At 42.5% G+C, this 523,534-nt stretch overlaps 27 protein-coding genes across 53 annotated transcripts in view; 19 read left to right on the forward strand and 8 right to left on the reverse strand.

Annotated features, from left to right (window-relative positions):
* Window positions 1-17,381, forward strand: part of clasp2 (cytoplasmic linker associated protein 2) — a 62,297-nt gene extending 44,916 nt beyond the window's left edge. The window contains exons 24-43 of the mRNA XM_084378549.1: window positions 614-1,005; window positions 1,326-1,388; window positions 3,191-3,297; window positions 3,462-3,485; window positions 3,644-3,799; window positions 4,663-4,754; window positions 4,841-4,904; window positions 5,601-5,720; window positions 6,403-6,566; window positions 6,942-7,020; window positions 9,335-9,478; window positions 9,648-9,791; window positions 9,895-10,001; window positions 10,472-10,613; window positions 13,756-13,945; window positions 14,030-14,223; window positions 14,314-14,442; window positions 14,569-14,775; window positions 14,887-15,003; window positions 15,885-17,381. Coding sequence (XP_084234675.1) covers window positions 614-1,005; window positions 1,326-1,388; window positions 3,191-3,297; window positions 3,462-3,485; window positions 3,644-3,799; window positions 4,663-4,754; window positions 4,841-4,904; window positions 5,601-5,720; window positions 6,403-6,566; window positions 6,942-7,020; window positions 9,335-9,478; window positions 9,648-9,791; window positions 9,895-10,001; window positions 10,472-10,613; window positions 13,756-13,945; window positions 14,030-14,223; window positions 14,314-14,442; window positions 14,569-14,775; window positions 14,887-15,003; window positions 15,885-15,962 — 2,713 coding nt within the window. The 3' untranslated portion in view covers window positions 15,963-17,381. The remainder of the gene's footprint in view (window positions 1-613; window positions 1,006-1,325; window positions 1,389-3,190; window positions 3,298-3,461; window positions 3,486-3,643; window positions 3,800-4,662; window positions 4,755-4,840; window positions 4,905-5,600; window positions 5,721-6,402; window positions 6,567-6,941; window positions 7,021-9,334; window positions 9,479-9,647; window positions 9,792-9,894; window positions 10,002-10,471; window positions 10,614-13,755; window positions 13,946-14,029; window positions 14,224-14,313; window positions 14,443-14,568; window positions 14,776-14,886; window positions 15,004-15,884) is intronic.
* A 1,753-nt stretch (window positions 17,382-19,134) lies between these two features.
* Window positions 19,135-34,266, forward strand: ubp1 (upstream binding protein 1). 3 transcript variants are annotated; one of them, XM_084378882.1, is made up of 17 exons: window positions 19,841-20,261; window positions 20,422-20,800; window positions 23,525-23,676; window positions 26,122-26,198; window positions 26,308-26,413; window positions 26,507-26,613; window positions 26,767-26,919; window positions 26,997-27,107; window positions 29,226-29,333; window positions 29,562-29,668; window positions 29,758-29,806; window positions 30,461-30,554; window positions 30,651-30,741; window positions 30,855-30,973; window positions 31,089-31,231; window positions 32,296-32,347; window positions 32,476-34,266. In XM_084378882.1, the coding sequence occupies exons 2-17, from the start codon at window positions 20,685-20,687 to the stop codon at window positions 32,511-32,513; spliced, it is 1,623 nt and encodes a 540-aa protein (XP_084235008.1). In that variant the 5' UTR covers window positions 19,841-20,261; window positions 20,422-20,684; the 3' UTR covers window positions 32,514-34,266. The 3 variants fall into 3 exon arrangements, with proteins under 3 accessions (XP_084235009.1, XP_084235008.1, XP_084235007.1); XM_084378883.1 differs by lacking the exons at window positions 19,841-20,261; window positions 20,422-20,800 and adding an exon at window positions 19,135-19,513; XM_084378881.1 differs by having other exon boundaries at window positions 19,841-20,800.
* A 2,146-nt stretch (window positions 34,267-36,412) lies between these two features.
* pdcd6ip (programmed cell death 6 interacting protein) lies at window positions 36,413-52,641 on the forward strand. Of its 2 annotated transcripts, none has more exons than XM_084380010.1 (18): window positions 36,413-36,717; window positions 39,776-39,830; window positions 39,917-39,986; window positions 40,810-40,937; window positions 41,538-41,691; window positions 42,676-42,776; window positions 44,215-44,346; window positions 44,577-44,799; window positions 45,042-45,165; window positions 45,570-45,747; window positions 47,192-47,303; window positions 47,459-47,628; window positions 48,046-48,294; window positions 49,872-50,006; window positions 50,169-50,263; window positions 50,501-50,618; window positions 50,726-50,931; window positions 51,484-52,641. In XM_084380010.1, exons 1-18 carry the CDS (start codon window positions 36,512-36,514, stop codon window positions 51,692-51,694), a joined length of 2,667 nt encoding a protein of 888 aa, XP_084236136.1. In that variant the 5' UTR covers window positions 36,413-36,511; the 3' UTR covers window positions 51,695-52,641. The 2 variants fall into 2 exon arrangements, with proteins under 2 accessions (XP_084236136.1, XP_084236137.1); XM_084380011.1 differs by having other exon boundaries at window positions 36,414-36,717; window positions 44,230-44,346.
* Window positions 52,642-68,325: 15,684 nt separating this feature from the next.
* On the forward strand, window positions 68,326-78,760 carry arpp21 (cAMP-regulated phosphoprotein, 21). 10 transcript variants are annotated; one of them, XM_084379871.1, is made up of 24 exons: window positions 68,574-68,924; window positions 69,042-69,228; window positions 69,567-69,669; window positions 69,804-69,855; window positions 70,198-70,296; window positions 72,156-72,317; window positions 72,451-72,616; window positions 72,913-72,951; window positions 73,058-73,123; window positions 73,270-73,381; window positions 73,569-73,707; window positions 74,069-74,206; window positions 74,301-74,400; window positions 74,517-74,612; window positions 74,693-74,730; window positions 74,829-74,885; window positions 75,233-75,420; window positions 75,820-75,960; window positions 76,048-76,157; window positions 76,278-76,364; window positions 76,459-76,614; window positions 76,802-76,904; window positions 77,903-78,012; window positions 78,159-78,760. In XM_084379871.1, exons 7-24 carry the CDS (start codon window positions 72,455-72,457, stop codon window positions 78,315-78,317), a joined length of 2,001 nt encoding a protein of 666 aa, XP_084235997.1. In that variant the 5' UTR covers window positions 68,574-68,924; window positions 69,042-69,228; window positions 69,567-69,669; window positions 69,804-69,855; window positions 70,198-70,296; window positions 72,156-72,317; window positions 72,451-72,454; the 3' UTR covers window positions 78,318-78,760. The 10 variants fall into 10 exon arrangements, with proteins under 10 accessions (XP_084236003.1, XP_084235995.1, XP_084236004.1 ...); XM_084379873.1 differs by lacking the exon at window positions 70,198-70,296; XM_084379872.1 differs by lacking the exon at window positions 69,042-69,228.
* A 4,495-nt stretch (window positions 78,761-83,255) lies between these two features.
* On the reverse strand, window positions 83,256-90,039 carry zftraf1 (zinc finger TRAF-type containing 1). Its single transcript, XM_084379879.1, has 7 exons — window positions 89,542-90,039; window positions 88,944-89,284; window positions 87,622-87,716; window positions 86,347-86,490; window positions 85,071-85,282; window positions 84,749-84,927; window positions 83,256-83,580 (listed from the first exon to the last, which is right to left on the reverse strand). Exons 2-7 carry the CDS (start codon window positions 89,229-89,231, stop codon window positions 83,368-83,370), a joined length of 1,131 nt encoding a protein of 376 aa, XP_084236005.1. The 5' UTR covers window positions 89,232-89,284; window positions 89,542-90,039; the 3' UTR covers window positions 83,256-83,367.
* An 835-nt stretch (window positions 90,040-90,874) lies between these two features.
* dclk3 (doublecortin-like kinase 3) lies at window positions 90,875-97,506 on the reverse strand. The gene is made up of 7 exons (XM_084380384.1): window positions 97,270-97,506; window positions 95,848-96,059; window positions 95,192-95,323; window positions 93,273-94,478; window positions 92,619-92,751; window positions 92,346-92,513; window positions 90,875-92,256 (listed from the first exon to the last, which is right to left on the reverse strand). Exons 1-7 carry the CDS (start codon window positions 97,337-97,339, stop codon window positions 91,520-91,522), a joined length of 2,658 nt encoding a protein of 885 aa, XP_084236510.1. The 5' UTR covers window positions 97,340-97,506; the 3' UTR covers window positions 90,875-91,519.
* A 7,615-nt stretch (window positions 97,507-105,121) lies between these two features.
* Window positions 105,122-109,170, forward strand: fabp3 (fatty acid binding protein 3, muscle and heart). Its single transcript, XM_084380385.1, has 4 exons — window positions 105,122-105,313; window positions 107,311-107,483; window positions 108,505-108,606; window positions 108,701-109,170. The coding sequence occupies exons 1-4, from the start codon at window positions 105,241-105,243 to the stop codon at window positions 108,752-108,754; spliced, it is 402 nt and encodes a 133-aa protein (XP_084236511.1). The 5' UTR covers window positions 105,122-105,240; the 3' UTR covers window positions 108,755-109,170.
* A 2,033-nt stretch (window positions 109,171-111,203) lies between these two features.
* zcchc17 (zinc finger, CCHC domain containing 17) lies at window positions 111,204-119,955 on the reverse strand. The gene is made up of 7 exons (XM_084379152.1): window positions 119,858-119,955; window positions 114,679-114,868; window positions 113,229-113,329; window positions 113,051-113,142; window positions 112,720-112,820; window positions 112,440-112,603; window positions 111,204-112,085 (listed from the first exon to the last, which is right to left on the reverse strand). The coding sequence occupies exons 2-7, from the start codon at window positions 114,815-114,817 to the stop codon at window positions 111,912-111,914; spliced, it is 771 nt and encodes a 256-aa protein (XP_084235278.1). The 5' UTR covers window positions 114,818-114,868; window positions 119,858-119,955; the 3' UTR covers window positions 111,204-111,911.
* A 34-nt stretch (window positions 119,956-119,989) lies between these two features.
* snrnp40 (small nuclear ribonucleoprotein 40 (U5)) lies at window positions 119,990-126,745 on the forward strand. Its single transcript, XM_084379149.1, has 10 exons — window positions 119,990-120,217; window positions 121,575-121,704; window positions 121,833-121,926; window positions 122,177-122,342; window positions 122,765-122,887; window positions 124,286-124,406; window positions 124,513-124,595; window positions 125,280-125,341; window positions 126,197-126,300; window positions 126,412-126,745. The coding sequence occupies exons 1-10, from the start codon at window positions 120,107-120,109 to the stop codon at window positions 126,459-126,461; spliced, it is 1,044 nt and encodes a 347-aa protein (XP_084235275.1). The 5' UTR covers window positions 119,990-120,106; the 3' UTR covers window positions 126,462-126,745.
* Window positions 126,746-129,155: 2,410 nt separating this feature from the next.
* Window positions 129,156-136,546, forward strand: nkain1 (sodium/potassium transporting ATPase interacting 1; the record flags this gene model as incomplete). 3 transcript variants are annotated; one of them, XM_084379516.1, is made up of 8 exons in its annotated part: window positions 129,159-129,305; window positions 129,625-130,012; window positions 130,945-131,082; window positions 131,175-131,255; window positions 131,924-132,121; window positions 132,346-132,406; window positions 133,886-133,967; window positions 134,859-136,546. In XM_084379516.1, the coding sequence occupies exons 2-8, from the start codon at window positions 129,959-129,961 to the stop codon at window positions 134,866-134,868; spliced, it is 624 nt and encodes a 207-aa protein (XP_084235642.1). In that variant the 5' UTR covers window positions 129,159-129,305; window positions 129,625-129,958. The 3 variants fall into 3 exon arrangements, with proteins under 3 accessions (XP_084235644.1, XP_084235642.1, XP_084235643.1); XM_084379517.1 differs by having other exon boundaries at window positions 129,159-129,299; XM_084379518.1 differs by lacking the exon at window positions 134,859-136,546 and having other exon boundaries at window positions 129,156-129,305; window positions 133,886-133,971.
* Window positions 136,547-139,447: 2,901 nt separating this feature from the next.
* pum1 (pumilio RNA-binding family member 1) lies at window positions 139,448-164,820 on the forward strand. Its single transcript, XM_084380098.1, is given in 24 exon segments — window positions 139,448-139,618; window positions 144,577-144,595; window positions 144,597-144,749; window positions 146,312-146,434; window positions 147,505-147,573; window positions 148,787-148,892; window positions 149,412-149,605; window positions 149,878-150,050; window positions 150,136-150,400; window positions 150,502-150,595; window positions 151,662-151,760; window positions 151,870-152,012; window positions 152,355-152,493; window positions 152,626-152,760; window positions 153,118-153,417; window positions 153,807-154,049; window positions 156,158-156,428; window positions 158,366-158,495; window positions 159,464-159,598; window positions 160,316-160,453; window positions 161,150-161,275; window positions 161,476-161,597; window positions 161,732-161,924; window positions 163,113-164,820. Coding segments are annotated over 24 exon segments (3,648 nt in total). The 5' UTR covers window positions 139,448-139,472; the 3' UTR covers window positions 163,245-164,820.
* A 2,076-nt stretch (window positions 164,821-166,896) lies between these two features.
* Window positions 166,897-206,468, forward strand: sdc3 (syndecan 3). Its single transcript, XM_084379503.1, has 5 exons — window positions 166,897-167,573; window positions 195,398-195,491; window positions 198,294-199,201; window positions 201,138-201,327; window positions 203,471-206,468. Exons 1-5 carry the CDS (start codon window positions 167,520-167,522, stop codon window positions 203,635-203,637), a joined length of 1,413 nt encoding a protein of 470 aa, XP_084235629.1. The 5' UTR covers window positions 166,897-167,519; the 3' UTR covers window positions 203,638-206,468.
* A 5,950-nt stretch (window positions 206,469-212,418) lies between these two features.
* Window positions 212,419-226,342, forward strand: nobox (NOBOX oogenesis homeobox). The gene is made up of 9 exons (XM_084379253.1): window positions 212,419-212,547; window positions 214,864-215,627; window positions 218,128-218,290; window positions 218,400-218,506; window positions 218,749-218,897; window positions 219,011-219,147; window positions 220,775-221,036; window positions 223,012-223,328; window positions 225,691-226,342. Exons 1-9 carry the CDS (start codon window positions 212,520-212,522, stop codon window positions 226,152-226,154), a joined length of 2,391 nt encoding a protein of 796 aa, XP_084235379.1. The 5' UTR covers window positions 212,419-212,519; the 3' UTR covers window positions 226,155-226,342.
* Window positions 226,343-230,801: 4,459 nt separating this feature from the next.
* Window positions 230,802-236,382, forward strand: matn1 (matrilin 1). Its single transcript, XM_084379232.1, has 10 exons — window positions 230,802-231,731; window positions 233,172-233,356; window positions 233,435-233,599; window positions 233,688-233,910; window positions 234,750-234,872; window positions 234,961-235,133; window positions 235,218-235,449; window positions 235,557-235,709; window positions 235,815-235,895; window positions 236,019-236,382. The coding sequence occupies exons 1-10, from the start codon at window positions 231,638-231,640 to the stop codon at window positions 236,066-236,068; spliced, it is 1,479 nt and encodes a 492-aa protein (XP_084235358.1). The 5' UTR covers window positions 230,802-231,637; the 3' UTR covers window positions 236,069-236,382.
* A 1,504-nt stretch (window positions 236,383-237,886) lies between these two features.
* Window positions 237,887-247,535, forward strand: sesn2 (sestrin 2). Of its 2 annotated transcripts, none has more exons than XM_084380033.1 (11): window positions 237,887-238,713; window positions 240,065-240,130; window positions 240,750-240,938; window positions 243,004-243,186; window positions 244,754-244,972; window positions 245,191-245,329; window positions 245,424-245,539; window positions 245,671-245,754; window positions 246,189-246,295; window positions 246,386-246,530; window positions 246,780-247,535. In XM_084380033.1, the coding sequence occupies exons 1-11, from the start codon at window positions 238,372-238,374 to the stop codon at window positions 246,864-246,866; spliced, it is 1,677 nt and encodes a 558-aa protein (XP_084236159.1). In that variant the 5' UTR covers window positions 237,887-238,371; the 3' UTR covers window positions 246,867-247,535. The 2 variants fall into 2 exon arrangements, with proteins under 2 accessions (XP_084236159.1, XP_084236160.1); XM_084380034.1 differs by lacking the exon at window positions 237,887-238,713 and adding an exon at window positions 239,101-239,234.
* A 1,205-nt stretch (window positions 247,536-248,740) lies between these two features.
* Window positions 248,741-266,782, forward strand: yrk (Yes-related kinase). 2 transcript variants are annotated; one of them, XM_084379888.1, is made up of 14 exons: window positions 248,741-248,815; window positions 248,933-249,114; window positions 256,087-256,130; window positions 257,469-257,729; window positions 259,037-259,139; window positions 260,318-260,416; window positions 260,564-260,667; window positions 260,810-260,959; window positions 262,111-262,275; window positions 263,584-263,763; window positions 264,413-264,489; window positions 264,588-264,741; window positions 264,905-265,036; window positions 265,564-266,782. In XM_084379888.1, the coding sequence occupies exons 4-14, from the start codon at window positions 257,492-257,494 to the stop codon at window positions 265,770-265,772; spliced, it is 1,611 nt and encodes a 536-aa protein (XP_084236014.1). In that variant the 5' UTR covers window positions 248,741-248,815; window positions 248,933-249,114; window positions 256,087-256,130; window positions 257,469-257,491; the 3' UTR covers window positions 265,773-266,782. The 2 variants fall into 2 exon arrangements, with proteins under 2 accessions (XP_084236014.1, XP_084236015.1); XM_084379889.1 differs by lacking the exon at window positions 262,111-262,275 and adding an exon at window positions 262,853-263,008.
* A 432-nt stretch (window positions 266,783-267,214) lies between these two features.
* Window positions 267,215-286,599, forward strand: ahdc1 (AT hook, DNA binding motif, containing 1). Its single transcript, XM_084379399.1, has 6 exons — window positions 267,215-267,868; window positions 277,833-278,027; window positions 278,320-279,627; window positions 279,743-281,445; window positions 281,926-283,645; window positions 284,407-286,599. The coding sequence occupies exons 3-5, from the start codon at window positions 278,434-278,436 to the stop codon at window positions 283,637-283,639; spliced, it is 4,611 nt and encodes a 1,536-aa protein (XP_084235525.1). The 5' UTR covers window positions 267,215-267,868; window positions 277,833-278,027; window positions 278,320-278,433; the 3' UTR covers window positions 283,640-283,645; window positions 284,407-286,599.
* Window positions 286,600-288,139: 1,540 nt separating this feature from the next.
* Window positions 288,140-294,330, forward strand: LOC311272720 (putative methyltransferase-like protein 24). Its single transcript, XM_084379305.1, has 5 exons — window positions 288,140-288,504; window positions 289,500-289,598; window positions 291,767-291,903; window positions 292,100-292,367; window positions 293,261-294,330. Exons 1-5 carry the CDS (start codon window positions 288,208-288,210, stop codon window positions 293,564-293,566), a joined length of 1,107 nt encoding a protein of 368 aa, XP_084235431.1. The 5' UTR covers window positions 288,140-288,207; the 3' UTR covers window positions 293,567-294,330.
* Window positions 294,331-294,766: 436 nt separating this feature from the next.
* Window positions 294,767-303,583, forward strand: wasf2 (WASP family member 2). The gene is made up of 9 exons (XM_084380263.1): window positions 294,767-294,997; window positions 296,786-296,950; window positions 297,093-297,227; window positions 297,444-297,597; window positions 298,542-298,659; window positions 298,798-298,919; window positions 300,947-301,093; window positions 301,349-301,854; window positions 302,206-303,583. Exons 2-9 carry the CDS (start codon window positions 296,818-296,820, stop codon window positions 302,361-302,363), a joined length of 1,473 nt encoding a protein of 490 aa, XP_084236389.1. The 5' UTR covers window positions 294,767-294,997; window positions 296,786-296,817; the 3' UTR covers window positions 302,364-303,583.
* Window positions 303,584-304,032: 449 nt separating this feature from the next.
* Window positions 304,033-307,563, reverse strand: gpr3 (G protein-coupled receptor 3). The gene is made up of 2 exons (XM_084378672.1): window positions 307,318-307,563; window positions 304,033-305,686 (listed from the first exon to the last, which is right to left on the reverse strand). The coding sequence occupies exon 2, from the start codon at window positions 305,656-305,658 to the stop codon at window positions 304,666-304,668; it is 993 nt and encodes a 330-aa protein (XP_084234798.1). The 5' UTR covers window positions 305,659-305,686; window positions 307,318-307,563; the 3' UTR covers window positions 304,033-304,665.
* Window positions 307,564-313,044: 5,481 nt separating this feature from the next.
* Window positions 313,045-316,296, forward strand: cd164l2 (CD164 sialomucin-like 2). The gene is made up of 6 exons (XM_084378959.1): window positions 313,045-313,233; window positions 313,674-313,760; window positions 314,210-314,302; window positions 314,391-314,432; window positions 314,627-314,777; window positions 315,028-316,296. The coding sequence occupies exons 1-6, from the start codon at window positions 313,155-313,157 to the stop codon at window positions 315,041-315,043; spliced, it is 468 nt and encodes a 155-aa protein (XP_084235085.1). The 5' UTR covers window positions 313,045-313,154; the 3' UTR covers window positions 315,044-316,296.
* A 1,225-nt stretch (window positions 316,297-317,521) lies between these two features.
* On the forward strand, window positions 317,522-326,338 carry sytl1 (synaptotagmin-like 1). Of its 2 annotated transcripts, none has more exons than XM_084378660.1 (16): window positions 317,522-317,607; window positions 317,992-318,092; window positions 319,337-319,463; window positions 320,857-321,005; window positions 321,127-321,265; window positions 321,549-321,606; window positions 321,691-321,727; window positions 321,810-321,850; window positions 322,085-322,204; window positions 322,336-322,502; window positions 322,601-322,703; window positions 322,869-323,030; window positions 323,409-323,487; window positions 323,582-323,681; window positions 323,881-324,086; window positions 325,894-326,338. In XM_084378660.1, the coding sequence occupies exons 3-16, from the start codon at window positions 319,339-319,341 to the stop codon at window positions 326,034-326,036; spliced, it is 1,629 nt and encodes a 542-aa protein (XP_084234786.1). In that variant the 5' UTR covers window positions 317,522-317,607; window positions 317,992-318,092; window positions 319,337-319,338; the 3' UTR covers window positions 326,037-326,338. The 2 variants fall into 2 exon arrangements, with proteins under 2 accessions (XP_084234786.1, XP_084234785.1); XM_084378659.1 differs by lacking the exon at window positions 317,522-317,607 and adding an exon at window positions 317,690-317,752 and having other exon boundaries at window positions 317,992-318,093.
* A 1,498-nt stretch (window positions 326,339-327,836) lies between these two features.
* On the forward strand, window positions 327,837-343,539 carry pex1 (peroxisomal biogenesis factor 1). Of its 2 annotated transcripts, XM_084379800.1 has the most exons (28): window positions 327,837-328,017; window positions 328,162-328,320; window positions 328,420-328,524; window positions 328,609-328,760; window positions 328,836-328,940; window positions 332,071-332,217; window positions 332,324-332,407; window positions 332,734-332,848; window positions 333,066-333,730; window positions 333,822-333,941; window positions 334,088-334,211; window positions 335,185-335,291; window positions 335,405-335,490; window positions 335,573-335,705; window positions 335,818-335,914; window positions 336,020-336,190; window positions 336,317-336,471; window positions 336,561-336,747; window positions 336,838-337,004; window positions 337,987-338,121; window positions 338,227-338,291; window positions 338,452-338,594; window positions 339,297-339,400; window positions 339,582-339,758; window positions 340,820-341,059; window positions 342,098-342,292; window positions 342,527-342,657; window positions 343,209-343,539. In XM_084379800.1, the coding sequence occupies exons 1-28, from the start codon at window positions 327,942-327,944 to the stop codon at window positions 343,291-343,293; spliced, it is 4,230 nt and encodes a 1,409-aa protein (XP_084235926.1). In that variant the 5' UTR covers window positions 327,837-327,941; the 3' UTR covers window positions 343,294-343,539. The 2 variants fall into 2 exon arrangements, with proteins under 2 accessions (XP_084235926.1, XP_084235925.1); XM_084379799.1 differs by lacking the exons at window positions 327,837-328,017; window positions 328,162-328,320; window positions 328,420-328,524; window positions 328,609-328,760; window positions 328,836-328,940 and adding an exon at window positions 330,984-331,162.
* Window positions 329,096-330,823, reverse strand: rbm48 (RNA binding motif protein 48). 2 transcript variants are annotated; one of them, XM_084379801.1, is made up of 5 exons: window positions 330,689-330,823; window positions 330,323-330,513; window positions 330,080-330,225; window positions 329,369-329,925; window positions 329,096-329,276 (listed from the first exon to the last, which is right to left on the reverse strand). In XM_084379801.1, exons 1-5 carry the CDS (start codon window positions 330,815-330,817, stop codon window positions 329,214-329,216), a joined length of 1,086 nt encoding a protein of 361 aa, XP_084235927.1. In that variant the 5' UTR covers window positions 330,818-330,823; the 3' UTR covers window positions 329,096-329,213. The 2 variants fall into 2 exon arrangements, with proteins under 2 accessions (XP_084235927.1, XP_084235928.1); XM_084379802.1 differs by having other exon boundaries at window positions 330,613-330,701.
* Window positions 343,540-352,834: 9,295 nt separating the features above from the next.
* elmo1 (engulfment and cell motility 1 (ced-12 homolog, C. elegans)) lies at window positions 352,835-470,207 on the reverse strand. Of its 8 annotated transcripts, none has more exons than XM_084379019.1 (24): window positions 469,968-470,207; window positions 460,806-460,969; window positions 432,900-433,057; window positions 424,510-424,550; window positions 423,145-423,217; window positions 422,973-423,023; window positions 422,707-422,876; window positions 417,827-417,862; window positions 415,383-415,482; window positions 414,706-414,857; window positions 414,504-414,582; window positions 412,742-412,783; window positions 412,365-412,415; window positions 411,843-411,965; window positions 410,285-410,413; window positions 406,740-406,844; window positions 405,018-405,126; window positions 386,610-386,746; window positions 368,400-368,563; window positions 365,413-365,525; window positions 360,560-360,667; window positions 360,211-360,293; window positions 357,232-357,309; window positions 352,835-355,017 (listed from the first exon to the last, which is right to left on the reverse strand). In XM_084379019.1, the coding sequence occupies exons 3-24, from the start codon at window positions 432,975-432,977 to the stop codon at window positions 354,817-354,819; spliced, it is 2,223 nt and encodes a 740-aa protein (XP_084235145.1). In that variant the 5' UTR covers window positions 432,978-433,057; window positions 460,806-460,969; window positions 469,968-470,207; the 3' UTR covers window positions 352,835-354,816. The 8 variants fall into 8 exon arrangements, with proteins under 8 accessions (XP_084235145.1, XP_084235147.1, XP_084235144.1 ...); XM_084379021.1 differs by lacking the exon at window positions 460,806-460,969 and adding an exon at window positions 466,378-466,485; XM_084379018.1 differs by lacking the exon at window positions 460,806-460,969.
* A 3,940-nt stretch (window positions 470,208-474,147) lies between these two features.
* On the reverse strand, window positions 474,148-481,021 carry rp9 (RP9 pre-mRNA splicing factor). The gene is made up of 6 exons (XM_084378657.1): window positions 480,729-481,021; window positions 480,490-480,520; window positions 480,256-480,385; window positions 477,718-477,809; window positions 477,171-477,232; window positions 474,148-475,064 (listed from the first exon to the last, which is right to left on the reverse strand). Exons 1-6 carry the CDS (start codon window positions 480,872-480,874, stop codon window positions 474,857-474,859), a joined length of 669 nt encoding a protein of 222 aa, XP_084234783.1. The 5' UTR covers window positions 480,875-481,021; the 3' UTR covers window positions 474,148-474,856.
* A 667-nt stretch (window positions 481,022-481,688) lies between these two features.
* rmp24 (ribonuclease MRP subunit p24) lies at window positions 481,689-503,383 on the reverse strand. The gene is made up of 5 exons (XM_084379242.1): window positions 503,054-503,383; window positions 497,845-497,867; window positions 496,817-497,037; window positions 483,200-483,384; window positions 481,689-482,868 (listed from the first exon to the last, which is right to left on the reverse strand). Exons 1-5 carry the CDS (start codon window positions 503,146-503,148, stop codon window positions 482,703-482,705), a joined length of 690 nt encoding a protein of 229 aa, XP_084235368.1. The 5' UTR covers window positions 503,149-503,383; the 3' UTR covers window positions 481,689-482,702.
* Between the last annotated feature and the right edge of the window lie 20,151 nt (window positions 503,384-523,534).

Below are 523,534 nucleotides of genomic sequence, written 5' to 3' on the forward strand. Positions count from 1 at the left end.
CGATGCTACTGAATGAATACGCAGATCCTCCCCCTCGCCCCACCCCCTTCAAGCGCTTAATTCTTCTCAAATCACTTCCTTTTCTGCTTTCTGTTTGTGTTTGAAAGGCAGGGTTGATCAGACTTGTGTCATTTTAAATGTGAGTCCAGAAGTCCTGTGCTTCTTTTGGGTGCATCTCATCTAGTAACCATTTAATACATTTCACTTCTTGGATTGTTGGTGGGGCAAATTAAGTAATTTAAAGATGTCACCTTGGGTTTTGGCTAACTTTTGAGGGGTGTTTTTAGCCGACCAGATTAGTCGATCGACTGAAAATTAATCTGCAACTATTCTGATAATTGCTTATTCGTTTAAATAATTTCATAAGCAAAAAAAATTGATATCATCATATACTGAATAGCTTTGGGTCTTGGATCGAGCCCAACAGATATTTAGGGAGTGAAAAGACTGTGTTAGACTAAATAACACAATAAAAAAAAAAAGTGACAACCAATAGATTAATCAATGCAAAAAAACATTTTCTTGCTCCAATCAAGACAATAATTGCAGTAATATTTGATAATAAAAATAATGTTATGCGCTGCCCTAATCTTAATCTTACCATAAAGAAGTGACTAAACTCTGCTGAGATGCTCCCTCGGGGCCGGTACACCTGCGCTCTGTCTTGTGTGTCACTTTTGCCTGTTCTGTCTTATTTATGTCTTTATCCGTGTTACCTTCCCCTCCCTCTTCTTCGTCATGTTTGTTTTTTTTCTTTGTCTTCTTCTTCACGTCCTTCCTCTTTGTCCTTTGTGTTCTTACTACAACTTTTCTTCCCTCCGCTGCCCTTTCTTCCCCTGTTTCCCCATTCAATTTTCCCTCTGCTGCGGCGCGGTGTCGTAACCCGGGTGGCGTTAGCTCGGGGCAGTCGTATCCCTCGGCCCAGTATGAGTCAGGGCTGCAGCAGAGAGGCCAGCAGGGAGAGCAGCCGGGACACCAGCCCTGTCCGCTCCTTCACACCCCTCGGTGAGTAGCAGTAGTAGACGGATACCCAGGAGGGATGATGAGTAAGATAATAAAGGAGAAGTGAGACCCTTTTTTTTTGCACAGCTCAACCCAAGAGATGTAGACTTTTAATTAAATCCAGCATTCTGATGTAACTTCTTGAATCTTAGCAGTTTAAAAAAGTTGAGGGTGATTTAAAAAAAAAAAGCATGCTTTCAGCCTTTCTTTCTACTCTCAAACACTGTTCAATCAGTCTTAGGCTTGTGTTTGTCGTGTGTGTGTGTGTGTGCGTGCGTGCGCGAGTGTTAAACTCTGTATGTGTGTTTCAATCTTGGTTTCAGCGACACGGAGCTACTCTCGCTCCACCGGAGCTCTTCACACACCTGACACTTTTGGGGCTGCAGGTGAAGGCTGAGTACATCTACTTCTCCGTACCTCACCCACCCACTTTGCCTTAATTTTTTTGTCCGCTCAGTTTTTTCTTTTTGTTCGTCTTTAGAGCCACCACGCATCTCCTCCTGTATTATTTGTTTCTTTTCTTGTCCATCAGCCTCCCTGGTTTTTTTTTGTTTTTTTTCCTTTTTCATTCTGCTCCAGGACGTCGAACCTTCCAGTGGAATCGCATGTTTCCGCCCGTTCAGTTGCCAGCTGACAACTATTTTGCCAGTTTCACCAGTGCCCATTTGTTTTCTTTTTTTAGCTCTGCCCCTTCTCCACAGGGGCACCAACACCTTCTTCTTTGTTTTCTGTTAATCATTCTTTCTCCCCCAGTGGCGCCTGCAATGTCATTTAACGAGTCATCACATCAACTAATGTCTTGGTCATACAACACGACTTTCAAAGTCAGCAGATATCTGTACTGTTCACACTGCATAACTTTATGCCCTGTTATCGTCTTGTAGTCTGTTGGGGTTTGCACACTACATGACTGATCAGCAGGAGGTCACACACGCACAACGAATAATGGGGCCCAAGCAGTCCAAGTTGTTTGTGCGCTAATTGGCAGCGGATGCTCAGGCAGCAAGGATTATTTTTGCACTGAAAATGTGAAACTGCCTGCTCGTTATGTGGTTCAGCGGGGACGACACAGTTACAAATACTGAAAAGCTTGTGTGTATGTATTCTCATAGAAGTTACAGGCCATTATTTTGCCTGCCTCATTCAAATAGATGCATGATAAGACTGAGTTCAGTGAGCTAATGCAGTTGACGGCAGAGGAGTGTCTGCTTGCATTGACTGTAGCTCGTCTCTGGCTCACTGACCTGTCGCCGACTCAACAAGATATTTAGCCTGTTAGATATCTAGCAGTAGCTGCCAAGCTCGCACAATTCACATATGGCAATCGTCGTCCATGGGAGAGAGTACTTTAATGGGCTGTCAATACAACACAGGTCCATGTTAAAGTTTGACATGTCACCCAGTTTTACAGTGTTATAAACCCACAAGAACAGGATATAGAAGCCACCCCCCTAACATAAGAGCCATGCTCACACAGACAAAAAACAAAGTGTGAGTGTGATGTGTATATAGGGCTGTGCGACCAGACGACATTAAGTCCTGTACAGAGAGATGGTTTCGTTTACTCTGTAAAATGACAAACTAAATAGGAAGAAGAGATAGAATTAACAAAGAAGAGAATAGGATCCCAAGTTTTATTACAATTATCTGAGCAACCCCTGATACCGTATAGAAAAGACATTAGGTCTTTCAGCCAAGCGTTAGGCAATGGAGGCAAGTTACAAAAGAGGCAAAAGCAATAAAAACTGCTCTCCTCGGGAGTGAAACGGGTAAAGTCTTCAGGAACACCAAAAATAGAGATCGACAGGTTAGGAACCATTGGTCTATTTAAAGTGTATCATATGAGTCTGAGCCTTGGACAGAAGTAAAACACACTAAGAAAAAAAACATCGGTCACACACATCATCTATGTTTAACAGTTTGTTAAGTCAAACTTTGGACGTGTGTGTCCCGTGCAAGGACCTTAAACTCTGGAGCATTTTTTCAGCGACCTCCAAAAGAATCAGGGCAGAAATCCTGTAGTGTGAACTTAGATTTACAGGGGTTGTTGATGGGAAATGTATGTACGGGTTGAGTAAATGTCAGTGGACAAGTGAGAGACAACTGGATGACAGGTCTGAAGTCTAAAGTTTTCTACCTTTCTATCCCTCTGTCCATCTTTCCTGTCCATCCATCTGATTCTCTACAGGATCAGGTTTTGGCATCAGTCAGTCCAGTCGTCTCTCCTCTTCAGTCAGTGCCATGAGGGTCCTCAACACGGGCTCCGATGTAGAAGAGGCTCTCGCAGACGCCCTGGTATGAGCACACATATATATACTTAAAAAAAAACACACAACAACTCTGAGCACATTTCATTAAGCTGTCACCATATGCAGCTCACACCTCCTGGAGTGTGTGTATGTATGTGTGTGTGCATGTGTTAACTAACCCCTGGTTCTACCTCTGTTTAATGCTGTCAGCTGTTGGGAGACATGCGGTCCAAGGTCAGCTCCTTCTCCTGCCTCTTAGCTGTGTGTTGTGTGTGTTTTAGCTGTGTTCTGTCAAGCCTAGGTGTGTGAGTGCACGTTTTCTTCCTGTGCATGGTCTAGCTGTGCCTTTGCTTTCAGTTTAATTTCATCTCTTTCCTGTCCTCTACCCGCAGAAGAAGCCTGCACGGCGGCGGTATGAAAACTACAGCATGTACTCCGACGACGACGCCAACAGCGACGCATCCAGCGCCTGTTCGGAGAGGTCCTACAGCTCCAGGAATGGAGGAGCCATCCCCACCTACATGAGACAGACTGAAGACGTGGCAGAGGTTGGCCATAAGTCATTCAGGAATAATAGTGCATCTTTTCTTATATCCAAAATGTCTTTTACTCTGCTCGGCCGTTCCCTGCCTCTAGTGGCATGCAGAAAACGCTAGTTCAAACTGCTGTTCATATATTACTCTACATATTACATATTGTATGTTACTTTTGATGGTACGTCAGATTTGAAGCCCTGCAAATTCTCAGCCTTTGTCAGATTTTAAAATAATAGATAAATCGTGCATCTGCAAAGACCAGAATTTAAAGCTACCACAAGGAGTTTTTAACTGGTTATGGAACCGTCTGAATTTATTTCTGATGCCTCTGTATGACCTACCTAACCAAACGAGACTATCAGCGAGAAGATTAACAATTTCTATTTAGTTTTTCTTTATGCCTGCTACTTGCCTACATGCCTACAATGCTTACATTTTCACAGGCAAAAGTTGAGTGAGTAGTATGTTAGCCCGTTAGAAAAGAAGCAGGAGATTTTTCTTCAGATAATTTTATTTTTTACATTATATTTTGTAGTTTTTACCTTGGGGAAACAACCAATTTTGTCCACAGGGGCCTCCAAATCACCATAATATCAAAGTTCCTTGTACGTTTGGTTCCAAGATTTTGAGCACCACAACCTACCAGTGAGAAAATGAATGCACACATTGGATCACTGAAATTCATAGTCTTTTAGAGCTAAAGTCTTTAGGAACAAAAAAGTCAGTATCTCAAATAACGGATTATTAAATGTGAATATTTTCTGGTGTTTTTTACTCTTTGACAATAAAATGAATATCTTTGGGTTGTGGACAAAACAAGACATTTGAGGATGTCGTCCTCTTTAGGAGACACTAATTGTCATTTGTCTTGCCAGGTGCTGAACCGTTGTGCCAGTGCCAACTGGTCAGAGAGGAAGGAGGGGCTGTTGGGGCTGCAGGCGCTGCTCAAGAACCAACGCACCCTCAGGTCAGCCACAGAACGGGTAGAGGTGTTTACAAAGTATACATCCATTGTTACATTTTCATCTAACTGTGTTTGTTGTTCATCTGCAGTCGGGTAGAGTTGAAGAGGCTGTGTGAGATCTTCACCAGGATGTTTGCAGACCCTCACAGTAAGGTATGAGTGCATGTAGCGCAAGGACTCACACAAAGACATACATTTCATTTTAAATATTATATATATATATATAATATAATATATTTCATTTTCATTATTCATTCACTTTGATTTTATTTATCCCACCATCCTTCACTGTACCGGATTCTGCCAAAACAGAGACCCACACACACATTTTAATTCAAGTTTAGAGGTGAAGACAGGATAAACGGGCCACAATGTGTTCACAGATGTACACACACACTTGGATATACACACTCAAACATAAGCACAGGCATGCAAATCCTGCGATGGACTGTTTTCTAACGGCATGCCACACCTGAGTGTGCGTGTGACCTCACACTCTCCGCCGTCCTGTGGGATTGCTCTGTCACTGTTGATCAACCAATCCACTGGCTGTGCTCACTGCATTCACCGCCACTCGCTCTGTTTCCCCTCCCTCCCTCCCTGCAGTCTGAAGCGATGACACTCACCGCACACACACTCAGACGCACTTAAGTACACACACAAACATGTGGGCTGCCAGCTCCTCTCTCTGACTAACCAGCTGCGGTTCGCCCTCTCTAACACTGCCACTTTTCTTTGGCCGTTTTTTTTTTTTTTGACTGCCCGTTGCCTCACACATGTCGTAAGGTGTGTGAGAGCACTTCCCCCCTTTCCCACCCGTTTGACGTTTGACGATTTGATGAATTTCAGCGAGACTCCGGCAGGGTGTACGGCACAGCAGAATCCGGTATAAGCTCAGCCTCCTTCAAGGTACTGCATCTCACCATGGATCCTGACTTCATCTTTATCTGTCCCACATCATTCCCACTTTTTCACCCTCCATGATTTTCAACTCCTCTTTTCAGTTCTCAGGTCTTTCGTGGTGCACAAACCATCACTTCACATTTTTAAAGATGTTGTCGCTTCATATCTGTTTGACGCCATTTTGCAAATGTTGGATTCAAAGTCGAGATTGTGAGCGAACACTCACGCTGACTACATTCAGTTGTTTTTGCTCAGGATGCTAACAGATGTGTCTCTTTCTCCCCCATGCCACCTCAACCTGGAACTCTCTGTAGAGAGTAAGTTTGGCCAATCGGTGTTATTTATATGTTGATGGATGAATATCTGCTTGGATAATTGGATAACCAGTTGTCACGGCAACAACATAACAATCACTCACTAACCTGCCTCACATAACATTGCCTGTAACTACAGCCGGATGTAGAGACTCTGATTTGTGTTTTTTTTAATTCTTGTCAATTATTTAACTTTTTCTTAATTGCTGTCTTTTCTCTTTAAATATTGTCTTAATTTGGGTGATTTTAAGTTTAATTGGTGATTGAGAATGATGCCACCTCAATGATAAGTGACTAACCACTAACTTCACATGATACTTGTATCCTATAAATAAAGGACTACTCGTATGAATGCATGCATGTGTGCATGAAACATCTGAATCGTTAAATGACCGAGTCACCGCGTGACCCAAATTTTGTCTGTGTGTGTTTAGGTGTTTAGTATGTTCCTGGAGACGCTGGTAGATTTCATCCTGGTCCATAAGGAGGATCTGCAGGACTGGTTGTTCGTCCTGCTCACACAGCTGCTGAAGAAGATGGGAGCCGACCTGCTGGGCTCCGTACAGGCCAAAGTTCAGAGAGCCCTGGATGTCACACGGTGGGTGTCACACGTACCACTAACTTCACATGATACTTGTATCTGACATTAGGGCGAAGAAGTTGTTGGGTAATACAGTACAATTTATTGCTCCCTTTTGACTTTGCATTGCGTGAAGACACCTTGTCACTTCTGTCTGCTAGCCTAAAGGCTGCTGTGTGGTGTTTTAATAATCTGCCAAACCAAAAAACAAAACAAAACTTGATCCTTTATGAAGACAAAAGTGGCAAAAGGGGATTTTTTAGGACTCCACTGGTAGTTTCCATGTTTAATAAATGTTCAGTATCACCTCTGTGTTGACTTGAAATAATAAGAAATACTTTTGAGATGTTTCTGCACTAGAAGTTTAAAGAGGACTTCCTTTTTCTCTGACAGAGATTCTTTCCCAAATGACCTCCAGTTCACTATTCTCATGAGGTTCACTGTGGACCAGACACAGACGCCCAACCTCAAGGTAAACATCATGTTCATTCTGTGTGTGTGTGTGTGTGTGTGTGTGTGTGTGTGTGTGTGTGTGTGTGTGTGTGTGTGTGTGTGTGTGTGTGTGTGTGTGTGTGTGTGTGTGTGTGTGTGTGTGTGTGTGTGTGTGTGTGTGTGTGTGTGTGTGTGTGTGTGTGTGTGTGTGTGTGTGTTGTGTGTGTTGTGTGTGTGAAGGTTTGAGTAAGAGAGGGAAGGATGGACACGAGGCTGGAAACTCGGGGACTGTGTAACCATGGTTATATGACCTCATGCCTGCCCATGCCGGCACTGCCTCACACCCCACAAACCCCTGAATCCTGGGCTGTGATTGGATAGCGCTGTGATGTAGCCACTCCTCTGGCTTTGTTTTGCTCTGCCACAGTGTGGACACTCCCTTCAAGCTTCCTCCTCTGACTCCTTCCCCATCACTTTGCCTCCTGTATCTCACTAACCCGTCTGTTAGAGCACTATCACCTCCACCGTCCTTACCTAGCCGCAATTCCTGCTCCTTTATCCCTCACTCCTCCCTCCTCCTCCTCCACCCTTTCCTGCCCAATGTTTCACCTCATTCTCACAACTTCTTCATTCCTTATCAGTCCTAATCCAACTAGGCCTGGGCAATGAATTATTTTATTAGCACTGCAATTTCACCCTCCCGTCCCAAATATATGTTTCCTCAAAACTATTCTGGCTCGTCATTTGACTTGGCAAAATTTCACAGCTGTTCTCATATAGTGTTTGTGTCATTCTATACCAGATCAGCTAGGACCTCCCTCTTGAAAAATTATTGTATTTTTAAGGCTCACCAATTTGATTCAAATTTTCTTTGTTGGTTTTTCAGCCCTAAAGCTTCATTTAGCAAGACGTATGACACTACACAGAATAAAAATGTGATTGCAACAAAGTAAAAACTATTGGAAATGTTAGTTTTTGAAAATGAATGGCTCTTCGTTTGGGCAAAAAACAAAATATTTAAATTCTTTGATTACTGAAAAAAGATTCTACAACAGCTATTAAATAAATATATGTTGTAAATTATTTGTAGGGTTTCTCGAATGTTTAGGACAAAATTTCAACACAATCCAGTGAAAAATAAACCGTTGGTGAGGCGAATACACATATAAAGAACGACCTTACAGCTCACATTAAGGCTAGGGAAGGGCATTATGCTGTAAGATGGTAGGAATATTTGTCAGTGATGTTGCAAATCAGATTTTTTTTCTTACTCGCAACTCACTGAACTTAAAAATATATCGATATCAGACCAAAAAAATGCAGTTAGCAGTGCATAAACATCGCCTCATGCAGGTTGCAACAATGATAAATGTTAGTATAGACTTCATAAAGTGCGGCAGTCCTTATCGAGCTTCTAAAGTTCTGCATGAAGCCTCATAAACCTGATTTATGTTGGTTAATTAGCTCTTTACTGCCACCATGAGGCCTAAACAATGACATTGTGAATTGCCAGATTTTTAGAATAATATCATAAAATTTTCAGTATCGCCCAAGCCTACTTTCCAATATTTCTAACTCCTCTTAAACTCTCTGCACCCTCCCTCCCTCCTGCTTTCTCTTCCTCCTCCTCTCTTGTTCCCCCTTCCCTTCCCTCCCCTCCCCCGCCCCCTTTCCTTCTCCGTTGATTGACGCGGTGCTTCTCCTCTTTCTCTCTGAAGCCTGTGCGGAGCTCGTGTTGCGGGCGAGGGCGAGGCAGGGGAGGGTCCGGGGTTAAATTGTTCCCCCCCAGAGCGCGGCGCCACGCCTGCTCTCTAGACGAGCAGGCTGCAGCCTGGAGCCAGTCCTCCCAGGTCAGTGCGCTCCGGGGGGAGCAATTATGTGGCGCGCACGATGCTGCTAAGTGATTTGGAGGAAGTTCTGCTCCTTGAGGTGCATATGTAGAGAGACGGAGAAGGAGAAAGAGAGATGAAGGGAAATCAGGACAGGAGTCAGTAGTTGTGGCGTTTCGAAGCCTGCGGTGAATGTTTGCATTTATTGGTTCCTAGGTTTTGTCATCTGTCATCTTTTTTCTTTCTGATTGATTTCTTTTTATAAAGCATGATCAATCATGAATGCACTTTGATCTTCTCCCACTGATCATCATTTGATTTTCAGAACTTCAAGAGATGCACAATCTGCAGTGGTTGTACATGCTGACTGAACATTGTCTGTCACTTCTTCATGTGTGTGTGTGTGTTTTGTAGTTTGGTTATCACTGTATTTGTGTTTTTGCAGGTGATTATTGGCCACACAGTGTCTTCTGTTATCAATCAACTCACTAATGATTATTATAAATGTGTGTCTTTGTGTCGCAGGTGAAGGTGGCGATCCTGAAGTACATTGAGACGCTGACGTTACAGATGGAGGCTCCCGACTTTGTGAACTCCAGTGAGACGCGGTTGGCCGTCTCCCGCATCATCACCTGGACGACTGAACCCAAGAGCTCTGACGTCAGAAAGGTGCTGATACAGTTTATTGTAGAAACAGTTAATACCACAGATACTTCTCATGCGAGTGGAAAGAAATGCCGCCCTGGTTGATTCACTAATACACACAAACGCAGGAAAGACGGTGTAGATTTTTCCAGACGTCTTTGTAACTGAGAGGGATGTATTCTGTGTGTTACAGGCAGCCCAGTCGGTGCTTATCTCGCTGTTCCAGCTCAACACTCCAGAGTTCACAATGCTGCTGGCAGCTCTGCCCAAAACGTTTCAGGACGGAGCCACCAAGCTGCTTCAAAACCACCTGAAGAATACTGGCAACGTTGCACAGGTAAAACACACACACACACACACCAACTCTGTCAGTCCACACAATCATTATACTGTAAAGTATACTGTTGTCCTAACTTGTGATTTTTTTGTCACTTCCTCAGGCACCGATGGGCAGCCCTCTGACACGCCACACCCCTCGATCTCCAGCCAGCTGGTCCAGCCCCGTCACTTCCCCCACCAACACTTCCCAGAACACCCCCTCACCAAGGTGATACACACATGATAAACACACATGATAAACACAGACAGGCCTTCAACCTCCACTTGGTGCAATTTTTTAAAATGTAAAATCCATCGAACAATCATTGACATACGAACACAGGTCAACATGAACACAGGGGAAAAGAGCAAAGTCTACAGACGTTCACATTACTGAAATCACATCAGTCAGAGTCAGTGTGACCTGTAGTGTGTCTTCCTCTCCTTTAACATCATTAAAGTTAGTCCAGTTAATGTCATGTCTTTGTAGATTGTATATAAACTTCACATTTTGGTAGCCACTTTAAATAATTTTCTCCACTTGTCATCAGATTTATTCTATATTTGTTTTAGAAAAATTGTGTTCCTCATTTGTAAGTGGGGTACAGTTGGGGTGATACTCTGCAGTCTGATGACTCACTCCAGCTGTAATCCTGCAGCCCTGGCTCAGCGTCCATGCTTTGTCTCATTTGTGCGCAGTGCATTTGACTACGACACGGAGAACATGAATTCAGAGGACATCTACAGCTCGCTGAAAGGTGTCACTGAGGCTATCCAGAACTTCAGCGTCCGCAGCCAAGAGGACATGAATGATCCAGTCCAGCGGCGGGAGGGAGAGGAGGTCAGTAGAACAGACGGATGGATGTCGTATGTGGTGATGAGAGCGTACATCAGTCTGTGTCAACGCTGATATTAGAGCTCAGCTGTTGCTTCTGCTAAATATTCCAGTCAATTGTCAGCAACATCCTTTTTTTTTTACCTAGTTGGGCATTTTCTTACTCAGCCATGGAGACATGACTTTGATGAGAAAGAAAGTGAAACATTTACAGATGTGTTGGAAAAACAGGCTTAAAAATTACCAAGCTGCCAGCTTTTGGGAATTCCTTTATGAAACAGCACAAAACTAGTAAAACCCGCAATGCGGGGCTTTTACATATAAATGCCCTTGCCAAACGAGTTGACACAGTGCTCATTAGGCCTGTCACAACCAGATATATCTTTCTGTATTCTGCACGATACCAGAGTCTGTGGTGACTTTACAGCTTTTAAAACATTCTTTGCTGTATCAACCAGCAAATAATGGTTTGCCAGGGCTGAAGAGGGGAGTACCCATAACAAACTGGAGTATAGTGGAGTAATGGCATCATATACCACTTAGCGAAATTAGCGTGTATACATGGGTTTTTCATACATAGGTAAACGGCTAATAATCAGGTGTTACCTCTGTTCACATTGTCAGTGGAAGAGTTGGCCTTTCTGTTTTTTCCCCCGTCTGTCCTGTTCGTCATCACGAACACGTCAAAAGAAGCAGATCATATACCTCATCAGAATACATTCAGAAGATGTTAAACTCATTTTAAAAAGTCTTGTTCAATAATATTCTGAATTAGACACGTCTTTTTTCTGGAGCTGATAACCGTGTCAGCTGACGAGGCTCAAACCACACAGAAGCCACAAACAACGCTCACTTTTTTAATATCATTAACTTCAGTCTCTCTTTCAAACGCCACGCCAACTGAATGATCTTCAAGCGCTGCTGTCAGTGTCTGTGTAATTACCCTCCCTGCCAGAAGGGGGAGACAAACAGCCCACATTAAGGGTTTAGGTCAATTAGTTTAGTAAGACATTATTTGATGAAACTTGTCAGAACAATGCAGCGAATAAAAAGATTACATAAAAATAGCTAGTATTTTATGGTGTTATGCAGCAGGAGGCGTTGTGCATTGATGATGACACAGATTTAGGGGGGAAATTTAACAAACCAAACCAAAACTCTTTTTTTCAATACCTACAAAAAAACAGTGTTTAATCATGCAAGACCACAGTTGTGTAAAATTGTCAAAGTTAAGGCCTAAAAACACACATAAACACAGCTACACACATGTACTTTGTCTGACCCTGACATCTGATTTGTTCCACCACTCTGCAGCGTGGGAACCGAGAGTCATGCATCAAGTGTTTATGTGACAGACGACCATGAGCATAATCCTCTCCAGCCACTGATAAAGCCATGTTTATTATTTGATCTCATTCCAGCTCCTGAAAATCACAGAGAGGGTTTTTTCAACAGGGAGCTTCCCTTTTAATATTTCCAGTAGTGCTTATCTTGATACTCGTTCAGTCTAAATTCATGACCTTAGATGTCATTCCAGGTCTTGTTGCACTCCCTCCCGCCCGCCAGCCCCGCCCCCCTTTAAGGACACTGTGTACTCTGCTACAGAGGTGTGACCTCCTGACATTTTCTCATGAGGTGCATCTGAAATCTAACCAGCCCACATGTCATCAGCCTGCCAATCATAGCACACCTGACTCATCAAGCCACCACTGAGATGGTGATATTTAGTGGTTTGAGTGGTTTGACCAGTATCTGTACCTGCTTAAACAAAACACAGCCCAGCATTTAAGGATGCTTTCACATGTAAACTGTTTGTGCATTACAAATGCAATTACACTGTGTGTATTTAGTCTGGTGTGTCATTTAAACTCTCCGGCAGACTCAATAACTGGTCTGAAAAAGTGAATCTGGTTCCAGTTTGTTTTTATTGTGAAAGCAAAGTAGGTCAGCTTCATTTAACATGAATTCAAATCATTAACTTCTATTAAATCAATCTTCTTCTCGTCAACTGTTGAGAAAGTAATCTCCAAGGCAATCTACACCTTTATAGAAATGCAAGATAACTCTTTAAATATGCAAGATAACATTGTAACCACAGTATGTAAGCATGTCGACACACGTGCGCAGGGTTTTTTGTTGACTTATCTAAAAGTTTGTTTTTTTTAAGTAAAAAAGACATGATGTGATAGTAATGAAAGAACTAAAGCTATAAAAAAAAAAAAATTTAAACACAGGACTACACTGAACAATATTGCAAATGTGTTAATATGCGCTCAGTGACTTTTACAAGATACCCTCTTTTTTTTTCCTGTTCATTATTTGTGACGGATGAGGTGAATTTGCAGTCTCGAATAAATGTGTCATAATCATCAGTCATTCCTTTGTGAGCTTTATGGCTTTACTATCAGTCAGTTAGAAAAAACTTGTTTTTTCATCCATGCTGGCGAGGCAGGATCACCTGTCAGTCCGTGACTCGATGTTTACACCTCTTGGTTTGGTTGTGATCACAGTCTGCATCAAATTGTGATCACTCATAGATGCCAGCCACTTAAATATGCCTGTTTTTTGTCATCAGGATCCATGCGTTATTCCCTGAGAAATTAACAAAAATTGTTGAATAACGCCCTATTGTCGCAATGGTAAAGAAAAAATTCCTGGATCTATCCCTTTCTCCAGATCCAAACAAAAGTTAATGGGGTCTATATATCCTCCCTTGGAAGAACATAATCTGACATTTTCTGAGTCCAAGGTTGAAATTTATACAGCGGGGTTCACAGGGACAGGATGAATGCTGGAGGCAGCGAGATTAATCAATGGCAGATTATTTTCATATATTTTGGGCTGCCATCTTATCCTCTTATTGGAAACAGATCATGATGGTAATAAGTATGTTGGTTACTCTTTTATCACATTATACCTGGGCACAATCCCTGACAAACTCATGTACTAGGATGAATATCTTTAAAATAATTTTTGATTGTGTTCAAAACAGAAAACTCAAATAAAAACAAAGTTCCAAAGGAAAAAAAAAAACAAGAATTAAAAGGCAACAGTGTTATCTGTTTGTTTGTTCCAGGCAAAACAATACAAGTGTGAAAGTGACCTGAAGCTCTAAGCCTCCTTAACAGTTTTAATTGCATCTCTGCAGGGTGACAGCGGAACAGACGGCAGAGACTTGATGGACGGAGGCCGCATGGCTCTGGACAACAAGACATCCCTCCTCAACACCCCCCTGCTCTCCTCCAGCCCCAGAGGAGCCCGCGAGCACTTCTTAGACTCTCCCTTCAAACACAGCCGCAAAGACACCAGCATGGACGACTCTGAGCATCTCACTGACGGTGCGCAAACAGACCGCAAAACTCACCATACACACACAAAACAAATAATCTGATTCTAATTATTTTTCTGTTCTCTCTTAACAGATAGCAACCTGGACCAGTCGGAGCTGGTGGCCGAGCTGCTGAAAGAGTTGTCCAATCACAACGAGCGCATTGAGGAGAGGAAGGCCGCGCTGTGCGAGCTGCTGAAGCTGATTCGTGAAAACACCCTGCAGGTGTGGGATGAACATTTCAAGACCATCCTGCTGCTCCTGCTGGAGACAATGGGCGACAGAGAGGTAAAGGCACTCGTTCCTGTGGTAACACTGCAGATTGGCCTGAAGCTGAATTCTTTTCCTTCTAACCTTAAATCTTTGTAATTCTCCCAGCACGTGATCCGAACGCTGGCTCTGCGGGTGCTGAAGGAGATTCTCAGCAAGCAGCCGTGGAGGTTCAAAAACTACGCAGAGCTCACCATCATGAAGGCCCTGGAGGCTCACAAAGACCCCCACAAGGAGGTACATGCCAACTGAAAATGGTCATATTAACCATTTCAAATGAATCTAAATCCTTCAAGTTCACGCCGACGATGTGCTAAGCATGTTTTATAGTGACAATACTGATGATTACGTGTGTTCCTGCAGGTGGTACGAGCAGCAGAGGAGACTGCAGCCATGTTGGCGTTGTCCATCAGTCCAGACCAATGCATCAAGGTGTTGTGTCCCATCATCCAGTCAGCTGACTACCCCATCAACCTAGCTGCCATCAAGATGCAGACCAAAGTGGTTGAGAGGGTTCCCCGTGACGGCCTGATCAGCCTGCTGCCCGAGATAGTGCCAGGACTCATACAGGTAAAATCCCAGTCTAGATGGACACATTCATACATGAATAGTTTCTCTGACTCCTTTGTTTTGAACAAAGTGTCCTGCAATGTTTGTAATCTTTGGTATCTGGTTGAACAGGGTTATGACAACTCTGAGAGCAGCGTGAGGAAAGCCTGTGTGTTCTGCTTGGTGGCCATTTATGCAGTGATCGGAGAGGACCTCAAACCGCACCTCAGCCAGCTCTCCAGCAGCAAGGTAACCTGACCTACAAGCATTCGAAAATGTATCACAGGCCAGATCTCTGTCTTTACACAACAAGTTAAAGCGTTTTAACAGATTGAAATCTGGCATTTTAAGATTAAACATTTTACTACATTAAAAATGGGAGCAAACACTTAACGTGTGGCAATACTTTATTGTTTTTTGTAATGTTTTTATGTAGTATCATAGCACTGCTTTAGTTCCTTCTATTCTAAGAAATCTCTATTCAAACTAAGATTTTAATCAACCATGTCTTTCTTAAAGGAAATAAAGGCAGTTTTTTGTTTACATTCAAAGCTTCGATTGTCTGTTGTCATATGTTTGGACACCATCCTGGAACATAATCCTCAATTTGTGATGAAGTGATTCATTCCTTGTTGTTGTTGTTGTTGTTATTATTATTATTATTATTATTATTATTATTAAATCAACTCTCACGCTACCTCTCATTGTTTGCGGCAGACGGTAGAACAGTTTTATGACTGCAGTGGAAGTGGTGCCAACAGACATGGACTGAGGCAGAATACTTTGATAGATAAAAACCATATTGTGAATTTTGGAAATGATTACTTTCCATCTTTTTCCAATAAATTTTCACAACGCTCTGGATTTATTGGAAATGTTTGGATCACACGAGTTGAAAAACAATCCTGCACAGCCAACACTTGAATCTAACTCTAAGTTTCAACATATTAACACGCTTTAGACATTTCAACCAAATGCACTAACTTGGCATGTAAAGACAGAGGTCTTGCATGATAATAAGCTGGAGAAACTGTGTGCTTTTGACCTCAGTATTCACCTTTTATGATTTCCCTGCAGCCTCTAAGAGACTTATTTACATGTCTTTCCTCTGTTTGTTTTTCTGTCTGTAGCTGAAGCTGTTGAATCTGTACATCAAGCGTGCCCAGTCCGGTTCCAGCGGCAGCGAACCCCCATCTGAGGGTCTATAGGGAGACACAGCGCCCTCCTGCAGGGCAACCACAGAACTGCAACTCTGCCCACCAAACATAAACATCTGTTCATGAGCTCTCACCCACACAGACCTGAGAACAAACCACACATCCTAACACTCTCTCTCACAGGAGCAAACTGCTTACATTCACACCTACGCTTACACTCACACACACACACACACACAGGTACACACAGTCGTCATACATTTTCTGTCCCACTGCAAGATGGGAGTTGTGGTGCAGAAGAGAGGAGTGTTGTAGTCCTCCGAACCATCAGACCTTCAGACTGAACTGAACCTTTACATATGGATTAAACATGCTCCACCCAGTCACTAAACACTCAAGGATGAAGATATGAAATGTCCGTCCTCTCCTGCTCCTTCTTTATATCCCCAACACAACAGTATCCCCTCTGAGTAACATCTTGATGTCAACGGGAAGTGGTGCAGCTGCATGGTTCTCATTTTTTGGGGGCTGAGACGAACGAATGGTGCCGCCTTGTGTCTTTCTTGAAAAGCGAGTAACCGGGGCCAGGTAGACAGGAATGTAAATTTACATTGTGTCATAGTTGGGTTTATTTTACGCAACCAAGGTTTTACTGCAGCGGTTTTTAAATGTCTGGAGTTTTTCTCTCTCGGTCACACAAACACACACTTGCTCTCTTTCAGAAAGGTGCTGATTAGCCTAAAAGGTACGATCGAACCCTGCGCAGCACTAACACAATGAGTCACAGTGGGTCTCACCTGCTTATAGCAAATACAGTACAAAGGCAGATTCCAAAGTGTAGGAGGCGTTGTGTGCTTGGCTATGCATGAGACTAAATTTTAAAAAGAAGTTTTTATTGGGGTCCTGATGACAGTCAGAACAGTGTGACTGGGGATTTAAATTAATGTGAACGATGTCCAGCCCTTTCACAAAAAATCAATGGTGTCCTCCGTTTCCCCGCAGCTCATCTTGGATCAGTCCTGGGCAAGATGTGGAGGACAGATGAGTGTGTGCTGCTTACTACATGAAGTATGACAGGACATGGCTTATTATCACATAGTGGATATGTATCTATATATGATATTAAAATGGAATATCCAGTAACAGTGTCATTTAGGAGAGTCCCTGGCGGGGTGCACGAGCGCACCTGTGCCCATCCTTGTTTTTATTTTCTCTCTCTCTGTTGCGCGTGCCGTAGTCTCTTTCTCTCTCTTTCTCACACTTATGTTTTCTCAGCTGAGAAATTTGTAGAAATGTATTATTTACAGCTCTGAAGAAAAAAAAAACCTGTCACCCTTCTCCTTTCTCCTCTTCATCGTGTCTTTCTTTCCCTCCTCTTCTTGTAACATTCTAGTTTTCACTGTTGTGTTTCCTCCGTGCATTTACAAAGCTGTGCTTACAATAAAATCAAGAACTTGTACAGATCATAAACCCTGCCTCTTCTGATTTTTGCAGATGGAGACAAACAGACAGATTAATGACAGAAGGGATATTTTACACATGTTGGTTTTCACTCATTGCATTACAGCCAATGAAATTCAACACTGAAGACTTTTGGTTGTAAACAGTTTGTCTAACTGACCCAGGTTCAGTGGCAAATTATTTCCACCATATCTTCTAAAGATCTGCTATAAGGGCTACAATTTAAGATTATTTTCATTTTTAATTAATATGTCAATTACTTTCTACGTTGATTAATTAGTTGAAGACTTCCTCAATTGCTTGTTTCGTCCACAACCAAAAGATGTTCAGTCTGTTGTCATAGCGGAGTATAGAAATCGGAAACCGATTAATCAATTAACAAAATAGTTGGTGCTTGATTTAATAGTTGTTAACTAATGGACAACTTGCTTTAGCTCCTTTGCGCCACTGTCCACCTGTAACTTAAACCAGGGGGAATTTAAAACATGCAAGAATCAAGTGACTCCAGAAAAGCTTGTCCTTTTTTGCATTAATTCTACTTTACATAACAAGTTTACCTTGAAGCACGCAGGAGGTTGAAATAACAAAGGATACGATTGAAAGAAAGAAAAAAATCTACCAAACTACAGTTATTTTTTAGTTGATTTGTCTTTTTTGCCGTTAGTCCTTGTGAAACACTGGATACTTTTCACTCTTTGGGCATCTTAAAATCATTGAAATGAAACTGTTGAGGGTGGAAAATGTCTCTTTGGTTAAACTGCTCTTAAAGTCTATAACCTGTTAGGTTTTAATATTTTTTATTATTCTGCTGACTTTATAAATGTTTGATGATTTAAAAAAACAAGATTGTTTTTAAGCTCTGGATCCACTGTTAAAGTGGACTAATCCAGACATGCAGTGCAAAATATCAACATTTGTGTCTTATGCAACAGCCACTTGAGAAAGCGGTGTTGAATATCATGTATGCATACGTCTCTGGGCTGTAAATTTAGGTGCAGCTAAAGAGGCCAGATACAGACTGTAAATCATTGGCCTCCAAGCAGTCACCAACTGTCTGCCAAGTCCCTGCAGTTAAGACGCTGTCTGTCCTCACAAAAGTTCACTAACTTAGGAGTGTAATCGAGTACAATATACTTGTACTTTGAGTATATGCATTTTATTTTACTGTATAGTTCTTTTCCAGTATAATTCAAGGAGAAATAATATTAATACGTGAATACTTTTACATGCAAACATAAGTTTATAAAGCAATAATCGCCTCGACTGGTTGCAACAGAAAAATGTTATTTACACATTAAAGGATGAGTTCACCCAAAAATGAAAATTCAGTCATTATCTTCTCCCAGGTGAGTATTTGTAGTCCACAAAACATTTCTGGAGCTTCACAGCAAAACAGTGTTGCAGCACTCTCCTAAACAACTGAAGTAGATGGGGACTTGTTTTAAAACGTTAAAAAAAGGCTGCATGAGGCCATTTTATGTTGCATATTTTGGTTTTAAAACAAGTCCCTATCTTCTCTAGGTGTTTAGGAGAATGCTGCAATGCTGTTTTGCTGTGAAGCTCCAGAAATGTTTTGCAGTCTTCACCCAACTCTCCATCGGTGTGGGGGTGATTATATAATGACTGAATTTTCCTTTTTGGGTGAACTTTTCCTTTAATGTGAATAATGAAATGACAACATATTACACATATAATAAAGGGGCATTCTGTATTATCAGTTCATTTAGACTTTTGATTCTTATTTGGTCTTCTGAATATAGACTTTGGTTCATGAGGAGTCGGGTGTGGGGGGACAGTCTTGAAGCCATGAGGCGGGTCTTTCCCTCCTCGGGCCAAAATAGCGCGTTTGTCCTGCTCGGAAAAAACGTCGCCACCCCAGAGACCTGAGCACGCGCTTCGTCCAGGGTCCGACCGGGTGGATAATCATTAACCAGACCGACAAGTCTGCCACCACCTGAGGAGCAAACTCTTCTTCACCTCACAGACATGACACCAACATGAGCTGCTGTGTGGACCTCCTCGGTACCGGTCGTGTTTATTCGAAGTGAGACGCGCTTCAGCGACGCGATGTTGTTCTGGCAGCCCTACACTGAAAACTTCCGAGCCCCCGTGCAGAGACAAGGCGGCGGCGGGTTCACACGGTATGAGCTGATAAACACAAGGGTGAAATGTTTATTTAGTTTGTTTTATAGTTCTCCGTCACACATGTTAATGAGTAACTCTTTTGGTTATCGCTTCCTCTCACGTTTGAGCCAGTGAGCCGTGTCGCTCCGTGGGTTGTTGCAGTCTTTCTTCTCTCCCAGTGTTCATCTTTGTTGACAGTAATGACTTAGTAGGTGCATTATAGTTTCTGAGCGCAGAGCGCAACTACAGTTGGACACAATGACGGAAGCTCTGAGGTTTGTGATTGGCTAATCTCCCTGCGCTGGGCACAGAAGGCGCGCTCTGATTGGTCGACCGCCTCTCCTGGCATCCTTCCTGAGGCTGGCGGTGGCAGCCCTGCAGGCTTCACAGACCGACAGTCTGAATGCTGAGGGAGCCATGTTGACGCTTGGTTTTGTATCAACCGCTGCACTTTGGATGGTTAAAGGACTGCGTCTCAAGGACTGGGAGCCTTAGCGGTGATTCCAGCCCCGCGATGAGAAGAGGAGAGCGGGTTGGGATGGTACAGGGAGCGCCAGAGGAGAGCCGCCCCTAGGTCACCGGACATCACACAGTTGATTCAAAGCAAGTGAAGTTGATGCTAGCTAGCCTGATAGCTAGGTAGCAACAGCTGTGCGGACGCTGCGTGGGATGCGGCGGGTGGACTAAAACAAAAATCATCCTCTCTGCTTGTTGCCTTTTCTTGGGCTAACGTTAGCTAGACCGATTGAAGACGCTGTGCCTGAGGTAACGACTGCGCTGCTGGATTCATGCTAGCTTGCATAAGTTGCCTTTGTAGAGCTAGCTAACTGTTAGCTAACGTTAGCATGTTGACAATCAGCTCGCATCTTCAGTCACGACCAACATTTCGCTAGCTGAGTGGACTCTAACTTATCGTTACTTTCAGGCAGTCTGCCAGTTGTGGAGCAGTGTGTTTGGTGATTGAAGCCCCTAAAAATCTCGAGTGGAGATATGGCGATACATCCAGTCCCTGTGGAAAGCTACCAGTTCGCCTGCTCAGCTTGCCAAGGAGCGGCTAGCGGGCTAGCAGCATAACTTTCCTCTCACGGCGTCACTCAGAAGAACCCACTTCCTCGCTAGCCGACCTCTCGTACCTGAAGCAAGCTGGCGGCCCTCCGAGTAGAAGCCGAGGACAAGGAGCTGGGGCCGATGGCCTGGGTGCTGAAGATGGACGACGCCACCATAGAGTCGGGGCTGGTGCACGACTTCGATGCCAGCCTGTCCGGCATCGGGCAGGAGCTGGGGGCTGGAGCCTACAGCATGAGGTTAGAGACGGGGTCAACATGCCAACATGCCCAGCTTCAACAAACACACTCTGTCTGGAAGAGTTCATATTACACCCCCTGTCTGCGTGTGTTACCCCCTTTGTATTGAGTGTGATGGCTTCTCTTTGTTTTGGGATTTGGAGTAGGGCAGCCACTGTAGGGTGCTACGATCAGGGACAAAGATTAATTTCTCTAAAACCACACAAAGCAAAGGAACAACATGTGTTACACTGTGAGCTTCAAATGTGTTGCATTGGTTCACCCTGTTGCTTGGATTATTGGTGAGTTGCCAAATGGAGACCTAAAGTTTGTGTACACTTCAAGATAACTCAGAGGAAGCCTGCAGTTGAGGCCCTGTTTTGGCCCCTCGAAACAGCTCTATGGCTTTGCTAGAGACCCGTGTGTGTGGGAACAAAAGGCTGTACATTATGTCAAAGGTGACGGGTCTGATTATAGTATTTTTAATTAGAAAACTTCCTTAAAGGGTCATTTGACTTGGAGGTATGAGTGGCATAAGTTTCTGTCCTCTCCCATGCAGCTTAAGAAACACCTAACTATCCTTTTTATTTTAAATTAAATGATTTTTTTTCAACAATCTTTATTATAGTATTGATTTAAACGACAAGGGTGTTTCTGACTGATGATTATCAAAGTTCATTTTGAGGGAAATAATCTCATTTAACTCTGATGCATTAAGCAGTTTTGTTCGAAGTTTGGCAATCTGACTAAACTTTAACAATCATGGATGATCAGTCAGAAACATTCTCATTTTGTCAGAATAGTTCCTTGAATATATTGGCCGAAGTTAGAAAACATTTCTTATCAAAGTAAACAAACTTAAAAATCGGGCCAGGCATTCAATACCAACTCTTGACCCTTTAAGGTTATCAACTGTAATGTGTCTAGCAGCAAAAGTTGGTAATGTGTGCAAGCTCTGGTTTTTGAGCACTTGACAAAACAGATTCACAGCAGGCTTTCTGATTAAGTTGCTGTTTAGAGCTTTTGATCAAATCACACAATCTTCCTCAGCGACAGTCTGTCCAGTCCTTATCGAATTTTAAATGTTCAAATTTCCTTTTTTAAAACTTGTTTACATTCACCAAATTGTGGTGCTGAAACTGATAACATTATGTTCTAGTAGCCACAAACACACAATTGTACAATATGCACAAGTTACAGGAAATACATGCAGCTCTGAAACTAATTTTCCCATGTTAACTTTGCTGTGATCCCAACATTTGTTCCTAAATGTGTCATCTCATGAATCAGTGGCACAGTGGTTAGTCAGCGCTCCTTGTTGATAATTTGTCTGCGGTATTTTGGTATTGTTGTAAACCACCTGTTCAGTTAGTAACTCCTGGTATGTCTGCGCCGTGTTACGTAATAGGTTACGGGAGGTGATGATATTTGTGTGACGAAGGCAAGGATCCCAGGGCATGCATGTGTCTTATCAGCTGCGGCCTCCTCAGCCATCTGCTTTTAGCGTGAGTTTATCTGAGCGTGACGTGGACTTGTGCTAGACTCCTGTGAGAGTAAGCAAGTCGACTAATACTCGAGCGATGGTGTTGCATCTAAGTGAATTAGTAAAATTAGAGAGTTTGCGTGGTGTCAGTGGCTCCAGGAGTAGTGTGCTATCTGTGTTGCTGGGGTGGGTGGGTTTGCGGGGCATGTTTGGAGTCAGCAGCTGGTAGGAACAGAATGTCTCAGTGTGTCAGTGGAGCCAGCTCCTCAGATTTCAGGAAGCAGATGTAGTTTTCCTGGGCAGCAGGGGCTAACAGCGTTGTGGTACCCACTCGGCAGAGAAAACGCATCAGCAACTAATCGAGAAAGGTGATTTGAGGGTGAAAATCCAGCAGGCTGCCGTTTGTAAGACTTTGTTGTTTGGAGTAAAGTGCTGCAGGAATGTCTTGAAATTGTGGAGCTGTTTTTGTTGATGTTTTTTTAAAGTGTGGCTGAGGTTTAGAGCAGCAGCAGCATCACTTGCCAAAAAGTTTTTCCAGGTAATGAGATGCCATGATCTGCATTTCTTTGCTCTTTTCCTGCACAGGCACTGAGATCTGCACACACACACACACACTTGTGCCCCCCCGTTCACTGTGCACCCGTTGACACTCCTGCAACATTTGTCAGGGTGAGCTGAAGACGGGTTGGTTGTCTCGATTGGCTGCCAAGTGTGAGAGATAGTGTGTGTCAGCAGCAGCTCAGGCTATCTCTGGGTGTTTTTGTTCATTTATCCTGCTGCACCCTCATGCATACATAATAAGAGAGCCATTTGATCGATGGAAAGCCTTCGTCACTTCTTCTAAAATAAGCTGATCCATTTTATAATAAAAATTGAGCATGCAACAGTTTAAATTTGGTGTGTTTTTTAGAGATAAACTGCAAAGTTGTTTAACGAGAACGTCCAGTCTCTCCAAATAAAGGCAGGGTTTCTTTTTGCTTTAAGGGACTTCATGGTGATTATGTTGCCATAAGGATGGGCCCCACGTGTCATTGGAGATTCAATAAAAGCTTTCGAATTTTTAATAAATAACAAGCCAAAACATTGAGAGTCCCGAGGCAAGGAAAATGCGCCAATTAAGCTGTTCACGGAAAACTTCTAAGCTCCCACAACTGTTCTGTTATGATGGAGTCTTCTGTTTTCTCGCATGTCTTTTCTGCCTCGCACTCATGCTGACTGTGTTGTTGTGTTCCTCTCCTCTCTCTTCCGTCTCTTCCTCTCAGCGATGTGCTGGCTCTGCCAATCTTCAAGCAGGAGGACTCCAGCATTCCTCCTGAAAACGAGACCAAAAACCCCCCATTCCAGTATGTGCTGTGCACCGCCACGTCGCCCGCTGTCAAGCTGCATGACGAGACGCTCACATACCTAAACCAAGGTGAGATGCACGATATATGCGCGCAGGAGAAAGTTTTGGTTTTGCTTCTCCTTAATTTCTCTTTCAATATGTATTGCTTTGTTTGTCTGCTTAAACAGCTAAAACTGCACATTAAGACTTCTGTATTTGATGGTTCATACATACATGTCGCACTTCTTTGTGCTCTACCCATCTTTTAACATCAATAAATAATTAGCACATAAATTTATTGCACATTAGTGTAATTACTGTAAAATGAAACCATTGCTGACGTGAGCTCTTTTGGCCTGTGCTCAGCGCCGTCAGTGTGGCGATGATGGATGCATTGCTTCATGGCACAAATGAAGATTGACTTTATTTAATGTCATTTAAAGGGATTTACGAGAATGGAGGAAATCATAACATCTTCTTTTCTTATGAGAAGCAGCAACAGATGTGAACATGTATATGTGTCTCTATATGCTTTACTGCAAGACAGAAGTTGTAAGTCAATTATTACAGATTAACAGAATAAGACATTATTTCCCCAGTGTGGAATTATTGAGAATTGTTAGCGCAGCAAAAATGCAGCTTTAGGTCACTTATTTGCTCATGCAAGAACATTTTTCCAAACCACTGAGTGTGCTGTTTGAAGATGATCATCTGTGTCAGGATGGCATATTGTGTGCCAAGTTTACCGTGTAGTCAGATGTATAAGTTCGGTAGAGAAGAGAATAGTCCTGCGGTGCCAGTATAATTGCGTTAACAGGGAGCCTACTACTCCGATTATTATCGGTTTAAAAGCACAAACAGAATAAAAATGCTTCCTTTATCCGAATTAACAAGGCCCAAGCCGGTAGCAGGGGGGTACTTTAAACCTTTTTATAAACCCATTAAATTAAAAATTGTCCCATGTAAACAATAAAACCTGATTATTTTCAGGCTGCGTTCTTTCTGAGCATGCACATCGTCTAATGTATGTGCGTGGTGATGTACGTTTCTCCACTTACCGAAGGTAGCAGCTTCTAAGGTTAACTGGTCTACTGGTCTAGAGTTTATACAGATCTTGGAGAACTTAATAAAATTGCGTGCCTAGACAGCAGAAACATTTGAAGTAGTGACTTATTCAAACAAGTCCACAAGAAAATGAAGGAAGCCAGATAGACTGGCGTGTTGAACAAACTATAAACTGATAAATATCAGACAAGGGAGAGGAATGCATGACGTAACATCACTTTTGTGCGGATCACACAGCTGTTCCGATTAAATTCATTGTTGCATATAAACAACAGACCCTATTAACCCCAACCCATGTAAACTGTTGACCTGAAATCTTCAAGTCAACAGTTTACATGTCATTTATAGAAGTTATTTGAACTCAACTTCTTGAGGTATGTCTTTACACCGTGGACAACAATCTTTAGAAGTATGTTGCATGTCAAACCATGTGAGATGGATCTAGTCCTGGTCACAACCTGTGTCAAACTGTTTCATATCAGTCATGTCAGATGGTGTGAGGAATACCTCTATTGACAAAAGAAACTTGCGTCATCCGTCTGCACCACCCTCATAAAATTTAGTGAAACAATAAATAAGCTTTGGTCATAGTGCAGGTACCTTACTTACCTTACCTTACAGGAGCAGGAGATTGGGTAGAAGGACGGCAACATGAAATTCTGATCTTGCAGCCTCACTTTGGTCACTGAAGCTCTACATCAGCTCGAGATCTGTTGGGCTTTTGTCGCAGTACAATCCAAGACCAACGTTTTTGATCGACAGCCAAAAATTCCAAAGCCACATTTCTCTCCAGTTGTCAACTTTTGTATGGGACAACTGGAAAATCCCACAGCTTAAATGGCCTTCACATTAAACATTGCGTTGGAAACCGAGAGCTTTGTCTCAAGCTTTACAAATAAAATCTGCTATGAAGTTGTCTCAAATAGCCGAAACTTTCCTCTGCAGTACTCTGTCAGCGCTGGAGAATGGTCTGGCTGCACCAATTTGTATTCTAGTAATACAGTTAAAAAAATGCTTTAGCTTGTTTTGTATTTCTACCATCAAAAGAAACTGTAAAAGATGGTAGTGTGAAAGGGGGACTAAGAGTAACTTGCCAATTTCAACGTCTAGGTTTGATACCTCTGAGGTAGTTGTTGTTGTTGTTTCACATAGCGACAGGGATTTGAAAACAGTAACACGTATAGCGGGAGGAAGAGGGGAACCAACTGTCTACATCCGTTGAGTCAGACTAGCCACAAAGACAACTCTTAGATAAGTACCTCAACAAAGTTTTACAAAAAAGTACAGCCCTTAAACCATACAGAGATTTCAGTCTCAGCTAAATTATATGGCAACAAAAACTATTATCTTTAAGGAAACCATTAGAGCACAGGGAATAGCTGTGTTCACTCCACTGTCTTTTGTTTTTAAAATTGCTCATTTTTTGCCACCTCATGCATCATGTTTCTGTCTCTCTTCTGTCGCTCTCAGGCCAGTCTTACGAGGTGCGTATGTTGGACAACAGGAAGCCAGGGGAGCTACCAGAGATCAATAACAAGATGGTGAAGGTGAGAGTATCCTCACAGCTGGAGGACAGCTGGACAGGAACACTTTTATTTATCCCGTCAAGTACACACCTAACATGGCGTGTGTGTGTGTGTGTGTGTGTGTGTGTAGAGCATAGTGCGAGTGGTGTTTCATGACCGCCGGCTGCAGTACACGGAGCACCAGCAGCTGGAGGGCTGGAAGTGGAACCGTCCAGGCGACCGTCTTCTTGACATCGGTAATGATGCATAACAAGAAATGTTTACCTTAACTGTCACATGTGTGATGTGGAGCTCAAGTATCTGTGTGCGTTTGTGTGTGTGCGTGACAGACATCCCCATGTCGGTGGGCATTGTGGAGCCGAAGACTCACCCCTCCCAGCTTAATGCGGCAGAGTTCCTGTGGGATATGAACAAAAGAACTTCTGTTTTTGTGCAGGTAACACACACAAACACACAGCCTCACTCACACAAACCACAAACACACACACAGCAGCTCCCTTTAGTGCCATCTGTTGGGCGTGCCACCGGATTTCCACATCAAACGCATATTTTGATCACACTCGTCCTCTTGTCTCCCCGCCGTCTGCAGGTGCACTGCATCAGCACAGAGTTCACTCCCAGGAAGCATGGCGGCGAGAAGGGCGTCCCCTTCAGGATCCAGTTCGACACGTTCGCCCAGGGAGAAAGTGGAGAGTACGCAGAGCACCTCCACTCTGCCTCCTGCCAAATCAAAGTCTTTAAGGTATACACTCACTCTATCACAGGTGGGCTTTTTATACCTACCCAGTCCATTAAAGCTGTCTTCCTCTTCCTGTTTAGCCAAAGGGCGCGGACCGTAAGCAAAAGACAGACAGGGAGAAGATGGAGAAACGCACACCTCAAGAGAGGGAAAAGTACCAGCCTTCTTATGATACCACTATCCTGTCAGAGGTCAGTATGCTGCAGCCAAGGATTGTCAGGCCTTACAAACACGAAACTAGGCTAAATACTACCAGGTATGCTGCTTCAGTTTTGTTTGGGGGGGATAACCATGTTAGTGAATCGAATATATTTCTGCAAAGTGGCTGGTAAGGGGCCATGCTGGTGTTTTAGCTTGTGCACAGCAAATGACTACGATATTGCCAACCATTTTCTCAAGCATGCACTAATTGGAATGAATGTTTACCATCCAAACAGCCTTCACATTGTATTTAAAAACTTCAATATATTCAATTTACAGTGATGTACAACAGGAAAAAAGCAGAGAAATGCAGCAAATGCTCATTTCTAAAAAGCTGTGACGAAAAATTTATTGCGTTTTTGCTTAATAACTGACACTAACTAATGCTTATCCTTCATCAAAACTGTTGCCAACTAATTTTCTGCCAACCAAATGTTGGATTAATCCGCTTTGATTATCGAGCTTTGAAAAAAATCTACCGAACAGCAGTCACTTAAATTCGCGGAGCTACCAAATTCACATATTTTTTTATTCTTTACCCATTTTTATCTGGCTTTGAATTTTTTTATTTTTCTTTTTTTTCCCCAACGAGATATAAAATTAAAATGCTGTTGGCAGTTGACACACAAATTGTTCGACCCCAGGAAAAGGGAATTTTTTTGCAAATGGCTTGGAGTCTTAAAGGCAAAATTTGCTCTTTCTTTCTCTCTCTTTTTTTTTTTTTTTTCTTTCTGTTGGATGTTTTTAAGTTTCATCTGTTCTGGGCACCCCAGTAGCTCAGTTGGTAGAGCCTTTGCTGCATGTGCTCCCCCGTCTCTCTCATCCCCTTTGCTGTCGATCTTCAGTCTTTGACTGACTTTGAAAAAACAGAAAAATAATAATAAAAAAAAAAGAAGTTTCGTTTGTTTGGAATTAGCCACTTAAAGGAAAGTTTGAAACAAATGTGAGCACTTGTGTGTTGGAATTTTAGAGCATAGTGTCAGTGACTAATAAATAAAGAGAAGTCATGACACAGTCGTTAGATGGAAGAGCTTCTCACAGGTTCATCAATAAACAACCACAGAAAAGGTTTTAGAACAAAGTGCTCTTCAACTGCAGTGCATCATAATATGATGATTATTCAACTTGCCAAAAGAGTCAAAGTGATGGATTGTTCACTGCGATGGATTATATGTCATCTCCAGGAAGTTTTCATTCTGTTGCAACATCGACAGAAACCAGTGAGAATGGAGACTGCAGAGTTCATATAAAATCTGGAAACTTTGGAAAATGCTTAATATGAACCGTTATTTGTTCAAGGTTAGGAATATGCTTGAATTTTAATATAATCCTTTTAAAAATGATCAATTTTGAACATAATCTGGTGTTTCATCCACACAATCACTCAAAAATCATTCGTCATTTGTTTGTTGTCTTCTGGTGGCGCAATTAGCGAGCATACAAAGTTACTGTATGTATGATGTAATTCAGTAAACTTTATTTTTCCCCGTTGCGTTTATATTATCAACTTGGATAAGATGTCAAAGGCTTTGAGAGTCTGGAAGTTGTTGTTGTAGATTTTTGAAAAGTGCTTACATTTTACTCCTAAATAATCTGTAAGAAACCCTGCGTCTGGTATGCTTCAGGAAGTGGTTGGCAGTAATGTTAAGATGCATCTGATGTCATGATAAGTTAAATTTGAGGACAGCCTTAAACGGTATACACTCACAAGTATTTGTGAAATGCCGTCTCTGCTATTTTTTTTTCAATAATGTTTTAGTGTTTGGTGATGGATGTCTGTATGTCAGGTGCTCACATCCACAATAAAACAGGAAAACCCTGCACAGTTTGCACGATATGAGCTAAAATGTACATAAAAACACAGGTCCTTCGATTAAGTCCTCGACTTTTATTAAAATCAAAGTACAGATGAAAAGGTTTTGTCTCTCTGATGTTTTATCACAGCTGAAAAAAGAAAAGAAATCTGTGCCTGAGCAGTAATTTAATATGTTCTGAGACTGCCTCAGGTTCTTCACCCTGTGTGTGATTTAAGTGTGTTCTCTGAGTTTTTGGTCATGTTTGCATGTCTGTCACCGACTGGCTTACCTCTGCTGTGTGTCTGTTCATAGACGAGGCTTGAACCCATCATAGAGGATGCGGGTGACCACGAGCTGAAAAAGTCAAGCAAGCGGACACTTCCCGCTGACTGTGGCGACTCCCTGGCCAAGAGAGGCAGTGTAAGCACCCTCCTCGACTCTCCTCCCCATGAATCCATCCACAGTCTGCCCCCTGTAGACACCCAGCTGTTTAATGTTTTTAACTGCGGGTGGGGTTGAGATGGTGCAAAGCTAATTTCCCAATCCACCTTTGACTTTTCCTCCACCTTTATGCCTTTAGTCTTACAGTATTAATTAATCCAGTAAGTCTGATTCACTGGGTATTTATATATGTGTGTCTTCTCTCAGTGCTCCCCGTGGCCGGACAATGCCTACGTCAGCCCCAACCAGGCAGCTACTCCCTCCTTCTCCTCCGCCCCGCTGTCCACCTATACAACCTCCTCAGTACCGGACAGGTAACCATGTCACCATATCTGTGTGTGTGGCCTTTAACCGAGGTGTGTGTTGATCTCCCCTCTCTTAAATGTCGTCTCTTGTGTTGTAGTGACTCGTCCTCACCCAATCACCAGGCAGACCCTGGCAGCAACTCGGAGGTTAGTCTGCACTCTTCTTACATGTATGAACTGGTAGAAAAGCAGACATTTTAAGATGGCACAGTAGAAAAAGCCCAGATGTAAATAATAAAATAAACAAGGGTCAATTCCATTCAGCGTCCTGGTGTTGTGTAGGCTGCCTCACTGTTGTATTATAAATGTAACTGGTTACAACTGTGCCTCAGATTGGCATGTATGAATTGGTCTATCATGATAGTTATGATAGTTACAACTTATCATACATTACTTAATGACTTATCAATACACGTACATGATCTCAATCATTTTTGCTGACCTTGATGAAGCCCACTGTGTTCACATTTGTGTGTGTTTACATAAGAGTACCGAAGCATTATTTCACATTTTATTTATTGTTTTGGTTGTGTGGTTTCCTTTTATTTATGTATTATGCTAATATTATGGTGAATTGTGTCAGAATATTTGATTTTTCATTTCGTAACTGATAATGGTAAATAAGACAGATCAGTGGCAAAATAATTTAATCAGCAGTTGCGGCCACGTCAAACATTTAGAGCTGCGCAGTGTTGTATGTTCGCTCAATGGGACTAAATTGGTGGGGAAACTAAAGCTCAGACCCAGATGTGGAAGTGTGTGTTTTGTGTTGATGCCCTGTGTGTCTCTGTCCCCCTGCAGCAGCTGAGCCCCACTGCCTCCATCCAGGATGCACAGAAGTGGCTACTGAAAAATCGCTTCAACTCCTACACACGACTCTTCTCTCACTTCTCAGGTACACACACACACGCACTGTCAAACACGCTGTAACATGGATTGAATGTTGTAACAGCTGCAGTGCAAGTGACCATCCCTCTCACTTGTTATGTAGGTTCTGATTTGTTGAAGCTAACCCGGGACGACCTGGTTCAGATTTGTGGGCCGGCAGATGGCATCAGACTCTTCAATGCACTTAAATCCAGGTGTGTGTCTTTGTGTGTGTTTTTGAGGTTGTGTTCACCTGTATGAGCAATAAGAAGGTGACAGTATTTTTTTCATCTTTCATACCTGTGTGTGTGTGTTCGTGCATGTGCAGGTCTGTGCGTCCCAGGTTGACCGTGTACGTCTGTCAGGAGTCCCCTCGAGAGAGCCCCCTGCTGGAGAGACACGGCAGCAATGAAAACGGAGAACACAGCATCTCCTCTAGTTTACACGGTAAACAAGCTCTGTGTTTTAACAGCAGCCCGACACTGATATAAATCTATGGAGTAATGCAGAGTGTCAATTTTAACATGCGTTCAAACCTGTTCTCTGCTCTGTGTCTGTGCAGTGTATCATGCTCTGTACCTAGAGGAGCTCACAGCCGCAGAGCTGATCCGCAAGATGGCATCTGTGTGTTGTCTTCCACTGGGCACGATCAACCAGGTGTACAGACAGGGTCCTACAGGCATACACATCCTGCTCAGTGACCAGGTACCAACACAAACACATGCACAGACCCTTTTCTTCTCCATTAGCACTTTAAAACACACTCTCAGCAGTGGAGGGCTCTTTATCCAGAGGGACGGTATAATTAAATAGGTAAACTGTGGGATACACTGGAAAAAAAAAAAACATCACCATTGATTCTGTTCGACTCCTTGATCACTCAGCTTTCGAGATGTGCTTTGTGCTGCTTTTGTAACATCTGCAAAATGATGAGCACCTGTTCAAGATAGTCTGTGCTATGGTTGATTTTCTAAATTGATGTGATGAGTATATTATATTATAGGGTCCAAGAAAAATTTGATTAATTATGAATAAATGATTTCCTGTTTTTTATTACACTTCAATTCCTGTGAATTTTGTCTAAACCCTCAAACCTATGGAAGACGCTTAACCTATTGAAATCCATAAACCATAATATTTCGGCTCTCAGATATTGACATTGATATCTAGGCCTGTGCAAGTTTCATCTCGGTCTATCAATGATCTGTCCTTTTTCTTTTGTTTTTATTTATCATTTTGAAAGACCAAACTAAACCAGAACCCGAACACTCTTCATTTACTGTCATAAGTAACAAAGAAAAGCAGCAAATCCTTATATTTAATAAGCTGAAACCAGCAAATGTTTGACATTTCTGCTTGAAAAATGACTGAAACAGTTAATCAGTTATCAGAATAGTTGGCAATACATTTTTTTTCCATTAACTCATTGATAAATCGACTCTTTGTTGCAGCTCTGTTCCAAACAAATGCAAAAAATAGAGCTGAAATGAACGGGACAAAGAGTAAATGGCACGACTGATTCACTCTGTGCAGAGAAAGAAATGAGCTGTGCGTCACTATTTTGTCTGCTGTCTGAGCAGGAACAGCAGCTCCACTGTCTATAGTGTCACTTATTTGCATGTCATTTACATTCTCACAGACTGACTGTACTGAGTTGTACCTCCTCTCCTAACTCTGAATGCTCTGTCCGTCATGTTAGCCACCACTAAAACTTTAAGGAACCTTTAGTTTGATTAGTTCCCTTTCAACATGTCTGTTTTGTCTTCCAGATGGTTTACAACTTGCCTGACGAGAGCTGTTTTTTGATCAGCACAGTCAAAGGTGAGCTCATAATGCACCAGTAGCCTCTCTCATTGTCATTTGGCCTGTAACAAGGCTCTGTAGATGATTATTTCACAAGGATTTAACAAACTTCTTCCTTCATCACGTTCGTCTCTCTCTCTCTCCAGATGAACTGGGCGAAGGACTCCATCTAATCCTGAAGTAGTGAGGAGGACAGATGGCATCACTAATACTCCACCCTCTGTTTTGGAGCTGAAGCCTCCCTCTGTCCCTCTCCGCCTGCCTCCACTCTTTCCTTGTACTTCCTCCCGTTCTCTCCAAACGTTTGCTCGATGGAAAGCAAGAGAGACTGCGCTAAAGCCATGTAAATGTTAGAATCTGACATGGGTGTGTCCACTGTTTCATATTGAAAACACTATATAACGGAGGAGACTGGATAAAAGAGGAGAGACTGGGGGGATATGGTGTCAGGGGAAAGATAATGATGTATGTATTTTGATTTTATTATTTTATTGTTTGTCTTTTTATATGGTTTCTGTGGGAGAAGGGAGGGGAGGGAGGCTCCAGGAGAGGGGAGAGTAGCGTTCTGGCTGGCAGGAGAAGGAAAGAAAGCAGACTTTTCCTTATTGCTCGTTGCCCTTCTTACACAACGCGCACAACCAGCACTAGGCCAGTATTTGATAACCTGTACTGCTGAACAGCATGCGATCTCAACATACTAACTTGCTTAAAGGAGGATCCCAACGTACTCTGCTTGTTTAACATTCTTGACGGGGTTGTCTTAATAAGTAAACCATTTATTGATCAGCTGAGCTTGATAACCCCTGAAGTATCCAGGCTAAATTTGTGGAAGTGGCGTCATTTGTGGATGTTGACACCAACATTCAAATTTTTTTTTTGCTTGGACTTTGTCGGACTGATTTCATTAACTTTCGTCACATAGAGGTGGCCTATGTGATTTTTTTTTTTAGACTTCCAGCCATATCTCTGTCCCACCCAGCTCAACTCCCTTAACGTACGTCCTGTTTTGCCTGCGCTTTTTACCGTTTTTAGTTAACGCTTTATTTATGGATCAGCCGTTTCTCTCGCTCTCATTGAATTTACTTGTTTCTGGTGCCATATAGGCTTTTTAACTCAATCGTGTAGTCTCATTCACAATCACAGTGCACACGCACCTCGTCTTTGACTCCTCTGCTTTCTGTGCTGACTTTGAAACACTGGTTTAGAGGAGTGTGGTTTACGCCCTCTGGGATTTTGGCCATAAACGTGCAACATAAGACAGACGTGGAGTAGTAACGCCTATCCAAAAACCTACTATTATGTGGACCAAAACGGGTTTCAGATTAATAGGCACTTTCTGAGGAAAAGCCTCATTGGCTCTGTACATCTTGGTCACTTGAAGCATTCATAGAACTGATCAGATGGCTAATTAAACCCTCATCTAGTGGAGTTGCTTGTGCGCTGCATGTACATAATAATAATGAACCCCCCACCAGGATCTGCTCTGCTAGAAACAACCAGACACACAGCAGGCTGGTAGTATCACTGCAGTAGCCTTGTTTCAGTAGTCTTATCCTGTAGGCTAGAAAACCATGGCAGCTCCACATCCATCTTCAAAATCTTGTGTTTTTAGTGTAGCTGAACACAGGAAGTTACAGGTCACGTGTTTCCAGTGCGCGTACCTTTTGAAAGGTGACAGGAAGTCTCACCGTAGGTTTAGTTGAACCCCTTTTGATTTTGGTGCACAATGTCTGGCAAAGTGCATACAGTTTGCACGCCTCTAAGTGTCAGATGGTGTGAGCGTGTGTGTGTGCATGTGTATCATTTTCCGTTCTTGCAAAGAAAACTTAATTATGTCAGTAGTCGTCATGAACTTTTCCCTGTTGGTATGATGAAACTGTGTTTAGCTTGCTGTTTAGTAAAGAGCATGTGGAAGATGGGGGGGGGGAGGAGGGAGGGAGGGAGGGAGGGATGATTTCAGTGTAACCCCTCCTTTTTTCCAGATGTTAGAGACCAAGTCTGCACTGAAAAATCACAAAACTCAAGCTTGATGTGTAGTCAGTAGTCCTACAGCCACACCCTCTTCTTATCCGCCTATCAGAAGGAGAACAAAAGAAAAAAAAAGAAGCGTCTGTGTTTTAGTCTCACCATGCGCCAGAGCCAGGACTGTAGCTCTTGTGGTGTTTACAAGGACATGAGTACCACAGCACAGTATACTGTGTTCATCGACTCAAAGATTAGTGAGTAACAGAGCGGATGTGATGCCAAGTCAGGCAAACTCTGGTGAGAAGTTTTGGTCCCCTGAAGGCCTGACCAGTCGTCTGTCTGCGTGACTGAGTGTGTATGTGTGTGTGTGTGTGTGTGAGTGAGAGAGTGTGTGAGCAGGAGAGGTGACCACCGTTCATGTACAGCCTAATGTCAATGATGATGCTTCTCATGTGCACAGTATCGTATGCTGGAGATGTACACAACCACATGTGCTGGGAATAAATGATTTCATAACTTTCTCTGGTGTCTTGCTTCCTCGTAGTTGTGAAGAAGAGTATTCAGTTGACACATGAGCAGGAGTTGAAGCAATTTTAAGGATTTTAACAACTTTTTGTGGAAAGAAACAATATCAGAAACATTTAAAATCAAAGTACAGGGTTTTATTTACATTTTCAAACATCTTTATAATAAAGCATTTTATATTTCCTGACATTGAACTGAAGTATAGTTATCTTTTCTCAAGAGGACAGAGAAATGGGTAATGGCACGAGTGTTAATTTCTCAGAGATCCTCAAAAGCTCTTTGGGCAGGCAGAATCCTAAAAAAGCATTTGTTGCTTATACAGGGGCATCGTAATCAGACTCAGGCACCATGAACAACTGTCTCTTGTGGTATCGCTTGATATCAAAGGTGACAGTGCAAAACACTGGCCTTTAGTTGCAGGACAATGAGATGACGCTGCAATAGTTTGCTGAGCAGATGGAGAACACAAAACACCTGCTAAAGGTGTCTGAAAACAGATGTTTAGGACTCAGGATTATGCTAATGTTTCCTCTAGCCATTGAATCACAGGCTGACGCATCTGGGATCAGAGTGAATACAGCTGTTGCAGTCAATTACCTGACAGGACAGTAAACTCACAATTTATCTGCATCCTAGTGGACCGAAAACAGCTGGTAGTTCACACTTTAATGTCTCAAAGAGTGTGTCAGTGTGAGTGTTGTTTTACAGGTCACCTAGTCATTTTTGCATTACAGGCTTTTTAATTTCCCATATGGTTAACGAGTCCTAACTACATTTACTGTACATTTATCGTGCTTATACCGTGCACATTTATGGATCTCCAGGCCCCCAATTGAGCCATTAAAGCCCCATGTTCACTGTGCAGCAGCTGGTTTGTGGCAATTTGATTAATTGGTTAAAGAAACATTGTACTTCTTTTTTTTTTTTTTAGTTTAGGAATATGCATTTATAAAGAAAATTACACACAGGCCTGATTATGGAGACTATGGATCAATTATAATCCCCTGAGTTAACAAATACTGTACATGAACATTTCCAATGGAGGCTAACACTTACAATGCACTGTAGCAGGATATGGAAAACACACATGGGTTTGGACGTTTTTATATTAAATTAATTAAGTAAACTCAGTAGGATGAACATGTCACATTAATGAGCAGACTTGTAAACAATTATTCTAAACTATTTTACAATCCAATGGTTATAATGTTTATTTTGTTCTAGATTTATGAATTTGAGTAATCAAATGTATTCATCTGTATAACTGGAGTATTGTTCTTTGAAATTACATCAGTGTTAAATCAGATTACCTCACGGCATGCCAGGGTCCATGTGATATTCTGGCATAGGAATATATGTGACATTACACGAAGATTAAGAAGAACGAAGGGTTTATAGGGGCCCAAAGGCTATATATTGCCCTGGGTTCCCCTAGAGACATAATTCGGGCACGGTGTCCAGTGTTGGGAATGAAAGACTGTGGCCGTGAGAAGATAAAGCTAATTTCCTCGCAGTTCCGTCATTTCCCATTAAAGCGATACTGATTCTGCGCGGTGCGCCTGGCCGCTTCCCATGACGTAATTTGACGTTCCCTGTCAGAATCCAGGAAGTGGGTCGCTCGCTGTTGTTTGTGTCCGTCGCTCGATAACGTCTCTGTTTTTCTGACTGAATATATCGCTTTGACGGGACGAAATGGCAACGTTTATTTCAGTCCCGTTGAAAAAGTCCTCTGAAGTGGATCTGGTGAAACCGCTGTCGAAATTTGTCACAGCTACATATCCAACGGGCGAGGAGCAGGGGGAATACATCCGCGCCGTGGAGGAGTTGAACAAGCTCCGCAGAAACGCGCTGGGAAGGCCTCTGGACAAACATGAGAGCTCCCTGGAGATTCTGCTCAGGTAGAAAGTCCTTTGTTTACAACACACCTGAACTAGCTAACATATTACTAAAGCTCAGAGCTATCCTCTCACCTGTGACGGTGAGTTAGCCCAGTCATTGCCGCACCCAGATGTGTCAGCTTTCAGTTGCTAGCCGAGGAGCTAAAGTTGGTCAAGCTAATATGCTAGGAGGTTTCTCACCATAATAACTGACTCATATGTCATTCATGCCAAGTTTCCTTTAGAGGCTAACACGGACTTGACTTGTTAACTTGTTTTACCGAACTGTCAGCTATCTAAAAGATTAAATTACATTAAATTAGCCATTATAGCTGATGTAGGTAAGAGCTCAACATGCTTTAACGTTAAGTTAGCATCCGAGTTAGCTTCAGTGTTCATCTTAAAACTTTATTGTCCTCAAGGTGAAACACAGAGCTCAAACAGACTTGAATATAAAACATAATGAAATGCTAAAAACTTTGCTACCAGTATATAAAACATGTTACATAACACGCTAATAACGCTTTACATCTTAGACAGCTTAAAATAGATTTCGCAACCTAATCATCATCAACCATCATCTTCTAGAAAACTGATAATTAGCTGACTCATCCTATTCCCAAGTTTGGTTTAATGACACTAACCTGGATCACGGATACTAACAATAACTTATGACTAATACTATACACAGAAAAACAACAGATTCCTTCATACATATTTAAACTCATGAGCTCCTTTTAGATACAGTTACATCCGCTAGGCTATGTGTCTACACAGCATCAGTGAGAGAGTCCAAGCACAGTCAGCTCTCCTGTCAGATGTCATTCACATTCAGGCCCACTAACAACCAAGGCCTTTAGCTCATTGGTGGCCACATGATCAGACATCCAGGGTGGCTTGAAAAGAGAGCCACAGCTTTTCATATCAGCAAACAGATCACATGGATAAAGCAAAACATCTGTGAATGTATGAGAATCAGGAGTGTGAAAATGCGTGGAGATGTGCGCTACAGAAAAGACCTCTATATACCCTGCCAATACATTTTATGTTTTAAATAGCTGCTCTGAATGTGTAACACATAACATTACATCAATACACAACTGTTTCAAAGTTTGAAATCACCTGTTAGGTTGATGTTTTTCTTCTTTCTGATTAATATCAACAGATTAATCAGATTTTTCCTGCTCCAAACTTCTCAGCATCACTTTTCTAAGAATTTATAAAATGTAAAACCATCTGATAACGTATTCCTCTCAGCCATCTGACTGTACCGAAACAAGCTTTTGTGGACTGATATTCCTGTTGAGCGGTATGTGGATATACACATAATGTACGGTGCAAGCGCCTACCACTTTGCATAGAGGAACTGTGCGACAGAAATAGGATTAATTTTATTAAACAAAGTTCCTCTCTGTTCCATGATCCACTTACCCCACCTGGCTATTGTTGACTGTTGTGTTGCTGTTATGTAATGATACACTTAGAATGACTGAGCTCTAATGAAAAAGGCCACAGAGGTCTTGACTGAGTTATCCTGCTCCTTTATAAAAACCTCACCATTATACTCATTTGACTCCTAGGTGACATATAGATGCAGACTTTGCCCTCTGACATTTAAGTCTTTGTTCTCAATGACTCATGAGTTATATTATGCACAGAAGGGTTTGCCAAGATTACGTGAGCAGCCAGGTATGCACTTGCCGGGTGCAGGTCTTTTCCCACTTTGAGCTACTTTCTAGCCGCAGTGCAAAGTGGAATTGTCTCGCGAGTGCCAAGATTCGGCTCTTTAGATATTAAAGAGTGCACCGGCTTGAGTTGCTGAGTGTTGACAAAAGCCTACAGGTGGAGTGCAGCAAAACTGGGCTAATGCAGAACATTTACTTATCTTTAAGACAATTGTTTGTTTTACTCATTTGAGCTTGTAATGCTCTCCGAGAGAAACTACCAGCGACACAAGGAGGTAGTGGTTGATGGACATGCCTGTTGACAAGTTTCAGTTTCAGACAGTTCATGTTCAATTAACATATGACCTGATTTGAGGTATCAAAATTTGTAATGGACAAATTGTTGAATCAGTGCATCCCTGGTTCATGTCAGTGTTTTTTTCCACAGAACCTGAAAGATTTCCCCACTGTTTTAATCCAGGAATATCATTATCAAACTCATTATTTACATGTCGGCTTACATTAGTTTACAAATTCATCGATATTTTGAAATGCTTTGTATGTACGATGTAGGGCATGTGAGTTAGTCCTTGGCCTGGGATAAGTAGCATCGAGGTGGAAGCTAGCGTGTCTGTGCAGAATGGGTAGCCATTGCTTACTGCAAGCATTGTCGCTCCTTGGCTCTCTGCACATGTCGCCTGTTAGCTATATGCCAGGTATCCAGGGCGACGGGCCCTATCCCTTTCAAAGCTGCGCAGACACAGCTATTGTGTCACCATGGCAACCATTGTTTTGTCTAGGACGCTTTCTTTTTCTCTTTAGTTAACCAGGAGGCTCACCTCATCTCAGCTTTCCTCTGCACGCGTGTCTAACAGTCTATACGTAGGAAGCTCTCTATATAAAGCCAGTCTTTGTTTGTGTTTATATTTACACTTCAGTCTGTCCTGGCACTGGTAAAAGCCGACTGGATGAACTGGTAACAGGGGATTCCCAACCAGCCTCTGTGCATGTTGTCATTCCTAATAATAGACTGTTAACATCAGAGGCACAGATACTGCTCGTCAGCTCTTTGTCCTATCTGTGTGTGTGTGTGTGTGTGTGTGTGTGTGTGTGTGTGTGTGTGTGTGTGTGTGTGTGTGTCCTGTGGTGTGCTTGCCTGGCCTGATGTTTTTTCCTGACTCATTGTCAAGTGTCTCTGAAATGCCAGGACTTCCTCTGCAGTTACATCATAATAATCACTACCCCAGTTTTTCAATTATGATTTACTGTACGGCCCAGTTGCTTCCTCTTTTTTGTTTTACCTCACTTTGACCTAAGGTTACATTTGATAACAATCAAAATAAAACTTTTCTGTCTTTCCAGTGAAAACAAGAAACATATTTATTGGGTATAAACATATCATTTCTTTTTTTCAGATACTATGACCAACTGTGTGCTGTCGAGCCTAAGTTTCCCTTCTCTGAAAATCAGGTAACTGATTGAACACGAACACATGATTGTAGATTTACTTCCCAGACAGAAGAACTTGAACACAAAGCGTCTCTCTGTTTCCACAGCTCTGCTTAACCTTCACATGGAAGGACGCCTTTGATAAAGGATCACTGTTCGGTGGCTCAGTCAAGCTCGGTGAGTGCGAGTCCATTTCTTGAAGAGTATCTGTGTATGTAACTGTGTGTTTACACAAATGTCAGGTAGCTGCAGAAGGAGGAAGTAATATTAAGAGGAACTGAAGCCAATATTTGACTTTACCCTTGGGTCACATACCTGTCATGCTTTCTTTTGATCCATCTGTCACTCTTACCAGAGCCAATGAGAGACAAACTTCAAGGTTCTTGTTATTTTGCGTTTGAAAAAAAAAAAACAAGCCTGACAAGGTGCCTTGTATGGTATGAATAATAAAATTTGACACTGTAATATGCACGATTAGTGAATTTTCAGATTTTAGCAGCCTCTCAATAGATGACCCTTGTTTTTTGGCTGGTGAGTGAAGCAAATCTTGCATATTTTCACCAACATTTGTCTGGTGGCTGGTGCTAATTTTGTGCCCTGGAAGTTTGTGTGTAATGAAAAGAATAATGAAAGCGAAGAATTGTTGTTGAGTTCAGTCTTCACATTTATTCCGTTCACGCTGAATCTTTTGTCCTCTGTGGTGAATTGTGGGAGCTCATGACTGTGGGATTCGTTCCAGTGTACTATGGGTGAGAAAAATGTGGAATGAAGCGGTAGAAAGTGTTGCTTTGACAAAATGCAGACCACACAAAATAAAGAAAGCAGTCAGTATCAGATGCTATCCAAATGATGAAGGATAGATGTCACTTTGTCCTGTGTGTAATCTGAAGTGGAATTATTCTCTAGTTGAAGTTGTTCCTGAAGAGAAACAATGCTTTTAAGATTCACATCAAGAGGACAGCAAAACTTACTCTTGTGTGTTTGTTTTTGTGTGTTGCAGCTTTGGCCAGTTTGGGCTACGAGAAGACATGCGTGTTGTTCAACGCAGCGGCGCTGGCCAGTCAGATCGCCTCAGAGCAGAACCTGGACAACGACGAGGGTCTGAAGGCTGCGGCCAAATACTATCAGGTGGGCGTACAGTACTACCACACAGAAATATAGCAACGTGTGCAGTTCAATTTCTCTATGAAATGACAACTGTTAGTTAGATGTATGCAAAATTAGCAGCTCATTTATGTCTGGTGAGGTAACTGATAATACTGTACTTCAGGAGTTTTATTTACTGTAATCTTTAAGGTGTGTCTGTATTTCCGGACTATTTATCAGAACAACGAACATGCCATTCGTTTCACTGCTTCTCAATCTTTCAATCATGATAGCAATGAGACCTTGACAAACGAGAAAAACTAGTTTCACTGTCTGCATGTTAAGACGAGTCAGATGCATCAGCATTGAATTGATGTCAACCATCAGAAGTTATTTGCATTAATATACATTATCAAATGAGTTTCACGGTTCAGAGATGAACCAAATTTGCAAATTGCAACATGAGAGTTTTTGCTTTTTGCTGTGTTAATTTTGACTTTTCTCTAATTGAAATAAATGGCATGTGAGAGGCCTGCAGGAATTTAGAAAGTGAGGACTGTTTTAAAAGTACCAAATAAAGCAGGTTCCAGCCTTGGCAGGAGTGTCTCACCTGCTTCACTCTTTATCTGTCTCACTGTCCAGCTGGCCAGCGGAGCATTTGGCCACATCAAGGACACAGTGCTGTCAGCACTTAACAGAGAGCCCACCATGGACATCTCCCCCGAAACTGTGGGTACCCTGAGCCTCATCATGCTGGCCCAGGCCCAGGAGGTCATCTTCCTCAAAGCCACCTCAGGTACCGAAGGAATCCTCAATGGTCCACATACACATCGTCTTCAATTCAAGACCAGGGTGTCGGCAGATCCTTTAAATGTCCTTAAATAGTCTTAAATTGGAATTTGTGAGGTCTTAATTGCCATAAATATGTTATCTAATTTCTTTTATCCATCTTTTTGTCAAAAGGATCCCAGTTCTTCTGTGTCCAAGTCCACATTTTTGATGTTACAATTCTTTAAACTTACCATTGAACCTCATTCTGTCTTTTTACTTTGTACTCTAATAACAATATTCCTACATAAAACCTACCTCTCCAAGCTTTAAACTTACCTGCAGTGCTGAATAAGATTTGTCAAAAAAAAAAAATACCTGTAGACATCCTGGAGACTGTGCATGATCATTATGATTTATATCGACTTCTGTCGCGTCGACACTCAGAAGAACAGAAACACGAACCATTTTATTTGTCTGAATTGTTAGTTTTAAAAGTGCATCACAGACATGGATCGCTACTTAGTCTTTTGCTCAGTAACGTGTAAAAGTTTATAAACGCTGTTGTCACAAATCTGCTCGATATAAAGGAACCAGTAAAGCACTACACAGGTAGCATCTTTAATTGTACACGCATGCTCGTTTCTGCATTAAGGTTAATTTCTTGCAAAGGCAGCAGGCAGTTTTGATCCAGGTTGCACATGTCTGTCCCAGTTCTGTCTACAGAGTTGCTATGAGAGTTTTTCAGCACAACAGCGTTGAAGGTAACATCATTAAACAAGTTATGAAAACAATTAGACCTATATTTTCTGCCGACACGGTTAGTTTTTGTTATAAATAGGTTTTGTAGGGAGTGAGGGCAATTTCAGAAAATAACCTTTTATGTTTGAATGTATGACAAAATAATCAGTTAGCAAGCTGCAGGTGGTGTGATCAGCTTGTGATGTGAGGTTTCAAAGAACACAACTACTTTTCTTGAGATTTTGTGTATATGTACTTGTTCACCCAATAGATAAGATGAAGGATGCTGTCATCGCAAAGTTGGCCAATCAGGCAGCAGATTTCTATGGCGACGCATTCAAGCAGTGCCAGTACAAAGACAACCTTCCCAAGGTATGTGAAGGACACACGTACAGCTACACACTAACCTGAAAACAAACACACTCGCAGTCAGCCATGTGTTCAGTGTGGTGAAGATGCAAACACAGTTCTGTATGTTTGGAGTGTGTTTTGTCTGTCTGATTGTGTGTATTGTTTTGTATGTGTGTATTTCTGGAAAATAAGACTTGAAGAGTGGTACTCAGGTTGCGGGACTGTCCAAATTGCAACCTCTCTCTGTTCTCATTGGTCCATTTCCATCCTGTTTTCACTCTGATTGGTTACTACTAAGCTGCAGTTTGACTTGTTTTCATTCTGAGTGGTTTCTTAACATCTAATCGCAGGCATTTGAAGTACTTACTGTCTGTCTAACACTGACTGAAACACACACAACCACAGAAACACACACCGCCTCAGGTTTTTAGGTCAGTGATATCAAAGTAAAGGGAAAAGCAGGAAATGAGTAGCTAGCAACAGCTGTTCTTCTGTTCAAATGGAGCCTATTATGAGTGTGGAGTGCATCGCTAAATTAAAACAGGTTGAACAACTCAAGCATTTCTTACGTAGACATAAGTTGTTGTAAAATATTTACTTGCAGGTGAAGTTTTGGAGCTGGTACAGCTTTCATTTTATGCACTGGGAAATGATACTGAGCATTTTTTTCATAATTCTTTTGTTTTTTGGTAATAATAGGTAGAGAAAAGAGAAAATACAGTTATCGATCATTCAGTTTAAAAAATCAGCAGCTCTCATAGGTATAAACAAATAAAAGTCAGACATTTATGTTACAGCACAGTTCATTCCTTCTAATTGTACAGAGCTGTAACAGTGCAGCCTGATTTAGTTCACCACCAGTTTTACACTAGATAGTTATAACTGTGGAAGGACTTCGCACACAAAACTATAAATGGATTAATGGTGAAGCTCAGCTCTGGTCGTACATTCTTATCATATGTAAGTTTAGAGTGAAGACCTCACTTTATTTGGATACAGGAAACAAGGCCAGGGACATTGATTCATATGTGAAAAGCAGTTCCTGTGTTCTCCCTGAATGCATCAAATCAGACGCACACATATACACATACACGCACACAGACACACACACACACAAGGCTATGGGACATTTGATGAAGGTGTAGCAGCTTTTGCTGAAAGGTTAAACACTCATGGCCTGTTCTGTTTTCTCTCTCGTTGTCTTCCTTTCTTTCTGCATCCCTCGTGGTGGTGGCATTGGCATTGATTGTCCGTGTTTGTGCGTGCTTGTGTTGTGTTTGCACGCCTCTGAATGCTTGTGCCTCCTTGTGATTGGCTTCTGTGATGTCATTCGTGATTTGACCTCGCTGGTGTGCGCCTGCCATTTTGTGGTTTGCCTTGCCATCATGCGTGCGTATGTGCGTGCATTTATCTGTTTGTGTGCCTGCGTGTTGCTCCGTGGTTGCCTCTCCCTGGTCAGTATTTTTATTTTCAGGAAGTGCTGCCGGTGCTGGCGGCCAAGCACTGCATCATGCAAGCCAACGCTGAGCTGCACCAGAGTGTCCTGGCCAAACAGAAGAAGCGCTTTGGAGAGGAGATCGCTCGTCTGCAGGTACACAGCTTTCATATGACTTTCAGGTTTGGTCCCACCCAATTCATCTGGCACATCTTGAAATAATATGGCTCCTCAATATTATTTGAATAAATCTCAAATGTCTTATATAATCATCAGAAACTGGACAGATATTAGACATACACACCTTGAAGTTCCACATCAAAACCATAAAATTCATGAAGTAAAAATGTTCTTCTCCGTCTTCTGTCCTCTGATTGTCCCTCCAGCACGCAGCAGAGCTGGTCAGGACGGTGGCATCTCGTTACGACGAGTATGTGAGCGTTAAGGACTTAAGTGATAAAATCAACCGAGCCCTCACTGCAGCCAAAAAAGACAATGACTTTATCTACCACGACCGCGTGCCTGAGGTCAAAGACCTGGAACACATCGGCAAAGCAGCGCTGGTCAGAGCCACCACCATCACACCTCCACTAAGTCAGAAATTCACAGGTGAGATACACCATGGGCAACACAGTTTGACACGTGTAGAGACAAAAAACTAATTATCTACATCTGAGCATCAGTTTTTGAGCCAGGTCAAAAACAGAAGCTTTATAGGAATAGTTTGACATTTTGGGGAGTACAGCAATGCGAAAAACATGACCTCAAACTCATCGTGTAGGGAGCGATGGGCACTCTCTGGCCGGAGTCTCTTTTTTTTAAACCAGTTGTTTATATTCCTTTCTCCTCAGACTTGTTTGAGAAGATGGTCCCCATGGCGGTGCAGCAGTCCATGAGCATTTACAGCCAGAGGAAGGCTGAGACTGTTAACAGACTGGTGGGAACGATGAGGGAGGCCACCAATCTCTGCAACGGGTACGCTGTCCCCTGTCTGTATGAGCCTACTTTGCTCTGCTTGTGCACAACAAGTGAAATCATCTTCCCATGAACATTTCCGCGAGTGCTTGTATCTGGATTTATTAAAAATTCATAACATAATGGTGTAACAGGTACCATTAAAATGTCGATACAAGCACTTACAGTATGTTTGTAGTGTAGTGCCCTTAGTAGCAGTTATGCACTTGTATCACACTATTTGATGATTTTAATAAGTGCTTAACAATTTCAGTGAAGTACCCTTTGGGCAACATGCACTTTAATTCATTTAGGCATCTTTTGAAATTGAAATGGCTATTTAACTTTATTTTACGTCAATGCTGAATTAATATTTTCACTGTGAGGCCACAATAACTGACAGATGATCTGTAATTGTCCATCAGGGTGCTGGCGTCCCTAAACCTGCCAGCTGCTCTGGAAGATCTGTCTGGAGACTCTATCCCACAATCCATTGCTGAGAAGGCACGGTCCATCGTGCAGCAAGGAGGACTGCAGAGCGTCGAGCAGCTGATCAGAGACCTGCCAGAGCTTCTGACCCGCAACAGAGAGATCCTGGACGAGGTCAGATACAAAAACACACAATAATACACTTTGTAGACCTCATAACCAGTGAGCTAACCTCTCACTGTACTGCTAACGCTAACCATGAATTGATTTAGAAAGTAAAGAAGGTATTTTTATAACTGCAGCCTTCTTAACAGCTTGTTTGTCATATGGCTTTGCTTTCTTGACAAAGCAGCATATGAATGAAATGCTGTTAAGCAGCTGATTTGGACGAGTGTTGGACTTTCCTACCACCATTACCGGAAGAACACACAATCAGTAAAAAATAAATCATAATCGTCCCTAATGGCGTAAATCCCAGATCAGGATCATCACTGAAAACTAATCCACTGATCTTCGGGCCAAGGACTGTCTGTCCTCCAGCTTCTGCCAAACTGTTCTTTTAGACATCTTGCTGACAAACAAATAAACAGACGGATGTAAAAACATAAAACACAGCCCGCTTCCAAGTTTGTTGGCAAGGCCACGCCAAATTGTCCTAATTTCCCCCCCAAAAAAGTAGTCGGTTGTCTTGTTTAAAGAGCCATGAGTGAGAATGAAAATTAGAGGGAAAAAAATGGGAAAGGAAAACCAAAAAGCTGACTTGTCTTTACTTTACTTACTACTTACTACTTCTTACTTCTTTACATTACTTTTTCGTTATTTTTTGCTGGATATCCGAACTCTGGTCATTGCTTTTCCTTTTGAATGCATGAAAGCAGTTCTGAAACAATAACTCAATTAGTTGATTGAAAGAAAATTGAACAGACAGAAAATCAGCAACAATTCTGATAATCAAGTTATCATTGAAGTTGGAAGAAATATTTTGTATTTTATGACTTCCCAAAAGTATGGATTTGCTGCTCTACTGTCTAACACCACTGTAAATTGAATATTCTGAAAATGAGCGATTTCCTTGAGCTCTGTGAACTTCCTCTGTGCATTTTTGACTTCTTTGGATACTTTATAGACATAACAATGTATTGATTGATCAATGAAATTGATAATTAAATCAACTTCAGTAATTGAACTCTACTTAATTAATCCTCAAAAGCCAGATAATACATACACATGTCCTGTGGCCTTCATCACAAATTAACTGGGGATCACACCAGCCAAAGCTGCACTGGTTCATGTTCACTTGACTTGTTCCCATCAGCACTTAGTAGTCATTATTGAATTATTACATTGGTACTCAGTATTCATAGGTAGGACCACACCCATATTGGAACCTGGCCTTCATTATGAACTACACTGTAAATAAATCCGTCCACAGACAGACGTGCAAACATCTGGCGAATTCTCAAAACTGGTTCTGTGATAGTAGGAACACATTTTTCACATGATGACAAACACACATACTCACAAGGTGAAAACATTACCAGCCGACGCTGTTGCAGCTGGTGATAACAAAGGTGTAATCATCTGAGGATCTAATGTTTGTGTGCTGTGTTGTTTTCAGTCTCTGAAGATGCTGGATGATGAAGAGACGACAGACAACGAGCTGAGAACCAAATTCAACCAGCGCTGGAACAGAACTCCCTCTGGAGACCTGTACAAGCCCCTCCGTGCAGGTACGCACACACACTGAAAACATGTCCTTCTTGATAATGCATCAAGGTTTGTCTCCATGTCATCCACTGTTGACAATGCTCCTAGTCCTCTCCTCTTCCCTTTCTCCTTCTCTCTTGTCCTCTCTAACTTCACCTCCCTCCCTTCTTTCCCACAGAGGGAGCTAACTTCCGCAACATCTTGGACAAGGCCGTACAGGCGGACCAGGTCGTAAAGGATCGCTACAACACCCACTGTGACATGATCGCCCTGCTGTGTAAGCCAGAGAACGAGCTCAACGCTGCCATCCCCTCCGCCAACCCGACCAAGACACTGCAGGGCAGCGAGGTCTGTCCACCTCTAATAGAATCTTTATATTTTTAATTCATATGTCCTGTTTATGTAAAACTTTTCTTTTTACTGTCATGGTTAGCTTTTTGTCACCTCATCCCGAGGTATTGTGTGTCACATAAACACATATACACAGACTCCTGCTGCACAGAAACACCCGGTGGACACTGTGTGCTTTATAGCCCTGTCCCTCCTCCCCACAGTAGCTCCATTTTTCATTCTATTTGCTGACTTTGCATCGTGTGTCACTGGGGAACTTAAATAACTAAGCAAGCAGAACAGGGAAGGAGTGAGGACAAAGTGCATGTCTCTCCACAGCTACAATGAATTAATGCCAAAGTTAAAAACAGCAGTATGTGTAGTCATTATAAGTTCGAGAGGTAGTGACATTGACATCTTCTCCATCTTCACCAGGTAGTGAACGTGCTGCGCTCCCAACTCGCCCAGCTGGAGGAGGTGAAGAAGGAGAGGGAGACCATTGAGGGAGAGATCAAGGCCGTGACCTTTGACATGTCTGTTTGCTTCCTGACGGCGCTCGGCCAGGACGGGGCCATCAACGAGGAGCAGCTGTCACTCGCACAGCTCGACCAGTTGTACGGTTCCTACAACCAGAGGGTACAGGCCAGCCTCCGCACACAGGAAGAGCTGCTGGGACAAGTTCAGGTAGTTTGGTAAAATTGATTGTAGTATTCCAGAAACAAAATATTGATTCAGCAGCAAGGCAGCCATTAAAGAGTCCATTTTTTAATCAGTGGTCTCATTTATAAAACTCTGCAGAGACTCCACATTAAGTGTTTGCATATCTACTCAACTGAGAGGAAAATGAATAACAACATTTTGTCTGGCACAGAAAAACAGGTTTTTGTGGGTGCGGTGGAGGTTACAAAGCACTTATTAAGTCTTTTATTAACGTAGTCCTCTAGCAGTGCGAGGACACTGAAAGTCTGTGTGTATCCCAGACTGACTGCTTCACACCCGCCAAAGTGATCACGACATTCAGTAACCCCCACAGTGGGATGTCATTTGAAAATGAAAGTTTGATATGTGAACACTTTGTATTTATATAAATCTTTGTTGAGATGAACTCAGCCTGCATTATGATTAGGAGTCACAATGAGGACATGGAGCGTATAAATTGTGTGAGAGAGCTGTCACTGACATCGTTTCCAGGCTTCGATAATTTATACAGTCCATATGTGAAGATGGTGAAGATGTACCGGGCGAGCTGACTGGAGAAGGCTGAGTGTGTGTGCGTGTGTGGCAGCCACTGTGTTTCCAGTGCGATATGTGCAACAGTTATGTTTGCTGCAGCGAAAATACACACAAAAACTATATGGAAACTCAAATGGTACTTAGTGGTATATCCACAGTATTAGAAGATATTATTAAAGCAATGTCCCATCTGTTCTGCAATTCTTTAATGCTAGTTGATGTTATCTTGAATGTGTACAAGTAATGATGATAATTTCATCAGTCAGTTAACATGGTTGAGGTGAAAAGGACTCACTGTGTTCATGCTTGATATCGGGAAAAGGCAGGACAGACTTAGTCAGTCGACACTGTCAGCACTGTCCGTCCCTCTCCGCTGCGCTCTGTGGGGGTAGTGATGGTGAAACAGCACTGATGAAATATCTAGCGGACTTTGATTTGAGATCTGGCTTCACAATTGATAGGTGCTTATGGATTAGTTTATCATAACATGGATATGTGATAATTGTTTGATATTAAGTGGAATTGTATGTGGATGTGTGAGAGGCTTCATTTTACAATCTGGCTTCAATTCACCACCTCACCCACTGCGTTGCCAGTTCCCCCAGCTTCCAAAATGTTCTTACGCATGGGTCAGAGTTTGCTTACAGGTGCGCACATTCTCCCGTCATGTTTGTTTTTAAAGATCACGACTTTTGCGTTGGAAGTGGCGCACGCCTCTTCCAGACAGAAGTTGTACTGTTTCTAAATGAGACCCCTGGTCGTGTTTTTGTTCTGAAGCAGATCCTAACAAAAAGTGAATCTCTTACTGGATTCAGTGAAGCGTGACTTATATAAACAAAACCACATGCAAGCAGGTCACAAAGGTCACAGAGACACAGAGTCAATAAAACCCAGCTTGCCCACTTAAAGTGCCAGTGTGTGTGTGAAGAAAGAATTTTTGTTTTATTGGACATAAATATACTTGTGGTGCAAGAGGTTAACCTCCTCAAATTCACGCTCCATCTTATCCGCCTGTGATCTTCTTCCAGACGTCCCACCAGGAGTTCAGCAGTCTGAAGCAGTCCAACACGGAGGCCAACCAGAGGGAGGAGGTGCTGAAGAAGCTGGCTTCAGCCCATGACAGCTACGTTGAGATCAGCAGCAACCTGCGCGAAGGCACCAAGGTAATCGCTCAGCACAACACACCTGCACACGTGCCTCAGTGAGGACGAACTGCAGTAATTCATATCTTGTCGGACACTTTCTGCTTTTATTTGTTTTTTGTTGTGGGGTTTTTTGCAGACTGGGTGATTTATTTTCGTCCCCTTTTGTTTCTCCCTCCTCAGTTCTACAATGACCTGACAGAAATCCTGCTCAAGTTCCAGAACAAATGCAGCGACATCGTTTTCGCTCGTAAGACAGAGCGGGATGAACTACTTAAGTATGTATTTTCCTGGTTTTGTTTACTCGATTGATGTGCAGTTTTTTTTTTATTTTCTTGTTGTAGTGTCTCATTTTAATTTGTTAAGCTAATTCCAGTATTAGATCCTGGATGTGTTTTTAGTATGCGAATTATGATTTTAATGAACAACTGTACCGAACTGTAAGGGTTCATGAGAGCTGATAAATGCATGAATAAGAGGGAAACATTGCAGCACAGTCACTGTTTGAATTTCAGGGAGCTTCAGCAGAGCATCGCCCGAGAGCCCAGCGCTCCAAACTTCAACGTCCCCGCCTATCAGAGCACCCCAGCTGCCCCCGCCGGCGGCCCAACACCTGCACCCAGGACCGTATTTGTAAGCAGCCACTCACAAAGCCAAATGTTGAACACCTCTGCAGCACATGTGAGGCCGATGAATATATATTACATATTGATCTGTGTGATATCTTTTTCTACCTGCAGACTCCACCTGCCCAGCAGCAGCAGCCCCAGGCAAAGCCCCTGCCGCCAGCAAGGCCTCCTCCACCTAGCTTCACCCCTCAGGCGGCGGCGTCCACCACTCCCACCAGCGCACCACCCACTGGCCCTCCCACTGGCAACCCTCCACCTTTGGCTCCACCAAATCAGGCCCAGGGACCACCTTACCCCAGCTATCAGGGCTATCCAGGGTGAGTTTCCCCTCAAGACACTCTGGTTTCTTAGGACAAATTAATCCACATAATAACTCAATGTGATGAATTAGAGGACATGATATTATCCTTCTTCTTAGAAATCCTTCTACTAGCTGTTTCTAAGAATTTAGACAGTTAAAGCCTGTCATCCAGCATAAAGCAAAAATCCTCTTAGGTTATGAAAACTAACATGTCTCTGTACTTGATCTGCTCTGATACAGGTGGAAGTGTAGAAACGACATGTTGTCTTTACATTTCCTAAAATTCAGATTAAACAACAAGACACCATGACAATTAATCATGTTTAGAGGTGCTGGCTGGTGGTTTCCTTTTTACCTGCAAACAGAGCCAGGATAGCCGTTTCCTAACCTGCTGCAGGCTCCAGTTGTGTACTTTTCACACAGACATGAGAGCGATATCAATCTCCATATTATTCCAAGATAGCTAAGTAAAATCAAAGAAGCGTATTTCCCAAAATGTTGAACTATTTCATTAAAAAGTTGGTCAGTATCATTCTCACATTTTTTTTCTGTTATTTTGTCCACACAGGTACTTCCAGATGCCTATGGGCTACAATCCCTACGCTTACGGCCAGTACAACATGCCCAACATGCCCAACATGCCTAATATGCCCTACTCGCCCTACCAGGCGACTCCAGGACAGGGAGGCTACCCAGCAGCCCCTCCCACCGGACAGCCAGGCTACCCTGGCTACCCACAGCAACCCCCTCAGCAGCAGCCCTACTACCCTCAGCAATAACTCTTCTCTCCATCCCCTCATTCTCCTTCTCACCAGTTAACACCAAATAAAAGATACCCCCAGCAATAACACTTCATCTCCATTAGCTCCCTCCTCTCTCATCTTTGTTTTCCATCACTAACAGCAGCGATAGAAACCCAAGTCATGGGCGACCTCAGAGCTGCTTTGCACTTCTCTCAGAAAGGCTTTATTCCTTTGTCACTTCTTATTCCTTTCTCCTCTTCATCTCACACTCCTCTTTCCTTTCTTAGATCACGTTTTCTTGGTTCTAACAGCACTTTTCTTGAACTATTTCATATTCATCGATGCACTAACCCCTCCGTTTGCCTGTATGGTTATTTTTTATGTACTCATTTTCTAATGGTTTTTTGTTAATGGTTTAATTTAAACCCTAACTGGTTTCCAATGATAACTGACTCTTTGTCTGGGCTGGACTGCTGTACAACACTCATGGAGGCGCACAGAACCCTAGGATGTTTCCTGGGTCGGGTGGATTTGTTGAGTGGGCGGATGGGTGGTCATTACTAGTCATGCCACTGATGGGAGGGCACAGCCACATCCTCACTCCCCCACCCACTCAGTCAACCCCCAGTGCTTCTATATCAACTATATTCCTATTTTTGTAATGAATACTGATGCCTCGCTGATATATAAACCTATAAAAACGAATGGCCTGTAGGTTTTCTAATGTAGATGAAGACTGTTGAGAGTTCTGGTCTGTTTTTCTTTCTTTCTTTTCGCTCTTTTTCTCTTCTCTCACCCAGGGAATGTTGGTATATTTCTGTGTTACAATCAGAGGCTGTTGAAGTGGGAGAAATGATTCTATAATATAAATATATGTATAAATAAGACTCTGTTAACTGAGACACTCTGTGTGCTGCCCTCTCATGCTCTTTGTGTTTATTTTTATTCCTCAGCTCTAATGTGATTAAAAACAACAACTGCCAGCCAGAATTTGTCCGTCTTTAAATGTTGGATGTGTCGATTGTGTCTTGTTTTTTTTTGTTTTTTTAATCAAACTGTGGAGATTTGTAAAGCAGCCAGAAGAGGGCAGTCCTGCAGCTCACAGAGGAAGCAGCCGCTGAGCAGGAGTTCACTTGCATTGTTGCTCCTTTCAGCCAATCAGGGAGTGAGTTGTGCCATCCGACTAATCGGACGCCTTTTGACCTCCTGAGCATTGGGGGCAGAGCCCATTTAGATGACATGCAAATTACGTTCCAGCGAGGTCGTGATCTCATCCAATCATATTTCCCCGCAGGTGATTTCTCCACAGACAGATTTCATCCCCAGATATTTATTCAGTGTCAGGAGACGCTAATGATTTCACATATCTCCTCCCTCTATGTGTGTGTGTGTGTGTGTGTGTGTGTGGCAGGGAGGCAGATGGCAGCGCAGTGTGATGTCTGGAAGGATGCATGGAGATGTTGGCAGAGAGCTGCTGGTCCCCTGCCTGCATCCATCACTCCACCTCTCTCCATTTTCCCCTCTCTTCTCTCTGTCTAATCTGTCTTCTCGAGTTCCTCTCAGCTCAACTCTTTAAAAAAAAACAAAAAAAACCTCCCCATATTTCACTTCACTTTCCCCGAGCGCTCTACTCTCCTTTGTTTTCCTTCCTATCAGACTCTCTTCATCATATTTTCCTTTGCTCCTAAGCTCTTTTTTTGTAATACCACCTGTCTTTTTGTATCCTCAGCTGCTCTCCCCTACATTTTTTTCCCCTCTCCCCTGGCTCGTCTGTTTTTGCTTACCATTCGTCTGTCCTTGCTGTCCAAGCCGCAAATCGTTGGCAGCGAGTTGTCTTCACTGGTCAGTATCTCTTGGCTCATAAACGTCTCATAACATCACGTCAGTCTCAAGTGTGTATCTGTGTGTTAGAGAGCGAAACACACAAGGAAGGATACACACTTTTAATCAGATCTAACAGCTCACATCTCTTACTGGAACTGACACAACACATACACACAGCCATGTTTCTCTCTCCCCCTCTCTATCTATACAGCATGCCGTTGCTGCCAAAGCCAATTGTAGCTCTGGATGTGTTTATCAAAGGTGTCTGTGCGTCTCAGGCGTTTAATTTTAACAAGACGTTCTCCACCGGAGGAGTGTCATATTTTAATTGGTCTGAAACAGAATAAAGGCAGCGAACAGAGCACTGCGGTGACAGGTATTAATTACCTTCTGCCTAATGGCTCCCAAACTCAGCACTCAGCCATATTGGTGCTCACACTATTCTTACTCCCCCACTCTTTCCTCTCACCGCTTTTCTCTCCTCCTCACCATGTGTTTAACCGCAATAGGGCTGAATCGAGTGTTTTCTTTGGCTATGATGTTGATAATTACACAGAAATACTTGATTAAGGAAACATATTCTCTCATACAATGATTCCCAGCCAGGGGTACTTGTACCCCGAGAGCTACTCGTGCATTTGCCAAGGGCGACAAGCAAAGATCTGTAGCTCAACAAATTTTAGAAGAGAAATTACGGTTGAAACTTTCGTACAGCCACATATTGAGTCAGCTGTTGCCACCTGAACACAAGGTGTTGGGATTGAGTGTGCGTGAAAACTATCCAACAAGTAAGCTAAAAATAAGTATAAATGATTAAACACTAAATATTATAAATTTATTCAGAGAGCTATTTCAAACTAATGCCTAAATGGTGCTACCAGGCTAACATAGGTTGTTAAAATAGATTGCTTAAAGTATGATTGAAATAGCTAGCTACTGAACTGTTCAACATTTATTCAAAATAAATAGATAAATAGTTGAAATAGTAAGCTAAATGGAGGCTAATGCATAATTATTGGAATGGGAATATTAAACCTAGTGTTAGCTTAGTAATGGATAAAAAGTTAACATCTTTAAAGGCTCAAGAATTGGTCACCTTGAATTCATACTCCCAACTAATATCACCAGAGTAACTGCTAACTGTGTTATGTTTATACATCCATGATTGTAGCTACTGTTAGCTTGTTAGGGGAGTAATGCCGTTTCACTGCTAGCATAGGAGCTTTGGACCGCTAGGCGAAAGAGGCTTCAGGCCCGGGACTAGCCGGGTGGCATGTTAACTTCAATAGATGTCTGTGCAACACAACACATAGACGTCTTTGCCATAAAGTCATAACTGTTATCTTCTATCATTTTTGCATGTTTTAAAACTAGAATTCTTGCATATAACACCTTTAACTAAAACTAATGGATAAAATAGTAACTTAAAAGTAGCCTATTGGATAAATGGTTGAAATAGTTAGCTAAAAGTAATGAATACATGGTTGAGATAGTTTGCTAACATGTAATGGATATACAGTCAGAATTAAAGTAATTGATTAAAGATTGAATTACAGTAGTTGGCAAAAATTAGTGGATAAAAGGTTGAGATAGCTTAAAGTAATGGATAAAAGTGAAGATGGCTTAAGGTAATGGATAAATAGTTGGAATAGTTGGCTAAAGGTAATTGATAAATGGTTGAATGGTCAGCTTTTGCCACTCCAAGTGTGGAAGCTGTGATGATGAATACAGACCAAACTTTAAAAAAACATCACTGGTTGTATGAAAGCACATTGGAAACAATATGCACTTTTATTAATTGACACTGTTAAACAGGCAGTCATCGGGTTGAAAATCAACTGAAATGAGCAAATTAGAAACATGTAGGTGGTGTTGAGGATGGGATGCTTGACTTTTATCAGACAAAAGCTGATCAAGTTGCATGAGACAAAAAAAAAAAGCCTGTGAAGCACTTCTCAAATGTACCTGTTTGAAGTGATTTTATTGTGGTGTAATTGAAAGAAAAAAAAGATTGCGATAATCCTCTGGTGCAGCCAAGTGTGCAGACACGCTGGCTGTCATCCTGCTTTTCGCCTCCCTTTCATAAAGTGAGAGTGAAGTGGAAATGTGAGAATCTTTAAAAAGTAAGAATGACACCGTGCTGAAATGTAATTTATGGTGTTAATTTGATCAGTCTAACAGCTTACAAGTTGCCATTATCGGTGCATGTGCGTTGGCTGATAATTTTTGCCTCAGCGAAACAGCTCTCTGGCCCTGGTATGTACGTTTTTTGCTTTTTTTTTTCCATAGAAGCGAGATGCCTGAAATAGCTCTGATTGACAGGTATAGAGACTCAGTTACTATAACAACTACCTCCTGGCTCTCATGAGCACTTCTCTCTCTCTCTCTCTCTTTCCTCTCCACCCCCCCTCACCTCTTCTCTTTTCATTTTCTTTTACCAGCTCTCCTTTTTACCCCCGTCTCCCTCTCACCCCCTCACTATGTGCATGTGTGGGTGTACAGGGAAGAGATTATGAAAAAGAACTCGACTGCAATATTCCTTCACACGGAGATGTTTGTGTTGCGAGATAGAGAGGCCTGGCACTAGCTATTGGATCTAACCTGTGTGGGTGAGGGTAGGCGAGAGTGGGAAGATGAAACATGCTTATACAACACGGGCAAATAAGCCTTTTATATTCTTTTCGTGTTTCCTTTTTGGTGCTTGTTCCTCTGTCAGGTTGAGCTGCTCCGCTTGTATAATCAAGTCAGTCCACCGCGCTGTGTTCCTGCATACATACATACGTGCGTGCGTGTGTGGGTGTCTTTGCATGCGTGCACACACTTGTGTCAGCGAGCGGCACAGTGAGGCCACCCGATATGATGGGTGAATTTCAAGCACGATAGGATCTAGTGGGACTGACACTGGAGAGCACACAGCGGCGAAGTGTGTTTGTGTGTGTGTGTGTGCTGGCGGGAAGAAGACGGACGTCATTGCTGCCACCTGCTGTAGTGGGACAAAGGCCAGACACATACACACACGCTTGCATATGCAGACAGCCAAGCAGAGGTCAAAGCAATCTCTTAACATAGCATTAATGATATGATTTACTTAACCTTCTTACGCTCAAGCTATCTCAGGCCCTCCATCCCCTCCTGTCAGGGTCCACCACTCCCCTCCCCTCCCCTCCTCTCCTCTCCCCCCTTGTCCCTGCCTCTCCTTTCATCTCCCCGTCTCTGAGTCATCACACAGGGTGAGAGGTCTGAGGAAAACAAGCTGCCAGAGTTGGACATGCCATAACAATGCAGCACCTGTCAGAGTGTGTGTGTGTTTGTGTGTGTACCTGTGTGAGTACATGTGCATGCAGCTGTCTCAGAGCGTCTGTCATCAGGAGAAAGGAGGGAACATCTCCGAGCCTTACTGTAAATACAAAGACACATAGACCATCCGAATACAGTGTGTGTGTGTGTGTGTGTGTGTGTGTGTGTGTGTGTGTGTGTGTGTGTGTGTGTGTGTGTGTGTGTGTGTGTGTGTGTGTGTGTGCGTGCGTGCGTGCGTGCGTGCGTGCGTGCCCTCACCGCTGTGGCTTTTCTCCAGAAGCTGCTCTGCCACTTTTATTGATTGGTTGTCTCGCTTTGTGGCAGGAAATGAGATGGCATGTCTCAACACCTGTGTGACCCTGAGCCGCAGAGAGCTCCTCTAATGATCTGAGCTCGGCTGCCTGGGTCTTGTGCTGCAAACTGGATCCTCACTCGGCTCAGACCTGATCAATAGCACACCCATCAGCCTCGACAGATACTCCTGTGTGTGTGTGTGTGTGTGTGTGTGTGTGTGTGTGTGTTTGCACTTCAGATCTAATCATAAGAGCACCTGTAGTACTCCCTAAGTAAAAATAAAACAACTGAGCTGTGCATTAGGTTTGCGTGCCTGAGTGCTTTAATATTGATCTACTTGATGCTGCAAATTGACCGGTGGACGACAGTAATCTGTAGTTTTTGATGTAAACTTGTGCTGATGCTGTCATCTCGGCGGCAATTTGAGGGCGTTTCTTGCACCGTTCACACAACGAAGGGCGATAATTCAGAATTAATTAGGCTACGATACACGGGGGGAAGGCGCAGCCCATAATAAGAGATTTAAAACAGGATGGGATCTGGTATCCAAGTGCAGGGTATCCATAGAGACCGTTGCTATGGCGGAGAGAAATCTCACCTCATTAGGAACAAATATAAATAGCCTTGCGACTCAGCTTATGGTCATGATGCCCACGGCTGAGAGAACAGGCTCAGAGGCTTCCAGGTCAATGATACAGGATGGAGAGTCAGGATGCGGCGAAAGAGGTTGTGATAAATGGAGGAAATGATTAAGAGAATTAGAAGGAGGTTTGGAAGGAGGGAGGGAAAAGATTGAGTTCCTGAAGATGGGAGAAACAAGGGAGGAGGAGGAGGAGGATGTGTGTGTGGGAAAGAAAGGAGAGGAAGATAGATGAGAGAAAAATGGAGCCAGACACAAAGTTTATCACTGCTGACTGACGAAAATCTCTCAAATGTCAACGTGTTTGTTTTCATACTTGAACTAAAATTGTGCACAGGAGCTTCGTGACCACAGAGAGCCAAAACAAACCAAAAAAATCCAGTCAATAAATCAATGAAACAAAAACGAGACAGAATCAGGCAACATCCAGGAAAAGAAAAGAAAAGGTCAAATCACAACACAGGAGAGCATGACTGAAGCAGCGTAATAAGATGGTGTGAATGACTTCAAATAAGGCACCAAGAACTGTCTTTTGCAGAACCGGCATTTTCTTTTTCCCAGCGATGTACATAATGAGCGAGGAGAGGAGAGGAGAGGAGAGAGGAGGAGAGGGCTGGAGTTGTGGGAGGAAAGATGGGAGAGGGGGGCTGCGAGAGAGGTTGACAGCCAAGTGGAGAGGAGACAGATGGGCGCAAAGAGAAAACTCGAGACATCCACCGCTGATTGCATCAACAGGTCTGAGCCCCTCCAGGTATGCTGCAGTGCACCACAGTATTACTACAGTATTGACTCATCCCATTGTTGACCGTCCGGAGGTCCTGCATGGACTTTGTATCTCTGGTTGCCTCTTTGCTTCCTGTGTTTTACTTTCTCTTTCTCTTCCTTTGCAGCCTGCTCGTGTGTGTGCAGCACTCTTACTTTGACATTTAGTCATCAACTCTCGGTGACAGTCTGGCTGGTGACATAAGACCACAGAGGATGTGTGTCCTGGTTGCGCGCAATCGTATTACACCTTACATCAGAAATCTTTTCATTTACAGTTAGTAGGCGTCATCATTGCACGGCACTGGAACATAACGGCAACTTCCTCGTGTCACCGTCCCTCCTTAATTGCACTTCAGCTGATGAAATGTTGCCCTTTAAAATGTGAGATTCTATTAAATCTTATAACAAAATCAGTCAGAAATCCATTTGCATTGTGAATGCCCTCACATCAGTGGCCGCTGTGCAGCTTTTGCAAATTTCAGGCAGACTGGTGGGTCAATTAAAGGAGAGGAAGCAGAGAGACTCCCTCCTCTCGATGCAAATAAACCTTAAAAGCTTGTCGCGCCTTTCTGTTCTTCAAAGCTAAATGATTTTTCTCTGCCTTTGTTGTGAACAGTGTGTTTTCAACTCGGGAACAAAGGTGTCTGCGACTGAAAGATGAAAACTGCGACAACTGATGAAGATGGTATAGAGTTCAGACGCACGTTTGTGTGGGCTGTCTAATTGAGGAGATTGTTTGATTCCTCTCCCTCTGCGTTTCTCTCTCTGAAGACCTGTCAAGCTCGCAATCAGCGCAAAACAACACAGCATAGAAAAGGGATTGGAGGAGCAGGAGGGAAGAAGAGTGGAGATGGAAAGACGCGTTTAGGAAGAAAAGGAGGGAGTTTACGCCCACCGCCTAAAGAGATGAGAAGACAGGCAGAGGAGGGGAGAATGTGTGGAGGAAGCAGTGTGTGAGAGTGCCAGAGCTCATCAGCTTGTCAAACATCCGTTATAGACCACAAACCCACACAGCCATCGCACTGCTGAGGCCTATCACTTAACAGGTGCACCTCCTTCACCTTCACACACATCTTCTTATACACTCTGATGCAGTATATACGTGTATGTATGTGTATGTGTGTGTGTGTGTAGGTGGCCACATTTACGCACTTGAGCAGTGTCCACAAAGCACAAGCAAGTCTTGGATGATTTCCATGCAGTTGCAGGGTGATCCACAGTGAGTCACTCTCATTGATCAGAAAATAAAACCAGTCTTCATACTGATGGTTCCTTCACCCCTCTCCCGGGCTCCTAACTGTTTTAGCTCGGCGCTGGCACAATCCGAGCGCGCACTCTCAGCCCAGCCCACGTTTGAACCCTTATTATTCCTCACTGTGCTCATAGTTTTGTAATACTGACTGCTGACGCACTGCATCTAAATTCATCATCCACTCTCCCTCGGGGGTTACATCAGGGCTTTTGTTTTTTTGTTGTTGTTTTTTTACGTCAGGTACCCCCCCAGATATAGATACAGTTTAGTCCTCAGGACATTTTCGCAGGAGCGTCGTCGAATGAGGTTAATTTCCTTTGTTTCTATTGTGAGTGGGAAATGAAGCAGCAAGTGATACCTCTGTTGAGTATACTCAATCCTCATCAAGTCTTTGAACTGTACCAATAAAACCCTCTCAAGGGGTCCCTCCCATATCCTGGACACTACATTACCCTGTATTTTACTCCCTCTCTTCTCCCTGCACTGGCTTCATGAACAATTTTAAAACACATTTGCAAAATCCTTGTTTATGATGCAAAACAGCAGTGACATCTGCCTGCATCCTACCAATGAGAACTGTGATATCTGTGTTACTAATGTAAACCCTGTTGTGATGCAGAATTGTGACTCTGGGTAGATCGTACACTATTTTAAGATGTAACCTTTTCAGACGATCTGTTTAGAAAAGAAGTAACTACTCAGATATTTTTATGGTAACCGTTTTAGTACGATATCAGAGTGATTGCATTTTAAAATCCATTAAATGTAAAATAATTTGCACTAACTGAATCTACTTTTCTGGGGTGAGCTGAATGCTTTATCACAGGGGTTCAAATGTTCTTTCATACATTATATATAACCCAAGATACTTTATGTCAAAAGAATCTGATAAAAATAGAAACAACCTATAGTCAGTGCAGCACCAGTGCAAAGAAAAGGCTGTTTAGCATCGAAACAGAGAGTGCAAACAGTACTCAGCCTGCACATCAAATATATATACAGTATATAAAAAGATGAAGAAAAGTACAAAATGAACACTAAACACATGGAATATGATATAACCCATACGGAAATGTCATATGACATACTTGACCCTATTTCAAGGGTGAAATTGCCCTAATGTTACCTATGAGGCAATATATGATTATTACTCACATATATACATTAGATATATAGAGATAGAGGTTTATAACATATATGAAATACCCATAGTAAAAAAGTACAGTTTGTATATTTGTACATATATGAAAAATGTCTATAGATTGAATTTTTATATGGTATTATATGCTGCAGCCTTATATGTTAACTATATATATGTAATTTATATATGTAAAGATATAAGTTTATAGCATAGATGAAATACTCATAATAACATTTTAATATATACATATATTTGATTATTTTTGTGTACATCATATGCTATGCATATATGTATATATTTGCATATTACACATTTATACAAATATATACATGTTATAAGTTTGTGACACATATGCCAAAATATGTTATTTACATACATAAACAAACATATTTGTATGCACCTGTCAATATATGAAATTGTTCCAATTTCTAACAGGTTTCATATATGGGATTTACATATATGTACATATATTACATTTGTAGCTGTGATTAACACATTAAAAACAATACAAATACAAATGAATGCAGCTATGATATGTCAGTAATGTGACAATAATATGGACAGAAACCATAAACAGTGTACAGTGGAATGAGTCTGGTTGTGTTTTACAAAGTACAAACAAGCAGGTGTTTAGCATGTAAAAGAAGATGATTGGTACAGTTGAATGAATGCATTTAAAAGAATTAAATACAATTGCAAATGTTCTCATGTTCAAATGTTTGTTGAAATGTACAGCTTCTTAATCAGGACTACATTTTCCATCTGTATACCTATATAATGTTAATAATTTGAATTAGGAACCCCCCGCTCAGCAGGTTTACCTCATTTGAATAGAGAAGCTGGAGTTCTGTTGCAAAACATCACAAAGACTATTATTCTCACCCTGAGCCATAGTTCACATGAAAAACAAAATCATAAAAATTATGTATTCTTAATTAGAATTAATGAAGCCTAAAAGAGCGGCTGCGCTGCTGCGTCTCGCTGAGGTTAAGAAGCAAAGGAGGAGGTCTATTTGTCTGTTTCTTGTCTGTGGCTGTCTAGTCACCCAGCCACATGCTCCATCATAGTTTAAATATTCATAGCCTGCCCGCTGAATATTCATGAGACCCCACATTAATATTTATGAGCTTCACTTGTTGAGGTGTCACTCGATCTCTTGTACACACATGCACACACAGACATTTACACACACTGATGATCAAAGGGGATAGCTATGTCTACACGGGCACATTCACAAGCACTGGTGTAAGTTACTGGAGCTGTGATGTCATGGTAAATAAAAACTGTGGCCATCTGTTGGTTATCAAACAACATCTATACTTATTGAGTAGCTAAGTAGTAGGAATAGTTTGACATTTTGGGAAATATTTTCTTTCTTGCTGTGGTTGTTAGCTGAGCAGAGACTGGAAACTGTTGGAAACTGTCTCCGAAAATCCACCTGGAAGCACCTCTAAATCTCAGTAATTAACACGTTATATATAAACTCTTTAATCAGTACAAAAATCAAAGTGTAAAAGCAAATATTCACTGTTTTACACCAATTATGTGCCAGACAGTCAGCGAAGATTCAAGAAAGTTACCGCTCCCAGCTAAGAAAAAATCAAACACATATTTACAGATTGTTGTTTTTACACGTTATTTACGGATTGTGTTAATTAGCGTTAGAGGTGCGGGAGTGTTATCTTTTGACAGAGTCAGGCTAGCTGTTTTTCCCTGCAGTGCTTTCAGTCTCTATGCTAAGCTAACCTACTGCTGATTCCAGCTTCATATTTAAAGGGCAACTCCACCAATTTTACACATTAATGTGTGTTTTTACAGGTCTTGTGAGAAAAGTAGTATAAAGCTGCAATGCGACTTCATCACTGAATGACCTCACTGGAGGCAATTTATCAGATTACGTGCAGCGTACTCAGGAGCCACAACAAGCTCTGTACTGCTTTTTTTATATATGCAGTGGTACTCCGCAAGACCTGTAAACACACTTAAATGTGTCAAATTGGTGGCGCTACCCTTACACATACAAATATGGGGGTGGTATCAATCTTCTCATCTAATTTCAGCAAAACAGCAAATGAGCATATTTCCAAAATGTCAACATATTCCTTTAGATAACACACTAAAAAGTGCTTTTTCAGTTGATTATGAACTCAAAACTGATGAACGCACACACACACACACTCAAAGTTCATACAGCAACGCACCACAAATGGTAATGTGTCTGTAGATAAATATTTGATGTTATTTAATTTATAATTCTATGAGATTACTTTCTGTGTCTACCAGAAGTGATCATGAGTTTACCCTTCCTGTGAAGGAGAGCCATTCCATTCCCAGTTCCAGTAAGGTCTTTAGACCGACATTCATGTACCTCAGCGAGGCTCTGGAACTGATGTAACAGTATGACACACACACACACACACACACACACACACACACACACACACACACACACACACAGAGTCAGCTGTGCACTTTCTAATGAGGTGTGTTTATATAACAAGCCACAACGGTGGCGGTATTTCCGTGCACGCGCGACGGGGAAACGAGCGCCACTGAGTCTCTGTCCTGTGTGCACACATGCCGACCATACTGCCAGAACCGACAGACAGCAGGTGTGTGTGTGTGTGTGTGTGTGTGTATGTGTGTGTTTATGTCATTGGCCACTTTACAGGACACATCTAAGATTATGTGCACACCAGTTGTCTGTGGATGACTTGTTTAAAGGGATAAAAAAAAAAAATCCCCCAATTTGATTTCACTCCATTTGTGTTGAACACAGTGTAAAATCCTTCCTTGTAAGTCAATGATGTGTCATTAAAACATGACAAACCAGTGTGAACGTGAATTTGAATGTGTGGAGAGAGAGCGAGCAGTGATGCACACACATAGCAATGTCTGTTTGCTCTTGGATGACGCACATCCTGAAGCCTGTGCTCAGTCATCTCTGTAGTTTGTGGTTGTAACATTGAGACTCTTTGGTGTTTTTTGCCTTTGAAGGTCATATATGTATGTACAATATGTTGCCTCTTGTACTTACAGGACATGCAAGAAACTGCCAAAGTTAAATATCACATTACTTTATGCTCACTTTTGACATCAAGTAGTACAAGAAATGAGAATGACAGATTTCTCATAAAGAACACCAGATTAAACAGAATTCTTGATGTCCAGGATTAATGCTGGGTCTTGGCGGATGAGAGGCTGCCAAATCTTATCAACCTCTAAATGTCAGTCCTTCAACAAGAACTGCATGCTTTCAAGATGTACAGTATTGTTTAATTCATTAAGACATAATTATCCATGGTTACTTCCCTTTTTTGTACAGTACAAGAGAGGAATACTCTTTGTACTGATTAAGCGATGAGAGAGAGTTTGTTGTAGTCTTCTCTTAAGTGCCGAAATCAATTCTGAGAATCCCAAAACTATTAAAACAGGGTCTGGTTCAATATAGATATTAACTACTTCAGAGAGTGTTTTAAAGAAGTTCAGACCAGTAATTTTCTATCTTGGGACAAAGGGTGAGGCTGTGAAGTAGGTTTGCCTCCCCCGGGCTACATTTATCACATATTGGAGATCTCGGGTTATATCTGTGTAATTTTGTCTTTGAATAATGGGTTCTGTGAATGACTTTGAACTGAATGAGACCAGAATTAATGGAATAAGAATGAACCTGCTCGAGACTTTATACTCCTATCTCCTCCCAGGATCTGTGTTTGCTGTTCATTCATTTTGCACTTGATTACATTTTTAGGAATTGTTAAACATCACAGAAATGAGGCACGGCTGAAAGGACCTGTTTATAGCACAAGACGCGTCAGAAACAGAACATTGTGTGGGTGTGCATGTAAGTTTCAAATTTGCTGTAACCTTAAGGTGTATTCGTAGGAAGTCCATATTTCTGACGAAGCAAAAGAAGCTGGTTTCATGAAGATAAAGATTACTGACATTGACATACCACTATCCTTCAACTGCGAGTATCTCGTGAACAAGATGATGGAAATGACAGATTTCCACTTACTGAGGTAATTACCATACACTTAGCCGCCCAGAACAAAGCTTCATTTCTTAGCTAAAAGCATGTGTTCTTATAATGATGTACAATGTTGGAGCTCAACTGCTCTGACTGCAACAGTGTGAGTTGTTTAACTACTGTGAAACAATTTTCACATTAGTTGTAGCACAAGTAGTACACACCAAAACAAGCTGCCAATCCTGAAACTGTAAAAGACCCCAAATCAGGGCTGGAATAACAAACAGGCAAAACAACATCCCAGAAATCTCCAAGCTTATTGTGTATCAGCTGGTTTGTCCCAATTAAACTGGCAATTTTAAAATAAATACTGACAACATCCACATGTAAATTGGTTCCCTACAAACCTGACTTTAACTGTGCTATTTGATTTTTCCTGCAAAAATTAAGGACGAAATTACAGCATAAAGAAAGCGTGTCTGCCATTGTGCCATCGCCACAATCCCCAGTTAATGGTGGAACAACTAGAGTAACTTAACCTGTCTACTTATTAATACAACATGGTGTTTTACTTTGCCTTCTCATAGCACTGAGATCAGGGTTTCTTGGTTAAACTGGGATTCTTATGGTTGTTTTTTGCTTTGGACAGTAGCCAGGCTGTTAGCGGTGGTCATGTTGCTAAAGCGCCAAGTGTAATACCAAAGGGAATTGCTCGGAATTTGAAAAGTTTTCTGTTTCCACTTTAAGTTGAAAATTTGAGTGAGAATGTGAAAAACACACTGTCAACTTGCATAATAAGATCATTATGGTGGCTCCTGCTTTATTACTGTATTGAAGAGGGTCCCTGTGTCAAAATCTTACTTTTAGAACTTCCCATTTCAGTCATTTTTTCAGTTTATATGTTCTATATTACTAAATCAATGTGTTTAATAATAGCACCACTGAGTAAATCTAAGAAAGTACACGTTGCATGTGAAGGAATGGTAGGTTAAAAGGGCGGCAACAGCTCATTTTTGCCCAAGGACCTCCCGATGCACCCCGATTGATTATATTTGCAAAGAAGCGATGCAATCAGGGCTTTAGCCATCACTGAATTTGGATGCACTGTATGACCTCAGTATTTTTAAAATGGACCTGGCTTATCATTCAACAAGATGTCAGTGATGTAAAAAGATATCTTATTACTTGTGAGTGATGTGGTGAAACCAAAGATAGAAAACACTTGATGATTCAGACTCAGAGAGGCTCTGTGGTAAGTGCAAACAGACATGGGGGTAAATAATACCCATGTCTCCTGTCCAGGGCTGCAGCTAGCCTGCCACTGAGGTCTTCAAGTGCACATGTTGTTGTTTTTTTAGGTCAATCTGATATTATATAGACCAGAAATATCCACTCAAATTATATACCTGCCTGTGTACAGAAATATTTACAATTATAGAGTACTTGTAATTTACCTGTGCATTTCCTTTTTACACCTTACACTTCTGCTCCATTCAATTTTAGAGGGAACTATTGTACTTTCTGCCACACTACAGCCAAGTATCAGTCAATAAAATATTAAGCATTTTTATAGATTGAGTCACCCCACAGTGTTAAAAGCAGTTAAAATTAGATCCGCCATCGTCCACCAGTCATGGCCGGTGCAAACAGACATGGGGGTGAAGAGTATTCACATCTTCTGCCACTGAATTGACTTGAAGGAGACAGAAATGTATTTCCTATTCATTATGATAAAATAATCCTTTAGCAGGCTATACATGTATCTCCCACCTCCTGTCTCAACTGAGTATTTTCATTTTAAATCCAGTTTTGAATGGTTGAACATAGTGCTATTGCAGTTTTTACATAACTGCCCAATCCATAGGCCATATACGGTGTATCAATGTTACATAATCATAAGATTTTGCTATATTTTTGACTCAGTCTTGTATGTTTTAAATATAACTTAGTTCTTCAATGCCGTATTTCCTGGATTACAAGTAGCACCTGCAATTAAAGTGATGTTCAATTATATAAAACACATCTAAACAAAGTTATTGACCCCCAGGATTGGTGTTAGATCTAACAGATGGGAGGCCAAAAGAGACCAGAGCCAAACTCTGCCAAGTCTGTCCTTTATAAACAATCTAATGTTTTCAAGGTGTGCATTGTTTGTTCATTCAATATAGCTCAATTTGACCATGAACTTCCTTTTTCTCCCAGTACATAATAACAGTGGTTAAGGAAATGGCCAGGGCCTTTAAAGTAAAATTAGTAAAAGCTATAGAATACTCTATTGTGCGTAAAAGTCCAGCACTGAAAGTGATCCTACTTATGTAACCTTTCATTTTCGAAATGTACTTTTAAGTGTCAAGCAAACGGGCAAATACAAGAAGGCTGCTCAGAGATGGCCCCTGTGAGTGTATTATCAGGAGTGTGTTGTCAGCATTTTCGAGGGAGTGCTAAATTTAACTAGCCTATTTGGAATTGGCTACTGTTCAGTAGTCTAAAGGTGCAATATGTAAGAACTGGCCACCTGTCCAAGGTCACCACAAACAAATAAGCTAGGGGCAGCACATCAGCAGAGTAACCACTAATAGCTGCCAACTGTATCTGCTATTAGCTAAGATAGCCATGCAACGACTGTGAGGTCCGAGTGGTATAGCTAGCTGCTTAGCATGTTAATGTCATTAGACAACTTTGACAAAACATTAAACTTGTTGTTTCTTCCCATTCTGTTGATCATTTTAGTTCATTTTTTAATGTTTTACGCCAAATAGCTTATATGTGGCACCTTAACTCTATAACTGTGCAGGTTTTGTGTGTAAAATCTTGTTTTAGGCTAACCCTGAAGTTAGCGTCACCCTGGTTCCCTCGACAAAAAGCCTATGGGATTTTTGAATTGGATTTTCGGATATCACCGAAAATAAGCTCTGTTGGCAAATGGGAGTTTATGATATTTACACATTTTGTTCAGCAAGATAATCTTCACAGATGAACACCACTTTTGTGATTTTCGAATGTAAATTAAATCCTTTGGCCACTCGTTAGCAACTGCCATTTTTAAGACACGCAAGTGCTTTATAATTCATATTTAAATACAATCCAATGTGTTTAAAATATCTTAAGCCTGTGGTAACCACAAATCTTATTTCAGGCATTTTAAACAAAAAACAATTGAAAAACTGATGGCCTTTGAGAGGCGGGAACCAGATGTGCAAACATGCTAACTAATTTCTGGGTTTTACTACGAACTACACCACTCCATATTGAAATAGAAATACTTGTCTAAAGTAAGCTACATACAAAGTGTTGAGGGAGGTTGTTCCAGTAATAAAGTATATTTTAAGGGGTTAAAAATGAGATGGAGGACTAAGAGAGACAGACAGGAACAGAGCGAGAGACAGGGACGGAGACGGGGAGATGAGTGGGCCGTTGGTGGAGGGAGAGTTAGCTCTCGTGCATTCCTCGCGTGTGTGTGGGCGCGTGGCTCTGGGTTCAGAGCTGTCGGCCCTCCTCCTCCTCCTCCTACCCCTCCTCCCCACTCCTCCCTCCTCCTGCTCCGACAGAGACAGGCAAAAGGCGGAGGAGGAGCAACGGACCTCGCAGTCAACAGACGCGGGGTGTGCAGCAGTAGGTCGGTCGGTAGGCTACACCGGCAGAAGCCACGGAGGAGGAAGACATCACCTCACGGTAAGACCGCGGACGTTCTCACGCGGCGGCAGTTAAACATCGCGACGGTTAGGTTAGCTTGATTAACGGTTGACATCGACGCTCCTTTGCTGCCTTTTCTCGGTGTTTTGTCAAAGCTGTTCCCTCTTGCCGTTACTTTTGCGATTAAATCACACCAGATTATGAGTTAGGGCGATGACGGAACAAAATACATCAAGCCGACATTTATTATTTGGCTGAAACTCTGCTGTGAAACCGGTTAAATTAGTGGCTCTAACAAGCTAACAGCGCCCCAGAGCGCAGCTATCAGTCGCATTCCCCTCGGGTTTAGCGACATCGCGGAATGAATGATAAGGGCAATTTAGAAGCTAGTGAATGACATTTGTGTGTGCGGTTTTTTTTAGTCTTTAACGAAGATGAACAAGTCAGCAGGTAATTTAACACGATTTTTTAAAGCACCTTTTTTTTTATTTTTTAAATATATCTCTGATTATTTGAATGTAGAATGTGACTCACTTAAAGTCACCTATTCCCCCGTGTTTATGTCAGACAAAAGTCCCTTTCCGTCAGCAGCCATAATGCCGAGTTCATGTCAGAGCCCCTGCTGTGTATCCTTCGCCCACCGTCCTCCGCTCTCCACATGCAGCTGACAGCACGGTGAAGTCCCGGAGCAGGAGGTCCACTCCCTGCCCCGGGTGTAAAAATAGGCCGGTGTGTCAGCTTAGCCTGGATCACGGTAATGCGACACACGCAGACATACACTCTCAAACACGGTACCCATCGGTTTTCTTCATCCGGACATCCAAGGAGAGTCCCGAAAGTAGATCGCACATGCCCGATCATGCACCGTTACGTCTCCGTCCTGTTATATGGGTCAACAGGATGCCACAAAGTTGTGCATGAAGATGACACCTGTTTGTTTTAGCCCGCATACCGCATCCCCCGTCTGAACTTGAGATCGCACAGTCAAGATTACTTTCACTCTGACCTATAAGGAGTTGCGAGGCTTAATATTGTGCGAAGTAGCCCTTTAACGCCAACACTCTGCCTCTCTGCTGTGTTGTATGCATGCAGGTATTTTCCCCACGTCGGGTTTGAGCTCAGCTGCAGAGCGACACAGCTGTCGCACCCACAAGTCACTTTGGCTACAAGTGCTGCTGCTGCTGTGGCTGCCCAGGTGCTGATGACTCAAAGGACGATGTAACCTAAATTTCACTTGTGCAGCCTACTTTCTGTTCTTGGCTTGTCTTAAAAGTGGAGGGTGAAATTATTCATGCCCTGTTTTGTTTGACTTGAATGTGCGGTGGCAAGGAGATAAAATAAAAGCTGGCCAGGAAGGAAAGAATTCAGCTGCAAATGCAAGGTGAAGGCACACAGGATGCAATATATATATAGACCAAAAAAAGGGAAGTTAAAACTTAAAATATCCTATATTATAGTGAGGGAGAGAAAAGGAAAGCAGCCCAATTACAGACTCAGGGGCAAAGCCTGTGCAGATTATGGGTAAACAAAGCCTCTAAATTCTCAATTATTATTTTAAACCAGAGAGACCTGCTCTCACTGAATCATTTTCTAATGAGCTCCGAGCTGAGGGAAAAAACATGAAATCCCCTCTTAAATTCTTCAGCAGCCTTGGAGACAAAACATAAACGGTTTTCTGTGACCACAGGCATAGATGATTTCTTTCTTTCTTTGTGGTTTTCAGGAGATGGAAGTGTGCAAATATAAAAGAAGGCAGAGCAGAACGTCTGTAGAGATGGCAAAATGTGCAGAGAGGGCAGGATAATAAACCCAAGCCTACAAGGTACAATAGCTCTGGTATTCAAATATAGATTTTTCAATGGTCTTAATTACAAACAGGATTGTACTGGGCTTAAGCACTTAATATAACTTGGTTTAGCTGACAATGGCCATCTAAAGTCGCTTTTGGATATTTTCCCACTGGCCTGCCCGTGAGCCAGGCAGCTTTTGGCTGGAGAAGAAAGGTGTCCTGGTGAGTAGGTGGCTCTGAGGCTGGAGGCTTCGGTGAGAGCAGCAGATGGATGATGATGTAGCGGGTACTGGCACTCCCTGCTTCCCGCCGCCATCCGTCACGCGCTAATGATCGTGTCACACCTTCTCCCCGGGCGGCCGGCCGCTTCTGCAGCGCTCAGCTCAAAAACTGGTAGCTCCGCTCAAATCCCCTCTTCACGGCCGTCGGCTGAAAAGCCCCGAGACAGACTGTGCTGCAAGCCTCTCTATCACTAATTCTTCACTTCTCCGCTGCCTGCCTTCACCCCTCTTCACCTTTAAAGTCTCTGCAGACTGTTTCCTCATCTCTCTTCATCCCCCTGCTTCCTTCGCCTCTCATTCATCTTGTTTTCTCTGTAGTGCATCTGCTCCACATCATTCTTTTCCCTCTATGTCACGTTCCCATCTTCTAATACAGTTCCTCTTATTTTAAACACGTTTTTTCTTTGATTGTAGTGATTTATGGTTCTCCTCGCCCCTCCCCTCTGAAGTTTGAGGTCAGGGTCAGTTGCAGTGCAGCACACATGGAGCTGGTGTGTTTGGCTTAAGGACACCTCAGCAAAAAATTCCCCAACAGCACATTAGGGAGTCTCCCAGGGTACAATGTCCCATAGAGTATTTATGTGTCTCCTGAAAGACAGTATATAGAAGCCCACCAAGTGAAGACAGCTCTAATAAACTGCAGATTATGTTCTGGATTGATCAATTTATTGTCATATATCAATAAGAAACATCTCTGGTTATCACATACAATAGTTTTAAATCCTTTATAATTATTAGAATTAATTTTTTACAATGATAGTCCCATTATGCAATATTAGACCAACACATCCAGAGATTTCAGATGCCTCTTTACCATACAAGAATATTTTTTCTGGGTGGATCCGCTGCTGTCATGTATAGTGTTTCGTTGAGGCGGCATTGGAAGTAAACACCACTTTGGTTGCACATGGACTGACTGACAGGGGTCTTTTTTCTAAAAACTGCTGTTATCTCCAGTCGGGTGTTAAATAACCATGTTATGGGACTCTGCATCCTCCAAGCTCGTTATTCTGTCCCAGGTGTTACAGGAATAAGTGTCCCCTTGAGCTCTTTGTTGCAGCAGAATGTGTCCCCACTGAATGCAGTTGGCCCTTTGGAAAAGATGGTGGAATGCCACTTCCTCTTATGTGTGTGTGTCTTTGGTCTCGGCAATATTCCCACCACCGGGATCAGAGACTGAGCTTGGCATTCTGGGAATATCAGTGTTGGCGGATAGCATGATACCCTCCACAGCTGCTGTTTCTAAGAAAAGCTTGAGGACATACACACCAAACGTGTGTTCACATGAGCTGCACACATGTAAATAGGAAATAGCACATCCAAGCACAGGCGTGTATGTTACCGTCACACATGCACACTTACAGTAATACACTTTAAGCAGCAGTTAACTGTCAAGCCAGAGGAGAGCATTTGGGAAGCCTAGACAGAGGTTAACGCACACACACACACACACACAAGCTTAGCTACTTGATGTCATTTCCAGCAGCTATGCTTTTATGCTCTGGCAACTGTTTGATATGAGTACGTGTGTGTGTGTATGTAGCGACAGTGTTTCTGTTGAACAATGACCACTAACACTGTTTTTTCTCCTGTGTTTTTCGATCTCTTCAGGCTGTTTTCCATTGACCAGTAAAGAGCCGGCAGAGAGAGGAACAGTAGAGAAGGCGAGCACGGGCGGAGAGGATAATTGCGTTTCTGGCTGCCCTGTGGGAACATGGGATATATGACCTCATCATTCACCTGTGAGGCTCTCAAGTAAACAACTCCAGACAGGTAGGAACAGCAAACACACACACAGACACACACACACACACATGCAAATGCAGGCAAAGATATCTTTAAACAGCAATAAAACATTACTGGGGAAATACGCACAGCATCAGAGTCCATGTTTTGTGTTGTTTAGAAGGATGACGGAAGCAGCTGTAGAGAGTGCAGATGTCCTACTAAAAACCTGTGATGTGACATCATGTGATGTCATCACCTGCTCCTCCCCTTCGCCATGTCAGTCCCTGTGCATGCAGAAGGAGGACGAGGAGTGTCGCCATGATTGTAAGAAGCTGGAGCAGCAGGTGAGTGACACTAAATATAGCTACTGCTATGCATCACATTAATAATATAGCCAGGGTGGGAAATTAACATTTTAAAATGTGAACATCTACCAGCCACCGACGGATAAATGTTCAAATTCACCAGCCGCTCAATAGTAAATCATTATTTTCTGTGCCACTTTCATATTTTACTAGCATTTTGCTAGGTCCTAATTTCCCACTGAAAATACGAGAATAAAAATTATGCACCCGCCCCCACACACACACCGCCACCCCTCACGTGCTCACTTTATGACAAATTGTGTCCTCTCTCGCAGAAACACTGTAACCAGGTGCAACCAAAGAAAAAAGTTAAGGTAAGCTAAAATAATTCTGCCTCTCATTATTCATTCTTGCTGAAATATCGATTGTATTACGCTCTATGAATTTGTAATATTTGCTTGCTTGCGTGCGTATTTTCAGGCCAAAGGAAAGTTAGTTCGCAGCATGGCTGTCTGCGAGGAGTCCTCACCATTTGAAGAAACCCAGGTAACACAAACACCACGCACGCGCGTACACACACACACACACACACACACACACACACACACACACACACAGATCATCATCCATCTCCTCCTCCTCATCGTCATCATCACCGCTCTCAAATTACTCTTAATTTTCTTCCCTCTCAGGCATCTCCAGACACAAACATCTCATCTAGCTGCCATGACAACGAGGGAACTTCTTGTAAGGAGGAAGGGCAGGAGAAGAGCACAGAACCAAAGAAACATTCACTGTCCAAAGGTTTGTGTTTGTGTGTATGATTGGTATCTCATAAAAGAGAGACAAGAGAGGGCAAATAAAATGTAATAAAACTGGATTCAGCACTACTATTTAGATGTGGTTCTCCTGGGGTGTTTAATATTGCAGTGTGCTTTTATTTTTATTGTCTTGTAATACATCCTGCCTGCCTGTCTGTGTCGGCTCTCAGAGTCCAGCCTGGAGTACACCGACTCCACCGGCATAGACCTGCACCAGTTTATCATCGACACCCTCAACAGCAACCCCAGAGATCGCATGATGCTGCTTAAACTGGAGCAGGACATGATCGACTTCATCACCAGCAATAGGTGTGTGTGTGTTGAACATAACCTTGGGTCCTCATTGAGCCATCTCCCTGGATATTTTATTATGTGCATGTTAAGTCCTGTTAAAAGCCAAATATGATTTTATGCTAATTTAATATCTGTTTTAAGCTCGTTTATTATAATTCTGTCCATACAGCTTATTTAGTGTAGGTACTGATCAATACATCGAGCCATTTATTTTAGCGTGGGTGTGTTCGAGCCCCTGGTGATGAAATTGGACTCAAGCCAAGAAATACAACCAGTCTACTTCCTTCTTACTGCTTGTGTCTTATCTCTCTCCCTTCTCTCTCTTTCTCGCTTCCACCTCTTTTTCCTTCCATCCTTTCCTTCCTACCTCTCTCAGTCCCTTTAAGAAGTTCCCTCACATGTCCTCCTACCACCGTATGCTGGTCCATCGGGTGGCAGCCTACTTTGGCATGGAGCACAATGTAGACCAGACAGGCAAGTCTGTCATCATCAACAGGACCAGCAGCACGCGCATGTAAGCATAATGCGTCTGTGAGTTTGTGTATGTAAATTGTTGTATTTTTAGCGTTTACTGTGAAGTAACATAAGTTTTTGCTTGTTTCTTTTAGACCGGAGCAGCGTTTCCTGGACGAGGTGCACAAGGACAAGACAGAAGAGATCCATAGGTGGAAAATTATTTTGAAAAGAGACAACAGCTCAGATGACCAGGTCTGTCTGTCCTCCTCCTATTTCAATAGCTGCTCATCTCTGTGGAATTTCCTCTGTAATTGACATTGATCGCATCCAATCGGCGTCTTGAACTGTTCTCTCTTCTCTCCCTACAGACCCGACTTCACCCATTACAGGAGAAGCAAAGCAAGTCAATGGAGGAGAGAGAGGAGGAGTATCAACGGGTACGAGACCGAATCTTCAACCAAGAGGTGAGACCGGTAGAGACAGAGAGAGAGGAAGACAGACATGCAGATATAGGAGACTCACTAATTTCTCTGTACTTTCACAGCCACTCTGCACCCAGGAGAGCGCCCATGCAGAAACCAGGTAACCTTGCCTGCAGTGTATTCTCTCCATGTGCCTTTTCAGCTTATTATATTTAGATGAGAACATTAATATATGTCTGTGTGTGTATGTGTGTGCAGGGCTGTGGAGGAGTACAATCCATATGCCGAGACCCAGAGGAGAAGGCAGCTCTTCAGGTAGAGCTCTGTCGGCACAGACGCGTAGTCATTTATCATCTTAATCTGGTCAGCCTGGCTGCAACAGACCTGTTCAGAGTCTGCAGCGGAAACAGAGAGAAGACCTAGATTTGTTTCAGGGTTTGATTACCAGAGACTTCTCATTCTGAGGGAAAATAACAATTTACTTTGGGGAAAGTCTTCGTGGGTAAAGATTTAAGTCAGTGAATGTAGCATAAACCCATCAACCCTTCATTATTTGTGGCACATGAGCAGGTGTTGAAGCCACGTTTGTCCCCCATTCACATAAATCGAATGCCTTTCATGCATTAATAAGGTTGTAGGATAATTCTGGATGTGCCTCACAGGGGGAGCCGTGACAGCTCAGGCTCCAGCTGGACAGGCAGCAGCAGGCAGAGTAGCACCGACACTGACTGTCGCTACGGCAACGACCCCCCACCATGGAGCAGCATGGACTCCGATTCCTCATACCAGTGGACAAGTCCCACTTCGAAACCCCGCCAACCAGCAAACCACAGCTGGGACGCAACCTCGGGTGTGGCTTTTTAAAACCTCACGTCAGACTAACATTTAGTAACTTTTGAAGACTTCTGTGTCACACGTTAAAGGTGTAAATCAAGTCACTGTCAGGTGTGACACTTCGCCCCTGTCTACCTGTGTGCGAGCAAACTTATTTGCAGATTTTATCAGCACGCCGCACTTGGGAAAATCACTGTTTATAAATTATGTAGCATCTAATTAACAAAAAGCAGTGCAAGTTCTTCTGGTGTGAAAATGTAACTCACCGCACGAATGTTCACACCATAGCTGTAAATTTTCACACAACACCTCCAGTCATCTTCACATATTCAGGAATTTACATACGTCAATGTAGAGCAGTGGTGGACCATGTCGTTTTTTATCACATTAATTTGTTCTTTCCACTCTCTCTCAGGCTCCATAGCTCTCTACAGACTGCCATCCGCCTGTCCCCACCCCCCGACTCCTCCCATTGTAGATGAGCCGGCTCCGAACTCTGCCTACATCATGGAGAACGGGATCCCACCAGGAAGCATACTAGTGAACCCACATACTGGTACATAATACATACAAACACATACACGAGTAAAATTGCACACACAACACACACACATTTGTCTTACTCGACCCTTTGACCTCTCAGGGCAGCCTTTCCTGAACCCTGATGGAACCCCTGCTGTGTACAACCCTCCAGACAGTCAGCAGCCAATCAGGAGCCAGACTCAGCTTCAAGGCTCTCCCTCTCAGCAGCAGGTAGGACACACACAGCGGGAGGTGTTCGACACGCCTGATACATACATACATACATACATACATACATACGTGTCTCTGTTTGTGTCTTTATCTCTGTCTCCATGTGTGTGTCTCTCTCAGGTGGTTCAGTACTCATCTGTCTCTTACACAGCTCCACAGATGTTGCCTGTCGCTCCCTCACAGCCATACTCCACAGTATGTATCACTGTGCGTGTTGATAGCTACTGCACACACGTGTGTTTAACGGTTTGCGTGCGTGTTTTTGGGGTTATTGCTGACCTTCTTTTCTCTTCACTGACAGATTGAAGAGCTCTCCTCGCAGTTCGCTCATGTGAGCTGTCAGTCGGCAGTTGAAGCCCCTCCCCCCTACCCTCCCAGTCAGGGTTACATCTATGCAGCTCCTCCCCCTCCTCCTCCCCCTCCCAACCCCCCCAGCTACTGCCAGCCCTCACCTCAGGTACACACGCACATTCAACTTTTATTTTCATGTCTCCTTTTTGATTTTGTTAATGTTTTAAGGAAAAATGTGTTTAAATCCTGCATCGATTAGCTTAAATTTCGGTCGTACAGTCAATATTGATTCAGCAATATAAGTGAATAAAAGTAAGAAAAAATCAAGTCTTTTTTATATTATTTTCATATAGGTGCCTGTTTATTACTACGGCCAGTACCCTACCTCAGCTCAGCACCCATGCAGGCCTGTCTCTCCCAGCCAGCACATCCACAGCCAAGCAGTGCAACCAACAGGTACTTCCAACATGTAGGCGTGTGTGTTTGTGGTGTGTAAGTGTGAGACAGACGCAGACTGTGGCAGTAGAGGAGGGGGCCGTTACACTGTCAGAGATGTAGTCTGAGGGTCTCACAGTGAACCGGTCTCTTTTCCTGCTGCTTCTGTTCAACGCAGTGACATAGATCGAGTCTGAGACAGCTGCTAACAGTGTATACACACCTTCTAGGCATCTGTTAATGATACAAACTATAATTAATGTATGTAATTACACAACAGGAGTCCATGAATGATGGAAAAATGTGACTATATTTCCCAAGTAGTGTGTTCTGTTGCTGTTATTATTTCATGTTGGCAATAAAAATGTAAGTGTTAGTGCTGAATTGATAAATTAAAATGTATCCGATTAAATCCACCAAGAGCACAGCTGCTTTATAAATTATATATTTAAGCAAAATAAATATTAATAAAAACTAGGTCTGCAGTTCTTAAAAATATTATCGAAATCACAATATGACCAAGTGCAATTAAAAAATTGCTGAAGCTGCAGTTGATTATAATAGTTTTTAATTTGTTTGTTTTTTTCAGTGAAAATTAAAATTGTGATGCAAAAATAATCATTCTCACCAATCGTGAATCATACCATAATTGAAATATCTGTCAAAATTATTTCAATATCACTTTTTTTAATCATATCATGCAGGCCTAAAGAAAACTGAAAACTGTCTAATAGTGACACATTGACCACAATGACTGCAAAGCTGTTAGCGTATCCACCCGCCTGCATAACGTTTACAGTCAGGCCAGTGTTTGTGTAAATAAATTGTTTGGTGGACGCATTTATATTTTTTATTTATCACGAAAGAAAGAAAGAATCCAAAGAATAAAGATTTATTAATTTATCAACAAAAGAATTTGTGTCTTTACATTGTTCCTCATAATTCTTCTTATTGCCTCTAGTTCAACAAATTGCAGTGATGATATATATTGTTAATAATCTTGTGTGTGTGTGTTATAGCAGGTTATGCCCCTGCTGTGGGGGTGCAGCAGCAGTCTTCACACACCCAGGCTCAGGCTGTGCTGGGAACCTACTCACCAATAACCTCTCATCAGCGTAGCATGGTTCAGGTAAACACAGAGCACCCAAAGGTCTCGTTCTGCATCAGCCTCGAACGACTCCGAGCCCAAAAGAAGCGCTTAGCAGTTTAGAAAGTGCTTGTGGCGGCAAATTCTTCACTCCAACTTTACTTTGTTTTCTCTGTCTTTCTCTGCAGGGAGGCGTTTCAGTGTCCTATCCCCAAAGTAAAGTTGTGACCGCGGTCGGTGGGGAGGCAGGTTACTGCTGCGTGGTTCCCCCACCCCCCCACCACAGCAGCTGCCATCCTCCCAGCTGCGCCAACCTCAGCGCCCCGGCCTGGAGCGCACAGTACTGATGACGCCTCGACGGATGGATGGAGTGATGATACTTAAGTTCCTGCGTGAACTCACATATCGCACAAACACACACACACACACACACACACACACACACACACACTCAACACAAACACCGTTTTTCACACTCCCTCACCCACTTCACCTACACCCGCCTTCTTCCTGACGGTGCCCACAGGGTACTTGGTTCACACTCATAACAAGCATGTGCACTTACTCACACACACACGCACACAGCATACACCCACTCACATACACAAATGTACCACTGTACCAAAGCTTAATAGTATATATCAGAGCTGCTGTATTGAATGCATAATTTATATACACAAATGGAGTTTTATATATTGATATTAAATTATATATTGTGTTTTAAGGAAATGCACTGTGTGAATAGAATAAAGTGCTGTGACTGGATTGACAACGTCACATTTCTATATCATCCTGGCTCTTTGTTTCCTCTAATGTTCATGATGAGTGGATGCAGGCGTGGAGAGATATACACACACACACTTACACAGGGAAATAAAGTACATTACATAACTAGAATGGCACTCAGTAGAGTGTGTACCTCCACCATGCACATCAGTCTTGTTTTGTACCCACTCATAGATACCAGCCACAGAAATACGCTGATTTTTTTCATCAAGATCCATGCATTATTCCCTGAAAAAATAAAAAATGTCACAACACGCCCCGTCTCACAATGTCAACGTAAGTGAGAAAAAAAAATCCTGGATCTGAAACAATGGTTAATGGTGTCTATTCTGGGCCGTCCTCCATAATAATATAGTTTCTGTTCACAACAGTAAGACAGTCATGATGTGTGCACTGTGGGAAAGCAGAGATGTTGGTTGTTAACCTACCACTGAGTTCATAAATTGGAGATGAATTGCATTGGCTTAATATTTGAATAATTAACAAGGAAGTGAAAGATTTTACATTAATGTGGTTGATCACAATGAGTATTTTGGTATTATCAGGAGACAAATATCTCACATAGGGGGAGATTTCATACAGTGGTTTGAAATGATGAGCATTAATGTTCAGCAGAGACCATCGACCATTCTCTATCAAACCACTCATGATCCTCATCATGAAGCGTTAGCGCCCCCTCCTGCCTCAACACTCTCAGTACACTGTCCCTACATGCAAAGCAGTGCAAGTCATTTTAACACTTGTGTGAGTGCTAGGATGCTACTAATAATTGTTTCCATTGATTAATCTGGAATGTTTTCGCAATTATTTTATTTATCTTCAGGAAATAGCTAAAAAATGTCCTAATGTTCATCAAAATGGCTATTTTTGCCAAGACTCCACATATTCAGTTAGTAAACAATCATCTCGCAAAGAATTCAGGCAATGCTTTATAATAATAAAAACCATCATTAATAAGTGGTAAATATATAGCTAATTACATTTGAGTTAATAGTTATTTCACTGTTGGCAAATGATGAAATGCTTTATAAACCAAGTTTAAGTTTAATCGACTATAAATTTGCCACTTATGAATGATGGTTATTGTAAAGTGTGACCTTTTTCACATTTGTGTAGCTGGAATTAGTTAGGTTATGGCATTTTTTGCATAACAGATGACCTAAACAATAAATTGATTATAAAACTCTATTACTACCATCTCCACCTCTATAAATGGCTTAATGATGTACATCCAGAAGGTGTTTTTCAAAGCACTTTAACTTGTCACACGTGTACCAGTAAGCCATGACATTGAGCCAACATGCACAGCACTAGTACACTAAAACTCAGGCAGCTGAATGGCATTCAGCCATCATGATTTTATTATTTACACATGTGATTTTCCTGCAGTGACATCTCAAAGTGTCTGCTCCAATATACAGATCAGTATCCAACTAAATACTGCGCAAACGATACAAGTCTTTATGTTACATTATGTAAAACGCTCTCCCTTTTAGGTCTTCAGGCGGCTGACATTTTACACCACTGCAATATGCCTACTTTCGCTTTCCTCCGAGCAATAACTGATAAGTCAATGTGTGTTATTGTTGCGACGCTGGGTAATTCATTTTGTACTGAAAGTGATTCATATTCTGCACATCCAGTTCAATGAAACATATCTGTCGTCCACGCGAGGCTCTAAAATTAAATTTAGATTTCATAACTCTGGTATTGAATGAAAAATTTATGCAGACACAAAGCCAGCCGGCTCTATTTTTGTCCTCTACATTCACTCTCTCTCTCTCTCTCTCTCTCTCACACACATTCTCACACACACACACACACACACACACACACACACACACAGGCAGCAGCAGTGCAGGTTCCATGATCTTTAATAAAAGGCACATGTACAGCCATAGTGAGATGAGTGAGTCCACTGGCATAGAGACGAAGCATTAAAACACAGAAATACAGGAAGTAGAGGTCAGGAGGAGAGAGATCTATCTGCTTTACAGTAGAGTCTACTTAAGTAACATCTCTTCGTTCAAGTAAGTCTAACACTAACATGTCACCGTAGTAAGGTAAAACTCCCCCCCGTCCCCACCCCTGACACACACATACACACTCACACAGACACACACCATCCATCAAAACCCAAAGTCTGATGTTCCAGAAAAGTCTCAGTCTGAGAGACTTTTTCAGTCTCAGACTCTGGGCTCACAGTTGAGGTTAAGTCCCCCTTGTTGGTGGTGATTCATCCTCAGCTTTTGGGCCCCTGCTGCCTCCAAGTTCACCCATCAATTACAATGATACAGTGCACACAGCTCTCGCTAAAGGGCAGCTTCCCAAAATCCAACCGGCACTCTCAGCCCTGGCCCAGGTTTTCTGTAGGTCGGGTAGTTGGTCAGTGTCAGAAAAAAGTGTGTCTCTCATGATGAAAGAAAAAATATATATCTATATATTGTGTGTAGGAGATGCTACTAATGTAGTTCGACCAATACTGGTGACTGTATTTAACAGTTTTAAAAATCAGATGCTCATTGTTTTCTAACGGCCTATTTAATTTTTCTTAATGATAACACATAACAAACAGTCATGTTATGGATCTCTTAAAGTTGTTTATTCAAGGAACAGTGTGTAGGATTTAGATGCATCCAGCAGTATGGTTGCAGATTGCAACAAACTACACCAAAAGTGTCCAAACTTAGGGCCAAAATAATACTTAATGGTGGACCACAGGCCAAAAGCAAACACCTGTTGTACTGTTATGTTGCAAAAATGGGACTAGGATCCCAAGACTTCCTGTGCAGTCTCACCCTGCCCGTCATGCTCAGATTATGAAAAATAATTAATATTTGGGGATACAACATTTTAAGTTTAAAGGCCATTTGTACCTCACAAAAACAATTAAACTGCATTATTATATTGCTTGATCACAGCCAGACAGGGAAACAAATCAGCCAATCGTGTTGTTGCATTGATGCACGGTTGACATTCACGACTGATTTGGGACGGCCACAGATGGACTTCTACAACACACTGGACCTTTGTGGCCGGGATACATTCTGGACGACATTTTACAGTTGAAGAATCAAGTTTCCGAGTTTGTAAATGATCTTAAACCAGCATTCTTCTGCGATGTATCGGCCGACATGAACGCTGATACAGCTGCAATATGCCAACATCTGCCTTGCTGATTTGTCACTCAAGGTCTAACCACTACCTTCAAACTGAGAGCGTCTTTGCACAAAAAAAAACAAGAAGAAGAAACACATATGAGCATATTAAGGAGTTGTTGTTGTTATTGTACTTAATGGGTGCGACAAATCTGCATCAATCAAATTAGCAGAAGTCTCCTGACAGTGTGAACCTGGGGCTTCGGGGGCCCTTGAATCTCCTGATGGTAAATCCAGCCTTGCTCGTCACGTCCTCGAGGATTGTACTGCTTTCCACACAGGGACATGTTCACAAGAATCTCACAGTTATGATCTGTTTACACACACACACATACACACAGAAACTTGCGCGCGCACACACACACACACACACACACACACACACACAGAAGTAGCCAGTCACACGCTAAAACCCAACTAAAAAGAAAAAAGTTCACAGGTACTTAAATATTTAGGGTTAAGAGAAATAAAAATAGTATTAGAGTTGAAGGTTAAATATAACCACAGCTGGAGGAATAAGAACTAAAATATGCATGCAGCCAGGCCATCTCTCCTCGTGTTGAAAGGTAAAAGGGGGTCACTGGGAGGAGGGGAGGGGGGCGCCGTCTTTCCTCTGTTTTGGAAAGACGCAGAACGGACGCTTTAGCCGAAACAGAAAGAAACCGTTGATTAGACTCAGGCATAAAGTGTGTAGAGGGAAGGGTGAAGACAAACACACACACACACACACACACACACACACACACACACACACGTCCTCGACATCCACTCACATGTCCAAAGAACAGCTCTGTAGAGTCTATCACTCTAGTTTCACATTATCACGTCTTTGGGACATTTCAACATAAAAGCAGAGTTTGGGCCACACTCCAGGGTCCGTCGCTTAACTCTCTTTCACACACTCGCACTCACACATACACACACGCACACACACGCACACACACACACACACACACACGCACACGCACGCACACACACGCACACACAACAAATGCACCCAGCAGATCCTGCTTTGGTCGGTGTGTGTGCTACCTTTGGCTGTGGGCGTCAGGGGTGAAAGGTCGCACTCGACCTCAGAGAGCCTCCACAGGTACACACCAACCATCCCAGAACCCCCTACCCACCCCACCCCACCCCTCCATCCATAACTATGCCCACCCATCTCCATAGCAACTCACTGCTACCCGAGCAAGGGGTCTCACTATCTTGTAAAAGGAGGTAAGTGTAATTAGTGGTGTGTGTGTGCATGTATATATGTGAGTGTGTGTGTGTAGGCGTGTATACCCTGCGTGAATGTGTGTATCTGTGTGAGTGTGTGTAGGTGTTAAGAGGTATCAGTGGTTCAGTGGTGTCTCTCTTTAATCTTCATCACTCAGCTCTCTCTGCCCCTCGCCCTCCATCACCCCTCTTCTTCTTCCACCTCCTCCTCCTCCTCCTCTTCTTCCCTCACTCTTTATTTTTGGACTTGGAAGATGAACAGGCGCAGGTTGATGTTTTTGGCGGCCAGCAGTTTGTTGCACTCCACCGAGTCGGAGATGGGCAGAGGGACGTAGTCGGTCTCGTTGGTGTCGTTGCTGAAGGAGTGGTGGTGGATGACCGGCTTGATCCGCACGTCGTCGTACGGCCCCTTCAGCAGCAGGAAGGAGCACTCCAGGGCCGAGTTCACCTGAACAGAAACATGCACGTGTGACTGAATGTATCGCTGATAGTGGAAATACTGAATTTTAAAGTGACATTGATGAAGAAACTGTATTTAACGTAGATGGGTCACATCAGAGTTTCAGTGCTGATAAAGATTCAGTGCATCTCTGCTGTTGTTTTCAGGCTGATACAAACCATGTTTGATGAACAAGGTTTGTACATTTTACAAATGTACAAACTATGATGTTTCTAAATGATCTTGGACATACAGTATCAGTATCCAGCCCAGTTAACATTACTGCAGAACCACAAATACGTCTGAGAAACGTGAAGCTTTAACTTATCTAGGGTTTTGCAGAAATGTATATACAGTATATATTCTGGTGACTGAGTTGTATCTTTAGTTTCTGTGCTGGCATTTATTATCGGACAACATATACGCAGATATTGATGTGTGATGAGCTAAATATGGCCCGTAATATACTCCATGCAAATGTTTCTGTCAGGCTTCACTGCTAAATTACATTTTCTTCTAAGTAACCAAAATCCACACCCCAACAATGTAATAACATTGATTTCAGAAGATATCTGTGATGGTTTAAACCTTTTATTTATTTAATCTTACTATTGTTGTTTCTGTCTACTCTGAACTTACAGCATCTATTACATGTCTGTCCATCCTAGGAGAGGGAATGCCTCCACCACTTCTTCCCTTTTTTTATCACTAAAGTCTTTCTCCTTATCGGTATCCTTGGTCTGTATCCTGTACAGACTAAAAATACCTCTGAGGCAAATTTGTCATTTTGGGCTGTACAAACGAAGCTGACAAGATTTAAGAAGATATAAGAGAAAGAAAACAAAGACCACACACAAACACTGGAGCAGGAAGAGTGCACGTGTTTAGGTCATGGGTTCAAACAGAGTGTCTGTCTCTTAATGGACAAACATTCATAATGATGTTGCTGTTCATCTTGATTTATTTTAGCATTGCTTTGTTGTAACTCACAGATTGCCTTTTTCTTCAACTCTGTTAGCTATGCACCATGACCACTCTAACAGGTCGGCCTCTTAACATTGAGCCTTTTCTGTTAAAACCAGATCTGTTAGGAGAGGGACGCATCATCGGCCCTCTACACAAGCACACGCTCAAAACCTTTAAAAATAAACGTGGACGGACAGAGCGCCGCGCGTACCTTGCTTTTGAGGATGAGCTGGAAGGAGAGGGTGCGCTTGCAGGACAGGTTGGGGTTGCGCTCAGAGTCATTAACGCGGGCCTTCAGCACCCACGTCTGGTTGAGAACAGTGAAGCGCGGCGTTTCATAGTACAGACGAGTGATGAAGTCATCAGTGCGGTACGGCCTGAACTGCACCTCTGGATGGACACATAAGTGGAAGATTTGAAACAGGAAGAGAGGCCATGAGTGGGATGAAGAGTGTTAACCGATAGAGAAGCAAAGGGAACATAGCAGCAGTAGTTTTTCTAGTACAAGTAGGGAATACTTTTCTTGTATTTACCTGTAAAACCGATCTTTTCATAGCAGAGCAGGCTGAAGATGCTGTTATAGAGCTGCATGTCTCTGCGGTGGCTCTGGTCCATCTCTCCCAGTATTCCCATCAGCTCTGTACCAGTCTTGGTGGGATGGGAGCACTCGCTCTCATGTGCCGGCAGCTCGTGGAACGGACCTTGCCAAGGGCAGCCGATCCTCTTGTACTTGCACTGCGTCACCCTGGCAACATAACGGCGAGTGTGTGACTTAAAAGACAAACTTGAGAAGAAAAAAAAAAAAAAAAAAAAGCCCGCTTTATATAAATCAGACCTTCTGCAGAGGTGCTTTGTGATGAATACATGTTCATGGAAGGTGCTAATTAACCCAGGTTGAGAGCCGGGGCTAATTAGCACTGTAATAATGATACATGTGTGCTGAGAGCAGACCTCAAAGAAAGAAAAACATGGATTTGTATCAATTACATCCTGGACTGAGGTGCTTTTCAATGAATACCTGCTACCTTCTTACAGTTAAAGTGAGGTATTATGAATGTGAAAGGTGCTATTTATCCTCTGTAGTGAACTGACGATAATTAAATCCCCGCTGACGCAACTCGTCTTATATTAAGTGGAGGGTTTTTTCTTATATATATTCATGTAACTGGTGGGAATTCGTCATTTTGCATAAAAGTCATCATGCCATGATTTCACTTCTACTTACTGTAATCATTGCATATTAAAACAACAGCATCATCTTTATATAAGACGGAGTCGGATCCCGCCTGACCTGACTGAAAAACACCTGGTGATAACTGCCATGGCTGTTGTCATGGTAACACTGGCACAGGCACCTCTGTCCTAAGCAGGGTCACCTGTTACTATAGCAACAACCCCAAAGGATTTGATGCATGCAAATTCAATCGGCCTGAGCGTCACACACACACACACACACACACACGCACAAACAACAAACACACAGTCTGTAATCACGTCAGCTGGTTTTCTCCTCAGTAGTCACATGCTCCTCCAGCCTCCCCAAATTATCACCGTGTGATGTTTTGCTGAGTTACCACACGCACACGCATACACACACACATGTGGATATAATCATACTGGAGATTTAGTCGTTGTGTGTGTGTTTTCCTATTTCTGCATCACTCCCTTGATTAAAGTATTTGTCGCCGTTTAATTTGGTAGTTTGGGAACATTAGCGGGGAAACTGATTGGAACTAATTTGAAATCACTGTTGACTACAAGGGAAAAAAAAAAGTAATTTTTGTGAATGCGAGTGTGTGTGGTGCGTACCTGTCTTGGCACTCCTCTTTCTGGTGTCTCTCTAAGCTGGAGCGGGGGAACTGTTTGAGGCAGAAGGTACATTCTGTCGGCAGCTCACTGACAGCCTTCTCCACGGCGAGGTTCCTGCAGCACAGGTTCTTGCTGATCTCACACCTACACAAACGCAAAGCATTCCTCAGTGCAGTCGCATACATGAAGTTTGTGGTGTGTGCAGAGGTGTTCGCACAAGGTTGTGAACGATGCACAAGTGCTGAAAAAACTGTCTGGGTAATAGAAAAGTTACATTTATTACACGTGCAAGAGAAAGTATTTATTTCCTGTGACGGTGCATCAGTGGTGCTGGTAAAACTAAAGTAAAGAAGTGTTATACGTCAGACTGTGAGAACATTGTGTCATCTGGTGGATTTTAGGGCTGTTGTATCAACTACAGATTGTACTTCTGCATTTTTATAGGCGCGCATTCACAAACACACAGAGTATAGTCGGATCAAGAGAGAGAGCCACCCCTTTCTTGGATCCAGTGAGGTGCGTCTCACCGAACTCTGATCAAACTGTCTAAACTGGGCAGTGTTGATAAACTAGAAATCAAGATTATGTTACTACACTGCTTACTTCTCTGTCCATGTTTTTGGAAAAATATTTTAGTGCACTGTTTAGCTGCAGTAGAGAAAGTTTGTGAACCAGAAGTGGTGGCCATAGTGTTCATGTTTTGTGAAAACGGAGGCTAACGACACTAGATCAAGGTGTAAAACAACGCAGCGCTGAACCACAATCCTGTTCATCGTCTGTTTATCGCCACCTTTAAGCCACCTCACCAAGTTTAAAAACCAGAGTGGCTTTTAAGGGGAATCTAAGCAAAACAGAAATCACTTCACTAACATTTTTACTTCTACTAAACACTTACTTTACTTTGTCTGAGCTCAATTGGACTTACTTATTACTGTTATTTAACATCAAATACTCTGAGAGTCAGAACTGGCAGTAATAAAACAACATTTAGAGGGGAAAATGTCTTGGATCACTTTTTTAAGGTGACAAAATGTATACCGTCTAAATTATTTGGCTGCAAACGTCATTATTTGTAGCTAATCGTCTGTGCACAGTAGAAGAGCTCTGACAGTGTGGGAGCACTCGAAAATGTGTACGTAACCAAATATCTCATTTACATGCATCGCTCACATCTCCATAACTACACTCGTCAAAAAAACTAACTAGCTTCTTCTGACCTGTTCTGTTTGTATTTCTTTGTGTACTGTGTTCATGTCTGCAGAGATCTCGGTGTACCTGCAGTTGGGACACGTGGCCTGCTCCTCCTTGAGGCGAGAATCAGCCAGGAGGTGGATAAAGCAGCCTGCACACATCAGGTGTCCATTGGTACACTGTGGTGGGAAAGAAAAAGTTGAGGCGACAGTGAAAGAAAGTGTGTGAGGAAAGTGGGAAAAGTAATCACTGTGGATCCTAGGTTGAAACGGGAACAGGGAGAATAAAGGTATTTGAGTTGGTACAAGATGGGAGGGACTTAGTTGAGATTGGAATTAAATAGTTAAACTTTCTCTGGTCGAAACTTGAGACAAAAATGTGAGAATTATTTGGTATAGGTGTGGTTTATTTAAAGACAATAGGGAATGCTTAAGAATTGATATTTTAGGGGAAATGTTTAGGAAGATGCACTGACTTTAGTGGCATTGTATATCACAACACATGATTTCGGGGGATGTGTCATTTGACATGTTTAGCTAGGCATATTTTCTTGGAGTAGCCCAACAGCAATAGAGTAATGACAAAACGACTGTCTGCACAAACTGTAAAATATTAAAGGACGATTACAACTTTAAGTAGTGCTTCTATAGAGGAGACAGATCTGGAATTGTTTGCTTTTTTATGTGAAGATTGGCTTTGTACTGTGGGAAATATCCCACAGGCCTAATGCAATTTACTGTTGTTCTTCTCTTAATCAATGTTTTTTTATATGTATCTATGTTAAGGGCAGAATATTGTGTATGGAAAGAAATCCAACTTGTATTTACAGTGTGCTGTTAATAAATTTTAAGCAGCTGTTTAAAACATGTGTGGTGAATGTTGCAGGAGGGCATGTAAATGTTCAAGACTAACTGAGCAATGATTAATTACAAATGTGTTCACTTGACATTGACTAGAGCAGTTTGAGGTCAGAGGACAGTTTGAGGTCATTAAGGAGACGGGTGGGTTCAAGGGAAGGGCAAAAGATTATTAAAAAATGTAGGTTTTGCTTTAGTTCTGGGATTTTGAGGTCTTGTGTGGGGTTTGGGGATATGGCCTTTGCTGAGGGTCATTGGAGGTTAATTCACAGTAAACTTGAGCTGGCACAGCTGGCCACTCGGCCTGGGTGTGTCTGCTCTCTCAGCCTCATGGCTCAGCTTGCAGCATATAGACATTTGGGGCCTGTGTTGGATCTAGTATCACTAAAAATACATGGTGCTGGACAACATATTCAACAGGTTGATACAGGGGATTGGCAGGTGGGACACACTGGGGGGGTTTCTAGTATGATGTCCAGCTGTTTTGCAGTTGTTGGACGGTAAGTTTAGGGTTCTGAGGGGAAGGTTTGTGATTGACACCACGTTTACCTGGTATACAGACGCCTTGGGCAAGTCTAGGCACACGGTGCAGCACAGCACTGAGTACAGTCTCTCCTCCAGCTTTCCTGACTCTCCCTCGGGAATTTTCATCCTCTTCTTGGGTGGCTCGTCTGGGTCAGGTTCGGGCCCTTCTCGCCGTATCCCGACCTCCTCCTGCATGGCTGCGACCCCGGCGACAGCCTCCACCGCTGCCCCCACGGCCCCGACCCCCAAGCCGGCCGAGGAGGAGCCAGGGGCGGCCGCAACGCCCACGTCTCTCTCTTCCATTGAAGACATGGCGATGGCTTTCTAGAAATGTCTGAGGTGTACCTGCCGCGACCAGGCTGAGCCTGAAATATTAGCAGGTTAGCTCAGGGCTAGCTTACAACCTGTCAAGCTAACGGTCAGCTGACAGCTAGCTAACGTTAGCTAGGCTAACGCTACGGCAGCAGGCTGTCAGAAAGGAATGCAGGCTAACTTATTATTATTAATGCTAACCTCCACTTACGAACTTGGTATTCAACAAGCCAATGATTGTGTAATAACGAGATCATGTGCAAAATGTAATTATGACTTAATTAAACGTTGACTAGTTTTGTTGACTTACAGTGAGGCTAGCAGACTATGCGGCTAGCTACGTTGACAAAAACACAGCAGTCCTCTCCCTTTGCCCAGGCAGAACAAAAACAACTCAGGCGTCTCTCAGCTGTTGTTGTACTCTCGACGCCGTTATTCGCAATGACAGCAGATTACAACGATGTGCACCACCGGCCCAGCTCGGCTGCTCGTCTAACGTCCCTGCTCCGGTACCGGCTGACTGTCCACGGGACCCACGGGACCTGTCGGTGATTAAAGCCGCGGCTAGAGACAGTTCTGCTGGGACTCGTCTCTCTGGCTACACAGCCATCTTTGTTTTTTTCCTGTCCGTCTCCCCCGACTTCACCCTGCGCAGCCTTTACGACTCCGGGTCAGATTCGTTATTACACAGGCAGCTCCTCGGTCCTGGCTAATAATAGAAGTTACGTATTTAAAAGTAAATATTTTGCTTGCATCTGTAACGGCCTCTGTGTGCCAGTAAGTACTTGAGCACGGCCGTGAATTGGCTGACAGCGGAATGTTTATTGTGGCAGATGACTTGGGGTATTTAAAGAGTTTTTAAAGGCGCATGCGTAGTGAGCACCTGCGGGTCAGTGAATGGCAGGACTTGAAAGGTGACCAAAACATGATATGCGACAAATTTAGGCCACTCTAACAGAGGACGCGTCCTGTATACGTTTATAATGTTGATGCTGCACACCTTCACGACACTGTCAGCAGGGTGTGACATCAAAAACTTTCAACACAACTTTATTTTTTTTAAAAACACCATGTTTCCTCATGTCCTCTGGAGTGGTCCACCTGGTTTAATAGACCAGTAATAAAACTGTGTGCTTAAAGAGTGCTTAAATACTTCAACTAGAAAAGCAGGATGGTCGAAGAAAGCTTTATCTGCCCTTGGCCAGGAGCATTCATAGGCTTATTCATCCCTTCAGTGCCCCAGATATGTGGCTTCAAAGCCTCAAGGGCTGGGAGGGGTGCATGTCTATACAGGCTAGGGGGCTGTGTGTGAGTGCTTTAGGGTAGGTGGGGCAGGATGTCAGAGTGTCAGCTGTCCGCAGTCGGGAGGGACAGGACTAACCACTCCCATTGGACGGACAGATATGCCTTATTTGGTCTGTGTGGAATGGCAAGAGAGCCATACCACCCTCAGCTATGCACACGCGGTTTACCCAGGAGCTGTATGTGGTCACACTGTGTCCTGTGTGCCACTGGACACATCCATTTGTCCAAATGTTGATGCAGATTGCAAATGCACTGGCTGTTAGTCAAACAGTTACAGTGCCATGAATCAGGACTACAAATTAAAATCAACAGTAGAAAATTCAGACAAGAAACACGTATGGCGTTGAAGAGTTTAGTAAATATGGCAAACTTTAACCAGGACTTGAATAAAAAAAGTTCTTGGTACAGGTTATTTAAGTTTATGCTTGTAAAGTAAACAAACGCTGCCAGATAAATGATACTAGCACAGACTTCTAGGAATATAAAAAGAGGATGGGTCAGTGTGTCGTCACACGAGCGATCAAAAATAGCCACCACTAGTAGTGGCAGATACAATAACATCCTCAGAGCTCAACATGGTTTGCAGACCAAAATAGAAAAAAACAAAACAGAAGCACTTCACAAATGTACTAAAAAGTATTTCCTTGATTACGCCACAACATTCGAAACAATGACAAACTGCAAATGTGTTCAGATCCGAGTCCTACTCGATCAACTGGTGGTCACAGTCGTGCTCTTGTAATCCCACACTGACACGTTCCTCGGTCATTACACAACATGTCATGATACATTTCAGGATACATGGATTACACAATTTATGAGATTTATCTAGCCTCATTAATCACAACCTATTCAACCCCGGGAGAGTAAATCACATCATCTGCAGGTCATTCAAGGATTCAGCCGCAGAGCAATCAGCTGTATTGTCCGGAACAATGAAAGTGAAGAGTCTGATCTAATCACGCAGGAGATTGACAGTGAGGTCAAGATTGTGTTGGTGGTTGGGTGATGGTGGTGTGAATGTTCGGCTCGTAATGGGTTTCGGCTGGTTGGTTTTGGTTGGTGGCTGTGGTGGGGTTGTGTGATGAAGAAGCTGCTGCCGGTTTGGAGGATGGGTGATGTTGCGTTGCGTGACCTGCTGTGTTTTCTTGGGAATATGGAGTTGATGGTTGTTGGCTGTTTTGTTTTGATTGTGTCTTAATCTGAGGTGGAGGGTCAGTTTCGGCTGCAGGGTCACGGGGGGGATTGAGACCGACACCCAGACTGGCTGGACTGCCTGGTTTATAGTCTGTGTTTGACAACTTAGATCCTGTCTGTCTGTCTGTAGGTGTGGCCCCTGAAGGTGTGTGCACTTTTATCTGTGAAGTCTGAACTGTAATTGTGTCTTTAGACTGTTGCTGTGGTGGTCTCTCCTCATGTTGTCCTCGTCCTGTGTTCATCTCATGTCTGCTGAGCTCTTTATGACTGATTTCTCCCTGGTCACTCCTGTGTCCTGGTGTTTTCTCGGTCATCACTTCTGCTGCATTAGTCTGGGCATGTCCCTGGACTGTGTCTGGTTTTGCCCCAGTATCTGCTGTGCTCCTGTGAGTTTTGTCTGTGAGCTCCCTCTGGCTGCAGGTTGATGCCATAGCCTTCACCCAGGGATTGAGCAGGGTCTGCTCCGCGTTCAGCCTCAATGTGGGATCCGACTGAAGCAGAGCTCTGACAAGACCTCTGGCTTCTGCACGCAAACACACACAACAGAATAAGAAACCGGTTATTTATTCATCTTCTTAAATATGGGAATTTGTACAGAATTTATCTTGTCACCGTCTGAGATGGGGTCCCAGTAGGGGGACAGGAAGTGGACTTGTCCCTGTTTTATTAGCTGAAACAGCTCCTCCTGGTCCCGATCCCGACTGCGAAATGGAGGGAATCCACACAGCAGGATGTAGAGAATAACACCCAGAGCCCATACATCAACTGCAACACCATAACCTGTTGGATCAAACCCAAACAAGGAAATATTACAGGAAGAGTTTTCAAACAAGCAACACTCATATTTAGTGATGCAAATACAGATGCGAAGCAAACAGCACTAACCTGTCTCGCAGAGAATCTCTGGGGCTACATATGTGGGTGTGCCACATATGGTGAAGACTGGTTCAGTCACAACCATGGCAAGGCCAAAGTCTCCCAGCTTCAGTCTACAGATGCCAGCGGCTACACGCTCTATCTGAGAGAGAACAAGAAAAACAAGATACAGACAGAAACGGAGTTATGCACAGAGGCAGAGTTGAGATCATATTTTTTTTTATTCAAATGCCTTCAAGGGCGCCTGAATACTTGCACCTGAATGCTGTGTGGCACAGTTTGACAGAGTACTTTAAAAAAGGTCTAGAAGAAAAGAAAATCATAATATGAATCGCTGCTTCTGCTGTTTTATTTTTTTGTGAGTGCTCTTTAAATAGGCCTGTGTAGGATCTCTTATTATTACTTTCGTTTCATAATCTGCACATGTTGGGCAGAGCGACATATTATGCAGGTAGTCAGAACGTTGGATCCAACTACGGAAGTCCATTTATGTAGCAGGATATCATTAGACAAGAAAATTAACTGGCAAAGGATCATTTTGCTTTCTACACATTGAAGCCAATACTCATATAATTCAACTTCTAACTATAGCACCCCCTAGTGGCAATACAAAAAATGTCTAAACTTTTTATAAACAATCACAGACTCATTCTGAAACCTCACCAGCAGGTTTTCTGGTTTGAGATCTCGGTGGACGATACTTCTGCAGTGGATGTAGTTCAGTGCTTCGCTCACGTCCGACACCATCAGTCCTGCCTCCGCCTCTGAAAACTTCCCCCTCTCACTGATGGCCTCAAACAGATCCCCCCCGCTCACCAGCTCCATCACCAGGTAGGAGTGAGTGTGCGTGTGGTGGTGCGCAAACAGCCGCACTATACGGGGGTGACATAGGCTACCCAGGAGGCTCAGCTCGTTCTGCATCATGTGTTCTCGACCAATCAGCTTGGAGCGCTCAATGATCTTCACGGCGAGGGCTTGTTCATTGTCACGACGATGACACTCTCGCACTACTGCAAAGTTGCCGTCTCCGACCAACCGTCCGATTTCATAGCAGCGCTCGATGTCTGCCAGAGTGACATCGCTGCCACCTGAGGGAAGGTCAAAGGTCGTCCTCTGCTGTGTGTCCTTGTGTATTTGACCCACATCTGGAGGTGGATCTGAAAGTTGTATCTGGGCTACACTCTTCTCCTCCTCTCTGCTGATTGGTGGAGGAGGTGGAGGGCTGATGTGAACGTGCACTTTTCTTACTTCCTGTTCTGTGTAAGGACTTCCTTTCTGCTTCCTCGACACAGGAGGAAGCGGGGCCCTCCCCGACAGTGGATTGACCCCCTCTGGACCCTGATGTTTAACTCTCCTCACTAAACAGTTTTCACACAGTGTAGGAGAGGGTATGTCTGCTTCTCGGAGACCTTCCTCATGTTTAAACGGACCGATGACAGAAGGCTGTCGCTCTCTGACCCTGCCCCTCACACGCAGTCTCTGCAGGTGGTTGGGCAGGTGAGCAGGTTTTCTGCTCTTTTTATGACACTTTTGAGCATCTGAGTCACAATTCTCAGGCTGGAGTGTGTCTATATGGTGAGGCGAATGTGTATTATTATGATTTTTGATGTGTGTATTTGTGTCCTGGTGTGTCTCTTGGTTTGTCTCGCTGCTGTCCGTCCCCTCGCTGTATCCGCTGTCGGCCTTAGCTGCTTTATCCGGCACTGGACGAAGTCTTTTCTCCCAGGCCCGCAGAGCGTCAGCCCGGTAATGGGAATGTTCTGGAAACAGCTCCTCCAGAGCCTCCTGCACACCGCTCAGGTCTGGACGAGCCTTCCCCAGCGCCAGGAAGGCCACCTCACCTCGGAAGAAATCACAAACCCCTTTCACCTATGAAGGGGAAATAAAATGATAATTTAAGACGGATCAGGATGACTGAGGGCCCTTACAATTTTTTTGTGGAGCAGTATGACAGCAGAGAGAGAGGTGCCTCTAGGAGAGAGCGACTTTACTTGATATTAAGGATCATCATTTAGGAGCTTTTAGCATCATTGCATGCAATTTGGGAACATAACATTTCTAAAGAGGGGTGGTGATCACAGAGTTACTCACGATATCATTCACGATACGTTGCTCAAATTCATTTAATCGCCCCACTCAATAGACAGGTGTCAGCTGAAGATCAATGCATTAGGTGTGGTAAGCCCAACACGGGAATACCAACTGGGCAGAGTGGGACAAAGTGGGATTATTCCCTGGGGCCCCATAACTTCAGGAGCCTTGAAAGCCACCGTGTGTCAACTTGTTTGAGCCAGTTTAACTGACCAGTTACATGAAAACAGCCTTAAGGTGTCTCCCACTTTATTGCCTAATCTTGTGGCTCTGTCATAAAGAGGGACTCTATGGAAAAATATGTCAAGACCTTCATTATTTTTGTTTTATACATTAGCAAACCTGAGGCCTGGTCGCATTTCAGCATGGAAATCACTGAACAAATTGCAGAGGACGTGGGAGAAATGTGGGAGGAGTTAATCAAGGCCCATTAGAGCATTTTTCACCTCGGCGCTCCCGAGCAGGTTAATGTGGCGGCGGTTGAGCCTCACCTCTCGTGCGTGGGTCGTGTATAGGCGTGTGACCCTGGCTCTGTGCCAGCGAGGAAACCCCAACGCCTCGGAGATATCGAGTAGCAGTTGCTCGAAGGACACCACACCCCTACGGTTCAACAGGACAGTTACCTTGAAAACAAAGAAACACGACAGTTAAGAAATTGCAGCTGTTAACAACTGAGTTTCCCTTTTTCTAATAAGGAACCCTTTATATAGCTTTGTAAACTGTAACCAGTGGCTTTAATGATGGCTTAATAAATCATTTACTCATGTTTAATGGGTCTATTGTCAGCTGTAAATGAGAAGAACATTTGGGTTACCAGGTTGTGAAAGTCTCTTTGCCTGGTTTACGGGTCTTTTTGACTCTTTAGTTCATCAGTAAAACGGCTCTGATGGACTGTCAAATGGAAAAGCACCTTTACCAAAATCAATGTACTAACAAAATATTAACATTTATAGCTACAAACATTTATATGTAAGGATTTTTCACAACCTCTTAACCCAAGCGTTGTCCTTATTAAGACTTTATAACTAATCTATGAAGTATAAGTAAAGGATTTATAAGCCACTGATGAAGCTATTAGTCTATAAACCCTTTGTGAATGCTACTTTATCTTAAGTGCTACAGCGAAATGGTTAATACGGCGTTCAACCTTGCGTAGCGTGCTTTGACCACAGGGCCGGACGATGGTGACCAGACGGGGCCTCTCGGCGCTCTCCTCTGCATGCCGTGTGTGGAAGAGAGGGATGTGAGGAGGAGGAGGAAGAGGGAAGTGGGACCTGTGGACCTGTCCCTTTGGATGGGGGTGAATGGGCCATGGCTGTGATGCCCCACCTGCGTGCTTCAACAAGGGGACTGGAGGAGCTGAAGCAGAGACAAAGACAGAAAAGCGAGAGCTAGATTATTGAAAGTGTGCTTAATAACACTGACGTCAGGCGCCATTGTTTTCTTCTAGACTTGTGTACAAAGAGAAACTCATAAGTAACACAACACCAGTTCCTCATTCTGTGTGTGCGTGTCTGTGTGTCTGTGTGAAAACAAATCCGGCTGATGAGATTTGAGTGTTTTCCATCACATGGAGTGCAAAGGGCCATTCGAGATTCTTCAAGCACCTTGCCCCACCGGTTGAATTATTCAGGCTTCCTTAAGTCATGCAAACCCACACACAACTTAACAAAAGCTTGGTTGACCTGGTTTGGGCTCAGCTGAATCTACATGATTAATGAAGCATTAGAGACACACAGCATCTTTGACGTTTCACTTTCTGGCACCGAGGGAGACACAGAGATGCTATCCGTCCGGTCAGTGGGGGTTTGTTTTTTTGTTTTGTTTCCAAATGCAGAACAACAGACAGAAACACAAGACCCCTATACCTCTAACATGACCAGGCCCCCCTTTAACAAGACACCACTGGCCCCCCGAGAGTGACCAACAGCACACACACACTTAACAATAAAAGCTTTTCACAGTGGACACAGAAAAACTCCATGTCCTTCAGCTTAAACATCTCATAAAGAGCCAGCTGTGGCAGGTCACGGGAGTCTGAATCAGCCTTTTCTCCTGGGTCCTGGGACCTTTGAGGGTCTTTGTGTGTCAGTTAGTTGACTAAATTAAAAATTAAAAGGTGTGAAAAACATTTTAGTTAACCAGAAAAAAAAAGAAACTAGACTTTAGAAGAAAGAAGTATAATAACTGAAACAATATTGCACATTTACCAAACTAACTACACTCACATAAAAAAAGTACAAATTCAAAGTGTTGTGTTTGTATTGTTATAACTATTCTGAACTTTTTAATCTTGCCCCTGACAAATACCCTCATATGATAATAAAAACTAAAACTAAATAATAATTAAACTGATAAAAACTGAACCAAAACTTTACTTATAAATTATAAATAAAGGTAATAAAAATAACAATAAAATAATACATAATATTATGATTATATAATTTAATATAATAAATAATAAAATAACAATAAAAAAAGACAAAACTATAATAATGTTGTATAATATAATAAAATGCAAAATATTTTAACTCTAATTAAAATCTATTCATTTCCACCATTGACTCACCTGCAATCCTCCATTTAGCGTTGCGTGCCGCCGCCTCACATCCATAGCGGGCTCTCTGTGAGGGCGTCATGACTTTCCCAAACAACCACCTGAACTAAAACAACTCCGCGACATTTATTCCTCAGCAGCTAACTTTTAACTCCCGATAAGTTGCCGCCGTGATGTCCTCCTCTGTTCGCCTCCAGTGAAGGTAACGGGACGCGCTGTGAGATGAGCCGACCTGTAGCTACAACGGTTGCCATGGATACGCGTCAAGCTGGACGGCTGGCGGATGAGAGGAAACCCGGAAGCGGAGCGGGTTCGCCATCAAAATAAAGTATTTTGAATCTCTGAATATCGTCATGCGGGTGGCGTTTCTTGCTCTCTGAATAAATGTGTGGCTGCCATCTACTTCAACTGCATTAGAGCGGATATTTCCTCCTATCAGCGAACTTTAGGATGGTCGAAACCTGGCGAAGCTCATCAAAGAGGCTTTATTTTGAACTTTCTGACCGGAAGTGTTTGGTTTTAGCTAGCTTGTTAAGATAAAGGTGATGAGGCTGGTCCAGGTGAGTGAGAAGAAGTTTCTGGGACATTTTTTCATTTATTACACTATTTTAGAAAAGCGACAGCCTACCGCTGCATTAATGTGTTGCTGTGCTCTTACATGACAACAGCTCCTCTTTCTTCTGTAGTTTGTCGATGTCTGGTGTGTTGGCACAAACTGCACCGCTGGCGCTGCATCTGCATCCCCTGGGAGAAGACAAATACAAACCAAGTGCACCAGTTTCTCTCACTTTCTTAGTGGTGTCAAAGCCATCAGCACATTGCCAGGTAGGTCTATGTGTGAATGCCAGATCAATTGGCCTAATTCAATTCAATATTATTCCTTTGTTCATCTATTCAACCTAAAACAAACAAATGTAGAGGATGTAAGAAATGAAGGGGCTTTGACATCAACAGTAGTGGATTGGTGGATAAACACATTTCCAGTCATGGAAAGAAACATACTACATATACTCAAGTACTGTATTTAAGTACAGTTTTGAAATACTTTGAGGTACTGAGTATTTCCATTTTCTACAACTTTATACGTCCACTTCACTCATTATACACTGAATGATTGAATGAACTTATGTTTTGTCGTGTGTTGTTTTTTGTGACTCTGAGGAAAATGGAAATGTCAAGTTGTCTTTGCAACGGCGGTGCCAACAATCACAACACTTGCAAAACCTAGTGGGGGAAATGCTGTCTGTTGCCACTTCTACAATTTTGACATACTTAGTTGTGTTGAAAGGCCATTACTTGTGACTTTCAACCAATGACCCACTGGGTGAGTCCACAGAGTGGTGATTACAGTCAGTGATGGAATGTAACTGAGTACATTTACTCAAGTGCTGCACTTAAGTACAATTTTGAGGTACTCCACTACTACGATATCTTTACTTTTACTCAAGTATGACTTTATTTTGTACAATACTGCATATTTCTGCCACAGGCTTTCCTCCAATCTTTGCTCTATTCTTGTAAATTGGTGAATAATTGTACTTCATCAAGGCTTCATTCTAATAAAACTAGGAACAAAAATCACTCTTTTGTTGAACTGGATTTAACTGGTGCACATTGAAAATCACTGACAGGGGCTAGCAAGTAGACATGCTTCTTTTTTACAAGATTAAAAGGAACCACTGGCTTAGGTGTTGAAGCCCTGTTTTGACCATGTAATGCATCACTTTTTGTTGAAACGTGGTGAGAACATTAGCGTGCAGATGAATAAACTTTCTTCTACAGTCTTCAGACTGGTGATTTTAGGCAATGTGATGCAGGGATCGTACAAGGTCAGAGTACATAAAATGAATTATGTAATGACTCATCCAAATTCATTTAATCTCAATTGTTAGTGAACATTTCTTGGTGATATCTCACATTTTAAATTAATCATGCTTTTAAAAAGTGATGGGGATAAAATTGGTCATTTCAAAAAGAGGTGGGGACAAAGTTAAAGTCTCTTTTTCACTGAAGGACATATCTTCACTACTGTGTCCTCAATGATAGCTACTGCTGTTGTACAATCTGTCTCTGTGTCAACTGGAGAGTTAGTCAAGGATAAAAAAACAAAACCTTCACTTCTCACACAGAGCCTTTTGTATGTCAGTGACTGGAAGACAGTTATGTGTAAAATCACTCTGACTGAGGGGGGCGAGGGACCGCCACTCTGAGGGGCAGTTACTATAGTTTCACTGATGGAATCCAATACTGTGCCTCTCACACACACACACACACACACACACACACACACACACACAGTGTCCGGTTGATCTTTTAATACGCTGCCCCCCGCGGCTCTGTCTCCAGGGATACTGTTAATATTGGATCAGGAAGCAACAAACTCCTAGTCCGGCTTCTCATCCTGTGCTCAACACTGAGACTCAACGGTGTGTGTGTGTGTGTGTGTGTGTGTGTGTGTGTGTGTGTGTGTGTGTGAAAACAAAAGTACTGAATAGTGTTAGTTCATAATCGTTGATTTCTTTTTTCCATCATAGTTTAAGGAGTGTTTTCTTCTGCGCCATACACCTTTAATACAGAGTGTGAGACTCAGAGGAGGTGAGGGGAGACAGATTGCATCTTTTTAAGATTATGGTGAAACTAAGTTGGGCTCCTGGTGGATTCATGTTGATTATGTGCTGTTTGGGGGTCATTATGTGATTTTACAGCACTTTTAGAGAACTGTTTCTGTTTTGGCAACAAAAACTAATATCATAGTGGTAATATTTTTGTTGCAATATCAAACTGCCAAAACAATAAGGAGCCTGTTACAACCAGGGGGCAAATATACTAATTGTGCACTACCAGGGTCTGGGCACCAGGGGAGGCAAGTGTACATACTGTGTGTCCAAAGTGGTTCCCTGGAAGAACTACCCGCCTGCATAAACATGAGTCCATTTATCTTGTCACTACAGCATAGTGTAGTTTTTGAGATTAAGTTGTCAAATCCCTTTATGGTTTTCAGTGTAATGATACAGGTTTGACTCTGACAACGTTTTTCTTTTTTTTCCCCCTCCAACTTGCCGCTGGCCCAACAGAGGCTTTAGAGAGCTAATTATGCAATCTTAGGCTCATCTGCAGGGAGGTAACACAAAATACACACAAACACTATACTTTGCAGTTGTTCTGTGTGTGCCAACAAATGCTACCAAGCGTTTATTGTCATATGCAGAGTTAAAAACAGGTTTCCCTGTCCAATGAAATCTGTCCTTTGCCTTCCACTCTGACTGTTGTTGTACAATGAAACACGAGGTATAAGTTAAACATATAAACAGTACAGAAAGAAACAATAAAAGATTATTTTTTTTAAAAATGGAACGAAGCATTTGATTGTTGTGAAAAACAGCTGCAGAACAACTGGACAACTTATACAAAATATAAATCACAAGCGCACATTTAGAAGTCTTATTTAACTTTCTGTCTAGCTGCTTAAGTGCTAGTTGGATCAGGAAGGCTGCAGAGCGAATGACTGAAGGTTAAAGAAGGGAGTGGCGACATCCAGATGCTTATATCGTTATATTATTCACACAGTCACACACAGATGCGCAGGAAAGCCTCAAGAAAAGCTGGAAGATATATCAACATTCCTCGGTTTAGGCTGTTCCCACTTGTCCTTTAGCTGTTCTGGGACTGAACTCTGTTCAGCTTTCCAGGCTGACAGGTTTCTGCTTATGTCAGCTCAATGTATTTACTCTCTCTCTCACACACACACACACACACACACACACACGCACTCACATACTCTTAAATACACAGACACTTACAGATACCCGCCTGTTTACAGTCATGTGTTAAGGACAAATACAGGCTGTGCAGGGTTAACCAGGACAGTATAGGGGACATGACCACCTCTGAGGTCAACAAAATCAACAGCAGTCTAGCCTGAAAAATTGATTGTGTTATGTACACAATGATCAAAGTTCAACTCAATAGGAAGGAAAATTCTGCACAAACAAGACAAAAACGTCACTCATGTGACTGCTCATTCATCCGAGTTAGTTCACGTGATGTATGGTTATTATTTAGCTAAAGCTTTCACCATGAACGTGTCTTGAGGACGGTGTGTTCTTGTCTGAAGCTTCCAGAGAAAATCCAAATGTATGTGAGTTACGACCACAGTGGCATCCCAGAGCACTATATCATAAGATTGCATAAGAATAAACACACATGTTGAAAAACTTCACTTCACAGACAGCCTGTGAACATATTGGAGGCCAGAGCTCAATGAGTCCGACCTTTCACCTCCTCTCTCCCTCCTCTCCCCCCGTGTTTCCATATGTCTCTCTCACACCTGTTAGTGTCAAATGTGGAGACCCGTGCACGCCAACGATTCGTTCCATCACACACACATATGTGCCTGTTTAGACACACCAATAGACAAGACAGAAGGGAGGCGACTGGAGGACAAGGGCAGTGGGACAGGGTGTGTAACGTGGTGTGATGTGATGTAACAGCATTCGTTATTGACTTTTTGTTCCCCTGATCCCTTAATGTGTGTTTGTTATTACACAACTTCCAGAGCTCATCAGACCATCTGCACATGGGGAAATTTCGTCAGAGAGCAGTGAGACAGAGCAACGATAAGTGGACATTTGTGCTTGGGAATGAATGCAGCTGTGTGTGTGCTCCAGTACGTCTACGTGTGTGAGGGCAGATTTTAATATAAGGGAGGGAATTTATGGCAGATGAGATGAGACGTGTTGGCCTGTCCCCGTCATTAACTCTTCAAAGGACTCTTTGAGGAAGACATGGCCAGATGGTTAAGTTTAGAATATACTTAATCAATTCAATTCAACTGTTAAGTGTGACAATTTGGGAAATACATGAGAAGATAATGCCGCTCTCATGTCTGTAGGCTAAATATGAAGCCGGCAGCTGGTTAGCTTGGCTGAAGAAGTAGGCCAAGAAAGAGTCGCTCATAAAATCACAACTTGTCATTCCTACTCTTTAGCTCTCTTTAAATTAAACAAATGATATGCACTGTGTTAATGAGCTGTTTCCCCTGACTCCAGTCTTAACGCTGAGCTAAGCTAATCAGCTGCAGGCTGTAGCTTATTATCTACCGTCTAGACATGAGAGTGGTATCAGTCTTCTCATCTATTGGGAATGCAGTATCCTAATGAAGGTGTGAAAGTGTGTGTCTGAGCATAGTTTTCATAAATCTGTTAACAGTCACCTCTCAGATGGCCACAAAAAGCTGCTCCCCAGCTACTAGTGAATGTTAGGGCCCAGACACACTTAACGACATCAAAGAAGCTTACTGTACTCACTTTGCCTCCTTCTCGTCCAAAAAGCTGCACTTGAACACACCGCAAAGACTGCAGCTAACGTCCAACTAGCTCCTACATGCTATGCCTGTGTGGACTCTCCATACAACCAGGGAGCAGAAGTCTGTCTTCTCATTTAAAAAGGAAAACTAACTACAAATAGAAACTGTTGTTATGATAAACCAGCAGGTTTAGCCTCTTCTAATCGAGAATATGTCCGATAAAAAGTTGTGAGTGGGACTGGAGAAGAGGCAGAGGCGGAAAATATGGAGAAACCATGCTAAATAGGTGAAATTGTGGATACTACAGCAACAGGTGCTCACCGACAGCCCCAAGTAAGGACTATTAGCATTTAAGCCACTAAAATTTGGTTTTAAATCACTTTTTTTAATAACATTTTTGATTTAAATCTTTTTTTCTCTATAACATTCAATAAACAGAATCACATACGCAACAATCAAAGTTTATATTGTTTAAATTATTCTATACTGAGAAATTAAAAGTAAAAACACTCTCACGCCTCTGCTTCATTGGGACGTTGGTATAGGTGTGGTCTTAACAGACATGATTCACATTGATGAGCAAACAATCCCCACCTGGTGTGGGACCACGTCCCATTTTGATTCAAATGTTGTTTTTAAACGACTCTGAAAAAGGTTTTCAGGGCAAATAAAGGATTGTAGCTAGCCTATGTCCCTTTGATGCACTGTTATGTAATTCTTTCCCACCATGATTATCTTCTCTAACTCATATATATGTAAGTTTATACTGATCCACACCAAGAAAAATATAAATATCACAAGCTTTATCAAGTGCAATGTCCTCCTAAACAACAAGAACGTGTTTGTGTGTGTGTGTGTGTGTGTGTGTGTGTGTGTGTGTGTGTGTGTGTGTGTGTGTGAATGATTGCTAAATAGCACTGTGGTAATTTCCCCAGCCCCCAGGCTAACACCCTTATCTAGGCACTCACGACAGCAGCTCACTCTGCCATCACGTGCCTGTGTGTTTACATGTGTGCGCACAACAAACACACACACAGTGCTTGTCACCTCGGTGCGGGGGCAGGCCACGTTCAGGTCAGTAAAAGTCACTAATAAAGCAGGTGGAAAAGCAGGCGAAGAGGCTAAAAGTAGCAAAGCAAGGAGAAGGGCAGCGAGGACTATCAGGACATTCTTCTCCACCTTCAACCCCCCATGTTAGAAAAAATCAATCACTTCCCCCGACTCCCCCCTCCCCTCAGGCTCAATCTGTTTTTCTTCTCCTTGTCTCCCTGACAGCGGGGGGTTTGTTCATCAACCCTCCTCCTCCCCCCTCTCTTTTCTTTACTCTGCCTTTTATTCTCTAAAGCTTGGGTGGATTTCATCACAGTGGCCTGTTGCTCTCTCTGATCCTCTGTGTGTTTCTTAAATTCCTTGCTGATATGGCCGTAAACAAGTAAAGTAATCAGCAGTAATAATTCAGAATGTAAGAAAATAGCACATATGTGTACACGATACTACGGATAGACTGATTATGGATGACGATATATATAATTTTTGCAATAATTGAGACCTGTGTTATTGCCAGTAAACTTAATTAATTTTCTGACTCACTCAGTGAGTCATTGGTTGCAAGTTGTTATTGACAGCGCTGCTTTTGCAAAGACAACTTGACATTTCTGTTTTCCTCAGAGTCTCAAGGTTCATTCGATCATTCAGTCTCTAATAGGAATTAGTTGTCAGCTAACCTTCCTTTTCCTGGGTGACAAAATTGTGTCGTGATAGCGAGGCAAGAAAACTTCAACGTCAACCAGCGTAAGTACAGTACTTGAGTAAATTGTAATGACACCAATGTTTAAATTTTTACTGCAAATGTACGTTAGTTGCAAATATTGGCTATCGTCTCCTTGATTATTAAATCACATATGGGTCGATCTCTACTCGACTCCAGGGGTTTTCAAAGTCTGAGAACTGAGTCTGAGGCCTCCCATCAGACAAAGCTTGGGAAAAGGCGCCCCCTCACCCCCCTAGTTTACTCTCTACGCTTGCTGGCCTTCACTAAATTCCTGGATGGGATCATGATTGTGTCTGTGATCCCAAAGACTCTCAACTGTGGAGCCGAGATAGCCTAATTTTGCTGTTTGACACAACATCAAAACACAAAAAGGCCGGTTTGAGGGCATTTATTCGTTTTCTCTGAGGGGTGACATCTTTTAACTATCTTTTTACCCACATCACACACATTTAGGGTCTTCTATGCAAGCTCATTTTAATAACTAATAGTATAAATGCCCCCCCCCCCCCCATTTGAATACCTGTGCACTTACACCACATGACTACACTACTGAACTACAAAGCAAACAAAACACACCAAAAACATGTAAGTCCACATTTAAACATGCTTCGCTTGCATGCTAGTCGTGTCTGTAAAAACAAGTCTAACACACACACACTCACTCTGCCTCTCTCTCCATCCCTCACGTCACCCCCCCTCCCCCTCCTTCCTCCTCCCCTGCACTCATTGCACAGCCTGATGACATCACGAACAGCCGGTATAAATCAGCCAGTAGGATCACGCCGCAGCTTGTGCTGCTGACTACACTCTCCCTCCTCTCTCGTTCTGTCGCTCCCTCACTCTGCAGTCCCTCTCTCATTCACACACACCCTCACACAGTCCCTCATTCCTTCACACCGCCGCAGACATGGCTGAAGCTTTCGTTGGCACATGGAACCTCAAGACGAGCGAGAAGTTTGACGACTACATGAAGGAGCTGGGTGAGTGTGTGTCCTGTGTGTGTACAGCACAATTCACGTTTTTGTGAGGGCGTGTGCGCATGCGTGTGTAACAGGAGAGGATGCTGGCAGTGCTGCATGTGGGCACATGTGCAGAAAAGGGGCTGAGGTAAGATAAAAGGCTGCTTCAAGGTGTGTTTAAACTGTTCATGCAGCTGTGGGAAGAAAGAAAGAAAGAAAGAAAGATAAGGGGAGACAATGAATGGGTAAGTAAGGGAGGAACCAAGATGGAGAGTGTAAAGAGAGAAGGGAGGAAAGAGGGTCATCGAAAGAGAAAGAAAGAAGGAAAAAGGGAGAAGATGGGAACCAGAGGGGGAGGAAAAAGAGGAAGAGTGGTTGACCGCATGGCCTCTGTGCTGGAAACAAGGGAGGGGCTGTCGTTGAGTGGAGAAAAAAACCCAACCCCACTGTGAGAAACTCTGAATGGCAAACAACTGGCATTCACTCACACACACACACACACACACACACACACACACACACACACACACACTTGAGTGTAATGTGGGTGACCTTCGGTGAAAGCTGTTCATTGTCTGAGGCCGTGGGAGGAGTTGAATATTGAGGAGCTAAAGGGACGAGAGAGTGCAGATAAAGTGGGGTTCAAAATATCACTCACACACACACACACACACACTCACTCACTCACTCACTCACTCACAGTGGGGTGTGTGTGTGTGTGTGTGTGATGTGGGCAGGTGCTCAGGCTTTTACAACCGTGAAGAATGATACTAAACCCTTTGACTTTGTGAGGCTGTGTGTGTGTGTGTGTTTGTGTATGAAAGATTCATGACCCCAGAGCCATTTTAACATCGCTCTGTCTGCTCTGGTCACCATAGAAACCAGAGACCCTTCAACCTCTAACCCCAGCCCTCTTGATCAATGAGGCGTTACACAGACTCACACACACACACACACACACACACACACACACACACACACAAAGTGACTTTTTGTTGCTTTTGAATGTGGGAAAGTATCTGTAGTAGCTCCGGGAGTTTAACCGGATTGTCAGCCTGGAAAAAAAAAGAAATGATTCCTGCTTTGGTAGCAAATAAGGGTGTGAGTCACTTTTACCCAATGAAATGAACTCTCTTGAACCCTTACGAACACAAGCTAAAAGGAAGGGCATTAATCATTTGGACACATACGTGTCCAGACAGGCAGTCGGGTCAATGGGACCCTGCAGCGTTTACAGAACACGCTGCATGTTTGGGCAGTCGACAAATAGAGATTAGGGAGTGTGTCAGGTTGAAGGAGACCTAAAGGGCAAATGCACGAGTACTGTTGTCTAAAAATACACCACTTAATATTTGGAAATATTTACTTTACAAATGATAGCGTTTTTTGTTTTTTTTTCATTATGGTGAATTGTTTTGGACAGAACACCAACACTCTGAACTCACAGTCCACGCATACACAGGTCAGCCGATATAACTGTTAGCCACATGGCTAACTGAGCTAACTAGCTATTGGCTGAGCTAACTAGCTAATGGCAGATACAGCTAGCAGCAGTGTGCGGTTACTCTGGTGAAATGCTGCCCCCTACTTGTTACTTACTTGGGGTATATTCAACAGCTGGCCAATTCTCAAATACTGCACCATTAACATCTGATTTAGTGCCACCAGCAGGTCCAAGTCTTCTCCTGTCAAATATATCGACATCTGTTTGGTGGATTGCCGTGAAATCTGATGCAGCCATTCAAGTGTCATGAATTTGGTGACAACTTGTAATTAGTCCGATACGTTGTTTTATGCCTCAGGAGCACATTGTGTGTTTACTCCTAATTTGCGTGTTGCTTGCTGATATAAGTATTTAGCCTAACGCACATTTATGCCTAAACACAGCTGAGCGAAGGCGTGGTCAGTTTGTTCCATCAATCTATTGATTGAGCTTTAAAACCACACAGAGCCGCTGTTTATTTTCTCTGTGTATCAAGCGGTTAATTACATTACCTTTGTGTCTTTGTTTTCTCCAGGTGTGAACTTCGCTGTACGTAAGATGGGCTCCTTGACCAAGCCCACCACTCTCATCTCAGTGGAAGGCGACACGGTGACGGTGAAGACCCAGAGCTCCCTCAAGAACACAGAGATCTCCTTCAAGCTGGGAGAGGAGTTTGACGAAACCACCGCTGATGACAGGAAGGTTAAGGTGAGAGGTTAGATGTCAGATTGCTCATCGAGAAATGCCAAAACCTCATACTTCAACAAGGTTGACTCTTTGATGAAGAGGGTTAAAATGTCTCTCTGGTGGCTCGAAATGTACTATACACCTAAATAAAACCTAATAAAAAGTATCCATAGGTCATGAGGATGATTGATGGCCAAACAAACAACTGTGGTGCATCAAAGTCGACTTGAATGTGAACATGAGGACGCAGGTCAGAGAGGTCAGGGGTTAGAGGTGAGCGTCAGAGACCATAAAATAAGACCTAAGACATAAATTTTAGCTTCTTCTAATTTGAAGGGTCAAAGTAATTAGCTGTGGTTTAGGCGCACAGAGGAGTAGACAGATTTCAAAGACAAAGTGTCACAGGATGGACATTTAGCCAGCAGCAATAGACTGGAAACATCCTTTCACTGGCTCATTGGGAGTCAAATCATCTCTCAGTCCAGTCAAAGCTCTTCAAGACAAATTTTGTTCAGGGCAGATGCAAAGTAACTTTAAAAAGACATTTTGCGAGGACCTAAGTATCAAAAGTAGCCAAAAATGACTTTGCCCTGTTAGATTGTTACATTTCATTTAAGGCTTGTGGATCATTATTAGCCTACTGATGCTTTAAAGTGAAAAAATGTGGGTTTTTTCAAAGAACGAATAAAAAGGTACACTTGTGCGAAACAATAAACACCTCATTAATCAATTTAATATGGTCAGTTTTGCTGCCACAACCTGATTTGGTCCGGTTTGAGCAGAAGCTTGTGGTGGCTAATGTTAGCTACTGTTAGCAAACCATAAAGAGATACTGACGTGGACTAACTAAGATTACTGAGTCATTTTACTGACTTTACAGCTCTTATCTACTTGTGCTATTGTTACACTATGTTTTAGCCTTAATATTATAATTGTGACTTGCAACCAAAAAGGCTGTTGTCCAGCTAACGTTACATGTGTTATGATCATGTATGTACACTTGGATGTAATAAACTCCATGTTTGTCTCTCTGTCTCTGCAGTCCGTTGTAACAGTAGATGATGGAAAGCTGGTGCACATACAGAAGTGGGACGGCAAAGAGACCAGTCTGGTCCGGGAAGTCAACGGCAACGCGCTCACACTGGTCAGCACTCCCACAAAATGGATCCATTTATTATCTGTATGTGTGTGTGTGTGTGTTGGCGGTGTTTTAATATCTCTGTCTGTTTCCATCACAGACGCTCAAACTCGGAGAAGTCGTTTGCACACGTCACTACGAGAGGGCAGAGTAAAACCCAACACTGAACCCTCCCTGCAGCATCTACTTGCATCAGCCAAAGCCCTGCATCCTAAAACTCCTAACACCACCTCAACCCAGGCCGAGCAAACCTCTCGACGTCTCTTCATACTGTACACTCAGTATTAACATTACTGATGACTGTGACCTCCCCTTTCTGCCTGTCCCTCTCTTTATACTGATGTTCCTTCTACTGTAAGAAACACTGAATAAATTCCAATGATTTGTTGTTTTTGTCTCAAAAATTGCAGGTTTTGCGTATTTTTTTTTTGTATTTTAGAAGATTTGTTATGCATGGTGCCTATGATAAACTTGGACAAGTGTTTGAATTTAAAAGTTTGCCTTTTGAGACGTGGAAAAATGAAAATAAAAGTGTCTACACTGTTAGACAAAGTGGTAAAACAATGAAAATGCGTGTGTTTTTTCATATTGGTTGGTCCACTTACATGAATTGTACTCACTACAGGAAAAGGTTTCTCCTAAAGACATGCCTTCAGCGCAAATTTCACATTTCACAGTAAAAATATGAGTTGCTGTTGTGAATTCAGAATTCTGAGTGTCCTTAAAGTACTCCACTCTGAGCCATTGTTAATTGTGCCCCAATGAAAACAGCAGATCCAAAGAGTGTGACCACAGTTTCCATCACAGCTAGTTTTACAGAGATTCACAGGAAGGTTAATTATAGCTCCTGTTCCTGTGTGTGTGTGTAGATGAGTGTATATGTTGCCTTTGCCCTGGCTAGGTGAGGGGAAAGTTTTGTCAAAGCTTGTACTAGGTGTGCTGGTACCCTTATGTTCTGTACTTCGTACATTAGTTGTGCCTGCAGGCTTTCTAATTTTGGATCATTCCCTCCCGTAGAGCACTGATGTCATGTGTTAGCGACGGGCTGCCAACTGGAGGCAGGGTGACGGGGTGAAAGGGCGCAGAACGATCAGGCCACTTTATACAATCACCTCCACAAATAACTCTGAACTGAAATGGCCACGAGAAAAGATGAACCATACATACTGCAAACATAAACATTATACATATAGCCTTCTTCTTCTATTTATTTTTTCCCCTATAACAAATAATAATATCGGTTTAACAATTTCAGTGGCAAGTTGAATCTTTGAAAAATTTTGAAAAATTTGGTATGCCCCCCTTTTGCTTTAATGAGAAGTTACGGACTTAAATGTTTGAAGACCAAAGAAGACCATGGAGTCCTGACTGTCATGGACTTTCCTCCACAGACACCTGACCTCAACCCCAGTGATCATTTATGGGAGCACTGCACAAACTTGCGGAGTCCATGCTAGCTCTGTGACCTTGACGACTCTGTAAGGACACACCCACACAGGGTTTAAAAGCCTGCAACTTTCCAAGATTTGCAAGATTTACGAGATAAACTGGTTGTTCTCTTATGGAATGAGGGAGACATTTTATGTATTTCAAGGATATCCTGTATGGAAAAAACCCAGATCCCCAAGAGCCCAATCAAATACAAGTTGGACAAGTTTAACGATTCTCGATTGTTTTTGTTGTATTCAAATTATGTGTAAAGTACTGACACAAACTCACAATTGTGGCTGTGGAGGGGCTCGGGATCATGTTAAATATCAGATTCATGTTGTACATCTGTCTGCAAGCAAGACAAAGCAGAATGTAAGAAAAATGAAGAGGAGTCCTGAGACTGGACTGAACTGGAGTTCACTGCCAGTCGTGTCAAACCACCACAGCTGGAAACAATCTATTCCTCCACAATCCTGCAAGTGGCTTGGAAACTATTTTATCTTGCATTATCTTACCTTACACTGACCGGAGGGCGTGATTTGTCTCTAAAAAAAAAGAACTCCTCCGCCCACTTTGTGTGCAGCTTTGACCTCACAGGACGTGACCCAGGGGACCCGACCTGACCTTCATGTTGTGTAAATCCCTCAGTCCTGGTCCAGACATATGGAAGCCCATTCCGGCCATAAGAAGCAAACACTGAAAACTTAGCATAGATTAAATAAATGTATTCTCATGGTAAGTCATAATTATGAGATAGTCGGATTATCTCACAATCGTGACTTTTCTCATAATTTCTATTCATCTCACAATTTTGACTTTTATCTCACTGTTGATATTTTTATTTATGATTTATCTCATTGCTTCCACTTTTCTATCTGACTCCTTATCATTTCTACACTTTCAAAATCTTACAACTATTTTATATCTAATAATTTTGACTGTTTATCTCCTAATTATGACTAACCATGAGAATATTTCATCCTTTAACTCGCATGAATGGGCTTCCACAGAGACACCATGCCTTAACTTAATACGGACCTGACCCGGACCTGACCCAACCTGAGAACTTCTGATGTTTGTTTATGTGTGTGTGTGTGTTTTGGTCCCCAAGGACTTACTTTTAAACAACATTACGAGGTCAAGGTCCAAGAACAAAGACATCAAGAGGCAGATTACAAATAAAAATACCTTTAATGGAGCAAACAGTTGCCATGCAGGAAGAGGGTTGTGTGTATTGTGGGGAGTCCCCTGGAGGCAAGATACACAAATACACACGTGTACGTACACACAGAATCACAATAAGCGGCAGACCACCTCAGGATATCATCGTAGCTTGAGGTTCCTGTCATGCTCACTTGTGCTGCATGACACGTCCTGTTTGTGTTTTACTACTTCCTATGTGTATGTTAGTGTATCTTTGTCTGTGTGTGTTATCTGAAGGTTTTTTATGTCAACCCCCCACAAGGCTCAGCTTTTCTGTCTTTATGTTTGCTTAATGGATTTCCCAGAAGAAAAAGGATAGCTGGAAACAATATCTGGACAGGGATAGAAACTTGCTTCCCTATTGCTTACACATATCTGATTACACATGATGTGTAAACCTGTCCCTCTGTGGGGGGAACAGGGGTTACTTGAGGACAAAAAGGGCTTATCACCTGATTTTTGCTCCCTCTCGACTCATTTTGTTATTTTGTTTACTTAATGTGCTTCCAAAGACAAATAAAACTTTCCTTAACTTAAAGGGATGACAGTTTCTATAATAAGCGTTATTAAAAAGATACACAGCTGGAAAGTCTGTCACTCCATCTGTCGCTACCCTCTTCCCCTTTTGCGTCCGCCTGATAGCTGCAGTGTGTGTGACTGTAGGTCGCGCCGCTCTCTCAGCTGTGTTTGTGTGATTTGTGCTTCTTGTGCTTCTTCTTTTTTTTGTCCTCTCTGTCGGCGGAGCTGTCGCGGCGCCTCCTCTTGGATTTGCACTCGCTACTTCTGCTGCTGTCGCTGTCGCTGTCCGACTCTTTTCTCTCCCTCTTCCTTTTCTTCTTCATTTTCTTCTCCTGGAGGACAAACACGCAAGAGGAGATTTTGATGTTTTGTGTTGCAATAAAAAGAATTTGAATAATGACAATGCAGAAAGCAGACAGCCGTTTCAATACCACAAGAAGCCAATCACGAAACAATTGTTTGTCATTACATCAGAACGAAACCAACCCCCTTCAGACAACACTTTTGACAGTTCTCATAAAGCGTCCTTGTAGCTCTCAGTAAGCAACCACAGATGCATTGTCATACAGAGACGTGTGGGTTGTTGCATCAGATGAGTCACAACCGGGAGACACAGGAAGAAAGGTGGACGACGGCTGGAAACAAGAAGTGAACACCATGCAGGACATCAACTGTCACATATTCACCTTCTTTTTCTTCTTCTTTTTGTCTGAGTCTTGCTGTGGTGCAACTGTGGACGTCTGCTGCTGTTGCTGCTGCTGCTGCTGTGGTTGCGGCGCGTCATCGTCCTCTTCAGGCAAAAGAGCGTATTGCAAGCCCGGAGCAGAGAAACAGTCCTTTGTAAAGTGACCTGAAAGAGTGAATTTAAAGGTGAATTCAAGCAAATTTCTAGGAGAAAGTTGCAGGAAACGTTCAGTTTTGTTTGATCAAGACGTGACTGTTGTTTCTTTCATTTTGTTGTCGTACCTTTGCAGCCGCACTTTGAACATGTTGTGTTGAGTACAGCCTCCAGTGTGATCCTGTTGCCTGTGTGATCTCTAAACTGCTTACGTCGCCTCGCATCCTGCCTACAATCACACACAGATGATAATGAGACACAGATGGTGTGGTTTATTCCAGCTTCACGTGACCTTACACATAACTTCAGCAGAAAGTGTGCTCTTGGTATCAGTATCGGAAAATATTCAAATTCAGTTCTCAGAATCAGATAGGAACTGATAAAAAGTTGATTTTGCATCTCTATCATGCACCCATGCAGAGACATACACACATGAAAAAATAAAACTGAAGCACTTACTCTGCCATAACATTATTTGGGTCCATGTCCCGCCCAGTTCCCTGATTGACAGCTTTCATTGAGAAGGACAACTTCACCTTGTCCCCCCGCATCTGAGGGAAAGAGGACAGAGCTGCAGTCATCCTGCTCACTTCACTGGCACAGCACAGTGTCTTTGTGTGTGTGTGTGTGTCGTTACCTCTCTCCCAATGACTTTGATCCACACCTGTTCCCCCACATCGACAATCTCTGAGGCTTTCTCAACTCGTGTAGCAGACATCTCGCTCACATGCACCAGGCCTGTATGTATCAGGGAAAAGTGTAAATATCAGTCTACAAAATGAATAAAATGCTGAGCAAAGGAATTATGTTGCAGAAATATGTCTATGTTTTGCTGAAGATTCAATAAATACCTTCACTGTACCATGACTTGAGAGTAAAACTTTCTGATTAGAAATCTTTAAGACATACAAATGAACTAAATGTAGGCTTCTGTGTTAAAATATGAACTCTCTTGATCAACTTAAGCAAGGTCAAACTTTAATTAAATAAAAACATTTTAATCTAAAACACTTTTTTGTTGCAACAATTAAATAATAATGTCATTATTTTCTCAGGATTTGAAACACCACAGTTCAGCTGCTGACTTTATCCCATTAAACTTTGCTCAGTTCGCCCTCCAGTGGTGGAAATGAGCAGCTGACATTCAGTTTGACATGCAGGTCATGGATTAAATGTGCCTCGACAAATTACCATTAAAAAAAGTGGCCCTAGCGTAAATTTAGATATGAGACATCATGAATCTGTTCCACTTCTTAACAACCTTTACTACCCCCAACTCTACTCCCTTCCTCTACATGGTCATTATCTTGGATTTCTTCATCAGGAAGCCACAGTGACTAGAAAAAACTCAAACTGGGTTGAAACGGGCATTGTGCTAACATCTAAAAAATTAGTCAACATACTAAAACCATAGACTTGCACTTTATTATTTACTCCACCACATCATCTATTATTTGCTGTGCCAGGCCCTGAAATTGCAGGATGTGAGCTACCTTAAATCAAAACTGATAATCATCTTCCTGCAGTCAGAGAAGGAATTCTGTAAATAGGGTGAAATCCTGCTCAAGTAGCATTATGTATCTCAGGTGCCTTGCAGTCTCTCCTCCTGACTCTGGCTGAGACAGCACTGATATACACTGACACCGACACTCAGCACTATACTTTGGAAATTAAGGCTGCCTTTGGTTTCCTGCATCCTCTGCACTCACTCTGGATTACTTTTGGCTCTGGCCAAAATCCCATTTCTGACACAGTGGTTTTACCTGGCAGTAGATGCAGGTGTTGACTTAGCATCTTTCTGTCAGAGCATGTTTCTGTATTTATATGTTTTCTAATAATTGTCCATTACAGTAGATCTCACTGCTTGCACTTATTGCAAGCTCGAGATACTTTCCTAATAAGGTTGATCTGATTGTTTTGTGTCTTTTGTGTCTCTGCTACTTACTTACTCATTACTGCACTGCTCTTCACATTATTAGAATTAATTTCACTCACTTCTATCTGTGACTGTTTTCCTACAAAATACTTAGACCTTTTTAAATATTTTCAATAAAAGTCAATACCGATGTATGAGCTTTTTTACCAACCTTCCTTCTTATATCCAGGCAGTCTGACAAAGGCTCCATAGGTCTGCACAGAGGTCACCTCGCCCTTGGCAATGCTGAACATTGGTGGCAGACCATCCAGTCCAGCAGGCTCCTGTGCCGGGCCATCACTGTCCGACATTGTCACAGTAGAGGTCGACCACAGATATCAATCAGTGGATCTAGAAGATTGCTAATGAATCATATGTCATTATTTGTAGTATCATAAAAATAGACGAGTGTCCTTTTTTGAGTCTGACATTTAAAGTTGTGTTTGTCCATTAGAAATCCTGTGAGCCCAACAATAAGTATTTATTTATATAGTATAGTACTCTATATAGTTTGCATTTAACAAGATAACATTATATAAACATATTTATCAGAAATGTTGTTAATCTTGTTTGGAATACAATATTAATGAAGTATAGTGAAGACTCCTGTATTATTCCTGTACATCTGTCCAACTAGTCCATACATCCAAATTAATAAGAAGAAAGGAGAAGGTTTCATTGATCAGAAGCTGAGACTTACCAAAAGCAATAGCATTAAACATGTTGGTCTGCAAAGAAAGCAGTGTTATAGGGACACTCAATATAGTTGGTTGTGAATGCAGGAGGCATTCACAACATATGTTCTTCTACGCACGGAATTCTTTATTGGTTGTGAATGCAGGAGGCATTCACAACATATGTTCTTCTACGCACGGAATTCTTTATTTTTATTTTTATTATTATATCTTCCGGGTCAGAAAGTTTGGCCCTTAACTCCTTCAACATTTTTCAACGTATTCACTCCATTCAAAAACCAAAATATTCATCTCAATTGGGAATCGACCGCGTCTATTTTTCTCATTCATATCATTCATAATTTCCGAGATATTCAGCGTTTTCCGGCCATTTTTTCCCATTCAAGCAGATTACGGAATGTTCAAAAAATCCCACATTTCACAGTTTTTCAAGCATTTTCAAAACTCATCTAGTCATTCACACTTCAAGATAGAAACTCCATTCAAACTCTGAAATATTCCACTATTTGTCTACTTTCAATCTTGTATTCATCTTTCTCACAGCATTCATACTTTTTGCACAGTCGCAGTTCAAACATCGGTAACGTTTCAGATTTTTGCATTGGTGTGTATTGGGTGGATCACACTTTTTCAAGCATTTTCAAAGCTCAGCTAATCATTCACACTTCCAGATAGAAACTCCATTCAAACTTTGAAATATTCAACTATGTGTCTACATTCAAGCCTGTATTCATCTTTCTCACAGCATTCATACTTTTTGCACAGTCGCAGTTCAAACATCGGTAACTTTTCAGGCACTTTCAGATTTTTGCATTAGTGTGTATGGGGTGGAATGTTGAGAGCCAGAGTGGAGGAGCCAACTGACAGAGTGGGGAGCACCTCAAAAAAATTCAGAAAATCTCGTCTTCAACTCGCGCTTGCATCCACAATTTTCACTCCAGCAGAAAAATAACCACATCAGCTTGTAGGAAAATTTGTGCCGGTCGCTAGAGTGGTTCTCTGGAGCCAATCGGACAAAAACTCTTGGCTCAGTGGGCGTTTAACTGAAAGCAACACCGACCAACTGCCGCATCAAGTCCCATGTAATTGATAGGAAAAAAATCTGGAGGCAGGCAAACACATCCACTTTTCTGAACTGCTCCACAAGACACATTTTTGACCACACACACACAAAAATTTCACAAAATGTTGACAAGACTCTCATAGTTTCGACCATATCATTATTTGAGTGATAGCAGTTACTGTTTTGGAGGGAGAAGCATGTTAATGTGAGGTAAACCTCAGCAGAAATCACTATTAAATCAACTCTCACAGTCCGTTGCCGCGACCACCCTGGTTACCGTCACTGTGGCAACCGAGATAGAGAGACAGATTTATCAATGAGTCAGTTTACTACACACAGTGTATTACAGAGTATATTTCCCAACATTTCAACTATATTTAACTATTATCTTTTCATTCATTCAAGCCAGAATCTCCATCTAAATATTGAAATGTTCCCAATCACTGACACACTGACATTTATTTAACTTTTCAGTCCCATTCAGAGTATTTGATCCATTCTCACTGTAACATCTCTTCATACTCCTGTTTGGCTCACAGCTTATATTCTATTTTTAATCCTTCATTCTCACCCAACTATTAGGAAGCTTCATTGTCTTCAGACGAGACTTCAAATGAATTCAAGCCACCAATTCAGTTTGGCCTTAGCTTTTCAACAAACCCTAAATTATTTCACAGTTTTTAGATATTCTGGACATTATTCAAAGTTTTCAATGCCGGCAATCCACATTTGGTTTCAGCTCTTCAAAAACCTTAAAATATTCAACATATTTCATATATACTGGACATTATTCAAAGTTTTCAACGCCGGCAATCCGCATTTGGCATCAGCTCTTCAAAAACCTTGACATATTCAACATATTTCATATATTCTGGACATTATTCAAAGTTTTCAACGCCAGCAATCCGCATTTGGCGTCAGCTCTTCAAAAACCTTAAAATATTCCGCATATTTCATATATTCTGGACATTATTCAAAGTTTTCAACACCAGCAATCCGCATTTGGCGTTAGCTTCTCAACAGGGTGCATTCACAACCGCAAGTTCTTCAGGACTTGCCTTCTCTAGTTTTTATTTTTATTTTTTTTATTATTATATCTTCCGGGTCAGAAAGTTTGGCCCTTAACTCCTTCAACATTTTTCAACGTATTCACTCCATTCAAAAACCAAAATATTCATCTCAATTGGGAATCGACCGCGTCTATTTTTCTCATTCATATCATTCATAATTTCCGAGATATTCAGCGTTTTCCGGCCATTTTTTCCCATTCAAGCAGATTACGGAATGTTCAAAAAATCTCAAATTTCACACTTTTTCAAGCATTTTCAAAACTCATCTAGTCATTCACACTTCAAGATAGAAACTCCATTCAAACTCTGAAATATTCCACTATTTGTCTACTTTCAATCTTGTATTCATCTTTCTCACAGCATTCATACTTTTTGCACAGTCGCAGTTCAAACATCGGTAACGTTTCAGATTTTTGCATTGGTGTGTATTGGGTGGATCACACTTTTTCAAGCATTTTCAAAGCTCAGCTAATCATTCACACTTCCAGATAGAAACTCCATTCAAACTTTGAAATATTCAACTATGTGTCTACATTCAAGCCTGTATTCATCTTTCTCACAGCATTCATACTTTTTGCACAGTCGCAGTTCAAACATCGGTAACTTTTCAGGCACTTTCAGATTTTTGCATTGGTGTGTATGGGGTGGAATGTTGAGAGCCAGAGTGGAGGAGCCAACTGACAGAGTGGGGAGCACCTCAAAAAAATTCAGAAAATCTCGTCTTCAACTCGCGCTTGCATCCACAATTTTCACTCCAGCAGAAAAATAACCACATCAGCTTGTAGGAAAATTCGTGCCGGTCGCTAGAGTGGTTCTCTGGAGCCAATCGGACAAAAACTCTTGGCTCAGTGGGCGTTTAACTGAAAGCAACACCGACCAACTGCCGCATCAAGTCCCATGTAATTGATAGGAAAAATATCTGGAGGCAGGCAAACACATCCACTTTTCTGAACTGCTCCACAAGACACATTTTTGACCACACACACACAAAAATTTCACTAAATGTTGACAAGACTCTCATAGTTTCGACCATATCATTATTTGAGTGATAGCAGTTACTGTTTTGGAGGGAGAAGCATGTTAATGTGAGGTAAACCTCAGCAGAAATCACTATTAAATCAACTCCCACAGTCCGTTCCCGTGACCACCCTGGTTACCGTCACTGTGGCAACCGAGATAGAGAGACAGATTTATCAATGAGTCAGTTTACTACACCCAGTGTATTACAGACTATATTTCCCAACATTTCAACTATATTTAACTATTATCTTTTCATTCTTTCAAGCCAGAATCTCCATCTAAATATTGAAATGTTCCCAATCACTGACACATTGACATTTATTTAACGTTTCAGTCCCATTCAGAGTATTTGATCCATTCTCACTGTAACATCTCTTCATACTCCTGTTTGGCTCACAGCTTATATTCTATTTTTAATCCTTCATTCTCACCCAACTATTAGGAAGCTTCATTGTCTTCAGACGAGACTTCAAATAAATTCAAGCCACCAATTCAGTTTGGCCTTAGCTTTTCAACAAACCCTAAATTATTTCACAGTTTTTAGATATTCTGGACATTATTCAAAGTTTTCAATGCCGGCAATCCACATTTGGTTTCAGCTCTTCAAAAACCTTCAAATATTCAACATATTTCATATATACTGGACATTATTCAAAGTTTTCAACGCCAGCAATCCGCATTTGGCGTCAGCTCTTCAAAAACCTTAAAATATTCAACATATTTCATATATTCTGGACATTATTCAAAGTTTTCAACACCAGCAATCCGCATTTGGCGTCAGCTTCTCAGCAGGGTGCATTCACAACCGCAAGTTCTTCAGGACTTGCCTTCTCTAGTTTTAAATATGCTAACGTTAATTTTAGTAATACTTATGGTTTAAAGAAATCTTCATATTTTTGAAAAATAAAAAAAAATCTCCAGCAAGATGTCTATGACATGATTTAAGAGTTTGATTTATTAATCTTCTATATTTGTTATGTATGCATGTACATTTGGTAAATCTGAGATTAATAAGGGGGTGAATATAGAGACCTAGTGAGTATAGTTAAGGCTGAAAAATATTAAATGTTCAGGGGTTAGATCAATTAAATCCCTCTGAAATTCTGCATTGGAATATTTTTTGCCAAACTCGTTCAATCTCCTCTCTTCAACAATATTTCTCATCTATTTATTAATCTATTTAGTTCTCATAGAGATAATATAAAGCTGGTTCCAGTTACTTGTATTAGATTCCTAGAGTAGAGTAAATTAATAAAAAGACTGCAGTGTGCTATCTGCTTTAACGGACGGGCTTTCTTTGACTAGTAGCAGTAGGGCTAACGTAAGCTAGCTAGCTATATCAAACCATTGTCCTCTGCCGGCTAACGTTATTAGCTCAATAAAAAACAAATAAATAGGCCAATTGGCCCATGCGTGAAGTACAAAGGCCACTCAATAAAAGAATAGACAGTAGTTAGTGTTGCATTAAATAGCGAAAAGTATAAAATTAAACGTTGTTATTACCTTCCGCTGCAAAGCTACTTCAGTTTCACATCCGGTTCAGACGAGTTTAACAACAAGCCGTGTAGCCAATCATCGCAGTCGGTGCGAGCCTCGACCAATCACACGCGTCATAGCCAGCGGAAGTACTCATTCTCTTCTTCGTTGGTGCTCCGTTGGCTCGACGTCCCTCCATGAAAGACGTCCATTCATTTTTGTAGATTATAGCATTAAAATTTAACATTTTTACGGTTTTTTGCTAACTAAGCCGGGATGATTGAACCGAAGAAGAGAGTGGCGGACATGGCGGTGGTTCCAGCCGCCGTGAAGCGGCCCCGGACGGAGCTGGTGGCGGCGGCTCAGTCTCAGCAACTCGTGGCCATGGTGCGTAAAGTAACGTTACCGTATACCAAATACTGTTTACTTTGTACTGGTGGATAGAAAAGCGCTTGTTAGAGGCGAGCAAAACATATCCGCTGTCATTAACGACAGCACATTTACCATAAGAGCTCCTAAGTGCGGTAACTGGACTAGAAATTGTATTATGTGTTTAAACCGGACTAGGCTGCCAGTTTAACGGATATGCAGGGAAGGAAAACAACTTTACATTGAATCAAAACCAGGAAACACTGTGACGAGTTGAATTTACATCCAGCAATGCTCAGATAGGACTGGAAATGCACTGATATTCAAACTTTAATGTCAATCGGGGTCATTTTTTTGGTGGAATTTCTTGTAAATGACAGTATTTGAGTCATATTCCTGCCTCAATGATTGATTACAGCTTGTAATACAGTTTGCAGTCCACTGTGAGGAGCATCAACTGAATCATTGATTCACATAGATTATTTGACAATCTTATGATTTTGAAATACATCTGTGTATATGTAATATATCAACACACGTTTGCAATATGTTCTGCTGTTCATTATATGGATGCTCTGGTTTCATCTTCAAAAACAATTAGTTGTTTGTCTTCAATGATTTCTGCAATCTTGAAAATGCCTTTTTACAGAACAAAATAAAATGGAATAGAATAAACCCGATTGTCCAACCAAGGCAGGAAAATTGTCTTCGATCATACCCAGAGAGATATAAACATAAACATGTCCATAAGATAAAATCGCCTTATTAACAGAACAAAGATCTCTCAACTTTACAACAGTCAGTGATGATAGACATCAACTGGACATCTTACCTTAATCGAGCAGAATAGATCTCTGTAGTCAATATTGATATTTAACAGCTGGAAATCCATCACGTCAGTCTTTTCCCCAAGACAAACTTTGTAATGATGACACTGTTTCCAATTAACCTCAGACATATCATTAGTATTAATGTGCAAAAACTATTTCTTAGTCCTTGGTCTACACATATACAGACACCAATACACCATGGATACACATATGATAATATCGTGTGAATAATGTGCAGATGTTAGGCCTTGTGGATGTTTTGTTTATTAGTGCATCACTATTCAGTATAATTGTTATTATTGTATGCTTTTTTAGAGTTATAGTTACGGTCTGTCTCTCTACACTCGTATTTTGAGTGTCCTTTATTTGCTAAAAGAGACGAAACACTGAGAGCAATTTGCTATAGAAATCGCACTATACAATATTATCATTGTGAATTTGTTTACTTGCATTGATCGTGTAGTGAAACTCTAATATCGTGACAGCCCTATTCACCCAACCAGACAGACAGCCACCATATTTGACCGTTGCTGTGTCTCCCATAGGGTCCCCCACGAAGCTCCAGCCTGCAGGCTCCCATCATGCTGATGTCTGGCCACGAGGGTGAGGTCTACTGCTGCAAGTTTCACCCCAATGGAGCCACGCTGGCCTCCTCAGGATTTGACAGGCTCATATGTAAGTTATTAACAATTAAACTGGTGCCAACAGTGGAAAGCCCTGCAATTCACGCATCCATGTTGTAACGTATTCCTACTCCCAGATACGGTTAATAACTTGTTCTACACGGTGTTTCTTCGCTGCAGTGATGTGGAATGTGTTCGGAGATTGTGAAAATTTTGCCACTCTGAAGGGCCACAGTGGAGCGGTGATGGAGCTGCACTACAACACAGATGGCAGGTATGAACAAGGCTTTTTTATTGATCTAAACCAAACTACCAAGCAACGTGACTGTTTTATTCTAGTTTTTTCTAATCAGTGGAGGACAATACACATTTCCCCTTTGTTAAAGTTTAATGGCTTGCTGAGAGGACTGGAAAGAGACGTGTCAAACTCAGGCTTCTTAATTCATGTATTAATCCAGCAGGTTGATAAAAGTATCAAGAAAGCAAACGATTAAACAGCTGTGATTTGTTGCTCTCTGTTTCAGCATGCTGTTTTCGGCAAGCACAGACAAGACCGTAGGTGTGTGGGACAGTGAAACAGGCGAGAGGATCAAGCGTCTGAAGGGACACACCTCCTTCGTTAACACCTGCTACCCGGCCCGCCGAGGGCCTCAGCTCATCTGCACTGGTAGTGACGATGGGACAGTCAAGGTGAGATTTCCAGCTGCCGAGTAGTTTAATTTGAACATTAAATACAATGTACATTTGCTCATCTAAGGTAGTGCTATTAAAAAAATATTGAATTATATTGTATTGGGGTATAAAAAAAAAAGAAATATCGAGTTCTACCATATTAGTGTATATTAGCATTTGTTCGATCAAAAAAAATCTACACAAAAATGCTTCTGTTGTTCCTTAAGGGGTCACAGAAACTGATAATAAAATCAACTGTCTAATACCATAAACTGTGATACAGTGACACTGTGAAATTTTCTCAGACAGTTTTCGTCAATGTTTTGGAAAGTGATTCTTATGTTGTTACTATTTAGTCTCAAATATTTCAGTTCAGTTGTAGGTCTGATCTAATTCATGTTAACGTTCATGTTTTCTCTGTGTGTTTGTCACTGTGCTAGCTGTGGGACATTCGTAAGAAAGGGGCGATCCACACTTTCCAGAACACCTACCAGGTGCTTGCCGTGACATTCAATGACACCAGTGACCAGATCCTGTCTGGAGGCATCGACAACGACATCAAGGTACTGAAAGGACTCCAGCACTCACAGAAAAACTTGGAAATCACACGAAACCTTATGATGATCTCAAAAATCATTAGATCTGATAGATTTATCAGCTGTTCAGACATGTACATATTGTGGATGGTTATCTCGAACAATAAGGAATTTCTTTGCAACATTTTATGAAAGCGCCTTTGGAGAGCTTCTACCGAACAAATAAGCACAGATGAAATTAGGTTTTTCAGCCCAGCTTTACTGGGGAATAATGAACATGGAAAGCCTGTTGTCTTCATCATCAAGGAGGACAATTGCGGATAATAACTGCACCCATAGTTGTATTACACTCTTGGTGTGTAGCAATGTACTTTAGAACAATTAATGAAAATTGCCTGGAGACAATCTGATTGCACAGGATACAAGCAAGAATTGCACAGGAATGTTGCACAGTGGCAATATGTAATATGTATAAATATGAATATCAGGAGCATGTGTACCCAACTAGTGTGTTATTCCTCTAACTGGACAACAAGATCACATCAAATGTAACTGTTATTCTCCAAAGAACGTCATGTAATTGGTCGAAAAAATGGACAGAAGCAGTACTAAAATACATGAGGTAAACAAACCACAAAGGAAACAATACCAGGAGAAGTCCCAGGGTGTTGTATTACGTATGTCCTCATCTGTAACTGCTAGTTGTAACCTAATTACCCACCCTCACTGACGCAAACCGGACAAAGTACCACAGTTATTACCATAGAGGGTTATTTTAATGAAAAACCACGACAGCAAGATTAAATTAGGTAATTGCAAACAGTGCCTTTAGCTTTTGTTACAGATTGCAAGAATTGCTGCAGATATTAAATGTTGTGATAGCGGCAGGAACAAATCATGGCTCACACATCTGGTGAGGGCGATGAGACTCATTTAGGATGCTGTGTGTCGCATTGAAAATTATTTCATCATAAACCCACGTATTAATATCTGTTTTTTCTTTGACACATAACTTGGGTATGAAAACAAAACAAGGTGCTTAAACACAGTATTTAGCTCGTTGTCAGTGTGCTGGTAAACTGCCTCCCTCAGGTGCTGCTATTCCCATAAACTGGTGAATTTGCTCCTACATCCTCCTCACTCCTGCATCTTTCATCATGATGCTGAAGATTTACACTGCTGCTTTGTCCTCATTCTGCCTCTTCCACAAACCTGCTGCAGGATCCTTTGGGATTTGGTAGTCGTTGTCTGTTCATGTGCTGTAAGGACATGAGATTTTTACTTTTTCTTTTTTCCTCTGGACTCTAATCATGACAATTGGTTCAATTGGTTGGGTGTTGCTATTTGCTCTTCACATATAGACCTGTATGCTGTACGTCCTTTTTGTACAACCCCTGTTAAAAGCTGTGTGTTTGTGTTGTGCAGGTGTGGGACCTGAGGCAGAACAAGCTGATCTACAACATGCACGGCCACGGTGACTCTGTAACTGGACTCAGCCTGAGCTCTGAGGGATCATACCTTCTCTCAAACTCCATGGACAACACAGGTGGGGTGTTTATGTGAATGTTCACAGTATAAGAAATGACTTTTCTCGAGTCAGGATGCTGTTCTTTCTGTCTCTATGTTTTTTTAATCTCTGTGTGCCTCTGTAGTGCGTATTTGGGACGTTCGACCATTTGCACCCAAGGAGAGATGTGTGAAGATTTTCCAGGGCAACGTTCACAACTTTGAAAAGGTAACAAAAATAACTCTGTGGCCCTCTTTGTAGTCAAGGGTGTGTGTTGACTGCTTGACCTTACAGCACTGATACCACTTCCCACTGCAGAAACCATCCAGGATGAAGGATTGTATGCATTTGGGAAAGAAATACATTGAAAGACAGGGCTGGGTTCAAAACAGATTTTCTATTTCAAATGCAGTAGATTTCCACTTGGCCATTGAAGGTCCCTAATGCGATATCCCTTAATATCGATATCGGGTCAAAAGAGGACATCAGTGGCGATACCCAGCTCTAATGAAAGGAACTTATTATGTTTCCTACCTCGAAGAATCTTGGACCATGAGTTTGCAGCTGTCTCACAGATTCTCTTTCCCTAAAAAAGCAATCAAATCATGTCACTTTCTAGCATGCAAGCAACAAACAGCACTGGCTCCTGTCATCCTGTGAACTGATACAGTCTGTAACTTTGTGCACAAGTGACTAACAGCTGCAGTCCTGCTGGTGGTGTTTACGCTTGTTGTCGACCCGCGGTTGCACAACATCGCCTTTCATCGTCTCCTGCCTCTCCCATCACTCTCTGCTGTCCTTTCTGATAAAGAAGTTCATCTTTCCTCTTATTACTGTAACAGTAGCTCTCATGTAGAAAGGCTGCGTCATGTTGCTAATGCAGTTTTCCTAACATCTGTTCCCGTCTGTCAGAATCTTCTGAGGTGCTCCTGGTCCACTGACGGCAGTAAGATAGCTGCAGGCTCAGCCGACAGGTGAGAGGCAACGACACACACACACACACACACACACACACAAACTAGATTTACAAGCTCCTGCACACGCATCGGCTCGAGGTATATCATTATGGCACTGTCATTGTAAAATATTTAACTTTTAATGTGAGAAAAGATGTAATCATTCACATTCTGTTATCTTACGTGACTTTTTTTCTTTCTTTTCCTTTTTTCTAAAAATAGAAGAAAATGAAAATGAAAATGAAACGCATACCTCCGCCAAGGCCCAACCGCCCCCTTTAATTCAATAAAGCCTAATCCAATATCAGACTTGATAGCCCGGCATTTTAAACCACCCATCACTGCTTAACCTTAATTTAAGCTCACCAGATCTGTGGCAGCCAACCACGAGGACAACAAAACAATTCAGATGAAATCATAAGATTAATAGGTTGATAAAAAGAGAAATTGGTTCCTTCCGAATCTCCATTATCTCAGCTGAACGTTGATGGCAGTTGTAGGTGTTTTATCCCTAGCTGTTATTGTATAGCAGCTACTACCCTCTATGACAACAGATTTAAATCTGCTGGATCCAGATTTTTATTAGGATCTGCATCACCTTGTACTCACCCATAGATAGCAGCTACTTCTATGCCTCCGCATAAGAGCACTTGTCCTCTTGGCCCCAAATAGTTCAGTATTCAGTGTCCATCTTTTTAACCGGTATTCTCCTTCAATTGATTTTCTATCTTGATCCACCAACAACAGAATAACTTGAAATAAACACACCACAAAAAAAGTATCATAACAGCAATCCTTCAGTCTCAGATGTCTCAGCTTTGCATCGTCTCACATCGGGAGTCATTCAAATCGTTTGCTCATCTCTGTTTATAGATTTGTGTATATCTGGGACACCACATCACGCAGGATCCTGTACAAGCTGCCGGGCCACGCTGGCTCTGTCAACGAAGTGGCCTTCCACCCAGAGGAGCCTATAGGTGAGTCCAACACCTGCTCTAGTAGAGTGCATGGACAGAATGTGGTCATCACCCAACACTCATAAGAAGAGAGTTTAATCATCTTTTTTCTCTTTGTCTCTCTCTACACAGTGCTGTCTGGCTCCAGCGATAAACGGCTCTACATGGGAGAAATTCAGTAGAGTGTGTGTGTGTGTGTGTGTGTGTGCGTGTATGAACCTGGATGAGTGTGAGTGTATGTGTGTGTGTGTATGTGTCCTGCACGTGTGGGTCCTTCTTTAGAAGTGGATGGGTGGTGTTCGACAGTGGGTTAGGAGTCTCTGTAATTTCATGTGCTTCAGCTCGTCACACAACAACCTCAGGACGTTTGTTTGAAGTTTATTATTACGCTCAGTCACAACAACCTCCACAATGACGCGTTTTTTTAGTCTGATTTATTTTTAATAAACTTCTGGATTCTGTAAAAAAAAAAAGAGTCTGTCTTTGTTTTTTCTGTTTAGTTTTGTATGTGCCCTGCGGCTGGTTTTAACCACCAAACATGAGTAATGATCTGCAAACTTTCTTATGATCTGTTTATTCTTTGGATGCAAATTTTAAGCAGTTTCTTTAATTGATAGTTGGTTGCCTTAACAATCGATTAATTAGAACATGTATTTTTTATTTTTAAAGAAAAGTACATTTATTTAAAAGTGGTGTTCACTAGTTACTTTGAAAGAGAGGGTTAACAAGGAGTATAAATTAAAGAGTACTTACTAAGGAGAGTACTTCTGTGGAGGTTGGATGTTTTAAATGTGGACAGGAAGTCCAGATTTGCATTGACATCTTCACTTACTTTAAGGTATGAGAATTTAAATGAGCGAAACAGGAAAGACTGCACTTCACAGCCTGGCCCTTTATGTTATCTTGCATTTTATCATATCCGCTTCCTTGTTCTTAGTTTTGCATCTTATTTCTATACGTTAATTGCTTTTAAAAGCAGTAAAGGAGCTTTATTCCTGTGTCTTTTTGTCCTCTGTCAGTGCAGGACTTGTGCTTTTTCAGCCCCTGGATTAGTCCATCTGTGGTGATAAAATAATCAGGTCAGTTTAATTAGCAGCACATACAGTTACTGACATGTGACTACAGCAGTTTTTTTGTTTTTTTTTCTCCCTGCAGTCTAATCGCATAATGAACATGGGTTTACTTAGTTAAGTAGGGCTTTGCTTTCGGGTCACTTCATCTATTAGGATTAAATATTTTTAAGATCTGCTCTGTGGTGAGGCGAGGCAGTAACAGTTTATTATAACCATCATCATTAAATAGTTGATTTACAGTTTATTAAAGTTAAGTTGATAGTTAACAAACAATGAAATGCTTAATAAACCATTTATTCAAGTTTATTGTAAAGTTGCAACTGATGTTGATAATACTTTTTAAATGGCTAATAAATACTGTGTAGTTCATCTCTAAACAGTTTGTTTATTCAGTTTATTCAGTCATTAAAAAGGAAGAGAGTTTGTTTATTTCATTTGTTTAAAAATCAGTTAATGAAGATCTTTTGCTTCTACTGAAAATGTCTTCCCCAAAACTACATAGTGCACCATTAACAATATGTTTAAAAGCAAAATAAAAGGGCAAAAGATCAATTAAAATAGCTTAAAATGGGATAAAGACTATTAAAACGTAAAAAGAGAGACTAGAACTACCGTTAAGTAGCTCCAGTCTTTCAGGAGAGAAAGGTGAACCTGCTTATGTTTTCACTCATACGTAAATTGAATGTAATTGGTTGTATTAAACTGGATATAACTGAGAGATAATGCTTTTGTTTTCCACTGATTGTCATGTGCAGATAAAGGACACTGTGATTATCTGTTTATTCATCAGTGATATCTGACTGACCTTATGAAGCTCACTTTGCTGCTGCTCGCTGTAACGAGCTCAGATTTAACAAGCCTGGTAATTGTGCTACTTCCACTCTGAATTACTGCAGGCTGAAGGTCGCTGCTCTCTGCTGTCTGTCCACATCACAGTGTGTTTGACTGTCTAGACCTCCTCCTCCTCATCTTCCTCCTCCTCTTTCTCCTCATCCTCTTTCTCCTCATCTTCCTCCTCCTCCTCCTCTTTCTCCTTCTCATCCTCTTTCACCTCCTCCTCCTCCTCTTTCTCCTCCTCCCTCACCTCCTCCTCCGTTTTCTTTTGTGCTCCTTCCTCCTCCTCCTCTTTCTCCTTCTCATCCTCTTTCTCCTCTTTCTCCTCCTCCCTCACCTCCTCCTCCTCCTCCTCCGTTTTCTTTTGTGCTCCTTCCTCCTCCTCCTCCTCTTTTTCCTTCTCATCCTCTTTCTCCTCATCTTCCTCCTCCTCCCTCACCTACTCCTCCTCCGTTTTCTTTTGTGCTCCTTCCTCATCTTCCTCCTCCCTCTCCTTCTACCTCCTCCTCTTTCTCTTACTCCCTCTCCTTCCACCTCCTCCTGTTCCCTCACCACCTCCTCCTCCCTCACCCCTCCTCCGTTTTCTTTTGTGCCCCTTCCTCCTCCTCCTCTTTCTCCTCCTCCTCCCTCACCTCCTCCTCCTCCTCTGTTTTCTTTTGTGCTCCTTCCTCATCTTCCTCCTCCTCCTCCTCCTCCTTCCACCTCCTCCTCTTTCTCCTCCTCCCTCCCCTCCTCCTCCTCCTCCTCCTCCTCTTTCTCTTACTCCCTCTCCTTCCACCTCCTCCTCCTTCCTCACCTCCTCCTCTCCTTCCACCTCCTCCTGCTCCCTCACCACCACCTCCTCCTCCTCCTCCTCCTCCTCTTCCTCCGTTTTCTTTTGTGCTCCTTCCGACCGCCAAGCGGGGCTGCTGCTCGGCCGCGCGCACGCACGCACGCGGGGCTGCAGATCCATGCGGCTCCTCCTCGAGGGGGTCGCGGTGACTGAGAGCCCCCACCCCCTCGTCTCTCTCTCCCTCTCTCTGTCTCTCTCCCCCCGCGGCTCCTCCTGCGCCCGCCCCGGCACCGATTGTTGACAAAGACGCTGCGAGACGGAGCAAAGGAGCCCAGAGCCCGGTACTGGTGAGCACATCTGCCCGTTAACTTGACTTCTTTTCCCGAACAGTTGGCGGGGAAGGGGAGCGGGACGGCGGGGGTCGGAGCGGGGAAGAGCACCGGTCCGTTCCTAGAAAACCGTGAGTCACAACGGGCTGCTTTGTGTCCGTAGCGGCTTGCATGTAGCCAGACGTTAGCCCGTAGTAACAGTGCGGGTCGGTCCCCTCCTCCCCGCCGCCCCCGTGTGATCCGGTATCATATGATGCTCATTTCTGTCTCTAGCCTGGGGCCCATTATGACAGCCTTCCGTCTCTCTTTGTGCCTTTGTGTGTCCCCTCTCCGGAAGGTGTGGCCGAGGTGATTCGCTTGTCGGTGGTGGTCGGACCGCAGCAGGCCGGTGTGAAGTGGACGCCCCCCCTCCTCCTCCTCCTCCTCCTCTCTCCCCTCTCCTTCCTGAAAACGAGTGGTATTTACCGACAAAACCAGCGGCCAAGATGGGTCAGCCACTGTGAGCGACAGCGCCAGACCAGCGGTACAGGAGGAGGCGGCGGCGGCCTTGGGGAGGTCTATTCAGCCGGGAATGGTGTGAGCTGAGACGGCCAGGCAGTCTGGATCTTACCGGGGACCCGTCATTCCCCCGGAGCCTCCGCGGCTCCAAGCCGCGTCCTGAGCCCTCCAAGATGGGGAAGTGCGACGGAAGATGCACGCTGCTGGTGATATGTTCACTGCAGTTGGTGAGTGTGTGTGTGTGTATATAGGTGATAAATATATTCTTGTGTGTGTGTGTGTGTGTGTGTGTGTGTGTGTGTGTGTGTGTTTGTGTGCCTCCCTACTCACTCACCATGAAGATATAATTAGAGCAGCGTGCTACAGACACGCACATTGTAATCAGACATTTTTGTCCAGCCTCTCTGTACAGTCACACCAAAAAAGCTTTGAGCTGCAGCTGCTGGAGTGCCATGCCACATTACAGGCGAGGGTGTGTGTGTGTGTGTGTGTCTTTGAAGCAGAGGGAGCAGGGCAGGGGGGCTGCTTGGTGTCGGTGTGGTCTGTGTTTCTGTAGAGAGAGGGGTGATAGCCCCATTCTGGCAGAACCATGTGAATGTTAAGCACAAGAGGGACAAGGAGGCCCTGTTCACCATCTGGTCTCCATTCTGGAGTTAAAGTTAGCTGTTCCCCGTGCCTACAAATAGCTCAAGACTATTCCTCTAAAATGTAATAAGTGTGTAATATGAGCTGGTATCAGTGGGCATGATGCAGGCATGGACAGCGGCAGTGTGAGGCTTGTTGTCCTGGCTATTGTTTGCGGGGCTGATGAGTTGTTGTGTGGCAGGGGGATCCGGCCCATAGATCCTCATTAGTTTGGGGGAGCTTTTGGGGGGAGCTCCTCTTTTACAGTCACTGGACTGGCTGGTGCTCCAGGCAGTTACCATGGAAACAACTGCGGCAGACCTGTGTATGTGTGTCCCTGTCACTGTCTGTGTGTGTGTGTGTGTGTGTGTGTGTGTGTGTGTGTGAAACCTTGATTACTTGTGTGTGTTGTGTTTCTGTGTGTTGTATTTGCATATGTCCTCAGTTTTGTGTGTTTGTAAGAATTTGTGTGTGTGTGTGTATATATATATATATGTATATGTATATGACCCCCTCCCCCTCCCCTATCCCCTAGGTGGCAGCTCTTCAGAGGCAGGTGTTTGATTTCCTGGGCTACCAATGGGCTCCCATCCTGGCCAACTTCCTGCACATTATGGTCGTCATCTTGGGCATGTTCGGCACAGTGCAGTTTCGCTTCAGATACCTCATCTTTGTGAGTATACCCCTCACCTATTCCTGTTTACTTCATATTCATAAAACATGAGCCTGCAGATGCACAAACTGATCTCTGAATCTGTTTGGCAGTATGCAGTATGGCTGGTCCTCTGGGTGGGGTGGAACTCATTCATTATCTGCTTTTACCTGGAGGTTGGAAACCTGACTCAAGTAAGTGCTGTGTGTGTTTGTACTTGTGGTTGTGCGTGATTCCATTAACAACTTTGATCTAGCTCTGATTAGAAACTCTCTACTGTCTTGAGTTGCTTTAATTGCTTTGTCGAGTTACGTCTTGTTAATCAATTAATTGTTTAACCCACTGGTTCCCAGACTCCTGTTTGCAACTTCTGTCCACTGTCTGCATAAGTCTGCATATTGCTATCAGTTTGCCCTAAGAGTGATTATATCCTTGTCCAATTGTTTAGTTAAAGGTTTTTAAAGGCCTAAAGATGTAAAATTACCCAGTAATTGGAAAAAAAGCAAAGATTTGACAGAATGAGACATCATCATTTCTCTGTTCTGTAACATTGTTTCTCTTTTTTGTAACATTGTTTCTCTTTTTGTGTCGTTTTTTGTAAGATTTTTTATTTGTTCTATATCGTCCTTTCTGTTTCTCTGTTCTCTAACATTACTACTCTTTCATATCTTAGTTTCTTTGTTTGGGATCATTGTATATTGATGTCACCGTGAGCTCTGGGAAATTGTGATGGACATTTGTCACTATTATCTGACATTTTGTAGACTCATCAGTTTATAGCAATGAGAATAGTCAGCAATGACACATTAGTTATAGCCCCACTTACATGCATGTGTTTGTATGTATGTTTGTGTGTGTGTAGGACAGGGACTTTCTCATGACGTTCAACACGTCACTCCATCGCTCGTGGTGGATGGAGCATGGTCCTGGTTGCCTGGTAACGCCAGTGCTCGACTCTCGAATGGCCCCTGATGATCACCATGTCATCACTGTCTCCGGGTGTCTCCTGGACTACCAGTACATCGAGGTGTTGAGTTCAGCCATTCAGATCCTACTGGCTGTACGTATCTAACACACACACACACATAAACACACACAAACCCTCTTATTAATAATCATACACTGTGTTGTTTACACTGTTAAAAAGCATTTACATTTTTAAAATTTAATTTGCTGAAACTCAACCCTCTGATAAAGCTATGAAACACAAGAAAGATAGTCCTCCGTCAGTAGTGACTCATCCTACCCAACAACAGTCACCTAATTTCTTCTCTTCTCTAACAGCTCTTTGGCTTTGTGTACGCCTGCTACGTGAGCAAAGTCTTCCAGGATGACGAGGACAGCTGTGAGTGCTTTTGTCTTCCTCTAGAAGATTGCAAATCCTAAAGTGCCTTATTCAGCCGATTAGATTTACTTGTGTCATACTGTTGAGAGGCCCTTTGTGTTAGCGATCCAGGGCTTTGGACGAGAGGGCTCATTGTTTTCCCCTGCCTGAATCATGCTGAGCAGTATCACCACAGAGGATTCCCTCTGGGTGATCTGAACACTCCATCTGTAGGGAGTATTAAAGATTATTCCCAACGTCGGCGTGTGCGTCTGTAGGCTAGTTGGTGCTTGTCTGTTGGCTCGGGTGTGCCATCTGTTTTTCTGAATGGTTCTTTTCCTCACACGCCTCTTGTGAGTGTTTCACTCTCACTTAGCGGAGGATATTAATTCCAGTACTTAATATATGACATCATAAGGTTGTTCCCGTAAAAGGAAGTGCATGCCAAAACATAGTGCTGATGATGAAATAACAATAACATGCAATATAAATGTTTCTAATCCATTAATGATAAAAGGCGACCGATACTGGATTTCCATGGGTGATATTGATATGTAGTATCAGGAAGTAAAAACATTGGGCTGATAATTCATAAAAAAAACTCACACATTTTTTGCAATGATCCCTCAAATGGGTTATTAAGCACTTATGACACCGATATGCACGTGATCAATGCTGATATTTTACTGTTGGATAATAAACTTTATTGTCCTAAGTGCACTAAACAATAAACATCACTAGAAATTTAATAATTACAAATTACCCCTTTTTTTTGCATAACGTTCTGTAAAAAGGGTTTTCATATCTGCATATATCGTACAACATATACACTGATATTTATATATCTGTGATAGGCCAGTATCGACCTATCAGTCGGGCTCTGGTTATAATTATATTAAGGGTTCATATAAAGTTTTGAAGTTTGAAAAAAAGCTTACTTTTATTCATTATGTTTTCAAGGTCAGGGATATGCTTGAATTTGAATATAGTATTGGCCAGTGAATACACCTGATTTCCTGTCTAACGAATTTGTAATAATGTTGTTCATGTTTCTTTCTTGAAAAGACGATTAAGAAAGTGTACACACAAAAAAATACACCTGATAACTATTCACCAAATTCTGTTCCAATGTTAGCTCTTGCCTCAGGAGAAAACCGATCCTTATCTTGTGGTCTTTATCTCCACCGACGTAGACAATCAGAGACTGTTTTCTTACTCAGCTGGCACCACATAAGTTTGTTCCTCTGAATCGATCGAGAAAGATTAGAGCAACGTATCAGTGACATAGAGGCAGTGAGAAAGATGATGTATTGCTGCATCTCTGCAGATTCTGATGTCACAGTGGGTGTTATAAAGGTACACTGAACGCACTATGATACCATCTGATGCCTTAATAGAGTTTCAAAATAGAATCCAATCTTGAAATACAACACTTAAAACAAAATACAGATTTAAGGGAAAGTGGAATGATGTCATCCCTTCTCTCTCCCTCTCCTGAAGTTGATTTCATTGGTGGCTTTGACTCGTACGGCTACCAGCCTCCTCAGAAGTCCTCTCATCTGCAACTGCAGCCTCTTTACACGTGAGTTACAAATATAATGTTCTATTTCTCCCTCTTTTTTTTATATTGCTATTAATTATTTGTCTTTGAAGAGGTGCTCCAGTGATTTAGTGTTGCTCTTGTGTTGGGGACCTCACAGATAAAAATGCACAATGCTGCAGAGACTGAGAGATCATGACTTTTAGGGCCCAGACGCACCAAACCAACATCATGAGGGTAAACTGGCAAGCTGTAACCGTGGTTGTGACAACTGCTTGACAGGCTAACACAAACTCAGTGCTTGAGCCTACATTAACTGCGCCAGGCTCGAGTCTGGCTAATAAAAAACAGAACGCCTGTTGAGTTTGGCTCAGGCTTGGTTAGTACTCTATCCAACTTGGTCGGGTTTGGACAGAAAAATGTGGCCGGAGCTACACTCAAGTCTACATATGAGTTTAACACAGCACATTCAAGTCTCTCTCTCTTTTCAATTGTTGTGTCTTGTTGTTATAAGAATCCCAGTGCCGTCACAGTAAGTAACCTTGATATGCGTCAGAAACTATGCTGTGTTGGGTCCTTGAATTTGACTTAACCGAGCCTGAAAAGTCCTCGTAAAGTCCTCGAATTTGATGTTGAAGCAGGTGTGAGAACCCTGTTCTTGTTAAAGATGCTATGTCTCAGGCCCAAAATAACTCTGATGATGTCACTTGTCTGCCCTCATGACATCATCAAGGTTATTTTTTCACACAAAGTTGCCTCCAGAGCCACAGAAGACAATATACAAGGTTTCTCAGGTCCTCATGAACAGTGATCCAAACCTGTGTAAAATCAGTGAAAGAGTGCCGCTTTCATGATATCAAAGTACATTAAACTGTAACATTGATGTCTGACGGAGTGAATTCCTCTGATCTCATCTCCCCTCTCCATCTCCAGGGCTGGTTAACTGCTGGTAGCGCCCCCTTCAGGCCAAACCCTGACGGTGTCACTGTGGATGGAAAGCGGCAGTTGCCTTGATTACACTCACTCTATGTCTCACAGTTTACCTGAGGAACGGACTTACCCCACCCAGAGGGAGAGACGTCTGTGCGTGTGTGCATGTGTGCTTGTGTCTGAGAGAGAGAAATACAGCCCTGAATAGAATGTACAGAGCTCAGGGAAGAACCAGCATGCCAGGTGGTGCGATGAGATGAAGGAGGAAGAGGAGGAGGAGGAGTAGAGGTATGGAGAACACGAGCTGGGGACACCTCTGTCAAATCACCGAAGACACACTTCACTAAACTGCCAGCTCTCAACACTCCCACAAATGTGTGTGTGTATGTGTGTGTGTGTGTGCGTAATGTATGTGTGAGTGTGTGTGATTGTGTCCAACTCCACAGGACTAGCTGGTGCTTTGTGGTTGCACCCTGGACTCATACCACTCGGTGTGTCCCTGTGAATTTTTTGTTTTTGGGATGGGGGGGTGCTCATGTAGGGATGTGGGGGTGGGGTCACATAATAAAAAGAGGCACGGCTCATACCTGTTGTCGTTTTAGAATGTGGTGGTGTCGAACTAGAGCAGTCTTACGATTCCCATTCCCAAAGCCATCTTTCCCTTGCTCCCATGCCGTTAAAACCAATGTTGACATACAAGCTTTTTATATTACAGCCCAGGCATGCTGATGTTGTAAAACAGAGCAGGTGGAGCTCAAAGGATGAACTGTTTAAAGGATCAGGCTGGCAGTGTTTTGTATATTTTATTATTGGCCGAAACCAACAATGTCTACACCGGTAACTGAATACTTTCATTCCTGGAGACTAGGGTTTGGCGATAAAACAATAGCACAATATTTTCCTGAGAGGGCACTGTGGAGGTCACTGGGGCAATGATTTTGGGTGTTACTGTACTTCTGGTGCTTGGCGGAGCAAGCGTAAGTAACAAAGGGTCATAATAACTGACACACCAGCGGGACTTTCAAGGCTTTAGAAGCGTGAGTGAAGTGGGCTAAGCAATAATAGTAGTATTAGTTTTCACTTGTTAAATTCGCTAACCTAGATCTTCAGGAATGAACGATACGCTGTGTGAAAAGGCACGTCGGAAATCACACCCAAAATTTGCACAAAGCATCATAAATGTTGCAGACAAAATCAAATATCACGATATTTTGATAGTGACCTGACAGTGATAATTTGACAATATTGTAGGGATGACTATTGGTAAAAAAAAAATTAAAGTTGCATTATGTAAGAATTTTAGTTGAAAACATAAAAAAATTAACTTCAGTTATCAACAGAATGGGAAGGTTAGCACTTTATGACGTCTGTGTATTGTGCTGGAGAGATACTAACTGAAGTTAGCATGCTAACCAGCTAGCACTGGCCCGTTCTGGTCCAAAGCCTCTTCGTTGGCAGTGTAAACACCAATGCTCGTCCAGTGTTCGGAGCTCCCAGTCTGAATTGCAAGCTGCACGGCTAACTGAGCTAATTAGCTAATAGTACCATCAGCAGCAGTTAGTGGTTATTCTTGTGATATGCTGCCCCCTACTTGTTTTGAGTATGAATTGGACAGGATGCTAAATCTTACATACTGCACCTTTATCATAATGAGATTTTTGAGAAGAACAGGCCGATTAAAATCAGGAAAAGTCAACGATTATGTCATACCTGGATTATCAAGTCTCATGCCAGCCCTACTGGAGACACAAATCTCTAAAATAAGCATCACAGAAAAAAGGAAGGCTAAATAATTTCCCCAAAACAGCTGGACACTGTAGAGTTGAGCAAATGTCACCCAAACAGCACTTAATAGTGCTTTTGTTGGGGACTTTTTTCAGCTGAGTATTTACAGCAGGAAGACAGTGAATGTGGAGCAAACTCAAAATAAACTACGGTGCTCATGTTCATCGTAAGTACTGAACATGTCAGGCAGTGAAACAATGTGGCTCAGTGATGTGTTATTTAAAAAGTTAAAAAAGGACACTCTATCAGGCTTTTTAGCAGAATTCATTCATTGTTGGTTTTGGTCTTTTCATGTACTTTGTTGTTGATTAGAGAAATATAAAATATCACCAGACTCATCCTTTAAAGTCAAATGTCCATTGCCAGGGTGTTATGTTTTCAGGAAAATAAGTTCATCCTACGTGAAATGCAGTTGATTAGGGATGCAGATGGCTTTGGGATCAGGCATTAGTGTGTCTAATGGGGGGGAGCAGTGGGGATACTGTGCATGTAAATAACCAGCCAATGATTGTCTTGTTGGTTCCATTTAGAAAAGGGGGGTTGCATTAGGGGGTGGGTCGGGCCGGGGGAGAGGGGTACACACCAAAGTTTTCCTTCATACCTGTTTCTCTCGTTCTCCATCCTCACGCTGCCCTCTTCTAACCTATCGGCAGCTAAATCTCCCCGTCGGCTTCCTCTCTAACTTTCTCTGCAGCTCATTCGCTAATCTCCGCAGAGAACGGCGATGTCATGTCACGAACATACACAGTGACATGGCTCTGAGTAGCTTTTGTAGAAGCGAGTGGAGGCGGAAGAAAAAATGGAGGGGGGGGAGGCAGGTATGAGGTGAAGACCTTCTTGTGCATAAGGTGAAGTTTGAAATAATAAAAATACACTTTCTACATTAAACGTGACTTCTGTTGTCGTCTGTAGACACACATTTATATCACTGACTGTGACTTCAATAAAATGAGTGCTTTCCCTCCCAGCTTTGATTACATTATATCTGGATTATGGAGCACACTTTTTTGCCAGATTAGTTCAGAAGATTATACAAATAATGCACGCCACTCCAGGGAACTGATATTGTACAATGAGGATTTAATTTACTTAAATAATATGATGCATTTTTTAGAAAGGAAGTCCAACATTACAAAAAATACAACTGTGACATTCGTTAAAGGACTCATTTTATACCTGATGTACTAAAGAGTGCTAAATGTTATCCTTTCTTTTAAGTTTATTACCTCCATCAATAAGGTTATTTCTTCATCAGTAATGGTTGGTTGGTTGGTTTGTTAGCAGGATTACACAAAAACTACTGAACAGATCTCCACCAAACTTGGATGGAGGATGGGTCTCAGCCCAGAATAGACCCCATTAACTTTTGGGTTGGATCTGGATTAAGGGACAGATCCAGGAATTTCTTCTCACTTTCTTTAACATTGCAGATAAGACGTTTTTCTTTTACATTTTCGTGAATTTCTGAGGGAAAAAAAGCATGGATCTCGATGAAAAGAATCAGGCATACATAGGTGGCTGGTATCTATGAGTGAGTACAAATAAAAATCCGGATTAAGGCGGATTTAAATGTTTATTTGATATTTATTTGATTGAATTATAGGGGACTGTTGGACCTTGGTGGAGAGCCATTCTAGTTTTCATGGTATTAATCTGATATTCTATGATAATGTATTTTCAAAATCAACATCATAAAGTTGCTTCCTGTTCATCATGATGAAGGTTATCAGTCATCCAGGAGACGTCTGACCTCTCATCCAAGAAGCTTCTTCAGTTCTAACTAACTGGAGGGGAGTTGCAGGCGTTTAAACTCTGTGTGGGAGTGTCCTGTTCCTGTTCATTTTAAAAAACAGTAGGTATCATATGTAAAAATTGTTATGCGGTTGTTTATTAGTAATTTGTGACAAATTAATTTGTTATATCTATCACAATGAACACAATACAACCAATAAAATACTGAAAATAACAGCACATTGTGCATGAGAAACAGGATAAAGCAGATTTGTGACTATTATTTGAACAATGGTGTTAAAACAGACCTTGTCACAGCTTTTATATAAGCATAAAATATGACCTCGTAGGCACGCTACAGGCTATGTGCTCCAACATGACTAGACCACACAGACATGTTAAGCAGCCTCCCATATCCTATAAATATCCATATGATTATCATATGTCGTTTTTTTTTTCAAGGGCTGCCACAGTGTAGAGGCATTACGTCATCCACACCCCGGTTAAGGTTCAGTCTCTGCTCCAGTCTGCAGCCTCGGGGTCGCGACTGGCACATTTCCACTAAGCCGAAGGGGGATTTTTGTCATTTGGGCCACACGCTCCTCTTTTCACACCGTCCACTTACATTCCGGAGGTGTAGCGGAGCGTCCCGCAGACACACACTCGCTGACGGTGCTGCGCAGCACGGTGCCAGGGATGCCAAGCACCCCGTTACCGTAGAGACCCCGGAACATTGTGTACAGATCACGTAATATCCCCACATAACAGAAGATAATTACATCATATTTTACAGTGCTTTCTACTGTAAATACCACTAATGTCATGTGATTGAATATAAATACATTTTTGTTTTGATATTTCTATTGTCTCTTAATATTTTTTTATTTTTTTATTTTTTTGTACTTTTATTTTGTGGCGACAACAAACAGCCGTACAGTGAATATATTTCAGGAAAAGTTATTTTTATACACCATTAACAAATAATATGAATGAAGTCAAAACAAAATCCATTATAAATACAGCCTACAATACAAATAGACTACACACACATAACAAAGAGACCGGTCCGCCTCGGCCCTCCCTCCCCTCCCGGTTGGCGCAATGAACCGCACGCTCTCTCTCATCCCTTCCCGTCATGCAGCGCTCTCGCCTGCTCCTCCGTCGAGCCGCCATGTTGTCGGAGTGAAAGCCTGGGGTGTCAGAGAGAAACTGGGGCAGAAATCCGCGACCATCCACCCTCTCCGCCGGTGAGTATCACCTCCTCTCCGGTCGCGGTAGCACGGGGCATTGCTTAGTGACGCATCGGTGCGGGTATTGTCGCAATGGCGGCAGTTAGAGGGGCTAAAGAGGAGTATTTCGCGAGGCTGAAGCGGCTGCCTCCCTTTCTGCTGCTCGCCTCCTTCCTCCCGTTGTGTCGGTCTTCCGCTCCAGACAGCTCTCGGGCCTTTGTTAGCATCCGCGTCACGGGGACCTGTGGGGTTGCAAGGTCGGCAGACAGGTAGAGACCCCCCAGGTGTTAATTAATTAGAAAATGTCGATGTTAGGGGAAGGCTGCCGCTGTTAAAAACATTGTGTGGAGCCCGTCTTTGGCCACCGGTTCGCCCGGGCTGTGCTTGTGTCGGGAGGCCGTGTTATTGTTGGGAGACATGGGCAGTGAACCCTCCATAACAGATCCGAGACTGGCGTGAGTGGACGCGGATGCATGAAAATGAAACCCCCCGGTACTTCATGACGACCCTTTTCACGAAGCTTCCACACATTTCCCTTCGTTTTGATGTGTCATGTCTGGCAGGAGGGAAATGTTTGGTCTGTGTTGAGACACCTAACGTTATCTCATGCTAGCTGCAGGTTGCCTGCTAGTATTGTCACACCCCTGTCTGTACCCGGTATGCGGTGGATTGATCCCCGGTATTGAATAATGATTAACCCAGTTAGGTTATGGAAGCCAGTTCCTGTTTCCGTGTGCTACAAGTTAAACTTGTAGCATAACAAGCCGTGTGCGCCTCGCTTTGGGGAATGGCCACAGTGTTGTGGATTTCCGGGTGTTTCTCTACCTCATTTCGAGCTGTAGCACAGGAATAAAGAGCTAACAGTAGCTGAATGAAGAGTGCAGCAGGAAAACAAACACATGAGCACATATGTGAATGATCACTTGGCAGGCTGGTTTGTTTTTATCTTTTGGGACTGCTGAGCCGGTCAGCTCGTGGTTTTTGTCTTTATGGAGGAGGTGTGTTGCACGGTGGTTTCAGCAGGCTTGAGAGAAGGCTGCATGCATTTGAAGACTCGTGGTGTCACACTATGGCAAAGTTAATTACTGTATATGGCTCAGTGTAAAAAGAAGTGCTTGTAATTTCCTCATGGCCTGTAGGGACACTAATGTGAAACTGGTAATTTTAACACAGATTAGAGCCTGTTGGATAAGGAGAGGTTGTAAAATACAAATTACATCCCTCCGACTGCTGAAAAACCACAGAGCTTGTTGTGCCCGATGTTGACCACGACCACCACACAGATTGGTCCATGCACAAAGCATTTTCCTTGGGTTCACACAATAAGGATCTGCCCACCAACCTTAAACCTCGGGTAAATGACAGGGCCCATCTGACCATTGCAACATAAGGACCAATAGTTTGTCTTCATTTCTTGGCAAATAAAGTCAATAACATCCCTTGTGCAAGCTTGCTAATGTAATTTAAAATGTTCCCATTCACACAGTTCACATAGCTTAAAGTAACGCAGGCTATTACAGTCAGGAACAGTTAATCTTGTTTTAGAGAGATTCAACTTCATGGGCATTTTGGAAGAAGTAGCTTGTGATGCTCCATTGTGTTGCTAATGATTGGTCTACCCTCACTGTTATAATTGGGTCTGACAAAATATTAGAGACACCTCTCGGTATAATGCAGATCAACAGCCTCCAAAATGACCTCAAAGTTGAATTAACACAATTTCAACAAACCTAAACATTATAACCTTCGTGAAGATAGAATTTATTGCGGGACTGCATTCGTTTTGGCTGTGTGTCCCTAATAAACTGGGTTGAGTATGCACTCTTGTGTTGGTGTGACATACAAGCTGTAACAGTAGCAGTGATGTGCAACTTGGCTAAAGTCATACTTGTACAGGTTTTCATAACAACTACATTTCTGTGGATAGACCCCCCTTTGCCAGAGAAGGGGAACAACATTGTGACCAATATGCAGAGCACTTTGATAAGTGTCTCAGTCATGTAGGTGCTTAAAATGGAAGTTATTTTATGAGATCGTAGTCTGGGTAACTGTAATGTCTATGGCCTTGAACTGTTATGTTTGATTCCAGTCACACAGGAAGTCAAGTAGGACTGCACAATATGGTAAAAAAAAAAAATCATATTGCAATTATTTTGGTAGATATAATAGCGATATGTTTTACAGTTGGTGAGAACAATTCACTTTTGCATCACACTTTTTTATAACCCCATCAAAATCATGTTGAGGTGACTAGGGCTCCTGTGGTATACTGTTTAAGATATGCTGTGCTACATGGATTGAGGTGCACAGGGTCCCATCATAGAATAGACCCTGTTAACTTTTGGTTTGGATCTAGATAAAGTGACAGATCCAGGAATATTTTCATTGCGAAATAGGCGTTTGGACGTTGTCATTAATTTCTCAGGGTATAATGCATGGACCTTGACACCGAAACAGGTGTATCCAGGTGGCTGGTTTCTGTAAGAGTACAATTGATGCGAATAACGGAGACTGTTGGACCTTGACAGAGGTATACACTCTATGGGGTGCCATTCTAGCTGGAAGAATGAAAAACAACCTTAAGTTTTCAAGGTTGCATCAATTTTCGTGTCTGCCAGGACATAATATTTTGTGAAAGGATAATAGAGGGTTTGTTCAACCAAAAAATGGCCGATTCTGTAATTTGAATATTGCACTTGGCCATGTTGCGATTTTGATATTACCGTTAATTGTGCAGTAAAGTTTACAGTATATCATGTAACTGTTGATCCCAGCTCTCATGTTCTGATTATCAGCAGTTAAGTAGCTTTAATGACTCCAAAAATGTTAGACCTGCTGTATTAATGAAAGTGCAGTCCCTTTAATGCCTGCAATTTACAATCATATGCAACCTCAGTTCTTTAGAAAGAATAAACTGATTAGTTTGATATTTACAAAAAACATCTATTTTATTAGTCCTGTGTGGCTGAATGATGCAGTTCTACAATCAAATTAGACATTACATCAGTTAATTTGACAAAACAGACCATTTTCAGTAAGCACTGCTGTAGTGAACATATCTGTAGTCTTTCCTACTAAAAACTGTACAGCTTTCAGTTTTTCATAATGCCAGTTTTCTATTTATCTTTCTTGACTTGCAGTTCTTGCTTTTGATCTTATTAATATTTTTTGTACTCGCTATGTTTATTGTTATGCACCAAACTCCAAGGCAAATCCCTCGTTTGTGCAAACATACTTGGTAATAAACCTGATTTTGACACTTCTACAACTACTATGGTAGTTTTGGATATACCCAGCTGAGAGGCAACATCTTTTATTAGGTAAACCTCCCTAAAGCTTATGAGAGAGTCAACCTATTTTGGGGTGTTTGAGGTGTTGTTTCAACTTTTATGGTTAGGGTTTTATTATTCTGAGCTGTGTTTCTAATAATTAGTCTACCCTCACTGATGTAATGTGAGGTTGATGGACAAAATAATAGACACATATTAACCTTGATAAATGTGGGTTTTTAATGTAGTGCTTCATAGATATTTTACATGTAGCAGATGAACTGGGAACCGAGTGAAGTTCGACATTAAATCCAGTTCAAGCTACAACATTGTTGAGAGATTTTTTTTGCATCGCTGGTGTGGCCCGAAGTTGTCAAATGTGGGAGGCTATTTCTATTCTGAGATGACTTATTGGCTCCATTTGCATGAGAATACACAGTGCTAACATTTTCATTCATGTTGGACTGATTATATTGAAGAGCAACACTGACTGTGAACTATGATCATAAACCACTCAGAATAGGAAAACACTTAGATGATCCATTTGTTTCACCCCGTAATTTATCTGCTGTCACAACTTCATTTTATGAAGTAGAGTTGTAGAACACAATAATTGTTTGTCTTTGTCATGATTTTGTTGTAGAAATTAACTCGTGCAGTATAAGCCATCTGACTGCGACAGGGATTTAAAAAAAAAAGTTTTCAGTGCCTGTGTTATTGTGTATAAAGACATTTGTACATCTGCATCCTTTAAGCTAAGTTGATCTAAACTTATGCAAAACTCATGCAGTCAATAATACCACAGCCCTGCAATAAATCCTACAAAGGTGACAATGTTCATGATCTTGATCTAAGAGATCTTTTGTTTAATGTACTTTGTGGTGCTGACTAGTATTTTGTCTGTTCTCATTTAGAGGAGAGGTCCCAACCCCTCTGGTGTGCCACATTGGACCTTATTTTAAACAAATAAGTAAAGTAGTTGATGTGGAGAGACAAATAAGTTTTTGATCCTGTTTGAATTGTGCCACAAATTACACATATGATGTTTGTCTATTTAAAAGATAGTTCTGCAGTCTGTTGTGAAGTTAGGAAGGTACCATTTAGTTTCATGTAAAACAGCTCGGTGTACTACATTGTGTTGCTCAATACATGTCACCAACATGGCTGTCACCTTGGCACAGGAAAAAGTATGAAAAAAAGTGAAAGAAAATCTGGCCATATTATTAGCTGAAGTTATGTGAGAGGGGAGTTGGTGGTTTTATGAGCTAGCTAATATGCAGGACCGACTACAGGGTTTTGTTGCATGTAGTCTTTCTACTTGATATCACCACAGTCCTATATTTCATTCGTTTTATGACAAACTGTTACTTTCCCAAGTTGAATAATTCTTGTAAATTAACATACATCGTATGTGTAATTCTTGGCACAATTCAAATGGGATCAGAAAAATATTTGTCTTGTCATTAACTACTGTACATATGGCCTCTCTATACATGGAGCAGATTCATTGTAGATGATTTATATTAGACTGCATTAGTTTTAAGTAGGTGAGCCTAATTGACTGGCAACTGAGCATATGGTCTCCATCCTGAATGAGTAAATTCTGTGTTGGACTTGTCACAGCTTATCAAACATTTTGTTACTTTAATGTATTGAGCAGGTATATGCCACTGTTTGCATATGACTGATGTATTTCTCTCTGGACAGGCTGTGGTGGAATGAGCAGTGTGTGTGTGTTGAAGAGGAAAGCAGTGCTCTGGCAGGATTCATTCAGCCCCCACCATAGAACTACATCTCCCAGCATGCCCGTGGTGCTGAGCAGCGGAGGACATGCCCCTCCAACTGGGCAGACCCCTCAGGCCACACCCCCGAGCCAGCAGGTAAAACCCACCACCTTGACACCTTTTGCATAGGTTGTTCATTCATTCATGGACAAACATCTGTCAATAAGGAACATCTCTCTGCAAATATGTGGCTGCAGAGGGGGTTTGTACAAAGTCTTAAATCTTTATTATGCTCTTAAAAAGCTGTATGGGGCGCCCCAGTAGCTCAGTTGGTTGAGTGTGCAATCCATGTACAGAGGCCTTGTCCAAGCTGCAACGGCCCAGGTTCGAGTCTGACCTGCGGCCCATTGCTGCATATCACAACAATAGAAAATAACTGCCAACAACTTCAGCAGGTTGTTTGTTGTTGTCTAGCTAGCATAATCGATATGGGAAATGCTAATCATCAGATTGAGCTGGAAGAGCCTCCCATATCATTTAAATGCGCTTCTTGGCAGCATTATGGTTTACAAGTAAATTGTGACAGCACTAATAAAGAGGAGTAAATCAGATGGACTCTATTAATATTGAAATTGGTCAACTGCATTTGTGCAATATCATATCATTTTTCCATATCTGAAAAAAAGCTGGACCTGTTTGATTCTGGTCACTTGTGAATATCTCTTGTCATTGATGAACTGAAAAAAGGTCAATGAAAATTGCTGCTAGTTGGGCGGCAGTGTGTCCTAAAATGTTCCCTTTTGATAAAGAAGTTGGCATTTTAAATGACTAATCCTGAAAACAGTCCAGTACATTTGATAGGTAACAATTAAGTCTGATTAAAGGACTCCTTGGTTACTTGTCCTATTGCATGCTTTGCGTGTACAGCAAATGACCAAGCCTAGCTCTTTCCAGTACATGTTGACTGATTCTTTGATGACTGTGTCTTGTGGGGAATTTTGTGTTTACCCTCAAAAATGAGTAAGAGAGGAAGTCGACGTAGGCTTTGTCATTGAAATGAAATGCATCCTCCTATCTGGATGTTAGTAAAGACAGGATGTGGCCTTAAATACGTCAAACTCCAATACTGTGATGAATTTTTCATATCATATGATCATATGAAAAATTCTCCTTAACGTGTGGTCATAAGATTGAGGAATTTACAAGAAGGAGTTATTTTTAATATCCCTGCAGAAAACCTCTGATTATTTCCACCTGTGCTTAAATGTCCCAGCAGATTCATTATTTTAATTAATATCTCTGTTAAACTAGTATCCATCCCAGGTTCTCTGCTAAGAAAACTAAAGAATGGGCTTTCTTGTAGCAGCACACAAGCTGTGGAGTCATCTTGTTTAAAAAATTAAATAATTTTATTTTGGTGTGTTGTGGTATTTGCATGATGATTCCTTGATGATTCTACAGTACATAGTTCATGTATTTGGCCACTCAGTTATATTATATTGATGTTTTTTCGTATGTTCCACGTGTATTTGAATGCAATCATGCTCAAGTTTGTCATTTTCTCTTTTAAAATCAGCCCTCTCAAACATTAGTGAAAACTTCCAAATCCTTGCTTTACCTACAATTAAGTTGTTGCTCAGACACACTCTGCTTGTTACTGTTGACAGTAATTCCAGGATAATATGCATGTCTGCTTGTGTGTGCGTGTGTGTCTCTAGGGTGTGGCGGGTGCTGGACGTTCCCAGGATGATGCCATGGTAGACTATTTCTTCCAGCGACAGCACGGTGAACAGCCCGGCAAACATCGCTGGCCCACTGGAGACAACATCCATGACAGCCAGGTGTGTGTGTGTGTGTGACGTGTTAGTGTTGCACAAGTGATAACATGCTATTGCACCACTGATGCTGTTATTGTATTATATCACGTACTACTGTTTGCTTGTACTGAGTGACTAAGTGTAAAGAAACATTTGTACACAGAAAACTTCATTCTTTAAATTGATTCTTGTGTAACCATAACACCATGCTGTAGACGTATAGTTTCAGGTATAATTTTCAAAATAAGAGTTTTAGTGGCCATTTAATGATGGAAAGCAGACACAAAGTACCAGGGGTGCAACAGATCAGAAACCTGCAGTTTTCAGTCACAGATCAGGTCATTATGTGGATCAGCAAAAAGAGAAGACAAAAAAATGGGAGACAAACAGAACGTTGCTTTCTGTTTATTCTGCAAAACAACTAAAGCAAGAAACTTAAATGAAGACAGGATTCACTATGTCCTGTTGGACACCAGAGAAGATTAAGTAATGTGTATTTCTTTATAATACACAGTAAATTTGAGGTAAGAAGGATTCAGTGTCGCCACCACAAAATGTCGCCCATTATTCTGCTATTAATAAAGGTATTGATAAACCCTTCACCTTTGGAGCAACTTTTGCTTCTCTACGCCCACCGTAGTTGTAGTAAGACATGGTGTCCAACAGACAGGTGGAGTTAATTTTGAAGTTATAATCTGTATGTCTGACCGTCAACATTTTACAGCTGTTTAATTTGAAGAGAAATTAGCCATGATGTACTTTAGGATGCTAAGCTAACAAGAAAATAGCATTAAGCTGTGAATGGTTCACTCAGCCTCCCTGGTTTTTAAGCCAGGCTCCGTTCGAATATCTTTCTGTTTTATGTTGTTGTGCTTACCAGCTGAAATAACATCAGTTAAGATCTTAGATAATTAGTGATTATAGTCTTAAAAAACATTCTATTTAAGTGTGGCCTTCTGTAATGTTCGAGGAAAAACTATTCAGAAGGTAATTACTTATTAACATGAGTAATTAAAGTTTGGTTAATGTTTATACATTGAGTATAAGAGACATTACTTCATTCTTCCATGTCTCACTGGGTTCTCTGTCTGCAGGTGCGGTCCATGGACGAGCTGAACCATGACTTTCAGGCTCTGGCTCTGGAGGGACGCGCCATGGGAGAGGTGAGACATCAGGGTGGGGGACTCAGGGTCACTTATGGTCGATATGAAGGTGACTTCTGTGACCATGTAGCTTAATACCTTCTGACATTGGAGCATTTGAGCTGTGGTTACTTACAGCATGTGGAAACATTTTTTATACTTAAACTTTGGATTTAACTCACTGGATTTGGAGAGGTTGGATGCGACATGTCAACACTTGACATGAAAATGGCTGCCCTGTATTTTGCACCTGGCTGAATGGACACATGATGGATTGCTCAAACTTGAATAACAGGAAATCCAGGGAAAAATAAATGGATCAGTGGCTCAGTGAAAGGCCTTTGAGCCAAAAGTAGTGTGGACTTGTGTTGGCATTGTTCCTCCCAAATGAAAAGCTCTGAAAGATGAGAAGAGACTGAGCAGAGACGCTTTTTCATTTGAGTCGGTTTGACTGGCTGTTTATTAAAGAGTCTATACTCAGTAATTCTGTTAATGTTGGACCAGTGCCCGCAATTAGTTTTGGCTCGTTGAACATGGTGCTGATGTACATTTGTTTTGAATTAATTTTGTTTGGTTGCCATCGACTGTAATACATCTATAATGATGTATTAACATGTTACAGGCCGATCGGTTCAAACGGATTTTAAGTCCATGTGTAAGCAGGAGTTGTTTCCTGTTGCCAGAAGACACTGATCAGACAAGGTCTTTTTATAGCGAGAAAAGACTGTAATAGACTAATAGAAAGTGAAGAGATTTGAATAGAGGTCTGATATGAAACACAATGAGCTGCTCAGAGTAAGTCCAAACACTTAGAACTACTATTCAAAATGACTGACATTTTTAAGTACAATTAACAAGCCCTAATTGTTGTATGGTTGCTCTCAGACACTGGCTTCAATTGTGTGGTTGTGTTATTTTGTTTTTGCTCCGCTCATCTAGCTAGAGTGGCCTGTGCTTGTTTGTCTGGGTTGCAGTCAGGGGTCAAAGTACTTCCAAAACATGCATGCATTACTGGAAATAGCATAGCACGCGCACAAAAAGCCAAAATAAATGTTAAAGACATTCTGAAGGTTCGTAAGATTTAAGGATCTTTCTGCTCACATGCTCAGTTATACAAACTATTCACTTATGATGCTTGTTTTATTTTTCCCATTCTTCTATGTGCTTGAAATATCTGTATAACCATGTTTAACCTTGCCTTTCCCCCTGTCTCCTCTTCATTGTGTCTTTGTAGCAGCTGCTAACTGGTAAGAAATTCTGGGAGACAGACGACTCTGGGAAGGATGGACCAAAAGGGATCTTTCTGGACCAGTGGAGGGACAGTGCATGGGGTGCCTCAGGTATAAATCCATCTGTTTTTAGATGTGTGTAATAAGGTGGCAGACAGGAGCTTTTGTGAAACATTTTTTCTCAAGTACATCCACAAACTACCAGAACAAATGCTGTCTGGTGTTGTATATTTATATTCCTGTAGGAATCAAAAGCTGATGTCAACTTGAATTCACCCTTATGTTCTCTCAGATGATGAGATTTGAGATTTCTGGTGTATCTTATCAACACAATGCAGTTATTTCTGTAAAAGAAATATTCCTTCATTTCAGAATCAGTCTGGTACACCCCTCATCAGGTCAGATTTGTGGGGACAGTGATGCATACATTTGTTCTGACTGAAATGCATCTCGTAAAAAAAAAAAAAAGCATGTTGGGATGATAAGATTTGCAACACTGCAGCAGCTGATACATATTGCAACAATATTATCTGTTAATGGTGCTTATGTGTTGGATCACATTCATGCCCGAAGTGTTTAAGGAACAAATATATAATCGTTATTTAACAGTCCCTGTTCCTCTCATGTCAGATCACTCAGTGTCTCAGCCAATCATGGTGTCCCGCCGGCCAGGGCAGGGCTTCCATGGCGGCGGTGAAGTTGGGGTGGGCTCGGTGATGTCCCCACGGTCTGAGAGTGGAGGGCTGGGAGTTAGCATGGTGGAGTATGTCCTTTCCTCCTCGCCGGCCGACAAACTGGATTCCTGCCTCCGAAAAGGACCCTACGTAAGTCCTGAAGTCTGCTCTCTCTCTCTGTCCATCAGTGTTAGTTAGGCTCATATCCTCTTTGATAACTTTCATTCTCTTCTGCATCAATGCGTTTCTTTTTTTGACCTCTGTCAGACAGAGATTGTCAGATGACAACATTTCTTTCACCTTGTCCATGTCAGTCTGTCCTCCCTACTCTTTACCTCTGTCACTGGCAAGTTATCAGCACCTCTATATTTCAGGTTTTTTTCCACAGTATCAGTCATTTCTTGTCTCTCTCCATCATACAGGGGCAGAGGGATGGAGAGGTGGAGGAGGAGAAGAGGGAGAAACCGAAGGCAACATTTGAGGGAGAGAAATTGAAAGAGTTGACAGAAGGTGAAGCTGATGTGATCGGTGACGTCATCAACCCCAACGGGCTGCCTGTGCAGAACGGCCTCGACGTCGACGTCAAAGAGTTTGGGTAGGACTCAACATGACACAGGCTTACAACTTGAAATGCTTCTCGCTTTACTAACAGCGTTTCTCCTGCTGTCTCACCTCTGCAGTCGTCCCCAAGGCAACATGCCAGCCCCTGGCCCTGAGGGTGACCTGCTCGGTGGTCCCGGGGGTGTAGGGGCCGAGGGCCTGACACCCCTGGGAGGTGGTGGAGGCCCCAAACCTCCTGAGGACTTCTCTGGCGTGGAACAAGGTGGTGTCACCATGGACCCCATGGAGTCTGTGATGGAGCCGCTTCAGTTTGACTACAACTCCCAGATGCAGATGGACTCTGCGCCCACTGTGGGCTTATTTGATTACACCAACCAGCAGCAGGTAAGAGCAACATGCAGCGAGTCATGAGCATTTGTCATTAGCTCTCTGAGACGCAGCTCAAATGGCATTGAAATTTCATTCACCTGTCATGCTGTTTGCAGCTGTTTCAGAGAAACAACGCCCTAGCAGTGCAGCAGTTAACAGCAGCCCAGCAACAGCAGTACGCCTTGGCAGCAGCACAGCAGCCTCACATTGGTAAGAGAGACTGTGAGAGTGTGTGTGTGTGTGTGTGTGTGTGTGTGTGTGTGTGCGCGCTTTCTTTTTTCACTGTCAGACTATTTGCCTCTTTTAAAACATAGCATATTTCTAATGATCCTAATTAAAACAATCAGATTAATTTACTTTCATTATTCTTGCACATGCCCAGCTATCCCCAGCAACACTCAAGAAGTAGCCCAGCTTAAAACATAAACACAATGCACACGTTTTGCATCCTCTGTTTCATCACATTTGCTTTGGCTGTAAGGAATGTACAGCTTGGTGTTACAGAATTATAAAAGGTGATTATAATGTTAACATGGTCTTACCATGACTTTCTGCATCAAGAGAGGAGAGAATCGAAATGCATCTAAGAATCGACCCCCCATCCCAGCCCTACTTATGTTATTTGACTTTTTTTTTTTTTGTACATTTTATTTGGCACATTTTTTCGCTTGTGTGCTCTTAACTGACACAGATTAAAGGAAATTCTACCTCTTCTTCTTTTTTTTCTTTTTTTTTACACGATAGGTGTTATTTCTGTAGCCTTTGCTATAATTCCTTTTGATCCATAACATTTTACTCGCTAGTTTTGTATTGATTGGATCAAAACTGTACATCAATATACACAGCTTTACAACATAATGGAAAGTGTAATGACATGATTGCACACGGGACTCGTGTTTACTTCCATTTTTTGGAGGTAAAGAAAAGAAACAAAGAGTATGACCTAAACTGTCCCATAAGGCCCGTAATTTTATTTGCAGGAATGTCATATGTTTGTTGATCATTCCAGTGAGTTCCAAAAACCATGTTGTTGTAGTCCCACGTTTACTAATTAATTCAGGGTTGACGTTTTTCAGGTTTACTCAAAGGCAAGAACTGCTGAACAAGCATAAAGAGTCTTTCATTGTGATCAGTTCAGCAGATCTGGAGGGCTCTGTTTTATTGATTATTATCTGTGTGCTGAAGCTTTACTGTAGAGTGTTTCTATGAATTGGTTCCATGTGTTATGTAAAACCTTCAGGCCCTGTTTCACCTTTTCCCTCCATGTGTTCCCCAGGTCTGGCCCCAGCTTTTGTGCCCAATCCTTACATCATCAGTGCTGCTCCACCAGGGACAGACCCCTACGCAGCTGGACTAGCAGCAGCAGCTACACTCGGTGTGTTTTGATGTGGACCCTGAGCTTCTTCCTGTTAATTAATTTTCTACAGTAAGGAGACACATAAACTCACACATTTGTACCATCTCACCTGTTTATTTGTGTCCAGGACCGGCAGTGATGCCTCCCCAGTACTACGGTGTGACCCCCTGGGGGGTCTACCCTGCCAACCTCTTCCAGCAGCAGGCGGCTGCAGCCAACAACTCGGCCAATCAGCAGGCGGCAAACCAGGGCCAGCAGAACCAACAGCAGGTCAGTCGGCTGCTCGCCAAAAAACTAGCATGCTGATGGGCACTGGCTCAAGATGTTTCTGTCAGAGCGCTACTTAGGTGCCAGCTGAAACGTGCCTTCAGTCTTACTGCTGCTCTACTTGGATCTCTGAGCAGAAATCTGATCGTAGCCTGTGTAGAATATAAACCAGTCAGTGGGAAATGTTTCATTTACCTGCTGATTATTTACTCTTTACATTTGATCATATATGCTAATGCTAACTTAAGGAATGTGCTCTTATCCTGGCAATTTATAACATGCAACCATTTGTTTGTCAGACAGTGACGGATAACAAATGCGTCTTGTTTTTCTTTGTTTGTGAAGGTGATGCGTGCTGGGGGCAACCAGCGACCTTTGACCCCCAGCCAAGGTCAACAGGGTCAGCAGAATGACCAGCTGGTTGCAGCAGCAGCAGTCAACTCAGCCCTTGCCTTTGGACAGGGGTTAGCAGCAGGAGTCCCTGGTGCGTATGATGCTCATTCACCAGCAAAAATCCCAACAAACCCAGTCACATTTGCGATGACAGCACAGTTTCACAAAAAGGCGTTCCTCAAAACTTATGTTGAAATGCTGAATATTCGTCTGTGCTTCTCAGGCTACCCAGTCCTCGCCCCTGCAGCCTACTACGATCAGACAGGAGCCCTGGTGGTCAACACTGGAGCCAGGAGTGGCCCTGTCCGCCTAATGGCCCCTGCCTCTGTCATCATATCTCCTTCCGCAGCACAAGCAGGTAAGATGGCAAATGCACTGAAGACCGAACAGACGGAATAATGAACGATGTCGCACACAAAACAAAAGATTGCATGTTGTGGTCTTTAAAAACATCTTCTGAATGTCCCATTCATCCAGAACATTTAATTAAGCGATTATGAGGCTGTACCTTCAATGTTTTTGTTCCCAGGATTAAGTGTTGTTTATGTGAATTTTTACACTGCTGTCAATATGATGTAAAGAATGGTTAGTGGAAAGAAATGCTCTCCCAAGAGGCTTTGTGGCTCTGGTTTCAATTGTATTAATTTAGTATGACTTTATATGGCTGTTTACTCAGATTAAACCTGTGAAATCATTCTTGTTTGTCATCCTCCAGTTGCAGCAGCAGCAGCCTCCGCCGGTGGTGCCAACGGTGGTCTGGGCGGTGGGGCCAACGGTCCATTTCGTGCCATGACGTCCCAACAGCCTCAGCAGCAGGGTGGCCCTGGTGGCGCTCTGGGAGGGAGCTCCTTTTACGGATCCTCCTCCCTCAGCTCCTCCTCCCAGAGCTCCTCTCTTTTCTCACAAGGCTCCGGCCAGCCTGGACCAGGTTCTGCCTCCCTGGGCTTCAGCCAGCCCACCTCCTCCTCCCTAGGGGCCACGCTGGGGGCCACACTGGGAGGCTTTGGAACTGCAGGTAGGAATACACCATTCCCACATAGTTTTATTGGGTTCGTATAAAGTGTTGAAAGTTTGGAAAATGCTTCATTTGACGATGTCAAGGCAAAGAATATTGGAATTAAATTACAATCCATGAAAAATGCTGGACTTTCAACATAAAATCGTGTTTCAGTCTTGGCTTTGGGTGCTACCTGCCCTGCATGTTTTAGATGTTTCGCCGCTCCAGCACACCTGATTCGAATGATCACCTTGTCATAAATTTATCATTAAATAATCATGATAAAAACAAATGTTTCATTGAGGTGTCTTGAAGGTTTTTCGAAAAGTGTGAATCTTACTAAGCTGTATATAAACCCTAATTCAAAATTAACATTTTCATGATCTAATTTGTCTGTCTCCACCTAGTGGCCAACTCGAGTGGTGGCAGCGGCTCAAGGCGGGACTCCCTGACAGGCAACAACGAGCTGTACAAACGCACGCCCTCTAGCCTCACCCCGATCGGTCACGGAGGCTTCTATAACGGCACCTTGGGCTTCAGTCCTTCCCCGGGCCCCGTGGGCATGCCTCTCCCCAACCAGGGCCCCTCCCATTCCCTCACACCCCCACCTTCCCTTTCCAATCACAGCTCCTCGTCCAACCTTAATCTCGGTACGTGCGTTTGATTTAAACGACTGAGATTACCAATTTCATCGAGTGTGTTGTGTTTTACAGCAATGAAACTTGAATAGCTTCTTTGTGATTTTGTGGAAATTGGTGCTGATGCTCATTCGCCAAATCAGAGCTAGAGCTATTTTTATGTGCCACAATATGCCAGCGAAGACGACTATAGATTGGTATTATTTACTGCACCGATTAGTTGATTGTGATCAAAAACTCTTTATTGAAGCTTCACACACAGACCGATCTAGGTTTTTACATTAGCTGGTGTTTTTGAATACGAGGCCTAAACAGGACATTTATTGGTGACCAGAGCAGTGTAGTTTTATAGCGAAGAATGCTCACATATCTACTTTTATATTGTAATGTAACATGTATGTAAGTATACACTACCATTTATTGTTTTTAAAATAGTGCTGCTAAACGTGTCCTACTTGGCTCAAATCAGCTGCTGCTCCGGTTTAGATTTTCCTAAACTACACGACAAAAATGTGACAGCGAATTTGTAATACAGCTTGTTTTGAGGGATTGATTGCTGGCTGAGACTTTTCTTACTTCCTGTGTGTTTCCCATGATTGGCAGTTGGCAGGGTGAGGTGTACCAAAAACGCTCAAAAGTGTGATGAAACAACAATCAACAAGATGACGGAGCCAAGTCGAGGCTTTGTAATGACTGTGATGGATTACCAAGCGTTTGCAGTTTTCAACACTTTAGGGGTGTCATATTATACAGATAAGAAATGCATGAAATGGCAGCTTTTGAAGGGAGGAAACTGCACAGAGTTTAGTTGAGGATGTCATGGCTCAGACACTAATTGGAATATTTGCTACCATGCTGTTGTACAGTACAGTCCAAACCATTCTCAAAGGTTTAACTTATTTGTTCAGGTTTTGTTGTCTTCATTGCTAGCTGTATGCCTACTTCTGTGTTGGTGCAATGAGAGCAGTGTAAAGCTGGTGTCAGATTCCACGAATGGCCAACAATCATCTGAACCAGGCTGTGGCAAATACTTAAGTTTTCTGTACTTTAATAACATTTGATTGTAAATGCATTGTTAAGAGTCAATGTCATTAACATTTAAACATCAGTCAAATGAGGTTGAATAAACTGAAGAATACTTAAGTTTATGTTAGGACTGAATCGTAGAGTTGTTAATTTTTCTGTGGTCTACTTGATTGTCATATTTTCGGTGTACACAGTAACTTTTTCTTGGTGTAGGCTGCCTTAATCTTTTTGGGCAATGCTGCCATCCAGTGCCATGCTTCTGTGCTGCAAAGTTCTGATATGATTTTCATGATACTGTGTCCAAAATTGAGTGTTGCCATGTCATCAGTTAAAAAAAAGAAATTGGGGCTGGACCGATTATTGGGGACGATATTCAGCATTTTTTAATTTATCAGTATCAGAGTTATTTGTGTCTGATTACATAGGATATATACATAAAAAATGCAGCACTTTGGCTCCTATGCAGGATCCTTTTTCTGTTGGTGGTCACCACTTTGTTGGCTCAATGTCAACATCACTATCGGATGTTACTAGTAATAGCCGATCAGCACTGAAAAATCTGAATTTGCAAAGTTACTAGTAGCTAAAGTTATCAATTAACTCAAGTAGAGTTTAAGTATTAAGTAGCAGAAAATGGAAATACTGAAGCAAAGTACCTTGAATTTGTACAAGGATACAGCACTTTAGTAAATTGTCACATTCTATTGTTATTATCGACTTTTTACATTTATTTTCATTTTTATCTTTCCTGTAAATGTATATCCATCATTGGTCTCCTGGCTTATTAATAATCAGTGTCAGCCCTGAAAAAATAATCCATGATGACTCACCCAAGTATCGTTGACTGCTGACAACCCTGGCAAACTAAGAAAAAGCTAATTTAAACATTTGGCTTGTTTTGTTTTTTTTGCCGCGATAAGATCTACATATCTGCAACACTCTAGATATTTGTATGTGTATATGAGAAGAAAAAGATTGACATTCAATTTTTTAAATACAGATTAAGCTGAAATAAAGATTTCCTCGGATCCTGGAGCTTTTCTTGAACAGTATAATTTCTGACAATCCCGTCCCTCTTCTCTCTGACCCAACAGGAGGCCTGACCAATGGCAGCGGGCGTTTCATCTCTGCAGCCCCAGGAGCGGAGGCCAAGTACCGCAGTGCCGCCAGCTCAGGCTCTTCCCTCTTTTCACCCAGCAGCCAGCTGTTCCCTTCGTCACGGCTACGTTACGGCATGTCGGATGTGATGCCATCAGGCAGGAGCCGCCTGCTGGAGGACTTCAGGAACAACCGCTACCCCAACCTGCAGCTTAGAGACATCGCTGGCCACATCATGGAATTCAGCCAGGACCAGCACGGGAGCAGGTACGCAAATATCACTTCAACCTAGAATACACAGCACAAATAAACACTAACATGACATGATGAAACATGATATCCTGATTTGACAGCCAAGCCTGCTACCTGTGAGATAACTGTGGTCTTGCAGATTCATGTCTACCAGTGCAAAGTAGCTCTCATAAAATCTTGTTTGTAATCTCTGTCAGCCTGTATAAGATACGTTTTCTAAGAAAATCAGATGATACGATGAATGCTTGGTAGATTAGAGATCGGCCAAAAAAAAGCTCTGTGACAAACACAAGTTTATGATACTTACACATTTTGTTCAGCAAGAAAATCTTCACAGATTGACGCCACTTTTTTGTTTTTCGAAGCGTAAAATAAATCGCTAGAAATAAAAAGTAAAAATAATAAATAAAAATAATGTACGGCTATAAAAGACTACATTGCAATCGCATGACTTAAACGTCACCACCACTAAGCGTCTTACTACATAACTACTATACACGTTTTCTATAAATTTATGAATCTACAAGTTGTAAAGTAAAAGAATATTTGCAACTAAGTGAGTTGTGAGTAGATAAGTCTTTGTGTTCAATGTGATGACGTTTAATGTCCCTGACAACTTCTGTAGTCTCATTTAGCCACTTGTTAGCAACCGCTGTTGCTTCATAAGCAAGTGCTTCATAATTAAATTTTGGGACATTTAATGACGTATTACATCATTTTCGTAGGGAAAAGGGGGGTAAATATCTCAAGCCTTTGGTCACCGCAGAACTTTTGAGATGAGGGAAGTCGGATGTGCAAAAATGCTAGCTGATTTCTGGGTTTTAGGACAACAAACTACACCACTCTATTTTAAACTAGACATCCCCAGTTTGCAATGCAGGGATTCTGGTCAGATTTGTTCTGCTCCAAGCTTAAGCTGAAATGTCACTTGAGCTATTTTCTCACTCTTGTTGAAGCTCCTCCAAAAAGGGTAGAATGCCTTTTATTTCTGACATTTCAGAAATTTGGTGCAGACTGTCAGTTGTCACAACTCTTTGATGTCTGAGTGAGAGATAGGATCACCATTTTTCAGTTTGACAACTTGAGATTTCACCAGAGTTCACTCACAATGTGTTAACTTTTGTCTCAAACATCCCTGACTCTGTGTAAATAACCCCGGCTCAAGTTCACTGTGGACTGGTGGATCAAAGCTCATATTTCTTCTTATCTTCAACACTGAAGAGCAGGCTTGATTTTCTAATGTTTCAAAGTTACAGCCCTCAGGACATGTCCTCCACTGACTGGACCATACTGTCATATTTCAGGTTCATTCTCAATATAAACTAGAATCTAACCAGTGAATGTGACAGCTATATTTCCGACGCTGCACACAGTATTTGTATTGATAACGGAACAAACCCTGACTGGGCTCCTGGTTTCTTGGTCTGTCTGGGTTAAAACGGATGCAGACTGTACCACTGAAATGATCTATTAATACAACATGACGTCCAGTCTGCAGATTCCAGACATATTCTTTCCTCAGCCTCTTCAACATCACTCTCCGTTTTTATCTCTTGCTTTTTGCCTGGCATCCATCACTATACCTCACAGGCTACTTGGTTTGTTCTCCTTGTCTGTTCTACACTCTTGAGTTTCATCTCCTTTTGTCTGACTGTTCCCTCAGGTTAAAGATATAGGATCAGCTCTCTCTCCCTCTGTCTTTGTACATCTGTTTTACTTTATTGCTCTGTCTCTGTCTGATGTGTTTATTTGTCTTTGTCTTCAGGTTCATCCAAACTTTGTAAATCCCCTTTATATACTAAGTGGGTTTTAGGAGAGCAGGCGGTATACTTTCTCATGAGGCTTTTGTATATTGCAAACGAAAATGAAGAAAAACAAAACAAAGTACAGCGGTATGGAACTCAATATAAAATATATCTGTTAATATAATGCTTATCCTCTGTCTCTTAAAGGTTTATCCAGTTGAAATTGGAGCGAGCCAGTTCAGCGGAGCGCCAGCTTGTCTTCAGTGAGATACTACAGGCGGCCTACCAGCTCATGGTGGATGTCTTTGGAAATTATGTCATCCAGAAGTTCTTTGAGGTGTGTATCATCAAAGTGTGCAGAACTGGATCTGAGTCTCCAAGATTGAATTCATTGGAACATTTCAGTCTGTGTTTCTCTTCTACTGCATCTTGGGCCTCATTACAGAAGCCGCCTAAGTCTGATATCCATTCTTATTTCAGTTTAGAATGACATTTGACATGACATGACGTCTTTGTGTTACAGAAACATGATTTCTAAGTGTATTTAAGAACCGTCCTAACTAAAGAGTTTTCCAAAGTTACGAATTGTAGATTAAGATGGCATATAGTCTCCGTCCTAAATTCAAAATAACTGCCAAGAATAGCAGCAACACTGTCGTGGGTCTGTATTGCAATGACAACTAAAATGGAGAGCAACATGGATACTAAAATAGAGATTTGAAAGAATACTCGAACTGTAACTTTTGAAGAAGCTTACATGGATTTTAGCCTGTCGGAGAGGCTAACACCGATATCAGCATGTTTGCTTTGAATTTCCTGGACCATGTATTAGTATCTTCTCCTCCATTGAGATGATTAATGCCTTAGTCTCATCAGAGCCAAAATTTGAAAGCCTGTCTTTTTTTCCATTATAGCAAGCTAGCTAGCCAGTGATAAGTGGATTTTGACAGCTGTTGTCATGGATACAGACAGTCTTGCACACATCCAAAACACAGATAAAGGCATGACAGGACGAGTGCTGATTGCAGATCAAGTTTGGAGTTCTAGTTAGGATTCCTTAAGATAGCATACAAGTTCTGAGATAGGATATGACACGGCCGTGAGTTTAGGAATTGCTTCTGTAATCGGAAGATTTTTCCTACCTTTGAAACTTAAGATGGGACACGCAGTAAGGGCAATTTCCTGTAATGGCGCCCTAGTTTTTATGTGGTTTCTGGCCTGTGAGAGTGTGTAATGTGCATGGTATTGAGTCATTAAATGAGTTGGACTGTTTGCAGGCTTATCATGTATGTTTGTGTGTTTCAGTTTGGCAGCCTGGACCAGAAGCTGGCTCTGGCAGAGAGGATCCGAGGTCATGTGCTGTCACTGGCCCTGCAGATGTACGGCTGCAGGGTCATTCAGAAAGCTCTGGAGTTCATCCCCTCCGATCAGCAGGTCATTGTAAGTACACTGGTTCTCATTGCACTGTATGGAATTATAAACAGTGGAAACAGACTGCACCTTTGCACTTAAATGACCTTAATTAAAATGTTTAAAGGATTTTTTTTTTTTTAAGCCTTCCAATTTCAAAGCACTTCTACTATCCATGTGCTCATAATTCAATCTCAAATGAGAATACATTGCTCATGGATCGCTAATTTCTGTTTATGTAGCAGAATGCTACATTGATAGAGGTACACTCCTCACGCTGAAATGGCATTTTTCATTTACATTATGGGTTTTATGTTGGAGCTGCCTCGTGTAGCAGCAGGTTCCTTGCAGGCACTCTATCATCAACGATGAATGAGGCTAATGATACCACAGTTTATATGCAAATGTTGAACTGCAGGTGGTGAGATAAGTCTAGCTGAATATCAACAGGAAATCATTTTGCTTAAATTCAGTGGTTTTGGAGGAAAAGTAAAGCAAGTGTGTGTCTGTGAGAGAGAGGGGGAAAGGTATCCATCTCTCCTTAATGGACCTCAGTAGATTTCTCCAGGGCAACTGTTCAAAGCCCAGTGTTATTTGTTGGGCTGTGAGCCACTGTGAAAAATGAAGGAGAGGTTGGAAAATGCTTTCAGGCAATATTTGACTTCTCACAAACAATTACATGTCCCTCTCCACATTCTCCCTCTTCCTCCGACTCTGTCCTCCTCCTCCTCCTCCTCCTCCCTGCAGAGCGAGATGGTGCGCGAGCTGGACGGCCATGTGTTGAAGTGTGTGAAGGACCAGAATGGTAACCACGTGGTGCAGAAGTGTATCGAGTGTGTCCAGCCTCACGCACTGCACTTCATCATAGACGCCTTTAAGGGACAGGTGGGTTCCCGCTGTGTGAGAGGACACACACACACACACACACACACACACACACACTTTCCACAGTCAATCACTGAAGCCTGCCGGTGCTTGGCTGACATCCACACACACATACTTGTGTGCACTCATACACTGTCGCTGCCTTGAGGCACCGAGCATATTGTCACCGCCAAAGTACGTCGACTCACGTACTGAGTCCTTCCCAGGGACAGGGTACGTTTCCATGGCAACAGAAACCTCAGCCCAGTGGCAACAGCCATCTTCTATCCACCAGCTAAATGTTACATTAGCATAAGGTGTTAAAAGAAACATTTTGTGTGTTTATGCAAGCGCCTTTTGTTAGATACAGATTAAAGGTTTCAGTTTTGAAGAGTCACTCTGACATTAGATTCTTACTGGCGCCTGAATCTTTTGCCTCTCAAACATTTGCATGTTGTCTAACTACATGTTTTTGACTCGGTGGCTCAGATTTGCTTGTGTAGCTGTAAGCATGTCAGGAATCTGCTCTCACCTTCCCCGCGGGGGTGGGCTGCGAGTGTGAAAGCATGCCTATGATCATCTGTAATCCAAGGGACTTTCTGCACCTTTAGTGTCTGAGCAGAGGTAAATTGGTGTTTTGCTCTGCTCACTGAGCTCCAGCCGCACTTGGCGTATGTGATGAATAAGTAAAGATGTGCAATTATGTTTGTCTCTCAGGTCTTTGCCCTCTCCACTCACCCTTACGGCTGCAGAGTCATCCAGCGCATTCTCGAACACTGCCTTCCTGAACAGACGCTGCCTATACTAGAGGAGCTCCATCAACACACAGAGCAGCTTGTGCAGGTAACATACACACACACACTAGCTGTCATTTGCTTTCCTCCGGTTATGTTTTTCAGGATAATGACACCTCGTGTTGGCTTAAATAAAGCTTCTCTCAGTCCAGATTTTTGAAGTTGGCTGCGTGTTTGATGTGACGTCAGAAACGCCAGCTGGTGTTCTCACGTTTTAGTTAAAGTGTCTCTCCGGTTTGTTTTATTTAGGACCAATATGGCAACTATGTCATCCAGCACGTTTTGGAGCATGGCAGAGCTGAGGATAAGAGCAAGATAGTGGCGGAGATCAGAGGCAATGTGCTGGGACTCAGCCAGCACAAGTTTGCCAGGTAAATTCCAGAGCAAACACACACACAAGGTCTGTCTTATCTTCCCTTCTTCTATGGAAAAGGCTTTTCTTTCGAATTTCACTTTCCTTCTTTCCAATGTGTCTTCATGCTAACCCCTCCCATCCTTTCTTTAGTAATGTGGTGGAAAAGTGTGTGACCCACGCATCACGGGCGGAGCGGGCAGTGCTGATAGACGAGGTGTGCAGCCTGACTGAGGGCCCCCACAGTGCCTTATACACCATGATGAAGGACCAGTACGCCAACTACGTGGTGCAGAAGATGATCGATGTGGCCGAGCCCACCCAGCGCAAGATCGTAATGCACAAGGTAGGTGGAAAGAAGAGTGTCGGTGTATGCATCCCATCAAAATACTGGGTTAATGGAGGGTGGTTCGTACTTTTTACTAGAATTAATTATAAGCTGGCATGAATAGAAATCTCTCACCAGACAGAAGTGACACACTGGGTGATACTGGTTGAAGAAGAGAGGCGCTTTGAGGCATGCAGTGTTGCATATCAATCTTATTCTGAATGTTTTAACAGCAATTAAAAGACTATACTTGCAAGATAAAGATGTATTTATCCACAAGGGCATTCTTGTGCCAGAGAATGCTCAAAAATACAGTAACATAATAATGATAATAAAATACAAATGCCACAATAGACTTACACAAAAAACTGTAAAAGGAGTAAATGCTGATCAGTGCCAAATGGAATAACAATAAAAATAAGATTTATTTAGGATAAATAAATTACAATAAATACTCAAATGGAACAGGTAGTATATACAATCATATTGACATAATAAAAGGTTATATTTCATCCGATATTGTAAAAGTGGTATTGTAAATGCTTTTGAACAGTGTAAAGCGATATTGCGCATTATATTGAGAGTTGCAGTACGATAGCTTTAGCAGTTCACCTTGGTGTGTGGTCTAACTATGTGGTAACTATGAATATTATTTTCCATTTCTGCCCCTAAATCCCCCTTAATGCACTGGACACTAGACCTTTTAAAAAAAAAATGGCTTACTTTGACTCTCCAACAAACAGATGTACTGTTTATAAATTGTAATGATGACAAAATGGGCTGGAAAGCAATTTCACATTATAAAGAAAACACCACTAAATGGGAAACAACTTTAAACACAGATTATCACAAAGTATTTGATGAATTTTGTTTTGAATGACTAAATGATTCAGCATCATCTTGTCAACCTTAAATATCCCTGAAGGGTATAAAGACAACTCTCCATCGACCCATCAGCCCTAACCCTTCATTCACCTGCACATCAATAAATCTTTTTAGCAGGTTGCTGGTGTGAGTGGTTCCCTAGGCAACAACACAGAAGCTGACACAAGCACAAGTGAACATTGATTTTTAGATAAATGGGTGTTGGGGTTGACGTTAAAACAATCAAGATTTTTCTTGTGGTTGTTTGAAATTGCTCCACCAGTAAGGATGTGTCTCTCTTCATTGTGAACGTGTACAACATGTGTGTTTGTCTTCGTACAGATCCGGCCCCACATTTCCACCCTGAGGAAGTACACGTATGGAAAACACATCCTGGCCAAGCTGGAGAAGTACTATATGAAGAATGGCGTCGACCTGGGTCCTCTCTGCGGCCCTCCTAACGGCATCATGTGAAACGACTCCCCTTCCCCTCCAGCCTGAAATAATGTCTACCACCTTTATCCTCCCCTCCCCCACCCTCCACCTCACCCCCTTAAAGTTGTCATGTCTACCAGCCCCACCCTCCTGTCCCTGTCAGGCCTTTCAGAGGGCATCGTGCCCACTTCCCCCTCCAAATCCTACTCGCCGAGGACCGTTGACAGCCTCTCGGGAGGAGCCTGTTACTACAGGCAGCCTTAGTTTTTTTTTTCTGATTTCGTTGCCCCCTCCCCCACCCGAGTCCGGGCCTTCTGAACTGGGGAAGGGAGGGCAGGGAGTGGAGAGAGGTGAGCCCTGTTCCACTCATCGCTTCACTCCCTCCTCCTTCTTTTATTTGTTTTCCTTTGGTTTCCTCTTTTCTGATGAACTCAAAAATCATTTCACTTTTTGCTACTGCTGCACACACAATCCTAGTGTCCCCCTGCCCCCCTCCTCCCATCCTAGCTATTTACCACTATGAGATGGAACGAGTATTTAATTTGTCTGACTTCACAGAATCATAGACGAATACACACAAACACACACACACGCCATCAGCTAACCAGCAGACAGATCATTTAGCATGGGAGATTCGTTTTCTGGTCTTGCTTCTATAAATATAACGTGTATACTTGGTGTAGACCTTTGCATATATATATAAATATATATATAAAACTTTGTAGTTTTTCTGGTTTTTGATGTTGAATCTGTATCTATAATGTATCCTAGTAGTGACCACATACTTCTGACTGTATAATTGTACATTTGTAAACCCTTGTAATGTAAAAGTGCTTTACCACCCTTTTTGGTATGAGAAGAAAAAAGAAAAAAAGCTCACTCTGAAAAAAAAAAATCTTAGAAAAAAAAACCTGTGCATTTCAGTGTATATTCTCACCTCCTTGGTTGTGACATATGAGTTGTTGTATATTGTAAATTGTAATATCAAATTTTTGTTTTGAAAAGCCCTTTCTATACAGCGTAGTACTTGTACAAAGATTCGCCACGCTTGGTTTTATCTTTATCTTGTCACTGCTTAACTTAAGACGTCGATCTCCCACTGACTCCCAATTGGACATGTTATGTTAGACTTAGTGGTGTCTTCTGGTTTATGTTGAAGGTTTTGTTACTTTGACCTTTTTTTTTTAAGATCTTTTTATAGGAATGCTTTACCCCATGAAATGTGTCGTGTATGGGTATGCTGGCCGGGTGGGAGAAATAACTTTTACTCATTTAAACCCCCCCATGACTGTTTTCAGAGGGGTAAACCCATGGATTGTACAGAGGAGATTCTTGTGTTTTTTGGCATTTCTCTAGTGCTGTAAGTGCTGTATCATACTGTCTATGTCCTTTTGGGTGAGAGAGGCAGCCCGCCACAGCGCGGTGTACATTTGGAGCAGCCTTGTGTATATTTACTACGAGCACACCTGTAACCATATGTGTATAGTTAACAGAACCTGTGTATGCTTATTGCCTGGGCAACTATTTTTTGTAACTCCTGTTGTAGATTGTCTCTAAACAATTGTGTGATCTTTATTTTGAAACCAAACTGAACAAAAAAACTTTGAAAATTTAACCGTCTCAAGTGTGCTTCATTGTGTGTTGTATGCGCTCACACAGGGTGAAAAGACAAAGCAGACACAGGGGTCTTTCTTACTAATTTTAAGTGATTTATTTATATATATATATATATATATATATATTTAAAAAAAACATCAATCTGTGCCCTGGTTTTTTTTCAGCCATATAAATAAATCTATCCGATGGGGGCTGGGCATCTTTCTCCTTTCGCTTTAGTTTCTTCAGCTGGCAACTTAAATTGGCATAGTCAGACTAATGGCAGCCAACAGTGATGACTCCCAGTTTCAGTCATGGACACAAATAACAGTGGCTGTTGATGCAAAGACTATGTATCCAGATAATTATTTGCATGAGGACTACTGGATAAGCAAAAGTGAACATCTTTATCCCTTAAGGCAAAAGTAAAAGGCCTTTGTGTGAGGACAGAACAAGAGAAAACGAAACCCACACGAACGGTTATTACTCTGATTATACTTGTGTCATGAGTAATGACCCCGAGGGGACTATCGGACTACACTGAGCAGGTGTCTTAACAAAACATCCTGCTTGCGATCTTTCTGTTGTATCTTTATGGGAAACATGAGAATAAAATAAACCTGTCTAGCTTTTGTATGGAGCATGCTGTGCCTGAGCGGAAACAGCCAGGATGTTATTTAGACAAACAAGTCAGGTTGGGTGTGTTGCTGGTGGCAGTAATCCCATGGCTTTGTTGACTTTTTAAAGCGGATAAAAAATAAAGCCTAAAGAAGTGAGGGTGCAGCACCTGCAGTGATTTTGAACCACAGGAAAAGCTTAAGGTTGTAGGGAGCTACAGTAGTCAGACCTATAGGCTCTTTTATGGATTACCAACTGGGTAGAAGTGGACAGTTTATCCTGAGCCTGAGGGTCAAGGCTCGTGGGTAGTTGCCCACGTTCACCCAGCTGCTCCATGGTAATGTTATTAATTGCAAAGTTAAGGTGGGTCCTGCATCGTTTCATCTCTTATAGATGTGCTGCATATCAAAATGTAGGCTAAATAATGAAACCAGAGGTGTCAATGGAGGCACTTTGGTTTTATGAAACAGATATTAAATGCCTTTTTTACTTGTTGCTATAACATTACCAGAAAACATTTAGTTGTTTGACAAAAAAAGTGTTTTGCAGGGTCCAATTCTGCCTTTTTTTTCAGGGCTTTCATGAGAGTTTATTGAAAAAGGACAAGCTCCATCCACTTCTGTAGATGTTAAAGGTGGACGACCTTGTTTTAGTGAAGACATTTTTATTAGAAGAGAAAGATCTTTGGTGACTGATTTTTAAAATTTCTCTCCAAAAACTAGATATTTCCTCTTTAAAGGTCCCCAGAACACTGTTTGAAGCAAGAAAGGTGGCAGGGTCCGCCACGTATAAACAAAGTAAAACAGTATGAAATGGTGTTTCCTTTAAAGTCAGTGTGTTTGTTCAGTTATGAAAACAAATAGTTTGTTCAGGCATAACAAAATCAGTCAATTAATTAATCTTTCCCACACTACATAGTAGTTTAAGTAGAAGAGTAGGCTAACAGTTACTTTGTCCACCTGGTATTTGGTCAAGAATCACATTCAAGCTCAATTAAAAAGCAGTTTTAACATGTTAGCTGTTGAGATAGCTAACATCTATCAATCAATTTAAGTTGTTAGCATGTTTCAGTTTTGTTTTTTTCCATTTGTTTAACCCTTTTTTATAGCAGCTGATGGCTTTAAACAATCATTATTTCCTTCCCTAACTATTGTGTTTAAACAGTTAGCTTAAACTGTACGGTTGCTAGGCAACACAAGTAGGCTACGGCGCGAGTAGCGCATGAATATTAATTATTATGACGTAGGCACAGGTGTGAGCTCATCGGGGACTTTTTTTTTTGCTTTGTGTCTTATTCCCTCAAACACGCGTCCTGACCGTGACTCAGCCAATCACAGCGGAGCGCCGGAGCTGACCGTTGAAGGTGTGTGACGATGGGCGTGCAGCCAACCGGAACCACCTGAGCGGGAAACAAAAGGCACAACCCGGGAGCAGCCGGTGAATGCCCCGCGGTGCGCAGTGTGCCCCGCGTCATGCATGTGTGTAGTGTATGTGTGTGTGTTTAACGGGCTGCGGGTGCCTAAACGAGCTGCAGGGGGCATCCTCGCCCTTGCTCGCGGAGATCCCCCACCACCACCTCTCTCACACACACACACACACACACACACACACACCGCTCCTCCTGCCAGACTCCCAGGCCAAGCAGCGTCGCCATACGGAACATCCTGCCCTCAACGGAGAGGGGGAGGAGAGAGCGAGCGAGAGAGAGAGAGAGAGAGAGAGAGAGAGACAGACTGTGAGTGTATTGGGAGAGAGAGAGAGAGAGAGAGAGACGAGGTCTGGCGTCTCCCGGTAGTAAATCTATGAGGTTTGGAGCGCACAAACTGGGAGAAACAGAGAGAGAAGAGGCCTCGCGGTAATCTCGTCGTCTATGGTGACCTGGACCCGCAGCCGCAGCCGCAGCAGCGCGTGAAGCCTTGGATTAAACAGCCCGACTAGAAGGACGGATGGTCGCGCGGACGGGCGGCGCGCTGTGAAGTTGGGCAGACTACCGAGACAGCAGCAGCAGCAGCGGCAGCAGCAGCTTCTCTCCCCCCCACCTCCCCGAACCCCCGTGAAGGCAGCGGCGGCACCGGGAGGCTGTGCCCGCGCACCCCGACCATGAAGCTGCCCTGGCTCCTGGCGCTCACGGCGCTGCTTGCTCACGCCGCCACGGTAAGCAACGAGCCTCGGATCCTTTGTTAACCGGGGAGCTGTTGTGCACACAGGAGCCGGGGCATTGCGTGTGTGTGTGTGTGTGTGTGTGTGTGTGTGTGTATCATTAACGAGACGTTGATGCCGGTGATCGGTAGGAAATCCTGCACTCGACCTACTTATCAGCCCTTATTGGCCGTCCGTGACTCCCTCCAGGGGGGCTGGCGACTCCCGTGCACCACCACCAACCCCCCCGCTTTTACGCACACACCCACAGACGCACACACACACACACACACACACACACACACACACCACCCTTTGTGTCTCAGCGTCGGGGTTTATTGTGGCCTGTGTCCCCTCGAAGTCAGGCAGGAGGTGTGTGTGTGTGTGTATGCGCGCGCGTGTGTGTCGGTAATTAGCGGGTAATCTCTAATTGAGCTTGATTACGGGTCTTTGTGCGGGTGCCTCGGTATGTGGTGTCTGTGTCACCAGCTCACATCCTGCCGTTAATTTGAGGGGCTCCAGTCATACTGCGGCTTTAACGACTTTATTACCGGGTAGTGTGTGTGTGTGTGTGTGTGTGTGTGTTAGGGGGGATTGCATGTCCGATTTCCAACCTGTGAGGTGCACGCTCCCTTCATTATCAGATAACTGCGGCCTCATTGTATCCGACCAGGGGCATCCTCCTGTTATAACCGGAGGTGTGTGTGTGCGTGTGCGTGTTTGTGGCGAAAAGTGGGTGGGGTAACGGGGAAGTTAACGGCGATGCGGTGCGCGAACGAACGGAGGCTGGGATGGAATGATGTCATCGGGAATCGCGAAGAGGGAAGCTGATTGGGAATACGCGAGCCCCACCACCTCTCTCTCTCCTCTCTCCGTCCTCACACACACCTCTCTCTCTCCTCTCTCTCTCCTCACACACACCTCCTCTCCGGAACCATCCACGCCGATCTTCACGCGCGAGCCCCCCCACCCCCCCAATTCACGCCCACACCTTCCGTTACCGATTAATCCAGATTTATCCCATGAGGAGGAGGAGGTGGAGGTAGAGGATGCTGGAAGCTCATTGAATCATTGAGAAAGAAAGGAAGCAAGAACTAAAAATAGCCAAAATGCAGATGTAGTTTTGAATGTAAATTAAGAAGAATACATTTTGTACAATGTTCTCATGTAATTGGGGCTCAATAGTGAGTTAAACTAATCTTTGGACTACTGAGTGATATCTTATTTTACCTTTATTTTTACCCAGAGTAAGCTGGTAGGGAGCAAAATGTGCTAACGCCCTCTGTGCAGTATTCACCCTGTCCCCTTTAAAGCAGCGTAATGTAACTTTGAAAGTAATTCTGGAGAAAGACAGTTGATGTTGAGTTTCATTCCCGGATCATCAAATACCTCAAACACTTTGTGTTAATGGCTCAGGTCTAATGCCAAAGACCCGATTTGGTATTTGATTTTGATTTGTCAATCTGGGCACGGATCGACTCCTAGCGGCCCGCAACCCCGCAAAGGATGAGTGGTTACAGTAATGGATGGATGAACTGATGGATGGAAAGTGACTCAACAATCAACAATCTTTCTGCAGAACAATTCATAAGTGTTGCTCGAAGTTCCCATCAAGTCCAGTGCAACCAGTACTCCTTTGCTGGAATGATTAAAGAGCCTCTCCAGACATGTTTGTTGAGATGTCATACATCCATGTTTAAAGACATGATTTAAATTTAACACACAGAAACTTCCTCCTATCAGCAGACGGATGTGAAAGCAACCATAGTCAAATACTTAAGTGAGATAAGATAAAAAGCTTTGATTCATGTTAGTTCATTTTATTGTACATAACTTGAACTCAAGTAGATTTTGACACAAGGCTGTTAGACGAAAATGAAGAATCCACTTCATTTAATGATACACATTGCGTGTTCCCCTGACAAACTTTCAATTAATTATATTGCTAAAACCAATCCTCCTGCAGTCTTCCTGAGTGTTTCTGCCGCCCCTTGAGGTCTGCAGCCCCGGGGCAGTTGATTGCCCTGTCTTGCCTAATTCAGTCTTTCTTCCATTTCCTCGCTTGGGTGCAATATTTGTATTGTCAACATCTCGGAGTGTCATTGTGCGGTCTCTCCTGTGATGCTACACTGGTTTTGACAGCAGCTTTCAACAAGGCACACACACACACACACACACACACACACAGCCACAGTGATTATTACTAGGTCAGTCGGTTGCAGTCTTTGCCAAAGATCCTTGGCCTACGGCTGACCTAATCTGTCTTTAAGCGTACAGATGGAGACAGGTGTGACACATATACACGTGCACACACACACATGCACACACACGCACACACACACACACACACACCCTTAAATATACACTGTGTTAGGAGCGCACAGATGGATGCAGGCGGTGCTGGAATAGGTAACACTCGCACACATCAACAGTCCAATAATTGCAAGGCTCACCTCAAGCAACCCAGGCCTTGAACTCACATGCACGTGCACACACACACGCACACACACACGACCCACAATCACATGCTGACAAGATCTTTCTTTAAATGCCTCTTGGCTTGAAACCAGCTGACTCTTGTGCGTGTGTTCGTGTGATCCCTGGCGTCCTGTCTCTGTGTTGTGACATCATATCCTGGTGACTGTATTTTACATGGGAGACCGATTTTCCCACAGACATCTGTTGTGTCCCACGGATAGCAAGTTTGTGTGTGCTTCCGTCTGCCTCCGTGAGAGCGCTCACTGTCCATCTGTCTGTGTGTGGGCTCAAAAATAGTGAATCTCCACTGCCAAATACTTGTTCTCGCCAGCCCTCGCTCCTTGAAAAGTGTGTGAGAGAGAGCGAGAGAGCGCATGTGTGTGTGTGTGTGGCGGAAAAGCGTCGTGTTCTTGAGGATCATGTTTAACTCATGGAATGAATCAGTGTTTTGTGCCTCCGATAGCTGACAAAGCCCCCCATAGAGAGAAGAAGAAAGAGAGAAGGAGCAAGAAAGAGGAAAAAATAGCCCGAGCGAGGCGGATCGAGGGAGAGTGTGGAATGTGAGAGGCAATTTGACACAGGAAGTGGGTCCTTCTCGCTCTCCTGGAGGACAAAGTCCCCTCACACACTCACACACAAGCCGGCAGGTAGCAAACACTCCTGGTGTGGAGGAGGCATTTCAGGTGTGTGTGTGAAAGGATGGGTGAGGGTACGGGGGTCACCTTGCAGTGGATAGAGGAAATGAAAAGGATCACGGTTCATATCCGGAGTTGTATTCAGATGGCCGACGTCTGGAGGTGAGCAATGACGGAGAGACAGAATAATGACGGCCTTCAGTGAGAAAAACTTCTCTCTTCCCCTTTCCTCACCCCATCTCCTCCTCTCTCCCTCTCTCTGGCTATTTATGTCTGTGTGTTGGATGTGTACACATGCTGCTCACTCATATCTGAAAGCAATTTCTTATCACATGGGGAGGACCGGCTTGGCAGATGTGGCGCATTTGACTGAAATTAGTTTTTCTTGCTTGTGGAGAAAGTTTTAGTGTTTGATTCAAGTCTGAAGGAACGGAATTTCCCATTTGCTGGTAGACTGATAACGGCGTGTGGGGACGGACAAACCTGCGGCCACAATACCTGCTATTTCTAGCTGTGCTGAGAGAACAATGGAAACTCAGATTTAGCAGCTGAAAACTAAGTTAAAGCTCAGCCCTGAATAGAAAACTATCAGCTCACTAAACTTTAATAATGTGGATAAAACGTGGGCCGTCATTATCTTATCAGCCCCAAGAGAGCTTCTGCAGCAATCTGTGGGAAATTTGATGGAGCAATTTGTAGGATATGGCCAGAAAAGATTATCAACAGATTGTGAAAAAACAAGAGTTTCAACGTTATGTCAAAGACGTCTATGTATGGTGTTGCGGAGATGTCCACTGAAGTTAGCATGCTAACCAGCTAGCCCTGGCCTGTGCTGTCTCGTAACACCACTTTGGTGATAGTCCAATAGCCCCCTGTAGTTTCAGAGATATATGCCAGCTTTAAGCATAAAAAATGAACAAAATCAACTTAAAAAATGTCAAGAAAAGAAATACTCTTACATCTATTTTGCTTACTGAACAGTAAAATTAAACAATAAACCCTCTGAATTCAAGTTTCTCTCAAGACAAACTTACTTGCCTCATTAACTCAAAACACCCTTCATTCAAACTCAACATAAAGGAAATGAAACTTACCAACACAGTCAAACCTCCAGTTTGGTGGAATAAATCCTCAATAACAATATTCCAACTCTACATGCCATTTTCACCCGTTGCTGATGTCCAACAACCTGTTTCTTCTTGACTTCTTGAAGTCATAGTCTTGGTTAGTGTCGCTGTAAATCGCCTCCATACTCCGTTCGCTCTCAGACTGCCAAATCCGGTTTAGTGGAGCTCCGTCGCCCGCGGTGAGTCCCACTTTGATCCGATGTCCGTGTCGAGACAAACTCTTGAGCCACTGGCTCTAGCTATAGCCAAGGATAACCAGCAAAGAGCAGCAGATGTTGGTTACTCTGCTGATATGCCCCGTATGTCTTTGGAGCTTCTTTTAAAATCTGGCCATGTTTAGCAAATTACACCTTTGACATCTCATATTAAACCTCATATTAATAATTTAGTTGTCACATTCAAAGTCTTGTCTGCAATTTTCTACATTATTCATATTAATAAGCTCGTGCCACATGGGTAAAAGGTAATTTCCCGATATAATTAGGTCAATCTTGCAAATAAAACATAATGAAATGTGGTGAGTAGTTTTTCAGTAATGTGTCCTCGTCTCATCCTGTCAGGCTTTGAACAACCTCCAACAATCAGAGGGCGAGGCAGCCTGCAGGTAGCCTGAGAGGCAAACCTCAGGGCAAAAAAGAAAAAAATAATAATAATGAAGCACTGTAAATTATTTCTAATCCAAGGAGTTAATCCATGCTTTTATAGCCCACATTACTGTAAAAATGCTGAAGCCTGAGAGCTCATTACTCCAATGCTGGCTCCTCTCCATTGGCTACCAGCTGAGTTTAAAATTCAATAACATATTTGAGTTATTACCCATCAGGCACAACATGATGGTGCCCCCTGAGTACATACAGTAATGTAAAGTCTCTTGGGTTGGCAACCACCAACTGGAAAGGTTTACATTTCACTTTATTGTTTGGCGCCTAAGGAGGGATCCAATATTTCACAGAAAGGCAAAGATTAGAGAGTGCTCTCAAAGCTTAATACAAATATCTGTGTTCTCTCATTAAACATCTCACCTCAGATTTATCCAGGTCATTAAAAAGCCCAGTCACAGGGGCCATTTTCCTGCAGAATGAGTATTTTTACTTTTGATACTTTAAGCACATTTCGTTGATAAGGGCTCCTCGAAGGATTTTAAAATTGCAGGTGTTTTACTTGGAAAAATGTGTGTTTTACACTGCGGTATTGCTACTTTCAAGGATCTGACAGGGCTCCAGCATGCAACCATTTTGGTTGCACATGTGCCAAAAAATATTTCAAGTGGGACTAAACATTTTCATTGGTCACACTGGTGTGCCTAAAATCTAGTTATTAATTTAGCTTATTGCTAAATTACTGAGGTAATGGGATTTAAATGAAAAGAGAAACATGCATCTGCATCTTTATTCCTTTTTACAATCATTTACATAATGTGTTAAGAAATGAAATTCAAATTATTATTAGTATTATTAGGTGCACCCAAATTATGTCCTGGTGTCCCTAAATGAAAACCTTAGGCGCACCCATAAAACCAGTGTGAAAAGTTAGTCTGTGAGGATTTGCTTATTTTCTTTGTCATTTATTATAGTTAACGAAAAGTCTTTGGGTTTTCGACTGTTTATTAGTGCTGAACATTTCTCACATTTTTTGACATTAATAGACTGATTTATCAATGAATTGTGAAAATAACCTGCAGATTTTATCGAAAATGAGAAAACTCTTCAGCTGCAGCCCTTCAATACTTGCTCAGCTGTTGGAAAGGTGCATTTATTACACAACCTCTCTATTTACTGACACCCAGACTGAGGCACCATATTGTTGTACTTTCTAGTCTAGTGTGTGAATCTCTGTTCACACTGCCAGTCACAGTTTAGAAAGTACCTGTTTTTCTTCAATCACTTGGCTCCATAACATTGTGCAACACTAAAACTCCCCTGTGGAATGCGTTCAAGTCATCCCACGAATTAGAAAGAATGCCGAATTCATCCGGCTGGAAACTTTGGCTCTGCTCGTCACGACCAGCAGCGCACATACAAGTGTCAACACGCTCGCTCACATGTATGCACTGATGAACATTAACATTAAAGCCCTGATAACACACACACACACACAGTTGCAGTGCTTGTGAATAGTCGAGGTGGTGTGCAGCAGTTTTGTTGATTCAGTGAGTCAGAGGGAGACGAAGAACGCTGGAGGTGTTTTAGGTAGGTCAAAACAGGCTAGAAACACAGCTCGTGTAGATACAAAACACACACACACACACACACACACACAGTCTCCCTTGCAGTAATTGGGCAGCGCTGTGCAGACATACATACATATTCTCTGGAGAGGGGGGTTAGATGAATATAGAGAGAAGAGGAGGGAGGGAGAGGAGAGGAGTGGAAAAAAGGGAGGTGTACAGCAGACCACAGGATAATGAGAGAGAGGGAGAGAGTGGAGGGAATAAAATAGAGAGAGGTGAGGATGGAAAAAGAGTTAAGGTAATGGCGAGATAACAGAGGGGAGACGAAAGCAAGTAAAAAAAAAAAAAAAAAAAGGGAAACAGATCGGGCGCTCAGCGATCGAAAGAGGATAAAAAAAGAAGTGGGTAGAGCCCAGAAACCGAGGGGAGGATGCGAAAGAAAGAGTGGGAGGCGAGAGAGAGGGAGGAAGAGAGGGGAGAGCGCGGATGCTTGGATGATGGGGGACGGCAGAGAGGGGATGGAGCACGGCCAGACGGATGGAGGTGGAGGTGGAGATGGAGGGATGTTGAGAGGAAGAGAGAGAGGGTGGGGGAGGGAGGCGTGCACTGCTCTTTCCCAGGAGACCGCGCTCTACCTGCTCTCCGCGGCCGTCGCCATGACAACCAGCATGGCTGCTGCTGTCACAGCTTTATCGCCCTTCTCTCCATCCCCTCTTCCTGCTCTCTTTCACTCTGTTCCCTCTTTTTGTCACCTCTCATTCACAGTTTTTCATATCTCATTCTCTATTTTCTGATCCCATTTTTCTTATTATACTGCTCTGGCTGTGTCTCTTTATACGACTCCCACAGCCTCCTTTCTCTGCCGCCTCTCCTCCTCTCCTCTGCTCCTCCTCCTCCTCCTCCTCTCTTCTCCATCTGTCCCACTACTATAAATTAAAAAGCAGAAAAGGACAGCAGTCGCATTTCACCTTTACACTAGAGCGTGCGCTTGTGTGCGCGTGTGCTTGTGTGTGCTTTGTGTGTGTTTGTGCTATTACAGGACTCTAAATTAGAGAGCATATACGCAGTGGTGGCTCCCCAAACCACAAAGCATTCTGGGATGTTAGAGCCTTGCTATAAATGACAACCTCAGAGACAGGGCGCCTCCTTCCCACCAACAAACTTTTGTGTGTGTGTGTGTGTGTGTGTGTCACAGATCCCCTCCACCAGCAACATTAACACTGTTAAAATGAGATTATCATTTTCACTCATATTATTCATATATCTCTTTACTCTCTTTCCACATGCGTTTCCGTAACGACGGGGTAATTAGGTTAACGAAGGCCCGGATGGGCGGGGTCATGCAGACCTGAAACCCAATGCGGTCCAATGGGACCAGTGGAATGTGTATTTCCTGGCAGGCTAGCTGATAAGCGCAGTCTAAAGCCAGTGATAAGGCTGGCCTTCACCCTCCCGACCAGACCCTGGCCTCCATCTGACCTCCAACACTGACTCCCTGCATGTCCCACTCCATCTGTTGGCATTTTTGTTAGTCTGTTGGTAGTCAGCAACATTTACACTTACTTTCAGTTTTTACATTTCACTTTGTATTCCAGTTGAAACTGAGTCTATTGGCGAAACGGGATTGGAGCCGTCAACCGTATTAAATGGTCATCATCAGCAGACAGTTTTCTTAGTTATGTCAGTCTTATGATAGTTTGTCTGAGTCGTGGAGATGGATCTGTTAATACCTGGTCATGGAGGATGGGATTGTTTCAGAACTGCAGCTGTTCGACTGACAGAAAAAGTGATGGTTTTCAAGTTTTCTGAAGCCATTCCTACTTGAAATAACGTGAATGTTTACCGGTAAGGCTGCAGAATATATCGTTTCAGCATTGACATGCACACAACTGCAATCGTCGCAATGTCAAGCGAGGTAATTTAACTCACACACGTCCTGCTACAGCTTTTTTCGCTGCCTGATACAAAAGCAAGCTTCTCTTTTCATGACTAATATATGAGAGCAGTCGCTCTAATTTTGTCCAGCTTAAGGGTTCTTGGATACGTGGGAGTTTGTTGCTTGTGAACGACATGCAGGCTCCACCAATCACAGCCACTCTTGAACAAGGCCCTCTTTTGTTGTTTGATAAAGTCGTTCCCCTACAAATTCAAACCCAATCATTCTAAAGTGATTTCCAAACACAGCTATTCAAGGTATCTCATGAAAATTCCTTTGGTAATGTCAGTGTGGTCCAATGTCATGCAACCATGTTTGCTGGTTTTCTTAGTCTGCTGTGATTTTCTAACTGAATATCTTTGGCTGTGGACTGAAGAGACATTTAAAAATGTGATGGACCCTTCTTCACCATTTTATGCCATGTAATGGACGAAACAATTAAATGAGAGAGATCATCTTAATCATTAGTTGCAGCTCTAGATTGTCGTAGGCTTTTGACCTTTTTTGTACGTCATTCCCCATCTCTTTCATGTCATCACTCTCTTGACTAATGAAACATAAAATGGCTAAAAACAGTCTCAGCTTCCAGCCTCCTTTCATGTCGATGATTTACAGCTCTTCTCTGATTTATATCTTTGTTAAATGAATTTTGGGACTGTTGGTACTCTGGGCTCTGGGAACCCGTGATGGCTATTTTTCACGTTTTGTTTTTCACATTTTATAGACTAAACAATCATCCGTGGACACTTGACAGGTATTGATTTTGGCCATAAAATAATATTGTGTATGATCAACTGTGCTGTTCTATGATGTCGAGAAAAATAAATGGTAACACCTTGGAACAAGGTTGTAGATTTCGCTCCAGTCGGCCGATAATGACACCAAATCTTCTCTGCTTTGGTGCTTTTCGCTCGGAGCTTGTTTCCTTGGCTGCATGTCATTGGCTCAGACATTTTTGAATGCCTCTAGCTGGAAATGCTATCACTGTTCCTCTGGGAGCCCATCTTTGAAAATGGCCTCTTTGGCCACTCACAGCTCGGTAAGTTTGTTTGCACTTAATAGTGTTGGAGAGTGCTGGTAAATGAAGACACGGTGGAAAATAGCGAGTGTGTTGTCCCGGGGGATTGTCTCCGAGGCACTGCAGGAGGAGGTAAAGATCAAGTTAAATGGGAACAACGTCGAGCCGAATCGTAACAGAAGACATTTTATATGAGTGAGAATTTGTTGTGTGGTGATACAGTAATCTGTGGAAGTACTTTTCTATATAACGAATGGCTCTCATGTGTCAGTGCACATTGGGTGTAGGTGGTTTCAGTGTTAGAGACTCAGGTCAGTACTTGAAGGGGAAACATTCAATGAATCCCAGATTTTCCACGATGCATGCATACACATGATTTGATGTATAAATGGCTTGTCGCCCAATTTTTCTCGTCTTTGATCCGCCAGCATCGCAGTTTCTATTTTCAAACGACCTTCATGTCATCTCCTCCTCTGATAACAAAGAGATTTTGTCAGTTTTGATTTACAGATTTCCATCTCGGATGCATAATTTCCAGCAGGCCAGACAGAGAATTAGTTACAGTTTTAGTTTGCTAATGGTGACTTTGTCTTATCTGAGGAGTATTTCATCATAATTCAATTAAAATTCACTCTGAGATAGAGATCCACTTGTTTGCATGCTGATGTGTTTGTGTGCTTAATTGGTCAGAGGTTGTTCAAGTGGCTATTGGAAGGACACAGGAAGTGAGTATTTATAGATCCGGCCTTTAAGCTTCAAACCAGAAGGGAGTTTCCTGAGTGCTGCACAAAGGGGAAGTTTTATATACGTGTGTGTTTTTACGCGCGTGTGTGTTTACATGTGAAACAGAGGAGGCAGAGGAGGCGATGGAGGAGCACAGGGAGGCCGCCTGTGCGAACGAGAGCGAGAAGCACTGTGTGCGTGAGGCATGTGACTGTGTATGTGTGCGTTTGAATTATTTAGCCCAGCGTCCCGACAGAGGAGTGAACGAGGTCAGGAGCTCATTGCTGCAACGTTTTTCCTCTCTCCATCCATCCATCGCTACACCCTCCACCCACCAGCTCCCTTCCTCCTCCTCCTCCTCCTCCTCCTCCTCCTCCTCCTCTTCCTCCTCCGTTGCTGCAGAGCTCCTCGTTTATTCTGCCTGTCTTAATAAACAGGAACTTAGTAACAAAAGGCTTCCCACATGCTACTCATGTCCCCTCAATTATCGGCAAGCCGTGAGGGAAAAACATCGATCCAATTAAATACAGACATTGAAACCCGCTGTGTGTGTGTGTGTGTGTGGACTCTCTCAAGTAAACCTTTGAACCCCGGTGCTTTAAAGGGCTCTTTCAAAGGCGTTTGCAGTTCGAATGAGCCACTGAAGCTAATGAGATGTGCGTGTGTGTGTGTGTAACACTGAAAAAGTGTGTGTGGATGGGAGTGTAGGGATTTTGTAATATTGCTTGGTGGTTGCAGCAGGTTCTCCCCTTCCCATGAGGCCTTTCTCTAAACGCCTCCACGCGCATGCACACACACGCGATCAAACACACACACACACACACACACACCGGTGTTTGCGGCAGCAGGTGATTCATTCTTAATCTTTCATTCCAACAGTTGTGGATTAACCCTAATCTTAGCCAGCAGAGGCCCAGGTCTGAAAGGCTGACTGACACTGAGAGTGTGTGTGTGTGTGAGTGTGTGTTTGTGTGTGTGTGTGCGTGTGTGTGTGTGTGTGTGTTTGTCCTCAAGACTATTGTTTATTAAGCCGTATGTGTGACATGATAATTGACTCCTGTGTTGGACTGAGTGGGTCGTTTGTTTGACAAGACCCGATATGACTGAAGCAGATACACATGACAGATTGACAGACAGGTCACACAACACTGAAACATTAGACACAGCAGAATGAGGAGGAGGAGGAGGAGGAGGAGGAGGAGGAGGTGGCACTGATAGAGGACAGACATATCTTCTTTTGACATTGCTTCCTTTTTTGATATTTTAAAATTGAGTTGTATTTAGCGAGGTTATAGTTACCTTTTATGGAAGAAATGGGACAGTTATTTTCATATTTGATTAATCTATTATTTTCTTCTTCGTCTCGTGCACAAAACACCAGAACACCGAAATAATGCCCATCACAGTTTCCCAGAGCCAAAGGTGATTTAATCAAATGTTATGTTTCAGTTTATAATAATGTTGAGACTTGGAGAAGCAGCAGATTCTCACATTTGAGAAGCTGGGAGCATCAAGTGTGTGTCATACTTGCTTGAAAAGTTATTCATGCCACTTCATTGATTTTCAAGATAGTTGCTGATTCATTTTCTGTTCATCACTTAAATGTTGCAGACCTGTTTTGCTGTGATTCTCGTTGGTGGTGAGTAGGGCTTCATAAAATACCTACTTTTAGTGCAGATACCAAACTAGAAGTATCGGTTCCTTTTTTCTACAAAATCCTTTTTTGGGCTCCAACTGACTGACTTTCATTATCTATCAAAATCTATTGACTTTTGTCAAGTGTTGACTTTTGAAATGAGCATCATTATTTCTCAGATTCCAGTTCAATTTCTACAGATGTACAAAAGCTGTTCAAGTTACAGACAAAGGCTACATAGAGAAAACAGAACATAATACCCATTTTACACTGGATAGAAAGCCCAGTAACACCCACTAACATCAGGCTTTTGTCTTCAGTTGGACTCATGCTGTAGCGGTGGGTATTTATTGGCTTCAGCTCTCATTGGCAGTGATGGAAACATGATACCCAGGTGGACGCCTAAGTTTCGCCCCCCTTTTACCAGAGTGATGCCAAGATGAAGCTCTGGATGTTGGTGTGTAATTATTTTCCATCGTCTCCATTCAAGCAGCACTCGAATCATTCATCATCATCATTCAGTCGGCCTTGAGTTTGAAAGAGAAACTGAAGTAGAAGATGTAAGATGTGCCTCCACGCGCCTTTATTTGTGCCCCGTTTAAGCTGCATTCATGATGACGGTCATGGAAAAAAAATAGTCTATTGGCAATTGGAAATCAGTTTTTGTAGAAGAGGTAGAATCCAGTTTTTGCTGGTTTATCCAATCATTTTTCTGTTGTTTGTGTCTAAAATTCAGCCTAACTATAGTTGAAATAAGCAAATATCTGATGAAAGAGTAAGTGAAGAAGACTACGAGTCTAACCAGACATTTGATTCCAACTTTGAGTCCATACCAAAATAGTACTGAGGTTCAATAACCAGGCCTAGTACAAGGTATTTACCAAGACAGGAAAAAAAAATAGATTGGCACTCAGTAGAGCGCATACCTCCGCCAAGACCCAACAGTCGTTCATAGATCCTAGCAACCGTAATACGCCTGACTTTTTCCATCAAGATCCGTGCATTATTCACTGAGAAATTAACGAAAACGTTGAAAAACTTCCTATCTGGCAATGTTGAAAAAGTGAGAAAAAATTCCTGGATCCACACTGAAAGTTAATGGGGTCTATTCTTGGCCGAGACACGTCCTCCATCCAAATTTCATGAAAATCTGTTCAGTAGTTTTTGTGTAATCCTGCCGACAAACCAACGTACAACAAACAAACGAACATGGGTGAAAGAAAAAAAGCATTTCCATCTCCAATCTCATACTTTTTCTTGTGAAATCAGAGCAGTTTGTCCTCCCTCCTTCTATTGTCACTCTACAAATGAATTTCTCACAGCGGCAAAACAGTATTGAGGTTCGGGTGGCCTCGTGGTTACAAGGCATACCATATGATTGCAACATCCCCAGTTTGATTCTGTTTGTTGTTGTTGTTGTTCATTCTATTCCATCATTCTCCAAAATGCCCAACCCTGATGGTGACGATTTGGCTTAGTCATGACTGAACATAAATTGTATTTTAACACCTAACAGCTTCTGTCGACATGCCCCCCCAAAAAACTGAACAAAGCAGAAAGGTGTGGCGACAGATTTGAAAGTGATTAGATATTGTGCGGAGACGGAGGGAGAGGAGATTTGAAGGGAATGAAAGGGGAACGAGGTCAGAGGCAATCACAGACAAAAGTGTTATTAAAGCAGGGGAGGTGGCTAAGTGCAGCGGAGGGAGAAACGAAAGAGCAGATTGAAGAGAAGAAGAAAACGCGGCTGCGGCGATGGAAAGACCTAGACAGAGAAAAGAATTTGCTAATATGTAAAAGCGGTAAAAGGATATGAGTGGCTCATCAGAAAATAGTGCGAGATGAATGGGGAGGGACTGGCTTCTAGGTAGAGGGGAATGATAAAAGAGCTGACGAGGAAGAAAAAAGAGAAAATGAAAGGGAGATGGATGGGATTGGTGTCCCGGTAGCAGCAGAGAGAGAAGGAGAGGGAGAGGCCGGTGGTTAACGCAGGTCTGTAAAGAGCTTAGAGCAGCTGAGACGGATTGAATGGAGAGAACAACCTGGACAGGATTACAGCGAGACGGAAGAGAGAGGAGGCCTGTAAGAGCAAGATGGTATCGCAGCCCATATATTTCCCTGTCCTCCAGTTACACATTTCCACAGGTTTACACCGACACTGACCACGAGCGCCGCAATCACGCTTTAATTACGCCGAGCCCGTCGTATCAAGCATTGTTAGACCAACACTCCGCAGCTAATCTACGTGTTAGACAGTCATTCACCAGCCATTAGTTTCTTAAACCCTACTCTTAATTAATTAGTTAGTGAGTAATGTTGCCTAGGGAGGGATGAAGCTATCTTTAACTGTGTAATGCAATCCGAGGTGAACCAATAGGCTCGCACCTGGAGCTTGTTATATTTATTTGCGAGCTGAGGTAGATAACACCATCTGAGTGTCAACAGGGAGCTCCCAGCAGAATAATACAACGCTGTGATCCATTAATCCTCATCATCTTCATGCTAACACCTACCTGCTGCATGCATTGTGAACGTTAATCGATATCGCCTCACATGTAGCAGTGTAGCATTTCAAAGGGACAGTGCACCCCAAAATCAAAAATACGTATTTTTACCTCAAGTGCTATGTATCATTCTAAATTGTTTTGGAGATGATTTCTTTCACCATAATTACCTTATGGATGTTCATATCTTATTGACTTATCCATGTAGGCACTTAACCGCAATAATTTTTGCCTACCTCCATTTGTGTCACCGACATTTATGCCAACATGATGCCAGAATAAAAAAGCTTAATAGAAAATGATTTCCCCACCACTTTTAGACTTTGGCACAGCACCTTAGCGTTTTTCGCTTTTTATTTATCATAAACAAAAAAGTAGTTATCATAACAGGCCTATGATGGACCCACGACATGGTTAGCTTAGCTTAGCATAAAGACTAGAAGCAGTGGAAAACCGCTAGCCTTGCTCCGTCCAAGGTGAATCAATTTGCCAATCAACATCTATAAAACTGTTCCTTCTACATGGCGAATACTTCTACTTTTTGTTTTGTGCTATTGATTAACCACATTAATACTACAGTGAGGGTTGCCCGACATGAGTGTATGATTGTCTCCTCCCAGGTTCAACAGTACCATATCTGGCAACGACACGACTTTGGGATGTTCTGCAACACTCAGCTGTCATTCACCGAAAAAGCAAAGGAACACATTTGATTAAAAAAAATGTGGAACTATTCCTTTAAAATGTGACCACTTCAGTGATTTTTGCTGCTCAATTGTTTTAATTTGAAGAGTTTAAAAGGCCTGAAAAAGAAAAGATTAAAGAAAAGTCATTATAAATAAAAGTTTAGTGTCTTTTCAATCAGACAAGCACTTTAAAAAATGTCAGTGCACTGTGAGACGTATGAAAAGTGACATGAACAGAAACATGTAATACATCTGGTGAAACATCTTGTGACCGCTGCGTCGTCCATTAAATACATTCACATGAGATGATGCAAAATATTAGATAACATACGCAGAGACAACAAAAGAGCCTTTCATATAAAAATAGGACAAATGTCTTATTTCCTTCTAGATTCTCATTGGCTCGGTACTCGTTCGAGTCTTCTGACATTGATTTGTTAGAGTTAATCAGTATCTCATGATAAATATCTGATTAGGTCACAAGCAGTCGGCCTGCTCGGCCCATTAAGACACAGACCATATGCTGAGTTCACTGCGCTGCCAGATCTCACAACCTGCGTAATTAGTGTTCGATATCAAGGGCTGTTATGATACATGAAGAATCAATCGGCTATCTGGCCGCGCTGACAGTCGCTTGGCCTCCGGTATATTGGCTGGAAACCTCTCCGGGGCTCGGGATCGGCTGCCACTTCGCCAAAGCCAGTCAACCAATAGGAGGGGGCCGAGAGAGCGTAGCAAGGTCAGCTGCTCGGGATGGCCCCGGAGCAGCAATTTGTTTACCTCCTCTGTGTGTGTGAGAGAAAATGAGAGGTATGGTATGATAATAATATGCATCATGCCCTCTGCACACACACTCGCAAAGGTGCATCTTTCCATTCCAGATTGAATTACACTGGGCTGATTGGATTTTTCTCCTCAGCATCAAAGACAAAAACACTCCTCTCTTATTCTCCACCCTCCCTGCCTCCGGGTCCATCCATCCCATCATCACCCCTCACTTTTCTCTTTCTCTCAAGTGTGTTTCCCCTCTAAAACTCTGCCTTTTATGCATCGATTTCTCTCCTTCTCCTTGTCGTTCCTTCCTAAGGGTCTGTGGAAGTCGCATGACTGTCATTAGCCTGATTACGCAAGCTGTAATTACACACACACATGCAGAGATGATGCCTTGTGATTCACATCACTGTATATTGCCAGAATGTGATTCTCATCATCGTCTGTTTGTGTGTGGATTTTCCCATGTGTGTGTGTGTGTGTGTTTTAAGGTTTTCCGATCCGGTGCTGAAAAGGGACCATTGATTACCGTTTCTGAGTGTACTCTGAGTGCCCCTCTCTCTCGCTCTCCGCCGCACAAAGGCATCATGGTCCGCGGGGCGCTCTCTCTCACACGCAGCCACATTTCTGAGCCCTTTTGAAAAGTTCCTTAGAAACACGAGAAAAGTTCCAGCCACAGGCGCCACGCCCTCCCACTGGCCCTGCAGAAATAGGCCCATTGAGCCAGGCTATAATCACACACACACACACACACACACACACACACACAAATCCGCATTCAGCCCGGCTCCTTCTCCTCTCTCTCTCTCTCCCTGGCACTTCATAGAAGCAGCCACAAAAACACAGTCATTGACCCACCAGCCAACCAGCAGCATTCACCGCTCACTGCAACATTTCTCCAACCAAACATCAATACACACGCGCGCACACACACACGCACACACACACACACACACACACACACACACACACACTGGCACTCCCAGAACGCCACAGACAAATCTTCTAACACACACTTTCATAAGCACACAAATACATGGCAGCGTATTGTGTGCAAGTGTGGGAGCAGCAGTTGTGTCAAAATCTCAAGGCATTTCTGGCAGCAGGACCGTGACACACACATACACACACACACACACTCTCACTCAGAGATGCATGTTTCATAAGGTCATATATAATAGAGGAGGATTCCACACAGAGAGGCCTCATGTGTGGTTTTCTGCGTGTGTGTGTGTGTGTGAGGCGGCCTGTGATGTGGTCTTTAATCCTGTTGGATTGTCAGATTAGTGTAACAGCTGGGTCCTACATACAGATATACATCTCTCTGTATCTCCCCTCCTCCTGTCATACTGCCCCTCTATACTTGCCAAAGAGCTGACTGGATCTGTGCATTAGTGTGTATATCTGAGTGTGTGTGTGTGTGGCGGTCTCACAGCTCCAGTCCATTACACGGTCTGAGACCAGCTGATGTGTCACTACGCAGTCACGTGACCTCCACTGTGTCTGCAGTGAGTTTCAGTGTCAGCTGCTCGCTTTGTCACAGATACTGAGACATTAAAGGTTAAACAGTCAGTCTCCGAGGGCCCGAACCGCTGCTCCTTCAGCACCCCGATCAGCCGATCACACACAAACAGAATATTCAATTTCAAAATTACAAGTCTGTTTTTACATTGCAGTTATTCATTTATCCAATTAAAGCTGTGTTGTAGATGATTTTCTGGTAGATGATTCAAATCTGCCTTAAGCTTGGTAACAAATATATAGTGTTTCCTGTGAGTCCTTCACAATAAAGGCACCTCACGTTGAACATTTTTTAACGTGAAGCAGCAGCAGCAGTAGGACACAGTTTGCATTAGCGATAATTAAAAAGTCCAGTGTGTAGGATCTACAGGCAAAAATATGAATATATTACTCATTATAATGTTTTAATCACAATTTTTAAACCTGGTCAGTGACTAGCCTCATGGCTAATTCTAGCATATTTACAGTAATGCTCATTAATATGCACTGTACCTGAGAAATAAACTGTTACAATAAATGAAATTTAAAACAATTTGGCTTACAGTTTTCTAATGGAAAAACAGCCAACATATTTCTATATTTTATATATCAATGATTAATTGATAATCGCTATAATAATGGTGGACCCCGCCACTTAGAGATGATAATAACAGAGAAACAGGACACAATAATGCTGACAGGAGGTCAAAATGTCTACTTGTGAATGACTTTAGTTGTTGGAAAGGATGAATTCTTCACATAAGCAATGAAGGGAAACCAGATTCTATTATGTTTTTCAGGTGATTTATTTAAAGTGAACATCACTTTCTCAAATTTCAGACACACCGTGACCTCCAGAATCATCTGAATAAAAGAGGGTGGGCAGGCAGCGTTCCACCTAATGAGGATTAATGATCCGACTAACAATGAAGCAAAATGCTGTGTAGCCTTTGACTGATATGAAGCCGCTCTACGCTCTGTTGAAGGGACACTGAACACTGCCATAAATGGATCGGGGTCTATTGTTTTGTAACAGATATATGAGATAATGGTTGAAGGCCTTTCTGCATGAAAATAGATTTCAATTGCTTTCCAGTGATCCAGATGCATGAGTTGTTTCCTCCGCTGTGCACCTGTTCCGTCGCTGCAGCTCTCTGACCAAGCCGCTCACTGTACCATATGCCATATTTAGCAAATGCATGACTTTCCATAAGGGCATTCATCACTTAGATCATCTTTGTCCTTATAACTGAAGATAATATTAGAAAGATAATATTAGTGCTCGGTCGCTCTTCAGCTGTGGTTTGGTGCTGCACTGAGGCAGCTTTAGGGCCAGAGCGAGCAGGAATAACAAACTGGAGCCAGTGTAACGCCATCCTCCCACAGGTTTTGTACGGGGAATTAATACGGCCGACGTGGCCGCGATTTGGATCAGCCGCAGCAGCGCTATCAGGAATTTGATCGGCAGAAAGCGCTAAAATTAGATGAGGGAGAAAAAGTGTTTCACTCATTTCCTGGCTGTTGTACATGAGCATGTTTACAGTTCTTGCTCGGTGGTTCACATTCATTGGTCACGGGGAGCACTCATGTGTGGAAAACTGAGACAAACATGCAGGAAAAGATCAGAAATGTGTTTGGCAAGGGACTAATTCAAATTTCTACCTTCCCACTCAGTGCTACTAACAGCCTCATGAGCGCGGGGATCGTTTTAGTTTGGATTTTTATATATTTAAAAATAACACATGCGGCTATAACCCTCTTAATTCACCTAATGTTCGTTTTATAACCTAGTATTAGTCTCAACAGTGGCATCTAACGTTCATATTCTATTAATCCCCACGTAGTGTGATTTTATCCAAGACACCCAGAACTGCTTCCCATCATTTAAACAGCTAATCAGTGTAAAATTGCTCAGCAGGTTCCTTCTTGCAAACACTAAGTGATGCCTGCTTATGACCCCCCGCTGCAGCTGTTACCGCAAAGAATCTCTCGACACTAAATGATAATTTAACTTTTAAATTTGGAGCTATTTGACTCGGCTTACTGCTGAAAAAAGAGGCCCAGGGTGCTGAAATTACTTATTATTTCACAGGAGGAGACATTCATCAAAACCGCGACAGTAAATGTACGTATTAGGAATATAGTTTGAGAGAGATTCTGATGGATGCTGAATGTTTTTAACCCACAGGGCGAGGGATTTTTTTTCATTTGCTGTATTGTGTGAAAATCCCGCATATTTCTTATTTAAGGTACAGTCTCTGATTTTTTTTTATATTGTTTTATAGCGTCACAGCTCATAGTTAAGATTCATAGCATCAACAGTGAGCTGAGAGGAAATCTTGTAATCCTGGGCCACAGACACTAAGAAAAGGAGGTGCTTTACTTGGGGATGTATAGATCAAATGACCCTTTATAACAAATATTAGATATATATACAGTTTCATCATACTTTTGTTTGTTTTTGGCTAATGCAGCTGCACATAGGCAAAAATATAAGTGCACTTTGAGATAAGTAAAGCCCTTAAAATATATGTACAACATAATAGTCCTTATACAAAAACAAATTTAAAAACGGTGGAAATGTTGGCGTATCTTTTGAAGACAGACTTAGCAAATGAGTCATGACATACACAAATCATTAGACTTAAACATCTGCTGAAGGAGAGATAGAAACGTCTGTAATGTTCCTCAAATTAACACATGAAACAAACATAAATGCCATTTTTACATCATGTTTTCTTCATTCTTTTGCATCCTCTGAGGTTTGATTGGCGCTTTAATCACGTCGCCTGTTCCTCTGCAGTGCTTAATGGAGAATAGCGCCCGCAGCTGTTTATCTCGTTAAAATCCCAATATTGAAACTTCCCTGTTAGAGTCTACAAAATGTAAGCTAGACTTTCTGGGTTCCTCGCTACACAACAAAAAAGACAACAAGCAAAGTTACACAGTGTCAACATTAGATCACAATACCAGCCAGAAGTCAGAATGCAAGTGAAGCGACTTTACACAACTGCAAACAGAAGAAACCTACAGTGGAGACGAACACAACATTGTCACTCCAAAAATAAACAAAAACAAACAAAACGTTTCGAAAAGGGACAATAATAACATCGAGATGAAGGAATACGTTCACCGGAAAAATTATTCATTCATTATCTACTCACGCTCATTCTGATTCAGTCACGTGAAGTTTCATAGTGCTCAAAACATTTCTGGAGCTTCACAGCAAAACGTTGTTGCTCCTAAACAACCAGAGTAGATGGGGACAACGGAGATAATCCAAGTCTCCAGAAGCCCTGAGATCCCAAACTGAGTTGAAAAGACGTTATTTACATCCTTTGCTGAAAACAGCTCAGCTAAAAGTGTTAGCACGCACCCCGTCTGCTGGAGCCTGACCTCGCGTTGAGGGTTATTTCAAATCTATTTTGGATCCCGGGGCTCCAGAAGAGCCATGGGAATGTGGGTCAGTAGCTAATAACTGAATAACTTATTCTTTAAATTAATCCGTTCCTGGTTTCCTTCCTGTTTTTAATCTGCCTAATGTTCGCAGGTAGCGTATTCTTCTGCAGGTTTTCGACCCTACGTTCAGACAGAAACCTGGCTAATGTGGATCTGCTGTGGCAGGAGGGTTTGGAGAAGATTTTGACTTCATCTCAAGTGTAAACAAAATAGTTTGGACCAACGACAGAACTTTGGAGTTAAAATTTATCGGCAATATACCACAGATAACATGCAAAACATGGATGTCAGGAGTGTTCTGGGTTCTGATGAATACTGGATCTTTAGGACTGTAAAGGTAGACAGAGATGGGATTTGGTTGACCTCCTTGGCTGTAGTGTGCAGGTGTTTATGTTCACAGGAGTGCACCTGACGTCAATGCTACAAGACACTGTCTGGACACCCGACCGTGTCTGTGTGTCTGTGCATGTGTGTATGTGTGTGTTCGAAGGTGTCTTCAAGTCTGCGAGTGGTGTGACTGTGCCGAGGCTTTCTGTGCTAATCTCTGCTAAAGGTGGCAGGTGTCTTAACCAGGCCGTCACCTGGTAACCTACTCACACACACAGACACTCACACACACTGGCTGCCCTCTATCTCTCTCACGTCTCCTTGTCTGACTGTAAGTGTGTTAGCGTCCAGGTTGGCTGCCGTCCAACCTCCCCAGCTGGTAAGAGGGGCAGAGCAGGGCGGCGGAGAGTGAGACGAGGCGGAAAAAAGCAAAAGATGGAGGGAGATTAGAGGTCACTGCTGACAGGGTCGGGGATCCACTCCGGAAAGAAGGATGGGCGTTGAACAATACAAACAGTAAACAGGCTGCAGGTTTTCCTGTAAGTGCGCAATTAGTGGGAGGACGTGCGCCGAGCGGTCTGACCCTTTCCAGGTAGAGAGTTATTAACAGTGCTCTCCTGTCGGTTTGTTCAAACTGTCCAGCTCTTATCAGTGGAGGTCAGACTGCTCTGGAGAGGAGTGGTCAGCCGTGAAACAGCAGCATGAAGCGTGGGCCCTCCACCCACGGTGAATTAGACTGCAGGGTGGTTAGAAACGTTTCCCGTAAAGATGAGTTTACCTCATTTTGAGGATGATCTGGGTCTCAAATCCCTGCCAGATGATTATTACTATCATGCTGCGTTCAAGTGCCTGGTGACACGTTTGACAACCAGCACTTCAGGACACCCACACTGAAGTTCAAGCCATTCATTGCAACAATAATACACATTTAGTTTAGGGGTGTGGATCTGCTCATGTGAGGCCTTCACACAGACAAAAATGTTCATTTTTTTTCACCGCTTAGACCTTTTTTTGCTTAAATCTAGAAAATTCAGTTAGAGCTGCAACGATAAGTTGATTAGAAAACTATTTGCCAACTATCTATTTTCAGTCATTTTTCAAGCAAACGTTTGCTGGCTCCAGCTTCTTAGATTTACAGAATTGCTGCTTTTCTTTGTCATTTATGACAGAAAATGAAGAGTCTTTGAATTTTGGACTGTAAGTTTAATGTAAGTTAGTCAAAATATAAGTCATGAAATGTAAGTCAGAATATTTAAAGGTGCAATATGTAAGAATTGGCATTTAATGCACCTTTAAGTTGATTTTTCCCTTTCTGAGCAAAGTGTGTGGAAAAAAGGACATGAAATAAGAACACAATGGACACAACCTCTGTGTCTCTTTCATTGTTTTTCTCTTCCCTCTCCTCCTCCGACACTGTGGATACAGTACATGGAGGGACAGCTAGAGGAGTGGGACTCACAGATGGTGCCAGAAAGCAGAGGGAGTATTCAAATTATTCTTCACAGTTTGAAGGCTCAGAGATGCCGCAGCAGCCGAGAACGCTCGCTCCGATAAAATCTCACATATTAAAAAGCACAATTAACGATTATTTCTGCAAAGCGGAGCAGCATTGCATCGACTGTATCAGGAGCTAGAAATGCTTGAGTGTGTGTGTGTGTGTGCCAGGCATTGTGCAGCAGCAGCAGTAGCAGCAGCAGCAGCAGCAGCCTCTCGGGTTACTGAAGAATGCATTTGAAGTCAATCACAATGAAGCTTTCTATCTGCCCGGCTCGCCTAGAGGGGATCTCTGACTGGACCAGCCAGAAAATCAACCAAAAAAAAAATCATCTTGGACCAGTTAATCTTCCACTAGCACTGTGTGTGTGTGTGTGTGTGTGTGTGTGTGTGTGTGTGTGTGTGTGTGTGTGTGTGTGTGTGTGTGTGAATCACTGTGTCTATATAACTACCTTTGCCTGCTATTGTTATCTGACTTCCTGCTTCTCAGTGGTAGGTGAGCTGCACCCATTGTTCCTACAGACACACACCATGGTCTTTTCTCTGCCACACAGATGCTGGTAATTGTCATATAACCCTCTCTCTCTCTGTCACACACTAACACCCTCTCATTGTCAGGTTGCTGGTTTAATGTCACACTTTTATAATCTGGCATTTTTTTTTCATCCTAAATTAAAAAATCTGGAACAAATCAGCTCCTGTGTGAAAGCGCAGCACTGTCAGCTCAGGTATAAAATCAAAGCTCTGTGGCTGTAAAAAGAAGTAAAACCAGCTGACACACACACACTCACAATGCAGCTATAGGATAAAATGTATAGTGCAAAGTCTGATGTCAGCTTTAGATCAGGTTTCTACCTGAGTAACCGCAAATGTTTCAGTGGAGGACGCACCTGTGTTCGCTTTGTCAGAACATGACATTCCCCCAACAAACACAGATTCTTTCTCTACGTCAGTTCTTTCCCTGTCCCTCAATTTGATGTTTTCCCCTTCTCCTTTTACACAAGTATACATAATTATATATTCCACGCGCCCAGATTGTTTTAAAATGACTCCAACTGGCACCGCATGTCTCACAATGGCAATGCTTCATGCGTTGCCAAAAACCAGGATTGCATTCAATGTGCAGATCCAGCCGAATACGGCTGTCATCTTACAGTTTCCTTTTATAACGAATGGGAACAAAATGCAGTGGTGGAGGGAAATTGAGGGCAACATACAGATGATTTTGGCCCCGGGTGATGCGTGCGGTGGAGGGGAGCTCGTTGCGTCTCGTTGTGGTTAGTTAGCTATGTGGCGCAGGCAGAAAGTGCAGCTGTTTATAGCTCCTGAAACAGAGGCAAAATGCAGAGCTGGCCCTATTCGAGTCCCCCAAAATCACATAAAAACACACACACACACTGTGATACTGTAGGTCTGAGGGGCATCTGTGTGTGCCTGTACACAGGCACCACAAGCAAAACCTGTTATTATACCCATCCAGACACACGCTGTAATTACATACAATGACGCACTCCTCCTGCCTGCCATACCCTGAATTCACGCGTATAATATTGTAAATTGAACATGTCGAGACACAAGGGGGGTGATTACATATTAAAGGTTTGGATAAACACACATGATACACATTTAAACACACACCAGCTCCCAAAACTGAAACTAAGCAAACAGCAGAGTAGCCTCTGCAGCTCCAGTATGTCCTGGAGGTGGTTGTGTGTATGGGGGACTTGTAAAAGGGGCCCCTGGGGTGGGCGCCGGTGCCGCCTTGGGGGCGGGGTGTGTGTTTATTTAAAGATGTGAGTGTGTTTTTAGGAGTCACGCTGAATTTAGGGGGCTAGCCTGGAGATAAGGAATGGAGTTTAAGATGAAAGGAAAATGGGGCGAGGACGGGGATACACTGGCACAGAGATTGTGGATCCAGAGGAGGGGGAGGCAGAGCGGGAGGGACAGATAGAGGGTGGAGCTGGAGGAGCAGACTGTTTTGATGTTGGCTTTTTAAGGGTTGTTTATTTGACGTTACATAACACCTTTGCTTATGTAGTTAGAGCTCTTAAATGTGTGTGAGAGAGAGAGTGTGTGTGTGTGTGTCTGGAAGCTTCTCACTGGGAGACGGGAATTTCTGTGAAAGGCAAAGGTTGCCCATAGCAACGGCCTTCATTGTAAAACTGATCCTTGGAATACAGCACACACACACACACACACACTCTCACACACACACACACACTGGCACCATGCTTGCACTGAGATGTCTTTTCAGTACTTTTCGGCACTTTCAGGGTTTGAGATCACCAGGACTTCACACACACATTTACTCTCAAAGTGTGAGGCGCACACACACACACACACACACACACACACACACACACTCTCATCCCTCCACTTTGTGAAGCCCATAACCTCGGCGTGTCGAGAGCCAAAGCGACTTCAAGTCAATTTCATTTTCAGGAGGTACATATAGCGTTTCAGCTCCACCTCACGCTGAGATGTGATGGACTGAGATGCTCGGGTTTCTAGATTCCATTATGCTTTTATTGGCTTTTAAAGGCATCAGGTTTCTTCTGTCTGGAGCCGGGGAGGAGCCTCTGCTGCTTCTGTGTGTGTGTGTGTGTGTGTGTGTGTGTGTGTTTGTCCGCAATTAGTATCACACAGGCTAGTAAAGGCACAGCTCCATAGGGCCTCAGGATGGGCTTAAGATTGCTGAGGAGATAAGTTTGTTTTGGTCACATTTTCAGCAGTGGACTGACTGTTTTCCAATACCTGAAGCAAAACTGAGCCTTTTGTTGTTGGCATCACCGCATGGTACTACTTAGTGTGCATTGAGCTGGATCGAGGTTCAAAATGCAGTGATGGAAGAAGTATCAAACTCCTTTACTTCACTGGACGCAGTACCCTGCAAATGCATTTCGACGTATACATATCTGCATTTAAAACTTAAAGTTAAAGCAAGATTATGTAGAAATTTATATTTTGTGTGATTTGGCGCCCCCCACTGTTATTCGTAAACACAAATCCCAGGTCTATAACAATTTGTCCGTAGCTTTCAGATATCCATAAATAAGCGTTCTTTGTAAATGTGAATGTGCTTTGAAAGGCCAGGATAGGTTTATACAGTTACAGTACTCTCTGAAGCGCGTGTGATATGAACTGTAGATTGGAAATGAATATCTTTGCACTGCAGTATGGGCGGTGTCTCTTAAGTGCATGCATTTGATAGCAGTATTAGCTGACCCTGTATGACTTAGTGAGTGCTGTAGTAAGTGTTTAAACATGGCAGGGATGTGGGGTCAAGAGAAAGACAGAGGGATGAATGAAGAGAAAGGCAGGATGAGCCTCAAAGTGACCGGAGGCTGAGGTCAGTCACTTCAGAGGTTCAACCCCCGGACGATCCTCGACTAATCTCTGTTAGCTGACCTTAGCAGGGGTCGTGGGGCAAGCTTGCACTTTTTTTTTCCACAGACGAAATAGGCCTGGATTGAGGTGCAGTGATGAGCAGGGAGGACGCCTTGAAATGATCAACGAGAGACGGTTACAGATCGAGAGCCTTCAGAGTGCAGCTACCAAACTCAAATGTACAGCGACAGTGAGCCCAAAATAGTGCTGATATTATTAAACAACAGCAATATTGATCAAAGATTATCTAAAGTCGTTTATAAAGCAAAATATTTGCTTGTCACAGCTTATCAAATGTGAGGATTTGCTCAGTAAACTAAACATCTTTGGCTTTCGGACTATCAGCCAGACAAAACAAACAGTTTGAAGATGCTGCTTTGTGAGCAGGCATTTTTAGCAACGCTTGGTCCAACTACTGGATGGACTGCCGTGAAATTTGGTACAGATAATAATACGGTGTAACCTACATCACTCTGGTGATCCCCTGGTTTTTCATTACCTCATTACCTTACCATGAGGCTCGCATTTGTGGTTTGTGAAAGTGAAATTTCTCAACATCTATCAGTGGGATTGCCACAAAATGTATTTGGCACATTTCTGTTTCTCTCTGGATGAACTGTAGAAATGTTGGTGAACCCTAAACTTTTGATCGAGCACTGTTGTCAGGTTGACATTTTCATTTTTCCAGAACTTTGATTTATGACCTGCAAGCTGACACGCTAAACTAAGATGGTGAACACGGCAAACTTTACACATGCTCAACATCAGCGTGTAAGCATTGACACTGTGACCATGTTTAGCTTGCTACAGGGAGCATTTAGCGCAAAGCTCAACTGGTGCAGCCTCACACAGCTGCTAGCGTGAATCTAGTCTCTTGCTAGATTAATTAGCTGACTGATTAACCTTTTATCAAGGAAATGTGCCCGATATTCTCTTGTTCGTGCTTCTCAAATGTGAGGATTGGGTGTTTTTCTTTGTTGATTATCATTTGAAACTGAATATCTTTAGGTTTTATCATGTTGGTTGGACAATTAAGAAATTTGAGGACATCACCTTTGGCTTTCGGAATAGGAAATGAGAGTTTTTCGCTGTTTTCTCGCAGTTGGCGCCCTTTTCTAGCACTAACAACAACTGTAGCTTCAGGATAGACAACTGTTGGTTGATTTGCATTGTGTAGAAATGTGAAATAGTGAAACTTGTTTATTTCTGTCGTGATTTTCAAATGTAACTGTAACACTCAAAGATGTCTATCTGAAGTTTCTGCTGTGCTTATTTACTGGGCATCTAGGATACCTAGTAACAGCGCCATCTCCGACTAACTGCTAGTTTTGGGTAAACTCAAGCTGTGATTTTCTTTAGTCTGAGGTTATTTAGGTCTCCAAGCTAACGTTGGTGAAAGTTTTGTTATAAATGAGACATGAAAGCATCAAACGTGCATTTTAGCTTCCTGAGATGTATATTCCCTCTGAGATAACATCATGAAGAAAATTTGATCATATTCAGCTATCTACCTGGAAACAAACATTGTGTTTGGCTCAATAATCAACGATTGAATGATACTGATTGATTGAATTGATGATGGAAAGTGTTGTGAGTGGCAGCCGGAGAGTTCACAAGTTAACTGCCTCTTCGCACTCTGCATGCTACTTTACAGGCTGAGCATAGCTTGTAACTGACACGTTCGCAGAGCCTGAATAAAACCCCCTCTCTCCTTAAAGGCTTTGATGTTCCTCTGCCAAAACCCCAGCTTTAGATCAACTCATTAACTATGCTCCTCCACGGCCTCGCAGACGGACAGATGTTGCCCTGTCCACCATAATGCCGCCCGCACCCCCCTCTCAGACGGTTGTGTGTGTGTCCGCGTGTGCATGTAATCTGCCAAAGTGGTCTCTCTTTTAAATGAAATGACGAACAGCTCAGTCATTCATGATGGATAACTCTAATCTGTGTCATCTGTATCCCCCCCTCCTCCTCTGTGTCTCTCTCAGGGACAGACTTGGTCACCGTCTATCGATGATGAAGGCTCGACGAGAGACGAGTTCTACGACGACGAGGACCTCTACTCAGGCTCCGGCTCTGGCTGTAAGTGCGATTGCGTTTGAGTGTGTGTGTGTGTGTGTCTGTGTGTGTGAGGTGACACACTCACGCCCTGGTGCTTTCAAACTCGACAGCTGCTGGGTTTCAATCTGCTGACCCTGAAGACCCCTCCTCCTCCCTCCTCCTCCTCACTCTGGACTTATTGTCGCTCTGTTCAGCAGATTCACATGCACAAAGGCCGCGCACACACAATTACACGGTGCAGACATGCTGTTTGACCCGACAGACAGGTTTTATACACATTTATAGAAAGTACCTATAAACACAGACACGCCCTCGCAAACAAGCAACAACAAGGGCTCATTTCCCCGAGATCTTATTTACTCTAATCAGATTACAGTCCACACAGATTAGACGATCACACGCGCACCAGCAGTTGTGTGCACCTATCTGCATGTGTCTGTCTGCATTTGAGTGAGCTGGCTGCCCGCGTGTGTAGGAATTACCGACTTAACGTAAATCACATTGGTGTAATTCAGGCTGATTTTCTGATCTGGCTGCATGGCTCTCCTTATTAAGCATGACTCATTGAGGGCTGCCCTCGGTTCAGGCACTGCGCTAGCGGAGGGCAAAATAAATTACAATTCAGAGCAGGAGAGTGCAGATGGGGCACCCCCTGTGGTCGAAACAGCAGCCCCGGCAAATTGCTTTATCTCAAACCGTGATACAGAGCCCTCTGATTCCAAAGGGAAAGCTCATTTTCAACAGGCGGATGTGCGTTCTGCGTCGCTGTCTGCTGCAGAATGTGGCATTTTGAGGCGTGTGATAAGTTTAACAGAAGATGCATTGTTCGAGTCCACATTTCGCTCCTCTCTCCAGCTCCTCTGTCAGCCTTCATGTCTTTGAGCCTGTAAATTCAATTTGTTTCTCTTTCAACCCAGGGAGCTTCACTGCTATATGGCGAAATGAAAGGTGGTATAATGCTATTATGAGATTTAAGAAGAGAATGACTCAGTCGTCAGCACCGTCTCCTCTTCTCTTCTCTCTCTTCTCTCTCTTCTCTTCTCCCTCTCTCTCGTATCCACCTCTGCTTTTTCCGTTTATTTGCTTAAAAATCTCCTTCCATTCTAAAACGGCAAAACAACAACAGTTAAATCTTTTCTTCTCCGTCCTCCGTCAAAACCACACATCCCAGCCAACATCTGGTCTCCGCGGGTAAAACCAACCTCCGTTCTGTCGATGTTTGAGTACAGCTGAACTCACAATTCGCTGCTGTTATTCTAATTTACATATTTTTCCGTTTTTGTTGTCAGACGGTTAAATGAGCAGAAAATAGCGATTTGATTGCGGCTCTGATTGCCGCGCCGAGACGTCAATAAAATCACTGCTTTGTGACCCTGAAGCCATTTGACAAAACAAACATGGCGGTGCTATATGATTGACTTTATTGACATTTGAAATGATCGCAGAGAGGCGAGAGAAAACAGCAGAAACTCGGCTTCTGCTTTATAAATATTGATAAATCTTTTTTTAATCCGTGCGTTGTGTGTTTCCTCCGACCTTATGGAAGTGCAACACTAACTTTAACTTCACCACCAGGTTTACATCATCGTTTCCCTGCCCACACTAAAACAGGAGGCAGGTATGCTCAGATTTAGCCAATATGGAGTGCTATTTTAACAAGGTCCATTTTCAGGTGAGAAAAATGGCAGCTTAGCGTAGATAGAGGTTAAAACCAGAGGGAAGAGGAAGCATTTCCAAATTGAGTCGGCTTAGGACCATCATAGGATTCGCTCATATCTCTGCCCTCAAATTTCCTATACCCTCAAGTTTGATTCTCAGCTGTAACCTCTCAACAACGCCCCAAAAAATAACCTTTAAAATATATTCCCGTTGACTATAGTGTGAAATGTACGCAAGATATGGTGTACACTGCTCTCTATACACAGTCCCACAGTGTGATGTATCACATTTTATGGATCCAAAAAATGTAAATTATGCAACACTACACCTATAAGTGATGACGCACAATGACAGCGTGATTTTTAAGCGTCTGAAATCTTCTTGTCCTTCTCAATAGAGAGTCAATTTCTGAATGTTTATTATATAGAGAGCAGTGAATGAGCACCCAGAGGACTCATTTTTCAAATACAGCCACAGTCTCGGTTTCTGATTTAATGTTTGTGTGGGCTGTGTGACTGTTGAGTGACGAACGGGATGTGTGATTAAGTAAGATGTGTACATGTGTAATTTCTTTGACTCCTCTGCTTCTTAAATTAAAGCTGTGACAAGGAAATTTTCATTTTTTGCTGATTCTGGCGGCCCCTGTAGACAAAGGCGAAACAAAATTAACTTGAGCGCCGTACCACCAGACTACAAAACAGCTCCTTCCTCAGGCTGAGAGTCTCCTCAGTTCATCCTCGATACTTTCATGACTTAAACAAACAGGATAGGTTACAATCTGAGCTGGTGACAGGCATTAAAGGGTAACTCCAACAATTTTACAAATTAAAGTGTGTGTGAAAAAAGTAGTATAAAGCCTTTTGTGGCTCCAGAGAAGCTGCGTGTAATCTGATGAATTGCCTCCAGTGATGTCACTCACTGGGTACATTGCATTGTGGGTAATGTAGGTGACGTTTTTCAAAGAAAGAAGAAAATGTGGAATAAAAAAGGTGATATCTTTGCTTCTGCTGTATGGATTTTGCACCTACATTACCCACAATGCATTAGCCACTAAATGACATCACTGGAGGCAATCTATGACACTACAGGCAGCTTCCTCTGGAGCCACAAAAGACTATATATATATTTAGGTATATTTCTAATTAAATTTCCTCTCCTCTCCAGTTCCTGAGATCAGAGTGAGGCCGACATCGGCGGGCGTGTCCTTCACCACAGAAGAGCCCTTCCTCCTCTCCACCACCCAGGCCACCAGCCCCGCCCCCTCCGCCTCACCTGCAGCCGAGCCGAGCCCTGACCCAGAGGACCCCACCGCCACCCCGCTGCCCACCGAGGCCGATGGAGAGAGCGGTGTGTTCTGGGAAAGAGACAGAGAGCTGGAGAAGGAGAGAGAGAGGGAGGAAGAGAGGGAGAGGGATAGAGAGCAGGAGAGGCAGAGAGAGCTGGAGAAGGAGAGAGAGCTGGAGAAGGAGAGAGAGAAGGAGAAGCAGAGAGAGCTGGAGAAGGAGAGACAGTTGGAGAGGGAGAGGGAGAGGGAACGAGAGAGGGAGCGGGTCCGGGAGATGGAGCGAGAGAGGGAGAGGGAGAGAGAGCGTGAGCGAGAGAGGGAGCGTGAGAGAGAGAGGGAGAAAGAGAGAGAGAGGCAGAGAGAGCGTGAGCTTGAAAGAGAGAGGGAGCTGGAGCGAATCAGGGCCGCTGCCCAGACCACCGCCGCCCCACGATCCCCTGCTGCCATCCCGGTGGTGACCACCAACCCAGCAGACAGCACTGCAGAAAGTGCAGCGCCCTCTGCCGGTTCGGACGACCTGAGCACCACAGAAGAAGAAGAGGACGTCTACCTGTCGCCTGAACCTACATCGTTTTACCCAGGCTTCGATATGGAAACCACCACAGATGAAGACATGCCCAGCACAGCAGAGACCACCCCTGAGCCCACGACGGCTGCGCCTACCACCACCGCCGCCACCACTGTCAAGACCAGGGTCCCCTTCAGGCCCAGGGTTCCTATGACGACAGCCACTCAGGCAGTGCCAACAGAGAGGACGACCCGCCCACAGCAGCCCACAACTGCACAGGTGAGTTCAGTCAGCAAACCCACGTTATTGTACTGATATGTAAGCAATAAACAATAATAACTTCCTCCCGTAGGCGAGCATCAAATCAGAGTTATGTAAAAATGTGAGTTTCAGGGTTTTAGAGGAAATTAAGTGGTGGAACTATTTCTCGATAAACAACAGTTTATCCATCCACCCAGTCAACCAGCCTGGCATAGTCACGACGACAAGATTCTGGGAAGTCACGGCGCCAAGACTTTGTTTGCCAAGAGTTATTTATAGCATATAAATCCCTCTGAAACCGCAAATTGTTGGTTTTACATTACTGTTTGTGTAGTGATTAAACAAACAACATACAGCATGTTTAATATGTAACAGCTCCGCATTAAAATGTATAAAGCGACTCAGCCTGCTGTGTACATGCATCATCTCAAATGTTTCCAACAATATTCCTCAGCGAGTGAGGAAGGAGGATAGTGAACATGACTAAACCTGCCACGTCAGATGTGTTCATTGGCAATGGTGGTTGTTTCACACTAAAGACAACGACTCCCATGATCCCATGCTCCTTCACGACGTCATCAAACTAAGTCTTTTGTCTGTACTGTTTTGAGTGAGAGACCCCAAGCAGGAGAAATTACATATTCCACATTTATTTAGACTTTAGAGGTGCAGGTAAACATATTTTTTAACATAAGCCTGAGGCATGTTATTCATTTCCCTTAGTTTCCAGTATATATGCTAAGCTAGGCTAATCACCTCTGGTCTCCAGCTCTATACTTAATGTACAGACATGAGAGTGGTATCAATCTTCTTATCTCACTCTCAGAAAGAAAGCAACTTTCTGTAATGTCCAGGCTAGCAGTTTCCCTTTGTTTTCAAGTATTTATGCTAAGCTAGGCTAATCACCTCCGGTCTCCAGCTCTATACTTAATGTACAGACATGAGAGTGGTATCATTTTCTCATGTCACTCTCAGAAAGAAAGCAATTATGCACAGTGTCCAAAATATAAAACATTTCCTTTAGCAAAACAAGCTTAGCAGTTGTGTATGTTACTCATACAGGAGTTGATAGTGTGTTAGTTGAGGACTATTTTGAGTTGTAAATTAATTCACATTTGAGTATTTCCAGCAGCAGGATGGTGTATGTAGGATTGAACCAAAGTAAACCATGCCCATGCTCATGATGATGACAGAACATGTCACTTGTGGCTTATGTGTTTGTTTTTTTTACACAAAAAGCAGCTTTGTGCTGCAGAAGAATACGCTATGTCATGGTTTAGCTACAAAGGCAGTACTTCAGGAATCAATTCATTGTTGGTTCTGTTCAACTTAATGAGAACTGTTTAGACTGCAATAAGATCAATAAATATCGATATCACCAGCCTTTCCCTTTAAATGTGGCATAAACACGAGAAGTCATAAAAGAGCTTTGCCTCAGTGAAATGCAGTCTAAAGTTGGCAAAATGATGATTTAAGTCAAGAACTATCTGATCAAAGAATAAGTGAATGAGACCACAAATCTGTACTAATGGACTCATTTTGGTCAGAACCAATAAACTATTGAGGTTTGATAACCAGCCCTAAATCTGCCTGCCTCTTAAACACTGACAGCTTAGTCATTTACAGACCAGAGCCATTTTCTCTGATTAGTGTGCTTCTGTTTATTTGCGTCAGTGCTGCATTAAAGCATGATGCATAAAGATTTGTCTGGTTTTCCACGTTGTAATTGAGCTGCCAGATTTTATGAAGTGTGTATATGTGTTGGATAATATACAACTTTCCCCCGCTGAGAACATACAGAGGCCCATTGTTTTAAAGGCGAACATGTGCCATGGAAAGTTCTCCGTTTGTGTTGGTTTGGATGAGTTTCAGTGCAGCGGCTCCATGGAACAAATGTGATTACATCAAATGTAAATTTCCTGTCGTTAGTCTCACTTTTCTCTCTCCGTCTCAGGAGGCTAACAACGACATGGGTGCTGCGGGGACGAGTGGAGATTTCGAGATCCCCGTTGATCGCCGTAACGATCTCGGTCGAGGTATGATGCCAGAGGAGCCCGATCTGATCGGAAACACGGTGGACGGAGGAAGCTCTGCTGCCCAGCTGCCACAGAAGAACATCCTGGAGAGAAAAGAGGTGTTAATAGGTAGGCATCTCCCTGTAAAGTGATTTGTAAAGTCTTCTCTAAATGTTTGTCCTGGTCACCCAGCTCTGTGTCTGTCCGTCCGTCTCGCTGTGTGTCCGTCTGATCCTGTCTGTCATGTGAACCGCTTGGTAGTCACCTCTTAGAGCAACAGATTTCATCCCCCGTTGCCTCCTATTCTTTCCCTGCTTACTGGGAGCTGCTAAGATAAACTGGCAGTAACTCGCGTTCAAGTAGTTGCAGATTCATCACGATAAGTGAATGTGCTACTTAGCCCCGTTTGACCCATTGAGAACAAGCAATCCTCTTCTTGGGTTCTCCAACCCCTCCTTTCTCCCCTCTTTTTCTCATCATTTTCCCTCTGGGCAAATCCAATTTCTTTTCAAGTGCCGCCCTCTCCTCTCCTCATCCCAAAGAGCTGTTGTAGAAAGTGAGGGCGCAGCCAACTTGCCTGACCTGACCGGCTCTCTGTCTTTCCTTCAGCTGTTCTGATTGGTGGACTGGTGGCTGTGGTTTTCGCTGATTTCCTGGTCATTGGTAAAGAGCAGGAGGCAACAGATATTAGACTAGACTTTCTGTGTGATAGAAGCAAGTTACAACCCCACATATCAGGCTCACACATTCATATATAGTGCTGTACCTGTGTAGGCGTTGTCATCATCTATTTTTGACTTTTCACACTGATTCAGAAGATTTTTTGCCAACATTATAAGAAAGTTTGTCAGTTCAATAGGGTGAAATAAAATTCTGAAATTGTGTTTGAAGGTTCAGGTTATTTGTGCTCCGGTTTCAAATCGTTTGCTACATTATCTGTGGTTACATGGACAGTCGTGAACCATCTGCTGAAAATATAACAGAAGAAGAAGAATAAGATGTTTTTTTTAATGACTTTATTGAGGAAATTCAAGTCATTCATTCATTAGTTAATAATACTTAATACAATTTTCAAGATGGACCCACATCATATCCTGTGAACAATATTAGCGTTTCAGTTGAAAACTTGTATGTTGAAGTAAACATGTATGTAACGCTGTGATCCTCCCCTCTCACTGAAGTGTCATAGTGCAGAAACAAGTGATGGGGGGCGGAGTGGCTGAGACAGAGACACCCTTCACCCTGTTACAAGACACTGTACCATCAAAATGATGGCTATTGTTCTGATTATCTGGGGATATGAGGGTCTATGTTAATGCAGCAACTGATTGCTGTTGTGTTTCCTTCATATAGTTTTTCATCAAAGACTATTACAGGTGCAATATATCAAAATTTGATCTGATGATGGTGCCTGACTGAGATCAGCAAATCACAAATCAAAGTTCATGTTAATCAGCGGGACCGATGTGGTGGACGGACCCATCCACATTGTTAGCGTGGCTACAAATATTTCTTTCAGTCACTGTGTGATGGTAATAAAGATCTGATATCATGGATTCTAGAAAAAGGAGTCCATCATGTCTTTTTTATGAGAAACTGCAACTCCAATATCACAATTGTCTTTCACAGTAAAATCAGAGATAGTTGAACTTTAAGACATTTTTTAAAAATTAGATTTAATCACAAGAAATGGTGTGAAAAGTCAAGAGCGGCGAACACTTTTGCAGTGACGGTGCTTTGGTGAAAAGTTCTGCTGTTTTAAATACCCCAGCCGATGCACTCTGATATTGGCAGTAATGGAATGAACAAAGTAAACACCTCCCACACAATAAATGGAGACAAAGTGTTCCTCCAGCATTTTGGAGAATAAACAGTTTGTTCTCCGTTTTGGCGTCGATACCAATTAGTTTAACGAGGGAAAGTTATTTTTCCCTCTTGATAACCACACATTAATCTATCGCACACAGTTCATTAGTGACGTGTGGCAAGGAAGCTGCAGCTGCTGCAGCTTGGTTACACCAGCCCCATCGGGCTAAACTGCTATGTAGCACAAACACACACACACAGACACACACACACAATGTACGTTGGCACATTCAGGCTCATCAGTCTTCACTTAGCAGCTAGAACGTAGCAACGCTGTGGTAGCTGTGGGGATATAGTCTGCTGCAGGATGTGGCTCTAATGGTGTTTTAGTGTTTGTTTATGTGTGTATGTCAGAGAGTGTCTCTGTTTTCTAAGATACCCACCGTCTCTTTCTATCTTTCCTCAGCGGTGATAGTTGGAGGAGTAGTGGGCGCCTTGTTTGCAGCCTTCCTGGTGATGCTGCTGGTGTACAGGATGAAGAAGAAGGACGAGGGCAGCTACACGCTGGAGGAACCCAAACAGGCCACCGTCACCTACCAGAAACCAGACAAGCAGGAGGAGTTTTACGCATAACACTCGTATGGCGGAGAGACACACCGCACATCGAGGGAGAGAGAAAGAGCGAGAGAGAGAAGAGAGAAAGATACTCTAAGCCCCCGTCCTCCTCCTCCTCCTCCTCCTCCTCTTCGTCGCCTTCCCCCTCATCTGCTCGCCTCTCCTCATCCCTCTCTCCTCTCGTCTCCAAAACACTTGAGAGCGCCTTTCTCTCTGCAGACTTGGAACTTTCTTTTCAACGAAGAAGAGGACAAAAAAACAAAAAACAAACAAAAGGAACAAAAAAAAAATCCAAATATATTCTGAAAAAAAAATAACACATACACACGAGATGTTTTTAAAGTAAATGTTGTTATTAATATTCTACAGATTCTTTTGTTCTGTATGTAATGATATGATTATTTTGTAAAAAAATGACAAACGAACAACAAAACAAAACACGAGCTCTTAACCTGTGTTTTCGAGCACAAAAAAAAGTTCCTCCTCTGTTTTTATGGAGCGAATGAAAAGGCTAAAAAGAAAAGAGGAGAAGAGAGGGGTGGAGCGAGCGGGGCGAGCCACAAAAGAAAAAGAGAGGGGGTGGGCTCGACTCTGCCTCTCACTCCCCCCCCCAAAAAATCCACACAGAGCGTCTGGTTGGCCGCACAGAGCCCAGGGTCAAAAGGTGAGAGGAAAGGTCTCTTTTGTGCCTTCCATCCCTCTGGTGCTCAAAGACGCATACGCACATCCATGCAGCCACATGAACACGCACACACACACACACACAAATGCATACACACAGAGTTGTATCTGCTCGAAGGTGGCTCTGACCTCTCTCTCTGTGCTCGGCCAACCAGAATACGGCGACCGACCCTCCGCGTGTTTCTCAACGCCGAGGAGCCGCTGTGGAAAACGTCGGCTGGTCCATCTGCTCCTCTAAGCTGTACAAAGACTAGTTACGGATAGTAATAATAACCAATAATATATCAATGTTTTGGGCTGGATGGTGAATAATAATAATAATAAAACCATAATAATAATGATAATAATAATAATAATTCTTGAAACAGGAGGATGTGTATTTAGCAGTTTTAAAAAAAAAAAAAGTTTATATGTAAATATCAGCGTATCCTTTCTGGCATCACTAACCATCTGCATGATCATGAAGAGTTTTTATCCATCACATCCGTCATCACTTCTAGATGAGCTGTGCTCTCGTCAGCCACATGCACAAACACACACACACACACACTTACAAACACACACACACACAAGTGCAGACATCACACAGACTTTGAATCTACTGTAAATCATATCATTCAAACACATATCAAACCCATCCTCATCGTCATCCTCATCGTCGTCATCGTGATAGTCATCACTCGTTGAAACAAGCGAGATCAGGTGGTTTCAATATGTTATTGATTAGTTATGGATCAGTTACCGGTTGGTTTAGAGTTTGGTCTGTTTGTGTAAAAGCACAACTACGCGTCCAGTCATCACCTCATCTGATATCTTCCCTCCCTCCGTCACTCGCACACCTTTTTGCATGCCTCACTTTCCTTTTTTTCTTTCGCCATTGGCTCTCTGTTCGGGGATGGGAGGGGCCTCTGGGAAGCGAGAGGGGCTTTAATGAAAAAAGTGTGAATCCTCGCAGGGAAGTTGCTCCCGCATGCACTAATTCGGTCAAAATCACAACTTTTGTCATGGAAGCTTTGGTTACGAGGAGAAAACAGCTGTCGAATTAGCGTTTCTGGGGTCAACTTGAACCTGCCGTCGGGCTCTTTTTTTGTTCGGGGAAGGGGACAACGGGGGGAAAAGGGGTAAGGATTCGGTTTGGGAATGTGAGGAGACAGGAGGGCTGTGCTTCTATCTAAGAGATTGTAACAATAACCACACCAGTGCGACTGGGCTAGTAGCTTCTATTATACTCAGTACTGTAGAACAAAAATGCATGGGAGTCAAAACTATACTAGTCTGGGTGTGTGTGGATGCCTGTGTGTGTGTGTCTTTGTGTGTTTGAAAGAAAAAGAGGGGCGAGTTAAAGTCGGAATGTACTGTGGTCGAGTGTGTGTTTACCTACTCCAGCAGTTCTCACGCTCTTCCACAGACAGGTAACGCACCTCTTCCACTCCTGTGTGTGTACGTCGCCTGCCCACCTCGCCACTGTGTGCGAATATGTTTGTGTGCGTGTGTGTGTGTGTACACCTCATCTAAGCCACCACCTGTATGTGTGTGTGTGTGTGTGTGAGTGCTTCACCTTGGTATTTCACAGCAGACTCTTGTGTACACTGACTAGCCTGTCGACGTGTGTGTGTGTGTGTGTGCGTCTGCGTGTGTTTAGTCTGTTCACTGCTGAATTCGGGGCAGCTGGTCCCTCACAGTGGCTTTCACACACACTGACTGTCTTTTCACTGTCTGTCTGCCTGTCTGTCTCTCTGCCGCAGGACAGACCGACAGACGACGCGCCACTTTCTCACAGGCAGGAATGATCTTAACACGTACTGTCTTTTCTAAAGTGACTGTCGAAGTGTAAACATGTGTGTTTGTACCCATCTAAGCCTGCGTAGCCAAATAAGACGTGTGTGTGTCTGTGTGTGTGAGAGAGAGGGTGAATTTGTTTGTGAGTAAAGGTATGCATGTGTGTGTGTGTGAGTGTGTGTGTGTGTGTGTGTGTGTGTGAAGCCCGATGGAGGCTACACTACTCTATGTTTGCTGTTCCCATTCCTGTTTTTATACATTTGCATTTTTTTAAGGCTGAGTTTCTGTCATTGGCTGAGTGAGCGAGAGGAGGCGGATCCTCCACGCCACCGCCCTGTCACTAATCTGCCACTCTGTTCCAAATAAAAAACCTGATTGGGTAAATCTGTCCTCTCTTGTCTTGTTTTTTTTTTTGTTGTAAAAGGATAAACCAAGGACACATGTCATTTTCCATTCTGCTGTCAGTGTCCAGTCTGCTCTCCATTAGATACAACTGTTGTTTAAACCAAACCACAAAGAACAAGCACACGATGATCCCAATACGCTCTCTCTCAGCACTTGAAAAATAAAAACACTGAAAAATACAGTATTCCTGAATGTGAAGCTATACAGCAGCTGGTTAGCTTAGCTTAGCATAAAGAATGGGATCAGGAGGAAACGGCTAGCCCGGTTCCGTCCACTGGTAAAAAAAGAAGAATAAAAAAAGAATCTGCCCACCATCACCTCTGATAAAGGTCAAGTTCTGGTTTCAAACAGTTATGCAGTTCTGCGCTGGACTATTTCTGTGGTGTGAGCTTTAGTTTTAGTGTGGTGGGAGGCAAACTTTGTTACCTAATACCTTGGCAACTCTGCACAATAGCGACAGGAGGTCACACACAACAAGATCACACGTGTGAGACGTGACATGGGAATTTATCGGCCCGAGCAGTCCAAGGTCTCGGTGCGCTGTTTTTGCCGAGGAAGGATAAGGAGGATGCATGGAAAGCAAGGATTTATTTTGCACTGAAAAAGCAAAGATGACACAGTTACAAATACTGAACAGCTTGTTTGCATGTATTCTGATAATGATAGTAGCTGTTATTGCGCCTGCTTTGTACAGAGATTGGGTTCAGAGAGCTACTGTGGATGACAGCAGAGGAGAGAGGGAGAGAGGAGAGGAGTGTCTGCTCTCAGTGGCTGTAGCTCGTTCCTGGTACCAGATATTTAGCCTGCTACATATCCAGCAGCCGTCGGCAACACGTTTGCGAGCTATGGCTGGATCACGTCTTTGAATGGTTCACACACACTATTCATTGTTCACCGGAGCAAGCGCTGATCTGCCTCTGATCTGGGACTATTAGTCAGCGACGGCAAGGTCAGGGCTACAATCCTGTAGTGTGAACTTGGCATAATCTAAGCTAACTGGCAGCTGGTTGGAGCTTGTATCAATCTTCTTATCTCACCCTCGGCAAGGAAGCGAATAAGTGTCAAACTAGTCCTTTAAGGTCCAAGCTCCATTGTTTGCAGAGAGAAACCCACCAGTACTCCTGTCCTGGAAAAACACTACCTTGCTCAGGATTTTTGATGAAGTATTTTAATCAATGCCTTTAAAATGCACCTCACAGCAAGACAGTCCCTTGTTTGAACCTAGAGCCCTCTGTGTGACTCTGCCGAAGGATAAGGAGGTAAAGATAACGATGAATGGGCTGAAGGACTTTTAGGATTGCAGGAATTACATAATAAATGAACATTTTTTGCTCTTGTGGCCCAAATCACACATTCTTCTCACTCATAAAGCAAACAGTGGGGAAAAAAAGCTTTTCAGTAAAGCAAAGAGTGTCGCTGTGTTGGAGAGGGACATAATTTGAGGAATTAAATGCAATTAAAATATAGTCAGAACACCCTGTTAGCCTTCTCACTATCACCACATGCACCTGCTGGAAGAGCTGCTTGTCTAGGCTACTTAAACATGGAGTTAATTAATACTTAACCTGATTCTACTTGAGTAATATTTAAGTTGAGTGCTGTTACTGGGACTTCATAAATAGTAGTCCCCAGACCCCCATTAAAGCTGCAGTTTGGGACATTTCTAACTGACTTAAAGGGTCACTTCACCCAAATTACAAAAAAATAAAAATATTTTTTCACTTAACATCCAGTATGGCAGTGCATTCAAGATTGATCCAGACTTGTGATATCAGACCCTGACATTTCTACTTCTACCTTGACTGATTTGAAAGAACGTATATACACTCTTCTTTAAAGCTGAAACCTTTACTGTAGCTGCTAGGCTAAAAGCGTTAGCGCGCAGGAGGTCTGAAGTGGGTGCATGAGCTCGACCGCTCGTCAAGGGTGTAAATAACATCTTTGGATCTCAGGGCTCCTGGAGGTCTTGGATTACACTGGCTGTCTGGAAACACTTAATGGGTTTTTTGGGGTTATTATTTTTTTTTACGTTTTAAAACAAGTCCCCATCTACTTCAGTTGTTTCGGCGAATGCTGCAAATGTTTCATGACCTATGAAATTTCACCGGACTTTCCATCAGCATGAAGGTGAGGAGATAATGACTGAGCGTTCATTTTTGGATTAACTTTTCCTTTAATACAATTTGTGGCGCTCTCAGCAATCATACCATTTAAGAACAAAGTGTCCTGGTTACTCTTGCTAATCCAGAACAGGCTGTTGTCAGTGTGGTCTTTGGATTATCCAAAGTAACCAGGACATTGTTGCTGGAAGACACACACCACTGAATTATTTAAATGTGATTTTTCTAGCTGTGAGCATTACTAAATAAATTCTTCTTGTCTCCACTTCACTGGGCTGCAGGAAAAAAACAATCTCAGACAGTTTTCTCAAAACAAAACAGTTGCATTGCCCAATACCCCTGGATGTAAGTGAAAAAATATGGTGTTTTTTTTGCAATTTGGTTGATCTGAACCTTTTGATCCTCTGTCTTCTTGGCTATAGCTCAACTTCCCCCTGGTGCTGGATTAAGTTTGAGGCCCAGGATTTGTTTGTTTCTTCACAGTGAGTTATAAAAGGCTGCTCAGATTTTACAATCTGAAGAACTTACATACATTCAAAAGAACTTGCACACAGACACGAAGTCTCACTCGAGTGTTGTCACACTCCAGCATTAGCTTGGCCTTCATACCACTTCTAACCCAGTGACATGTACACCACCCTGTATGCAGAGCTACTGTATGATCACAGCCTCTTAACAGCCCATTTACACTTACTGAGCTCACCAGACACTCGAGGGAGGACCAGCCAGAGATGTTGTTATACTTAAGTCATCGTATAAAAATGTACTTATGAAGAGATTGGGTAAACTGTCCGTAGGGATTTGTGAGCAGACAGGAAAGGAAATTATTCTTAACGGAGCCTCAGTTTACATTCTTTGCATCAAACCAGATGAAACCAAGGTCACCTGATGTGGAGGAGTCTGCAGATGGCCTTTCTGTGAATCCAGCCTTGGGTAGTGGGCTGCTGATATGGAAATGTACCTCACACAAAGGATGAGGGGGGTTTTATCTCAGTCCTCTTCTGTGTGGGAGGGGTAAAGTCGGGGTAGGCAGGAGAAGGTTTAAGATCCTGGGGTCCTATCAGTACCCCATCTGGTGGGTAACAGAGGAACAACTGCAGCAAGACTGGAAGATGATGTTAACCTGCCATTTTCATCACTGACATGCAATAGTTTGGATTGGGAGCTGTGCACGCAACTGAATAATAGATAGTGAGCTGTTACATGTGCACTTTATTCAACAAAGGCTTTGTGTTGGCCTGTTTTAGGATTTTGTGGAATAAGAAGCTCAAAGGATCAGCGTTATTTATCCTCAACTTACAGCTGAGGACTCGCAGGATAAATCTGAGGGGTCGCAAGATTATTTATTGGAGTGGGAAGCAGTACAAACATGTTTATGATGTACACAAAGTCATGCTTTATCCTAGAATAATCTTTTGTCTTTTCTCTTGTAAATTACGGAATATTTTTTAACCTTATTTATTCAAAGAAAGGAGGAGAATCAGTCTTTGTTTGAGCTGATTACAACTTAAAACTGATGAAAAAAGGTAGCCATCTTATTCTTAACAGGATACCTTGTGTGAATTTCAGCCGCAACTTCTGTCGCATCATGTCACTTAACCGGATCCGGCCTTTTCCATGGCAACAGGACGCTAATCCTCTTTCTTACGTCTTTGGTTCAGCATATCATTCATTCATAAAGCTTTTTTTTTACCGCCGATCACCGGAAGTAACACCCATAATCGTTTGCCTGGTAACCTCCAGCTTCCCCATTGACCTCCCCAGGAAACTCGTGGATACATTACTTTGTTTTAGGGGCTCTTAAGCTACAAAGTATTGTTTCTCTGTTATCGCAAAGGCTTTCTTCAGTTTTCTGGTGTCTTCTGGCCTGTTTATAGGAAACATACAGTAAATCTGAAAGAAGATCAGCCTATCAGCGACTAACAGTCGAGTCAACCTGCACTGAAATCCCAAAACACATTACAAGTAATAGTCTTTTATTAAGCTACAGTCTAATTTTATGGTGATATGATTCACAGGGGTGTGATTATTTTTAATTACAAGCTACATGGAGTTTTACTTTTACACCCCCCAAAAACTGCAATAATCTAATAGTGAATTTTATTGCGAAATTCACCCCAGTTCTCACATAATTATCATCATTATTGCACATTATAGTGATACAGTGGAGGTTATGAGGTGATAATTGAAATTCACAGATGTACTATGAATATCAATTGTGGAAGACCGTTTATTTCGGGAAAAGCACAGACAATGTAAAAATATTCCATTTCGAGTTTATTTCCTGCATTTAAAATCCTGCTTAAATAAAGGGTTAACAATGTACAGAGTTAGTTTCAATCAGTGGCTGCTAACCTGTGAGTCAGGCCTCCTCTTAAGGGTCATAAGATAAATCTGGTGGGTTGTGAGAAGATTAATGGGAGAAGAGAGAAGAAAAACACTTCTTCAATCTTTGCTTTTTTAAAATTAATTATTCAATACTTGTATCTCTTTGGACCTTGAACTGTGATTTTATGAAAAGCATGTGAAAAGATTAGAGAGGAAATCTTTCTTGAACGGAGCTGCTAACAACTCATAGATGAACAGGGTTTGACATCACAAAGATTGAGATCAACCACTTTAAACTCAAATAATGTGTAGTCATTTCTAAGTGTATCAAATCTTATATATAATGTTAAAATGTAGCTGTACGGCTGAGCTAGCTAGCTAATGGCTAGGAGTCAGATGAGAAAATTGATACCAGCTAAAACAAGCAGTCAGTTAGCTTTGCATAGAAAACAAAGTTTGCCTACCTTGAGCTAACTAGCTAATGAGCCATAGTTAGCAGCAGTTAGTGGTTACTCTGGTGATATGCTGTACCCTGTTGTTTGGAGTATGAACTCAACAGGCTGCCAGTTCTTACATATTGCACCTTTAAGGTAGGCCTACTCAGTTAAATACTAGTAGATGTTACATGTTCGTCTTGCTCCACGATGTGGACCCCTATCTCTTTTTTAAAGGGGCAATATGTAGCTTTGGAGAACAACTTCAAACCCAGATTTTTAATATTTAAAATATCAATGAGGTAATAATACAAACTCAGAAATATGTATTTTTTCCATAACTGAATAAATAAGCTGCTCTCAGAGGAAAATAAGGTTCCCAGAACACTGTTTGAAGCTACATGTAGAAAGGTGGCAGGGTCCGCCACATATAAACAGGATGAAACTGTGTCGTCCTTTAAGGTCACTTGTATATTCAGTTTATTCAGTCAAGAAAACGCAGTGAGTTTGTTTATTTTTTAGTTTGTTTAGGCACAATACTACTAATAAAAAATCAGTAATTGAAGTTCTTTCTCTTCTTATTACAATTTCTGCCCCAGAACTACACTGCTTGCAGTGCTACTTTAAACACATTTTCAAATTCAATTTCAAAACAATTAGGCTACAAGTATTGACAGCTAAATAAACAAAAGCCTTGTAAAGCTTATTTATGCCTTCACGGCTTATTTGTTGGTACATTGAGAGACTGAATGTATTATTTGACCTAGAATCAGCTCATTTAACTTGTAAATGTTGAGTTATGAATAGAAGATTTAGTCAAAACAACAGATTATTTGATGAAGTAAAACAGAGAGATTTGAGATTTCCTGTCACATCCAGTGATTAAAAACATCTTTGTGTTACATAACGTCCACTCAGGTAGACGGTGTGGTGCCGCAGCCCTCAGCGTGCACCACAGGCGCTGATTGGGCCTGTTCTGGTCGCTGATTGGCTGTTTCAGATTCACCCTTCACGCGATAATTCTCGGGCACAACGCTGAGGGAGCTAATCAATCAATCAGCCTCGTTAGCCTCCAGCTCAGGAGCAATTCGCTTCGTGGCACTTAACGCGGCTTAATTGATTATTAGTACAAGTTTATTGGTTTCGAGTGGCGATGGAAGAAGACTGTGATGAAGACTTTGGTAAGGCTGACATTTAAAACGTTTGGTTATTTTCCACAAGAGAGACTTTACCTGCGTGTCATTTAGTCAACTTTAAACGACTTTACAAAACTTTCTGGGCGCATTTAAAGCCGATAATCTCTCACATGAGGTGCAGCTCCCCGTGTTGCTCGGCTCCGCAGAGACAAATTAAAGATTTAAACCTGGGTTATTAACATTCACGACCCGGTGTTTTGTGCAGGTGGGGACAGGTTAGCTAGTTTAGCCGCTGCTAGCCGTGCAGAGTTAATTAACGGTCAGGTGAGGTGGCACGAGGCGCTCCGCAGCTGGGACACTAATTAAGTCACTGCAGACAACAGCTCCTCCCGAGGATGACGTTTATCAGGTTGTGTTCAACCCCGCAGGTCACCGCATGACTCATGAAATATGAAAGACATAACTGCTACTACATTATCAAGTTATTTTCTTACAGGAGAGGCACTTCTTTTAGCTGAGGTGATCAATATTTACAGCCTCCAGGGCTTCGACTTTACAGCTGAGTAAGGTTGAATCCACTGAAATAAAGTCATATATATAATGTGTGATGCAATAATATATACAGTGTGAAAAACATAGCCAGGATCCAGTCAATGCCTCAACACAGTCTGAAAGATGGCTCAGTGTAAGTGGAATAATAAAAAGAAAAAGTTGAATAATTGATTAGTAGGATGAGAAATCTTTTTAAAGACAAAAATGCCACAAACAAATCTTATTGTATCTTCTTAAATGTGACTATTATTTTGAATTTCGTTGTACCCATGGTAGTGACCTGAATATATTGGTTTTGTACAGATGTTTGTTTTTGTCTTTCTCTTTTCTGACAGCTTACAGATCAGAACAATTATCAGTTAATTGACAAATTAACAGGTTTATTGATACTGAAAAATGGATTAGTTTTATTTTATTAGTTATTTTTTCCAAAACTGAATAAACAAGCTGTTCTCAGAGGAAAATAAGGTCCCCAGGACACAGTTTGAAGCTAGAAAGGTGGCAGGGTCCGCCAAATATAAGCAAAGTAAAACAGTATGACATTGGGTTGTCCTTTATAGAATGAATGTCTTTTTATTCAGTTCGTTTAGGCATAAAACAATCAGTCAATGAAGATCTTTCTCTTCTGATCAGAATTTCTTCTCCAAAACTACATAGTGCACCTTTAACAGCCAAAAATAATAAAATCACCGTCCACTGGGTTTGTTTAACTTGATACTTGTGATTCCTCCTCGGTAGCTCATCCCACCAAATTCACCTTTAAACCTCTCAAAATGTGCATGAACTCAGTAGCGACTACAGCCCTGGATGTGAATGCTTCTCTGTCAGAGGGGCCTCTCACAAAATGCTGCTTTACATTATATCATTTTAAATAAATCAGCAAATGCCAGTGGGGACTCATTATGAACTGGTCTGTGTCTGTAGAGGCATTATAAGAGGAGGTTTTGAGGTGGAAACATTTGAGACTGAGCAAATCACATTTGTAAATTCTACTTGTGATAAACCAAAAGTACTTGACATGGGCAAGCTCAGTGTCCTTCACATGAAGATTAGGATGGAGAGAAGGAAGACAGGAAGAAAAAAATACCTCTAATAATAATGAAACATTCTGATAATTGACATTCCCAACATGCACACAGAAAGACAGATACATAAATAATTCTATCAGGCAGAATGTAATGCACATCACTGTGAAGGCAACAGAAAAGTTTTAAGGCTGCTTTTAAAAGTAATGAGTGTCTGAGCACACCCCGAGTCTTCTGTCCTGAACTTAACCTCACTTCACAGCAAGAATACAACTCAGATGAACTGAGAGGTCTGCGTGGTTCATGTCCTTTAGGCATATCTGACTTATGATCAAAACCTTGCCGTCTGTAGTTGGGTTAATGTGGTCCACACCAAGCGAAAAAGTTCAAACACGAAGTTTTAACAGACTGACGGGTAACTCGTTGATTGGACAGCTTTGGCGATTGTCATCTTGCATCATTAGTTTAGTTTTATTAGACTGCAGATCTACTGCACGGTATGAATAATGACCAATAGGTAGTGACGGGATGAAAAGGCGTCGTCTTGTACTTTAATGATTCGGGGCTCACTGATAGACTTAATGAAGTGACAAAGTACACAGAGTAGGATACAAACAAATGGTTTAAAATGGTTGAACCATGGTTTGGATTGATAGTCAGAGTTTTAGAGACAAAGTGCTGATAATTATAACACACATTATGTCTGTAATTAAGTGGTCCAGGCTTTACAGATCGTAGACAAGAGTTAAAAAAAAAAATTCCTTCTCACTTCACTCTGTTACAGACTGTCCAAGCCTTCTGTGTGAGGAACTGGAAGACTCGGAAACAAAGAACGGCCGAGGGATTATGGGGAAGAGGAGGAGGGATGGAGAAGGGGAAGTGTTTAATCAGAGGGAGGATGAAGAGGCGGGAGGGGAGACAGGGAGTGAAAATAAGGATGGGGAGGAGGAGGAGGAGAAAGAAAAGAAAGTTGTCGTGTCAGAAAAGGAAGTGATGGAGACAGAGGGAGAAGAGGAGGAGGAGGAGCAGTTGAAGCTAGAGAGTAGGCAGGGAGCGGAGGAGGCACAGGAGGTGCAGATGGAAGAGAACAAGATTAAGAACAATGAAGAAACAATCGCTGATATACAAGAGGACAAAGACACAAAAGGTCTAGAAGAGAGAGATGAGAAGAAAAAGAGTAGGAAGAGACGAGGTAAGAAGCAAAGTGAGCGTGTGAGAAACAGGAGAAGTTTAAAAGATGTCAGCGAGCGGTTTGAGGAGGAAAAGGGCAGTCAGATACAGGAGGTGACAGTGGTGAGCTCAGAGGACAGCTCGGCTCTGTCGGAGCCTCCCATTGGACTGATGAACAGCTGTGACCTGTCTGATCCTGTCTATCTGGGCTGTGGGGGGACTGGGCTGTACTGCCCCCCGGTTCCTGTTCCCCTGCTGTACTCCTCACAACCTCCAGTCCCGATCCAGCCTGCACCTGCTCAGCCCCACGGGACGAAAAGGCCACACAGCCCCATGCTACCTCACAGTCTCCCTCAGCAGGGCCCACAGCCTCTCGAGGTGAGAATAGAGTGTCACTGTGTACCAGCCCCACACTGTAAACAAAGGTAGTGAACAGCATTGCACCTGAACTTATTTCCAGCACATTTTAACTCATTAACGCACATTATTCCCCTGTATTTGCCCTTTAAAAGGTACTCCACAAATTAATAACTGTATTCCTTTAATAATGTCAGACTCACAATGGACAGTTTTAAATATGCATCTAAACATCTCATCTTTTTTGAGTACTTTGTGGTTTTTATATGTCTGCCTGCCTGTTGACATATTTTGTAAGCATAAAGCACAACTGTAAAATATGCTTAAAAATGGGCATGCAGTCACTAAAGCATAAAGTGTAGTTGCAGTTGTGTAGTTGAGAACAAAATGAAGGCCAAGTTGAAAGACGGAGGATCTGAGCAAGGGGGCTGAAAGTCTGTCAGAATGTGGTGTCTTCACTACCCACAATACACAAGACAGTGAATAGTTCAGTCTGAGATTCAGGTGTGTTATACGAATAGCAGCTAATGTAGCCTCGTGCCACCGGCCTCAAGCAGAGAGAGGAGGAGGCTACAAAGAATTTGTAAGCTCACCCTTCTAACTCCAAACCCTTGGACAATTTTTTCCTTTTCATACCCAACTGACGCAATTTATCAGAGTTTGTGAAACTCCGTCTGGAGTCACGAAAAGGCTTTCTATACAACCTTTTCACTTATGCGGTAGTACTCCCAAAGACCTGTAAACAGACTTTGATGTGTAAATTTGGTGGAGTTTCCCTTTAAGTGGCTTTAAGGTTATAAAAAGATCCAACTTCAGTCTATTGCAGCTCCATGCAACAAACTCAGTTTTGGGTGACATTTTCAGACACTTATAAATGCAATTATACGTTTGTTATAGAGGGCAAACGTGAATGTTATTAATATCAATACAATATATTGAGAGGTGTCAAAAACAGTATTATAAACTCTTCATAATATAATACAGTCCAGTACAGAACCACCACTAACAACAACCTCAATGCTAAAACGTATAATTAAATTATAAAACCTCTACAACAGTGTTAAAATCATTAAAGTAGATTATATGGCAGTTGTATCAGATCACATCAGATTGTACGGATGTGAATTATTCATTCCAGTTGAAACATTTTGATGTCTGCTGCTTCATTTTGGTTCATTTCATCTTAGACCCAAATTCAGCCTGACAGATTAGACATGTTTGGAAACTTTGGGTAAATTGCGGGGAACTTGAAAATAAACGTTGTGAATAATGTTTGATTGCAGAGTAGCATGACAGACACTTGTGCATCTTCTAGTTAATATCTCCATGTTACTCATTTGTCACATATAATTACAGTGTGATGTGTATGAAATGATTAACACCTACAATCTGCTGCAATATTAATGATGTAGTTGTGAAAACAGCCTCCTGATTTAAATCTTTGGCTCAGTGTGTGATCTAGTGTTACATCAGTGGGCGAAAGACTTTCATTGAAGCGTTGGAATAAGGACATGCAGAATCTGATCATGTCAAACCGTGTCAAATCATTAAATCTAACTCTGAAAATATGTGAGGGAAATTTATAGCATTAATTTATTATTTGCCAGTATAACTTACTGTACCTACACCATGAAATTTGCCAGTAATCTTTATTTTGTAGGAAGGCTCCTTCACCACCCACAGTCGCAGATAATCATAAAGTCGTATTATGAACAGCAAGAAATGTCAATTTTCCTGATTTCAGGCTTCAGCTGCACTCGATGGAAAAATAAAGCAAGCAGAAAAGCAAACTTAAACCGTAAAAAAAAAACATGTTTAGCTATAGCTTGTCCTGGTTGTGGATAGATCCAACCAATACAGAGAGCACTGATGCTGAAACAATAAGTCAATTAATTGATTAATTAACAGGGAATTAATTGTCACTTATTTTGATAACTGTTTAATTGTTCAAGCCTTTTTTCAAGCCAAACAATGGCTAATTAAATATCTTTGGGTTAAAGACTGTCTGTCAGACAAATGAGACAATTAAAGATATGATCTTGTGCCCTGGGAAATGAGCATTTTTTACATAGTCCAAACAATTAATTGGTCAATCAGGAAAATGACTGCAGATCATTTGAAGATGAAAAAATCATTACCTGCACCCCTCGAGTGTAGATGGCATATGAGGTGCATAGACAGAACTGGAAATGAATTACTTGGTTTTTGAAGTCCTGAACCAACTTTTATTTCCAGAAAATCTTTGTTGCTTTGCCCTCTGTGGGCTGAAAAATTCAACTGTGCCCTTTTTGGTGCACTTCAGTAGTGTTTTGGCAGACAAAGATCCCTGCTGGATTTTGGTTTACACTTCAGTTTTTTTTTTACATCCTCCAAAATTGTGTTCAGCTTCAAAGAAATGTGATTATTCACACATAACAATGCAAATTAATTATTATTATTTAAAGGAAAATAACAGAGTTAATCAGACAATATTTGACTGAGTTGATGAGTCCTGAGGCAATGTTTGTCTGGTAAATGGCAGATGGAGATAACCCAGGTCTACTCCACCCGGCGCTCCATCCGCTACAGCACCAGGGGTCGAGGCCGGGCCCTGAGCTTCTCTCTGCTGCCGGGGTTAGAGACTGTGGACAGCTGCCTGCTGCCACCTGCACCAAAGAAGAAAACACGAACACTCTACAGTACTGGTAACTGAAGTCAGTGTATCCAGGTGTGTTCAGATTTCACTAAGCAAATAGTTGACCTGCATTGGGTGTGTGTGTGTTTGTTTGTGTGTACATTTGCATATGCGTGCAGATCAGTTAGAGCATTTAGAGGCCTTGTTCCTGGAGGACCACTATCCTGATGCAGAGAAGAGGAAAATCATCGCTGCTGCAGTTGGTGTCACACCTCAAAGAATTATGGTTCGACAGCCATTTTCCTCTTTTGATCCTCTGAGAAATGTCCCTTATGAATCCTTTTATATTGCTTATTTGATGATGCAATTCTAAGAACAGAGAGTACTGCTTATCAAACAGGGAGTTAAGTTTCACCTCTCTGTCTTGGTCTTGGTCTTGGACTCCCTTCTCCCTCCGTCACCTTCCACTTTCTCGCGACCATCCTCACATTTTTTCTGATATTTGTCCACACGTTTTTTGTGTTCCAGGTCTGGTTTCAGAACCGCAGGGCAAAATGGAGGAAAGTGGAGCGCTCCATCACAGCGAAGGTTGAACACAGACAGAGTAGAGCTGGATACAGCAGCAGCCCCACACATCAACAAATCAACCCCACCCTTCCCACACTGGCACCTAACAGGTATCACAGTGTCATCTCTATGTGTTTTTGTAGTTTCCTTGTCCGCACATGGTGAAAATTGTTTTTAAGCTGTGATTTGATAAATTATTTGTTATGTTTTCTCTCTTTTTCAGTAAGGGAGCTCCCTCTTTTTCTGGTCACTTTGCCACCAAGGTCCCTCAGCTCACCTCTGCAGCACCTTCTTTCCCCACCCTGTCCAACCAGACCGTGCCCTCCTACAGCAACCTGCTGGCCAGCCTCAACAGCCCAGGTGTCTAAATCTTCATTTATTGACACATTTTTTCAAAATGTACTGCTGTATGATGCATTTGGTCATTGTGCTCGATAGTTAGTATTCAAAAGCAGTATGGTTTCTGGGGAACTATTCTATTTCCCTGAATCAACCAGAGTCAGGATGTCTTTGTTATTTCTTTGTGTGAAACCAGAGGTTTTGATAAATGGTGAAATTAGCTACATTAGCTTAATTAATTAAGGTGTAAGTGATTGAGCAGCATTCAAATGACGCTTTCTCCACAGCGGAGAGTTTAATAGTCTTTGCTCAGAGGTCTAGCATTAATAATCTTTAATTAATTCACATGTTAGATTACATTTGTTGTTTGCACACAGCCGGAGGTTGTGTTCGGATGAAAAAAACGCAGCTCCCCTTCTTGTTCATTTCAGTGAGGCCACGGTGTATGGGGATACTGATGCAGATGGCATCAGCAAAACCAACCGCAGGGTTGTCTGGCAAAGATATGAAACTGGTTAAATGTTCTTTTTGTTTTTGTTTCAGCAGTTGTAAAATCCTGTCTCATAGACATGCTAAATACAGGGCTTGTTCTGGTCTGAATGTCCACTAAGGAGAACTGAGAGGTCCCACTGATAGCATCAATGCCCCCTTACTATTATCTGTTTTTTCACAATAAAACAAAAGTAGTGGTTGGTTGGATCTTAGTCTGAATTTTATTTTGAATATTGAAATAAGTGGCTTTATTCAAACTACCTTATTTACAGTTTGTAGTTGTTAGTGTATTTTCCTTCTATAAAGTTCCCATTGAGTGAGTGAGTGATATTTCCTTTGGCATAGTAAGTTATATCCTGTACAAACAAACAGTTAGGGAGGGACTTGTTATGGATATTGATTAGCATTTCAAGTAGCCAATAGCGCTGAAGATGTGTTGCACTCCTCACCGTGGAGCTAGCGATCTGCTGACTCTGTCCAGACTGACAGCTACCAGTAAACAAAGCCAGACCGGGACAGAACAGCACAGCCTCAGAGGAGACTGAGGCCAGTTTGATGACAGGGAATACCAAGGTGGTTTTGTTTCCAGGTTTGACTCCGAGCATACCAAGGCTCAGTCAAAAAATAGGATCGCTAACTTTTAGCAGCATTTAGCAGCAAAACTACTGGTACTGGTAGAGTTGTGTAATCAGGGAGTCTAAAACACTCTGCTCCTCTGGGCCATGGTTCCTTTTATACATCCATTTCACTGTCGTAAAAATTAAGAAAGCATCTATTGGATGCAAAATTAGTATACGTCCCCAAAGTGCAGGATGAGTCATCAGCACTTTTTATTGAATGTTTCTAAAATACCATTAAAAATACCTACAAAACTACTTTATTTTGCTATTCTTGGACCTGATACTGGCATATTGGTGAGATATAGAGCAATACCTTGGAGATAAAAACACTTAAACATTGATTTTCACTTCATGGGAACTTAAAGAGAAGCTTTATCTTGATTCTGTAGGAATCCATGCTTTGACTTCAGCCAAGTTTAATCTCAGTGCTCAGTGAACCCTTCACACTGCATGTTAAGAAGAGTAAAATTCCCCAGAAACCAAACTACAGTATCGCTTTAATCTCAATGTTTAATCTCTATTTATAATCTCCCAAGGCCAATCCAGAGTGAGAGATGGGGGCCAGCACCAGCTTTCATCTCAGGGGGGGTTGGCAGAGTACCATCCTCGCCCCATGCACAGCCCTCCCCCCCTGCGCCGAGCCAGTCTCCCCCTTTTCACAACAACCTACAACCCCTCCAACCCGACTCCACCTCTGCTTAACACCCTGGCTCACACCCCACCTCTGTTCCTGGATGCTGTGGAGGCTGGCTCCTCCTTGGCCCATCGTGACTCCCAGTCTCTGCAGACAGACACCAGGTCAGCTCAGCTCACAGCCGGCTGTGACATGAATACTAGAAGATGATTTGAACAGGGACAACGAGTACAAGAGATGACAGGAGGACAGTGGGTTGGCAGGCTGCAGACACGAGCAGGGATCCTGTGAAATACTGATATAATGATGCCTCAGACAGCGCCTGTAATAGTGGGGAGTCAGTTTCAGCTGGCGCTCTGAAATATCTCTGAAATCACGCTGGGAGACGTCTCAGTTGCTTTGTACAAAATTATGTTTGTTTGTTGGATGACATTTATGAATCACAGCACTAAAAGTCCCCCGGTGCAAGACAGCACAAAGACAAACAATGAATATCAAGACATTTTCAATCTGGTCCTGCTGTTAAAGTTAGAGGGCCAGTTCACTTAAATTACAACAGAACATATTTTCACTGGTACGACTTTGAACATAAATAATAGTTCCTTTCAGATCGGTTGACAGTGTGTTCTGTAGAGTAACTGGGACATTCAGTCTCAAACAGTGCGAATAGTAATAACCCAATGACTACCTGCGATGTTAGACATTATGAGGTAATTGAGAAAATGTTTGTTTTTGTCAAGCTAGCGGCATGTCAATGTCATGTTGGTTGGTCAATCTGCTTTGCTGGACTGCCATGAAAGAGGATGAACCCTGCTGATTTTGGCCGTTCCCTGACAGTCAAAGTCAAAGTTTTCGCTTAAAAAATTGACTGATTGGCACCAAGTTTATCATCCTCAGACTTTACCTCTCCCATCACAATGAGGGTTTTAAGTGAAATATTCTTACTACTGTAATAGATTGCCATTAAAATTGGTACACATAAAGCACTAATGACGTCTCCATCAGCCTCGTGTTAACATGCTACACTAAGTTGGTGAACATCACTATGTTAGCAAGATTGACACAGAGTGATAAAAAGACAGATGGATCAGCGATATATGGATTTATCAGAGGAGTTTAAGAGTTTATGACCATATGGATCTCTCTCTAGTAACACTCTATATTGACTAAATTCACAATATCTTATTAAAATAAATATTGATACAACAGGGAAAAATTGACACAATATTGAGTCATAAAACTTTATATTTTTATTAAAAGATAAACATAACAAGGGTTGGAGTGAAGACAGAGTGAGTAAGCGCAGTTGGTACATGTAGATCAGTACAGTATGCTGTAATTTAACTAGCACATCATTTCCATGCTCGATGGTTTTTGTCTAACATAGCCACCATATAATAGTACACACAAGTAAGATTTTCTTATCTTATAGAGTTTGTGTCCTTAATATAGTCTCATAAATTTATGTGCAGTATGCATTGTTGAAACTGTTTTAATACAACAGTGGCACCTGAGCTGACAGGATTGCAGTCCAGTCACTGGAAACAATCCTCACTCCACTACTGGAGCTGAGCAGTAAACAACTCACTGCGTGTGATTGGCTCTCATCTGGTTGTTGCTTGCGGTGGGTCCAAGGATATTTGCATTAACTAGAACTTTTCTCCCCCAAGCATCTTTCAAATCTCAGTAGCTCAGCTGGTGGTGGTGGGCTGCAACACAACAGGTCCCAGTCACAATTAACGGCAGCCTATCGCTGTCCCTGCTCTTGATTAGGTATGTGTGAACAGCCCCTAAATCTTTTTGGGTGAACTGACCCTGACAGGGAGCTGATATGAGTGATTTATAAAGTAATCATTGTAAAAATATCACAGATTTCCTTCTGGACCCCCTTTTCCAGATAAAAATGTTGTCAGTCATTTTTGACAGTCCTGTCACAGCACAGCCTTCACCTAACGTCTCCTTGTGTGACACCTTTTCTCCTTGTTTTGGAACAGAGTGATAAAAAGACAGATGGATCAGAGATATATGGATTTATCAGAGGAGTTTAAGAGTTTATGACCATATGGATCTCTCTCTAGTAACACTCTATATTCATGGTGTGTGCGCCTGTGACTAATTTCTTCTTTGTATCGTCCTCAGTTCTTTGTTTGACTTTGGGGAGAAGCTCGACTATCTGACTCCAAGCCAGCAGAACAACAACCTCCCCTATCAGCTGCAGACCTCCTACCCCACCAGCCAGCCCCAGCATCAGCCTCAATCATCTCTGCCCCGCATGGCATACCTCACCCCCTCCCCCTACCTCACCCCCAACCCCCCAGATTCAAACCCTACCTCCTACCTGACCTTTGGCCCCGGAGGAAACTCCACTGGCATGGTGACCTACTCGACTGGAGGCCACGCCTACTTCCAGTCCCAGAGCACAGGGCAGATCCTGCTGCAGTCGGCCGGTCATCATGGTGAGTCACGTGGATGACATTTGATTTATTTATATATGGAACCAAATTTTAGAGTTATTTAGATATCCATTAATAAGGTACAATAAATATTCCAGTATATTATAGTTGTTTTATTTTTATGCTCCGATGATGGCCGTGGCTGGGGGCATTATGTGTTCGGGTTGTTTTTCTGTCCGTCTGTCCGTCCCATTCTTGTGGACACGATATCTCAGAAATGCTTTGAGAATTTCAACAAGTTTGACACCAATGGCCACTTAAACTCAAGGATGAGCTGATAAGAATTTGGTGGTTAAAGGTCACTGTGTCCTCCAAAACAGGATAAAATGATGGAGTGATGACATTTTATATCCAAAAGGTCAACGGTCAACTTCAGTGTGACTTCAAAATGTTCTACAAAACATGTTCTGCTCATTATTCAATGCAATAGCTCAGGCACTGCAACTGGACCGACACAACCATGAGGCAGTAATTCCTGTTTCTTATTTGTTTGTGACATTGTAATATAATACCTGTATAAAAACAGAGAATCTGGTTACATGAACGCACACTGGCCCTGGTGTTACAGTCATGTTGAGTGTGGCGTCAACAAGCTGCAAAATGTTTCTTTAACACTGTAAATTGCCATTTCAAAGTTTTCTTTCAATTATTATCATTAAACACAGGATTTTCATGGTAATTGTAGTTGTAATTAATCAATCTAACTCAGTTTCTGTGCTCAAAATGGCAAAAAATTTACGTACAATGATACCCATGAGCCAGTCAAAGGCTTCCTTGTTGCAGTTGGGAATACAATTCCACCAAATTCATCCAAAATAAACCCAGAATCTCAAAATGAATTGATTTACATGCTGAATGTATTATTGGGTTTATAAAAATATAATTTTAAGGTTCAACTGGCCTAAACTGATGCATGCAACAGAGCTTTAAGCTCAATAATTAGGCGCCCTAAGAGATTCTGGTGACTGTTCTCCTCAAGCTTTGTTGCACTCAGGCTTGTACCATTGGCTTTTCTTTAATCAAAAAATCAGATATATTCTAGTTGTTAATCTTTTATACTGATGATTTAAATGTAACAGTTTCACAATCCATTGCTCTAACTGTGTAGTCACCGAAAATTGTCTATTCAGTTCTTCTCTACTCCTTAATGACCCCATAAAACTCTTCCTACTCTGCTACTCTGCAGTCAGCTCTCGAGCAAAGACCACAACCAACATGCACATATAAATGTTTATTTTGGCATTAGCATTTCGCCTTTTTATTGATTGGGTAAACCTGGACAGTACACTACAATCATTGCATCCCCTAGTTTAGTGAAGTAGTATGGGAACTTGTCCTCCTGTGCTCTTATTGTCTACTTAATACTATAATGTACACTTTACTTACATACATTCGGACCTCATACGAGTGATTGAATTTTATGTTTTCAAATGTGAATGAGAGAGAAGCTTCTACCATACCAGGGCTTTAGGTTGCAGGTGGTACTATGTTTGTGTCTCTGTTTGCCCTTCTTGTGCATTTGTTCATAGAATAAAGGGCTATTTCACTTAAACAAAACATCTTGGGGGAAGCAAGAGGGAAGACACGATACAAAGGTCCACAGCAGAAATCAAAGCTGGAAACAACGAATTGCGTAGGTTTCTGAACTACTCAGACACCAGGACACCCCATTACAAGTGTTAATTGAACTTTTAACGAAAGACTAAAGATGATAATGACGTATAATCTAATCACACTTACACCCTAATTTTATCTACTAAAGCCTAATGAAATTTGACACAACTACATCACCCGTGAAATATGTACTATTAAAATGATTCAAAAATTCATTTGAATCTTTGTAAAATGACATAAAAGCAGAAACAGATTTAAACCAGACGGGTCACAAAATTAAAAATGAGTTGAGCTGCTCCGCACAACAAAGTGATCCATTTTCCCCCGTTACCCTCCTTCATACCGGCCGTCAGTCAGAGCCTTTGATGTGTCAGACTCAAATAATTCCCACCACCAGACAATTGCATGAATGCCGAATGCATACAAAGTAAAAATATAATGAATTAAAAACTCATTCCTTACTTGTTGCATATTTGTGAATTGCAATAATAGATCTCATGGCACATTTGTACTAGCCTCATGGCACACCATCAACCACTGGCTTATGGTGACGAAGATGAGAGAAGAGAGAAAAAGGGGGAGTCATGGTGAGGGACAGAAAAATGGAAACAAACAGGAATGTAGGGCAGGTAGGCATTTATAGACATATTAGAGGATGAGGTTTGTTTTGAGATGCGGCCCTGCTCTTGAGCTAAAATACCCTCAGTAAAGTTCAACTGTCACATCTCTGTTTAAATCTGTTCCCTTGCAGGTGGGATCACAGCGTACCAGTCGTACCCGTGGGGTAACATGTACAGTCAACCAGCCATCCACCAGCACGCTCAGTGCCCTTCAGCTTATCCTGCCAGTCTAGGAGGGGCTCGAGATCATCAGCCACCCTCCTCCACCACACTGCCTCCCCCATCATTCTTCTCCGGGGGGGACCACGGGCCCTCACATGCAAGCTCCCAGCGCTCATCACACACCCATACACACAACACCACCACCACCACAGCCACCAGCAGCACCGCTGTCCTCCCTCCTGTGTCCACCCTGCGGCCTTCTCGCCACAGAGCAGAGATAACTCCAACCAAGGCTTCATCCCTACTGCCTTCTCAGGTCAGCCCTGCCTCTCCAGAAAGTCCTCCAGTGCCCCCTTGTGTCAAGATTGAGTATGACAGCCCTCGAGAGATTCATAGCCACTTCCACTGCGACTTCTCCCCCATACATTTTTGACTACATGTGTGTTTGTTCAAGAGTGAGTGTTTTTGAAGTATCTATGTCAATGTGTCGTGTGTTAATGTGTTTTCCTGCATGTTTGCATGCATTACTATTGGGATGTTTTCAGTAGAGATATTAATGTCAGCAGACTTGGTCTAGGTTGCATGTGGCTTAGCTGCAATAAATGCTCATTGCTCTGTTAATCCTTTATTTAGTGTCCAACATATTTATAGTTTTAATTGAGACAGTTTTGATGCAGGCCAACAGCTTGGACATGGAGGGGTGTGGGAGGTCGGGTAAAGCGTAGTTCTACGCATCCTTTTCTAAATATGCATGCATGTTCACAAAAATCATGAACGTGTTGATTCAGGCGGGATCACCTACCAACACACAAATAAGCCTTAATGACAAGTAACAAAATGACAGCAAATGGGGAAAAAAAAAAAATTTACTGAACAGAAAACTGCTCAGCATTTCCTATGTAAATAAACATTTATAAATGCTTCATAAGTAGAGGCTGATTTAAAAACACAGTTATAATAATATAAAACTATTTTAAATATATCTTAACAGAAGTTATAAAATTGTTGAATTTTTTTTTTCTTCTTCAGTTATTTTAGATTTAAAAACAAGTCCCCATCTACTTCAGATGTTTAGGAGAATGCTGCAACAATGTCTTGCTGTGAATCTCCAGAAAAGGTTTAGTGGAATATAATAATATCAGCATGAGGTTGAGTAAATAATACATGAGGTGAACTTATCAAGTGTTACCCAGAAACGTAACTTGGTTACTTGATAAATAAATAAAAACTACAGATAGATCTCAGGAACACTATAAAGTTAATTTATTGCTGAATACTGAAACATATGATGATCTCGTGCTTATGATCAGCCGTAGTTAAAAATCACAATATTGTTCACGATAATTACTGCAGAAATACTTTATTAATCACAAGGGAGATTCAAGTATAGACTGTTATAATCTCCAGTGTTATAATTCAGCTTTGTTTACTTCATTTTATGGTCTGTTCCTTGCGGCCCGTCAGCAAATGTACCAGCCCCTGGTAATGGACCACAGACTGAGTGTTGGGAACCTCTGATTCAAGAGAGATGTTCTGTTTATGTGGCTTCTATCAGACCTGCCTTTATGCCTTAAGAGGGTGCTGTTCCTTCATGTGAGATGACCGCATGCTGTGTTTGATTAAACAGCGTGTTTGTCAGCCCCCATTAGGGGGGATGTGTGACAGTCGCTAATACGATAGAGGAGAAGAAGGGCGGAGTGGTTACTAGGGTAGAGGTATCCCAGACAATCACTGATACAGCCCAAATCCTTAATCTGTGTTGCCATCTGCTGTGTTCACACACTTACTGCACATTCTGCTCTGTTTGTTCTTAGTATGCAAGTCAGTCATGAGGGCTTGAGGAAACCAAATCCCTGTATGAAACTCCGCCCCTGAAAGAGCTGAAGGAGTTTTCCTGAGACTAGAAAAGACGTCTGGGGACCAGCGTGTCATTTTTTTGCCCTCAGTGGTGAAAGTAAAACAAAAAGTTTCTTGTTTTAACTCTAGTTAATATTCCTGGTTCGTAGTCCTGCCGTATGTAGAAGTAAAGTTTGAAGTGAAGCTTGGATGATGATGATGTGGGAGTAAGAGAAGGAAGCGTTGGATGAGAGCGAGGAGGAGGTGGCAGGGACCAGGGGAGCACATAAAGGCGGGGAGGAGGGGAGACGGAGGAGCGAGGCAGTGTGTTGGTCTGGGAACGAGGGAGGAGAGCTGAGATGAGCTGTTGCTATGGGAGGAGGAGAGGATGATGGGTGGGCTCTGCCAGCAGGCGTGGGAGGGAGAAGACGATGGGGATGAGGGAGGAGTGTGTTCGTAGCACGGGGGGTTCTGGGATGAACAGAACTGTTGGTTATGTAACTGCTGTATTTGGGTTTTTAATGAACCTCTCTCTTCCTGCTCACTGGCTACTGAGCTGTTACTGTTGGCAGGAGGAGTGCAGCATAAACACACACACATACACAAATACACACACACATAAAAACTTCTTTTGCAGGGCAGAAATTTGTCAAACTCTCTTGCATGGAGAAAACACACACAACACATTCATTTCAGGAATGAAACCCAGAGTGTGAGAGCTCTATTCAAACTTAGAGTAGCAAAGTTTTCACTTTGACTTTTATGTATGTGTAGGTGAAGCCTCTCATTTTGTGTCTTTCAGTGTTGTTGTTTTTTCTTTACATTCATGTGTCAGTGAGGGGGCACGTGTGACTGAGGAGGGCTTCATGTCAGTTTAACTCGGCTATTAATTTTTCCAGGACTTCCCTGGTGTGAACAGAGAGGGCTCTGAGCGCAGCAGCAGCAGCGGAGCATGAGTGTGTGTGTGTGTTTGTGCATGTATGTGCATATGTGAGAGTGTGTAAAGTACAGGTATGGGATGCTTCAGTTCACCCCGATCCTGCCGTGTCAATATTTACTCAGTATTTTGAGATTTGAAGAAAGGGAACTTGTTTCAATATTTATGGATGTGGTCGAACACGAAATCCTCGCAGTCTTTCCAAACCCTTTGAGTGCATGCACGCACACACACGTACACGCACACGCACACACACACACACACTGCTTGTATACAGTCAAGCACTGTAGTTTATTGATATTAGTGGATAACGTTTATTGATTTAACTGATTGAGAGTGATAATGTTTGTTGTGGAACAAAGCTGAAACACGGTTTGGAGATCCTCCAGTCCTTTGCTTCTCTGGTTCAGCTGCCATTGGGTTGTTGATTTGTGGTTTGGTTTGAAAAGATACAACAAATAGACTTGTGTTGGGTTTGGAATAAACAGGGAACACTGTGGAAAGTGGCTGGGGATAAACAACAACTTACTTGATAAAATTAATAGATTTTGCCTATTCAAATGTTGTGTAAAACTGAAGACAAACAGTGGAAGGTCCAGATTTGACAGAGATAAAATATCTCACCTAACCATGTTGATAGTCAACATGTTTACTGAAGGTGCTGTTATTTGAATGTGGCCTTGTATAAAAATGCCTAATGACATGCAGTGTGACTGAGATGAGGTGTTTGTTTGTTTTAGACTTGTTTCCATTTACTCTTTGGGTCTGGCAGTACTATTGTGATAAATATCCTCTAAAATAAGCTCCGTGAGGTGGTTTGGGTGTTGGCAGTGAAGGAGGACTTACAGGAACATTTCCTTTTTCAGTAAAAAAGCAAATATGCCATGTCTTTATCTTAGATTTATATTTTGCTGCTGGAAAGGAAATGGTGGAGAGACGGTAAAACAGAAAATAACTGCGCTTCTGTGGTTATGGTAAATATCTGATGTGTGTCCGTCCAGCTGAGTATGAGGAAAACATTGGATTACTGTTAAAAAATGATTATATTAGGACTGGATGATTTGACATCAAAGAACATTTGAAAGCCTGGTTACCATGAATATGGGGAATTTTTGGTTGGAAATTGACTTAATTCACTATTTATCAAAAGTGATAACGACTACTGTTTTGGCTATAGCTTAAAAAATGCCAAAGAAAAGCTTTTTGAAATGTGATTATTTAGCTTTTACCTTATTATTATTATTATTATTATTATTATAAAGTAAATATCTTTTGGTTGTCAAAACAACACATTTGACGATGTCTTGCAAATTATTTAAAGTATTTTTGATTATTTTCTAACATTTTGGTGACTAAATGATGATGAAGAATCTTTTGTGAAAGAATGTATTAAAACATTTCTATTTCATTTGATAGCACATTAAAAACAGAGTAGTTCATCATTTTTATTAGTTTAGACAGTTGTCAGGCCCCAAAGTTTAACGCCCACGTCTCAACAGTCCCCCTCTATTACTGTGAGACTAATCATATGTAAACACACGGGATGAAAAATGACTGAATTTCATGGCGTTGTGAAATATAATCACAGATGCTGATGGATGCAGGTAGGGCTCATCCAGCTACCTGCTTATGTTTATGTTTGTCCTGCCTGCCAAGCAGACGCTGTTACATAACCCGTTTGTGTGTCCGTGTGTGTGAATCTACTGTATGTTTGTGTGTTTGCATGAATTTACGTATGTTGTCTTATAAGCCAAATAGCCCATTCCCAGAGATGACACGCTGTCCAGGAATAACATCTTTGATCTCCAAACCATCACCACCATAACACATGCGGGCACACACGCACGCACGCACACACATAAACACACACACACTTTGTTGATTTTACAGCTTGTTCAGTTCAGTAGGAAATATGTCTGGCTAGTTACTGTACAGCCTGAGCCCCAACTTCTCTTCCCCTCCCAGACTACCCCCTCAATTGCGGCTTGTTCAGGTCGAGTGTGTGGATGGAGGAAGGGGAGGTGTAGAGGAATGCAGGGTTGGGTCGGGTGGAGCGGGATGTCGGAGGGAAAAGAGGGGTCTCTATGTGGGCCTGTATGTGGACTCTATGGTGAGATTAAGGATGTGTATGTGAGCGCGTTGATGAAAGTGTGTTTTTCTACTGTGTTTACTCCACTGGGGCCCGCTGCCTACCTGACAGTGGAGAAAGAGGTGAGAAGAAGAGTCAAGGTGAAAGGAGGATATATTTTTGGGCTGGTTGCAATCTTTACCTTCTATTTTTATGTTTTTGTGATCTTCTCTGCGGTAGAATTGATCTTAGTATATTCAATTCAATTCTGAGGCTTGAGAAATCCACAGAAACACAAAGCAGGAAGGATGAAAGATGGAGGAGAGAAAAGTGACAGAAAAGCAGAAAATGTTAGGAACTGAACTGAGCTGAACTTGAATTGGCTCGTACACTCCAGGTTATACAGAAACGCATGCTTATGCAAAAATGCGCACACACATCCCAACGTGCAGGGCGGCGGGAACACTGTAGGCTGTGTACGGCGGCTCTCCTTCACTTCCGCACCATAAATGTGTGTTTGCTATACGAGGGAACACGGGGAGAAAAGAGGAATTCATGTTGGTGTTTATTTGAGCTTTGGCCAAATCCAACCTCGGGCGGCTGCGTTGGCGCGCACTCGCTCTGCACCAAACCCCAGCCGCTCCTGTACCCCCAGCCAGACACACACACATACTGTACACACTCAGGTACTGGAGCGCACACACAAATTTTACTATTCACACACACACACACACACACACATACCTGTCCATCCTAGCCATATCAAGGTGTGTTTGTCTTTCCCTGCCCACCATTTTAGGTCCTCCCAGAGCAGGTATTTCCCTCTCTTTCCCACAGACACACACACATTTTCACACACACACACTGCTACAGAGGGGGCCTGTCTGTGGGCTGACTCGTGTGAAGCACTTGCATTGATAACCTGCAGCTCAGAGTCATTCAGTCTCACTTTGTGGCCGTCCCCCTCGCCTGGAACTCCCTTCGCCCTGCTCTGTCTCCTTTCTGGCTTCTAACTCTAGGACCGTCTGCGGACACACTCGGACCCCCGCGTTTACTCGTCACCCCTTCTGTCGCCATGACGCCTACTCCACCGTTGTTCCTGCTGCTGCTCGGCCTCATCGGGGCTCAAGCCACCCCTGCCGTGGACCTCCGCACGGCCGCCGCCATGGGTAAGACTGACGACCTTTAACCCTTGAAGCTTATCCTAACTCCAGTATGTGATGGTGTGATTTCTGATGTCTAACACTGGCTTTTACTCAGTCTGATCATCCTTTGGACTGTAAACTTCAGAATAGAAACCACGATTAAGCTAAATAAGTTAATTTTAAAGGAATATTCCACTAAAGGTTTGATAACAACTTTAATTGTTGTAATGTGGGTCACTCTGTTCTTTCTATATATCCTTAGTGGTGTGATGTGTGTGAGACGCATTTGATATAAACTCCCAGAGGCAACAGAAGTGAAGGAGAGAAATTAAAAAGTCATGTTTTTACTCAACTCAATCACATTTTACTTTGAAATTGGTCTCGATAATTGTTTCAGCACTCTGATTATTTTATTAAATCTTTAGTGTTTAATAATTCCACATTAATTTGCATTGAAGTTTCAGTGTTCAGTGTGTTATTGATAAGAAGTAATTGGTTTGGAGTGATTAGCCAGTCAATATAAAAGACAGCAGTGGTTTTTGTGTTGCTGCTGGTGGTCGGATGGTGTACGTGCACAATTTGGATGACTTACAGGAGGTAGCGTGGCAGTTGGTACGCTGTGTGTGAGTGTGTTTGTTTGTGTGTGTGTGTGTGTGTGTGTGTGTGTGTGTGTGTGTGTATGTGTGCAAGAGAGAGAGAGAGTGATGGAGATGTTGGTTGGAAGAAAAACTGGAGGGAGGGAGAGAGGTGAAGGGTGAGAAGGGAGATCGGTGATGTTTAACAGACTCTGGAAGTTTTAGCCACAGTTAATTAACAAGACCACAAACGCCTGAAAAGCCAACACATCCTCCTTTTGTTAACAGTCTCTGTTTATTATTACCACACACTATAGGCTGTTTTCTGCTTTTCATACACATAGAGTAGCATGCATACATGCATACATACATACATACATACATAGCGTCATCAGTTATCAAGTTAGAATGTGTAGTTCTGACAAAAAGTCTTAACACAAACTCTACTTTTTAACACTTTTTAACGCAGTTTTCAACCACACTTCTGTCTTAAGTCGTAATTCTGACAATAATTTATTAATATTATGATCTAAGATGTACTCTTTTAAAATAATATCAAATATATTATTTAAAGTGGCTTTTTGTTAGATCCTTCTCTTTCCTTCATCCTTGTTTTTCTGGCCAAGCATTTCTCCATCCCTCCCTCCAGCCTAATCTCTCTCCTCCCTGCATCCTGTTTGTCTGTATCCTCCCACTTTCTCACCAGCCTCCATCGCCTCCACCCACCCTTTTCCTCTCAATACCTCCGCTCTCCCCATGCTCCTCCCACTTCCCCTTTTTCTCCCTTCTCCGTCAGCTTTATCCATGGATTTTGCTTTGTACATACAGTTGTTATGGAAACCATAAGGAAATAAATCATAATAATCTCTTTTCTGTTTCTTCATTGTAGCGGCAGGTTTGTGCAAAACTCGTCCCACAGACATCGTGTTCATCATTGACAGCAGCCGGAGCGTTCGCCCTTCTGAGTTTGAGCAGGTCAAGGTCTTCCTGGCAAAGGTCATTGAGGGGCTGGATGTTGGACCCAACGCCACCCGTGTCGGAGTTGTCAACTACGCCAGCCGTGTCAAGAATGAGGTATGGGTTCACCAGTGAAGGTTCAATTTATTTGTCAAACTATTTAATATCACTAACCATGCTTTTATGCACCTGTAGGTGTCATTGAAGACACACAAGTCCAAAGCCGGACTGATTAAGGCCGTGACCAAGATCGAGCCCCTGTCCACTGGAACCATGACTGGTCTATCTATCCAGTTTGCCCTGAACGTGGCCTTCAGTGAGGCCGAGGGCGCTCGCGTCAAATCTCCTGACATCAGCAAGGTCAGACATGCATTAACACATGAAATCCAACATATTCAACAATTCTGGTCATCGTTTATTTTCTAACTTCGCTCCTCTTCCCTCACAGGTTGCCATAATCGTGACAGACGGGCGTCCCCAGGACAATGTGAAGGATGTGGCTCAGCGTGCTCGGGATGCCGGCATTGAGATTTTTGCCATCGGTGTGGGACGTGTTGACATGAGCACCCTGAAGCAGATGGCCAGCGAACCTCTGGACGACCACGTGGACTACGTGGAGAGCTACAGTGTCATCGAGAAGCTCACCAAGAAGTTCCAGGAGGCCTTCTGTGGTAAGATGGGAGGAGGAAAGATGAGGGATTTATTGGTTAAATCTAGGGATGGGAACAGACAGTGATGGTTGAAAAGAAATACTGTCAGGGTGGGTTGTCATGTTTATCCACCGCCTTCATGCCTGTGGAGACAGCTGTCTGTTGAGGGTAAGGTGTCAGGACTGTCATCTTTTCATTCCAATATATTGTTCCAACCCTTTTGTCCTCTCCCCACCTCAACAACACTACAGTATACTCATTAAATATTCCCAGTGCACGAGGACAATAGGGCAGGAACAACCTTCTGGAAGGAAATTCGCTCCTGTTTTTCAGTCAACTCTCACATAACCGAGAGGCGAGACTGATCTCTCTGTAATTACAGATTCATTAGTGACAATCATTAAACTTCTAATTAGTAATGCCCCTTGGCTCTCCCCAGTCTGCAGCAGTTTTGACTGCTGTCTGCCACTCAGTCTGCAGCAGCCAATTTGGTGCAGATGCTCCTCGTCCAAGGGCAGAGCTGCATGATCGCAGTGTTGGATTGTTATTGGATGAGCCTGTGCCTCACGTTTAGAAACAGACAAACGGATCTTGTTCATTTGAGGCTTCTCCAATCTTTTCCACCTGTTTGTTTTAAGGATCCACTGGATTCATGCAACATTCTTATATCAAAAACTGTTCAGGTCGACTGCAGGTCACAGTGGATCATTAAAAAAAAATCAATGCTAGATTTTCCCAAACTGACATAGTTTCATTCTCTCCTCCTAACCCCAACCCACCCTCCCTCCTGTGTGTGTGTGTGCCTCAACATATACTCTACTGTGTGTACGTGTGTGTTCTGCATGCACACACGCACACAGTGTCGGACCTGTGCGCCACTGGGGATCATGACTGCGAGCAGGTATGCATCAGCAGCCCTGGATCATACAAGTGTGCCTGCAAAGATGGCTTTACCCTCATGGACGATGGTCGCAGCTGCAGCGGTGAGTGTCTGTGTATGAAGGTATTCGTCCAAGCGAGGTCACTGTGCTCCCGGAGTAACACGCATTGTTGTGTGTCTGACATCACCAGCTTGCAGCAACTCTGCGACAGATGTTGTGTTTCTGATCGATGGCTCTAAGAGCGTCCGTCCCGAGAACTTTGAGCTGGTCAAGAAGTGGATCAACCAGATCATCGACAAACTGGACGTTTCTGACAGCAAGGCTCACGTTGGACTGGTGCAGTACTCCAGCTCAGTCAGACAGGTCTGTGTTTCGCATCAAGGGTTACCCAAAAATGAGCTTCTTTCTCGTATGTATTAACATCATGTTTCTGTCTCCTTCCTGCAGGAGTTCCCCCTGGGCCGCTACAACAACAAGAAAGACCTGAAGGATGCTGTGAAGAAGATGGCCTACATGGAGAGGGGAACCATGACAGGCCAGGCTCTCCGCCATCTGGTAGACAACAGCTTCAGCGCCGGTCAGGGCGCCCGACCCGGAGTCGCCAAGGTGGGCATTGTCTTCACCGACGGACGCAGTCAGGACTACATCGGAGATGCCGCCAAGAAGGCCAAGGAGCACGGTGAGAGGGAGAGGAGAGATTACGTTTACTGTGGTAGAAGTAGATACAATACAAAGCCTACTTTTACAAGTCGGATAAGGGGGAACCTGTTTGTTTTTATCCCGCAGGTTTCAAGATGTACGCTGTTGGAGTTGGCAACGCAGTGGAGGACGAGCTGAAAGAGATTGCCTCTGAGCCGACTGGAGAGCACTACTTCTACACCGCCGACTTCAAGACTATGACCCAGATCGCCAAGAAGCTGCAGATTAACATCTGTCAAGGTCACACATGATGATTAAATACAAAATGCTGGTGTTATTACCTGTCATGTTATACTTCACAATACAATAACTCACAACTTGAACTTGTGCCTTCTGTTTCCACAGAGGAGGACCCTTGCGAATGCGACTCCCTTGTAAAGTTCCAAAAGAAAGTAGAAGATGCCCTTCAGGCACTAACGAAAAAATATATCCTTGACTTGAGGTGAGATGTTGTGAGAATATGACGTCTGTCGAGAGGTTTTAATGTCGTTATCATATTTTCTGTCTGGTTGTTTGTCTTCATTGTTGCTGTCCTTGACAAAATCTTACTAGAGAGTATGTCGAAGAGGATCGCCCTGCTGGAGAACAAAATTGTCTGAGGACTCGCATCCAACTCTTCCTCAATCATCTGCACACACACACACCCACGTACACACACAACCACACACACAAACAGTCTTTACTTCCTGTAAAATACTGAAGAGGAACCTGTGTGTGTGTGTGTGAACCCTGACCTCTGCTTGTCTTCTGAGCTCCCCCAAACCGCCTCTGCCCCCTCCTCTCTCGGTTTTACCTCTTCCACCCTTGGGTCTCCTGGGACACGAAGCGCCGGTTGCCATGGGGACCACGCCTTTGTGTGTGTGTGCGTGCGCTCCGAAGGTCATCCTCCATAGCCAGCCTGTGTGTTTGTTAATAAAAGTCTTCCCTCATAGGGAAACGGTATATTGAAGGGTTTTTCTTTGTTGCTGCCACAATGTTGAATTTCCCCAAACCCCCATCGAGTCTGCCTGTCATGTCAACGGAGCAGCACATCACCCTCACTTGTCTGTCTGATTATATCTGTTACTGTCATCTTTCCCTCTCTCTCCTCTCACATATGAAGGCTTCATCTTTCTTCTCTTACCTCCACACAAAGGTATCTGATATTATATATGGTATATATATATATAAACAGGTAATTTAATATAAGATATGTCTGATAATAAGGGTATACCAGTGATGTTTTTTTATTTTCCTAAATAAAGGTGATTCAGGAAGTACTTATTATAAACTGTGAAACAATTGTATGCCAAATTAACTTTACAGACACAAATGCACACATGGACACAAAGAATTTCTTACTTATACACCATTTTTGTTGATAATTAAATATAAATAAGTATAAAAATTACACAGAATGTTCCTCTGGTGTTTGGCTCCATGATGTGGGCTGCGAGGACCACAAGGACACGACAGGCATGCCCAGCAAAATGGAAAAGTTTTAATTTATTGTCCAAACTTTTTGCAACAGCACCCCTGTAAGTGCAACTTCATCATAACTTCATCTGCATTGATTCTTTGAAATACAAAAAATTGGATCTAAATTCTAGTAACGTTTTGTGGGGTTGGCTGTCTAGAAAGAGTTGCAGAAAACGACAGTAATTACTTATTCAACTGACACAAAATTATCCAGGTAATCCTTTATTTTTGTATTATTTTATTTTTTTCAACTAGCATTAACAAATCATTTGCTGTTTCATATTATAACATGGAGATGGAGCAAGTTAGGACATTGCCTCAGGCAGCGGTGAGAATGATGGGCATTTGCTACCAGTGTTGACACTGCACAGTTTATGTTATTAATTGGTTAGTAAATGGATTAAAGTAATAAAAGCAAGGGTACTGAAAATGTGTACTCAAGTATGAGTACAGTTACATTACTGAAATATTACTCAACTACAAGTAAAAGTACTTGTATTAAAAATAAAACTTAAGTAACATCAATTATCAAATGATGATTATAAAAGTAACTAAGTAGATTACATGGTGTAATGCATACTTAAGTACGAGTAAAATTACAGACTTGAAAAAATACTGCCATCCCTGAATAAAAGTAAATTCATAACTAGTTATCTAAACTACAACACTTAAATATGACAAACATATGGTATAACCGTTTGTATATTTCATTATTGACCTATTTTCTTTTAGTTGTGTCATAACGTGGTAACACAATTAAGCATTACATGCAAAAACCTATTTACAAGTTTATAAAAAAAAGTAAAATTCAACCAGTAACTCATCAATAAATGATAGCGGGCCACGGCCAGAAGTCACCACAGTCCCACTAATTAAAAATCCTGATAACTTCTTAAAGCTGAAGTCAGTTAAATGGTGCGTGAGTTCATTAGCTTCACACGCGTCGTGATGACGTCACACGCAAGGGGAAAATAGCTCTCCAGCTGAACGAAACCAGCGACTGAAGCCTGAAAATGTCCCTTGGTGCCTCATGAAAGACTGTTTTGAACCTAAAATATACTGTGCTCTGGTCTGGGAGTCCAGTCCAAACACAAACCGCAGGCTCTTCGTGTGTTTTATTACCGAGTCATCGTCAAATACGCTGTTTAAAAGAGTTTGCAGCATCTGCTAACAGCCGCTAGGCTAGCTTAGCGAGCTAACCGGTAGTAGGCTGGGAGAAAGCTTTGCAGGTGGCTCGCCGGCGTTAATGATTTGTGGGACAGATGATTGCGCAGTGAACGAAGACAGACACCGGACATCTCAAGTATTCAACAATTCAGAAGAACAGCGTGTGCGTCAAGCTAACATAACGGTCAGGTAAATACTTTAGCTAACAGCTAACGTTCGGTGGGTCAACCCAGCGGTTCACGGGGGAGCTCGAGGTGTTTCGGGACCAACACAAGAGATGGCCAGTAATCCCGTGGCAGGCGTTAACCGCCAGGCTAATGGAGAGAACACACCGGGACGAGTGTCCGGTTCTGGCCGCTCATATCACCACCGGTCCGAGTCAGAATCCGACGTTGGCCCGACTGTGAAATGCTTATCACGGCTGTGCAGCAGGGACGAGGACGAGCGAGCGGCGGCTCTGGATGAGCTGAGCCAAGGGGTTGTGGTGCGTTTAGGACTGGACCGGCGCGGTTCGGCACGGCTGAGTAAAGAAACACTCCTGCATCTGCTTCGGCTGTCCCGGTCGTGTCCACTGCAGGAAGTACGAGGGAGAGCGACCGAGCTGCTGCGAACCGCAAAGGTAATGCTGGGGGGAGTGTTACAGTCATTTCTGCTTCATGTCCAGCAGGAACACAGAATAATCAGACTAATTCAAACATCATGGGGCAGATTTTACAATAAGATCTTAATGACAGGCATAAATTCACATTATATTAAGGAGCATTGCTATTGCTTAATATTATATAATCCCAAGATGAGGTGAATGATTTATTAATAGCCATGGTAATCTTGCAGTTGGGTTAGCTATCAGCTGATTACCATTTTCTATCAGATTTCTGGATATTTCATCAGACGTTGAACTGCAGGAGGTGATGCAAGACCGAGCTGCGGTGTGCACAAACAGGCAGGCCGGACACGCCCCCTCCGGTGCCCTGAAAAACAAAGTAGACACACCCCCGAGCTGCCTGCTCACAGCACACTGGAGCTTCTAGAAATGAAAGTGCAGCTGCGTGTTGTGCGTGTGGCGTATATTCAGTTTAAATGTCGGATATAACAAGAAGTGGCTTTTGGTGTTGTGCTGCCGGTCCTCCGATGATGTCGGTGAGTTTAAGGCCATGGTCTGATTACAGCTTTTATGGGCTGAAAGTTATGACACTGGTCTCTCCGGATATAGTACAGCAGCTTCAGGCAAAGTGCTAGTCAAGTTCAAGGGGATTGAAGGTGCCTGCGGAAATCCAAAAAATGTAGTCTCTTTTCTACGTTTCCTGTTCCACTTGTTCTAATACTTGTCTTTATCAACTTAGTCATTATATTCACATAACTGATGATTATGTACCAAAAAATCTAATTCTTTTAATATTTTGTGAAGGCAACAATAATGTCACTATATCTATATCAAGGTATTTATCCACTAATATTGTGATATTTCCTATTTCTCGCTTTTGTCAAGTTCATTTGAGGATAATTCAAAGTATTGAGATATAGATTGTGTACTGTGATATAAACTAAAAATATTGTAATATTAAACACAGCCCTATATTACACACATGTTATAAAGTCACATATTTTGTGTAGAGATTTCTGACGATTCAATGTTAGGCTGAAACAAATAGCTGATTAATCGATTTCTCGATCAACGGAAAACGAATCGGCAACTGTTGATTCACTCACTTTTAAAATGTATTTATCAGTAATAATTGTCAAACACTCCCTTGTTCCAGCCTCTCAGCTGTGGGAATGTCTGTCTTGCCTTTATCTTGTGTGAAAGTAAACTTTGGGAAATTGTGATTTGCATTTTTCCACTGTTTTCTGACACTTAATTTATCTTTAATCAAACGAATGATCGAGAACATAAATTGCAGATTATTCAGAAATAAAATGAATCATTATTTTGCTGTATTATTGACCTAATTCTGTCTTCTTACAACTAGGAACAAGGAGTTGAAGTCCCTCGATCTCTGGTATCAGGTCCAAGTGCCTTTATCCCTGCAAAAGAGGTGTGTATGACATTTGCTGACACATGTTACGAGGAGTTCTGGCTATGGTCAGAAGTAAATTAACTTGGATGCTGTTGTGCTCACCACACGATACACAAGCCTCGTTATATTTATCTTTAAATACATATCTAAAAATGTATGCCCTCAATGTTGCACCAGATTTGCCTCATGGTATCAAACTTGTTATCTCACTTTAATAATGAATCAGTCATAAAAAGTTATAAAGTATCATGATACCACTGCCTGGCTTCTAGATAAATGGTCAAATCAGTGTACTTGTGAAGGGTGTTGGAAATTTCACAAGTCAATGCTAGTATTAGCAGGGTAGCTAACTCTTCTGCTGCAATACTGCAGTGCCTGTTGCTTCATGTCATCAAGAGGAGCAACACCAGACAAGTGTTGCCAAAGCTGATGACTGAAAATTTCATATGTGAGTCACTCCAGTTTTTTCCACTGGAGAAAGTGGGAGTGTTTGATCAGCTCTTCGGGCTTATGTCTGGCTATAACAGGAACATTTTCAATGTGTCCTCAAGCATGGTTAAAATATAATTCTAGTTAAGTTGTCAGGGAATCAGTTGTCAGTCTCAAACACACACTTTGTCCTGTTCTTCCTCTTCAGATGTTGAAAGACGGGCCTGACCAAGACATCCTTATCGAGTCTTTTCTCTCATTGGGTCGCGTGGACCACATCACCATGGTGATGGCGCTGCACCCTGCTTACCTCAGCTGCTTCCTCAAGACCCAGCATGCTTTGTTGGAGGTGGACGGCCCCTTGCCCCGTCACTGGAGACATTACATTGCAGTCATGGTAAGAAACCAATAATACATTACTTTAGATTAGTCATCAGAACTATCAGAACTTTAGATCAACTCCAGTCACTACACGAAGAGCCTCACGTAAAAGTGAATTGACACTTAAGCAGACACTATAAAACAATTTTAAATCTGAAAGACCAAAGATCCATCTACAATTGTGCAATCAAGTGGGGAAAAAGAAAGATCAGCAGTTTCTGAAAGATCTCCGTTAAGCTTCTGTAAGGACAATGAATCATGTGTCCGTTGTCATTGACATCAGCTCGAGTAGTTTACATTGTTTGATGATTACTAAAGTTTCTTTGGTTATCCTGTACAACCAAAAACAAATCAAAAGTAAACTAAAGCACAGTTTAATAGAGAGTAATGAAACAAATGTCTAGGAGCAATACACTTTAAAATGAAAAGAAATTATCCAACAAAGACGGCTTTTGTTGAGGACATAATTTGCGCTCTTGTGTGTGATCAGCTCCCAATGAGGTATTAGTCTATTGTTGATTAACTATGTTGGGTAGCTCGTTGTTTTCAAGTGTTTTGTTGACTGAGCTTTGTTTGTCAAAAAAAACACATTGATACAAAGTACATAATGTGCTGTGGGTATATTGTTACGAGGATTAGTGTACTGTTCTACAAAGTTGCTTCTAGTCTCTGTAATATTTTTGCTTCCTCATACAGTTTTCTCCCACGTCATGACCGATGTAAAAAAACAAGATGTAAAATGGTATTTATATTGTTCCCGAAAAGTTAACTATTTGGCTTTTTGTGTGTGCACAATCAACCATTATTAGACCAGGTGAATAAAAATAAGTCAAATCAATATTGGTACACATTAAATTGTCCTTTACCGTCAACAGAGGAAGTTGCTTTTGGTTATATTTCTGTCATGATGCAGAGAGCTCAGGGCTGCAAGCCATGTTACTGCAGGTTAAATCTTCTTGTAAAAAAACAAAACCACTTTCTGATCTAATTCATGAGCTTTAATTAAAATGTTTAAACTATAGTGACCATGTGTTTATTTGCATCTTAATCAACTGTTTTTGTCTCAAATGAGGCAGCCATAATAACAGTTTAAACACTCTAAAGCCTTTTGTTTGTGTAAGGCTACATGTAGAGTCTATCTTTTTAACATTAAGGCTTGATATTGCATGAGTAATGAACATCACATTCAAAATAATGGCAGAGCTGCAGCTATTATTTCCTCTTTTTGTCATCGAGTCAACAGTGGAAAAGTGTTTTTATGATTTCTTTCTTTTCATACACACATCTAACAGTTTTTGGCTTCATGTCGATGCCATTAAACCTGCCTTCTCTAGCAGTTGGACACAGCCAGTATTACAGTTCAACGGTTGTAATAATATTGCTGTTATGCTTTTCCACTGCTGCCCACAGTTTTTACAGTTCCAGTCAGCTCAGCCGTAGTGAACAATAAACTAATACATTCAGACTGGCTCGTTGGCGGAAGTGGCCCTCTGAGTGAAGTGATGTTATTACACTTCTGCATTTGCAGCAGAACCTTTCACAGTGCTACAGCTGGGTGGACACAGCTGAAATGGATAGATGCTGCAGTAATTCAAGTTAACTATCACACAAATATGCATATTTACATATGGCAAACATTGCACTAAAGCATCAGGAAATAAGAGATTTTGGGTTGAAGGAACCTAAAACTGAGTAAAAATTGAACTAGCTTTACTTCAGAGAAAGAGGACAGATGCAAAATGGACTTGGCAGGTCATTTTCTTCCTGAGAGTTATCCAGCTACTTTATCATAGCGAGCCACTAACAGGTCTGCCAAACACTGTGATCCTCATAAATATTTAATGAGTCTCATCTCTCATATATACATCACATTTGCTGCCCTTTCACTTCAGAAATGGCGTTTCATTAGACTGAAAATGATCTCCTGATGGAGAAGTTTAGTTGTGTTGCTTTAACCTCTGAGCCCTTTATGAACACGGACGTTTTTATGCATAATGTAGTTGTAATACACAAAGCATTGATTGAGCTTTCGTTTTTAATGAATGGGATGGCATGCTTGTTTCCCTCCTGATGTTTCACAGGCTGCAGCTCGACACCACTGCTCGTACCTGGTGCAGCAGCACAGTGCTGGCTTCTTGGAGGCTGGAGGGGAGGAAAGCTGGCTGAGCGGCCTCGAGCACGCTCCAACCAAACTCCGAAGTCTGCAAACACTCAACAGGCTGCTGGCACACAGACCCTGGCTCATCACACAGCAGCACATCCAGGTCAGACACAACACCCACTCACGCCCTGTCTCTCTGCTCTCTCTTTTGCTCCGAGTCTGTCATCATATAATACTAATATCATTTAATACTGTGGATTACTGACTTAGACTGTATCTGAAATTTCTGCCCCATTGACTTACTCACCTCTACTTGTTTAATAGACACTCAATAATTTAATCTTTAGCTTTAAGTCAAAATTAATATTTCGGTTATAATACTGTATATTTATACTCATTTGGTCAAATAAAATGGGTCCATAGAGCTGGTCCAGTGTAATCCAATTCTTTGGAAGCCTAGAGATCTGAAATTTATTTGAAAAAAGGTTATTAGCACCCTTTTTCAAGCCAAAATCTTCACTGTAGCTGCTGAGCTATAAGTGTAAGTGTGCACGGTGTCTGACGTGGGTGCACATCCTTGATGGTGTAAATAATGTCAAATCAATTTGGGACTTCCTGTGACTTGGATTATGCCAGACGAGTTGTAAGGAGCCATTTTATGATTATAAGTGCTACTTCAGTTGTTTAGGAGAATGCTGCAACGCTATTTTGCTCTGAAGCTCCAGAAATGTTTTGTGGACTACGACACTTCACCTGATTTTCCATCAGCATGTGGGTTAGGGTTAGAGATGGTAGATAATGACTGAATTTTCAGGATTAGGGTTAGACACAGCTGTTTACAGCTAAATGCTAATACCAGTGTGCTAAAACAGTTTGCAATTACAGGTGTTTAAGGGGTAAAATGTTTGCCATCTTATTGTGTTAGCATGCCAAATAATGCTCCGTAGTACTCAACATTTATTTAATAGTAGTGCAGCTGAGGCTGATGGGAACGTCATGAACTATATAGGTATTTGTTCATAAACTAAAGAAGTGTCGTCACGATACTGGAATTTCTAGCTTTGATACAATAGCTTCAAAAAGATCGATATTAGACACCATGGTCGAGACCCCAGGGAAGAAGCTCTACTTCTTAATCGAGGTTGGTGTGTGTGTGTGTCCTTCAGGTATTTTAGCACCTGTTGTTAGCACCGGTCTGTAGCATGGCTTGCATTTGGACATGCTTGAATCCTTTGCCTTAACTTTTTCATTTGCCTCAAATGCAAAGCATTTCCAAAGAGCACTCCTGTGGTTTTCTTTGTCAACCGAAACTGGATGCAGAGGCTTTGCACTTTCCATCTATAATGAGAACCATGAGTAAACACTGTGAGTTAAACGGAGTGAGACAGGTGATGAGGACAGAAGAAAGTAAGAAAGCACAGCTCGTACTGCTGTATTGAGACTGCAGAATATGAAACCATTTCAAATATTCATTATTGATTTTTGTATGGATAAATAGATATTTTTGACAACACAAAACCAAAGTAGGGGACTAATTTTTGACCTGATGATGGTGCTATATGAAACATGAAGGATGGCCAAAACCATTACAAGTCATCCTGAGGGGAACATGAATATCTGTGACAAAATTTCAAAAGGGGCAGCCCCCAACCGGCGAACTGACATTGCCCTCCAACAAATCTACTATATTAAAGTTAACTTGCCCAACACCTGCCCCCTCTGCCCTGCAGGAGCTGGTGTGTCCCGGCGCAGAGCCTCGCTGGTCATTGGCTGAACTCATACAGGCTGTGGTCCTGATGGCGCAGGCTCACTCGCTCTCCTCCTTTGTGTGGGGCTGCGGCTTAAACCCTGAACCCGACCACATCGGAGGTTATACCTTCCAACCTCCGTCACCCGGCCACCTGCCTCGCAGCCCGCATAGCCCCGCCCAGGAGGAGGGCAAGCAAGAGGTGAGTCGAACAGGTGTTTTTCACCACAGGTATGACAGTTGTAAATGTAACTATGTCAACAGGAGGAGAACAAAGAGGAAATGGGTTCCGTCCAGCTTAGTTTCACTAGTCACACCGGTTTAGTAACAATAGAAGACACGGCACATTTCACATTGTTGATATAGGGTTGAAAACAAAGTAAGTGCTTCAAGTCTTTTTCTTTTTTTCCTCTTCTCCAGGTGGTTAATGGAGCGATGGAGGTGGAGGTGTTGATGAAGAGGATGGTGGAGCTGCAGCAGCAGCAGGAGGAGGAGGAGTGCACACAGGAGGAGATGGTTACTCGGTTTGAGAGGGAGAGGAGCGAGAGCATACCAACAGGTACACACATACCTGTTTATCTTGTGCACCACCCTGTCATTCACTCGGCTGACATATGTCTACTCACTACTTCGTCATGGTTGTTTGTTTTTAGCGGTGGTGCGGGGAGCACCGCCGGAGCTGGTGCTGCGTCTGGTGGAGGATCCAGAGTTCAGATACGAGGACTTTGCCCCCAGAGGAGAGCAGTCACCGCCCACCATGAGAGCCCAGGTAGTTTATATTTCGCTTATATTTTTAGACTCTGACACTCGTGTTTTTTAATACTTTTTACAGTTCACAGTGCCTGTTAACTGTTCGCACTAAGTTTCACTGACCTGTGTTTGTTTGTCTGATGTGTGCAGGACTACTCATGGGAGGACCACGGCTTCTCTCTGGTCAACAGATTACTGCCAGACATGGGCCAGCTCCTGGATGAAAAATTCCAGGTACACTCACCTTTAACCTTGAAGAAGTACACCAATTAGAAGAACAAAAACAAAGCATCAATGAGCTGATTTCAAAACAGAACAAGACTGATGTGTGGAAACCACGACAGGTCTATCCACTTCATGGAGTTTAAAGGGATAGTCCGAGTCTCTTGATGTGGGGTTGTATGAGCTACTGGTCCCTAGGTATTTTAGGTACATGAAATAAGTCCTACCTAAAATACATATATCAGTTTTATATCGGTTAGTTGCGAGTCACAAGAAGGTTGTGAACGGGGAAATAAAAATGCCAAATTTTGAATGTGGGTACAAACACAACAATGTTAAACTGGGCATTCTGGCAGCCAGATGATTAAATTGTTCTCTTGTACATAATCAATTAGAGAAAAGTTTGATCGATCCTATTATAATGAGATGAAATTATGTCTCTGCAGGTTGTGAGTAACTTGACCTACCACAGGATGGCAATGCATGAAGGCGTAGACACCCACACCCTGAGAAAAGCTCTGTGGAACTACATCCACTGTCTGTACGGGATACGGTCAGTGTCACACTCACGTCATCAGTTAAGTTTGAAATGTTTTATCATCTCTGCCGTGTCACTAACCTTTTTATTGTATCACCTGTGCAGCTACGATGATTACGACTACGGCAGCGTGAACGTGCTGTTGGAGCGCTCCCTCAAGGTGTTTGTTAAAACCATGGCCTGTCACCCCGAGCAGACCATGGCACGCATTTACCACGCCTTCTGGAGACACTTCAGACACTCTGAAAAGGTACAAACGAGTTAGAATGCCACCTGACCCGGCCTCTTAAGCCTCAATGATTGAATCATTTGACATTTTAACATGTCGTCTCTCTTTGGCCCCCTCTTAACAAAGAATGAATCCTTTGACATTTAAACGCGTCGCCTCGTTTTCCTTCCTTTTTAAAAATATAGGAGAAAGAAGCATTGCAGAGAGGAACTGAAAGTGTCACCTAATAACCTGAAAGTAATGACATACTTTTCCTTTTGTTTTTTGCAGGTTCATGCAAACCTGATTGTGATGGAGGCCCGGCTACAAGCAGCGCTTCTCTATACCTTACGAGCCATCACACATTATATGAGATGACACACTTGATCACACACTTTAATGCAGATGCTGAGCCAGCTGTGACGTACCACAGCCCAATGCATAACACACCACAGATAGACACACACACGCACACACTACAGTGAATGTTTATATATGCATATCTTATGTTTCAGTGTTAATGTTTTGATGCTGCTTTGCGATATATGACATTTAAAATATGTTACTTATTTTGCACTGATGTTGATCAGGTTTAGTTTCCCCACTTGAGCTTCAAGTGTTGTTCTGAATATCTTGCACATGTTTCTGTCGCATAAACACATATCTACATGAAGGTAGTATCAGGTCCAATATGACTAAATCATCATCTTTCAAGTGTTTTTCTTTTGCAGAATTTTAGTTTTTTATTCGATACGTCTGCTCAGGCCGATAACTGACAGACTAAAGCTGTTCACCCCACCGTGACTACTCATGCCTCAGCCCTCCGTGTCTCCAGAGGCTGACATCAAAAATGACAAAATAACTTGTATTTTTATATACAATAAAAAGTTACTTTGTTATCAAAAATTAAAACTGAGTTTTGTGGTTTTGTTTGGCATTGCTGATTGACTGGACAACAAAACATTACTTTGTACATGAACTGTACTTCGGTATTTTTGTGTTTTGATATGATGGCTAAAATAAAAGGCTGTGTATATTTTTTGAGAAGTTTCTTATTTGTTTCTAATCATTGATGGCATGTATCTTTATCTCTGTACTAATGTATAATTCAGACGTACTTGAACTTTACTTGAGTATTTCAGTTTTCTGCTACTTTATACTTCCACTTAACTACATTTGAAGAAAGTACTGGACTTTTTACTCTACTGCAGAGCCAAAGGAGTGTATTTTTTAATTGTTTTAATCGGCAATCAAACAAAAGATTTACGCTGTTTCCGATAATCAGAAAAACGCTGAACATTGGATCCCATAATTGGTCGACCCCATAGTACACAGTATGTACATATGATGTAAATATGTATAATATACTTTTGATAATTAAGTGTATTCTATTATCAGTTACTTAAAAACACAACTATTCATATGAGTGACCTTAAAGGGGCACTATGTAGTTTTGGAGAAGAAATTCAAACTCAGAATTTTAATGTGTATAATGTTAATGAGGTAATAATACAAACTCAGAAGTATTTATGTTTTCACAACTGAATAAACAAGCTGTTCTCAGAGAAAAAAAGGTCCACAGGCCACTGTTGAAGCCAGAAAGGTGGCAGGGTCCGCCAATATAAACAAAGTAAAACAGTATGAAAATGTGTCGTGCTTTAAGGAGAGTTTATTCAGACATTTTAATGAAGAGAGTTTATTTAGTATGTTTAGGCATAAAACAAAATCAGTCAATGAATCTTTCTCTTCTGATTAAAAATCCCCAAAACTCCACCGTGCTCCTTTAAGTACATTTTATTATCAGACACTTTAAGAGTTCTGTTCATATGAGTAACTTTCACCTTTTCCAAAGTCATATTTCAACACGATATCTTTATCATTTTTACTCAAGTATGACATTTTGGTACTTTTTACAACCCTGTTTCTAATCCAAGACACTCAAGCCTGCTGCAGGAGTTACCTCGAGCCGCCGCTAGAGGGAGACAAAGACTTGAAGAAATGAAACACATGTCACACAACAGCTCTCCATTGAGTCAACTCGCTCTTCAACGTGAACTGTAACTACGTGACAATACGATTGTCCTCTTTGTTGAGTTACAGCTGATTGTGTACGTTAAACATGTGATGTAACCCATCTTCAAGGTAACGGTAACACAAAAACAGCGATTTTACAATCACTGGGCACCATCTCTTATTTTCAGGCTTGTGACATGTACGCGGATATCACACATCTCTTTCAGTCTTCCTGTAAGTTCACACCAGGCAGTGGATGTGTCGCATCTTGCACTTGCACTCCGGGCTGAAGTGAGGCAACATCTCCGCTGGATGTGTGTATATATTTTATTTATATTTATATAAAACATTCTTCATATATTGTCTGAAAACAGCTAATTATCTGTTTTTCTAAAAGATATTTAAAACGACTGCCATCTTCTTTCTGTTAGTAAACATTACAGGTCCTTTTCCAGCTGTCCACTGCACGCGCTCCTCTGGGGTGGACCTCTGCGCGCGTGAGGTCCGTTCGAGCCTTCCGGACGAGGCGCGCGCTCACTTCGTCTCCCTCGCGCAGCGCAGTGACACCGACTCGAGGATTCCCCGGACGGGATAACGACGGGTTTTGTGTCAGGTATGTCCTCTTATTTAATCACATCATGCCTGGAAATATAAAATACCGGCACAGTGTTGTTATTAAAGAAAGAGTGGTTTGTTGTTTTTAAGCTTTTATCTGTAAACTTTGTGAATCCCACGTCAGAGGTGATACATAGCGAGGCAGTTTTCTCCACAAAGCTCCTACTAACAAAGATTTCACTTGAACTTTTCACTGTTTTCTTTCTGTATCGACGGAGGAAGCCACCTTTGGTTCACATCCCTTTTAAAAGACTTCAGCTGTAAATGTAGCCAAACCAACCTAGATGAGTGTCTTCAGCAGCCCACCACCTCGCAGCCCTGTGTGTCTTTTATCTTTTAAAATGGAAAAAAGTCAGAACTCCGGTGATAAGCTTCAGTGTGTGAACATTAGGTAACTTTGGAGTGCTTACTGTTAGATAAAAGGAAGTTTGTGAGAGGTTAATGAAGTTCGGAGACCACTACTTCCACTCTTCAGAGGCTGGTGTTTAGAAATCAAACAGCCGACATTGCAATATTATTGAAAGAGTGGAATTTTCCAGAGAATTAAGTCACAAGACCTTTAAATCTTCAAAATTAGATCTCTTCCTGTCAAATACGTATTAGTTATCGGAAAGGATCGCAGAAGTGAAATGGGCCTGTTTATTTTTAAATCAAAGGGGTCAAAGGTCAAACGCAACTTATGGAATCTGGATTTGTGGCTTCACACTTGCCAAACTTTCAGAAGTCGTGTTGAATTTGCTCCGGAGGCTTCATATTCCTTCAGTAGGCCTCGGCTGTGACTGTGATTTATTTGGCAGCATGCCTACAGGAAACCACCTTGAGGAAAAGGCAGGGCTGGATGTTTCCTCAACATCTCCATCCATCTGAGGTGTTTCTGTGGCTTCGACGTAGGTGTTTATTTCTTCATCGTGACAGGCTGCGGAGACGTTGCATAATCACACCTCCACCTTCCTTTTAGATAATCAATCTTTGTGTCGCTGCTGATGTGTGTGTCTGTGTGAAGGAGGAGGTGTCGTGGAATTTTGAAGGTCGGATGGGGAAAAAAGCACGATTAGGCCGTCCAAGGCCGGACTTCATCACTTCCTGTTTCTTTACGAGGTCAGTTCCTGTCTTTAGCTTCAGGGCTAGGCAGGAAGGAAGGGGGCGTAGAGAGGTTTTTTAGTTGGTGGGGTTAGAAATGGACGCCCCCGTCATTACTCAGCTTTCCCAGCACTGTGACAGTGAAGTGATTGTTGAAGTGATTGTGAAGAGTGTTATCACCCTCGGATTCCCCTGGATGAAGGGTGTCAGCTGTCATTTCCATCAGGGGCTTTGCATTTTTTGTTAGAAGACTCATCTTCTAGTTGCCGCCTAATGCTTAAAAAACAGGACTGGACGTGTAAATGTTCATGTATGCCGTCCAATAAGCCACCTCAGTCCTCTGTATCTGGAGGATGTGATGACTTCATGTGGAAACAGGACGTCCCAATGACCGAGACACCTTACTTTTCCATTCCCCCCACCTCCTAGTTTCTCTCCTGCTCCTTTCTGAGTGTGTGAGGGTTCGGTGACAGCCTGCTTCCCATTGTCCTATCATTCCTGCCGCACTCACACTCCGCATCCTGTGGGGCTTCCTGCTAACGAGCGCGAGAGTCAGAGAAAAAAAGAGAGTTAAGATGGAGAGAAACGGCAAAATTGAGTTGGATTGAAGAAAGTCTGAGCTGAGCAGAGAATTGGTGTTAAAGTACAGAAAGTCAACAGATCTGAACAATCGTGTGTGTGTGTGTCTGTGTGTGTGTGTGTGTGTTGACCCGTGTTGCTGCAGTGAATTCCCTGCTGGGAGCAGCTTATCGGCAGGCCACTGTGCAGGAAAGGGTGTGTCATTTTGGATGTTTGCGAGTGTGACGATGGAGGGTGATGTTATTGTGATTTTATGAGTGCAGTGAATACGTGATAATGCTTCATGGGTCAGAATGTATGTGCTTCCTTATATTGTCATATTGGATACTAATACATGGTCATTTACTTTAATATTTAACTGTATTTAAGTATACAAACTGTACTTCAGTACAATTTGTGTGCTGTTTTATACTTGTGTTCCACTACATTTGAGAGGAAAATATTGTACTCTTTACTCCTTTACATTTATGCCATAACTAGTTCTTTTTCAGAGGTTTTACATACAAAACAAAGATAGTGTATGCAATATAATGCATTGTGATACATCAAAGCTCCACTTAATCATCAACCATAACATTAAAGGATGCTTGAGTTCACCCAAAAATGAATATTCAGTCATCATCTACTCACCGTCCGGGTGAAGTTTTGTAGTCCACAGAACATTTCCGGAGCTTCACAGCAGAACAGTGTAGCAGCGATCTCCTAAACAACTGAAGTAGATGGGGACTTGTTTTAAAACGTACAAACAAAAAGAATACAAACATAAAATGGGTCTGTCTGGCATAAGTGAATCTCCCGAGATGTTATTTACACCCTCGATGCCCGGTCGAGCTCTCACCTACTTCAGACAGGATACTCAGTTGAGCCATTTTATTTTATTATGAGGTTGTTTTTAACCATACAAGTCCCCACCTACTTCAGTTGTAAAGGAGAGTGCTGCGCCGCTGTTTTGCTGTGAAGCTCCAGAAATGTTTTGTAGACTACAAAACTTAACCTGACTTTCCACCAGATGACTGGATTTTCAGTTTTTGTTGAACATTTCTTTTAAATTAAAAAGGGACGTTTACAATGGGTTCTTTGCATACACTGATAATACTTTCACTTAAACACAAATTTGAACGCAGGATTTTAATAATGTATTGCAACTCCTATAAATTACTCGTTACCTGACGCTGTACATCAAAGAGTTGGTTCACTAAAATACAAAAACAAAAAAAGAGACCATTCAGCGATGCAGATATTTGTACTTTTTTTTCGCGCCTGTGATGAGATCACTTCCAACCCAATACAATTGAGGTGAAATCAGATTCATTTGTTGCGTGTACGTAAGTTAAAAATTCAGCTGTGTGAGCTCTTTCGAGACACATCCTCCCCATAACTCTGAAAAATCCACTGATCTTACAGACGAGAGTTTTCTCAGGGATGACTTCTTTGGTAAAAGTTACTTCCTGTGATATTTCAAAACCTGGGCAACCCCCCCCCCCAAAAAAAAAACAAACAAACAAAAAAAAAACAAAGCATGTCCTCATACAAACCAGAGGTTGCTAAGAAAATCTGTGTTTTTGCAATTTGGATGAAACAACCGTTAAAAACTGTCAAGTACATGAACAATGATGCTTAATATCTATTAGTCTGTGCTGTGAAGCCTGCTGTTACAGACAGACTGACCACATAACCATTACCGCACCTCTCCCCACCAGAGGAAGCTGCTTCTATCTCACAAAGTATTCTAATTATTTCTTCTTCTGCATGTTTGCCAGCTGCTATAATAAAATGTGCTGTGACCGCCAGCAACTAGTCAGTTGAGTGAAGTTTACTTCAGAAACAGCTTATTAACAGAGGATTACTGGTTTACCTGAGAAATAAATATGATCTAAATGATTGTTCCAAGAGGCTTTAATAACAGTTGCATCATTTTGCTGTTACGTCACATGCAGTTTGTGCAGCTGTGAACAGGAGGCTAAACATATTTTAGAGAAGGTGAAAGGCAGCGTGCATGACTGGTGAACATTTTTAATGCATCACTTCAGTCAATTTGTTTATGTTTGCAGTGATACCACTAACACTTTCATTGCCTTGAATATCATGCAAACTAAGACGCAGCTGAACTCCTCATAAACGGAGCTGAGTGTGTGTTTGCTGCACACTACATCTCCTTTTTGTTACTTGGTTTCAAGCAGCAAAGAGGAACTCAGGCTGTTCTTAAATTACTCTGGTGAGATCAGAAGTTAGAAGGACTTTTCTCACATGCATAAAAAAGGCAGCAACATTAGGGGCTGTGTGGCAATTCGAATGTGCAACCACCCATCAGCACCACACACCCACACACTTCTCTCTTGTACCTTTGTTGCTTGTGACTGATTGAAGAGAGATCATCATTCTAAAGCAGGCACAAAGGTGAAAAAATGCCATGGGTTGCTGCACAGTTTTACATTTCGGCTCTCGTGCGCGCTTGCTTTGTGAGGCCTTCGTCCAGTCGGCCATGAAACTGTGCTGCATGTGTGACTTTAGTGTTAAAAATGCATTTGATTTGTCGTTTATGCAGTAAAAAAAGTTCAACTGAATTATCAGGTGGTATTTATGAGTTATCGTGGTTTCTGCGTGCAGAGAGGAAGAGAGTGAGAGGATTTGGTCAACAGGAACCCAACGGAGAACAATGACTGTAGGGCCAACCTGCAAACAGTCCTGTGTGTGTGTGTGTGTGTGTGTGTGTGTGTGTGTGTGTGTGTGTGTGTGTGTCTGAATACATATCCATCTGTGGTGATGTGCCCATCTTACAAAAGCAGAAAAAAAGAGTCAGAGGAGAGATGAAGATGAAAGGGGGTAGGCCTCTTCTCTACCGTCTGTCACTTCTCCTTTCTCAGGTCAGAAAGAGAAACAAGGCTGGGAGTTATTGTTGGAGGGGTGTAGGCACGGAGTGGAGAAAAACAGCAACAGAGAGGAAGATGTGTGTGTTTGTGGCCCTGCAGCTGCTCGGTGTATGTGTGTGTGTGGATGGACCCTGTCCTCAGTTTCCAGGAAAAGGGGGGAGCCATCAGAGGGCTGGACAGGAAACTCTAACAGAGCTAACTTCCTGTAGCTCTCCTGATGGCCGGCCTGATAGCGCACAAGTGTGTGTGTGCGTGCAAGTTTGTGCGCCGGTAAATTTTTGCATATTTTGCCGTAGAGTTGTCTGGCTGAAGCCCATAATAGCTTTTGTTGCTTCAAACAGGAATTTCGGGGAATTTGTGGTGTGGATGGGACAAAGCTGACGCTGTTGGTTGGAAGCTCTGCTCTTCTCTCAGAATGAAAGTGAATCTTTTTTTTTTTGTCGTTCCCCTGCCATAACCTGTAGTGTTCTTCCTGTGTGTGACTTCCCTCACATTCCTCAGTAGGTGGGGAGGCTACAGCCAGGGGTTTTGAAAGGGTTGCCAGTTTGAATCCTTTGGTCGCTCTAGACCAGATTATTCGGAACTAAAACGAATGCAGTCAAATACAATAGATGTCAATAAAGCCTCCCTTCATGAACGTTATAATGTTCAGGGTTGTTGGAACTTTAAACAGGTGTTAATTCAACTTAATAGGCATTGTAGAGGCTGCATTGGCGGTGCTGCTGAACTGTAATATTCTGTCCACCTCAGTTATATCAATGTCAGTAATTACTGACTATAGAGACTACAGCCTTCAAAATGACTATACAGTTTAATCAAGGGCTGCATTTGAAGATTATTTTCATTGTCGGTTAATCTGCCATTTATTTTATCAATTAAAATTCATTCATTCACTCAAACCTTTGTTTAAGCCTCAAAATCGGTCATGTTTCCTCATTTGCCATGATGTGGAGATATAGAGAAATACGCAGAGTTGAATATGTTGAAATTGTGTTTTTTGGCCTTTTCATGGCTTTATTTGAGAGCAAAGTTTAGAGAGATGACAGGAAATTGGATGAGAAAAGAGGGGGAATGACATGCAGCAAAGGACCACAGGTCAGAGTCGAACAGCCTCTGTTCATGGGGTGCACACTCTACCAACTGAACTATTAGGGCGTCCAAAACTTTATTTTTTTATCACACCTTTCATACAAAGCATACAGCTCAATCTTACATTTAAAAAACACAAGGTACAAACAAAACATGAGAAGTTTAGAGCCATAAAATACATAAAAATGGGAGCACACGTTTAATTTAAAGGAGGCAGGAGAAGATAAAATATCAGGAGTTTAAAGGTATAAAAGATCAATTAAAAATAATGAAGGTCTCTGAAATGTGCCAATTTTGTCCAATCAGAAACCTTAAATATTCAGTTTACCATCACATGAGATGATTAAAGCATCAAATTCTGCCAATTTAGAGTCCGCACCAAAAGTGAATGGGGTCTATTCTGGGCCGAGACCCATCCTCCATACATGTTTAATGGAAAACCGTTCAGTAGTTTTTGTGTAATCCTGCTGACAAACCAACAAAACAACCAACCCACAAACGGACATGGGCACAAACATGGTGGAGGTAATAAAGACTGAACATTGAGCCTTAATGGACATTAGTTAGTGAGCCTTGGAGGTGGACTTTGTTCCTGTTGGCCAGAGCCAGGCTAGCAGTTTCCCCCTGTTTCCAGTGTTTGTGCTAAGCTAAGTTAACTGGCTGCTGACTGTAGATAATCTCATCTAACTCTCCACCGGAAAGCAAATAAGATTTTAAAAAGTCAGTTTCATGTTGATCAGGATCACACGCCGTCGTCTCTGCACACAATTAAAATGTTGAACAGTCTCCTCTGGGTGTTATTTCCTCTTGATGTTGGCACCGGTATTTGCTTTGTCAACTTCTTCTCAAACAATGCGGTTCACTCTCAACTGGAAGTCAGAATTGCACACATGTATGCTTTGTGAAACACATTTCACATCGCCAGTGACTGTCTCTCTGTGTCAGTTACTTCTGTCTAATGATGACATTTACAGGTATGTTTCACCACAACCCCCCCACATACACACACACACACACACACACAAACACACACGCACGTCCAAACACACGCTCAGCTGTTGACCAGCGATAATGACTGAGTACCCACTCTCAAAACTACAGAGCAAAAAGGGAAGTGGCTAACCTCAGGTCTCTCTCTGTCTTTCCTTATCGAGCTGTCTCAGTTTTTTTCTTTCGACTTCGCTCACTGTCTCCTGCCGTCTCCCTTCACGCATCTCTTTATACACGCTTTACCGCCCTTGAGCCTCTCCCTCACATGCCCTATCACCTTCCTCGTCTCCGGTTCTCTGCCACTCATCCCCTCCTCTCCTGCTCTCTCGTCACTCACCTCCTTCCCTCTCTTTTTCTTCCAGTGGCGATGGTGATTGACAGATGATCTGACAGAGGAAGACATCAGGTGAGAAAAAGTTAACTTCTCCTTCCCGCCTTACCTCAACCCCCCCCTTCCGCTCTTCCTCCTCCTCTTCCCGCTCGAGGGAAGTTAAGTTTTTTTATTTAAAGTTTGTTACTTCTCTCTTCACGGTTCAGCTCTTCACACCCGGTGGTTTGTTTCACAAGGGTGACCCTCTGTATGTTGTTGATACGTGTTGCTTTCACTTTCTGCCAGCGTCTGTTTGAAGTCTCAGGTTTCGTAGGCAGGAATTAGAGGAAATGACATTCTTATCGTAACGCTAAAACTGACTTACTTCTTATGTTGAATCTTGTGATAATCCACTAGATTCTTGTATTTTTAATTTCACTGATAAGCAGCGATTCTGCAGTTAATTAAACCGGCAATAGATGAGTCTTACGTTCAAATGTATCATTATGAGTAAATGTTGATGACACCAGCTGCGTTTAGATTGCTGCACGGCAAACCTTGCTTGTCTGTTTCCATTAAGTAATGGGTAATTACTGTAATTAAAGGGGCAGTTAACTGATTTTAAACATGAAGTTTCAGTTTACTTGTCAGAGGTACTGCTCAGCCAGTAAAAGCAGTTTTATTATCATGTGTCATAGTGATGTCATAAGGGTTATTTTGCCCAGGGTTGACGCCTTACGTCCTACAAAACCTACAGTTTCGTGTGCAACTTGTCAATCATAAGTTAGAAAAACCAAAAGCATACCCTACTTTATTTTACTCTAAATGGGACTAAAACTTACAAAACATAATTACATAAACTTCATCAACATGAACTCATGAGGAAACTGTATAATGAGGTAATAAATCAAGTGAGAAGTGGGTTCATTTCCTCATAAGCTTACATAAAAATCTGACTTATTTTTGCAACCAGTGATGTAAGGCACTTCTTTTATGTTGGCTTCACTTTTTCAGACCGTAGAAGGACTGTCTACAGTCGTTCAAACTGGAGGTGTGCAGTTTGAAAGATGTGTGGCTATTTATTATTAAGCAGTGGTGGTCTATGGATTGATGCTATCAAGGTGCATCATGGGAAATGTAGGAACTCATACTAAGGACTAAAAGTCAGGATATCTTGGCTTCTGCTGCTTAAGTTTTGACTCCTCTGGCGTTTCCCTTTAAATATCTTTGTTGTTGTTCTTATCTTTGTGGTGTCTCTGCAAACAAACACATTATGACTGATACTGTTATTACAGCAGGTAAAAATGATGATAATAAGCTGCATACAGCTTTAATAACTATTATATAGCATCAGACAGCAAGAGACAGAAGCAAAAGTGACAGTCTGTAGAGAAAAGTTGTGGCATGTTTCGTTAACTCTGCTTGCTTCCACAGACGCTGTCTCCGTGCTGGTTATTATGGGGTGTGTCTGTTGCAAGCAGAAAAAGTCCGGCAAAGCAGTAGCAGCAACATCAGCAGCAGCAGACATTACGAATCTGTCTCCTAGCAACGTAGATGGAGGGCTGTTCACGGCCTCGAATCAGGGCCGTTATTGTCCCGACCCCACTCAGACCATCCCAGACTTCAACACGGGCTTCTCATCCAGCGCCATCTTCTCCAACACCAACACACACCAGCGGCCTGGAGGTATAACAGGTTGGGCTCTATGTGTGTGTATGTGTGTGTATGTGTGTGAGACCGAAACTACATTTTACAGTGACGCTTTCAGAGTTTAAGTCTTTCTTTAAAACTTTGCTCCTACGTGTGATGTGTGTGTGAAGTGTGTGATGTGACGTATGATTTTGGTCGCTGTCATTGTCTCTCCTGTCCATAATGGCCCTGAAGTGATCAATTTCAGTGTAAGATATGAGGGACAAAATCCATAGGACTTGTTTGGTGCAGAAATTGCTGCAGTTTAACATTCATTTGTTTGTATGAGGCTTGAATGAAATTCCTTCTCTGTTTCCTTACTGAGAATGCATAATTAGCCTCCAATTGACTCTGGCTAAACACTTGAATGCAATTTTGCATTGAAAGAGCATTTTTTTAGTCTGCCTTCTCTAACACTGAAATCACACTGAGAAGGGATCTCTTCACAGCCAGTTTGAACTATTTTAATGTACAGTAAATTTGGCAAGGCAAGGACATTTATTTATATTTATATTTATGCCTTATAAGGCACCATTCAGACACAAGGCTATTCAAGGTGCTTCACACACGCGTAGAAATAGAAAAAGTAAGACATTTAAAAAACCTTAAAATTGCATTTGAAAGACATTAAAAAAGTTGCAGTTGTTGTTGTTTAATGGTGAGTTCCTCACTAGCGAAGCGAGTTTGACCGCAGGATCACTTGTGTTTGTTCGACGAGGTAACAACGGCACACACCGATTGTGTGTGTGTGTCTGTGTGTTTAAATTCAGGTCAGCTCTCAATTATTTCAGCACTCACCAGAGACACCAGTTCTCTCTTCTCTTTTTCCCCTCTCCTCTCTGTTATGTTACATTAATGAAGTAAAGTCTCTTCTCACCTCCTCAGATCGCTGCTTCAGTCAGATTGATAAACAGGAATGAAGATAAAATCACATTTTAATCCCACAAGTTTAGAAGTAATCTCTGAGCTCTCGGTAAAGAGATCTGTATCAGAGCAGAATCCGTTGTGACTGCAGATGTTTAGTCCTCCAGAGCAGCTGCTTCTCCGTGCTTTGTTTTGATCCTGGGAACACCGAGTTAACCCGTCCCAAATGACCGGAGAGGTCTTGATTCTCTGTAACGTACAACTTTAGATGTATTTTATGTGTTTGTGTATGCGAGTGTTGTTTTAAGACAGACTTTAATAAATGTGAACCACATCACATTATTTGAAACAGTAAAAATAGCCTGATGTGTTTGATAGAGTTCGCTGGTATGAACTATAACTAGAAACTGATAACACCTCTGTCTCTTTTTGTGCGAACACATACGCAGGTGGTGGAGTCACTCTGTTTATAGCTCTGTACGACTACGACGCTCGCACAGAAGATGACCTTACTTTTCAGAAAGGAGAGAAATTCCAGATCATCAACAACACGTGGGTACAAATGAATACTGAAACGGTTTACAGATGTGGTTAACGAACATGATAATATGCATCAGGAGCTGAATATTAGCTGTATGTGATCAGAGTTTAATGTGTTAAATGAGATGAGTTACGACTCGCGGAAGGTAATTAATTTTGTTTGCATACATTAAATGCCACCCATTAACACTGTGAACTGCTGCAGTGCATGATCTCAAACAATAGTTCTGTCATAGAAATCTAAAATCTGTTCATATAATGATGTTTATATCTGACTTTACGCAGGTGTTTGGAGTTACTGTCACTCAAACCAAGTTTACACATTCACCCTCTATTTTCTTTCTCATCTAGACTTTTTGATACTTCATTTTAATGTGGATTTGCAGAAGTGCATGTTGAGACTATTTTTAGAAGTAAAACAAGTGAAACTTGAAGGTTTAGTTTCTGCACATTTTACACCTATGAATAGCCATCTTTCGTCGTCATATGAAAATTGGTCATGGTTTCACAGAAATACTGTACTGACCTACGCTTAAAGGGGAATTCCACCAATTTTACACATTAAAGTGTGTTTATGGGTCAACTGCAGTACAACTGGGAGTACAACTGCATATATGAGAAACAATTAAGTTTTTTGTGCCTTCGGAGGAAGCTGCTTGAAATCTGATAACGACCTACCATGATGTCACAAGGAGACCACATTGCATTGTGGTTAATGTGGGTGGCAGGTTTTAACAAGGAGGAAGAAAGCGTGGAATAAAAGATGCGATATCTCTGATTCTGCTGTATCGAAACTGTCCACAATGAGTCCAACAATGTTGTAGGAGGGCAGTGCATACATTACCCACAATGCAAGTCAGACACTGAGGGACATTACCGGAGGTTCATTTTCAGAATACATGCAGCTATCTCTGGAGCCACAAAAGGCTTTATACTCCTTTTGTCACATATGTTTCACTAATGCTGAAGTTAGGAGGAAAAAATAAGTAGTTTTGTGTAGTCATTGTGTAGTTTAATTTCAACGTTGTCGAGTATTATTAGCTTGTTAAACTTCAGCATGGACCCTCTATTAAGCATCATACTTAACTGTGAGCTGACTGTATTCTTTCACCTGATCTCAGATTCTGTAAAACGCATCTGATGTTTTGCATCTTTACACGCAAACTGACGTGTTGTGTGTGTTTCTGCAGTGAGGGAGACTGGTGGGAGGCTCGCTCTTTGGACACAGGCAACTCAGGTTACATCCCCTCCAACTATGTGGCTCCTGTCGACTCCATACAGGCTGAAGAGTGAGTACACACATGCATGCGCGCACACACACACACACACACACACACAGGCTGCAAATTCAGTTCTGATAGTTTACATTTTCTCAATGATTGACATGCAGTCTGAGGGCAGAGGTCACATGATATGTGTTGTTGTCATGGTGACAGGTGGTATTTTGGGAAGATGGGGAGGAAGGATGCGGAGAGACAGCTGCTGGGCCATGGCAACCAGAGGGGAACTTTCCTTATACGAGAGAGCGAGACCACAAAGGGTGAATATAGGCCACACACGCACGCATGTGAACATGCGCACACACTCATTCACATATGTATATATGTGAATGTTTTTTAATACCTCTCTCTTTTCATCTCTCATGTCCTCCCCCTTCCTCATCCTCTCCAACCTCTTCACAGGCGCTTACTCTCTGTCTATCCGTGACTGGGACGACAACAAGGGAGAACATGTCAAGCATTATAAGATCCGCAAACTAGACAACGGTGGCTACTACATCACCACGAGATCTCAGTTCGACACTGTGCAGCAGCTTGTAGAGCACTATACAGGTAACGCACACAGTAATTCATCTTTCTGCTTCTCCTTCAAAATAAAAGTAATTGTTGTGTTGCTCTTTTCTGATTCACCTTTTTGCCCGATCATTCTTTGCCAAAATACAAGAAAGACAGAATAATACTTAAATTTTACTGTTCATTAATCAGTGGTGGAAAGTCAGGTACTTTTACAAGTACCGTTTTGGTTTACTTTACTTTAGTATTTTCATTTGATTCTATTTTCTGCTCCACTTGAGAGGGAGAATTGTACTTTTGATAGATATAGATAGATAACATTTATTAAAATGAAAGTGAAATAAATGAAATACATTTATTTCAATGAATATTTAGGTTATAATTCAAACTGAATTCACTGACATACTTTTTGAAGGATGTTGTACAAACTGGACAATAACGTCATTATAAGGCAGGAACTAAGACGTTGTCCTGCAGGTACGGCTGCAGTATTAAGGAAAAATGACTTGGGAGTTGCTTGAGACTAGGACCAAATCACTTGAATCACACGTCTGACAATAAGTAATCAAAACACGCTCCACCTTGATCAGCTAAAACATTAAAATGAGCCAGAAATAATAATCTACCAATGCAATACCTATAATGATACAAAGATCTCTGTGTAATGAATACTTTCACTTTTGCTTCTGAGTAATGTTTTGTAATTTGAGCCTGAAATTTGACTTGTCATGGAGTGTTTTTACTTCCACTGAAGTACAAGGTTTGAGTTCTCCTCCACTCCACCACTGACTTTTAGTGACTTTAAACTCAGTTCAGAGTTGTTGCAACAGGCAGGGTTCACACCCTCTGCTTCCTCTGCTCTCTGTCAGTATTAATCTGCCCCCTAGTGGCTTGTGTTGGTATAACAAACTTGCTGCACTTTGCGACTTAAGAGACTTGGCCACAGACATCGTCAACTTTTTTATTTGTTTTTCTTATAAGCTGTTCCTATATTTTTGTATCTGTGCTCAAGTCTGTTTTGCTGAATTTTCTTTGCACCTTTGTACTTCAGTGTTTGGTTAACTTGTCAGTTATGTAAGCACATAAGCAACCTGTCTTGTTCTTTCTTTATCTCTGCATTTGCTGTCTCTTTCCCTCTGTTTTCTTTCTCTCTCGTTTCCTTGCCTGTTTGTCTCTCCCCTCTCGCTCAGAGAGAGCGGCAGGACTGTGCTGCCGTTTGATTGGCAGCTGTAAGCGGGGCATGCCTAAGCTGGCCGACTTATCAGTGAAGACCAAGGATATGTGGGAGATTCCCCGTGAATCCCTCCAGCTGATTAAAAAACTGGGAAATGGCCAGTTTGGAGAAGTCTGGATGGGTAGGAATGGTGGTGCTGTGTTGCGGTGGGGGAAGGTAACAGCTGGAGCACACCTGGATAAAATAAAGTGTTAAAAGATGAGCAGGCGTTTGTAGTCTTCGTTGTCTTCAGTTGACAAGAACATCAGTAAACGCTTCAGCTGCACGCTCAGAGAAATGCACTGTAAAGCCCTGTTTATCTGTCTACCAGCAAAAGAAAAACCTCTGGACACAAACATACACACCACACACACACACACACACACAGCTTTAAGATGTAGTCTTGACTATTTTTTAAATGTTTTGTGTTGAGTAGAAACTGCAGCAGTGAAACAAATCCTTAATAAATCCCTGTAAGAACGACACAGACGCAGCAGCTAATGAATAAAAATGTGGCTTTGTTTCACATCCAGGTGTGCAGAGCTGAGCCCTTCCTCCACTGTGTTTGCATGTGCATGTTTCATCATCTCACCTCACCTCTTTGTCACCCCCCTCCCCCAACCCACCCATTTTCCACCCATCACTACACCCTTTTCTCCCATTCTTTATCACCCACTTCCACTCTTTCCTTTTTGGCTCCCACCTCCTCCCCCTAATAGGCAGCAATGACGGACTGTGTTATTACCTGACCATGCCCTGTCCCAACTCCACCCCGCTCACCATGGGCCTCGGGCGGGACGCCTGGGAGGTGTCCAGGGATACGCTGGCGCTGCAAACGAAGCTGGGACAGGGCTGCTTCGGGGACGTTTGGATGGGTGAGAATGACGCCCTCTGACCCCCTCTACAGGCTCAGAGGGAGAACTGTCTGTCCAGCGTCGTGTTCGTTTTACTGTCCTGTAGCAAAGATTGTTGGTGATGCTCAATGTCTGGCTGTGGCTGACCATTTGTGTCAGCTTTGATGTTTTTCCCAATTACATATGTGATCAACTCATGTTGAAATTGTTTCCTGAGCTGTGCAGAGTTTCTCCCTGAAGCCAGCCGAGCTTTGTGCCTGTCCGTGTAACTCAGGTGCTGCTGGTGTTGATGTAAGACCAGTAAACCTCCCTCCCTCCCTCCTAACATCACCCGTCTCATGTCATGCATGCTCTAAAAGATAACAATCATTTGCATGCACCAGAGGTTCGACCATGTGTGTTTGATGCAGCCTGCAGATTGTGTGCCCGATCTCTATGTTTTTGATATTTATATCCACGTGTGGGTGTTTGCATCCCTGTATAAGTAGTATGAACATGTACTGTATATACAGCAACCACGCTGTCAGCATGCCTGCGCAGCACGTCTCTGTGGGTGTCCGTGTGTGTGCGTTAACGTCCCCTTGTCTGTATGCCAGGCATGTGGAACGGTACCACCAAGGTAGCGGTGAAGACTCTGAAGCCAGGGACCATGTCCCCCGAGGCCTTCCTGGAGGAGGCTCAGATCATGAAGAGACTGCGCCACGACAAGCTGGTGCAGCTCTACGCCGTTGTGTCTGAGGAGCCCATCTACATTATCACAGAGTTTATGAGCCAAGGTATGACGCTGAGTAAACTGTCACACCTGTGACGAGCTGTTGAACTCTGTTGTTGGTTGGAACCCTGAATGACTCAATGACTCAGGTGTGCACCACCTCCACCTCAGTGAATGAATACATCTACAGCATAATAATTGATATACTCAATTGATATAATTAATGAAAGAGGATGGTCTAGACCAGCTCCAATTGAAAAGTGTCACTAGATAACTTTTTTGTGACTTAACACTATGTAAATAAGACTGAATTGACTTGATATTATTTAAAACGACAAACTTTTTGAGATATCCAGCTCAGCACCAAACAAACTAGTGATGATAGAGGAACAGAAAGATCAACCTCAACAGTCGAGACATTTACCCGACATAAAAAAATTGGCAGAAGGGTGTTAGAGTGATCAGGGAGACCAAAGTTCAAGCGCCCATGCCCACCCGTTAAGCTGAGCATGACCTTTGACCTCCCTGTGGAGGTGGCCCGGGGGCAGGTGAAACTATTCTTCAATATTCATTGAAAAGAAAAAGATAAAAGTTGGCATTAAGATGTATTCATGCAAAAGAAAAAACAATATTTACTCAAATGTGTCACTCTGTATTGGCTATATTTTTTGGTATGAGCAGCCAATCAGGATGCTTCAATCTTGGTTTTTCAGGGAGTTTGTTGGACTTCTTAAAAGATGGAGAGGGGCAGAATCTGAAGCTGCCTCAGCTTGTCGACATGGCTGCACAGGTGAGTTTTACACACACACACACATTGGCAGACTTAAAGGAAACACACACTTTTATCATTGATCCGAGCTCTTTCTTGTCTCTTTGTGTTTAATTCAGATTGCAGCTGGCATGGCATACATCGAGAGGATGAACTACATCCATCGTGACCTGCGAGCGGCTAACATCCTCGTTGGAGACAACCTGGTGTGCAAGATCGCTGACTTCGGCCTGGCCAGGCTCATTGAGGACAATGAGTACACAGCCAGACAAGGTAACAGCATGAGTGTGTGTGTGTGGGGGGGTATGAGGGAGGAAGAGAGCCATGCTTGCACAATGATTAAGAGCGTCTGCCTCTGCCTCCATGCCTATATTTTTATACATAACCTGTCCTAATTATATGATTATGCATCTTCACTGTGTTGCCATGGTTTCAGGGGCGAAGTTCCCCATCAAGTGGACGGCTCCAGAAGCTGCACTGTATGGACGCTTTACCATCAAGTCAGACGTGTGGAGCTTTGGCATCCTGCTGACTGAACTCATCACTAAGGGACGGGTGCCATACCCAGGTACCAGCTGCTTCAGTGTTTCTTGTTCTTACACAGTAACAGGTTGAACATCTTTGGGAGCCGAACTACTCCTGGTTTGAGATTTTGCTCACATTTTGAATCAGAACAAAGTGAATTACAGCACTGGCCGAGTTCAAGGCCTCAGTGTATTGTTTGCAAAGTGACTCAGAAGAAGATAAAAAGGAAAGGAACATCCTTTTCTTAATAACCACCTGCAGCCCAGTCGCCAGAATAAAATGGATGATGCCAGATTGATCAAATAACACCAATAAATATACCATAGCAAAGAACATAAAAACAGATAAAAATAAATACATAGAAGGTACATAAAAACCTCACACAGATAATCAAACATGTTTAAAGTTGCAGTATGTCAGCAATACGTCGTAGTGATTTTACTTATTTTTTTCCTTTCTCTTCTACATCTGTACATATCCAATACATGTTGTTTTTTAATGTATCTTTTAATCCCACCCTTTCCTCTTCTCCTGCATCCACATCCCCCCCTCCTTCCTCTATCCCTTTAGGCATGAACAACCGTGAAGTGCTGGAGCAGGTGGAGAGGGGCTACCGGATGCCCTGTGCCCCGGGCTGCCCCGCCTCGCTCCATGAACTGATGGTGCAGTGCTGGAGGCGGGAGGCTGATGAGAGGCACACTTTCGAGTACCTGCAGTCCTTCCTGGAGGATTACTTCACCGCCACAGAGCCGCAGTACCAGCCCGGAGAAAACCTGTGACCGACCGCACATGTGTAGGACAGATGTGGAGCAATAAACGGACAGACAGAGAATGACAGATAGATTTACATGCAAACATACTGAGTACATGTACACACATGCAGCACACACACATTAAGATACATATCATTGTTTAACTGTATTACAACCGTTTCCTCTTTATGGTCATTGATCACCGCAGCCCGTTCAGGACCGATCAGTCAACCATGTTGAAGAGCAGAGTCGGAGCTCTGCTGGTCAGGCCTTGCAGTAATGTTGCTTTACTCTGTAACCATGACAACAAGGAACTGAAAGAAGATGTAGATGGCTGTGTTGAGGTGGGGGGAAGTCGAGTTGGTACATGATCCGTTCAGCTGCCATATATGTTCAGGTCCTTTTGATGTCTGTGTCCGAGCGGAGCTGTTTAACCCGAGAAAAACAAAACAAAACAGAAGTGATCGAGGGTGCAACAGGTTTCATACAACAGTTACTGTCTTTGAAAACACGTCTAAGTGAACCCACTGAACCTGTGTGGTAACTGAGTAGATTATGTATGCAGACAGAGACGCTCCTCTGTAACATGCCTCTTCTTACAAACATACAAAGAAGCTGTTGAAATGATCCATTTCCATCACCTGAAAGGGGCAACTGATTCCAAATGTGCCTTAAAGTGGTCAAATTAAGGGCTGTTTTACATTTCAAGTACCTTTAATACTGCCTTAGTCAAGTCTGAGAGATGGTAAGGAATGCTCTTTGTTTGTTAAAATTTGTATGACAATTTTATGTATGAGCTGTCTCTTTTGTTGTTTTTAATTTAACTCAGATATATCTGATGCGTCACAAAGACTTCTATATCTACTATGCATGTATACAGTTTTCATCCATTGGGAGGGCAGGGTGAAATGTTACACATAAACAGGGAATTTCGCTTTGTGTATTTTTTAATTTTTTTTTGACAAGTGTAACCTTTATGTTGAGATTCCCCTGTCATGTTATTGTAATAAAGATCAAATATCTTTTCTGGATTAGGACATGTCTCTTGTCTCTGCGTGTTTGGATATGTGCGCTGTTTTATTTGGAGTTTCCTCACAGGTAATGTCACGACAGGTGCCATCACACAATACACAGGGATGAGTAATCATTAAATATGTATAATTCCTTTTATTATTTTACTGACGTTAAGTTCTTGGGATCATGCGAGGAAATTCTTCTGCTTCACATGCTTTCAGATTTTTTTTTCACATTTCCAGTCACACCAAGGATTGAGAATAAATTCACCAAAAAACAAATTGCTTTAGAGCAGGCTTGAGCTAGCTTTAGGCTTTATAATGAAATATGATATTAGCTGTATAGGCATCTCTGGCACTGCCAACTATTATCAGTCCTCCAAAATTCCTCCCACTCTTGTCTGTCTCTCCCTCTCCCTCCTCATTCACACTCGCTCTCTTTCAGCCCTCACCAAACTACTCTTCCCAGAGTTCCAGAGGTGTAAAGTGAGAGCCAGCTACGGGTGCCCGGATGGGTTTGACAGTCAGGCACGTTGGAGAGGCACAGTGGAGACTGGGGCGCACGAGAGACAGAGAGCTGGAATTGCAGAGGCAGAGACGCACGGGCGCACGGTCGATTTTCGCCTCCCGCATACTGGGGAGTCCCGTGCCTGTCACCAAAAACGGAGCACAGGGCTCGAGCGCAGCTATGTCAGCACCTTAATTTGGGACAAGACTGTGAAACAACCTCCCTGCGCCCCGTTTTTATATCATTTTCCCTCCTTTCGTGCTTTTGCTCTCCCATCTCTGTGGGTGCAGATATTGATGTGAGCCAGAGGAGCGGTTTTTCCGTTGAGCCGCACGAGACGGCGGCGCGCGACGGCAAGAGGAGACAGCGTTGATATTGATGTGGGAGGACTGTCTCCCTCCGACGAGGGGAGCCCAGATGAAGGGGAAACGCTGCGCTCGGACGGCTGCAGCCGCCGAGGCAACAGCTCCGTGACCCGGGCGAAGAGAGGAGCGAAGCCCCGCCGCCGACGCGATCCCACAGCACCGCCAGCCAGCGTTGACACCGCAGCAGCTCCAGCGACACAGCCAGCGCGAGCCCCCAGACTCCCGCTCTCTCCCCTGGTGAGTGCGCGTGCAGCGTCTTGTGTACACAACATCAAAAAAATAAATAATAAAAAAAAAAATGTGCTTACTGTCCGGTCAGCCAGCTGTGCTGCGCACCTCTGGCTACGTTTTGAGTTGTTCACATTAACCTCTTCGGCGCCGCTGACGTACGGAGCTCTGCATTTGTTCTGCTCGTGCTGCTTGCTGGGTCATCTGGGTTTTAGTGAGGGTATGCAGCGCCTGTGGTGAGATCTTAAATTATGATGTTCAGTCACACACACACACACACACACACACACACACACACGTAATGTGGTTGAATGTGCGCGCAGTGAACCCTGTGTACCCCCACCTGTTTTTGAGTATTTACAGTCTTCTCACCTATTAGCCTCATTATCACTGAATTTATATACAGTGTAGGCAGTGCAACAGTATACAGTACCTTCCCAGGTGCTGTCACACTGCTGTCACAAACACACACACACACACACACACACACACACACACACACTCATATCTTGTTTATTTGCTGTCTCCATGGACTGTGGTTAACTTTTCTAACGCAGATTTTACACACCAGAGGTTTGACTGTGAGCCCAGCTCCTCATGATGGACACATGTTTGCTTCACATATAAACAGGAGAGTCCCGGCGAGCATCTGTCCAGACTCCGGGGTTTCCATCCCAGCAGTCCCCTGAGCTGTCAGGGTAGTTAGGCAGCAGCAGCAGCAGCACATCCTGCAGTGGCTACAGACACGGCGTGCTCATGGTGGTGATTATCAGCTGTTGTCTGTGGCTTAGAGGGGAGGAAAAGAGGTGGAGGAGGAGGAGGAGAGGGTGGGAGGAGGGGGGTACAAAGGAAGAAAGAGTGCATGAGAGACTGGAGGAGAGGAGATGGAGAGAGGATGAGAGGGGGAGAGAAGTCAATGTCGACGTCTGGGCAGTGACAGTTCGTTATTTAAGGGCCCCTCAGAGACGTGCACAGGCTGCCCTAGTGCAGGTGCCGTTAGTATGCAGAGTGATGCTCTGTCTGTCCGTCTGTCTGTCTCACACAGTCTCACTCTCTCACTCGCTGCTTGAAGAGTGAGTTCTCTTATTGGCGGGTCCACTTGGACACAATGAATAATTTCAGCCCTGTGAAAGCCGGAATGAAAAGGAAGCAGCCTTAGCTCGGCACGCAGCCGCTGTCTGTCAGACTTGTCTTGAGTGCATGGCCCTGTGTGTGTGTGTGTGTGACACAAACAGAGAGAATGTGAACATATAACAGCTTAGGCCTATTGTGCTTCCTACCTGTGTGAGCGGGGCTAGTTGTCATAGCAACGGCCTTGTAGCTCCGTTGATGTTCCTCCTGTCCTCATTGGCAGGGTCAGCGCACCTAACACACCACATCTCGTCTCAAAGCTCTCCGTGTGTGTGTGTGTGTGTGTGTGTGTGTGTTCATGCACATGTGTTCTTCCAAGTGTGTGTGTGTGTGTGCTTGCAGTGGAAGTACCTTTTGTTTGCGCGGTGCTGCAGTTAGTAGGTGTGTGGGTTGATGGCACAGAGGAGCCAGTGTGTGTGTGTGTGTGTGTGTGTGTGTGTGTGTGCGTGTGTGTGTTACAGTGTCACAAAGATACACCCTGCTGATATGACAGCCGACAGCTCAACCAATCACCTGTTTCCTCTCCCTGCCTATCAGCATGTGAGGTTGCCGTAGTCAGACGTCCTCTGGATGTGGAGGTCGTCATGCAGATGGAGAAGACAGAATGGACACACACATTCATGTACCTGCACGCACACGCAGAGAAACATTAAACATTGATGGGCACAATATGTTTATCAACTTCCTCTTGATTCCCTGGTGTTTTGGGAAGTTTTGAGTCACGTTCGGTGTGCTGCAACCTGTTGAATGGTTGTGAAGAATGGTGGTTTATGGAGGCATCAGGTCTAAACACAAAGTAGGTTAGATTGGGAGACAAAATCAGTTATTGGAGCTCTTTCTACACAAACATCAGAGAGGATACCCTACCAGAGACCGAGTCTGATTTTCCGAAAGACAATCGCAGGCTACAAAGAGTCTCATTTCATGTGTTTGGCTTCTAGCTGTGCGCACGATTTGACAAATGCAACAAAGAGCCTTTTTTTGTGTGTGTGCTGTTACGGATGTTTTGTGAAAGTAAGCTGAAGATCATCCTGGCACTCCCCTTTGAACTCTTCACAACAGATATATTACTGCCATTCAGGAACAGATTATTTACACCAGCGTTGTGAATGAGTCAGGCCATTATTACTCAGCACTTGAAATGCCTCCCAAAATACATGAGAAATTAAATTTAGGGCACGGATTCACATTTATTAAACAATTCACATCTACGCACAGGGCTTAGAGATAAATCATCTGAGGGCTTTGAACTCAACATACAGATGCAAATCACATAAATGTTTCTTCATTTGTCAAGTTGTTCTACTGTACTGGTGTATAAAGAACTCTAACTCTAAATGAGACCGCTTATTTTAAAGGGGTGCTATGTAGTTTTGGAAGAAATTTAAACTCAGAATTGGAATATTTACAATATTAATGAGGTAATGATACAAACTCAAAAATATCTATTTTTCCATAACTGAATAAACAAGCTGTTCTCAGAGGAAAATAATGTCCTCAGAACACTGTTCAAAGCTAGAAAGCTGGCAGGGTCCGCCACATATAAACAAAGTCAAACAGTATGAAATTGTGTTGTTCTTTAAGGTCAGTTTGTTGATTCAGTTTATTCAGTCATGAAAGTGAAGAGGGTTTATTTATTTAGGCATACAAATCAGTCGATTAAGATCTTTCTCTTCTTATTAAAATGTCTTACCCAAAACTACATAGTGCACCTTTAATATTGAGTATTAAAACATTTTCCGAATATTTTACAATTTCTACACAATTTTTTCCACCACGCATCAAGCTACCGGCCAAAAATAATTACTCATTACTTTGTCCTTGGAGTGATGGGTCCCCGTCTTTTACGACTCCTATTAATCCAATCGTCACCTGAAGTGAAATAGCTTTCGCCACAGGCAGGTAAACGTGGTACAACTCCCACACACACACACTGGCAAACACACACACACACACACATGCACCCACACACACAGCAACCATTTAGCATTAGTGTAAGCAGTGTTTGTATGCTCCATTCTGTCACCTCCCACACGATACATTCATAAAACGGCTCCTCCGCGCCAAAGGCACTGACTCAATAGAAGACATCTCCCCTTCTCTTTTCTCTCGCCTCCTTCCCTCTTTTAACCCCTCTACCCCCCCTCATGTATCCGTCCTTCTTATTCTACCACTTATCTCCCCCTCCTCGCCTCCCTCCTTTCCTTTATGTCCTTCCTCACCTACCTCCTCATTCTCTCCCTCACGCCATCCCTCCCTCCCCCCCACAGGGCTGGTTGCAGCCGGTTTGAGTCTGACAGTACGAGAGGAAGCTTCGACCTCTCACCTCCGGAGGATAGAGGGAGGGAGGCAGGAGGAGAGGGATGATGGAGGGCAGCGGGTTGGAGGGGAGGGGAGGGGAGGTGGCTGAAACTGCAAGAGGCGAGGGAGAGGTCAAAGAACAGGAGGGATTTGAGAGGTAAGAGAGGGAGAGGGGGAAGGGACAGAGCGAGAGTAGGGAGAGAGAGGACGGAGGGGTCAGCAAGGAAGAGGAGTGATAAATGAAGGGGAGAGCGGCAAGACGGATGGATGAGGAGGGAGAGATGGAGCGCATGAGAGGATGAGAAGGAGACAGAGTGTGAAGCTGCTGTGTACCTCCCTAACAAGCTGGACAGAATCAGCTCAATTATTAAAGAGGAGCGAGAGATGGGGAAAACACGCAGACGTACACACACGCACAAAAGCATCTCTCGGTGTCTGGCACACACAACACATACTCGCCGTCTCACACACACACACAAACACCTATCTGCAGATCAACATACTTGTACATGTACGGTGTGTCTGATTTTTATGTTTCTTATCCTCGTGCGTCAGCGTGCTTGAGTTATCTTTGTTTTTAGAGATGTGCGAGTGTGCGTATACATGTGTCTGGGTATGTGTGTTAAAAACAGTGAGTCAGAGGATAAGCAGAGACTTGTTAGTGATTCTCCTCAACACACACCACCCCCCCCACCCCCCCCACCACTACCCAATTTGGCTTCAGCAACGTCTCAGCGTTCCACCGGCGTGGCTTCAATGTCGTCTCATCAATACGAGCAGATAATCAGAGCACTAAGGGGTCTGTCTATAAATCCACACCGTGAATGTAGTTCTCCCCCCTCTTCCCTTCCTTCCTCCTCTTCTTCCTCCTCTTCCTCTCTTGCCCGTTCCACCCTTGTTTCTAGCTCTCTTTCTTCTTCCCCTCTTCCCTCCTTCTCTGAGGAAGCGTATGCCCCCGAGGGACGAAGAGATTCGCTACCTTCCAGGAGAGAAAGAGAATGTGTGTGCCTCCCTCTCTCTCTCTCTCTGCGTGTGAATGTGTGTCCTCCACATGTGTGTGCGTGCCAGGATGATAGTGTGTGTGTGCGTGAGAGTGAGAACACACACTTCCTGAGACAAGAAGGGAGAGAGAGAGAGAGAGAGAGAGAGAGAGGCAGGGATGAGCAAGTGAAGAGAAAGTGAAATCAGGAGGATGTGGAGGGGGAGGAGAGAGAAAGAGATAAGAGAGAAAGACAGAGAGTAGTCGGGGAGAAGGGGGAAGATGGATGAATGCACTGCGCACTGAGAGAGAGAGTGTGTGTGTGTGTGTCTGTGTGAAAGAGAGAGAGAGAGATGGGAGAGAGAAGCAGGTAGACAGAGAGGGACGGAAGGGTTTCTTATCCTCTCAGCAGAAGTCATAATTTCTTAGAGCGTGCACAGATGTGTGTGTGAGTGTGTGTTTGTGTGTGTGCCTGACAGTGTTTGTGTCTGAGAGTGTTACCTCGCTCAGGCTTGAGGCCAAGACTCTGAGAGGTACAGTGGTGTAGCGTCGGTGTGTGTGTAGTGCGAGCGGCATGTGTGTGGCTGTGCATGTTTCTTGAGCGGCGTGTACGTCGAGGCAGTGCCTGACGAGCTGTCAGTACCTACAGTTGGAATGTTCACAAGGCGGCCATTGTTGTTCAAACAGCCAGCAGCCTTCTCCTTGGCAACGGGCGCTGCAGCAGCGTCTCCCACAGCAACTGTGGAACAGGAGTATGGAGGGAGGAGGAGGAGTCAGGAAGTCAGGGCCGCAGCACTGAGGCCCCTCTCCAAAACACTGGCCTCAAGGTCTTAGTGTGTGTCGGGGTCCAAGTATCTGGTTTGTGTGTGAAGTAGATACCTGACCGTGTTTATACGTGTTGGGGTATGTGTTTTTAAAGTGCGTTTCCAGCCTGACTACATGGAGCGTGCGTCAGCGTGCATTTTATCCCTATTCGTGTGTACGTGTCAGCTCAGTGTGTGTGTGTGTATGTGTGCACCTGCATGAACTCTAAGTGTGAGCGTTTCTGTGTTTGCACCTAGAAGTGGTTGGTTTCATCTTCCTGTATTTGCATGTGTGTCCGTGTTTGTGCGTAATCCTGTATGTGCGCACATGTGCAACACACTCCTAGCTGTTCCCAGCTGGCGCGGTTTGGTCACATGACCTGACTGAGGGGCGGCCATCAGCAGCGCCAGGAAACTGCCTGCAGGAGCGAGAGAGATAGAGGAAGAGGAGAGAGAGTGTCAGGCTGAGTTGAAGATGAGGGAGGGGTGTTGGGGAGTGGGAGCGTGTGTTGTGGGAGAGAAACTGGGGGCGGGATGTGTGGGGAGGGGGGGGGGGTGCTAGAGAGATGAGAGAGGGAACAGTGAGGAAGAGAAATGAGGAGGGGGGGATGGAGGAGGAAGAGGAAGGGGTAATACAGTCCTCCTCGTCTTAAAATAACTACAGCATGTAGGTTCCTGCAGGAACAACAGGAGAGAGACAGTCAGACAGTGAGACAGTCAGATGGGGGTGGGGGGTCCTGGTTTTGTGTTGTCTAATGTTTGGAGCTACTTCTCCTGTCCCCTGTGTGCATCCTTGGCTGAGCCGCCACTGTATCTGGTCTGTGTGAAGTCTGTTTACGTTAGATGTGTGTCTGTCTGTGTGAGCGTCTGTCTGCCTTTTTGTTTGTCTGCACATATGGTTTATGTGTTGCTCTCTGTTCATTTATGTGCTTTGTGTTTTGTTGTGTGTGTGCGTGCGTGCGTGTGCTGGCTCTTGGCAGGAGATACAGCACGCACACTGATGATGGAGATCATTAGGAATTTCCTGCAGCTGGGGAGGTGGTGGGCTTCTTTTTTTGGCGGGAGGGGTGGGATGTGAGTGGGTGAGAAGGAGAGGAGAGGTCAGAGTGGAGGAGAGTGTGAGTGGGTGGGGGGGGGTCTGTGTGTAAGTGTGTTTGTTGAGCTGTATCTGTTTGACTGACATGTGTGTGCATTGAGCTGCAGCCCACCACAGCCCAAAGTTCAGCTCAGTTTTTGAGGGTTGTTGTTGGTAAATTGTGTGCAAGCATGATGTGTGTGTGTGACAGCCCTCACCCCCCTTTGGCACACTTACACACCTCACCTCTCAAAACAACCACAGGTCGCTTGATTGTAAGTTTGGATGTGCTTAAATTTTTAGCTGTTCGGCGTTAGTGCCTGTTGGGCTACAATGCACCGCAGTTGAGGCGAGACCTTACACCTTGAAGCTTTGCACAGTTTGTCTGACTATCGAGTAAATATTGCAAACTTTTTTCCCACAGTGGGAGGAAAAAATAAAGCCTTTAAATCCAACATGTCCATCTATCAGTTTGAGATGATCTCCAGGTTCTGTTGTGCTCATGAAAAATTACTCGTGCTCTGTGATGCTGCTGTAGTTGAATAAAGTTTATTTTATCCTCGAGCGTATATGAAATCCCATCAATATGCACTAGAAATACATTAGGCTTATAAGTATTTGATTTGATTACTGCGCACAGTAAGTTAACAGTTCATCATAGGCCAGTTTAAAGTGTTTTGATGTCATGGAATGTGTTATGTTTCATTGACAAAGTCAGAGAGACGTTTATCTAGAATACAACACGACACGACACTTGGAAACAATTAGTCATCAAGTTGTCTAACAGTTTTGTTTACTGTCTTTTGCATTATTTATCATTTTTGTCTCTTGATTGATGATGTTTTGTCATGTGCTGTATGAGGGTTGGAGGCTGCTGTAGCTGCAGGTGGAGGTTGCATCAGGGTTGAGGTGGTGTGGAGGAACAAGCGGCTGATGGTAGCTGAGTTTATGCACGGTGTCACTCAGTCTCTGTGGACCCCCCTCCCCACTCCTCTTCCTCTCCTGGCCTCACATACACTTTCTCCCTCTCTCTCCCTCTGCCCCTCTCTCTGTTTTATCCCCCCCCCCCCTTCTTATCTGTCTAAACCTCTCTGTGGAGCTCCCCCCCTCCTCCCCTCACCACCTCTCTCTCACTACCTCTCTCTCTTTCTCCATGCCCCCCCCCCCTCCCTTACACCCCCCCATGCTGTTTCAGTGCTGCTGCCTGTCTCTTAGCAACAACTGCACACCCGTTAGAGCTCAGTGAGTGCTTTTACAAACACACCCAGGAAGACACACTCATACACGCGCACACTCGCAGACACACACACACACGCGCGGGCGAGCGCAAACACATCCACACTCTCACGCAGGGTCTAGTTCCTCATTGAGGGTTGCTGCTGGCAGGCCTGTGAGTCTGCAAGCCTTTGTGGCAGTGAGATAGATGGGAAGAGAATAGATATGCTGTACAGCTTCCATGTACAGAATGATTGTTCCTCTCAGACTATGCACAACAGGGCAACTGCCCAAACTGGAAAATGACAGGCTCTCGTCTCTAATTTCACACTGGCATTTGTGCGCACACGCAAACACACTCTGTGGCGTGTTGTTGCCTTTCCCGTAAGCACACAGTAGCACCAAAAACTTTTTATGTGCAGATGAAAAATATGCGAGATGAAAAATCTTCAAAGAATATCGCTCATGAGAGAGCTGCTCTTTGTGAAACAGATTCAACAGATCGTCATGTGAGAGCTGTGCACACCATCGGCTGTTTTCACAGAGACAATACAACGCCACCGTGTGTTCCAAAGCCCCAGAGCCATTCACGCTAAAATGCACCAAAACGCATTTGCTACGTATGACGGTGAATATATTGGAATGGCGGCTGATGGATGTGCAGGAGTGTTTGCTTAAACAATGAATCATAGTGGGAGTGTTTGATTGGCTGGCATCTAAGCCCTGTCAGAAATGCCCCCCGCCGAGCACAGTAGAGGGATATTTGCATGTGTGTCTTTGTTTTGTGTATGATCGTGCATGACTGTGTGTGTGTGTGTGTGTGCGCGACATGTATGTCTGTATGTGCAAATTGATGTGTGAGTGTGTGGGAGGATGAAGCTGTGGGGGCATATTTGAATGTGTCTTTGTATGTCGGTATGTGTGTGTGTGTGTGTGTGTGTGAGTGACAGTATGTGCATGTATGTGTAAGCACACGTGCAGCAATGTTTAATTAAAGCATGTGTTCCTTTCCGTCTCTCACACGCCGGTCAGATGGAGTCTTAATTAATGAATTCTGTTAATTAGAGGAGAGAGAAAGTGAGAACGAGAATGGGAGAGAAAAGAGGGAAGGAGAAGGGGGGAGAGAGAGAGAGAGAGAGAGAGAGGGAGAGGGAAGCAGGAAGACAGGCCAGGCATGAGAAGAAGTGGGTGAGGGGGTTAAAGAAAGTATGTGTTGTGTGTGTGTTCATCTCCATGTGTGTCTGTCCCAGTTGTGTCATTCCTCAGAGCAGCACTGAGGTTGGTCTGCTCCATGTGTGCAGCCCAAAACTCTGTTACAGCAAAACTCTCACACTCCTCCTCACGCCTCCTTCAACTTTTTCTCCCTCTCTCTTAAATCTGTCTGCCTCTGTCTCTCTCTCCACTTACCATCCTTTCCCCTCCCAAATCTTTCACCTCCCTGTACTTTTTCTGTCTCTCGCACTCTCTCATTCTTTCTCATCCGTTCGTGCACTCATTCTAGTGTCTTTCACTCCCTCCCCTCTCTGTCCTTCTCCCTCCCTCCTAATCGGAGCCATATGTTGGCGAGAGAGGCAAGGAGATCTTAGAGGATGGACAGTGTTGTATGTAGAGAGTGTGGTACAGTGTTGGAGCCAGCCGTACATATATACCCATGCTTGTGTCTCACTTGTGAATCTACCTTTGTAAGTTTTGTGTCTGTTATGTCTGTCTGTACTTCCATTTCTTCTCTGCTCAAGGTTTCTATAATCCCTCCATCGTTCCTGTCTTTCTGTCACCTTCATCTCTCCATCCTCTTAACACCTCTCTATTCATCACCTCTCTGCTTCCCCCTGGTGGCTGTGATTATTCACACATTCTCATTCTTGTTGCACCCTCCAAGTCTAGTGCTTTGTAATGCATTTGAATAGTTTTGTGGCATGCAGTGTGAATGTGTGTATGTGTGTGTGTGTGTGTGTGTGTGCTTTTCCCCACTATTAATTGTTTATTATAATTCATGGATTTTTTACAACATACACATCTAGTCACCTAAATACAGTGAGATTGAAAAATGTGAAAGTCTGGTCATTATCATGTCGTGATCTCTAGTGTCTGTTACTTAACATGTTAAAAAAGAAAACCAGTAGACTAGATAAACATGGCCCTGGCTTACATGCGTACCTACAATCTGCTGCTGCACAACGAAACGAAATACCAACTACAATTAGAGTTAAAAATTTCATATTGCAAGTCATCTCCCAAAATAATTGCGTCTGTTGTGAGACTGTGCAGCCCTCACCAAAATACTGATTCTAGTCTGGTCTGATTCGTGCTGTGACATCATGTACTAATCTCTTATTCTCTTTTTCTTTCTGCTCCACCCTCCTCCACACTCCTTTCTTTTTTCCCCCACCTTCTTCAACTCCCTGTCCCTTCCTCTGTCTGTCTGTCTATCCTTTCTGTCTATCTTTCTCACTCTTTCTCTCACTCTAGCAACCATGGGCAAAAGACAGGAGCAGAGGGGAGAGAGAGAACTATGTGAGCTCTCCACTGCAGTATTGATGACCCAATGATCCCCTGCAGAACAGAGCCAGTCAGGCAGACAGAGTGAGGCTCAACTCAGAATCAAAATCAGAATCAGCACCACAACCATTCGGTAAAAGCGACCAATTGAGCAGGAAATGAATGGTAAATGTAATCTAATGTTGTAATGCTGCTGTGTGGGTGGCACAGTTAATAGAGTGGAGTGCATTTCGGATTAGGTTTATGGCCCATTGCCAAAAACGTTGACGATTCTATCACACAATTTTATCTGTGCTGCAAATGTTTGATTTTTATGTACAGTGTTTGGTGCCTTACAATGACCAATATGTTCAGAAGCACTGTGTGGATTAAATGTCTTAAATGCAACAAGGAGATGTTAATCTATTTGTGGACTTCCTATCCAGTTGATAATATTATTTTCATTTCTGTCCTTTAGGTCCTTGAATCTTTTTACCAGCCTTTAGAGGAAGACAAAGAAGAAAAAGTCAATTTCATACAGCAGAAAACATCACCGTCTTTTTGCCTCAGTACCAGCAAGACCATCCACTGAATGAGTGGCTTTTCAGATCACCTGCATTCAAGCCAAACTGGGGCTCCAGTGGGCTGTGGTGGGACTCAGGCAGAGGGAAAAGCGCTTTTGGGAGGGCTGGAGGGGCTGGCAGGGCCTGAGCTCTGGACCAGGGAGCTCGGGCTCCAGGAGGGGTCCCAGGATCCCTCTAATGATGGACTGGTACCGGTGACCTCCGACCACTTTCCCTCCTCCTCTCCTTCCACCCTGGCCAACGGCATCCATCTACAGAGAAGGGCTGGGAACAGTACCTGCCGGCGGAGGCAGACGGAGACTCATACTACCACTGAGACGCATACATTTCCAGAGACACTTAGAAACATGCAAACGCACATAGACCCAGATGTGCATGCACAGGCTGTTTCACACTCACACATGGACAATTGTGGACGCATGGATATCAACACACATACAGGTTCTGTAGCACCAGAGGGCTCCAGAACTCTCACACCAGAGGCCATACACACAACCTCACCTCAACCCCTGTCTTTGGCACTTGGAAATCATCCTGCCTCCTCCAATCAGCTGGCAGCTCCAGTCATCACTGCAGAGACAGACATACCCTCAACCTTTTGTCCAGTCCCTATTGGTCCAAACCCAAACACAGGCTCCTCTTCTCTTCCTGTGGAAGCAGAGAAGAAGTATGCACTCCGCAGCTCTGGACGTCCCCGATTTCCCTGTCACCTGCGCAAATCCTCCCGTCTCCGCCGAAGTATGGAGGATGGAGAGAAGAAAGCAGTGAAGGAGAGGGCAGAAGATGATGAGGGTGAAGTCTTGGAGGAGAAAATCTGGAGGGTTAAAGAGGAGGAGGTGGCTGTTGGTGAGAAAGAAGAACATCCATCTGTGAAGGTTGTTCTCCCCACACCTCCCTGCCCTACAGACATGGCTGTTGCTCTAACTGTACCCAAACCTGTTCCTAAAGCTATACCTAAACCTGGACCCAGAATTGGGCACAGACCTGGACCTAAATCCAGGTCTAGGCCCCAACCGAAGCCTGTCCATAAAGCAGCTCCTAAAAGTGTCATGAAAAAGCGTCAAGCAGCTCAACGTGCTGCCTCTCAACTCTCTTTTACAAACACATCCACCATCCCTGCACCTCTGCTAACTTTGAAGGATGAACCTGTTGCAGAGTTGGTGACAGCTCCTAATGGTCGGAGACGCGGGCGTTTTGTAGGCGTAAGTTAAATTATAGTTACATATTGTCATAACTCCTTGACATAACACCAATTTTATATCATGTATGAAACTGATGTTTATTTGTATATGTTTTGTGTTGGTCTCTACTGTACAGGTGAGGAAGATTGTTGTCAAGGTGGCTCGAATTCCCGTCAGCCTTAGCCGCCGACAGAAGAGCTACAAGATTTCCAATTTGGAGACAACTACAACAGAGAAAGGCCAGGATGGTGCTCTGGATGGCTCAGATGCAGTTCGAGAGCCCACCGCACTTCTCCGCATGAAGAACAATGGGAAGAGTGTTATGGTGATGTTCCCTCCTGGAGAACTGCCTGTTATTCTCAAACGCAGGCGGGGACGACCACCTAAACAGGCTTTGCCAGGAATACCGGGAGAGCCTCAGAATGTCGGGAATGCTGGTGGTAATGGAGATCAGCCCAAGAAGCCCCAGAGGCGACGTCGGACTAAACTTCCTTCCCCTTATCCATCTTATGTTAATGACACTAACGATGTGAAAACAGAGTATGGGGATGTGCTGTCCAAACTGGCCTTTTTAAACCGCCAGCCCCCTGCTACTGGGCGCTGCTCTCCCCCTCGGTGCTGGACACCTAGTGAGCCAGAAAGCTTTCATACCCCCTTGGAAAACCCTGGAATATCCACCCTGCTCCACCGGCTCACTGGGTATAGACGCCCCCGGGGTGGCAGAGGAGGGGGCACTGGCAGAGGTGGAGGAGCAGCAGGGGGTATCGGGGGCAATTTGCGCAATAAGAGCACCTTTAGTGACTTCTTTGAATCTATTGGCAAGAAGCGGAAACCAAGCGTCCTTTCTGAGCATGGATTACCTAGGAAAAGGGGAAAGTGTGGAGGTGGGGTTGGCAGGGGAGGAGGTGTGGTAGGAACTGAAGCTGGGGGAGAGAAAACAGTCAAGAGGAGACGTGTAAGAAAAAATGGTGCATTAAAAGGGGAGGGGGTGTCCATGGGGCAGGACTGGCCCAATGGGGCAGGTGGCTGGGGTGATGAGGGGGGTATGGACAAGGAGAAAGGTTTGGGTGGATATCAACTCTGTGGATCTCCCAGGGGGGGCTTTTCCTCCTGTGAGGTTGGAAGGGGAGGTGCCTACAGCAGTCCAGGAGGAAGCAGAGGGGTGGGGGCGGCAGGGGATGACTCACAAGGCCTGTTTGCTGGATACTTCCGGTCACTCCTCGACTCAGATGATTCGTCAGACCTGTTAGACATCTCCTCGCAGTCAGACCCTCGCAAAGCTTCATCTACCCCTGGTTATGAGCCATCCAGTCCAGCTACTGGTCACAGCTGGTCCCCTGCATTTCCCAAGTGGAGCACCAAGGGTGCAAATTCTGGGGCAGAGGGTTCAGCCCAGACACACTCCTCAGGCAGGCCGCCATACAGCTATTGCAGCCTTGCCCAAACATCGCCCACCACTTCAACCTATCCCAAATCCACTCCTCCATCTCTCTCACACTCTCCCAGCTCCCCTCATCCGGCCTCTTATGGGCACTACTCCTCCGGCTATTCCTCCTCTTCTCCTGCAGGGCCACAGAGATCTTCAGACTGCAGCTTTGCATATGGACCTGGCAAGGCCATGGCTGGTGGTCAAATTAGTTATTCTAGCTACCAGGCAGCAGTCAAGCGAGGCTTTAGTGGATATCCTGCAGCTGGTCATTCCTCCATGGTGAGGGGGGAGTCGACAGGACCCACATCACCAGGAGGAGGGTACATGTCTGTGGCCAAAGGCAGCCCTTTCAGCTCCTCCTCCTCTCCAGAAGGTTACAAACAGTATAACTCCAATCAGTGGGGCTACAGGTAAATCACTTGTGGCAGCCTGTCACCACAAAAGAATACTCATTATAAAATTGAATTTATGAAATTTCTGAATTTTTTATACAAAAATCAGACTTTATATGATTTTTTTAATGAATAGGTGATCAAGTATTTTCTTCAACTAACAAGAGAAGTACAAATTAAATGTCTGACCGCAGCAGGATCAAACAGATGTGAATTACTTAAAATGTTTCATTCGTGCTCATCACTTTCACATTGATCATGTCTACCATGTGCTAATTAACAGTCATTACCTTACATTTTATGACTGGGGGCTAAAACGTGCACTGTTTTTATCCAGCTTAGAAATCCATGGTCAGAACCTGCATTTATAGTTTTCTCTCCAAATCCCATTTCAGTGGAACTGCAACCAAGAGAAGTGTTCATTAAAATATATGAAGTGCACACATGCTCTGTAGCTGTTTGTGTGTTTATATATTTATGTTTTGTTTTGTTTTTCAGACAAGGTTTTGGTGGCTGGTCAACCGACAGCTTTGGGCATCAGTATCACGGCTACAGTGAATATGGCTCCAATGAGTCCAAAGACATCTTGGATATCTCCAACTACACCCCCCAGAAGGCCAAGCGACAACCTTTTTCTGAGAGTCTATCAGAATCCTCCTCTGACTCTTCACATCTTGGCTCTGTAGCCACTGGCAGTGGACCTAGCTCCACAGGTGGCTCATACAAACATAATGAGGCTGCATCTGTCAGTGGAGAAGGGGGTCAATCAAGTCTGTCCAGCCTTGAGAAGTTGATGATGGATTGGCATGAGAGTGCTTCAGGGCCCTCATATAATTGGAGCCAAAATGTCCTCTTCCAGGGCGGCGGTACCAGCAAACCCGGCCGTGGTCGCAGGAAACGGACTGAACCACAATCAGAAAAAGAAGGGGGTTCTGCTTTACACTCTGATTCCCCATCCAGTCCCTCCCCAACACCTACTCCAGGACCTAAGCGAGGAGGGGTTGGAGGACGGGGCAGAGGGTCCAGAGGAGGCAGAGGGGGTTTGTCCCCATGTCAGAGAGAGCGCCCATCAGGGGCCAAAGGCAGGGGTAAGGCCGCCTCTGCATCTGGAGCAGGAGTAGCAGTGACTGCTGGAGGTCCAGATGGGTCTGGGCTGTTCCACGATGGGCTGGACTATTACAGTGGTGACAGTAGTAGTCTCTCTCCCTTGGCCACTCCCAATCCTGCACCACCTTCTAACTACCCCCAGGACCCCTGTGAGTACCCTTCCCCTTACTCTGCCCACCCATCCACACCTTCCTCTGAGGAGCGGTATCCAGCCTTGTTCCCTGGAGAGTCCTCCTCTTCCCTCTCACCAAGTGTCTCGTCTCCCCCTTACCCTCCCAAGCCCACCCCTCCTCCGCCTCAGTCCTACCACCCTGTCCCCTCCAGGACCTTCTCCCCCTCCTGCTCTCCCTCACCCCGGGTAACACCCCACTGTGGCACTGCACTGAGTCCCTCACACCGCCCCCCTCCTAAAGACCCACAATTCTCGCAGTATGACTCTCCCAGCTATTGCAGCTCCCCCTACTGGTATGGACAGACATCCCACAGCAGCAGCCCCAGCCCGCACTCGCACAGCGCACACACAAACACAGCCGTGCACACACACAGCAACCCGCACACAAGTCCTCATGGAAATACACAAAGTAATCCGCTCTCTAGCCAAAATGTGAACACAAATATGAACCCGACGCCCCACGACACGCACCATCACAATACACAGTCCCACGCAAACCTGAGCTCACACACCAACACCCATCCCAACTCACACCTTCAGAGCAACCCCCTCTCCCACTCAAACCCTCACACCAACAATCAGCCCCACCACAACACACACTCCAACCCCAGTCCCAGCCTCCACTCCCACTCAACACCTGTGCTTTATGAGGAGTGCAGCCCTCCCTCAACCATACCCCAGCACAAGCGAGATCTAACCCCTCATGCTTTGAGCACAGGCCTTCGCCAGGGTCCCCTGCCTCACTCCCCATACCCAAAACCTCCTCTGGACTCCTCGCCCCATCAAGAGGACACTAGCGGCTTCTCCTTGTCCCATCAATCCTACCAGGGCATGGGACACCGCTACCCCTCCCAGGCAGCACAGGCAGGTGGGGTGCTGTGCCAGCTCCTGGACCCAGCCAATGATGACAGCTTCAGCGTCACCAGCCTGTAACAGCAGGTGAGCTTAATTAAACTTCTTTCAAACAATAAGGCCAACTAAGGATGCCCACTGGAAATGTAATAGACATTTCCGGGTGGTTATGGAGGATGATTATGCTTTTGTTTATTAATTGATATTTAATTATACAGAAGGAAATACAGACATTAGAAATTAATTAATTAATCCATCTGTAGATTCACTAAATTACAAAGCTCTTAATTACTTTATATTTAATTGGATGATAAAGCACTATTAGTAGTAAATGAAAAGTGATCAAAACATTTACAGTGGAATTTTAGCATCAGTTTCACAAAAGAGCCATATATGATGGGTAAGAAAACACATAATTAAATGAGAATTTACAAATTGCTTCCCTAGGTACTGTCTAGGTTCATGTTTGCAAATTGTTGCTCATTTCGTGGAAATTATTAGTGGACTGGAATATGTTTATGGTAGCTTGTGTCTCAAAACATGTTCAAGCGGTCAAAGTCCATGTAGACTCTTTAGCTGAAGTACAAATGTACATTACTAAAAAATGGGTTACAACAGCAAAAATATCACAGTGCACACATACTGCCTTGCTTTTAGTACCAAATTAAATGATGGAAATATTGCACTACTTACAGTAAAGATGTTTACAAAGAACTGTTGAAAGTGTCAAGGTTTAGTTCATCCAATAAAAGGCAATAGAGTTGCCTTTTATTTTACCACTGTCAAAAATACCATAGTCTCTTATTACTCTCTTCATCTCTTTCTCTCTCCCTCTGTTTTTCTTTCAGGTGCATTCAATCCAAGCTTTTTCAGATTTGCAAACATTTTTTTCTTTATTTTTTTTGGTAAGGAGACTTTTTTTGTGAGAGACTGTGAAATGAAGGGTGAGAATTTAGCTGCCAGCTTTGGACAGTAGAGCTTTAATTCTCCAGCACTGACAATCAAGATCAACCGCAACTTAAACGCCCAAGCATGCACACGCACACACACACACACACACACACACACACACACACACACAGGCATGTGCAGATGAATTCACTACCTAAACATGAACACATAAAATCATACATGTGTACATGCACTCACACTCTATGCTGGAACGAGGGAATGGCTGAGAGGAGCTGACAGATGAATACCAGATGCTAACGGACAGACACAAACCTATTTCTCACCACTTTGAGTCCTGCTGTGACTTCTTATTCTGCTGCCCAGAATTCTGTATCTCATCAAATCTTTCTGGTCTTGTTCTGTACATCTGCAATATGGACATGCTAGGATCACACTGCTCTCTATCTTCTCTCTTTCTGTGTTGTTCCTCTGTTCTCTCTCAACCTCCCCTCCTCTCCCCCTCTGCTAAACCAGCAACTGTGGTCTGCATTTGACCTACACTAACACTGCATTTCTGTCTTGTGCCCTAACCTGAACCGCATCTGAGCCCAAATCTTTTATGAGCCTAGCAAATGTCCTGCTCTGTGCACTCCTTGTGTTGTGTACCATAAGACAAAAGTGGACTAAACCAGTTTCTGCTCTTGAAATACCAGCATCTGTACATACAACTCCAGCTCCAAGCCAAGGGCCCCCTCTTCACTCTGAAGGTCCGTCATCAACATGCCCTCCTCAGCGTTCTGCCATGGTTTCTCTGCTCTGGGGAGGGGGGAGAAGACTGCAGCATGGAGACCCAACATCCTGTGTTTTTGCTGTTTTAACTACAAGGGAAAGAGACATTGAAATCACACAACGGCCCCAAAGAGACTCTTGTTTTTTGTGTGCGAATGTGAGAAAGAGGAGGGTGTTTTCGCGTGACTGCAGTAATGCATGTATTTGTGTGTATGTGTGCATTTATGTGTGTTTGAGTGTGTGTGCGTGCCTGTGGGGTCAAACGGAGTGAAGGCCCCCTGACAGCAAAGTCTTGGCGGGGTCTCATTCTTTCTTTCACTCTCTCCCTTCTTTTTTCTGTGGTCTTGTGTTGTTTAGTGGTTTTTGTGATGAAAAAAAAATTGTATATCTGTCTGTTACATATCATGTATGTATCTGAGGTGCAAAATATTTAAATACACATTCTGTTCTTGCCATTGGTAATCTTGTCTATAGCATACTGCTTCTTTAAGGGATTAAGGGGAGGTGTGAGCGTGTGTGTGTGTGTGTGCGTGTGTGTGTTTTAGAGCCTCCGTGAGTATTGGGCTTTGCCCAGGCTGTCTGGGATTGTGTGCGAGAGAGTTCAGTCAAGGACACAATTCGACAGGGAGAGAAAGGGAGGGGAGGAGAGGAATGGATGTTGGGGAGGGGAGGATGTGTTGGAGGGGAAAGAAAGAAACCAGACTGAGGAAATCAGAAAAGGGTGTCGGAGAGGTTTTAAAGCCACTGAAACAAAATGCACAAAAATGCACGGTTTGAAAATTCCTCTTCCAAATAAGGAAATGCATTAAAGCACAGCATGGAGGCTGGTGGTACCAGACAGCTGACAGGAAGGGACCCCATGCTCATTTCATCTCCTCACAGGGAAACTTGCTATAATAGAGCAAATATTGTACATCTGCAGCTTGTGTATATGCGTATGCGTGCCAGACAGAGAGAGTGAGAGAGAAAGAAAGCAGATGGGGGGAGTTTACTAGCTGCATATTGTGTACAGTTTGTCAACAGGCTGACTAAATAGACTCAGACATGGCCGGAGGAAATGTGTTTGCTGTGACATTCCACTGTATGGTGGAAGGGGACACGCACTGTCAACAGCACTACATGACAGATGGAGAGGAAGAGGGTGCAGAGTGACAGCTCTCTTTCAGACTTCTTTTGTACTATATTTATGCAAAATAACATTTCAATTAAGGCTGCAGGCTATGTAAAAAAAAAAAAGAAAACATTGCGATTATTTTGACGGATATTGCAATATGATTTACGATTAGTAAGAATGATAACTTTTGCATCACAATTTTCCGTTTTCACTGAAAAACTATTAAAATCATGACAATGTGACAGTTGTTGGGATCCGTACCAAACTTATTTTTTACATCTGGAGAACAAGATTTGTAGGCCTGCGCATCTCTGCAAGCACTACAATACTTCATTATAATGCTGTTTTGTCTAGAGCCTGACCTATATATTGGTTGGCCAATATTGTCAGATGATATTGGCCTCTTACAGATATGTCTGTGTTGGTGTTTTCCAGCATGACAACTCAATTATAATGCAGAAAATGATGCTTAAAGTAAATTATTAACAATAAATTCCCAGTGGAGTTTACTGTTTCAGTGCACTGATGTCATTTCAGGCAGTAAAGTTTATTGTTTAACTGTAAAATATATTGCCTCCATTACATATCTTGAAGTGTTTGATAACCACATTTGAGGGATCACAGCAAAACGTGTGTATATTGGCCAATATATTGATATCAGAATTGTTTACTCCCTAATATCTGTATCGGCATCAGTCCCAAAAATCAAGTATTGGTTGGGCTCTAGTTTTGTCACACATATTGCATCTTTTGATATTTGGCGACATGGCCATATTGCCTTTTGATAATATTTTGATTAATAGTACAGCCCTAACTTCAGTTAAATACAAATGATCATTTTTTGTGCTGAATTGTAACAAAACAAGTCATTTGTTATAATCTGTGAAATTATTTCTAATTCTTACATACTGAAGTATAAGTAGAAACCAGGAAGACTCTATTACAAGTAAATGTCCTGCATAGGTGGTTAGTAAAAGTATTATAATCAAAATGTACTTACAACAAGCGTAAAAGTATTCTATTATAACGCAGCAGAATACCTTTGGTTATATACATACAGTATGTTACATTATTGATTACTGACCCATTGAGCATTGACAATATTATTGTATTTTATAAATGAAAAACTAATTACAGGTTTAGTATGTAAAATATGACTCTTCTAACTAGTATTTCTAGCTGTCATGTAGACAGTGGAGTACAATATTTCCACCTTATATAAAAAAACTAGCATAAATTATAAGTGTACTCAAATAAATATAGCCAGCTTACCTCAAAACAATAGCCTAGTTGAGTCCAGGCCGTCCAGGTAAAACCAATCACCTTTCAGCTAATTCAAATATTTGTAATAATAATAAAAAAATAGTGATAGTCACCATTCACACTGGTGAGAGCAACAACAATGTTCTCACATAACTTGTAGAAAAATTACCAATCAGTCATCTTTAGCATCAACTATAAAATCATTAGCTAGCTTAGCTGCATTCTCTTACGAGTTTACTACTTTGCTAAACAACATTTGAGAGTTTTTGGCCTGTTTCATGCGTAAATAACCGACTAAAGGGGAGTTTTAACCAACATTTGGGTTAATTTTAAACTGTATGAGTCACTTGTGGGGTACATAAAATGGCGGTCACTGTGCCAGTAACGCCACCGTTGACCGAGGAATGTGCTTCGTCATCACAACTTTCCCCTGGGGGTAGGAGGAAGAAGGAGGGGGAGGAGGAGGAGGAGGTCGGGGAGGGAAGAGGAGGAGGGCTGTTCTCAGCTGGGACTTTCCTCACTGCCCTCCAAAAAAAGTTTAATCACAGGGCGCCACACCGGAGATGTTCCCCGGCGTCTCCACGGTGGAGGTATGCGGACCTGTGCGCGCGGTCTCCCCCTCCGCTCGGGACTACTTCTACTTCTAGTCCCAACGCTCCTGCTCGCGCTCCAGCTCCTCGTCGTCGGGACACGGTTACCTCGAGCCGCACAGGTGGGGCTGGAGGAGCAGGAGGTCGCCTTCTCCGTTATTAGCATCGAACCGGAGAGGAACTCACGCCAACGGGGATCCCCGTCCCGGACACCGGGTCAGGAGGAGGAGGAGGAGGAGGGGGAGGAGGAGGCGGAGAGGAGGGCGTATGAGGATGAGAACGAGATGCACTCGCGCCAGGTAAGTTCAATAAAGTTTGATTTGAATGTGTCTGAATACTTTAATTAATGCTAAAGAACGTATTTATTCAATTACATAACTTTTTGGGAATAAATTACAATTTCTCACCTTCACTCACAACAATATCACCTATTTACTCATAACCTAGTTCATTTTATACCATATTGCTTTTCTTAACGCCTAGTAAACATCATTTAAAATGTATTTTTTTTAGTTATATATAGTTACTTATTCATGATGCTGGGTCAGTTTGCGCACAGCTCTGTGAATTATTACAGACATGAATGAACAGGTGAGGGCAGGGGGTGAGCGCAGCACTGACCCCAGATCAGAGAGAGGTGACAGCTGTTCTCTCGCTCTCTCTTTGCCCTTCAGCTGCAAAGAGCTTCAACCTTCACCTGCGTTTGCGTTTGTGTGTGTGTGTGTGTGTGTGCGCGAGTGTGTGTGTGGGTTCATCTGTCCTCTGATTACCCCAACCACCCTCCCCTCGCTGGATGCTCACCCCCATCTCTCTTTCATTCTCTTTTTCTCTCACTGTCTCTTTTTCTGCCCAAGGCTAAACTCTCTGACTCATTCTAGTGAATCATCACCCCCCCCCCCACACACACACACACACACACACGCAAACACACACACAAACACACACACACACACACACACACACACACACACACACACACACACACACACACAAGGTTGCCATGGTGACCACAGGGTTCAGTTTGAGTAGGGTGGGGGGCTTTGCTTGAATGTGTGTGTGTGTGTGTGTGTGTGTGTGTGTGTGTGTGTGTGTGTGTTTGTATGTTACAGTGCCTCAGGCAAAACAGGACTGAGGTCAGAGCCTGTGACCTGCCCCCCCTCGTCACTCATACCTGGGGCAGGGGGTGCACACTCCCACACATTGCTTTCATTCCTATGCATTATTCAGATGAATCCGTTGGTATTCCTTGCACTGTAGTATCAATATATTGATATGTATGTGTGCACATTCCCAGGTGGGACCCAGAACGTTGGAGGTGCAGCCGTGGGCAGAAGACAAGCCGTCATTCACAGCAGAACTCAATCGTATCATGTCTTATATCGCAACTTCACAGGTAGGCCACACAGAATATCACCTACTGCAGTCAAATCACAAGTGGTCATCTACTGAACAGAAAACAACAAATTAAAAAAAAAAAAAAACTCATCAATGTTTGAGAAGGTGCAAGAAGTGCATCAATGTGTGAAATGTTTGAATCAGCAAATATCATAAAGATTACGTTACACAATTTGGACATTTCTAGTTTGTATTTACTGTAAATGTCACATTTTAACTGTGTAAAACTGTTACATTCTGTTGTTTCCTCTGCTTAATAGACTGCAAACAGCGTTTCCTGTGTAGTTGTTTTCTAGCAGTGAAGAAGGGCATTATTTTTGTTTTTTGTTCCATGTCAATGGCTACAATAAAAAAAAAAAAAAATGCCCAGTTGAGTTTTGGTTCTGGTGCTATAAATCGTTGCAGCACTATCGTTCATATTTGGAAACCTGATCATGATTAAAGGGCTAGTTCTACACATTTGGCCTCGTGCTTGTTTGTGTTTAGATGAGATGAAATAAAATGTAAAGTAATAAAGGAATTAGTGACCCCATAATCACACATAAAGTTCATATATAGTCACATTCACTGTATAATCTAATGCATGACCCTTCATCACAGGTTGCAAATGACAGTGAGCTGTAAAAGTCGATTTTTTTCACTTGAATAATGTTTATATGCTGGGAAAGGTATCTGTTTGAGTAGCAGAGATGTTTTTCTTCTTCTTTTCCATCTTCATGATTAGGTTATGAATCCTCAGATTTATCTTGCCACCCCTGGGGGAGGTTTATTACCTCCACCAAGGAGGTTATGAACCATGATCCATCTGTTTGTTTGTTTGTTTGGTTGGTTGGTTTGTCAGCAGGATTACACAAAAACTCCTGAACAGATTTCCTCAAAACTTAGATAGAGGATAGGTCTAGGCCCAGGACAGACCCCATTAACTGGATTTTTTCTCACTTTCTTTGATATTGCGAGATATGGTGTTTCGACGTTTTCTCAGGGAATAATGCATGGATCTTTACGATAAAAAAAAAAGGCAGATTTAGTTGGCTGGATCTATGAGTGAGTACAATTTGATGCAGATCCTAGATCCAGTGAGTTCAAATTATGGTTAAGTAGTTCACTTAGAGTGATAAAGGGATATCAAGTTTGATTTTAGAATAGGCTTCATTAATTTGCAGGGGACTGTTGGGCATTGACGGAGGTATGAATAAATTTGAAAAAGATGCTCATTTCCCAGAGCCTAAATTAACATCTTCAAATTGCTTGTTTGTTCAAAACCCAAAGAGTCTTCATTATAGTATCATAAATGGCAGAGAAAAGCAGCAAATCTCACATTTAAGAAGCTTGAGCAAACAAATCTTGCCATTTTTGCTTGAAAAATTACTCAAACAATTAATCGATTATCAAAATAGTTGTCAAAAAATCTTCTTTTGCTAAACTTATCAATTAATTGACTGAAAGTTGCAGCTCTTGGCCCAACCCTCATGTTGGGAACCACTGGTAAAACATTCTGGGCCCTCCTCGAAGGACTCCAGCAACACTCACAGCACATAAGGGACCAGCAGGAACTGTAGCCAGGAGTTAGATTTTGCCAAGCCTGAAGAGTAATCAATAAAAACTTCACTTTTGCAACTTCTACACTTCTACAACTGCAGACTTCCAATGTGGGGGGTTAACATAGCAGTAATATGATCAGTCAGGCGCTGTCAGTATTCTGGCAGCAGAACTCTGCAAAATCTGGAGCTAGTGAGGACTTTCAGTTCCAGACTGGAAACTCCCATATGAGAGCTGAGACTTAAGTAACACCAAGTGCTGGGGGACTGAGAGGGAAAATGATTAAAGTATATTGTAAGCTTAAGAATATAGTGTTGATTTAGTTCTGTAACTATTCAATACCTGCCACAAATTAAAATGACTCTCAAAGTTGCTCAAGTTGAATGATAAGCATCAACTGAATCTCACATTAAAGAGTCAAAATGACCAGGAAACGATTTGCTTTACTTAAAGGCACTTGAAGACATCAGTCATTGTGTGAAATGCATTTCACAAGGCGAGCTTTCACACAACTTCTTCTTCTTTTACTTCCTCTCCTCTTAGTTGTATGCTAATCTTGTGTAGGACTGTTCTCATTCCTCCACCAAACCTATCTCATGTGATCTCTCCTCTCATGTCCATCCGCAGCTAAACTGCTCCAGGGTTTTGTCTCCAGGTCAGGCTCAGGCATCGCAGCCCCCTGCAGACTCACCCCGCTGGCTGCTGTGTGCTGAAGACTGGCTCCTTCCAGCTGCAGATCCACCGTGTGTTGCATACTCCTTTAGGTGTGCCCATATGACTCTATACTATGTGCATGTGTCTGTGCATGTGCCATGATGCTTATGCATTCATATCGCTGTGGCGGAGTTGGAATAAACAATGCAATGCATATTTAATCATGCATGCAATAATCTTCAAACCACCTCTGTGCTCCCCTGCCTCTGTGTCGATCTTTTTTCTCGTTTGTCTTTGTCTCTCTAGTATGGATCGGGGAGATGCAGAGTTTCTAAAGACTGTGTCAATGCTCGGATGTGAAGTCCACAGTTTTGATCCCAGCAACTCCTATGCATCCGGTGGTCACCTTGGCAACAGTTTGGCCAGTAACCATGGTGATGGAGGCGTGGTCAGCCAGCACAAGATGTGGCTGGAATGGCGAGCACCGAGGAAGCGCAAGCACAAGACAAGAGGCAACCTGGGTAGTGTTTCTCAAACACTGGCAGACATCATGGCAGCTCTGGGACATCACACAGTAAGACACATGCACATGCACACACAACACATGCACACACACACACATGCACACACACACACATACACACAGACACTTGGAGAAACAGTGCCAAACAAACATACCTTAGAGTCTTTTCGACCCAACATACCCAGAAAGCTCTCTTACTTGTACGTTTCCATAGCAACAGGGCTCTGCGCCATCCCTGGCTACCATGGCAACAATTTAAGTGAGTGAATCACACACTGGCCCAGTTACATCCTGCAGCCACAAGAGGGAACTACGTACCTACAGTTGAACATGTGCTGGCTGACATTATAAGAAGGAGTGTACTGTCATGAATTAATATTCATCATGATTACAATATTTACAATATTTGGCTCCTGGACATGTATCCTGGAAGGGACGAGTCCAATCCAACTTCTGAAAATGTGAAGTTTTCCCACAAATAAATTATTTCCCAATAAATTATGTAAAGGAAAATATATATTTAATAGAGGCCGACACCGAAATTATTCACACATAAACAAAACATGAAATTTTTGTTTCTGTGTGACTACTTATCTTGCTCAGTGGTTTGAACCATTGCTTGTACTAAACTAAGTAGAGATTTGGGAGATTAGAGTTCAGAGTTTAGGTCATCATGATACCTTTACTTGCTACTAAACTACGTTCCCCAGTTCCATCTCTGTAGCATCTCTGTTGCGAATGAGTTACGTCTTTAATGAGTGAATTTAGTGACTTGAGTGAAGTTCTTGAAATAGTACCTTTTTCTGATTCGAATGTGGGAAAAGTAATTTGCGAACACATTGTACTTTTAATTTGTATTGTGAATATACATTAATATGTAATTATCCTACAGTTGTACAGAGCAATAATGAACCTCTATTTTCTATATTTTCTTATCTCTTTAGGTTCACTTCCTGTATGCTGACCTGCTCAGTGCTGAGTGGCGAGTTTTCCAGAACTGGATTGAGACAGGAACGCTGCAGAGTGTCCATCATCTGGTTGCCACAGTGCACCTGCAATGGGCAGGGTTTGAGGTGGGCGGAACCAATGAGGAGGTTCTCCGCTATTGGTTCAGCGTTCTACAGGGTCTCCAAGCTTCTGGACTCAAGCTGGTCCACACCTCTGCAGGAGAGGGTCACAGTGTCCTCAAACAGACTGCAGCAAATGCTCACAGCTCATACACACTCAGCTGGGTCAACACAAGACACTGACACACACACACACACAAATGGACACAGGTGTACACACATGACCAGAGAGTGTGGATGGCCTAAAACAAGAAGGAGGAGGTCAACTTTCAAATAGTTGGTGGAGTTACATTTTTCTTCCAATGAACTTTTTCCCCCTCTTCTCAGGCATACACAGTTGTCTCCCTCTAGTGGAGATGGAAGGATTTGCCTTTTTATGACTCCGCCTTCAGAGAGAAATACTGCTGTCTCTCTACATGATACTGGCTAATTTGACCAAATATGGAGCAGAAGGAAGGATTGCTGATTCCACTGGGCAATGATATTATTATTAGATCTACTGATTGCATAAAAAAAGCAGATATCTGTATGTAAATTGTAGCCACAGCTTGATTGTGTCCTCTTTAGTCCTAAATAACAGCTGATAGGGGCCAGCACATCTTTTATTGGTTTTCTTTTGTTACTTGAACTATAGACCTGTGATTTTATCAATATTATATCATTTTATTAGTTCAGTGCAACCCCTTTCATCAATCATTATTTTGACCCAGCTGTAATCTGAATGTAGTTTGAACAGATTATGCAGCAAAACATTGTATGTATTTTTTGTACATCTCTGTAGGCCTTGCAGTGCTTTTATGTGCAATATTTCTTGACATTAAAGAGAAGCGTAAATTATATTGAGACTGATAGTGCCTACTGTGACATATATTGAAAATTCGTCCATACACTGATGCAGTTTTTGCACATTACTGTGTATTGTATGACAACGATGAAAAAAATTAAACCATGTTTGACATAATAAAATACAAAATAGAAATCCTTGACTGCTATTTTGTCTGTCCTTGGAAAATCCTGATCATCCCCATTAACAACAGGTAGTAATTATGCAAGAAAATTCTACCACAGGTTCCTACAGTATACTTAGATAAATGATTTGACCTTTATCATCTCCTCCCCTGAACCCTGTGTACTTCCACAGTGCAGGCTGGGTTGAGGTTAAGGATGCACTTAACACTCACTCGGTGACGCTCGCAGGACAGTTATCTATCTCCGTAAGTGCTTTTCCCCACCGTGAGCTCTTATTCATAAAAGGCCAATGCCAGTCATTCCTCGGACGCGTTCCAACTCGCTGGAGCGCACACTGGAATGCGCTTCTGCCTCCACCCTACGTTACGCACATTACGGACAGATGTTTGCCACTAGTCAGGGCGGAGTTGCGCTTTTTACGTTGAAATTTCCACATCCTGTTCTCGGCAAACACAGGCGACAGGCGCGATGGCCAATCAGCTTTGAGGAACCCGGCCGCTCGACCAATCAGAAGTTCACAATCCCGGGACTTCTGGGATCTGTGTCACCCGTCCGCATACTGTACCGCTCTACATTTCTTGTGGAAATCTTGAGACAGGACAACAACCAGACTATAGAGAGGGCTTACAGTTGGTAGTTTTGACGGTAAGTAGAAAATTATTAATAAGTATTGTTTTCATAAAGTGGAAGATGTAAAAATACATTTGTTTGGCTGTTTCTTCGAGTTAAGAGGCGCCTGTAAGTTACTTCCTGCTCTGACAAGGCCGAAATCCCAAGAAACAGTTTAGCCTGTTTTAGCTAATGTTGTGGGCGTAAAAGTGTTACATTTCCGATTTAATTGTTCTTAAGTCGTTACTGATGCAGGAAAAAGTTCAGTTCAAAGTTACCCCACCATATTAAACGTATCAGTTAAACCCTTGTGATTTCAGTTTGTCAGTTTGACAGAGAGCGGTTGATTGTACGTTACTGTCGAGCATACCACTAAACCACACAGTGCGGCGTTGTGCTTCAACTGGCATTCAACTACAGGCTCGGCTTCTCTTAAAGAAACGGACAAACCTTACACTGTTATAGTGTCCTCTATTTAAAAAGATGTACCAACACTGTGCCTGTCAACCAAGGAAAAGTGCAGACACTAGAATCCACCCAGAAACGCTTGAATCGTGACCTCACCATTCGGTGAAAGCCCCAACGTTAACATGAAAAACTTGTAATTAGGCAGCCGAGCAGGGGAATAGGAATCACTGCAGGGTATACTTACAGTAAACTAAAATCTGCCTGCCTGCCTGCCTGCACTGTGTTGGTAGACAGAGGAGAGGGACATGGAGAGTCTGAAGTCACTGCAAATCTCTGAACGCCTGTGGGAGTTGTCATTTTCTGAACAGATGCCATATGGCACTGTAGAGATAATGGTTTGTGTGGGGGGTTTACACTGACACACACTGGCTGTGATTTGTCCAATGTAGTGAAATATTTAAGCACAATGGAGCACAAATCATTGTTTTTCCATTCTGTGCTATTTTAATGCTGAATTTTCCAGTTTCACATCAGCTGGGTGGATGCTGGATGTTTGCTGAGCAGCGCAAAGCTTTAGTTTTGCTTCTGCTTTAGCCCCGTCTGTCCCAGTCTTTATTTATACGTGTATGTCTGGGTGTCACATGAGTATGTGACATATATAGGGATGGAAGTAACTAGAAAAAAATCATTAAGCAGTAAAAAAATACCCATTATAATTTCCCAGAACCCATGGGGACTTCTCAAAAATTCTTTATTTGTTCAAACAAATGGTCCAAAACAAAAAACCTATTCACTTTACAGTGACAAATATCATAAATAAGCAGCATCCCTCACGTTTGAAATGCTGGGACTTGTGTTGTTTGGTACATTTTGCAAGACAAATGGCTTAAAATGTAGAGCCCGACTGTTACTCTGATATTAAGAAGTGAAAAATTCTAATATTAATATATCCGGCCAATGCACGCACATTTTTTGATCCCTCAAATGTGGTCATCAGACACTTGTGACAAAGATGTAGCGAAAGCAGGGTTTTTACAGTTTAATATTAGACTTAATAGTCTAAAATGACATCAGTGCACTGAAACAACAAACTCCACTGGGAATTTAATCATTATAAATGAATACAAGAATGTTACATGTCTACATTATAATCTCTTAACATAAGGTTGGATATCAGCTCATATCGGACAGCATAAATGTCAGTATCAATGTATCTGTGATAGGCTAAAACTAGCTGATATTAACATTCAGGCTCTATTAAAATGATTGGCCAATTATCAAAATGGCTGTTGATTGAGCTTCTCAGTTTATTAGTTTCACAGCTGTGTGTAATACATGGTAATACATCTCTCGTCTTAGTCCTTTTATGTTTGTATGTCTTCGGCTGAACTGACCCACCTTCTCTTCCTCCTCCAGGGTTGGGCCCCCCTACCCACGACACCCCCACCATGCCTCTGGTTACGAGGAATATAGAGCCGCGGCATGTGTGTCGCCAGACCATCCCGACCAACATTCGCAGTGAGCTGGAATGTGTCACCAATATCAGCCTGGCCAACATCATCCGCCAGCTCGGCAGCCTCAGTGAGTGAATGCTGTGTGTGCTTGGGTGTCATTAAAATACAGTGTGTATTTGCATGTTAAAGCAGCGTTTATTAAAAATGTAGTTGTGAAGATTTTGAGACAAATACTTTAATTGATACTTATCATAAACTTGTCTGTGTAGGCAGATATGCAGAGGATGTGTTCGGGGAGCTGTTTGTCCAGGCTGGAGCATTTGCAATTAGAGTGAATTCACTGGGAGAACGAGTGGATCGTCTGCAGGTTAAAGTCACCCAGCTGGACCCCAAAGAAGAAGAGGGTAAGTACTCCCACATGGTACTACTTATGTTAGTATCAGAGCAGCTCATTAGTGTGAATACGACTGAGTATAACATAAAGTTGTATAGTATATCTTCAGTTTATTCAGTAAAACCGCTTTTACACTGGAGACTGCAATTCAAATTAAAAATTAAAATGACTTTCCCAATAAAGGCTCCATAAATATTCAGTAACATCCTCTCTGTTTCTCTCTCAGTCTCTCTGCAGGCCATCACTACCCGCAAGGCCTTCCGCAGCAGTGTGACCCAGGACCAGCAGCTGTTCACCAGACCTTCACTGCCCATGCCTATAAATGACACCTACAAGACCTGTAATCCACCGCCACCGCTCAATCACCTCAGCCAGTACCGGTATGGCTCAGCAGACGCAGAGATTCACACCCACGGCTCATATACATTCACTGGAGCATAACGTGCAAGGGATAATAAGGGAACACGTGCATGCACATGTGCACACACATGCATTCTATAATTCCCTCATGACTATGCATTATTTAAACTCATCTCTCTGTTGGATATGCTTTCAAACCTCATCAAGGAGTGGGTTTCACATAATGACTGTGTTTAATGAGGTTCAAGAAAAGAATCACATTTTTTATGTTACTAAATATCCAGAAAATGTCAAAATCTGTGTTAGAATGTTTTTGCTCTTGCTCAGGAGACATGTAGCCAACCTTTGTGAAACCCTGTAGGTTCATCATGTTGATGCACGTTTGCCATCCATCAATCAGGAAGTGGTGAAATGTTTAAATGACAGCATTACATTATCACCACCTTTGAACTTCTAACCCTGAGCGCGTCGTCACAGGAAAATGTCTGCCGTGTGAATATGGTCTCTGACCAAATAAACTGGACTGTTTATATTAAATGTAAACAGCTCTGCTTGTAAGGATATTCCTCAATTGAATCAAAGCAGCGCTGAATACATTCTGTGAGGAAAATGAAAAGCTTATGTGTCACGACCCAGCTGACACATATCAGTGAGATCTTGGATATTAATAATGCACGAGGCATGACATTCCATCGGAAGTATGATTAATCCAAAACAGAACACGGTCACATCGTGATAAGCAGAAAGTGACACGTTTTTACAGAATATGGTAAATTAATTTTTTGCATGCTAGGCAGAGCGTGACTAAAGAAAAAAGCCTGTTTCTAAAAACGGGAACTATTTATTAAAACATATGGCAGATAAGGATCTGTCCGCAGACACTTCATGCTATTTATGTCTGTGAACACAAGATAACACAAAGTGTCACTTGTACCTGGAATGTAATTCTAATGCTTCTCTATAGTGATGATGGAAAGGAGGCCCTGAAGTTTTACACTGATCCCTCCTACTTCTTTGACCTGTGGAAGGAGAAGATGCTGCAGGACACCAAGGACATCATGAAGGAGAAACGCAAGCATAGAGTGAGACACAAAAACATGCTTTTACACACTAAACAAATTAACGGTTAATAAATTAAAACAAGTAGATAACATTAGTTGTATCAGATTAAAGCATTTGTATCCCCCATGACACCTTTTCTCCGTTTCCTGTCTGAGTAGAAGGAGAAGAAAGACCACCTGAACCAACGGACGCTCAATCCCCGAAAGATCAAGACAAGGAAGGACGAATGGGAACGCCGTAAGATGGGAGAGGAGTTTGTGGTGCCAAAGAATGATTTGGGGTAAGTTGAGAGTGAAATGTGGTTAAGATCTCTGCAAGTTGATGTGTGTGTGTTGGTACAAAGCTGTGCTCATCAACAGGCCGAGGAGGCTTTTGAATGCATTTCATCATTAAGTAAAAACCTGTGTTCCTGTGTTCCGTACTAATTTCACAGTGAGTGCAGGCTATGTAGACCAGTAGTTCTGAAATGGTGGGCTTTGGGAGCTGGCCAGGTAAATTACATAGACACAATCGGTGATGAGAGAAGTATACAGATTTTTTCTAAAGTAAAAGTAGTGATGCTAAAGTGTAAAAATACTCTGTCAGGTAAAAGCAGTGGGGGAAAGAGTACTGAAAATGTATACCCAAATACGAGTACAGTTAGATTACTGGTATATTACTTAATTACAAGTAAAACTACTGGTAGGAAAATAATACTCAAGTAAAAGAACAAAGTATTCTTCTCAAATGCTAATCAGAGTATGTGTCCCCTTTTAACTGTCGATGTGTAATTCATTATCAATAGCAGGCATTCAATCAAAGGGGTTTCTGTTTCTTGTTACTTTCAGTCTACATTACTCCCAGCTCCTGCTTTGTTCTGCTCAGTTGTACAAGTACCCAAAAAATGACTTAATTAAACTAATTTGAGTAGATATAATCAGTTACTTCCACCTCTGGATACCACTATTACAATATATCCCTCTCAAATGTTATTAGGTAAAATTATAAAGACGCATAAAGGAGAAATACTCAAGTAAAGTACAGGCACCTCAAAATTGTAAGGTACTTGAGTAAATGTACTTAGCATACCACCACTGGCTGTAATCATATGTAAAGGTTTAGCTTGGAAATACTTGTTTTCATAAATGGCGTGCCTTGTAACAAAGATGTTTCAAAACCACTGAGCTCAACTAGCTAGCTATCTGTCTAAAGAGCCCTCTACTTCACCCTCCTGAGCTGATAGACGAGACAGTGGTGCTCTCACATCCTGACTCATCTGCTGCTACGGCAACAGGAGAGAGCTCTTTCTGCACGTCCTCGAGCTTCACCTGTTGCTTTTGAAGCTTCTTCTCTCCATAGCCTTCAAGTTTTGAATTGGATAGCTAGCCACCACAGATGGCTTTTTTCTCTCTGTCTAGTTGCCACAGTAAAAGCACAGAATTGGCCTTCTCATGTTAAATTCCAGTCTCCCTTGTCTTATCAGCCAATCTGTACACAGTGATATGGGTGGTACGTCCTGTTAGAAAATGTTCTCACGGGGCTGGGTGTAACGCTGGCTGTCATTAGAAAATTGTAGTCAACAAATGTGTGAATCACACCAGGAATGTGATGTATAATGATCACTGTAAACATGTAAAATAGGATTAACATAAAAAAAACTAGTATCTAAAAACGTCCAATGCATTAAAAGAGCAAATTAGAGTCTCATTGGTAGGATTGACTTGATTGCTTGCTGATGTTATTTTTTCTACACTTTATAGACAATTTAAAACAATCCAGTAAGGACAGAAAAACAACACAAAATACTTTCTCTACACAAACAGTTTATGTGATTCTATTTTTTACTATAAATACAGTTTTTCCTATATGCATACATGTAAAGTTAAAAGTAATGTTTTGATGAGCAGAGCCATACAATAATAGTATAATACTACGAACAAGCTGCTGTATGAGCTGTGTTGCTTAATCTATTTTAAAAGTGATTTACCGTTTCATTTGGCCGCTTGTTTGTAACTCAATCACAAGCCAGCACTTATAAGGAGAAAAATATTCAAGCTGTTAAACTGAAGGGCGAGCCAATCTCTTACTGCTGTCAAACTGACTGCACCGTGTTATTTTTATAGCAGTGTGAAGCAGTCAACACCAGTGTCAAAGTTACTATTTGCGTCATCTGCTTTAAATGATACTTCCTCATAAATCTTTACAGTGTCATTTCTCATAAGCAAACTGTACATGTCACTTATCAAGGTCTTTTACATTTCCAGGTTTCAAAGAATATTAATGGCACTGTATTTTGGGCTGATTAAGATGTCTTTAATGTGTTTTAAGGAATTCTTCAGAGGGTCTGAATGGCAGTATTGGATCTGGAGATGGATTCACTTCTGAAGGCCTCGAGCAGAGTACCGGCTCCTACGCCTATGACCCCGGCTCCCCACCCGGCGATGACTTCCTGCCTCCTCCACCTCCAGACACGGCGTAAGTAGCATCCCGCATGTCAGCACACATGCTGCCAGCACACTGCCGCCCCCTGCCAACACGTGCTGGACGTACATACTCTGTACAGCTGCACTGCAGATTATAGGGTTCGACAGAACCAAAATAGATTATGAACCTGCTGTTCACTTTCTGAGCCTGTGATTCTTTGATGAACATGAGCTGCAGCCACAAAAAAATGATGGAGACAAAAGGATTATTGAACTTCATGTCTAACTTCCTCTCTTTCACACACAGGTATAATGACGGAGGGTACGGAGTACCAGCCCAGAAGCGTACCAGTGTGCTGAGTCCAAGCCACCCACCTCCTGCTCCACCCATGGCCTCCCCGCCACCCAACTCTCGCCCAAACCTCGCCCCTCCCCCTGCACCTCCTCCCCCTCCTCCATCCTCTGGCTTCGGGATTCCACCGCCTCCCCCTGGCTTCGACAACCCACCTTCCCCTCCTCCGCTCTCCAGCTCTCCCACTGCCTATCCTTCCCCACCTGCTCCCCCTCCTCCACCTTCTATGACCGCCATTTCTCCTCCTCCTCCTCCACCGCCTATGCCTGCAGGTGGCGGTCCACCACCTCCTCCTCCTCCTCCACCTCCTCCTGGCCCTCCTCCACCATCTCACAGCTCTGCTCCTCCTCCTCCCTCTTTTGGTGGTGGGGCACCCAGCTCTACTCCCAAACCGAAGCCAGAGCCAGAGCCAGAGCCAGTTGTTGATGCTCACAGTGACCTGCTGCAGGCCATCCGACAAGGTAACAGGAAACGGATCAATATGAAATGGATATTTACAGTCCTCACTGCTGATTGGCTGAGTAAAAAACAAGTGAAATGCTCTAACAGCATCTATATACGCTGAAGAACATTGCTGAGTTTCTTGTACTGTATTTTGTGCTGCCACACATTTCTACTCCACAACATTTCAGATGCAAATTTGGTATTTTCACTGTCACATTCATTTGAGAGGTAAAGCTAAGACATACTTTTAAGGTTAAGATTTAAAACGCCTTTGTATTTTGTTATATCACTGTGTGTCTGTGACTACAATGACAGAACACTGCTTGCAAAGTATTACACGCACTCACCATAACTGTCCTCCCTTTCAGGTTTCAACCTACGAAAGGTGGAGGCACAGCGCGAGCAGGAGAAGAGGGATCACTTTGGCAACGATGTCGCTGCCATCCTGTCCCGTCGTATCGCCGTAGAATGCAGCGACAGTGAGGACGACTCGTCAGAGTTTGACGATGACGAGTGGTCCGAATGATCGGCGTCACTTTTCGCCTTCACTACTTCACTCTGTATCTTTCCTCAGCTGTAAACAACATCAGTTTATTTCCTTTCCACTTACGTTCTCAAGTACCAGTGAGGCAGGGGTCCATTTTTCTGTGAGTCTGTCAGGTTTTGAGTGTGTGAACGCATAGTATGTATAAGTGACCTATTAACAAATCACATTCCTCGACCCATTTATTTGTATTTATCCAAAATTGTTCAGATCAGCCTTGCAAAAGTCCAAAGAGTGAAGTATGAGTGTGCCTTATTGTGCCCAGATTTCTCATGGTGTCTGGATGACACAGCAATGCTATTGATGTGAGAGTGTTCTCTGATGTAAGTCTGTGCGTCACCTCTGCCTTTAACTTTGTGTCTATTAGAACAGCAGACACCCCTTGCTGCCGGCCAAATGTCTGATTTTATCTGCTTTTGTTTGTTATGGCAAAGGGTAATAGAAAGAGAGCGCACAACCTCTTCCATACACAGTATTTGTACGTACTCGGTGGACTGACACGGAAACATTCTTGCTCATTTATAGATTATATATTATAGATGTAAAGTTTAAATTACATATTGAATCATATCTACTAAAGATAATTAATGCTATCCTTTTAAAGCACAGTTTCTATCACTTTTACTTTCCTCACTTTTGTGGTTTTTCTGGGAACAGTTGACGCGTGGATGAGACGTGGTTGTCGCTCATAAACAGATTCATGAATGAATTATTCAGTGTGTTTGTATCGGCTCATGCCAGACACCTGGGGTGTTTGATGAGATCACTGTACTGAACATATGCAGACATTTAACACCATCAATCATGATTCATTTTGTACTGTGTTTTCGACTCTGTTCTGTATTTCTTATTTTGACCTTTTTCTAGGGATGGACTAGGCTCTGATGCTTTAATCACTGTAGAATCAGGCAGATTTTTGCCTCATCCTACTGTCTGATAAGTGCCTTTTTTTATACAGCATTTCTGTGTCAGTGCAGGTTTATTTTTGTTATCCACACAGCCCACTGATCATCTTCTTCCAAAAATATTAACAGCTGCCGCGGATGAGTCAAACGTAGAGCTGACTGATGTTTTAGCGTGGACCACATATTTTTCAAGTGCCTTTTTATTTTCATCACACAGCATGCTTAGCCAAAGCTGTTTCTCCTGCCTTAAATTTTCCAAATGATTAGTTATTTCAATAAATAATAGAGTGACTTACACTGATTGTTTGGATGTCTTTTCTGTGGGAATGAACAGTGTGTATGCTGTCACAAGTTGGATAACAAGTTCTTGGCATTAAGGCTCCTCGTGCTTTATCCATGACTCATCGTCTCTGTGTCAGTGCTGGAGACTTCTTCACACTGCCCCGTGCTGACTGTGTAGGGAGTGTGAAAAGGAATCAATTGGATAAAAGTTATAAAAATGAGTAGGAGGAGAGAAAAACGTCTTGCATAATCACTGTGTCCTTGTACCAAGGTTGCTTTGTAGGTTTTTCAAAGGATGCCGTGGGTGCAGAGTGATTGTGATAAAGATTTCTTTATCCACCAAATAATTTAGGATACAGAGAGCAGCAGTCTGTGCCTGATTGAATTAAAAGAGTGAGAGATGGAGAGACAAACGCACTAAAAGCCTCGGCTGCGGTGAAGAGAAGAGTGCTGACATCACCAAATAGAAAAAAAGCATATTTATTATTCATCGGTATAAAAAATTCATTTCAAAAAGGTTGTGCAACACGAACATATGGTCAGTACCCTTCAAAGTGCTTATAACAGCATGTGCAAAATAGAATCTCAAAGATCTTTAACACTGTGTTTTCTAGACATTCAAGTAAATTAAATTGGGCTTTGGATCACATATGTCATTACACTGTGATAGGCTTACATGTAAAGCCCCTCCTTTCCTCTCGTCTTAAAGTGCCAACACATAAAATCAACTTTTTATGAGTGGGGACACTCAGAGCATCCCTGTGATTTCGCCAGTCTTCTGATCCAGTGGATCTACAATTGATTGAAAATGAGGCACAAAGTACATACAGGACAGTATGTTTAGTCTTTAATCCCAACATGGCCATCAGCCAGGACAGTCCAGGACATTCTGATTCGCAGAAGGACTTCTTCTCTCTGAGATAGTGCTGATTGCACGTGTGGGAGTGTGTGTGTATGTGTGTGTGTGGGTTTGTTTGAGACTTAGTGTTCTGGATTTGGATGATAGTCAATGCAGCTATGTGTGTATCTTGGCACACAAACAGTGATATGTCTGGCATAGATTGTGTGGTGGTTGGAGTCTGGCGAAGTTTGGCAGTCTACACATCAACAGGGTAGTGTATGTGTGTGTTTTGTGTGTATCTGTGGGGGCAGCAGGCCTGGAGCAGCACTTTGCGAATGTCCTTGTTTCTCAAACTGTAGAGTATCGGGTTCAGCAGCGAGCTGCCCGCCGCCGGCACCAAGGTGGCATAGGTGTAGAGAGGAGGGCTGGACGCGTCTCCCAGCAGCCCCCAAAGCGAGAAAGGCATCCAGCAGCCCACAAACACGCTGAGCACCAGGATCAACCGAGAGAAGCCTTTCCCACGGCCGGTTTTGCTTGCATATGATTGGTTGGCAGGGAGAAAGTGCCTCTGGGTTGCGATGGCGTGGGCATGTCGCCTTGCCACGCGGCAGATCCCAGCGTACAATTGTAGGGTCACCATAACGACCACCAGGAAGCCACCACACAGCAGTGATAGGTATGTCCGGGTCAGAGGTCGTGCTACAGAACAGGAGTTTGGATCGTCAAGACAGTGCCATCCCATCGCAGGCCCCGCCCCGATGATACATGCACCCAACCAGACCAGCAGCAGGAGGATGGCGGCTCTGTGACGTGATTGGCTTGAGCCATAGGTGAGGGCGTGGCTCAAAGACAGGTATCGGTCCAAAGCGACACCCATCAGGCTACAGAGTGACGCAGTCAGTGATGTCACCAGCAGTCCTGAGGTCAGCAACTCCGACCAATCACTGGGCTCCACGCAGAACAGGAAGAGGAAGTGCAACACCAGAGCGACACCCGCCAGGAGATCAGCCAATCCGAGGCTAGCCAGCAGCAGGAAAACAGGGGCGCGGAGAGACGGCGTGGCCAAGATGGTGGTGACCACTATTGCGTTTTCAGTGGCGATGAGAGTTCCCGAAACACACAGGGCGACGCCCCACACTGTGAGGGGCGGGACTTCATATGGAGGTGGGCTGTCCATTTGGTCCAGAGGGAAGAAGGGGTCTGTGCCTGAGGACTCATCCCAGCCCAGGTCAGAGGCGTTCAGGATCATGGCTGATCAGGAGTCACACAAACAAAACCTGAGAGAGAGAAAAAAGGAGAGAAAATATTGCCATTAGCTCTAATGGGTCGTTAGCATCTTCATCTGCGCATTAAACAGCCTTGACTTGACGAGCTGTGGTTTGAGCCTGTGGAGGCCGGATGTGGCAGCAGAGGACTTGAGATGTTAAACTCATAAAAATAGATACAGCCATAAGTGAAAGGTGCAATTTTCTTGTGCTGGCACTCCTCTGCTCCTCTCATTTATAATAATATATTGTCCTGTATTGTTTTTTGGTTATAATTATAAAAAAGGCTTAATAAATAGATTTATTTAGTTAATACTGTGACAAAACATTCAGTGTTCATTGATTAGACTAATAACTGCTTCAGTTGTTTTCATTTTGTTCTGTGCAGTATCATGTGCAACACTTCACTCTTGTTTGTAGCATTTATTTATTTAACTACTGTCAATTATTACATATTGCAATATTACTTTTCTTTGCATCTCTATTTCTCATTCTATTTTATTCTTATTTACTCTTTTGTCGTATTATCTGTCTCTGTTTATATTTTCTTATTATCTCTCTATAGTCTGATATTTATATTCTAGAAGGAGCAGCTGTAATGTACCCAATTTCCCCCTTGGGGATCAATGAAATAATTCTGATTCTGATTCTGATTCTGATTAAGCCCCATATCAGTGTATTTACAGCCTAGATGATTTAGAGCCAAAGCCCATCTTGATGATATTTGACAACAACTCTATACAAAGATAAATGCCATGTTTCGGACCCATTGTCAAATAGCATCATTTTCCCAGCGTGTACAAACATCTTCACATTTTTTTAAAATCCCCACAAATGCATTTTATGTAATAATCCTGCTGGCTCCTGAGGTGTCTGTGACGTCACCATCTGTAGTCTTGCGGGAAGTCAGGCTAATCGTAATCAATAAACATTCAGGCTCGTTAATGCAACGCAATATGTAGAGTTACCAGAACATGAATGCATCATTGAGATATTGATCAACCTGTCAGTAATACACAGTAGCTTACATTAATAATATATGTATTAATATTGCACGTCACTTTAAATCCAGGCTTTCATTGGCTTTCGCCGTCCACCCTTGATTTTTAATCCTGCACACGTTTCAGGAGCATCTTTGACAAACATCTAAAATATTATTATAGTATTATTATAATGTATAGTGTGGCTGGTTAAATCTGTAAACACACTTGAAGTGAGTGAGTACCAGTCTGAGAAACAGCTCACTGTGAGAACACGGGACAGACTGTTCATGTACCATGCACTGTCGTGTATCTTTAATGAGGGGCTATTTCAGGAATTCTCCCTGTGCTCTTTGGTATATCCTCTTTTTACTTAACACACGCCATCATGCACTACATGCCTCCTATAATATGTATATATATGCTATTTTAAGCTTCGTTTGCTCCCACGGGAGGAGGATTGTGGAGCCTTTCATCCTCCTCCCTGTCACGTCTCAGAGCGAGGAGGTATATCCCACCTGCGGGCGCGGAGGTCCCTGTTGTATAACACTATTGCAGGTTCACTGCACCACAGGAGGATGTCCCCGACACATGCACGCACACATGATCACGCAGACACCGCACAGACACGTCTACATGCATACAATGGAGTCTTAATCTCACCTTGTTGGCACGACTTCTGGGTTCCTTTGCAAGAGACGCTCAGGTTTGCTCTCTCCTCCGATAAGATCCGAATGATGGAGATGTGGAGATGTGGTGACTGTGTCCGCAGCTCGCTACCAGTATAAATAAGGACAGTCCCAGTATGTGACACCGCTCCGTGCTCCTTCTTGTCCTCATCAAAGTTGCACCAAACTCTCTCTTGGCGTCGCCTGCATCTCTTCTTCTTCAGTCTCTTCGGAGCGCTTATTGGAGGCAGAATGGATGCTCTTGCGCGCGGACACATCCACAAGAGAGCCTTCCTGACGTCAGCGACTGGGAGGCTCGACCAATGAGGGGCGAGCATAGAGGATGCGGGGAGAGTAGAGAGGAGGGGGGTGTACATGGAGTAATTTCATTCAGAAAAATGCGGCATCTCTATCGCCCCTCCCACTGCGGTTCATTCTCGTTCTCATTTCTGGTAAATAATGACCACCACCAGCACCCCTCCACCCCTACACCCCTACACCCCTACACCTCCTGCTCAGAGACATTTTCTCAATCAGACCCAGGGGCCCGGCTGAATGAGACGAGGCTGTCTCGTGTTGGGCTGGGCTCAGAGGTGGCGGGATGTGGGGACGGAGCGCAATGGAGCTGTCCACGGTGCTGAAACGCATCAGGATGAGTCATGGGGAGATGACCGGCACTGTGAAACACACACACACACACACACACACACACTGAAAACTGTAAACTGTCCACTAACAACGACTTATCTGACACAACTGCTCCTCTTCATACACAAAACTTACATATTTTTTTATTTATTTTATTCATTTTTAAATGCAGTTTTTAACATTTTCATATTGCTTTTTATGTATTTTCTATGCTTATGTAAAGCACTTTAAATTGTGTCTGAATGTTTCTCTATAAATAAACTTCCCTTGCTTTGCCTAAACACATTATTTGTCTTGCTGTCGTTGTTATTATTATTATTATCATCTTTATTATATCGTATGATCTACTTATATTTTATTATATGTAGATATGATATGCTACAATATGATATTATATTACATCAATGGTATGTTAATCAGTAAGGACAGCCTTGAGGTGAGACTGCACAGCACTTTACATCTATTTTGTATCTCTATTTTTTTCTCTTTCAGTCCTAAACATCGAGTACCTGATGCTCCTTCACTGTGTTCCTCTGTAAATGTGTGTTAATGTGTCCTGTTGGACGTCATAGCTTGTGTTGTTAATGCACCCTTTCATTCTGTTCCTGCAAGCAAATACACATTCCCGCATCATTTAGACAAAATATTTCCTATTCCATTAAATTCTGAGATTCACCCATGTGATCTAATAAGCCCCACAATCAGTGAGAAATCGTATCTGCCTGTATGCGAACAATACGCACGGGATATATGTGTCACAATGTGTCTCCTGTAATCGAATAAAAGCTGGAACGTGATTAATAACGCTTGTTGTCTAATGTATTGATGCACTGGGGGCCTCTGACACCTGCAGTGTCCTAACAGCGGCGGGGATATCATGGCTTCCCCGGTTTGATAGTGAGTGGGTGCTGCAGGATGGGCTGTAACGATTGACTACGTGGTCGCGCATATCAATGCGCAGACCGGGGGGATCTCTGCAGCCCGAGCCATATTAGGACACGCTTCCTGCCGATAAACTCCTCCTACGTCACTACAAGTGCAAAAACATTCACACCTTCCAAATTACAGCTGTTCGTCTCTCTTACCTCCAGAAACACTTCGTCTGCGTCCCATTTCTCATGACACATTTATTAACACCATCACATATTTTAGAAGAATAGCTGCTATAAACCTCACAGACACTTGTGCGGTGAATCCAGGTGAACACACATTCAACGGATCCCTATTTTCTCTGTCTTAATAATGTATTAAGTTACATCACACGCAGCCTACATCTGTACTGATACTAACAAGCCGTCTCGCCGCTGTCGGCTGTTAAATGGCAGCATCATCCGCTGGTTTGTCGGTTTTTGGGAGGAAATCGTGTTCGACAAGACTGCGGAATATCCCTTTGTGTCTTTTTTAGCACGCCGACACTCAAAGCAGCCACCATGTAGAGCAGCCCAGACAATGTGTGAGTGAGCATATGAGATGTGGGAGTACATGAGCCACGTCGGTGTGATGGAGGAGGAGGAGGAGGAGGTGGTGGTGATGGTGATGGTGGTATTCACTGAACAGAGCTGAGAAGTGTGTCGTGATTCTGGGCTCACTGATTTTGAGGGCTTGGTCCGATGTTACTGTAGGCGGTGACTCAGAGCATCTGCATAACAAATAAGACTTTGAAGGTCGAAGCACTCTTTTTGTGCTGGTGCATGTTCGTGTGTAGCTGGGAGTTGTGGAGCATTGTCTAAGTAGGGCACTATGAGACCTAATTTTGTTCTTTAATTTCAACATTATCATTCCACAAAACTATCAATCAGACATTAAAGGATAACATTAACCAAAAATGAAAATTCAGTGACGATCTACTCACCCTAATGCTGATGGAAAGTCCATCACAGCACAACATTTCTGGAGCTTCACAGCTAAACAGCATCGCAGCATTCTTCTAACCAACGTAAGTAAATGGGGACTTGTTTTTAAACATTAAAAAACAACCAAAAAGAAACATAAAATGGTTCCATAGAGTGCGCACTGACACTTGTAGCTTAGCAGATACAGTGATGATTTCGGCCTTAAAAAGGGTGAAAATAATGTCTCTTTAAATCAGTTTGGGATCTCAAGGCATCCAAAGACTTAGATTACCCTGGAAGAGAAGTATGGAGCCATTTTATGTTTTTTTTCAGTTGTTTCAAAAAGTCCCCATCTACTTCTGCTGTTTAGGAGAATGCTGCAACGCTGTTTTGCTCTGAAACTCCAGAAATGTTTAATTATGAATGATAACCCCATCGACATGGGGTGAGAAGATAATGACTGAATTTTCATTTTTGGGTGAACTTGTCCTTTAAAACAACAATTTACTCAATCGATGTCAATAAAAGCCTTATTCAGACCTTTTGTCTTATGTCTAGATGTTGTACATCTTGCTCTAATCTAAGTTGTGAGTTCATCCATCCATCCATCCATCCATCCATCCACCCAGTAATTATTCAGTATCTTGCTTCATACATGGACTCTGCAACCTTGTCTGAGTTGTTTGTCATAGACAAATCAATTATGTCTGAGAGGACTGACAAGTGATGTGGCAGCGCTTCATCAGTCGGTGACACATTTGAAGTGACAATGAGAGGTGATAGACTGTTGACGTACAGACTGTGTACTGTACGTAGTTTATATGGGGTCTGAGGATGTTCCACTCAAACGTCAGTGTCTGTTCACACCCACAGTATATTAAGAGCTGCCTTTACTGGACTGGATCCATCAAGACACATTTTATTAACTACCGGATCAGATACATCGCTGATTAAAATGAGTACTCTGATAGTGCAGATGAACAGTCTTAATCTGACTGTATTTGTTCCAGTCTTTACATGAAAAACACTTAAGAGATTCCTGTTTATTCTAGTCTATGGTTCCAATGGTTACCACTTTTATTTGGCTTGTGAGCACTTAAAAAGAAGCATTTTGACACCTCTTGTCAGTGTTTGGCCTTGACGTGAACATTAGTTGTCTTCAGTTTGCTTTGTTAGAGGATTTCAAAAGGCCCAGTTTAAAGTATCCAGTATTTCACAAGACAAAGCATAGAATATAATGTAAGATATTTTTTCTAAGCCATTGAACGATCAGAATCCAGAGGGTTTTTAGAGGTCGTGCACAGGCTCATCTCTGGGGTACGAGGATTGGCAAGGTATGAAAGGCAGGCCGTGAGCATACTGTTAGTAAAAATGATGAGACAGGGACTGAAGGTACGTGCTTGTTGGTTTGGATCTTTGTTGCTTATTTCAGAGGAATCTATGAGTGTTATTTTTTACTATCTGTCCTGTTTTCTGATCATGTTGGAAACAAACGTTCTCACTTTAACATGTTATCCCTTGGATTTCTTGTCTTTTATATCCATGATATCTCAACAACTATTTTATAGATTGCCATGAAATTTGGTTCCAGAAAGTACCAAGGTCAGGAGAACTAATGCCATTTCCAATAGCCTCTGCTGTGCTTTCTGTTTAGTGCGAATTAGCAAATGTAAGTATGCTTAAACACTAAACTTATGTGACAGCCCATCTGTTCCCTCCGCCTCCTCTCTACAGGAGTTAATCTTTACACCTGGGCTTGGAATACCCTATGTATAACAGCTGGAGTGAAGCCAGTCCACGATGTTCCCCCGTCTCACACACCTCCACATCGTTTCCTTTGTTTTCACGCCACAGCACTCCTACAGCACACTTCCACTCACCCACTCCCTACACGACTGATCATACAGATTCCTCCCACCTACCAGAATGCTTTTTTCGATTATGATCTTCCTGTTAATACTTTGTTCTTTAGTTTTACTATGGTGCGTCTCCCTTCTGTTCGAGCAAGGTCATATTACTAAGATTATAAATGCATAAGCATTACACCTTCTTAACATTAGCATATTAGCATTGTCAATGTGCGCATGTTAGCATGCTGAGACTCTTTGTCAGTCTTGTTTTCTGTCTTATCCTTAAAATTATCGTGTGACCCCCTCAGATTTATCTTGGGATCACTTGAAGGGTCCCGGCCCCAGCTTGGGACCCACTATCCCTGAACATATAACCATTATGAACATCTGAGCAGTGTGACAGGAAAATACAAAATAATTATGGCTGGTAAAGAACTGGACAGGGCACCAGATCCCTGCAAAAAGAGGATTGGCATATGGCAAAGAAATGCATCTTGTTCATCTGGTATCAGCCAGTTTGATGTATTTGATCAAATTATGAAACATTAATACTGGAATGGTGCACTAACGCTTTAAAAAAAAAAGGGGGATATCCTCTTAAAACATGGGCAACTCTTATGGACCACTGACCATCTCTCCAGTTAGATGTGATTTAATTTAATGTAGGAAAGAGATATACTGTAAATGTACTGTGACCATACCTACATTTTTTGTTTGTTTGGTTGTTGGTTTGTCAGCAGGATTACACAAAAAATACTAAACAGATTTCCACGAAACTTGGATGGAGGATGAGTCTTGGCCCAGGATAGACCCAATAATAATGCATGGCTCCTGTTTTAAAAAGTCAGGCATATTTAGATGGCTAGAGTACAATTTGATGCAGATCCAAAAGAAATCCAGATCTCCAGATTTAAATGTGTTTGATATAGCATTAGGCTTGATTGAATTAAAGGGGACTTTTGGGCCTTGGCAGAGGTATGCACTCTACTGACTGCCATTCTAGTCTTATCTTTATCTTAAATCTTACCCATACTTTCTCTGTCATCTTAATTAATGAAAACTAATTAAGAAATAATGGGCAAAGTATGACTATAAAGGCTTTTTGATTGCAGATTATTTGAACCTAAATGATTATTTTTTTAACGTGGGTACCTTTGCAGTCAGTATTCTCATTTGTCCCACTGTTGTTTATGTTTGTGAGGATTTGTGTGTTAACGTGTGAGCATGCACTGCCTGTTGAGATAAACAGGTGTCACTCCGTCCAAACCGGTGTGTATTTCAGCAGGGTAGAGGTGGACCAGTTGGTTGCCAGGAAACCAAGTTTGTGTGTCGCTCATGTTACACAGATCTCTGTGTCTCCCGTCTTTTGCTCTGTCCCTCTGTGTCCCAGCCAGGAGCCATATCTCTTTTTGGAACAATCGGACGATATTTTTTATTGAAAACTAACCAATTCTTCTCCAAGCACCAAAGTTTGCAGCTGTTGGTGCTCTGTGGCTGTCAGGATGCAGCAGCTGGCACTGAAGGTCCTCTGCTCCACACTGCTGCTTGTTGCAGTGGTGCCCTCTGTGTACTCACAGTCAGGTATGGGTCCATCCTCATCTGCCTTATATTTGTTTTCTTACTGTGTGAACATCTCGGTATATTTTGGTCTTTTAGAAACTTGTTTGCGTATCTTCCTACACTTCAGATGTTTCCGGTATCATTCGATCTCATTCAAGAGCCTTTCCTCGATAACTTCTCTCCTCTCACTACCTCTGATGATGGCCTGTCCTGCAGTATTTCTTACAACCTGAAAATAAGCAAAACGATGAGACATGACTAAGAATCTGTCGTCTTTCTTTGGCATCACTCTTGAATTTTGCCTACTCACTTTTGTCTATTCTGTCTTTGTGCAGACTCGTGGGAAGTCTCGCAATCTTTCAGCTGTAAAAATATTTCTCTGGGAAGATTATTGTGCGTTGGCCAATCGGCTGGTTTTGAGTGACTCTTCCAATTGACTGCCATTTCTGTCCCTCCTGCAGATTGTTCTCAAGCCGACTCATGTGACCTGTGCGTTGGGGACTCCATGCTCAACCTGACTGGCTGTGTCTGGAGGCTTTGTCCAAATGGTGACACACACACACACACACACACACACACATACACACACACACACACACACACACACACACACACACACACACACACACACACACACACACACACACACACACACACACACACAGACAAGCAGAAGCACACACCCCTGACCTCTGATAGTAATTCAATCATCACAGCTGCTGTAACATAAGCTTCCCAGGTTTGTACAAGATGACTGAATTATTTAGTATGTCAGGAACACACATGATACACACACAATTACACAGTGGCGGACTCGGGTGTGCTTGAGGGGAAGGGGTGGGAAAAATAGGGGGCACCAGCTTTATGAGGTGGGGCACCAGTGAGCAGATAAACTGAACTGGAACTGGAAGGGCACCCTAGAGGGCTCTTTACCATGTTTTATATATCATAGGGGCATCCAAGAGACACACTAAAATGCTTGTTATTTCCCTCTCAGGTAATGACACAGGCATGTGTGTGACTGACGACGGCAACTCAGCAGACAACGCCATGAACTGTAGCTGGACCAGAGTGTCTGACCTGTGCACAGGTAGCAAACAATACACTCCAAAATGAATACAGGATGCTTCCCAACAGCCACAGTACCTCAACTATCTTTTGCATGTTTTATTTCCCAGTTGTTGAGACTGTAGCTGAAGGAGGAGGTGACGGTGACTCAGGTAAATTATATCGTCTCCCCTCCAGCATCCCTTTACACCCCCTCCCCTCTTACTTGCGTCAGACATTTATGATTCCCATAAGAGCTGAGTAAAATGTTCCCTATTGCTGGTTAGTCAGAGCTTTCGCAGAAAAAAAGCCCGCTGTCCCAGTTTCACTGTAGATTAATCAAACCCCTTCGTTTCTGTTCCCTCAGGTGATGGAAGCTCACCCCCACAGTTCTCCCAGGCCAAGTTTGACATGTCCAGTTTCATCGGAGGAATCATACTGGTGCTGTGTGTGCAGGCGGGTGGTTTCCTCGCCATGCGCTTCCTCAAATCCAAAGAGCAGAGCAGCTATGACCCCATGTGAGTTTCTGTGCACGTAGGTGTCAGAGAACAGAGAATTTCGCGTGACTGCATCAGTTTAAGTACCTGCATGTAAATGTGTCACTGTGTGAAGAGATTTTCCGTTGGTGCAACAGTGGCCTCTGGTGGCAGGAGTGAACAACAGCAGCCACGATACAGTGATTCACCTTTAACATCCCTCTAGATTGTATTTAGATTCTGTCCACAAAACCCATCAGTCCATATCAGAATTCTGTCTGTTTCCATACAGAGAGCAGCCGCAGTGAAGACAAGACGCGTGAAGGACAAGAAGATGAGGCTGGAGGACAGCAAACAGTGACTCATCCAGTTGTGACGACAAGAGTTTTTTTTTTTTTTTCTGTCCCTGTCATTTTTGGTTTGGTCCCCATATGTACCCCTGGAGGACTGGTGTGTTTATAAGAGGACATTTCATCATGTAATGAGAGTATCTGCATGTGTTCACTGTGTTTGTATTGTATTTACATTTCAGACACATTTTGACTGTTGGCACGCCTCCAAGGAGCAAAAAGGCTCAGATTTTCTCTCCTTTGTGTTGAAACCCACTGTGAGTTTTCACCAATACTACATGTTAAAGGTTTGTCCTCTTACAAACAACAAGCCACTAGCTGAATCAATGTTTCAACTGTGTAAATAGTACAGTGCGGCTGTGGGAAAGGCTGATATAATCCCATGTAGAGAGTAGGTCAGACAAGGTCGTAACAGGCGTTTCAAACGTTTTTCAAGATCCCTACAAAAATAGATCAAAATGAGATTTTGTTTAAGAATATCTAAGTATATAACTTACAAGTGTTTTACTGAAACCAAAAATGTGATTATTTATGTATGTTGTATATTCCTTCTATGCATTAAGCTGCAGTGAGTTAGATAATTTAGCTAGGAACCCTGAGGAGCCATCTTACAGTTTAACTCTAAAGTTTACAGCTCTACAGAAGAACTACTGCATATGTGAAAAGAGGAATATAAAGCCTTTTGTAGCTCCAGAAGAAAATGCATGTAATCTGATAAACCAGTGATGTCACACAATGCATCTGTTCCAGCGAGTGACATCGATTAAAGCAATTTATACGGCTTTTTTCAAATATGCAGTAGTTCTCCCCAAGATTTTTAAACACATTTTAATGTGTGAAATTGGTGGCGTTACCCTTTAACGACTCATAGGAACATAGAAAATTACAGTTCATAATCCAACATAAGGCCCAGGAGTAGTAGTAATAGTAGTAGACCTTTAGGCTTCATGAATAATCCTCTGATGTGCGTGTGATATTTGTTTTGACTTGTCAATAGCTGAGTCTTTTTTTAAAACCCGTTTTTGTTTCGACTGCTTATATTTATACTAGATAAATACATATCAGCTTTAACCCTTCTATAACAGGTAAAAGAGATGTGATGTGACCCTGTTTACTCATGCTGATGCTGGTTAAGTTGATCGATATGAGTACGTTTGATTTTCTTGTGATGCCACTAGAATGAGAAATGCTTAAAAAGGCTGGCAGTCTCAATAAACTGAAGACAAACACCTGTTTCTGTCTCTCTGTGTGTGTGTGTGCCATGTCTGCTTGTTTGCATGCAAATGAGGAGTTGGTAGCAGCTAATCACAGTAAGAGATTGTACAGTATTTGCAGAACAAGTGAACTGATTCTGGGTGCGTGCAGAGACACACCCCCAGTATCTGCTGATAAGAATCGCCTATTAATCTATAAGCCAGCGTGCAGCAGGGTCTGAGCGCTGGTAGAGGCCTTCAGGGGAGAAGCAAGATGGCTGGTTGGATGCAACAGTCGCTGTCCGAGCCAGGACCCTACAGGCTTGAATGAGCCCACACAAAAAAAGTTCCCAACAGGGCAGACTGTGGCTGTGATCCAAGTCTGATGACAAAGGACAGGACTGAATACAGGTCTTTTACACTCCGAATTCACCCTCCCCCAACACACACACACACACACAAACACATTTCCAATGAGAGAAAGGGACGTCAGGCGTACACACACATTACCACAGTGCACACTAAACAGTTGAAGGAGGCTTCATGTGCTGCTGGCTATTTTCTCTGTACACTTTTTTGGTAATTATCCCGAGTGCTTCTATTATCTGCTACTTTAAACTTCCACTCCACAACATTTTGGAGGCAAATATCAAACGTTTTACTCACTACATTTATTCAATAACTTTAGCTGCTAGTTATTTAGCAGATTACAGAGCCACGGTAGCGCAAATTTAGATTAATGTATTTCATCGGCAATCAGATAAAAACAAAATTGATTCCTATAATCAGAAAAAATGGATCTGAAAATCAGCCAGGTGAGCACTAGGTCAGCTTACAGTATACAGCACACACAGTACATTCATGTAATATTAAAATGCACTTTTATTTGTACTGTTCACACTCAACACGGTTTAAAACAAGCAAAAAGTTGTGTTGATGTATGTGTGCAGTAGGAGCTGGAGGCTACAGGTGTGGGTGCAGCAGCCTCAGTAAGGGGCCCAGGTGTGTGTTTAGCAGGTGTGGACAGCTACAAGAAGAAAGTTACAGCCCACCTCCACCCTGCTATTCTGTAAAACATCCGTGTGTATGTGATTCATATCTTACAGTCAAACAAACACACTGTCTGACGCTGCTCTCTCGCACACACACACACGCACACTCACACGTTTGTGTGTCGTGTTTGCTCTCGCGCGGCTCCCAGCTGACCGCAGCCCCTCTGGAGGGCGTGTTCACTGCGCTGCACACGGAGCTCGACACGCACACACCGCACACGGGACAACTTTTCTCCCAACTTTCCACGCATGGAGCGGGCGGAAGCTGACGAGTGAGGTGAGAGACGTTTTTTTTTGGTGGGCGGAGGGGGTTTACCGTCGTTTGTGTGTACTTTTAATAAATGTGAGAGGGGAGAGTTTAAATTTTGATCCAAAGGAGGAAAAAAGTGGCAACAGGTGTCCGCTCTCTCGCGGTGTTCATGGTGAGTTCAAGTGCTTGCTAAACGGGCGTATTTCACCTGAAGGGAAACTTCATATAAATGATCATGAGCAGACACTTCTGACAGCTTACGTTGTGTTAAAAAAAAAAAAAGAACAGCAGCTGTTAAATCAATTTCAGATAAGTACATCACTGCATACTGTCAAACAGGAGTATCATTACTATTATAATATTAATTATTATTACTACTTACTGCCATTGTAACATTTCTGTGTTGTTTAGGTGTCAGGTTGTGAAAGCTGTGGTACCTTCGTTGCACTGTTTACCAAACTCCCAACCGCTTGGAAAGGATAATCGATTTGCGCATGCGTTAATTACTCAAAGGTAAGTAGCTCCAAGGCAGGGAACACACACACTCACGCCCACACACTCACTCACTCACTCACTCAAAGAGATAAAAGTGATAATATTGTCGTGCAGCAGTGTTTAATTAAGGCTCGTCAGTGTCAATCCATGTAATGGCAGTTTAAAGGGACAGTTCAAAAATATACAAACATGTATATTTTTCAAAATAAATCCTTGATCCTTGACAAAATTGTATATTTTTCCCTCTAACATGAAGTGCTATTTATCCATCCAGATTGTTTTGGTGTGAGTGTTTGAAAAACTCAACAGCAATGTCTCAAGAGCCTTACTCAATATACCCTACTTAAAATAAAGGTACCATGAGTAGTAAGGTTTCTAATCAGTGTAATTTGGTAGAAAGAAAATAGTTCCAACATTAAATTAAATTACTCACAACAAGGTCTGTCGATTATCATGAGCAACCTGGTCACGGCGCTTTGAGTACAACAAACCAAGTGACGTCTAGTTCCTTTATATTCAAGAGAAGGCAGACATCTCTAAAGCTGGTATCTCCAAAAGTCTGCAACTCACACGAAACAATTTAGATGGATAACATCACTCCAGCTCAGGGGAAAGATATGTGTTTTTGATTTTGGGTAGAACTGTCCCTTTCAATACTATTATTAGCGTTTATATTCAAGGCATTGCAGTTGCTGTAGATGAGAGAGTCTATATTGGAGAGCATTTGGAGCAGGACTGGATGAAAGTAATCGAAGCAGACAGGAATAGCCTACCTGACACAGCATGTGTCCTCACCCACTGAGGTCCCGGAGCTACTGGAGGAAACATGATTTCAAAGTGTATTGAATGGTTCAAAAAAGTGTCTCCAAACCACAGGACGAGATAAACCTGAGGGATAATTTACAGGTTAAGATAGAAGACAATAAATGTGTCTGCTACACAGACTATTGTAGTTTTTTCCTGACATTTCTTTGCTTTTTTCTTATGAAAAACTGGACTGGACTTTTACCTCTTCAGGCCTCAAGAACCTGAGAAGGAAAAATCTTTTTTGAACTCTGACATATCCAACATGTGACCGCAAATAGACAGCAAACAGTGCTTCACTTGAAGGGGTCATAGGTCAAAAAGGTTGGAAGCACCGGTTAAGCAGGAACAACAAGAGCAGAATTACACTAGACGGTCTAGACTTTTTTACAGCTTGTTTGGTAGTAATAAAGGATGAATAGGTGCCGTCTGTTTAAGGATTGTGGTTTTGCTTCAGGGATGGAGGAGGAGCAGGTCGACTCTTCTCTTGACTTGAGCCATCTGACAGAAGAGGAGCAGTCCACCATCCTGCAGGTCTTACAGCGTGATTCGGAGTTGCGTCGTCTTGATGAAGGACGTGTAAGGTCAGAGGTGACTGTTAATCCTCTTTAGGGGTCCAGTTATTAACACCAACATACAGACATGTGACACAGGAAAGGAGCAGAATATCAAAAGGGGACAAGTCAAGTCAAGTCAGAGAGCGTGATAGTATAATAATGACTTAAGTGTATCAAGCAGCACAGCTGAAAGGATTCTTTGTTTGTTTTGTTGTTTATCGAGGCCCACTTTAAAGCCTTTATCATGTTACTCGACTGCTAAATGTATCTGCCATTAACTCAGTTAGCTCAGTTAGACGTGCAGCTAGTGATCCAGGCTGGGAGCTGTGAGCACTAGAGGACTGTTAGTGTTTACACCTTGCACAGGAGCTCTAGACTGGGATAGGCTGTGGCTAGCTGGTTAGCATGCTAACTCCAGTAGATATATCTGCAACACCTACCTATTTCCCCCTTAACAATAATGTTTCCATCAAACTTTCACTTTGTAAGATACCCACAAATCAATTGCCACATTGTGAATGTGGGGCTTCTAGGTTCCCTTTGTTTTCCTTTATTGAGCTCATGCAGAGAAATGACATGAAGAATATGTAGTTTTAACAAGGCACCTCCATTTAACCACCACTTGCTGCTAGTCTGCCAGCTGATGAATGCCAAATAATTGGGCTTGATTGGTCATTCAGCCTTGCCTCAGTGAGGGAAGTTCATGAAGTACGCAGTGAAATTATTTCTGCCTGCAGTGCAGAGCAGCTCCTGCATGTGAGGAATGTTTGTAATGCTATAAACGCCAGTGACCACAGACCACATGATCAGAGAGCCCCACAGAACCTCTGATTCAGTTCATGAGAACTTATAGTAAACCTGTTGTCTCCTGATTGTGATGCTCGTGTTGATTGGTCTTCAGCTAATGATAAATTATTATTATTTATTGTGTTTTTGATGAATTGATTCATTGTTTGGACTATAAAACATCGGAAAATAGTAAGAAAGTCCATCACAATGTCCAAGATACTAAGGTAGACAGCAAATCCTTAGTTTTGAGAAACTAAAGAATATTTAAAATTTTAACTTGATGACTGACTTAAACAATTAATCATCAAAATTGTTACCTTCTAATTCTCGTGTAGATTGGTTCGCTGAGCAGTCAATTAATCATTTCAGCTCTTCTGGCAGGGTGGTGCATGGATCAAAGAGAAACGTGCATGAAACATCCTGTCGTTTACTTACATGGAACCCTGGCGAGTCAGACAGTGTGTGTTTTTCCTCTTAGTATGATTGACCCACGTCTTAGTGCTTTATCTGCTGAGCAGGAAGTGACAAAAGTGACTGTTTAGTTTGTGACCTAAGTTAACATCAGCTGACTTTTGCTGACAGGAGGTTGTGATTGTTTGCTTTTTAACCCGGCCCTGTGTCAACACTGCAGGATCCTCGAGGAGAAAGAGACAGACCCGATACGTCTGCGCTCGCTGTCGGGAGCATGGTTTGCAGAGGAGCGCAGCAAACGTCATCGCAGCCGGTCGGGCAGCTCCCTCGTCCACGCCACCATACGTCACAGGAAGACAAAGAGCAGAGGTCTGTTTGCAGTTAACACACTGCCACTAGGCTATTACAGACCTGTGGGGGCCTGTTTTCCTACTGTTGTATGGGATGGGATATCCCAGTGATGGTTCTGTGGTTGTTGCTATGGTAACAGATGCGCCCCTGACTGAGCTGTTCAATGGCGAGAGAGAGGAAACCTCCCACAGCAGCAACACCTCTCCTCAGGCTGAGAGAAGACTGAAGGACAGCAGAGATGAGGAGAGCGAAGTCCTAGTGGAGAGCAGTGATGGAATGTAACTAAGTACATTTACTCAAATACTTTACTTTCATTTATTTAATTATTAGAGTATTTCCATTTTCTGGTACGTTATACCACTCGACAAATATTGTGCTTGTAATTTAAATAAATGAAAGTAATTTTTTTGACTGAAAATTTGTTTTGATACGCAGCTTTTAATGTCAGAGACTTTGGGTTCTTTTTACAACACTAGTGGAGGGCGTCTGTCACAGAAAATTCCCCCAAAAATGTCAATGTGTGTGTAGCTGCATTTCCCCCAATATCTTGTGTGTTTTCAGGAGTGAACAAAGTTTTAAGCCTACGCGTACGCCCAGGACAAAAAGTCCCGCAGCACAGGTCTGTGTACACGTGCTTGTTTCTTTTTTCTAATCTTGACAAGGAAAAAATCATCTAAATACAAACAATCATTTCTGATTCCAGGGTCTCCAGCAACGAAATAATTCCACATCATCCAAAGGTCTGAACGCTTCTCTCTCTTAGTGCCTCTGTAGCTCTCTGTCTCTTAATTTTACTGTATTAACTCATCATTCTGCTCATAGAGTCTGAAAGGAGAAGTAACGGCCATGCAGAGGAACCTGAGGTGATTACATCACACACCCACACTCACAGATTACCACTGCTGATGGTTGTATCGGGCTATTTATTTCACCTCCTATTCAAAGAGTCCATATTCTTCATTATCTAAATGCATAAATCAATCACATTTCGACTTTTCACGTGCAACAGTAGAGTATAAAATTGTTGTTAAAGGACAGGATATATAGGGAGAGTAGTGACGCCGCGCACATTAATGTGTGTGTGTTTGTGTGTTTAGGTCGACTTTGACGGTCACAACGGGGAAACTGACTCTCTGAGCAGCTGCCTGACAGAGCCAGAGCCAGATCCAAGCTCTCTGAGAAGCAGCTCCACTGGCAGCCTTCATTCAGGCTACACGGTAGGTGCAATACGTGCATGCACACACACTCACACGCACTTTTGATTAATTGGCCATCCAGTGACGCAAGATGACTCAGCTCTGGACTATGACGTAGAGGCTGATCTCTGCTCTGTGTGTGTGTGCTAAAGCTCAGTGGAAGCATGATGAGTCTGTTCAGCTCGGGGGATTTTGGAGTGGTGGAGGTGAGGGGCCGCATCCAATTCTCATTGGTTTACGACACCCAGAAGGAGGAGCTGCAAGTCAAAGTGTACCGCTGCGAGGACATCGCTTCGGCACGCAAGAACCGCTCAGACCCGTAAGTGACAGTGCATGTGAACGTTCATCATGCAATGACAAGAAGGTCACATAGCAAAATTGGTCAACAATGTGTGTGTGTGTGTGTGTTTTTCACAGATATGTAAAAGCCTATCTCTTACCCGACAAGTCGAGTCATAGTAAGAAGAAAACGTCAGTGAGGAAGAAGACACTAAACCCGGTCTATGACCAGACGCTCAGAGTGAGACACAGAAATCCCCCATCTGCCATTTGTCCCTGCAACACGCTCTTTACTCTTTTTCATAAATTACCACATTAAATGTTTTCTTCTTGTGGTGGAAGATAACATGGTATGCTTCCTGCACTCGCCCCTTCCATTCTTTCATTTCTGGCTCTTATCTTGCAGTATAAAGTGCGTATCGGAGAGCTGCGTAGCCGGACCTTAAACCTGTCTGTGTGGCACGCTGAGCCCCTGGGGAGGAATGTGTTCCTGGGGGAGGTGGAGGTGTCTCTGGGCCTCTGGGATTGGACCTGCAGTCAGCCGCTGTGGCAGGACCTGCAGCCGCGAGTAAGCAAGTGTAGACATGCAAATACACAATGATGTAGTCATGTAAATTAGCATGCGAGTTGGAATCCTCCCAGACAAATATTTACCAAAACGCTATGCTCCCTGCATGTACATTTGCTTAGCATCTGAGTGTCTATGTGACAGCAGTTTTGGCAGCTTTGTTTGAGACACAGAATACTGGGAGGAGTGTCTCTTGTGTCTGGGAGAGCTGAAGGGAGACGAAGACATGCTGTGAATTTCAACTAAGGTTTTTATGTAACCTAATCTTTTCCTGCTTCACACTCCCCCTCGCCTTTCCTCTCTCTTCCCTCCTGTGTCTTCTCCTCAACCTTTATCTTTTGCTCATTTCTGCTCCCTCCCTCCTGCCCTCCATCACAGGTTCATTTGAGTCCAGACTCCATCAACAGCCGTGGGATTATCGTGCTTTCTATTAAGTTTATCCCAGATGGATACGAGGGTGAGCAGAACACACACATTATGGATGCAAGCTGTGTCCCAACTCAATCACACACTGTCTGTGTGTCTCACACATTGCCTGTGTTTGTGTTAAGGTGGTGGTCTGCCTCTGACAGGAGAGCTTCACATCTGGCTTCGGGAGGCTCAAGGTCTCCTGTCCAACAAAGGGGGCCCAATAGACTCTTTTGTCAGAAGGTGTGTCAGCGCTGCAACATATTCCCTGATATTTTGTCATCATTTTGTTGAGAACAGGACATGTATATTCATCAGTAGGTTATCATAACACATGCATATTTATGATTATCATATTTAGGTACATCTCCATCACAATATCAATATGATTGAACAGAATTTTGGTTTGATCATAATATAATCATAATCTACCCCCCACAAGCTACATACTGCCAGACGCTAGTCGGCAGAGTGGTCAGAAGACACGGATGGTGAAGCGCTCCATCAGCCCTACCTACAACCACACCATGGTGTATGATGGCTTCCACTCCAGCGACCTGAGGGAGGCCTGTGCTGAGCTGACTGTCTGGCAGCGCGAAGGGTTAAAAACGCACATCCTGGGAGGGGTTCGTCTGAGCTGTGGAACCGGTGAGTGTCCCTCTCTTTTATTTATGTCCACAGTACACATTGATGCACAGTGTTTTATGCCAATATTGATACATGTAACAATAACCTGTGTGTCTGTGTGTGTTTTGCTGGTTTCATTATAAGCATACAAAAGTGAAAAATGTAATGACTGGTCATTTGTAGGGTCCTGTTTCCAGTTTCAGTGAAGGCATTTGTGACAGATGATATAAAAAGCAACTAGAGAGGGGAACAGCACTCATATCTTTACCTTGTTCTGAAAGCAGCAGTCAGTGTTAGGAAAGTATTTGTTCTCTTGTGCCTGGTCTGTGCAGGGGATCTTATCTCTTATCAGGCACCTCTCAGTTCCGGTCTGTTGTTTGCAGTGTGCTTTTTAAATTAACTCACTCACATATGTTTGTCTTAAGTCAGTAGGTGAGTGGAGATTTGACGCAGTATGGCAAAAGGTTTACAAGTTGGTGAATAAAAGCTCCACCATCTCATTTTAAGATTCAGCTTCGTGTCCTATTTTCTGTGTGCTGAGCTGTGATTACAGATTCATTGCCATCTCATGGCTCCCCTGACATCTCGTTGGCTTATAGGAGGGCAGCAGTTTCTGCGTCAGAGGATGTGACATTAAAGGTTTTGTTTGACTCTTTGGTTTATTTTATGGTTTTGTAGATGGTGCCATAAAAGCAGTTTTATGCTTCGCCTACAGTCGTGCTTAGGAGCTGTGTGGTGACAATATTTCAGACGAGTGCTTCACTTTGCAATTTGTCCTGTTGGCATTTCAGGCATTTCAGATGGTCATGTCATCAGAGCAAGGTCATTTTTAGGTTAGCATGTCACAGTGTTACTGTGAATTGTTAAATATCTCAAATTGTGTTGGTGGTGAAGGACGAATCACTACCAGAGTTCTTCATGTGAGCAATGTGCAAAATGGTTCTGACTCAAATAATTTAGTTTTTGTGTGGTGGTTGCCTCGATATTGATGGTGTTGCTCATAGTTGGTGTTTTGATGAGTGGTGTGTAGCGCTGACGGAGCAGCAGCCTCTATCTCATTGTGGTTTCCTGAAGGAAGATGATATCATAAAGTGGTGAGGAGTGACAACTTCAGCTCAACTTCAATGAGGTTTTGCTTCTTGTAAACAGACACACACACAAACACGCACACACGCGCACACACACACACACACACACACACACACACAAACTCTTCAATGCGATTGTTATGCTGCTAATTCCCTATACGCTGCTATTACCTATTATTTACATGTCACCACTCTGAATACTATCTTAATCTTACATGACCGCCTCATATTTATCATTTTACACTGTTTATCTCTTTATTTTTTAATATTGCTCTTTTTATATTGTTTCTTTTTAACACCAGGGTGTGCCACGGTATTTCTGTTGTGTTGTTGTTTTACGATACGATACGAAGCAAAATGATACGATTCAATATGATACGGTACGATACGATACGATACGATACGATACGATACGATACAATGTGATATGGTACGATATGGTATAATACGATACAATATGATTCAATATGATACAGTATGATACGATACGATATACTTTATTTAGATGTAATGCACAGCTTCTATCAAAAATTGTTTTTGTCAAACCCAAGCCAAGAGTTTTGCATAGTAGTACAATGCCAATGGAGTATCTTAAATCTTTTGTATGTATGAGTAGTGGTCAGATGTTGGGATTGTTTCTATGGCTTGATTCAGAAAAGCACAATTCATCAGCGTGTGGATTGTGTCGAGCTAATGTCCTCAACATAAATGCTGAATCACTGTGTGCTTTCTAATGGCAGGTCAGAGTTATGGGGAGGCTGTCAGCTGGATGGACTCCACAGAGGAGGAGGTCTCCGTGTGGAGCTCCATGATCGGAAACCCAAACCACTGGATCGACACATCACTGCCAATCAGAACTAACCTCGTGCACCGGTCTGACTGACAGGCTTTGTGCACAAACATTTGTTCATATAATGACTGGACTGAAAGAATACCCCCTCAGCACATTTAACCTCACACTGTTTATTTCCGTTTTTCATACATACGAACACACACACAGGCGGCAGTAGTGGTGCAATATTGTGAGTTAATGGCGTAGGTTAGAAATATTTAGTTTGGAAACCAAATCTGTCTGCATTTAAAATGTTTTACTTGTTACATGTTTTGGTTCAGTCTGTATCTTATCTGACAAAAGTACATTTGTAATCATTGTAGTTTATTAATTAAATTTCAAACCTGAACTGATGAATCATCCAGTGTTTGTCATTACTGACTAAATTAAATATTATGCCAAGGAGACAATAAAAGAGATATTTATTTCTAGTTGTTTCCCACACGTCTTAGACTCTTTGGAACATGCCAGAAAAACAGGCCTTATCAGTTTCTCTCTAAAGGAACAGGAACATGTATTTTGGTTATTCCTTTAGGCAAGAGTGATTATTAAATTCTTAGGTGTCACTTCTGTAACTGGATAGGAAAGAAAAGGCCTGCAGTTGCATGCGTTCATTTTTGCTTTTCATAGATGAGCTGACTGCCATCTTGTGGTAACATTTTATGCTTACACATTATACTTTTTAGGCAAATTACAGAGGGTGAAGTGAAAAATGAGGCCAAGAGAAGACGATGTCCTGTAATTTTTCCTTACATCAAAGCATACTGTGTCACATCAGGTGTCAACTCTCCCATTTTTCATCAAAAGACAGTAAAGTGTGCACATGAACAGAAACAAGGGCAGGAGAGAGGTTTTGAGAGCTGCCTGCAACAACCCTAGTGTGTGCCAGGAGGACTGAGTTGAGTTTAGAAGCACTGACAGGCTGCAGTGTCAGTAAAGACATCAAAGTCCACACAGATAGAAACCAGCTGACTGAAAGTTGTGAACCTCACAGCCCAACTCCACCAAATAAAGAGACAAAGAGAAGAGGTAAATCCTACTGCTGTCGTTTCTGCGGCATAGAATTCAGCCACAGCGCACATCTGGCCACACACGGCAAAATCCACACCGATGAGAAACTGTTTTTCTGTGAAGTGTGTGGTAAGGAGTTTCGACATGACAACAGTGTGAGTGTGCATGTGAGGATTCACACGGACGAGAAGTCGTACCGTTGCAGGATTTGTGGAAAAGATATCCGGCATGTGGGGAACTTGAACATTCATATAAGAATCCATACAGGAGAGAAACCCTACAGCTGCACAGTGTGCGGGAAGAAGTTCAGTGGAAATAATCTGATGACAAAGCACATGGCTGTACACACATGTGAAATGAGGATGAGGATGAAGTGTGTTTAGAAGAGGTTGAGTTGGCATGACTTCATGAGATTTGCAGTAATGGGATAGCTAGTTGTCCTGATAAAAGGCAAATCTGCCTCTGATATAATAGGAAATGTTGAATTACAATGAAAGGTGTGATTCATCTTAATACCTGTTTGTAAATTAATTAACTGGATCTCAGACTTACAGTTAAGTTTAATTATGTAACTCTATGCATGCATTTATGTTTGCATCAGACTCCAAGTTTGAGTAAGGCACATTGCTACATATTTCTACAGGTTCTTCAGCTTCTAGAGAGGATAAGGGGGTCTGAAATAAAGTTTTATGTAACTTCCTGCAATATCATAATTCATGCATTACTGAAGTTTCTTTATTGTAAGTGTTACCGGGAATGACATAACCTAAAGACATATCATCTCATGTATTTCATTATTTATTTGCATCTTGTTTTTTTTCTTGCTACTGTCCACCTCACACAGTGGTTGCCTGCGAAGCTACTTGGTTGCCATGGCGACTGAAAGTAAACATCGCGCCTGTTTGAGGTCTCTTGCTGTGGCTGTGCTGCGTCCCAGCTGTTAACATGTCGGAAATGACTGCTTTGACCAGAAAGTTGATCCAAACTCAGGCTGATACAATCTCGAAACAAGTGGAGCACTGTGAGTATCCCTTTAAATGATGCTAAGCTAGCCCGCTAATGTTACGTTTCGTTGCTTTTTAATTGACGGTACCGGCTAGCAATGCAACTATAAAGAACTCAGAATGTTACACAGCTAATATAACTCATATTTTTATGACCCCAGTCAATAAAACAGAGGTTAAGTGTCTCATCCGACACTACAAGCAGCTCCTGGGGCAGCCAGCTGTCCCTGGAAGAGCAGCTCACGGCCTGGACAGAGGGACGTTCAGGAGCATACTGCACAACATCTTTAGGATGACCGACGACATGATCATGGATGGAGGTATTATTCCTGTTGTGAATGGTCACAAATAACGAGCAGCAGATTGGATGCAGAGTATTGTTCGATAACCTGGATATGCTCTGATTGTCTGTCCTCCAGTCTTCAAGACATTTGACAAAGACAATGATGGCTACGTCAGTATGAAAGAATGGATTGAGGGACTGTCTGTTTTCCTTCGAGGGACCTTGGATGAAAAAATCAAATGTGAGCCCTCATCCCAAACACAAAAATCAGACTTAGAATCTGTGTGATCCAGGTAATAACTCTTGCCCTCTGTGCCCGGCTCAGACTGCTTTCACGTGTATGACTTCAACGGTGACAGCTACATCTCCAGAGAGGAGATGTTTCGGATGCTGAAGAGCAGCCTGATCACACAGCCCACAGAGGAGGAGCCTGACGAAGGAATCAAAGACCTGGTGGAGATCACGCTCAAGATGATGGTGAGGCATCTATAAACGTTTATTAACTTCTGTGTTCATGTATTCCCCACACATTGTTGTTCATTTCTTTCATAGGACCACGACCATGATGGCAGACTTTCTTTTGCTGACTTTGAAAAGGCAGTGAGAGAGGAGAATCTGTTACTTGAGGCGTTTGGAAACTGCCTCCCCGATGCCACGGTAACCACCAATGAATGGCTGTATAAACACTGTTATAACTCCTTTTCCAAAAGAGAGATTCTTACTTTTATATTCTATTCTTTGTTTTTTACAGCGCATTGAGACATTTGAGAAGCATGTATTTCAGGAAAAACTGGAACAATGAAGAAAGCATGTGTGTTTTCAGCTGTCGTTTTTTAATAAAAAAAATGTTAAAACAAGCTGCTGAGAGAAACTGTTTGAATGGTCATTTTGAAAGTTGTTGCAGTAATATCTGAATGTCAGCTTGCTTGATCAAATCCGCCGACGCGGTTTCACCTTTTTCGCCACCGGTTTGAGGTCCGGTACAGATTCCACCTGAAAAACATGAAACAAATGATTTTACTGACATGAATAAAGAGATTTGGAGTGCAGTGAAGAATTTGTTTAATTCTGAATGTACAGACTACCTGTTTCATTGTGTTCCTGATCAGGCTCACAGTTGTGTTCAGTGACACATCCTCCATGTCTAGTTTAGCCGGCTCTGGTAGCTTTGGCCCAATAAGTGGCTCGTTGCTTCTAGTAACATCAGTCAGCGAGTGCTCCGCAGCCTCCTCCATCTTGCGTTTCCTGATGTCCAAGTGTGTGGTCCGTGGGACAAATCTGACTGCAGGAGGCTGATTTGAGGTGAGTCTGTGTTCTGTGCCTCTGTCTTTTTGTGAAGCGGTTTGGCTGGAGCTTGAACTCTGCAGTGGCTGCTGATTTGTGTCAATGATGGCATTATGTAATGTCCCCATTTTATCCTCTGTTGGTGTAGTCCCATGCTGATTTCTATGTCTGTAGTAATGATTTTCCCGGGGAGGTAATGGTAAAAGAAAGCTTGAAAAATGGCTGATGTTTGAAGTCTCCCCTGTATTATCATTGTAAGATGTTTCATCATGTCTGGTGGCAGTCGTCTGTGATGTGGTGGCTGTGTCTGATGAGGCCGGCTCCTTGTCTCTTGCCTCCTCCTGTTCCTTTTCTCTTGCTTTGTAACAATAATATCAGAGAAGAAAGCCAGCGTCAATAAATAGTTTAAGTTTGGATTCATTTTTCATTCAAACTGTTAAAAAATACAGATATTTAACAAAAGATCAGACAAAATACAAAAACGTTTTATTTCCTTTAAGAGTAAAGTGTACCTTTATTATGAACAGCCCTGATTACATATCTCCTCCTGTCCTGCAGCTTCAGCCTGGTGTCTTCCACAGTCTCATATTCTGGGACGTAGCACACATGCAGCACACCTCCATAGAAACTCTTCTCATCCATGCGTCGTTTGGCTGCTCTGAAACACAAACAGTTTAAACAAAATTATCCAGCAAGTCTTTCCAATGTTGCAACAAGTGCATTGTAATGGACAATAGGGTAGGTCACTCCTGAACCTGGCACTGGTGAGCTTCTGGAACTTGACCAGGTAGACCTCGGTGAACTCCTCAGCAGGGTACTCGTCCAGCGGCCTGTACTCCTCCACGGCTCCGTACAGGGCACACAGCTGGATCAGCTCTGTCATCACTCCAATAGCTGGGACCCCTTGGACCATCACGTAACGAGACTCTAAGTTGATGGTGTAAACCTGAGGATGCACAGGACAAACGTAATAACATTTGCTTTACGATGTATTAGCAACACGACGCTATATGTATTGTTAAATTGAATTATACGCGATATTTACCTTCTAGCTAAGAGTGACACTGTCTCATAGCTAAACATACGCTGCGTTTTTTTCACTGATACTTTCAAATTCTTACCTTAACAGCTTTAGCATTCCTTCCCTCTCTATATTTTGGTCGAGAAATGCACACTCTCCGCTGTTCGTGGTGTTTATAGATCTCTGGGGCATCCCAACAGCCTGAACTGTTCCTGACAGGGGCCGCCATGTTTCTGGAAATAATGATCCGGTTGACACACTTCACAATAAGAGCACATTCTATCTCGAATACGCAGTGATATGTTGCGTGTCCGTGTGCAATATCTTATTTTGAAAACCGATTCAGCTCCTTATCAGCTGCTTTGGTCTAGCTGGGCACACACGGAGCACATCGATCAACTATGAGTTTGTTGCAACATTTGACGCTAGCAGCGCCACCTGACTTGTATTTATTCATGTGAAAATTATGTTCAGCAATCAGGGCATTCAACCCGTAACTGTTGTTTTTAACAACACAAAAAACTGCTTTCTTCACCTCCCCTCGAAGTTGGCGTTGCATCTTTCCCTGAACGAGGTAAGTTAGCCTAGCTAGCTATACAGCTGTCATGGTGTCAGCTAATATAAGTTCAGTTTTGGGTGACACCCCTCAGTGCTTGTTGGGTTTGTTAACGAGTGCTTTTCGATTCCTGTATTTATCTATCTAATAAATGTTGCTGTCAATAAGAGACTTTCTAGTGTAAGTTGTACCCATTGTTTACATTACAGACTTACTAATGGCTGGGCTCAACATGTCAACGTGCTCACTAGCATAAAGTTTATTATGACACATGACTCCATTACATGCCCTATTTACAGTTAAATGAACAGTATGTCAGCCAGAAAAGAAAACATCCATCAACATAAGGGGGCAGACAAGCTTTCTTAGCAGTGTGAAATGAGGATTTAATACACATGGTGTCTCCTTGGGTATAATAACAATGCAGGTAATTATACTTAGTAATAAATATCGACAAGCAGATATAAGACATTGTCATATCAAAGATCCCAGTGCTATGGTATTAAGTATATCTCACTATTCTTGTAGTAGTTCCCTTGCAGCCTCACTTGGTGGTGACAAAACTTTATATTTCAAATGAAACAGGAGGGTAAATGCTATTGTAGTCTCACAAATTACTGCATGGTCTTGAATCCTGTTTTGCTGTGATCAATTATCATTCAAAAGAACACCGGGTTTCAAATGGCAACTGTTTGATAATGTTTGAAGGAGCATACATGAGGAAGTTTCCATGATACTCGAACAAGCCTTTCTGCTTCTCTGTTTGGCTGGTGGGTATGGAGGATTATTGGCTCAACCCTCCAGTTTGACATCTTTACACAGGAATCAAACTTGTTTTAGCTCTGTCATTGATAGTTACCTTAATCTCTGTTAAAGGACTTACATGAAAATTACAACAATGCAATGCTTTGTGTGTCTTTGCTCAGAATCAGGCTTTGGAGTTGTCCTGGGGCGATGGATCTACAGTTTTCCTCAGCTGGACTCACAACAGGACCTCCTCCAGCCTGGACAGCCATAAAGTGGAGCTATGTCGACAACTGGGAGAAAAGCTGGGCCTGAAAGATGGAGAGCAGGTATGGCTCCAGAGTGAGCAGCAGTTTGGTCTGTGCCCTGTTTCCTGCCTGAACCGTCCATAATGACACAACCTGGCTAACTGACTGGTTTTGTGGTTCCTCTTAGGGTTTCCTGAGACCATGTCACCAGGTTTCATCAGTGCATCAAGTGTTTGTGGAGCCTCTGTCAGCTGATGATTGGGAAATCTTGGTGGGTGAGCATAAGTGTCTTAGAGTCAATTGTAACCTGAGAGTACTAGAATATTTCACTCAAGTAAAAGTACTGCTACTTTAAAGAAATATAACTCAAGTGAAGGTGAAATTAGTTGTGTCAAAATGTACTCTGATAAAAGTAAAAACTAAGTCAGACTGACAAAACTATGGACATTACAGCGGTTACAACGAGCATCATTAAGCTACATAAATGAAATGACATGCACTTCCACCATTTCAAACGCACACCAGGGGCAGATTTGTGACCCAGAACCTCATCAAACAATATGTTACCATCTGTTTTCTGTGAATCACCACCACCAGGAGCTCCACAGTGCCGCACTGGAGCAGCAGCTGCTGGATCAGATCAGAGTTGTTTTCCAAGATGCTGTGTTTCCTGTGTGGGTGGACAGCCACACAGCCATCTACATCCAAATAGGTTAGAGTTAATACAATAATTATTATCTTTTGTCTCTAGCAAAGAGGTCTTTTAAATTTGCCTCGTCTCTCTTCCAAATTGAGAAGTTAAATAAGACATGTGTGTTCAACTGGTTAAGCCTACGTGCTCGAGCATTTGTTCATCTCCTTTTGTGTGTTATTAATATCCAGTGACAGTATTCCTGAACACAATATGATCTGTTTTTAACTTTGTGCAGCATCACTTTCACCGTCTGTGCCCTACGGTCGCCTGGAGCAGTTCACAGAACTAGTTGTCTCTCCTAAGATCCGCCCTGGAATTGGCAACCTCAGTGCTTCTCCAGTGAGAACCAGCGAGAAGCAGCATTTTCACAGAAAGCAAAATATGGATAATTCCTCCCCTGCAGGACCATCGACCATTCCTCAAAACCACCAGTGGGGTGGTATAGCGGACCTTAAGAGCCTACTACGCTATATGATAAAGGGTACCTATGATCCGGTTAACGAGCTACAGCCTGTACCCAACATCCCAGCCCTCTTCACTGACTCCATCTACAGAGTGTGTGCTGCACCTCCAGCCTCTCTTTGCACTATAAGCCATGTCGCAACTGGCGTCATTCACTTATTTCCTCTGAGCCATCACTCAAATGCTGGGCTTACTGGAGGTCAGTCCCCAGTGACGTATGGCCTGCTCTCGAAAGTGCCCTCGCCTAAAGAAACAAGGGACAGAGCCAAGCAGGCCATGGACAAAAAGAAGAACGCAGGAGTCACTAAAGCTGCTGCTACAGCAGATGGAGGAAAGGGGATAAAAGAAGAGGAAGCTGCGGTGGTCAGGGTGGTGTGCCATGGAACTGGAGAGGAAAGACATCTCAGTAAGGGAGAGATCCATAGTGGAAGAGTATGGGTGAGTTTGCTGTCTAACAAAAGAATAGTTGATTAATTTATCCACTCAAATTTATCTAAGTCATATCTTTTGTATAAATTGTGAATTTCAGATCCCACAGCCCCTGGCCACGAGGTTGAATATCATCCCACATTCAACAGTTAGAATTAAACCAGTCAAATCAGCTATCAAAGTAGCCTCCTCTATTCGCCTACAGCCCCTAAAGCCACTGGTGAGTGCTGGAGTAGCCATATGTGGTTACTGTGTGGTGTAAAGAGATTTCTTTTTTTGGTCAGATTCCTAAATTGTCAAAGCTGATTAAGATTTAATCCAACTTTTTCCCTTATGTCCATGTGATCTTTGATATTTTCTCCTCAGCCTGAGGAGGAGGAGGGTGAGGAGATTCAGACAGCTTTCCTTGGTTGGCTTCACACTCAGAGTCATGAACCTTTAGCCTGTCTCACTCCACGGACTGGCAACATCCTCCTACATGGAACTGATGGTGATTCACTCTTCTCTTACAAGTTATTTTACAAATCTGCTGATGGCAGTATAATAAAATTACCATTATACTGAATACCAAAGAGGCTAAAAATCACAAAATGGATGCATTAAATTATAGTATATTCAGCTACGATAAAACATCCCTCAGGGTTTGTATTGATGCTAGAAATCCTTGAACGTGGTGTTTTCAAGGTTTGAAAAGTGCTTGAATTTTGGATGAAGTGCTTGAAACTGAAATTGTATCTGCATTACTTTCATAATATATTGTTTTATATTGGTCAGGTTAAATAGGATGCCAAGTGTACAGACACCTGACATATTTTGATACATGAAACTTCTTTGTGTTTACCTTTTAAGGTCCGGTATTGTAGAAAGCTACATTTCCATGTCTTTTTTGATTATAAAACATTAGCAGTTATAGTAGTAGTAGCATGAAACTGCCTTCAAATGAGCCGTCAGGACTTCTGTCAGGTTGTGATGTCACAACTGTACAGTCACCGCCCTCAACACAGCTGTGGTAGCAAAAACACCTGCAGAGCTCATGTGGAAACTCATTGGGCAGTGCCTGTTCAGGCCTGTGACAGCAGACCAATCAGAGCTGACTTGTCAGGAGGGGGCTTCAAAGAGACAGGCACTGAAACAGAGTGTTCAGACAAAGGGTGAATAGAGGTGCAGCAGGAAAGGACAGTATGAGAAAAAGAATGTGTTTTCTCAACATGAACGTAGACACCGGGAATAAAAGTATAAACCTGAAAATGAGCATAATACGGGAACTTTAATGTGTCATCCTTCTGTAGAATGCCATCAACAGAACTTTATTTTGTTTATAGCTCAATAACATGTGATTTAATGTGACAAACTAATGTTTGTATATAAACATGTAATTGAAAATGATGGAAAGGTGCTTGAATTTCACTATGGAAAAGGTGAAGTTACCCTGACTGTTCTCCTACTTTATTTCTTATTAATAGCAAAGTTAGAGTTGGCTTTGACTGTGCTGAAACCGGAAGCAGAGAGTGACCCTCCAGACCAGCTGTTCTTATTATCACCCGCGGTTATGCGGAAGGAACACATACAGGTACAAGCATGCAGTTTTTCTGTGCATAATGGATAAAACAAAACCTCTCAAAGCCGCTGGTGCTGCCATGGTTTAAACAAAATCTCACACTTGCCACTGTGTGTCATCTACAGGTAGACAGAGAGCCAGTGGCCACACCTGCTGTGACGTATGTAGCTGAAACACCCAAACCAGAGCTTCCCTCCCTCTGTATTCTTGGGTAAGCGTGCAGCTATTTGTGAGCCTGTGCATGAGCAGCTTTCATTTCTTTCTATAAATCTCACTCCTTCGTTTGTCCCCAGTGGGATGGATGAGCTCAGTAGGACTGGGTTCCAGTTCATCTCCCACAGCCTTCTGGGTAGTCCCCTCTCACGAGAGCTTGGCACCACTGGACGGGGTCTCCAAGGAGGGACTCTACTCATCACTGGCGCTAAGGTATCTATTTGAGTGCTGATGTGGATTTTTTTCAGCCTGAACTCGTCAGAGAGACATCCTTAATTATATAGTTTTGTATACATTTAATTCACATTGTTATGTATCCTTACAGGGAAGTGGAAAGAGTACCTTGTCCCGAGCCCTGTGTGGAAAAGCTAGAGAACATCTGGATGCACATGTGGTGGTGGTGGACTGCAAAAAACTACAAGGTTAACAAATGTGACTGAATTTGTCATGTTTCTCCTCTCATTCATTATTGTTTTCCCTGTCAACCGTCTGTATTTATGAAATTGTGTGGGTTTTTTTTTTTTTAGGCAAACGGGCAGAAACAGTGAGACAGATGCTGCAGGATATTTTTGAGCAGGCGGAGTGGAGGCAGCCTTCAGTTGTTCTGCTCGATGACTTGGACCATATGACGGGCGCACCGACCTCACCAGAACATGAGCATGGTCCTGAGGCGGTGCTGCAGCAGCACATTGCACAGAGTAAACCATTGATTCTTTATTTTTTTATGTTTATGTGTGTTTTGGGCGGTAGCGTTTGTTGTCATTGGGTAATAATAATAATCACAGGCCCTGATGCTGATTGTTCTCGTCTGTTTGTGGCTGCAGGTCTGAAGGATGTGGTGGACGAGGTGGTGCTTCACTCCAGCCTGGTGTGTCTGATCATCACCAGCCAGAGCGAGCATTCCCTCCACCCCTCCCTGACAGAGGTGCAGGGGTCCCACTTTATCCAGGGCTTTGTGCACATCCAGCCACCAGACCAGGTCAACACACGAATATACACAGACATGCACACACTGGTAAAGGTAAAAAGAAAAAACCCAACAGCTGTCTTGTTTGCTCTTCTTTGTAGGCTCAGAGAGCAGAAATCCTGCGCCGTCTCATCCTCAGGAAAAACAGCCTATCAGAGGAGACCTTACAGACTCTAGACCTAGCAGCTGTTGCCAAGGAGACAGAGGGATACATGCCCCAAGACCTGGTACTGCTGTTGGAACGGGCCGTCCATGCCAACACTGTACAACAAAGACACAGTGACCAGGGTACCTAAGACTTTGGCTACACTACGCTACGAATGATAGAATTCATGATTAAGTTCCATTTTGTTTATTATCACATTACGTGTCTCTCAGGTGTGTGTCTGTCGTCGAGGGACTTCGTGCAGGCTCTCAAGGGATTCACGCCTCCCTCTTTGTGGGGTGTTGACCTCCACACCCCAAGTGGAGTTGGGCTGGAGAGAGTGGGTGGGCTGAGGGAGGTGCGACAGCAGCTAATGGACACCATACTGCTCCCTGCTAAGGTCAGTGTTCGTGTGACTAACCTCAAAATAACCAGGTGTGTTTTCAGTCAGATGGAAGAAGTGCTGTATCAGAAAGGTGAAACACAAGATATCAAGTTAAATGAAGTGAATGTGATTTAAAAGCGTATCCTTGCAACACAAATAGGAGTGAAGTAATGAATACAGACAACGAAAATGAACTCTAATTGATTTTAATTAAATGAAACTAATTTATTTAATCAGTCACATTCACCAGAAGATTTATCTTCACCACGTTCAGTTTCGAAGCCTCTGAATTCATCCCTTTCATGTCTGCAATTCAGTTTCATCTACAGCCATAAATGTGTGAACAGTCGCCTTGTTTATATGCTGTGTGGTAGAAAGACGTGATGGGTGACACTGGATTTGTTTTGGGATTCAGCAGATCATCTTCCAATTTAAAACCTAGTTTTTAAGTTCCATCACAACATCATGCTTTTTCTATGATTGAATTTGTGTTACTTCAGTTGTACAATTGCACAGTTATGAGAAAACACACTAGGCTGTCTGGAAATTGGATGGTTTTATTTGATCTATTTTTATCGTGTAATGAATCTGCCAGCTCTCGTAGTCTTCAATCTCACTGTCTGTCAGTCTGTTGCCGACCCATGAGCAGGTCCTGGAAATTAAGGCCTCCGGGGTGCAAGTCTTATAACACTTAAATCTGTCTTTTTAAGAAGTTTGCACTTTATACAGTAGATACAGAAAAGTTAGTGATGAGAAGTGCAGACTGTGTGTATTTACTGTTTTGTGTAGCGACACCAAACTGTCCAAATTACGATTTACTCATGGTACTCTTGGCTCAATAATGTCACAATGATATAAAATTAGCCATCATACAGTGTCTGACTTGTCCCCTCTTAAAATTTTACAATAAACCACGATACGTGAAATGACTGTCGAGGTGATTTCATGCATTGTGATACCAAATCATTATTAATTGTGTGTCTTTGGTGTGTTGCAGTATCCCATCCTGTTCTCCAATCTTCCTATCCGCCATCGCTCAGGAATATTGCTGTACGGAGCTCCTGGTACAGGGAAGACCCTGCTGGCCAGAGCTGTGGCCAAAGACAGTGGTATGAACTTCATCAGCATCAAGGTAAGCTGGGCTTTTGCACTGACAGTCAGGATAAAGATGATAGGTGTCTCTCTAAATGGGAGCAGCTTGTATATTAAGTGACACAGTATCTTTACCTCTCTGTAGGGACCTGAACTCCTGAGTAAGTACATTGGAGCGAGTGAGCAGGGAGTCCGTGATGTCTTCCAAAGGTTAGTGATCCTTTACACTCCCTCACTTTTTTATGACTGCAGCAGACCTTTATAGTTGCTAGTTCTAATGAGTGAATCATCAAATATTAATAGTATTTGCGAGCTCCACCAACAGACATTCCTGGAAATGTAATAATTTCCTTTCATCTGTTTGCTCCAGGGCACAAGCTGCCAAGCCGTGCATCTTGTTCTTCGATGAGTTCGACTCTCTGGCCCCCAGGAGGGGCCACGACAGCACAGGTGTCACCGACCGTGTGGTCAACCAGCTCCTCACCCAGCTGGATGGGGTGGAGGGACTGCAGGGTAGGTCACACAGAAGCATACTACATAGTATATGTTCTCTATATATTGAAAGAACGTTAGATTTTTCGATTTTACTGATCAGTGCTACAGTCGTCGTTTTAAAGGATGTCAGACATTTTGGAAAGGTTTATCTGATATTGTCATGTTGGTGTTGTTCTTACAATATCATGATTAATCTAAGCAACTGACTTAGAGACATTTAGATTAAATTGACATATTGTTGACCATTTTTTTGTTTTTGTTTTGTTTGTGTTTTTTTTAGTTTTCTGTCAGTTTGGTTAGGCCTAGCCAACAAGAATGCTTGGTTCAGCTTAGGAAAGATGGTTATGACCCACGTTTCAGTCTTTTTCTCAAAGTAGCAAAGCTGAATGGCAGTTTCAGATTGTGCTTTTCAAAGATATGAAGCTAATAGCTGGTAAGCTTAGCGTAAAGAATTGAATCAGAGGTGTTGGTATGCAGATTTTGTTGCCTTTGGACAGAGCCAGGCTAGCCTTTCCCCCTTGTTTCCAGTCTTTGTGCTAAGCTAAGCTAAGCTAACCATCTCCTAGATTCAGCTTCATATTTACCAGACAGACGTGAGTGGTATCTTTCTTCTCATCCAACCCTCTACAAGAAAGTAAATATTCATACAGGTATTTCCCAAAATGTCAAACCATTCCTTTAATTTAAATGCATAACAGTCTTTCATGTTTGCTTTTGTAGGTGTTTATATGCTCGCAGCCACCAGCCGTCCAGATCTAATTGATCCGGCCCTGCTGAGACCTGGACGACTGGACAAATCCCTCTACTGCCCCCCTCCTGATCTGGTCTGTTGAATTAAAATCAACCACAAATCAACACTTTCTATTGACACTACACTTTACACTGTGATGTAGATATGTATATGTGCAGAAATCCTTAAAAAAAAAAAAAAAAAAATCAATGTTCAGTGAAGACCCAAGACAGTTCCTTGATATTAAATCCAACTGTTGACCGTCACATTTCCAGGAGGCTCGTGTGGAGATCCTGAAGGCTCTGAGCACCGGCATCACCCTCGCTGCTGATGTGGACCTGGAGCAGCTGGCTGCAGCGACGGAGCAGTTCACCGGGGCAGACCTGAAGGCCCTGCTCTACAACGCCCAGCTGGAGGCCGTCCACAACAGCCTGGGCTCCGGCACACCACATGTAAGTCTGTTGTACTCAGAAGAGAAGTCACAGAAGAGCTCATTTTATTGAGGCTGGGTTGCCTCTGGCTATTAAAGCAGGAAGGCAGGGAACTGTTGGCCGGTCCATTTTCAAATTATTTATTAAGCAGTCGGTTTTCTTTGTCCCTGAAGGCTTGTTAAATGAGTTTTGTATGCATCTCGGCATGTGTGAGTTGCTCTACTTGTTATTTCATTATCAATTCACTCCATAATTCAAATTATCCCCAACCATGGAGTCAAGGATATGATTTAATAAGTTAAACACTTACCAGAGGCAGAATGAGCTTTAAAGGGGAACTACCGCTTTTTACAACCTGGACCTTATTTCTAGCATAAAATATGATCATTTACTCACCCAGATAACTTTGGTGTCATTTGAAGTCGTTTGGATGAAATTAGATCCAGTGTAGCGAAGGTATATCCATATAATGCGAGTGACGGGGCACTGAAACACAGCCTCTATATAACGCATTATCTGCAGCGAAACTAGTTCATTTCACCAATATTTTGTTACGATACGCTAGTGCTATTCCCCTCTGAGTCCGGGCTCGTCTGTTATCAACATGCGGGGTCAAACTAGCAGTAGCAGCTACAGGTCGCGGATGCGCGCGCAGCTCAGAGACGACATCCTCCAGGTCAGAGGTAGTAGGTCAACCTACAGACCCCGGATGTTGACAACAGACGAGCCTGGACCCAGAGGGGAATAGCACTAGCGTATCGTAACAAAATATTGGTGAAATGAACTAGTTTCGTGGCAGATAATGCTCATAGAGGCTCCGCTTCAGTGCCCCGAACACTCGCATTATATGGATATACCGGCGCTACACTGGATCTAATTTCGTCCGAACGACACCAAATGACACCAAAGTTATCTGGATGAGTAAATCATCGTATTTTATGCTAGAAGTAAGGTCCAGGTTGTAAAAAACGGTAGTTCCCCTTTAATCTAACTGCAGTAACACAGTGAAGCCACATTGCGTGTTCTTGTTCTTTGGGCTCGTGTATCTAAACTTTGGCCTTCTGTGTCTGGGTGATAATCAGGAGCTGACCTCTGGCTCAGAAAGCGACATGAGCCTGTCCTCCATGATCTTCCCAAACAACTGCAGTGGCTCAGATGATTCAGTGGGGGAGGGAGAAGCAGTTGCGGGGCTAGATCAGTCCATGGTTCTCCTGGAGCCCAGTGAGCTTAAAGTAGAAGACGAACATCTTGGAAATGTCTGGAGACTCTACTTTGGAAGCTCCTATGAGTCAGAGTCAGGGAATTCGCCGATTTCTGGACTGGTGAGCTGCCTTTTTTTATTGAAACCCACTTCTTTCACAACACACTGTATAATTTCACATTGCAGACACTGTCAGCCATGCCTTTATGGTTAAGTTAACCATGAAATTAGAGATTTCATATGTCTTAAACTTTTTCCAGAGTGAGCTGAGATGCCAAGACCTTTGGCAACTTTTCAACTTATTTAAAAAAATAGCTCAATATTTTTGGGAACACTCATTTGCTTTCTATACAAGAGTGAGATAAAAAGTTTGATATCATGGTCATGTCAGTGCATTAACAGAGCTGTCATCAGGACATAGTTAGCCTAGCATAGCACAAAGACTGGAGACAGCGAGAAACGGACCACTGACACTGTGATGGTGTGATTGCTAAATAATTACACATGCTTAATTTTGTTTGTTTACACATAACACATAACTCTCCCTAAAACCACAACTTGTTTTTACATTTGTTTTTGTACAAATCAAAGAAACAACATTTCAGCTTGGTTTGTTATGAAGTGGGTTTTTAACAGAGCCAGGCCTGTTATTTCTTTGTGCTTTCAGTCTTTGTGTTAAACTAGACTAATGACACCTTGAGTCCAGCAGTGTATTCTGTCATTAGACTGATATCGATCTACTCAGACTGCCTTTAAGAGGCTTTACAACTCATTCTCTCTCAAGCAGACACAGTTAATCAGGTAGACCTGCTACCGGCTGATGCTCAGAATTCATTTCTGATTGAAGTTGCAGTATTTTTTTATGGGGAGATCTTACTTAACATGGTTAGGAACGAGACTTATATTTCTACTACATAGTACTGAAAATGCTACATTGACTCTGGGAACTTTTGTTATGTGATTTTCACATCTAAACTATTGAAGCATTTACAAAATTCTGCCCTGACTTCAGTCTTTTAATATACACATACACCTAAGCTGTATATACACATTAACAAAGGCCTCTGTAATTACGTTACCCTGAATGCAGTGGTGCATTTCAGTGGTTTAGAAACATCACCATTTTTTTTGTATCTGTCCATTTTCGCTCCCTTGACAGATCTCCCAGAGCGCCTCTGGATCCAACTCCATGAACCATGACTTTTCAAGGGCGTCAGTCCGTGACCCTGGGGGCTTGCTCCCACCTGCCTACATGTCCTCCCTCCGGAGCGGGTACGAAGAGCTCGGCCCGGAGCAGCTGGAGCGTCTACAACAAGACGTTAATAACATCAAGAACAACTACAGAAGATCCAACGTACGAGACAAGAAATTTATTGAAATACTGTTGTATTTTGTTTCTATTCTATTACTTTCTATAAGGTTCCATTCAGTACTCGCAATGTTTGGTACTAAATAACATCATGTATTATTTTTGTATCTATTTGAAACTAGCTTATTGAATTCTCTACTATTCTACTCATGGCTATTGCATCGACCAGTGTTGTGAGATTGGTTGTGTGTGTGTGTGTGTGTGTGTTTATGTGCGTAGGAGGACTGTGTGCGGGTGCGATCAGCCTCGAGCCAGCCGGGCCTCCTGCTGTGTTCGGCTCATGTGAACTCCGCCCTGGCTGCGACCAAGCCGTCTCTCAGCAAAGCCGACTGGAACAGATACACAAAACTGTGAGTATAACGACGCCAGACTGGACTGCAACAGTAACACAAAATGACACTAATGCAAATATATGAAACCATTGTCTTTTTAATCCACAGGAATATATTAAAAATCTTTTCACAGAAATGTCTTTAATAGTTTCAGTTGGTTATGAAATCTATCAGGCGTATAATGAGTCATTTAGAGTCTCACCTACAGCAGGAAATGAAAAACTTTTGACAAATGGGTGTTTCAAAGGTGTTGCCAAGTAGCAGCAATAGAGGGATGTGATTCATTATTATAATCACTCTCACAGTATTCAGCATTTTTTTCTCAAGTGGAATTACTTTGTTGTGTATTTTGTGAAATTACTAGAATTATAGCCGAGCTGGAGGAGTGGAGAAATTGCACAGTCAACTATTTATAGCTGCTGACTCATCTCTCATGTGTCAGGAATACATAAAGTTGGTAAAAAAACAAGACAAATATTATAGATCCTTCCTTTTGTTAGATCTGTCCATCAAACCTATTATAAATAAACTGCATTTGAATTCACTTTGATTTATTTTTTTATTCATAGGTATGAAGCGTTCGGCGGCGCAGGAGACGGAAAATCTGTTCACTCTGTCACTTTTAAACCTGGACAACGTGTGACTTTAGCTTGATCAGACGTGTTGGTTTGACGCAGATAATTTTTTATTTTGATGCTAACTGATGAAAGCTGTGATGCATTTATAATTTAACAGTCAGTGCAGTTTAACAGTTGAAGACAATGTGAATGGATATACTGTTTAAATGTTTCCTACTGACTTGATTGTGAAGACGTTTGTGTACTTAAAATGTAATTACTGTATATATGTATAATGAGTATAAAAGATCTAATTACTAGAATTAAACATGAAATCTTTGTACTCTCTAGTCTGCAATGGTTTAGTTGTTTTCTGTTTACAGCCACTGGATGGAGACAGTTTTCTTAATTTTATGACCTTAATATATTTACAGGTTACGTTTTTGAATATCCTCCCTTTTCAGATGTAGTTTTGATTTTAAACCATGTTTTGTTTTGCATCGTGTTGAGAGAAATATTTCGGTAATCAGAGGTCCTGCCCACCCACACGTGTCTTCACTCTTAGTCGTCTGCTCAGGTTGAGGTTGGGTGGAGCTGTGCTGGAAATGACAAACTTCAGTCACTAATGAGAGTGATTAACATGTAAGTTAACCTGAGATGTACCGCAGTTTGTACACAATCACACACTACTAATTAGACAAAACACCTGTGTGGGTTTGGCATCAATGAAAGGAGTCTTAATTAATCAAATGCATATTTGCACAGATTTATTGAGGTCCAGACCCTCTAAAATAGCTATTATCGATAATAAGATTTGTTATGCTGCTCCTTGGACTAATTGGAAGTAATTCTTGATGAAGTTTCACAAACTATTAATTTAAAGGGGATCAGTCTAAATCTATTTAAATGGCCTCACATATAAATTAGATGATTAAAGTAATGAGAGGCAGAAAGAACAATTGGAGTTACTGTAGTCACTGGATTTAAACAGAGAAGTCCATTTTAAACTTCCTGTAAACAATTTTGAAGTGTCCACATGCACAAATCCTGTAGATTATATTGAAGTGTCACAAACTTCTGCAATACGATGTTGCAACATCAGTCGGCAGCAAATTAAATGATGTAACTAAGAAAAATTAAACAATACTTAAGGTCTTGTCTTTCTCATTTTTACAAACCTAAAAACATCTTAGGTTTTCACACATTATCATTCACAATTACATATTAATTGTACTGTTATCTTTAATGAGCAACAGTAAAACACTCTATTCAATTCCCTCTCTGTATCCATTCAGGTGCAGATGACGTTCATACTTACAGCATGCAGTATTTAAGGGTCATAATTAAGGCAACTTTTTCAGAAAATAAAGTACCATAACCTAAATTGCCAAATCATGAAATATTGTAAAAAAAATATTATTTACTAATATAGAACACCATGATGATGAAGCAGATGATGGGTCACTTTACGTACTTTCAAAAACTAACTCTTACCTTTACAGTCCAAAACAGCTTTTTGAACATCAGCCACAGAAGCAGCTGAGATTTAAATTAAGAATAAGCACGGGGTAAACCCATATTTTAGAGAAGAGGCAAAAAGAAACTTCAAAGATTGCTTGTGTTGTGCCCTCAGCAGGAATTAACTGGAACAACTGACTGGCAAGGTAAAAGAAAAGAAACAACATGAAACAGGTTTTAAAGCTTTAGAGCAGGAACTTTGTGCAGGTCCTGAAGGATCCTGGGGCATCTTAAAGAGCTGAAAGTCTTACCTGAGATTGCACCAGTAGTCTTCAGCCTGTTCCTTGCAGTGAGCTGTCTTGACAGTATTTTCCTTATTGAAGCGCTATGCCCGCTGCCATCCTACACACACCGGCGCTGGCAGGTTCTGCAGTGGTAAATATAGACGCACTGGGCTGGATTTGGTTCACATTAGTCTCGTGTCAATTCCACACAATGCAGCATGAAAGGAAATGGCCCAATGGGAGACTTTTTTCTTTCTATCCTAATTTATGGCTCTATCTCTATCTGTCACTTTTTTCTCACACATGAGGATTTTTTACTCAAGGACATTCTTTTAAAATACGCAAACAGGGAGGAAACAAAAATGACATCTATGACTTTGACGAGAAGCATTTTTGTGTCATGGTACTGTCTGAGGGACGTGCAGACGAGGTAAAAGGTCTGATTTGTACCACCGATATTGGATATTGGTCTGATACTGACTCAGATAGGCGGATTGGGAATTGGAAAATGTTATTTTAATGATTAACAATTAAGTACATTTGCATCTATGTATGTTTTTTCTTACATTTTGTTTTTAAAAAGTTAGGAGAGCAGTGATTAAGTCAAGCCTTATACATGACAGAATGATTCCAGGCTCTTCCACACAGTGAGGCATACAGCTATCTCTGATTATTCCTGGAAATGTATGTAAAATGATCCTAGAACACCGATCTCAGTCTCGCCCAAAGTAAATTCAAAGCTGTTGTACCATCTGGAGTACAGGCATGGTTTTGTGCTCTTTTGGAAGGTGACAGTCTGAATCATAAGAAGCTTTGAAAGTGCTTCTGGCATTGATCTTTAAGAGTTTAAACACACTGAAATATTTAATATTTTTCCTTGATGGAATATTTTAATGCAAACATAAGCCTGCAGATCTATAACTGCCCCTATTAGCATGAACACTTAACACATGTTTTTCTAAGGAAACATCGCTAGTTATGACATTTAATTGGCTACATGATGCGTCAGTCACCCTGTGGCCAGTGTGTAAGTGGCTCAGGAGAGAGGGGAGGGAAGAGAGATTGGGTATCATGTCTTAGCGATCACTCGTTGGCTGTTGTTGGCTCTAGGGTGGGCATAGAAGCTCATATCTACTCATTTGAGGTGACAATCAAATGTGCAGAGGTTGGTGGCCATCTGGGTATCACTCATATTTATGAATATTGGCATATGGAGTGTAATGGAAGGAGTTTTTGACAGATAAATTGCAATTGGTTGCTTTTTTGTCGATATTAAAGCATGGGATATTGTGTTTTAGACTAAATATTTTACTGAAATGGATGTGCTGGACATCAGAAGGCTTCTCGGTATCGGTAGATATCCAAAGCCCTGTTAACAGTATAGGGAGTGAAAAAGTCGGATTGGTGCATTCCTACATACCATGTAACAATAATATTGATTGTGTGATGCAGTATCAATTACTGTGTGGGAAACTCTGCTTGCTATCTCCAGAGAGGGTCAGCTAGGAGCAGCACCAACTGGACGTATTGACCCCGTTAGGTCACCTAGTTGGAGGACAGTCCCTCTACCCATCAGGTTTCATTTGGTGCAGCCTTGGGTGGGGCTGGCAGCGGGGAAATCTTCAAGATTTATTGGTGCATCACACAGACATCTCCTGTGGTCCTCAGTACATTGCCATCCATCTTTCATCCCCCCCCACACGTCTTCTCTGTCAAATCCAGACACCCCTGAACATATGGTGACTTTCGAAAAACTCAGAAGCAATTAAAGGAGCAAACCTCGCGGTCCAAAAACAGACTCCTGAGGCAAAGTTCAGCTCATTTGTTGCCTCCTCTTCTCCTCTTCTTCGCCTACCCCGTCCTCAGTGGTGCCTCGTGCTCTTCAAAGCCATCCTGAGTGATTCACAGGCTCTGGTTGACAACAAAGTACCCGTCCATTTTGCAACATCAAGAGGTGTCAGCCTTCACCAGAATTAGATCCTGAGCGCCGCGGCGGAGAACAAAAGACTTGCGTATGACATGTTCACTTGCTGAGACTGCTTTTCACCAAAATAGAAAGTTTTACGTGTGTTAAAGTGGGTAAAGGGGGAGACGAGGGTGGTTTAGTGACATAAAGAGGACATCAAAAAAAGAAAATTCCATGCTGGGGTTTGACTTAAATGTATGTTTAAAAAAAAAAAAAAAAATGAATGAGAGGCAGAGATGACAGGTGACTTTGGGACCATTTTAGCTCTGTTAGGTTTTGTTTCTTCTTGACAGATGGTTCCTGGTGTGCGGGAATATGATAAAAAAAAAAAAAAAAGTGCAGGCATTTCAGAAATACAGACACCATTGTTCTTTAGAATAATTACAAGGCAAACACGAGTTCTGGATGAAGAATTTCCCCGGTTCACATAGTTTTTGATGTGTACTTTTCTGACAACATCTTATTCAAACTTTAACCAACGAGGAAAGGGAGTTTGGTTTCCAAGGTCATAAAAGTGCTCAGAAAGAAACCCAGTAATATGATTGAATGCTCCACAACAGCTACTAAATATACTTTGTGATGAGATTTATTCTTAAGTGCTGTTTCCAAGAGTTTCGTCTCTATGAGGCAAATGTTGATACAAATAAACTTGATCACCTCTAACAACAGCTTTTTTTTCAGAGCGAATGCATCTTGGCAGACTGTTCCTCTTGCAGCCTGTTAGAAATGCATTAGTCCTGGAGTGCTTGTATAACTCTTGTAAACACTGACCGACTGCAGCAGTCTCTTCAATCAATCGCCACACCAACACCAGGGAAGACTTTCAGATTCATCACTGAGATAGCTGAGATTAAGCAACTGTTGGGGTGGACGTGGAAATCAATTTCAGAGTTGTATCCGTTTATCTGAATCACAGTTTCCCACTCTGCAGGGATGATCTTTGTCTGGGTTAATGCAATCATTTCGCCCTACTAATCCTGGCCCAGGGCCCCAGGTGCTTCAGTTGGAGGAGCAGGCACAGCCATCGCTCATCTTCCTCCATCCAGTGAGGAAGTTTACCGGCCAACTCTAGGCTTGAACTGTTAACATGCAGTTACGGATGTGTGACACCTGAGTTACCACGGGAATATGAAGCAAACAGTAAAAACCCTTCAAATGTAGGAGGTTAACAAACCCTAGATTATTATTCTACTACAGAAAAAATATCTAAGGGCATTAAATTAACATTCATGTGGTGGATTCAAGAAAAAATACTCCATTATATTTACTACTACAATTATACTTCCTGATGCTTTTAAACCTTAAACATGCAATACATTTTTGGTCACTTGGGGGCAGCACAAACAAGTTTCAAACACAACATTGACATATCACCTTTGAAGTCGTAAACAGTTGCTTATTTACATATCCAGTTACTAAACAACATTATTATTCATTAGACATTGTTTTAAACTGGTGAATGCAAGGCCCAGATCACAACAACCCATCCTTGTACCTTAACAACTAAATAATAAATAGGTCGATTGCCACTGACTCCCAAAATGACATGTATCAAAAGGCTCGAGGTTCAGGCACTAAAACTATTTGGTTAGGTTTAGTAAGACATTGTGGTTTGGGTCAAATAACTGCATTATGGCTTCATGTGCAACCAGGCGGTCAAATGAAATGACTGGAAAAGGCATGAAACAATAATGAAACTTCCTATGAAGCTTCATAATGAGAAGGGGAGCAGCCAAATCGGATAGTAACTCCCTACGGCAATTACACTTGATACTTTGTTATTATAAAAATATCTATTATGCCCCCTTTAAGTGTTTCTTCATAGCATTGAATATTCATGGACATGTATTCTGAATCAGGCCAAGTTTGATAGCCTCCTCGGGTGTTATTTATAAGGCGATAAACAAAAACAAAAAAAATCAGTTCTACTTTATCAAGACTGTTTGGGTTGGAACCGTAGCAAACAATCCCTCATTGGTCATCAGATTTAATCCAAATGTTGCCACACTCTGATTGGTGCTCAGATGTCCGTGGCACCACCTTTTTTTCGACTAAGCCCCGTCCACCTCAAACCGGTTAGGAGATCAGACAAAACAACATGGTTCTCAGGGCCTTTCTTCTGTCTTCTTCGTATTTAGAATAAGAAAGATAAAAACATTTATGTATTTATGATCTATAAGAGGTCAAATCTGAGTTATGAATCAGTAACTCGCTGCTCTCACCTGATGTGTCTGCAGCACCCAGCATCGCTCAGTCTGCTCCACACTGCCCGCCATCTTGCTCTCAGGCCAGGTGAATAATAATGTGCAAGGGAAATCGATCAGTCCCTCCACTAATCAATAACATCAGTGTAGCAGAGCTCCTATCTGCGGCCTCTGATGGGTCCACAAACTTCTCCGGTAATGAGAGACTGAGAGACAACAAGCTGAGAAAACAAGTCAATACGAGTGATGAGCAGGAAAACTTGGAATAGCTCTCACACATTTCTTCTCTCTCTGCCCCGTTAGCTGCTCTTTTTGGCACCATTAGATTTGTGATTTACTCGAGTCGGATGACATTTTGTCAATAACGCCCTTAGGGAACGACTGAACTACGGCATCGCATCCAATAGCAAAAGACAAGAAATAGCAAGTATAGCTCTTTTGTTTGTGTTGGCTTCACCTTTAATCCTTATGTACTTTGAAGACACTTTGATGATGCAGCATAAAATCTTTAAATGTTCACAAGCATCCTGACCTAAAGTCTGATGTTACTGCTGTATATATAGAAGCAAGACAGCAGCAACAACCAGTACAGGATGTAGTCCAGCTTTGAGGAGGATAAAGGATAGTTCACTTATATCACACACGGTGACTGAATTGGTTTTATTCGCTGAAATGTTGAGATATCTGCAGCTGTTACGTCTGCTGCTACCCCTAATGTGGAGGTGAATTCAATTTTATTTTGAAAAATGAGACAACACCCTGGATAATCCTCCGACTATTAGAACTATTGCCTGAGTATAAATTGTTTTTTGATGGCGTGTTGACCCTGCAAACACCATCAGAAGACATTAACGAGGGCAGAAGGCTGACGAGTCTGGATGTCATGCCAACTTGTCTGAGAGGCTGCTCTGGAAGAACGCTTGCCCATATAATCAGTTCCAGCCTTAATCTGATTTGATTAGTGTGTCCTGCTGGATGAGGAGAGGAGCTGCACCCTGCTGGCTGCGGCCCCTCCGGCTGCTGTCACACACTCTGCGTGAAGTCTCCGAGAAACTTGTAATGAGGCCAGCCAAGTCCTCTTCCCTCCTGTCTTTCTGCTGTCTCACACAAACACATGATGGCAACGAGCGCCACAGGGAATCAAGATATGGTAAGCACATAAAAATAGCTACTTTGCCAGCTTGTCTCCTCCAGCAGCGCGCACACACACATACACACAAATATAGTGATGATTGACTTGGATTTATATCGCCATAAGATTCCCACAGAGGTGTATAAGCGGGCGTCAGAGGTTAAATCTTGGTTTTAACGTGTGTCTATCAAATCTGGATCAATATCTCAATAAAAGCAAGGTTCACAAGGAGTGGACAAAATAATAAAAACACTTTTCCTGTCTATTGCATTATGTTGTCATGATATGTGGCCCTCTTCCTCTTGTCACATAAAGTTGTAGTTCAGATCTGATGATGAATGAATGTAACTGAATACATTTACCCGAGTACTGTACTTTAACACAATTTTAAGGCGCTTGTGCCTTACTTGAGTATTTTCATTTTCAAATACTTTATACTTCCACTAGACTACATTTTGGAGGAAGTATTGTACTTTTTATTCCCCTACATTTATTTGATAGCTTTAGTTACTAGTTACTTTTAAGATGACATGCTGCGTTAGAGCCAAAGCAATGCATTTTTGAATCAATTTATTGTGTAGGCAATCAGATTAAAAGAACAATGATTACGAGATTCGGAAAAATACTTACCTTTACTTGTACTTTTGATACTTAAGTACATTTATTGCCAGAATATTACTATTAATACTTAAGTTTATAGTATTAATACTTAAGTGGATACTTGAAGACTTTTCTCAAGTAGTATTCATATGGGTAACTTTCACTTTCATTGATATTTTAACATAGTATCTCGACTTTTACTTAAGTAGGACTTTTGGGTACTTCTTACAACACTGATTTCAATTACATGCTGTTTTTTCGTATTCAATTTGAAGATGTAATTTGTAACGTTTCTGTATTAAAATGGTCAAAAAACGACTAAACCTTTGTTATATATTTTGTTGAGTTGTGTACTTACATTATCCCAAATGTTTCCAACAATGTTTAAACCCAGAGAAATCTGTAAATTATTTGAGGTAACATTGCATTTTATTTTGGTCCCCTGTCACTATAACTTCCTGGAGAGAGTATTTGTATTTGTATGACCTCCCTTGAGCTCTTCCTCTTTCTTCATCCCTCTCCATCCTTTTAACTCTTCCATCCTTGCTAATGAGTGTCTAATAGACTTTCATCTGAGACACCGGCTCCAGTGAGTAATCCACTTCACAGAGTGGCCCACAACACGCCGCAACTTCCACTCCCAGGACGGGAGCCATTTAAGTGTGACTGCTGGAACATCCGCATGCTGTGTGTGAGTGTATTAAAGGACTGGGTGGTAGGCGGGAGAGAAAAGAGTGCTTTCTTTTTTGCCCAAGAGAGTGTGAGACAGATGCTGTTAGGCTCTGACTTACATTTCTAATGAGCACAGGGGCATCAGTATCCATTGGTGAGTAAACAATCTTCCCCTGAAGACGGAGCTCAGTGGAGGTCTCTGTGCTGGCTGGTAGATAGAGCCGTCAAGCAGGAAATGGTGTCACACACAGAGGAGTAAGGGACTGCTACGACCTGTGTGCAGGGGAATAAATATCCTGTGACACAGCCATGCATGTAATGGGAAAAACCAGGCACCAAAACCAAGGACACTCTCACACACAAAGGCAACCTGAGCTAAAATATTCAGCGTAGAAACCAAGGTAGACCATAACTCAGTCTCATAAATCATTGAAGTGTTTGACAGATTGTTTTCCATATAAATATTTGAGGACGATGACATGTTGCTTCAGTCACTGTAGTATTGAGATGATGAGCGAATTCTACGGATTTAGAAGTGGTACTACCTTTTAAAATGGCATTTTCTCTTCACATTGACATGTAGAAAATGTAACAACTTATATTTGCACAGAGAAACTTTGATTTAATGAAGATAAAACATGAGCAATTCAAGAATGTTCCAGAAATAACAGTTCTGAAAGTGATACAACAGAGTGTACTGAGGTATTTTCAATGTCATTAGGTTTGGACCGGGTCCGTTGAGGTTACGGTTTGATGCTGCTGTGGCTCAGAGGACACCTGCAGGCTGTGCAAGCTGGACAGGAGGAGATGAAGCTGGAGACTCTGAAAGAGGAGGTGGTGTGATGGTGGAGAAACTGTGCCACTGTGCACAACTCCTCCAGCCTATCTAACCATGAGTTGTGTGTGTGAGATGAGCAGTGGAAGTATTCAAATGTTTACTTAGGTACAAGGTATGTAAGTTTAATCAGGAAAATGTAAATAAAGCATGAAAAGCAAAAAGCACTCAATGCAGTTAGTTTTAAACTAGTATATGTTATATCATTAGCTTATTGTTATGAATGCATTAAAGGATACGGTCACCCAAAAATGAAAATTCAGTCATTATCTACTCACCCTGCCGATGGAAAGTCCGGTGAAGTGTCGTAGTCCACGAAACATACCTGGAGCTTCACAGCAAAACAGCACTGCAGCGTTCTCCTTTACACCCTTTTTAAAGCCAAATAATTCACTGTAGCTGCTGAGCTAAATGCTTTAGCACATATAGAAGTTTTAATTGGTCTGAAATATTTGTAACCCACAGAAGACAATCCACAAATCTGTACCATAATCCACAAAAAACTTTACTAGTGAAACTTTACTAGCAGTGATTTGCAAATATGTAAAACCACATGTTCACTGATCCACAAATGCGTAAATATGACTTTACATGTATTTTTGTGGTGCAACTACTTACATTTGTGCAATCTTTATCATTTTTATGTGAAATTAAAAAGGTATTTACAGAGTCAGTTACGCATACTTGCACATTGCTCCATATTTTCCTGGATATGACTTTAAAGTATTCGTGTTTGTTTGGTTTCAGTTGGACTCAGTTCAGGTTTTAGGTTTTTCAAGTGGTGGAAAGTTTAAATGACAAATGCACAAATTAAAAAAACTCCTTTACAGGTATATCACATATACCTCAGTTTATACAGTTATAATCATTTTAAATAAATATACTAGAGACAGAAGAAGACAGTTGTGCCCTCTAATGGTCAATTGTTAACAAGTCCAGAGATTTTGTTTAATGATTTAAAGGTACAATGATTGATTCTTCTAACATGAGTTTGGTTTTAGATTAGTTATGACTTATGACAATAATAAAACAGTTGAACAAAGACAATCCAGATGGAGACTGCACCAAATTTCTGTATTGATTTGCCTGCTCTTAATCAAGGAGCAATCGTTCACTTTAAGTGCACGTGGTTCATGAATGAAAAGAGGAACAGAAAGAAAAATAAGTTACGGTTCTTAAATCTTTAATGTAAACAGCAGTTTTGAGGGGCTTTGAAAAATCCTAAAGAAAAAAACATCTGAAGGTATTAAATAGGAAGGAGGGAAAATATATAAATCATACCAGAAATAACAACCATGATTTGTTTTTAAATTAAAAAAATACATAAACTTTCAATTTTGTGGCCATTTAGTCCTGAACACACACACACACACAAAAAAAGACAACTTCCCTTTACCAAAAACACTAACATCCTCTTTGTAATACCAACTACTTGGCAGTTTCACAATTTTAAAATCACTGAATTATGACCATCTTACAAATGATAAACAAAAAAAGCTCAAATATTGCTTAGGAATGTTGTGTACAGCAGTCATTACAACGAGAGAGACTCAACTGAGGGAGAGACGAGTGTGTGTCTGGATGTGTGGCGGTGCTTTAACTATTGTTTTGGGCAAAGCCACTGTGTAGGTGTGTACAATATGCAAAAAGCAGCGGTGGGATAGTAACATTAAGATAAGAATATCCAAAAGAAAAGGCTTGTTACTGTCGTACAGTGCCTTGATTTTGAGGATCGACTTGTTCTAACAGTCTTCAGTATATGTGTAGCAGGACAGAGGATATAAGAGACCATTTTTATGAAGTATTTGCCTTAAAAGTTACTTCAACCTTCCTTCCAGCCTCTTGGGAAACATTTAGCTGCCACAAATACTGTAAAGTGAGAATGTGACAGAAAATACTGCTGGAAAGCTGACGACAAAACACAAAGCCCCCGTCCCTCCCTGCTCCTACACAACCATCATCCCTCCCCCCTCAAAAGCCCTGAGGAAAAATAATAAAGTAAACAAAAAAGCCAGGACAACAAGGAAGCTGAATCAAATAGAACTTCTAAGCATTTGTCTACGACGTTCTTCAAGCAAAATGACAGCGGGCGCCTCGGCCGAGAAGAATAAGTGAAGGTTTTAAAACATCAGACACAGGAAGAGAGTGAGGAAGAAGACGCAGGGCGACCAACGACAGGCCAAACAAGCACTTCCTGTTTTCTCTTCTCCAACCCGATGACTCCGCGTCGACCCCGAGTCCCTCAAGTGCAGCGAGCCTGATAACACGCACCATTTTCTCTCTTATGAAGCCAGAAGCAAGAGGAAAATAGTTCAATAAATCCTTTTTTTTCTTTCAATCACAGTTCATTTTTTATATTATATGGTTTTATTTGTTTTTGTTCCAGTTTGTAAGAAAAGGGGGGATTGGTCCAGTGAGTACAGTAGGTGCCGGGTGGGGTTGGGGTTCGGGGCTCGTGGGGTTGTCCGTCTAGTTACAGTCGTAAACAAAGTCATAGTTGCTGGGTTCTTTGGGAATCGGGGGCGGGGCCTCGGGAATCTGGATGTTCTCTAAATCCAAGAGGCGGAGCTTCATCTCCATGGAGAGGAGGGTGTCCATGTCAGATTTGGTGTAATCGCTGGTCATCTCCTTCCCCAGGAGGGCGTTTAGACCGTCTGTCCACACGCAGTACTGCAGAGACAGACAGGTAGAGCCATACATTTAAACAAATCAGGAACCACAAAACCCAAAACAATTCTACACATTATAATTAGCTTTGACATGTTTTTAAACTCAAAGCGAGATGGTGACTCCACCCGCTGCTACAGAGACAAGGGGAGGAAAGTGTGTGTACACTGCGACTCAGGAGAAATGGAGCAGGGACATCTTCTTCTCTCTCGTCCTGAATACAACTTCTATGTTTACAAAAGGTTTCTGGCTTCAAGCAGGTGAGAAAATGATGTGAATCATCCTTTTGAAGAAGTCATGAAGTATCAGTACTTGTGTGCAGTGTGTACTAGTACACCATCATCTTCTTATAACTTCCACTTGTTGCCATTCATTACAGTTATAAGAAAGTGTTGGAAACTCTTTGAAGTAAACTCCAAGTCTCACGTCAATGTCAAGTTGCTCATCAAGTCCATTCAAAGCTGAATGCAAAAAAAGATTGGGCGATTTTTCTGCACTACTTATATCATGGCAGCTTAGTTAGTTATGTTAACAGTGTATTATGCCATTATAGACAATGTTGCAAATCAATGAGACATCTCTAATGGAAATTTGGGATTTTCTAGAATTTTACTATATCAAGTTAAATATTGATTTTGCACTATAAAGGAGAAATATACCAAGTGATTTTATCCATATCCAACCAACTCAGACTTGCACATTCTTAATGTCCCTGAATGCCTTTAAAATCCTTTAAAATGACAGCATTTTAACATTTTTCACAGCCTATCATGGTATCAAGAAATATTATATATTATATATGGGTGTCTATTTTCTGCATGGTGTAGAAAAAAGTATATCTTTCTGTCATCTCATCTCATGTTATTTCCTTGTTTCATTATTTCCTTGTTGTTATTATGTAAGTCGTGTGTTGCTGCTGTGTAAGTGAGGCCACACCCATACCGTTTGTTGTTTGAAACCCTGATGAAGGAAGAGTGATCAAAACAGGCTGGCTTTTTACTGAATTGCTTCTTAAAAGCTTTTTATCATCTCCTTCCTCGTTTGACATATTTTCTTTTATTTCGACTGCCTGGATCGCACTTTCCTTTTAAACCTGCTGAGCGCTTAAAAGTGTTATTTCACATCGTTGAGACCAAGTTCTTATGAAGCAATAGATATCGTACTAATGAATTATCAGGGTGTTTCTTACTGTAGCTGTCTTATAAGTTTTTATTCCACCTAAAACTTGGTGTGTTTGATTCCAAGTCCTCTCTAAGATAAGGTTTGGTTTGTGTCGGGCATGCACACGAGCACGTAGGTGATCTGATACACACCAGGTCTGACAGGATTTTCTGCGATATGAATACAGTATATACTGGAATTTCTTCCAGATAACTTGAACAGCTCAATTTGTAAATAATTAATCACTTTAGAATGATGGGTGGGACTGTGTAGGGGCGTTCATTTCATCAAACTGATCAAGAACGATAGTTGTTCGCTGTGCATGCCTGCCTGTCTCTAACTCAATTATGCAAGACAGACTGTTCTTGGAGATGAGTCATGTGAAATGAGAGCTGAGAAAGTTTTTTACTTATATTAAACAGCAAAGAAGTTGCTCGGGCGATGTGACTATTGCGCATGTGCACATTGCAATGCTGATGCTGAAACTGTATATCGTGCAGCTCTAATACACACTCGTGCTGATCCTTTCACACTATTCTGCTGAGCAACAATTTTATAGGCAGCAACTGGCAAACAAGCAACACAAAGGCAGTGAAAAACATGACTTGACACTTCAGGTTTCGAAATGATTCATGAGGAAGTAAATGCATTAAACGTGTTTGTTAAATGTCAAGAATACACACAATGTGTTTGGGCGTAAACCTAACAGGACGTCTCCCAATCTCATTTTTATGACTTCTGCATGAGTTCACGTTGTAAATCTACAGCTATGTTTGTTATTATAGTATTCCTTTATAGCTTTGTATGCAATTAGCATTATCTAATCTTAAATGGCTGCTAATTTATGCTCACTTTTATGCTTGGACAATGTGTCCACATGTACACTGTCCCATTAAAACTCAATGACATGATTTAAACACACTCTAGTGATCATTTCCAGGACATAACAGACAATTGCATATACACTATAAATATACACTAAACACAAACCATTCTCTTTGTGCAGTCACACATGTTCATTCTGTCTTACACAGTCTACAAACACCGCCGGCTTACCTCGTGTTTATCAGGAGCGATAAAGTTTAAATACTCGTCGGACTCGTAGAGGACAGAGAAGGCCAGCTCCAACACCTCCTGGAGAGAGGACAGAGTGAGAGGCAGAGAGGGAGGGGAGGGGTGAGGAAGAGAAAATGGTGCAAAGACAGAGCAGAGCAGGAGGTACAGATGGTGACAGAGTGGAGGAGGAGGTGGGATGGCGAGGGAAAAGAAAAAAAAAATAGGTACAAAGGAAAAAGGAACAGGTGAGATTCACACAACAATGCTGTCATACCAGCACAATCTCCCTCTCCTCCTCACGTCTTGTCACCATCTGTTACATCAGCTGCACATCAACTCATCAGGTATTAGCGAGCTAGAACTCAAAGAGAGAAATATCTGGGATGCCCTCAGATACTGGATATCGAAAAATGCCCAGGGACGCTGGGAATGTGATGTGGTGTGATATGATATTCGGGTGCATTCCCTCAATATCTACTATGGTCTACTGCGGGGAACGAATCGAATGTAGTGCGAGGACAGAATAGAGACACAGAGAGCCGGATTTGTATACATGAAAGCAATTCATTAAATGCCTGCTTGCAATTTGCTTGAAATTAGCGTCTGATTTAGTAAGGCAGCAGGTAATTACACGTTCAGAGGCTGAGACGGCAGCCGAGGTGCACTTCTATCTGACGGAGAGCTTAAAAGGTGCAGTTCAGCGGAGGGCTTTGTCTCAGATCAGGAGAGTCAGATCAAAAGAGATCAGTGATAAAATGTAACTGAATACATTTACTCTTCCATTGTCTGTTACTTTATACTTCCACTCCACTACATTCTGGAGGTGAATAGTGCACATTTTACTCCCCTACATTTATTTGATAATTAAAGATAAACACCGATTCCAATAATCAGGAAAGGAGTCATTTGGTCCAGCCGGCCTGCTACCAAAATAATTTGGTGTAACTGAGATTTGTCAACTTGCTACTGGAGATCTGTGTGTGTGCTACTTTTGTAACTTTAGGTATTCAGCAGTTGGAACCAGGGTTGTAGAAGTAACTAATTACAGCTACTCAAATTACTGTAATTAAGTCATTTTTTGGGTTACTTTCAAGTCTGCAATTTTACACGTACTTAGAAGTATACATTACACCATGGAATCTACTTAGTTACTTTAAAATCATTATTGAGTACTGAGTACTAGTTGAATTAATATCCAAACCTTTCATCTGCATTTTTGTAGCCAATAAGTCCATCTGATCATAAACGGGCCAGTGAAAACCCTGACATACAGACAAAAAACACCAAATCTCTGCACACCGCTCTGATTTAATGCCTGCTATTGATAATGCATTCTCTTTACTTTTGCTCAAGTCTTACTTTTGGGTACTTTTTACAACACTGGAAAATACGTCATGATGCTGAAATAAGAACACTTGAGGGATCAAAACATTAACTACAGCCAAAATTCAATTCAAGAAACACGTATTAGGATATTTCTTCCTCCATATATACTTTTTAGTCATTGAAAAGTTTATTTAAACTGACAATGTGAGCTCTTTTAAAACCCCAAATTAAGTCACAGAGATGAAGAAATCTTAAGAGACACACAAGAAAAGGTTGTACAAAAACGTGAGCGTCAGCATGTTAACATTGACACTGTGAGCATGTTGTTAATGAAGTATAATCCCCACAGTGAACGAACCACTTCTTTAACTATATTGTCTTCATTTATCAATGTTTTTTTTAACTGTTTTTATTTATGAGCTAATTAAGTGCGGCTCCCCTCTCTACCATCATTGAGATTTCAATGAAATACTGCTTAATTAAATCTTCTTTCCCCACCGCAGCCTTACTTTAATAGAGCTGCACAAATCTGCACCTGCTCTTTAGATGCAGAGGATTCTCCACACGAATCAACCCGTCGCAAATCGCATGAATGTAAGTAAATGCAGCAGAACATGCAATCATCCACACTTATCATACAATGTATCCTGCAGTCATTTGTGCGTTCCTGCATGTACATACAGCAGAGAGCTGTGCTACAGTAATGAGATGGAAAACGCAACACTGATGGAAGGCAAACTGGTGAACCTGTTTGCTAAAAAGCACACGTGTCTTGAGGCATAGAAGGTGAAATAAGGTAAATATGGACTCACAGGAGATACATGCGTACAGAATAATTACAAGAAACAGCTTTTATCGAAGAACTGCTTTTGATGAATACATGTAGAATGTAAGAATTTGGGAAATACAGTCTGAAAACACAATCTGCCACCTCACCCTCCCAGCTCTGTGTCCCACAAATGGTCCTGATGCCAGCTCTGCTCTAACGCCCGTAGAGGTGACTTTGGCCCGGCCTTGTAACGGTGAGTAATGAAATGTGCTCGTGTTCTCATTCACAAGGCTGGGACAGGCCTGCTAGACGGCCCGCAGACCCCCCTCAGGTCATTCTCCTAGACCTGCAGTTATCGACAAGGTAATAAAGGAGACAAAGCGGGGAGGAGGCGTGCTCTTTGTCTTCAAGGCTTTTTATCCAAGATCCAATATATCAGAGTCCTGCAGGTGGAGTGGGTGGAGGTTTGCAGAGGCAAAGTGCAGGAGAGCAAGGGCTTGATGTGTACACAGCCCCAGACAAGATGGCTCTTTCATCCTGGTTAAAGCAGCGCAGAGGGCATGCCGATGTCTTACTTTCAAATTTTAACAGCAAAGAAAAGGCATCAGCATGTGTTTGGTGGCTCCTGTGTGAGCTGCGTCTGCAGCTAAAGGACTATTCTGCGGTTTATTTTTACACAGCGCCGCTGATGGATACGTCTCACTGCGCCGAGCACTGTGACCCAAGTTATTGTGTTATTTCCCAAAGCAAATTTATGTAACTGACATCACGTTATGCAACTCGCACGCATAGAGAAACACATTCTCTCGCCTGGTTACACACCCAGCAACCCACACGCGTGCACGTGTACACACACGTGTGCACACTAACTCACACAAACACACCTTGTTTTGCTTCAGGGCTCCCTTCTCCTTCATGTGAGGACAGTCTTTGCCGGTGATAACAGCTTTGATATCAGCCACAGGCACTGCAGAGAGGACAGAAGTGAATGAACAACAACAACATCAACATCCCAGACGGGCGGCCGGTTTATTCAAATGATTAAAAAGTTAAAATTCTCTCCAGATCCATCAGCGTGCATGCACTGCAAGTAAAACTAATGCTCAAAGCCAACGCACAATGCCATGACAGTTGCTTGACACTGTCCATACACACTATATAAGCCTTCGGTGCAGATAGAGACTGTAGACTTGAAGAACATACTTATTTGAGTACGTTTCACTTGACACTCACGTTTGTCCTGCAGAGAGTCGTGGGGCACCTCACCCTGGGGGCTCTCTTCCAAATCTCCATAGTGCAGGACTTTATGGTTCGGAGACAGACGGCAATACCAAAACTTGTCTGGAGGAAAACACGAGGAGGAAGACAGAGGGGAGGAAACAGAGAGAGAGATCGAGATTTAGAAGAGTTATGAAATACGTCGGCGGCTGGCACAAGACATCATATGGGATTTCATGAGTCATCAATGGGAGAGGAAATTAGCACGGCGAAAAAGAATCTGTTACAAAAAAATAGGGGAAAAAAGAGGAAGAAGAGAAAACAGCCTTGAGGAAAATCCACAGATGGGCCATGATGCTCTGCATGAGGGAGGGATCTTGATGGGCAACAAGACAGACAGTTTGCCTTCATCATTGTAACAACGATTCAACATACACACTCACGTGAAGATCACATGAGGATATCCCGGCTTTTGATTTCTCTGACTCAAATGAAGATGAAACCGGGAGTGCGACGTGATGAAACAAAGTTCAAACATGTACCAGGTCCTCACCAGAGGGAAGGAAGTGCCTACTCTACCTACAGGAAATATGACTGAGGTGATTTATGAAAAAGTTTTCTGATGTTACAATTTAAATAATAACAGCTCTGTTTACAAGGTAGTCAAGCGACCATTTTACACCATTGTGCTTAAACTGTTCTCTGAAATACAAACAATGGAGCACCTGTCCACTAATAAATTCTGTTTTTTTTCATACTTTTCATACACACTTGTTGTGTCAGAGGTGAGGATTCAACTACATGGACACTTTGTAGGCTGCACTTGATTGATATGTACTGGAACATGGACCACAATATTAAAAAAACAAGTGGAAAAAAACAATAAAGCCTAAAATGATGTGGTGCAAGCACTGACTGTATAAAATATGGACGCAGCTTCTGGCTCTGAAAAGTGAAGCCAATGCAAAAGTGCCTTGAACCTGCATTCAGCAGGGGGCAACTCGAGTAGTTTCAAAAAGAAGTCTGATTGTATGTAAGCTTATGAGAAAATGACCCAACTTCTCACTCGATTACTGCCTCAGCGAACAGTTTGCTAATGAGGTTTTAGTCTCAATCGTCTTTTTCAATAAAGCATGATGGTCATTTTTGTAAATTATGGTCCGATTTAGAGTATAAAATACGATAATGCAGAGTATGCTTTAGGGCGTGGCTACCTTGTCCAAATATGGTCACTTCTGGTGCCCAAAAAAACCAAGATGGAAACTGCTTTTTTAAACATGGCTTAAAACGGTAGTCCACAAACCATAGGGGACACCACGGCGGGTTTACACTTGTGTGCAAATGACTAGTTGATCTGGCATTTTAGTTATGGGCATTTTTCTTTTTGATGACGTGATGTCTAATCCTCCTGCAGTGGAGGTCTGTAACTACCAGCTGCTGCTGTAAAGCGCTGGTCACTGCCCTGCACCACCAGCCTCTGCGGACCAACCTGGTGTTCCCCTGCCAACATGGGCACCAAGCTGAGCTGGCAGCGAGCGGGCACAGACTGGGGAGGTCTGGCTGGCGTGTGCCTGGGTGGCACGGTCCAAATCCTAATTGCTGAAAATAGTCAGTTGGCGGTGCCAGGCTGGTGCACAGTGGCACCGGTCCACGGCGGGGGGAGGATAGAGATGTGTGCGGCAGCTGTGAGGGGAGCGGTTTTCTGAGAGAGGACGTTTAACTGATTGCGAGGCGTGACTAGTTTGTGTGTGTGTGTGTATGTGTGACTATACACAAGCACATATGTTCATCTTTTGGCTTCAAGACGCTGTGTCTGTATCTTGGATTGATTCTTGTATCACTTAAACTATAATTGTCTTAATCTGAGTCAGCTGCCGGGACGTGGGTGAACATACAGCGAGATGCAACAGAATCAGGCCAAATTTCCAATTTTAGCTTTTGCTTCAGTGCAGCATTTACACAAGTTGCACTCTCCAGAGCCCTGAGTGCTGTTACCTGCTGGTAACCTGCACTTAAAAGATTGCACAGGTAGTGCTCTTTCTTCCAAACTTCAAAACACCATCAACCTGAGCTTTTAGACAGAGAAGCATCCCCTCGTAATGGGCAGACTGGCACTTTGGAAGGTAGAGAGGAGAGTCATCTGCACTGAAGTCAGCTAAATTAATATTTGATGTAGTACTCGAGTCTCTGCAGGCTGGAGGACTTTGAAAGAGTTGTATAAGATGCTGAAGGAGAGTGGGAGAAGGAGAAAGGGTGTAAGGGGAGGAGGGGAGCACATTTTATGTATGTAAGAAAGAGGACAAGATGCATAACAGTCAGACAGAGAGTTCACAAGAAGTATAAGCACTGCCAAAGTTTATCTGAGGAACACACAGAGGACAAGAAAGTATGACACCAATAATCCAAGTTTCAGCGTTTTGCATGCAACACCCTGCTTTTGATTTAACGTCTCAATTCAAGCGAACACCAAGAGAGAATTACATTTGCTATAGGGCTCAGTTTATTCTTGTTCAGCTTGCCATACGTCTGCAGAAGACAAAGTGGTCTTCAGATTGCCAGTGCCTGGATATACTGCAAGCACCAGCATGAGACCAGAGAGGATAAGATGCAGAGGATTAACATGTATGGCTGGAAGGAAGAGAGATGAGAGTGGATTGACGGAAGGAGCCCATGAAGGTGGTTCAGACACACACAAGGAGAAGACTGGAGGTCTTCCTGGAGTGTTGTAGAGAAACAGCCTGTCCTTGACTCCTTCAAGAGTCCTCCGAGGCAAGGACAGCTCCGGCTAGCTCGTAGCAGGCAGGCGACTCTTTAACAGTCAGTGTGCTATTGCAGCAGATTAAAGCGGGTGTAGCCCTACAGGCCAGTGTGCCAAATTAAATCCAGTGAGGCTCATGAATTGCTTCATATACGGCTGTGTGCGGGTGTACTGCTTCTGAATGGCTAATGGTTTTGTTTCTGTGTTTAGTATGTGTGCCGGTGCGTGCATCCATGTCCCTGCGTAAAAGCCAGCATCAATCAGCCGACCACAAGCGGAAAAGATGCTCAGATACTCAATCTGGGGTGATGCTTTCCACCTGAACATCTGTCCTGCAACATCGTTTCAACCCAGATAATTTTTCCCCCCACTCCTACATTCATTTTTCTGTCTGTAATCCAGCTTTGACGATATCTGGGTGGCAGCTGCCAAGACGAATCGTGATCAGGCTTTCAAACGCCAGAATACATTGGTGTCAGAGGAGAAAAATCCACCTGGTTGTGCTCAATTTGATTCGACTTATTTGGAAGTTCCTGCAGGGAAGCTGATGACAGTAATGCAATAACAATAAACCTGAGCTTGTCACCGGGTTTTCTATTTTGTGTATTTGTATATGCAGACAGAGAGGGGGTGAAGAAAAGTGCAAGAGGGAGGACAGAAGAGTGAAGGGATCAGGTTTCAAACAGATTAAACCCCCTCTGACTGAGGAGCAGTATATTATACAGACTTAATGCTGCCGCTGCTACTCCTTTCTCTTCCTCCCTCATCTCCTTTCTCTCCTGTGGCAGCCAGTGTGAAACACAATATCAGGCAGAGTGATTCGAATACGCTCCTATCTGAGCTGACTGCTGCTCCATTTTCCTGTCTCCTCCACTGTATCACTCAGAAGGAATACTATTAATACACTAAATTAAGTCAGAAGTCAAGGGATGCCTTGTGTACAGGGCATTTACTTCCAAAAACTCAACACATCGTGGCTTCACAGACAAATCGAAGACCTAAAATATCTCTATATATCCTCAGACACCCATTGAGGTTCAAACTACGATGCTCTACCTACCGCTCTAGCATCAGTTTTGCATGTCAATGGCTCCATGGTCAAGTCATCAACTACTTGGTGAGGTTTAGGCAAAAGATCATACTTAGGGTTAAAATAACTATGTTCAGTCACGTCACTACCGTAACTTGTGTTAAATGAAAAACAAATCAATCTTGACTCACAGTCACACACGGGACGCAAACCCTGATCTAGGCCAGTGTATGAAACATCAACCAGCCAACCACCCCCTGACTTTTCTCGCTGTTTATACTACTGCACCAGATGCTAGAGGTGTAACTACAGCATCAAACGTAGACGTGTAGGGCCACTGACCAGGCCACAGTATTTGATGCGTTGGGAGTGAGAATGGGCTCCCTCCGAAAGCTGCAGCCTTCGACATTCACAGTAGATGCATGAATTGTCTGACTTGTGTTGTGTCTCAGCAAAATATGCACTGCTTTATCATTTCCGCTACACCCTCCATACTGTAGAGCCCGGGGTTACCACAGTCAGCTCTTTTGTCATTCATTCATTTCTTTTCTCAAAGCTTTCAACAGGATTTATCCTGTTATCTCAACAAGTGTGTATTAATGTGTGTTTACCCTGCTTTTGCCTTTACGCATCTTTGCATTTCTTTGCATGCCGTATATCAGCAGGAGCAAAAGCAGGGCGAAGACAGCCTGTTTGTGCGTCTCAAGACATAAAGACACTTGTACTGCAATTCTGTATGTGTTCCAGTAAGAGAGGTGTCGTGTCGCTGTATGTCTCTCCCGCGAAGGCTGACAGAGCCAGAAAGATTTGTGTGAACAGCAGCACCACAGCAGTCCAGAGCTTCAAAGATCCTGTGATATTGTTTCTCCTGTGGGGTTTTCATAACGCAAAGGGAATAAGGCGATGAGTGGGGGTGCAGAGAGGAGGGATAAAGAACAAACACACAGAGGGGAGAGAGAGGAAACTGGAGATCTCCCTTCTTGAACACAGCAGAGATCTGCCCGGTAAGAATCTGTGTATGTATGCATGTTCACACGTGTGTGTGTGTGTGTGTGTGTGTGTGAGTACTCTATTTCTCACCTTGCCTCCTGCGACTACTGATTTTCCTGAAGCAGGTTCCCTCACACAACCTGTTGAGCCTCTGCTGTTTGATCAACTCCATGATCTCGGGCTGGATCTTCTCTCTCAGCTCCCTGAGAAAGTAATATACAGCAACACATTTTTAGTTTGAGAGAATTGCCTAACTCCTGAAAACCACTGCCATCCAGATGTGGCAAGCAGGTGACACAAACTTCCAAGATGCTACAAATGACTTAGGTGTGAAGTCTTTTACATATCACAGGTTTTCTGGCAGCGTGCAACATTCGTCTGACGAACAAAAATCCCCTGTATTATGACCGTCACACGGATACAGATACACTTCCACACACTCGGATATATGTCATGCAGCATCCCAAAAGGCTGATCAGTGGGAATCTGTGCTGCTTCAGCTCTCGCTGTCATTTATTCATGCATCTACATGTATGTGGTCTGTGTTGCATATGAATGTGAATTCAACATGAATTATGTATATTATCTACCCGAGCAGCACTGCTGCTCCCAATCTTTTATTTCTCGTCTATTCTCTTCCATTTTACATTTCCTGTCAAAAGTCTTGTTCTTTTTCTGGAGCTGAATAGGAACAAGACTTTCGACAGGATTTCCAGGTTTTTTAGACAAATAAAGGCTGTGCATTTCTAACATTTTCTTGTATTCCTGCTTGTCCTTGATCACATTTTTGTCCTTCCTCTTCCTCCTCGAGGCTCATCCGCTCTTGTCTCCCTTCATCTGTCTCCCCGCTCATCCTTCGCTGTCTATGTGTTTGCCTCATCAGTGACTCATTACATTGATCTGTGGTCGGACATTCGCTCTGACAGCGTTAAAGAAACAGCTAGTGGGGAGGGCGTGGCTCGTCGGAAGAAGGATGGATGATGATAGCTCGGCTTTATCGCCCCGTGTGCTGTTCTTCCGACTGCGCTGGGAACAGGTTTTTGTCTGAGAGGCTTGGATGGTCTTTTTAGGAAGTAGCTCCAGTTTCAATTTAAACGGATTCTTTCTGGCAAACGCAGAAAATCACAGAGAATTGAATTAAAGGGCTGAGGTTGACCTCTATTAAGGAAGCACTCTGGTTGGTATCAAGTGTTTGAATGATGAAAGAAGTAAGGAACAAAAATCATTTCCACCACCTGCACAGTAAAATATATCCATGAGCTAGAGAACGGAGTAAAACCTCTCAAATTTTCTGATGACTGCATTAAAATTAAGTTACATTCTCTCATATCCTCAGCAGTTTTGAGTTGACCTGCTGCATTAATTCTTTATGTGATGTTTTAATTTTCTGGTGCAAGCAACCTTCAGTAAACACAAAAATGCCCACATACATTTCAATAATTGCATCTTTACTAAACATCGCAAAATACTTCTAAGATGTCCTTTCAGGAGTTAAAACGACTTTCTTCAGGAGACGCAGCTTTGTTCTGACGCCATAATTGTTCCTCTTCACCGTCTTTTAATGTCTAAGGTCGTCCTCTACAATAATTGAAAGCAGAAAACTGGCAGCGAATGCAGCAGGTAACACAGAGCTCCTTTAAATCTGTCGCCTGACATGCTCTCCTCATTATGTTTACAAGTCATGACTGTACTGTATTGATTAGAGGAAAATTCCACCCTCGGGCAGGCTCATGCTGGTGAAGAGAGACTCGTCAGCCTGTGATGTTTCCAACAGTCATCCTGTGCTAAAATCTTAAAATGTGCCTTTTCATTGCAGCGTCTGGTTCAATTACTTATCACTTCTTCTCCCAGAATGCCTTTTGACATCAGCCTGAGATTTAGAAACTTGTTGCATTCTCATATACTCTTATTTTTCAATCGAGGAACAGTAACTGAGTTAGAGGTTTTATAAAGAAGTGTTTGTAACTTAATTCTAAAGATGACTGAATCAAAAGCTAATCTCAAAAGTGTTTCAGGTTATATATTTTCACAGCTTCCTTCGCTTTTGTTCTGCTTTCTCCCCTTGGATTAATTGGCGGCCAAAGTTTGGTCTCTACCCTCCCGATATCGATTCAATAAGCCCTCGGCTCAGCATTGATTACTGTTCAGAGGGACAAGCTCTCTCCGCCAAACGATTTTTCAATAGTGCTGGCTACTCCATTAACTACAAGCCGGTCAAAACAATGTTCTCCATTACAGGGCCTGCATCCATGATCAGTCAATGAATGATCTATTACAGACTCGATCTCCATGCTTAGTGAGTTGGAGGGTCGTTAATGGAGCATTCACTGGCAATGCCATTTTGCAGACAATTTGAATTTAATGCATATTTTCAATCACGAGAGGAGAGCTCGGTTGCAACCTGCTTTAGGCCGGCAGCTGGCATCGAGCTAACAAATGGAAAGGAGAAAAAAGGAAGTAATTACAAGCATATTAATGACCGCGGCTCCTTTATGTGGATGCAAATTATGTCCTCATTTGAGTCCTGAGCAGGTTGATGAGGAGAAGGGAAACTGCAATTAACAACAGGAAAATTATAAATTTTTCCTGCTGTACAAGAAATGTTTCACTTTTCCATTCCAAGTTTAATATTTCCTCTAAACAAAGCTGTCAGACTACAGAATGCGCTGAGGTTGCAGATCGCAACCAACTGAATACCCCTCAGTTCACCCTCCCCAACGGTGTCTGCAAAAAACGCAAAAGATCTTCTCTGTCGTCAGTGTTTTGTTTGTCTGCTCTGGGCTATTGTAGCAACATGGCGGACTCTGTGGAAGGGGACCTGCTCGATCTCTAAATTATGAAAACACGGTCAGGTGATCATACACAAACATAAGTATAACCATTAAATTCCATTTCTGCCCCTAATTTGCAGTAAATTCTACACCCTGGACCTTTAAGTTCAGCAATTTCTTGCTGTCTTGACTTCCCACCAAGCTGTTATAGCTTCAGACAATCAATACAACCCTTTGACAAAACGTGTGCAAGTTTGAATATTACACTCCAAAAACATCACACTGGTCATTGGTTAGTTGACTCACAGGATGGGGCGGGACTGGAAGTCTTCCTGATTCATCCTTTCGGACTGGCGTATCTTCAGGATCTCTGTGTAGCTCAGGTTCTGCAGGCGACTCTTGAACTGGTCCAGGGAATTAGGCTTGAGTGTCAGCGCTCGCATGATCTGCTCCCTCACCACCTGCATTACCTGCAGAGGAAAGAGAAGAGCGGGGTGAGATCATCATGTATGCAGGAGCAATACAGGATTGTGGAGTGACAGTCAAAGCAGTCAGGAAGCAAGAGCTAACCCCCTGCCTATTTTTGGTGGGTCAGGGGAGCATATAAACGTCTGTTCAGTTCCAAACAGGATTAATGATGAGGTTTTTTTTTTTTTTTTTTTTCCAGAGCTGGAGCCTTTAATCCAGTCTGGTGCACTGAGCCTTAAGAGGAAAAGAGCAAAGCAGAATAATTCAACAGTGGCTAGTCAGCTGTTAGCATCAGTGAAATGCATGACAGAACTTGCCTATAATACCCCAGCTAGCTAATACCATTAGTCTGGCTGTGGCTGCAGAAGCATGACACGAGTGGTGTTCCAAGTCATCAATCCCACTCGAGGGGTCTTTGTGATCAACGGAGGTAGCAATACAATAGGAGAGCGCTCCACAACAGCACATAAAACACATCATGCATATCTGGATCAATTAGCCTAGCGTGTATGCGCTGCTGTCAGGAGATAATTAAAGTGTACACACAGAGGCTGCAGAGCTGCGCACACACATTTAAAACTAATGCTCTGATATTCACATAGGCTCATCATCATCAGTTCATCATCAGAGCTGTAGCAGACACATTCATGTGTTTCATGTGAGGAATTTCTAACTCAGAATTTTAATATTTCATATTATTTTACAATATTAATGAGGTAATAATGCATACTCAGAAATTATTTGGACCATAACTGAATAAACAAGCTGTTCTCAGAGACAAAAATAAGGTCCCAGAACACTGTTTGAAGCTAGAAAGGTGGCGGGGTCCGCCACATATAAACAACGTGAGAATGAAATTATTGTGTCCTTTAAGGTCAGTTTGTTTAATCAGTTCATTCAGTTATGAAAACAAAGAGAGCTTGTTTATTTAGTTTGTTGAGGCATAAACAGATCTTTCTCTTCTGATTAAAAGTTCTTCCCCAAAACTACACAGTGCACCTTTAAACCTGGTGTAAAAAACTTATGGCTACTCTCATGGAGTATGAATAGCTAGTAATAAAATCAATGGTTATTAGGATATAAAGCACAATTAAATCCCAGTATGAGTTGCTTTATGACAAGGCTACAGTGATTTTTAACTACAGTTAACAAAGCACTGATTCTTTCCTAAGTATAAAATCTCAGCACCTGAGCCTCCGGAAAAAGAGACCTAAGCTGAAATCTTCAATGACAGCTGCTTCCCTTTAGCTTTGCACTCTGATTTGCATTCAGCATAATTAGAATTTGAACACTAATATCACTGAAAGATTGATTCTTTATTTGTGAACATATTCAGCCTACACACAAGGGACTCGACTGAGAGCAAACATAATTCCTAATGGGTTGAAATTGTTCAAACACAACAGAACATCACCAGCAGCAGCGGTTGATGTGAGCCTGTAAATCCTGCTGAGACACTCTGTGTGATATTTGGCCAAAATGTTTTACTCTTCTCCAGCCAGGTTGAGCTGTGCTGTTCCATTTGCTGCAGATGATGCGACGGTAGACATGACGAGCAGCGCTGATTATGGATCGGCCTTGTTAGCAGCCGCCTCTCTGAGCCTGCAGATGCTGATTCACTGGATTAGATCATACTGAGGTGACAGGAAGAAATAGACCGTCTTCCCTTCTGTTTCTCATTGATTTTACTCTATTTCTGTTTTCTCCGCTTGCCTTGTTGATCAAACACTTGAGGACACGCGAGTATTTCCAGCCTCACATTTCTTCAGGATGCGTGAATGACAACAGAGAGTGAGAGAGAGTTTGGGGTGTATGCATGTGCACAGAAAAGTAGATGTATTTGGATTTCCCTTATAATTTGTGTTATTTCCTGTTCTGAACTAGCCTGTTTCATCTGGGCTTCCTAACCCTCAAAAATCATGCCAAAATCCAGTGAGCCAAGATCCCAAACATGGTCTTATGTAATATTGTTCTTGCTGTTTGTACTGCGAGGCCATTACTCATCAAGTTGCTAACCCCTGAACTCTCACTAGTCAGACTAAGCCAGGGGTGGGAGCGGTATAAATAGAAGATTTGAGTTGCCTAAAATGAAAAATGAACAGCGTAGAGCTCAGCCCAGCATCATAATAAAAAAATAAAAAATCTGAAAAACTCGAGACAATAAAGGCGATCTAAGATAATCCTCTTGAATCAGCATTGCATTCACTGTGTAAAAATGCATTAAGAATTGGTCTGGGCTTTAAGTCCCCTTTTGAGACGCTGTCGCTCCACGGTGAGAGCGCCACAAAAAGGAATTAACCCATTTTTAATTTGGTATCTGATAAGCCCTGAAAGTAGTTCTCAGCTCTCAATGCAAAAGAAAATGCACAATTTAATCCGCGGATTAGCTTTAAGAATGCAAATATGTTCAAAGACGGTAATCGCAGTGTATTTTCTGAAAGATGAGTAACAAATTGACCTTGAAAAAAAAAATTAAGGCTGACAACGACAACAGAAAAGAGGATGGCTGGGTCAAAGGAGAAGGCATTTGGCTTTTTGGTACGTATTAGTGACCAGATCTGACAAACCATTACAACCATTAGCTGGAGTGTTGAAATAAAACTTGGAGATTGTAGATTATGAGCCTTTGTATGGTCTGACTTATCAACACAGCTCAGTCACAGACCCACGTCAGGGCACACGAGGTCCTCTCTAGTGCGATCCCAAATCTAACTGGCATTAAAGTGGATGCAGAACATCAGTGACTCAGCACAAGTACATGCTTCAAATCGCTTTCGACAAGAGGCAGACAAAAGTTGAGATCAGGGAAAGGAAGCTCTGCTCTGTGTGCAGAATATTAACCTCATAACATCATTGTTCAAATTCAGCATGTAGCTGCTAGAGAAAACTGACTATGCATTGTTTAAAGTTGCTGGACTATTTCTTTTGACAATGTGGGCTTCTCAGGGGGAAACAGATAAAGTTGATCTGTTTTCTAAATCATTTCCACCTTTAATTCACTTCAGTTCTGACTGTAGCAACACCATACTGTAAGTCAATCAAGTGCTGTTCTGTCTGTAACCTGCTCAGATGTCCAAACCTCAACAATACCAACAGTACCCAAGTAGAAAGTCCTCGTTCCCGACATGCAGGTCGAGACCCTGTCCTGTGGTGCAATATCAAGTGTTGTTCTATTATAAGTCTCAGCTGACTTTATCATGTAGAGGACCCCTTCAGTAACATAGTGACACAAGATGTAAACACCAGCCTACAAATGACCAACCATTAGAGGTCGAGGTTAACACCACCTCCTCACCGGTCAAGACTTGTTCTAGGTGACGATGTGCATGGACTCATTATGAGTACGTTGAGTAGTCTGTCTATTCCTTCATAAAGACAGCTGTCCATTCCTTCCTCAGCTGACATATTCATGTTAACTCTCACTGCTGGATGTCATCTGGACGGCTGTTTTCTGCATTCAATCCTCATCTGTCATTCCCTGTATTATGCATGCCATATTTTCATGAGGAGGGACCACAAGTGTCCGGCTAACAGCAGATTTACAACCGCCAGGACCGGCCTCTCAGCCTCCTCCTCCTGTTCAAGCTGAAAAATGTGCAGACAAATGGAAGAAGCCACAGCTTGCAATCATGCTATGAGAGATTCATCACTCCTGTCCACTACTTTTAATCACAACTTTTGGTGGAGTTGCTCATCATAAATTTTCACACACACACGCACACACCTTACAATCCAGATAATTAAGCTTCAAATTCATTTATTTTCCCATTAAGATTACAAATGGTCTGTCAGTGTGTCTCGCAGGAACATTCTTCCCTTAAAGGTGTAATTTGTAGAATATGGCCAGAACTGTGGCCAACTGCTGCTCTTTGCTAACTATCCTTGGCTGTGGCTAGATACTGTTAGCTAATTAGCACATGGTTCAGTTAGCTGGATGAGCCAGTGTTCCTAGAGTTTGATCACAAAGGAATCACTATGGGTGACTGGATTTGACAGCCTGACATGAGACTCATCACGGCTGGACACCGAACTTGGGCTGAACACAGACAGAGGTCAGTTTTACAACAGAGGACACAGAATGGAGGCGATTTACAGCTCATCTTGAGAGAAACTCATCTTGGAGAGTGCCCTATTTCAATTCTTGACATTTTGTCAGATTTTTTATTTATTTTTTTTTGTACTGAAACCCCCTCTTGCTAGTACAAAGTGGTATTCGGAGACCGGGTAGGCCAAGGCTAGCTGGTTAGCATGCTTACTTCAGTATACATCTCCGCAACACAGTACATACCATCAACAATGTTGTTTCTTCACACTCCGTTGATAATGTAAGTCTATTTTATTTTATTTTTTTATGTTTTAAACTAAAATTCTGGCCATATCTTATACATTGCTCCTTTAAGAAGCTACAGAAAAGTAAAGGAAATCAAATGGGAGTAGTAAACGAACATTTTTGACTCTTTTCTAACATTTTATAGACAAAGCAGTCAATCAACAGAATGATTGGTTTTAATTATAAAGATTTATGCTTTTGTTTCTTAGCTGCTTTTCAAAGCAGATCTCATCGACACCTGCAGCTTCCAGCCTCTTCCTGATCTCTGGAGACCGACTGCCATCCATCCCTGGTGCCTCAGCAGAGTCGTCCCAGGGGAACGTTCATTAATATGCCTTGTTTGCAGTCATGTCTCCGGCAGGAAAACAATTCTGTTGGCCCATGTGGCTGCACTCATGCTAATTAACACTGCGGATATTCATCACATTTAATACGAACACATGGTCCTTTCACAACAGGGCGGAGGGGCATTATGAATATTTTATCTTCATCCCTCTTTTTCATCCCCTGATTGCTCGGAGAGCACCTTGGTAGAGGTGAGATGACGTCAGCGCCGAAGCAAACTTTACAGGCTGAGCTCACACATGGGATAAATTTAGGCTCGGTTTTGCACTGGCGTTATTTTAGATGCAGTCTGGATGATCTAAGTGCAGAATTGTTCATCCTGTGCTCTTCTGTCTATTCAGTCAGAGCTGCTGATCCAAGATTTATCTCCTCTATCTTGTCCACCTTTATTTCCGTCTTTCACTACATTCCCTCTCATGCTACCTAATCTCCTCCAAACAACAGGCCATCATTCTTTCTTGTAGCTCTTTTGGAACAGGAGCAAGTGTCAGCAAAAGTAATTAAACGGCATCCCATGAGCCATCGCGTACACGTAATGAAGAGCTGGCCGCAGTGACTCGTCTGCCACACTCCTTCATCACTCTCCTCTTCCTCTCAGTCTCTCCTCCAACAGGACAGTCGGGCAGTTCCTCGTTCCAGGAGTCGCCCCACCATCCATCATCTACAACGCATCAGCCGTAACAAATTACCAAACCCCCCCCCACCGACCAATCGACTGTCGCTGCTGCTCCATTTGCCTAAGAGGATGCTAATGACATCATTTACCAGCTGTCAGTCAAACGCTCACCCGCCACTCAAGCCAGGGTGGTGAAATCTGGAGATTGCACTGGAGAGGCGCTTTGGTGGGCAAATAATAAGCTGGTAATCACAGAATAATGACTTTGCTGATACTCCCTGAAAGCAATCAAAAAGTCAATCTCACATGGTGATAATGGGAGCGTCAGTGAAGAGCGTTTCTGCATTTAAAGCCCTAAACATGCATGCAAAAGGAAGCTTTCATGCCCAAGTGAGAACACATAAAAAATACACATGTTCACTTCTGTCAGATTGCATGTTTTATAATAATCAGCAGAGAAAGGGAACACAGGGAATCAGTTTCCCTGTTATTGAAATGGTAATTATGTCTTCCCTCCCTGCCACCATTTCCCATGTTCAATCACTAATTATCTGCTTCAAAATTGACCATGATGTCATTCAAAATATAACAATGCCACGAGTTGGACATGAAAGGATGCCTGTCTGTTATTATCAGGCCGTACAGTGAGAGGAGTGCTGGTGCGCGCTGCAATAAATTTAAGAACCTGATAAAAGTGAATTGAACAAAGACGCAAAAACTTGGTTTCGAAGCCAGCAGGACTGAAAAGCAACAAAGCTGTGGTTCAAGATTTATGGTTTTAATACCAAACGTATGGAAAAGCTACCGTTCTTAAACGCTCAACACTAGTTGGACTACAAACAGTTCATGCTGCCCTGTGTTTCAGCTGTTTTTGCCATCGCAGATATGATGGTGACAGAGATGTTTGTAATTACGTCCACCAAGGAGGTTATACTTTCACCTGTTTCCAACACAAAAACTGAAAGGATTTCCACTAAACTTGGATATAGGATGAGTCTCGGCCCAGAATAGACCCCATTAACTTCTGCTGTGGATCCGGGTAAAGGGACGCATCCAGCAATGTTTTCTCACGTGGTTTAACAATGTGAGACAAGGCGTTTTCCCACATTTTTGTTAATTTTTCAGGGAATAATGCATGGATCTTGATGAAAAAAGTTAGGCCTATTAAGGTGGCTGGTATCTATGATCTAGCAAATACTGCCATCAGTAAGGATGAAGATTGCCAGAATTAAAATAGATCACATAACAAGCTGCAAGCACAGCAGTAAAAGATTGTTGACAACAGCCGCTAGCTACGCATACATAATAACTAAAGCTGGACTCATTAGTCTATTAACTCATTAATCTGTAAATGTTTGGTTTCCATCATTTTTCTAGAAACATCGCTGTCACATTTGCTAGTTCAAGCATCTCAGATGTGAGGACTGGCAGCTTTTTTTCCATTTTATTTAACCCTAAACTCAACATCTTTGGATTTTGGACCGCTGGTTGAACTAAATAAATGTTCGTTTGGGCTCTGGGAGAAAATGTACCAGTTATTTTTCATTTGTTTGTGGTATTTTACAGACAAATGACTAACCGATAATGAAAATAATACCAAGTTGCAACCCTACTAATGATCTCTCATAGCATACTGCCAATATAATATGAAAATGCCAAACAAGAGACAGTCAGAGTGCCATTTCATAGAGGGTGAGGAACAAGAGGTGAATGCTGCTCAGTCAGATTCCCAGATTAAATTAAGTATATTCAGCTTTTCTTGTTAGACTCTCCTGACAACCCTGTCATGGCTTCATGGTAAGTCTGCTGAGTGCAACTAAGTGGAAAGGCACTACTTTCATCCATTAAAATTTCAATTATGTATCCGCGCCCCACGGCTCGAATGTAAGGAGCCACTGTATCTGGGTATCTCAATAAAATAAAATGGAGCGGTGAGGGGTAAATGTAACTTTAAAGCGCAGAGAAAAGCAGCTCTTTTCTCTCTCAGTAAATGCCTCCGGGACCCGTTTGACAGCATTACGGCACCGCAGGGAACAGCACATACTGTACTGTGGGCAAGACAGATATACACTCTTTCAATGCACACACTTCTTCTGCACAGAAACTAATTTATTCCTTTAGTTACATGCATTATACAGTACGAACAAGCACCAACACACAAAACAAAACTCTTCCGTGTAAATTCCCAATATTCCCTCATATGCACACACACAACACATCTGCAGACCTCCCTCCATCAGTCCTATTCTTCCTTCCGCATGAGTGATGCAGGGTCGACGCCGGCTGTTGCTGCTAGCTGTTGTTGTTGCCATATTTAGAGTGCTAGCACTGCATGGCCAGACAAACTGTCAGAGGAGCTCTTTTTCAACAACCAGCTCAGTGTGAGGCGCAGCGCGGCCCATATGGATGACTGGAGAGCAAAGTCGCCTGGGAAAATGGCCATTTACGGTGAGTCAAGAAATGCTGATGAAAGCCAAGTGCTGACCTTGGCTTGTGCACAGCGTTGCATTAATGAGTGTTTTATTGTGACAGGGATGTTGCAGGAAATATGAACATTCGGCATTAATTGTCCCAGAGGGATGGGTAAATTGGTTATGATTAAACATCTATTCAAGGACATCAGAACAGGTATTATTTCATTACATGAGATGACTCTCATTAGATCCTAGAGTCTACCCATAATGCATCATTGTCAAGGAGAAATACATTCCAAAAAATGAGTTTTATGCCTTTTTGGATCTGATTGAAGCTGAAAACTGAAGTCAGCAGGTTCACCATGAATAATGCAAGGAGCACCCATTTAGGCCAGTTATGGGTTTTTACACCAAATGTTTGACATTGCACAAGGAGAGGCCATTTCTGACTTTGAACAGAGCTGCACAAGTACATCTTCCACCAGGTTTTGCAGCAAATGCGCCAATTTCAAGAGAAAATGGCATTCACAGTCATGACAGCAACACTTCTACAGGAAACACAGCCTGTTCTTGTCGGGAAAGTAACCATATAGGTCAACTATTCAAGCAGGTTATTACAACCCACATTTACGTTTCTTGTTTGGTGGCAACCTCTGGTGGCTGTAGTAATTATTACAGCAGCAAAGGAGGAAGTGAAGAGAAACAGTACAAAGAGCGAGCGAACCTAACAAAGTAGTGTTCCTGCCTCAACCTTCTTTATATCATGGAGGCCTGTTATATTATTTACTAGCCTGACGTAGCCCTTTGCATCCAAGTCAGGTGCTTTGTAAAATTATGTGCTGCTCCACCTTCCGTGCACACGGTCCGACACCGGCATTAGGTAAACTGAGAGTCATTTCAAAGAGAGTAATTGAATTTACACCTCTTGCCTTTTTGTTGTAGTGTGTAGCAAGGTGGACTGACTATGCCCCAGAGAATCTGTGTTCGTCTCCCTGCCTTACATGCGTCATCACCCTGCTTCAAATTAAACCCGGATTCATGCAGTGATACATCAAAACTGGATTATTATGTGATGCTAATGATAAGGCCTGCAGCAGCCATAACCCAGCATGTTTCCACAATAAGACACACCCACACACACCAGAGCCTTTGTGGAGACTTCATTGTCTTCAAGGAATCTAAAGTACATACTGTGCGGACTGCTGTGCACAAATGGCTTACACACACACACGTATACGCACAAATACTTATCAATAACAAACAGACACAAATAAATGAGTAGATAGATAAATAACTTAATCAAAAGACGTGTAAACTTGAGTTTTCTCTCTCCCTGCTGATTACCAGTGAGGAGACAACAGTAACATCATCTTGACAGACAAGAAAACAAAATGTTAGCTCTGCATGTCTGCTCAGGCAAAACTCTGATAGTTTGACGCTAATGGCTGATGATCTCTCTGGTCTGATTAGTGAGCTCAGCTTTGGCATTCACTGTGAGCGGGCCAATGCTGCCTGAGATCAGAGATCCCCCCTTCAGGCACACACAAAAAAAAACAAAACACACGCACTCATGAAAAACTAATGCACAGACAAAAAGAGAAACAAGCCCCTGCACCGACACAAAGCTCAGCATTCACAGTCTGCTCTTGCCACACACTCATAAAACAGACCGTGAGGAAAAATTACATGCAAACAACAACAAACTTAAAGCCGTACACACCCCAACAAGGACTCACCAATTTGTTGCGACACATGTGCAAACACACATTCGCGCACTGTCCGAGTGCGCATACACGCGTGCAGAAACAATAAAGCAAACCTTGTTAAGGGAGTGGGAGGTGAGGCAGCCAGGCAGAAAGATATAAATAGCCTGTCTGAATTCAACAATAGAGGTGGAGGGGGGTCGAGAACAGGAACGAGGAGAGAGGGAGAGCACAGGAGGGAGAGGAAGGGAAAAAGAGAGAGCTTTAAGGGATGGAGGGAAGGAGAGAGGTATAGACAGGTAAATAAAACCAGTATGGAATAACAAAAAACAGCAGGTCTCATTGCAGGAGAGAGGAGAGGAGAGGAGAGGAGAGGAGAGGAGAGGAGAGGAGAGAAGTGGGGGAGGGGCTGCTTTACTGTGTCATACATGGGCCGCTTCATGCAAAGCACGACAGCAGCAGTCACAGTTGTGGGCATATGGCGACGCGTGCAGCGCTTTCACCAACTGTCCCAAGCTGCTTCCTGGAATCCAAACACGGCATCCACCCAAAACCTTTGGCACCTGCACTCACATTATTATTGTCACATCACTTCTGACTGGACATACCAGCACCCATTTCATTAATCATGTATGCGTGCGTGTTATAGCCTTCTGGCGAAGTGGAGGAGCTGTCCTGTTGCTAAAGAGCAGAGCCAGAGATCATTTGCATTGATTTGCATTAAATGTCCTTAATTGATTTTGCGGCGAGCGGCCTTAAATAAAAGCAGCTAAACGCCACGTCAGAAATACTCTGTTATAATAATAATAGTTGCTACACACAAAGTGATGTGTGATGGTTGATGCGGGGGTCAGGCTGCTGCTTCTACGGCTTTGGAGGATTGCCACGTGAATAATCCCACATGGGACAGGGTCGGTCATCGACATGGTTCAACAAAGCAGATTATCTACTCTCCTCTGGATCACCCTTAGCCAGAACACAAATGTCAAACATCAATAAAAGAGGGCATTGCTTTACAACTGTGTTTGGTTTGTTTAGCTGAGGGGCTCGTCCAGAGGGGCTGACAGTAAAAATAGGTGACCAGGTTCAAGGTCTTTTGCTCAAGGGCACTGATACAGACAGACAGTGGGTTTTTTTCTTTGACTGAACTTGGCTTGTCTTTGAGGGAAAAGTATGATTAACAGGGCTGCAAGTCATGTTTATTCTCACTGTCGATTAAAGGAATAGTTGGAGGTTTTGGGACATAATGCTCGTATCGATATTTTTAAATATGAAGCTAGAGACAGGAGGCAGTTAGCTTAGCATAGCATATTTTTGGTTTATTTTTTAAACCTTTGCACAAACTGCCATTATGCTAAGCTAAGCTAACTGCCTCCTGGCTCTTGCTTCATGCCGAACAAACATATCGTCAGTCCCAGTGAACTTCTCTTCTAACTCTGAAAAATCTATTATAAATATTTTTCAAAAGAATGTTAAACTAACTAATGAAGCAATTAGTTGGTTTAAAATGTCAAAAATGTGCATTTAATTTACAATTATTGAAAAACCGAGAAAATGGCAAATCTATACATTTCGATCAAGATTCAGATTTATTGTGACTGTGCAAAACAACGAAACATTGAGGCTTCTCCCTGAACTGTGTAGTGCAGAATATAAAGGTAGAAAAGACATAACTGTTCCTAAGAATAAAAATAGACATCAAAACGATTGTCAACACTTAATTTTGAGAAGCTGAATATAGAAGTAAATGTTTTGTTTCTTTAATTGAAAAACGACAAAAGCACCAAGCATCAAAAGCACAATTTAATATAGTAAGTCCCCAGGTAGCCAGGACATATTGGGAGTTCCTTCAAACAAAGCCAGGTTTGAAAGGACAGTGAGTGATTACAACTGTTCTATGCATTGTCCAAAACTAATGAAATCAGGTTTCCTGGCAGTATCTCACAGACTTTGGCTCTGCAGTCTGAGGCCTGACCTCGCTCTAATCCTGTGTCAAACCCCTCTGGCTAAAACACTGGTTGAAGCTCATCCAAGACTGAGAGAGACAGTGGAGTGGAGGAGATCAGTAGTAGGGGCATTGAATTCCTCTGGTGACAAACTGTGGGTGTTGGTGATGTGGAGTAATCCCATTCACAACAACAAAGCCCAACCCCCCACCACACACACGCACGCACACACACACATAAACACACTGTACACTTGAATACAGATGATGCCTGGTGTGTGGACTGGGGGAAGGTGAACAGGAGATGTGTGCACGCATGCATGTAGACGTGGGTGTGCGTTTGCGAGACAGGGTAAAATTGTAATCAAGCAGATTATATGTGTCTGATGGAGTGTGTGTGTTAATGAAAAGGCTGTGATCTGGGTCCTTGTCTAACCTGCTTACGCCTCGCCGAGTCTACACGGCCCCATCTGTCCCTCCTCTTTCTCTTCCGCTGTGCCCCTGTCCCATCATCTCCATCCTTGTCTTCTCCTCTCCATCCTCCCTCTCCTCCTCCGCAGCTAGGCAACAACACAAACAGTCCCTCTTCCTCCTTTACTACCACCTCCCCGTGCTCCATCCATCCGTGCTGATCAAAAAACACTCTCTGCTGTCTCTTTCTCTTATTTCTGTTCTTAGTACTTACATGTCACCTCCATGTTTCCAAGAGTGGTGTGATACTCTCCACAGTGACCAGTGAATCCTCGTGCTGTCCCCAGAGGAGTTTTAAGTGCCCGACGCGAGACAGGAATGGATGGAAGGATGGACGGAGGTAGCAGATGGCTCCTCGGAAGAGCGGTCTAGCCGATTGTGGACCGTTAGCTTTTAGCGTTAGCCACAATAAGGGAAGACTCGTCTGTCAACACTGCTCGCACTCCTCTCCTTCCTGCCTTTTTCCCCTTTTTTCCTTTTTCCTGCCTTGGATATGTGCTCCTTCAGGTCTCCTGTTTGCTCCTCTCTTTCAGCATATTCCCTTTAAAATAAAATAAACAACAACTAACTCTCCCTGTTTCTTCTTTAACTCTCTCCCCTCTACTATGATATTTCTGAATGCCTCTCTGCCTACCTCCCTCCCTCTGTGACTCTAAGAGCATCAGCCAGGCTGCACTGCTTCGCTTATGTTGATCTCCGGGCTTATGCCCTGATTGGACACACGCCACGATCAGAGACGCCAATGGTGGTGCAGCAAGTGGATCACATGATAAGTGTGTGTGTGTGTGTGTTTGTGGGGAGAGAGAGGTTCAGATGGAGGGGGAGGGATGAGAGAAGAGGAGGAGAAGGAGGAGGAGGGGTATCGTGAGTGGCTGCAAGCCGCTACATCAGTGAGGGATTTTTTTTTTTCCATCCAAGCGCCTGAGCAGAGAAAGAGATGGAGATGGTTTTCTTCTCTGGTGAGGGGAGGTGGAGGAGGAGAAGCTCTCAGCACAGACGTTTGGATGAAACAGCCGTACAAGACACGGTCTCTGATATACACGCACATAAACACCAGCGTGCACACACGCATGCAGCGGAGAAGTGGCTCCATCTTACCGAAACAGAGCAGCAGTGGTAATTGGACAGAGGTTGCTATGGAAACAGGGGAAACGGTTGCCTGACGGTCGTAGCTGTGCCCTGGGAGCATCAGACTTGCCTCCATTAAACACACACACACATCATGTACACACATCATGTACACACACACACACACACACACACACACACACACACACACACACACACACACACACACACACACACACACACCTCTTGTTCTCTGTAAGCACATCCTTTACTCAACTCTACATTCAGAAAGCAAACAAGGCAGAATGTATAGTGGCTCCACCATGGTGTGTGTGTGTGTGTTTGTGTGTGTGGGCGCTTAAGTGCCACGCTGTTTTTAAGCCTCATTTAAGCCTCTGTGCCTTTGTCTTAAATGAGCATAAATTCCTGCCTGTATGTGTGTGTGTGCTTGTGTGTGTGTGTGTGTGTGTGTGTGTGTGTGTGTGTGTGCGTGTGCCTTTGCGTGCGCGGAGGGGCACATGCTCAGTCAGCCATGAAGAGCCGGCGGCTGAGAGAACCTTCAGCGTTTAAGAAACGCTCGTACCCTTGCAGGCCGCAGCAAGGCGCACAGCCAAACATTGATAAAAAACCTGAGCGAGGTGTTTTAGTATTCCACACCTCGGGAAGCTCAGTCGGGCAGCGACTGTGGGCGCTGCAGGGAAATCTAGCCGTACACCGGTCGCGTTTTGAAGTGGACGCCCTCAGAGTTATCCTCGACACAGCTTGTTATCCTTGCACACACAGCAGAGAGGATATATCCTCATGTATGTATGTACATGAGGAATTGAATGGTTTAGACATTATAGCTACAGATTAGTCCTCTTACAACGCAGGATTACTGTTCTAGGAAGGGCGAAGAATGTAGAATTTCAAATCAGTCGGTGGTTTTAATTGATAGATCATTTCTCACATAAATGTTGCCTCACAGAGGGATCTTTTGAGATGTTTTGCTTTACCAAACACAAAAGCGAGGAATATCACTGTGACTATTATACTGTTGAGTAATGACTATTTAGGGTCTTCATCAAGACGCCATAAAAAAGAAATTACTTAGTCGACTGAAACACCAATAAATAATTACAAGACAGATTGCCTAAGAAGCTGCAGCTCAACGAGCACATTCAAAAGTCTGTCAGTCACTTTAAATGACCAATTGTTGGTAATTAAAAGGACGATAACTGTGCTTCAAATCAGTGGAAGCAGTGGGATGTTCAGCAGTATAAGTATGTATTACAGATCCTTGGCCCCTCGTGACAGTAATGCTTGCACCATCCATCATTATCTGAGGCAGCACTTAGACAAATCAGTATTATCTTACTCCAAACCTGCATTAATGTTCTTACCTTTTATGGAAAGTCAGAGTTTAATCCCTTCAAGTTTTTATTTGATTTTATCACACTCCACATATCTTTTATTCGATCATTTTATGCACCCAAAAGAGCTCATTCCCTCTCTCCTTTCCTATCATTTAAAGACACAGTGAAATTAGAAAGTTTTCAAGCTCTAAGCCTGCGTCGCTGTATGAATCCTTCAGTTATCTCTCTTCAGTATGTCGAAATTACATTTTCTATCACAAAATCCCTTTTTGTCTACCCGTACAATGATTTAAAGTCTAATCTCTGGGGCCTTAACGTATATTATCCAATCAAATGTGATAAAGTAGCTAAGTCTCGTGTGTTAAGGGCGTGGATTTTCACTTGCAAAAAGGTTTATATTCCTAAGAGAGTGTGGCAATGCTCAGTTATTACTGTTACGAATTATTATTTGAAGCTGCTGTAAGTGCTCATTTCTTATCAAGATGAGCGTTAAATAGCTCCATATATTTCTTCAGTAATCACTATTGTAGAGTTTTTGGTCAGTACCCCTTGTCTCTCCTCCCTTCACTCATGCAGTAAAAGAGGAAATATATTTTCTGGTGTCCCTGACCGCTTTATCCAATAAGGACAGAGAACTCCATAAAGAGGCGGTCCAGTCCACTCATTAACATGCAGAGAGCAGGATCCTCCTGTTTGCTGCCATGTCTGGGAATTACCACTCTGTAATCACTCTCATGTGGTGACGTAGAGAAGAGGGAGGGGATTACTAACTGCGAAACTGACAGAAAGTTAGCTCAAATGACGACACCGCTTACAGCAGCTTAAATTCCATAATCAATGACAATAATTTATTATTTTATTTTACTTCAATGTCTTTTTTTCACTTGGAATTGTGTCACAGAGAAGACACTAAGAGACGTTTGAGGACCAAGTGGGCGAAGAAGCAAAATTGCTTGCATAATTGCCTACGGACCCCACTGCGGGCAGCCCTGTTATGAATGTTGATGTGTGATTTGCATTTTCCATCCCCTCCTTTACTTACTCAATTCATTGACCCAAAAAGCATCTCAACTTAAACAAATTGTCTCCTTCTTCCTATTACTGATAATTCATCATTTAATCTGCTCATGCTAATGCTAAGGATTATGCTAACGATAAGGATTTAGTAGGATTTACACTGAGCTTTCCCAGTCTGCACTTTAGGAGCATCTTCCTCCTCTCCATCTTGTTGTCATTTTGTTTTATGAAGTGTGCAGTCAATGACTGCCTCATTTACAGATAGCCAACTCAGTTTCTCCTTGACAGAATTAGATAGAAAATGACAACTTCCAGTGATCATCAGAGGGGCTGATGTCTTGGGAGCGCTTTAAAGTTCATGGCGGACACAAACTGAGACTCAGCATTAGAGGCTGCAAGCGCAGAGCTCCTCACGCACCATTTAGCTGATAGGAAGCCCTCGAGACCAAACAGTCTTGCTATCGACAAGCTGCTGCTGAATTTCAAACTCCAGAGGTGCCGTGTGATGAAAGATGAGGCCGGGGAGGGAGAGAGGGGAAGAGGGAAGGGAAGCATCATCTATCCCAACTCAATCGAAACTGACTCTCGCCTTCAAGGGAAAGGTGTGAAGGATGGGATTGGATAATAGGATCGCTTCCTAGGGGAGGTATGTGCATGGTGTGTGTGTTGAATTCTCCCACAAGATGAACTCGAAATACAGCTGAACACGAGATGTGGTAGTCAGTCCAGGCTTATTAAAGATGGTTGCATCACTCCTGGTACATCTCAAAGTAAAAAAGCTCAAAGTTTCAGTTAATTATTTCAACATTTAGATGAGACATACTGAACATTTCCTTTTTGCTGCTCTGAATTCATTAAAATAAAATCATGCTCGGATTTATTCCACTACCAAAGGTTTGTCTTAATGAGTAGCAAATGTAAAAACACAGATGGCGATGAGGACTTCAATAGACTGTAGGTGGATTTAACATTTATTCAAGAACTGGCTACAGAGGATGACGAGATTTTTAATCTCGACTACAACATGTTCTGATTCTTCATTTATACCCTTCTGCAGCAGATCAAAAAGGCTGTACCAAGTCTCAAAACAACAACAGATACATTTTTCATATCACTCAGGTCTTTCCTCTGTGCAAGTTGAGAGCTAGACTTGATTCACAACGTTGCATCTGAGCACCAACTTCTGTGTGTAATGACAGACTGGCTTATGAAACCCACGCTGCTGTCTCCCGTCATTTAACTCCTGGCGACATGACATGAGGATGACGCAACAGCAGCACCGCTTCATTTACGCACTGGAACCATCGCTCCATTCACAAACAAAAGGAAGACGTGCGAACTCTTGAGGATTTATCCCGGGGACGCTGGATGCCGAATGAGCAATTACAGCGTCACTTTAGTGGTGGGACATATTGGACCGAGAGGAAAGGGGACCTGCAGAGCGAGCGTAGGAGCTGAGGACTGGCTCAGTCGTGTGATGATCTGGACCATAACAAATCAATGTGTAAACAGTGACTTGGACACAGCGTGGCTTGTTTTTTGTGTCGGTCTGTTTGGTGTTTGACTCCATAAGATAATCATAATTTGTTTCACAAATCAGGGGAAAAGGGACGCAGCATCTGTTGACTGCAACATCAGATGCCCAGTTGAATACACAACATACAATATCTCATTACTATCACCGTCTGCCAGCGCGCATTCACAAACATATTTCCTGCGTTAGCCGACTCAACATTAGCCAGCTTACAGGAAGTTTATCATCTTCATCCAGACTCAAATGAGCTCCAAATGAAGATGTAGTAGCTTAATCAGTGGCTCAGCCGAAAGAGGCAGCTAATGTTTCATATCAGAGGGGAAAAAAACAACGTAGGAAACATTCAAAATCTAAAAAGCCTCCGAGATGTGTATGCAGTTCCCTCTCTCAATCTGCGCCCTTAAAAAGGAAACGCCTAAAGCATGTTCGCCTGTGCAAACAGGAAGAAAACATTTTCATGTCTATGCACCTTAATCAGGCCTGATATTTGCGTTAGAATCAAGGCGATGACATTTAAATAACCAACATCGTTTGAGATATGATTAACACTGTTGTAATTAAGAGTGAGCTCTGTGACGCTGCCAGCGACTACTACAAGAAAGTCAGTGATGTCAATGATGTGCCATATATCTGTAGGAAGTTCAACTTCAAATAGCAAAATTGCCCAGTTCTGTTACATCTTCAGTGTTGTCAAAGGTTTTTACCTCATGTACACACTGCTTATGTGTAGGAAATGATGTTAAATAGAATGATGCCTGTTAAATAAACGACTACACAAATAAATAAATAAAGTGGTTATTCCCCATCACATCTGAAAACAGCAGATTTTCTAAGAGCAGATGTCACTTCAAAAGAAATTTATGCCATGAATTCGTATGATGTTTCATCTGCATGAGTTCGCTTCTTTTAATTTTTTTAATTAGTCAAAGACATGAGATGTTTCCCAAATCCCAAATCAACTTGAGACTCTACAAAAAACAAAGTGGGACTGTGAAAAAAGCTACAGCCAATTTCAGATTTGGAAACCGTTTCATCCTGGAGCTGTCTCATCTGTATTTACAATGTGTTTCAACTTCCATCAGCAACACGATCAAAAATCAAACAAATTTAGACTGCATGCTGGCAAGTGAACTTAATACAGTCAACTTTCCAGTGTGAACACAATCCAAACTCAAAACCTAGTTACAAGTAGTATATAGCATGGAAATGGTCCTCCCTATCTCCCAAACACACACACACATGCAGTGTACCTTGTTGAAGTCTTCACTCGTGGCCCTCATCTCCTTCCAGGTTTTGTTGAGCAGCTGGATGCAGATGCAGAAGAACTCCTCGAAGGAGCGGTCGTGTGTGAAGAACATGGGGTGGAAGTCATGGCAGTTTTCACTGGCTGTGGACACAAGAAAGAAAAAAGGTTGTCACTTAAAGTATGGCAGCAGTTTGAATGAAAGTTGATAGCAGTGAATGAAGGCTGTTAGTGAGTGACAGCCATCCACTTAATGGTTACATAAGACAAATCACTTTGCTTTTAATTCATGCAAAGCTGCAGTCACGTGTGCCATGAATAATGCTCTAATGGGTGCAGTAATTACCTCGTGTTCATTGTGCAATTATCGGGCTAGTACTTAACCTATTGATATTTAGCACTATTATAATTATTTATTGAGGTAATGGGTAAACTTCTTTGTTACCTGCAAATGGTTTCAGTTGAGTGTTGTAGCAACCACTAGTAGCACAGTTACTGTACACGGCAGTTTAACGGACACTGGTATCCTCCATTTTGTAATTTTTGTCAAAAAGTCAGTACTGACAAGGATGTTTTATCTCCTCCCCATTTCTCTTCATCGAAACATTATAAGTACTCTCTTATTGCAGCTGTTTTTTTATTGTTGACTTGTGATTTGTTAGTTTAGTTTTTCTATAATAAGTTTAATTGCTAATACAACATTGTAAGTAATTTTACCGTTGGGCTAACCGTTTACTTTAACTCTTGCAGAGTCTACGTGAATATTTACTAGATTAATTTCTTTTTTTAATTTCACATGTTTTGAGAACCCAGTTTCCTTGCCACAGCGCTAATTTGTTTCCGCTAAGTTGTTTCTAATTCTTGTTTAAGGTAGGCCTATTTTATCTTTAAGCAGTAGGTCCAACCATGTGACAGGATAATTATGCAGTAATAACTGTCAAGAAAGTAAAAGTCAAGTGAAAAACATTTTATCAAAACACACAGACAGACACCACTACCTGGTCGACAGCCAAAACAATGTTAGAAAACGCGATCTCATGACAACAAACTCAATATCCACAAACAAATTGTGAGCTGAAAAAAGGGTCAATAGTAGTAAACATAAACCTGCTGGTGCATATCAAATACCCTGAGAAACACACACGCAGGGCTTCTCCTCTTGTATCTTTGAAGGATAGTTCGACATTGAGGGAAATACACTCATTCCTTTTCTTGCCAGCAGTTACATGAGGACATTGATACCACTCTCGTGTCTGTGCGCTAAGTCAGCATGAAGCTAGAGACAGCAGCTGGTTAGCTTATCTTAAGCTAATTGGAGGCTGGCTCCACCTTCGTATTTAGTATAATAACATGACATATTTAGTTTAGCAACATTAAAGTGGTATCAATCTGCTCATCTAACTCTCTGCAAGAAAACCAAAAAGCTTATTTCTCGAATTACAAAACTATTCCATTATATACTGTGTAGTAGCTCAATAAATCTAATGCCAGTAAACCTGCCCTGTCTTATATCCATTGCATGTCCTCATAAACTGACACACTGATAAAATAGCAGGCATTCAGCCAGCAAAGGTCCATTTACTTTTTACCTATCTCCTCTGTTAGGCGCCTTGTGCCATATGGTGGCTTTCATTTTATAAATATGTAATTGGGCTTGAAGGAATGTGGCCTCTAGCCTGGACCTGAACACCTGACTAATGCACAACAACAGGGACAGGCGGCCCACACACACAGCTACTGCCAGTAAATATCACTTAGGTAGAAAATGCTACAGATGAAGTAAAATCACTGCTGCAGAGGTGGTTAAAATGGATATGATGATCATTTATGGTTGTTCTGACACTTAAGCTTAAAAAAATAAATGAAATCAGGCTTGTGCATGGCTAGATAAATGTTCGAAATTTGACATTTTACGGAAGATAAGGAGTGTGAGGTGATATAAGATGTGACAGAGTGATCATGAGAGGTTATCTAACTGGCCTTGGGGGGATTTCATGATTCGTCATTACAGACATGGCAGAAAGTTGAACAACCACTGAGACTGAGATACAGTTCCTCAATAAAGAAAAGCTGTGTGATATAACAAACGTTGCTCCTCATCAACGCGAAACATAGAATAGAGAGAGATAGAGAGATACATTTTGACCAGAAAACACTGTTCCAACTGGATTAGGTTGAGATTTTTATATTTTCCAAAGCCAGAGGTGGTTTATTTTGTTTGTTAGCCGTGCACTGAAGCGTTTCATTCCCTTCTGTTTGTGTGCGAGTGTGTTTGAACTAAGAATGAGAGGAAAGAGGGAACACCAGGGCTCTTGAGTGCCCAAATCATATTAACCAAGCGGTAGAATAACAAGGCTTGACATTCATTTGAACTAAATTCGTCTCCCTCGCGTCGTCTTGCTGAGATGAGTGGCGGCCTTGAGCCAAAGGTTGGTTCGTTTAAAGAGTTTGAGAGCGGAGCAGCGGGGACACCAGCCAACCCCGAGCAGCCATGAAATTGGATGGAAGGGGTCAGGCAGCAATTGAAACTTCACAGTATAATGAGTGATGCCCGCAGGCTACGGGCACAGCGACCTGAGCCTTGATTTGGAGCGATGGATGGGAGATTAAGGGGGGGGTGAGATGTAGAAATCCAGGGGGGGGGGGTTAGTGTCGGTAGTCAATCAGGGAACTAATGGAGGCGAGCCAAAACAGATGCTGACTGGCTGCTTAGTCAACACTACATTGCCCTCGGGGACAGAGAAGGAAAAAGACAGGAAAGGGTGAATTTAAAAAAAGATCCTACCTCAATCAAATATCGTTTTTGGCCGACTGGTAAAAGTTGTAGGCAAGGTTGAAGTTTGGAGTGACCTCTGAGCTAAATGGGCTGTTTATTGATAGGACCAACAGAGCCCTGAGGTGGCGAGGTGAGGGGAATTACATGTCAAGGCCTATTTGGGAGATACAGACACTGAGCAGTCTCATGTGGCTCTGCAGAAATTTCTCCATCCTGAGGATTTTGCAAAGCATGCTGAGCTGCAGACAGTTTTATTAGCTCTTGCAGGGCTCAGCATGTCTGGAAACAACACAAAGAAAAAACACTGTAGCCTGTTGATGCTCAAAAAAGTTCACAAACAGTGTTCGGCATTGTAATACTCTGATTGCAAACTGGTTACAGAGTGTGGATCACTGAATATTTCATCAGACAAACATTAGTCATCCATGCTGAGGAAATTATTTAAGAGGGGGAAATCTAGGTGCAGCTGCTCTGCATTTTTAGCGAACTCCTGAAGTGAGAAAGCAACATGCGGAGGGTTTTTGATATTTGACTCCAGCACACGAGATGTTAACTTGTATACGTTTCATTTTTACCCTTGAGGGTTTGTTTAAAAACCTATTTTAACATTTGCTTCTAAAATTTTGACGCAAAGCAGCCTCAAATTAAAGCTGAAAGTCAGTATTTTAACCTCACAGTTACTGCTTCATTTAAAATCCAATCCAATACGAAAACCATACTACACTACGTTTCATTGAGTTTTCAGAAGTATCAGCCGTTTGAATGTACAGTTTTTATGAAATGAGTAGTCTACATGGTAAGAAATAAATCAACAATTTAGTATTATTCTTTCAGCACTGCAGCTTCTTTCCAGCTAGCTGAAATGTCATGACTGAATCATTCTCACCACTGCACAAATGCACTTAAAATTCTGCGCCTGAACTGAGATGGCACCATGTGAGTGCAAAGTCATGTTACTGTGATGAGGTAACTCTTGCTTTAAGCCTGGCTAGCCTTAAACCAGCCTCGTTTTCTTTCTTTTTTTAACAGAGCGAGGCTTAGACATTGTTCTGACTGACACTGAATGATTAAATAAAAACATCTGCTTTATAATAAAACACTGCCACCCATCACACTGACTGACAGGGCTTAGTGGCTGGATTGGCTGTACTGAAGGTCTGTACTGAAGAAAAAAAGAAACACCAAGCTCCTCGCTACTCTTGCCCCAAATCGTTAGGCTGTACATGACCTTAATCTGAGGCTCTGTGTGTACATGTGTGTGAAACTGACAACAGAAAACCATTACGTTTGAACTACTTTCAACACCACAAACGTCTGAGGCTACCTAAAAATAATGTCTTTCTATAAGAGGACAAATTGGAGAGACTTTTTAACATTTTAAGAAATAGAAGAGAAAAAGATACAGAATACTTGAGGACAGCTTTTACCTTACGGGCCTTAAAGGGGACCTATTATGCATTTTCTTGTTTTCTGACAGTGCTCAGTCTGTCTATTTGTACAGAAGCAATTTACAGCAGCCCGACCAAGACCCTGATGTGGATATTCAATGGAGAAAATTGTTTTCCCACTGATCCCTCCGAAAGCAGTGCAGCAACAGATTTCACTCTTATGGGATACACTGTATTCTTACAGCACTCTCCTCTGGTCTTTTTCAACTGCGTCGTTACTTTAAATCCTCTTTTACGTGAAATTAAACAGACATTGAAAACTTCATCATGCCATGACCCATGTCCCTTAAACAGCTCAGAAACCTGAGGTCAGGCACTTCTTAAACACTGTCAGCTGCACTCTTAATTGGTCAAAATCGGTTACGTAAAACCTTTCTTCCCCACTTCCGCTGAAAAACAGCCTTCTCTGCCACAGGCAGACTAACATGGTCATGGAGACGGGGTGGGCGACTGGACACATCAAGTGCCGGAGGAGTCTGACACTTTTCGATGGATGAGTCACAACGCCAGGGAGAGAGAGAGAGAGAGAGAGAGAGAGAGAGAGAGACACACACACACACACACACACACACACACACACACACAGAACTCTGCTTGTAGCGGGATGACACGCCACGAAACAGCAGGGTAGATATGAACTCTCTCTCAATTTAAGACACAATTTATGGCTCTTTTTGGCACAGCATATGGGACCACAGCAGACAATTTAGATGGATGGAAAATGGGCTGTAATGAGTTTCTTTTGTCCTGTATGCTTTTCATCCATCTGCATAGCCAGATGTTCAGTGCCAGTACCACCCATAAAGTAGGTAACAGGATACCGTGATGACCAGTTTTGGTTTTGCAGGACCATATGCCCACATGGATTAGCAGAACTTGCTGCTTTACAGTGAAATACTTTGTGACCATATGCCACTAAAATGATGACAAGCAGATAGGATTTGGTGGTACAACTGGTTGCTTTTGTATTGAAACCTAATTGGAAGAACTACGACACAACCTCCCTCTGCACATGAGAGTATGTGTTTGTTTAAGGTCTCCTTGGCCCGTTCTGTCTCGTAACACCACTTTGTATCTCAAGAGGCGATAGTCTGATATAGCCCCCGTAGTTTCAGCTGGGAGATATGTGCGAGTACCAGGTTTGCACGTTTCACAAGCTCTCTTAGGTTTTAGTGTAAAAAATAAACAAAAAGAGCTCACAAAATGTCAAGAAAGGACATTTTCTTACATCTGTTTTCCTTATTTAACATAAAAATACAACCATACGCCGTCCTAATTAAATTTTCTCTCTAACATTGAACTAAGACAAGCTTAATTGTTAATTCATCATAAAACAAGAAATGTGTTGACAATGTTTCTGATGCAGAACCAGAACTGCTTTTCCACACTAATGCTGCATTCACAGTATGAGTGTTCACACATTTTTCTCAAATGATTACCTTTACTGCCAGCCTTGTAGTAACATTTCATTTTGTGTTTTGTATTCGTAAAAGGTTCACTGATATGAAACCAGACACAAACCAACTTCTTATAGCTCCTTTTCAAATTATTTGAATCGATTGTATCAGTGTTAACGCTGGATTTTAGGAAGATGCAACTGCCAGCGCGTATAGATTTGCAGCCATTTTGCTTTTCATCTGGTGGGAGATGTTAGAAATTAACTATTAATTATGACTCAGAATTACAACTCGGGAGGCTGATGTTTTTATGCCTCGGTTGCTCGTGATTACGGTCTGAAGAGTATGATGAAGTGAACGCATCATAAGCTCTGTAGGCAGAGAAGAGTTCCAAGTCATTGGCTGACGACTAAATTCAGACATAACACAATCATCATGACGAAAAGACAACTCAGAGGGTGAACAGAGTCTCCTCTTATTTTCTATCCAACAATCCATCTCCCGAGATGTGTGTAGCTGGGCTGAGGTCAGGGGTCACCATCATCTCCCTAAAGTGAATGTGCAACTGTGTTTTCATGTGTATGTGAGTGCAAGCGTGACTGACCGTGGAACAGCTGTCGCCTGTCACGCTCTTGTCAATGTCCTTTCAACGTGAGGCCTCTGTGACGTCAACCAAGAGCTAATTACTCAACTGGCCACAAGACAGATACATTCTGCAGAGGAGAGGTGACTAAGCATGTGTGCAGTTGTGTGCAAGCTGTGTGAAGGCTGAATGCCACCCTGACATCTGTCAAGGTCCAGTGTGTATCTGTTTGTGTGTATGTGTGTCCGTGAATGTGCACAAAGTAAGCGAAACAACCCCCAGAGTCACCTTGCAGCTAGGCCACATGATGAATACACAGCGAAAAGTGTCATCCTCACTCTAATTACAATACCAGCATGCCCTGATGTCCGACTGTGACAGGGGGAGTGTGTGTGTATATGCATGTGCGCGTGTGTGTATGTCCAGCGAGCAGCGTCAGCACCATCTTTCCGGTCCAGTCACTGTTTGCGTGTATGTGCAGGATGCCAAAGCAGCAGGTACACAGAGATGCAAACCACGGCTGGCTAGATGACTGAGCAGGCTGACTGTGTACTACTCAAACAACACCACAGCACCAATGTGAAGAAACTGCTAATACATATAAGGCTCATTCCAGGTTAACATGAGCTTACAGTAAATATTGAAATCTTACTAATCTATTTACTGACGGCTGTTAAAATTGCGAAAAGTCAGGTACAAAGATCATTTTCATCCGTTTGGTATTTTGAACCCTTGCCATGCATGTCCCCGGGAACATGCTGAGATGTAATTAATAATGCTCCAGGACCATAATTGAGTCGCAGCTTTGCGACTTGGGGAAAAAGACTGGCAAAAGACGCACATGGGAGACGTATTTTAGTTCCCTCGACCTAACCAAGCATTTTTGTTGCCTGAACCTTACCAAGATTTGTGTTGTCTAAACCTGACCAAGTATTTCCGTTCCCTAAACCTTACTGAGTATTTTTGTTCCCTCAACCTTATCAAGCATTTTCTTGCCTAAACCTAACCAAGCAGCACCATAAAACTGAAAGGAAATGGAAAACAATAAGTGCACAGTGGTTTGCTTGAAATGTGGAGCAACATTAATAATAACTTTCTAGGAGCTACATGAGTGGCAAAGCTACGACCTGACAATATTACTGCAATGATAGTTCTGCAGCAACATTAATTATGATGTTCTGGGTACAACACCAACACGACGATATCAGAAAGACCATAAAACAAATAAGATTTTTTTCTTTGTGTCAAAAAGACTAAGACTCTTGGTGGTTTGAGCCATTTGGTCCAATACACATTTTCTATGTCAGGAAATTATTTTCTTGCCTTTAATGTGTGGAGGTAATTGGCCGTGGAAAAACTAATGTACATTTGCTCTGGTCTCACAAACACAGAATCCTTTAAAAGTTTCCTAACATATGCGCCTGGTGAGCAACTTTATTTGGAATAAATGGGGGAAACTCTCGGAATCGGTATCTAGTTCTTTAAACACATACATGGTCTCAGTAGATAAGTAGGACATATAGCACATAGGCCACACACCCACACACACGTTCAGCAGGGAAACTAATTAGCCTGCAAGCTAATAAGCATCTTGCCAGCAGTGTTGGGGTAGATTCTGGGCCAAATGTGTCACATTAAAATGTAACGTCTCTGGGTTTTTCAAATGAAAAATGTGAAATGATGAATCAGTTTAAGACTGCTTGCTGGGTTGTACTCGCTCCTCCTATTTAGGGTATACTTCATAGTATCTCTACCCTGAAACTAATGATCATGAAACAAAAATGTCAGGAGAATGCGGTCACTAGTTCAAGTTGAAATGCAAGATAAAAATAGGCTGTATTGTGCTGCACAAAAATAAACTACTATTTGTCCATTTATGACAAATATTTCATTTCAGGGAGGAAGAGAAGCATGAAGAACGCTCATTAGATAAGGATGCAAACAGGGAAAAGTCAAAGCCTTATCTCTGTGGTTTCTAATTATATAACTAAACCATTTTAGCATGCACAGTCCTCAACAATGGTCAAGATGCATTAGAGGACAGAGGGAAAGCAAGGGGGTGGCAGCAGATGGAGGGAAAGAAAAATGAGACTGAGGGAGGCATGTAGTTAATCCATCAGTGCTTTGTACTGAGACACGTATCCAACAAATTTAGCCGTACATCTGTTTTTACAGGCTCATATGTTCTCGAATAAAATACGGCCTCATCTAGCTGTGAGGTTTTTTTTATAAAGCGATAGCCGCCCATGGTTGAGTTATCAGAAAAACAAAACAACTCTTTCACATCTCAATGCACCAAATATGGGGGCTTCAGTACTCACTATAATATGCATCTCATGTCAAATTCTTCTGAAGGAAATCTCAAGTCAGACAGCGTGAGTCATGGTTAAGCAAACACACACACTCTCTGTTTGCCCAAATTCAGAAAAATAATTGTAACAGCACAACAAAAGATTCACCTGCTTACATGCACATGTGTGCACATGCACACACACACACACAAAAGCACACAAACAGCCCGTACGGCATGTGCATGAATGATAATTATAATTTTTAAAAGTAGAGATAAAGTGGAAACATTTAAATCTTACAAAAGGGAGGAATGCTCTTTGGTCTTTTCTCCTTGGAAGTGAGTGATAACAAGTCTCAGAGAGCAGCTTCAAGGCTCTTCTCTGCTGTGTTTATTGGAGAAAGGTCTCTACTACCATGTGGTATATCCAAAGAATAATTTGAAGGTTTCTCTTCAAAGATTGGTTTCCCTACAAACCTTGATTTCACCATTTAATTTTGGCTGCCACCAGGCACAAAATCTCCCTGCAAAATGAAGGCTGGCACTCTAGTCAGACTGGCAGCCTGGCACCAAATCTGCTTTCATGTCCGCATTATAGACTAAATGAATGAAAATCATGTTTTGTCCTGTGTTGTTGGTTATTACACTGAGGACAAGGGAAACAATCCAGTTTTCTTTGTGACAGCGGCACCAACTACAATACGACTTAGAAACGCTCCACTTTAAAGGAGACCTCGTTTTTCCTCAGTCGTCTTCTTTAATTCGGTGACATCACACTACATCACAGAGTCACACGCTTGCAAAAATTATGCCTAGCGGCTACTTTGACCCAAAAGGATTAATTTAGTACAGCTGCTGTTGTTGTTGGTAGTGCTTGGTCAGGTGTGTTTGAGTTGACCAATCAGAAGAGACCGGATATTCAAAAAGGGGGCCTAAGAGCTAAAACAGAGGGGGAATACAAGGCTGCAGCACTGGACAGTGTGAGAAAACCGATGTGTTTTGTGAGCACTAGAGCGTGTAAATCTATTCTTGTAGTAACCCAGATAAAAATTATGAACCTGAAAATGAGCATCGCGTGTCTCCTTTAAAGGTGCACTATGCTGCATTATGGTCTTTTCATGTAGGAAAAATGTTAAACTTGATTTTCAAAAAAAATTGACTCCTGTTAATACCTCGTTCTGCATAACCATATTTTACAATGACCAGGCCATTAATTAAGAGATTTCCCCTAATAACCCCGTAGTTACTGCTTATTGATTGTAAGTAAGGAAGTGATTGTGCATAAATCATAAAGTGAGGTCTTGCTCATTACTAATTCACTCATTTGACACTTAATAACCCACACAGGTCCTTATAGTGAATACAAATGTTAAGCGCAAGACTTTACTTTTGAATGTGTGACGTATTCTGATTTAGAAAGACTTTTATTTAGAGTTATTTGGACACTTGAAATGTTGTGACATAAGAATAGACCATATTTATTAGGTGTTTACCTTATACTGTAAGGCCCATTCTGAGAAAGCATATTAAGATTGAATTTCTATGTGCAACAACTTACTTACTTAATATCAAGGGTTATTGAGGGAAAACTCTCATTCCCTGGCTGTTGTAGAATATGGTCATGCAGATAAAGGCATTACTAATTGCATTATAATAAATAATAAAGACTCTATATGCCACTAATATGCATGCTAGTAAGTAATGAGTTCATGGTTATTATGTAAACCCTAATCTAAAGTCTTACCAGGAATTTTCTTCAACGCTTTAATCAGCTGCACTGTTAATGTGTTTTTGTGTGTGTACATCACGTAGTGAAAGCCTTGTGTCTCGTCTGATTTCACCTTTGACAAGGTCTGCTAGTAAGGGGCCTTTCGGGAAAACAGCTTCAGTTTGTTGAGAACACAGTGTATAGTTTCTGAAAAAAAATAAAGTTTGAGGGTGTAAGTAAGGGTGACGGGTTGGTGAGAGTTTGATGCTAAATTACATCCCGGGAGCTCCTCGAAGAAAACATGCAAGTAAAAAAAGAGAGTGGCAGCACTGTCATCGGCTGGGTCGCGTTTCATCCAGCACACTGCCTCAAGTCCACCAAGGGCTGCTGAGAACTGACAGGGGACAGGCGTGTCTGAAAAACTCCAAGGATGCTCGAAACTTGGGATTCTTGAGCACCAATCCGTCAAGTTTGTTGTTGTTTGTGCACTCCAATTTAAAAACCTTTTGCTGGTGTATGCCCGAGGCTGCGAGGCAGAAAACCCTGAAGAATGCTCCCCCTTTAACGCAGCTGCAACTGACAACCATGTGAAGTGACTGCTGACTGCCGAATAGATCCTCATGTCATGACTCGAGGGATTCTAGGCTTGGCCTTTCCTCCTCCTGCCAACATCCACTTCGTTCATGATTCATGGATGAAGACTTACGGGAGGAATTAGCAGCTAAAACCTTGAGACTTAACAAGTCATTTCAAATGGGATCGGTTTCGAGGCTGATGTTCAGCTAACACTAATGTTAGCATACTAATGTTTGATCTTGGACATTAATTCTCATTGCAGTGAAACTTCATTAGTGGGAGGAATTGCTTACAGAGGGAGCTCAGTGAAAATGATTAAAAAGAAAGGACACAAACGTCATGAAAGGTACATTTCATGGGCTATAATTCAGCCTTGTCTTCCCTCATGTTTCATAAAACTCTTTAAGAAGTCCATTTGAAAACAAATAAGGAAAATTAACACTGACATTTACGAGGCAAACTCATATTTTGCCCTGAGCAAATGCTAATGTATAATGATTACTGGATAATATAATGACTTGTCAGCATGTGAGCAGAACTTCTCTCAGTGGGTCAGAAATGTAATTAATCCTATTAAAGTCATACTTAAAGCTTAAATACATTGAGTTTGAAACACTAAGCCCCTATAGGCTGGAAAGGTGGAGGTTTTTAGATGCAAGTTATTATGCAGAACTACATGCATGTCCTCGAGTCCATGTGAAGTTCTTCAAGGTGTCAGTAAAAATGTCTCGGACTAATCTGCAGTCCACCAGTACGCTCTTGATGAGCCACACAAACATGCTGTCAACACAATCATGACTGAATGCACTGCTTCCACATCTCAGTCCTGCATACTAATAAACTAAATGTTTGAGCACTAGTGTGATTTTAATGGTAACAGTCTGATTATAAAAGTTTAGCACTTTTAAAAATAAATCTTTTAGTACAGAGCTGCAGACAATGCAGAGGTTTAAAAGCTTGTGACTACAACTAAGAAGCATTTCCGTCTAAATGTTATGACTAAGATTAAATCTAAAAGAGCCTTGAATTAACACTGAGATTCACATGCCTAACCATGTCAAGTTTTCAGAAAGTTATGTTCATTTAATTGCACATGTTAAGAGCACTTCTGCAAAAAGATCTACTTAATTAGAGGACTTGAGCTGAATAAAAATAAGAAAATTAAGTCATTATTGGTAATAAATACCTTCAATTACAATTACAGTTTAAAGTGCATGGTTGCAGTATGTGCCAGAAATGTATACATTTGTAATTTGTATTTGGAAAATGCTAGAATATATTGTTGCATCTTAAAATCAAAACAATACTTAATGAAAAAGAATAGCTTGCAAATTAAGTAGTAGATTTTATGCCCTGCAATCATATTCAGCTTTTCAGACAGACTGATAAAAAAAATATGTGTTTTTAAAACTCACTATACAGTCCAAGAATCTGTGATATTACATTCTTCGGCTGCTATTTACTCTCCAGCCCCTCTTCAATGTACGACTGCATGCCCAGACATGGCATTTCAAATTGACCATGACTGTGAGTGTGTGTTCAAACACACCACAGTATCTCAATCTCACACAGGGACATGTCTCAGGTGTGTATGTGCATGTGTGAGAGGTTTGTTAGTTGTTTTTATTGGAGCACAGCGGGCGACTCAGGAATGTTATTACAGTGGGAGTTGTCCAGTTAATGAGCTTGGATGACTCTGGATCACCTGCCGTGTTTGGACACACTGTATACACACAAACTCTGGCCACCCTGGCGGCATGATCTTGACCAGTGTTACTCTTGACCTAACATGGGTTGTAGGCTCACTTCATACAGGATAATCGAAGTGTTCTTGGTGCACAGACTGAATTTTAGTTTTCTTGTAATGGCAGGTACTGTAATGGGAACTGCAGGAAAACTTTACACACCAAAATCTCCGTACAAAGAGCCCAAGTTTGAAAAATAAATAAATACCGGAATTCACCTTTAAATTAAGCTTCAAAACAAAGCTTCATCCTGAGCTCTGATGATAAATGTCTCATATATTTCTGATTTAAGGCTCATAACTAAGCAACTAAAATGGAAGATATAAACCTTATTACTGTCCCTGAGGACAGACAATCTAAAAAAAAGAAAATCAATAAATACTGTACACCTAAATAGAAAATCAATACAGATATTCCACATGACGTATTGTGTACTACGCTCATGAGCCAAGATGTACAATGGAGCTGTCTATGGTGCTGAACATGGCCTTTTGTTCTGACCTCAGCTGATGGCTCCATGATGGAAGACACAGCTACAAATATGAGGACATCATGTCAGTCTGGAGCCGGCCCAGACCTGCCTTTGTCTGTGTGTGTCTGGTCTCTTATTGAATGTAATGTGTCTGTTAGCATGTGTGTGTGTGTGTGTCGTTGCCCAGACCTGCCACGGCTCGCCACCCGGCTCTCCATCTCAGCATCGAGATGCCACACCGTGAATCACCAAGCAGGGCCATTACTCACCATGCCTGGCCCTTTTCTAAATAACTTCATAAATATTCCATGGGCCGGCTTAAACAGGAGAGCCTGAAAAGTCATGGCTTGGCGCCTCAACGTCGCAGATTCTATTAAGCCCCGTGTTGCAGCAGAAACATGGTGGGACAATTAATCTTTTAGGATCTGAAGCAGGGCAATGGCAAAAGCAGGAGTGCGAGAGAGAGAGAGAAAGGGTGAGAAATAATGGAAGTAGGTGAGAGAGTGACACCGGTATAGTGAGTTATGTAGAATCTAGCAGCATTGACAGCTAATTCAAGCAAACAAGCTCCACCGCCTCGTTTCTCCAGACGACATCTGCATAAAAATAAAATATCTGAACAACAACTGAGAGGAAAATCGTTTAAAAAATGACGGCAGTGTTAAATGGAAAAGTGGAATGGAAGAAAATCTGTTGACCTGAAAGAGCACAGAGACGGAGTGGAATCCCTTTCATTTATTTTTAAAATGCTAAGAAGCTACTTGCAAGTATATTGGTGTCATTTTCGTCAAATTCATGGGGTCGAAAAAGAGGAAATCGGAGCATGAAAGCATGAGAAAGGATTACAAGTCTGAGGGACAGATGTTCTTTAGACCCACAGAAAAGGGAGACTGAAAGGAATGAAGGGTGACAAAAAAGTAAGCTCGAAAAGAGAACTTCAAGAGGCGAGCGGGGAAGAAAGGCAACTTTCAACAGCCACCGGCAAATCCAGAATCCCTCCGTGTTTCATCCCCGTGAGAAAACAAGAAGAGAGTGTCTGGCCTCTGTCAGTGCCGCACTGACGTCTCACACAGACGGAGAGAGCAAATGAGCCACTAAGACGTCACCGCCGTCACCATTAATCCGCTGTCTCTTTCTTCTGCCTTCATCCATAAAGAGACGCAGAGAAGAAACGGGGAGAGTGGAAAAAAAAAAAAGATGCTAAAATGCTATTTCTTGTCTGCACCGGGGGTTTGGACTGCTTTTATAGAAACTGAAAGACAACCATGAGTTTTTGATGGAGAATTATAAAGTACCTGTGTTCTGGTTCACTTTAATGAAGTTTCCACCGGCAGCTTTGTGTGACAGTTTTGCTCTGCTCATTCAGAGTGTGCAGATACCTCGACAGCTTTATTATCTTCAGCAGCTCTCACACTTTGCATTGGAAGCGGTTGCAGCTGGAATGATTCAAGACTAGACTAAGAATCTACAGATGTGCTAGCAGCTCTGTAGGGTGCTTTTGAGGTAAATGCTAATTGCATTCACATGCTCCTCGGATGTTCACGTTTCCAGAGTTGGGAGGTTATTCTGCCTACTCCAGAGTGTGTTTATGAGCTTTAAAGTCGTAATGTGGAAACAACATGGACTTCTCAGGGTAAAAGGGGCTCTGTGTAACTTCTGTGTTGTGCTGGAAGCCAGTAATCTGATTAGTAACACCTGTGTTTTTCTTTATACAACAAGTCAAAATGGCTGCTGCAGAAAAAGCCTATGGCAGTCGAAAATTCACAAATAACACTCATGCTGGTGCTAAAAGAAAAGTAGAACATCAAAGTAGTTTGATTACATTGTCTGGGAACAATGGATATCTGGACAGAATTTCATGGCTGAAATGTTTAAATATTTTCACCTGGACTATGAGTGACAACAGCCTGAAGACCTGCTGGTCTGGTAAAATATTATTAGATTATAAGGCGCTGCATACGTTGAATGAAAAAAAAAAAAAAAACAGGCTCAAAATGTCACCGTTACACTTGAAGTTATTGGTGAAATAATACTAATGCTAATAATTTCTAATATTATCCTGACTCAAATACCACACCATCAAAACTGATAAAACGTTACAGACACACCCTCCAACATCCTCATTAGTGTCAGACATTTCATTGTTTCTCTGCTGAAAGGTCAGCTGAATGATGACGGTCTGTGTGGAGCTGAGACTCATTCCTCTCCCTGCTCTCCTGCGGGAAAACGCACGCTCATGCCCTGACATGACTCACACTCACACTCACACACACACACACGCACACACTTTTTCTAATGATCAGCCGTTACCCACTAAGCATTTACAACACCTGGCTGGCCCATGTTACATTCACCCTGCTCATACGTTCATTCATTAGCGCATGTTAATGTACGCAGGGCTAATGGGGCGTGTATGAAAATGCACTTAGCTGTCGACGGGAGAAGATGCAGTGCGGCTTATGACTACTCTGGGACACGTTGGCTTCCTCCCATAAGGATAGGATGCATATAATGCTCTGTGGGCGCCAGTCTGTGCAAATATTTACTGGTGTTGTGACAAAGATGGATGGGAACGTTAGGATGTGGGACGCAATAAATATAAATATATCAGAATGCTGTCTGTTCCTCTCCTGTCCCCTGTGACTTTCTGCAAGGGAGTTGTTTTATTTTATGACTTATGTATATAATTTTTAACCATGTGCCCAGAGATGACCTACTTGTGTATATAGGAATCCTGTAATGTAGATGTATATGTTGTTATCATGGCAGCAGACAGTATATCATACAGATAGGTCATTCTCACAGGTTACAGATTCCCCTTAGCAATTTATATCTGTCCCTGTATTTTACACACACGCACACACACAGATAAACACACTGTACCACATCATAAATATTAATGGTAGGTTCAGTCTCCCGGACTAACAGCCTCAGTAAAGAGGACAAAATATAGCCAAAGGGAATAAAAAGTCCCTGATCTATGAGTCAAGGTCACTGCCAGGATTCAACTGAGGTGTTCAGGCTTGCAGGGAAATTTCAGTGTCATAAACAAAAACGTTTATCATGAATAACGATCCAACAATTTGGATCGACGTATTGATTAAATCATCGGCGATCAAATAACATCGATGCAAATAATAATAAAAAAAAAAATCGATCCATGTCATCATCTTTATAGCAACATTATGTAGAAAATTGGCATTTTGTGCGTTTTGGTGCCCCCCAACAGTTTCCACTGTCGTAAATACAAATCCCAGGTCTGCAACGTAATGCATGTGCTAACTACAAATAAAACTTAAAACATCATAACAATGTTATGAAGTAAACATGCATGTAACTGTGATCCTACCCTCTCACTGAAGTTATATAGTGCAGAAACAAGTGATGGGGGGCGGAGGCACCATTCACCCCATGACAAGTCTAAGTGACTTTGAAGCTGTTGTCACCATGTCAGGTGCGCAGGCAGCAAAAAAAAAAAAGATAATGAAGATATTTACTAGACTTTCAGGAATAAATCAGGAGTGTGGAAATATTTTTGATTTCGGAGAAAAGACAGTCAACAGATGAAGCCGATGCCATATGTCAACAATGCCATTACGAGATAAAATAGTCAGGAAGCACAAAGAACCTGGCAACTGAATCATCAGTGTCTTCTGTAACTGATTGTGTTAAATAGACATATATGATAAAGTCTAATATTGATTGCCAGATCCTGAATTGAATCAAATTGAAATCGTGTCAAAGCAGACTTTGTGATACCAACAAATATCGTGTTGTAATGAAACTTGAAATTTATATCACTAGAAACCAGGAGGATCACAAGGCTGGAGCAGAGTTTGTACGTCTGGTTGCGTACTCTGTTCAGTTAGTTATGTGAAGTCCTGCACTCAGCCCGGCTCTATTTATTTGAACAAGAAAGTCACAAAAACAAAGTCTTATTCATTATGCTGGCCCAGCATTCATCCTAGGGATTTTAGCTTTATTGCATAAGCCTTCAACTACATGCTTAGAGAGGCCTTAGAGATAAAGATGTTCCCCTATTTGGGGACAAGTCTGGTGGCTTAATCTGCATTTTGATATGCACGAGGTCAAAGAAATATTTCTAAGAGAGACTAAAGGGGAGCAATTTCAGTCAGCTAAGAGAGAAGATCAAAAGGGCATGTGCAGTGGTGCACATTTGGATGAAAACTAATGAGACACTCAGAGTGAAAATAAAGCCCTGAGACCAACAGCACAGAAAAACAACATCACAGGCACAAGAAGATGCACACAGGCACACAGAATTAGGAAGACAGAACCACCAGATCACTGAAGTGAGGAAAAACTGAGAGCTCAGTATGTGTGTTCTCATGTCACACAGCACCGCAGGAGACGTGACCTGTCCTGCTCACCTGTCCCCTCAGCTAGACTCAAACATATTCAGCCACCCCGTCTCTCCAGGTCAAGGCACGCCTGTCAGAGAGCTACATTTGTGTAATAGTGTAGACAGCATCTTTCTGGTTAAAATAAAATATACAAATCCATTTGCCTATGTGCTCAGAATTTGATGATGACGGGGAGGAAGGTGGAGACATTTTGCATTAGAGCAGAGTCTAGCAGAGATAAGAGCATATAAGAAAAAGGGGACGTGAAAATTACAATATGCTTAGAAATGTTAAATCAGTATTTCTGCTCCTTCTTATCTCGTATTGAAACCTAGCCTGTCACCTTTATCAGCGATGTTGAGGACAAATGAGAGAATCTGGATGAATGATTTAGTATTTTTAAAAAGGAGTGGACACTATTCTCTCATGGATTAAAGTCTAATGTCCTTGCCGCAATTTTCAAAAAAAGAACTCTGCAATGCAGCCGAGTCTAAATCGTCCATGAAAAACAGACACATGAAAAGGGCACATCAGTTTAAAACTGAGCTAAGAATGCCATCTCCCTCCCTACAGGGAGCAGCAGGGGTCAGTCTGGAGCGGAACGGAGACCAACTTGCCCATTTAAACAAGTAAAGACAAATGAAAAGGGCACATCAATTTGGAGTGGACGTGGGCACAGCATCTCTTTCTCTGCGCAGTGTGCCTCCCATAGGCGGTATATTAGGCTGAAAGGGGCTCAATGGGGGCGAGGTGCATCACTAAATAATGAACTCCCAGCAGCACAATTACTGAACATAATGGCTGCTTTCATCTTAACAGGGATGGTGTGTGTACTGTGTGTGTGGATGTTTGTATTTGTGTGCACATACAGTAAGTATATGCATCTAGTGGGTAAAGCGGTCCCTGAGCTACTTTTCCTAAGCTCGAGATATTGTGAGCAAAGTGAAATGGGATGAAGAAGAACTATCAACAACAGTACACTGGAGTCCAGTGTGTATGTGTGTGTGTGTATGTGTGTGTGTGTGTGTGTGTGTGTGTGTGCTGATGTAGACTTACGAAGCTCGCCAACTTTGAGTATCTCACAGAGCATCTTGGTCAGCTCGATGCTGCTGCGGCCGAACGGACACTCGTGCTTGTCTTCTCGACTACTGTTCTCCAGGACGATCTAAAACATACACAATCAAATCAGGGCTATATATCCTCATCGATCAGTGGTTGTAAGTCTGACATTTTGGTCAGAATATTCTTATTCAAAGCCCTAATATTTCTGGAATTTGGGTAAGATTGACAATAACACACAGATCTGGATCCAGACGCAGATTAAAGACTATGCAACAAGTCTTTATGTGATATTTTAATGTGCTGTTTTCGTCTGTTAAGGACAGTTTGTTTATTTAGTTTGTTTAGGCATAAAAAATAAAAAAATCTTTCTCGCCTGATTAAAATTCCTTCCTCAAAACTACATAGTGTATCTTTAAAGGTCAGCCTCGGGTTAAAAGCAAATACAAATTGTAATGTTTTGTAGTGTTACAATGCAAATTAGTCCCTGTGGTGTGTTAAGCCTGAAAGCCCAAATCCATTTTTGACATATTTAGTTTGTGTCCGGATTGATTTTAAGGAGTCTTGACAGCACAAAACCACATGAAATGCAATTTTTGCAAAACAGATCTGAAAACCGATGTTTGAAATGTTCTACAGATGCGTCACAGTCCAGACTTTTTGCTCGCTCATATTGGGTTTCAGTGTTTGTTGAGAGACAGATCTCATATAAGAAACAAATCTGATTTGCCTGCAATCTGAATGTAGCCCAAGGATCCCAAGTTGCCTTAATGGAGTGACTTCCTGCAGAAAGTGTCACTAATAATCAGGGATCCTATATTTTCAGAGAGAACTTTTATCTTGCAAATAAAATACCAGCATAAGAATTATCATAATTTTTTAAGTAATCTGGCGGGCAACTCTAGACCACGGGCCCCACTTTCAGCAGATTTGCTCTCAACCATCTGCTCGGAAGCCAAAAAACATAAATGAAAAAGAAAAAGAAAAAAAAAAAATCACTGATTATGTGGATGGTGGCAGTGCGCCATAAATGAGGCCATCAAGGTCCCAATCATTTCAGCCGGTGACAGTTTAATTTGGGAAATTGGAGGCTGTGTTTTCTCCCTCTGGTCGACTGATAAAGGCTGAGTCTGCACAGTTAAGACATCTCTTTTCTCGCTGTTTAAGGTCCAGACGCTGTGAGAATTACTCATTAACATTTATCATACACACAGATTTGCAGGAGCAGGCAGCTGATTTTAAATACACATTTCTGATTACAGTAGTGCTGGACAGCTGCCATAAAATGGTTGACTTCAAACAGACCTGACACACTAATCACCGAACAGGATCCCATTACAGACATTCACTGCAGTTATACTATATCTACAGCAGGAGTCTATTATCCAGGAGGATAAAATCGTGTCGACTGTCATGTGAATAAGACAAAATGCTTAAAGTCATTACACGGTTGCTCAGAGACTGGCACTGAAAGAAATGGAATCATTTCTATTGTCTGGGCAGAGAAACTTCACGAAATGCAGTTTTAGCTGAAAGGAAATTTGGGAACGAGCCAGAAACTACAAACAAGTGAATGAGCTGGAGGGAAGACGGTTTGGTAGGAAGCGAAGGTGACGACGAGATACATAACACCACAGATATCTCCGAGGAGTGAGTGAGTGTGTGCGAGTGTCTCTGTATGGGGTCTTGCTGCGTATGAAAGTGTACGTTCATGCTCACCCTGATGTAGGCGTCCTGGTGGTGCCTGGCAAAATACAACATGTTATCCAGGGCCAACATGCCGGGAGGAATCTGGGTGAAGTCCACAGCTGGATTCACATGGTTCTGAGAGACAGAGGAGGCGGAGGGTGACACATGGACTTAAAAACACAACACAAAATCTCTTTTTAACCCTTTTTCCCTTGATTTAATTCCAGTGAATGTGTCCTTTTCCCAGCACAAAACAGCAGCCAGACCATCACACTGGGAGCTACACAGAACAAACAGTTTCCTGCTGTTGGGGGAACAATTCTGGGTTCAAGCACAACATGTAAAGCTGCTAATTGCCCATTAAGTATGAGTATGAAGTACGAAGTAGCAATATTGACTCACATTGTCGATAGATTGCTTAGTGGTTACCTTTTTAAAGCCTACAAGATTAGAAAGTGGCACCACGTAGTTTTTGGAGAGGAAATTCAAACTAAGAATTTTAATATTTACATTGTTAATGAGGTAATACAAACTTAGAAATATTTATTTTTTCCATATCTGAATAAAAACAAGCTGTTTCTCAGAGGAAAATAAGGTCCCCAGAACGCTGTTTGAAGCTAGAAAGGTGGCTACTTCCTACTTAACCCCCGCCCACTTGAAACCTATGAGGCAAAGTCAAAAACACAAATAGACTAAGTTGACATTTTTGCACTTTCAGTTCCCTCGTCTCGAGAGTCAATGGGTTTTTGGATAAGGTTTTTGTTTGATGTCTGAAGTATGGTCTGTGGTTAACACAGGATTCAGAGATTTTCTTTTTTTGTTGGTAAAACTCATGAGGAAAGAACAAACAGAACATTGGATTTACAGGTCTTTTCTTTCCCCACCCAACCTCTGAGCAACAACAACAACACACATTGCAGAAAAGCTTTTGTTCTATGATATAAAACACGTAAGAAAAGACCCCACTCTTGAATTTTGAAGCTAGCAGTTGCTTACAAGTGGCTAAATTAGACTATAGAGGTTCTTGAGGATATTTAACGTTATCAAGCTGAGCATGGAGACTCATCGACTCACTTTACAACCTGTAGATGTATTAACTTACAATAAAGTGTGTATAGTGTTGTGCAGTAGGTTGATAACTCTACAGGTTTTTTAGACAAACTGCCCTGGATTAGATTCTCTGCATCGTGGGCACCAACAATAAATAAATAATTGAATCATCGAAAGTAAACTGCATTTATGCTTTAACACCAGTTCAGGCAACAAGCTGTTTTTCTTTTTCCAAGTCTTTGCAAATTGATTTTCAGAGCGTACTGAAATGAATAATAAATAAACGGCTGCTTGGACGAAAAGTTCAGCAGTAAAACGGTTTACAAACTTGCATGATGGTTTACAAAACGGCAAATTCAAGCATACACACATTTTTGAGTTTGGACCAATACCCAAAACTCCAAGGACAAAAACCCAAAACTTTGCAATGACAAGCCCGCTCCACCAGCCCACACACAACCGCATCCTATAACATCTAAATATTGTATGAGATATGCAAATAGATGCTGCCTGCGCTGTCAGAGTCTATCATACTTAATTCCTCCGAGATACTGTTGAGAATTCAGTCAACTGATGATTAAATCCACAGATAGACATGCTAACGCATCACTCCGAGGCTCATCTTAGTTTAAGAGGTGAGACAGGATGTTGAAGGAGGAAAGCGACAGGAAGAGGAGGAAGGAAAGCAGAGGATGAAAGAGGAATGGAGGACACTGAGATCTGGCTCATCAGTTTTTGTAATTCTGTCTGACAGGAAGCAGCAGACTTATAGGCTTAAAACAGAAACAGACACCCAGGCACATGCATATCTTAAAAAAATACCCTCATATGGACAAGCTAGAAATATTCCTGCATGTGCAACAATCCCTTCTTAAAGAACCTGAAGGCAGACAAATTATCTCAGCAGCGATAAGGCCTATCTGGAGTATTATGACTCGTGTCTGTGTGCAGCATGTTTGTGTGTCTGTGTGTGTGTGTGTGAGTCTGCAAAGCTGTCTAGCACGGAAAGCAGACTAAGGATTTTAGGGTGGGTTTTCTCCACACCAGTGGAGACAAGGCAGTCCAATTGTCCTTATCTTTGCCGAGCACACTGCAGTGGGAGTGTGGATGGGAAGAGCCCCGAAACAGCTCTGGGCTTACACCGAGCCACAGTGGGTTTAGTTCAAGTTCTTATGCTATAGTTAGACCACTGCGTACAACACAAAGTCGCGCGCACACACACAGACTCACATTTACAGTTTATTAAAGCATGCCTGCTTCAAGGTAGGAAGACCAGAGAATGAGAAAGAAAAGTAGTAAACATTTCAGGGAGAATGTGAGTGAGGGAAAATGCCTGAGGAGGAATAATTGTATTACATGATCAGTGAGAGGAAACTGAGAAAAACTCACTTCAAAAGTTCAAAAGTACATCCAATTTCATTTCAGGTGAAAATTTTGCACACAACGGGGCGCCTTGGTAACCGAATGGTGCTAAAAAACTACATGACGCCAGTTCAACTTTAGCTGGCGACCTTTGTTGCATCCACCTCTCCCCTCATGTCCTCGCTGCTACTTTACCATACTCTGTCAAAATAAAGGCATGGAAATACCCCAAAATGTCTTTTAAAAAAATATTGGTGAGTAAAATAAATTATATTGATCATATATTAAATGTCCTGTGTGTAGAATTTAGGGATTTACAGCCATTTCTTTCACAATGTAAGCTTACTCCAAAATCTTTTTGGGCTCCAGTGCATCACGTGACGTTGCAATTACATGGTTTAGCCTCTACAAAAGTTGGCTTCAAAGCCTGGCGCTCTTCTTCACAAATCCATGAGTTGTTATCAGTCGCACCAAAGAGATAAAAAGTCTAAAAAACTAATTATGGCTTAACCAGTGAAATGTTCAGTGTTTCACAAAAAAAGGGGAGAAAAACAAACGGATGTCTGGAGCAGAATGTTCGTTGTTTCCAACCACATGAATCATCTCACGAATCCTCGGATTTATCTTCTATCTGACCCCTTGGAGGGGGCGTGACCCACAGGTTGGGAACCACTGAACTAAAGTATCGAACGGGACATAAAGCGGTGAAAACGAGCTCCACCTCGAGCAGCTAGTAAAACGCTGCTTATACACTGATGCATCAGTATTTTCCTGCAGAACAAGTGCTTTTATGCCTTATACTTTAATTATATTGTGCTGATAAAACTGAACTGCTGCTGGCAGCATAAGTAAAAGTACTAACACAACATTTTTGTCGATGTCTATGTAAATGATCTGAATACATCTTCCACCACTCTCCAAACCCTGTTTCTCTGGGTATGCTGAGACAGACACACACACGCTTTAATCTGCAGATTTTGAAGTGAAGGACAATCATGTCCAATTAACAGCCATCCTGTGTAGACTGGCTGCTGTTTTCCTTTCTGATCTTCAGTCCTGTGTGTGTGTGTGTGTGTGTGTGTGTGTGTGTGTGTACGTGTGCGTGTGGTAGATCTGAGAACAAGTGTATTCATGAGACCCAGCGGAACACGAGCCAAACTTACAATAAAGCCGAGCTTCTTGTAGTCGCGGGTGTACATGGACTTGCGTTTCTCGATGCTGCCGCTGTTGTTAGGCTCCATCTCCATGTCGAAGGCAATTCTCCGCAGCTCAAAGATGATGTCCCTCTGAGCCTGCACATGCAGAGAAGAATATTAAAGTGCTGCTCATAAATCCATCTGTCGTTTCTTCCATTCACCATTTTATAATTTAACAAATGCTTCAGCCTCATCTCTGCCGTCTTGCGGTGCCCAAGGCAACCTGGCCGACAGCCATGTGTCTCCACTGTTTTCATTACTTGGCCAACTTAAAATAACTGTTATTTAGAAACCTGGCCGGATCGGGGCCAAACTGTTGCTGAATCAAAGATTAATGATTGTGTATTCCTGGCAGCTGGATCATGCTCGACTGTCCTGGTGGAGGATTCCCTTGTGTGACCTGTACCTCCTTTTTTCCCCCCTGAAATGTTTGCCTCCTGGACTGTTCTTTGCACACCTTCATGCTCTGAGGTTACTTTTGCAACGTCAGCTACAGTTAGACGACCATGTTTTGACTGCTTACTTTTCTGACTTGCTAATGTCTCAATTTAAAAGACAAGTGTGGTAATATTTCTCTTACCGTCAGCAAACTAACAATGAATTAATCCTACAAACAAGTCGCGGCTGCGTATCTCATTTCTCTGTGCCATAGAGCTCTACTGTTGTCCAAAAGCCACACAGTTGCAGTATTGGACGTGTCTACATTGTGATGAATACGGTCACTGTCGTATTTTGGAGTCAGTCCCACATGCAAGTGTCTAGCTCAAAATAGTCCCCCCCGCCAAAAAAACCCCTATTTCCTCCTGTTTGAGTAACATTTGCTATAAACTATAATGTCCAGCTGTTTTCAGAAATTACTCAGAGTTTTCTAAATAATGAAAACGCGGATATTTGTGACCCATTTTAAAGTTTAATGTCTTGAGTAGGAACGAATGAGTGCTGGGCTGAGAGCCACAGATCAGAGGCCGGGGAAGTCGAAAAGTATTGAACGATGGACGGACTAAAGTACTCTCAGTTTTGGTTTATGGGATTTGTTGCCGTTAGACATATAAATTATCAGCAGCCTTATCCTTTAAGTCGTTATACATCATGTTACTTCATTTTGTTGTGTGATTGATTGCTAATTAGTAGTTCCAGATTGCTTTCTGCATAAATTCTTGCAAGACATGTCTGCAATAAAGTGCTATTTGAAGAAATCAGCTTGTACTTGCAATAGAGCATTTCACTGAATACTTATTCTTTCAGATAAGTTATACAGAGAAAACAATCACAATCAGTCTTGCTGTTCTTGTTTCCCTCTATGTTGGTGTATTTACTGCATGTATTATACGTTTCCTTTGCTCTCTGAATAACTGACTCAGGCAGAACTAAGCCGATTCCACCCACTTCCTCTTGTGACTCCACCAAATCTGTGTTAATGACGTCCCCTGCTTTCTCTTTTTGGCATCTAGCCATTTGTCTATCCCTTCAACCATCCCTCCGTCCCTCCATTTGTCACCCATTGTTCACAGTCCGTCACCCCCACCTGGTCCTGGGGATCCATCTTGGTCATCATGCGGTCCTCCAGCAGGTTGAAGGTGAGCACCTGCAGCACGTACAGCTGGTGGGCCATCTCGTCGTTTATGGGCGTGGGGCTGCGGATCACATTCTACGAGGTGTGGAGGACAAACGTAAGTCAGAGGATGTGGTGGAGGTGTTAAGTGTGCAAAGAAGTGTGAAAAGAAGGGACGGGTTTTAGGATGAGACATGGATTTTGGAGGAAGATGGTAGAAGATAACAAAGGAGAATAAGAGGATTTTGGAGCGAATGAGGAGGATTAGAAAGAATAACTCAGATGTGGGAACAGGAGAGGGAGGAATCAGATTTAACGCAAGGGAGAGGATGAAAGAGAGAAAAGGGGAACAGGTGTGATAAAGTGAGTATGGTTGATAATCAGCGGCAGAGGTGGCAGATGTCATATTCCTTTGTGATATCACACACTGGTGCAGAGCTATAACCCCAAACAGAGACGGAGATAGAAGGAGGAGAAGGGCATGATGGGACTTACGCTGAGAATGATGGAGCGCAGCTGTTTCTGGGCAAGAATATGAGCCATCTCCTGTAGGGGGGAAAGAAAAGGAGGCAGAAATAGACAGAGAGACGCAGAAAGAGAGAGTGAGACATATAAAGATTAGATACCACAAGATTCCAACAAAATAAATATGTTTTTTAGGGCTTTCTATGTTACAATGAGGAATGAATGCAGGGAAAATAAAGAAAAACTGCCACGGCACACTGCAAAAAAAGCAGCGGCAGGCCGTGAAAAAAAATAAGGAAGCCATCCCAAAAAAAGGAACGTAATCTTAAAAGAGGGATTACTAAATGCACTAACTGATGCCTTCTACAGTGCAAACTACAAAGTGTGCTAATCAAGGGTGCACTTACTGTCAGGGGACAATTAAGGATGTCCACAATGTGCTCATCAAACTACCATATCGTGTGCAGTGAGGAAACAAAGTCAGAGACACAGAGACAGAGAGCGTGAGTGAGTGAATGTAGGAAAAAGAAAAAAAATAGAGGAGTCTGAGAAGAGGTTAAAAAAATTCAGTTTCTGTCAGCGGTGCAGCTTGTGGGGGGGGAGGGGGGGGTAACGGAGTCAGCAGAATGGTGAGAGACTCGTAATAAAAGCTTTACTGATGGTTGAGTCCTTAACACACTCTCTCTTTCACACACACATAAAACACACACGGCCATCTGGGCATTAAGGCACACACAGCACAACCTGAGAACCAAAAGTGTCATTAGTCCGCTGCCTGTTTTAAATGTGTCACCTGTGATTGATCTGTGTATGAGGAACAGGTGCTGTCCCCATAATTATAAAAGACTGGCTCCCTGCAGAAATCTGCTATAAACTTATATTACAAGAAGCTATTGTTCACTTATCACCTAAAACAACCCGAGAAAGCTGCTTTACATTTCTGCCAACCAGCCACATGATTCTGATTCGAGCCTCAGCAAAAGAAGCACTGCAACATCTGGGTGTGCTACAATCTGTATGCCGCGGTGCCGTGAAGCTTATCCCTGCATAGCGTGTCTTTAACTTTGTATGCTGCATAGGAGAAAAGCTGTGGGTTAACATCATTCATTATTAATGTCACAGCACATCGCTGGACCCTATGGTGCTGATATGAGAGATCATGTGATTAGCTTCAGGGCAGAGTGTGACATAGGTGAGAGAGCGAGAGAGAGAGAGAGAGAGAGAGAGAGAGTGAGGAGAAATGAGAGCATGGTCGAGCACATGACGTCACTTTCTGCACTAAGGAGCGGAGAGAAAGATGAGTGGGGGAAAAAGGAGCTCGGTTGTGATTTTAAAGGAAAAGTTCACCCAAAAATTTAAATTCAGTCATGACTTATTCAACCCAATGCTGATTGAGTGGAGTGAAGATTAGGCCACAAAACATTTCTGGAGTTTCAAAGCAAAACAGCGTTGTAGCATTCTGCTAAACAACTGAAGTAGATGGGGACTTGTTTTAAAAAGGGACAAAAACAACTGAAAAATGACATAAAACGGCTACATATAGCTCGTCAGGTGTAACTACAGAAACTGCAAATTGATTCGAAAAGACGTTTTTTACGACCTCAATGCGCAGCTAGTGTAGCCACGTCAGACGTGGTGCATGGTAACGCTTTTAGCTTAGCAGCTACAGTGAAGTAAGGGTGAAAATACGTATTTTTTAAAATCAAGTTAGAATTTCGAGGTTTCCAGAGACTTGGATTAAACCGGTCAAGCTGTGTGGAGCCATTTTATGTTTTTTTCAGGTTATTTTATTACATTTTAAAACATATCCCATCAACATCAGTTGTTTCAGAGAATGCTGCAATGCTGTTTTGCTGTAAAGCTCCAGAAATGTTTTGTGGACTACAAAACTTCACCCGACTTTTCCATTGGCATGAGGGTGATCAGACTGAATGTTTATTTTTGGGTGAACGCTTCAATTAAATCACAGCTGTTCTACTTTACAGTCTAATCTGTGATGTAGAATAAACACAAGACAAGTCACAGACACAAACATACACACACAGTACAGGTTACAGTAGGAAAATGCTGACGTGATCACATGTGAATGTACCGTGTAAAGCTCGCGGCATCTTGAAAATGATGCACAGCTCAGTGTGAAAGTGCTGTGTGTGCACACTGCAGCCTCACCTGTCTCTTCTCCTCTGGTGCTTTGAGGAAGAGAGCATTGATGACAGCAATAGTGTAGGTCTGAATGTCTTGATCCGTCCTGGAGTTGGAAAATGGCACAAATATGATTATAAACTACACAATGATCATCCATTCATGTGGTCTGAAAAGCTTTTATTATGGTTTAACAAATCAGTGAACACGTTCATATTGATCCCCTTACCCCTGAAGATGCGGGATGAGCTGCCCAATGGTGATCTCCTGTGCCACCTTGTGGTAAAGATCCTGACTGTTGAGCACCATGGACTCCAGGATGGCCAGGGACCGCTGCAGCACTGCCGTGTCCATGGCCGACTTGTTCACATAGCTGGCGATCTGCAGGAGGGACAGAGCAGAACACACTGAATCATTTACTGTATAAGATGTCATTTTTACATGGTAATGGAGGGCGGCTAAAAAAAACTTGCTTTTGACATGTGAGAATATAGATATAAGTTAAAACTGTCAATCTGCATTTTAATTAGTTTTCTCTAAACAGTTACAGCTAATTATGTGTCAGAAAGGCATATCTCCTCCTCCTTCTCCTGCTTGTAGCATGCTCTGAAATCTTAGGTGCAATCTATGAATAAATAAATCTAGTTTTTAACATAACATGAAATCTTACTTAAGATATAATAAATGCAAAAGATGTCTCAAGCTGAGGAATAGTAAGCAACACTTACACTGTAAAACTTTGCTTAGACTTTCTAGTTAAAATATGTTACCTTATATTGACCTTAAAAGCCATGAAGTAACTATTAAATCAAACATTTTCCAGCACATACAGTATGACAGCAGTAGTATTTATGCAAGTTCCTCTTAAATCCCTGCCCTGTTAAATAATCCATTTTCTTGGCTGACCTTCTTGATGAAGGCCACAGAGAACGTGTCCCAGGAGACGATGCCGTGGTCCATCAGCTCCACGAAGGCCGTCAGAGTGAAGGACAGCAGGTCACCGAAACTACAAGACAACACACATGAACAAAAACACACACCATAGCAAACTTCTCTCCAGCAGATGGCTTGGACCAGTGCTTAGCTGCAAAGCCCAGATGGCTTGGAACATAACGAGGAATGAGCGGTCAGCAGAGACGGAGAGAGAGAGGTGGTGGAGAGCAAGAGAGAGAAGTTCAATGCTGCGACCAGGCTTGCTGGAGAAAAACAGAAATACAGAGACAGGGAGAGAGGGGGAAATGGGACAGAGGTTTGCAATGCAGCGCAGACAGACTGGCCTTCAGCAGACAGCGGGGGGCCGTCAGAAGGCCAGCAGGAGCCGGGCAGCACAGTGCGGTTTTCAATCAGGACCAGAAAGCTACATAATAGAGTGAAGTCATGCAGTTACACAAATATCAGGAGAAATAAATCACTCTGCAAGAGTCACAGGAGGCCAAAGCAGGAAACACATTAAACAGCTGTTACATTACTGCTGGAAGTACTTGATGAGAAATTCAGGGAATCATATTGAAATAGAAAGTTTTAACTTGCATGTAACTCAAAGTAGAACAGACAGTTTACAGTTATTTCTGCTGTTCTGTGTTATAAAACTGTTCAGTTAACTTAATGTTTTTAAATGTTTTATGGCTTCATCAATGCTGACCTCTACTGCTTTAAAGTGGGACTGCAGAACCGCCCCGGTCTGTTTGTTCACCCATCCTGCTTTCACTGCTCTATTTCATTGCATCAAGGTAATGTGAAGATAAACATCCCACCTCAACCCTACTCGACTATGTTTTACTCAGCGTCCCACCTTTTTTTACATCAGGTTTTGTACAAACCTATCTTGCTAAAACCAAGACAAAAACTCTAAACTCTTATTAAGAACTGAGCAATAACCTGCTGATGCACTAATAATAATAAAAAAAAAAAATTACAGTTAGTCTGTAGAGTTAGTTTGAACATGATAGAGAAATTCAGCAAAGAAAACCCAAATCATACAGAATTGAAGGCTTTCCTACAAAGACGGAGGATCAACAGAGAGCATCACGGATAGCTGTTGCTGCGTGATAAGTGATTAGTGATATCGGGTAAATGAAATGTTAGTAAACCACAGCTCTAGTTTGCTACACAATACTACACAAGATCGTAGAATACTGAGATTAGTAGATAGATTATTGAACGCAGACAAGAGTAAAGGAAGCCCTGTTGGAGGGTGGATGAGGTTCCTAGAGGCTATTAGTTTATAATAATGAAGAAAAAGTAAGAAAAGTAGCTGGTTCACAGACAATCCCCTCACCCTGTGCAGCACTGTTTCGGAAAGAAAACCAAGATTTAATTGTAATAGAAGTAATAATACATGTAGCTGTAATAGGGCCTTTAAAAATTATACTGCAACATTTTAAGGCTAGATCGCTAGAAATTATATATATATATATCTCATCTCTCATCTCATTTTCTTTCCGCTTTTTCCCTATTGGGGTCGCGGGGTGTTGCCGCTTTTATCCCCCCTTTCGGGGGGTTGCGGGGCTACTGGGGCCAAATCCAGCTCACCGGGCGAAGGCCAGGGTCCACCCCTGAATGAGACGCCAGTTCATCCAGGGCCCTCTGATGGCAGAGGCTGCCTTGCATCTTGCAAGGTGCCAGCTGCACATCAGGAGCAGTGTAGGGGTTCAGCATCTTGCTCAAGGATGCTTCGGCATGTAGCTCAGTTCCGCCCAGGGCAGCCGGGGTTTGAACCAGCAACCTTCTGGTGGCTGGTCACCTGCTCTACCCACTGAGCTACATATATATATAAAAAATAATCTCCTCAAAAGCACTTCATATATTCTTGGTCTGGGCGACAAATTCAAATATCACTATATTTTTTTAGCCAAATGCCTCGATATGGGGATGACTGTGGATGACTGTAATGTGGAGATAATGACTAAGTGGGCAAAGACAAGTATTAAAAAAAAGTAGAACAGTCTGGTGAGTTCAACATCTCCTTACTGCAATCTAGCTTTTAAATACGATAAGATATATATTCTCATATCATGAAAACTATAAAATAGCTACATTGCCCAACCCTAAGCTATACTAAACATTTAAGTTTGAAGAAATCTTAGGTTAGGTTTGTAGAGATAAATCTTGGTCTTCTTTCAGCCTGTGTTGAAGAATTAGGATGTCGTTTTTAGTCTGCTGCCCAAAACCACATGCAGAGATTTCAACTGGAAGCCTGTCGGTGGCTGTGTTATACGTGTACAGTACATAAATCATTTCCCATAAGGCACTAAGGCCAGAGTCTTAGTCATGCAGACTCGGCCAGCAGGTTAGAAAGAGCACAGAGCCAATGACGTTACCCAGTCGGGGGGGAAAGGGGACGGGCTTACCAGGGCTTCATTATCTTCTGTAGTTTCTGATAGCGCCTGCAAAGATTTGAGAAACTTTGCTGTCAAAGTCGGGAAACAAACAACCAAACGTTTCAGCCAGCACAGAGCAGGGAACAACACACATCACAAACGGGTGATTCATTAATTCCCTGAATGAAGAGACCAGACTCCATCATAAAAATGAAATCTTATCGGATAAATTCAAACATAAGAAAACTGAGATAAAATGTCAATATTTCATTCAACAAAAACTTTCATACACTGACTTTGAGTGCACACTTTTAACCAGTGACCAATACTCATTAAACATTAAAAGCTTGCCAAGCAGAAACAGTTGAAAAAGCAGTTTTTGCTGCCAACCTTACAGTCACACAGCAAGCTCGGGTAGAGACGACGACGGACAGAAATGATCAAACGACACTTTCATTTAACGAGAACAGAGGAAGAAAATTCCAGGTTTTACACCTCAAACATCTTGAGTGACAGGTGTACGGTATGTACCGAAGAGAGAACAAAGCCCTTCACTCCGGGGGTTTTCAAAGTCTCAGACTGTGGGTCTCCCCTCAGGCGAAGCTTGGAAAAAGCTTTTACTTTCTTAGTTTCGCTCAATTCCTGGATGCCTATAGGATCATGATTATGTTATCTTATCCCACATGCACTCAGGAATCTGCACCAAATACATAAAAAGGTGCGTCCTCAGGCATTTATTAGTTTCTGACTATGCAGGCGGAAAAAAACTGTGAATTTCCACAAAAGTAGCACATCTCTGAACTTTACCTCTTCACCAAATCACACACATTTAGGCTATTCTATGAGATCTCCTTATGTAAGCTACTGTAATATCAAATGTAATATGTTTTCACTTCCATTCACTGAGCCTCACCTGAAGGTTCAGTTTGTATTCCCCTAGGGAGGCACACCCATCTCTTTATATAAACCTCTGCTCTATTTAGTCTCCTTGTGTGTGCGTGGCCATACATATTGCATCATAAATGAAATGCTGCAATAATTAAATTACACACAAATGAAGAAATAACAGGATAAGCAAAACAGAAAAAAAAATTGCTCAGCTTGATATTGTCACCGAAAAAGCTCACAGAAAGGGATTACTCTTTAGTGTGAAACGGCAGGGATCCAATATCGACTATTTAATGCACCAAAGTAGTGACATTTTAAGTGCAGTGTTACAAGAAGCTATTTTGGTGCATTAAATAGTGGAAACTGAGCCCTGTAGATGTGTGAGACTTTGTTTTTCCCCCTTATTTTTGACTCAGCACCTGCACTTTTTGGCTTGGGTGTGTTTGGACACTCCTATTTTTATAAAAACTATTTCTTTTTCTAAAAAGAAGTCCCAATTACAACGCTAGACAGCCAGTAAGAGAGACTCTTCCACTATTTTTTGGTGTGGTTTATTTGCCTTTTTCATTTCTTTCTCTTTTTTTTTGTTTTCCTTATTGAAATTATTTGTTTTCTTATTTGTTTTGTGTTCAAGGACGTGGATAGATATGATAGATATAACTTACCTTTTCTAAGTAAAAGAGCACAAACCCCCCCACTCCCAAAGATAAATAAATAAATAAACAAATAAGTAAATAAACTGATGAATTTTCAAACCAAAATGACATTGTACTGGGGTGGCAGCAGATTAGTCAGTCACATAACCCATGGACGACAAAAACTGTCTGAATGACTAGAAATCACCAGAGGTAAGTAAGAAAATGCCCCTAAAATCTACCTTCCCATCATTTTCTAAAAGTAGTAACACCTAATAATAAGCTGTTTGAAGTTGCACTGCACATTCTGCACCCCTCCCCGTGTTGAAGCACATTCATACACTAGTTCCACGTTTTAGTCAGTTGAGGGCGCTGCCTGCCTTTGACTCGTGGAGCTCATGTGGGCAGCAGCAGCAGGCGCAGCAGCCAGCCAACTGATTTCCACATGAATACGGCACATATCTGGCAGAGGCATTAGATCACAGCACAGCTCTGCCCTCGAGAGTCTCCAGCACTGAGCCGCTTGAATAATTACAGTTCACCAAGTTGGTTTGCAGCACACTAATGAGTGTGTGTGTGTGTGTATTGTGCGTGTGTCAGACACCGATACCTTACCGCGTGTCAGTGTTTCATAAGCTCCTTCTGTTCAGATGGAAATGCAGCATAACCACTCACTCACTCACACACATGCAGAGGCCACTTTTAAACTCTCCAGTGCTGAATAACGGATGTGATGGTAATTCACATAAAAATATATTTAATGAAAGAGGCAGAAGCAGAGCGGAGTCAACACCAGGGCTGCTGTGATGGCTCCGAGCAGTGAGATCAAACAATGTCAAATATTTGCCAACTCCAGAACTATATGCAAAAAGGAGAAGAGGCCTCAGTGATTTCCTATCAAATAGCAAAAGTGAGCGTAATGCTAGAGACGCTTCTGCTGCTGCTGCTGTGCTCTGAAACAGGAGCTCATTAAGTGGTTTCTGCTGAGGAGAAGAAATGAAATATCTGACCGGAATCTGACCTTTAATGCACATGTGAAGCACTCAGGAGCACGAAAAGTGTTGTGCGTTTACAACATGACTGTGTCCTCATGCGAGCAAACAATTCTTCAATCTATCTTTTCTCTCGCAGGGTAAAAGGGATGAATAATGAGAGTTGCATGAGGCAGAAAACGAGAGAGTCCCGGCCGACTGGCTGCTGCTGTTGCCCTCCCTGCCAGTTTGCACCGTATGTCTGCTTCTGTGCGCGTGTGCGTGTGTGTGTGTGTGTGTGTGTGTGTGTGTGCACGTTTGCTCTCCTACTGTAACTTTCCTCTGGGTTTTTACTCTGACCGGAGCCTTGCACTCACACTCACACACACATACACACACACCCTCCCACTGGCATCACGGCTGAGAAACTCCACCTCAGCGAAAAATGTCCTCACTTTAACCTTCAGTTGAGACGGTCTCCAGGGCCCTCCACACAGCGAGCTTTTGGATCTGCTGAACAGTCAAACAGTAGTGCAGAGCTCTCATCTTAGTTTTGTGTAATATCACTACCACGGTCAACAAAGGCGAACAGCAGCCCCCGGGCATGCTCTTCACAAGCCAGTTCTCTCCTCTTTTCACACTTGGATGACACCTTGATGAGTGTGTTACGAGGTATGCGGCTTGCTGTGGATGCAGACAGCCTCTGTTGGCTCATCCGAAGCTGACGCTGACCTCTTCAAAAATATACAGATATACTGTATATTACACAGAGACAGAGAGAACTGTGATCGGACAGGTCGGGCAACTTGTGCTTTTATCCTACAACCCTGCGCACCATTTGCTTCATCACCATTGTAGTTAAATAATGTGAAATAAAGAGCATCGTTTGGCTATAAATGATTGAAGAGCAAACATTAATACTTTCTTTTCACTAGCTGACAAAACAAATGTTCTCATTGTCACACTACAACCCTATTCGGATAAAACTTGTATTACCTAGGGACCTCTAGTAATTTGGAGTAATTGCAGAGGACGTCTGTGATCTTAATCTCATGATTATTATTATTATTATCCGTAATTAGTCAAGTAAAAATTCCACAAATGCCAAATAAACAGGCCCGTATGAATCGGCACCTTGGTGATTTGAGGTTATATTTCTTTCTAAACATCTATTTTCTGCTGTCAGACAACTGAACAAGTAATATATGTGACTGTAGCTCATAATAAGATAAACAGCAGTCAACAGCTGGGCTGTGAGATAAGCTATTATTATATTTGTCCTGCCCAAACATCGCAGTAGACGATATTATCTACTTTTATGTCACAGTAGTTTGTTTTATTTATTTGTATTTTGTGTTGATTAGCAGTATGACTAAATAAAGGACTGAGAGGTTGATATGCTGTACACGTCCTTACTTTTCCCTTTGCAGCAACACAAACAACACTTTTAAATAACATAATTATATTAAATAAGAACTTTTAAATTAGAACTTTGTTTCAAAGAAAGAACTGCAAACATAATAACAAAAGCCGACAATATGAGGTGCAGCTACTCTGTCTCTGGTTCCCCTCCATCTAAATTCAAGTGGGCCAGCCAGATGACAAATAACACTGTAATAAATTTAAATATAAAACACAGTCAGACTAGTTCCTCTCAGGTGAAGAATCAGACAGCTGTTTGATAATGTGAAAAATATTGCATCGGGAAATATCACAATATTCGATAATATCAGGCCAAGCCTACTGTGAGATCGGCTATATTGACTTTGAAAGTGATGACAGAAAAGGTTTGGAGGAACAAAATGTTGTACGGCAACAAAGCACCTTTTACTTGATCTAAACAAGAGCAAATCAACTCTTAACTACATCAGTAATGTGGCTGCTGGAGGACAGATGCTTTGCTGCTTTGAGTCTCCAAGTGAATATAAGATTGTAAACAAGACTACTTCAGGTACAGTTTATAATGAATTGTGCAACGTAGTCTGATGCTGACACGTCTATCAAGTGTTGCAGTGTTGCTATGAAATCCTAAAGTTTGCACAGTTCCCACAGCAAAGACAACTGCAGAGAGCCAGCCGCTACACCTGATGCAAAAGTAAAAATCCAGTTCAATACAGTGATTTAAGGAGTGTTACTAAACTGAGGACAGGTAACTCAGCTGCTTTGAACTTAACCAATCAGAATGCACAGTGCAACTCCAAAGACCCTCTGGACTCTCACTGACCTCAGACCTGTGTAGGTGCAATACTCTTAAAAACTCATCGGATAGATACTCCTCCAGTATCTTACACCAACCTTCTACTGTTCCCTATTTTCCCAGTCAAACCCATCACACAAAGAGGAACGAGAAGTTAAGGGATAAAACACAGCAGTGATGGAGGAAATCCAAAGCAGCAAAAGGTATGGACAGACTTACTCAGTCCCACTCTCCACCATCTGTGTGAGCAGGGAGATGCCGTCCAGGTTGATGAACTCTTGGGCGAAGGTGATGTCACGAGACGCGTTGGCCAGGTCCTTCAGAGCCTCCAGCTTGGCATCCATGCTGGACGACTGGATCCGCTCATGAAGCCCGACTGCAGTCTGGTACTAGAGTGGACGAGGGGAGAGGGAGGAGGTAAAATGCCTTCGGATAATAAAAAAAACATTTTCTGCCTGTGCATCCACAATCGTCATTTAACTTACAGGAGAGGTGGTCAAGCGCAGGATTGAGCCGTTCTTAATGTCATTGCGATTCTGTGGAGATTGACCAGGATGAAAGCAGTTAGTGAGCACTTGAGACATTTTTTTTTTACCTTGGACACTGCTGCCTTGAGCAAACCCCCCCCCCCAAAAAAAAAAAAAAAGATAACCAAACCTTTTCTGTGATGTAGAAATTTGTCGCGTCAGCAATCTGCAGAGCAAAGTTTTCATGGTTCCCCAAGGACCACCTAAAAGCCATTGGATGGAGGGAGAAAAAAACACATTGCATAATTGGTGTTAAAGTGGAGAACATCTTAGTGTAAAATGCAGCTAATAGGATTTCAGTGTGGAGAGAGAGAGAGATAGAGAGAGAGAGAGAGAGAGAGAGAGAGAGAGAGAGAGAGAGAGAAATAGAAATAGAAAGATAGAGATAGAGAGATGGAGAGACAGAGATAGAGATAGAGAGATAAAGATAATAAAATATATAAAGATATATATAAAGATAATAACATATATAGAATATATATAATATATTATATATATTTGTTATGTTATGTCCGAGTGTTTGGACAGATGCTTTGGCAACATTGTTGTTAAACTTTCATGCCAATAAAGCCCCTTTGAATTTGAATTTAAATAGATATAGAGAGATAGAGATAGAGATAGAGATAAAGAGATAAAGAGAGATAGAAAGATAGAGTGTCAACATGCCACACACACGCACACACGCATGCAAGCACACGCACACACTGTATATACTGTATATATAATTAATGTAAATCAATCTTGGTGTTGTGTTTGTGTTGTTATTTGTTATATTCTGTCCGAATGTTTGGACAAGTTGTGTTTTAATGCTTTGGCAACATTGTTGTAAAACTTTCACGCCAATAAAGCCCCTTTGAATTGAACTGAATTGAATTGAATTGAGATAGAGATAAAGATAAAGAGATATAGAGTAATAGATATAGAGACAGAGATAGACAGATAGAGATAGAGATAAAGAGATAGAATAATAGAGATAGAGAGACAGAGATAGATGAGAAATAGAGATAGAGATAAAGAGATAGAGAAATAGAGATAGAGAGACAGATAGAGATAGACAGAGAAATAGAGATAGAGATAAAGAGATACAGAGTAATAGAGATAGAGAGACAGAGATAGATAGAGATAAAGAGATATAGAGTAATAGAGATAGAGAGACAGAGATAGACAGATAGAGATCAAGAGAAATAGAGATAGAGATAAAGAGATACAGAGTAATAGAGATAGACAGACAGAGATAGACAGATAGAGATCAAGAGAAATAGAGATAGAGATAAAGAGATACAGAGTAATAGAGATAGACAGACAGAGATAGACAGATAGAGAAAGACAGAGAAATAGAGATAGAGATAAAGAGATATAGAGTAATAGAGATAGATATAGACAGATAGAGATAGACAGAGAGATAGAGAAAGAGATAGAGGGATAGAGGGCTTTTGCAAGAAGCCCAGGAGAATTATTTTTTAAAATCAAACAGCGTGCATTTGTGCAGACTTACCCCTCGCACACTTCTTTAATGATGGCTGAGAGAGGCTTTTTCTGTGGAGAAAAAGGCAAAATTACATTTCGTCCACAGTCCAAGCTTGAGTTCCTAAAACAACAGTCAACTCTCAGAGAGCTGCAATTACTTTATATTACAGGACTGGCACAATGAGAGGCTGTTCCTCAGGAGCCTGTGTTTAACTCTCTGACTGCTCATGTTGGAACACTGACCATGTCTGTGGCACTGCTTCATTCATTGTTTTTGTATGTGAAACTGCTTTCAGATCAGCTGCTCCACAGTGGGAGAAAGTAACTAAGTATCTCTTCTCAAGTACTGTTTTACAGTTAGCTGCCATTTAATGCTGCTTTTACTTTACTTCTGAGCCACAAAATTTTAGCAGGATAGACTTTACTTTTTATCCCATCACATTGATTTGGCAGATACAAAGTCACATACACAGTTACACAGTAGTGTTGTATCACTACTGGAATATCTAACTTCAATACAATACCACAACACTTAAAGATATTGGATACCAAGTTCGATACCACAGGGAACTGACGCAACATTGAGGGATTTTATTAAAAGTTAAATATAATAAGGTTTGTGTACTGTGTGTTAAGAACAACAGAATTAAATTAAAGTTAATTTACTTCTGGAGGAGGTGAGGCTATGTGGGAACGACTGCAGTGTGTGTGTGTGTGTGTGTGTGTGTGTGTGTGTGTGTGTGTGTGTGTGTGTGTGTGTGTGTGCGAACTCGGAGAGGCGAGGAGAGAGAAAAAACAGCAGCTGGTACTGGTTTTTTACTGCTTTTGTGAACAATGAGTATTGAAAGGGTTTAACATCTTCAGAATTCATACATATCAATGTTTCTTTATCATTGATAACAATATTATGCCTTTTTATTGATTAAAGTATAGCAAGTCTGGCTATTGTTTGAAAATGTGTCTATATTTGTGCCAATATAATACCCGAGTTTGGATGCAGACACTTATTTTGTCAGTGAATCTTTGAATACAGGATATTTATTTGTACTGGAGTTTTAAAGTTCAGTTAACTCATTACAAGGAGCACCAAACCTGTATAACAGTCGTAAAAAAGTCCTCTGAGCTTCCCCAAATTTGAAAAGATAACATGATGATGTCATCAGGGTTATGTTAAATAGGGATTAAGACTTTTTAACAGATTTTTAACAGAAAAACAACATTACTATTCTTTTATTAGACATTTCCTGATATAAATAAAGAAACTTGTCTTACTTTTGATTATATTTCAACTCCTTATCTCACACAAAAGCACTGAGAAGCTGGGTATGTTTTGTCAAATGAAAAAAGGTTTAAATATCATTACATTAAAAAAGTATTGTTTAGGGATCTGTACCTTGCTTGAAATTGACTTGAGATAATAATCAGGATATCTAAGCCTCCGCTGCTCGAATTCTGACCATTGTTTGTTTGAAATTGTCTCTAATAAGTCTCATAACTTGAGGATGCAATGCACTGGTATGCACAGTATTCAAATATATGCACATAGTACACACCAGCCCAGGTTACGTTCCAACAAGAGTCGTTGTTAAGAGCCGAGACTGTGTTTAAAGGATGGTGAAGGGTCTCTTATCCCTTCTGTGCCAAACATAATCTGCTCAAAACACACAGGCGGCATCAGCATGTGCACAAAATCACACAGTCTCAACCCGGCACACTTAAAACACACACACACACACACACACACACACACACACACACATACACAGCAATTTATTGAGCATCTCTATGGAGTGACAATGTACAGAGCATTGTGGATGATATAATAGAATTGCTGCTTCACTGGGATTTACCCGGAGCAGCGAGAGAGGCTTCTTCAAAGAGCACGAGCTGCAGTGATGGAGGACTTACAGAGAGAAGATAATGCTGGCAGGATGCTGTGTGTATATGACAGGGAGAGAAAGGCAGAGAGGTGACAGAAGAAGAGTGTGGGCTGCTATGTGAACAAAAGAAAGAACAATAGATTAAAAAAAAAGTGAGAAATAAGCGCATCGAATAAGATGAAGAGAAAACAACAGCAAACAGCACGGAGGAGAGTGGATGATAATAGTGGGAGAGAAAGAGAGAGCAGGAGAGTGGATTTTGAACAGAGAGAAAAAGGGACTGGAGGAATATGAAGAGCCAGCGGGGATGAGGTGACAAATGTAAGGAGTGTGTGTGCACAATGCCAGTCAGTATTAGCTTAATATCTGCTCGCTCGCCGCTGCTGTCTTCCTCGGGGAGGGCTCTCTGGGACGTACAGTTTGGTGCCAGACTAAAGTAAACAAACAAAAAAAAATGTCCAAAAGCACCCAGAACTGCAGCAGTTTTTAATTTAAATGCCAAAAACAGTGAATCAGGATGTCCTGTAGAAAATATACTGTATAATATATCCTCCACTGACGATATTTATCGATAGAATGTTGAAAGGATACAAAAAATATTTTTGACAAACGTGCAAGAACATGAACATGACTTCAATAAGCCAGGTTGACACAGTAAATGTTCAGCTTCTTAATATGAAGACAGTGAAAAAAATAACAATGCACGCTGCTCAAAAACTTTCCTGATAACAATACACCAGGTGCATGGCAGTGACAAGAATCAAAAACACACAAAACTCTGGACTGCCAATCGCAGATAACTAGCCTTCTTATTTACTGTGCACAAAAAGGGAACGCCTTTCAGCTACAAGGCGAGCCATCATCAAAGACGAAGCCTTCTTCTCAAGATCATTATCAGCTGAGTGATGATGGCTTGGAGCTGAATCACGTTTGGTTTCTGCCCACAATAAATAAGAAGACTAGTTATCTGTGAGTGCAGGAGTTTGGTTTGTTTATATTCCATTAACGTGCTCAGTCGTGAAAGAAACAGCGAATATTGCAATATTTCAAAAGACATGAAACCACTTGTGCTTGGAGCGATTCCTTCTTTCATACAGGATTGAAGCTTCGTCCAGTTTTGATTTTATCATTAAAAACCTAATTTTAATTTGTGGATATTTAAAGCAACATTATGTAACTTTTTTTAAACTTAAAATAACAGCTTCAAAATCATTTTGCCGGTACAGTGTCTTGTAATAGGGTGAATGGTGTCTCTCTCAGCCACTCCGCCCCCCCCCCCCCCCCCAATCGCATGTTTCTGCACTATGTAACTTTAGTGAGAGGGAAGGATCACAGCGTCACACACGTTTATTTCAAGATACACGTTTTCAACACCCAACATTGTTATGACGCAATGAGTTTTGTTTGTGGTTAGCACCTACATCACGTCTGACAAATTGTTGTACAAATTTACAACAGTGGTGTTGCACTCAGAAACTGTGGGGAGCGCCAAATTGGACAAAATAACAATTTCTACAAAACATTGCTTTAATTAATAGAAGGTAAATAATTAACTATATGTGCATAACTGTTTAATACTTGTAATACAGAAAAATGTCTTCAAATGTGTAGCTTCTGTGTTACCAGTGCAAACCACAGATCAATCATAAATCTATCAATTCATGTCTGATTAGGTAATTAAGTGCAACAGTTGTGCATTTTTTTGTATTTCTTCTAATCAGCTTGTGTCTCTTCCCTTTCATCTGATTTTTTTTTCCTCCCCAGAGAGCTCTGCTTGTTTAACATAAATTTGAATGATAAAAAATGTCACGTACAGCCTGTTTCTGGTTTATAATTCATTTGGACTGGTTAAAGATTTAATCTACAAATTAATTTATAAATAAATTAATAATTTATTTCTCCAGTTATCCCCTCCACAACCCCCTTCTACTCTCCTCTTCCAGTGGCCTCCATCTGCACCTTCTATCCAATTACCTCTGAGGCGTTTTGCTGCACCTTCATCATCCAGGAGTTACACCACCTGCACTGTCTTATCTAGTCTTCACCTACTCCATCACATTTCCCTGTCTGAACTCTGGAGTACTATGTCACACCTGGTATGAGTCGTATTCATCTTCTGCACAGGCAGAGAAGTGAAAGCTGTAATCCACAGTATAATAAAACATAATGTATGATATTAAATCTGTAGTGAGTCTATATTATCCGTCAGCTCCTGAGCTCCTGCTATCTGACACAACACTCTTCTTTCTAACTGGGAGGATAACAAGGACGCCTAATGTCTTTCTTTTTAAGACTGTCGAGCTACACAACAATCAAAACCTCACCAGCTAGTACTCATGTCTGATGGCAAGACATTAATCACAGACATTTCAAACTTTTAGAGCCCGACCAATACTGGATGTTTGGGGCCAATGTCAGCTGGCATCAACTCTAGCCACCCCGCAAAGGAAAAGCAGTTACGGGTAATGGACTTTATTGTTTAACAACAAATTGACAATTTACTCCTCAGCTTAGAACCAATTCATACAATTGTAAATTAAACAAAATAAGTATATTATAAATTCAATACAGAATATAAACCTGTACAGACAGAATTTATTAAAGCTGCTATAATCAATACCTTTATATTAGCAATGGATCAATTGACTATGCCGGGGTTCTTCAAGCATGCAGGGCAGGGCCCCCAGGTGCAGGTTGAAGTGTGTAAGGTGTAGCTTGTGTTTAATCCACAGATAATGATCATTACCCAACACTGCAGTTCTTATCAGCTCTACACCACATTTCAGCATCTTTCAGCTCATCTGTGTTGTTGTTCAGCCTTGACGGTTTTGATTCACACTCAGCGCTCTTACCCTCACTGTTTTACTGCTTCAGCGGGCAGCTATATTTAATGAAAAAGCTCTGAAAAACCCACTGTACACTACCTGCCCAGCTACAAACGGCAGTCAGACAAAGTTAGTGACCAAGTGGTGAACGTAGTGGAGCATTTAGCAGCTCGAGAGCCAGATATTTCCCTCAGGAGTTGGTGGAGAACAAAACAGAGCTAAAAGACTTAAATTCATCAGCTGGACACAGGCCCAAATCAATGCTAATGTTGCTCCTTAATTGCTACATGTGTAAATAAGCCACTGTTTGCCAACAGACAACACATCTCAGAGGTAGCTAAACTGGCAGTGTTGTGTTATAGCTTGTTTCTGCTGCCCCCAAGTGTACACAACTCCAGTTAATGCAGCTTTAAATAAGCTATAGAGCTTTGTTTTTAAACACAGGGTTAAACTCAGTTCATTTTTATACTGCCTCACACTGTACTGTACTAAAAAGTTTACTGAATCATAACCCATAAAAACATCCATCCAACTCAGCTTTTTTTCCCTTCAGTTTGACTTAAATTCTCATGCTCGTTTCCAAAACTTATTTTCTACCTGCAGACATCAGCAGCCCCTCCACCTTCTCCTCCTCCTGTCTTCTGCAGCATTTCTGACAGGAACAATAAAACACTTATTGCAATTGTCTGCGCTTGTACCGATTCAGTCGTGTTCCTACACAAACGTCAGACTTCTGTGCCTGTGGGGCCCTTAAGATACTTGGAGAGATACAGGAATCAGTGTGATTTATGCACAAGCACACACACACACACACACACACACACACACACACACACACACACACACACACACACACACACACACACACACACACACACACACACACACACACACACACACACACACACACACACACACACACACACACCTAAACTCACACTGCAGGGGAGCAGCACAACACAAACAGACAGAAATCAGCAACACGCACATGAATCCCTATTCAAATGGATACAAGGGTACACACAACTGCCAACACATAAGCACACACACATGCATGAATAGTAACAAGTATGCATGTTGCCACACAAACACACCCACACACAATTTCACTTATGCAGAGTTGTACCCACGACAACAAACAAAAAAATATACACACAAATTTGCATTCGCACACACACACGCACACTTTCCTCTGTGTCTCAAGACAGCGCGAGCGCCTGAAACCCACTCCCCATCGCATGACTCAGACAGCCATATGCTGCTGCAGGGCCTATTGTACAGAGGAGATGCGGAGGGAGGAGGAAGAGGTGGGGGTTGACGGTGGAAGACAAGAGAGGAGGAGGCACAGCGCAAGTTTTCACAGTTACAACAAAAGACGGGGAGGAGGAGTGAGAGGGGGAACGAACAGGAGAGAAAGCAAAGAAGGACATGGAGGAGGAGGCAACAGATAGGAGGAACAAGAGAAAGATGACAGGGAGAGATAAGAGAATTGGAGAAAAAGCAGAGAGGAGGAGGAGGAGGAGGAGGAAGAGGCTTCAAGAAGTGAAGACGAAAGGCAGATCTTTAAAATTCAGCCTGCAGCAGCCCTGCTGATAAGGGGGTCATTAAACATAGAAACTCCATCCCTAAATCGACCTCAAGGCAAACCCAGAAGCGCCCGTACTCTGTAGTTCAATATTTCATTCAGCGGTTCATCCATTGACAAGGGCATTTGCAGCTCCAGTAGTGAGTCATAGCTTGTAAAATCATTAGCCCCTCCATGAGTCACACACACACACACACACACAGACACACACACACACACACACAGGCCATTTCAAACACTGTATACTGTATGTGTAATCAAACAACGCCACAGTAAACATGTCACCCTCCCCCCACAAGAGGTAGTCATTGTTTGCGCTAATCATTTCATTAGCACGTTATCCGCTGTTTGTTAAACCCTGATGATTGCTGACATACAGGGTGCCCTTTATTTGTGGATTCATACTGAAACTGTGCCAGCACACACACTCTCTCAGAAGCCACCGATCGAGCGATCAGCAGAATGATTTTAACACTCGGAGTTGCACTAGTTTCATCACCACTTTTGCTGAAAATGTCCAAGACTATGAATATGATTTATAGCAACCACATTATGAAAAACTGTGGAATCTGTTGTGATGCATTGTGGGGGTTTGATAGCATTTGATCAAATCTAAATACAGTTTTAAAATTCCCTATCAATTACAAGATACAAGACTCATTTATTATAATGTGACAACTGGTGGTATGGCACCCGATACTTCTGTATCTTTTGCCAGATGGCAGCAGGGTGAACAGACTGTGGCTAAGGTGTGTGTTGCCTTATAGCAACCTTTGGGCTCTGTGCAGACACTTCACTGATATGACTGATTTTCTGTAGCTGGGTAGTGATGTTCTGGGTGGTTTTAATCACCTGCTGTCGAGCCTTCTTGTCCTGGGCCATGCACAAACCAAGGATTCTTTTCGTTGCTCAGGAATTTAGCCATCTTTAGTTTCCTTCAAGAGTCATTCTTGTGCTTTTTAAAAAAAATTTGGACGGAGATGTAAAAATACCAAAAAAAAAAACTGTTCAGCTGCTGTTCACCACCTCTGCTCCACTGATGTAGACAGGGCTGTGTGTTTTTGCCTCCTGTTTTTTTTTAAATCAACAATCAGCTCCTTGGTTTTGTTGATGCTTGTGGACTTTCTATTCTCATCTAGGTTTTCAGCTTTTTAGCCCCTTTATGTAACTTAAGATTCATAGATCTACACTCAAACACACCAGTTTTAAGGACAAGCCTTATTAATGTTCACAATCTGTAGCTACAACCAGACCCCTGAAGTTATGAGCTGTTGATTAAATATTTATCATTATATTTTATTAACCGGTCTAGCCTTCTTACTCACACAGCTTATTTATATGCACTACTTGTTCCAAATACCGGCGGTGCAGAATTGGAAGTGGAAAGTTTGAGATAAGTTTATGATTGATAAACATACTTATATTTTCTTATTGTTGATATCCATAAAGGTCTAAGTGGGAGAGTCTCCTGGAGTGGTTCAATACTGCAGCTGGATAATCCCCAGGTTCTTTTTATTAACCGTTAAAAAACTAATTGGCTACTATTAATATAATCTGCAGTCTGTGTCATTTAACCACTGAAAGCGACTGTCAGGGTGAGCCTAAAATGAAGCCCACTGCCTGAATGTTCTGCTAATTAAAAAAAAAAATGAGTATGGAGAGATAAAAGTTATATAATTCTATAAAAGTTCTTAAAGTCTATAAACCTAAATTACAAAAGCTGTACTAGTGAAACTTGCTTCCTGTCAGTCACAATTGTGGTGTAAGATTTGGCCTCTATCATCACATTCATTGATGTGTCTTTAAAGATGTGTCAAAGCTGTGGCTGTGTTGCCTGTTAAATATCTTTAATTAAGGCACTTCTTTTAGGTAATTACTGTAATTGTTAGGAACCATGGAAAGATGCATCATGCCCTGATCACATCCGTCTGCCCACCTCCTCCTGACACACACACACACACACACACACCCCCACATATTTGAACTACTTACAGTGTATACACAGCAGCAGATTACTGAACAATAATGTGTTCAGACACAACATGCACCCTGTTCATGGTGTTAAAATCTGCATGGTGTCGCACAGACAAGAAATTTGCGAGGCTTTGTTTGGTACTCAGACACCTACCTGGTCTATCTCCATGAGCTTGGGGAAGGCCTTCGGCCACTCAATGGCCACCTTGACGATGTCTGCCGGCGGCGGCATGGCTGAGGGAGGGGGGTGGTCGGTGTGGGTCTCACTGCCTCACACCTCTGTCACTACTACTGGAAGTAGCTCATCCAAACCTGGAGGAGTAGAGTGAAGAGGAGAAGAGGATGGAGAGGGAGAGATAAGAGGAAAAAAGATAGAAAATGGGGCATGTTAGAAACTCTTAAAGATAATGTTTCATCAGTAAGAATATTACATCTGACTAAGAAGAAAAGGTCGAGAAGGGCAGTGCTGAAACATACATAAGACATGGGTTACTGCAGCTCTGATAACTTCACAGTATAAACACTGGCCTGTTATTTTTTCATACCCCAAAACCATTTGAGGTCAGGCTGCCTCGCTGCAAAGCACGAGGGTCCATCTTCAGCGCTGCTTCGGTTTACAAACCACAGACGCAATAGGCCTACCTGCCATCTCGCGTCAGTAGCCCACAGCTAGAACACGCTGCGCTGTTTGTGTCACGGCTGACCTTAAAAACTAAGCACTTCGTGCAAATTTCAGCAGCCACATACTGATGCTAAAAATCAAATACACAGTTCGACCTCTAACGACCAAACTAAAGCAGACAAACTGTTGTTCTTTTTGTTTGTCCTGTGAGATTTTTTTTACAGCAGCAGCCCTAATTTAATTTGCAGTTGCTGACACGCTGAGCAGAAGGACGTGCCGGTAGGGTAGAGTTGAATTCAAATCAAAGTTTAACTGCTAATGAGGTCACAGCAGGTGAGTGAACAGTGTTTTTAAAGACCCACTTTGTCACACTGGCCTCAGTTCAGTCATTTAAAGACACAGACCACCCAGCAGCATCATGTTTTAATCTCCAGAGTGACGTTTGAGACACATTTTAGACATTTCCACTGTCATGGAGTGCAAGTGTTCCTCTTACACCGTCTCTCCTTCAGCAGGCAGCTGAGTTAAGGTTACCAGTACAAAGTTGAGTCCTCTGCCAAATTCCACTCGCTTAAAAGGAGTATTCCCCCAATTTTACACTTAAAGGTCAGTGTACTCATCATGAGGAGCACAAAACAGCCTTTAAAACCTGTGGTTCTGGATGAGCTCTGTCAAGTCTGAGAAAAATTGGCTGCACTGATATATCTGCAGATGATGGCATATTAGCTTTTCGCAGGTATATAATCGCTTTACATTTTCTTTTTATTTGAGGAGAACGTCAACAGAACAAAAAATATTCAAACAAACAAAAAGCCCAAAAGAGTGTGTAACAGAGAACCAGGGGAGTTACAATACAACCGATGCTGTTTTACTTGAAATCTACTTGTATGGGCTGATAGACTTAATCTATCCTTTCCAACAACTATCAAATATGTTTCAAAGCAAAACTTTTTTTCCATTACAAGAATCGCAGATATTTCTTAATGCGTATATGTCAGGGGATGTGCACCAAGAAATGCCGAATATGTGCTTGAACCATTATATAATTTATTCACCAAGGAGTAATGACAAGATTATTTTTCAACCGTAAAATGTCCCATTTAGTGAATACAGCACGTTGGTCTGATGTTTTTAAGCCAAATTTAACAGATGCTTAACAGAAATCTGGTATTTTTATGCATGTTACAATGAATATTTTGCCGATATGTTGTCATTAGAGTATTTAGAAATTCTCATATATCAAAATTGGTTTCAGCCTAAAAGAAAAAAATCAGGCATCTGTCAGATTATATTTTGGAGACAACAATAAAAGCCAGCTTTACAACTAGAGGGTGAACTTTGAAAGCTTGACAGGAAGGGTGCTTCTGATTAAAAATTTGTTCTGTCAAGTCCCCCAACATTACGGTGCAAAACCAAATCAGTCAGTTAAAGATGCTAAAGAAAGTATAAAGTGGAGTAGGAGGTAATGGTTAGAGAGAGGAGAAGGGGGGACAGAGTGAGAGAGTGAGATAAGAGCATCTGTTTGACATTCACTTTCCAGTAACCCGCAGAAGTGAAGAAATAACAGATACGCTAAATAAAGACCGTCGTGCTCTCCGTCTTTCACCAGTCAAAAACGCAAACAGACTCAATCTGTTTTTGTTTGTTTTTGTGCACCCTGGTTCATAGCAACAAGTGTGACACACACTCAAATATTGAACATGTAATCCTGGGGTGGTTCCTCCCTCTGCAGAGGACGCTTCTGCACGATATCTGACGGGGATGCATGCAGCTGGATCGACCTGAAACCCTGTGGCTTTCTTAAATAAGCCAGTTAGAAGGCTCGTGGTGGAGAAACAGCCAAATCAGTCTCCCGAACCGCTAAGAGGAAGCTGGGTAAAGCTACTTCTGTGTGTTTGCAGGGAGGTCTAATAAAACTCACCACTGCATAGATACCAAGTAGAAAATGTACCATAGATATCCTCAAAACCTACAGAGGAAGGCATCAATAATTTACCTTCCTATCCTTTCTGGAAAGCTTGGATCATCCTGGTTCCTGGTGGAGAAGTGCTGTTTACATATTTAATCTCAATCCATAATGCATTAAGACCGGCTCGGATTAATTCCTGGGAGAAAACTATTGAGCAGAGTAGTGCGAGTGTTGATAGATACAGCTTGTGTGCAGGCAAAATCGTGAGTGATGAAATGTGTGTTTTGGTGTGGATGACCGGAGTGTGTGTGCCGCTGTGCAGCACTGTGTGAGTATGCATGTGCGTGTTTCATGAGCGTGTATTAATTTAAAGATAGTTTATGTAATAAGGCTGGCCTGGCGTTGTGTGTGAGTCACCCCATAATGATCCACATAGCCTTTATTCAAGGGCTCGTTGCCATGGCAGCCGCTGCATCAATAGCTCGAGATGGGGATGCATCTTTCCTTCCAAAGCGCGTGTCATACTCGAGTCACGTTTGTCATAACTCCCTATAAAATATGACTCACTCCGCCCCTCTGCTTTGAATGCCTCCCCCGAAATATGAACGAGTATGTTCATTGAAGATTAGAGTTGTTTCGTTACGAATATGTGAAGTACTTTCTGAGACTCTTTGCCTCGCAGCTGTGCATCTCTCCGTTCCCCTCCCTCCCTCTCTGCCTGCCTCTCCCCTCAGTAACCTCATGCGGAGAAAAAAATCCGCTTCAGGTCCCCGTTCTTGGATAAGCAAGGAGGCGAATGAAAGGGAAAGAGAAGAGAAAACACTCTGACGGATAGAAATCTTACACTTCACAGGTTAGTTGCTGAAACAAATGTGTATGATTTAAAGAAAACAGCAGCATCATCCTGCTATTCTATGTAAGAACAAACAGACAAGCAGATATATCCTACAGACAATAGCATATTATTCATCTATACACAGATTATCATCCTGACGGAAGACAGAGATGCAGTAAAGGAAAGCTAAAGCTGCCACTCAGACTGTCAGAAGTTTTTAGCCATGCTACAGTGATGCTGCTCTTGGGGTTTAAATGTCAGTCTGTTGGTCGATCAGTCCACCGTTTTGGTCCAGGCGGAAATATCACAACAGCTATTGGATGGATAACTGTGATTTTTTATTTTTCTATTTTTACTTTTATGTTCCTCTCAGGATGAACTGTTATATTGTTGGTGGTCCCCTGACTTTACCTCCAGTCCCACCATGAAGTTCACATATGTGGTGTGCCAAATCACACAAAAAGCCAATTTCTACATAAGGTTGCTTTAATAATAAAACTTTGTCAATCATTAACTGGTGTGTCGTGGAATATAGATTATTTTGGTCCGCCGTAGTTCACCCTGCACTAGTTGGCACCCAGGAGAGAAGCACTGCTGTGCACAGGGCATCTTGATGGTAGCATGTTAGCACTGTCACTATCTGCTGAGCTAAATTTAGCCATGGCTGTAGACTCTTGGTCTTATTTCAACCACAAAAGAAGTGCAAATCTAAAAAAAACAACTTATATAATATAACAACTTTGGTCTTATTTTCATAGTTTTGGTCATAATTACAGGAAACGGAAATCAACTGTTGGATAACATCAATATCAGCTTATCGTAGCAGAAGTAAAACCTTTTAGATGGAGCTCAAAAGAGGCCGAACACATTGGGCCAAAAACGATCTTCAGCATCACCAGCTTTGATCTAAGGACGATTTAGCTTTTTATCATCTTTTTAACAAATCATATGCAGATATCTGTTCATAGAGATCAGCAGTATCCCTCAACTCAAACTCCATTCTCGCGTCTCAAGCTAATAATCGGATTGTAAACAATGATAAAATCTTGACACTGGAAGCCCCAGGCTATATCTTCAGCTGATAGCCAGCTGATTCTGACATTGCTAAAATATCAGTCTTAGCCTCTAAAATCCAGTCTTGGTTGGGCTACAGTGTAAACATTCTTCATAATTTACAGTCAGACTTTGGACAAGTTCAACTTTGGCACACATACTTTCTGTATTTGTCCAGGCAAACAGTTTTTCTGTGCAATGAGTGATTCTTACCAACAGTTTGGTTTACTACTTTTGGTTTTACCTCCAAATACAATGGTCCAGACAATCTGGCTAAACTAATGTTTATTTAAAGCTCGTCTGGCTGCTTATTTCTCCTGCCCAAGTCAGACTTTGTTGTAGCGATGTTGCTGTGTTCCCACATTTCAGCAATTAGTTTAGCCATTTCTGTCGCATTATGACAGAACGCACTCACTAAAAATCCAAAAATAAAAAGACCCACGATGTAATAAAACAGAATTATACTTGAAAATGGAGAGTGGAAAGTCTGTGTGTGTGAAGTCCAAACACAACCCTGTCTGAGGATTTGGCTTTGGTTCTCCAGTAAACACAACGCTCCTGTGTATGTGTGTATTCCGAGCACCTTGTCATCATCTTCCGAGAACCACAGATGACTCAGAGATGGGCGGCCTTGAGTCTTATTGATTGGAGAGCAGGCACACACACACACACACACACACACACCAGGACACACACCTATCTCATTGCTGACAGCCACCGTAAATCCCTTGAAAATGGGCTCAAATGTAATTGAGAGACACAGCGGTTCAACACACCAGCACACCATGAGCAGGGCTAACAAACGGTCCGGCACTCATCTGATCAACATGTTTTTCCTGCACTCGACACACACACACACTGCTCCGGGGGAACAACTTGTGAGCAACAAGGTCTCGCACCAGGATTGTTCTCAGGTGTGTGTAAGTTTGTGTGTTTGACTCTATATATTCTCTACAAGTCATCATGAGTGTTTACGATCGCCTCGGGGGCTGTATATCAAATCCTGATCTGTCACTCTGGCCTCCTCACAGTGTAAATGGGACCTTGTTATCGAGCTAGCTGCTGTCACAGCTCATCATGTCAGCGCAGGTGATTTGCTGCAAACCTGGTTCAGCTGAGTGAGTGAGTGTGTGCTTATTTTTCAGCTAGCCAGAGGGTTAAACAGGCTGACGGGACAAAGAGTTCACTCCATCTTTTGTTATTTGCAGAAAAATGCTCTGTCACTGTTTAAGAATCTCATCCAGCTTCCTTCCTTCCTTCCTCCGCTATTCCTCTGTTCATTCATTCTGTCCACCGCATCCAACGTTTCCTGCTTTCATTGATCTCTTCTCCTTTTCCTGCCAAGTCTGTCCCCACTCAGAACATATTATTTTGTAGGATTTGACCAAAAAGAACTCAACATTTAAAAAACATTAAATAGACTCTTTTTTTTTAATCATTTGACACACATTTATAATCCTTCCATTGGTTTAATTGCACTAATGTACTATATGCAATAACACGCTGCCAAAACCATCAGACCACTAGACTAACTGGGCTCCACTCCAGCCAGGTATTGTAATCTGTGACTGTGTACGTGTGCAGTAAATCTGTCTTCAAGCAGTCACCCACCTGCCGTAACTAGAGAGGCATGTGCCGCTGGGTTAAAGTTGCCAAAATTCCCCAGGATTAGCTCCAAAAGAGAGGGGGAAAACTAAATCTCACATTACCCTCAGAAACCTGTGATCTGATCTGTAGCCAGAGGTCGAAATTAGGGAAAGAAAAAGCATCAATAAAGAAGGAAGAGAGGGTAACAGGAGAGGAAACAGAGGAGGAGAGAGGGCCTGTGATTTGTTGGGCAGCAGACAAGTGCTCGGTTTCACCTCAATAATTCATGATGTTTAATGCGAGGGGTCACATCATCCATAGGACCAGGGAGGGAGGGAGAGAGAGAGAAAGAGATGAGATGGAGTGATGGAGGTGAGAAATGTGAGTGAACACGAGAGGAGGAACGTAGGGAGGAAGGGAGGGAGCGGTAACAGAGATTAAAGGAAGGTAGACACAGACGGTAAACATGAAGTAGTGGCATCACAGGTACATTGAGGTTAATAAAGACAGATGGAGAAAAGAGGAAAAATACAAAACAGAGCGAGTGAAGAAAAAAGATTTGAGAGGAGAGAATAAGAGAAAAGAGGGTTAGAGAGAGAAAGGGCTGCCCCCTGATACTCGACTAAATTGTACGTCGATGAGAAGAGTCTCAGTCAACTAAGCTTTCAATGGTCTATTACTCGCACAAAAATAAAAACCTTACACTTCATTTAGGAGCTTTGTCTTATCGTCAAGGCCTGGATGCAAATAAAATGGTTGCAACACTGTAACACTGAAGTCGCTAACTGCTACTAAGTGTAGCTGCTAGTTAGCTCAGTTAGCCATGCAGCTATCAGGACAGAGTGTTGGTGTTGGAGCTTTGGACTGCCAGGAGGAGGAGGGTTTAAGGCTAGGAGCGTGGGAGTCCTGGCAGGGAGCTGCGCCGAAATGAGCACCAGAACAGGAGCCAGGCAAGTGGGATACGGAACTGGGCTCAGCGGCTACCCAGTGAAAACTGTGGGACTGGGACCAACAGGACAGCTAGGGACAGGGAATACATACAGTAACAGAGGAGGTTTACAGCAGCTCCAACCAGGAGGTTTGACTCAGAGGACGATGAAGATACGACTTGTGCTGAGGATTTATTCCTATGTTTAAAACGAGAATTGTTTAATGTTTGGACAAACAACACTTTAAATATTAAGAAAGTTTGAATACAGGGACCACCACTCACCACTAAAGCTGCAGTGACCAATGACAGAGGCCAAGCAATTGCACAGGCACATTCTGAACAGGTACTGCATTAGTATATTCAAATAATAAAATCAATATCATAAACGTGTGACGACTAGTTGACCAATGGCTTATAGTAACAACTACTACTTGACACGGACACAGAGCAGGGTGTCTGCAAGTTTCAAAATGCCAAACGCTTCCTCACCTGTACCTGAAAGTGGATTAACTTAACTTATTCAGGATAAAGAAACAAAAAGCTGGTATGCAAAAATAATTAGCAGTCTCACAAAAATAAAATTAATAGATCCAATACTGAACGATGCAATTTATGGCATTTGCCCCATTTAATTTCCACCGACATCACTCTCTAATTGCGTGTAACAGCTTTCAAAGAATTTTAATTAAGACATCCCTGCATATGAAATGAAAATGCCTATTTGGTGTATTTAAGGAATTTTAACACTTTGAAGTAAGTTTAATTAAAACTCCATCAGGAGTTGCTGATAGAGAGAGAGAGAGGAGACAAATTGAGTGAGACTGGGGGCGTGAATATGAAGGGGAACACGATCTAAGTTACGCAGATCCTCTCCTGCCAGCTCCTCCTGGGACCTTCTTCTGTGAGCTCTAATGGTGTGAAAGAACACGAAGCAGCAGTTTCTTTTACAGGCGATGTCAGTGTGACCTACCAACACTCAACCCCAATAAACCTCACACTTTAAAAGCATAGAAACGCCTCTGTTAACACATGTACTAAATTGTCATCCTTCCATCAAGGTTCAAATTCTGGGTGATTTGTATACGACCATCTGCATTTAATTGACACTTAATCTGGAGCAGTCTGAGCAGTCAGATGCTAAACAGCACACCTCAGACCCCCCATGTGCACTCCCAGTCATATTGACATGATACACATATAAGTGTCAGAAATTCATTTTATTGTTGCCCTCGGCTGTAACATCAACTTTACAACAACTGCTTTCTTTTCCCAGGCTTCCCAGTTCTACTTTTGATAACCAGGCATCAAACTCCAGCTAGTGTTCTTCATAAAAGTAATGGCCACGGGTCAAATATCTTCCCCGCTGACACGCTTTTTGACTTTTCAAAAAAAAAGAACCAACTTGATGTAACCTCAACCTCCTACAGCAGACCACACAGGCCTCTGACCCAACAGTGCTTGTTTCAAACAAGCAACTTCTTAAGAATCCCTCACTCTGACTATTTGAAAAACAATTTTATATTCAATTTCAAGCTGTAATTATTATGGTTGGAGAGAACATTTCAATCTGTTATTGTCATGCACAGCAACAGCATATAATCAAATTTTGGGGACCAGATATGTGAGCAAAATAAAATCATTTTTCATCCAGTTTAACAACACACATACCATGAAGCCACCCTGACACTCAAAGGCTTTTTTTCTTAATCTATAAAAATGAATCCTCTTAAACTTCGCTCTCATGTGCTTAGATTATGTTCAGACCATCGAATTTCACAGTAACATGTGCATTTTGAGTGTGGGAGAGTGTGCATTAACTCCTACAATTGTATATGCAGACATCTGTGTCTGTGCCTGTGTGTGGGTGTGTCTGTAGCCTATGTGCCGGGTGGATTTCAAAAGGACCCCTTCAAGCTCTTCATTTGATGACTCTACAAAGGGCCCGCCTAGCCGCAGGGGCCTGTGTGTGTGTGAGTGTGTGTGTGTGTGTGTAAGAATGTGTGTGTATGTGACAGCCTACAAAAAGAGCACCATCTTTTATCTGAGAGCTGAGACAAAAAGGCCACTGGCATGGTGCACAGGACCGAGTTATTGCTGCTCCGAGCGTGACGCCTTCACACGCCTACACACATACTAGCTACAGGATGGTCACGTTACACCCCTGAGTAGAGGTGTGTGTATGTCAGAAACACACACACACACAAACTTAAAGAGTTACTTAACTCCAATCTGAAAAGCAGTGTTTCACTGCCCTTTTAACATCTGCATCAGTGACACTGATGGGTGTGGTTTGGTGGGGTCAAAAGTGTGCTCCTTTCCACCTCTAACTACACCCAACAGTGATATCATGATTTACTGGCACAACCTGGAGTACACCTGCACATCACTGCAGCAAGGTGAGAAGTTTAAACCACTGGATATCAGTAAGGGGGTAGTTGAGTTTCTCTTTAAGTTCATGTAGAACTTGTCTGATGTGCAACGTTGTGATGGGACACAAAGAAAAGTCATCGATCGAAAACCAGTTTTCTGTAAAAAAAAAAAAAAAACATTCAGAGAATGGCTGGAACATATGGACAACCGACCAGTCACAAAACATCGAGACAGAGAGAGCTGCATCCAGATTTATTGTGTATTACAAGTGCCAAAGTGCCAATTATCACTGGCTCCTGCAATTTAATTCCAAACATAACAGCTAAAAACATTGTTACGTTCAACACAATTTGTTTTTTAAAATAAAGTTGCCATGATGTCAGACATTTTTGGCAACAACAACCGCCAGAAAAAGCCTGCAAAATCCTGCAGAGACCGATTACTGTTTGCTAACTATTTTAGACTTCATGACGTGGAGCTATTTTAAAACATTCGCCATTATTTTTAGCCAATTTAACCATTTAGCCATTAATTTGCTATTTCTCCATTATTTATGAGCTATTTCAAGTTTATCCGCTCCTGTTAGCAACCGGCTCCATCTGTTAATGCCATCTTTTACAAAATATTTAACCATTACTTCAATGCAACTGTTTGCTAGCTATTTTTTTACGAGTTTTAATCCCAAAAATGTTCAGGCATTATAAGTCATGGTTATGTCCTTTGTAACACTGTAAGCTCAATTTTATCAAACAAGTGGAGACACTCAACAATTTTTCCATTTAACTCCTGGCAACTGCAGAAGCACTCACTGGAGTGCAGGTTCCCCTTACTGTGAATTGTTAAGCAAAACACTTAAAACATCAAGAGTAACACATAAAAGAAAGGGTGCATCGAAACTGAGACTTTTAAAAATGCTTCTGTGTTGTGCCCAATCCCTCCCCAACACACACACATACATACATACCCAACACCCAGCCCACAGGAAAAGCTGCTGGCTCTGAGACAAAGAGCTGACAAAACAGCTACAAATAAAGGAAGAAGACAAAAGGAAAAGGGGGAAGGCTGGGGTCAGGGTTTAGAAATATGGCTTCTAGACTCAACCAAAGGAGGAAGTGCCAAGCTCGGAGAGACTTAACATGCATAAACAAGATACCAAGAAAACATTTGGTCTAAAAACTTTCCTCACAAAAAAAAAGTGTCACATGAAGACATGTTTTGTGTAAGAAGACATGTAAGGCATCCTCCAGAGTTTGGGGATTTGACTGACAAGCATCACAACAGCTTGCTGACTCCTCTGTGCGTGTCTCACAGCAGGTATGTGTCACAAAACCGCCCTGGTTCTCACTGAGCTGCTGCAACCAGGATATCCTGTCAAATGTCAGTACCAGCAGCTCGTAACATCTCTCAACAGCAGCCGACCAACCTCCCACTGAGGCGTGAGCCCTTTGAGAGGACACCAAGTCCACTCTCGTACTCGGCTGTACACAGTACGTGCACAGCTGAATCTACTGCATGTGTGTCTAGATCCATAAATGTGCACACACAGGAGAACGAGTGAAGCCTGGAGTGACACTGTTTGCTGAGCAAGGTACAAGTGTAGCCTAAATAGTGTGTTCCGAGCAGAGCAAGCCAGCAATTTGAGGAAAACAAGTGAGTCAGAAACAATTAGAGGTACTTGGATGGCATTCTGCAACCCAGATAATCAAAACATTGGAACATTTGGAGACAAGGACACAAAAAGACAGGACGCTTGCTAGCGGAGAAGAAAACGCAAGGCAAAAATAGGCCTGCAAGCACACAACTAATCCATAATGCGTATTATGAAGAGACCAAGTAATATTGCCAAGTAATTACTTTCCAATGCAGCAGATTTATCAGCTGCCTAAGTATGGTCTTTCTTTATCCTTTCCAAAATCATAAACTATGGACACCACATTTCCATCCCCCCTAAGCCATTAGGCCACAACGCTCAACTGTCTTAAAAACACATCCGTTCTTTGACATTTCCATTCTTCTCTGGTTAGATGTGGAAAACCCACACCGAGTCCCGTCTCGGATAGGCCAACAAGCATGTACAGAACGTACCAAGACATTCCCTACATCCAGACTGAAAACATCCAGCCACAATGTTCGTGCCCACTGATGACACACTGGAGAGGAGAGGAGAGGAGGCAGGAGGGTGCATGGAGCCGCACCCTGAGGCCTACTGCATCCTGTGTCGCGCAAAGACAGAGTAAAAAACACTATGACGATGAGTGGACTCACCCGGAAAACTTGACAGCAAACGGGCTTGGTGGTTCTTCTCCCAATCAACCTTCTTCTCATGCAAACGACCGCTTACAGTGGAGAGAGAAGGCAGCTCTCTTCTAAACAACTTTAGTATCTGCTTGCAAGTGAAGTGCCTTCAGCATCATACGCCAAAGACAAAGACTTCAGAAAGGTTTGTGCAGTGCTTCGCCTCAGGCAAAGCAACGACCAAGAGAGCGCCGAGAGAGAGACAGAAGGAGGAAGTAGGCGTTTGTCGAGAAAAGAGGAAACAGGTCTGTCAGCGAAAGAAGCGGGAAAATTTAAAGATAAGATGACAGCGAGCAAGAAAAGGATCAATGGATTCTAAAGTCAATGTATTAAACTTACATTGTTATTGCCTCTAAAGTCAAGTTTGATTCAATTGTACATTGAATACTGTTTAAAACTGTACTGTTAAAATGGCCAGAAATTATGTGATTGCCACCACCATGCTACACACTTTCACTTCTGCCCCAATCACCACTGATGTATCGGAGTCAGAGCCGAGTCTACAGCATGCGGCAACAGAGTGAGTCACACAGTTTACACTGTCACAAAAGACCACTGATCAGCTAAGAGGCTAAATGCCCGTATGAAACATTTATTGTTTAAGCAGGGGGCGATCATTTCAGACTGTGAGCTCAACAGGCCATCTGTGCAAGTGTCACACAAAAACAGATGTTTACTCCACCCAGACTGAGGTCAAACTTGGTTCGTATGAGCCTCATAAATGCAAACATCCAGAACTTTCACTCATGACACAAACTCCCAAAGAGCCTTCGAGGTATCCAAGAGGAAAAACATTTCAACACAGCAACCGGAAAAAACAACAAGCTAATAGAAACAGATTATGTTATTATTACGATTTTGTCTCAAGCTGAGAAAATGAGAAGACAGCACTGTGTATGAGTCGAGCCGTCATGTGGTTAGTCGCTTTGCTGAAGCCAAAGCCGAGTGTCATGGAGACCTGAGGAAGTGAAAAAGTTTAGGGGACCTTTGTCACTAATGACTCCCTGCTAGACTGGAGAAGAATATTGAGTGTGCTCTACACACAAATATCTGAAGTCTGCTGAGTCAGAGCACTCACTGGGGACTCGGCCCAACTCCGTGTCAAATGCTTTAATAATCTATCCAAACTATCTCAGCTCCCTCGTGAGCCCCTCCGCCTCTCTACTCTGTCTGAGCACCGCTGAACCATCCAGAAGGCTGCAACCCGTCTGTCGACAACCTTTCAAAGTCCTTCGTATCACCTCTTCTGCTCTCCCTCCACAGGCTGCTCTTGTCAAAATTGAAACCTGTGTGTTTCTGGATTTCACATCTCCCGACTTATCAATGCCAAAGTCCAGCCTACAGAGATGAAGGAAGGAGTTTAACCCCCTTTCAACCGGCATCAGGAAAAAATCCAGGAATACAGTCCAAAGCATACTGGAGCACACGGATTAAGGCAACAAATCTAATTCAACGACTATAGCATACTTCGGACTGTATTCCTGAAGTTTTTTCCTGATAGTCAAAAACATACTTCTGGTATCTACCGTGACGAACGAGGATTCAAGCTAACCACAGCTGTTGTTCTTCATGAACAAGCATTAGTGCCAACAGCCAAGCTTTACGCCTAAAAGTGATGATTGATTGATACCAGAGATGTTAGATGTCAGTAATTAAGTCTCTTCTGGACTGCTAACAAGTGGTTTGTAATCATGGCCTGCTGCTCTGTTTATATGTGATTCATTCTGCTTTTATAAACTCCAAGAAAAAGAAAAAGGAGCAGCAGCTTGTAGTCTGGTCTGTGTTAACCTGACAAACTGTCTGTCTAAGCTGTTTGTTGTTCCAGTCTCGAGCTATTCAACCTTAGCATGCACAGCTGGTCGTGTTGAAGCAATGTTTGAATCTATCACCGGGGTAACTGCTAAGTGCTGCTAACAGTGGCTGCCGTTAGATAGCTTGCACAGTTAGGCATGCAGCTAGCGGTCCTGTTAGGAGCTTGAGGTTCAGGCTACAGTAGCTGGGGTCTCGTATTTCTTTATATTCTGTTAATAATATTAGTTCATTTTCTAATTATTTAAACTGACATTATTTCATATTGCGCCCTTTAAGGTCTGTTGCTAAAATTTAAAGGGGCTCTGGGGAACTTCAGTGTTTTGCTGGAAGGCGGTTGTTTATGTTGGCAGACCCCGTTTCTAAGATAAGGTTAGTTAATCCGCTTGTACAGGCAACCGAGAGAGATGAGAGATTCTCATTTTTCACGTCATGTCACAATCTGCTCACATAGGGTCAATAAAAAAGTGATTAATACATGTAAATTGTTGCAAATTGTCAAATAGAGCCCCTTCAAAATAGAAATAATAGATAATTAAATGATTGCCTCCTGTATGCCTTCTCAGTAAGAGATAAAAACTTGTTGCAACATTCTGACTACAACTATTAAATTCTGTTTGTTGTTATTGTTTGTACTATTTTAAGAGAGACTATTATCATTCAGCTGTGGCTCTGACCCTGGCGCACATTACTACCCGTTGCTTGAAATGTTAGTGATTCAGAAATTTGAGCTTATTGTTACACTCGGCTCTAAATGGCTCTCCCTGAGAGTGTCGGCTGAAAAACCCAAAAATGTAAATGCAAATGCTGAATAATAATATCAGACAGGTTTTGACGTCATCCAGTCGATTAGTGTTTCATAACCCCTTTTTCTTATTCAAAGAATGTTTCTTTTTGTTGCCATTTTTCAAATATGAAATGAATCTGCACATTCCCACAGTCTGCTTGCAGAGGAGGTTGTCAGGCAAAGATAATTCCACGACACCTCGGGGGATCATCTATTATTCAAAACCACATCCAAATTTATTCGGCTTAAAGAGGAGTAACATGCTTTAGTTGTAATCGTCCTAAACTCCACTGGTTATGATCCATGAATTTCAACATGCAACGGTCTGTTACAATCCTTCCCGCCAACAACAAGAAAGCTGGGCCACGTTTCCAAACTGCACATCACCTTGCAAAACAACACCTCAGGAGAAGGTGTATGAACGCGCCAAATCCAAACTGAGAGGTAACCATTTTCTTTGGCCTTGAGCGCAAAGCAACCGCCTGAGGCGAGCTTCTTGGTTAACATATGCTAGTTTTTTTTTTTTTTTTTTTACAAATGAGTAAACACAAGCTACTAGCCTGTAGAGATCCCACTATATCAACAAGGAAAAGGCTACTGGAGAGAGACAGACTTCCTGAATGGAAAAGTCTGAACTGGATTAGTTATACTGGGAGATGACTTGTGATGTAATTATCACGGGCCATGTGTAATAACAGCAGACAACCACTCCATCAAGTTGCAGTTTGGAGTCCAGATCATCATCATCAATGCATATGCTTGGATGTGTATGTCTGCAATCTATCAAAACATACAGTAATGCATGATCAAATTACAGATATCTCAATTCACAACACTGTAACGAGCGCATGGCATTAGAGTTTTCCAGGGATGTAACGTGTATGTGGCATAATTTCCTTTATTTTCTGGACAAGATTAAATAAATAGGAGTTAAGAACAGACTTCCCCCTGCAAAATAAAGTCGAAATTGCACCATTCATGTGGAGTAAACAGCCTGCAGTGAAGGCCGCAGAGGCAAAGTTAATAGGTACACAACCTGCTAGCTGCAGCAGCTACTTAATTGGACCAAACACTCCTGGGTCTACCGTACTGCATTAAAATGTCAAGTAGAGTTAGACTGTTAGTTGGGTCTCACTGCCCACGGGTTGTGCAAGTGTTCTCTTATTATTGTCTGTGATATTTCATAATAATCACAATAATTGGAACGTGGTCGCACAGATTAATGTGCCTCGCTTGTATCACAATAGCTTTATACCAGATAGTTCGGGGCAAACTGCATGGCGGCAACAAACAGCCGAAAACAGAAAGCTTACACTGGTTGTGCTCTGAATATAATGCTTGCAGAGTCATTGCCCGGTTTAGTGCAGCGCTTTCTGCAAAGTTTGGAAGTTAAATGATGGACTAGATGTTTTCCCTAAAATCCTCAGTGCTAAAGTCAGCGGAGAAACCAGCACTGCACATCAAAAACACATGAAAAAGCACCAACCACATTTGGGGAAACGTCTCGCTCTTATGTCCCTCAGAGCATATTTTTCCTTAAGCAAAAACAACTTTGGATTTAAGATGAAGAAAGGGAAAGATTTCAGAAATGTCAATCGACGGTATACAGTAACAAGAATAATGTTCACACTAACGCCTCGTTTCCATATAGCTCTGTGTATGCAAGTCGACCGCAAGTCTTCATTCCTACGGGAACCTCCGACGTCTCTGCAGAACTCATCTGTTCTTTTTGTTTTTCCAGTCCATAATATACACCTCATGTGTGGTGAAAAATTCGAACATTTGCTGTGAAATAGAGTGCATAGAGGTTTCTTGCTAAAAAAAACTTTGAGGAGACCGATACCGCTCTCATGTCAGTACGTTGGTGAGGCTAGCTATCCAGTTAGCTCAGGTTAGCATGAGCTGGAAACAGAGGGAAAGAGCTAGCTTGGGTCTGTCCAAATAAAAAAAGCACCTCTAGTGAAGCTCAGTAATTTAATTTCTCATAACTAAAAAGTATTTTTCACACCTCAGTTTTTAGAGTACATTTCATGTGTAACACTTGTCTTCTAACTCTCAGGAATAAAGGTTTATTTTGAAAAAAACGTGTAAAGAAATAGTGTTAAAAACAAAATTGGCTGATAGTGTAGTGCTAAGTGATTTGAGAAACTGACGGAGAGCTCAACAAAGTGTTCGTGGTTCATCTGAAATTCAGAAGTTGGTGTTTGCTTCCAAGTGCCATTATCTCATTAGCAATATCGTGACTGATGACTGAATAAATCTGGCTTTTCATTTGAATTCATGGGCTGTTTACAGCATCCAACGTCCGAGTTACAAAACACTGAGAAGCGAGCAGACAAACACGGTGACACATTGTTCGCAAATGTTCAGCACTGTTCCCTGATCAATCTCAGCACATGATATTTTGGGATATTTAAGTGCTTATGAAACATCACCTGTACCATTAAAATACCCTGGTGTGTGTATTTTAATCCAGCGCACTTATGTATTCAAGAGTGTTACGTAATGTGACTATTACACATGTTTTTTCCTCCATTGCCTCACTAACTGAAACACAATAGGCTGTGTGCTCTGCTCAAACACAATCTCTTTTCTCTTTAGATTTAAAAATAACATGCCATCCTTACATAACTCAATATCTGTCAGCATCAAGGTCGGCGGTGAGAGCTTAAAAACAGAAGAGAGGAGCACAATTAGGTGTTTACCCTGGAAGCCTTTTCACTGCCAGTTAGGGAAAGAGTGTCCGTGTGTGTGTGTGAGTGTGAGTGTGAGAGAGTCCACGGGCGTACTGAGTCACTGACAGTGTGACCTTCTGCTCTAAGGCTTCTTAGCCCTGTTGGAAGCAGCCTATCCAGGTCAAACACCCACTCTCCATAGTGTATTTCCTCCAAACTGGCAAATATAGGAGGCGTAAGTTATGGAAATAATAACTGATTCAAAGATGTTTTTAAAAAGTCCACACCAAATTCCTGCAGCAGCAAGAAACATCAACATTGTTGGAGTCTACATGCCGATTTGTGAAACCAGAAAATACACATTAGTATCCATTTTACTGGTAAGCAGGCTGAAATCATTAGGAATAGGGATTTTCTACATCAGGAATGCGGCTAAAGTTACCATGAAAGACACCACACTCCACCACTCGTCCATTCAGATCTTCACCAGAAGGCTTTCACGAACCTCAGATTAAATTCTGAGGCTGATAACAGCGGTTTCTAAACCTTAAATTGCCTCGGCTAGGGATGCGAGTGAGGGAGATAAAAATGTCAGCTATGCTATGTGCGTCCCCAGAAGGCTTCACAGTGGCTGGTCTGGCTGCAGGCATGTGGGGTCTTTGGTGTAATCAACTTACAGAGCTGGACCATTAAAGACGAAAGCTGGAGAGAGGAGCCTGGTTGCTTAAAGGAACAGACTGGAATCTGTAACGTGTCATAATACTACAGCAACACTGAATAAATTAACTCCAGGGCTGACACTGGTACCATTCAAATGTTATCTTATAAATGCATTTCTTTTAAAGGACTGTCGACACAGAAAAACTCAAGGGTTTCAGCTAATAAAGGAAAAGACTATTTCCAAATTGCAATACGCCAGCAGGACTTTCTCAGTCTAGAGAGCATGAAAGGTTTCAGACTGAGTATTACAATGCTCCGGACTTTTTGCAATAGTGTGGTATTTAGGGGGGGAAAAACACACTTATTTGCTTTCTTGCTGAGAGTTTGTTTAAAAGATCGATGTATAAAGGTAAAAAAATCAACCTACTGAAAATGTTTAACCTCACTAATGACCATGGTAAATCATGTTTGTTTAACAAGTCATTGCACACAGCCAAGAAATCGTCCTGCTCTTAACCCCTACAAAACCAAAACTTGTTTTTACACCTCGTAAAAATGATTGTTGAAATGATTGAAGAAACAAGATGTGTTAGTTAATGAGCTTTGGAGGTTCTGGTAAGGTGGATCTTGCCTGTTTTCAGTTTTTAAGCTAATCTCTATAGCCTTATAGTGAACAGACAAATATGATTAGATCTTCTCGTCGGACTCTCAGCAATAATGTGAATACAATTATTTCCAAAAGTGACAAACTAATCTCTTAAAGGAGCTCTATGTGACAATTTGTAGCAATTTACATGTATTAATCACTTTTATCATATGTGAGTGGACTGTAATGAGACAAGAAAAATGAGACCTTCCCTGTCTCTCTTGATTGCCTGTACAAGCCTGTGGGCGATTTGTTTAAGTCGTTTTAATGCTGCTGGACTGTGGATTTCTTTTGCGAAGGACTCGGATTTTCTGCAACTTGGAATTACAACAGATTGAAGATTAGTAAGAAATAAAGACCCATTTCCCACCTGTAGGATCTAAAAGTTTCCCTTCTGTGACATCAAAAGCTGAAGTCCTTTTTAAAATATCAAAGATGTGGAGCAAGCTCATGAGAGTCAAAAGAAACACGACAAATGTGCGCCTTGTTTCCAAAGACACAACAGTTTGTGGTGTAGAGAAACAAAATATCAAAGAGCAATCCTTCAAAAGCGGCAGACAGTGGGGGAGAAACGGGGAATGGTTTGACCAGAGCTTCCCCATGACTGATCACTGCAGACAACAATGATTGGAGCCTCTGAGGCCACGCTCCAAGGAACAAGCCTTCCTCAAAAGTTCACCAGACCCCTCTGTGTGCGAGGGAGAACATATAGAGGGGATGGGCAAGGACCACACAAAAACTCTGCTAGGTCACATGACCGAGGCGGGGATGAATGTTGCTTTTTGGTTGGTCGGAGTGGGAAGTCAGGTCTATAGTCCCATTGTCTAACTTCGAAGCCTGAACGTATGCGTGTGTGTGTTTCTGTGTGCGTGTTGGAGGAGGCGGGAGGCATCGTAGCACCAGGAGGGACCAGCACAGCATTCTTCATTCACAAGCAGAAAAACGCCTCCGTCATAAAGCGACCTTGACTACTCCAGCAGAACAGCGAGCGCATCCAAGCATCTCTCTCTCTCACACCCCCTCTCATTTCAAGTGGGTGCATTTCAGAGGAGGCAAAACATAAACACAATCTGTCTTTTGTCTATAAAATCACTCACACAGTTCAGGTTATATGAAGCCGGGCTTTCATTGAAAAAAAAAAAAAAACGGGCATTAAAGCAACGCCCTGCTCCAGTTTGCACATCGTGTAACTAATCAAACCGTGTTACTGCAGGGCAAATCAATAACTCTTCCCCAGCTCAACGCCATCATAGGCATGTTTTATCCATCACGTGCCTGCTAGTCTGGCTCATACGAACTCTGTTATGGAAAAATATTCATTAGAAAAGCAGCAGCTGGAACACTGAATTCCCTAGTCCTATAAAAAGGTAGAAGTTCTCAAAAATCAACACTTGTTCACAATGTTTTAACTGCGTTCTTCCGTTCAACTCAGCAGGGTCAAGCTCAAGTGTGTTTCGATTCCACCAAAGAGCTGAAATGTAAAAATCTCACTTCCTCAGAGTGCTAAAATTATACCCCAGACAGCAGGGGAAAAAGCACCAGACAAAGGGCTATTATGGAAAAGATGCGCACACAGCCACAAGTGTATATGTAAGCGAAAGACAACAGACGTAAAACTGCCTTTTATACTCCCCTCTGCGGGGCCTCTCATTCATAAAACAGACAGCGGTTATCAAGTCCCAGCTAACCGAATACCGCTCGTGAGGGATCTTCCATCCCTTAACTGGATTAGCACAGTTCACGAGGAAGATAATGATGGTACGTCTTCTGTGTGCTAATTGAAAACCAAACGGGCAGGTGCTGTGGGAAGTTACTGGCACACGCCCACGAACACACAAACGGAGCAGAGCACTCGGCCGACCAGGCGTGAGTTTGTGTGTACAAGTCCCAGAATAGAGTAGTGGAGCTTACGCAAGAACAATACTGCAGCTAAAGGCTTAGTTTCACTCATTTTGACGGAGAAAATAGAACTGTTCTGCCCAAAAGCACTGGCAGCACGGCAGAATACGATTATTGGAAATGTTATATATATTTAATGGGGTCTATCTTGTTAAACATGCTGCTTTTCAAGTTGAATTGACATGAATGGGGTGATGTGAAGCAGGGTGAACAGTGCCTGCAGAATGTTTACACCATATGTCAGTTACATGCTCCCGCCCACGTCTGGTTGTTGTTGTTGTCGTCTTATTGGTGGGTTTTTCAGAAGGATCGCACAAAAATTACTGAACAGATTTCCACGAAACTTGGATGGAGGATGGGCCCAAAATAGACCCCACAAACTTTTTGGTGCAGATCCAGATATGTTTTCTCTGTTTTCCACATTGAGAGATAGGGCATTTTTATATGAATAATCAGACGTATTTAGATGGCTGGTATCTGCTGGATTTAAATATGTTTTATTTGACATTGTATTAGACTTTATTGAATTAAAGGGGACTGTTGGGCCTTGGTGGACGTATGTGCTCTACTGAATGCTGCTCTTGTTTACTCTATATTGTTTTTTTCTAATTTTGGATGAGTCATTTTTAAATTGAGCCCTAGGATTTCATTGTATAGATTGCTGATGTTTCCCCTTCAGGTGACAATAAAACTTAAATATTGCCACTGATTGACCAATAATTCTGTCTATTAATCTACTATCATGACTTGCAACAGTTAGACATATGTAAAGGCTTTCGATTCTTGTGCTTCAGTTCATTTGAGATTATTATTTATAGTCTTATTTACCCCACAAGTATACAGTATATAAGTAGAAAAACAAAGGTGTATGCGCTGTATGAGCGCTGTCAAATGTCCTCAAAGGATCATTTATATAATTTACTTAAACGTGAAGATATAGGGCCCAGGTTTAAAAATACCTGAATTCCCCTTAAATGTACCTGTGTCCCCACCAATCAAGATAGAAAATCAAAGTCAAATCTAGTAGGCACAGCTATTGATCCAGCACTGCTTGATGCTTGTTGAGGAGGCTGCAGCATCACTCCCATACAAACATGTTTTAATACTCAGCTTGGAATATAAATTTGTGCCTGAGAGGGTTTTTTTTCCACACAAATAAAGTTAATTCTCCCCAGTTTAAACATTCTCACAAGTGCATCTACTTCTTCTCCCTCGTTAAAAACACGAATCTATGAATATGCAAATAATCTTCATTTCAAAACTCCAGGAGAAAACAAGATGTCTCCTGCTCCACAGCGAATGCGTGCTGGAGGTTTTCAAGTTTCCTCATCACAATTCTGCAATTTACATGTTGGATCACGACTGAAGTCCAAACTAGTGAAGTCTTGCCTGTACCTACACATCGTTGACAGAGATTTGAGGAGAGCACAGAGAAACTCTCCCTCCTTTTGCAGACGAACAAAAACAGCCTTCTTGTGTAATTCTAGTGAAAGTCAAACACCCGAGTGATGCAACAATAAGCAAAACACTTTTGAGTTGAGAGAGACTTCAAATCTAGCTGTGAAATAGTGCAGTCCAGCAAATTAAGTAAACATCATATCTGGCTTCATTATCGAACAGAATCCGCCCTGGAAACACAAACAAAGATGATGTATTATAATCACTGATTTGATTAAAGGGTCTGGTAGATTTGAGTTATCCACCAACCGTTGTTGCCTGCTGAACAAAAAGCGATACACTGAGCCATTTCTTATTATAGAGTCAGGCAAAAAGCATCACAGTGATGACTGCAGTCTTAGTGCGGTTTAAAACTAAAAGGCTACTGGTTCACTGATGACTAGAAAGCTTTTTCAGACCTGTTTTGTTACATTATAGGAGCTTAACTCCCTCTGCTCACAGCGCTGGCAGGGTTGGCATGTGCTCCATCGAGTTAAATGGGATGTGAAGGATCGGGCGTCCCGGGTCAGAGAATTTCCATTGCAAATGATTGCTGAGCCACCAAGGCCCTGCTTTCATTTTGTCCGGCGTTTACACAAACATACACAAGCAGGATTGCTTTCAGACGATGACGACACATACAGTCACACACACACACACACACACACACACACACACACACACACACACACACACACACACACACACACACACACACACACACACACACACACACACACACACACACACACACACACACACACACACACAGGAAGACATAGTGTATATTCAGCCAAAGCGTTTGCATTGCAGTGCAGATTTTCCCATGAAACTCTAATGCACAGACAGTTTCTGATGCATTTAGGGCCTTGTGAGAACAGGGTTGACACAGTCTGAGGAGGTCTACACAAACACTGAAAACAGCTGCGACAGCACTGTTCCTGCATGTGTCAGAACTGAGATTACATTTTTCTCTCACTGTTCTTCCGAATGTCGAGATAAGCTCCCGTTTTCAATGATTTCTCGGTAAAGTTATGTGTAAATATGCAGTGTTTCCCTGCACTGCTGCAAAAATGGCAAAATATTGCCTGCAAATGTGAACTGTCATCATCAACTTTGAATTTTTTTTTGGTGGAAGCTAATTTGTATCATCTTCCGAGACCAGCAAGTCTTCTTTGATTCTGACTCTTTTCTAGTTTTGTGTTTTTCATCTCTTTCTCACACACATCGCTTTCATTTCTGCTACTAGCTGTGCTGCCTGTACAAAGCTTGTCATGCAGTGCGACACAATTTTGTCATTATCTGAATTAGGGAAACATTAGGAGTTCCTGATGTGATGCAATGGAGCTCCATGCAAATACTGCAGAATAATTTTCAGGTAAGCATGAGACAGCATGAAGAACAGAAGTAGAGATGAATCATGCAGCCCTGGCTTGTTACAGTTCCTTCATTATTATTGGTAGGGATGCACGATAGGGATGGATTTTTTCCTGATAACAATAACAGATATTTTCCTGCTTCTTATGGCAGATATCGATAAAATAACTGATCATTTCACATTTTTGCAAGATGGAAGATTTATTACCCCATTCTTCTTCTTCTTCCTCTTTTTCTTCTTCTTCTGTGTGTTGCAAACAGCCACCTACTGTATCAGAGTTTGTAAAAGCTGCACTTTTTAAATCAGTGAAGGCAAGTTGGCTTGGTATTATTGTCTCCATTTATCAGCCAGAATTCCAGCGATAAATAACCACTAATATAAATTTCCCATTACCGAGCCTTATCAGTCCAATATATATCGTATCTGGGCTAACTTTAAGTACTCAGAGTTGATTAAGTGAGCTGATGCTAAGAGTTTTAATGTGGCGGGTGTCAAAAATATCAATACATTCATACGTATCAAATCTGAATATCTGAACAGTTTCAACACTCATTTTCTGCAGAATCAATACACCAGTGCCAGCTGCACTCTCTCATTATCTCTTTTCTCGGACAGACAGTTGGCAAACATATCATTTTAAAGGCCTAGTCTAAAGACAAAACAAATGTTTCTTAAAAAAGTGTGATATTTAATGTTCACTACAGTCCTCTGCTGTTACAGCCAAGAAAAGAAAAGTCGTATCTTGTTATGTTACAGGCTAAAAGTCAAAATTTTGATGCCCTCAGTGTTTCCGCCAATTTTTCCCCATGATACTGAACACTGTATTGGATATCGATATTTTTCAAGATGTTTTATTGAAGTTAAAAATTCCAGTATTATATCAGCAACACTAGATTGCACACACTGCTTCAGATTCAGACTTTTAACATTAAAAATAAGAAAATATTGGTGGTGATTTGTGAGGATTTTTTCCATGAAGATGAAAAAAAAGGATGTATTTTTTATGATATTCTTTGAATAAAAAATCCCAAATGTTTTCAAAATGTTTGCTTGTATGTGACCTGAAATTTGTATTATTATTATTATTTTTATTATTATTTGAATGTTCCCAACATAAAAAGTCATCTGAAGATCTATGATTGCTCTTTGCCTGCCTGCTGATGAATGCACGTTACTCCACGACCCTGCAGCTCTTCTTTCCATCTGTCTTTAGGAATCACACGACACATTTACAGCATGTGACATTTCTGTGCCATTGATAATTTGCTCTGCCACAAACTGCTGCCGCTGCTGCAGTGTTGCACACGTCATATACATCTCTTAATGGAAACATGCTCTCCACTTAGCTAAATTCAATAGCTCCGAGGATTACCATCTTTACTGAAGCATGTAATAACCAAAAGGTCATGTCATCATCATAACTCAACAAACCATAATCCGCCGCTGCCTCTTTAATGGCTTTTAAACTGTGTCAAGGCCCGGGTCTCTGCCACCAGTCACATTTTTAATGAACATGCCCTCCGTTAAACTGCCAGTCTGCCAGTCATTCTGCCCAGCTTTGAATGCCGTAGCACTCTATCCCCTGTTGGCTTGCACTAGCCTAGATCGAGATGTGCGAAGAGCCCCAGAACATTTGGGATTGATTTGTGGCTATTTTTACTTGTCCTACTTGAACTAAATGGTTCAGATACTCAGAGGAAGAAGTCAGCCACTGAAAAGGCTTATTGAACTATAAAAAAAATAATAAAATAAATTACTGGAAAGCTAAATGGCGGTGAAAGAGTGGATGCTTTAGTGGAGAGCTTTCGGAGAAAAAGAGCACCTTTTAATAGAGAGGAGTAAGCTACAGAGTACATCCCCCATCCATTGGTCTATTATTTAAAGGCCACTGGCATTCTGAGGAGGGAAAATTAACGTGCTGGGACAGACAGACACACACACACACACACACACACACGCACACACACGCCAGACAGGTTTAATAAAAGAAAGGTGGAATAAGCTGTCTCAAGTGACCTTGCACCTCGATAATACTCCACACACGCCGTCGCAGCATTTCTTCCAGGAGCCGCACAGGACTCCTGCAACACACACTCCTCTCTGCCTGAGCAAAAATTACTCCCCTTATTAAACCATAACTCAGCAGAGAGCACAGGCCCCCTCAACAACACTCATTACATAAGCATATAGCGAACAGGCTACTGTTCAACATTGCTGGCGCTACAATTATGTTAGCAGCTGATGACTATCATCACAAGTGTAATAAGCGCTCTACAGGAGCACTGACATTACAGGAGATGGTTATGGGCTCGCTTGTGGAAATCTCCTGCAGCCACTGCCAGTCACACAAACATGCCGAGTAGAGGGCTAATGTAAAGCTAGACTGTGTATCGGGTCTAGGTGCCGTGAAAGGATCCAGTCACTTCACAGATCTGCCATCGACTCGCTGTGACTGGCACAAGTGAGTGGGAACAAAGGAGTCACTGTGGCTGTCACACTCACTCCTCGTTACACTCACCCTTTGCTCTGCCAGCTGTCTCTCCGTCCCCTCCCACAGCCTCAGAGCCCCCACCCCCCAGCTGTGGCTATACATCAAGCTACCCTTAACTCCAACGCACACATGCAAACACGCCGTGTCTTGGGTGGCTTCGGGCGCCTGGCTTCACCAAAAGCGCTCTCTTCCTCCCCTGCTGGGTGCTCTTTGCCTATCTGCCATACTGACTGACTGACTGCACTGTTGGAGGCACGATGTTATTTATCACCACCACCAACGGCTCATCGGTATCACGCCACTGCACACGGCAACAACACATGAGCTCACGCTTGCTACGATTCTCAAAATATTTTTCCATTTCATTCTGTCTTTCTTGCCCTCTGGAGTCTCACAGATGCTTGTTATTGTTCTCCTTGCCCAGCCTCCTCTTCATGCATGCCACACCCTTCCACCACCATGCCCTCCCCTCTCCTGACAGATGCCCCCTGCCCAATCTCAGGGCTCACCCATTCATTTTCTAACCCCTAAACTCTGCCCTCAGCCTCCCACTCTCCACAGTCTTCCTTTCTTTCATTTACCCCCACGTCTTTTTTTTTTTTTTAACCATATGCTACACTCATGCCCTCACCGGCCTATGTTTGCCTGTCTGGTCAGTCACGAGCCAGCGTCGCTGCCAGCTCGGCCTCCACCCTAGCAGTGTGGTGACTGGCTCGCGGCTGAAACACTTTCATCCCTCCTGCGTGCCTAAAGCAGAGTCCCATGAAGCCTTTCATTGGGGTTTTGCTAGTGGCTGCCTTATTTTTATCAAGTTATAGTAAAACTGTGGGTGGGGGCTTCGCTTGTGGGACAGAGGCTGCAACATGAGTTGAAATGAGGCTGACGTGGGGCTATTTATGGACTGGAGCATAGGATTCAAAGAACTTCATTTTTGCCTTTTATGGGTTAACTGCATGTAACCCACATTGAGGGAGAAAGTGGGGGGCGGGAAGAAATAAGAGAAAGGAAAACACAAGCAGAGGGCATTCCTCAGGCCAGGCTTTCATTGCTGTGGGTACGATGTCATTGGATGATGTAATCTGTGCACAGCAGCCCCCCATACATCTATTCACTGAGGACATGGAAACAGACATCAGACTCGATATGTTTCACTTGTCAGCCTGGCCTGTAATTGATTCGGAAAAACATTAACGACTAACCGCATTACATCGGGTCGCAGGGTTGTGCCTGCATGTCTTGACCTTTCTCTTAACTCTTACTGTCAACAGGAAATGGATTGGCTCACATGCAGATATTGTCAGGAAGTGGCTCACCTTACACCTCCAGTTCAGGAGAGGCGTGTCTATTTGAACGAAAATCTACTTCTGAAACCTGCCGCTGTGTATGTGAGAAACTTTCATGCCTAAAGACTGTCATGCATCCGGTAGCTCTTCAGCTATTGTAAAAAAACGCCATTGGTATTTCCTGTGCCTTTCTTCCACCGCACTGTCTGGGCTGGGCCATGCAGCCACACAAGTTGGACATACACACACACACACACAAAAATACAAACACAGAGTGTTAAGCTTCGCCTCCAGACAACAAAAGAACAGACGCAGCAACAAGCCCTCAAGGCAACATTAAACCCAGCTAGTCCGCCATTACAATACCTCTCTTCTCTCAATAGAGAACCACGCTGAGCCCAGCTGAGCTGAGCTGTACCATGATATTCTCCTGCTTTAACATAGCTGGGGATAAGATAAGGGAGTAGGCACACTGACAACGTGGAACATCCACAGGAAATGGAAAACACTGATGTGTGGCCAGCGCAGACCAGCCAGGGTGACACGGGGTAACTAAGGCAGGTGGTTTACAGATGGGGAATCCAGTCAGGCCACAGACAGCAACAGAATCCTGAGCTGAACACAATGATACCAGTCTGAGAGACAACAAACCACTCCTTGATGCTTGCTCTCAGATGGCAGGAAAAACCTGTGTCTATAGACACAACAACAAAGCTGCCAGGAATGACAAGAAGCAAAAACACTGATAAGCAAGCACACAACAGGGAGAAGAAAACTCAAAACAGGCTGTCCTTTGGGTGTCTTCACAACAGAAAGGCACCAGTTTTTACTACGGTGTGTCATCAGGAAGAAAAGAGACACATAAAGGTTTGATGAAGTGTCTGTATGCGTTTATGAGAGTCCAGTTATATGTCTGACATCCCTAATAAGGCAAACAGTCTGGGAAATGAACAGAAACACATTTAAACGCTCCATTTTCATGACTTAAAACATTGTGGGCACCAGACTCTGATTGTAATGCATTACATTTAATCGGGATTACGTAATGCAAAAATATGTTACTATAATCGGCCCAGGTAACTATTGAATTGAAGTATAATTACATAATAGTTACAAAGGAAAAAATTATGAATCCTTTAAATTATAACCAATGCTCTATTAAAAAAGTACCCCACTCTTGTAAAGGAAATGTGAGTTCTCTGGTTCAGCTTCACCTGTTCCTCATGCATACCTCCTAAACAAGTGCCCTAAAAGAAGCCTTCTTCACGCAGTGGTTGTTTTCTAGCCACAGATCACATTAACTTGTTGCTAACAGGTGATGAAAAGCAGCGTCAGGGTGTGAGGGTGATTACAGCTTGTTTGTACAGGCTGGTTGGAGCCAACAGAAACTCACTTCAGGCTGTTGCTGAGCTCCAAAGTAGCAGCTGGATGAACGAGCAGTGGAGCCAGGTCGATCTATTCCAGATGCCCTTTCGAGCACTGCTGTCAACGTGTGGGCAGCGAGGGCAGGCAACTGGACAATATGCATATGCTGTTGTTCGGTTGGAGAAGTGAAGGCTGGAGAGGAGGCAGAAACAGAAATTGACGGATAAGAATTCAAGACATAAATGAGACATGAAAGAAAGGGGCACTGGCTGGTACAGTCTGATAGGGGAGATGTGAGGACACAGAGTCTGGGAGCAAAAGTTAGAGCAAGAGCGAGAGGGAGATATCAAAGTGTCTTGTTGGTTCCCGAATGTCCTTCTGTGTTGTGATTTATTCAGACACACTCCGAGGCAGCCCCGACATAAAGCAACACACCTTCAATCCAAGGCTTGCAGTTCCCCAGCCTGAAAGAACGAGCGAGCTGGTGACCTTGGCATGTTGTGAGAGGCCCTCCACTCCTCCTCAGTCTCCTTTCTCTCTAGAGAATTTCCTCGACTAGTCTAATGGAAATCACTGCTGCGGCATGTTAACATTGCGGAGGCCCGCACGGTCGTGACAGAATGGGTGCAAATCCTTAATCTCAGTCCATACATTAATTATGCAACACGTTTAGCTGTGTGTTATTGCGTGCCGAGACGTTCAGTGGGAATGACCCCCCAATCATTCCTGCCTTTAATGCACGACAACCACAATTCCACAGATTTGAACGAAATCTTTATTTCATAGTTGTTGTGGAGGTTTTATATCTGGTCTAAGCCTGCAACTTATATTTATTTTCATTATCGTTTAAAGGGTGAATCCACAATTTTACACATTAAAGTGTGTTTACAGGGCTAGGGGAGTACGACTGCATATGTGAATAAGGTAAAGTTAAGCCTTCTGTGGCTCCATAGGAAGCTGCGTATAATCAAAAAAATTGCCTCCAGTGATGTCATCCAGTGGCTGTTGCATTGTGGATGATGTAGGCCCCAGGTTTTGACAAGCAGTCCACTGGTCTTGCATTGCACTCCTATAACACTGTTGAACTCATTATGCGCAAGTTAAACACAAATGATCAAAATCGACACAGCAGAACCAGAGATATCGCCTTTTTGTTAGTTTTCAAACTCAGTTTCTACATTACCCAGAATGCAACTTAGTCACTGAGTGACATCACAAGCAGCAATTTATTAGATTACATACATCTTCCTCTGGAGCCACAAAATGCTTTATACTACTTTTTTTTTTTTTTTTTTTTTTTACATATACTACTTCCGAAGACCTGTACACACACTTAAATAAATATAAAATTGGTGGAATTGCCCTTTAATCTACTGATCAATGGGTTTAGCAAATAAAATTGTGAAAAATGCTCATCACAGTCAAAGTGACGTCTTCAAATTGCTTATTTCGCCCAACCATCAGTCCAAAACCCAAAGAATTTAAGACATTTTTGTTAACAAATGACTGTTTTGATGTGTCAATCAACTAATAGATTAATCACTGCAGCTCTAATCTCATCTTTCTTAGGACTCACACAGCAGCTGCCATCTGACAAATGCACCTCAGTCTGTCCTCGAGTCCCCTTTACTCCAAAAGAACTTGAAATGAACAAGCTTGCTGCCGCCATAAGCAAACAAGTGGGGAAAGCACCAAAAGGAACCACTATCTTTAAATGTGTTTGTGTAGTGAAGCATAGCGAGGCGGCGACACCATCAAAGACTACACAAACAGTTACACACTATGCCAGCGTCTTCTGAGCATGTACTGTACTGTTTCTCTGCTTCCCTCTCAGTCACTGCAAGGAATGAATTAGGCTTAACAGAGTCGTTTTCTACCCCAACTGTACATTTAAGAACATTGGGACTCGATGATCATCAAAGACACAGAGAGAACAAGACAACAAGGAAGAGACAAACAGGGAGAGCATACTGGGTAAAAGTAAGACACAAATAAGGTTCTAGGTTTCTTAGAAACAGTGTCACCCCCCTCCACCTTTCCATATCCTGCAAAACAACAGGCTAGGTTTTATTTCCGGCCCACCTCACTGAACCTCCAGTCATCCGTGTGCTGTCCACTGTCATCAAGTAACGGCGTTGACAAGATCACCGTTGTGTGTGCGCGCCTGTGTGACACACAGAGACAACATGGGGCCATCCTCTGTCTCAACATAGTGACTCATAGCTCACAAAAACACACACACACACACATCTATGTATACAGAGAAAGATACAGACAAGATCAGTCCTTTACTTGGGGAAAAACTCCCTTTAATCTCACCCTCCACTGTCTCTTTGCGTCCAACTGTCAAAAACATTCGTCAACACTGAGGCACTTTTGTGGCCTGACATGCTGCTTATTTCTTCATATACTGCTTGTATTTTATCAGTAATGAGTTTTCAATTTGGGTTCCTTGTCATCCACATTTTTACCATCAGTATATTATAACATGAGGCTAAGTCCTTCAAGCAATGTCTGCAGCATTTAGAGAAAGGGCACATAAAGGGCTCCAAAAGTCAGCCAGCGAGCCCTCAGGCACTTGCTGATTTTGCAGAGGGACAGGCCTGAGCCCTTGAGGACTTATCCGGACTTCACTTCACATAAAGTACCCTTAACTTTCATCTCTGTAACAGCCTGACACACACTGTACTGGAGGTAATACCTTTGGCTGGCTGTTCCACGAATACTCCACTGATTTAGGAATGCAATCCTACAACACTGTCAGACTGACAGCAGACAATAATGCAGCAGAACCACAGCTATCGTCATTCCATGCATTCTTCTATCTTGTCAAAACCTGGTATCTACATTACCCACAATGCAACATAATCACCAAAGGTTGTTTTGGTTTTGGTCATAATAACTAATAGACCATATTCACATGGCAGCCATTTTCACGATTGGGGTGGGAAGCTCGAATGCTGGGATAATGTTATGCTGCTTTCGGCATATAAAACTAAGAAATCGCACAAAATGTCATCATTTCACCGCTTCCCAATTGATCAGCAGCAGAAAAGATGATGGGTAGTGAACATCTGGAGGGTCTTCTCAGTTGCCGGACAATCAGGAAGTGGTGCATCACTTGAGGCAGCTTATCAGACTCCATTCAGCTAAATCTGGAGCTACAAACCATTTGTTCAAATGTTTTTTCTGCAGTCAGTGGTACATCCCCATACATTGGTTTAGTTCCCCTTTAAATCATTTACATCAGTTTTAGGATGGAGCTAAACATAATGTGCAAGAAACTGTTCTCTTTTTGTGTGAACTCCACTTTGCTCTGTTAGTTAGAAGCAGTGGTGAATCTAATTTCCCAGTTTGGTTGTTCCCTGTTTTATGTATGTACTGCAGCAGATGTGCAGGTTATTTTTTGTTCTGCTAATACAAACAGAAAAAATTGTGACTTTTGAAATGTATTTCCCAGCAAGCACGCAAGCTTTATAAATAACAGCATAAAATGCTCGAGGGGACAGGACACCTTGACACCTCCTGCCTGCCGTTATAATCTGATGCATTTGGGTCTAAGTTACTGTTCGGTTCACACTCAGTTCACAAACTTTCTTTGCGGTACACAGTGTGAAAAGTTGCAAATAACACTGCGGCTGTGATCAACACACACACACACAAACACAGAGTTCATAAAAATCCCTGTGCACCCCAGAGCTAAGATCAAACAGAAAACTCATTACCACATCAGACAAAAGCATCCATGAACTAATAGGTCAACATTTCTGTAGAAACTAAAAAAGTCAAGTGCACACTTTGAGAAGAGTCGGTACAGAAAGTCAGGGCACTTCCCCTGACTCACACTCACTGAAGACTGTAGTGAGCTAGACTGTTGGGAAAGTGCACATTGTGGGGCCTGAAGGTATTCACGCTCACACCTATGATCCCTTAAAATTCTCATTTTGTCCCCTTGAGATCAATGAAATGATTCTCTGATCAAGCATTGATGGACCGCCTGATCAAATCTCCATGGAGAGGGAGGAGAAAATAAAGGCAAGCGGATGTATGGGTGGATTCATGAGTCATGGATCAAGAGATGCAGAGATGTACAGATGGATGGAGTGATGGACAGGCAAGGCAGGATGCCAGCAACCATCCATGTATGAACGGCAAACATAGAGATCAAGCAATGACCCATACTCATACACACAACCTGAAAGGCTAAGACACACAAACACACACACACACACACACACACACACATTTATACAGCTATAATTAGGTTGCAGCTATAGAAAATGTGTTTAGCACCTGTATCGGCCTGAAATGCCAGCATACTGTGGAGAAAACTAAACACTGACACAGCAACGCAGTGCTGAAAATCTGCAAATTTCTGCAATGTATGTGCACACACATGCCATAAATCATACACTGTGTGATGTTAACACCACTTACACAGGCACAATCCCACTACAACAGCTGTAGGCGGTCTAGCAGAACCTAACACCTGCTCACAACTTGGCAATCCCGACAAAGTACCCAGACTCTAAAAACGTAAAGTAGGTTCAAGCCCCTCACACAGCTGGAGTGGGGATATACTGGTTAGACCGAGAGACTATCTAACCATTTATCCTGCTGGGTCACTAGGCTCAGAGGCTGAGAGGTTCTTAGCCCAGAGATGCTAAACACCACAAACACACACACACACACACAGAGCAAGAGAGCTGGCTAACCTCTCGCTTAATATTTACAGAGCTCTGCGGCAGTACCACAGCTGGAATGCAACGGGCAGAGCGAGCACACAGAGGGAGCCGTATCAGTTTCTGGGTCATCTAGGGCTGCTTTGCTCCGCATAAAGTCTAGACTTGGGCTGAAAAACACGCCTGCGGATGCTCTCCACTTAAACTAGATGCATAATATATTCTAAGAATGGCTGGACTGTGCCTGAGGGCCAATACATAGGCTACACAGTTATAGAAGCACAGGGTCAAAATGCACCCATGAGTGTATTCCCTTATGCAACGGCTGCTGAGAGATCACAGTTTGTCATCGAAAAATTTAAAATAAGTTTCTCTTATTTATTGCATTTTTTTTTTTTTTTTTGCACAAATCAAAGAGATGCCTGGCTTTGAATTTAGCCCGAGGCGACAATCAGTATACTAAAGAGCATAACATGGCAGCCGTACCTATGAGATCTCTCCTCACCCACCTATGTCTGTCTGGCTGTCTGGCACCTTCCCCATCGCACCTTCAGTACCTACCTGCTGTTTTAATTAACTTCATACCACAGGGAGCAATTATGCAAGGCAACATTCATCTCATTTGGAACTGCAAATTAATCTAACCTCAAGCTGCAGAAGGACAGGCACACCAGTGTGTACTGCAACCAAGGATACCAGAGTGCATTAAAGTCAGCTTTTTTTGTTTCTTTCTATAGGCATTCTCAATGGCTGTGAGCACCAAAAGACATGAAAAGCAGCAAGGAGATGACAGGAAACTTTGGGCCCTGAAGTTTTTGGTGTTGCCTCAATGCAGCTTTTAGGAGAGGGGGAAACGAGTTCATTAAGATGGACAGATAGCAGGCTGGGCATCCATCAAGGAGAAAACAATTTGCATACCTCCGTTTTCCTCGGGGAGCAGGAACAGAGAGGGAGTAAGTAGGTGGGGGGTGCTGTGCTGTGCTGTGCTGTGCTGTGCTGCGATGAGAAGAAAAGTGCAAGAGATAGCTAGAGAGATAGAGAGGATAGGGGGAAATAGAGAAGCTAAAATGAGCGAGACAGTAAAAAAAGCATGCGTGAGAAAGCGAGTGTAAGAGAAGCTAATGAGAGAACGATAACAAGCTGCATGGGGAGGTGGGGAAGGGGCCGCTGACACTCGAGATGAGAGGGAAACAGCTCAGAAAGCGGCAAGGTTGCACCTCAGGAGGTGGTGAGAGGCTGCCAAACACAGTAGGCAGCGTCAAACAGATGCACACCAGGATCTCGCATGTGACGCAACTCAATAAGCGAGGCCAGGCACCCATCGTCTACCCTAAAAAACGACTCCATCTCTGCCTCTTAATCGGATTTCCTGGATTAAGTTTCACTGTTTAAAACAATACACCAGAGTGCTCAAGTTTAATTACATCGGTTATGACTTATGGCTGTATTTTACCTTCTCACTTTTCATTTACTCTCCATTTCTATCGCTGACTTTTAAGAGTGTGTCGGGATGAAGAACTATTTATCAGGGCGAGCCAGCTAACAAGAAGCGGAGGTTTGCTGTGGCTAATAAAACTTGTTTTCGCGTGTGTGTGTGCATTCTTTTTGACATATAGGTCCCTCAGGTGGCTGTAAAACTGAAATATAAGGCTTCTGGCACGCTTCACTTCTGAACTGGACAGCTACTGGCCAAAGCTGTGCTCGCACTGAACTTCATACCAGTTTAAATGGGAGAGAGAGGGTTCCAGTTAGCGGTTTGTTGAAAATTGCGTTCCTTGACTGCTCGAAGCCGTGCCAGACCTAAACCTAAAACCAAACATCAATCTCTAACCCACTGTCAACCACAGTTACATAGACAGGGAGCAGCACATTTAGGCCAAAACCTCACAATGCAGCAGAGGCTCTCGGAGAGTGCAAGTATGTACAAACTTTTACATGAAATAACTCAAAGGACAACCAGACATCAACCTCCAACTTTCTACTTCGCTGATACTCCCAGAATGGCTCTTGAAACCATAATTGCCACCCCCGACATCGCTCGTCGCCGAGCTCCTGAGAACTGCCCCTACGTGCTGTATATCCGTGTCTGAGACACGGCTGCACATGTCACTGCACTACTGTATCCAGGCTATGTTTGCATGTGTTTCTTGTCGAGCTGACACGATAACGCCCGGCATTCGTGCGGCTCCATCACAACAGGGACATCTTTGGTGGCTAACAGGGCATGTAAATGGGCTCTCACTCCATCAGAAGCCGCCTGGAGGGCCAGAGGGACCGAGAGAGGATGGCAGGCAGCGTAGCCCCGGGGCTGCGCTACGACTGACGTGAGGAGGAGAGATCTGAGGCACGTTGTGTGCCAGAGTACCAATGCTGTAGTGGTGTATTATGGTTACAAAGTGATCACTGTGAGAAGATAGAGGAATTGTTTCTCAAAGACCCGTCTGGATGTCCAGGGGCCCTTTAAGGACCACTGTGGGACCAAAGACATAAGGTCTGACATGGCTTCACAGCTAGATCAGACAGACCCAAGAACCCTTTTGACTGAACATGTGAATCTATACAAGACAAGGCAAGACATGGGTCTTTTTTGTATGTTTTGTCAAGTTTACATTCAGGTTTTATGAATTTTCTGCTTGTTTGTTTACTCAGTTTCACATTATTTCCTTTGCGGCTCAAAAATGACTCTGCTGATTGTTGGGAAACTACGCCTGCAATAGCTCCTGCGTTATTGTGGCAATAAATTCAGCATTACGCCAATTTGTAATCCTATTTGCATGTTTAATTTCCAGACAAAACATTTTTTTTTTGTTTGTTTTCAAATTAGCTTATCGGCTCCACAATGTCTCTATGTGTCCCCTGGTAACTGAAGAAGTGGCCCCTTGTTGGGAAAAGGCTGATTTACAATATTAATATATCAGGGTTTCAGTTTGTTGTTCAGAACAACAAAATCTCGAAAGCAAAAGGCTATTCAGGGCAAAATCTTTTAAACAGAGGGCCGATATGGTCTTGGTTGCATACCTGAGAATCAGTGGTTGCAAACTGTTTCTGAAGGGAAGTGCAGCAATGATCAGGAGGACAAGGGGCTGCGACTAAAGATTACTTTCATTGTTGATTAATCTGCTGACTGGTTCAGGTACTTGAGTATTTTCTTCTTCTACCACTTTACACTTACATTTATTCGATTACTTTATTTACTTTGCAGATTCAAGTTATACAGTGTTTTATTGTGACAGGTAACCAATCGAATATTGTTGTGGGCGGGACATTGTGTGAGAGGATGCTGCATCAAAAGCCAAAGCAGCACATTTTTAAATGAGTTTATTTAAATCAGACAAATGTTGAATATCAGCCCTGGCTGATTACTGGTCTATCCCCAGATATTAGGTCTATCAAATGTCAGAAAATGGTGAATAATGTCGATCAGTGTTTCCCAAAGATCCAAGATGACGTCCTCACACGTCTTGTTTTGTCCACAACCCAATGATATCCAGACTGCTGTCACAGAGGAGTAAAGAAAGCAGAGAATATTCACATTTAAGTAGCTGGAATTATTATGACTTCTTTTTCTTAAAGAAATACTCAAACCGATGAGCCGATTACCAAAATAGTTGGAAGACTGAACAATCTAAAGATGTGCAGTATGTGTTGAGAGGTCGCAGGTGGTCATTGCCTTGTTTTCAAGGGGTCACATGAAAACTTCTGGGCACCCCACACATGTAAAGGTTTATAAAGAGGGAAGGTATTTTAAGTCCTCGCCCTCAGATAAGTGGATCCAATGCATCTTGGTATCTGAAGGGAGGACAGCACAGAGCTCCAGCATTGCTTTTTTTTTTTTGTTAACTGTTGAGCCTCCTCTCTCCTGGTCACAGGCCCATGGTGTGGCTGGAGTTACACACCGCACACCGTTAAAGCAGCTCTGTAATTAGCAGTGAGAGGGGGGGGGGGGGGGCAAATAGGGAGGCATCTGTAAACGCACCACTTTTTTTGGCATCAAGCGAACAGCATGCACTGAACAAACAGAAAGCCGGGGAGCAGCAGCAGCAGCAGCAGCAGGAGGAGCAGGAGGAGCAGGAGGAGCAGCCTCTTGCAGCAAAACACACAACTTGCAGCTTTTTAACACGCAAAACACAATTGAAAAAAGACAAAGCGGGGAATGAATTAGCAGGCGAGATGTATTCACTGCAGTTCAGTGTGTCTGTGCGTGTGGAAGAGTGAGCTGCGATGCCTCCATCAAGAGATGCATGTCAATAAAGAGGGAGAACAGCGCCCAAAAGCCGCTAAAAGGGGCCACTTCGCCAAAGTCTGAAGACATAAAGAGGGGAGGGACACACGCAGTATCACCTCGGGTACAATAGACTGTGACAGAGGGTCCACGAGACGCGGGCGAACACCAGAAACACCGACAACACTACGCACAAAAAAACGCCAAACAAGTGAAGCGACAAGCAGCCGGCTGGCAGCACCGACGCGCCTGCGAGGAGGAGAAGAAGAAGAAGAGGTTCACAAACCTGACGGAGCGAGGACACTTCTTCTTCTTCTACTGGAGCGCTGATGTCCGGAGTTAGTGTGTGTGTTGTGAGTGTGAGCGTGTGTGTCACTCAGCGCTGTTTCCTCTCCCTCTCTCCCTCCCTCTCTCTCTCTCTCCCTCTCTGCCGGAGAGATAGTGCTGATGTTTCCACTTCCTCTTTTCTTCTGCCGTCTGCTGGCTGGCTCCATGATACCAGACAGAGGGGAGCTGCTGCTGCTGCTGCTGCTGCTCACTGACTCACTGCTTCAACCAGTGGATGGTGATTTTAAATGTGATGTAAAGAAAAATTAAATCATTAGGCTATTTTTATTTTGGCAGCGCTCCAGTTGAAGAAAAGAATCCTTGATATATGAATTTAAAGGAGAAGTTCACCCAAAAAAATGAAAATTCAGTCATCATCTGATTGCCCTCATGCTGATTGAAAGTCAGATGAAGTTTCAAAAAACATTTCTGGAGCTTCACAGCAAAACAGCGTTGCAGAGTTCTCCAGAACAACTGAAGCAGATGGGGACTTGTTTTCAAATGTGAAAAAAAATGACCAAAACAGACATGAAACACGCCATACAGCTCATATGGTGTCTCGAAAAGCCCCGAGATCCCAGATTGATTTGAAAAAATAAGATATTTAAACCCTTTTTTAACCTTCAAATCTTCATTGTAGCTGCTAAGCTAATAGCGTTAGCTTTGTGGCTGCAGAAACACGACCACGCCTCGAGGGTGTGAATAACATCTTTTCAAATTTTTGGATCTCAGGACTTCAGGAGACTTGGATTACACTGGAAGAACTGCATGGAGCCATTTTATGTATTTAAATCATTTGTTTTTTCACGTTTTAAAGCAAGTCCCCAACTACCTCACTTGTTTAGGGGAATGCAATGCCGCTGTTTTCCTGTGAAGCTCCAGAAATGTTTTGTGGACTACGAAACTTCACCTGACTTTAAATCAGCACGAGGGTGAGTAGATAATGACTGAATTAATATTTTTGGGTGAACTTATCCTTTAAGGGTGACAAGAGTGATGTCACTCAGCCCCTGGTGTTTAACCTGTACATGCACATGAAGAGGAAGCACACTGACACATCGTTGTTGATCAAGAGGACTCAAGTGTGTTTTTTTAGAGCTGCAACAATAAGTCAATTAGTCATTCATTGATCACAAGAAGATTAATTGCCAATTATTTTGAGAACTGATTAACTGTTTAATTCATTTTTCAAGCAAAAATGTCAAACAATTTCTGGTTCCAGCTTCTTAAATGTAAGAATTTCTTGCTTTTCTTTGTCTTTTATGATAGAAAAATGAAGAGTCATTGGGTTTCTTTTACTTTTGGCTCGACAAATGAAGCAGTTTGAAGACGTCACTTTGGGCGCTGGGACACTGTGATGAGCATTGTTCAGTAATTGGCAGTTTAATCTACAATGCTAATAATAGTTAGTTGCAGCCCTGGTGTTGTTTTTTAGCTATAAAAAGGCTTGTTTATGCTTGTTTTGTTTAGACTTAGGCGATTAAAAATCGTATAATTTTGATAGCTGTTGAATTTAGGCAAGGTTTGTATACAAGTTTGTATAAACTTGTTCAAAAACAGGCCAATTAAAAGTTGCTTTACATTAAAACATGAAATCACAAGAAAGGCTGCACGTGTTAACTGAGCTGATTTACAAGTTAAATAGTGGAAAAATACATGTGAAGCTAAATGTCTAAATAATAATTATGCTTTTTGTTGCTTTTTAAAAAATCTGGTAAAACATGTTCAAACTGACCCTGAGCTCCCCTAGAGGACAGAAAACTTTCCTACACTGTCTGAACAAATGAATAAAGGGGATTTTCAATGAATCATATTTGAATAAACAAACAAACAATCGAGCATGTCTCTCCTCTCTCCTCATGCCGGGACACAAAGACACGACCGCCTCCCATCTTGCAGCCAGGAGGAAAAGACAAACAGGAACAATGATCTCAATAATTCATGGTTATTGAACGGTCTCTGGTCTCCGCACAGAGCTGTGTGGAGGGTGGGATTATGACCTTCTAATGTTACATTATGTTGGGAACCATTTTAATATAGCTCAGCAGCGCTATAGTCTCATTGGATGTCGTTTTACAGGACTGTATCCCACATGAGGCCACTTCCCTTTAATTCTGTCAGTGATTACAGGCTGTTTCTGATGTTAAACCCAGAGTGTGTGTGTTTATGAGTGGAAAAAAGAGAGGGACTGGTGTGTAGCAGACAGTCCTGCAGCTCATCCTTGTCTCCACTCAGCAGGAGCAGCAGGAGGAGGATTAACACAGAGGCCCTGTCCGTCCTGATAAATAATCTGGAGCGACACACCCGGCAGAAATCTCCCTTTCTCCCCTCTCTCCGTTGGTTTTGCTCTCTTTAAAAAAATATATAAAAATAAACGAGCTTCTGTGTATTTAAAAGTCAGCCTACGTCCTCTATTAAGTTGTTCATTTGACTACACACATGAGCTGAGGAGGGAAGCTGATCCAACATTAACAGAAAGAAAACTGATTATTTTATTCAGTGTGGCAACTATTTAATGGAGCAGGACTCAAGTGTTTCATAATCCAAACTCCAGAAATGTTTTGTGTACCTCAATACTTTTCATCAGCATGGGAGTGAGTAGATAGTGACTCAATTCTCATTTTGGGGTGAATTTGTCCTTTAATTTCCTTTTTTTTTATTAGGGCACATGGGAAAACAAAATACACTTCTCTATTTTCCTTTACTCTGTTCCCATCATTAAGTTATGGTGACTTTTGCATCCCCAACTTCAGCTTCAAAGTGGTCAAAACTACATCAGAGAGCTCACAGAAGATGTAATCTTTTTATCTGAGACAGCAGAGAAGCAGTGGAGTGGGTTTAAGTCAGCCAATGTAGTTTAAAAAGCACTGCATGGTGCAGACAATAAAAGTACAGACTCACAATGCAGCACAACGTACCTCTGCATCCAATAAAGTGCAGAGTCACTCCCGTTTGCTTTTCACATGGGCTTCAGTTGTCACTTTTACCTGGTTGCGTAATGGCTTTGAACGCACCTCGCTTCACAACCGCTGGCTGAACCTCTGCCCATCTGGTGTGAAGATGATATCACACAACCAAAAAAAAAAGAAAAAACGGGGAGGGAAGCCTCGTTACTGCTTCTCTCCCTTTTGGCAAAACATAATTATTATTCATGAGTTAAGCGCAGTGCTCAAGTCATAAAGATTTAAGTAGTTTCCTGCAAATATGTTGGGCCTCTAACACAATCTGCTGCACAGTGAGTCGGCCCTGGCACTCAATCCTACCTGTCTCTTGTCCAAGAAGACAGAGTGCTTCAATAAAGACTCTCCGCTGACCACATTCCCTCTACGTGGCACTACCTCCCTCTGAGCAGCTTCTGACTGAACCTCATCTGGGAGATTCATTGTTCTACTCAGAGACTGAAAAAGTCAACGTGGAACAGACTGTTTCAATGAAGCTGATTTATCTTGGTTTATTGGTCAAAGTGCCAGAAAACGGAAGTGGGACAGAATATTAGAGAATAACTAAGCTCTCAATCAGCAACCGAAATGCTCTCATGGCTGACACTCTTTGATGGAATTGTAATTTCTCACAAACACATATGCTCCCTGCAGCATTTGAAAGCCTAAGACGCAAATCTAAATGGAAATCTAGTTTGCTTGTTCCCTGTAGGTCTGCTGTAATTGTCTCTCTGTCAGGGTCATTAAGAAGAGGGAATGTTTCTCGTTCATTTCCACGGGGATCCCTCTTCAAAATGTGCCGCCTGTGAAGGAGAGAAACACCAGACTTCATCGGCCTAAAGGGCACGTCTCGTGTGGAGCAGAGCCGCCGATCTGACGCAGTTCTGCTGGTCGAGAACCTGATTTGATGAGTCGTCAAAGGTGGCAACAGACTGTGAAATGATTTTTTTGAAAAAACACTCAAGTATCCTCGGACTGCTGGCCAGACAAGATGAGAAGAAGAAGCGTTCTTTGGCTGTTACGAAGGTCAAGGCTGAAATGCGTCGTGAACTTTTTAATGATCACATTTCTGTGTGCGGGGTTTCTCTGCACCGTCCTCAAAAGATTAAGTCTTCAACCACATGAAAGATGCTGTCACTCACATTAAGTCAACGCCAAGATTGTGCACGTTTGTTTTTGCAGCCTGGAGCCGTGCAAACATTGGAGAAAAAGAGCCATCTTTATTCTCTGAATGAGGGAACACATTCACATACATTCTTTCCCCATCTCTGTGGCTTTTTTTTCTTCAGAGCAAATAAGCATATTCCAACCTCAAATAATTCCAAATATTTATGTACAGTCTCAAGCATTCAAACATTCATGCTCGCGTGGAAGACAAATTCTAACTCCACCATCTAATTTGGACTGTTTTTTTCCAGCTCCCTGCCTTTAACACACTCTACAATCAAAGTATTTAAAGGATGTGGACAGGGATAAAAAAAAAGAAGAAATCATTCTGGAAAATACAATCTCTTAATGATACACTGTATTTGCTGACATGCTATCTTATTAGACCCAGCAAAAGATCTCATTCACCAGCAGGCTTGTTTCATATCACACTGGATTCATTACCCATGCGGCTAATGCTTTTTCACACACATTTGCACCAAGGCACACGAACACATGCTTATTTAAGCAGCTGTTCCATATGACCCTGCGCTGTGTGATCAACAGAGAGGATGTAAATGCAAGTCGTCACCCTGGAGAGGATGAAACGGCTGGGAGAAGTCATGCACAGTGGATGTACAGTTTTCAACCTGAAGAGAAAACACTTCTCTCCACACTTCACTACCGCAGATGATCTACCATTGCTGCTACTTCCAGTCTCCTCCTACTGTATGTATTTGAGTACATATACATACACAAGCACTCAATCAGAATCTGAGCAGTCACTGGTTTTGGAGGATTTGTGCTTTCTTTTGCTTTTTCTCTTCTTCTTGTCTTTCTTCTTTTTGTCCTTCCTCTTTTTCCTTTTCTTGCTGCGATGGTGGTCGGAGGAGGAAGAGGAGGAGGAGGAGCTGGAGCTGTCTGAATCGGAAGAGGTGGCGTCCTGAAGCAGCTGCTGCAGCTGCTGGATCCTAGAAACGGGAAGGACAAGAGGAGAAGGTGGGGATTAGAGTCAAGTGCAGAAGGACAGGAACACACAACCGATGTGGACTCAGATGCGCGGGGTTGGCAAGCATCTGAAGTGTCCTTGAGGAAGAAACTATCGTTGTCCTAGTGGCAGCATTTCCGGCCTGTGGAGTTCGCCAAGTGCCCACTTGTGTTACATATTGCAAGTACTTGCCAACAGAGGTCCAAGTGCGTGTTTAAAACTGCAGCGTGTGAAGGATCTATAAGAACATGCCGGGACACGCCTGGATAATGGGGTCATCCTGTCGCTTCAATTCAAGGCTCGAGCTCAGATGACTTTTAAAATTTTTATTACCAACAAGTGTTAAACAAAGTAAGAATAATTGCTCTCATTAATTCACACTTATTTATTAGAGTAAATGACCCTGTACACTCTGGATGGGTTTAACTTGCAAAGAGACAAGTCATCTGCTGAATGGCTCAACAACTACAGTTGACTCCAGCTGCTCCCTAACTAGACTAAAGACTAAAACATCAGCACATCTCAGAATGAGGGAGGAAGCACCACACTGCTCAATGAAATATGAAACATTTGTCAGAAAGGAAGGGAAAACCTAGATATCTGACATGCTGTATTAGAAACCACTGGAGTCCTCCCACTTTAATTAGCTCAGAGAAGTGAGCTGGCACTCAGAGAGCAACGATATCAGAAATGTACAATTTTGGAAGACATCGGCCCTGAAAGTGTTTCTCAGAGAAAAGGTTGGCATGCTCTTCTTGTAAAGTGTCCATCAGGCCTCATTATAGTGGGGCTGATCTGACAGAGCAGGGGGATCACCTCAACATTCAGGATGTCACTTTAATCCTTACCAATAGCCCTTAAAGTGAACTTCATCATGAAAGCACTTCATAACCTACAGTTAATTATTAAAAAATATTATCCCTTAGCTGAACATCTTTGGGAATTAAAGTTGTAACTACAGCTGCAACGATGAGTCAGTTAATTGATAGAAAATAAGTCGCAAACTATTTTGATAATCGAGTATTCCTTTCAGTCTTTTCTCCAGCAAATATATCCAACATTTGCTGGTGCCAGTTTAATTGATAATAAAAATTAAAATGAGTTGCAGCCTTATTCATCAGGTATCACATTCACAATGTCAAATGATGTCATTTTCTACTAAAGCCCCAGGCTGTAATAACCAGTGAACAAGGGGAGCCAGCACACACATACACCATATCAGACTATAAACACATCAACAATCAATCAGTAATAATAATTAAAAAAAAGATCTACTTAATTAGATAAACAATGAATATCAAAATATGTGGGGTGCCGGTGAAAATAGTAGAAATAGCTAAATTAGCCTCAAAGATTAGATGGGCAATGCAAAATTTGACATTTTTGGCATGTAGATCAGAGTAATCATTTTTAACTAGGAGTACCTTGAACTTTCGATGAATATAGGTGCACATATTTTTTATATAACTAGCTAATTTCTACATGTTTTGTCATGAAATGTTTTATCCATTACCATGTTAAGATAAGAGACTACTATCATAACAACAACTTGAGAAACAATATGTAATATGTAATTGAAAGCAAGCTTGCAGGGAGAGGTTGGACTGTTTCACTTCCCTTTCAAAGAAGATGCCAAAATTAATGTGGCAGAGACACGCCACCAAGACTTCAAAGCGCCACTGGCCTTTGAATAACCTTTTTGTAATGCATGCAAAAACACACACCAGTGTACATGTGCTGCTGGTCTGCATGCACACACACACACATACCTACAGTGAGCCTTCATAGTCGGCAAGCCTCAACTCAAACATCCTGGTGTCAAACACTATTTGTTAGACAGCGGTACAGAGAACCAGCCACCATGAGAGAATTTCCAGGTCATTTAAGATTGTCGCACTCCGCTGAAGAGAGACAGTCAAAAACTGCATGTTCTCAAGTGTTTGAGCAAACTGTCTTGAGAGCAGCCTCAAAACTGCCTTTTTTTCTGGCCTTTCAAAAGATTTAGGTTGAAAACGCTGGCACCTCTTCAGGAAAAATTACTTGAAAGGATCTGAAAAACATGAATGTATCACATAAAAAATGTATGTACCTGGTTTCTTTTTCATTTCTTTTGTTTTCCCGAATGATGTCGTACATCGGGTCTTCATGAGCCTAAAAGGATAAAGCACAGTCTGTCATTATCTACTATGAAGAAAAATCATCCCTACTTACAGTGCGAGTTGATGCTATCCCCACTCAACACATTCCAACCATTGTACTGATTCTAGCGTTATGTCAGCATCTTTTAAAAACCTCCCTGTGACAATACAACGGTAGGAAAATATGATTCAGTTGCATTTATGGTAATCATTGCAGGGGCTGCGTGTCCCCGCAGTAGGTATTGTTCCATTACAGGCACAGTGGAACCGGCTGTGTGAATGAGTCTGCTGCCCACATGTTCCTCAGTGTAAACTAAATGTGTCCCGACTCTGTTGTTAACCTCAGCAGAAGGTCCCAGACGCAAACTTGTCTCTGTCACAGCCGCTTGACCTCACCACAGCCCAACCCTACATTCTTTAACTGTAGACTATTACTTGATATCTTCTCTAAATAACTCTGGGTGGGCTCGGTTTTTTCTGGGCGGTGAAGAAACTCACCACTCTGAACTGCTCCAGTTTCTGGTTGCCTTTGATGAAGAACGGACACTCCTTGTCTCCTGTCCTGTGGCCGTAGCGTTTGCATCTCCAACCTGCAGCAAAGGAGAACAAACGTAAACCCTAACCTTGAGAACAGTAGTTTGACAAAATAATCTTAACTCAAGGTCACCTTACGGGCTCTTTCTCAAGCTTTCAACAACTTTTCATGACCTTTATCTTGCAAACAGAGGATGTTCAGTTGTCACAGAGTAAATGGTAGGGATGGAAAAGGAGAGCCTGTTCCAATCAGAGGCCTCCAAATGTATCTATTCCTTTTATCAACGCTGGCATGTTTTTCTAACAGTCAAAAATTGAAAAAACTGGTAACTTGCAACAAGGAAACATGGCACATATCACATGCATGCCTTTAAACCTCAACTGTGTTCACTCAGAGAAATTAAACAGTTGCAGTTTTTCCGTGCAGAAAACTGATCAGGAATTGATGAATTGGACTAATAAGCAGAATCAATGGCATTGATATCTATAAAAATATTTCCTATTCCTAAATAAGAGGAGCAGTCATATATAACCATTCACTCAAATAAAGTCTTATAAGTTCTACACTTGTTGCAAACCAATCCAACTCAATGATTATTTTGTTAGGGTTTTATTCACTGTACTTGTTTTCTTCACAGGAGCCCACATGCCCCCACAAAAACATTCATTTAGGATAAAGAAAAAAAATGTTTTCTTTTGTTGTGTCATTTTAAAAAAGCCAACAGTACAAACTTGGGAGACACACGCCCTGCTCATGCGGATATGTGTAGCAAAATATGTGCCCCATAATAATAAAAGACAGACCTCCTCAGACAACTCATAAATCATCATTTGTGCTGCACTGAAAGGAAACGAAGAAGTTGTGTCAAAACTTCACACTGTTTTAATTCTCTGCAGTTGAAGTGTTGCTACCATGAACAACTTGAGAGTCTTTGTGAAGTGAGACATGAATTCTCTGTTTGTCCTCCAAAAGAACTAGTGCGCACAAGTGTTTGCTTTTTCATGTCCATATCATTCACTGTGACGTCTCTCTCTGTCCCTTCAAACAGGGTGACATATTGAAACATTTTCTCAAATGATTGAGCACAGCGAGCCACTCTCAGTTTCTGCAGAACAAATGCAAACTCGTGGACGGGGTCTGTGTTTGTGTGTGTGTGCGCTGACTCCCTGGCTGTTCAAGCAGAAAAAGGAAAAGGAGTGGGACGAAGGAAAGAATGGACACTGAATATAATGACAGTCTTTGTCTGACCAAAAAGAGAGAAGGTGGTCTCTATAACACCATTATTAATCTCTCGGCCTTCATGTTCGTCAGAGAAACAATAGATGTGGTGTTAATTGTGAAGTTCTTGCGGTTACATCTATCACCCGAGAAGACTGCTGTCCACACATGGTGGAGGTTTACTCCCACCTACAGTTCTTGAACTATAAGTGCCGCTGTTACTTTTATAACTGATAATATACTTTAACACCTAAAAGTTGCCTTTTTCTCTCATAGAATAAATGCAACTTTTTGGACAAGTGAAATATCCAAATTGCAGGAGCTGCTTTTTTTGATAAAGGTAAAATGTGTCACAACATACCATTTATATTTTTTGGGGGGGCTTTTTCATGGCTTTATTGATAGGACCTGTCACAAGAATGACAGGAAACAGGATGAGAGGGGAAACATGAAGCAAGGTCCAATGTTTGGATTCAATCCAGACAGCCTCTGCACATGAGGTACACGCTCTACCAACTGAGCTACCCGGGCACCCACAACATGCCATTATAAATGAAGCATTGTGGTGCTACAGAGGTACCCTAGCCTACAAATTGTACTCTCCAGATGTAAGGGAGCATGCCTGTTTGGTACAGACTCCAGAAGAAATCACATCATCAACATTTGTATACTTTCTTCTGTGAAAATGTAATGTAATGTAAAAATGACCATTCCCCCTAAAATCGTAACTCGTACTGCAAATGCAACATCTGTACCAAAATAATCACCCGTATCCATTTGCTGGTTGGTTGGTTTGTCAGCAGGATTATCCAAAAACTACTTAACAGATTTCCACAAAACTTGGATGGAGGATGAGTCTCGGCCCAGAATAGAAACGATTAACTTGAGGTTTAGATCCGGATAAAAGGGACAGATCCAGGAATGTTTTTCTGTAACGCTGAGAGACAGGGCATTTCCTTGACATTTTCATACATTTTTCAGTGAATAATGCATGAATCATGATGGAAAAAAGTCAGGCATATTTAGGTGTTTGATATCTATGAGTGATTACGTATTCATGGATTAGGCTTGATTGAAATAAAGGGGATTGTTTGGTCTTGGCGAAGGTATGCGCTCCGCTACGTGCCATTCAAGTTTGCATATTGTTCAGCCCCAATCTACTCCTCTCTCTTGTAGGTGTGTGAAGTGTCCTGGTGGTTTGGGGAATATCCAGTGATGGACTAAATCTTTGCAGAAACAACAGTTAGCTGATATTGCTGCTGAATTAGAAGAACTGTACTCACATTGCATCACCTTCACCTCCTTCCCCAGGGGCATCCACAGCCCCTTGGTGGGGGCGTTTGCCAGGAAGGTCCTGGCCTCTTCATTTCCTGGTTCAGCAGGAATACAGTCCTCTGGTTTGTCCTCATGCTCCTGCAACAACAGCTGTCAGCTCGGAACATTTCCTGGAGCAAACAACAACTTTCCAAAACAAGCTCTTTGGCACTCAGTGAACACATTTTAGTGAGTAACTTCACCTTAATGAATCCTGGTGGAGGTTTCTCATAGCTGCACGAAAGACAGATAATACTGGCGTTAATTATTACATAATTACAGACTCTTTCAAACTTAGCTGCTATTCACAAAACTAGCTAATTAACTGCTAAGAAGAGGGTGTCACACTTGCAGTTATGAGAGAAAACACGTATGTTATATTTATAATCCATGCACAAGTTTGTAAGCTGAACTAGAGGAAGTTGTAACTAATAACACTCACAACGTCTCGACGTGTTTCAGTGTTTGGACTTGCTGGCTGAGTTTTTTCGCATGTGTTTTGAGTTTCTCCATATCCTGTCTGGAGGTCTTGTGTCTCTTGTGCTCTCGTCTCTCCTCCTTCTCTCTCGCTCGCTTTCTGTCCGACATGTCGACGAACCGTGCCCCCGAATACAAGTCATTAACTCATAAACAAGGCTGAATTCAAGGATACTGTGTGCACTGACAGTGAGAAGCGACGAGCTAACCAGCAGCTAACTAGCAAACACTTCTCTCTGCTGCTGCGCTCTACTTCCTGTGCGGAGGGATTGGTTAGTTAAAGTCCGGCGCCACCTGCAGGACATGCGCAGTAACGCAGGACGTGCTGCGGACAAACCTCTGAATACCCCACAGCAGTGCAAGCACACAATAATGTTCACCAACAGTAATCATTTCATTACTGTAAGCACTAAACTGCACTTTTCTGTACAACTTTTTTTTTGCTAATACATTATAACAAACTAACTTTCAATCATGCTTTGTCATTGCACAACACCAAGGTTTTCTTCTTAAACTTAACACAGTTTGGATTACTTAGTTGCAAAGTTGGTGAAAAAGTGTTTAGAGTTCTTTAAAAATCCTCTAATACTGTGTTGAGGAAGCTGCTTTGAAAGCATATAACTCTGAGCATGTGTAAATAAATAGCAATAATCAATATACTTATGACTCATTTTCATCTAATATATTCAAGCGTTCCTTTCATGTCAAAAATGTGTTTCAGTAATACATTTCACAAAAAAATGACAAAAAAGTAATGTAACAACTTACATCACTATACATATATTCATACAGTTGAACTACCAGACAGCTACTGCAAAATGTAGGTAAACTACTAGTTTAATTACATGTTTTTCATAACTCCCTTGCAGTCATTTCTAAGCACTCATCTCGGATGTTCTCACAGAGTAAGAATAAACAGCACAGCTTCACAGACTGGAAGGTTTTATTTCAGAGAATCACGGTGTAGGTGGAATATAAATGTGAGGTATTTCAGGATCTAAACACATATTGTACATTGAACAGCTAATGAAAAACAGGCAGTACAAAATGCAGCAGATATATTCAAATTCTTGCTCTCAACAGTAACCTTACAAAAGAAAACGTTAAAGAAAATGTAAAGTCGTGACAATATTGATTGTCCGTAAGGTTTTAGGCGGATGTGCCTAATCAGTGTAAACAGCAACTCATGAGTCCCATTTTAGATGATAATTATAAATAAGTTAAATGGTGACTGCACAGTTCCAAAGTCATTTGTATGCGAGTACAAAAATGCAACAGTGGCAACAACATGTATACAAACAGTATGTCAATCTGTCATGTTTAGCCAAAGTATTTCACACAGACACAGTCTCCCCACTGAAGAGGACAGAAAATAAGGAAATACAAAAGTTTTAACATTAAGTAGTATAAATGAAATAGTTTTAGATATATTTAGCATATAAATGTATACTTGTAACTTTAAAGGGGGAAAAAAATCCAAAACGGAAACAGATATTGGCATGTAAACCAGCTCGTCCTGCCTCAAACTCCACCACAGAACCTGCGATCCTTCAGCCATTTGATGAATACTGAACAATTCCTCAATAATTCCAATTTAAATAGCCTCCCCAGGCAAGGAGATAACAAGAGGCGTGTGCTAAATTAGGCAAAGGAAGCATTCTCCTCTGTCTGGCTCAGCAGAAGATGCACTAACCCTGATTAAAAGAAGAAATAGCCAGCCTGGTGCTCCCAGTTGTTGCATTCAGGATACCAGGAGCGCCATTCCAAACAGCCCAGCAACAGCTGTGTTGGTGGGCAAACTGTAACCTTTCCGACACCGGCTCGGAAACCAAAGTTACTTTCTCAAGTTCCCCTTTAGCCTTTGGTGTACACAGGTTACAACATGGGTCTAACCCCTTGTTTTTTTTAAGAGTATACAGAAAGACAAGTCGGGAGATACTCAAAGTGAGGAGAGAAAATCTTTCAGGCCCCCCTTCTTGCTGCCCTGGGTGTCCTCTCGCATGAGTATCTTGCTGAGACGCTGGACAACCCAATTTTTAGGTTTAGAGGAAGACTTGGATGATGACGATGAGCCTGACCCTGAGGTGGTGGAAGAGGTGGACCCCCTGGAGGGAGAGAGAGAGAGAGAGTCGGGAAGAGAAAGAGATGAAGTTAAGATGCAGTAACTTGAGAATTTGTTGGTTGGCAGGAAGTGTTCAACTTGTGCTGTCAACAAGCACATCATCTGTTAAACAGATACCAACACGTACTACCCCCACAGCTAGATGAGGTTCTCGTAATGCTTATTAAATGGAAACATAATCATATGAGTGTTCACACACCTGACACATCATCCTTTCCAATGTGACACCTTCCAAGTATGGTCAAGGAAGGAATTACAGTATCTTACATTTTAGCTCAGGGGGTATTAATACCAGCCACCTTAAAATAACTTACCTCGGTGTATGAGCGGGAGTCTTGTCTTTGCCAGGAGTCTTTGGGGTGCCTCTGTTGGAGGACTGTGGGGTCTTGTGCTTTCCAGCGCTCCCTGGTGTGCTGTGGGTCTTAGCGAGGGTAGCTATAAAGTCCCTGTTCATCCCTTTGTGTCTGGATGTTGTATTGCAAGTGTGGCAGGTGGCCATCTGGGATAAGGAGAGAGAAGGAAGATATTCATTAATATTGCATGCCCTGCATCTATATTCCTCTCATGCCTAACGAGGTTTAGAGCTGAAGGCATACAAGTCACCCCCCATGGGAATTATTTCCGAAACAATTGTGCAGGTTTTCTAAAAGGTCCTTGAAACGACTGTTACATAATACCAACCTATCTACAACTTGCACAAGCTTGGGTCATCTCAGTTATTTTTCATCAAACCCAGTTCAGCCACAGCTGTCTGTCTTTCTCTGGGACACACCAGAGTTTGTTATGACTTTGTCTGGACATTGATTGCAGTGAAAGAATCACTCCAGGGACACGGCGAGCAGGACTAGCCACGGTCGTGGCAGGAAAAGGGCTGTAACGAGAAGTGCTCATGTGCCCTGGGTGACGCAGGCCAGCCTAAAGACTAACCGACGTCAGACTCATCTCACAGCTGAGGAATAATTCACATTGGGGTAAAGGGAGCATACTCATGACAGGGAATCATTCCCTTAACAGCTGAGACTCTTCCCATCAGCCCTGCCAAACATCCCAGAGATTAACTTACCTTTGAATGTTTGTGCAGCTATGAAAATAACTGGATTAGTTAAAGCAGAATGGGAAACACCGGCTTAGCCTATGAGAGGGCAAGCTGGGGCGGTTGCCATGCAGTTCCACCTATTCAGGGTACAGGAGCTATAAGAGTCGTACGCAAACTTTTCATACATCTCTCTTTTTCTTTTTAAACAACGGTTACTTTGGCACTTTACTGCACCTCATGTGACAAATTCTAAGCAACTTCCTGGCCCAGATTACACAGGAGCCTATATAAGGCAAAGCATTCACACACTGGTGAGGGTTACGAGAGCCAGCTGCCGGTTTATGAGATCCTCATGATTCAAGATAACAATTGGCATCCCAGACTCATGCCTGCCACTGTCTTGTGTCCCAAAGGTTCAGTGCCTGTAACAGTAATGTCCTTGTGATAAGCGTTAATAGGTATAAGACCGTTGTAAGCCCTTATAAGTTACTTAACATCATTATGTGTGAGAAAAGACTATGTAAGTGTGAATAATAGTAAAAATAATTGTTTATAGAAGCATTGAAAACATGTTTATTGAGCTTCCAAAGCTTCTCTTTAATGTCACTGTTAAACCTTTACTAAGCTTTATGTTGCTTTAATAAGATTTATACATAATTTATGCTTTTATTAGTCGTTAATTATCTTATCTAATCTTTTTAGCAGCTAACAGATCCAAAGCGCAAACAGTGTATAAGATTAAGATTTTTCTTAAATCATAAGTAATCAGTCAATAAAAAACTGTTCAAAAACAACTAACAACAATCATAATTGCCACAATCACTGTTTCTCCCCCATATACAGCATTTCGCTGTTGCTCTTTTTCAACTTCTGCTCAGTATTCATAACTAAGTCACCACCATCAGATCCAGTGATGATAGCAATTTGGAGACAATCACATCATCCCAGTGATAATCCGACCTTAAGTGCAAGATAAGCGAATGCGAGCAGCTTGTTTCTCTGATTTCTAAACTAAGAGGCTTAAAGCACTAACACAGAATAAAACTCTACTTTTTGTGCCTGGAGAATACTTTTCTCCCTGTTGGAAATGCAGCACAAAGTGATAAGGGATATCGATTGACGACTCTTCTTCAACATTCCTCCAAGCCTTCGGTAACTCCCATTAATGACACAAGACATCCAGAGTTGCACAAGGTTAAAACTGGTCAGAACAGACCACCACTGCAGGGGTCAGCAAGTCTGAGGCGAGGTGTCGACAGTCCTGAATGCTGATGAGATGGAAAACTCACCGACACGAAGGTAGCCATTTCAGATTCTGACAGGTGTCTGTTGGAGAGTTGGGTTTCAAAAAGCACCAGGAGTACGGAGTTCCTCTTTCTTTCTACGTGACCGTGTGTGAAAGTGTTTACTTCATGAGGCTGCGTGTCCAGCTTTATACAGACCAAGCCCCAGCAACTCACCCACCCGTCTTTGCAGAGGGGTGTGGCTCAAAAGGAGGACTGACCAATGCCCTTGTCAAAAGGGTCGACTTATGTGTGGGACGGCCGTTGCTCTGCTGCTGCTTTGTCAGTGGTGACGGCAAACTGGACTCATCTGGACACGCTGTTTGCAAACAACAATCACTACGTGATATATAGTCTGGACTTCATCTAAGCATGTCCCAACACTGAAATGTCGCTCTGCTCATGTTGTTCTGTATGCAAAATGACACATACATTTTTCCCTTTTGAAAATAAAATGCTCCTATTTAAATCAATAAAACCAAAGTCAAAGATTAAGACTAACACACTGAATTAAAAGCTTTGGGACAGTACAATGCAAACCACTGTGATCATTATAAGAAATACTTGCTGGTGGTAGTTTCTAACTTGTGAGAAACTTGTTATATGAAGTAATTTCCTCATGTAATATTGGGATAGCTGACAAGGGAGGTCATCAGAGAACTCCCAGTATCCAATACATTTCCGCAATACAATCGTATCGACCACTTTGAAAGTTTGCTCAATAATTTCCAAATTGACACAGCAAGGTGTTCCACAGTCTAAACATCCAATCATCTCTATGGATGGCATGAACATTACGTTTTGTGCTTCCTATGTTCCTGAGTTATAATGATCATATAAGTGGTATAAAACCAATTTCTTTTTAACTCCTAAATAGGCAAGCCTCAATTTCAGCAATTGAGGCTTCACATTGAAGAGAACATTTGGCATTAACAGCCTTACAATCAAACTCATCATCTCCCCTGAACTTGAAATAACCCGGCGCTCAGACTGATTGCAATCGTTGTGTAAAACGAAGTCATAACAACACAAAGCAGCTATGCTGATGAGGCAGATAAAGTTTAAACGGTGTGGTCTTGCAGGCTTTTCTTGGTGTATTCAGACAGCAAGATGAATTGAAGGGGCTTTACGTAACACTTAGTAGGAATCTACGTGTATTAATCACTGTTTTATTGTAATCTGAAAAATGAGTCCTTCCCAGTCTCTCAGTTGCCTATACAAGCCTGTGGACAGTTTGTTTAAGTTGTTTAATGTTGCTGGACTTTGAATTTCTTTGTGAAGGACTTTCGGATTTTCTGTGACAGTCCAAAGGATGTGACTTTATGCACAATCTCGAGAGCCTCGTCTCAGGGCCTCCCTCTGCTCCGCTAACAGAGAGCAACAGTAGCTAAGATTAATTTAGAATGTGCTTTAATATTTAATATGACAAAAACACGACAGAGGATGTTATACTGACACCTCCGATTCTGGTCATATAGGTGACATGATTTCATGAGAAGCAGGCATAGTGGTGGTCTATAGTGGGTAGAGTGGCACTGTACCAGAGGATCTGGGGTCATAGTGTAGTGTATAGCAGGAAACATCTATCCTGCTGCAGCATCATCAAGCCAGTCATACAATATCCAATGTTTCCTTGGAGGATTAGCGATCGATAAATACTACTCATCTTCACAGTTAAAAAAAAGATGTTTGTCACAAATGGCAGGGGGGAAGCTAATTTAGTAATTTCTTGTACTTCTGCTTGAAAACAGACTCTGAAACCTCAAATTGAGTTCCCGCATGCACAAACTTGAAAAGGTTAAAAAAAAAGAAAAAAACCTTGACAAAAAAAGAGCAGACAAAATATTAAATGAGATGGATTACTTCCTGAGTCTCGCTCTTTACAATCTCTACAAGGGGACTTCCATGCTGTGCTTGAAATGACTGGAAACCAGTGTTCACCCTGAGGGAAATAGGACAACAATAGGATCCTTTCAAAATCTTTTGGAATTCATGTAGAATGTAATATTGAGGCTAAAAGGGCTACAATGCACTACTCATCCTTAAAGAGTTGAACGTTTTCAACACTCAACACAAAACTGCCTCTTGTTATCAATTGCTGGCATAGTCAGTGAAAGAAAGTGGGACATGGAATCACTATATTAAAATAGTTGCACAGCTGGAGCAAAAATAACAAAATACCTGGACTTAAAATGTCCGACTCATTCCTGTTCACATCCCCCTCTCCATTTCAACATTCTTTGAAGTGTAATGATGAGCGGTCTTGTCACATTTCACACTCTGTATTTGCTTTATTGGTATTTAGAACTTTTCCATCACCACATACCGCCTGTTATTTCCTGCGACAATAACCCAATTTCCTCCTGTAGGTCATTAAAGTTTCATCTAATCAAATTTAAACAGGAAGCTGGAGGCGAACACTCAAACAAAAGCTATTTGTCCCTCAGCTATAAATGTTGCTGTAACACATACTGGAAGTGATCAGGGCTGTGGACATTTAGGTGAAAGCCTAGATTTTCCTGGCTTGGATTCAGATGACTATCCAATGATTGCCAAGGAGAAAAAAAACCCCACCATGGCAAGACATGAGTGTGTGGCTCATAGTGGAGTGGATCAAACACATACAGACATCTGGCTTCAGATGGATGTTTACAGCTACAGTGACCTCATGCTGTTTATCCTCTTGTCCTCTAGTTACCACTAGTGGCCCCACTATCATCACCTGGCCGTCACTGAAGCACTGATATTGCAAGCTCAAAGGAATAGAAACCTTCACCAGGTGAAGGTGTGCATGTGCATGTTGGAGAGACTTATCAAAAATATGTCCACATAGAGACACTGTCCACTACAAAACACTGACAATAAGGCTGCTGCAAGTCATGATAGTCTGAAATGAAATCCAGGCGGTCACGTGTACCCGTCTAATTTACGCTAATCCTTTGACATGTAGTGTACGCACTTGGAGAGGAACACGTGAACCGGTGCCACAGAGAGATTTGATTTCCTCATCTGGGGCTGTTGATCCTTCCAGCAGACAGACCTGCACAGTGGCCAGTTAAGCATATGGCAAGGAGGATAAACGACCACCTATACACAGCTGGGAGGGGGTTATTAAGGCCGATTGTTTTTTGCAGAAAGTTGAATTTCTGTTTGGAAAATCCAGGTTCACCGTATGGTCACAGGACAATAATATGAAACTAAAATCCATCAAACAGGAAACACACAAATCACTAACCTGTGACGTATACACAATATACACAGTATACACAGCCTTGACCTTTCATTCTACTCTCATCCAAACAAAAAGCCTTTTGGTTTCTGTCTTACAACCTTGGCATGCTTGTGTTTGTGTCTGACGTGAAACTTGAAGCGACACACAGCCACAGACACAGACACACTTAACCTTGATCACACACACACACACACACACACACACACACACACACACACACACACACACACACACACACACACACACACACACACACATCTCGCTTGTTTAGCTCTGGCATTCATGTATGGAGCATCTGATGTCAGCAACTTCTGTTCATCCTGTAAATCATGAAAAAGTGCAATCTTGTACACCTTGCTAACAGCCGGCTTTTTTTGCTTGAGTCTTCATTATGAAGAGAGAATACACCAATCCTCTCATTTTCACAGTGACTGTGCAGTGAGGGGTTCAAAGCTGAAATCACCAGCAACTCTTTCATTAATGAGCTTGGACCTTTAAGACATGCATCCTACTTAAATTCACATGGATGAACAGGACTAATTAGTGTGATGTTTAAATGAGCAAAAATGTTGTAACTTTCAGTGAGATGTGCAGTTAAGTGCCGTGCAACTGAATCTGTGCCCAGCTCACTGTGTGTAACCTGATACTATGGCAAAATGAAAAGAAGTTAAACACTCCCGAAGGTCTCTTGTGAAAGTCTCCGACCCTAATCAACATAGAAATCTTTGCTTCCTCTGTCTGAGACCTCCCAGGCCTTTTGAGCCACACCTTCACATAAACATAGTTTCCTGAAACATACATTTCTGCCACCATGTGACACACATGCCTGACATTACTCACACATGTAGCATTGACGCTGAGAATCAGAGGACAAATTGCATGAGAAATAGTGAAATGACACACTTGCACAGACACACAAACACATGCAGACCCATATAAATCAATTCAGCGGATGGACTCTTTCATCTATTAATAGCCCCGGCTCCATAAATACCTCCCTTCCTGTCTTTCCCTCTGCTGCCAGAGGTCAGCTTTGGTTGATTAATTTGACCTATGCAGTACGATACCACCCCAGAGCGGGATTATGAGTGAAGTAAAAGAGTGAGTGACATAATTAGGTGCCTGTAAGAGTCTGTAAATTAAATATAAGTTTCCCAAGAGTTTGTGTGCTGATTTTTTTCAAAATGTCTGTATGCGTGTGCTCAAAAGCACACAAATATCTGCACGCAACGTGTGTGAAAGTCATTCGAGAACACATCAATACAACACAATAAAGCCGAAAGCAGAAGAGCAGCTGGGGGATCAATATGAGGCAAGCTGTGATGGTGCAGGCAGCCACTTAGTCACAGTGTCTGGAGGCAGGCTGCCCGGTAAATACACACAGACACCCGATCTGAATGCAGAGATTCTACACACTGCCATTAAAAAGAACATGTCATATCTGTTTCTCCCTTTCTTTGTGCCTCTGTTGGCGATGATAAAGGTCGCATTTCATCCTGAATCTTGCTAGCAGGTCTGTCTCAAAACAAAGCAGAGCAAAGGCTTGAGGAAGGCATCAACATTTTTAAATGATTAATCGCCTCATCCTCAACAAGTAGGATTTATCCAGTTTATATAAAAGAATAGGTTATTCACGATGTGTTATGTGTTTCTTTTTGAGATGCCGATTGTTGAATGAACATCTAGTAATCCATTCAATCAGCGATATCTCACTGTGGCAAAAGGATCATATAAATGAACGAGTAATGGTAAAAAAATATGTTTTGTGAGGTCCCAGCGACCTTGACCTCTGACCTCTGACCACTAAAATCTGCTAAGTTCATCCTTGAGTCGAGGTGGACATTTCTGCTACTTTTGAAGAAATTCCCTCAAGGTGCGCTCACAAGAATGGGACAGACAACCTGAAAACATGATGTCTCCGGCCACAGCTATCACTGCCAGGGAGGCATAAAAAACATCACATTCTAGTCTTTGACATTGTTATCAGGTACAACACACGTTAAACGCCTGCACTTCAGTTTACAAAATGTCTTTGTCCCGAGGAATCTACTCTCAGTTTTTTGCATCTGGAGCAGCTGTGCTTCAGGGTGGCGCTTGTCTGAGCGCAAGTTGAGTTTTGGGGTCAAAATAAACCACACAGCTTAGAGACCGATTTAGGATTTGGAGCTCCTCTGTGACGATTTCAAGAGATAATAATTAAGGTGCACACATGCTGACAGAGTGGATTAAAAGAGCAATATAGCGGTGAGTGAGGATCCAAAAACTGAACAGTGGCGGTTTCCAACCCTTGACACCCGTGCCAGCTCACAGTACGAATTGCCAAGCTCCAGAGTAGACTTTTAATAGTGGCGATGAAACTAAATGAAAAGAGGCACAGAGGCTAACTGACAGATGACATGCTGATAGGGTGCAGCGTCAAGTTCTCTGTGTGGCGTTAACCCTGCTTGTGAGCTGGGCTACAACCACGATGACAGTGGAAAGCAGAAACTGCATCTATTCCTAGCCAAGGGTTTATTGTGCGTGTGTGTGTGTGTGTAACCAGAGGAAACTAAAACGTGTGCATTCTGATTATGTGTGTGTTACACTGTGTATATTTCAGTTTTCCAGTGTGACGAGGCCCCCTTAGGCTGTCAATCACTAAACTAGCTGTCAGTAACTTGCCATGACTAACTGTATGGTTGTGTTAACATGCTTAAAATACTTCAGTACACACTTTGGTAAATCCCTCCACACGTGAGAGATGACGGAGTGGTTCCACTTCCCAGCAAGCCTCTGTTTGCATCTAAAAAGCTCAGTGCCACTGCTACTGTTTTAGATTCCCTCCTGGCCTTCGTCTTCCCTAACACATCCCCCTCATGTTATGCCGTCACTCGTTCCACACCCTTGAGGTGTCAAAACCCTCAGTGGAGCTTTTCCTGTTCGCTGAGAGCTAACAGGCAAAGCACCAGCCAGACATCGCTGTCTCCTGTTTCCTGTCATCTCCTGGAGAGGCAAACTCTCCGGCGACATGACTTCAGCAAAGATAAATATGACAGAGGGATGTGGGGAAGAGATAACCAAGAAAGGAAGGGGGAAAGAAGAAAGATGGAGATAATGTGAGGAGGAGGAAGTCAGGTTGATGAGTTGAGGTAAAACATAAGTGAAAAAGAAGAGAAAAAACAAACAAATAGGGGATGAGAGGATGAGAGGTGGTCACTGAGGTCAAGAAGAAGCATGACATAAATTACAAAGAGAGGTTGGACTCACGTCAGCACCAAATGGCCCTTCTGGGAAAGGGAAGGCTTCTTCAGCCACTCATGTTCTGTCAATATGTTTTTTCATGCCTGGTTAATCTCTCGTTCTGAAAGCAAGTGTTGTTTTCAAAGAATTGCATTGTGACTGCACATTCAAACATGCCTATCTACTTGTCTTGGAAGAGTAATTCTTCTGGGGAACTACCAGGTAGAATCACTAATCACTTACTTTAGGCACTAGGCATAAATTCAACCCCCGAAACAGCATGAATGTATGTCTGGGAGGAGCTTGAACTGAACCCTTTTTTTCTTCCAACAAACAACTCTGCTGGGATGTATAAATCTGGGTTCAAGGAGGGAGATCAGAAGAAAGAAGGCGGAGGAGAATGCTCTATCCTTCGCTCCATTTAGGGTCTCCGTCTCGCTTGTGGGGCAACAATCCAACTGATTTCCATAACCATTGCTAGATAACCTGCCCAGCATGCATAAACAAACCTGATTTATAATACTTCTAAGACACAACTTCCCAGAGCTGAGGAAAGCATATCATAAGCTGGAATCCACCCCGAGGGCGGCACATACATACATCCCAAAGGGAGAGCAATATGGTGTGAAATGGAGGGGGATTTACACCCTGAAGTATAAATACTGAACTCCACTCGTGTATGAATGTGAAGATACATCGGCTGGCCACATGTTTCCGTCTATCTGATGTTTTTATGCTTATACCTTTGTTAAGACAGGGATGTATTCCCTGAAGGAATAATCTTAAAAGATTAATTTAAATATATCTTTGTTAAGTCTATGGCTGAATGAGGTAACACAATGGTGACTGAGTCTATGGTTCACTGATGAGAGCCCATGCATGTGCAGTATCACAAAATGTGTGTCTGTGGCGTTATAAGTGACTTTGGGCAAAATCACAAGTGGCGCACAGTTAGTGATGCAGTTTTCCATAACCCTGTAGTGATTTGTCTGCAAGAGAGGGTAGGCAGAGCTAGCAAAAGAAGACTACAGATGATGAAACTGCCAACTGACTTGCGTCACACTCAAGACATTCTTTGGATCTCTGGGAAATGAGGTCCAAAAACACATACAAATATCGGTGAGGTCAAAGACAATAAAAGACATGACTGGCACTGACATTGCATGACTAATCATGACATAAATGAAACTCTTAATACATTACCTCATGAACATTTCTGCCCGAGTCATTTCAGATAGATTTTCATCAGTGATGGTGGTTCTTTATGGCCAATGCTCAGCTGTCGGCCAATGCCGGGGTTGTCAGTGAGCCTCGTTGGCATCAGTCAAGCGTCAAGCTACTATAGGATCTAGCTGGCTCTTGTTGGCCATTGTGGGTGGCTTTTTGGCTGACTGAGCGTGTCCAATAGGTAGCCAAGCCCGTCACTGAACAAAGTAACTGTGACTGGCTGTTCAGCTAAGCGAATCAATGCACAAGTACAGAAACGGAAAAAGCCTGTTGCCTAAGTATCCATGATTTCTCTTTATGTTTCGCCCTTATCTTTTTGCAACTTTTTAACAGACATTTTGAAGTTGCTGTATTAGCGAGAGTGGGTGGAAAATGATGCCTATTCTGCTTTATCATAACAACAGTTTGAGAGTCTTCCAGTTTCCTTTTTCTAAGGATGCATACCGACTACCACCACCTGGTGGTATGGAGAGGTACTTCCTCTCACACAGGCGCGGGATGTAGGCGCTAGTTGGTCATCGGTTGTAATCTTTGCAAAGTGCCCCAGCTTTCTTGCCAAGACAAAGACAACGTGTGGCATCGCAACAGTCTGCCTCCATCACTGTTTTCACTCACAAGAGGTTGAAAGACTTTATGAATGCAACGTGCCCCGGAGAAGCTACTTACACTAATCTGAATATGTGACTCGAACAACAACTCTCATTCAGAGCAAGATCCCGGAATTGTTTTGACACTTGGAAGAGCACTGGGAACACAAACACAGATATCTGCATCTACAAATACTCACACCTTGCTTTAAACAAACGTCTGTGCACAACAGCCATGCACGTGACAATGAATTTATATGACAGCCTGTCCTGATTGTTTCTCTGAAAAATCCTCCACTTCTTCCTGTGTGTGTCACATGGATGACAGAAAGAAGAGCAGAATATTGTTTACACAGCCATGACACTCATCTTTGGCACACAGAAATAAAACAATAAAATGATGATACAAAAAAAGGATTAAGGGCACATGGTCACTGTGACACCTTATCTAACTCAGGCAAGGCTGAATAAAATCAACAGCAGCATATTCTGAAAAGGCCAACTGGCACGGGTTTAAAAACACTTCTTCTATTACATCTGATTCTCCCATTATCCTAACTATGACCCCGCACTTCTATCTTTAAAGAGAAGCTGAGTGGATCCTTATCTCTTTATTCAGGCTCTTGTGCGGCGGCCCTCTCCCTGTCAGGGTTGTTGTGCTCTGTTCATCAGCATGAAGCCAGAAGGCAAAATAAAGCAAAGCTGTCTAAATTCCGCCTCTTATCTCACCGCTCCACCACTCTGCATTTTAAGGGTATCGCCTCGCTATCACCCTTCTGCCCAGCACAGGTGTTTGTCGCCTCGCATACGTGGCTTGACTTGCTGCCCCTTAAACCTCCAGGATATGACAGGAGAGTGACTGTGAAAACGGGGTAAAAATACCTCTGAGGACATACTTGGGGTGTATTGGTTTACTAGGAAGTCTCGTGATGAACAGGCATCAACATTCGCCATGTTGACCAAAACACTGTTGACAAATGAGTCAGAGGAGAGGTGCACGGTCATGGCTTAGTCTTCTTCAGGGTAGCACACACAACAAAGTTACGTTTGACTAAGAGTGATGCATCAGCTACAACTTGCACAGCAGTGTCAAACCAGTATAAGTTTACAGATCGGAGATCAGGACTTGGTTCATAAATCTGTCGCTTGTGTGTAAAAATACCGTCTCAAGGTATTAACAAGCTACTAGCTAGTTAAAAACTTAGCTAGAAAAGACTTGAGTAATGCATAAATTGCTAACTAGGACACATCTGAAGTCCCATTCAATCAAAAGCTGTTAACTACAAACAGGTCATGTGTAGTATCATGTGCTGTAACAAAGTGGCAAACATAATAGTTTTAGGGATCTGAAAGATATATTAAACTTAATTGCCAGTCCTTTATAAATGAAGATATGACCTTGCTTTATTCATATGAAAACATAGATACGTTTATTTGTTTGAAGAGTGGGTAGTACGTACGAGTTAAAGGTCAGATATTGTAGGATGTGAGATTTTGTTGTCTCAAAGCATGATATGGGACCTTTAAGAGCGAGAGGGATATATCATATTAACACTGACCTAACTAATATTATTTAACCTTTAACTCTAATTTCAATGGCATAAAGTTCATCATGAAACACTTTTAGTTTGTTTCAATTCAGAAGTGTGGACCTCTTACCTTACCTCTTTTACTCTATAACCCAAATGAGTCATATATTAGCAAGCTGACACTAACCTGGCAGTTAGTAACTGTAAACGTTTACAAACAACTAATCTCTACATATTAATCACTTCATGTGGAGCAACCCATTTTAATTTAATGATGTATAAATCTTCACTTGGGTTATGATGACTAATAATTGGATGCCTTTTGAGTGGGTTTTCTTCTATAAAGTCTATGTGACATGAAACCACACAGCTAATATGAGCTTTATGATATGATATCCAAAAGATTTTGGGATGATAACATTTAGTTGTCAGCAGACTTTAAATAACAATTAAATCCTGTTTAATTAAATCTATGTTGGTGGAGCTGTGATGGAGTTTCTGTTGCAGTGGAATGTTGCTCTTATTCTTATGACTTTATCTACATTCTCATATTTTAGAACAATTTAGGTACGATAGACCTTTGAGTCTATGTTAATATTCTCTCAAGTTGCTTTCTGCCGATGATGTCCCTATCAGACCCTGGATCTGACCTTCACCAGTCCACAGAAGTAGAACAGTAAGGGGCACACAGCCACCTCTGCATACAAAATTTATATTACAAGATGAAAACTTTTCCTCCTGCAGTTTGTCATTTGACTTCTCCCGTTCACCTTTCTTATCTGCCTTCCACCCTCCTGCTTCTTTATTCACCCTTTCTGTTTCACTCTCTTCTGTTATTCTCCTCCACTTCTCTCACAACCTTTGGTGTTCCTCCTCTTTCTCCCTCTCTCAATCTCTGTCTACCTCTTTGCCCTCAAAGTCAACAGATGTATAGTGGAGAGAGGGTTCAGAGTGGGTTCAGAGAGCCGTGCACAGTGAATACCTGCATACTAAATGCACCCAACACGATTTTAATGAGGCAGCAGCATTTCCACTGGAGCTTCATTAGGCTGATGTCATATCACTAGAATGGCTCAGCGCCACCACCAGTTTCCCCGTCTAAATGGGCTTATCAGTAGAGTGGGTGGGTGCTGGCCAAAATAAGCTTTCCATTTTGTCCCGGCCGGGTGCCATCCATTAAGAGGACAGACAAAAAGGACCACTAGAACAATTTTGGGGGTTGTGGGAGGAAACAGGGCGAGTGTTGACAAAGCACTGTCAGGCAACATTAGTTCTCTTACAGTTCAGCTTAATGGGACCACTGTAAAGACTGCAATGATGTGTGGAGCACCATAATGAAACCTAGGCACTTTCTGTGGAATGAACACATTCATCTAACGACTGGAAACAATACATTAAGAGGTAATGTAAGGCTTGTTTAATTATAATAAATGATAATGTGATATAATTCTGAACATCACTGAGAATTTCTTTGAAGTCTCGCCGCCCTCATGGATAAGAGGTCAACACCAGCTAACTGCACGTGTTTAACACAATGTTTGATTGGTTAATTAGAAAGACATTACACAGTTTCCAAGACGCTTTTATTCCTAAATACTAATATCAGCATCCGCCCCAAACATCCAACTAAATTCAGGCTGTAAAAACCTACACCAACTACCCTGCTGCCCATACCTCTTCGTTAGTTCTTCTTCCTTAGTTCTTTTACACTACAACTAGCAATACAATTCAGGCAAGTTTTTTCTGCAAGGACAATATTCTGCAGTGCAGTACACCACACAACCAGGTCTGTGGGATTGTAGCGTTTTTTTTTCTCACCAGTACTGAGGAGGACTTTTGGAAGCGGTGCAGCAAATTTTTCTGCACCAGGCTGAGTCGTTTGCCCCTGGCCCTCCTGCGCAGGATGCTCTGCACCTGTGCCGATGGTCGTGGCTTGGGCCGCAGTCGCATCCGGTGATTGTCAGGCTGCAGCCACTGATAACAGTTCGGACACACGAAGGTGCTCTGGAACGGACTGGAGGACCTACGCTTCAAGCATGCTGAAAAGAGGAAAGACAAAACCTGTCAGCTAATGTTCTGGTTTGGAGTCATGCATATTTCTTTTCAACTCAATAATACCCAGGTAACTAAAGTGGTAGAAGTGTACATGAGGATGAGAATGTTGACAGTTTTCTACGATTTCAAGCAAACAACGAGGCAAAGAGATATCTCTATAAGAAAGTTAAGTCAAAGATCAATTTTGAAATCACTTTTTTTAACAGCTGCATACGTATTCTCAGCTGATGCTGTGCTCATTATCAAAACATCAAAACATCCCATCCCCATCACATATTCACACAGTAAACCACATTACAATATATTTGTCTTTGCCGAGCAACATTTCATTATTCTGTTTATTCTCTCAGTAGCTACACTTCACAAGACCCTGTCAAATTAACAGTTTTTTGGGACAAGCAATTAAATTCTCAAAATCACACCCTGAACATGGTTCTCTCTCAGGGAGCAGCCCTTGTGTTATTTGGAGGAGAAAAGCCTTAACAGCCTTACTGAATCGCACCACTACCTATTGATGTGGTTTTGGCTGACACGGACCGAAGTGTGTGTTATTGTGTGTGTTTGATCCCACCAGGCAGTCTGCTTCAGACAGCTGGCTGACTCAGTGTGTTTGGATGAGGGTTTAGGAAGGTTTATCAACCTTGACAAGCCAGTGACAAGGTCCTACTTATGACTGAATTCAGCTCTTTGTGGCTATTATTCACATTAGGGCATAACTGATGGGCACATGAAATGAAATGAAAATAGAACAAAAATTGGAAATAACATATAAGATTCTTATAAGGACTTACCTTTGGACTTTACAGGCCACTGCCTAGGGAAGAAAAAGAGGAGACGAGATTAGACATTTTGAACATTTAAGTTTATTTAAGAACTATTTGTGGTAGAAAAGCATTCATCATCAATTCAACATGCATATTCATTTGTATGTATTAGAACACCTCATTTCACTCTGGAACAATGTAATAAACAAGAGGTAAAGTAAGGTAAGAGTACTTAGACTAATATTGTTCCACATAGTCTTGGATTTAATCCATTCAGTGAGGAGCTGGCAGATCTCCTAAAATATATTTGTGTATATAAACCCATTACAAGATTGGACACCAATTTGGAAAAAAAAAAATTGCGTGATGGAAATCATGCAACTGGAAAAGCCAACAGGTCTCTCCCAAACAATATAGGGCACCGTCCAAACCATTTTAATGGCGTCCCCCCATAGAGCTGCCTAGGATGCCTCCAATGTTGGAACACTTGCAATGAGCTATTTGTGCAAACATTTTAACTAAGCCACTGCTAAGTCCCTCTAAAATTAGCCCTGGGCTTAAATCGATGAAGGGAAATTTCCTGTCCGGCTGCACGTGTGGCAGGAACGGAGGGCTGCCTGTCTGTGGAGAGGGGGAGGTGGGGTGTGTGGGGTCGACTTTAATCCGGAGCTGACCCGCTGGCTGCTGCGGCTGTTGCTGCTGTGGCGTCTGGCAGCATTGGTTTGTTGATGTTCTCCACTTGCGTTCTCAGCCATCCCTTACGTGAGCCGATGCATTATATTGTTGGATAATGTTGGATGCGGCTGGATGGATGACAGGGTGGAGAAAGATTTGCAACCTATCTGCCATCACTCATCCCCGCAGTCTGTGTCATTGTCCCTCAATCCCACTCCAATTAAATAATCAGCGACTGGATTAGCCTGTCAGATTATATAGAAGCCCTGTCAGAAAATACTGGAAATGAAGAGAAGCTGTTCAAGGACGATGTGGTGGAATGCGACTCTGCAGAGGACTGATAATGACTCATGGGCCTTGAACACCTCCTGAAACATTTTCTAGTTGTTAAGAAAGTATTTTTATTCATTCTGGCTGACATAAAAGTCCCCTTTAAGATTGTGAATACATTTCCTGAGATGGTTGCTTCACTACTGATAATCAATTATCATTTGGTGCACTTGACCCCCGACAAATACGTCCTGAGGACGTAACACTATACATTCCTCCTTGATATGCTGTACTAAAAAAGACTTTTCTCTGACAAGGCTATGAACAGACAACTGTGACTCAAATGCAGAGAAGCCGGATTCTTGGTTTGTGCTTCCCGCTGCTCCCCTGACTCACAGAAACTCTACACCGCAAAGATCTCTTCCACAGCACTAATCTTATTAAGATACTTGTCATGCATCTCCTTTTAAGCACACATTTAGTCATGGTGATGAACACTGGAGATATGGGCCATACATATGAACTACTGACCAACTGGGGAATGCAAAAAGGTGGAGGATAGCGGGGGACATAATGTGTTGGCTGTAATATAATTAGAGACAGAAACACTGGCTGAGGCAGAGCACACGAAATGAAAAGCACGTTGAACATTTTATTGCTACCATCAGGGAACACAGTGTGACTGCTGCCGTATTCTGAAAAAACTTCATGATGCTCAGACAACTGGTCGGGCTCAGGTAGCGTTGCGGTCAGTGTCTTGACAATGTATAACAGCACAAACTGACTCCCATTCATCAGCTGGACATGTAAAGAGGCTAGAGCTCGCTCGTATTGGTTGAGACATCTGCTGGTCCCTGCTGAAAGGAGCCGCAAGACAAGAGATAAAATATGAGGAGGTATGAGTTTATTAAGAGGGTGAGGGCGGAGAGGTCTTAAAAGGTTATAGCGATTTTGGCAAAAATCAATAGTAATGACTGTCAGATCACAGTGAAGTTGCGTGACATGGTTCACTCAACATAGCCATCTAGCTGACCTCGTCAGTCAACTGGTTTGGTCATGTAGAGCGGATCTGCTCGTCAATGATGTTATGAGGTGTTCGGAAACAGAAGTAAGAGGACATTAAATACCATAATCAATACAATTGGTTTGAAAAATAGATTTTGGATTGATCACAGTCTAAAATTGTCAGATCGCCCACCCCTAGTTACAGCCTGTGTTTTAATCAGTGCTTGTCCAACAAACGCCTCCACTTAAATCAGAGCTCCAGTACCACCAGCTGATATTGGATAATCACTGACATATTATTATCAGCATAGACAATATTCCAGTCTCTGTGAAGAAAAAATAATACAGAATATAATGCAGAACAATAGCACTTGACGCTGATTAAAAACAGAGCCATTATGACATTGTTTGTCCAGCAGACATCCTGCATATTTTAGTTATCAGCACACTCAGTCAGGCTCCAGTTACCAGACACTCGACTATGATGATGAACTTATTGGAAAACAGCTTCACTTGTCTGGCAACGTGAGCCACAATAAACTGACGTCAGTTAACATACAAGGACAAATGACAAACACATGGAACAGGCTGTTAGCTAAAAACACTCCTTGAAAACCCCAGTTACACAAACATACACATATAAAAATAGACTAATATAATTTTATGATGGCTTTAACCAAAAGTCAATATTGATACACTTTTCTGAAAGAGCAACAATCATATTCAAAACCAACTGTAACCGTGATGCAAGCATTCACACAAATACATTCAGTCATCATCAGCCTGACAGAAGGTGAAGACAGCGGCAGAAGGCAGTAACACGATCTCCAACAAATATGTGTAGTAGTGTATGAGTACCGACACGCACCCACGAAACAAACACACCAGTGACGCATGACCAAAACCATAACCGGAGCAGTGAAGACAGCAGAAACCCACAGAAGAAAACAGACAGACAGTTGCGGTTCATTAGGACTAAAACCATCACTGACAAACACTGACCACGAGTGCCAGTTATTTGAGTGGATGCTGGTAAAAAGATTTTCATTTCTCCTCAGTTAACTCATCAAGTGTGTGGCCAAAGGCCTCAATCTGAAACATTTATCCTCAACAGTAATTTCCCCCAAAGTATGCCCTCTTTATTATCACTCTCGCTGAAGATCAAATTCAGTAGTCAATTAGCTCATCACATTTGGTGTAAATTTTGACTGCAGCCATTAATTATAGTCTCCTCTGCCAAGCACTTTGGCATGAAACCAGCCAGGTCTTATAGCCAGTGGTTCAAATACTCAGATTCATGTCTTGCCTGCTAGACAGCTGGTCAAAGTTAAACATGGTCAAAATGTTCTCCGCAACCACAGCTCGTCATAGCCAGGGAATCTGGGGAACAGATCAATGCATTAAGGCAGCAGAGGACTCACGCACACAGCCGTAAAACAACCCTGATTTGGGGTTTTGCTATTAGAACCTCTGTTTTTGTTTCCGTGCATGGTTCTGCCCACAAGTTTCCTGGCTCAGGTGGGAGTGAACAAAAGCCGGAGGATACAGGGACATGGCTGGAACCCAACACAAACACAAGCCACAAGAGTCTATACTTTTACACACTTTAAATGTGCAAATACAGAGAAAACTATGATAAAGAAACTCTGAGCGCACGGAACAGTACACCTGCAAGTGTGCAGGGCCTGCTTGCACACACACAATCTCATTCTTCCTCACTCACACTGACTAAGGCTTAAGAGGATTTCTCCTGAAATTACTTCTGGCTTTCACTTTCCACACAATAAGGCAATCACCACTGTGTAGGATACGCCACCAGAGGAAAATGGAATAAATTCCTATTTTGGCAAAAGCAAGAAAACCAAAGCAGTGAACTGTAAATGATGAAGCAAATAAGAAACTGGCATTAATTACTATTGTACTTTATTCTAGTAGCAATGAAAAGACTTGACAACAGGAGACTAATTAGATAAAGACAGCTGGTACGTTTGAAACTCTGTATGGGTCCCTGATAACTATGCAAAAGATACAAGAGAAGAGATGAGGCTTACAGACTGTCTGGCTCTCCTACGCCATGATTAGAGGGATTATTTTCTTCATGTAGCTCTCCCTCTTCTGCTTTTTAGGAAGGCGCTGTGACCTCACCAATGAACTCAACTGCACTGAAGCTGTGTAAGACTGAATGACAGTCAAGTTAAACTAAATTCATTGGATACACTAGCGCACACATGCTGCACAAACTTGACCTTTACACCTGCACTTGAGCAACCACTGGACACAGCTGGCCAGCTTTAATAATAAGAAGCACAATTCAATACTCAAACAACCAACAACAATCATGATTGTGGCATCACTAACGACTCCAATTCGTAGAAGACTTGTTTTTTGAAAGCACAAACACAATGATAAACCAAGCTGTGAACGTAGATAGGTCACTGATGATCTGTCACGGCTGCGACACATCCTCATATGGACACATTTACAAAAGGAGTGAAAATATGAGCGTGATACATACTTCAGATTTAAAATGCACAGATATGTTGTAAGCGGAGCAACACTATAAAAAACAATCAAAGACGATTTTTAAATTTTCGATCATCTTTCAGACGAGGTGTGCATGCTTTGGTTTAAAGCTAAAGTGAAGATTTTAGCTTTAAAAAGGGTGAAAATAACATCTTTTCTAATCAATTTGGGATCTCTGGGTGGACTTGGATTACACTGGACGAGCTGTATGGAGCCGTTTCATGTTTTTTTGTTTTTTTCTGTTTTCTGGTTAAAAACAAGTCACCATCTATTTTAGTTGTTTAGGAAAACAGTGCAACTCTGTTTTGCTGATAAGCTCCAGAAATGTTATTTCTGTAAACTACTGACTAGGCCTCAAACATTTGTTTTGTGTTTTGGTGGATGTCTCATTTGCTGCTAGTCATTGGAGAAGCACTTACTTCTATATCTGCTAGGTCAACATTTTGTTTCATAAGAGCTGAACTCATATGTTTGCCATTACTTAAGATTCAGTACTAACATCCACAATATTAAATAACACTGCTATGTTTTTCCTCATTTGGACTACTGGAAGCATCTAGAAACCATTCCTGGACAAACTAATGTTACAATGTAAAGATGTCATTGAAAAGTCAATACCTTCACTCTTTATCATCACAGGAAGTCAATTGCTAACACTGGTCGAGCTCCACCACCTAGCGCCGACATGCTGCTATTACAACAATAAAAGGACTGAAAGTAGACACGCGACAGTACAAGTAGGATTAAAAACAAAGTTTCTTACAGGAGGAACCTTGACAGCTCCGGACATGTTTCTTTGTACAGCAGAGAAGCGTTTAACATGAACTTGGTTGATCTTTCTTCACCATAGGTCTGCATTTTCTGACAGGGCGCCCGTGCGACACGTGAAAAACTGGAGCTCCTCTGCAATTCCGCGGTTAAACTTCTTCCGTAAAGACTTTAATTGACTAATGAGGTGAAATTAGTGTTCAAAGGAGGTTCGCACACACACTGCTGGAGCTGTGTAGGCCAAAAAGGGTTAAAAGTGTGTTAATTTTAATCTAGAAAGACGCTTGGTTGCTGGCAGTTGTTACACGACAGAAATCCGCGTTGGGTCGCGAGGTTATGACGTCGCCTGCGGTGCATTGTGGGAAGTCGAGTGAAGCAGAAGCACTGCGGAGCGGCTGTACGTTTCAGCAGCTTACTGGTATTTTAACAGATCATTCTCTCCTAGTTAGTCGTTGCACTTAAAGAAAAGGCTTAAAAAACAAATAGATACAAAATATTAGCTAAAAAAGAAGTGGGCAGGTTCAATCATTCATATTAAAAATGATTTAAAACAAACTTTTAAAAGGCTTGTTGGCTTGGGTATGTGGAATAAGGTTATTTTCAGCAGCAGTCTGGAGTCTATAGGCTACTTGTGATAATTTATCAGACTTTAATTATACCTACAGCCAAAGTTAAATAGTCGCACACTCATAGACTGATAACTCATGGGTGCATTTTCTGAAATATCCAAAAATGTCAAGGTATTCAGTCAGCGCAGCCCAGCTCTATTGAACAGATCTCCTTTGATGTCATCCCTCCTCAGATCTTATTGGACAGTAAGTATTACCGATGTTAGACGACAGTGGGGTATGTTGACATCATTATTGCTGTATCCTGCGCATATCAGAGCACTAACAACCCAGGTTCCTTGAGTACAGGAACACATGCATTAGTCCTTGCCATCCGACAAGGACTCGAGGTATCGAGTCTACAAAACTCCTGCAGCGTCCAGCAGTGGCATTATTGTATCGGGTATAACAAGGCAATTCTGCTGGGAGAAAGAGAGCTACAATGTGAAATTGGATATTTTGAAGCAGCAGCGGCAGCAGCAGCAGCAGGGAGGAAGAGCCTACTGAGTGCGCAACGATGGGTACCCTCTGGGGTGCGGATATCAAAGGAAGCACCCCGCTCTCACACACGCCCGGCGGAACAGAGACGTGAGATGACAAGACATAAGTTACAAAGAGGTTTTTGTTCGAGACAAGAGGGGATTTCATTCAGCACTGGCGATAATAACAGCTCCGGCTCTGCTCGTCTCCAAGGACTGATGGCCGGGACCGGTGCGTTTTACGCACATCTTTTCCTGGAATAACCACCCTGTATGACGGTATGTTAGTCACCTTCATTTATGATAAATGCTGGATTTTAATCAGTCATAACAATTTAGCGTTATTACAGACCTTATTATGGTTCCACGTGAGCCTGCGCTAAATTAAATATCACGGACACCATCATTTTAATAATAATGTTCATCCTATTATGTTCCTTTTGAAACTTTGGCACATTACAGTAGAATATACAGGGGTAAACAGGGCGTTAGAAATAATCAATACAAACAATAGAGTATTACTCTTTTGATTGTGAGTTTATCATTTTATCACGCTTATTTGTATCCCACTGTGGTTTAAACACAATTAATCTTTTTTTTAAATATCTCTGCTGCTTTGGAGCCTTAAGTCCTCTAAAATGTACTTCTTTCTTTTCAATGCGTGCGTGTCAGTCCATGAAGGGGAGAAAAAAAAAGGGGGGGGGGGCTGCCACCAGACACTGAAGAGATATTAAATCAGTGGGCCAGTCAGTATAAAGCGCACAGAAACTGATGGAGTAAGCTAAAGTGTGAGGGATTGCTCCTCACTTCGTCCGCGAGTAAATCTTCACTTTATCAGGCGCTGTCAGGCAGCCGCTTCCACAGCAGATTGAAATAGCCGAGCGGTGCAGCTCCGCGAAAGTGTAGTCCGCGGATAAACGGATTTGCCCTCACTACCAGGGACTAAATTGACTCGCGATTCGGAGGGAGAGTCGGACACGGAGAGGCGAGCAGGAGGGCAGGCATGGTGCTCCAAGTGCGACCACATCCTCGTCGCGCCCTCGCTGCCTCACTGTGCTGCTGAAATGAAAAAAAAAAAAAAGAAGAAGCTCCAGGACAGTGATGGAAAGGTAGGCTCAGCTGAATGCTTTCTTATTCCCTGATTCTCAGGTCTCACAGTAAAATGGCACACATGAATGTTGCTGTGATGAGCCCAAAATGCATGATCAAAGACTCCTCAGCTGATCTGCACAGTTACAGACGAACCTAATTTTCCTGGAGGGCACAGGAAACCTGAAGCCTGTGGAGCTCAATCACACAACTATTAGGCTGTGCTGTAATGTTAGCAAGTCTTTAAAGGCAGCCTGGAAGTGTGAGGGGAACTGATTTCCCATTAGGAATTCAATGGATGCTTTTGAGTTCACAGTTGTGCACATTTTCAGAATCAGTTTCATCAGTGGGATTTTTAAGTGCCGAGCCCTGCACCGACTCCCAGATGATGAAACCTGCAGCCCCGGCTGTTTTAATGCACTTCTCATTGAGTCACGGAGGGCCACACCTGTCTCCGTTGTGCTGTAGTCAGACAGGTCTGGTGCCAGCAGGACTCTTCTTTCACCTATGGAGGACTTTAGAGGGGATCACACATCCCAAAGTGTCCTGTCAGCATCTGCAGGGAAAAGCCAATCCCAGCAGCCACCATCGAGCCAACCATCACTTCTGAAACGCAACACCAGCTCTGATAGTGCTGAGAAAGCTCAGGAGGAAAAGGCACAATGCACTGTACTGCTGCGTGTGTGCAATTACAGTCAGTTGCGCGTGTTGCACATCTCCGTGATGACTTCCTCGCAGTCGTGCAGCTATGACAACTCGAGGGTCCTCTTCAATCAGTTTTCTCCCGCATGCTAATGTGAGTCGCAGATATGCATTTGTCTGCGGCTCTTCTCTGAGGTCATTCTCCTCAGCAGAACTCCCTGACTTCACACATCTCCTGCTGGAACATTGCTGAGTTTAACAGTCTATTTTCTGCAATGGGTGTGATTATCCACTCGAATTAATAATTAATAGCGTTAAGGTCATTCGGTGAGTCAGTTTTTATGCTGTGTCCTGATAACTAGCCGCATTTGTTTTTGTCCTTTGAGCGTAAACAACTTGCGAGTGCAGCCTCGCTTGTGGACAAATCTGCATGTCCACATTTTCCAGACCCGTGCTTCTTAGTTATGAAGGCATTTATCTTTTTAAATGCATCATTTGGTGAGCGAGGCTTCTCCGAGCACCCCCTGCTCGCGGTGCATTTATCACAGTCATTCTTCTAATCACGCCGTGGATGAATAGTCTAATGCAGGAACGCGGAGTACGAGAAAAAAACCAAGGTCACAGCATCCCTTTGCTCGGAAGAACTTTGTTTATGCGCAGGTAAGTAGTTGTCTTTACATGGCTCCTCGCGGAGTTAACATTCATTCATTCATACACGTTACTTCAAGGACAACGGCTCTCACTCCTGCTTCTACTTCATTTACAGTCCGTAGCCGGATGGCTTTGAAATGCAGTTTCACAAAGCCACTCTGCGAGGAAGAACTATAGTTTTATATTCAACATTTGAAGTAATTACTCCCTCCGTGGAGATTATTTGTGAAGAGGGCTGAGTCACTCAACTGTTACTGGAAGCCGCACATGAACAGGCCAAGAGACTCTTTCTCCTGCACTATTTTCTAACAAAACCCTCCTGCACGTACTGTTCTTTTTGATGGAGGAACATGTAGAAACTTAAAAGGAGGTGATCTGGTTATACGACCTTGTTACGTACTCCTCCTTTATCACAGTTTTTTTTTATAACCAATGCCTTAGAGCGAAATTCTCAACAGGTCTCAGTATTGAAATCCATTTTTAGGCAATGAGAAGCTTTGTGTGTCTCTGAGCAAGGCAGAGTTAGCCTATTTTCTTACATGGACGTGTACGTGCACTGGTGTGTGCGCTTGGGAACGCAGAGCTGCTGGTACAGACTACTTAGCCACACCATGCATAATCAGGTTGAGGAGAACAAAGATGTTAGTTCTACAAACAGTGTTTGTGTGGATCAGGACGATCCCGGCATCCAGAACCCAAGAGAACAGTGGCTCTTTCACAAGACAGACACAGAGGGAAGGGACCCAGTGGAGGGACCGGCTAAGGTCTCTGTAAAAGGTTGTGTATCCCTGGAGAATAACAAGGAGAGGAATAGTGAGGAATAGTAAAAGCTTCTTCTATTATGTGCTTTTCAGAATAAAATGAGAAAGGGTTGGTGTTCAAAGACGTGCCCTGAAAAGCTTCGAAAAGCTTTATAGGTGTACCCAACTTTCACGGTAAAGTGGGTATTTGTAAGCCGCTGCACATTCATTTTAAATAAAGGCGCTGAGAAAATCCAACTGCTGTGTTTGACTGATACCAAACCCCTAACCTTGAGTCTACCCATAAAGGAGCCAGGCGCACGATTTGATTCATCAAATTGTCGTCATTTCAAAGTTGTTGTTAAAAGTAGCTGGTTGGATGTAAGTCTTACACATTTACTATGCAGGATTTTCCTTAAAAAAACAATGTAGACTAAAAATGGAATCTCTCTCCTTTATTATTTATGACCCACTAGAGGTGACCCTGCCATCCGCCTGCATTTTCTTATTATTTATCTGTGATTCTGGAGGAAGATATCTGATTGTCGAGTCTTGTTCCCTGGTCGTCTGATATAAACACTTTGGTTGGTGGCTCGCCATCCCAAAGTATCACGAATGAGACGCAATGTTTACAAACAGCAATGACCAATCCCGCATAGTGTTGAACCTTCCTAAGTCCCACCCATTTTCGTTCTGGGCCCCAATAACAGTTGAGCAAAACTTTCCCGTTTCCTGTTAAACTTATGTGCTAGGTTTGTCTATATTGAAAAGAACAACAAGTTAAAGCCGTTGTAAGTGATATATGATAATAAAAAAAAAAAACAGGTGTTGCAGGAAAAGAGAAAACACATCTTCTGATATCCCTGCCCACTTTATCCAATCAGGACGGAGAACTCCATAAAGAGCCGGATCCTCCTGTTTGTCTGCCGGCTGCCGTTGCGCTGTGGTGACGTAGAGAGGAGGGAGGCGATCGCTAACCGCAAAACAGACAAGAAGTTAGCTGAAACGACGACAACGCTCACAGTAGCTTTAAGATGTGGTTAAAAGATGTTGCTAGGGGAACCTTTAAAAGCGACACTCGAATCATTGACCATGTGGAAGACATGACGAAGACAAATGTTGTCCGATGTAAAGAGTGGATTTGTTCAAAGATAACATTACACATTACAATTGCCATAATCTTCACGGACACATCACATTGTATATAGTCATGTCTTAGGTTCGCTGATGTTAGCCAAACACTAGCTAACTGGCTAGCTGACGTATAACAATCCCACTTTCCCCTTCTTTTGACTGAAAATCCTGTCATCCTTGGCCTCTTAGCCAAGAACATGCAGCTTCTCTCGTTTCATTGAGACCGAAACAACTTCGCCTGAATTTGTTTCGTTTCGCCTTGTTCACAAAACTTCACATTGTCAATACATCCTTCCATCGCCTGCTGTTGTCTTTGCTGTCGGCTTCTTGAGGCTCTATTGCCTGACGCCCTGAAACTATGTAATAAATACTGCAACAACTGATGCTTTGGGTTGGTAGCTCAGGTCAGACGCCAACCCAAAGCGTCAATATTTGAGGACCTGGGGATGAAACTTTGGTGTTAAATCTTGTGTGGAAATGGCCGTGCCTGTTTGTTTGTTATCTCCCAGCGTCCTTGTTTATAAAGCAAAGGAATGGGCACACAGCCTCGTGCCCAAATTGGCTGCCAGATGAGACTTTTCTTCCTCCTCTTAACTCAAATCCAAGACAGCTAACTGATTGTTGCGGAGCCAATCGGCAGGCTCAATGTCCCCAAGCATACAGATGCATTTAATGTACATGTGTGCATCCAAATGCAAATGAATTCACGCCTGTGCGCAAAGTTTTATACTGCAGTCACTGTTAATTTATGGATGGACCCGGTGATGTGGTTTGCCTTACGCGATAATGAACAGCTTGAGCAATTGCCATGAGTAATTTGACATTTTTTTCACTTAGGCCTATCCGTCTCATTACCAATATGTTTATACAACAGTGATATTAATAAACATAAACTACAGATGAAGTTGAGGCACCGGCATTATGTAAATGTGGGAATCTGGTATGCTGATTTTCTTTTTATTCCCTCAAACTATTTTCTTGTAAATGTAGGAATCATGCCTCCTCTCCTTATGATCAGACAGCCGACTAAAAACCTGCCTCCATATCACACACTGATCAGAGGAGCCACACCATTGTTACATCCAGCACAATGCACCATTGTTAGGTCGTCTATTGTCTGAATCTTTGAATGGGGGAGGATCTTTTCAAAAGATAAGGTTTAGGGAAAGGGATGCACGGCACGTATCCATCACACTCTGTGTGATCATTGTCCTGATTATGGAGAATAAGTGGGACTTATTACCGAACATCAATACTTCAATTACAAGTCCCATTAATTGCACAGTGTGTTTGCCACATTTTCGTCTGGCAAAGTCATTTCAGTCCTGTCAAAACCCATTGTTGCTGCGGTAATGGAAGGCAGTTCACGTAAAAACAATTTAATGTAGAATCTGGGTGGCCTCTTTCTAAGTTGCCTGGAGCGGTTTCCAGTCGTATGCCATCCATTATTAGTCACTATTTTTGTCAAATGTCCTATATGAAGGTAGGGATGCTCTGTGACTTCGATCACAAAAGCAGCCAATACTCGGTGTTGCTTTGTGCATTTGATGCGAGAGATCAGCTATTCCTGACAGCAAACTTCGCACGGATCATTCCCAAGTGTTCGGCAGCCTTTTTTTCTTCTCTCTGATAAAATATCTGTGCAATTCCATCTCACATTGTTACCTTCAGAGCTTTTAAAGACTTCACTCTGACCCAAAAACCTATCCAAAATCTCGCCTGTTTCTTTTCTCCGAAACAAGCTTTTTATTCGGAATAGAAAAAAAAAGGGTTAAATAAATTGAATTCTGCCTCTGGCTCTCCCTCACTTTCTTTTTTTGCTTGCTTCGTCCTTCAGCTCCTTTCATCTGTCCTCTCGAGTTCATCTCCCTGTAGTCTCAAATCTAGGTTGGACCCATTTTCATACAAGGAACTAGGCGAGGGAAACATGTAATCGCCCTAACCGTACTGCATCATAAAGGCAAAAGTCTGCTTTAACAAGTGAGGCTGATGTAAGCATCTTTGAAAGGAAACGGAGAAAGAATCTGACAGAAATACATCAGAAATTTGGGGTAAATGTCACAGGAAAAAAATTGTCTGTTGAATATTTTCTGCCTTGTTAACGCTGTTGATGTTCTGTCTGCAGATATAGGGACATGTCTGTGAAGCCATGGCATTTTCAGACCTTTGGTTGTGATACACGCAGCTTAGAGTTCACTCGGCTTTGACCTTTTAATGCCTGTTACACTGCAGACTCCCCGAGAGAGACGAGGAGAAAATGAGAGAGAATAACAGAGGCTTCGGGGTGGTTGGGGAATTGATTGCATGCCTCCTGCCTCTTTGATGACAAACGGCTTCCCCGTGAGACTCGGCATAAACACCAGTTTGCTTGCACACATTTCTAATTCTTTACGCCCAAATCACCCGAACAGATCTTATTTCTTTTCAATACGTAACGCACAGCTATCATAATGATTACATTTATTCCCAATGACACGCTCCAATTCCGCCACAGGGCTTCTATATGAGGACATTGCAGACAGGATCTTTTTTTCTACGGACCCGTGGCACTAGTAGTCATTAACCTTCTAGTCAGGCAATTTGGGCCAGAGGAGCATTTTTCTCTGGGTGCCGAGCACGGTGGATATGAGGTGTAGCTGGGAAGGCCATCCCCTCTCTTCACAAGGTGAAAAAGGCTATTTTCATTGGCCAGGTGATGAATGTGGTGTCTGTGGCGGTGCATCGCCCTTTTGGCGCTCTCACTATCTCGCTCTCATTCGCTCTCCATTAGTATTTTCCTTCATTCTGTTACCCCCCTCGTTCATTTCCCTCCCCGCTCCCCGTCTCATTCGTCGCTCTCTGTCACTCTCTTCCTCTTGTTTTCTCCCACTGTCTCACACACAGAATCTATTGTAATTGACTTTATCTCTCTCCCTCCCTCTCTCCCTCATTTCCTTCCTCTCTGTCTCCCTGTCTTCCTCTTCACAGTGGATCAGCTGTTGTCGGAGTGAGCTGAAGGTGACCTGTTGGCTGGGCCAGCGGCTGCAACACAGGACATGGGTCCAGCCTCTCCTCCCCGCTCGTGTCTTGTGTTGCAGCCAGTGGAGCTGCCTGTCTGCCTCACACCGCTGCTGGACTGAGCTCTCAGAACAGATGGATCCCGCCGACGGTGGACCCGGCGATCCTGCTCCTCACCCTAAAGCAAGCTTTTAACTTATCACTGTCATTCTGATTGCAGTTTTCCTCCCTCCCAGATTAAAGTCAATAAAATACTCTCGAGAAAAATGTCGCTCCTGTTGTATTTGTGACGATTTCACCCGGATTCAATTTGGGGTGTGCTCAGTGGTCCCAGTCAAGATCCAATACTCGCTTTAGGTCATGTCTTATCAAGCATGTAGCTGCAGCCTTGAGAGAACAGCTCCCCGCTGACATTTGCACTGTGACATTTAAAGCAAAGTTAGCACCGGAGAGGATTATTATTCTTTGGAAACTATAAACACAAGGCGAGCCAAATAGGTTTTTAATGAGCCTTGTCTCGCATCAAATGAAGCAGCACTTCTGACTTTCCCAGGGAGCAAACATCACTGAGAAGCAATAGCTCCTGACAAGGTCAGCAGTGCTTTACCTCTGGGCGAGGCAGGAAGGTGCCCGGGAGGCACGTGTGGGCTGTCTGAGCCTCTTTAAATGCCTCCTCATCTTCCCCTCCAGGTTCCAAACCAAAAGCACAGATGAACAGGTTAGAGAGTGACAAGAGTAGCCTTTGTCTTTGTTCTCATCTCAATAACAAGAGGGGAGTTGAGGGAAGTGGAGGGAGCAGGGAAGAGGACACAGATGCTATACAATGCCTCCTGCTACCAGATGTGACCTTGCATTGCCGCTCTAACAACTCAGACTTGGCTAGAAACCACCATGTGTGTACGGGAACACAGAAGTGTAGAGAGATAGCGGGGTGTTTGTGCACATCAGGTGTGCTTGTCTTGTATGTGTGCACCTTCGTAATAATGGAGTGTGTGTGCGTGCTTCAGAGTAGAGAAAATGAAGCCATTTTCTGACACGGGTATCACTTGATTGGAATGTAAATCCGGGTGCGGGCGCTTGCTGTTTTCAATCTGCCCACACCCCGATTTGTTTACCAGAGAGATTGGAAGGAGGCTGTGCGCTGAATGCTGTGAGCTGATATTGGCTGACTGTGTTTACCCCGTGTTGGTGCAGATGTCTCAGAAGCAATATTATTTGTTTGCCAGTGTATAGCCCCGAGCGCTGCCAACCACCTACAGAGTTCCATGACCTGATCTTAAGGTAGGCTCAAAAGTGAAATATATCTGAAATGGTATTTTATGATTGGTGTAGGCATCAAGACTAACCATGACCACTTCAGGGTACCTTCACTTTAAAGTTACTTCTTTCACTTGTGTGTTCTTTGACATTTTCAAAGGATCTCAGTGGTCTCCTTTTGGTTCAAAGACTAAATTAAATGAAAGGTTTGACATTCTTGAAAATGCAACTATTCGCTTCACTGCCTAGAGTTATGTCTGTATGACAAACATGTAGCTATAACTGGAAACGAAATCTGCAAACCAGTACCTCTAAAGTTCACGCTTTTACTTGATTTGCATTAAATTTATTAGGGGTTGTGTGCTGGACCATTTCTTGACCTGGAATAGTGACTTCCTGTCGCTGGAAGTTTCCCCGTAACGTCACAATATTTTTTTAACTGGATTGTAAAAACACGGCTAAGCAAAGCTTATCAGCAGCTCGCACTAGCTTCTAAAACCGTACACACATAAGAGTGGTATCAATATTCTCATCTAACTCTCTGCTAAAAAGTGAACGTGCATATTTCCCAAAATATCCAATTACTCTATCAAAAATGATAATACAGTGAGTTTCCCTGCTGCCATCCCTTGATAACCCTTCATATTGTATGTTCCCTCCCTTACACTGCTGTCCATAAAGAAGCAATTCATTCCTTAAACCCCACGCAAACAAAAGTCCAATTTTTGTAAAGCGCCTAATTAGCTAAATGAAACATTTGCATCTTACACCCAGAGAAGTGAGCAGGACAGATCAGTCTGAGATCTAACAGATTGTTGGGTCTTAACAAGGATTTGCTGTGCCGCATATTTTTCCACACCAGTGCACTGTGTGTCTGCAATCAGCAGTTACAGATTGAGGGAGAGAGAGCGAGGGAGAGCTATCCCCCTTGCTGCTGCGGTTTAAACTCCCTCCTTAAAGGCCTAGTTGGTATGGTAATGCTACAGCAACAATATCAAGTCAAGGAATTTATTCAGTGCACAGCGGGGGAGATGAAGAGAGAGACAGACGGCAGGGTCGGGCGTGGGATCGAGCCGAGAGCAAAGTCCTCTTGTTACAGGTGTCTTGTCACTTTGTGTTAGATTGGATATATGTGCAGCGTGTGACAAGGCAGACACCCTGGGCTGAATGCCACGCAACCAGGTCTAAAGACTGACGTTGGTTGGATAATGTATTGTGGTGAAATATAGTCTGTGCTGTGCTCCGAATAAGAGAAAATACAATTAGACATGGGCGGATAAAGTGAGAAAACAGTTCATGGCTTATCAACTGTCATTTATATGCACTCATTCATGCTGAAGTTCAGGTATATAGACAAATGAATAAACTGCAGTATGGCTGAATGCTCATAATCAATTATAGCACATTAAATTTAATAAAAGATGGAGTGCACACCGAGGGCTCATAAATCCAGGCTTGCTCACTTTGGTGAAGGATTGCCAATATACATCGGACTCATTTACGAGACAGAGAATGTGGCGGCGTAATCAATTCCTCAGTCTATTTCAGTCACTGTATATCCATTCACAGTCACAAGGTCGCGTAATGCATCTTGTGTGGTGGTGCATATTATCAGTGGTGGAATGTTAAAAAGTAAATTTACTCAGGTACTGTACTTAAGTACAATTTTTAAGTACTAGCTCCAGGTGATATAGACTTAAAATCATATTGTAGTAATTTTTTAGGCTGTATCGCCATACACAAGATATATCTCAACATTTTGAAATCTCAAAAGCACTTCATAAATGCTACGACTGGGCGACAAAATCAAATCAGAATATCTTTGACGGAATACCATATTAACACAATGAGTTTGTGTTGATTTGTGTATGATACCACTCCTATAATACCAAGCTACTTACATCTTTTGTTTTGTTTCTATTGAGAGACTCCCAGCAGCAGAAATGACATACTGTTTTATTTAAGCAGGCTTATATTTTAATGCTAATACTTCGGGTTGTAACAGAGCATGTTTACACTGCGATATTGCTACTTTTACTTTTAAAACATCCAAGTACCTCTTTCACCACTGCCTATTGTAAAGGGCAGTGGTGAAAGTGTAGAATGGAATATAAATGGATGTATTCATGTATTGAATATGGTATAATGTGCCATGAAAACTAACATAAAGGAACTTAGGTAAGGAGTTCATCCTGAACGGGGTTGGCGGAGCCTCTTCTGTGTGTAAGTGTTTTGACCTCAGTTTGACGTAAGACACACAACAATGGTTGAAGTATATAAAAAGTTTATGTGTATCATGAGATAGAAGTGGAGATGATTTGAATAGTGTTCTGAGAAAGATCATATGTAATCTTGTGACTGTTACAATTGGATGTATTGTTTTTGATTATTACAAATGCTGAGGAAAGACTGCCTTTCCTCAGTCAACACCTAAGCGCTGCTGGTGTGTGGCTCTTGCTTGCAAGCAATAAAGAACTTCTAGAATAGAAATATTGTGTCGAATTTGGTGTTTGACCAACTCTCATCTGCACTAGACAAGCGACTGATTTTCAGTTGCCACGACAGCACAAAAACCACCTGGTTAGGGTTAGGTAAATATCATTCTTCGGCTTAAAATACCTGTTTCAGTCACCACAAACACGGCTGGAGTAGTTCTGACTTATCATCAAAAATATCTGTTTATTGTTTCCACAAACATGGCTGGAAATTGTCCTGAGGTCTCCTTTAAAATATTCAGTGGTTTAATACTTGAAATGTTGAAACGCTGTCTTGAACTGCGGTCACCTGCCTGTAACTCCACCACCATCCCCTCCACCTCCCGATATGGGAGTTAGTTCACAAACATATAATGGTAACATGACATGACATACTTGCAGAAGTGTCAGTAAGGTACGTAGCCTATGAGATGTAGAAATGTTAATGTATCAGTGGTTTGCAGAAACGTTAACCGACAAAATTTCACCCTGGCGGCTGGGCCGGGGAGCGATGAGAGGAGAGAAAACCTACTGAAGTAAGTCAAAGAGTGTGTGAGAGAGATCCTTCTCCGTTAATTATAACACACCTCTGCAATCACTCTGCAGAAGTGAGGAATATACAGTACCTGACTCCATCTGAGGACCCTGAGCTTTTAGAACAGACCCAATGTACCAGCACTCCCGGAGGAGATGACAGAGGAAGTGGCCCTTTTTCAGCAACTTAGAAATGATAAGAGCTTCTAAAGAGAGACCGGAAAGGAGAGCGAAAGAGAGAGTGAAAGAGAGGGAAGAGGAAGCTGAGTATTAATGCGGGGGAGTCGGAGATGGCAGGAGAGGGACGGAGAGATTGGCAGCTGGGAGAGATAAAGACAGACAAGCAGGAAGGGGGAAAGTAAAGGGAGGGAAAGAGAATAGCAAAACAGAGATAGGGAGTGGCGAGGAGGGAGAGGCAGCAGGCTGAGATAAGTAGTGAAAGGGACGAAGCTGGAGAGGCAGGGGATGGAGAAGGAGAGAGTGGAGAATAGAGCGACTGGGGATGATTTATTAAAACTGAGCGAGGCACCACTTCAGAGACAGCTGCCACTTCTCACCGAGTTTCAGACGGGGCGAGTGACAGTGACACATCAGTCAATAGAAACTTTGCGCATGTGTTCAGCAGAAAAAGTTCTGAACAATGTTTGATAATCTGACAGTGGAGGTCAGCAAGGTTGAGGATATCCAGAAGACACACATAAGAAACTCTTAAAATATCCCAGTAGTGTGGTGTCACGGTTAGTAAAAGGTTCAATTCTCAGTCTCCATCTTTTCTGTGCTTTGTTCTACCTCTTCTCCCTCTCTGCGTTCAATGTAGTTCTTCAACCAAATCCTTTTTACCTGAAGCAGAGCAAACACAGACTCAAGATCTCAAAGCATGCAAGGGTACACTTCCAATCACCCTGAAATGGAATAAGCAGTCTGAGAGGAAGAATGAATAAGCGACATTTTCACCCGCTGCAGCGTCAGCACACAAAACAGCCGCTACCAGCATTACAATGTGTGCCTTCTTCAGCGGTGTAGTATAGATTTTGCCCACCTACGAGGGGAAGGCAAAAGGAGCACACAATGGAAAGAGATTCTGCAGTATTGTGTAGCTTTGACAGCACTCAGCACACTTTGATTTGAGCTTTCAGAGCGATAAGATACGTTTCAGGTGCATTAATATGCCAAAAGGACCGATCACTGCCAAACTGCAGTGCCAATTGGGCTGTGTTGTCGGGAAGCTATAAGCTTTATCCAGCAGTGTGATGGGGCAGCTTAGTCACTTCAATCTGTGAATAAACATGACTTAAGACTTTCACATTGCGTGTGGGTACATAGGCCAAAGTTCAATAGATCTGCTATCCACAGAAGTTAATGGGAAGGATTGGTGTATCACCTGCAAGCAAATCTGGACTCATGTACTGCCGACAATTTGAAACTGGGATATAGCTTCTTCAAATTTGAACTAGTTTGTCATTAAATATTTGCACAATAAAATTTGCCTCGTTCACACATTGTGTCTGTACGTTCATATCTGGTTGCATGTGTGTGTATGTGTGTGGGGTCCTTAATGCCCTTGAGAGGTTCATTGAGCTGATGGAGAGATTCGGATCACAGATTTCCTGTAAACCCGCTGAGGCGTATCGCAGGAACAGGCAGTCAGACATTTCATGATGGCCCCTGGAAGCACTTGTAAGCTGTTGGAGTGTGACTTTGATAATGCAAACGTCAACATACGCTAAGCCTCGCCGGGCTGATTGCCTGTAGTTTGAGGGGAATTTGCTCAAGATTTTAATAAAATCCAGTATTTCATCATCACCGTTTTGACACCTGGGGTTAAATCGATTCTACGCTGCCTTTAGTTATGGGGGACAGATTAAAAATTGCTGCTATATTCAGGGGATGTCTTCTTGCGGAGAACATAAATAGACTTGAACTTCATTTCTCGAGCTGAAGCAATTTAAGTAAAGTAAATAAAAATCTAATGTTGTCTTTTGGATGTCATTTTCACAGCAGAGAGGCGCGCTGATGGGAAGAAAATGGATCAGAGGAAAATGTCCTCTCTCATCTACTCATCTCCTGTGTTGTATTGGATGACCACCGTCTCTCTCTTCATGTCATCTCCCATGAGTAGCACTGATTCAGCTGAAGGGCTCATAGCGGGCAGGCTGAGGAGGATTGTGTGTGTGATGCTGTGTATGTGTGTCGGAAGTGTGTGTATAAAGATAGGCAGAGGCAGACAGGGAGAGGAGAAGCTTCTAATCAAGCAACATCAACATTTCTTAAAGTGAGGTGGAGGGGAAAAAAGAAGTCGTATAACAACAGACAAATGGAAAGTCGTCGTTCAGAGACAGGCTGAAGAAGAAAGAGGTAAAAGTAATTAAAAAGCTGAAACAGAAAAGAAGACAGATGACGTGAGAAAGTAAAGCAGAGGAGAAATGGAGTCAGGCTGCTGAAAAGAGTCCATACGTCAACTCTTTTTCAATATGTCGTGTTTAAAACGTCGATATTCGCATTATCGTATTGTACAGAAGATGTTAAAAGAACAGATGCACAATCAGATTTTCCACCCCAGGCTGCACAGATGTTAATATTATCACAAATGTGTTGCTGTGTGTTTAGTGACTTTTTCTGTGTGCAGGTAATTAATAAAATAAAGAAAAAAATGACATTTTTTTTGTCCTCTGAACTTTTTTTTGCTTTTTGATATCATAACAGCCTTAGTCCCTGTAAGAGATGAATTGTAAGAAAACAGACCAAAAGATCCTGATGCAGCAAATGTGAGAACGGTGGTTGGAGGCGGAGAGGACAGAGGAGGAGAAACAGAGGACAGAGGGAGGGATACGAGCTTCAAACGATGAGAAATGAATCTCCAGCTGACAGCAGATAGGGGTCAGTTATGATAAGTGTCCCCCTCTCTATCCTCAGTGGGAGTATAGTCCAGTGCTGAGTTATCAGCTGCCAGTCCCCTGGTCAGGTCCCGCAGACACAAGGTGACCTTCTGTGAATCAGCCAGTCGGTGGCAGGGAGCCGCAGACTGCTGACAGTGACAGGTGTTCACTTTCAGCTCCCAGCTCCCACTGGCACACTGTCATTATGGTTTATTCATTCAATCTGAATTCACACAAAACTTTAAAAGGGTAAAGAGGTCCCCCGCAGGCTGGACATGAATCAAACATTCTGCACATACAGTAATCTCTTCTTGATTGTAAAAAGAAAAGAAAAAAGAAAAAAAAAAGCATCAATGTACATTCAGTGAGCGACCAGATGCGACAGGGAAGGCGTAAATGTCGACACGCTGTCAGATTCGCTCAGAGATGATGTGAGGCCAATTATGAGGGTGTTCCTTAAAGGGCCAGAGCTTTCAAATGGGTTAAGAAGACAAAAAGTAAAGTGATGAATTGCTGCATTTCCTGACTGCCTGGGCTAATGTGTTTTCAACAGAGCCCGCTTTTCTCATGAAAGTAGTAACGATTGTAATACATCAGTGAAATGTGATTTTAATGTGTTCAGGTTCCAAAAGATCTGGAGGGGGGAAAGTAAGGTTTGTCTTTTAATTTACTATCGAGACACGATTTCCCATTCCATTATTAACTCATTTTTAGTTTATCACATTACAAGATTCATCCGCAGTCCGTCCAGCCTTGCAAATAAAATAACGTGCACATGTCTTTAAAGGAACTGCTCACCCCAAAATCAAAAATATTTTCCCTCTTCCCTGAGCTACTGTCTGCATAGTTTTGGTGTGAGTTGCAGAGTTTTGGAGATATCGGACACAGAGATGTCCATCGTCTCTCGGATATATATACATGGCACCTGGCTTGTGGTGCTCGAAGCGCCAAAACAATACATTTAGAAAAACTCAACAGCATTGTCTCTTTCCAGAACCCATGACTGTGTAATTCAAGATTATCCACAGACCTTGTTGTAAGCTGTTTCATGTTTTCCTTCTCCCAAACTACACCCACCAACAAAATCACCGAACAGAAGGAAGCTAACCAAGGCTAGCTGACTAAGCTAACATAGGTGGTTAATGTTACAGCTCAGCAGAGGAGGCCACAGCCCAAAATCACAATCGCATTGCCTCAGTGGGCTTTACAAAACTTCCTGTATTAAAAAAAAAAACCCTTTTAGCAAGGAAAAGACGAGAGCCATTGATGTGTAGCTATATCCCACACTGTCACGAGCCTCTCTTCCAAGAGCTGCTTCACGCTTCCTTCAGCAACCCTTGATACAGAGCTGAAGGAAGCATGCAGGCCCTCATTGACAAGAGGCTTGTGGTAACGGGTAAGAGGTAGAATATGTATTTCTGATTTTGGGATCAACTGTCTCCTGAAGAGTGCTGGAAAAAAAAATGTGTAAGATATTTTCAGGGGCTTCTCAAATCTAAACCTGATAAGTCTGAATGTGATGGCATTCACAACTGGAGCGGAAAGGAAGATATTAAAAATCTTCCGTCACGCTCCGGCAGTTGCCAGTCGCTCATTGGGGAGTAGGACTTTGGTGCTGATGATGTACATTATTTGCCGGCGGTGGGGTGAGGATGTTTTTTATGAGGCCAGCGGCCATGAAAGCGCCAGTGTGTGGACTGGCTCTGAACACTTGTATTGTCCCATAGCTTTTGATTAATATGAAGGGTGGCTGAGGAACAATTCTAACAGTGTTATCAGGGGCAAACAGAGGGAGACGAGGTGCCCTAAAGCTCAGCAGGGGCCCCATCAGTGGGTACCCACGCCGCCTGGCTGCGATTCATGCAGCTGGATTGATAGCGTCGGATGTGGGTTATGTTCTGTTAACCTACGTGTGTGTGTGTGTGTGTGTGTGTGTGTGTGTGCGTGTGTGTGTGTGCTCACAGCTGGGATGGAGGGAATTGTGTTTCTGTGTTTACCCTATGATTGAAAATCTCTCTTCCACTGCACTTAACAGCTGATTGGTTTGACCTTGCTGACACAATTCATTTATTTCATCAACCACCTCAGAAACAGAACTTCCATCACGCCGCTGTGTTTCACAGCTAAGCCTATTTGTGATGTGAATCATTTGAACCAAAAATAAATACTATATCAGATGAGGACAGATACGTATTTGCCTGATTTGGGAGTTCCTTTGAAGACGAAGGAATAGCAAACAGGCTAGCATCATTATTTAAAGTCGAGCCATGCACTTTTATCTTTACCAGCTGTGCGATACGCTACGATGATTATCTGTCTCGCTTTTAATTACAAATACCACACTGTTTCCCTACAAATGAGGCTGATATATGACCAGCGCCCTCTTCAAATCTACTAATCTTTTGAGTGTTTGCGACCCAAAAGATGTCCCAAAAGAGTGAGAGAGAGAGAGATTCTTATCACAAACAACAACCACCACCCCCCTCCCAGGAAGAAACCATCAGCAGCTGCCACACTCATTTAAGTAGGAGGCAATTATAGCAATTTGACAGTTGTGCTCATTTCTGAATGGGTTCTGTTTCAAAGGGGCAGACCTGGCTTCCTGCCTAGCACTCAGAACTTTGAGGCTGTTCTGGCGAAGCAGCTTCGTTTGCATGCCATCCTACTCTCTCCTCCACTTTCTCTCTCTCTCTCTCTCTCTCTCTCTCTCTCCGTCTCTCTCTCGCCACCCTATCCCCTCCAATTGTGAATCAGAAACAAACAAGTTAGATGCTCACTGGACTGAATGTGATGCGTTGCCTGCACAACGGAGGGACGGGGCCTGGGGAGTGTGGGGTTGGATGTGAGATTGGAGAAAAGTGAGGAGGTGGATGTTTGTGTGTATGTGTCTTTTAGACACTCCCATTTGGCCCCCTGGCTGGCGAGGACTGACTGCTGAGTGGGCTGATTGGCACATAGACAACAACCCCCCCTCTCCCGCTCATCTCCCTCTCGTCTTTCTCCTCCCTCGCTCTGTATTGCTGATGATACGTTCGGCTCAGGGTCTACTTCAGCTGCATGAACAAGTGGATGGCGTTTTGTCCTGCAACCTTGGTATGGTCATTCAACATACACACTTCAACAAAAAGACAAGCACACACAGCGTCAGCCTTGGTTGGCAGCAGCTTGAGAGAATAACACACTTGTCCTCAGTGATCAGACTCCTGCTGCCATCACAATTAGTATTCAAGGAGAATGAAGCTCACCACACTGACCTTACCAACCACATTTCTTACTTTAGACGAGAGTGTCACACAAAAGAAAATCCCTTCTTATAGGGTTACTCTAAGAGAGAATGTTTTCACTGCTTTCAAGATAAACCAGCGTGATACCACAATATGAAAGGTCTAAGCCACAGCACACATTGCAACTTATAAGAAAAGTGTTACTAACAACAATGGCTCTGTTCTATTTAAAAAAAAACAGCAAGCCATGACAGTGAGCCAGCATGCACAATACCAGGGCACCAAAAACAAAAGTAACTAAATGGAATTCAGCCATCATTAGTTAATTGTTTACACCTGCGTTTATCCAACTGTGAATGTCAATGTGTCAACGGTGAGAAAGGTCTAACACAAACACTGCTATGAAGCTTAGCTTGCTCATTAGCAGCCAGCCAAAGAAGATCCATCAAACAGCACTTTGATGCACTGAGGCGACTAATAGCTCTCCAAAAGACCAAATCATTTGCAAAAACAACAAAGAGCAGTAATCGCAAGCTGAAACTTACCCGCACATTTTTTGACAGAAAAAAGTGTTACACAAATCCCAGAAGGACTCGACTGTGTAGTAATGAATAGTGACTCATAATTTAGTTACTTTAAATTTGAAGTGTTAATTGTCTACTTCATTTACACAAGCTCTGCACATAAAGACTTAAACATAACCTGCACTTTATGGTACTAATTTCAATTTATTTATTTGCTGAAACTAAAAACAAAACTATAAGCATAGAACAGTTTTGGTTATTTCAAATAAGAGATTTCTGTCCATGTTGTTCTGCTGAGTCATTTAAAGTGGGTGGGGCACAGGCACATCTTGAATGTGGGCTTTGCGGGTTGAACGACATTTTTCCTCAAATGTTTTTGTTTGTTTGTCGGGTGTGTCCGAGGTGTTATCTAATCAGCACCGGTGTGTTGTTGTGAAAAGTGCCAAAAAGTCATACCTTAGTAAAAGTAAAGATATCATCTTCAAATATCACTTTGGCATACAGAAAGTTACCCATACGGATAGTACTTGAGTAGAAGTCTTAAAGTATCTGATATTAAATGTACTCAAGTATCAAAAATTATTTTCTAGCAATAAATGTACTTAAGTCAAAAGTACAAGTAAAAGTAAATTGTACAGATATTTACAAGCATGTATATACATAGTTGATTATTGGATGTAACTAGTTACTAACGAATTAAAATCAATTTAGCAAGTAAAAAATAACATATTTGCCTCCAAAGTATAGTAGAAAATAGAAATGCTCAAAGTACAGTACTTGAGTACATGTACTTAATTACATTCCATTATTGCCGGCATTATATAATCCCACTGTCTGTATCTGTTTCCCCCAGGCCACAGTCACTGAAATTTGATCAAACCACATCCACACAGTCCTCATGAAGCAGCTGAGTTTTTGAGTGTGAAATTCTCATAAAAGAATACCTAATTATTATTAAGTAGTAGTTAGTTTCTGAATGCTTGCTGAATCATGAATGTTAAATTCAATAAAGGAGCACATTTACAATGGCTTTAAGCAAAGGAAATACAGCATATTTCAAGAACTGTCTTGCAACGCAAAGCACCGAAAGCTCAGACTGATTGAGACGTCTCACACACATACACAACAGCAGTCTCTGGCACAGAATCCAAAGGGCACGCCGATTGCCTTATCTCTGACCATTGAACACACTGTAAAAGCTGTGCACAGCTCTCCTAAAAGTTGAAAAGTGTCAGATTAACAACAGG

This window comes from Pagrus pagrus (genome assembly GCF_965226575.1).
Source record: "Pagrus pagrus genome assembly, chromosome: 17".
Lineage (NCBI taxonomy): Eukaryota > Metazoa > Chordata > Actinopteri > Spariformes > Sparidae > Pagrus > Pagrus pagrus.

Excerpts from the sequence above, each read along its gene's own strand:
- ubp1 (XM_084378881.1), top strand. The coding sequence starts at position 20,685 with ATGGCCTGGGTGCTGAAGATGGACGACGCCACCATAGAGTCGGGGCTG. Across the intron at positions 23,677-26,121 it reads GCTCACATACCTAAACCAAG|GCCAGTCTTACGAGGTGCGT; the intron begins GTGAGATGCACG and ends TGTCGCTCTCAG. Across the intron at positions 29,669-29,757 it reads ACCTCCTCAGTACCGGACAG|TGACTCGTCCTCACCCAATC; the intron begins GTAACCATGTCA and ends CTTGTGTTGTAG.
- pdcd6ip (XM_084380010.1), top strand. The coding sequence starts at position 36,512 with ATGGCAACGTTTATTTCAGTCCCGTTGAAAAAGTCCTCTGAAGTGGAT. Across the intron at positions 42,777-44,214 it reads ACAAAGACAACCTTCCCAAG|TATTTTTATTTTCAGGAAGT; the intron begins GTATGTGAAGGA and ends CTCCCTGGTCAG. Across the intron at positions 44,347-44,576 it reads AGGAGATCGCTCGTCTGCAG|CACGCAGCAGAGCTGGTCAG; the intron begins GTACACAGCTTT and ends TTGTCCCTCCAG.
- arpp21 (XM_084379869.1), top strand. The coding sequence starts at position 72,455 with ATGACGGAAGCAGCTGTAGAGAGTGCAGATGTCCTACTAAAAACCTGT. Across the intron at positions 72,952-73,057 it reads AACCAAAGAAAAAAGTTAAG|GCCAAAGGAAAGTTAGTTCG; the intron begins GTAAGCTAAAAT and ends GCGTATTTTCAG. Across the intron at positions 75,421-75,819 it reads CAGCTGGGACGCAACCTCGG|GCTCCATAGCTCTCTACAGA; the intron begins GTGTGGCTTTTT and ends ACTCTCTCTCAG.
- zftraf1 (XM_084379879.1), bottom strand. The coding sequence starts at position 89,231 with ATGTCTTCAATGGAAGAGAGAGACGTGGGCGTTGCGGCCGCCCCTGGC. Across the intron at positions 85,283-86,346 it reads AAAGAGGAGTGCCAAGACAG|GGTGACGCAGTGCAAGTACA; the intron begins GTACGCACCACA and ends TTATGTTGCCAG. Across the intron at positions 83,581-84,748 it reads AGCTCATCCTCAAAAGCAAG|GTGAACTCGGCCCTGGAGTG; the intron begins GTACGCGCGGCG and ends GTTTCTGTTCAG.
- dclk3 (XM_084380384.1), bottom strand. The coding sequence starts at position 97,339 with ATGACGCCCTCACAGAGAGCCCGCTATGGATGTGAGGCGGCGGCACGC. Across the intron at positions 94,479-95,191 it reads ACACGACCCACGCACGAGAG|GTGAAAGGGGTTTGTGATTT; the intron begins GTGAGGCTCAAC and ends TCCCCTTCATAG. Across the intron at positions 92,514-92,618 it reads AGAGATTCTCTGCGAGACAG|GTTATGGTGTTGCAGTTGAT; the intron begins GTTAGTGCTGTT and ends TTGATCCAACAG.
- fabp3 (XM_084380385.1), top strand. The coding sequence starts at position 105,241 with ATGGCTGAAGCTTTCGTTGGCACATGGAACCTCAAGACGAGCGAGAAG. Across the intron at positions 107,484-108,504 it reads CTGATGACAGGAAGGTTAAG|TCCGTTGTAACAGTAGATGA; the intron begins GTGAGAGGTTAG and ends CTGTCTCTGCAG. Across the intron at positions 108,607-108,700 it reads ACGGCAACGCGCTCACACTG|ACGCTCAAACTCGGAGAAGT; the intron begins GTCAGCACTCCC and ends TTTCCATCACAG.
- zcchc17 (XM_084379152.1), bottom strand. The coding sequence starts at position 114,817 with ATGTCGGACAGTGATGGCCCGGCACAGGAGCCTGCTGGACTGGATGGT. Across the intron at positions 112,604-112,719 it reads TTCAAAGTGCGGCTGCAAAG|GTCACTTTACAAAGGACTGT; the intron begins GTACGACAACAA and ends TCACTCTTTCAG. Across the intron at positions 112,086-112,439 it reads AAAAGAAGAAGAAAAAGAAG|GAGAAGAAAATGAAGAAGAA; the intron begins GTGAATATGTGA and ends TTTGTCCTCCAG.
- snrnp40 (XM_084379149.1), top strand. The coding sequence starts at position 120,107 with ATGATTGAACCGAAGAAGAGAGTGGCGGACATGGCGGTGGTTCCAGCC. Across the intron at positions 121,927-122,176 it reads CACTACAACACAGATGGCAG|CATGCTGTTTTCGGCAAGCA; the intron begins GTATGAACAAGG and ends TCTCTGTTTCAG. Across the intron at positions 122,343-122,764 it reads GTGACGATGGGACAGTCAAG|CTGTGGGACATTCGTAAGAA; the intron begins GTGAGATTTCCA and ends TCACTGTGCTAG.
- sdc3 (XM_084379503.1), top strand. The coding sequence starts at position 167,520 with ATGAAGCTGCCCTGGCTCCTGGCGCTCACGGCGCTGCTTGCTCACGCC. Across the intron at positions 199,202-201,137 it reads AGCAGCCCACAACTGCACAG|GAGGCTAACAACGACATGGG; the intron begins GTGAGTTCAGTC and ends TCTCCGTCTCAG. Across the intron at positions 201,328-203,470 it reads GAGAAAAGAGGTGTTAATAG|CGGTGATAGTTGGAGGAGTA; the intron begins GTAGGCATCTCC and ends ATCTTTCCTCAG.
- nobox (XM_084379253.1), top strand. The coding sequence starts at position 212,520 with ATGGAAGAAGACTGTGATGAAGACTTTG. Across the intron at positions 218,291-218,399 it reads ACGAACACTCTACAGTACTG|ATCAGTTAGAGCATTTAGAG; the intron begins GTAACTGAAGTC and ends ATATGCGTGCAG. Across the intron at positions 223,329-225,690 it reads GCAGTCGGCCGGTCATCATG|GTGGGATCACAGCGTACCAG; the intron begins GTGAGTCACGTG and ends GTTCCCTTGCAG.
- matn1 (XM_084379232.1), top strand. The coding sequence starts at position 231,638 with ATGACGCCTACTCCACCGTTGTTCCTGCTGCTGCTCGGCCTCATCGGG. Across the intron at positions 233,911-234,749 it reads GTTCCAGGAGGCCTTCTGTG|TGTCGGACCTGTGCGCCACT; the intron begins GTAAGATGGGAG and ends ACACGCACACAG. Across the intron at positions 235,710-235,814 it reads GCAGATTAACATCTGTCAAG|AGGAGGACCCTTGCGAATGC; the intron begins GTCACACATGAT and ends CTGTTTCCACAG.
- sesn2 (XM_084380033.1), top strand. The coding sequence starts at position 238,372 with ATGGCCAGTAATCCCGTGGCAGGCGTTAACCGCCAGGCTAATGGAGAG. Across the intron at positions 244,973-245,190 it reads AGGAGGAGGGCAAGCAAGAG|GTGGTTAATGGAGCGATGGA; the intron begins GTGAGTCGAACA and ends CCTCTTCTCCAG. Across the intron at positions 246,296-246,385 it reads CACTGTCTGTACGGGATACG|CTACGATGATTACGACTACG; the intron begins GTCAGTGTCACA and ends TCACCTGTGCAG.
- yrk (XM_084379888.1), top strand. The coding sequence starts at position 257,492 with ATGGGGTGTGTCTGTTGCAAGCAGAAAAAGTCCGGCAAAGCAGTAGCA. Across the intron at positions 257,730-259,036 it reads GCGGCCTGGAGGTATAACAG|GTGGTGGAGTCACTCTGTTT; the intron begins GTTGGGCTCTAT and ends ACACATACGCAG. Across the intron at positions 264,490-264,587 it reads TTGTCGACATGGCTGCACAG|ATTGCAGCTGGCATGGCATA; the intron begins GTGAGTTTTACA and ends TGTTTAATTCAG.
- ahdc1 (XM_084379399.1), top strand. The coding sequence starts at position 278,434 with ATGAGTGGCTTTTCAGATCACCTGCATTCAAGCCAAACTGGGGCTCCA. Across the intron at positions 279,628-279,742 it reads GACGCGGGCGTTTTGTAGGC|GTGAGGAAGATTGTTGTCAA; the intron begins GTAAGTTAAATT and ends TCTACTGTACAG. Across the intron at positions 281,446-281,925 it reads TCCAATCAGTGGGGCTACAG|ACAAGGTTTTGGTGGCTGGT; the intron begins GTAAATCACTTG and ends TTTGTTTTTCAG.
- LOC311272720 (XM_084379305.1), top strand. The coding sequence starts at position 288,208 with ATGCGGACCTGTGCGCGCGGTCTCCCCCTCCGCTCGGGACTACTTCTA. Across the intron at positions 291,904-292,099 it reads TGTGTTGCATACTCCTTTAG|TATGGATCGGGGAGATGCAG; the intron begins GTGTGCCCATAT and ends TTGTCTCTCTAG. Across the intron at positions 292,368-293,260 it reads CAGCTCTGGGACATCACACA|GTTCACTTCCTGTATGCTGA; the intron begins GTAAGACACATG and ends TTATCTCTTTAG.
- wasf2 (XM_084380263.1), top strand. The coding sequence starts at position 296,818 with ATGCCTCTGGTTACGAGGAATATAGAGCCGCGGCATGTGTGTCGCCAG. Across the intron at positions 297,228-297,443 it reads GGACCCCAAAGAAGAAGAGG|TCTCTCTGCAGGCCATCACT; the intron begins GTAAGTACTCCC and ends TTTCTCTCTCAG. Across the intron at positions 301,094-301,348 it reads CCTCCACCTCCAGACACGGC|GTATAATGACGGAGGGTACG; the intron begins GTAAGTAGCATC and ends TTTCACACACAG.
- gpr3 (XM_084378672.1), bottom strand. The coding sequence starts at position 305,658 with ATGATCCTGAACGCCTCTGACCTGGGCTGGGATGAGTCCTCAGGCACA.
- cd164l2 (XM_084378959.1), top strand. The coding sequence starts at position 313,155 with ATGCAGCAGCTGGCACTGAAGGTCCTCTGCTCCACACTGCTGCTTGTT. Across the intron at positions 313,761-314,209 it reads CTGGAGGCTTTGTCCAAATG|GTAATGACACAGGCATGTGT; the intron begins GTGACACACACA and ends TTTCCCTCTCAG. Across the intron at positions 314,303-314,390 it reads AGTGTCTGACCTGTGCACAG|TTGTTGAGACTGTAGCTGAA; the intron begins GTAGCAAACAAT and ends TTTATTTCCCAG.
- sytl1 (XM_084378660.1), top strand. The coding sequence starts at position 319,339 with ATGGAGGAGGAGCAGGTCGACTCTTCTCTTGACTTGAGCCATCTGACA. Across the intron at positions 321,266-321,548 it reads GTGGAGAGCAGTGATGGAAT|GAGTGAACAAAGTTTTAAGC; the intron begins GTAACTAAGTAC and ends GTGTGTTTTCAG. Across the intron at positions 322,503-322,600 it reads CGCAAGAACCGCTCAGACCC|ATATGTAAAAGCCTATCTCT; the intron begins GTAAGTGACAGT and ends TGTTTTTCACAG.
- pex1 (XM_084379800.1), top strand. The coding sequence starts at position 327,942 with ATGTCGGAAATGACTGCTTTGACCAGAAAGTTGATCCAAACTCAGGCT. Across the intron at positions 336,748-336,837 it reads ACAAAGACACAGTGACCAGG|GTGTGTGTCTGTCGTCGAGG; the intron begins GTACCTAAGACT and ends CGTGTCTCTCAG. Across the intron at positions 338,122-338,226 it reads TGAACTTCATCAGCATCAAG|GGACCTGAACTCCTGAGTAA; the intron begins GTAAGCTGGGCT and ends ACCTCTCTGTAG.
- rbm48 (XM_084379801.1), bottom strand. The coding sequence starts at position 330,817 with ATGGCGGCCCCTGTCAGGAACAGTTCAGGCTGTTGGGATGCCCCAGAG. Across the intron at positions 330,514-330,688 it reads GGAATGCTAAAGCTGTTAAG|GTTTACACCATCAACTTAGA; the intron begins GTAAGAATTTGA and ends GTGCATCCTCAG. Across the intron at positions 329,926-330,079 it reads CAGGGCTGTTCATAATAAAG|CAAGAGAAAAGGAACAGGAG; the intron begins GTACACTTTACT and ends ATTGTTACAAAG.
- elmo1 (XM_084379018.1), bottom strand. The coding sequence starts at position 432,977 with ATGCCGCCGCCGGCAGACATCGTCAAGGTGGCCATTGAGTGGCCGAAG. Across the intron at positions 414,583-414,705 it reads CTCATCCCGCATCTTCAGGG|GACGGATCAAGACATTCAGA; the intron begins GTAAGGGGATCA and ends TTCCAACTCCAG. Across the intron at positions 405,127-406,739 it reads ACCAGGACGCCTACATCAGG|ATCGTCCTGGAGAACAGTAG; the intron begins GTGAGCATGAAC and ends TGTATGTTTTAG.
- rp9 (XM_084378657.1), bottom strand. The coding sequence starts at position 480,874 with ATGTCGGACAGAAAGCGAGCGAGAGAGAAGGAGGAGAGACGAGAGCAC. Across the intron at positions 480,386-480,489 it reads CTCCACCAGGATTCATTAAG|GAGCATGAGGACAAACCAGA; the intron begins GTGAAGTTACTC and ends CTGTTGTTGCAG. Across the intron at positions 477,233-477,717 it reads AACTGGAGCAGTTCAGAGTG|GCTCATGAAGACCCGATGTA; the intron begins GTGAGTTTCTTC and ends TTATCCTTTTAG.
- rmp24 (XM_084379242.1), bottom strand. The coding sequence starts at position 503,148 with ATGCAGACCTATGGTGAAGAAAGATCAACCAAGTTCATGTTAAACGCT. Across the intron at positions 497,038-497,844 it reads GTGGCCTGTAAAGTCCAAAG|CATGCTTGAAGCGTAGGTCC; the intron begins GTAAGTCCTTAT and ends TCCTCTTTTCAG. Across the intron at positions 483,385-496,816 it reads AAAAGTCCTCCTCAGTACTG|ATGGCCACCTGCCACACTTG; the intron begins GTGAGAAAAAAA and ends TCCTTATCCCAG.